Source organism: Canis lupus, chromosome 9, assembly GCF_048164855.1.
Source record: "Canis lupus baileyi chromosome 9, mCanLup2.hap1, whole genome shotgun sequence".
Taxonomy (NCBI): domain Eukaryota; kingdom Metazoa; phylum Chordata; class Mammalia; order Carnivora; family Canidae; genus Canis; species Canis lupus.
Genome location: NC_132846.1, coordinates 50,036,410 through 50,562,329, shown reverse-complemented (window position 1 = coordinate 50,562,329; position 525,920 = coordinate 50,036,410). Strand labels below are relative to the sequence as shown.

At 42.9% G+C, this 525,920-nt stretch overlaps 5 protein-coding genes, 2 long non-coding RNA genes and 1 pseudogene across 55 annotated transcripts; 5 read left to right on the top strand and 3 right to left on the bottom strand.

Moving 5' to 3' along the window:
* Positions 1-59,037: 59,037 nt before the first annotated feature.
* On the bottom strand, positions 59,038-141,031 carry IFT43 (intraflagellar transport 43). 2 transcript variants are annotated; one of them, XM_072839419.1, is made up of 10 exons: positions 140,879-140,952; positions 137,694-137,783; positions 124,280-124,340; positions 110,512-110,576; positions 83,224-83,256; positions 82,535-82,581; positions 60,615-60,687; positions 60,280-60,355; positions 59,529-59,591; positions 59,038-59,354 (listed from the first exon to the last, which is right to left on the bottom strand). In XM_072839419.1, exons 3-10 carry the CDS (start codon positions 124,325-124,327, stop codon positions 59,235-59,237), a joined length of 525 nt encoding a protein of 174 aa, XP_072695520.1. In that variant the 5' UTR covers positions 124,328-124,340; positions 137,694-137,783; positions 140,879-140,952; the 3' UTR covers positions 59,038-59,234. The 2 variants fall into 2 exon arrangements, with proteins under 2 accessions (XP_072695520.1, XP_072695518.1); XM_072839417.1 differs by lacking the exon at positions 124,280-124,340 and having other exon boundaries at positions 140,879-141,031.
* Positions 141,032-144,375: 3,344 nt separating this feature from the next.
* TGFB3 (transforming growth factor beta 3) lies at positions 144,376-169,904 on the top strand. Its single transcript, XM_072839414.1, has 7 exons — positions 144,376-146,172; positions 153,998-154,161; positions 154,455-154,584; positions 160,441-160,548; positions 162,620-162,791; positions 165,540-165,693; positions 166,585-169,904. The coding sequence occupies exons 1-7, from the start codon at positions 145,686-145,688 to the stop codon at positions 166,741-166,743; spliced, it is 1,374 nt and encodes a 457-aa protein (XP_072695515.1). The 5' UTR covers positions 144,376-145,685; the 3' UTR covers positions 166,744-169,904.
* On the bottom strand, positions 169,067-439,427 carry TTLL5 (tubulin tyrosine ligase like 5). Of its 40 annotated transcripts, none has more exons than XR_012036922.1 (36): positions 439,282-439,427; positions 437,609-437,777; positions 432,260-432,366; positions 421,430-421,512; positions 419,694-419,800; positions 413,769-413,899; positions 411,065-411,147; positions 403,379-403,448; positions 402,734-402,818; positions 392,411-392,512; positions 390,372-390,463; positions 389,458-389,565; positions 378,490-378,571; positions 376,859-376,920; positions 375,611-375,705; positions 373,143-373,184; positions 365,222-365,335; positions 364,853-364,944; positions 357,829-357,891; positions 352,187-352,225; positions 344,777-344,934; positions 343,297-343,603; positions 337,950-338,070; positions 335,075-335,221; positions 333,912-334,015; positions 331,172-331,299; positions 328,405-328,488; positions 327,437-327,838; positions 319,180-319,364; positions 298,705-298,859; positions 252,396-252,591; positions 234,350-234,567; positions 215,214-215,296; positions 210,740-210,860; positions 171,031-171,149; positions 169,067-170,285 (listed from the first exon to the last, which is right to left on the bottom strand). XR_012036922.1 is itself a non-coding variant. In XM_072839391.1 (35 exons), the coding sequence occupies exons 2-35, from the start codon at positions 437,680-437,682 to the stop codon at positions 171,134-171,136; spliced, it is 4,056 nt and encodes a 1,351-aa protein (XP_072695492.1). In that variant the 5' UTR covers positions 437,683-437,777; positions 439,282-439,427; the 3' UTR covers positions 170,449-171,133. The 40 variants fall into 40 exon arrangements, 14 of the variants coding, with proteins under 14 accessions (XP_072695492.1, XP_072695496.1, XP_072695497.1 ...); XR_012036921.1 differs by having other exon boundaries at positions 169,067-170,282; XR_012036924.1 differs by having other exon boundaries at positions 169,067-170,282; positions 319,180-319,361.
* On the top strand, positions 365,836-403,710 carry LOC140640279 (uncharacterized). 2 transcript variants are annotated; one of them, XR_012036950.1, is made up of 5 exons: positions 365,838-366,152; positions 378,621-378,679; positions 399,281-399,408; positions 399,754-400,555; positions 403,110-403,710. It is a non-coding gene; the product is annotated as an uncharacterized lncRNA (long non-coding RNA). The 2 variants fall into 2 exon arrangements; XR_012036949.1 differs by lacking the exon at positions 403,110-403,710 and having other exon boundaries at positions 365,836-366,152; positions 399,754-400,134.
* ERG28 (ergosterol biosynthesis 28 homolog) lies at positions 439,096-448,589 on the top strand. 3 transcript variants are annotated; one of them, XM_072839416.1, is made up of 5 exons: positions 439,522-439,953; positions 442,467-442,630; positions 444,774-444,864; positions 447,613-447,731; positions 447,860-448,589. In XM_072839416.1, the coding sequence occupies exons 2-5, from the start codon at positions 442,498-442,500 to the stop codon at positions 447,937-447,939; spliced, it is 423 nt and encodes a 140-aa protein (XP_072695517.1). In that variant the 5' UTR covers positions 439,522-439,953; positions 442,467-442,497; the 3' UTR covers positions 447,940-448,589. The 3 variants fall into 3 exon arrangements, 2 of the variants coding, with proteins under 2 accessions (XP_072695517.1, XP_072695516.1); XM_072839415.1 differs by having other exon boundaries at positions 439,546-439,953; positions 444,774-444,868; XR_012036948.1 differs by lacking the exons at positions 447,613-447,731; positions 447,860-448,589 and having other exon boundaries at positions 439,096-439,953; positions 442,467-442,736; positions 444,774-444,868.
* A 2,289-nt stretch (positions 448,590-450,878) lies between these two features.
* On the bottom strand, positions 450,879-507,314 carry FLVCR2 (FLVCR choline and putative heme transporter 2). Of its 6 annotated transcripts, none has more exons than XR_012036947.1 (12): positions 502,090-503,008; positions 501,704-501,834; positions 486,084-486,169; positions 473,387-473,527; positions 462,897-462,964; positions 461,567-461,670; positions 458,579-458,689; positions 457,373-457,478; positions 457,108-457,219; positions 456,458-456,513; positions 456,097-456,207; positions 450,879-452,635 (listed from the first exon to the last, which is right to left on the bottom strand). XR_012036947.1 is itself a non-coding variant. In XM_072839409.1 (12 exons), exons 1-11 carry the CDS (start codon positions 502,741-502,743, stop codon positions 456,154-456,156), a joined length of 1,623 nt encoding a protein of 540 aa, XP_072695510.1. In that variant the 5' UTR covers positions 502,744-503,008; the 3' UTR covers positions 450,879-452,635; positions 456,113-456,153. The 6 variants fall into 6 exon arrangements, 5 of the variants coding, with proteins under 5 accessions (XP_072695510.1, XP_072695509.1, XP_072695512.1 ...); XM_072839409.1 differs by having other exon boundaries at positions 456,113-456,207; XM_072839408.1 differs by lacking the exon at positions 456,097-456,207.
* Positions 467,667-468,714, top strand: LOC140639444 (tetraspanin-6 pseudogene; annotated as a pseudogene).
* On the top strand, positions 501,949-525,656 carry LOC140640280 (uncharacterized). The gene is made up of 2 exons (XR_012036951.1): positions 501,949-502,588; positions 525,352-525,656. It is a non-coding gene; the product is annotated as an uncharacterized lncRNA (long non-coding RNA).
* The last annotated feature ends 264 nt before the right edge of the window (positions 525,657-525,920 follow it).

The following is a 525,920-nucleotide window of genomic DNA, read 5'->3' as shown; positions in this document are numbered from 1 at the left end:
TGGTTATCTACTGTATAGCAACGCTGCATAACAACCCACCCTGACATTTAGTTGCTTAAAACAACACCTACTTATTATTTCTCACAAGTCCATAAGCTTTCTAGAAAGCCTTGCCCATCTGGGCTAGGACTGGCAAGTTGGCTAGGTTTGCTCATGTATTTTCAGTCAACTGAGGTCTGGCTGCTTTAGTATATCCTTGTCCGGCACAACTCAGTACTCCTCGATATGTTTCCCATGTGCCTCCAGCAGGCTGTCACAGTCACGCTTGCACGACCAGAGGCAAGTCATGGTATGTTCTTATGACTGTGGTAATTTCTAAGACAGGTACACACAGAGGTACACATGCTAAGATAGAAACACATAGTGCTTTTTCATGCCTTTGTTTAAATCAAACTGGCCAAAGCCAGTGATGCTGCTGGGCCCAGAGTCAGTATGGAAAGGCACTAACAGTAGGTATAGAATAGGGAGGCATGAAAAACCAGGGAAAGTTATGCAACCAATCAGTGTATCCTACTCTAAGAAGTAGGTGTTAGTATATGATCATGGTCCCCATTTGACAGATCGGTAACTAAGGCCCAGAGAAGTGAAGTAACTCCCCCCAGGTCTCTGCTATTGCGTGGTGGAGTCTGGGTTTGAACACAGGTGATTCGGCTGTGGAGTCCCTTATGCGCAACGCCGTGCTACCCTCTGGGCACTAGAAGAACCCCTAATCCATCAGGATCTCGGGTCACCCAGCCTCCTCCTGGGGGCTCCCAGGGATGGCAAGCTCATTCCCCACCCTGGCTGCGCCATTACCCCGGGGGATCAACCATAAGAAGCCCCAGACCTCCGAGGTCTGGAGGCCAGGGGTCAATCAGTGAGGGAGGCCCCTGCCAGTCCCCTCACTTCGCGGCCTCCGGTGCCTGTGGCCTCAGTGAAGTGTGCCAGGGGTTAAAGGCAAGGAAGGGAGAAACAAAAGAAGGAATAAAGTCAAGAAATGTGCCATGAAGCTTCTCGCAGCGCGGAGCAGAGAAAGTCATTTCCAACTTCTTTCATCTCCTAGATGAAGCCACTAAATAAAGGGGCAAAGCGGCGAACACAAGGGCTTTTAATCTGTCTCATCTCCTTCATAATAACTGCAAATTTTCCCTGGGCCCCTGGGAGGGAGCCTCTCCCTGCGCTCGGCCTTATCTCCCCCTCCACATTTCGCGGGCGCCGCGCCGCTCCCCGCGCGCGCTGCCCGGGCCGTCCCGCCGAGGCCTGGGGGAGCCGGCGGCCCCCGCCGCATTGTTCGGGCGCCCGGGGCTCGCGGGAGGGAGGAAGGCCGGTCAAAGGGAAGCGGGCTCGCCGCCGCTTCATTAACCGAGCCCTTTCAGCCGCGCGCATATCAGAGCCGGGCCTTTTCAGAGGCGCTAATTAGCAATTTGGAGCCTTCCCCCCTCTGGAGAGGCGCCTTCAATCTAACAAGTGGGAACGGCGCTGGAGCTCCCCCCCCCTTTTTTTCCTCTTTCCCTTTGCACTTAATATTTATTGTTTTCCATTTCTCCCTCTCCAGCTCTCCTCCTCCCCACCCGCTGCATTGTCCAGCTCACCGCCACCAGATAAGGCCTGGGGAGGGGGGGGGCCCATTAATCACTCTTTTAATTCTCTGCTAATGATAACTTTCTCGCCGCGAGAGAAGTTAATCTTTCTTGGATGTTGAGAGAAAGGGGAGAGTTGGGACCGAGGGGTGGAGGTGGGGTGGGGGGGTGGGGTGAACCCCGAGGCATATGGTGATGACGAGGGGGGAGGGGCGGGGGAACCGACTCCAGTCCCCTCCCTCCCCCCTGCCACGCCCCCCAGGTCTCTAACTTGCCCTCCTGACCTGTTGGCATTGCAGATAGAAGCACCCTTTCTTCGCCCCCCACCCCACCCCACCCCGTGCCCAATAGCGACGGACGTTTCCCAACGATAGAAAGAATTCAACTTACTCTTCAGAGTTCAGCTCAGGGGCCACCCCTTTACCCCTGTAAAGCCAACCCTGATTGTCCTGTCCCGCCTGAATTTCCCTCCTTCCTCCTTGTGAAATCCTATAGCACCCCTCGCACCACTCTTCTGGTGATTTCTGCCCATACTACCGTTGCCCGTATTGTAACCGGAGCGCTGAGCCCACCAAATCTTTAAAATGTGTATGTTCTGCGTAGGACGGCAAATGTTTGTTGAATGAATGGATCAACAAATTCTTGACTGTCACAGGGGCCTTTAAAGAAATTTTTTTTTTACTTCTTTACCAAACATACCAATAACACTTGCTACCGACTAAGTACTATTCTGAGTACTTACTAATACTCACCCATCCCATCCTACTAACAACCCTATGAGGTATGTGTGATCTCCATTTTATAAATGAGGAAACCAAGTTACTTCACTTTTGTGGCCACAGAGCTGCTAAGCAGCCGAGCGACATTCAAACCCAAGGCTGTCTGGCTCCAGAGTCTGTGTCCTCTTACCCACCTTGCTAAGAGACGATCTTGGCTTCCACAAAGGCCTCCCTACCTGGATGGAGAAATGGGCTGGGAAGGAGGCCCAACCCAAAAGTCCAGGCAGGCACAGAAGGTAGGGGAAACATGGCAAATAAGCCAGGCCCATACAACAAACAGCCAGATCAACACTTGATGTTTGGCTTTCGGGCACAAAGAGAGCACTATCACCAGCGGACTCAGGACAATGGCCTTGAGCACCACCACCACCCACAATCTGTTCTCCCTTCTCACCCCAGGCCACTCCATTCACTGAGGCAGCAAGAGCAAAATTCCCAACAAACTCTGGGTTCTGCTATACAGAAGTGAGTCGAGTGGAGTGCCCTGGAGAGGGAGGGAGGGCAGGAGAGCCCCCGAAAATCCCCTCCGAATTATAAACATATCCTCTTTAAGTACATTTCTAAGGATAACATTTGTATTACTCTGTCCTGTGCCTGCAGATAGGGCCGTGCGTATCTCCTCCATCTCCCCTCCTTTCTCTCCACTCTGCTGGGAGCGGTCCCTATCTGGAGCGACGCTGGCAATCCGCTTCCCAGCAATTGTTTCGATCGAAGGGAAAAATTAATTTCTGCCTATCGTTAATTGAGAGAATTGTGTGGAGGGCGAGGGAAGGGGAGGGGGGAGGAGAGGAAGGAAGGAGGCGGAGGGGGGCAATCGTGTTATTAACCGTGTCCCTTTCATAAGCAAATATTCTGATTGCCATCAGTGAGATGAGAGGCTCATTAATGCAGGAAGCAGAGAGGTGATTAGAGAACTTTCAAGAGCTATTGAGCTAAGCGGGAGGGAGGGTTGTGGGGATCTGGAGGCCAAGGGAATTTGGGGAGGATTGGGCTGGGAGGAAGCCGCTGGCCTTTTCAATTCCATGGGCTTTCCTCCTCTTCGGTCCCCCTCAGCCCCTTGCCCCAGTCCTATTTCCAAAGGAGTCCCAAAGCCGTCGGCTTGGCTCAAGTTGCAAAAAATGCAAAAAAAAAAAAAAAAGTGAGTAAAAACTTCACAAAAGTCACATCTTTTCTCAAGACTCCATCAACCCCGGCAGCTTGGGTGGCTCAGCGGTTTAAGCGGTTTAAGCGCCGCCTTCAGCCGCCTTCAACCGCCTTCAGCTGCCTTCAGCCCGGGGCGTGATCCTGAAGTCCCAGGATTGAGTCCCACGTCAGGCTCCCTGCATGGAGCTGCTTCTCCATGAGCCTGTGTCTCTGCCTCTCTCTCTCTTTCTCTGTGTGTCTCTCATGAATGAATAAATAAAGTCTTTAAAAAAATAGAAAAGACTCCATCAACCCTGATGCTAAACTGGGAGTCTGCAATCAAATTTCCTAGCCCCCCAGAAAGGTCTGTCTAATAGCATAGGTTTTTAAAATTGTGTCATTGTCTTTAAAAGATCATCTCTACTCTCTGATTTGCCAGTCCCCACAGTTCCTATTTATTGACCCCATTCTGCCTCACTTTATGTTTCTGTCTGGTCTGTGCTGTCATTTGTGTCAGCAGCCCCTGGATAGAGCTGGGAACTGCCAGCGGCCCTGCAGGTTGGGAGTTGAGGCGGAGGCATGGGGACAGGAGGCAGGCATGTGGGGTGGTGGCAGGAGTGGATGCCACTGATGCTGCCTCACATCCTCTCGGCGCACCTCCGATTTCAGCCATAGCTGTAACTATGGCAGGTGAATGCATCCCAAGCACACGGGCCTCAAGAAGCACTATGTGTTTCTCTCCAGTTCTCTGCCCTAGGAACTTCTCCAAGAAGAAAGTGCTCAGCAGTACCCCTCAAGCAATGCACAAGTGCATGGGAGAGTTTATACCCCAGGGGCAACCCTTAGCCAATGGGGAGCAAGAACCTGTGGGTAAACACTCCAAGGCTTTCCAGAAGGGTGATTCTGGGAGGTGTTCTTTACGGAGCTCAGAAGCCCTGGAGGAGTCAAGCCCACTCCTATAACAGCCCTCTGAATAACGCACTCTTTAATTGGTCTTTCCTTCTTATTGGCCTCACTTTGTCCACCCCTCATCCCTGTTTCCTGGTGTCAGCTCTCACACTACCTGTGCCCAAATTTGCTCAAGCTCTGTTTTCAGGGAACATGAACTAAGACGGTGGCCACATGAGTCCCCAGTACAGAAGGCAGGAGAGAATCACCCGGAAGAAGGGGCAAGCGCTGCATCGGAATGGCCTCCTGTGGCTCTGAGCAGCAGTGGTGTTAGAGACAAGGGCGTGTGCAATACCTGAAGAGCCAGGACCAGGGGCCAGGGAGCACATGGAAGCTATAGGTGGAGCTCAGGTGGGACAAAGCCCCAGGGGGAGCTGGAGATGACAACACCTGAAACCCACACCGTGTGCCTTGATCAGGGACAGCCAGGGATGTGGCCCTATGGCAGCACACAGCTACCACACCGGGGCTCAGGGTGTTTCAGACATTGCATAGTCATTTTGGAGTGCTTCTGAACCCCTCGCCACTTCCTTTCCCAGATGTGGACGTGATAAAGTCCCTACGACAAGCAGGAACCCTGCCCAGTCCTTCCTCACACTGGGGTCATTGAGCTCCCAGAATCATCCCAAGGCCTGGTTTCAAATTAGAGGCTCCCAGCTGGAGACACAAAAGGGGGCCAGGCTGCCTCTGGAAAAGGAATCTGAGGGCAACTCAGATTGACTGACTCAGGGCTCAGGGGACTCCTAGGGAGCTCTGTTGTTTCTATCCCCCAACCCCCACACCCAAAGGGATTCTCTTTCTGGAGCCAAATTGTTCCCTCCCATCTTTATTCTGACCCTAAAAGTGGGAGAGCCACCAGCAAAGAGACCAAAGCCAAAATAGAGGACAAGGAAAGAACTGGAAAGAGGAAAAAAAGAAAAGGAAAAGGAGAAAAGAGAAAAAAGAGAGGGAGAGAGAGGCACTTGGAGATTTTCAGAACAATCTCCATTCTGCACGGTGCTTTCTGTTTAAAAAAATGAAAAAGGAATGATGGAGAAGGGGAGAGAGTCAGACAAGTTTAATGATGTGTGTTCAAAGCTCAGATTGGAAAAATGACAGAGAAAAGCAGCCTGTTTCGGCACTAATAAATTGTTCTCTGCCGTAAGAGGCGCCTGTCGCGGCATTAATACAGGCCCCTAATACACGGGTCAGGGTTAAGTAATTCTCTCCGGCAACTTAAGCGAATAATGAAGCTGGCAGCGGCTGGTGGTGCGGTGGGAGAGATGGTCTATGCCGCCGGCACTTTGTCTTCATTTATTATGCCAGCGGCGGCACGGACGGGAAGCCTCCGCCGAGGAGATATCGCTTCATTTCGGCAAGGTAATGAAAGCCGGGTTGGGGGGAGGATAAACCAATTTGCCGGCTGACACTGGAAGGAGTGATTTGCGGACTCAAGAAAGGGAGAGGAGGGCCCATGCACAGGGAGGCACAAGGCTAAATAAACCCAAGTGGGCCAGGGCCCTTCCAATCTGCAGAGACCTGGTAGGGCAGGGCCACCGAGTAGGGACAGGTGGGCTGAGCTGGGGGGAAGCAGGAGACAAACCCAAGGATCCAGGTGAGTGGGCAGGTGGGTGCAAGGACCCGCTAGGAGTGAAGGGAAGAACTGAGAACCCGCCAAGGAAAGAAAGGTCACAGAGGTATCGGGCCAAAGCTGGGGACTGAAGCATTGCAGGAAGGGATAGAAACCGGGACAGGAGCTGGGGACACAAGTAAAGGTCAAGGCTAGTCTGGCAGAAAAAAGTGGGTGGGAGTTACAGGGGGAAAGTTTATGTTGGCTGATAACCAACTTGAAATATCTGGAACTAAACTGTCTTTGAATGGAGTGTCTGAAGCTCCTCCAGGACACTCCGATGGTCAGATGGTTTGGTGATTACTTCCTCTATAGACAGCATGGGCCAGTTTGGCCATCAGAGTCACCTCTGGCAGCTTCTGTCCTCCAATGATATCCTCAGGCAGCAATCTGATTTTAAGTGCAGAGGCCTGAGGGTGTCACTGAGGAGTAAGTTGAGGTGCTATCCCAAACCTGGAGTATCTCTTCCCTCCAAATCAACCGCGGGAGTACCACCCCCCCGCCCCGCCCCACCCCGACACACACAGACACCCGTTCTGCCTTAAAACTATCCAGAAACCCTCTCCTGGGTCAGATGCTCAGCTGAGTCTCCCTTGCCTTTAAGTACTCCCTCCAGGAGTCTAGCTCAATTATAAATTCTTGGGACGCCTGGGTGGCTCAGCGGTTGAGCATCTGTCTTTGGCTCAGGGCATGATCCTGGATCAAGTCCCACATCGGGCTCCCTGCAGGGATCCTGCTTCTCCCTCTGCCTGTGTCTCTGCCTCTCACTCTCTGTGCCTCTCATGAATGAATAAATAAAATATTTTAGAAAACAAAAATAAATTGTCATTCTTCTCCACTAGATGAGAGGAGGTAAGAGAGCAGGACAGAACAGGTAAAGGGACCGACTTCTTTCTGCCAGGTCTCACAGAACGTTGGTAACTGTGTCTTGTATGTACTTCAAGGTCACACCTGAATCAGATAGAGCACTCACAGGAGCAGGCCCAACCCCGGGGATCTAGACAGGGTTAGGAAAGGTGACATTGCTCCATTCCTTTCCCAAACACTGTCACCTTCCTTTCAGAACCAAGACCTTTGGACAGCTCCAGCCAGAGCTCCAGCCAGAGCTCCAGCCAACGAAACAAGATTTCTTCCCCTACTAAAACGTCTTCAAGTTCCCTAAGATCCATTCTTACTCATCCCCCCACCATCAAGGTGAGGAGATCTTCAGCAGTCAATACATGACAGGAGTCTCAACTTCCCCATCCTCCTTTTGCCAATAAGCACTTCTCTCCCTGATGCCCTACACCCAATCCTCCTCCTCATTCCCCGCCACTCCACCCCACCCCCCCTACTCCCAAGTAATGCTGCCACTTTTCTCCCCTGATGTGGGTTAAGGATTTCCAATAAGGACCAAGTATTTGAAGCTTAACACTGCAGTCTCTGGAGGAGCCAGGCCAATTTCACACTAATCTAACCCATGAAGGAAGAAAGCATCGGAAGCCAAAATTACATCAAAGAGAAGTTAATGCCGAGAAGCAGGCGACATAAAAAGGAGCTGCTTTCAGTTTCAAATGACTACACCAATCTGGATTAAGAGATCAGCCTGCCGAATGCCTATATCACCATTTCTGTGCCCGGGCACCAGGCAGGATGAAGCTTCGTCCTCAGGGGCCACTCTGATTGGGGGTCAGAAGAGAAAAATGAAGTTTCCACCCTAACTCTGCATTGGAGTGACATAGGACATGCCCTGGGCTATGGGCTTTTGAGGAAAAAAAAAAAGTTAAAGAGACAAGGAGGAAGAAAAGAAAAAAGACAATAAGGAAGCCTATCAAAGTGTTGGCTTCATCCTTAGGTGATTTTTCCCCTCCTTATTGCTCCAAATTTCCTGTTATAAAGTAATATTACTTTCATAGTAACAAAAATAAAATAGATGTTTTTTTTTTAATTTTTTTTATTTTTTTTTATTTTTTTATTTTTTTTTTAATTTTTTTATTTATGATAGTTACAGAGAGAGAGAAGGAGGCAGAGACACAGGCAGAGGAAGAAGCAGGCTCCATGCACCGGGAGCCCGACGTGGGACTCGATCCCGGGTCTCCGGGATCACGCCCTGGGCCGAAGGCAGGCGCCAAACCGCTGCGCCACCCAGGGATCCCTAATTTTTTTTTTAATTTATTTATGATAGTCCCAGAGAGAGAGAGAGAGAGGGGCAGAGGGAGAAGCAGGCTCCATGCACTGGGAGCCTGACGTGGGATTCGATCCTGGGTCTCCAGGATCGCGCCCTGGGCCAAAGGCAGGCGCCAAACCGCTGCGCCACCCAGGGATCCCAAAGTAGATGTTTAAACAGTAATGGAAACCCAGTGTTTTTTTCTCTCAATCTGGAATTTATATCTCCAGGCATTTTCCTTGGCACAGCCCTCAGCACAGTTATGTTCATATGTGAAAAAGCGCTTTATAAACGTGTAGAAGATTATGGAGGGATAGTGGTTACCAATTCATAGACTAATTCTGTGACAGAAATGTCAGCCTAAGAAGTTCTTAACACTTTAAGTCCTCCTTTCTCGCAGGATATGGGGGCTCTGTACTGTTGGATTCTTAGCCCTTCCATAGAGCCTCACTGAATACCACTGACCGAATGGGTAAAGGAATGAAGAAAAGGCCAAACAAAGTCATTTGACTACATTTCATTTGACCACAGAATTGCTCCAAAGTAGTCATTTTAAATCTATCCCTCTTCCCCCACAGGGCCTCACTGCTCCCTTCCAAACATATGCCCTGGCTGGTGCCTTCTAGGTACCAAGATCTCTTTTCCCCTTATATGCTCCCAGGGTGGCAAGCATTGCTTGGACAGCCGGTACCCCCACACCCCTGCCGGCCCTGAGGCCACCCATCTTTCCCAATCTGCCCACTGCTGGGCTTCTTTCTGTTCCTTGAGACTGAAGTCCACTGATCCGAAAGTCCCCTGACCCTGGGGAGTGACCCAGAGGATCAAGAAGTAAAGGCGCAGCAAAAGCAAGATGGACCTAACCTGCAGCGCCCCTGGAGTGAAGCCGCCAGTCATCCAGTTTTAAGTGGAGCTGGAGTGAAACCAGCCTGCCCACCCCTCCTCCTGTCCACCCCCAGGCGGCAGCCTGACAAGTGTAAATCCCAGAATGAATGAAGGCGCCCGGCCTCATGGAGCCGGTGTCTCCGTGCGCATCTCCGCACTGATTGACTTGTAGCCTCTGCGAGGCTGACTCTATCAGCTCCTCGGCGCCTCCAATTCCAGGTGTGATTTAGTTTGGAGATGAGAGGTGACAGTTAACATTGGTACTCGTCACTGTAGATCAGACGCAGTCACGCTGTCTTCCCCCTCCCCTCATCCCCAGCCTGCCTCGGCCCTCCTCCTAGACAGACGCCTCGGACAGCACAGCGCAAGCACTGGCTCTGGCCACCGCCCAGCAAGCGCAGCCCCGGCTTTCCTTCCAGGCTCCTTTCTGCCCTCCACATTCCCAAGGGTTTCCGCCAAGCCCAATGCCTTCCTCTGGCCAGACCCCAAATGGCCCTACCACCCTTGTCTTTGCAGGGGAGCCCCAGAGTTCTTTATTTTCACTGCCTCTCCATCCTCTCTCTCTCCTGGTTAGCCCAGCCTCTGGAGGCCCTCGATTCCTGCTGGCCTTTGGCTCAGGATCCCCTGCAGATGACGGAGGCATGCTCGCTGGGCTAGCCCCTTCCTCAACAGGGGCATGATTTCAGTTTTCTTTCTTTCACTTTTTCATTGACGTATAACTCACACATAATGCACAGTTAAGTGTAGGGGGCGGTTACCTTTTACAGACAACAACCACTCGTGTGGCCATCACCCAGATCAAGCTATAGAACATTTCTAGCAGGCCAGCTGCCTCCCTCACATGTCCATCCTCCAGGCAAGGAGACGTTTAAGAATAAAAACCTTTGTTAAAAGGAGGCCTGGCTTAGATGTGAGAGTGAAATCCCCTAGTCCTGGAGGATCCAGAAGAGTCCAGAAGGTTGTGCGTGTGGAGGGAATGTCTCCGTGCCAGATCCAGGAAGCTCACAGTCTGGGGCAGCCAGCGTGGCAGAGTGGCTTCTGACTTGATGCTCCTATTCACAGCCGTGTCCTGTGACAGTGAGGTTGCAGAGGTGGAGATCTCAAAGACTGCTTGATCAGGCTCCACCACCAAGTAAGACTACATCCCAAACCACGCTGGCCCTTCTAGTTCCTAAAGAGTCACCCCTAGTTTGACAATTATGTGACCTAGTCAGTGGGGCAGTTTCTTCTTCCTCCAGACCCTATCTCTCTTCTCTCTTTCTCCTTATATCTTTTTCTGAAGCCCATTTCATTCATTCGACAGGCCTCTGGTAAGGGTCTGGGGCATGTAAGCTCTGCAGGCTTGTCCCAGAGACCAGGAAGACGCAATCCTTCTTGAACAACCCCTAGCCTTGTAGGAGGAATGGACATGACCTTCAACTCAACACAGCAAACAAAGTAAGTGCTCTGTTCAGAGAGTATATATATATATATATATATATATATATATACATATATACCCAGCAATGTGCTGGTAAATGTTTAACAGGCTCTTCAGAAGAAAAAAAAAAGCCCTGATTGTAACTTTGCCCATTACCATGGCGTAAATCCCAGCATGGCCAATTTCAGGTCACTAACATGATGTCACTGAATGCAGAGCTGGGAAGAGATTCACATAATTGGCTCTTACGAGCAGGTGGGAGCCACGTTTGAGTTAGAGCCAGAGGCCTTCTGTATACAATATATATATACTCATGTATTCAAATCAAAATATGGTAGAGTTCTAGTACTCTAGAAGAATCTATCATGCCCTCTTACCATCAAGGGGAGATTTTTAAAAAATATTTTAATTATATATTTTTAACTAAAAGTATTTAAGATGTTCAACATGATCTGGTATTCATATACACAGTGGTTACTACAGTCAAGCTAATTAACACATCATCTCCTCACACAGTTACAATTTTGTGTGTGATGAGTGCATCTGATATCTCCTCTTAGCAAATTTCCAGTGTTCAATACAGTATTATTAGGGACAGTTATCATGTCTGTACATTAGATTGCTAGACTTATTCATCCCACATAATTGCAACTTTTTACCCTTTAGCCAACATCTCCCAAAGAGAAGTTCTTGAGAGTAAAAATCTTGTTGGAAGAAGACCTGAATGAGATGTGAACAAAATCCCTCAGGCCATGGAGGACCCAGAAAACTCTAGAAGATAGGTAAGGAGGTAGTTCCTTAATAAGTAACCACTCCTTTCTAGGCTTTTAGAAAGTGCAGTATGGAGTGAGATAAGGGACTTTAACCCTGCAACCCTTAGAGCTCTAAGGGGTCCTCAGTGATGATTCAGGGACCACTGATAAGGGGGCTCCAGGAGGAGGAGTAGGTGGGGCTCCAGATACCCTGCTCCTCTGATTCAGCTTTAGTGGCTCCACTGATGTCTGTGACCTGTGCTGGATTTCTGCACAGGATTTCATTTGAGGAAAAGTTCTGCAAGTATAAATAGTCTATGCTCCTCCTGATGCTTCAAGTGATCTCTGCAGCACTACTATGCATTGATTCTCTGACCACAGGACCTTCTACACTTCTTCCATCATCCCTGAGCCCTGCACTGGGCTGGGAATAGTGTTCCTACCTTCTCAACAGAAAACACCCTCCATCTCCCCACCACACACACACATCTGCTACATTTCTCTTCTAACTTCACTCTTATTCTGAATTCACACCTATCTGCCTTTGCAGCTGCTGAGAATGCAGATTCCTGATCTTTGGGTACCCTATCATCTTGGGTACTGCTTGGGGCCAGAGAAGCCCTTGGAGTTCTCCTGGGCAAAGATGAAAGAACAGGGCTAATGTCATCCTCTTTCTCCAACTCAAGCTAAGGACCCTAAAAATACTTTGACCTCAAAGATGTTCACACATGAGAAGGAGAAAAGCTGCTTCTGACATCAGAGAGCTGACCTGGCACTCACAGGTAGACTGTGGTGCTTTCCTGGTGACTAAACAATTTCACAGAACACCAATATCAGACGAAGCCACTCTGTAACCGTGATGAATCAAGGTGAAAACAAGACTGCCTCAAGATCATGTCTTAACATAGACAAAAACAAGAACATTATCCAAAGCATAAAATGACCAACTACTCCCCTCTCTGGACTAACTGGTTGATGCCTGCTTCTTTACCAATTATAGATTTAACCTAGATCTATTTCTGTTTCCTTCTAGGTAAGCCTCATTTAGATACCCAATCATAGAACTGCTTCAACTTCCTGACAGCATTCTGCCCAGAACAAAGCCCCACTTCCTTGAATCCTCCCCCATATCACCTACCATGAGTCCAAATCTTACAATAATTCATTTCTAACACTCTCTTACAACCCACAGACAACCCACAGTTCCCCATGACTTGTATTTGCCTTCTTGCAACAAATCAATATGCCCAAATTTGGGCAACCACGAGCACATTCCTGATTGCTTGGCCTGGGGGACGTTGGCACCCACGTCATGTCTTCTCCATTCACAAACCTTGATGCAGAGGCTCAAGGACAGGAAGTCACATGCATGAGGTCAGAGAAGTTTGGCACAGAGGTGAGAAGGTCTGGTGCAGGCCCAGTAGGGAAGCAGGGTTCAGGAAAATGGGACTCATTTATAGGTCAGGCATTTCTTACATGGGTCTTTCAAAAATCACAATCCAGGGAAGTGAGGGGTGTATGCCTCATTTCACAGCTGAGTAAATAGGGTTTGAGACAGAATAATAATTTGCCAAAGCCACACAGTAAATGGCTGGGATTTGAATTCAGGTGTTAGGGACTGAATGTTTGAGTCACCCCAAAATTCATATGTTGAAGCCTTGACCCTCAATGTGATAGTATTTGGAGATAGGGCCTTTGGGTGGTAACTGGGTTTAGATGAGGTCATAAGGGTGGGGACCCATGATAAGATCAGCATCCTTACAAGAAGAGAAGGAGAAGCCAGAGCTGTCTTTCCCTTTCTCTGCCCTGCGAGGACACAGTGAGAAGGTGGCTCTGTACAACCCAGGAAAAGGGCTTTTGCTAGGAACTCAACTAGTCAGTACCTTGATCTTAGACTTCCCAGTCTCTCAAACTGTGAGAAATAAAGGTGTGTTATCTAAATCACCTGGTCTGTGGCATCGTGTTCTGGTAGCCTGAGTAGATTAAGGCAACAGGTTTGTCTAATTTCAGGGGTGAGGCCATAGGAAGCCCATTCCTTGATCAATTTTTTCCTATTTTAATATTAAAATTTCATTTTAAAAGTAATACAAAGCAAATTCTTATCATAAAATAAATGACAATGTTTAGCCAACCTTAAGTCTTGGTCTCTCCTCTTGATCTTCCAGAGATGATCACTTTTGGTAATTTGGTGTGTATTTTTCAGTTCTTTTCCTATGTACTTGCACACGTATGTGAATACCCTTAGAAAACATGTATCATCATTGTTCTGTGGTGTGGGTTCATTTTTACATAAGTGGTTTTCTATGTGTTGCTCTGCAGCTTAGCTTTTTTCACTCAGCAGTAACTGGAAGCTCCAGTCAGGGATTTTTGTCTGCCCTGTTCACAGCTGTGTCCCCAGGACCTAAAAGAGTGCCTGGCACACACAGCAGGTGCTCATTAAATGTTTGTTGGTTAAATGAATGAGTGAACAGACACTGTCTTGGTGAGCCTTTCATGGAGGGCCTGCAGAGCTCCCACATTGTTTTCACCACTGCATGATGCCCCATGATGCTCCACAGTGGGCAGGGCAGGATGTGGCCCTGTACGTTGTGTACCCATCTCCTGTTGATGGACACTTACTTTGTTCCTGGTTTGTCACTCTCAACAATGCAGAAGTGGACACTGTGCCCATGTCACCTCATGCATGCATGCATATGTCTCTTAGAAAAGACACCAAGAAGTGACATTGTTGGTTCATAAGGAATGCATGGCTTTAATTCTAATGATCTTTTCCAAACAATCCCTACTTTTTTGAAATAAATATTTATAAAGACTTATTTATTTATATCCAGAGAGAGCCAGTTGGGGGAGGGGCAAAGGGTGAGGGAGAGAGAATCTCAAGCAGACTCCCTGCTGAGTGCAGAGCCCAATGTGGGGTTTGATCTCATGACCCACAAGATCATGACCTGAGCTGAAATCACAGGTCAGATCCTTAACCGACGAGCCACCCAGGCACCCAGCCCCCAAATAATCCTTTCAAAGATTTACCACAAACACTTCCATCTGCAATGCATGAAAGTACCCACTTCCTCACACTCTTGATGATCCTTGATGTTACCACACAATGTTTGCCTCCTTGGTGGATGGAAATGGTACCTGCTTTAACTGTTCTGCTTTTTTTCTTTTTTCCATTCGGCGAAAAGGACCCTGGTATAATGTCTATGGAAGAGACGTGGAGAGAGAGGTAGTGGAGCTACTGGAGTTTTTTCAGGGGAAATAGGGTAAAATGAAATAGCTGATACTTACTGACCACAGCTCTGTGTTGATGTGAAGTCCATGTGTGGAGGCAGAAGTATCTGGGTTTGAATCCTGACCCCACCACTTGCTAGCTGTGTGACCCCCAGTAAGTCACTTAGCCTTCTGAGCCCTGAGTCCCCCATCTATTCTATGGGAATAATAATAGTACCTACCGTATAGAGTTGTTAGAAGAATTAAATGAGTTAATGTTTGTTCTTAAAGTGCCTGCCTCTAAAGTTTTATTAGTGATTCTTAATTAAAAATATTGTATGCCAGAGGCTACATTTTTTATGTATATCAACTCATTTATGTCTCATATCAGTTTTAATGAAATAAATCCTCTTGCTAATCCCATTATAGGGAAAGAGGAAAAGGGGGGGCAAAGAGAGGTTGAGAAATTTGTCCAGGGTCAAATAGTTCTGTTGTTATGGACAGAGCTAGGATTTGAACCCAGGTTTTCCAGGACCACTTCACCACTACACTACATGTCAGGGTTGTAAAACGGACAGGGAGGAGCGGGATTTAATTCCTTGGGGTGGCTGTGAAAAGGAGGATACAAGTCTCAGAAAGGAATTTAGGAGGAGGCTGCCATAGCCTCTGTCAGAGAGCACCCTGGCCTTGTCCGGGATGTCCCAGGCTTCAGGGCAGGGGCTCACTTTTCCACCTTCATTAGTTCTATGGTCCAAAGTCAAAAAGCCTTGTGCCCATATGCGGCCTCACCACATCCTTGCTCTGTGAACTCAGGCAAATCTCCATTCTGGAGAGCCTCTTACCTCCCTCTGTCAAAATGCAGGCAGGGTTCCCCTGAGGATCAAAGCAATAACGCCTGCAAAAACACTACATACGGTGGAGACCCAAGAAAACCTACTGTGCTTCCTTCTTTGGGCCTTTGGGCTGTTTCCAAATCCAACATCCTCCCAATTCTCCCTTCCTGAAGCTCACATTGTCACCGGAAGATCTAAGATCAGTGGCATTTCAAGGGTGAGACAATGAGCATAGTCTGCTGCAGGTACAAGCAATAAGGGGTGTATTGTCTCAAAGAATTTAAAAACAATCATGAGAATAGTTGAAAGTCATTCTGCTTTTTATCGCTAACATGCCCTAGCAATTCTAAACCATGCCAGTGATAAAACACTCTTCCCTGGAAAACTTTTATTGGTCTGAGTTCTAAATTGCCTGCATTGGGAATGGGCCATTCCCCCACCCTACCCTCGGTACACCTCTGTGTAGGAATTCTAGTTGGTACAACTGTATCTGCTTCAATAAGGTGTCTTTCCTTGGGCTTCGGGCGGGGCGGGGGGGGGGGGTGCTGGCAGGAGGCCAGTAGCAGGGGAGGATGGTTCTAGGGACCATGGATAAGAGAGTCATTATGACTGCATAACCAACATCCCAAAGTAACATGGCTTAAAACAATCACCACTTTATGGCTTAGGATGTTGGGGTTGATGGACAGCGCTCAGCCAGGACAGCACAGCTCTGCCCCATGTGGTTTGGCTGGGCTTGGCCTACGGTTTGCAATTTGGGCTAGAGGATTGAAAGTGACCTCCCTCTCATGCCTGGCCCCTCAGCTGGGACGGCCGGAACATGGGGACTTCTCCCTTTTTCTGGTCTTTCATCCTCTAGGCTTTACTCTGCACATAGCTTTTCTTTATCTGCACATTAAGTTTTCTAAGAGGATGACCCAGACTTCTCTACAAGGTCACTCAGAAACCCCAAGAGAGCAAAAATGGAAGTCAGAAGGCACCTTCAGCCCCTGGAGTAGAACTTGCACAGCCTCCCTTTTGCTACAAGTCGCAGGCCAGTCTTGATTCAACATGGAAGGGAACCCACGAGAGTGTGAATTCAGAGAGGCGGATACTTGACTGAGCCAGGCACCACCTTGACGCTGGGACTCTCCTGCATGCAGGGAGTCGCTGCCCACAGGTGACCTGGCTGTGCAGCTGAGGATTCTCTGAAGCCTTCCACAGCCTCACCCCAGCACACAGACTTTGGGCAAGGCCTGGCCTCCCCAGGGCCCTCTCAAGCCCACTTTCCAGAATAACCTTTCCTGACTTTTCCTAATACCCATTAGAATTCACCCTTAGGACCGTCTGACCACTCTGAGTGGTGCTAGTTGTCATTCAGTGTACTAAGTCCCAGGCAGCCCGGGGCCTATCCCTCCCACCTCACAGGCAGCCAGAGCAGTCTTCTGGGATAGCTCGCTTGGAGAAACTTCCAGGCATCATGGCAAGTGGGGGAGGGAGAGGTTTTTGAGCAGGTGGGGGCTTGACATCTCCTGTGTCACCATGTGGCTCGGCGCCCCTGACTGACTATATGCCAGTGGGAAGTGCCATGCTGTCCAGAAAATTAGTGAAACCTCAGCTCTGGATAATTTGGGGAGTTTCTTCCTGAGCAGGCTCTGTCTGTACCTTTCCTCCATACTTTCTGGCAGAGCGAGTAACAAGAACACAGGTAAGCCATACTTCTCTGTCCCATGCTTTGTGCCTTGGCCTTGGGAAATAGTCTCACTGCAAGGAGGGGCTGCTATCCAGGGGGCCTCAGGTGTACTCCTGCCCTGGCGCTGGAAGCTCACCTGCGAGGCCCACGGCACACAGCTAGTTCAGGCCGGTCCCTCCAGCCCCTCTTAGCACTGCCACCCTCCCCCGCTCTAAGCTGCACCCAAGTGTGTATATCTATTATAAGAAGGGGGAGAGCCAGCCAGCAGTATGTCATGGGAGTGATAATTACATCCCCAACTCCCATCATGCCGTCTGCTGCTGACCTCTCACCCTTCCTTTCCTTCAATCACCCCCCAGCATCACTCACTCTGACAGAGCAGCGGCACAGGCCCTGTGACCTGTCAGCCCGGGGACATGACTTATAGGGCCTCGCAGGTGGACAAAGGGAAGGGAGATAGGCCACATAAATCTCCCTAGTGAATAAAAGAGAGTAATGGAGTGCGCTCTCCAGGTCTGCGCTAGCAGATTCCCGTGGTCTTGTTATTTGGCGCAGAGTTACGGTGATGAGGAAGTGGCCCAGGCTGACATGTGGGTCCCAATCAACCTTGCCAAAGCCAAAGCCTCCACACAAGTCCCAATGTCACATCCATGCTGAGGTCCCTGGGGAGAACGGACAGGCGCAGGCAGCAGGACCATGGATGGCAGCTCCTAGGCTGGTTTACTGCATCATAAGGGGAGGGAAGGAAGGAGGAAGAACCAGGCTCAAACCCCTGGCCTGACCCTTCTTGGTTGAGGTTCTCTGAGCAGCTCCATCGGGAGCTTCATTCTAGTCAGTAGACAGAGCAGGACCATCACCAAGCCTGCAGATCTCTCCAATATCTTGAGAGAGTCTGGAGTGGGGCCTCCAGTCACCTGGACGGTAGACATTGTGTGGAAGACTTCATGAGTTGTGTGTAGGACTTATCAGGGTCTTTCCAAGCTTCACTGATTAGCATAAGGGGATCTGTCCTCACTAAAGCATCTGAAAATGAATGGGAATCTGATAGCCTAAAATCCTGAGCATGGCAGGCATATTCCCCTTCCACAGATGGATCCTTGAGTTGGTATGAGTTGACTTCTGAAACACTCTCATTCATCATAAGACACAGGCCAGCTCCCAAGTCCTTCTTTACCTATTCATTTAGTCACGGGGCTACAAACTGGGCTCCATAAGCCAAATATGGCCCCACAGATGTCTTTATGTGTTCTTCAGTTGTTTTATCAAATTGGAACTTGCCTTTCTTCAGACGGGGTAGGCTCTCTCCAGGACACACTCACAGACACCTGCCATCTCGCTCTATCCCAGTTCCATCATTTATATCACCCGACTCTTCCCCATAGGGATCATGAAGATGCCCTTGCTACCCAAGCCTGGCTCCTGGATGGTCCCACTCGGACCTTCCATCCTGCTTGCAGTCCTTCCCCACTTCACCACTTACTGCCAGCCTCTCACATCTATCTGGATGTTGCATTAATTTCCTCAAACCCTTTGTAGCTTTTACTGTACCTGAGTCTCATAATATCTCCCTGAGAGAGCAGATAGCATCATACCCATTCCCTACTTGAGCAGATGGAGAACATGAATCAGAAGAATTAACCAGCTTGCTTTGGGCCATAAAAAGAAAGAGAGATGAGGACCCAAAGATTCTGATTCCGATGTCTTTTTTCACCAGACCATAATCCTACTGAGTTGTTGCCTCTACCACTCCCAACCACAAATTTGTAGTTGAATCATCATATTTCAGAGTTCAAGGGCTATTTGCCCAATTCTCTATCCTATGAACAAAGAGCCTTCATGATAACCACAACATAGGTGTTCCTACAGTCCCTGCTGGCATCTTCTGGGGCCAGAGAGCTCACTAAAGCTCCGAGGGATGGCTTGCTCCATCCTTGGGCAGTATTTGTCCATAGAAAATTCTTATCTTCCTGGAGCCCAAATTCATGAGGTCCTCTTACTGCTCCTCTCGGGATCCACATGGAAAAGTCTCATTGACTTTAAGAATTTGAAGACCCTTCGTCAGGCCAAATAGGCTCAGTTGCTATGTCAGTCGGAATCACAAGAGACAAAATCCTGACCCCAAAAGGAATCTATTGGTTTGTGAAACTGGCAAAATCCAGTGTTAGTCACTATGGAACCCAAGGGTTCAAACAACATTTTCAGGAACCTGTCCCCATTTCTTGCCTACACCTTCCTCCTCATTGACATTATTCTTAGGCATACTCCCCATGTGGCAGCCCTTGGTGGACTCAGCCTAAGTCCCACCAGCTCAGCACATGTGGCAGAAAAAGATCTCTTCTTTCCCAGTGGTTCCAGAAAAGGCCATAAATAGGTCCCTTTGACTGGGCTTGGATCACATGTCCACCCCTAAGTCAGTCCCTGTGTCCAGGAAGATGGACACCTTGGAATGGTCAGGCCTGGGTCATATACCCACCACTGGAGTTGATTTTACCTACCTGATGCATGCAGTGAGGTGGGTGGGTACCCTATGAAAAATCATAGAGCTCTTTCTAGAACAAGGGAGAATGGATGTTGGACCAAAACAACCAGTGCCTACAGTAGTCATCATGGTTTGGAGGCCCATCCCATCCTGATCACCTTCTCTGTGCGCTTCCTGGTGTGTTGCTATTTCTCTGCGGGGTGTAGTTCAGAGAGTAGATCCCAATTTCCCGTGTGTGATATCAACTGTGAAAATTGGGTTGCGGGTATAACCTACCCCTGAATACACCCCACTTCCATCACACGTGAAGGGTCCCATTTGCTATTATGTGACCACACTGCAGTTCCGGCTCTCTGAGTCTGCAGGCAACTCATCACAGATACTGCCACTTAGCTACCAATCTCCACTGTGTGTTAACACCATGGAAGTTTTTAAAACAAAGGTGCATAGTTTTATACGTAATCCTATTCAATCTTAGCTTGGTAGTTTCAGCCCCATGATTGCAGCACTAATATAGGATCGCTTTGGCAGCCCTAAACTATGTGTATGGCTATGTGTTTCCTATCCAAGACTTTGATTTTAAAAAACTTAAGACAGGATTAAGAGTAGAGCCCTGTGGCCTGCCACTAGACGTTCCATCTAGGCTGACATCAATCCAATGACAGAATAGCAGTAACACCTATCTCCTAAGATTGTCGTGATGATTAAATGAGTTGATATTTGTAAAGTTCTTAGAACAGGACCTGGCTCATGGAAAATAATAGATAGGAAAGTGTTTGCTAAACAAACAGCTGAGACTTGATTGATCAAAAAAGATGGACTAAGGCTGTGCTATTCTTCAACCCATATTTCTGTATCAGGCCTCAAGTCTTTTGTGATATGTTTTTTTGAACACCTTGCAATATAAGAATATGATATCTCTGGCTTTCCTCTCATCAATCTTATAAAATAGGGAAAGTGAGGTTTGGCTGATATGAGCAGTGCTGGCCCCTTGTGACCCACATACCTTTCTAGGAGCTCCAAATCCATCTCTTGGGTAAGCACACTGTTCTAAACTGGGGAGCATCAATCTTACTAATAAAGAATGTGTGGCACCACCTATTGGAAATTTGAAACAATGTGGTATTAGTGTCTTTCTCCTTAGAGTCAAAGTTATACTCAATCAAGAAGAATAAATTCAGGGATACCTGTGTGGCTTAGGAGGTTGACTGACTGTCTCTTGATTTTGGCTCAGGTTGTGATCTCAGGGTCCTGGGATTGAGCCTCACCTCAGGCTCTGTGCTCAGTGTGGAATCTGCTTGGGATTCTTTCTGCCTTTCCCTCTCCCCATCTCCCCCTACTTGTGCTCTCTCTAAAATAAAATAAATAAATAAAATCTTAAAAAAAAAAAAGAGTAAATTCAGTTTCCTTGAGGCCCAAAACAACAATCCCTAACCAAAGTCAGAACCCTTCTCCTTATCACTTACCAAACTAAGCCGTGGCCTCTACCAGTAAAGAAAAGCACCTGCCTCCATTACAAATGTTGTGACCTGGAAGTCACAGAACACTCAGCCATCGTGCCTTGGTTGTAAGGATGTGTAGAGCCTGCATACCAAGAAGTCCAGAGGCAGCAAATCTTAGGGTTGGTTTAGCAGCTTAACCATATCTCAAAGACTCAGACTCTTTATTTCTGTTCTGCTGTCCTGGGCTGTTGGTTTGCGCCTCATCACCACAAGATTGCTACTGCAGTTCCAGGCATTGCAACCTTCTTTGAGGCACAAAGAAAGTGGAAAGATCAGCACCAGTGAATTCTCTTCTCTAACCTTTTCCTATGGGGAAGCAAAATATATTTTCTAGAAGTCCCTAGCGCACTTCCTCTTTGTACATCATTAGCCAGATGAAGATCACGTGGCTGAGACACTGAGCCAACTGAGCCACCCAGGTGCTCCCCATAGGACATTTTAAACCTTCCAGGCAAACACCGTGATGCTCAGCATCAGTCAGACACTACTAGCTTGAGGTAGTTCACAGCTTCCACATTCTGTCGCACTACATTCTTTGCAATGGAATCATATCTTTGAGAAGCTGGCTTTTCGGTGGTTGCTGTGATAGAAATCAATGTGGAATGCCAACGGGGTGGCGGTGTCCAATATAACAGCAAAGTCTGAGATGTGCAGTGCCCAACAGGCACACCCATCCCATTGATATGTAAGTGGTCTGTGAGGACAAAAAAGTTTTCATTTCAATTTACATGTATTGTTTTTTCGAATGCCCATTTAGTTGTGAAGACTTGGCTACCTAAGTAGCTTAGATCTAGTCAGTTAATAAATGTAACTTGTAGGTATTTCTTTCCAGCAAAGGGCATCATGAAAAAAAAAAAAAAACTAAGATGCTAAGAACGCCGGGAATGGAGAAAGTTTGGGCACCTCTGTTCTTTCTTGTTCCCCACCACACTTCTCATTATTGTGCCCCAGCTTGTCCACACCTGGGCATCCTGAAAAACAACAGGCAAGGTAGGGAGCTCGGTGAGTCTTCATTGATTCGATGGCTGAATATATCTCTGCTCAATGCAAGGCCCTGCTCTCTGTGCTGGGACAGAGGTGTGAACAGACCGAAGAGGCTCTTTTCCATTGAGCTTTTCTTCAGTGGGATGGAGATGGAAGATGACCTTAGCCGGAGGTGGGATGAGACTGACCAGTGGCAAGAGGCGTGGGAGTAGGCTCCTATAGACTGAGCTGAAACTGTATGAGTCCAAGGAGTCATCAAGCAATGCCCTGGGTAGAACATTCCAGGTGAAACCAGGAGTCGGGCCAGTGGGACCAACAGGTCACCCTGCCTGGCCCTAGGACAAGCCCAAAACTGGGGTCCCCTTCTCTCTCTGGGAGCATCTGGATGGTGAGCAGAGATCCCTCCATCATCACTTCACCAGCTCTGACCCTCGCCTCAAGCAGGGTCAGGTTCAGCTGAACGGCTCCCTTCTTGCTTGGAAAGGGGTTGCCACACAATCCGAGGGTGAGACGGGGAGAGAGGGAGACCTTCCCTCTCTAGCCTCACCAGCTGGGCCAGGGCCTCTGAAGAGCTGCAGTGCACGGCCCCCCACCCCTCCCCCAGCTGCCGTTTAACCATGATGGAAGCTGCTGTCAGTGCGCAGCGACAGTAATAAACACTCTTCTTAATAACACAGGGTGTACCTCTTATTAAAATGAATGGACTCCCACGGCGCAGCCTGGGGCCGCACGGCTGGCAGCCAGCCGGGGACAGCAGCCCTCAACTCAAGCAGTTTATCTGCTGTAATTACTGGCAGGACAACGCAGTGGGGGCTACTGGGGGACGGGCTGGAATGGGTCCAGGCCCAGACCAAGCTCGGAGATACATCCACACACTTGGGACATGTCCCCACAGAAGGATCTCAGTATCCCCCTAGACCTCATACCCAAAACACACCTTCCCACATCCAAGGGAGCATATACACACCCATCCAGGGACACAGGCACACATCTGGAGTTGACATGGGAACCCTCTGATGGGACCCACATCTGTCTGGTGTGGCAAAAAAGCAGCAAGAGGAACTGCTCAGTGAGGGCCCAATGCCACAGGGATGGGGGACGAATAGGGTTGTACACATAAATAAGGCTCAGAGAGCACACACACAGCTGCAGAGGGGGCCAGGAACCAGGTGCTTGCCTTCTTGGCAGTATTTGAGATCAAGGAGGCACAGGTGCCTCTGAAGACCTTATGAGATCACAGAATCATAGGCGTTTGCTCTTGTGGTACTGTGGCATTTAGCAAAATTATAATTCATCATTTTTAAGATATTTTATTTAGTTTATTGAAGGAATGAGTGAATTAGTGAATTAACTAGAAGTTTTGCAGGGGAACAGGATGAAGTATGAGGACCTCTCTGAGAATGCATGCACACAAGCAGAAACACACACATGAACACAGATACCCAGGCACAGATATATTGCACATATATAAACACATACACACGTAGATGAACACATGCAAATGTTCACACAGGAACACACATGCACACTCACATCTGACACACCCCTTTCTCTGGCTGGATCAGTGTTAGAAATGAACACACTTGGGGTGCCTGGGTGGTTTAGTAGGTTAAACGTCTGCCTTCGGCTCAGGTCTTGTTCTCAGGGTCCTGGGATCGAGCCCTGCATTGGGCTCCCTGCTCAGTGGGGAGTCTGCTTCTCCCTCTTCCTCTGACCCTCCCCCATTTATGCTTACTCTCTGTCTCTCTCTCAGAAATAAATAAAATCTTAAAAAAAAGAGAAATATACTGTGAGCTCATGCAGATGCCCTGAGATATACCCCATGATACCTTGCTTTTTAAGTTGTCTTTCCTCTTGAGAAGAGAGGGAAAAATATTTTGTGAAGACATGAGAGAGGTGAGAAAATAGGATGGGGGGCCCATAGCATTTCTTCCTTGTGGCCCTGATTCAAGCTCCTGGCAGCCCAGCCTGTTCAGAACTATGTTGAAGGCCCATCAGGGAGAGGCCCTTCTCTGCCTCCCATGGAGCCCAGTATTTTCTTGCTCACAGGGAAAGAGACACCTCCTAGGGGTCCTCCTGCAAGGTAGTGGTTTTCAATTCCATCGTGCCCAGGGCTTTATAGAAGTTACATTTCAGGAGGCTGAGTGAGAAAGTGTGTGTGTGTGTGTGTGTGTGCGTGTGTTTGTATGTGTGTGTACACACATGTGTGTAGGGAGTATGCATGTGCCTGTGGTTCAGAGAGGGCTAGACTTCCGACCCTCCCAGTTGGAGAAACTCTCCTTTTCCATCCCAATGCTGAAATTACATAAAAGAACTTGCCCAAAGGGTTCCAGTGTTTACAAATATTCAAAAATTAAAAACCACCGGACTAGCCTAAGAATGACCACATCTTGCTCATTTTTGTCCAAGTTGGGCAACATCAGAAGTCATATGGATGAGGTTTTAACTAATGAAATACTAATAAAACCAGTCATTTCAAGTCTTTGCTGAGCACCTCCTCTGTGCCAGGCATGGCAAAGCACTTTAGAGAGGCGATTTCATCAAATCCCCACAACTGTATCATCATCTCCAATTTATAATGGAACACATTGAAAGTAACAGTACCAGGAGTCCCAGTCAGGCCACCTGACTCCAGAGTCTGGGTTCCCTATCAGCATACAACACTGCCCTTGGAGGAAGCAAATGCATGAACTTGACTTCATGAGCCCACTGTAACCAGCTGAGTTCGCCAGCCTATTCTTGGAAGCTATTCCTTACAAATGAGGTGGAGCTGAAGGGATGCTTTCACACTAGCCTCCTAGAAGTGATGGCTGGCTGCAGTGGGGAAACTGGCCCCATGCCTCATACAGCCATTGGCCTGCACTTCTGCTTCTAGCTTTGGATGACTAGCTTATATTTGGCCCATCTGGCCTCTAAGAACAACTAGTAAAGCTGGATTTAAAAACTGAAAATATACAACATGGATGAATCTTGAGGACATTATGCTAAGTGAAATAAGCCAGTCACAAAAGGACAAATGCTGCATGATTCTACTCACATGATATACCTCTGGTAGCCAAATTGACAGTTTCAGTTTGGTGACAAAAAAGAGTTCTGGAAAAAAAAAAAAAGAGTTCTGGAGATTGGTTGTACAACAATATGAATGTACTCAACACTACCAAATTGTACACTCAAAAATAGTTAAAATATACTGGGAGAACCTAATATAGTAATGTTTATAACATAATATCAATGAATATATAATAATAAAAGGAACACATAAATATATAAAGCAAATATTAACAGACCTAAAGGGAGAAATTGCAATACAATAATGGTGGAGGACTTTAATAACCCCACTTACATCAATGGATAGATCATCCAGACAAAAAAAAAAATCAATTAGAAAACATCAGCCTTAAATGACACATTAGACCAGATGGACTTGACAGGTATATACAGCACATTCCATCCAAAAGCAACAGATTACACAGTCTTCTCAAGCGCACATGGAACATTCTCCAGGAGAGATGATATGTTAGGCTACGAAACGAAAGTAGCCTAACAAATGTAAGAAGATTGACATAATATCAGGCATCCTTTCCAGCCCTAATGAGATGAAACTAGAAATCAATTACAAGAAGAAAATTGGAAAATTCACAAATATGTGGAGATTAAACAACATGCTACTGAACTGCCAATGGGTCAATGAAATATAAATTTAAAAATACCTTAAGACAAATAAAAATGTAAACCCCCTACCAAAACTTATGAGATGCAGCAAAAACAGTTCTAAGAGGAAAGTTCATAGCAGTAAATCCTGACATCAAGAAAACATGAAAAATTTCAAATAAACAACTTTACACTTCAATGAACTAAAAAAGAGGTACAAAGCCCCAAGTTAGTAGAAGGAATGAAATAACAAAGATCAGAGCAGAAATAAATAAAACAGAGACTAAAAAGGTAATAGAAAAGTTCAAAGAAACCAAGAGCTGGTTCTTTGAAAGGTAGACAAAACTGACAAACCTTTAGCAAGATTCACCAAAACAAAAAGAAAACTCAAATGAATAAAATCAGAAATAAAAGAGGAGCCACTACAACTGATATCACAGAAAGACAAAGGATTATAAGATACTACTATGAACAATTATGTGGCAACATATGGAACAACTTAGAAGAAATGGATAAATTCTTAGGAACATATAACCTATCATTGTTCATGAGTGAATCATGAACAAATAGAAAATGTGAACAGACTAATTAATTGTTAGTAAGGAGATTAAATCCATAATCAAAAACCTCCCAACACACAAAAGTCCAGGACAGATGGCTTCACTGGTGAACCCACCAAATATTTAAAGAAGAATTAGTACCAGTCCTTTTCAAACACTTCCAAAATTCAGAAGAAGAGAGAGCACTACCAAACCTATATTGCGAGGACAGATTATCCTGAAAAGAAAAGTAAATTACAGGCCAATATCCCCAGTGAACATAGATATAAAAATTGTCAACAAAATATTAGCAAATCAAATTCAACAATACATTAAAAGAAACATACATCATAGTCAAGTGGGATTTATCTCAGGGATGCAAGGATGGTTCAAAATCCTCGAACTGGTCAATGTGATAACCACATTAACAAAATAAAGAATAAAAATGATATGATCATCTCAATAGATGCAGAAAAAGCATTTGACAAAATTCAGCATACATTCATGATACTCTCAACAGAGTGGGTATAGAGGAAATGTACCTCAACATAATAAGGGCCATATATGACAAGCCCACAGCTAACATCATACTCAATGGGAAAAGCTGACAGCTTGTCCTCTAAGATTAAGAACAAGACAAGGATGCCCACTCTCACCACTTGTATTCAACACAGTGCAGGACGTCCTAGCCAGAGCAATTAGGCAAGAAAAGAAATTAAAAGCATCCAAATTGGAAAGGGAGAAGAAAAACTGTCACTGTCTGCAGATGACATGATATTGGAAAACACTAAAGACTCCAAAAAAAACAAAAAAACAAAACAAAAAAACACTGAAGTCTCCATAATTAGAACTAATACAGTGAAATTCAGTCAAATTGCAGGATACAAAATGTATATATTAAAATCTGTTGGGATCCCTGGGTGGCGCAGCGGTTTAGCACCTGCCTTTGGCCCAGGGTGCGATCCTGGAGATCCGGGATCGAATCCCACGTCAGGCTCTCGGTGCATGGAGCCTGCTTCTCTCTCTGCCTATGTCTCTGCCTTTCTCTCTCTCTCTCACTGTGTGCCTATCATAAATAAATAAAATTTAAAAAAAAAATAAAAAATAAAATCTGTTGTGTTTCTATACACTAATAATGAACTATGAGAAAGAGAAATTAAGAAAATTCCATTTACATTTGCATAAAAAATACCCGGAAATAAGTTTAAGTGAGGAGGTGAAAGACCTGGACACTGAAATAACCCAAGTGCCCATCAATGGATGAATGGATAAAGGAAATGTGATAGATATAGACATATAAAATATTATTTTGCCATTAAAAAAAATAATAAAATCTTGCCATTCGTGACAACACAAAAGGACTTTGAGGACGTTATGCTGAGTGAAGTAAATCAGACAGAGACAAATACCATAGATCTCACCTATATGTGAAATCTCTTAACAAAAACAAAAAGAAGCTCATAGATACAGAGAACAGACTGCTGGTTGCCAGGGGCAAGGGAGAGGGGGAGGGGAGGGCAAAGATGTGTATTTTCACATAAGTGCGAATGGAATGAAGGTTCTGGAGCAGTTAGACCTGCAGGAAGAATCCCCAGAGATGGCTGCAGGTGTGAAGACCTCAGCCCTCCTGCAGCCACCACATACCCTGCAGCCTCACCCCTATCCTCCCCAGACTCCACCGGTCATGGACTGGTCAGCCTTCAGGGGAGGGTGGCACTGCATCTGCATCTCCAAAATTACCCACTCCTCTTCCTTCTTTCCATCTTCTTTCCCCCTCTTTCTCCTCTTCCCAGTTTCTCAGTAGTGGCTTGTCTGCTTCACCTGAGCCACAGGTGTAAACAGTTGGTGTCTCCTCTAGATCCTCTGGCTCCGTGCTTCTACGACACTTAACTTGGCTCCAAACCACAGGAATCACTTTCCCTCCAAGCTAAAGCAGGGCCAGTTCAAAACCACGGTTCCCAGCACAGCTCAGTGGTTCCAGGCCAGCTTTGGGGGGATAGGTCATGAGGAGGCAGGGCCCAGAATTATGGGGACGGTAATGATTACAACACGGCATGCGTTTGGTGTGCACCATGTGGAAGGGTCTTGCTTCCGTTACTTCATGCTCACAGCAAAGCTATGGTGGTAGCGTTAGCCCCATTTTACAGATGAGCAAACCGAAGCTCTGGGTGATTACACGAGTGCTTTCAACCACGGAGCCATGCTGCTTCCACTGCAGCTGGAGGAGCTTGCCTCTGACCTCCCAGGCTTTCCCCCCATGAGGAAAGACGAGAGTATCTTCCTTTAGGATATAGGATAGGGACAGTAATGACCTCTGTCATTCATCTGGGCAACTGTGGTGATGGGTGTGAAGCAGCTGAGCAACCCCCATTGCTATTCCAGCTTGCCCAGCTGAAGGCCCCAGTGACTGGGCCCATCAGCTCTAGGTCAAGGGGACTAGAGCTGCCTCTAAATGGACAGCTGGCCACTGGGCCAGCCATGGTGGACCCAAGGCCCGGGGAAAGTTCTAGAGGTGAGGCTTGTGATGAACCCCACTTTAACTCTCCAACATCTGTATCTGGGTGGCTTCAAGGGACACCTTGCATAGAACAGGAAGTTAAGAAGGAAGGTGTGGGCTGTTGTGGGGAAAAGCACAGTCTCACTGTTTTGCACTGACAGTGACAACAACCGAAGCTGCCATTGTTTGAGCCTGGCACCTGCTCTGGGCCCCTGCATCCTTGTTGCTAACATCGTGACCCATGGCATCAGCTGGGAGCTTATTAGAAACGAGGGCTCTCAGGCCCCACTCAGATCTGCCGAGTGGGAATGTGCATTTTAACAAGATCCCCTGGGGATTCAGACACTGCTTTATAGCCCTTAGCACCACATTATTCCCAGGACGTGGGATTTTTTCTCCTTTTGGACCTTACGGCTGAGGAAACGGAGGCCCAGAGGCGTGGAATTCATTGTCCAAGGTCACAGGCAGGAAACGTCAGTGCTGCGGTTTGAGCGCCGGGCGGCCTGGCTTCAAAACCCAGAGAGAAGTGACGGGAGGTTTCTGAGCCGATTCTCTGATTCTGAGCTTCGGATTCTTATTTTCTCACCGGACTTCCCGGGTAGAGGCAGGGAGGAGGTCACTCGGGGCTGCTCTGGTCCCGGGCCTCGCCCTCCCTCGGCCCACTGGGGTGTCACCGCCCTTGGCCACGGCGTGGTGTGTGCTGGGCCGGGCAGCCCCCGCGGAGTCGCAGGGGCCCATCGGCTCGGGCGACAGGGAGGCCCGCCTGGCGCCCGGTGCCACAGCTCCTCCGCTTGGCCCCCCTGACGTCACCCGGCCCCCAGTGAGCCCGAGACATTCTGGGCGGGGGCAGGACGCTGTCGCCCAGTCCCCGCTTCGGGAAACCACGCAGCTCTGCTACCCTCCAGCAGCATCTCGGCCCGTGAGGCTGTAGCCCATGACGCATCTCATTCCGAACCCCTCAATCTTTCCCATTAGCTGAGATTGCGGGTTCAGAGCACAAACATCGCCGCCTGTCACCGGCGCTGCACATCAGCCAGCAGCCGGGAATGGTCTCGTCTCCTTCAATCCATCACGCAGGGTTTCTAGCTCCTGTTCCCACACTCCTCTCTGCTCTCTTTGCCAGGCCCGACCCAGGGGATTTGCGGAGCTGCCAGGTGGCAGGAGAGGAGCCAGGACAAGGTGGAGCTCTGTGACTGGGAGCGGAGGGCAGGGACCTCTCAGGCCCGGAGCGCAGCCACACCCGGGGAACCCAGGCCACACCACGAGCGGACCTGCTCTGGGTGCCCAGGAAGTGGATGAGGGGCAGATGCCCCCTCCACCCCTCCCCAGGCCTGTGGTCTGTTTGTTTCTCTGCAGATGCACTCACTGTGGTTAGGACTGCAGATCCTGGGGGCCCACCCCCGGGCACTCTGACTCAGTGCATCTGGAGTGGGGCCTGAGAATCTGCATGTTTAACAGGGCTGTTCCACGTGATTCTGAGGTCTTGGGTCCCTGAACCCCCAAATGTTGACACTTAACCGTTGGAGCACTTACGTATCAGTTAGGTCAGGCTAGGGCAGCCCAGGTGGCTCAGTGGTTTAGCACCTGCCTTCAGCCCCGAGCGAGATTCTGGAGACCCGGGATCGAGTCCCACATCGGGCTCCCTGCATGGAGCCTGCTTCTCCTTCTGCCTGTGTCTCTGCCTCTCTCTCTCTCTCTCTCTCTCTCTCTCTCTCTTTCTGTGTCTCTCACAAATAAATAAATAAAATCTTAAAAAAAAAATTAGGTCAGGCTAGGTTGCATTGTCATAACAAATAGCTCCCAAACCTCAGTGGCTCAAAACAAAAGCAATTCAGTTCTTGCTCAAGCTGCACGCTCACTGCAGGTTGGCAGGGAGGCTCTGTTTGCTGACGTGACTCAGAGACCAGGCTGACAGGATCCCATCTCGAGCAGAGTCCTAGGATCACGATGCTGGTGAGGAGCAGGGCTGGAGGGTCTCCCAGCAGCAGAGAAGGGCTGCAGCCTCAAAGCAACACATAGCACCTCCGCCCACAACCCACTGGCCAGAACTAATCATAGGGCTGCTTAACTTAAGGGGGGCAGAGAAGGATAATCCTCCCACATGCCAGGAAAGAGAGGGGCATGGGACGTGGGCCAACGGCTGGAGCGGCTGTCACAGGCAGAGGCCCGAAGCACACTCCTTGCCTGGTGGAAACCTTGACCCGCTGCTGCTCTAGAAAAAGATGGAAAACACGAAACAAAGGCCTGGGCCCACCTTGCACATCCACACTTTATAATCTTCTCCATTTATTCACAGGCATGACCACATTATTGATGCTCGCGGTAGCAGAATTATTTACAAATGTAAATTATTTACATTATATCCACCTTTTATTCATATCATATCATTACTACATTCACTTAGCTTTCGGAGCAGCCAAGCGAGGGGCCCAAAGCCTCCCAGTTATAGGGAAGGGCTGAGGTGTTCTGGCTCCTAATCCAGGGACCTTCCATCAGGTTCCGGCCAAGTCAGGGCTAGGACAGGTTGGGTCTAAAAACTTGGTGCTTAATGGTTTGGGTTTGGCCTCCCCCAGGGAGCTGGATCCCTGTGCTCCTCAGGGGTTTCACATTTAGTCTGCATAGGTTCAACCCCACTTTCCAACCCCAATGCTATTGGTAGCCCCAGAGATAACTGTCTTTCTTTCTCCTCCATCTGCCGGGGGTAGAGAGACTCCATCGGACCCCAAATACCAGGCGCCTCTCCGTCAGCACTTCAGCCCACCCCCATAAACCTGGCAGGCAATTCAATCTCAAGGGCAGTGGGGAACACAGGTGAAGCAACGAGTGTGTGTCTGGGACAAAGTGGGGTTGCTGTGGGATGTTAGGGGCATGGTGGGGGCTCGGGGGTCGGAGCTGGGACTGGGGCTGGGGGGACTTGTCCAGTCTTTGGAAAATTAAGAGAATGAAAAATAGCCTAGGTTTGACTATAATTTTTACTGCCTGGCTGTAACCCAGGCTAGAGGGGGCAGGTGAAAACAGGACAATCTGGTTTCACAATCCACATTGTGCGGCCTTGAGTGTTCTCAGGGCCCCAGGAAGCCGTGCACGTCCATGGAGGACACCTAGAGGAGCCAAGGCCCATCCTCATGCTCTGGGGGCGGGGGATGGGGCTGCCTTAGGCATGCACTGGGGTACTCACCTGTCAACTCAGTGCTGTGAAGCAACTGTTGTAAACACAAACGTTGGAATGTGGTCACTTGTATTCTTTTCACCTCAAAAGAGGTTTGCACCATTTACATATGCTTTTAATTTTCTCCTGGAAAAAAAATGCAACATTAGGACTGGGGGGGCCCCCAGATAACTCTTCACCCCAAGACTTCCTTTTCGCTTTGCTGTCTTTACTGTGCTCCCCACTCCCACCCCAGATCGTGAAGGCTGGGGTGGAGGGGGGTAAGGTTGCACCTGCTGACCCGCCACCGGGGAACTCACATGGTGTCTGGCCTTGGGTTGTGAAATGGCACAGAGACTGCTGGGGGTCAGGAGGTGAAGGGAGACAGATTTCAAATCCAAAGAGCTGGGGTGGAGTCCCTCACTCAGTGATTTTCTACCTGCGTGGTCTTGGAAAATCTTTTATTCTCATGAACTTCCTTATCTATAAAACAGGACAATAGTAACAGTCTATTTTCTAAGACTTTTTAGTTCATTCATCCAATGAATATTTATTGAGCACCTACTATGTGCCAGGCACTATTCTAGGAGCTGGTGGTACAGAGGAGAGCAAGATGGAGTCCCTGTGCTCACAGGGCTTTAGTCAACGGGAGTCTGGGGGAGTACACAATAACCAAGGATTACAGTTCTGCTAAGGGCCATGAAGGAGGCAACCAGGATAGTAAGATAAAAGGTAGCCAGCTGAAACTCAGAGGTGGCTAATTTAGACTAGGAAGTCAAAGAATACCTCTCTGAGGAGGTAACACTGGAGCTCAGACTAAAGCGCAGGTGAAGATCTGGGCAGTACATTCAGGCTGGAAGTGCAAAGGCCCTGTGGCAGGAATGGGCTTGGCAGGCACAGGAGGTGGCCAGAGTGGTTGGAGAAGAGACAGTGCTGAGTGAGGCCACTCCTGGGAGAAGAGGGAGCTCTGACATAGGTCATAAAGAGCAAGCTTAGGAACTAGTAGGGGAAATCCAGGCCTCTTGCCTTGCAATGTGTCTCCTCAGGCCTGTCCCCCACTACAACTGGCTCAGGAGGAACCAGAAAGTGTTAAATGGAAACCTGGCCTGGCCAGGCCACCCTGGGACCACATGAGCCCTCCCACCTGCATCCAGGCAAGCTCAGGCACTTGGTGGACTGGCTTATTGTGGGCAGGGGAGGGGGGGAGGAGACAGCTCAGGCCCCCTCAGTCCCAGAGACGTTGGGAAGGGGTGGTGCTCTCACTTCTGGCAAAGTAGGCCCAAACGCACCCTCCCCGGGAGGAGACACCTGCAGTCCCGGACCCACTCGGCAGCTTCATTTCTGCCCTCCAGACTACACGCACAGAGGAAGAGTGACCTCTAGTGATGGATGCCCTGCAGAGAGCTCAGCCTCCCGCTGCCTGCCACCAGGCCCCTGCTTCGGAAACCGAGGTGGGGGCAAGGCTGCGTTGGACTTGGGGAGTGACCTGTGGCCCTGGAGCCCAAGCCATCCTCCAGGGCTGGGAATCAGCCTGGAGCCCTGGCAAGGGCACTCAACCGGCTTCAGGAACCCCGATGCAAGTCCAGGCTCTGCCTCCGGTTGGCTGGGTAGCCTGAGTGGCTGAAATTCCCCCAGGCTCAGTTTCCCCTTCTAGGCTCTCCAACATCTCCTTGTGTCTTACATCAAGACTCAAAGTAGGTCTTAGTCTCTCCATTTTAGAAATAAAGATGTGGGGTCACCTGCCAGGGCTGTAAAGGGCCAGGATGGAGATTCAAGTCAAGGTGGGTCAAACCCTAAGTCTACGCTTTCTTTGTGCCTCACACTTCCTCTGCCTGGACCTCGCCAAGCAAACTGGTGAGCTCCCAGGGCAAGGCTGGCCTTTGGGGAAGCCTGTTGGTGGCCACACGCTCTAGGAGGCAGGGCCAGCTCAGTAGGAGTGAGCAGGAAGCTGGGGTCTGCAGCTTATGCATGGTCCACACATGGGCAGGATTTGTGTGTGAGCAGGGACTGTACATGTGCGGGGTCCGTGTGTGAGGGAGGTCTGTGCGTGCAGGAGTTGGCTTGGCCCCACCCATGGGCCTTCCCAGCCCCGCACCACACTCTTCCTTACAGGAGCTTACAGAACTCCCACCTTAAGATTGGAGGGAAGGGGGTAGAAGGACTTCCATGCTCCCCTAGATTTGGGCCTCATGCGCGTTTGTGTTTCCGTCTGCACAACTGGAGAACTTGATAGTTAAAAACCCTCTAAGGTCCTGAGCACCAGTCCCTGGTGTTGGAGTCGCCTCTACAACAGCCAACTTCAGCGGAGAGGCCTCCAGTGGCAGAGACTCACTGCTGCCGTCACCACATTCCATTCCGATCAGGGGCATCTGTAGTCCCACAGAATTCCTCTTTATACTAAGCTGTCATCTGCCTCTCCTGAACTTTGAACCATTGATTCTTTCTTCTGGAAGTCACACATGATAAAACCATGGAGCCTTTCTTATGATGCTTTTGAAAACAGCTCTTGAAAACTCTTCTGCTCAACAAATAGACCCGGTTCCTTTGAACACTCCTCATATAGCACCTTGTCTGGATACTCCCTTGTCCTGATCCCCTCCTGCCAACTTGTCCCGCTGATCCAGGTCACTCATCAAACTTTGGAAAACTATATGTGGGTGGACTCATTATGATAATCCTGGGCGGGAGGAGGAAGCCCATGAACATAAGACGATTGTCCTACACATGCTACATGTTCCTACAAAATAGGGGAAAACTGTGGAATCAATCACGTTAGAAAGAGCTGAAATAGTAGGGTTTCTGATTTCTGTTGATTCAGCCTCCCAAGCTTTCAACAACAAAAAAGTCTACTATTTCATCTAGTTAACACATGGTTGCTTAATGAAAAGAGAAGGTGAGGGAGAGCGAGAGAGAGAAGCCTGTTGCCTTGTGTTCCCCACCCCAACCCCCAGCCAGCGGCCAACTGGACACTAAAGCATACGTTCAATTCAGTACATATTTATGGAGAATTTGGGGGCCTCAGAGCTTCTGGCTTACCACCCCTTTGGGAAATTCTTGAACTGTCCTCATGTGAAGTGACCAGATTTTCAGGGTGGAAAAGAATCCCAATCATCGGCTAGTGGACAATTTTTTAAAGGGAATTTTAATTCCTTCCTATTTTGTACCCCAACTCCCTTCTGGGGAGCCAGCTCTCCCTTACCCTTCAGCCCCGTGCTCCGAGGGCCCCAACACCAGCTGGGCACAGGTAACCTACTTCCCAGCCAATCCCAGCTTCCCATCCCCAACCTAACAATTGGTTCTTGAATGGGCACATGGCCTGGGGAGAGGCAGTGGTGCATAATGATTCTATTTCTGGGAATCTGGAAAGAAGCTCTCCCCAGTGGATTTGAGGACCCAAAGCTGGAGCTGCTATAGCCACCTCGTGATGATGCAGCGAAGGGGGCTGTAGCCCATTAGCGACCGTCCCCAGGAGAATCTCGTTATCCTGCCTCTGTGTGTTCTGGTGCCTGGTCTCTGTTCCCGGACCCAGCCTGCCTTCCCCCACTGCCACCCACCTGGATCTCTGGGGCTCCTAGTCCTAGTACACTTTCCTCCTGCATTACAGTTGCCTGAAGCCATTGCCTTCCCATGGTGGCTGGGAAGACCGGACCCCTTTATTGCCCATGACCGGAGCCTGTAGATCAAAAGCCTTGCCCGCATCTGACCAGCCTGTGTGCTCCAATGGCTCAGTCACCAGGATCAGGGATTTGCAACTCATGCTCTCTGCAAAGGTTGGAAATGCTTTGTCTACAAAGGGAGCTGGGTCCTGATTGAACACAAAAAACCTGAGCTGGGTCCTGGCTCCTAGGTGAGGAGACTCACCCTGCATCTTAAAGGGCCACCTGCACAGACCCAAATGCACACCTCCTAGTGTCATTTTATCTTTCTTAGCCCTGAAGGCAAGAAAGGCAGGCAAGAAAAAAGACCGGGCTACAATCTTTGGTGAAGAGCCGTGGCACCTGGAGGAAGGAGCTCATGGGTGATCCCTCCATCCCCATTCCTGGGGGGGTATTCTGACTCTGGAGGTGACCCAAGCACTGGCCTCTATACTCCTGCCCTCCTGTCTGACCTCCGCATGCTAGAATTGGCTGTCCCACCCCAGCAGAGAGACAGAGGGGATTTGTTCAGGCTGGGTCAAGACAGGGAGAGTGTGGTTGCTGTGATCATGTTTTGGGAATGGATGGGAGATCATTTGTGAGCCCTCCAACATTTCTGGGGCTTGGACACACAAGTAAATGCCTTCTCAGCGATTTCTCAGTTGGAAGTACCTTCCTCCTCCCCGGCTGCCAATCACAAGAAGGTCTGTGCACGAGGCACGTGTCAGGCCATCCCCAGGCTGAAGCTGAAGCCACCATTCACTTCATTCATGCAATAAATTTGTATCTAGCACCTATGATGTGACCTTTCTAGAAGATGGGGAGGTACAATGAACAAAACAGACAAAATCCCTGTTATTAGGACAACAGTGTTCTATTGAGAGAGTCAAACAATAATTAACAAGAAAATATCTAATAATAATAGGTGTTATGCAGGACATTTTAAATGGGGTGAAGTGGCAGTGACTGACTAGAGTACTGGTCAGGGAATCTGAGGGGTTTTATCTTTTTTTTTAGGGAGAGAGTACACAGGGGAAGGAGCAGAGGGTGAGGAGAGAGAATTTTAAGCAGACTCCATGCCCAGCATGAAGCCCAACATGGGGTTCAATCTCACAACCCTGAGGTCATGACCTGAGCCAAAATCAAGAGTTGGACGCTTAATCCATCCAGGCACCCCAGGGAATCTGAATTTATTTATTTATTTTTGAATCTGAATTTTTAAAAGTCAGCCTTAGGGGGTGTACCTGGGTGACTCAGTCAGTTAAGCATTCGACTCTTGATCTCAGGGTCATGAGTTCAAGCTCCATGCTGGGTGTGGAGCCTACTTTAAAAAAAATAAAAGTCAGCCTTAGAAAGATCAAGAGATGAACATTCTGGATAGGGGGACGGGCTGGTGCAAAGGCCCTGGGGTGAAAAGGTGCTTGACATATTGAAGGAACAATTACCAAGTAAGAGTATCTTGCATTTATTCCAGGCTCACTCGCCAGGTAATGTTCTAAGCCCTTTATGTTTCATTTATTTCTCACAACCACCTTCTGGAGTAAGGGCTCTATCATCCCCATTTCACAGATGGCAAGGAGACATAGAGAGTTTGCCCAAGATCATCTGACTAATAATAAGCAGCAAAGATGAGATCCAAATCTGGCCAGGCTGACTCCGGAGCGTGTGCTGTGCAAAGGGGAATGCTGTGGAAACAGACTTGGGAGCCTCAAGCACAGACGATACTGGAAGTACCAGGACAGGACGAGGAGGCTCATGGAGAAGAGGAGAGAAGAGAAGAGGGCTGGGGCTAAGCCCTAAGCATGTCCACATTCAGAATTGGAGCACAGCCTGCAAAAGAACAGGAGCAGCCCAGGAGGTGGAGGGAAACCATTGAGCTTCCATTGTCACGGCAACCAAGGAGGAGGCTGCATGAGGAAGAAGGGAGAGGTCAGGGGTCCCCCGAGTCCAAAGCTGCAGAGAGGCCAAGGAAGGTGAACACAGAGAAGCGACCATGGCTTGGCATCAAGGGGTTGGGGTGGTGAAGGGTGTTACTGGTGGCCTGGACAGGAGCAGTCTCAATGGAATGGAGGTCTTGGAAACCCTACTGGAGTGAACTGGGAGAAGGGTGTCAGATGGGGAGTGGAAGCAGCAAATTTGGTTGGCTCCGAGGTGAAGTGAAATGAGCACTAGACTAGGAGTCCAAGGCCCCTCCGCTCCCCCCTGCAACTACCTAGCCCTCTGATTGTGGACAAGGGGTCTAACTTTTCTGAGCCTCAGTTTCCTCATCTGTGAAATGGGGCTGATGTTAATACCTACTTTGCAGGTCTACAGTGAAGTATCTGATGAAAGATACGAAAATGCTTTGGAAACCGCACAGCCCTGTGAAGAGAGAAGCTATTTCAGGGCTCTCGAATGGCTTCCCTCATGTCGGAGTGGGGATTTGCTCCCTCCCTCTTCTTCTGCTTTAACCATCTGTCTCTGCAGCCTGAAATCTGTTCCACCTGACCCCTAGCTGACCAGAGCCTTCCCTGTCCCTCCGTCCTGCCACAGCCTCCTCCTCACAGTCCTGGCTTGGCTCTGGGGGGCTCAGTTGAATATGCAAATGTCTCCCCAACCAGCTGGTGTCTGCCTCCCAGAAACACATGTTCCAAAGCCCCTCTGCCTCACCGGGGAGGGGGGCCAGAGCCTCTGCCGCTCCGCAGCCTAGAGAGGACACATGGCTGGGCATGGAACGACACAGCCAGCAGATGGGGAAGGGCTGCTAGGCGTGGACAGAGAGGGCAGGAGAGGCCGGGGATATGTGGGGGCGAAGAGACCAGTGGCCATGGATGGGGGGCCACAGAGTGTCAGGTGTATGTCCACACGTCACCAGAGCACACAATCCACCGGGATGCCTTCATCTCTACCGACCCGTCTACAGGGCATCTTGGTAAAAATCCTCCAAATTCTATTGGGTTGCGCAAAACCAGCCCTGCCTAAATTAATATATATATATCATAAGATACTTAAGGCCTTCAAAAAGAGTAGTAGGAGGGACTCTCAGACACTCACCTTTCAGCTTAAGAAATTACACTTTTTTTTTTTTTTTTTCCAAATTCAAGTCAAGGTCCTGGAGTAACTACTCTCCGCTCTGGGGACCTGCCACTCTGAATTCAGTGTTTGTCATCCCTGCAAATTTCTTTAGACGTTTACCACGCAGAAATGTATCCCGAAACAGAAGGCACTACTATTTTGTATGTTTTAAAGTTCTATGTAAATGGCCAGCACATAGTGCATCTTCTTCCACTAATTGCTCCTTTGATTCCGTGTTATATTTATGGGATTTAAGCATGTTGTCAATTCGCTCACCTTCACCGCGTTCTTGCCCATATTTTTCAATAGCACCCTGGTTCCCCTGACGGCAGGATTCCAGGCTGTGGCCTTGATCCTCTTGTTCCACCCGCTTCCCCACTCCTCCCCCACCACCTGCACCTTCCCCTACCCATAGCACCGCTCCCCTCTCCCGTCCCCTTAGGCCCATACACAGACTCTAAGAAACTGGCAGAAAATCTCAAGCTAAGACCCATGGCCTGTGTCTCTCTGCAGTTGAAGGTCCTGTGAAGGCCCCGGGGAAGGAAGCCCCTGCAGGGGCGGGGAAGCCAGTAGAAATCTCTGTCTCTGTCTAGCTGGGCTAGGATAATGAGCAGACTACCCCAGGGCTCATCATCACCACCACTCACGCAATACGCACTATGGGCCATGGGCCCTTCCAAGCCCCTTGTAGGCATTTAATCCTCACACAGGCCCATGGGGTGAACACGATTACTTCTGCCACTTTCCAAGTGAAGAATCTGAGGCACAAGAAGGTTCAATTAACTGGCCCAAGGTCACCAGTCATTGAGCCAGGATGTAACCAGAGGAAACCACAACACGACCGCCCGTGGTGTACCCCAAGTTCCATCACGTGGGCCCCGTCCTGTTGGCCAAGTGACAGTCACCTCTGGCCCCCAGGGTCTGGTGCTCCCGCATGCTGCGAGCTCCTGGGCCTGAGAACATTGCTAACTTGGTGTCAAAGGAGCCCTGTAAACACCCGAGGCACAAAGTGCAAATACTGTACTTCTGGGACCCAAGGGCAGCTTTGGACTGTGGCTCTTTCCCATGCGATGGGCCTTGTTCCAGTTATTTGGAAAATGGGTGATTAGAGTAAGAGCATCAGGATTTTTGAACTAGGTGGTTTCTAAGATCTCTTCCATCTCCCAAGTTGTGTGTGGCTCTGAAGCAGAAGTTGGCAAACATTTTCGATAAAGGCCTAGAAAGTAAATATTTGAGGCTTTGAGAACCATAGAGTTTCTGTCACGACCCCTCAGCTCTGCCAAGATAGCATGGAAATGGCCACGGATAATACACTAGCAGATGGGTGTGGCTGTGGGCCAATAAACTATGTGTATAGTTTGAATTTCATATAATGTTCACTTGTCATGAACTACTATTTTTCTTCTGATTTTTCCTCCAACCATTTAAAAATATAAAAGCTGTTTATAGTTTAGTCAAAAATGGGCGGTGGGCTGGACTCAGCCTGTGGGCTGCTCTGGAAGGAGGAGAAAGCTGGATTGGGAGGCCCAAAGTCCTGGCTTTGAATTATAGCTCCGCCTTTTTGGAGTTTCACAACCCTGAGCAAGTACATAACCTCTCTGGACCCCATTTCCTCTTTGCTACAATGGAGGTACCACCATCTACTGCCAGCCCGCAGGGATGAGAGAGGTCAGGAGCATATAACCAGCTCTTGGAAGCAGAAGTGGTCCTTAGGAATGTTAGCAGATCCAGGATTCTTCCCCACAAGGCCCTTCTGAGCTAAAAAGTCCAGGACACGGTTGGCCCTTTCCATCCTTTGCTCCTGCCTCCTTCCTCTGTCCCCAAGCCCTAGAGTTTACCCAGAGCCTGCTCCTCTGATGGCCCAAGCCATGCCCCACGAAGGGCCCAGGACCAGAGTGTGCCCCACCAGCCATTCTGGGACCCTATGGCCTTGCCCTGGGAGGGGTGCCAGGACTCTTGGGCAGGGGAGGAATTCACAGTGCTCACACCACATATCCAGGACGGAAAAGCTCTCCTTTCATCCCTCCTTTTCTACAGCAATTTGTTCAGGGCTGTTGTTGACTAGGCAATTCCAGGTGACAGGTCTCTAGGATACACCAGGACTCTGGCTTCTGCAAGCGTCTAGAGTCCCCTTGTATCATCACCAACATGACCAATGGCAAAAGGGTCAGGGTCTGGAGAATGGAAGGAAGACACTGGAGTTGGACATCCCTGAGCTGTGAGCATCCCAACCCCAGGGCCTGGTGGTGGGCAGCACAGAGCCTTTGAGAAAGAACCAAGGGCAAAGACTGGCAGGCAAAGCCCCTTCCTTGAGGCATGTGTCATCTAGATTCTGGCCCCGCTGCTGGGAAAGGAAAACAGCTGGAGCTCCTCTCTTTCCTACTTTCAAGCATACATTATGCATGCCTGGGCAAGGGAGGGAGAGGACGCAGGGCAAGGAGCACCACCAGCAAGTGTCCCCCGCAGCTCACCGTCTGTGTTAGTTTACCAGCACTGCCATACCAAAGTACCACAGCCTGGGGGGCCTCAACAGCAGAAAGGTACTTTCTCACAGTGCTGGAAGTCTAAGATCAAGGTGTTGGCAGGGGTGGTTTCTCCGGAGGCCTCTCTCCTTGGCTTGCAGACGCCCACCTGCTCACTGTGTGCTCATGTGGTCTCTCCCCTGTGATGAACATCCCTGGTGTCCCTTCCTCTTCTTCTAAGGACCTATTGGATTAGGGTCCACACATTCCACCTCATTTTACCTTAACCACCTCTTCAAAGGCCCTCATCTCCAAATATGGTCTCACTCTGGACAAGTAACCTATGAATTTGAGGGGGGACACAGTTCAGCTTGTACCTACCTATCTCTCTACCCCAAGCCTAAGCAACTCACAGCTTCCCCCACCCCACGATGATGGTGGACACGGTGGGGAGCCTTTGGGATCCTGAGTCCACGGGTTCTTGCAGACAGGAAAAGACAGCCTTGCTGGGGAAGAGGGAGAAATGTTTTTGGAAGCAGTGGGAAGTCGGTGACTATGTATGAGGAGCGCATGGTGTTGGTGGGCGAGGGGATTGTATCAGTGTAGACGTTGCGTACTCCTTGAGGACCCAAATGCGAGTAGCTGTGATTCTTAGGAAAAGCGGGTTGTGGGGCCCCTGGAGGACACCTTTGAGGTTCCGCACACCCCATGGCCTAGATGCTGTCTCCGCCCCAGCTCCGGGTGTGGCTGGCAATACTGAGTAGTGGCAGTGTCCCGAACATCTGATCCAACGAGAGCCCCACTGCAGCCTGTTTGAAATCACTGCATGGGTTTTGGGGGCTCCTGCTAGGCCACCCCACTCTGTCACCCTCCCCTTGCAGGGGGAAGGGGTGTGTGTGGAAGATGTGCCCAGGACAGGGGCGAGGGCACCCAGCTTGCCATCTCGGCTGCTCAGGCCCGTCCCCAGCTGTGCCCCGTCTCCGGCCACTGCCCCATGGAGACAACCTTGTCCCACCTGGGAGCCTCCTGCCTGGCACCTTCCCCCACTGCCCGCCCCCCCAGCAGACCCGGGGAGGGTGGCCGGCAGGCTGGGAGCCGGCTCGCGTGCGCCTCTCCCTTTGTGCGCACCTCCTGGTACGATTATTAAACGCAAATTACAAAAGACGTGACCCAAACGATCTTTATTTCTTCTTTCAACAAGTGCTGCCTGCAGGGCCCTGATTCCGAATTCCGTTTCAATTATCTCAGCCATTTTAGACACAAAGCGGCTGGTGTTTGTAATTGCCAGAGAGGCGGCGGCGCAGGGAGGAAGGGCCAGTGGCTCAAACCCAGGACGTCTGTCTCTCCAGCCCGAGCAGTCCCGAGCCGCGTGAAAGGCGCCCAAAGCGAGAGCGGAGGCGAGGCGGGCTGCAGGCTGTCCCAGCGCATCGCCGGTGCACACCCCCGGGGCGCGGGGGACGCGGCACAGATTCGCAAGCCCTGGGTTCCACACACCGGACCCACGAGCCCAGAGGCTCCCCTGGCAACAGAACGTGCTGGAGAAGCCCTCCCCTTGCCCTCCGCCAGGGCCCCCGCTCCCCCATGTGCTTCTCCGTGGCGAGGCCAGACTTGCTGTTCCAGGAAGGCCAAGAGCAGGGACCCGGGCCCCCGCCTTCTGATGACCCTTTCCTCCTGGGGAGAAGGAGCAACAAGCCTCCCCTGCACACGCACGCGGCGGGCAGGGGCCTCCACAGGGAGGAGCCTCACGAAGTAGAGCAGGAATTCTGCTTGCTTCCCAGTGTCCCCAACCTGCTGCCACACACACAGGATATGGCACTGAGAACAGCCCAGACCTCAGCGTCTGGGAGGTCTGCCCTAACGCTGCCTGGGTGTTTCCTAGCCACGTGACCTCGGACAGGTTCTGTGACCTTGCTAGGCTTCCATCAGGGCCTTCATCTGTGAAACGGGGTTTGGGGCGGGGGCGCAGCCACGGCGGCTGCAACACACCGAATCGTTGGGAGGGTCAAAGAAAACCTAACATATGGGACGCCTGGGTGGCTCAGTGGTTGAGCATCTACTCAGGGATCCCGGGATCCCAGGATCGAGTCCCGCGTCGGGCTCCCCGCCCAGAGCCTGCTTCTCTCTCTGCCTGTGTCTCTGCGTCTCTCCCTGTGTCTCTCATGAACAAACAAATAAAATCTAAAAAAAAAGAAAAAAGAAAAAGAAAACGTAACATAGACCTGTGCACGGTGCCTGGCACACGAAAGTGTGTAGTACGTGCCAGCTGTCGGGGTTAACGGCCAATAGATTCGCATGTCTGAGCGGCCCGGGTCCAAGCTGCAGGTACATTCTGGTTGTCCCTCCCCTGCCACTCTGCTGTCCCCCGGATCCCGGGAGGGGGGCTGACCCAACTCTGGGCCTGGGGCCCCCGCTGCCGCCTCGCCGTCCCCACTGAGGGGCCGCGGGACAACAGGCCCAGGCTCGCCCCGGGAGGGGCGATTTACAGCCGCGCTTAGCGAGGGCTGGTGAGTCATTTGTCACGCCGGGCCCGGGCACCTTGTTCTACCTGTGTTGAGTGTGTTTTATTGGTGTTGAGCAGAGTGAGGCCAGAGCAGAGTCGGGGATAGGAAACCCACTCAAGTGAAAAATGAGGAAAGCCAGATGGGATTGAGGCGCGTGAAAGGGGGAGAGCCGGCGGGGAAGGAGGTGACGGGGGGGCTGTAAAACACAAGACGAATGTGTGCAGCAGCCCTGGGGTCACCAGAGAGGGGCTCCAGGCCCTGTGCCCCCACTCCCACCTCTGCCACGAACCGCCCCCCCCCCAGGGCCCCAGAAGCGTGAGCAGGTGCACTGGCAGGCAGGTCAAACATGCTCAACGAGAGGAGCCGCTGAGCATACAGGCCGCGGGCCCCGAAGACAAGGATTTGAAGAAGAAAAGCAAACCCATCCTGGGGCTTCTGCTTCCCAGGCCTGTCCCCCAGAAGTCCTCTCCCCAGCCTGCTCCGGACAAAAGGAGGCCGGGCGCATCTGCTGAGAATTGCAGCCCCTTCCCGGTGTCCCAGGGCACGGAAGTTTCAAGTCCAAAATCATGAACCGAGACTCTGGCGAGGCAGTAGAGATCTCCTGGTTAGCAACAAGAAAGGGGAGAGGGGAGAGGGAGAGACAGGGAGAGACAGGGAGATAGAGAGATAGACCTCGGCTTTGTGCCTGCAACAAGCCACTAAAGGTGCATTTTTAATTAAATTTATACAAAATGTGTCAGTTTTATCTCTGGGTTTCAAACCTCACTCTTTTCTATCAAAGAGAAGTATTGATCTCCATTGCCCCGGAGCTACCTGACTGAATTAAACAGAATAAATAGAAGGAGGAGGCCTGGAAGGGCTCAGAAACAACCACAGAGGCAAAATTCTAATGGCTCCACAGTCATTTGCTGCAATTAAAAAACAAAACCATTTAGAGAGCCGGTTAACACCTTGAAGTCAGGAAACTCTCGCTTCAAAAAAAAAAAAAAAAAGGCTCCAAACAGCTCCCAGGCAAAACATTTTAATTGCTCTAAATCCTTCCATCTTCCATCTTTGGCGGGCACTTGGGTATCTGTGCATTTCCCTGCAACACCCCCAGCACCCTCGTCCACATCAGCCTCCCAACACCGTCATTTGCACAGAGCACCTCCCACCTCAAACAGGGCCTAATGAGCAGGCCCCCTCCCTGGGGATCTTCTTGGGCTTCTCCCCACCTCGGCTTCCTCATCGGTAAAAGGGAGACAGTAACACACACTTCATAGGCTTGTTGAAGCTCCATCCACAGACACTGTCAGATTCTCCCGGCCATGGTACCCTTCCTTCACTTACGGGTTGTCTGATGAGTGACTTATTTTAGGATTTTTCCCATCATGTTTTCTTATTTGGGGTTCTTCCCTCCTAAGGCTCTGAATTGTGAACCTTGGGCCTTGTGACTTCCCATGTCATCTTTTGTGGCATCTAGAAGCGGACACCCCAATCACCTAAGGGCCCACAGAGCCATCACAAGAGCCATGCAAGAGCCCTGCATTTTAAAAAGGCCCCATGCTTGGTCTAATGCTCTGTTGTCCTGCAAGAATTGGAATTCTTAATAATTTTTGAAGGATCCCAGAGCTTTCATTTTTCTCTAGCCCCAGAGAGTTATGTAGCTTCTCTTGACCTCAGCACATCCCAGACCTGCCCCTAGGTGTTCCATCTGTCCTTATTCCTGTCAAGCACACTGCCAATTGCTCCAAACTAAATGTCTTTGCTTTTTCTCTTGCACTGCCTCTACTGGCATGAAGACCCCCCAGGCTCTCCAGACCAGATGCTGGATCCAGATCCATCCCTCTCCTTGGAGTCCACACACCCCGTTGGTGCAGTCGTGCAGTCCCTCACCACCTCACATCTGTGAAAATCTCCCCCTGCCCAAGTCTCTTCCTCATCAGTCCATTCCCAGCAAGGCACACTTGGAGTAGGCCGGCGTCCAGCACTATGCTGAGGTTGGCCCGCTAATGCAGGGCCACTTGACTGTGACACCACCAGCTTCAGCACCACCTGGACCTTATGAGGAATTCAGATTCATGGCCACCTACTGAATCAGAATCCTGGGATGGGGCCCAGTAATCCATATTGTAGCAGGCCTTCTCGGTGATGCTGAGGCTCACTAAGGTTTGGGAAGCACTGCTTCTTGGTGGGTACTGGTCATCAACCATCCCTGGCTCGCCAGCCCTCAGACCCAGTGTGGCCCTTCCTGGGACTCATGTCCCTGCCCTCGGGCCCCTCTGAGAAGTAGAATGTCCTGGCCACAGAGCCTATCACTCCTCTGCCTATCAGAAGACCTGATCATTCCCATCTCCAAGCAGGCCGTAGTGGGCTGACCAGCACTGCTTAATTAAATAGAGAAAAGATCAGGTTAATGCCAGATAAGCAGGCAGGATTAAAACAGACAGGAAGAATGGACAAGGGGGAGCTGTCAGCACCCTGGCCAGTCCAGAGTGATTATTAATAATGATAAGCAGGAGAATGGAAATAATAAAGGAATAATGAACTGGTCCTGAAAGTGACAGGAGATTGAATCTGATAGAAGGCTAAGCCCTGGGTGCCTGCTGCCCTGGGGGTGGAGTGAGGCCACGGGAGCCGAATTTGCTGTGGAGGTGCAGGGCTGGGGAAAGGATTTGCTTCTTTTGGGGAAGCCAAAGACCCAGAAGGCTGATCTGACCTGAGGCCCAATTAAACTTACATTTACCCTCTTTCTTCCTGGTGGATATAGGCCTTGATGTCCTAAAGTGCATCAAAATTCCCTGGGGCACTCTGCTTAATAACATGCAGATTCCCAGGCCCGACCCCAGCAATTCTGACTCCCCCAGTCTAGGGATTCTGATTGCCCAGGTCCCTGCGTGGAAGCCAGTCATCTATATTTTGTGAGCCCCCCTAGAAGGATCTCGTGCAGGTGGTCCATGCACAATGTTTTGGGAAAGGCTGATCTTATGCCAACCTGGAGGAGAGGACATGTTTCACTTCTGGATCATTTCAAAAACACATCTGGCAGCAGCTGCCCAAGGATGGAGAGCAGAGAGGGAGGAGGGGGAAGGATGCCTTCTGATGCCTTCTGCACGGGCTCCACAAAGCTGCAGGCCTGCATGCAGGAAGGAAGTGCACACCACAATCAGCCTTGCTTGTCGTGCCCTGGCCACCTGGCACTGGCGCTGACAGACACAAGCACTGCCATCTCCTTTGACCCGTGGTCACAAGCAAAATGTCCACGGAAGCCAGGAGGAGGAGGCAGGGACTGGGGCCAACTAGGGTAGCCCAAACCCTGCCCGACTCCTCCAGTTAGTGCTTCAAGGGACAGTATTCTTGGCATTGCTGGATCTTTCCCAAAAAAACAGAGGTCTTTTGATTTTCCTAGGATACTCTGGATTTCTCAAGATTGACCACTAATACCAAAAGGTCAGGTAAACTGTCTTAGTCAGTACTGTGAGAGTGCAGACCACTACCTGTGAGCCAGCAGTTCAAAAGGTTCTTGAATAGGGTTGGGGTTTGGGAAGATGCTTGTTTAAAATGCATAGCCTCAACTGGCGGGTATTATGCTAAGTGAAATAAGTCAGTTGGAAAAAGACAATTATCATATGGTTTCACTCGTATGTGGAATATATGAACTAGAGCAAGGGACCATAGGGAAGGAGGGGAAAGAGAATGGGGAAAAATCGGACAGGAAAACAAACCATGAGACTCTTAACTCTGGGAAGCAAACTGAGAGTTGCTGGAGGGGAGGTGGGTGGGGGGATGGGGTAATGAGTGATGAACATTAAGGAGGGCACGTGATGTGATGAGCACTGGGTGTGATATGCAACTGATGAATTATTGAAAACTACATCTGAAACTAATGATGTACTATATGTTGGCAAATTGAATTTAAATTTTAAAAAAAGGAAAAGAAATAAAGTGCATATTCTCAGGTCTTCCCTGCTCAGACTCCAATCCAGCAGCTGGGGACTCAGGAACGTGCATATTTGATAAGCTCTGTGGATGCTTCTGATGCGGGTGGTCCGTGCCAGGTGACCACCTCTGAGAAACCCTGCTTTGCAGATGATCTCATTTTGCTTCTAGCCTCCAGGAAAACACTTGAAACGGCCTCCTTAAAGGAGGCCAGGAAGAAAACCTGAGGGAGACCCTGGCTGGGGGACAGAACCTTGCTGTGCCCCAGTCCGGAGGAGGAAGTGACAGGACGCTGATGATACACGAAACAGGAAGGAACACTACTCACCTCACCAGACACTTCATGAGCACGAAATGAGAAAGCCCTGGGTCTAAGCCTCTTACCTCCAAAGCCGGCATGACTCAGTACCCACCTCCTGGGAGTTGAGAAGACAGACAGAGATGATGCACAGAAGGCATTTTGTAGGGGTACCCAGGTGCCATGGTCGGTTGAGGGTCTGACTCTTGGTTTGGGCTCGGGTCAGGACCTCAGGGTCATGGGATCGGCCCCATGTGGGCTCCACTCAGTGGGGAGTCTGCTGGAGATTCTCTCCCTCTGCCCTGCTTACGTGCGCTTTCTCTAAAATAAGTAAATAAAATCTTCTGGGGCTGCTGGTGCCTGGCTGGCTCAATTCGGTGGACGTCTGCTTTGGCTCAGGTCATGATCCTGGGGTCCTGGGATCAAGCCCCATGTCAAGATCCCTGTTTGACAGGGAGCCTGCTTCTCCCTCTCCTCCCTGCTCATGCTCTCTCTCAAATAAATAAAATCTTAAAAAAAAAAAAAGGATTCTGTACATTGCCTGGTATGTGGTAAGGGCTTCCCAAACATTAGGCATTACTATTACTAGAGGGAGAGAGACAGCAACCAGTACCCGGAGCTAAGGACAACACAGGGAGTTAGCTCTTAGTTGTAAATAGGTACTGGGTACAAAACTGGGTGACAAGCGCCTGATACCGTGCCGGCCACAGAACACTCACCAGTGTATTAAAGACAGCCGAACAGGGACACCTGGGTGGCGCAGTGGTTGAGCGTCTGCCTTTAGCTCAGGATGTGATCCCAGGGTCCTGGGATCGAGTCCCACATCGGGCTCCCTGCAGGGAGCCTGCTTCCCCCCTGCCCGCATCTCTGCCTTTCTCTCTGTGTCTTTTATAAAAAAATAAAATCTTGGAAAAAAAAAAAAGGGCCAAACAGAAGACCCACAGGGGATCCAACCCTGATTTCCCCTCTAAAACTAAACGCAACAGCCCGCCCACAGCCCCTGACACACAGACTGGCCCAGTTTTTCAAGCCAGGCCTCCTCTGTCCCCGCCACGGGCCACCCACCTCTTGTCTCTGTGACCTCACCCTCTTGCTTCCCTCAGCCTCCCATTGCCCTGGAGTAGCTACCCCAGAGGACTTGTGTTCTCTCTGTCATTTCTCATCCCAAGGGTGCATCGGGACAGGCTGCTTGTCCTTTTGGAGGCGTAATGGCAGCCTGGCGGAAAGAACTCGAAGGTGAGGCAGTGCCAGGGTGGAGGAGAGTGAGGAAGAGAGGAAGAGAGGGGCAAGTGCAAGACGCATTCCTAAGCGGAGAAAGCAAAACGGAGGCCACGCTTGCAGAATGGTCCCAGTTACATAAATAAAGCCAAGTCCTAGGTCTCTATTCATACGTCCATGTGTAGGTAAATGCACTGAAACATCTGGAGGAACACCGTGGTCGCCTCTGGGGAGGCCTCTGGAATGGACACGGCAGGACAGAGTGAAAAGGAATATTCACTATATTTAGATACATAGTTTTTAATTCAGTGAATATATATTCCTGAATAATATTTTATAATATTTTATATAATAATATAATAATTTAAAACAGCATTCGTAAGGTTTTAAAGAAAAAACTTTTTTTTTAAAGGACTCGTATCAAAAGTTTTCATATCCCTGCTCCTCCCCCAGGTCAAAAGAACCATTGCAGTGCAGAAGAAGGCACAGCCTGCTCTCTCTGGGGTCGTATCTTTCAACAGTCTTGGGTCTTCAAGGGTCTCTGTGTCCTTCCTCACTCTGGGCTCTGCGGACCCAGGCTTCCATTAGAATGTCAAAAATGATTGCCAGATGCCCGTGTTTTACTTTAAATCGGGCCATCTGCTGTCCCCGATCCTCAAATGTACTGGATTCTCCTTTCATGGAAAATCATGGAAAATTAAGCTGCAGATAAGATATAAAAGCTTGCCCCGGACTCTGAGCAGCTCCCTGGGCAGGGCATCCGGGGCTGAGGTGGCCTTGGAGGACCTCTCTGCTTCCCAGCCTGCTGGTCAGGGCCCCCAGGCTGCCCAGCACCATGGCACGGGGGACGTGGGGGGATAAACACAAACTCCCCCAACTCCTGATGCACCTCCGATGTGAGCGGTGGCGGGGAGAGTCTTCTCTTAAAGTCATGTTTACTGAGGTATAACTTATATATGATAAAAAAAAATCACCCTTTTTTAAGTGGGTAGTTGCTGAGTTGCACAAATATAAAAAGACGTGTAACCACAGCCATAGTCAAGCTGTGGGGTATTTCCATCACCCCCAGAAACTTCCCTCCTGCCCTTCCGCCATCCATCCTCACTCGCCCTGCCCACCCCACCCAGGTTGGGGGTTTGATTTTGTTTTATTCTGCTCTCTAGTTAAAGAGCTAAACTATTGTTTTTCCTCTTTGCTTAGCCTCCCCTATTAAGTACCATCTCTGTCATCTACACCCCGTGAGGCGCCTTTCTTATTTGGTCTTTGCTTCATTGTCCTTAAAACCGCAAGAACCCCGTGGCCGGCACTGTGTCTCGGTGTCCCACTGCCACCGGGCTCCCATAACAACAGCCTGGCCCTTCACCAGTGCCTCGCAGGCTCCCCTCTGCGGGCAGAGAACCTGCCACCAGTACCGCCGCATGGCAGAGGGGGCCTTGCTCCCCGGCCCCACCCCGCTGAGGTCTGGGGTGCAGTCGCCCAAACTCCTTCTCTCTTCCCACCTTCAGTGGCGATGCCTCTAGATCCCGATGGGCAACATGCAGTTCTCTGGAGGGCACATCCTCGTCTCCTAGCAGCCTTGATGCACCATGACATCCCTGTTCTCTGGCCATAAAGCCACCAATAGAGGTTCTTCATGCCCAACCTCAGCAAAACAAAAAGAAGGGGTGGGGAGAGCTGTTGCCTCTCCCTGCTGCAAGGAAACCAAATTCCTTTTGCCAAATGCCTGCCGGGCCTACTCAGTTGGATTTGGTACTAAACCGGCATGAGCGACAGAGGAATCTACCTGTGGCTGCTCCTTCTATCCCTCTCTGGGAATCCCACCCACACCACAGCTGAGCCACTGGGGCTCCCACGGCATGTGGCTTTGGAGAAGAGGCTTCACGCTGGCACGTGCCCGCCCTGGCTGGCTGGACCACCCCAGGCCCACTCTTTGGATCCCTGAGGAAGCAGATACCACGTGGTTAAGGCCTGTGAAGGATGCAGAGGGGAGGAGGCAGGAGTAGCAGGGCAAGCCTCCAATGATGAAGGTCTGTCACCAGTGGAGAGAGAGGGGGAAGGAAGGAGGACCGGGCAGTGAGAGTGTCAGACTGTGGTGCAGCTCCTGAGGACGTCCTGGCCGGCCCAGGGAGAGCTCTGCAGGGAAGACTGCCGTACAGGAGGCCCGAGCTGGCCAGCAGTGGCGAGCCTTCGCCACCACCACGCTTTGCAACTGGCTGGGTGCTGTCTGCCCACTGGGGCAACCCTGAAGCCTCCGTGGCCGATGCTGTCCACGAGCTACGTCCTCTCTTGAAGGGTGAGCTGAGTGGTGCACCCGTGGGGCTGTCCCTCCTCCTGCCTGATGGATGTGGGTGCTCTCCTGCCCCTGAAGCCTGCAGGGCAGACATGCTCTCTGCAGTCTCAGCTTCCCCCCAGCCTCCTAAAGCCTCAGTGGCATGCTTGAGGCACTGGTGGCTGCCACAGAAAGAAGGAGGCAAGCTTGCTTTCTTTCTTTCTCTTTCTTTCTTTCTTTCTTTCTTTCTTTCTTTCTTTCTTTCTTTCTTTCTTCTTTCTTTCTTTTTTTAAGATTTTATTTATTTATTTATGAGACATAGAGAGGGAGGTAGAGAGAGAAGCAGGCTCCATGCAGGAAGCCCGATGTGGGACTTAATCCCTGGACCCCAGGATCACGACCTGAGCCGAAGGCAGATGCTCAACCCCTGAGCCACCCAGGTGCCCCACCGTCTATCTTTCTTGACTGCTGAGCTGGACACTCTTTCGGAGCAGACACTGTTAGTTCCACGGCAGAGTTTAAGTGGTTCGGGAGAGGGCAAATGGCTAACCAGTCACTGGCCCAGGAAATATCCCAGGACTCTGCTCATACTCTCGTCAGATCCATGCCGGACACAGGGTTGGGCTTCTCGATCAGAGGAGGAGAAGCTTGTGGCAGGCAAACTAGATCTTTTTCCAGAGCTTGCGTGATTTTAGGTGACACATCCACCGGAGGGTCCTGGTTACTGACAAAGGACACTTCAGGCTCCAGTCTCAGAGCATGAGCCAGCGCAAGGGCTCTTGGAGGGCAGGGGCCTCGTTGGCAAGGGGGAGGCTGGGCAGGGGTCTCACAGTGGTCGAGGTCCGGAGTGGCCGGGCCAACATGTAAGGGAGTGGGAGGATGCTGAACTGCCCCTACTTAAAGGAGCCATTGCTTCTTTGCTCAGGCCAATCACCACCATAGGAGCTGTGGCCCCAGAGTGGCCAGATCCTCTAATTTCCCCCAGAGAAGCCAGAAATCTGGGTTTAATGTGACACCTTTGCATTTTTAATACTGATAGTTAACTACACAATTTAAAAAAGTGGTAGGCCAATCAAACATGACCTCTAGGTCAAAGTCAGCCTGTGGGCCTCCAGTTCATGACCTTAGGGTAGACGCCCATATAGACCCTAATGCCCATGACTCCCTATCCGGGGCAACAGGTGATCCCTGACTATCCCTCCGTGTGATCCGAACTACCCCTCACTGAGTGCTTACTTTGTGCCAGACACAAAGTGTAGCGGGCTGTTTGATCAGCCTGGAGCTTCTGAGACGGTAATTATTTTCTACGTCACTCTATAGATGAGGAAACCACCGCATAGACAGGTATGGGGACCCGTGCAAGGTTGTACAGGTAGAGCATGGAAGAGCAGAAACCCGAACCTGGCGTCGTCTACATTCCTAGACACTGTACCCTCTTGCCTCTCTCCGTGGATCAGACTCCCGAGGGACACTTTGCATTAAGCAGCCCAAACAGTACCCAGGGGGCTTCTGGGATTTAGGAGGTCATCCCAAGATCTCTGCATTCTTTCCATCCAGGGCTGCAGCACCCCCACCCTTGCCCCTCCCACAGCAGTCCCTTACATCACACCCCCGTCTGCTGGCAGGTCACATCTCCTTGCAGCCAAGATCTGGAAAAGACCGTTTTGCAGGACTCTTACTGGTCTTCTCTCAGCCCCTTCAGAGCCAGGTGTTTTCTTGCAGAGAGCACGCGGAGGGGACTCCCTCTCCCCCAAGGCAGCACTGCTTGCTGCAGCTGCAACAGATGTTCCTGGGCGCGCTGGCCGGCCACGGTTCTGTGGGAGCCAAGAGCCCGAGCAGCCCGGGAATTCTGGGCTAACGCTCAGCCCTGGCATGGTCCCCTCTCTTGCTGACCCCTCCGGTCCAGGCCACCGTGACAGATGCTGGGAACATATGCCGGGAATTAATTCGCCCCGTCACAGCCACAAGAGGGCCAGCCGCTTCTTCCGTCTGCTTCCACCACCCTTGCTTTTGGATTTCTACCTCGCCAAAAGAGAAATTTGCCTTTTCCTTCCTCCCTTGCTCCTCACCCCCCCTCCACTGGGCTTTGTCTTCATTATTCTGAGCCCACCGCCAAAGGTATGTGACTCCCAGAGAACCCCCGCCTTCCCCAATCTCGAAGAGGATCAAAGGGCCCAGAAGAAGTCCAGAGTCACTCCTCCCAGCTTCTGTCTCCAGAGAGCTTGTGTCCCAACCATGCTGGAACTGAGAAGTGGCTTCCCCCTGCCCCCTCTTTGCTGAAGGGAAGTTTGTCTCTTTCTTTTAGGAGCCATGAACCTTATCACACTCGTCCAGTCTTCCCTTACATCTAACTCAAATCACTGTTACTGCAATTGAGCACCACGCAGCTGAACTTTAGGGAGCATGTGGAGGCTGTTATGTGTCATCTTCATTCTTTCCTCTAAGGGGAGGTTGGGAGGAAAAGAGCCAGATCATTAAATATTTTAGGCTTTGCAGGCCACATGGTCTCTGTCACAACCAAGTTCTGCTTTTGTAACACAAAGGAAGCCATAGACAACACACAAACACAAGAGCGTGACTATGTTCTAGTAAAACATTTATAAGAATGGTGGCCGGCTGGATTGGCCCGGGGGCTGCAGTTTGCAGACCTTGCTCTAAGCAAACCAACCCCACCTCTGTATTTCAAGGTGGACATTCAAAGTTTCCCCCTTTCCCCACTTTCATCCCCACTTCGCAACGTCTGGTTTGGAGTTGTTCCCACTCATCTGGAAAGCCTCTGTGGGTTTTCGAAACCAGTGCTTTGAAAACAGAGATGAGACCTGCCTGTTTCTCTACCAGTTTGTGAGCCCCTTGGGGTCTCGATCATGTCTTATTCGACAGGGAACTCCTGGCATGTGCAAGGGGCTTTACGGGATCTCAAACACCCTTTCTTCTTTTTTTAAAAAAAATTTATTTGAGAGAGAGAGAGAGAGAGAGGCAGAGAGAGAAGCAGGCTCCATGCACCGGGAGCCCGATGTGGGATTCGATCTGGATCTCCAGGATCACGCCCTGGGCCAAAGGCGGCGCTAAACCACTGAGCCACCCGGGCTGCCCAAACAACACCTCTTCTTACCCTGAAGAAGCTGATAGGCTGGGGTGGGGAGGGGGGTACAGATAGAAGTGCTCTGCGTTCTCAAAACAGAGCTAAGCTCAACCACAGGAAGGAGGAAGGGAGGAGGAATCAGGAGACTGGCCAACTATAAATTCACTGCCACACCTGAAAAACTTGAGGAAAGTTAACAACAGCAACAAATCAACTACTTAATTAATCCTGATACCCTAAAGCACTGACAGACAAAACTGATGCCCTGAAAAACAGTTTGGCAGCTTCTTAAAAGTTAAACATAAATAATTCTGCAACTACTCCATCTGCTCTTTAACATTTTTTTTCTGAAGTTTTACATAAACTGTTTTTCTTTAAGGAAATTGGGGGGGGGGTACATAAACATAAACACACCATATGACCGGTGATGGCACTCGTAGGAATCCACCCAAGGGAAATGAAGACGTGGGTCCTCACAAAGACATGTACGTGAATGTCCACAGAGGCGTTATTCATAACAGCCCCAAACAGGAAACAACTCGAGTGTCCACCAATGCTGCAGGGTCAAACAGTGTGGGGTGCGTCCGTACAGAGGGGTACCCTCCAACCATCAAAAGAACAAACTACTGACACATGCTATGGTATGGGTGGACCATGAAAACATGAAGCGAAAGCAGCCACACTCAAAAGACCACATATTATATGAGTCCATTTCTATGCAGTTTCCAGAAACAACAAATCTTACATGGGCAGAAAGCAGATCAGTGATTGCCTAGGCTGGGAGTGGGAGCGGGGATTAACTGCAAACGGACACAAGGGAACGCTGTAGGGTGATGACAGTGTTCCGAAACAGGGTTATGGTGATAGTTGCACAACTTGGTAAATTTACTAAAATCACTGAATTGTGTACTTTCAATGGTGACTTTTAGGCACACATATTGTACTTAATAAAGTTGCTATAAAAACAAAACCCCGGTGCCAAACCATTCTCCTATCCATGGCGAAGAAAGAATGCAGGAGAGGAAGTGAGGGAGCTATCCCCTAGCAGAGCGCAGGGGTCGTTGCCGTAACATATCCAGTGGGACTTCCCTACGTTCACTTTTAGGAGTCCATCCAGTTCTAAGATCCAGCAGTAGTCAGCTTTTACCGGGCATCACTATGCTAAGAGGACAGTACTAACATCATTCCCATTTTACAGATGAGAAAACACGATCAGAAAGGGAAATCAGCTCCCTCAAGGACCCACAGCTCCCGAGTGGGGAGCTGAGACCCACGCCTGCCTGATTCTGGAATCTGCGTTCTTTGCTCCTGCGCCGCCCTATCCCCATCTCCCCTGCCCAGAACCCATTCCCCTGTGACTCTCTGGCCCTGGGAGAAAAGCATAGCCCTGCTTAGGCAAAGCTGAGCAGGGATGCTAAGCTTTCTCATCTCACTGTAGCAAACACTACCTTTCATTCAGGTCTCCAGCACCAGGGTCCTTAAGCAAGAAGGGCCCTGATTTACGTAAGCCGCGCATTTTGGACAAGCAACACTGAGCAGGTGCTAGCATCGGTGTCTGTCTGGAGCATGTAGTCCCTAAGGCCTGTCTGGGCTGTCCTGGGGTTCAGCAAAGATGCGCCAACAGTCGGGGAGAGAGAGAGGGGGCCTCAGGTTCAGCCACAGGCCTGCCCAGATGAAGTTCCTGCTTGAGCTTTTCATCAGAGCTGCAAATTTCCCGGGAGCGCTCCACGCAGGAGCCCGACAACGCTGCCGCTGCCGCCCTGGCCACCCGCACACTGGCGCAGCCCGGCCTGGTGGGGAGCTGGCAGGAGCCTCCTGACCTCCCGTCGGTGGCCCACAGAGCTCATTGTTCTCTCCCGCAGAGTTGCATCAGCTGTTCTGCTTCTTCTAGGCAGCAGTTTGAGTTTTCCAAAGGGGGCCTGGCAAGGCTGAGGAGGCCTGGAGGTGCTGGTGTCCCTGGAGGGAGTGTGCCCCAGGCACCCCGAGGCCACAGGCACAGCAAGACAGAGCATCTCCTCTCCCCATGCCCCCTCCCCACCCAGGCACGACGACCTCCCGCTGCTACTCAGGCAAGCTGGCGCCTGTCCCCCTGCTGGCTCTCCAAGGACTGTCCTCTCCCCCTAGAACACTGTTCCCTCCAGTCTTGTCCCCACTCCCGCACCTTCTCGGGTTTTTGCTCAAATGTCACCTTCTCAGTGAGTCTTCCCCTGACCACCCTACTTAAAAATTGCAACCCCCTGATCCCAGCATGCCCTTCCCCTTCCCCCTTCTCCAGCTGCGTTTTCCTCCAGAACACCCATCACCGTCTAACGTGCTACGTGTTTGACTTGCTTATCCAGCTCCCCTACCCCCACCAGATCTAAGTGCTATGAGGAATGGGAGTTTGGCTTGTCTAGTTCTCTCTGCGGTCCCTAGAACAGAGCCTGGCAAGTACCAAGCAGCAATCAGGAGAACAAGCTTCTGAGCACAGCCTGGCCTAGGAATGGCATCTGGGCAGCTACTGTCCAATGCCAAAGACACCACGGGGGATTCTATGAGGCCAGCTGGGACTTCTCAAGCCTGCTCAGTGGGGACACGAGGCAGCGTAGGAGAGATGCTGCATGAAGGGAGCAGCAGTCGGGCCTCCCCAACACACCGGTGGAAAACTACCCTGTGGGTACCTGTAGGTGCCTGTCCATCGTGTCACACCTCTCTGGCCCTCCTCTAGGGAGGCCCTCTGAGTCTGGGCTGGGCGACGCCACAGCCTGGAACATAAGGAAGGTAGCTCAGGGGCTGGAGCAGAACTAGACGTGGACATAGGTTCTGGGACCCCCAGTCATTGCCCAGGAACTCTCGAGATGTGGCTGTCAGATGAAGCCCAGACAGGTGACAGGAGACTTGAAGGGCATCCATGGCCCGAATCTGACTCTTGGCTAGACTTAGCTCATAGGACTTAAGAGCCGCTCCTCACCCAGGTGTGCGGGCTTCATCCTTACCTCACTGGGGCTGGGACTCTGGAGCTCACATCCAGGCCTGACAGGAGCCCTCTGCTCTGTGGTCACTCCGTGCAAAGCAGCGAGCCCTGGTCTGGGAGGTGGAGGGCAGTGGGGGGGGGGGGGGAGCAGGCAGCTTCTCCCGCCACATGGCTAATTCTGTCTGCTGTATGCTAGTTTCCCCCAGCTGAAGGCAGTAGCGGATGCCCCCAGGTGGCTCAGTGATTTAGCATAATCCTGAAGTCCTGGGATCCAGTCCCACACATCGGGCTCCCTGCATGGAGCCTGCTTCTCCCTCTGCCTGTGTCTCTGCCTCTCTCTCTCTCTCTGTGTGTGTATCTCTCATGAATAAAGAAAATCTTAATAAAAAAAAAAAAAGTATGGAGGCATCCTCTACCTTGGTTTTGAGTTCCAGCTCTGTCACTAAGTAGCTGGATAATTTTGGGCAATCTCTTTACCTCTTTGAGTCTCAGCTTCCTTATCTGCAAAATGGGATAGGAACATCTGTATTTCACCAGGTGATTGTGGGGATTAAGCTAGATCATTGGTACATGCCTGAGCCCAGTGCCTGGCATGTGGGGAGGGCTGAGTACATGTGAGACCTCGCTGCTGTTGCTATCAGAAAATAAAGGCAGGAAGGAAGTCAACCCCCAGCCACCTGTTCAGGCTGGCCACAGACCTCCAAGTCCAACAGAGTCCTGAGGCAGCTGAATTGGCCAGTAGTTAAGGTACTAGAAATGCCTTTCTCCTTTGGGTTTCAGAATGGTGCTCAAGAAAAACCAGAGTGGGTGGAAACTTCTCGGTGACCATGGGAATTATTCCAAAGGAGGGGCTATCTGGGCTAAGAGTGTGACTCTGGAAAAGAAGGAAAAGGGGCCCCAAAGCCACTAAATCCCTGAGTTTATAATTAACAGCCGCACACTCTCTTTGCTGGCTCTGGAGCCCTCACGGCTCACAGGGAAGGCCACTAGTAGTCATACAAAAATAACCCCCCAGTGGGTTTTTGAAGTGTTGAGCCTCTTTGTTTTACTGAATTTTAATGAAGGGCTTTCCAGGCAGGATAAGAGCAGCACTCAGCACTCCCCATGGCAGAGGAGTAGGGCTTAGTAGGCGGCTGCCAGCCAGCCTGTTCGGCTTCATCCAAAGTGGCACCGAGGAGAGGCGGGCAGGGAGGCGTCCCTGTCCTCAGATGACAGATCTTGGGGGAGAGGGAGAGAAAAACAAAAACAAAAGATGTCTCTGTTTAGAAAGAAGGTTGGGCTCTGCTCCAGATATTGGCACAGTTTGGAAACAGGCAGCGATGATGCTTGGGGGAGCAATGGAGACAAGCAGTTATGGCTCTGAGAGGTCAGAGGGAGTCCCAGGCTCCCTGAGAGAGTGCTTCTGTGGAATGCTCGGGGCTGCCAAGCTGGCCCCTGCTAATGAGAACCAGCATTGAGGCTCTGGGAAGGGAAGGGCATGCCTTGGGAGCCCCAGGCACTGGCTGAAAGAAGAAAGGAGAAAGGGGGGCGGTGCTGTCAGGAAAGCCCCCAAACCCCGCTGTGAGGAATGGGTCACCTTATTGTACCCCCTTCTTGCCATTGTCAGCTAAGCTGCCTGCCAGCATGACTTTACTGACATCACTGAACATGCCCAGTGAGGGTGCACCCTGCTGGGTCCTCCCCGGACCCCAGCAGGTAGAGGCTTACAGCCTCCCCTACCCTTGTTTCTAGGTGCTTCCAGGTGGACAGATGCTCCAGGGAAATGCCTTGGCCTCTGTGAACCAAAGGGCTGGGAGGAGCATCATTCCTCTCCCCTGAGTCATGCATTCCCTTCGACAGTGGGGGTGTACCCATCAGACCTCCTTCATTCTTGATGAATCTTTCCAAGAGGCTGCTGGAAAGAAATGGAAGAGATGGCCACAGAATAAAGCAATTTATTACAATGGAATGATCCAACGTGGTCTGCTGAAAATAAGCATTTTTATTACAAAACAGTCCATATAAAAATTCTAAGCTGTTTGCAAGCTTCTTTAGTCTCAGGCTTATCGTATTTTTATCAAGTCCAAAGCAGAAATTACTCTGTGCAGGTAGAGCCGTCTGTTGAGGCCCAGGGGCTCAGGTATGTGCAGGCTGTCCCATGGGATCCTCCTTCTCGGACTGTAGCAGGTCCCACTCGCTGAGGAGCTCAGAGGACACCTCAGTGTACAGACGGTCCCAGTCCCAGTTGATGTCATCCTGCGGGGAGAGGCATCGCTGGGGTAGGGAGAGGGCCTTTCCCTCCATCACAGCCAACTCCCAGGCTCCCCGCCCAGCCCTCTATGGGCCCCCATGAAGGCAGAGCTCACGCTGGGGAGCCAGCTGGTCATAGGAATGACAAGGCCCAGAGAAGGAGCTCCTGCTGCTACTCACTTCTCGGACTTCATGCTCTGGTGCAAGGACTTTGGTGAGGAGCTTCAGATCAATCTCTCCATCCTGTGAATGCAAACAAACCAACAGACCAGCTTGTGCACCCTGGGTGGGGGTGGGGGCCTCTGGACAACTATCTCTTGCAAAGTTGGTAGGGGCATGTGTGGTAGGACTTGCCCACCCAGACCTGCAGAAATGACTTAAGAAGAGTAAAAATGTGGGACGCCTGGGTGGCTCAGCAGTTGAGCATCTGCCTTCAGCTCAGGGCGTGATCCTGGAGTCCCAGGATCGAGTCCCACATTGGGACATTGAGCTCCTGCAGGGAGCCTGCATCTCCCTCTATGTCTCTGCCTCTCTCTCTCTGTGTGTGTCTCTTGTGAATAAATAAGTAAATTCCTTTTAAAAAAAAAAAGTAAAGTAAAAATGTGGGTGGACTGCACAGACCCTGAGGGAGGAAGGAACACTACAGCATGTCTTTGGGCAGGACATGCTTTGCAGGAAGGTCAACACCAAGAGGGCAGGGAGTGACAGCGACAGAGCTCCAGAACCACAGGACCTACTGATGCCTATGGGCAGCCGTGGAAGCAGGCGGGAGCCTGGCGCCGGGAGCCACGGGGATAGGCTGGGTCCAGGGACGCCGTGAGACCCGAGGGTGGTGGCTCCAGCAAAGGGACTGCTGCCAGGCAGCCTCAAAGACCTGCGGAGGAGATGCCGCCTGGAGCCTGCCCCTCTGGACAGACGCTGTCCCACTCACCAAGGTCTGAAAGGCTGCGTACTTCATGAGGTCATTGTCCAGGTCGCGGTAGGTCATCACTCGGTTTACCTGGATGCTGTAGGAGAGAGAAGTGAGGTGAATCCCGGGCAGACTGGTCCCGGGAGAGCTGCTGGGCCACCATCCCACCGTCCCCTCATGGCAGCTGGGAAGGACCAAAATGGTAAGATTAAGCCCAGTAAAACGGGAACCCTGGCATGGAACCCATTACCAGGAATACCTGCTCTCCACGCAGGGGGCAGCACCCCTGCACACAGGGCTCGGAATGTATTAAGTCACATGCTTGCTGCCTCCTGCTATCCGCATACTTAATGTACCTGGGAGGGGCGGCCACCTGCAAAGCAAAGTCTTCTTCCTGTACATCTTCCAGATCCGGAATAACAGGAATATCTGCAAGGACAGGAGGAGGCAAGACTATCAGCAGCGCACACCGGGAGGGATCTTGCTCAGGTCCCCGTGTATTACTTATGGCCTTCCACATGGCAGCTGGGGGCATGACCTATCGCCCTCAGGGGCTCCCAGTCTAGGGCTGTGTGCTCCTGTAGCACAAAACCAAAGGCAGACTTCAAAATTTCTGAATCCCAGGCCCTCGCTCAGCACCTGCTGTCTAGAACCTCCTGGGTAGGGCTCAGGATTCTGTATTTTTTTCTCTAAGATTTCTTTGGTGATCCTGTTGCATGCTCCAGGTCAGGAGCCCTGGGAGTGGATCTCCCAAGAGAAATGTAAAGGAATGAGAAGACAGTCCAGGACTGCACTTGGGGAAGTTTATGTTGGAGGAGCTGGTGAATGAGCTGGGCTCAGCTGGAGACAGAAGAACAGTGAAAGTGTCGCCCGGTGAGGTGGATGTCACTATGAGCGTACTGCCTCACAAACAAGGTCCACATGTGCATTAGCTCATCGAAGTCCCTGCAATCATCACAGATCACAGCCGTCATGGCCCTGAGCCTGACTCCAAAGGACATTTTACACCTAATGATATGACCTGGCTCCCTAGGGCTGTCCCCGGGCTGTCTCCACTTGCCAGGTCTGATATAATATACAATGCTTGTTCTAAAGATGACACTTCTCTCGTGTCACAGAGATTTCCCTTCTCTAAACTCTCCATAGGAGACAGACATCCAGACAGAGGAGGAGACACGAAGCTACTTCTCTCATCAGTGAACAAATTCATGCAAATGGAGAAGCCGAGAGATAAGCAACTTAACTGTGGTGCCTTGCTGAAATAGCCCATCCTGTCATGAACCTAAAGCAGCATTTCCTTTTCCAAATGAGCCTCACTGACTAGATGAGGGGTTTTGTTTGTTTCAACCAGTCGGAGTAAAAAAAAAAAAGCAATGGGACAGAAAAAAAGGCCAATGGAGAGAGAGAATCCTAGAATTCCCAATCCAACTGTAAACAATGGATGGAGAAGAATCCCAGTGAGGACAGCATAGTGAAGAAACCCTTCGTTTTGCTTCTATGGATTGAATTCGATTTTTAAAAAAAATTTTAAAAAGATTTTATGTATTTATTCATGAGACACACACAGAGAGAGGCAGAAACACAGGCAGAGGGAGAAGCAATGCAGGACTCAATCCCAGGACCCCAGGATCATGACCTGAGCTGAAGGCAGATGCTCAATTTTATTTATTTTTTATTTTTTATAAACCATAGGTTCCTTTTTTTAATAAAGATTTTATTTATTTATGAGAGGCACAGAGAGACAGAGAGACAGAGACAGAGACACAGGCAGAGGGAGAAGCAGGCTCCCTGCAAGGAGCTCGATGTGGGACTTGATCCTGGATCCCGGGATCATGCCCTGAGCCGAAGGCAGATGCTCAAACACTGAGCCACCCAGGCGTCCCTCAATTTTACTTTTTATTTTATTTTATTTTATTTTTATTTATTTATTTATTTATTTTAATTTATTTATGATAGTCACAGAGAGAGAGAGAGAGAGAGAGAGAGAGAGAGAGAGAGAGGCAGAGACACAGGCAGAGGGAGAAGCAGGCTCCATGCACTGGGATCCTGACGTGGGATTCGATCCCGGGTCTCCAGGATTGCGCCCTGGGCCAAAGGCAGGCACTAAACTGCTGCGTCACCCAGGGATCCCCAATTTTATTTTTTAAAAGAGACACAGAATCATTCCAAGAACAGCTAGGAAGATCTTTGCCACTTTCAGGCTATTATTTAGGCTTTGCAATTGCTCTACTCCAGCTCTGCCCGAGTATATAAATGTCAACTCGGAGCCTGGTATCTTTATCATTGCTTCCGACTGCAGAGTTACAGATGCTGAACCTGGAAAGAGAGGGAGGAAGTGTGTGAGGGAGAGACAGAGACACAGAAAATAAGACTGAGGGAGAAAGAGGGTGATTAAAAGAATAAAAAAAGGGGTTTTTTGAAGATTTTATTTATTTATTCATGACACAGAGAGAGAGACAGAGACAGAGAGAGAGGCAAAGACATAGGCAGAGGGGGAAGGAGGCTCCATGCAGGGAGCCTGAAGCGGGACTCGATTCTGGGACTCCAGGATCATGTCCTGGGCTAAAGGCAGGTGCTAAACCGCTGAGCCACCCAGGGATCCCCTTCAAGAGGGTTTATAAAAGAAATGGCTGATAGGGGAAATAAAGAACACTCGCATGTCATCCCCAGAATAATAAACCACATTCAGCAAGCCCTCTGTCCAGAGCGCAGCTGTGCAGAGCTCAGATTCTATCTCTGTCCTGCTGGAGAATCAGAGATGGAGTTCTCTGAGAATCTATCTCTTACGCAAATAGGAACTTAGCTTTCCTGTTCACTCTGGCTCTGCGTGATTAATACTGTCCACGGCGAGAGTTGGGGATGGTACTGTCCCCAGGTCCAGGCTGAGCGGGGGGCTCCCAGGCCACAGAGACTGCGCAGATCCTGCGGTGGGGCAGGGAGGAAGCTGGCTGTGCCACGCGCCATCAGCACTGTGACAGTTTTGGAGTGAGCCAGTTAGCTGCTCCTGGCTCTCCAGCCTGAGATGAATATTCAAAAGGTGGTAAGAGAAGGCCCCCTGCTGGGTTTAGGGCTCAGGATGGGGTCCTCCCCAAGTCCCCTTTCCCTCCACAGTGCTAGCATTTGGGTCCTGTCAACTCTGCCCAGCTCCTCCCAGCTCTGAGGAACTGCACTGCTGCCCAATGTCCACTCTGACTCCCCGCGGGCTTCCCTCTTCATCCCCACCCCCCTCCTCCAAATGTGCACAAAGGAGTGTGGGGCTGGCCCATCTGTGACAGATCAGAGGTCAGCCCAGGCCTTGGCAAAGGGGCGTCTCAGAGTGGCACTGGTGAGGCTGGCCACACAGTGGGATTTCTCTCTAATTGGAAGCCTGGTGCCCAACAGAACCCGGTGAACCGCCGGAGTGGGACAGAGCCAGCGATGACAGCCAGGCCGAGGCGAGCTGGAACATTCCGGTGCAGTGACAGCTTGAGCCATCGCAGCAGAGTTGGGGAGTCCAACTCCCGGCCCCCGTGGAACAGGTGGCCGTGGAGCAGGTTTGGGGCAAACTTCAAAGAACTTCACAATTTTACAGTTACTGATTTACTATCACAAACAAGGACTTACGGATACTTCATTTGTTCCTGGAAATTTTTGTCCTGCCTTTCTCCTTCCTGCCCTCCCCCCTACTTCACACACACACACACACACACACACACACCCATGAACAAACCTAGAAAAAAGAAAACAGACTTGAGAAATCTGCTTCTTCACAAGACTATCTATGTGGAAGTCTCAGTTACAGCTGCTTGGCCTGAAAGTCTGGGATTGGGGATCCAGGCTGACTCAGGACATCAAATGTAACCTCAGAGTGTTACTAATGCAACCCCATATTTCAACTATGCTCATTTTTTAAAAAAGTCAGAGGAATATGAGTCTGCTCTAGCGGTACTGAAAAGCTACCACTATTTTAAAAAATTTAATAGTTTGATAAACTTTATTCTCATTTTGTTCCATGCTGCTAAGAGGAAGAACATGCAACAAAACAGTGAGTGGGTTAATTGTATGGGTAGGAGGTCCACACCATGGTTAAAAGCGCAGGCTCGGGAAGGTAGGGTGGCTGGCTTCCATTTCTGGCTTCCCCATATACCAGCTGTGTGACTTTATCCTCTCTGTGCCTCAGTTGTTTCATCTTTAAAATGGGGATCATAATGATACCTACCTCCGATGGTCGTTATAAGTATTAAATGCAAAAGTCTTAACAAAATAATCTTTAGAATAAACACTATGCTCAGTACATAAGGAGTAGATAAAGTGTTGAGCCTGGAGAGAAACTATATGGCTCTTCATTTTCTCATTTACTCTCGCCCATTTTGCAGGCGAGAACAGTGAGGTGCAGGAAGATGAAGCAGCTTCATGAGCAGAGATTATCAGTAACGGACAGCACCAAGCTTCCAGCTCCAACCAACCATAGCCCTGTGAGCTCACCCTCACCCACTTGTGGTTTCCTTGCAGAGGGATGAGCCTAGACAGCTTGTTACTCAGCCTGAAACTCATCGTCCTCTGCTCTGGGTACTTCTCTTGATTCCAAATACCACAAACCAGCCAAATCTCTCCCTCACCGGACATCCCCACTTGTTACTTCCCTACAGCAAGGTGGAGGGCAACAGAATGGGAAGCGTGCACCAATGCTGGAGCCCTGGGGCCTTGTCCCTGCCACCCATGTCTTACTAAACTGGTCCCCTGGAGGGGACTGAGCACCTTGGACAGTCTCAGGAAGGGGGAGCAAGACAGGAGCGCTCTGATGTCTCCAGTGGTACAAGAGTGGGCGCCTGCCTCCTCTATCTCAGCTCCACAGCACAAGGGCACCCCCAACCCCATATAGAAATGGACCCCCCCACAGATCACCCCCTGTATGCAGAATGTCCCCCCTATACAGACATCCCCTGTATACACAAAACCCCCTGTACTCAGACCACCCCACCCCACCTCGTATACAGACCCCATCATGTGCTTCTCCCTTTCCCAGCTTCGACCCCTCCAACTAGACAGGTTTTCTTTGCTCTCTGCACTTGCTCCCTGCCTCTTCTATAGCCATCTCTCCTGCCTGCTCAAGCTGCTTGTCTGTCCGATGTGTCACAGGCTAGCCACACGGTGGGGAAACAGCATTTGTTTGCTCGTTTGTGCATTTGTCCCTCCATTCGTTCAAGGAGTCCTGACTGAGCAGCTGCCATCGGAAGGTGTCAGTAACAGCAGCAAATCAAGCACAGTCCTTGTCCTCACAGAGCGTTGGAAAATAACAGGGCTGAAACCACTAATTGTCTTATTTTTTAAAGGTGAAATATTCTATGTGGTAATAATTCAAATGCTACAGAAAAGTTTAAAGTGAAAATTTTCCTTTTCTTATATAAGCCCTAGTCTGTCTCCCTAGAGGTGCTATTAACAATTTCTGGTATATATTTACTGAAAAGAATGCATGCAGGCCACAGCACATATGTCCTTTAAAGGATGCTTGCAAATGGGATCGCTTTACACGGGCACTGTTCTGCCACTTGCTTTCTTTTTCTATACATATACTGGTATATCTTCTTCTTCTTCTTTTTTTTTTTTAAGATTTTATTTATTTATTCATGAGAGACACACAAAGAAAGGCAGAGACACAGACAGAGGGAGAAGCAGGCTCTTTGCAGGGAGCCTGATGTAGGATTCGATCTCAGGACCAGGATCACGCCCTGAGCCAAAAGCAGATGCTCAACCACTGAGCCACCCGGCGTCCCTGATACATCTTCTTCTTGTAAATGACCACCAAGTATTCTATGGTCTGAGTGCCCCATAATGCATTTAATCTGGTTCAGAGAAGATCTCATTTAGAACCTTGGAAGGTGGTGAGGTGGGGTTGGGAAAGGTCTCCGAATGAGGGATGATGAGCTCAAAGCCGAAGGATAGATAGCATTCGACCAGGTGGGGGATGACCTTTGCAAAGGTGCTATGAGGTGAGAAGTAACTCATGAGCCTGAAGAAACTGGAGGAAGGCCAGTGTGCTCAGTACTGGGAGAGCAGCATGTGGCGAGGCAGGAGAGACGGTACCTGGTGCCAGGGGAGGAAGGACCCTCATCGACCAGCCAGGAAACACGGACAGGGTGCCTGTTCTACACAAGACCCCTTCCAGGGCACATCAGGGGAAAACCAACATCACCGAAGCATGGCAAAGCTGCAGAGGGAGGGACTACACATAAGAAAATAGTGATAATAAAAGCAGAATCAGGAAAATGTATATCCCTTCCTTTGTGAATCACCTTGGAATCCAACAAGTAGAATTCGGAGCTTTCTACTTTGTCTTTCCGTTATACTTTAGGGCCACAGGGTGGACCTCACTACCCTGTAGTGGGTAGGGTTAAGTGAAATTTGCCCTAGGTCTGCCCCCTAGATGGTGGACCAGCTGAGGGCAAGAAGCACATCCCAGTCACTGCATTCCCAAGGACCAGAGAACCAAAGGACAACTGAACAGAACTGAATCAATAGATTCCCCTCCAACTGAAAGTCCCACACAGGGAAGAGCCACATCAATCTTCTCTGTTTCGTTCCAATTACAGTCTAAGTGTCACCCAGCCCTACAATTGCCTAAGTAGGAGTGATTTTATAAACAACCAGGCACAATCCTTGGATACTTTCTGGATTTGATAACATCAGAGCAAAGGTTTTGCTTCACTTGACAGCTGCAGGGCCTAGCTGGGAAAGGCTGGGCATATGCAAGAAACAATGGATGAGTGGGCACAAAATCACAGGGGAAGAGTCATTCAAATCTGGTCCACGTGGATCACCAGGCTTTCATCCTGAGGCTGGGTCACATCGCTCTTCACCAACCTCCCTGTGTTTCTTCCTTCTTGGATTTCTGGAGTGCCCCGCTATTCCACTCCATTTTCTGGAAGCTCCCGGGAAAGGTTTGTTAATACACAACCAACAACAGTAAGAACTTATTTCAAAGAGAGAGACTGACAAATGGGAAACTCGTTATGATACTGCAACACCAGTCTGCCAACAGATCTACCCAGCAAACCAGCTACCAGAGGAAAGCACAGAATGAGGGGTGCTTATATAAATAATAGACACATGTGGGAACACCAGTAAGATTGATTACAACTGGTTTCAAAGATGTGAGAAGCTGCCATTTGCCCCCAGATACGTTCATTATGGATAATATCATCATACACGCACACTAAAAAGCTAACTACCCAGTAAAATCCCAGAGGACTCCTTTTTAGCCCCCATGACCTGACAGTAAGAAGCCAGCCTGCCTCTTCCAATAAAGCGGGCTCCAGATCTCTGAGATGCAGTTTGAGATGGCCCACACTCAAACCCAGATGTTGTTGGCCTGTTTTGGTACAACTAGAATAGAAACTTATTTTTTAAAGACCAGACTCAGCATGCAGAGTACACCCTGAGCATGACTCAGGCTCTTTACCTGGAACTAAGTCTAAGTTCTGCAGGAAGGAAAGAACAAAGGACCCTAGGTCCCCAAAGTAGCCCCTCCTCTCTGTGTCCCTTGAGGTTCTACTACTCTTTGCTGATTTTCTTGGTTGGGGATTTCTGAATGGGATCTCCCGGTTGTAGCCACAGGGATTTCAGGAGAGCTCCATGAAGTCTCTTCTATACTCTAGCACTTTCTCACCCTGACACCTCAGTAAGTGACACAAGTGGTTGGTCTACCTGCCAGGTTCCTCCAGATGCCTTCTGATGACATCTGTCCCTCTCACTCTGTCCACTGACTGAGCTCCCCATGGCAAAGGTCCTGCTTGGTCATATGGAATCTCTTCCCAGAGCTGCTTTCCCATGCAGTGCCCCAGCCCCTGCAGAGGATCCATGGGCTCCTAACGGTTCACACTCACCATCTATAGCCGAGTTCAATAACCAATCCACATCAAAGGAATCTGGACATAGTGCTTAAGGACACCCCAGTAAGAGGTCCATACAACCCCTGCTTCTGTGCCCAAAGGCAAAAGACCTCAGCAGAGCCCAAAAGAGAAACAATGTCCACGTTTTGGGGAGATGGCAACTTTAAACCAGAGATCGTTATAATTTTTCTCTCCAGCTGTAAAACTTTGTTTTACTGAATGCTGTTACCTTCTGCATCACGTATGGGGAATTTTAAACAGGCAAATGGAAGAAGGTCTGATTGAAGATGAAGTTAAGTGAAAGAAATTGGTCTCATTTAGCACATGACAGGATTCATCTGTGTTCCCAAGTCCACTGAGGTGGCATCATGGGCGTTCCATATTCATGAGCTGCTGCGACACTGTGTCCCCTCATTTACAAAGAGCCGTGTTCAGCAAATTCTGTCCCTGTGGACACTCCGTGCATTTCATGGTCTTGTCAGAGAGACATCAAACGCTCCAGTAACCAAATACCAGAAAATGGCTTTAATTAGTGGATCTCAATCGTATAAATAATTTTTTTCGAAGTGAAAAAATGGAGAATTTTTGAAAAGGGAGAAGAAAAGGGGAAAGCAGTAGGCAACAGGCTTCAAACACCCGGAGGAACAAGAGAAAGAGAGGGCCTCAGAGGAGCTCCTGAGCACGCCTGGGCCCTGCAACCGTCGGTCCCCTGCATTCTCCAAGTCGAGGGGCAAAAACATGCCTGCAGGTCCCTGGCAGGTGCTTTAAGACGACTTATCCCTTGTGACTTTACCTGATGGAAGCCGGGTCCAGCCCGGACTCACTACTGGCCGGGGAGGAGAGAGGCAGCAGACATGGGGAGAAACGAATCTGGCAACTGGGATGGTGGCTAGACACCCACACCGCGAATGCCAAGAAACAGACACAGTGGAGCCAATGTCTACTCTGGAGCTGTGCACAAGCAGGTCCCCGACGAAGCATGTGACAGAGCCAGAAAGGAAAGATGCCCCGTCCTGAGGTGCCAGCTCGGTGGTGGGGTGGGGGTGGTGGGGTGGGCTTCTTCTGTGTCCCACAGGTTGAAATGCTTCCATATTCCTGTCAAACTGCATCTCTCTTACTGTTGCTGGGAAAGGAGATCACAGACCTTAAGGAAGTCAAAATAGCTGATGGTTCCTCACAGCCCGCCCAAGCTCTGGTGACTCTCCTGGCTGATGACGGTTTGACAAGGAAGGTTTGGACTAACATTAGTTTCTGAGATAAATCAGGCTTCCGCATGCTGTGGTGCTGCCTGGACCATGGCAGAGCAGGGCCTTCGCCAAGAGTGACAGCCTGGCTTGCGGTATAATGACGATGTGTGAAAGCCTGACCTCACCACATCAGCCACAGAAGGATGTTAGCATGTATCCGAAGGAACCATGGATGCAACACCCCGGAATGAGATTTTCTGCACCTCCCTACCCAAGTGCACACTGAGTGCTCACAAGAATCATGATCAGCAATGCAAAGGGTCATTCTCAACCAGGATTGAGCCTTTGGAGCAATTCGAAGGTAGTGCTCTCGAGAGACAAGCATAGCCCAACGAGAGTTCTGTATGGGGAAAGATCCCATTCAGCCCTGGAGTCTGCCACTGGGAGGACCCCACTGCCACCTGCCGAGGTGACCTCTAGGGAACACCACACCACTGGGCACTGGCAGCTGAAGGGAATGAAGAACAATGAAGAGCAATGCTCTCTACCACTCTAAGAGCACTCGGAGCTTGCTGCTAGTTCCAGCTTTGATCTGCAGAGATGTGCTCAGGACAAGGAGGGGGAGAGGACTTTAAAAGTGTGTGGAAAAAGTGGCTGGAAGGAATGGAAACTGAGGAGCTTTCCACCCTCTTCAATAGGGCCCAAGATGAGTGATAGAGTATTAACGTGACACAGAGCGCCTTCGCCAAGCCGCCCGTGGAAGCACGGATGTTAGAAACCAGGCATATCTGATTCTATTTCATCCTCTTCGTGTTACACTGAAAAAAACAAGACAAACTACACTGCTTTTATTCTAAATCCTTAGGTTTTATATTTTTCCTTATATATATTTATTAAAAAGAGGCGACTTTGATCGGTGCCACCCGTGACACTCCCACATACGGAACGCTTCTGAGCGGTTCCCTCCGCGCGAGGCCACTGCTGGTGACAGCCAGCTGGTTTTGATCACAGCCATTCCGAATCGGATTTTCATAAGATAGATGAGGAGTCTTAGTGCTGCTCTCTCTCTTATCAGATGAGAAACAGAGGGGGAGGGGGAGCACGGGTCCCGAGGGAACAGGCAACAATCAAGGGCTGCGTGCTTCTCTCTCCGTCCCTCCGCTGCTGCAATTTTCAAAGGCGTCTGCCTCGGGCACTTTTAAATGATGGTGTCTCAATTCTGTAATCATCTTTCAAGAGCTTTCTCTTAAAGGGTCTTTTAGGTAAACCTAGTCCGTCAACCACACTTATGGACTCAGGAATCACATTCCCAGTATGTGTCCTCCTGTGTGTGTATATATAGATGAGTACACACATGCGCGCGTGTGCGCACATGCACACACACACACAGACTCAGTATCTAGTAGAACCTAAAGCTAGAGAGGGAGACCTACCATTTGGTCACATCAGGTCCTTCTCTTGCTAGGGTCAGAGAGTCCTCTGTTACCTCCCCTTTAGATTTCCACCTAAATCTTTCCAAAGAACGATTTACCTAATCCTTCTTTAGAAAACAATTTCCACGGGTGATGCGTGATGCGGGTGATGCGGGTGATGCGTCAGAAAGAAAAGACTTCTCTAAATGAGGGCTAAGAGGTGGGCGAAGTCCAACCTCTGAGCGTAAACTGTCCCTTCCCATCTCACCTAAGCCAACACCTTGGCTGTCAGGCTTCCATTCCAGCTGAGCAAATGCACCCTGGCTATCTATTTGGGAGAAGAGTCTCCAACTATCCCAGGGTACAACTTGCTGCGTTTTTGTTACAAAGGCTATTTGGAACAACTCCACGACTGTCTTCTTCCATGCAGATGGCATGATGCCTATGGATACAGTCCCCTCTTCCGAAACAGGCATCCTAGAAAACTGAGCCTCTATTTCTTTCTAGTCAAATAAAAATCTAAGTCATCTACATTTACATCTAAGTCTAAACCCCCTTGGGGAACAGTAGTTCTCTCCAATGTGGGCCTGTCCACTGTGCACAGGCCCTCTGATTCCTTCGTCTACTCCCTTCACAATCATGTGCAGTACCCACACCTCTTCCCAAAAGCTGGAACACTTCTCCGATGGTCTCTCGAAACTAAATGGGATCAGTTCTGTCCTATCCTGAGCCTGCCTTCTGGGTTCGGCTATGAGTTACGGAATAAATACTCTGATCTCTGTTAACGACTTCAGGGAGATTTAGCTCTCTTTTACTTTTGTCAGTGCTTACTGCTGGATGATTTATTATTAATCACATTCCTGAAAGCTGACTATACTATGATAGAATGCTGATGGAGCTCTGTCTGTGTGTGTGTGTGTGGGTGCACGCACGTGTGTGTGTGTGTGTGTGTGTTCCTGGAGGAAGGGGACTACAACCTGCCTCATTCGAAACACGTGTGTGTGCATGGCAACAGGCTGTTGTTTTCATTCCCCATTCTGCCCCTTCAGATGGGGACATGCAAGTAAGCTGCGCACATGAACAAAGGAAATGGAAGCCAGAAAGGCCACTGTCAACCATGTTTCAGGGAAAGACATTTGGGACCATAAGTTTGGAAAGTCCGGCATGACTAGAGATTTCAAGGCACCACTAGGGGCATAAGACACTGGGTCCGGCTCTGCCAACAGAGCGAGAGGTCTGGTCAAGACACTGGGCTAAGCTTTGCAGCTAGACGGCGGTGCTGGGGGTATGAGGTAGATCGTGATTGAGTTGACAAAGCAGAGCTAAAATCTGTTCAAAGCTCAGCTCAGTTCTAAAGCTCCCCTGACATTCTGCCTTTTGGGGAGGCCAGCAGAATACGGCCAAGCCAGTCTCTCCCACATTTGCTGAGTCAAGGAATTCTAAACATCTCTCCTTCCCATCAACTCCCAGATACCTACTCTCTTATGGTGTATACTTTACCTAGGGTAGGGTCATAGGACCTTGAATCACTTCCTAAATAAATAAATAAATAAATAAATAAATAAATAAATAAATAAATAAAAGCAACTGCTCAGGCTGACTGAAGAAATTTCTGACAAGTTCCAGGTAACTTCCCTGGTGTTTCCCTCACTCTGGGGACCAGCACTGACCACCCCTACATGGGAGAACAGAGAAATCAGCCCGATGGCCTCAAGGATCTTTACCTATTAATGCTCTTTTTTCTCGTGCTGCCAGGAATGTGACTTTAACTGTCTCTCAAGGAAGAACTGAATTGCCAGATTTCTGGTCCATAGGGTCATACTACAGGGTGTCCCAATTAGAAATCAGGAATCCTGAGTCTTAGATCTGCCTCTAGTTGGATGACCTTCCACACTTGTCAACTCTGGTCCTAAGTCTCCTTATCATCAGATAAGGTCTACTCTACCTCTATGACAATCAGACTCTGGGGCGTCCATTACAATGTATCTCATCGTGTATTAAAAAAATATATTAAAATCCCCAATCCTTTCTGTCACATTTGCTTATAGCAGTGTCTTTCCAAATATTCTAGCCACAGTTATATCCTATGGACAGAGCACGCCAAATATTTTGCTCAGAATCATTGTAATAAAATTCATTTCCTACAGTGCAATAAACCTGCACAGATTCCACCTGTAGCTCCACGAGGACTTCAGCTCACACGTGACCCAGCACCCTGGCGGGGGCTCTTCCATGCGCCCTGCAGTCTGGCGAGTGTGTGCCTCACTGTGGGGTCAATCTGTCCCCTCTGCTGTGCCTCAAAGGGACAGGCTGGTGGGAGAGCTTCCCTCATAGCCCTTCAGGCCCAGGTGGATGCCTGTGGGGCCTTGCTTCTCACAAATTTCCCAAAATGCCCATCCTCACACTGCGCCCAGTGAAACTTCTTCCTTGCGCCCTAAGGTAGACTTTCCTCTCTGCAAGACTCAGCAGAAGCACAAGAATTCATTCTCTAACAGCCATCTTAATGGATCTGATAGAAAAATGAAGCATAAGAAGAAAGAGAGGAATGATCAAACCTGAATGTTCTGCTTCATGTCACACAGCTCTATAGGACCGGTGTCTTTGGTTTTTGCCTATCAGCCAGGGGATGCTTGCAGGTGGGACCTGACAGTGAGGGTCAGCAGAGCCCAGGACGGGCCAGCAGGCTAGTCTGAGAACTGGGGTCAGAGGGGATCTGCAACAGGGGGGCTAGAAAAATGAGGAGAGACTGGCCTCTTCAATAAGCAGGGTGGAAAAACCAACCGGGTGCTGTAACAACAACAAAGGCCGTGACAGCAGAGAGCGAGAAGTCACAAGGACCACATCTGAATGTCAGCTGTGACACCAACTAGCGGTGGTGTGCTAGAGCAGCTCATGCTGGCCTGTAAGAACCAACAACTAAATTTTTAGGAATACTGCATGCAGGTTGTTACACATAAACATCATTAACGACTAACTTATATATCCTTATAAATACATTATATTAAAAACAAAAGCAATAAATAGGTCAAAACTCAGCATTTCTTAAATTTTGCATTTCACTTTAGCCATCATGCTCTTGCAATTATTTACTTTTAACGTGCCTGTGTGGTAGAAATCTGATATCCTGGTGTGCTACTGGCCATCTCTTCCCAGCTCTGTGGTCAGTGATACCCTGATGAGAGCCCCAAACCAGCCATGGTGGGCCTATCTACACCGCAGAAATTGGCAAACACTACCAATGAGGACTCTGTTATCCTGGAGAGCTGATTGTTAAATATTAGCCAGCACATCACTGCTTCTTAGCCATGTGACTCCTGTGAGTGACTTAACTTCACAAGGCTTCAATTTCCTCCTTTGTACAGGGGTGATGATCACTGTGTCTCCTCTGAGAACTGCTATGAGGGTTATTGCAGGGAAAACAGTGCAGGGCCTGGCTTACACTGAACACTAACATTAATTATCAATACCATTTCCTACAAGAATGACTTCTTTCTCAAATTTGTTATCCAGTATCTTATAAACAGAACAAAGCATAGACACAATAGACAGGACAGCTAACCTTTGTACCAGTGAGTCCCACCCTACCCGACCCCACTCCTGTGCTGGATGTGGACAGCTACAGGCACTCCTGCTCATCTATGTGTCAGGGAAGGGTGGGGAGGCATGGGTTTAGAAAGACCTTAGCATCCAGTTCTAGTGACGCCAAACTTAGAAAAAACAATTTTTTTTTTTTAAGTAGGCTCCATCCCCAGTGTGGAGTCCAACGTGGGACTTGAACTCACGACCCTGAGATCAAGACCTGAACTGAGATCAAAAGTCAGAAGCTGAACTGACTGAGCCACCCAGGTGCCTCCACACAAATTGATTTTAAGGATTAAAAAAAAAAAAAATAGTGCTAGTTGTAATAGTTTAAAAAGATTAGAGGCCAAAGGAACTAGGTTTGTGGATCACCTAAGAAGTCCCCTATATTGAATGCTGACATAATGGAATGTTCTTACAAAGCAAGAGAAAGGAACTGAGATGCAGGGTTCTAATTTATCTGTACTTAAGGAATTCTTACCACTTTCTTTCTCCACGTTAAAGCTGTTTAGGCTGAGAGCGACTCTGCTGTTTGCAGAAGGGACAGAGGGCATGGTGGTAAGACTCGGTGCAGAGGAAGAGCCCAAAAGAGAGTGAGAAAAGCCCAGAGCTGGTGATGACCGAGGAGAGGGAAAGATAGGGGTGAGGGAGTGACAACCCTCTACAGATGGCATTTTTCTAATTCCACTGACAGGCCAGCATCTCACATCTCATCCAGCCTCATTGCTTGGCTGTGTTCAGCCACTTTTACCTATTTTCCCTGTTGACATGGATAGAAAATTGAGCAATTACCCTTAAACTCAGAGCTTTCAGATCATCCAGATTGCTACACTTACAGAATTAAGTCCCCAATTGCCCCAGGCTAGAAGTGGCTCAACTCAGCTGGTCCTTTAGGAATTAAACACTTTTTGGCTGGTCATAAGGATTTATTATTCTGAAGGTTTTGAGATATTTGATTCTGTCAAAACTAGACCTGAGTTGCCAAGAGCACAGCCCTCTCTAGTGGGGATGAGATGCCCAGGAGGTGCCGGGAGCAGCCAGGAAGAGGCCGTGAACATTCCACCCGTGGACCTGGGACACCCATAATGCAATTGTTAAGTGCAAGAAAGATCTGGCCCACCCCCTTTTTTTTAAAGCTCCTGTTTTCAGAGACTTTCCACTTTTGAAAGACATCTTTGGGGCTTACAATTCTTTCCTAACTTGAATTCCACTCTGAGACAAACTATTTGAAAGGTGAGTCCATATCTAATTGTGTTTTCAGAAGTTGTTTCAACCTGAGTTATTACTCATCTTTTTTAAGGACTAGGAAGTGCTCTTCTGCCATTTGTGTGCTTCTCACAAAGCTCATCTCAAAGCTTCACATTCCATCCTGAGTTCACTTTCTGAGAGCTGGATTTTAGAGCTGGAAGAGATCAGATAGAACTGGAAATGCTCCTGGAGTTGGAGAGGTGACAAGACTTTGCACCTGCGGTCTCCTCCACCAGGGTCCCCCAGCTGCCCTACTCACACCCCTGCATCCTCCTGGCAACTTCACTCCTCCTTCAGGTTGAGGTGTGAAAACCACTGCTTCTGAGTGGCCTTCCCTCATCACCTGATCCAAGTCAGTTCTCCACGCTATTCTCTCTCATGGATCCATACTCTGCCTTCAGTGTGCTCAATCGTCACTTGTCCTTCCTTCTTTAGCTTTGTGACCATTTGTTTACTCCCCATTTCCCTGATTAGGCTATAAGCAGTATAAGGGCAAAGACTAAGAATGTTCTCTGCAACATCATATCCCCAGCGCCCAGCCCTAAGCATCATGGTATGTATTCAACAAATGATGGCGAAATGAATGAATGAATGAATAAATAAATAAATGAATAAATAACTAGCCCAAAGTGACATGTAGAGGCTGCATTTAACCCTATTCCGGATTTGATGCTTTTTCTTCTAACCCCGTACAACCTTCTATGACAGAAGAAGTCCAAAGGCCTTTGTGTCAACCAGAAACTTGATTCCAAGAACAGAGATGGATAATTGTGCCACTAAAGCACGGTCATCTAAATAGGAAACATTAGTGTGGCCATCCTACAATATTGGAACCCTGCAGTCATTTGGGGCTCTGGCTGTCCATTATTCTCAGCTGTTGTCCTAATCATGATTCCCAACATCCCTGAAGCATCGTGTCAACCCTAGCTGTGAGTGATCCCACCTAGTACCAGCAAATCAGATGACTAACAATCTTTGAACTTCACTAAACGCAGTTTACGTGGGACGCTTAATATCTGTAGCTGAGAATGGACCAGAACCAGCTTCTCTTGCAGTTACTGTAAATTCCTTATTCATTCTCCACGCGGAGTCTCTCCTCCTGCCGGGCTTCACTCAGAAGCCCTTTGCATTCTTCTTCACCTGACCACACGCTGCCTGACCTTCAGGACCCACCGCTCATTCTTTCTTCTTCCTCAAGTGCCCTCAGTCCACAGGGATCTCTTCGTCACCTGAATTGTGGCCCTCGCTAATGTAAATCATGAACACAGCAACCACCACTGGCCACCTGTGCCACCCATTATGCTGCCATCTTAGCTCCTTACCTCTTCAATGCTTTCATCTCTTATGTTCTGTCTCCCCAGCAAAGTTGTGTTCCTGTAGAGCACAGCCCTACAAAGTCTATGGACTATTCTGTAGACTATACCTACGGAGCATTCGCAGATCACTTCCCAAAGGCCTAATCCAACTTGCAGATGCATTAGGTTCTGCTTATGAACTGATTTTAAAAATTCTATCACTTTTGAAATGTGAATTTGAAAACTTTCAGGCCACACCATCTCTTCTCTCTAGGTTTACTACAGGCCCCACCATTCTCTACTGTCTCATGCTTCTGCTCTTTCATGTGTGTATGGTATCTGCCTGGCTCCCCTCAAACTGTGTGAGCTTGTGGCCCACCTCGGCCTTGTGAAGAGTCCCATGTAGTACATTCTAGTTAACCAACAGACTCCAAAACCACCTCCAAACATCAGTCACTCCCATTTCTCATTCTAAAAACACACCTTACCCTAAAAGCCTTTTTCTTCTACTTTTCTATTCTCTTCCCTCGGAAGCCTGAAGCATTGATGGAGGGGAGGAAGCACTTCTCTTCTTTCCCTGGGCATCTTCTTGGGGAAGAAGAATATGTGCCAAGAGTGAAGCTTGGGAGGCTGAATGCTGAGAAACAGATCTGAGAGACATGGTTCCTGAAAGTTTCCTAGACAAGACAGGGAGGGGAAGGAGGTGGCATTTCTCACTACATCCGCTGGAGGGCAAGGGCTATCTTATTTGCCACTATCTCCAGCTTCTGGAGCAGTCATGGCCACAGGAGGCACTGTACGAACACCTGCTGGACATCTTCAATGAAATCTAACCTCTACGACTGTGGTAGAAAGAGACCACCTGCCTGGAGGGGGTCCTAGTCCTTGGATTCTCGTTTCTATTCCCCAAGATATATTCTCCATTGGGATTGCTCGCCGATCACTACTGCTACCAAGTATAGGGAAATTAGCAGCCCCTTCTCATGTGACAATGCTCCTCATGCTGACAACGTAGAAGAACCTGGGTATGATTTTATTAAGGGCACCAGTAGGTTTCCTCACAGGCGCCGAAAGATCTGCTTAATGTCATTGCTGAATGAGCCTCCATAGATGATTCAGGGCAATCGTTTATGGAGTGTCCCCACCCACTGGTTATTCTAAGTTCAAAGGAGCAGCCTTCGCTAGCCAACCAAGTAATTCTCTGAGCAAAGATAATTCTAGAAACTAGTTACATGTAACATATGATTCCTACTGCATAATGGATTCTAAACATTCACATATAGTGAAATGGACGAAGTAGAGTGTGAAGTGTAACATATGAACTGATTTTCCATTAAAGGACTCAGGCATAACTGCATGGAAAACAGATTTATGCCAGGGAAGAGGCATCCCTCCTAGAAGGTAAAATCAAGTGCACTCTGACAAGAAAGGGTTTTACATGTCAAACCTCCAGAGCCAAAATAAAGGCCAAATCACTAATTTCACACTTCAAGTTTATGAAGGGGAAAAAAATACTAGAGGTATTCTCTGAAAATAGATATCTTTCTTCTCTCCGTTCTTAATGGAATTGTATTTAGCATCCTATCAATCATGCTAGGCACTCTATATTACAAACGTGAGAGCTGATATTAACACAACCCACCTGTAGAAGGAGATGCCCAACAGAGCCAAGGGTCATACCATTTGTTATAGCCCAGAGGCCAAGAGCAAGGACTCTGGGGTCAAGATTTATATCTAAATCCTGGTGCTGGGCAGTGTGGCACTGGTGGTATAGTGGTGAGAAGAGCCACGTTCCAAGTGTTGTCACTTATTATGTGACCTTCGGCAAGGTTATTTTTCTTTGCCTTTGTTTGCTCATCTTTAAAACAGGGATAATGAACAATCCAAATGTCGATTACCAGGTGAATACCTAACCAAAAAGTGGTATGTCTATACACTGGAATATTACTCATCGATAAATGGAACAGGCTAATGATACATACAACATCCTGGATAAACTGAAAATCATTACAGTGAGTGAAAAAAGAACTTATGTATGTACAAAAGCATATGTATACATGACTCACATAAAATTTCAGAAAATGCAAACCACTGTATAGGGACAAAATATGAATCAGTAGTTGCCTGGAGACGGAAGCAGGGGAAGGATGGACTAGAAAGGGGAATGAGAAATTTTGAAGGGCGGGGGGATGGCAACATTCTGTATTGATTGTGGTGGTGGCTTCACTGGGCATATGTATCTGTTGAAACTCAAATGCTATGCTTTAAATGGATTCAGTTTAGTGTATGTAAATTAGCCCTCAATAAAGCTGATTTCTAAAAACTTTCCCATAGGCTTGTTTTGAGAAGTAAATGAGTTTGGCAATGAGTGGTGGTGGCAGTGATGTTGGTGGGCGTGTGGTATGAGACAGAGTGTTCACTCACAGTCAGAAGTTCTTCTCTGAGTCCTGAAATTTTGTATAATGATCTCTTTGCTTTGATATAGCATGGTCAGTGATGGGCTCACACAAGATGGCCTTAAGAGTTGCCACAACAGCAGCCAGCACAACCTTTAAATAATACACATTTAGAAGGTGCCTGGGTGGCTCAGTCAGTTAAGTGTGTGCCTTTGGCTCAGGTCATGGTCCCAGGGTCCCGGGATGGAGTCCCAGAGTCAGGCTCCCTGCTCAGCAGGGAGTCTGCTTCTCTCTCTTCCTCTGCCCCACCTCCTGCTCCTACTATCTTTCTCTCTTAAATAAATAAAATCTTTAAAATAATAATGATATGCACTTAGAAGTGTGCACACTTTAGCACTCAGAAGGTTTTGCTGTAACGTTTAATGGCTACTTCTTAAACTGTAGCATTTTCACACACTGAAAAAAAAGAAAAAAGGAGGATTTCAGAAATCTGTTGAAGGGAATTAGAAAGAGGTTCAGGGTAGGGTGGAGAGAGGCCTGGAGAAGATACCACCTGAGCAAACCTTCTGGGGACCAAGAATTTAATGAGCATCTCAGAGTTGTCAGCATCATAAATTTGTGAGCACCTATCAGCTTTGTCCATGTCCAGCGGGGTCCCTGCCTCCTTGAGTCCTTTGGCACAGCCTCCTGGATGATCACCCTGTCATCCTAGGCAACCGATGGCTGGAGCAACAATCTGTGAGGACGGGCAGATTGAAAGTATAGCCAGCAGCCATCAATCACTGAGCCACTACAGTTCAGCACTGGCACGAGGCATCCCAGGTACGTATGTGGGGAAAGAGATTTTGGGAACAGAAATGCAGTACACCTAATTTAACAGGGTCACTGGGAATCATTAGTGGGTGGACGAGTTCGGCAGCTACAAGGAGTTTAGTGAGTAGCTAAGGAGGAAGATCCGGTAAAAAGAAATGAGCTTGTTGATAAGAGATAATAGGAAAAGCAAAGACAAATGATGAAGAATGATGAAGCTGTGCTCTTGAGCTCTTACTAAATCTGAGAGTGGAGGCTTAATTCCTGACCTCCAGTGACTACCTTTCTACCTTAAAACTCCTCTGGAATGAGATGAGACAGAAGAACCTTTTCATGATTCCTGTCCTCTCCTGTCCTCAGTCCTGACTTTAGAGGCACTACGGCAGGCTTGACAAGCTTTGGTGCGCAGAATATTCATCCAGGGAGTGTATTTAAATCAATACACTGGGTGTATGCAATACAATGGGTCTCTGGGTCCCAGCTCCAGCTTCTGAATGCTGTGGCTGGGACTCTATGTCTCAACCAGCATCCCAGCATCGTCCACATGTCACACATGCCTCCAGTCCTGTGAGGCAGCTAAAGTATGGGTCACTGTTTAAGCTTTCTAGATTTAATGCTCCCCTTCGCTTTGTAGTCACATGCAAAGGTTAGTTACTAAAAGCTTTGGGGCTCTGGCTCTAGCCATGAGACAGTCATCAGCACTGGACTTACCTCCCTGCTGGGAACAATTAGGAACCTGGAAATAATGGAAGATAACAGCTGTGTGCAGACAGCAGACAACAGGGAGCACAGGACAGTGATCCCTGAGGGAAGGGAAATGAAGTGAGCCTTACCGTCATCAATCCTGGCTTTCTGCCTACAGGTACATTTCCTGGACTCTGGCCCAAGGAGGGGGAACTCCTAGTGGAGCATAGAGAGCTCACTGGGTTGAGAAGAAGTCAAGTTTAGGTAGGCGAAGGTGGCTGGAATTTGAGAAGCAAAGGATGAGACAAAGATGCTACGTAGCAGAAGAGTTGCAGAAATCTAGATCGACTGCATTCTTTTTTCTTTTCTTTCTTTCTTTCTTTCTTTCTTTCTTTCTTTCTTTCTTTCTTTCCTTTTCTTTCTTTCTTGCATTCTTTTTCTTTTCTTTTCTTTCTTTCTTTCTCTTTTCTCTTCCTTCCTTCCTTCCTTCCTTCCTTCCTTCCTTCCTTCCTTTCCTTCCTTTCCTTCCTTTCCTTCCTTTCCTTCTTTCCTTCTTTTAATAAAGCAGGTGCAGGGGAGGTGCAGAGGGAGAGAGAGAATCTCAAGCAGGCTCCATGCCCATAACTGAAGTCATGACCTGAGCCAAAATCAAGAGCTGAGCCAACCCAGGTGTCCCCTAGATTGACTGCATTCCAAACTGTGTGTACAGGGTCAAACTCCACATGGCTGGGAAAAGAATTACTAACAAGTGTGTGAGGTGAACAATCCCCACCCACGGGTTATAAAGAACTGGAAGGGGCTCAGCTCACCTGGGGAGAGTGGAGAGTCCTTGCTAAACCACCAGGCAGGGACACCGAGTATCTTAATGTTTAGGGTTAACCCTAAACTTGTCCTAATAAACCTTAGAAACAATTCTCAAAATGATCAAGTTGACCAACAAACACATGAACTACTTACTAAAACAGATGTATCAGTCTTTAAAAAAAGACAAGATCCAAATGTTCATAGTAACACTCACAATGACCAGTGTCCAATCAAAAACTACTAATCACGTGAAGACTCAGAAAAATATGACTTGTAACCAGAAGAAAAATCACTCGATAGAGACACAGGAAACAGATGCTAGAATTAGCAGGAAAGGACTTGACAACAGCTACTATGAAGGCTATCACCAAGGATAAAGCAAAACATGATCAGCATAAGGAGATAAATGGAAGACACAGAACTGTCTGGAGCTTCTAGAGCTGGAAATCCAGAATCTGAAAGAACAAGTTCACTGAATGGTCTTAAGGGTAGATCAAGACTGTAGAGCAAAAGAGCATTTACACAGTGGAAACTATCCAATTGGAGTACAGAGTTTATAGTGAACTGGAAACACTTTACCTCTCTGTGCTTTAGTTTCCTCAACTGTAGAATGGGGACAATAGTACCATCTCATGGGGTGGCTGTGACAATTAAACGGTTCAACATGTATAAACTGGTAGGACAGTGCCGGGTATACAATAAACACCTACTAAACAGTAGCTAGTATTGCTGTGGTTACAATGGAGGTTTGCCCAGGAGGCTGTGGGAGCACAGGGAAGAAATACCTGAGTCAGAGAGGGAGCAGGGTGGGAAGGGAAGACATTTCAGAGGAGACACTTCAGCAGCGTTGTGAAGGACAAGTGGGGCTGGCAGACAGCCACAGGGCTGAGGTGCTCCAGGCGGAGGCAGCTCTCAGCAAGACACAGAGATGCGAAGGATGGGGCCATGGAGTCTCTCTGGAGGCCTTTGTGATATTCTCCAAAGGCATCTTACCTCCTCCGTCATCTGATCCACCGAAGCTCTGCTGTCTGAGGCGGTGACTGCCCCCAAAAAGAAGGAAAGGAAAGAAAATAAATTTCAAATGTGGAAAGAAACCACCGAAACCATTGCTGTATATTGTTTCTTCTAGATGAGAAGGTTTCTGGACCCACTTTCCTCCATCAACTTAGTCAAACCTAATTAGGGTGTGTCACATATGGTTGCACAAGCTGTGCAGTGCACCATTCCACAAACTATGATATGAATGGTCCTCTCAACCCCGGGGGTGTGAAATTCAGTGGCTCTTGCCTCTACATTCTATCTTTACCTAGAAACCTTCTTCCTTCCTTTCTGATATAAGTCTTAGGAGAAGGCTAGGTTTAGAAGGCTGGTGTCATTCCTGCCCATCTGAAGCAATAAAGAAGAACCATGGGTCAAGCACTCTGATACCTGGACACAGAGTTCTAAAAACCACAGGCTGGGAGAAGAATGCAGACATTAACGCCAGGGCCCAGACCTTCAGCTAAGGAAAGAACATTAACTGAACCCTAGATTCAGTGTGCATAACTAGAGGCCCAGACAAAAGCCAGATTCATTCTATTTTCTACTGTTGAGTCCAACAAAGGCTGAACAGATCATGGTCACCAAGACTGCACTGCTAGCAAAGGTCACCAAAAGATGCAATAAGAATCCTGGAAACATACTCTTCTACTTCTTCAGAAGCCCTCCTTCCTGACCTGAAAAAAAAGGAAAACAAGGTTTATGAGAACATACTAGTCTCATGCATTGATGGGGTATGTCGGAGAGGGGGTTTCAAAAGTGAGGGCAAATTAGCATATTCCAAGTGCTTTGATTTAGTTTTCTCTTTGTAAACCAAGACCCATAACCAGCATGAGAGAATTAGAGACGCCATAAAGCCTTCCTGTAGCCTTATTTCAGTATGACTCCAACTTAAATTTTTGATTTTTTAAAAATATTTTATTTATTTATTTATGGAAGACCCAGGGAGAGAGACAGAGATGTAGGCAGGGGAAGAAGCAGGTTCCCTGCAGGAAGCCCAATGTGGGAGCTGATCCCAGGATCCTGGGATCACGACCTGATCCAAAGGCAGACACTCAACCATTGAGCCACCCAGGTGCCCCTAAATCATTGGGTTTAACCTCAGATTGAGAAGTTGAGAATTCAAATGGGTATAGATGATCCATTCCCCTCCTTTCAACAACTAGTGGACCAATTTATAGAGCACTTTCTTCCGACTGAGGCCATGGGTCTTACTTGGAGCTATAGCTGTTAGCATGTGCAGCTTCCCAGGAGCGAAGAGAGATAAGCTGGCCATGCAGTACAAGTTGTAGGCTCTGGGCCTTTCTGCAGCCTCCACTTCAAGGACCAGAAGACCCCATGAGTGATGTTGGGCAGGTAGTACCCTTCAGACATTCCATGAGAACAGGAAGCCTAGTTATATATAGACATTTATCTAAGGCTGTGGTTCTCAACCTTCAATGTGCATAAGAACCATCTGGGGAGCTTGACAGACATGTAGATCGCTGGACCTGGTAGAGAGAGCTTTCTGGATCAACTGATCTGGGGGAGGGGAGTCTAAGAATACACGTTTTAAACAAATCCCTAGGTAATCCTAATGTAAGGTGGTCACTACTGACACCCTGAGAAACATGGATCGAAAGTCTTCTAAATGGGACTGACCAAATGTTGACAATTATTAAAGTTGGGTGTTGTGTACATGTTGACTACTTTTCTGTATGTCTGAGAATTTCCACAATAACAAGTTCTGTTTGTTTTTTAATGAATTCTTTCAATTCAGAAGTCAATCACCACGACGAGCAGGTGCAAAGGGTGGTGGCAGTGTCATAAGGGCCAGGAGTCAGGGTGTGTGAGAAGGCCTTTGGCAGTGCTGGGCCCATGAGCCTCGCCAGCAGAGCTACATCGGAACCAATCAGCAATTCCTGCAAGATGCAAACCACCCCTCCCCCTCTCTGAGTATAATCCGAAATTAAGCCTAAATTTAAATAGACTAGTCTCCATGAAATTCAGACTATACCAAGTGCACTGTTAAGGAAGGAAGGGGAGGTGGGAGTATTTTGGCTTCCCTTGGGAGGGAGAGTGAATGGGTAAAAACTGGAAGAACAGGATGGAACAACTCTTGAGCTCTCCCAGGCTATAGTTTTTGATATTTTTCTTTCTTTTTATTGAGCGTTTTATTATTGTTAAAGATTTTATTTATTTATTTTTATTCATAAGAGACACAGAGAGAAAGGCAGAGACATGGGCAGAGGAAGAAGCAGGCTTCCTGTGGGGAGCCTGATGCGGGACATGATCCCAGGCCCCTGGGATTATGCCCTGAGCTGAAGGCAGACACTGAACCATTGAGCCACCCAGGTGCCCCGATTATTTTTATTTTTGTCCATTGCTGCAGTTTTTGACTCTTTAAAGGGAAAGTAAAGAGATGAAGCAATTAGGGGGAGGAGGTCGAGTGGGACAGAACTGGCAGGAGGAGGTACCACAGATAAATGGAAATAGGGTGCCCAAAGATCACCACCGTGGTGTTGCTGGATGATATGGGTTTCCAATACTGTTTGAAGTCAAGAAAATTCTAAACATAGAACACCTGGCAGCCACCAAAGCCACCTGTGTGGGAGGACAGAAGGCTCTGCTCCTAGCTCACATCCGTCCCCCAGGACCACTGCTTCTAATTGTCTTGGTGAAGTTGAACTCTACAAACTCACCATCCAAATGCCTTGGTGATATGTCACCAATGGCAGGAGGCTTGGATGAATACAGGGTCCGAGAAGAACAATGTGATTAATGCACTTGCATCTTGTACATAAGAAACATAGGATCTCTCTGATCACCCCTAGGAGTTGTGACAGTATTGTTCCTTCCTAAGCAATGTGCCATGGCCAAAGTAGCAGTGATTTCATCTGAAGGAAACAATCAATGGTAACGCTAATCTTCGGGGAAGGCTGATTAATTGCCATTTATCCACTCAACATCCAAAAACGGCCATGAGTTTCACATTCAGCATAATGACTGCTGAGCTCACCTACTCTCTCACTCCAGAGGGAGCCCAAGGACTCTTCCAAATTTCATTTCACCCCATGAGAAGGAGCATGATCGAAATTGAGCCCTAGAGGACAGAGGGTGGGGATGCCCTCAGGCAGCATGTTCTCTTGTTCTCTCTCTCTCTGCCAGAAATAGCAGATTCTGGTCAAGCCTACTGTTCAGGAGATGGAAAGTCTAGGGGGAACTTGGGCAAGGCCTTGGAGAACTGGCTATGGAACACCCTGCCTTTGATGAGGCTGAGAGTTTTCTGGCCTTATCTAGTGAGCATGTGTGTCTGGACCACACTGCTGTTTATTTTTGTTTTTGTTTTAACATGAATTTGTTGTCCAAATTGGGAGATTTCATACAAAAATACAGATTTCTGAATTCTTCAAACACAAAGCCTATAAATTGGACCTGCATTCCCAACATGGAAAACTCTAGGGAAGTGGAGCGAGGCTGTAATGAGTCTGAGCTCCCAGTCGTCCCCAACACTGGAAGAAAAAGAAAAGACGAGAAAGGCTGGGGACTAAAGACTAAAGACTAAATTGATTCCATGACTCTCTATGGGTCATGACCTACAGTGGATTTAGTGGATCACTACCAGCCTTGTCTTGTCTTTTTCCTTTTTTTCTTTTATTTATCTATCTTTAGAGAGAATGAGAGCTTAGGGGAGGGGGCAGAGGGAGAGAGAGAATCTCAAGCAGACTTCCCGCTGAGTGCAGAGCCCAACATGGGGCTCAATCTCACAACCCTGAGATCATGACCTGAGCTGAAATCAAGGGTTGGATGCTTAAATGACTGAGCCACCCAGGTACCCCTCTTTTTCTTTTTTAGTGGCATAGAGTAAAACAGAAAAGAGAGTGTCCTGCAAAGTAAGTATTACATAAACTTTCCCCCACAGTTTTATATATAGAAACATATCCAGTCATGACATAGAATATATTTTTATTTGCTTATTTTCAAGATTTTATTTTATTTATTCATGAGAGACAGACAGAGAGAGAGAGAGAGAGAGAGAGAGGCAGAGACATATGCAGAGGGAGAAGCAGGCTCCCTGCAGGGGGCCCGATGTGGGACTTGATCCCAGGACCCCAGGATCATGACCTGAGCCAAAGGCAGACAGACGCTCAACCACTGAGCCAGCCAGGTGCCCCTAGAATATATTTTTAAATTGTTAGTGATAGGTTAAAAACAAAACAAAAACAAAGTATGGCAATCTATCACAGCTCAACAGCGTGGGTAACTAAAGAAGGATGTGGGCTGAAGTCCTGCCTCCACAGACTGTGAGGTAGAGAGGACTATGGGTTTAGCATCATTTCCTCCTTACAAATATACTTCTGAGGAAATGGTGTGGCCTGGGTCCAGGCCCAGGGCAGGTAGTTTATAGGGCTGCAGTCAGCTCTGCCCCAGGTTTCTGGTCTTTTACTACAGTCTCCTGCCCACGTACCTCCTTCATCAGAAGTGGCTACTGTGGGGAGTGGGGAGAGGGAGAGACCTGACAATCACAACACGGGTGACACGAGCTTATGCAGGTGGAGCACTGGCCAGTTTTCTTCACCTTCCCATCTGCCAACACTAACACTAGCTCAGCCTCCCTCTGGAAAAGAGGCAAAGCAGGGTTCAGAGACACTATGTGATAGAGAGGGACATGGGGCACCGAGATGGGTGTTTCATCCAAATCCCAGACTAGTTAGTAATGAGGCTGCAACAAGAATCCCCATTTTCCGACTTCCACCCTGGATTCCAAACATACTGCCCCAAGTCTTTTCAAAAGCAGATACCTCCTGATTTTCAGACGTTCTGATGGTACCTAGACATCTGTTTGGATTTCCTGTGCTGACAGCCCATTCCTGACTTTCCACGCTTACAGAAGGCAATAGATGGTACAAACATAGAACTGAAAGCTATAGAGAATCCTTTAAACCAAGAGTTCTTAACCAGTGGTGCATAATTAGAGTCACTGAGGGTTTTTTTCAGAGTTCATGTGCTGGGCCTTACCCCAGGCCCTCTGAGGCAGTAATCTCTAAAAATGGGACCCAGTCACACCTGAGAATCAATGCTCTAAACTTCACTTCAGATAGTAAGCTCAACTACGGGTAGTCAGCAGTATAATGGAAACCTTGCTGCTCTATACTGCTGAGTTGCCCACTTTCTTCTAACCAGTGTTAGTGAACTCTGACTTGACCTAAAGGCTGAGAGGAGGGAAGAAAAGGCTCCATAGACTGTAGCCTCCATACCTGAGTAATCCTGAGTTGGCTGGCCCAAAATTCAGACAAGATTCCATGGTATTCATAAAACTTGAGCAGGTGCTCTTCATGCTGGCAGGCCCAGAAGTGGTTCAGATCCGATTAGAGATGCTTGTTCAATATTCAAAATGTAATACACAGAGGTTGCTGAACCAGCACTTTGAAAAGTTAATTAAATGCCAGGTTTCTTGTTAAGAGCTACTCCATCACTTGCTGATTGCTTTGGCCATTTTGCAGAATGAAGCTTTAGCTCTGGACAGTGACAGGAATGTTCTTCTTTACCTCCTACCTTGTGGGGATAGGGTAACAGGAGTAAGGGCACTTTGGCTGCCTGCTTTCCAGCGAGTGACACACAGACCGGGTTGGTGACTTGGCCCTGGTGTTTTCTTGCTATCCCTACCTCCATTTAAAGCCTCATTCAGGGATGCCTAGGTGGCTCAGTGGGTGAGCGTCTGCCTTTGGCTCAGGGCATGATCCTAGAGTCCCAGGATTGAGTCCCACATCAGGCTCCCTGCATGGAGCCTGCTTCTCCCTCTGCCTGTGTCTCTGCGCCTCTCTCTCTCTCTCTCTCTCTCTCTCCCTCCGTCTCTCATGAATAAATAAAAATCTTTTAAAAAAATAAAAGGAAAGATTGTTATTTAAAAAATAAATAAATAATAAAGCCTCGTTCAGCCCAACCCTCAATCAGTCCCTCCTGGTTTTCACCCTGCTTCTCTCTGACCCACGCTAGTTTTCTTCCTCCTGGCTTCACACAGCCACCTTCCCTCCTTGGATGGGGGTGGGTGGGGGACATTCCCAGGCCCTGCCCCACAAGCCAGTTGCAGGAAGGCTGATGACTGATGATATTAACAGTTAACATTTATTGAGCTTGCCAAGCACCTAGCACTGTTATTATACTATCTTCTTTATGTATATTACTATTATATAATATCATATATATTTTAGTGGCATATGGCATTAATACACTATTTTATTTCATTATCGCAGCATCTTTTTTGATTCGCTCCATTTTACAAATGGGGAGACAGGCTCAGAGAAGTAGAGTAAGTTGCCTAAGGTCACCCAGCTAGAAAGCTGTAGGGCTAGAATACAAGCTCTGGGCTGACACCAAAGCCCAGCTCTTAATCCCTACTCAACAGAAGCACCCAGGTAGTTCTACATGATGGGAAATGCTCATTCCATAGACTCTGCTTCAAATCCAATGAGTATTTTCCATGACAAGGATGCACTTCCAACTATAGTAGTACTGTACTTTGTTAAGCCTGAAAATTTGGTAGTTAAGGTTGGTTTCATTGTGGGATTTATTATATATGTTTTATTTAAAACATGACAGCTTGCATGTGGCACAAAAGGAAATCCCATGTAGCAAAACTGCCTTTCTCTCCTTTTCTAAGTGCTTTAGCTCAAATACGATTCCTTTCTCTTGGCATTCAGAGACTACACTGCCATTCGAGGGGAGTGACTTGGTCAGCTGAAGACCAGCTGGGTGGCACTGGTATGACCTGGGATTGCAGCCACACTGGACCACCGGACCAGAATGATCCTTGGGTCCATTCTGGGGCTGTGTGGGGAAGAAATGCTGTACAAACCCTCCTGCCCGAGAAGTCTGTCTCCTCTGTCCTCCCCGCTGTATCAGACATAAGGCCTCAGCTGCTGCTTACATGGGTTACGTGCTGAAGGGTGAAAGGCAGCTCTAATGTAGACATCATCTCAGTTAAAATGTTTCTCTCGAGTTTAATGGAATACTGCAGAGATCTAAATGGAGATAAAGTACCACGGCTCAGAGAACAGCCCGGATGCTATCTTTATGCAGCATGACAATGTTCAGTGGTTAATTAGACACCGTTAACCTATTTTAGCAGGGGACATAACTGGGATAAATGGGGGGAAGTGTCCTTGAAGTCTCTTAATATCCACAGCACATATTGGACCCTAGACTCACCTTCCTGCTGCAGGACAGAACAGGCTTAAAATAGACCAAAGTGCCAGGCATGTAGAGGCCCGACTGTCCCAGGGAAGGCCCTCTGCTTGCCCAGCCCCCAGGGACCACAGCCTCTGTTCCAGATGTAAAGGCTTTGGACAAATGGTTACTAGTGCAACTTGTTGCCTGGGAGAAAAAAGCTAAAGCCATAGTTGTGTAGCTCACAGGGCTCCCATGACAAAAAGGGGAAACTTTTTGAGGCCACAGTCATAAGTACTTGGCAAGGGAAAGAGCAAGAATGAGATACCAGTTAAACCTTACATTTTCAAAATGTATCACTCCTCTGGAGGAAAAGGAGTAAAATACTTTTTCTTATGAGCTTTTCTGTCCTCATAACTGTTAAATGTCCAATAAAAATCTCACAAATGCCTCCAAACCTCACTGAGGTACATTTTACCAAGGCATGAGAGGAAGGAGGTAATACATCTCAGATCATATAACACCTCACTGGCACATCCCAAAACCAAGGTTCTATTTTATAAATTGTGTAACCCACAAAAAAGAGCCTTCACAGTGAAAATCTGAATCTGAGCAAAGGAGACGCTGCCACCAAATCTTGTCTACTGTGTCTATTCAGTATCAAGCTGTAAACTGAATAATGGGGGTCCCTCAGAAGTCAGATTTGTCATGAAACTTCGCTTTGCCAAGAGATTTCTCCTCATTGAAACCTCTCCCACAAGTTGAAGCTCCCCCCTTGGCTCCCAGTTCTTGCCATTCATGGGTTCAGAATCCAACACATCATTTGCCTTCTTTTAAAGACAAGCAGAATCCAACACATCTGCCTTCTTTTAAAGACAAGCAAGGACTCCCCAGCACTTAAATGTTGGCACTTTGGGGTTTTAGATCATATTAGATCGTATTTAGCTTTGCCAGTATCATCAACAAGGTGCCCAGTAGAAAGAAGAAAACCAACCACCACGACATAGACTGCCAAGCCCGTCCAGTTGAAGGTAATGAATTAGAAGGCAATTCCTGGGTGAAGTTTGCCCCCTGCTGGTCAGACTCAAAATGACATCTCTGTTCTGCTTGAAATTCTAAAGCATTCATTCATTTATCAAGAGGGAAAAAAGGCTGAAAGTTTTAACAGCTAAAAACAATTATGGGCATACACAAAATGGGTATATGTGCCTGGTATCAGGAAGTAAAAAAAGTGGAAGAGTTGAGAATTCTATATCTTTGGTGTTTCAAAAGAACATTATTTTATTCAGACACTTTGCTTGAAACTATCTGGCATGACGAGAAGGTGTTGAGATTTGGGGATCTTCTGCTCAAGATTTTACAGTTCTGCTGGAGAAAAAAGAGCATTCTAGAAATAGCAGTAATACCTCCAGAAGACACACATTGAGGGGCCTGAAAGACTACTACCGCCCCCTCCTTGTGCAACTTCTACATGAGAAAATGGAGACCAGGAGTTATGAAAGCAACCTAACTACAGCCCTGAAGCTAGCTGGACACAGAGCTGTAGCTAGGAACCAAGGTTCTCATTCCTCGTCTATTGCTGGTCCCAACTTCCCAGGACAAGTGAGGCAGATGGAAGCAAAATATCGCAGTAGCACAAAAGAGGAAATAGTCACACTGGTTGCAACAGCCAGGAGAGACTTTCTAGAAGACTGAAAAGATGAGCAGGCTCACACAGGCAGAAGAGCCACAGGAAGGCTCTCCATGCTGGAAGAAACGACTGGAATAGAGATAGGAGGCAGAAAGGGCCACGTGTGTTCAGAAGACTGCAGGGGGCCTGAAGTGGCTGAGAGGCAGACAAGGGGCTGTCCTGCGGTGGTTATCAATGCTATAAATCTATACCCTGACATCGGTCAAGGATCAGGAGGGAACCATGCGACCAGAAATACATTTTTACTGGGTTCTTTCTTCCCCCCCTTCAAGTAACTTAAGTCCACAATTGAAAGAGAGGTGGCAAAGAAAACCACGCCACTCACTATGTATCAAAGCAGCAGGAAGGGGCTGAGTGGAAGGGGCATGGTCAGCCCTCCTGCTGAGGGGGGTATGGAGGGGAGAAGCAGCACTCCAGGGCAGGGTTCCCCCACTGGCTGTCATTTCCAAATGCCGCCTTCATGAATTTTCCTACAGCTGTGCACTTTCTGCACCTACTTCATGTTTTACTTCAATAAATTCGTTTAAAAGAAAACTTCAGCTCCTCAATGGAAAGCTAGCACGACCAGCCATAAGAAGGTTAACTGTGAAAAATAATAATTTTTTAAAAATCACAGAATTTATCTTCTCATAGCTGGGTACTGCTGTTTGCCCAACGTCTGACCTACAGCTCATCCTGTCTTTGTGAAGGGCAGGTTTAGAAGGGTGCAAACAGACTCTCCCACTGACGTGAGCAGCACAAAGACAGGAGCTGTGGGGCTCAGCGCCCATCTCTGGTAAGTGTGGATATGAGGTTGGGGGGTGGGCGGGTGAAACAAGGGGAAATGTGGGTCCCCAAGTCAGGGGCAAACTTTTATCAGTATTTCTGGAAACCTGGATATCAGCCCATTTTTAATTACTGAACGGGTTGGGTCTTTTGCTTCTCCTGGAGAGAAGTTTCTGCTCTATAAATGGAGAGACCTGTAAAGATTTCCTTCCAATCACTGACCCACTCTTTTCTCTGCTCCTCTTTTTATATCCTGTGGCCCTGCCCAAAGGCCCATGAATACATTCAGACTCAGCCAAGTGATAAGGTGCCCAAAGAAAAAGTGACCTGCCATTCCAGGTGACCCTCTTCTGGCTAGCTATGGGTGTGCAAGGGCACGCGGGCAGTGCAGGCCATGGTGTGGGGCAGCCCTGGAAGGCTCAGGACCCACCCTGGTGACTCCCTGCTACAGATGAGCCTGGACAAGGCCAAGGACACCCCTGCACTTCTAAACATGGCCACTCGTACGATGACCACTGTGAAACCAGGAAAGCCCAGAATGGTCACCAGTTGTGGTGACAGAAGCATAGGTCAAAAAGTAAACTCAAAGACCCACAGACCAGAGAAAACCTACATTACGTGAGAGGGCTGTATTCTGTGTGTATATTTACACCGACAGATGCCCGAGCAGCTGCTTCTCTACTAAAACTGCTCTTGGTTATTTCTCAGTAAAGAACTAAAAAGAAAAGGGAAGAAGCAGGTATGACGTTCACATATGCACTTCATTTCTGAAAGACTGAATCCATCAAAGGGAGGACAAGGAGATCATCTATGTCAAGGGAGTCCCCAGTCACCCCCTCCTGGCATTTAGCTGTGCAAGCTGCAAAGAAGCGAGTCCCCTTCAGCAGGCTGGCTGGCTCACGATACATAACTTTTTCCTCTGAAACTTTTCCTGTTTCCAATCCTGGAAGATTGTTTCATAGGATCAACTGCATTTCTCTAAGGGTCCCAGAGGACTGTAGTAAAGACAATTTCATGCTAACAGACTCGCTACTGCACAAATAGTATCTTGTGTGGCCTTTTCATGAACTTGATGAATGCATGCATGCGAGGTTGGCGGATGGGCATGGCTCTAGAGTGGGAGGCACATTCTCTTATGCTAATTATCTGTATGACCTTGGGCAGCAGGCCAAGGTGACATTCAAGGGCTTTTCTAACTCTAAGATTTTATACCTGAGTCACTTAAGCACCCCAAGCCTCATTTCCTCCCTCTCTAAACTGAAGGGGCCCCCGCACTCCATGACTTCCCAGGTCTCCCCTCAGCTGTGTGAATGACATCGACCCTGCCTCTCCCCATCTGTTCCCCATTTACACTATTCCCTAGTCTGACCACCCTCCCCTCAGCAGCCTCTTCCTTGGAACTGACTTATCTGGCCCCCAAATTTCATTTACTGAGATGTGCTGGTTTGGAGACCCCAAAGTCAATGTGGCAAGAAAAAAAAAAAAAAAAAAAGGAAGGAAGGAAGGAAAGGAGGGAGGCAGGGAGGGAGGAAATCCTCTTTCCTTTATTCAATCATTTCTAAAATATGTATTTATTTATTTGAGAGAGAGAGAGAGAGAATGAGTTGTGGAAGGAGGGCAGAGGGAGAGAATCTCAAGGCGGCTCAGCACTGAGCATGGAGCCTGTCGTGGGGTCGATCTCACAGCACTGAGATCAGGACCTGAGCTGAAACCAAGAGTCAGCTGCTTAACAGACTGAGCCACCCAGGTGCCCCTATTCATTCGTTTTTAGAGACAATAAACATAAACTCCCTTCTTACTTCAGAAATTCAGCACATTTTCCATCTCAGTCCTCCTTTCTCTTTTCTTAGGGGTTGTCAAAACCAGCCTCTACCTTCCCAGTCGCACAGGGAAATTTACTTTCTCTCTTGAACAGTTAACCTGACCTTAACAATCCCGTCATTCTCTTCCTGCTTACTAGGACTCCTCTCTACTTCCTTTCCCTCTGAGTGGCTGGAAAGAGGGTGTCTGCCTGGTTGTGCTGAACCCTCCAAACCTCCAAATCGGGCTCCCCAGGAAGCAGCCCTTTGTTCTCCAGTCCAAGGGGCCTCAAGCCCCAGGCTCTACCACTTGGGAATCTGGCCTGTCTACCCATGGGTGCTGAGCTCTGATCTTGGGACCCTGTTTGAACAACAGGCTTAAAAGGGGGTTGGGGTGACTGGGTGATGGGCAATGAGGGGAGCACTTGGCGGGATGAGCACTGGGTGCTATGCTATATGTTGGAAAATTGAACTCCAATAAAAAAATTAAAAAAAGGGATCCCTGGGTGGTGCAGCAGTTTAGTGCCTGCCTTTGGCCCAGGGCGCGATCCTGGAGACCCGGGATCGAATCCCACGTCAGGCTCCTGGTGCATGGAGCCTGCTTCTCCCTCTGCCTGTGTCTCTGCCTCTCTCTCTCTCTCTCTCTGTGACTATCATAAATAAATTAATTAATTAAAAAATTAAAAAAAAAATTAAAAAAAAAAAAAAAGAAAGAAAAAAAAAAAAAGCCAGTGGCCAAGCAGGGCTCTGGAGTCAGAGGGCTCACGGTAGAGTGTCAGCATGCAAGAGCTGCGTGCTCTCAGACAAGCCACTGAAAACTGCAGAATCGGCGAGGCTACCACATTTTGCTTCACAGGGTCCTGCTAAGGCTCCAATGAGCTAATTTGTGCAAAGCATTTAGCAAAGTACATGGCACACAAGGAGTGCTCAGTGATTAGTGGCTGCTGCCGATATTATTATTACTGGATTATTATTCTCCCCCCAGTCTCTACTTCTTATGCCATTAATCATTGCCCAGGCTGGACATGCTCTTTCTCCTCCTATGTCCTGCAACTGAACCCCAATCCGGAGCTGGGTGCTGGCTAGGCCTGCCCAGCTGAGTTGCTTCATACTTTTTGCTTCTAGATCTCTCGTTTCCCAGCCCCCCAGCCCTTAGCAGACATGCCCAGGGGCCCACCCTCACCACCTGGCCTGGTACCTCCCATCCCCATGGGAGAAACACTTGGCCTGGCTCTCAGGGCCTCTTGGCCAGCCGGACAATGCTTCCTACAGCATTACCTTCGCCTCCAGCGTTAACCTTAGGTTTCTCAGCGGGCACCCCTCCCCTGTTTCCCATCTCCTGCTTTACTTTCTCTGCCTCTTGGCTCCCTTCCTTCATCTCAGCCACTTCTGTTCATCCCCGTCTAAAAGACAACTTGTTCTGGCTTTCAAATCCTTTCCAAAGGACTCCCCACTTCTAAGAAGCTTCTAGAATTTGGTGAAATTGTTTTTATGCTCCTTGGCACACCTGACCCTCTGTATCACACAACACAGTCTTTGTGATAGGATGGTCTCACACAGTGACTTCTAGAGCTCTGCTTGATGGGGTTGACCACAGAAAACAACCTGGCACCTACCCCAAAGTCCTTTCACGTTTGTCTGGATTCAAACCCTAATTTTGTTTGGGTGGTAACGAGCCCAGTGGAAAGTACTCAATTCCCCAGTCTCTTTTCACATTGAGGGGTGGGCATACACCACATCTCTGACCAATGATGAAGATACGGCAGTTCCTGGAAAGTACATCCTCCCCTCCTCCCCCCGCATTCCGTCTCCCCCAAAAGACAAATTCCTGCTAAGAAATAGCCCTTCACCTTCACCTCCATGTCATTCTCCCTTCTTCTTACCTGGAAGACAGAGGTGAGGCCTGGAGGTACAGCAGCCACGAGGCATGAACATGATGATAAAAGCCCACATGTGAAGGATGGTGGGTCAGAGGATGGAAAGACCTCCATCCCTGTCATCACCATGGAGCTGGTGGACTGTGGAGCCTGGACCTTTTGCTTTCCGAGACATATCTCTTTCTGTTTAAACCTCTGCTAGTGGGGTTCCTTGTTGCTTGCAGATATAAATGCAACCTCAACTAATAAGGCACATCCAGTGACAAATGAGAGGTCATCCTAATTTAGAAGGAACACAGGTCTCATGGAAAAACGTAACTCACACAATCTGATCTAGTTAAGCTTATGGTCTCTTAAGAGAAAGCAAGAATTTGAATCGGATATAGGTATTGTGCAATCTCAGGACAGGAATGGGTGACATCACCAAAATCTGCTGGGGAAAAAAGGCATCAAATTTAGGGAGAAAAGATGAGCAGACCCTCTCCACAGCCTTGCCTGGTCTAGAAAGAGAACACTCTGCTATCAAGAATGGAGATGAGACAACCTTTAAGAAGATGATTCCACATGAGGAGAAATGGGTCTTTTTACTCCTGCGAATACCCCAAAATCATGCCATCAAAAAGGCGTTCAGAAGAGGTGTGATAATGTGTCCCTCGCACTACCAGTCACATACCTGTCAGCACTTCAGTGGCTCCAGTTCTCTAAATAATAAACCATGTGCCTGGAGTTCAAGGTCCTGCACCCAAGTCCATTTCTACCTTCCCTATATCCATCCCCTTCTCTAGGTAAACCCTGGGCTTTGGTCACCCAGCGCTGTTTGTTCTGGACCCACTGTGGCACATTCAGACCACATATACCTGGGCCCTGGGCCTGGAAGGCCTGCATGCCCCTCCCTAGGGTCTGTCAGCTGTTTCATTCCAAAGCAATGATTCCTAAACTAATAGGTTTCAAGGAATCTTCTAGAAAGCATATTTCAGAAGTTCAAACATCCCTTCTGGGTTTTGGAGGGCCTGGGAGACCACTTTGTTTTAACGCTGAAAAGACAGAATGTAAGGGTGGAGTTACCATCACAGACTGCACTGGACCGCTCCTCCTCTCTCTCCCAGTTCAGTGCCCAGTGAGAAGAAATCTTGTATACGCCAAGGCTTATACATTTGGGATTTCTCAGGATCAAATTCTGGGAAGTGCTGGAAAGGGAATTCTGAGATCATCTCATTTGGACCCCTCAGGGAGCCTGACCCCAAGAGTCCATACCACTTACTCTGTGGTGACATTAGCACGTGAGTGGCAGCAGGGGACTAGAATGCAGATATCCCAATTCCTGATAGGTGCCTGGGGAAAGGGCCAGTGACCCTAAGAAAGGAGGGTGACTGGAAATGAGCTCAGGAAATGGCCTCCAAGGCAGACACCTGACTGTATTTCACAGGTACATGGAGCACCCCACTCTGGGCTGATCCTAGATTACTCTGCCCTCAGCTTTGAAAAGGAGTCAGAGGCCCGAAACCAGAGGCGGGGCTGCCAGGGCACCAGTAACTAGAACCGGCTCTTGAGCTGGCTGCCTGGGAATGGATCCAGTTCTTGGAGGGCACCTCAGGGTTAGAAGGAATGATCATTTCCAATGCCTAATTGAACTTAATGACTAGCCTAATTAGGCCTTTTAATGGCAGAACTGGCATGGCCTTGGCTTGGGCCCCTAAGTGCAGGCTGCATCCTTTGCACTCACCTTCCTGGGGCCAGGCGGCTGGCTGGAGCACAGCTCCACAGACAGGCAGGCCACAGGAGGTGAAGGTCAAGCGCTCACTCCCTGTTATTCTTTCCACAGTCTGCACATGCTGGAGCCATGTCCGAACAGCCCTTGGGGCACATCTGCTAAGGGGCTACCAAGTGCAGAGATACCATATCAGAAGCCAAGGGCACAAGAACAGAAGGCAGTGAGACCTGGAGACCCTGCAGCCAGATGCACCTGGGCTCAAATGCTGGCTGGCTCCTTGCTAGCTATGGGACTTTGAGCAAGTTACTTAACCTTCTGGAACTTCCACTTCCTCATCTGTAAGCTAGGACAAGAGTACCTATCTCAGGATTGATAAAAGGATAAAGTAAGATAACTGTGGTTGGCTGTGCCCAGCACAAAAGCCACAATAAATGTGTGTGTGTGTGTGTGTGTGTGTGTGTGTTCTCATCCATTCAACAATGGGGCTTGGCAAGACATGTGGGCTGTCCACACACAGGTTCTACAGCAGGGCCCTGGAGTAGAATCTGGATCAGAGGGTGAAACTCCAAATTTTCTTAAGACAAGCTGTTTACAGGAAATCAGGAGGTTGATAATAGCCTATGAATTAGAAATAAGCTCAGTGCCCACCAACAGAGTGAACGGTACATCCATACCACGGTACTGTGAGGCAGCAGTTAGAAACACAAAGCAAATCTGCCTGGACTGAAAGAGCTCCAGATGTACTGCTAAATGAAAAATGAAAAAAAATTAAAAAATCAAAACCTTAGTATGACCCTATTTGGGTAAAAAAAAAAAAAAAAAAACACATATAGAGGTTTCAGTAAGTATACCTATTGTGTAAAATCATATATTAAATATCTATTGTTGGTAAAAGATCACCAACGAACCATTACCAGTAGTTACTTCTAGAGAGATGACTAGGCTTGGACAAGATGGTGGTTTCAGGCAAATTTAGCTTTATCTATCTTGGCTTGAGTTTTTACACCATTAAAGTGTTCGTGGTTTCCCTGCACAACTAAAAAAAAAAAGTCTTTATAAAAAAAATACATATACACTTCCACTGAGGTCTCCAGCAACAGAAGGGTTCAAGCAGACCTCGGACCAGCACTGCTAAGAGACACTAGAATTTGACAGGACGCCGAACGAAACAGGCTCTCTAACCTTCTAGTTTCAAAACCTCTGCTCTGTGTGATCATCCAGAGAGAGAAAGGAATACTCCACAGGACACTGTGCTTTCTGGCTGTTATTTAAGGGACACTCCCGTGGGCCTACCATTTCTTTCCTGACCCTTAAAGACTCTCTTACTTTACGATCCTACCCTTGGCTCCGCGAAATGAGCAGCCCTAGTCACAGGAGAATCTGCACTTCTGTAAAATGAGAAACTGCAAAGGGCCCCAAGTCAAAGCCGTCACAGGACACGCTGAGAACTCACTCTAGAACCACTCCTGGTTCTCAATTACAGAAATGAAGTTCAAGGGGCATCTGGGTGGCAGTCAATTGAGTATCTGACTCTTGGTTTTGGCTCAGGTCATGATCTCAGGGTCGTGGGATTGAGCTCTGTGCTCAGCGGGGAGTCTGCCTGAGATTCTTTCCCTCCCTCTCCTTCCCTTTCTCCTCCTCCCCCTCAAATAAATCTAAAAAAAGAAAGAAAGAAAGAAAAGAAAAGAAAAGAAAAGAAAAGAAAAGAAAGAAAGAAAGAAAGAAAGAAAGAAAGAAAGAAAGAAAGAAAGAAAGAAAGAAAGAAAGAAAGAAAGAAAGAAAGAAATTCAAGAATAGCTTAACTTGTTAAGAAAAGCTGAAGGCCTGAAAGGAAGCTGAGAGCAGTCTCAGGGGGAGGCAGGGGTCAGGGCCTAGACCTCGTAGTCTTTCAGCAGGCCTTCCCACAGGCCTCCTCAGGGGCAACTGGGAAGCAATTCTGCTGACTTAGGCCCCTAGAAACATAGCCATTGGATGCCATGTGGTCTTGGGGCCTCAGCTGTCCCTTCGCTGGTACACAGGCATAGACAACAAGTTCACCTTAAGTCACTGACGCATTTCTCCCCTCCTCCTTGGGCATCAGGTACTCACCTCTGCTCCAGGGAGGGGACTGACTTGGGCCACTTGTCAGGGAGATTGCTCCACTTTTCAGAGTGGGAGGTGAAGGATCCAAATGCTACTCCACATGGGGCTTACGGGAACAGACTGCTATCACCTTCAACTGGGACACACTTGACAGAATTGCAAGATTCCAATTATTTCATATTTGGTCATTTGCATAAGTAAATTGGTTTTGTGACACTAGACAAGCCATCCAGGGCTCTAACCTGCAAAGACTATAACACAGAACATCTCTGCTTGCTTTAAACTAAATATCACTGTATCAACCTAAGCAGAAGTATGTGAAAATGCCCCCCACCAGAACCCCAAGGAGAAAAAGGTTGATGTATACTTCATATGGTTTCCTTAGCCTAAAGGGTCTACATGTACCTTATCTGAAGCCTTTATGATATTTTCCAAAGGATGATGTTATGGTTAGTACGTGAATAAAATGGCAAGTCTGCTTTCTCAACCTAGGAAAATATCACATCTATTGTGGGCTTATGATTACTTTTATTGAGATAGGAAATTCTGGAGTACTATGTAGCCCTTAAAAATGAGACAGTTCAACTTTGTATTGAGATCCAGAAAGGAATCTCTCAGAATTACCAAGGAATACTGTTGTATGGGGGCGTCTGGGTGGCTCTGTCAGTTAAGCATCTGCCTTCAGCTCAGTTCATGATCTCAGGGTTCTGGGATTGAGCCCCTTATCAGGCTTCCTGCTAGGCAGGGAGTCTGCTTCTCCCTCTCCCTCTGCCCCTCCCTCCCGCTCATGTTCTCTCTCTCGCTCAAATAAATAAAATATTTTTTAAAATACCATTGTATGACAAAAGAAAAATAGAGAATAGATATGTTGCCATTTATGTGAGGGGATAAAAGAATATATTAACCTGTATGTTTTGTAAATGCATAGAATGTCTTTGGAAGGATACTGGTGAATAGTCTTTGCCTCTGGGAAGAGAAACAATGCCTGGGGGAGCCAGGAACGAGAGCTGTAGCTTTATATCATCCTTCCCTCACCCTTTGAATTCTGTGCTATGTATATTCGTAATGTATTTTAAAATAGATAAAATTCAGATTCAATAAGAGTTCTGAAGTCTCGAAAGATGACATGAAGTTATACAATGACTCAGATGTAGGAGTTTGTTTGAAGGCTGACTTTCAGTGTGGGCCTCATTGCTGTGCACCACGGGGCTGAGTGGGAAAGGACAGCTCCACTAAGTCCTGTCATTATCTGTCCATTATTCTCACTCCTTCCCTCGTACTGGCTACCAAAGCCAACAAAATCTACCAAAATGGTACAAGTGTTTTGAGACAGGGAAAGGCCTAAGGAAAGAGCTGGGCACACTCCACACTACCTGCTACTTCAGTGAGGAGATTTCTTTTTTCATGAGTTATTTCAACATATATAGTCTAGTTGTCATTCATTTCATCTTCAGATCCTACTGAACATATATAATTTCCAGCAATAAACAATGCAATTATATTCTAATTTAAAAAAAAATTGTGAGTTTTCTAAGTTCAATTAAAATAGAAACTGATCCAGACCTTCCTTTAGCAACTTGGCTGTGGACAGCAAAGCCAGAAATCACTCTTTGGGGAGCCTGTGTAGAACAAACAAATGTAAGGTGTACATTTAAGAGAACTGTTGTTGCTGAGCCTTGAAGCTACCTTTTCTGAATCTGCTGTGTCTTGGAGCCACGTGGAGGAAACGCATAAATGCATGACAAAGCACATGATAGAAAGTTGAGACAGAGGCCTACACTGGTGGGGGGCAGGGGAGACTGGGGAGACATCTCCAAAAACCACAGAAACAGAGCCCTGGACACAGCCACTGGAAACAGGTGCACAACTACCTACCAAAGACTTTTGCTTTTCTTTCTTTTCTTTCCTTTTCTTTTTTTTCTTTCTTTCTCTTTTCTTTCTTTTCTCTTTCTTTCTTTCTTTCTTTCTTCTCTTTCTTTCTTTCTTTCTTTCTTTCTTTCTTTCTTTCTTTCTTTCTTTCTTTCTTTCTTTCTTTCTTTCGATTTTATTTATTTGAGAAAGAGAGAGAGAGCATGAGCAGGGGACAGGGGCAGAGGGAGAGGAAGAAGGAGACTCCCTGCTGAGCTGGGAACCTGATGTGGGGCTCAATCCCAGAATCCTGAAACCATGACCTGAGCCAAAAACAAATGCTTAACTGACGGAGCCACCCAGGCACCCCAAGGACTTTCTCTTCTTACTAGCTCATATGCAATTGCTTCATTCATTTTTCCCAATCTTAGACACTCATCTCCAATGGCCCACCTCACTGAGAAGCAAGTAACTGTTCACCCATGGTGCCCAGGACCCCTGATCTCACCATGCTGATCCTGGGTTCCTGTGACAGTGGGAAGCACATGGAAAATAAATTCTCAATATTTCTAATTTGTTTCGGGGTTTTTTCCCCTGAAAACTAAATAAATAAAATTATGTTTATTGATGAAAATCTGAAGGTCAAGGATTAAGATTTTATGCTTTGAAGTATGGACCCAGGGATACTTGTTCCTTTTTTAATTGCTGGAGCTCTGTAAACTGTCCAAATGTCCCAAACTCAGTCACTGATCAAGTATGAACTAAGCAGGGCACCTGAGTGGCTCAGTGGTTGAGCGTCTACCTTTGGCTCAGGTCGTGATCCTGGGGTCCTGGGATCAAGTCCCATATCAGGCTCCCTAGAGGGAGCCTGCTTCTCCCTCTGCCTATGTCTCTGCCTCTTTCTCTGTGTTTCTCATGAATAAATAAAATCTTAAAAAATACATAAATAAAATAAAAATATACTCTGTCATGACTGGACGTCTGTATATAAAACTGGGGGAAGTCAGGATTGTAGATATGGACTGTATTTCAAGCAACCAATAGTCAACAAATGAAAGTTCTTTATGCAAGAATTTGTTAAGGGAGAATTGGAAAATCACCATTTGACATCCTTCAATTGAAATCATGCTCTAGGCAACAATTCTCAGTGGACACTATGACCTCTAGGTGGGAGTTTGGTGGGGATGAAAACGGAGGGCACATTCCTGGCCCCACTCATCCGTCACAGCCTGGCTTCCGGTGGGCCCCCGCACACCTGCACCTCTCCCACCAGCCGATGCCTTCTGAGGTGACATAGCAGCATGGGCACAACACCGCCCTCAAAGTGTTCCTGCCAAAACTGTGAACCAGAATCTAACTTGCTGGATTAATCTAGATCTAACTACCTGCTTCATGAGGAACATGAAAGACAGAGGAACAAGCTAAACACCATGATCAGGAAGCATGAGCCAAATCCGGAATGTGGGACACTATGCAGGCCTAATTTCTCAAAAAGAACGAAAAGAGAAAGAAAAGAAAGAAAAGAAAGAAAGAAAGAAGAAAGAAAAAAAGAAAAGGGGCACCTAGGTGGCTCAATTGGTTATGCATCTGACTTTGGCTCAGATCATGAGCCCAGGGTCCTGGGATTGAGCCCCACATTGGGCTCCCTGCTCAGCAGGGAGTCTGCTTTTCCTTCCCCTCCGCCTGCCTCTCCCTCTGCCTGTGTGTTCTCTCTCTCAAATAAATAAATAAAATCAATGGCATGGGGAAAAAAGGAGGCAGGGGGTGTTGTAGAACAAAAGGAAGACTAAAGAAACCTAATAATAAAAGGCCTTGATTTGTCCTTTTTACAATCCAACTATAAAAAGACATCTTTGAGACAATGGAAGCATCTGAAGATGGCTGCACATCAGGTGACATTAAGGAATCATTTTTTAATTTTGATAGGCAGGATAATGGAATGATGGTTAATAAACAAAAACAGTCCTTATCAGTTAACAAAAATTACCTTCAGCAGGAGAGGAAGGAAGGCGGGGAACAATGACATCTTTTCTATATTGTCAAGCTTCTCTCTGTATCCTTGGACTCATAAAAGATAAAAGATTCTTCACATCTATGCGTATACCTTCCTAAGACTAAACAACTACACACACACACACATTATACACATACAGATATAAAATCCAGTTCACTCTCTCTAAATATACATATATATGTATGTATATAACTCCAATCCGTCCTTTATCTTTTTCAAAACACAAAACACTTAAAACTATCATTTTAATGGAAAACTAGGGTGACAGACAAGACTGCTCACGGTTATAGCCTCAGGGCCTTGGCAACTCCAGGCCTGGCCCAGCAGCTGAGCACACGCATCTCAGCACACCTGTACCCAGGGTGCGGCAAGGGGCACGCCGGCCGTGAGATCCCAGCCAAGCTACCCTCCAGGCTGAGAAACTGACCCCTGTGGGGATAGAAAGCCTGTAACAATGCTGGTGCAGGAGGACAAAACATGTGTTTGCAACTGTGCTTATACAGATCTGGGAGCCTGGCGGCTCTGTGAGTTTTTGCCTCTCACACTTTTGTAGCCTAATAAGAATTAACTGTTCACTGCTAACAAGAAGGTAAAGAGACTCTGGTATGACAATGACACAGAGAGAGAGGACAGAAGCCCTTTAGTATTCCTGGAACATCTATGCCATTAAAAAAAGAGAGAGAGAGAGAGGAGGGAAGGGGGCAAGCTCAGGCCTGGCACTCGGCTGTTCTCCCGCCATCTTGATGTCCTTGACGCGTGCAGATGGTGTGGAAGTGCTGGCACCAGAACAGCCCAGGAGAAGGAATGAGCGGCCAATGGAGATTTATGTGAGGAGAGTGAGATGGACAAGGTAAAATTGTCAGGAGGAGTTGTTAGAAAGTAAAATATATTGTGACAATTCCACTCCTGCCGTTCATCAATAAACTGACAGATCATTTAGTGTCAATTAGGAGTGATAGATGGACAAGTCCCCATGATCCCGGGCCAAAATTAATGGCTGGGAGGGAGAGGGTGATTGAAAATGACGGCTGACATTGAGAGCAAAGTCCTGAAAGTCCCTGAGGGGCCATTACTTGCCTCATTCCCTTGCAGATCAATGCAGGGACAAACCCAAAAACAGACACTTTGAGACAAAACTTAATCAGACTACCTTTCCTTCTTCTCTTTACCCAGTCTTGTTGCCTCTTGTTCAGCTCTATTTGCCATGGCCAAGTCAGCGACCCAAGGGCTATGAAGGCCCCACTGGGATAGCCTGACTCCAAGATGGAATCTTTGGCACAGCACTGACTTTGGCACCAGAGGAAGGGAAAGGTGGTGACCCCAGGTCCCAGAATATTCCTGAATATAGCCCCTTCCTATGGCTCAGGGGTGAGCATGTGAGTCCTGGCACTGAAATCTCTAGCCAGTGTGCTCTGCTACCTTGGGCAGTGTTATGCAAATAAAATAAATCCCAGAAATTCATATCCCTTGGCTGTGAGCTCCTGGTTCATATCTGGAATTAGCCCTTCTACTTCCCCTTGGCAACAACATAGCTGTAGGCTTCTGTAAGCCTCACTTGCCTCCTACCTCCCTAGTAGAGGGATACCTACCTTATAGAATGGAACCTACCCAACAGAGCTGGTGTAATGCACATATAAAGTGCAGCCATGGACTGAATGTTCATGTCCCCCTTGCCCCAAAATTCATATGCTGAAACCCCAATCTCTAATGTGATAGCACTTAGAGGTGAGGCCTTTGGGAGCTAATCAGAGTTAGAGGAGGTCATGGGGGTAGAGCTTCCATGAGGGGATTGGTGCCCTTATAAAATGAGGAAGAGATATAAGATTTCCCTCTCTCTATATGCACACATAGAGGAAGGTTGTGTGAGGATATAACCAGGAAGAGAGCCCTCAACTAGAACGAGACCATGCTGGCACCTTGATCTCAGATTTCTGGTTTCCAGAACTAGCAGTCAAAATGACAAATAGATGTTTGTTGTTTCAACCACCCAGTTGATGGCATTCGGCTCTAGCAGCGTGAACTGAGTCAACGCCATTATCATTATCATTTCAAAAGAATTCAAGCCCAGTGCATGATTTTCCAGTGTGAATTCTCTGCTCTAAGCAGGCTGACAATAAAGTTATATTGCCTCAACACTTTATGTACACCAATGCTCTCCTCACGGTCCTCTTTGTGCATGGGAGTCCACCCAGCCTGCCCCCCAGGTCCTCTGCAAGGGACCCCTTGTCACAGTAATCATTCTCTCCTCTGATGTTACACCACCAATGTGAGCCAGTCCATTTGGTTCTCACTTGCAATGTGCTCCTCCCATTGTTCCTGATTTTCATAAACAAAAATGCCTGATCTTCCCAATTCGAATACAAGCTCTTGCAGGGCAGGAGGCAATCTATACTCTATACTCCCTGGAGTGCCCTGCCAGGAGCAGGAGCTCAAGCTTTCCAACCTCAATGGGCGGGTCCTCAATGGGGCCTGACAACGGCCTCTCCTACCCCTTGCTAGCAGCCCCCTCCTCTCTCTGTAGACATCTGTTCTACTTTGCCTCCAGAGGCCAGCTCTCCTGGGCTCCAATAAGCTCAACAGTTTGCCCTTCTACTTTGAAAGAGGAAGAAAACCAAGGGGCCAATCCAAAATGAAATTCCCCCAATTCCCTACTCCCTCAATTTTTCTTGACAGCTTAACCAGCCTTTCTAACCTCCCTCCTTTCTTGGAGGAAAAATGTCTCTGCCTCCTTCTGTCCAAGGTCAATTAATCTCTCTTAGAAGGTTTTAATCCTTCAAAGGATCTTGCTCCTTCAAATACCTTCTATTTCACCTGCAGTCACTCTTCCCCACATTTACACATATGGTTCTGGACACAAACCTCTCCTTCCAAATACTGTCCCCCATTCTTTCCTTTCCTTCTCAGGGAAGGAGCTGGGATCACCATTTCCTCGCCTCAGTTCCTCTTCAGCCCATACTCTGACTTCTGCCCCAGTGCAAATCACCATAACCACTTTCTCAAAGGCCCCTAGTAAACTCCAAACAGCCAAATCCAAGGCTCTAACCTTGACCTCTACTTGTGTAGACAACCCAAATTGTACCTCTCTTTTTGCCTCTCTTCCAGACTCCCAAACTGTGGAAATTATCTACATGGACCATCACCAGCTTACAAATCATGTCTCTCCTGCATTCCCCATCTGACAGCACCGCCACCTAACCAATCATCGAAGTGAGGTGCCTTGCAGTACCCTTCACTCCTTCCTTTGCCCTGTATCCAACCAATGGCACTTCTACGAACTCTATCTCCAAAACAACTCCAAAGCTCCTCTCCTGTCCATGCTCACACCACTGCCCTCGTCTAACTCTTATCATCCTTCAAACAGAGTATTACCTTCCCAACAGGGCTTCCAACCTTCCATATCTCCACTTCCCACACTGATAGCAAAGTGACCTGATCTGAGAGCAAAAACACTGATGCGATCATTCATTTGTTCAATAAACAGTCACTGAGCACTTATTACAGACTGGCACTATTCGAGGTACTGGGCATATATAAATTAGAGTGTGTCTCCTCTCAAGAAGCTTACTTACATTAGAGAGAAAAAGACTATGACTGTGTACATGCACACAAACACCCACACGTGTATGTATATATGCTTATATGTAACGTGCTGATACATAAAGTAAGAGATGGGAACACAGAGTGACCACAGGTGGTACTTTATATAAACTCAGGTCAGGTAGAGCTTTGTAAGCAAGCTATGGCCACGGTAAGAACTTTGGGATTGACTTTGACTTTGGGGAATGGCACTGGAGGTCTCTGAGGAAACAAGTGAAATGATCTCGCTTATGTTTTAAAAGGTCACTCTGGCCTTTCTACGGGATAAGATGGAGGGAGAACAGATGCAGGGGGAGACCAGTCAGGACATTCTCAGTTGAGTCAGCGCTAGAAGTGACAGCGGCTGGAGCCAAGCGCTGGCAGCGCAGACAACAGATGTATTTTGTCTGTAGACGTCACCTAGTTTGCTGATGGACTGAACATGTGCTGAGATAAAGAGAGGGGTCCAGAAGGATTCCAAAGTTTATGGTCTGAAGTAATGGGGAAGTCACCATTTGTGGAGATCTGAGGGAGACACTGGGAGATACAGGTTAGGGGATGGGACAAAAGGGGTGACAAGTGAGGGGACTGATTCAGAGACACTATGATTGAATTGTGGATCCAAGCGGAAACATCATGTGGATGACTGGATGTTCAGGAAAAGGACTGGAGGGATATATATTTTGGAGTCATCATTGGGAAGGTGAGCGTTAAACCCCCAGGATGGGTTGAGATCATGCAAGCATATGTGCTGACACTGAAGAGAAGAGATTCAAGGATGAGCTCTGGGTCCCCCAACATTTAGAGAGGTCAGGACTAGGCCACAGACTGGGGAGCCAAACAAGACAATACTTTCAAAAGTAACATACGAAATGGAAAAGCATCTTTTCCCAAGAACAAACTGAGTTGATCTGGACACATCTTTAACATATTCAGTGATATATTCATTTAATATATTTATTTTTGAGACTTCCTTTTGTTCTCTAAGAAGCAAATACAGGGTCTGTCTCATCTCCATATTTCAAAATAAATTCCAGATACTATAAGCACTAAAATCCCCTAATACGGACACCTGGCTCAGTGGTTGAACATCTTTGGCTCAGGGGGTGATCCCGGGGTGCAGGGATCAAGTCCTGCATTGGGTTTCCTACAAGGAGCCTGCTTCTCCCTCTGCCTATGTCTCTGCCTCTCTCTGTGTCTCTCATGAATAAATAAATAAAACCTTTAAACAAAATCCCCTAATATCTTAGGAAAATAGGGCCAGTCTAGAAGACTCTCACTGATAGATGAGACCTACGTTTCAAAGTTATCTTCTTGTTCTTGGTGTGCAATAAAAAGGAGTGCTATGTTTTCTAATGGAAAAAGTGTGGTATTTGCCAGCATGTGAAGAGACAGAAAGACCACTGGAACAGAATAACAAGTCCAAAAGTAAACTCAGGCACATACATAGATGCAGAATATGAACGGGTAGTTTCTAAATTCACCAGAGAGAGATAGATTTTTACAAAAATGGTGGTGGGATCACAGCCATTTGGAGAAAAGGTTAAAACTGATCCATACCTTATACAATAGAATTAATTCTGAATGGATCAGAGATCTAAATTTTTAAAATGAAAGGGTGTGGTCATGTTCCAATAAAACATGATCTATAAAAACTGCGAGCTAGCTTGTGGGCCAGTTTACTGAATCTTAATATACAGAAACAAGAATAAATTAAAATTGTGTATGTGTATGTTTAATTCTGAAAAAAAAAAAAAGTATAGGAAAGATAGACCAGAAACTAATAAAGAGATTACCCATAGAGGATGGATGGGAATGAGATGGAGGGAATAAGGATGGGAGTGAGACATCTCTATGTGTTTCTAAACCATTTTGATATGAGAAGAACATAAAATCACCTGTTCTTGCCAAAAACCTACAACGTGAACCTAATCATGAGGAATCAGAGAATACCAGAATTTAAGACATTCTACAGGACAATGGGATCAACTGCTCAAAAAAGACAATGTATGGGAGAGTAGGGAAGGGATTGGAATTATTTTAGATCGAGAGATATTTTAGATAAGATAAACTTATCTTTATCTAAATAAATGTATCTAGATAAATTTAAATAAAAATCCTTTTAGATAAAAAGGCAGAACTGCCCAACACAATGTGTCAAGTCTGACTGGATTCTGGAGCTATAAAAGACATTTTGGGACAACTGGGTAAATTTAAATATAAACTATTATTAAATATTAAATCATTAGGAAATCACTTGGATGTGATAATCATACTGTGATCATCTGAAGAATGTCCTTAATCTTGAGAGATGCATGCTTAAGTATTTAGAGGTGAAATGTCATGATTCTGCAACTTGTTTTCAAATGATTCAGAGGGAGAAAGTGTGTGTGTGTGTGAGGGGTTAAGGAAGGGAGGAAAGAATTAGAAAAAAATATGTATTTTTTGAAGGCAACAAGTGCTGAAGGAAATTGTAGACAACAGTAATGTCTATGTTTCAAGAAAAAAAATTCCCTTCCAAAGTCTACCTTAAATAGTTAAACTTGATAGTTGGCCATCCTCTGCTGGTGCAGTAGAATTTTTTTTTTTTTTTTGGTTTACCTTTCATCTAAGACTTAGTGCAAGGGATTAAAGACCAAAGTGGTTTGCAATCTTATAATTACTAACAAGTAATTCCATTCTGTTTAGAAAGTTACTTTGAGAACACAGAATGACGGTCAAAAGGTACAAACTTCCAGTTATAAAATAAGTCAGTCATGGAGATGTAATGTACAGCACGGTGACTACAGTGAATAAACGGTACTACACACCTGAAAGTTGCAAAGAGAGTATATATTAAAGGTTCTCAGCACAAGGAACAAATTTTTTGTGATTATGTATAGTGACCAATGTTAATTGTACCCCGTGGTGATCATTTGACAATATATACAAATACTGAATCATTATGCTGTACATCTGAAACCAATAGTGTTATATGGCAATTATACCTCATTAAAAAAAAAAAAAAAAGAACACAGAATGCTACAATATGGATGAACTTTGAAAATATAAGGCCAAGTGAAAGAAGTCAGTCATAGAATAGTGATTTCATTCGTGTGAAACGTCCACAACAGGCAAGTCATTAGAGACAGGAAGCAGAATGGTGGCTGCCTGGGGTTGGAGAGACCAGGGAGACATGGGAAATAATGGCTAGTGGGTACCGGGTTTCTTTGAAGGGCAGGGGAGTGATAAAAATGTTCTAAAACTGACTGTGATATTGATAGCACAACTCTTGTAAAGCACAAAGAACTGAACTGTACATTTTAAATGGGTGAATTACCCAGAGTAAGAATTATACCTCAATAACATTGTTATAAAAAATTTAAAGAAAAACAACACAAGAACAAAGTGCCCATCTCCACCCTCATGAGCTGCTGGCACTTACTTTGAAGTCTTCATGGAATCATCTGCCCAGCCTCCTTGCCTGCGGGGTGGCTTGGGAGGGGGAGCCTAAAAGGGGACAAGAAGCCAAAATCACAGTCACTCACCATTGGCATTCAGGCATGCAGGTGATTAGGTGAAGGCCACCTCAACCCATATTCTATCAAAATCTTTCAAATAAAAATACAGTAATCTTTCTAATTTACTGTCAAAATCAAGGTGTTTTTGAGCCCTGCTGGTGGGTATATAAAAGCAAGATCTGGAGGGCCATTTGGCAAAGTCTGCTGAAAGCCTTAAAAAGGCCCCATACTTTTTAAGTCAGAGATTCTAATCCAGGGAATTTATCCCAAAGAAAGAATTAGGGACATAGTACCATTTGTGAATAGTAAAAAATTCAAAATAGAAATAGACAGCAATAAGAAATTAAATCATGGACTACACACATGAAAATACTATGTAATAGTGAAGAACTGTGGTAAAAAAAAGAATACCTAATGAAATGAGAATGGTCAGTATATGTTAACTTTTAAAAACCATGTACACTGGGTGTTACATGCAACTCATGAATAACTGAACTCTACATCTAAAACTAATGGTATTCTTCTATATGTTGGCTTACTAAATTTAAATAATAAAAAAATGATGAGATGAGCACTGTGTGTTATATTGTATGTTGGCAAGTTGAATTTAAATATTTTTTAAATGACAAATAAATAATAATTTAAAAAAACATGTTGTAGGGACGCCTGGGTGGCTCAGCAGTTGAGTATCTGCCTTTAGCTCTGTGAGTGATCCTGCAATCCAGGATCGAGTCCCAGGTCGGGCTCCTTGCAGGAAGCTTGCTTCTCCTTCTTTCTGCCTCTCTTTCTCTCTCTCTCTCTGTCTCTCGTGAATAAATAAAATCTTTTAAAAAAATGTTGTAAAACAGTGAGCATATGCTTCCAATTTGGTGAAAAAAATTTTAATACATAATATCTAGTGTTAATTAGCTATAAGTACATGAGTGAGAGGGGACACCAGTGGCAGAACTGTAGCCAACTTTTAATTCCCTTCTTTGTGTTCTTGTGCATTTTCTGATTTTTTTTTATAATCACCTTATATTACTTTTATAAACAGAAAGGTAATTTTTTAAAAAAGATGAGAGGTTTGCTTAACAGATATAAACTAAATGAGTGGGTTAAAAATCTACTCAGAGTATTTGGGGAGCAGGATTCACCTGCCAAGGATGCATTCAGAAGCCCAAGTACAGGCCTTCTGGCCCACCATATTGCAACTGGAAATCCCAAGGGAACATCAAGCAATCCACTGAGTCAGTCAAGTTGGATAAAAGAGCAAAGAATGCTTCCTATATTCCATTCCCCAGCATTCGCCCAGGACTATTTTTTGAAGTATCAAATTCCTTTTTCTGACAATGGCATAGAATTATAACCGTCAGTCTCAGTCTAAGGAGATGCTTTGATGATGAATGGATGAAAACATGGGTTGGCCAACTTTTTCTATGAAGGGCGAGGTAGTAAAGATTTTTGATTCTGCGGGCCATAGAGTCTGTGTTCCAACTTGATTCTGATACCGTAGGGCAATAAACAGCTATGGACAAGAAGTAAACAAACAGGTGTCTTTGTGTTGCAATAAAACTTTATAAAAACAAGCAGTGGTCCAATATAGCAGGAAGGATGTGGTTTGCATAAACTTGGACAAAAATGTGTCATTGCAACATCCTTTTAAATTTATCACTCAAAGCCTAACTTGTAACTTTTTAAGAAAACATCCTCTCAACATGCCAAAATACCTTTATGCTTTTGATATTTTATTTTGCACCAAGATACATTTCCTTTCTGGCTTCTCTAGTAGCACCGCAGCCTGCCAAGGACATGCTCTATCTAGATAACGGGCTTTTCTCCAGGGTGAGCCAGAATCTGCTGGAAATGCCTGACCGAGAAGAAACCACGTCCTAGAATGCCTGCATCCAACTCAGCTCCAGGAAATGTTAAGTAGCACTTTACAGAAAACAAACTTGAGTTTTCTATGCTAGAGGCAGGTAATGGAGCTACCTGAGAGGACTCTGTTTGAAATGACATAAATGCAGAAGTGGAAAACAAGCTTTTGTTTATCTCTACCAGAGGGATATCCAAAGAAGATATACCAAGAGATGCTGACCGCTGGTTCCCAGTCCACACATCTTTATCTGGTGCACCTGCCACCCATACTCACCCATGCTTAGGCCAGAAGGGGAAGCCTGCTCCAAGACCCCCATGCCCTTAGACACTGACTGAATCAGGGGTGCACCAGTGTGATCCCATTGGAACCAATCAATTTCTCTCTCCTAGGAATCCAGAATTGAAGCTCAGAGGTTAAACTGTTTGGGCAGCATGAGCACTGGAACTGTAAGGACGAGCTGGAATCAGAATACACCCAAAGTACCACAAGTCAAAGTTGTATATAAGCACAAACTGACAATCTTGTCTTACTGAGCTCCTACTGTGTGTAAGGCACTGTGCCAGGGAGACCCGAAATGTTAAAAAGAGAACTGAATGGAACCACATCAGGCCCCTTGAGGATGTTTTAAAGCATTCTGGCCTACAGGCCATCTTCCCTGTGCTTCTGCAGGGAATATCCCATATTTCTTTACCCAAGGACAGAACCATCTTGTGTTAATGAACATTCCTGAATTTGGAGGTCACAGACCTGTGGCCACACGTTGTGTTTAGCCAGACAGTGTTTTTGTGTGTTTTCATTCTAAAATTTAAGCCACTGTTTTGAAAAATTGGAAGATTTCCATATAAAATGTCATTTTCCAGCTTCTCTTGAAAACTCTAAGAGCCAATCATGTTGGGGCTGCTAAGTAGCAGCTGCCCCTGCAGACAGGACCTGTGTATTCTAGGTCCCCACCCTCCCTCTCTGCCTCCTTCCTGCTAAAGTCAAGTGCCAACTGCCACCTATTCCTATTGCTCTTGTGCTGCTGCTTGTCTTCCAGTACAGAATTGTCTCTGCGTGCCTACGTCCAGCGGAAGTGGGAACATGAAAGCTAGGCCAGGCACTTTGAGAAAAATGGGCAAGAGCATATGCCTTGGCTGGAAGCATGAGCTTACCTTACGACTTCAGTGTGCACGCTGAAGGGATGCCTGTGTCTTACCCCTGGCCCCATGTCACTCCCGGAGGCTACCTGCCCAGCTCCCCCATAGGCAGCTGGGCATGTGACCTCTGAGCTACACTCTCCGAGCTGGGCTCCTCTGCTTTCTTCTCTTTGCTCTGGGTGTTGGGAAGCATGGAACAAACCAAGTCAAATCCAAGGTGCCACATGGTCAGGGTATCCAAGTCTACCTGGAGCTTTGCCAGCACTGTGAGATGCTGGGAGTCCATAAGAAGGCAGGGGGCCCGTGTGGCATTGGCAGGGTAGCCCTCCTTGTCCTGTGATCTCTGCGGTTTTCTACTGCAGGGTGTGGGTGCCAACTGTAATGGAAGGAACAGAGACTGGACCGAAGGGGCTGTGAGAGGTGACGCAGCATGGAAAAGGTGCACAAGCAACATACACGTCTGTCAAAATGCACTCTTCTGAGAAACTGCTTAACTGTGGGACTCAATCAGTCGCTGTACAGTAAGTGCTTAGAGCAATGCCTGGCATGTCAGTACTCTATCTTCCTTGTTACCACTGCCGTCATCATCATTATTACTAATGTCAATATACGAAAGGTTACACTGTAGGTAATAAAATATACTACCATTTGGAAAAAAGAAAAAAAAAAAAGACTTCTCTGAGCCTGGCCTGAGCTGTCGCTTTGACTACTAAGGGACACTATGTGGTTAATAAAGCTCTCTAAGGTTCTAAAAACCAAAATGACCAGTTTTATCTCCTTTAACCACAAATCCCAGGAAGCCATGACTGGGGGGGGGGGGGAGGGCAGGGGGCAGTGAGTACAAATCCCTTCCCGCCAGAGGCAGCACAAAGACACTCTCTCGTGCTCCTCCCGTTACAAAATGGGACCAGCTGCTACATTAGGACGGCAGTTTCAAAACAAAAAGATCACCACATAAGAGTCACACCTCCACACTCCACAGGACTGAAAAACTGCTTCCAAAATCAGGGTTTTCCCACAAGTGACTGAAGACTTCAAGAGCTGACATGATGTCATAAAAACTGTGTTAAGCTACTCTTCCCTGAGATGACAAGAAATTCTCTGGGCAGAGTGGGGCCGAGGCCTGTTCTCCCTACTAGGAGTCTCGGCCAAACTCAGGAGACAGTGCAGGGGCACATGGGAGACCAGAGGGGCGTGCAGAACATGCTCTCTGCAAGCAAGGGCTGGGACATGAAGCCGGAGTTGTCTCCTCCCTCATGGGAAATCCTTATGCTCAGTCTAGGACTTTGGGTCCCAGGGTAAAAACTTTTTTTTTTTTTAATACTCCCTCCTATGAGTCTTGTTATGGCCACCCACGATTACCCTGTCTAGATGAAACAGACTTAATTGATCACTATTAAGTTATGAAGGCTCTTCCCCAGAATCTAACTTCCTTCCCCATGTGGGGAACTGGGCACTGTCCTATGTGCGTGGGATGAGATGGAAAAAGCAGATGTCACCTGTGTCCTTAAATGTTGCCCCTGTTCAGTGAGGCAGAGAAGAGGCCACATTCGCATGCATCGGGTGTGTATCAACTCCATGTGACGGCACGTCAGGCTCACTTGAAAACTTAGGAGCCTGCATCAGAGGTAGGAGGCAGGTGTCAGGGATGGAGACAGGGGTTTATTCTAGGGACAAGCTGCATTCAAGGTCCAAAGACAAGCTGAGGGGGAATCTCTCAACCATGGTGCAGTTCCCCTGAATTTTGCAGTTTTCTTTTTTTTTTTTTAATTTTGCAGTTTTCTTGCCATCTCTGGTGGTTTTACCAGAATACTTTCTCCAAGGTCATCATGAAGACAGAACGCAGTACACAACTGAAGACTAAACAGAAATGTGCCAGGCCAGGAAGTGCTGAGGACAAGGAGAGTGAAAGGAAACCTCACAAATTTCAAATACAAACAGAGATGAAAAGGAAAATCATTTCTAAAGGACCTAGATTCAAGGTATAGGGATTCTAGGATGGCACATAACACTGGGCGACAGCCAACACTATTCACTGATCGTCAGGGGTAGAAGTCCCTGGGAAACTCCTGGGGGTGGGGGAGGAGGGAGCAGTTTGGCAACTCTTACTTTACAATGCACGCCAGAAGTGGAAGCGGATGCAACGTGATCATAATGCAGCGGTTTGACCTAAGGTGCAAATGATCTGTCTGAAATGTAAGGAGATGACTGGCTTCTAGCAGTGTAATTCGAAAGGTCTGGCAGGTCCTTTGCATGGACAGTCCAGCCTGTGAGTGCTTGGCTGCCCCTCCTAAGAGCTATGATGACATCTAAATACTTAGGAAGCCCTGTTTCAAAAAGCATGCCACAGCTTTCTCTCAGGGTGATCTGAAACACAGAACACACTCATAGGCCACACCACTCCTGCTGCCCCTTTTAGGACCAGCCCAGCCAGAACTCTGCTTCCCCTTTCCCAAGGTGACAGATGAGATGCTGGGGGATTTTAGGGGCCTGCATGCGTTCCCCAGCCTGACCGTCAGAGCTCTGGTCCCTGCCTGGAGTGGTGCAAAGTTATAACCCTTTCGTTATGGGCCTTTGGTTTGGGGCCAGGGGTCCTTCCCTCTCCTGCCTATCAGGTCTGGGTAGGACAAGAGGACATGAATGTATGGGTTTTTTTAAAGATTTTATTTATTTATTCATGAGAGAGAGAGAAAGAGAGAGAGGCAGAGACACAGGCAGAGAAAGAAGCAGGCTCCATACAGAGAGCCTGACACGGGACCTGATCCCGGGTCTCCAGGACCACGCCCCGGGCCAAAGGCGGCGCTAAACTGTTGGGCCACCCGGGCTGCCCGAATGTATGATTTATTTGCTCTCAAATATTATGTGTCTGAGTTCTCTGTGTAATGACCCGGGCATTTAAAGGAAAAGGAATTTACTCTTCATTCATCCTCTAAACTAGAAACTCACTCTTTAGGCAGGCTAAGATAGTGTGAGTCCTGGCATTTTTTCTCATGGAGCCCAGCAACTCCAGAATCCTTCAAGCACTTGGGAAGATATTACCAATCTGAGTCATGACTTTGGAAGAAGTCTGTTTGCTATCCCCGTGTTAGGAGGAGGGAAAACAAATATAACAAAACAAACAAAAATCCACCCTGGATGCAGTGAAAGGGGGGGACAGCTCAAGTGATCTTAAAAGCCAGAAAGAAGACCTGATTCTAGATTTCAAAAGTCCTGGTTTCTCCTTTACATTGCTCTGAAACACAGAGGCATAGCCCCGAGACATCTGCTGGGAAAACCATTTCCAATTTGGGCAGACTTACTGCCAGGTAACACTATCCAAACTTGCTTTAAGAAGGATAGAGTCTTAAAATGTGCAACACCACGAGGGCCAGAAATAGGAACGGGTGACAGTAGCCCGCAGGCAGTGCATCCCGCATGTTCTCTCTTGAAAGCTGGAGTCACGTCTCCGAGTGTGGGAAATGAGCACTGCCTGCTGGGGCTGCCGCCTGATGGACGGAGGGGGCAGGACCCCACATAGCTCCTGAAGAGAAGCAAAAATGTGCTCTCTCCAAAAATAAACAGGGGGCAGGAGAGACTGAGAGTAAAGAGTTGGAAGCACGTGACCAGTGGTTGCGGTCCTGAAATACCAGCATTCTACAAAAAGGAGCCTGTGAGATGCAGGGAGCAGGCGATTCAGGAAACAGCCGCTTTATATGGCCTTATCCGAATGGGCCAGGATTCAAGGAACTGGAATTACTCTGTCACAGGGAGCCTTTAGGGCCAGACTTGCTTCTGATCTTTATATGGTTCCCCCAGATTCTTAAGATGCCGAAATAGAAAAAGATGCTGCAGTGCCAAAAAAGGAGTCTTTTGGGTTTAGAAACTTCTCACACACTCTTGAAAGTCCCGGAGAAACCCCTACAGTATGAATCAGTCCCAAATCCAAACAGCAACCTGTTTCAAAAATTCAGTGCAAACACACACATAAATTCCCAACAGCAAAGACATTCAGTTAGGCAAGATGTTGTAGACTTCACACCACCCTTCTATCTCCCAGCTCGTAGGGCCAACCCAGCTCCCATGTTCAACCCTTGATTGTTGGCTAAAAGCAAACTTCTCTTCCTGTCTCTAGCAACCTGACAAAAGAGCCAAGAAAGGTGTTCTTATATCCTTGATGAGAGACAAGACTAACACTGATTAAGGACATGGGTACAACACAGGGGCTGGTGTGCATTCCTCAGACCTGTCCTCCAAGCCCACTTCCATCTCTGCCAACTTCTGCCTCCAGCCTCCACCCTGGATGTGACAACTAATGCACCATAGCTCAGTTTCTCCATCATGGATTTAAGGTCATGGAAGGTAATGGATATCATCTAAACTAAAAAGTGAACCCCTGGGAGTAAGCATAGCTCTTTCAAGATGAAATAGACATAACAAAATGTAAAATCTGTTTTAAGTATAAGAAAGAAACTTGGGTGTCAGTAGATGTTAAAGCCATTGGGTGAAAGATTGATTGATGGGGCACTAGACATTCTCATGGTGCCAAAGAATCTCCCTATACATCACGTGTAGTCACAAGGGAGAAAATGTTCCTTCACAACAGAGATACTTATCATGACCCTAACTCACTGATCAAACTTGGCAGCATTACCAGTGGGAGGTGAGGCGCTGCCACTCGAAGCACACAGCACCACCTGGGAAAAACTCCTGCTGCTAATGTTCATCAAGCCTTCTGATGTGATTTCCAGCTTACTGCAAGAATAAGAGTGAGAGCAGGAAGGAAGAATCAGACAAATCCAACGCGGGGGGGACTCTATAGGACAACTGGCCCAAAAAGTCAATACCACTAAAAAGGTGTGTTTGTTGGGGAGACTATTCTAAATTAAGAGAGACTTAAGAGAAATGCAATGAAATGGTTCTTGATTAGATACTGATTTGAAAAAAATAGCCATAAAAGACATGTGAGGGGCACTTGGGTGGCTTGGTTGGTTGAGCATCTGCCTTCAGCTCATGTCATGATCCCTATCTTGGGCTCCCTGCTCAGTGGGGAGTCTGCTTCTTCCTCCTGTCTTCTCCTGTGTGCTCTTTCTCTCAAATAAATAAATAAATCCTTTTTAAAAAATAGAAGACATTTGATGACAATTGGGGAAAATGAATACGGACCGAGTAATAGTAGATGATGTTAGAGAACTGCGAACACTGTTGGGTGTGGAATTGTGGATTTTTATGAAAACATCCTCATTTTTTAGAGATAGGTACTAAAGTATTAAAGTGATATGTCATGATGTTTGCTTTGAAATAATTCAGCAAAAAAATATGACACATAAATATATATTTTAAAATAGTTTATAAATTATATTCATGCAAATATAGCTGTTATTGGTAATAGTGGAAGCTAGGTGGTCAGTATATGTTGTTCATTGTACTATTGTGTTTATTGTGTCTGTTTTTCTGGATGTTTATGATTTTAATGTAAAGTTAAAAAAAGAAGGAAATCAGATATATAAAGTTTAGGTTAACAAAAGAGACAAAAGGCAGAGATGATGATGAGGAGGGGCACAATGAGGGTTGTTCATGAATCTATCTGTTCAGGAAAGACCCATGCTGAATAGGGACAGATATTCTTCACTTCATAGCTGGGAATTCTTAACATCAACACCCTGAGGACCAGAAAACAACTCTACACCCCAAATCTCTGGTCTTGAGATCCCTGTCAGAGCTACCAGTGACAGAAGAATGAGCTTTCTATACAAAGTGCTTCTTTACACCCTCCCCCAAAATTCAACTTACTGTGGATTATATTTTAGTTGTGTATATATACAGGTACGTGAAATTTGGGTAAGAAAAAAATGTAGTGGAAAGAACACTAGATTGGACACCAAGTAATCTAGGTCCTAGTCCTGATTTTACCACTGACTAGTTCCATGATTCTGGATTTTCACTCAAGCTAGAAAGGATTCCTCTCAGTGCTATAATTTTGTGATCCTAGGAGTCTATTAATTATGTTATTTTCAGTTCAAGGAGAAAGGATATAGGCTAATAGATATATATGATGATAGAATATTTATCATCGGTTTGAGCTGGTATGAAGGAGATGGAGACAAAAAGAGAAGACTAGGTACAGAGAAAAGTGAGAATAAGCAAAAAGACTTGGATCGATGGCAAATAAGCCAATCTAGGCAATGACAAAGAATATACTAATTCATAGCTAATGATAATAATACTAGCCAACATCCCTTGAGGGTTTGCTACATGCCATAGCTTTCGCAGGATTGCTCTACAGAATCCTCATGCCACCACACACCACATTCACCAATGAAGAAAATGAAACTGAGAGGTTGACTCACCTACAGTCATCCTGTTGGAAAGTCACAGAGCAAAGATTCAAGTCTAAGTCTCTGACACCAAAGCTTGGCACTCAATCGGGTGATACATGAATTCCTGGACATTAGATGCATGCCAGCTAGAATAGGCTTGAAAAGACAGAGGAGCTACAGAAAAGACTGTCTGGGCTGAAACAAAAATTCCTAATAATGAGAGAGACTAGAATGACAAGGGTAAAGCTTGGGAAGACCAAACCAAAAGGACCATCTCCTTCCTTTACTTCCTGGGCACAGGGTAAGATGTTTCTGCTCATGACATTGTGTGTTCAATAAGATGAGAAGACCAGAAAGTAGCTTGGTCGGACCCTTACCTCTTTGGTGCAGTCAGCCGAAAGATGGGTTAAGGGTAAAGTCAGGATTAAGAAGCGATGCCAAAAATAAACTATACTGTCATTGAGCACTGGGCCAAACCATATTAAGACGAGTTCAATATAAATCTTCTAACTTAAAAAGTGGCTGTCTCACTGCATGTCACAAGATATGCTCCCCAGACCAACAGAGCAGTAGGTTGAAGAATGAGTAACTAAATATGGGGAGAAGGGAGTTTGCCAGAAAGAAGGAAATGGGACAAGCCATAGTTTTAAAGGAGGGGTGGAGGGACAGGTTGCAGGGAAAGGAGGGAGAGTCCTGGTTTCAAATTCTAGGATCGTCACTTTCTGGCTGTACAGACTTGAGCTAGTCATGTCTTCACTCAGCCTTCTTTTCCTCGTGTGAAACACAACAATGGTCCTGAGTTTCTTACAGATCCACTGTTAACACTAGAGACCATCTCTGGCACAGAGCACACAGTAAATGGTGGTGCTAGTGGCTGCCATACTATTTATCAGAATTCAGAATTCATAATGGTAATAAAATGCACACTTTGGAGCCAAGAATCTTGAATGCCTAGGGTTGAGACAACAGGAAGTCTCTGTCAGGCAAACACTGCAGAGACCTTTAGCGGGGGCTGCCTTGCACAAGTTTCCTTCCAAGGATCCAATTCTTACCTATTCCAGCCTCCCTGAAGACAGAGAAATTCTTTAAAGTTACCTGAATCAAGAAGAGGAAGCCACAGTTCTGCTGCTCACTGAGAAATAAATGTGATGCTTAGGACAATCACAGTGTCTGGCAATTACTCTGGTGGTGTCACACTTCACCAAATATTCCCACATACTCTGTAATAAAAGACCCATATCCCATTTCCCATATCTCAGTACACGGTCATCAAACTGCCCACTTCAAATGACTCATGAGTTGGGGCTGCCAGCAGTTTGCTGAAGTGGCTGATCCAAAGAGAACATATTTCGGCCTCAAAAATCATTCTTAAAATTCACCCTGGATTTTTCCACCTTGGATGGTATCCTCTTAATCTCATTTCTGCCCCTCTGGGTCATCCTAAAGCAGCTGTTCCCTCTTCTTGAGTCTATACCTTCCAGACACTTATAAAGGAATGCCCCATTCCCCCATACTTTTTGCAGTCCAGCCAAAACAAACATTCCTTTCAACTTTCATCATAAATCAAAAGCAATACGTATCTGTCATTCTCTTAACTCCTCTCAGTTTGCTAAAATCTGTCTGGCATGTGTGAAGCCAGAAACGTGCATGATGTTGAGGGTGTAAATTCCCAGAACTCCAGAGGCAACCCCTCCTGGCACCTGTGACTTTGGATAAGAACAGTCTAGACTTGCTACCTCAACCAGATCCAGAGTAGAGTCACTTGGAGGAAGTTGAGAACAGAGGAGCAAGCTGTAACCTTTATGCCTTAAGAAACCTGATCTCTCACAAGATTCCTCAAAGGGCGATGATGGAAAAGAAAGGGAGGGAGCTTGAAAGAAGTATTAAACTGTGGGCTGGCGGTCCCCATCACAGAAGACCTAGAAAGAGCAATGCATGGCTCTACTCCTCGCTTGTCACCATGGTGAGATGCTGGATACCATAGGGCCCACGCTGCAGTTCTTTTTTATCCTGCCTCACTTGTGGAAGCAAGAGGAGAAGGTGCTAGCATATGCAAGATCATGTCCAGCAAGTTAGCACCCACACTTGACTCTACCCACTCCCAACATTGAGTAATTCAGTAATTACAAATTTTTTTTAAAAGATTCTAGAACTGATTTCCTGAACTTCAAAATTTCATGGGCTGTCAATATTTCAAAAGACAAAGTTTGTTTGTGGGGAGTAGGAGGTGGTTGATAGTACAGAATTAACAGTTTTTAGTTTTGTTAAGAATCTTTTTAAAAAAAAAAAACCATTTCCTCTCATCATTTCACTAAAGAAGAGACTTTTTCAATCTCTCCAGAGGAAGGATACAAACCAGGAGTTTGATTACATTTAGTTTATGAAAGACTTGCTACATTTGCTCTTGGTTTTCTCATGTTCGTAAAAACTTCCTCATAGACTGGGCTTACAACATGCTATGTTCAATCTCTTATTCAGCTTGTCAGTTCAAGCCCAGCATTGATTTCTCAGGCTCTCATCCCCCCCCCCCCCCCCGCAATCCCCCTTTCTGGAAGGAGAAAGGCTGAAGGCCAGCCATTCTACTCCTCCCAGGTGATGGTGCCGAACACAACAGGCATGACCTAGGTAGTCACTTAATCTATACGTTTTGCTACTCAGTTTGAAGTTGTATATACAGAAAGACCTCCCTATCCTTCAAATAATCCACTGCCAACCTCCCCAACTTTAGAGGCCTTTCTAGATTAATTTTTCGGAGCACTCAGCACAATATGTGCATGAATGGGCCCTGCCATCCTGGTGACTGTATCACAGTTCTCTGGGCTCTTTCACACCCATGTTTCTGACCATTACTTCCAAGTGCACCACTGGGGTCAGAACACTTTCTGTCTCAGTAGCTAATGGACCCGAACGCCCACATTAGTTATCTTAAAACGAAATCGACATAATCTGTTTCTGCAACAACCACTCTCATTCTTTTCCTGCCAACAGTACCACTTGGAAAAACAACCACAATAGATTCTGAAACAATTCAAAAGCAATTGGCAGGTTCTGGATTCCGTAATGGGAGAGCAGTTTGTATCCTACTAACGTTCACACAGATAACAACTATGAACTCTGCATGAAATATATAAAACAACTATTCGAAGGCACAGGAGGGCAAACAAAAGCAGGCAGAAACTGGAGGGGACTTGACCCCTGAAAGACAAAAAAAACTGTACTGGGTAAAAATCCATGTTGAAATGGATTTTCCCCTTGAGTGCACTCTTCAATCTGAGCAGCAACTGAAGCAGCTAGGACTCAAGCAGGAAGCTGCAGTTTTATTGGCTTGAGGACAAATTTGGGGGCTGCCAGAGTCACTAAAAATAGAAAGGGAGAAATCCTGGGAAGAAAGGAGCCCTAGATCTGCATTTAAACTCCCCTAAAATCCTTTAGGCTATACCTGAGCTGCATCGAGAACCCCAGTGAAAAGCAACTGCTAAAGAGACAAAAAGAAAAAAAAAGTACAAAAAATTGCTGAGTAAAGATGAGACTGTGACTGCTGCTCCCTGCAGGGGACAGAAATTGGACTGAATTGCACCAGGTTGAAGGTACTTGGTATGCACCTTGAGTTTTCCATTGAAATCTCAAGTGAATAATACCTTCGGAGTAAAGACCGTGACCCAGGACTACAGGATTCACTCTAGGACTAAGGCAACACCAAACTAGACCTGACCTATTAAAGCTTAAAAGCAAGTCTTCATATGTTCAAGGTGCTCTGCAAATAATGAAACTGCCTACACTAAAGCAATAATAAACATTCTTCAGAGGACGGTAACATGATCCAGAGTTTCCGCAATGTATTAGCCACAAGATCCTGTGTACAAACAAAAACAACTGGACATGTGAAGAAACATGAAAATGTGACCTAAAATCAAAAGAAAAACCAACAAAAACTGACCCCAAGATGACCTAGGTATTGGAATTAACATCTAAAGGTTTTAAAGCGGTATCATAACTATGTTCAAGGACTCTAAAGAAAAGATGATCAGAATGAGTGCACAAATGGGAGATCTAATAGAAGCAAACCATTTAAAAAAAAAAAGGAAAGAAAAACAAATGGAAATTTAGAACTTAAAAGTTCCATATCTGCGATAAAAAGTTTAGTTTGATGACAGCAGAAGAAATAATCACTGAACTTGAAGTCAGAAAATATCTAGTTTGAAGGAAAAAAAAAAGATAAAAGGGAAAAAAATTAACAATGCTCTAGGGACAAAAAATATAAGACAAACCAATGAAACAATATCAAGCAGTTTAACACATTTGTGATTGGAGTCCCAGGAACAAGGAGAGAGAAAATGGGGTAAAGATATATTTGAAGAAATGGCCTAAAGTTTCCCAAATTTGGTGAAAAATACTGACTTACCGATCTAAGAACCTCACTAAATTCCAAGCAAATCACAGCTAGCCACATCACAGGCAACCTGCTGAAAACCAAAGAAGATAAAAAGGAAATCTTTAAAGCAGCAAGAGAGAGGAGAAAAGATTTACACAAAGGAGAACAATCCTCAGAAAACAATCAAGGCCAGAGGACAAAGGAATGAGGACCTTTAAAGTGCCGAAAGGAAAAAAAGTTCGCAATCCAGAACTCTATGTGGATGGAAATATCCTTCAGAAATGAGAGTGAAATAAAAAATATTTTCAGACCAAGGAAATAGGCAGTGGTTCTTAGCAAATTCATACTATAAGAAATGCTAAGGGAAGTTCTTCAAACTAAAGTGAAATGATGCCAGATGGAAACCTAGTTCTACCAGGAAGAAATGAAGAACACCAGAGTGGTAAACATGTGGATAGATATAAGATTATCTTTTCCTCTTAATGTCTCTAAATGACAACTATTTAAAATGAAGCAACAGGTGGTACTGTGGAGTTTCTGAAGTAAATAATTTTAAAGTATGTGACATCACCAGCACACAGGATAATGGGTCAATTGACTTATGCTACTTGCAAGGTTCTCACATTTTATGCGAAGGGCTATAATAGTAACTCCATGTAGCCAGGGATGAGTTACAGATGTATATTCTATTTCCTGGAACAACCACTAAAATAAAGTATAAAAAACTATACCTAAAAGGCCAACGGAGAGACTAAAATGGAATATAAAAGCAACTGGCTAAACAGGCTAACATAATTCTCTATTATACTGGGTAAAGGCATGTGACCAAAAATGTTTCAGTCCATTGTCAATGACATTCAACATCAGTCAGTACCCGTTTCCTGTAAAATACCATTATTAAAAAAATATTTTACTATCGTTCTGCTCCCTCTTGGTAATTATTGACATGCTATGTAATGAGAAGAAATCTAGCCTAACTAATGATTTCAATGAGGCCTTCTGATCACAATCTTCTGGTTCCTAACCCACTGGATATTCTTTATTCACAGCACACCATTTCCATCTCCTCACCTCTCCAAAATCTCAGCCTTCCCCCATGGAAGTCTTTTCTCTGGCAGTTCTTTCAAGTAGAGCCTATTCATTTTGTAAAACTCCACAAACCAGGACCCCGGGGGAGGCTCACTCGAGACCATTAGTCTTCCAAATTTTTGTGGAATACTTCTCCTGAAACTCATATCGTTTGGCTGCATGGCCTTTCCTTCCTTCTTCGTGTCCATCACAACAACCGCACTGAGCAGACTGATAAAAAATTGGGGTGTTACTGATCCACAACTGCTCTAAGCAAAGTCAATGCTCATATCAACAGTTCATCCAATGCTCAGCCTGGGAATTCCCTGACTCCTTAAACACCAATGACCTTGCTACTTATTCCAATATGTCATAACTAGAGCTGCTCCATCCCTGAAATATCCAGTCCCCTCCTTCTTTCAGCTGGATCCTCCCTGGTTCAGCCTCACTTACCTCCAATCTGTACTCCATACCGGCATGGGCTCTTAGCAGTTTCAGAGTATTCTAGACAGGAAAGGGATGCTATCAGGAGGCATTTTCTATGTAAGTGTTTCTTGTACACTGCCTAACAAGCTCTCCTAAGAAAGACATCTGAATCTCCATTGCTCTCGTAAATTAGCTATGATTTATGATTTCTTTTCTCCTTATAAATAAGTATGTACTTTCATAGCTCATTTGGAGCCCATAATTCTGACTTATTTTTCTTAAATAAGGCCTTCAAACTATGTAAGTCTCAGGGTCCCCAAAACCTGGATCCATTCATGACCAATGCTTGCCAAAGTGCTCCTTATAAATTGCAAATTAAAAAAATAATAATAGGGGTGCCGGGGGGGCTCAGTGGGTTAAGCATCCAACTCTTGATTTCAGCTCAGCTCATGATTTCAGGGTTGAGGCTGAGGCCTGTGTCGCGCTCCACACTGGGCATGGAGCCTGCTTGGGATATTCTCTCTCTCTCTTCTCTCTCTCTGCCTCTGTCCCCTATCCCCTGCTTACATGTGCCCTTTCTCTAAAATAAATAAATAAATAAATAAATAAATAAATAAATAAATAAATAAATAAATAAATAAATAAATAAAATAATAACAATAAAAAGCTAATTTGATCGTAGCTCTTCTGTTTAAAATCCTCATGCACTGGGACGCCTGGGTGGCTCAGCAGTTGAGTATCTACCTGTCTTTGACTCAGGTCGTGATCCTGAGGTCCAGGGATGGAGTCCTGCATCTCCAGCTCCCTGCATGGAGCCTGCTTCTCCCTCTGCCTATGTCTCTGCCTCTCTGTCTCTGTGTCTCTTATGAATAAATAAATAAATAAAATCTTTTAAAAAAATTTAAAAAGAAATCCTCACGTATTTGCATCTGGAAATCATGAAAGGTCTGTGAGCTACCCACAGGAATGAGAAGTTTTTCCAGTATGTTCTTAGATGTTCCAGTCCTGATGACTCCCACATCAGTTATCACTAGTTTTCAACTTTTTCTCTTAAGCTCCAGACCACATTTTCAACTGTTTACTTGACAGACCTCTTTGAAAATCCTGAGGGCAACTCAAATTCAACACGCCCTGAACTGAAACTACAATCCTTCTTGCTTCCCCCACGACTGAGACTCTTAAACACTCAGTCTCAAAGTTATCAGTATCTATTCAGTCATGCTCACTACATGCAGGGTGAACTCCAGACTGTCCTTGCTCCTGCCTCCAACAACCAATCTGCTCCCACATCCTATCTGTCTTCTCTTAAAAATGTCTCTGGGCACTGACCTCTTCTTTTCACTCACTTGGCCAGGTTTGAGTTAACTGTTTCCCAAAGTAAGGTACATAAGCCACCATAAGCAAGACAGGTGGGACACAGACATACCTTTTCAAAACAGCCATGCATTTTCATGTGAAATCTCAGAGACCATCCTATTGCTAAATCCAACAGATGCTGCTCAGGCCTTCTTAGTGACATCAAATACTCCTGACCCTTCCTCCTTACCTTGGCTCCTGGACCCCACAGGTGCCTGCGTTTCCCCTCCCCACTCTGGCAGGTCCTCCTCCTCAACTCCTTTTTGTGAGACATTCTTTGGCTGTGTGTTCCTTTGATTCTGTCCAAAGGCCTGTTTTCTTATTCTATAAACTCTCCCTTAACAGAGCTGGGCTTCTATTTACCACCTCAATACTGACTCCCAAATCTCTACCTCCAGCTCAGAGCCCAGTCCAAAGCATGTACTCCAGCAAAGCTTCTTGGACGTCTCCAGCTCTCTCAAGCTAATCTGTCTCTACACTGAACGTAACATCCCCCCTCACCTGTCCGTCATTCACTGGACAAGTACCTTACTGAGGACCTACAAAGTGACAGGCTCAGGCGGAGCAGAACAGGCACTTCTAGAGCTTGCAATTAGTGAGGGACAAGGACATATATAATTATACAAAAATAATTACAAACTGCAGATGAAATGATAGAAAAAGTTTTTTTAAAAAAAAGCTAGGGATCCCTGGGTGGCGCAGCGGTTTGGCGCCTGCCTTTGGCCCAGGGCGCGATCCTGGAGACCCGGGATCGAATCCCACGTCGGGCTCCCGGTGCATGGAGCCTGCTTCTCCCTCTGCCTGTGTCTCTGCGCCTCTCTCTCTCTCTCTCTCTCTCTCTCTGTGTAACTATCATAAATAAATAAAAAAATTAAAAAATTAAAAAATAAAAAAAATAAAAAAAAGCTAGAGAGGTAATGAGAAGGGTAATATTCTTATTTAAAAAGGAGTGATACTGGGATGCCTGGGTGGCTCAATGGTTGGGCACCTGCCTTCAGCTCAGATCGTGATCCCAGGACCCAGGATCAGGTCCCACATCGGGCTCCCTGCGAGGAGCCTGCTTCTCCCTCTGCCTATGTCTCTGTCTCTCTCTTTCCCTCAGTCTGTGTCTCTCATGAATAAATAAATAAATCTTTAAAAAAAAAAAAAAAGGAGTGATATTCATGCTGAACCAAGTAGAGAAGAGAAGTAGGGGTCAGCCCAGGCAAGACTAGGGATGAATATTCTAGGGATCCACTCCAGTCCTGTCCATTCTATTGAACTATAGTATTCTAGGGAACTAGAATAAGTAGGGAACTTCATAAGCAAAGTGAAACTCGATGAAGCTACAGTAAGGTGGCAGGTGTGAAATGAGGAGGGAGATGTAGGCAAGTACCAAATCATACAGGTTCAGGTAAGGATCAGGATTTTTTTTCCTTTTTTTTAGTGAGCTCTCCAATGTGAGGCTTGAACTCATGATCCCCAAGATTGAGAGTGGCATGTTTTACTGAGTGAGCCAGTCAGGCACCCTTAGGATTTTTTTTAATCCTAAATACAATGGGAATCTATTAAAGGGTTTTGAGTATGATGAATGATGCACATTTTTATTAGACCACTCTAGCTGAGTTGTAGGATGGCAGAAACAAAACAGAAGAGTCCAGTCATAGGCAAACTGCTACAGTTCAGGTAAGTTAATAGTGGCTTAAACCAGTTTGCCAATTCTTGATACTTTTTTCCCTAATAGGATGGTATTTATAGCCATAGATTCTGAAAAATCTTTGCTCTGGGACTCTTGTCTGAATATAAGTCAATTCTCATTACAACAAAAGTATCATTATCATGAAAATTTTCACATACCAAAAAAAAAAAAAAGATCTCTGAACAAAAGCCAGTATTCTACTTATTCCAAAAAGGAGTCATACCGAATTTTGACATTACAACGGAATCTGAAGTCTCTTGAATTGGGTCATAAGTAGGTACGACCTGTGTTGTTAAATCAGAAGTATGTTCTTTTAATACCAATTAAGAATGCTGAGCTGCAGGCTCTCATCCTCCTGAGGCAATGCAGTAGCAATCTGTCATAGCCACCAATTTGGTCTGTATCATTGATTCATGTACATATATTTTTATTAAGCATCTAGCATATATACTTATAATAGCAGAATTTGGAATACTTAGTCTCTTATTTTGTGAAATTAAAGGACATGTTCTAAATCCTATCAGATCATGACTAATTCAATGTTAATTCCTTTTTTTTAAAAAAAAAAAGATTTTATTTATTATTCATGAGAGACAGAGAGAGAGAGGCAGAGACACAGGCAGAGGAGAAGCAGGCTCCATGCAGGGAGCCCAATGCGGGACTCAATCCCAGGATTCCAGGATCATGCCCTGGGCTGAAGACAGGCACTAAAGCCACCCAGGGATCCCCTCAATGTTACTTCCATAGTGGGCAGATTTCTCTCCAGGGTTCCTAGGATCTATATATAGCTCATACAAAGAATATATATATATAAATAAAGAATATATATATGTGTGTGTGTATATATATATACACGTATATATCTATATCTATATATGAGAACAACAATCTACATACAGAAAAATTCTCAGAGGAAACTAAGAATTTTCAAGATACAAATGAAGTGTGAACACTGTAAACTACTAGTCTACTGAGCTTGTCCTTATAAAGGACAAGCCACTGGGCAGCCCCGGTGGCTCAGCGGTTTAGCGCCACCTTCAGTCCAGGGCGTGATCCTGGAGACCTGGGGTCAGGTCCCATGTCCGGCTCTCTGCATGAGCCTGCTTCTCCCTCTGCCTGTGTCTCAGCCTCATTCTCTCTCTTTCTCTCTCTCTCTCTCTCTTTCTCTCTGTGTCTCTCAGGAATAAATAAATAAAATCTTAAAAAAAAAAAGATAAGCCAGGAGAGCTACAAGTCAGCAATACCGTAGTTGGCACACCTTTGAATTTTTCTTGACCAGTAAACATAAACACATACAGTGGAGTGTAATGGCTGCACTGAAGATTCATCAATGAAAGGCTAGAAAACCACAGAAAGGTCAGTCAAATATATATATTATCACAATATTACCAATTATTTTAGTGTCATATAAAAAACCTTGGCCTCATATTGTTCATTTGTCGAAAAATACAAGGGAGCTAGTTTTAGAATATTTGAGAACCATTTCATTGCTTGCAAAAGTCACTTCCAACCATCGCTCCATCACTGGTAGGGTCAACTGCTCCTCTAAGAAACCTGGCAATGCCATGCTTTCTCCCTTACCTCCATGACTTGGCATATGCTCATCCCTCCACTTGGGAGTATAATTTTCTCTGCCCCTTCCCTGGGCTCACATCTACTCATCCTTGCAGTCTCACCTCAAGCATGATTTTTTCCTCGACAATCTTTCTGGATGTCCCCCAGAATAAAAAAGGCTCAATGTAGGTATTCCTGTATTTTTCTGTGTTCACCCCCATCTGGCACTTACTTCTCTGCAGCCTCCAGATCAAAGTTCTGAGAGGACAGGGAGAATGTCAGGTTTATTACTATATTGCCAGCTCCAAGCACAATGTCTGGCATGTAGAAAATTCTCAAGCCAGTTTCACAAGCGAATGAATGAAAAAAATTAATAGATATTACCTTCTGCTCAAAGGTAACTGAAGTCACCAAGGTCACTCTTGCCCTCCTCATTTTCTACCCATATTTCCCCAGAATGACAGAATGATATAAACCAGCAATTAAAGATTATTCTTTGGAAAGACTGACAACCTCTACATAGAGGGTTGGGTTTTGGAAAGAAGAAAGAGACTAGCAGATAACTGGTCTGTTGCAGAGGGAGAAGTGTCACCAGAGGAAACAAATAAAATAGGTCTCAAGTGGCACAAAGAATTCTCACCAAAAGGGCTCCTTGTCCAAATGTTTCTGGTCCTAAGGGCCAGTTAGTTCTAAGATATATGAATACCTCCATTATCTTGAACAGAATTGCAATTGAAGCTAACTGAATAATACCTTATCCATAACATGGATAAACAGTAATAACATATGCCAGGCACTATTGGAAGAGCTTTATACATTTTCTTATTTAATCTTCCAACAACACTAATAGATAGCTACTACTGTTATCTCCATGTGATCTGTTGAGCTGAGGAACCAGGCTTAGGATTGGTAAGGAACTTGCCTAGGGTATATACCTAATGTTTGGCAGAGGGGGGTAATAAAGACAAGATGATAATCCTGTCTACTTCTCAGGTTCTGCAGATCACAAGAACAATAGCTAATGTGGGGCACTGGGCTAAACTCTACAAATATTTCTCACCTAACCCTGTCCACGGGTGTCAAAGAGGACCTTCAAGTGCTGTTCAAGCACCACCTTTCAATCTGGGACCTGCTGAAGTTCAGCAAGGGTGACTCTCTCTGCCTTTATAGATAGCAAAATGAGTCATAAGCTGTCCAAGCGTGTCGTGCTAGGACAATGAAAGAGCCAGGCACTAGAAGAGAATCTCAGGATGCTATTTCCAATGGCAGGCTCTACCCTCAGTTGACATTCCCTCCCACACAGTGGCGGCCCTAGGGATAGTGAGTGATGTGCATCGCCCACCCTAAGAGAGAGTTCAAAACTGAAGCATGCAAAGCACGACATAAATATGAAGTGTGGAAAACACATTCCTCACAAACAGTTCTACATCAAATTCCCTGCATCCCTACTCAACGACGTTATCAGAAGCATCATTCAATCCAGCCCATTGGAGTGCGCCTACGAAAAAGGCTGAAAAATGTGACCAATCAGGAAAGTTATTTTTGTGAGAAAGAAGAAAAATGTCACCAAAAAGGGTCAGCAGATAACCCTATGGGGCTGAAAATAGCTGCCTGGTTGGCAGAGTAGTCAGGGAACAGGCGGAGGGCGAGAGACGTCATGCAAAGCGCCGAGGGAGCTCCAGCTGAGTGAAGCTGCTGAGGGATGAGGAAATTGGCCTAATTTGGGAACATGAGCCCAACAGCATTGCTCAGATTCCTGCGAGAGAATCTGGCTAACTTTCAGTTCTGCGTCCTAGGAGGAACACTGAAGGGATTGGGGGTGGGGGGGGAGGTGGAGGGTGGAGAGAAAGGGAACAGCTGTGACTCAAACATTTCTCCAGACAAGTGGATGAACAAGGGTCATCAAGTGAGAACCTACTCCTGCTCCAGAAGGATTCCAAAGGAGTAACCCAAAAGCCTGTCTGCTCTTCTCCAAAAGCCTTTCTCTGCTGGGAGGTGTGTGTGTCTACCAACCTAGCAGGAGTCACAGAGACTAGATTAGAGTCAGAAATGAGCTCAGTGACACTGGACCAGTCATCCAACCCCTCAAAGTCTCAGAGTCTTCATAGCTGAAATAAGGTAAGAGGAGTACCCATGTCCAGAGCTACCATGAGGCTTACCCAGGACACTGCATGCAGTTAACAGACGGATAGCAATCAGGCCAACATAAGCCAAAATTATTAAAAAGACAGTCTGCAAACTAAAAGTTAAGCCATGAAGAGGAGGAGAAGTGCTTATCCCAAAGATAGGCCAGACCTAAACAAGTTTTGTCCGAGATTACTTTTCACCAATCCCATTATATGGTAGTGTAACTTTATGGTCTTTTCCTGAAGGAGCTGTGTAAGAGCAGAATCATTTGAATCAACAGAAAGTGAAAAATCAAGCAGAGAAATTCAGTTTGATTCTCAGAGCTGCCCAGACCAGAGAAAGTTCTACATTGCAGACGTGTAGATACCCGTCATGGAACTACTTCTCGATAAAATTCTCAGTAACCCACAATACCAACCTAAACTGCCAGCTGAACTCTGCATCCAGTAATCTGAGCCTGATTTGTGACAGGCGGCCCCCAAACCCCAAAAAGCAGAAGACTGCAGTCATAAACTTTCTTAATGCTTGTCCTTTCTTGAGATTCCTGTGAGCCGGAGACTGTGCTATGACACTTTACGTGCATTACCTAACTTCTTTAGGACAACCCGAAAGAAGCAGGTACAACTCTAACCAACTCTGAGCTAGTGAAACTACATGGAGAGCTCATCTCTCAGGTTACTCAGTAGATAGTTGGAGCTAGTAGATAGTTGGATAGTAGTAGATAGTTGGAGCTCTTCCAAATTATTTGAAATTTACAGGATGACCAGGCAAATAAAGAGACATTCCCTCTCCTCTTAGAGAAGGAGGAAACATTTAACCACTTGGGAAGTGAGCCAAAGGTCAAGGCAAAGAGCCCCAAGAGGTTACAGAGAAAAGGGGCAGAAGGAAAAGATCCAGAAGAGTTGGCAAAGGCAACTCAGTCCGGTATCCTGGAATTTCAAGGTATATAATTTTTCACTGATCTCTCTGCACAACTTTAAATGAGAACTCTGGAGAAGAATGTGGATTTTTTGTTGTTACTACTAAAAATAATTCTTCCCTGTCATACCTAAATCTATGATGAAAACCTTTATATGAATTCTATTTTTATTTTTATTATTTTATTTTTTTTAAAGTAATTCTTTTTTTTTTTAAGATTTTATTTATTTATGATAGAGAGAGAGAGAGGCAGAGACACAGGCAGAGGGAGAGGCAGGCTCCATGCAGGGAGCCTGACGTGGGACTCGATCTCGGGACTCCAGGATCGCGCCCTGGGCCAAAGGCAGGCGCCAAACCGCTGAGCCACCCAGGGATCCCCTGAATTCTATTTTTAAAAAAATTATGGCACGTCGGTTGCAAGTTGCCTACTACTTGACAGCCTTTCTTCCTGACCCAAAACCCCAATGTTATGGCTGTGGCAACACACCTTGTTGAAAGGTCCCTCAAACCTCAAGGTGGTTTTAAGAGCCAGTTCTGACCAACAAAATGTAACTAGAAGTCTCCGTGGTGAGGTCTCTGGCTACTGTTTTCCTCATAAGAAAGAACAAACGTAGTGGACATGCACTTTGAACTCTTCAACTATTGCCCCTCTTCCTGCCTAGAATGCAGATCTGATCTCTGGGGAACAACCAGCCATCTTGCAGCCATGGGAGCAAGTCATAGGCTCCAGACGGTGGAGCAGGAAGAGAGAAGGGGCCAGGGTAATGCAGGATGTTGCCCAGTGACTACACCTACCCTGCTCTGCTCTCCATTGGACTTCTTGCTATTAGAAAAATCATGCCCGGGGCGCCTGGGGGGCTCAGTCCGTTGGGCGTCTGACTCTTGGTTTGGCCTCAGGTCATGATCTCAGGGTTGTGAGATTGAGCCCCATGATGGGCTCAGCGAAGAGTCTGCTTGAGACCCTCTCTCTCTCCTTCTGCGCCTACCCTGCCTGTGCTCGCTCACATGAGCTCTCTTTCTAAAAAATAAATCCTAAAAAAAAAAAAAAGTTGGGGGAATGAAAGAGGTTGAATAACCTCTTAAGTCCTAGGGTTCATGTGTGGCCAAGCCAGGATTTCAATCCAGGCATCGATGACCCCAAGGCCTGTGCTCTTATCCACTCTTCATAAGGAATGCTCACTGCACCCAGAAAAACATAAAAACTGCCTTGGATCACTACTAGTCTACCTATGGAACATGAGTCAGATCCTCCGAAGAGACTTCCAAGTCAGTTTGACAAGAGATCAGGCTCCCATCTTCCTATGTGACTGCCCTTTAATAAAAATGGCAAAGCACTGTCCAATCATCACCTATTCACTAGTTTACTGAACAAACACACGTGTGTGCAGTGCTTTTCAGTTTACTGAAGCACTGTCAGAGGCACCTCTCTCTGAATCCCCACATCAACCTGGTGGTGTGGTTACCATCCCTTGACAGATAGTGAAATAGGGGATTAGAGAGATTAGTAGACTTGTTCAAGATCCAGGCAATTAGCAGAGCCAGGTCTCAAGCAAGCCCCGGTTTTCTGGTGCCAAGCCCTGTGTTCTCTCTACTCCAGCAGACTGCCTCTCTGCTTCCTCCACCAGAACGCCCAACCCCACCACCTTGCCTCAAAACAAACATTCCTACTTAATTCTACAGAAATTCTACTGTATGTCTGATAGCCCCCAGGTACCATGTTTACATTTTCATGGGTGGCTTCACCCTAGAATATAGTTAGCAAGAGGACAAAAATAAATACATCAGGTCATACACTCAGAATTGGAATGTAAATGGACACACACAAAAGTCTCGGGATCTAATTTTAGAAAGAAACAGCCGAAAAGTCCCACACAGCACAGTGAGCATCTGGCCCCGGGGGAGGTTGCCCACACCACTTTAAACCTCAATCAACCCAGGGAAAGAAGGAATCTTGAAATTCTGACTGGCATGTCACTGTCAGAGGTACCAACTGGGTGAAGAACAGAATGACTTTTCAGCATGCTCTCCCAGGAAAATGATAAAGCCCAGAGGTAAATGTCGGGCATTCCAGAAAGGCTGAAATCCTTAAAAGTTCATCACAGTCTATGACTTGGAAGTTAGCTGCTCACAGTACTGACTCTCCCCTGGGAGCCAAAGGGAAGGTGATGGGTAGGTGAACAATGCCTAGAAGCTGACCCAGCCTAGAAGCTGATTTGGTGTGGGGGTTACACAGGGCCTCAGGACCATCACATCATTCCAGAATATCCCAGCCCACCACAAGGCCATCACCTAACCCCTACAGGTGGCTGGAACCTCCTTCACAATTATAAGATGTGTGAGTAGTCTTTCTGGCTGCCAGTGACCACAGGAATCTAAGTTCCATTATGACAGGAGATTTTTGTTTCTTTTGTTCACTGAAATATGCCAACTCTCTGCAATGGTGCCCGGCACATAGTAACCTTCCATAACTACTTTGTTGAACGAATGACTGAAAGATTTGCTATTGGGATGGATCTTCCTATGTTTGCAGTCTAAAGTGGCCAGAGGCCAAGAGGAGACTTCCATTAACCTAGTTTGCTCTCAGAAGACATACACTACTGTAGTTCAAGCTCCCTGAGGCCCAGGGTTGGGTGGGATATGTGTTCTTTCACCATCTTCTTACATTATACCACCGTCCCCCTTAACTGGGCCTCCAGTGCACCACTACCTACCCATCCCCCATCCTGCAACACTCTTCCCCAGCCTGTGATGGCCCTCATTGCACATTGTGTACTTCACCCCTGACCCCGTGCTGTCAGCTGCATGCCTGTGCTAGGTACTGTGAGTGACAGGCTGCCTCCCAAAAACTCACCTCTTACTAGGGAGTCAGTCATGGAAACAATTAGAGTACAATGTAATAAGCACTATAATATATGGGCAGTGGCCAAAGTCATACATGGACAACCCTCAGGCCTAATCCAGCTCTTCTGGATGATTTAATTGTTATACTTAGTTGCTAACCTGTAAAAACGTGTTGCTTTCTCATAAAATTTTAGATTGCCAGCATCTCTCAGAAAATCAGAGGATCTGGCAATACTGGGCCTGTATTCCCCACAGCATCAGTCAGCTTTAGCTAGATAGTGGTTACCTCTTTACAGGGGACATGTGACCTCTGGTTCCTTCAGTCCAACTCCCAGACTCTCCCTCTGTCTCCAGGCAATGAGGCCAAGGGTCAGCCACCAGCTCCTCTGTGCTGGCATGACTGTTATCTGAAAGTAATGATTCCCTGCACCCACATTTCTACAGTAAGTGAGAAAGTAAAAGATAAATTTAAAAACCATGTGGAATGCTTACAGAAATGCTGGAGTACTTACTTTCTACGCAAAAGAAAGTGAAGAATATTCCTACCTATGCGATACATAAGTAAGTGTCCCTATGTATTGTCCCCAGCATGCTTTGCTAATGCACCTGCCTAGCTCCTTAGGCTTCTCAGTGTAGATCCCCTCATCTACTTTACACCTACCATGGCCAATGAACTAGGTAACTGAGAAGCCGTGTCCTGCTGTGTGGGAACTCACTGTCTAGTGGGGCCGACAGATACATAAAAAAAAATTAGCGTGCAATGTGAGAACATATAGATGTCCTGTAAGACACGCTATGGGCACCAAGGAGAAGGGTCCCTAAGGTAGCCCAGGGAAGTCAGGAAGAGCTGACAGACAAATTATCCTAAAACTGACTCTTGAAAAGAGTAAAATTTGTTCAAATGGACAGGAAGGTGCAAAGGGGCTGTGAGTAAACTGCCAAAAATAGTGCCCTGGCATTTAAAGCGTTGCTCATCAGGATTACCCACCCTCCACGGAGCAACTGGATAAATTCCCACAATTCCAGGCCACTCAGAAAAGTTTCCAGGAAAGCGAGGCCAGGACTAATCCCCTTCCTGCCTGAAAACTGTAGCAAGTGCAGGTCACCACTGAGAGCAAACGTCCAGCTGTGTAATCCAACCTTACGTCACCAGCATGCCTCACTGGCATCTATTCGGCAGAAATAAAAACCTGGATTTCCACTGGATTTTCAAACTTCCCAGTCCCCTGCTTCAGCGAACCTAAGAATGTTCTTCACTGAGAACATAAAGCAATGCACAGAAACTATTCTGGCATCAAAGGAAAAACGTTCCTCTTTCATTTCTTGCTAATAGGACAAACGCCAAGGAAGGGAATTCCCAAATCAAGATGGGAGGAAGGGCTGGCATTATAGAGAAGAAATATGGAATATCAAATCCTTGCTCATTAAGTAATTACTAACTCTTGGAAAACTTTTTTTTTTTTTTTAAATACTCACCTCTCCAGTCAGAATTGAAGAGTTCTTGCCACTGAGGTGATTCTCAACTTGAGCTGATTCCTGTTGAGCTCGGCGACCCATCCTGGGCCCCTGTAAGGAGAGATGAGGAGCACTGCTGACCTAAACATCTTTGAGCCACTATGAGGATGGGAATTCTGGGAAGGTAAGCAAGGACAGGATTTATGATGACATGGAGGATGGGATTTGAATAAGTTGAATCTATTTTTCAAAAATGCTCCACACACTTAATACAAAGCACCTGACACCATTTCTATTTGCTAGGAAAACACAAAATTCCTGGATTAATGATCACACGTTTCTCTTTTAACTGCCATAGATATTTCCTACCCAAAGAAATGCACGCAGACATTCCTTTAGAATGAACAGAGATCTCATGCCAAAGCTCAGGGAACGTGGTAAAGGCTCTCACGTTCCTATGCAGGATTCTAGAAAGGCCTCATTTCAAAGCTGCAGCTTGGCATGAAATTGTTATTAAAAAGGCTTTTTCAGGGAAAGAATTCCTAAAATACATGGCAACTAGTACTAGAGAAATATAGACAGCATTTGCTTTGATGTATATACTAACTGGACGTGTGCATCTAAATAGCAAAGGAAATCTCTTACAAGAATTTTGAGACATTAGCTTCCGAAATCAGAACACTTTAAATTCTGAGTCATCAAATGAACCATCTGCAGGTGTTTCCCAAAGCCTTCCTGGGGTAGAGGCTCAGTGTCTCAAATATGCTTCCCAGCACAGAAAGAAAACTTTACTTAGGCAGACTAGTGGATACTGAAATATTTCTATTTTCATATGTTGGCTTTTCTAAAACCTGCAGTAATATAAGCCCTTTTAGATCTCATTGGATGTGGCTTCCCTGGATTCTCACAGGGACTAGGACTGAGGCCATTTCACAAACGTGGAAAGCAGGGCCCAAGAAGGCAGGTAAGTGGCAGACGTAAATTGAAGAGCAAAATCTTCTGCCTTCAGATCCTCAGTTCTTTCCACTATCTCAGGCTGGAGTTTCAGTTTTCAGATGTTCTAAGAACCGCCTGCACCAATACACTGAGAGGGGTTACACGTGGGTTGCCTAAAAACCCCTATGTACTGCTTACTTTTCCAACTCTTATCAATAATTTAGGTTCCAGGGATGACGGAAACCATCTTTCTGAGCAGCCACCCATTTTCTTCCCAAGGCAGATAATTCCACCCGTTTGGCTATCACTCTTTCCCCTTTATCCGAACATTTAGTATCAGAACATGGCATACTACGTGTAGTTGTGTCAAAACAAAAATTCAATGATCTTGTCTCTAAATGCAGTTTACAGATGGTTTCTCTAATAACTGTTAAGTATTTTAGGGTTTTGAGCTTTTTGAAGATCCTGCCTAAATCCACAGGAATGACCTGTAGCAAAACTACTTTACTATACTTAAATGTACATCTATTGTAAATGTAGAGTCTGTTGATTGTCCATCTTCCCCCGCTGGATTGTAAGCCCTCCGAGGACAAGGACTTTGCTGCTTGTTGTTGCTGTTTAAGACTTTATTTTTTCTAAATAATTTCTATACCCAACGTGAGGCCTGAGATCAAGGGTTGCATGCTCCAGACTGAGCCAGCCAGGTACCCCTGTGGGGTTTTTTTTGTTTTGTTTTCACTGCTATAGCTCCAGCACCTAACACGGTGCCTGATACACAGTGAGAACTCAGTAAGTATTTGTTGAGAGCATGAATGCATAACTACATTCTCAGAGACTAAAACAAGTTCACATATCAGAAAGACCCAGTAACCTGATACTCTATTTGGTCAGTCAAGCAACCTGCTTTATCCTAGAACACTATATTCTTGCCTCCAGGACCTTGGAAGACGGCTGATGTTTACCAGGGCCCTTCAAAAGCACTTAGAGCTTCCATAGCAGAAAGTAAAAACCTGCTGCGTGCCCCAATCTTCTAGGGACTGTGATCTTGACAAATTTTTAAAGGTAAGAAAGGCTTGATGCTGGGGATCCCCGTGTGGCTCGGCAGTTTAGAGCCTGCCTTTGGCCTGGGGTGTGATCCTGGAGTCCCAGGATCGAATCCCGCATTGGGCTCCCTCCATGGAGCCTGCTCCTCCCTCTGCCTCTGTGTGTGTGTGTGTGTGTGTGTGTGTCTCATTGATAAATAAAAGAAGGAAAGAAGGAAAGAAGGAAAGAAAGAAAGAAAGAAAGAAAGAAAGAAAGAAAGAAAGAAAGAAAGAAAGAAAGAAAGAAAGAAAGAAAGAGGCTTGATGGGATGGTAATGGAGCTCAACAACATTAAGCCTGGGTCTTGAAGCTACATCAATGATCTACTGACAATGTACATAAGTGGGTAAATCACAGCCTCAGAAGCCACAGCAGCTAACTTCTAAGAACCTAGCACGTGCCAGGCACTGTATTAAATGCCTCCCATACACTACTCCATTTCACCTTCACCGAAGCACTTTGAAGTAGATAACATCTCCATTCTAGAGATAAGGAAACCGAGGTTGGGGAGGGTTCGTTTAATATTTGAAACTTGAGTAGTTGACACACGATGTTAACTTTTTTTTTTTTTTTAACCCCAGTAAGCAGCTTCACACTCCATTTGACCTCCAGGCCCCCCAGCACCTGGCCACCACTCCACGTTATAAATCATAAACCTAAGGTCACGCCCACCCACCCCCACCCCCACCCCCACCCCGTGGGAACTGCGGGCAACAAGAGGCCCTTCAGCCGGCCTGCCAGCCTGCCTTCCACGCGTAAAACACTGCGGTTCTGACATGAACTTCGGGCACGAGAAATGTCAGGGGGAAGCCCTAGGGTGGGTGCAAGCGCGACCCTGGCCGGGGCGCCCCCGGGCAGCCCCGCAGACGCTCCTTCCAGGTGTGCTAGCACCGGGGGCTCTAAGAGCGGAGCCTGCTGGAGGCTCAGAGGCCGGCAGGGGCAGGTCCCGTCTTGCTGCTTTTAGAGAAGTTCGCAGAGAGCAAACCCCAGGCCCGCGGCGGCCGAGCGCACCGCGCCCCGGGGGCGGGGCAGCTGCCGCCGCCTCTTCCCGGGCCTCACCCCGCGCCCGCCCGCCCGCTGCGGCCACCGCGGCCACGCCAGGCCGGGGCGCCTCCGGGAAGCCGGGCGGCCAGCGCGCTCCTCCCCACCCGCCAAATCCTAGCCCCCGGCCCCCAAGGCGGTCCTCACGGAGGTGGTCGAGCCGCGACGCCGCTCCCCGCCGAGGTCCAGCAGGTCCTCCATCTCCGCGGCCGCCTGACGTCATTTCCTGGAAACCCGGCGGCCCGGTCGCGTCCCTGGCGACGGCTCCGCCCCCTTTATCTCCATATTTAAAGGATCCGCGACATTATTCCTGGATTCTGTGCAGCCCCCTTTGAATTTAAACCCAAAACTCTCCTAAACTGCCTTGTCTGACTTCTGTTAAATTCCGCTAAGGTCGCTCCTAGGGGACAGTGAAAAAGAAATATATTAGCCTTTAGGAACTGTCTGCATTTGTAGCTCTTTCTAAATAGGTGTTAATTAAGAACAAAGCACTACCAGTAACAGTAGTGATTAAATCGATCCCTTCTATTTATATAGCCTTTCGCTATGAATAAAGGACTTTAAGACTTATTAGCTCACGGGAAGGGTATAATAACCTTATGTGAAAAACAAGGTGAGTCTCTTATCTCCATCAGACAGATAAGAAAACAGGCTCACAGGAGGGGGGAGTGGTCAGGGGCAAATAAATAGTTTCTAACGGAACATGCAAAATACATCATCTCTGCCTTCAAGAAGTTTACAGAGAGGCTGAACCAAGACGTCAAATACCTAAGTGATAACATTCAAAAGTCAAGTAATCCAGGGATCCCTGGGTGGCTCAGCGGTTCAACACCTGCCTTTGGCCCAGGGCGTGACCCTGGAGACCTGGGATGGAGTCCCACATCGGGCTCCCGGCATGGAGCCTGCTTCTCCCTCTGCCTGTGTCTCTGCCTCTCTCTATATATATATCATAAATAAATAAAATCTTAAAAAAAAAGTCAAGTAATCCCTCCAACAACTCCACAAAGTGAGCATCAGTGATACTTCTATCCAGCAATTGAGGACTGTAAGGTGCAAAGAGGTGGCTTGAGGGAAATCACCTGAGTGCCAAGCAGCAGAGCTTGATGCCTTTTTGATATCAGATCTTATAAGAGTATTTTTCTCCCGCACATATTACTGGGTGCCTGCCATACTCCTAGGTCAGCAGAGGAAGGTGTCCTTCAAATTGCCAACCTAATGGGGCAAGCGAGTTGAGTCTTCACTGACTCTCCATGTAAGATCCCCAAGTCAACACCAATGGCCAGGTCCCTGGTACTGGTCAGCTAGGGCCCCCAGAAGATGATCTCATGGGCCTGAAAGTGAGCAATATCCCCAATATCATGCTGTGGGTGAGGTCTAGATAACCACTGCTAAAAAGCAAGGACTTGAAAGTGGGAGTAGCAGCCCCTAAGGCTGGATTACAAGCTTCTTAAATACCTCTTAAATTACTCAATTTAATTGGTCATCCACATGTTTACTGGGTAGGGTTATGTGCTAGCCTTGCAACAGCAATAGCACTGCTTGCATGTCCCAAGAGTTGACGGTCTCTTCCTGGCGCTGCTGATAACTACCTGTGTGGCCAGGCAAAGCCCTCTCTGGACCTCAGTCTCCTCCCTGGTAATTGCTTTTAGGGATTTCCCCTAGGATCGGATTCTCACTGAGAATACCCGGTTAGATTTTAATCTGAAGAAATGTTCATTGCCAAAACCCAAGATAAATGAAATACTGGCTCCAATGAATCCTTAGTTTTCTTCTTCCTTGGCACCAGATGAGGAAGAAGGGATTAATCTTTGGATTTTTCCATCTCGTGTGAGCTCATAGCTACACTACTACCACCTTGCTGGCAGTTTTCAGACCTTAACTCCCACTTCTTCCCTGACTTCCGGAAAACAAAAGGTGCATGGTACTCACTGAGCAGAAAGAAACCCTAGAGCAGTGGCTTCCAGACCTTGCTGAGCACCTGAATCACCTGTGAGGTTTGTTAAAAAATACATGTGCCAGGGCCCCATCCCTGGAAACTGATTCGGTAGAGGTGGAGTGGGAAAGGATACAACTTCAACAATTTTCCTCCTGTCTTGCAAGCGTTTGCTTAAAGGCCTCAGTAAAGTCTCCTCTGACACCCTATTTTAAGTTTCAACAGTCCCAACTGGGGCACTCCCTATTCTACTTCCCTGCTTTATATTCCACGGTGCACTTACCTTTTATCACAATACTTAATTATTTGGTTTATTGCCATTTCCCTACCCTTTCTCCCCCTGGCCACATAAACTCCCTTAAGGGCAAGGATTTTGTTTTACTCACTGCTGCATCCGCAGAGCCCAGAACGGTGCCTGGCACACAGTGAAGGTCAAAATAGTTCTTTCTCAAAAGGTGGCTGACTTTCAGAGACAGTATGGCGTAGGAAAATGTTTAGTCTCTGGCAATAGATTTCCTAGGTCCAACTCTGTGCTGACACCTACCAGCTCTAGAGTCTAGGTAAGCCCCTTTTAGGCTTTCTGCCCTAGATGTCCTCACCTTATTCAAATGACAACAAGAACCTGAGTTGAGTATCACCTCCACCACCGATCAGCAGGGCGGCCTTTAGAAAGAAAAAGAAAATCGCTCTGTGCTTTAGTTTCCTCAATGCAAACTGATCAACCCGTGTCCTGGGGGCTCAGCGAGCATGCCAGCGGCCTAGGAGCCGGGAGCAGGAAGCAGAGCTCACAGGAAGGGTCCCGGAAGGCTGGGCGACTGGGGTGGGGTGGCGGGGAGCAGCACTGAGTCCCAGGAAAGTGATCAATCCAGAGGCAAGTCCTGTGCTGCCGGGGGAAGCAACGTGCCTTGCCCTCTCTGAGCTTCTCGTGGGAAAAGCCCCAGCAGCTGAGGCGGAGGAGAGGAAGGAGAGCGAGCGCAGGGAGAAGACTTCCCCTCACCCATCTGGGAAATGGGCTGGGGCCAACTGCTGACTGCGCGCTCGCTGGCGCAGCTCCCCGCGGAGCCCGCGGCGGGGAGGGAGGCTGCGAACATCTGGAGGACATTTCTGGGAGAGCGGCTGCCGCTGCCGAGCGGGGCCCCGGGAAGAGAGAGGTGCACTTGTGCGCACGTCGGGCCGAGAGGGAGGCGCCCCCCGCCCCCCGCCCCCCGGGCTCGGGGCTCGATCCCGCCGCCCTCTCCCGCGGCCCCCGCCCCCAGGCCCCCAGCCCACCCTCCCGGGCGTCCCGGCCCCGGCCCGCCGCGCTCCTTCACTGGCGCCCTCGCCTCGCCAGAGGGCACCCTCGATCTGCCGGAAAACACCACCATTTGCAACGGCCCTGGAGCATCTCCAAGCCTCAGCCCGCCGCCCGACTCCGGGCTTGTCAGTGGAGGGAGAGTCGGGGCCAGCAGCGCCGCGGAGCCCAGCCCACCTCCGACCCGGCTCCCCGCGGCCGGGCGTCGCCCCCCGCCCGCCCCGCACCCCGCACCCCGCACCCCGCACCCCGCACCCCCGAGGCGGGGCACGGCCGCGCCTGCGCAGCCCCGCGCGCGCCCCTGGCCGGTGCGCAGCCGGGCCCGGGGGCGGCCCGGGGCGAGGTTGGGGTGCGGGGGGCGGCGGTGGTGCAGGGGCTCCTGGTGCGCCGGGGCCCGGAGAGGAGGCCTGACAGCTGGCGGGAGCACCACGGAGCTGGGGGAGAAGGAGGGAAGGGATTCGTCGGAGTAACTTTCCAGAAAAACAGTCAACGTGTAGCAGGAGTGACTCCAAGAGGGGAAAAAAAGTTCAGTTACCACGTAGAACGAGAGGACTCGCAAAGTATTTTTCAAATGGGCTCGGCTTTTCCTGTGCCTGTTTAAAACATTAAAATCGTGCAGCAAAGGAGGCTGCGTGCGCTGGTCCCTCCCTCCCCCACCCGGGCCAGAGACGTCATGGGAGGGAGGTATAAAATTTCAGCAGAGAGAAATAGAGAAAGCAGTGTGTGTGCATGTGTGTGTGAGAGAGGGAGAGGGAGAGGAGCGGAGGGAGCGAGGGAGAGGGAGAGAGGGAGAGAGGGAGAGGGAGAAGGAGAGGGAGAAGCAGCAAGGAGAGGAAGGGAGGGAAAGCATGAAGCCAAGGCCAAGGGAATGAGCAGGACAGGGGAGACAGAGATAGGCGAAGAAGCCTGAGAAAGAAGGAATAACAGCTTTCCGGAGCAGGCGTGCAGGGAACTGGCTGCTATCTTCTTTTTTCTCTTCCTTTTTATTTTTTAAAGAGAAGCAGGGAACAGAAGCAATGGCCGAGGGAGAAGACAAGCCGAGGTGCTGGTGACCCTGGGCGTCCAAGTGGATTATTGGGGCTGCTCTCCAGGGGCCTGTTCTCTCTGCCTTCCAATTACACATACCCCCACTTCCCAGCCAATGAAGACGAGAGGCAGCGTGAACAAAGTCATTTAGAAAGCCCCCGGGGAAGTGTAAACAAAAGAGAAAGCATGAATGGTGTGCCCGAGAGACAAGTGTGTCCTGCGCTGCCCCCACCTTTAGCTGGACCAGCGCAGCCCGGCCCTGCCTCTCCCCACCTACTCACTGGTGATCTGACTTTTTTTTAAACATTTTTTTTTTCCTTTTCTTTTCCATTCTCTTTTCTTATCCTCCCTCAGGGCAAGGCGAGGATTTTGATTTTGGGACCCAGCCATGGTCCTTCTGCTCCTTCTTTAAAATACCCACTTTCTCCCCATCGCCAAGCGACATTTGGCAATATCAGATATCCGCTCTATTTATTTTTACCTAAGGAAAAACTCCAGCTCCCTTCCCACTCCCAGCTGCCTTGCCACCCCTCCCAGCCCTCTGCTTGCCCTCCACCTGGCCTGCTGGGAGTCAGAGCCCAGCAGAACCTGTTTAGACACATGGAGAAGAAACCCAGAGCTACAAGGCGCACAGTCGGCTTCTTCGTGCTCAGGGTTGCCAGCGCTTCCTGGAAGTCCTGAAGCTCTCACAGTGCAGTGAGTTCATGCACCTTCTTGCCAAGCCTCAGTCTTCGGGATCTAGGGAGGCCGCCCGGTTTTCCTCCCTCCTTCTGCACGACTGCTGGGGTCTCCTCCTCGCCAGGCCTTGCAGCCCCCCGGCCTCTCTCCCCAGCTTGCGCATGAAGATGCACTTGCAAAGGGCTCTGGTGGTCCTGGCCCTGCTGAACTTTGCCACGGTCAGCCTCTCTCTGTCCACTTGCACCACCTTGGACTTTGGCCACATCAAGAAGAAGAGGGTGGAAGCCATTAGGGGACAGATCTTGAGCAAACTCAGACTCACCAGTCCCCCCGAGCCATCGGTGATGACCCACGTCCCCTACCAGGTCCTGGCCCTTTACAACAGCACCCGGGAGCTGCTGGAGGAGATGCAGGGAGAGAGGGAGGACAGCTGTACTCAGGAAAACACCGAGTCGGAGTACTATGCCAAAGAAATCCATAAATTCGACATGATCCAGGGGCTGGCGGAGCACAGTAAGTCCAAATTCTTGCTGGGGTGTCTGCTCCGAAGGGTCTGAGCTGGAGTAGGGAGTCCACGGAGCAGGCGGGGGCGGGCGGTGTGCTTGCAGTGGCCTGAGAGCAGGGTGCCCTGGGGTTCACCCACACCGAGGCTCAGGAGGTGCGATGCCTAGTAGGGGCTGGGTAGGTGGGTGCGGAGGGAGACAGAGCCATTCTGGTAAGAGCCCGGTGCTTCTGGGAGGCCCGGAGCCCTGGAGTTGAGTGGCTTGCTGAGCTCACATCACATCCTTGACTGATTTTCCTGTGGAATTACATCAGGCTGTTCTGTTAACATCTGTGCTCTGGCACGTGTGATGGGGTAGGTAGCTGGGAGCACAGGGGGGCCCCAGAGGGACAGGGGCCAGTTCTCTTGAAAGTCCTGAGGCCCCACGAGTCTGGAGATCTCGCTCTTCTCCCTTGTTTTCACAACTCATTGTGACACGTCTTTGGTTTAGTTTTTCCAGTTCTTGGGAAGAAGGGTATACCTGCCCCAGAGTAATGTCTGTCAAGCTTTTGGAAGCCCAGGCAAGAGGCAGCCTCTTGCCATCTAGGCCCTTCCGTCTCTGCCACACACGTGACCCACGGGAGCCGTGAGCATGACTGAAGGGTACGCACCTATGCCCTCATGTGCATGTGCTTGCGGCCCATGTGCAATCTGGCTTTGTACAGTAGACAGATTCATGTGCTCAAAATGGGCGTCTTCCAGGCCTGTGGACATGGGGAAAGCAGGGTTGTGGCTCTGGACGTGTAGATGATTGCTGGCCGCCCTGCTGTGTCTGCGTGTCACGGGAAGAGTGGGTGGGAGGTGTGGCTGTGGGTGCAGAGAGGACATGTGTCTGGGAGTGTGTCCTCCCAGGAGGCTCCCGTCTGTGCCGAGAAGCTGGGAGGCTTCTGGGTGAGACGTCTGTGTGTGTGTTTGTACACGTGTGGAAGTCATGTGTGTTTACTGAACGGACATTTAAAAAACCTCAATACAAGAGAGAGAGATTTGGCAGATGTTGAGAAACTGACAGCCCGAGAAGGAGGAATGTGAGCCACTCTGGGCCAGGGACTCTGGGAGCAGCTCTGTTTGCTTTTCCTACCAGCAGGTGTCCTCGCCACCCTGACTACCTCTTCCCTGGCTCACCTGGCAGTGGGGAGTAGGGGCGGAAGGGTGGGAGGAAGCAGGCTGGGAGCGGGGGGCCAGGGGGGCACTGCAGGGGTTGAAAGGAAGCTGGCCAAAGAGAAGGAAGAGGAGTAGGTGGCTAGTGGGTGGAGCAGCTCTAGCTGAAGGTGCAAAAGGCCCTACTGGGAGCTGGCCCATGCCAGCTCCAGGAGCCTGTGGTTACTGGCCAGGGGTTCCCACTCCCGTTTCCGGTGGCGGCCTGGAGCGCCTTGCCTAGGATGTGGCTACCGTGTGGGGCGGAAGCCTGAGTATGAGGCAAGAGTTAGTACCCTAGCTGGGCGCACGCTCCCCGGCCTCCTCCAGGTGGGGCGGCTCTGGTCAGCCCAGGGCCTACGGTTTCCAAAGGGACCAGCACCAGGATGGCTGAAACCCCCAACCCCTGGGCAACCACCGAGTCAGGACATAATGGGCTCGGATATAGAAAGCTGAGGCCTGCAGGAGAGGTCTGAAGAGAGCCCAGGGTGAGGGAGAGGGAATCGGACCTTAAGGATCCGGGTCAGGAGGTGGAGTCCCAGGGAGGAGGGACTCTGAGTCACCAGGGCCCATCCAGCCTGGAATGCCGCACCGAGAATGAATGGGCCAGGTGCACGCGAGGGCATCGAGGCGCCGGGGACATCGGTTTTGTACAGAGACTCAGGGCACAGATGGCGGGCAGCCTTGGGGAAAGCCAGGGCAAGGGCACGCGAATGCTGTGCAGCTCTGTCAGCAGCACTGGGACCTGGCGACTGTGGCAGCTCGGGGGTGGCTCTGGGGCCACAGAGTCTAAGCAGGCTGGGAGCAAATCCGGCACAGGGAGCAGGATGCTCTGTGGGATATCCTGGAGGAGCCAGGGCCCCGTGGGACACGGGTGATGCCACAGAGGCTCGCAGGTGCAAACAGGAAGCGGGCCCAGACTCTCTGCAGCTGTTGGAGGTGACACAGAGGCTGAGCAGACATGGCTTGGGCCCGCCCTGCAGCTGGTCAGGTGCTGAGCCAGCCCTGGAGAGGCAGATGCAGAAGACACGCTAATTAGAAAGAAGGCAGTGGGCAGATGCCGAGCAGGAGCAGAAGGCCGTCCTCAGAGGCTCGGCGCAAGGGAAGCCTGTCCTGAGCTTGTGAGGGCCTGGCCAGGAGAGCCACTGGGTCTGTGGGGGGATGCTGGCAGGCTCTGGGTGCCAGAGCTTCTGGGGGGAGTGATGAGATCGCGTTCCCTTCCACATGTCATCATTCCCAGCCAGCCTGCTCCCTAGAGGGGAGCAACAGCTGGAGGTGGCGCAAGGGGATTGGGGAGTCTGGAGGGCGAAGTGTGGCAAGGAATAATTTCCAGTGGTGCAGGAGAAAGGGTGCCAAGGTGAGCAAAGAGGAGAGGGTCCGTCCCCTGGCTCTGCCCTGTCAGATAGGGACCCTGATTCAGAAGCAAAAACTTGCATCAGTTAAAGAATTTGCCTCAAAGAGCAGGGACTCTAACCTGAACATTTTGTCTGCACAATGCACGTTGTTAGGCACTAATGCCAGTGTGTCAAACAAGCATTGTTAAGTCCCATCTTTAACCTTAAGGCTTCAATAGCATTTTGATTTACAACACAAAAAAATCACTTATTGGACCAAGTGGGGGGGGAGGGTGGGGGGTGGGTAGGAGCTCTTAGTAACCCTGGGGGCAGACTGCCCAGGGACCACTGGGTGTGTCCTTTCTTGCCTCCGCCTGTTGTTATGGCCAGGAGATTCACACCACCACAGATGTTCTCCCAAATTCAACCAAAGGGTTTTCTTTGTCTAACAAAGAGGCTTGAGCTGGTTAAGTAGCCACACCAGGTGGCATTGGGCAGGTCATCTCTCTGAGGCCAGTTTTCTCATCTGTAAAGTCAGAGATCATCTCCAAACTGTCTTGCAGCTGAAACAATTTTGTGTATACATCTGGGATGATTCAACAGTCTCCGCACGGAAGGCAAGACTCTGTAAATCCTTTTATAATTCACCAGGAGTTGGCTGTGTAGAGGCTCTCTCTGACACACGTGGTCGTGGGGGTGGGGGGAGACACAGCCTTCTCCATTCCTTTGTCATCCCTGTTATCAAGATATCACCAGTGTGGGTGTCGTTTTAACTTCTCGCTTGTAATTATCTGTGGCTGGCGGGAGACTCTTGTTTTCATCCAAGGGTGGCGCTAAGACAACCGGCAGACTGAGAGATCTTGAGCAGAGAGAAAACTTGATATGTTAGCCTTTCTTTCCTGGATGCTACATTTAGATTGTGCTCATTCTGAAAATTAAAAGACATTTCGTATCCCCAGAACTCATTCGTTTTGTGTGCCAATGCCCTCTGCACGCTAGGTCAGTGTTTCTCCAAGAATGGTCCAGGGGCTACATGAGTGTGAAAAATGTGGATTCCCAGGCCAACCTCACCCTTACAGAATCGAATCTGCGGGTGGGGTCCTGGGGAATCCGTATTTCTGAAAAGTGCCCCATTGATTCCTAAGGCCACCGAAGCTTAAGACTCCATGTACTAGGTGAACACCTTTCTTTAAGGGGCTGCAAACATGGTGCCCACAGAGGCCAGCCAGCTAATGCAAAGGATATGGAAGAAAAGCCTCAGCACCAGCACCAAGCCAAAGCATATGGGACACTTGGCCTTGGGGTTGAGGGTGTGTGGGAAGCTGATGGGGGGTGGGGGGAGCCAGAGGCGCCCATGCCCTGGTAAAAGAGGGCACCCACTGCCCAGTTCCTGGTAATTTTTGCATTTGGGAATGTGGGTCCAGCTTGACTGGACCTTGCTATTTCCCAGAAGAGCAGAGAATCTGGATCTTTTTGTGAAAATTCCCAATTTTGAACCTGGGCTTAAAATCCTGATGGGCTTCTAATTCAAAGTTTCAAAAAAAAAAAAAAAAGATGCATTGGCCAAACTGCATGTCTAGTACATTTAAAGGCCAACCTATTTCAGGTTAAACCATCGAAGTGTAGTTTCTCAAACTTCCGGAACATCTGGAAGCCATGGTACCCTTTGCAGAGCACTATAAACTGTGGTTCTCAACCCTGGCTGCACATTAGAATCATCTGGAGAGCTTTAGAAAGAAAGAAAAAAGAAAGGAAAGAAAGGAAGAAAGAAAGGAAGGAAGGAAGGAAGTAAAAGAAAGAAAGAAAAAGAAAGAAGGAAAGAAAGAAAGAAAGAAAAGAAAGAAAGAAAGAAAGAAAGAAGAAAGAAAGAAAGAAAAAAAAGAAAGAAAGAAAGAAGAAAGAAAGAAAGAAAGAAAGAAGAAAGAAAGAAAGAAAGAAAGAAAGAAAGAAAGAAAGAAAGAAAGAAAGAAAAAGAAAGCAAGCTAGCTAGCTCTGGACCCACCCACTCCAAGGTAGTCACCTATTTTTAAGGCTCTCCAGATGATTCTAATGTGCAGCCAGGGTGAAGAAGCAGCACAGAACCAGTGTACGTATGTCGTCATTGGGACTAGCAGGATTTTACAGGCAGAAATGATGGATACAAGCAAAGGCACATCTAGGAGCCCTGGTGTTGGAAAACATTTTACAAGGCATGGTCGAAACATAGGCAGCTGTTTCCACATTTTGTTCATGAATACGCTACATGAACATTCTTTGCTTATTTTTCTCTCCCTATAGCAAAACAAGAGAAAATAGTCTCCATCAATATAAATATTTTTTGCATAGTCATGATTTAACTTTAAAGGTGGACCCTCTAGTCCAGTCATACTAGCATCCTGCAGAAGCATGGCTGACCCACAGAACTTAGCAGGAATTGGCTGTTCCTTAGGCCTAGGCTGCTACTCTAGGCCCACTTCATGGGAGCTTTGATTTTGTTGGTGAAACTGTGACTCCACTAGATGATCACTTGGGACCCATCCCAACTTCCAGAGGTCCCACTTTAATAAAAGAGGGGTGGTCAGAAAACCTGGGCTCAAATACCAGCTCTGCCACCCACCAGCTGCGTGACCTTGGGATTAGTCCTTTAACTTTCTTGACGCTCATTCTTCTCCTTTGTAAAATGGTCAATTTGACTTATTCTCATTCTCCTCAAGGATTGTTAGAGGGTCAGGTGAGTTGGTAAGAGCTCTGTAAAATGTAAGGTGGTGTTAGTACAGTTGGTTTATTTATACTCTCAGTCCACAAATTATTAAAACATCATCATTATTCAGTGGATTTAATTGCCAAGAAGATTATATTTACGTTTTCTTTTCTCTCCTAGGCAGTTCTCTTGTAATCACTAGTAATTATGTCTGAGCTTTATTTGCTAGTGTCAATTTGCTTGCATCAATAATTTATGTGTGGCCCGGCCAAGACCCCTCTGGACATCAGATTCTTCACTAGATGAACCCTAATGTCCCTCTAACTCTGCTAGAAATCTATAGGTTCCAGTGATTAAAAAAAAATAATAACCCTTCCCAGGGCACATGCATGGCTCAGTGGGTTGAGCATCCAACTCTTGGTTTTAGCTCAGGTAGGTCCTGATCTCAGGGTTATGAGATGGAGCCCCACATCGGGCTCTCTGCTCAGCACAGAGTCTGCTTGGGATTCTCTCCCTCTCTCTCTTTCCATCTGCTCCTCCCCCTGCTTGTGTGCTCATGCTCTGTCTCTCAAATAAATAAATAAAATCTTAAAAAAAAAACAAAGATCCTTCCCACTCCTTCTTGAAATCTCCTTGAAGTTCCCACCAAGAGGAGTCCATCTTAGGGAACAGATATCTGATCGATGGGCTGGAAGCAACAAAGGAACGATGGTCACAAGGGGGTCCTGAAGACCCTCTGAGCTCATTACTGCCCCCCGTATCCTGGCCTCCCGCTGTCTTGACCCCCCTCTGACTCTGCTTACTGGCACGTGCCATTTCTGTTCCATTTTTCCTTTCCACAGCAACATGGACAAACTTCATTCCATCTTTCAGCAGTTACTGGAGGTGCTGTTATGACTGAAGCTACACTGATGACAGCTCCTTTGAGAACCAAGTGTGTCAGTACTTGCCAGTCCACGAGCTTCTCCGTGTCCAGAGGCTTCCAAACTGGCAAGCTGAAAAATTAAATTGCTATCACTGATGCCTCTCTCTGGTTCTATCTGACATGGTTGAGGGAAGAGTTGGCAGTATTTGTTCTTTCAAAGCCAGTTATTAATCAGGGCTTCATTAGCCGGCATTCACACATTTGTTTTCCTAACATCTGTTCCATTAATTTTCTAAGAATCAGTGTCAGGCCCACCAGATGGCAATTTCCAAAAACACTCACTCATCCTTTCCTAAAGATCAGTAGCGCATTTGCTTGTTTCCAGGCCTCTGATCCTTCCCGCCTTGTCCGTGACTTCCTACACCATCCCTCGGGGTGATTATGAGCTCATTCCAGCCATGTCCATTATGTGTGGAATCTGGGTCTATGGGCTTGAATTTCAAGTTCTGGCTATCGTTACCATTTGTGTAGAAAGTTTTTCTCTGGGTGTTAATGCTGCTCAGACCTTGAGGTTGTAAAGTGTACAGGAGAAAAAGACTGGCTCTTTCTTTTCTCTTCGTCTGGCCCTGAGGTGTGGGAAAGAGCATCTGCTGCCTTGTGTCTTGTGGACAGGGACGAAGAGGCCGGCAGGGTGACAGAGGCTGGCATAGCATGTGCTGTCAAGGACAGAAACCTTTAGAAAGGAGCCGATGGGGATGGCCCGGCTCTGTCTGAAGAAACATCTGCGGCTCCACCAGGCCTGAGATGTGGGCTCTTTGCCATACCAGTGCTGCCTCGATGGGTCTAGAACGGGGTGTTAATGATGTCGCTGCACGGCTCTAACACTTTCCATGGCTCCCCACCGCTAATGGGATAAACTCCAACCTCTCAGTCTGACAGGTCAGCCTCCCCGTGGGCAGACCCCAATCTGCTGTCCTGACCTCGTCTTGGGGGCCCTCACAGGGCTGCTTCAGGTCCTCGCACTCATCTCCTCCCCTCCCTGCTTTGTTTCCAGCAGTCCTTCCATGAAAAATCCTCTTCCTCTCCACCCTCAAACCCTTTCCTCCTGCAGGACCCAGATCAAATGGTCCCTCTTCCCTCAAGTGCTCCCTGCTGTCTCCCTACTCTGATCTCCTTGCAGCAACCCCCCAGCTTCTCCAAAGGCCCTCAACACTTTCCTGCTGGTCCTGCTGTTTGAGTCTTTGTATTAATATCCTCCCCTGGATATGAATCTCCTGAAGGCAGGGGCATGTCTCTTCATTTCTGCTTCCCAGCGTCAGCACTATGCTTGGCACACAGTATGCGCTTACTACTACACGTGTCATGGATGAATGAATGCCGAAGGAACACAGGAATGGGTCAGCCAGCTGTGAGATGATTAAACTACTAGGGGGATTTGTTGCGATTTTTTGAGGATCTGTGTTTTCTAAGAGTAGTAAGGCAGCCTGGAGGGCCTGCCGGAGCTGAGATGTCCAGGCCTTGGGAGAGGGGTGATTGCCTTTGATGGCCAGTCATTGGCGCCATGTCCTGGGGCTCCCAGGTCTCCCTGCTCCTGGCTCAGGCCTGTGGTGTGATTCCAGGGCCACCAAGAGCTTCCTCCCATCTCCACCTTTAGGCCTGAGGCCTCGAGCCTCTAGGGAGGTCATGGGTGGGACCTTGGCCACTTGGTGAGTGTCCGTGGGCAGCACGTTGGCTCCTCTGGGTCTCATTCCCACCGTACCTCTCCTCGCTTGCTTGACTCCTAGATGAGCTGGCCGTCTGCCCCAAAGGAATCACCTCCAAGGTTTTCCGCTTCAATGTGTCCTCAGTGGAGAAAAATGGAACCAACCTATTCCGGGCAGAATTCCGGGTCCTGCGGGTGCCCAACCCCAGCTCCAAGCGCAGCGAGCAGAGGATCGAGCTCTTCCAGGTGAGCCCCTCCTGGAACAGAAGACACGCACGCGGGAGAGCCAGCCCCTCTACCATTTCGGGCCTCTCCTCCCGTGCAGAGTTCAGCAGCCCTGGGTGTGGTGTGAATCCTGCCTTCTAGAACTTTCTGCATCTGCCTGTTCTGGTGAGGATGGAGCGTTCACTACGGGGCTCGCAGGAGCCTTCAGGAAGTTTTAGTTTCCTGTTGCTCCCCTCGCCTGTCCTCCTGCATTGTGACATATGCCGCGGTACTTGTCCCGGCCTGGGGTACTTACTCCCTTCTCTGCCCTCCAGATACTCCGGCCCGACGAGCACATCGCCAAACAGCGCTATATCGGCGGCAAGAATCTGCCCACCCGGGGCACCGCCGAGTGGCTGTCTTTTGACGTCACTGACACTGTGCGTGAATGGCTCTTGCGAAGAGGTAGGTGGACTCTTAGTCTTGAGTATTTTTGGAAGGAACCTCAGGTCCCTTGGTCATTCACGAAATAGAAGGAAGAGGACAAAACTAGAGGAGTCACAGGTCTGGGTTCAAGTCCTGGCTGCACCACCGGCTCGCCATGTCCCTCATTCATTCATTCATTCATTCACTCAACCGGTATTTATGCAGATGCTCGCTCAGCCAGGCCCTGGGGATGCAACAGTGAGCCAGACCCGTGGGGTCCCTATCACATGGGGCTTTTGTTCCGGGGGGGAGAGACACTCAATAAACAAGAAAACGTACTGATGAATAGGAACCTCGGTGGTGAGTACCCCAAGAGATAGAGAGGGGACGCTGTGGTAATGACGGGTGGGGTCCAACATGCAGTGCTCAGGGAAGCCCTCTGTGAGCAGGAATGTGTGCACCCAGGTCTGAGTAATGAGAAGGGCCAGCGTGGGAAGGTTACAATAAGGATGTGCCGGGCAGAGGAGGTGGTGAGGCCCAGGCCCCCAGGCGGCAGCAGGCATGATTTGTTCTGGCAGCAGCACACAGGCTGATGTGGGGGGAATGGAGAGAGCTGGGGGGGCCTGAGTTAGCTGAGGCCATATGACTTTGGACCTGGAACGCCATGGTCAGGTTTTAGGACTTACTCAATGTGTGACAAGAAGCCCTGGAGTATTATAAACAGGGCTGGGATATAAAATGAAGTGATTTATCTCTAAAAGACTCCTCTGGGGGTGCCTGGGTGGCTCAGTTGGTTGAGCACCTGTCTGCCTTCAGCCCAGGTCATGATCCCAGGGTCCTGGGGTTGAGCCCCAAGTCGGGCTCCCTGCTCAGCTGGGAGTCTGCTTCTTCCTCTCCCTCTGCTCCCCACCCCCCACTCGTACTCTCTTGAGTGCTTTCTTTCTCTCTGAAATAAATGAAATCTTTAAAAGAAAAAAAAAAAGACTCTCTGATTTCCATGAAGTCAGAGGAAGGAGCAGGAAAACCAGCTAGGGGCCATCGCAGGAGCCCAGATGAGAGCCATGGGCGCTTCAACTAGCATGGTAGCCACGGGCATGGAGATGATATGGATTTGTTGTCTATCTTGGAGGTCTAGCCCAGGGGATGGGCTGGTTAGGTGTGGGGTGTGAGGACAGGGGCATCTGGGATGGCTTCTGAGGTCGTGGTAACACATACTGGCACGGGGAATATTGGAAGAAGAGCAGGTTTGGGAGCAGGTTCTCTTGGGGTCCAACCAAGTTTGAAAGCTTGGTGGTTATCCAAGGAGAGCTGTCCAGTATGCATATCAAATGTCACATGTCCCAAATATCTGGCCCACTTGCTGTGTTTCCTCACCTGGAAAATCAGGTAATGGGTCCTTCCCTGCATACCTCATAGAACCATTTTAGGGACCAGATGTATTTGAGAGAGCTCCATGACTTTTATCCTGTCACAAAAGAGTAAGCTTTTATTAGGTCAGATAAAGAAACTGAGGCCCAGAGAGGTTGAGTGACTTGGCCAGGGTCATCTGGCCTGGATCAGAACTGGAGTCTCCTTGGCACCACCATGCTTTGCTGTTATTCTCCTTCTTTGCTTTGGGGTACTGCCTGGACTGATGCTCGGAAGGGAGGGGGTGCCTGTGGCGGGTCCATCTGTCCCTTCTCCCTGTCTTGCCTGGAGTTTTATTCTATCATCAGCTGCCGTAGGGGCACCGTCCATCTGCAGGCTGATGTCCAGAGTCCCAGGAGCAGGTGGGTCTTTTCTTGTCCTTGATGTTTTGAGAAAATTGTCCTGATGTTTTGGGGTCAAGTCACTAAGGCTTGGCCTAAATAATGTTTTACATTTAAGTCATGGTCAACAGTTTCTATTTTTAAAGTCAGGAGATTCACTAAAAAAACCTGGACTTCTGGATTTTCCAGAGAAACCGGAACATTTTCTGGTGACGATCCATGAGAGATAAGGAGTGGCCACCTCTCGAGGTGGGGTGTATGTTCTTCATGGCTCCATAGGCCCTACCAGGCCCCGATGTTCCCCAGGAGTGAGGCTGGCAGTCCCCACATAGCATGCTATGCTGGCTTGCTAACCTGCCTGGGCTCTGCAGGCATCCGAGTGTGCAGGTCCTCACCGAAGGGGCTTTACCTGGTGGCTCAGCCGACCGATCGTGGGCAACTCCAGGGATACCCGGACATTCCATCCTATCCCCCCTACTGAGCACAAGGGCAAAAGCCTAGGAGCACCCACAGGACGAGGATCAGCCCTCGGCAGCACAGTTGGGAGTTCTGACTCAGACAGCACTCCACCTAGAGCCTGACATGGCTGCAGAGAGGAGAGGCTGGGGAAATTAATCTCTTAGCTTCCCTGTCTGATTTTGATCAGCTCCACCTGGATTTCTTTGAAGCCCTGGGCACTTGAAGGAGTTCTTATTTTCCCAGCTGCAGAGCTCAATGAGAAGTTTGCACTGAGAATGATTTCCATCTTCCTCGAGACATCAAAAAGATAATTTCGTAATAAAACCTGTGGGTTCCCCCACCCACCATCCCCGCTGCTGCCAATTCTGAGGTTAGTTCTTCATGGAACCTTCAGTTCCCACTCAGGCAGATGCGCCCCGCCGCCTCGCGCAGGGGAATCACACACAGACCTTTACTTATGCAGAGCTCGTGAGTCTCTTCAGAGTTCGTGGCCCCAAACCAGGCAGCAGATGGACTCCAAATGGAGCAGTTGGCAGTGTGGACCGATGAGGAAACTGAGTCACATATATGGTCTTGTATTCGTTCAGCAGACATCTGAGAGCCCACTGGGCACTGGGTTGCCAGCTTGCCTTCTGGATCCCAGAGCTGGCTGGAGCCCTATCTGGAGTGAGGGGCCCAGGTCCCACACCCTTGTGCTCTTGCTTCACTCAGTCTACAGTTGCACTATGTTGCAGAGCCAGACATCCCCTGGCAGCCTGGGCAGGGAGCACAAGCAGCATCATAGCTCAGGATGGGGCGGGGGCCGGGGGGGGGGCACTGTGAAAACAAAGGCATCTTCCCTGGTGGTCTCTGTTGCCCCCTCTTTGTCCCTCATTGTCTCTAATAATTAGGAGTGTGGCTCAGGCATCAGGTGTTTGGATCTTGGCGCTCCCCACTTACTGGCTGGGTACCCTGGGCAATCCATTTGGTTTCCCTTAGCCTCAGGGCCCTTACCTGTGTAACGGGGGTGGGTAATAATCAGTTCCTGCTTTGTAGGATAATTAGAAAGATTGAATGAGTTACTGCATGTGAAGTCTTACAGTGGTGCTTGACGTGTAATGCTCCACAAAAGCTGGTGATTGTTGTCATCACTCTGAGTCGTCTACCTAGACAGAGCCAGGTCACCATCTCCCACTATCACCTGTCCCCTAACCCTGACTGTCCCTCACACATCTATCTGCACCCTTGACTTTATTTCTTTTTTAAAGATTTATTTATTTATTTTGGAGAGAGAGGGCAGCCCCGGTGGCCCAGCAGTTTAGTGCCGCCTTCAGCCCAGGGTGTGACCCTGGAGACCCGGGATCGAGTCCCACGTCAGGCTCCCTGCATGGAGCCTGCTTCTCCCTCTGCCTGTGTCTCTGCCTCTCTCTCTCTCTCTCTCTGTCATGAATAAATAAAATCTTAAAAAAAAAAAAAAGGGAGAGAGAGGGGGAGAGAGAGAGAGAGAGAGCAGGTGAAAGAGGGTACATGCACAGGGAAAGGGGCAGAGGGAGAGGATATCCAAGCAGACTCGAGTGAGGAGCCCGATGTGGGGCTCGATCTCGTGGCCCCTGAGATCAGGACCTGAACCAAAACCAGAGTCAGATGCTCAACTGAATGAGCCACCAGGAGCCTCTGCACCTTGACTTTCTAACTCACAGAATCACAGAACTTGCCCACTCCAGGTCTCTTGTGGCCTACTGTGAGTCCTTCTGGGTAATAGGAAGTACACCCTGTAGCCCATTTCAGCCACCCCGGCTCCTTCCTTCAACGGCCTTAAACCAGGAAGATGACGCTCCTATGGCATCCGCCTCTATTCACGCCTTGTTCCCTGGCTGGGCATCGGCTTCCTTGTTATATATTAGCCCCATCCCTCTCCACAAGAGCTAACCTTCTGGAACAGGAGTCTTCAAGCTCAGCAAGTGTCAGTGGGTCCGAGAGGCAGCCCTGGCTTGGAGCAGGACAGATCAGACTGGGTTCTGGAGTTTATGGAAGAACCTATGGGCTTGAGCCATTCTGTACATGGGCCGGGTGTGAGCTGCCTTGGACTCTGGTGTTTTCCCTGATGACCAGATTTCAAGAAGATCTCGGGGTGGCCCCAAGCCTGGCTGCTCACAGAGTGAGGGAGCACAGTGAATCAGTCAGCTTGCTGAGATGCTGATCCCGAACCCGCAGGGGTCCCTTCCCCATGACCTCCCTACACCACAGCTTGCTGCTGCTGCCTCTGGGCTGACAGAGCCTCCCTGGCTGCGTCTTAACCCACCAAAGTTGACACAACACCAGAGCCTTCCTGGTCTCCTTGCACAAAACTACTGGATTCAGTTCAGATGTTTCTCTTCTTCTTCTTCTTTTTCTCTCCCTCCAGTTTACTCAACCCGTTTTACTAAGTTCCTTGCTTCCCCAGTTTTGGTAGCCCCAGCACCACTAGTAGGAGAAAGGGCCACAGCTGGCCTTCTCACACCAGAGTCTCTGTCAGCAACCCTGGCATCTCCACATGTCCTCCTGCTGGTTCTCTCCGAGCTTGTGTCATCTGGGCCCTTGGCCCTTGGCCAGTTCCTCCGGCCTGTGCTCCGATTTCACAACGTCTTCCCGAGCTGCTCGTTTTCCCCCAGTGAGCCATCCACATCTCCGGCTTGCCCATGAAGTGAACAGGGATTCCCAGAGAAGATACTTCCAAGTAACTTTGACCTCGTTCTGTCCTTACCCCTGAAGGAAACTATGGCCAAAGGTCACTGTGATTTTCATCTTCTCTCCTCTGCAAACCACCACTCCCTTTATACCCACCGTCATGGCCCTGGTAGAAAGGCTGGCATCTTCCCTGCAGACTGATTCTGCTGTTGGTCTGCAGGTGGCCTCGCCTCTAGCATCGCTTCCTGACTCCTAATCCTGGGGCTCAGACTCTGCCATCTTCCTCCCATCTGGAGGGATTTGTGGCCTTTTGAGTCGCAGCCTCTCCACTCCGCAGTTCTTCAGTGAGCCCCCCTCCCTGGCCTCCCCCGGGCCCCCCGCCTCCCATGTCATCGTTCCTCAGCAGGCTGGCTCGCATATCTCCTCGCCCAGCAAACACCTCTGCGGTGTGGTGGCTGTTTTTTCTCCCTTCCTATAACCTCATTCTTTTGCCCCCACGTAGGCAGGTGACAATTTTTTCCCAATATCATCCTCTGAAAAGAGATGCCTATGAAAATTCTCCTTCGGGGCGCCTGGGTGGTGCTGTCGGTTAAGTATCTGACTCTCGGTTTCGGCTCAGGTCATGATCTCAGGGTCCTGGGATTGAGCCCCTTGTGGGGCTCCACACTCAGCATGGAGTCTGCTTGAGATTCTCTCTCTCCCTCTCCTCCTGCCCCTCCCCCTGCTCTCACACACACACTTAGGCATTCTCTCCCTCTCTCTCAAATAAATAAAGCTTTAAAAAAGAGGGGGAATTCTCCTTTATAATGCCCCTTAATTGATGCCTTTTTTTGGTTCAACAGAAACACCTGCAATGTGGTAACACATGTGGAGGTCCACTCTAGCTTTGGTGGTACTTCCTGTCCCCTGTGACCTTCAGTATTTCTCAGCTCCTGTGACTGCCCTGGCTGGAGCAGAGGCCCTGGCCCACTGTGCACGGTGATGGGCACACTTCCCCATCACATAAAGAATTTTCTCACTGATTCCGTGTCTTATTTTGCAGAGTCCAACTTAGGTCTGGAAATCAGCATTCATTGTCCATGTCACACCTTTCAGCCCAATGGAGACATCCTAGAAAACATCCATGAGGTGATGGAAATCAAATTCAAAGGTAACAAAATGGATGTGTATAGTAGGTGGAGGGGACCTGATGGGGCGGCATAGAACAGGAGACCCCTACCAAGGCCCCAAGGAAAGCAACCAAACTCCCTCACAGAGACGGCCACCTATCTCATAGTAGAGTAATTCTGCTTCGCTCCAAAGGCAAGGCGTGTGACTTTCAGTTTATAGATAGAATTTGTTAGCATCTGGGAGACAGTGTAACGTTGGGAAGGGTGGTGCGGTCATGCAGGCCAATGGGTCCACCTCTCCGAATTCAGTCAGTAAAAGGGAGACGAGAATACCTCTTTCACAGGGTTATCACACAAATTAAATGAGGTAACAAACGTAAAACACGGTGCCACAAACGCTCCACATATAGTAGCTGTCTTCCCCTTCCCTAGAAGAAGTGAACTGCGGTGACCAGGGATACAGGTGTCCTGACTACTGACCTTTTCAGATATCTCAGAGGCCACCTGATTCCCACCCAGGAGTCATCCGGATTTGAATGACTGCTTTGGGGCTCAGGGTATTTGTGTTACGATGGAGAAACAGTTGAGAGTCCTTTCTGGTTTTCCAGACGGTTTCTGAGGCGCTCAATCTTTGGGCAGTCTCTGGATTTCAGGGAAGTTCTCTTTCCTCTCACGGTCCCGTTTTGGATTAACTGAGGCACACCCAGAGCCAGGTGGTTCCTCAAGATGGAACCAACCAAGCCAGAGCCTGAGGGCAGAGGCTTGTCTGGGAAAAGATGCAGCCTCTCTTGGCTCCCAGGCCCGGGCAGTCCTCTTCCCCTTCACGGGCTTGATTTCAGGCCACCCCCTCCCCTTCTTTTTAAAGCCAAGCATCCAGCATCCTAATCACAGAACCTCAGAGCTCAGAAGACCTCTGGGGTCCTTAGCTATGGGACAGGTCAGGACTAGATCCTTCCACCTAGTAAACAGTTATCTTGTTCATAAAGATTCTCAGAAAAGGGGGGCACCTGGGTGGCTCAGCAGTCAAGCATCTGCCTTCGGCTCAGGTCATGATCCCGGGGTCCCGGGATCGAGTCCCGCATTGGGTCCCCTGCAGGGAGCCTGCTTCTCCCTCTGCCTCTGTCTCTGCCTCTCTCTGTGTTGCTCATGAATAAATAAAATCTTAAACAAACAAAAAAAAAGATTTTCAGAGAAGGGAACCTTAGATTCAGGCCTCTCATTTGTCTTCGGGTCCTAGTGTCCTTTCCTGGGGTTCAAGGCCCTTCTGTCACCATGTAAATTAAGCTCCTGGTGTTCCTGTCCTTGGCAGTGACGGACAGCAGCCGGCAGCCGCCTGGCACAAACCAGAACTCCTTGGAATTGAGACTAATTCGCTCTTCAGTCTTTCCCTTTCAGGATGAAATAGCAGGGGTCCCACCCGCCACCCCGAGTTTGTTTGCTAATCTGTGGATCACACGCCTCACGAGCTTGTCTGAGCTTCGCTTGGAAACTAGTACTGCACGTGCGAGTTAGCGGTTATTCTGCCTCGTTCCTCGGGCTCCCATTAACATGATTTTTTTTTTAAAAAGATTTATTTACTCATGAGAGACACAGAGAGAGAGAGGCAGAGACACAGGCAGAGGGAGAAGCAGGCTCCCCGCGGGGAGCCCCACGCGGACTCGGTCCCAGGACCCCGGGGTCACGCCCGAGCGAGGGCAGACGACGCTCAGGCTGCGCCGCCCAGGCGTCCTTCCATCACGGTGATCTTCAACGGAGACATCGCCCGCTCTAGGGCGACGTCCGTGCCGTGCTGACGGACTCGGATCACGGGAGGGAACTCGCACCCCGAGATTCTCAGTCTCAATCTACAGGGACAGCCCAGAGGAATGTGTTAGCCGCCGCGGGTGCTCCCCAGAAGCCCGTGGGCCCCTGAGCCCCGGGAGGCACCGTGGAAGGCTGTGTGGTCCCGGAGGACGGACACGCAGGGGTCACCAGGGGACCCGACCCCGGGAGGCCGGGGCCCCCAGCTGCAGCCCGACGGCAGCCCGAGGCCTGGGCCGCGGCCGGACGGCCAGGAACCCCGCCGCCACTCGGCCCCCCTCAGGAGATTGTCCGCCTCCTTCCCTTCCGCAGGTGTGGACAGCGAGGAGGACCACGGCCGTGGGGACCTAGGGCGCCTCAAGAAGCAGAAGGACCACCACAACCCTCACCTCATCCTCATGATGATTCCCCCGCACCGGCTGGACAACCCGGGCCAGGGCGGCCAGCGGAAGAAGCGGGCCTTGGACACCAATTACTGCTTCCGGTGAGCCTGGGCCCACGGCGAGCGGGAGCCCCGAGGCCGCGTGTACGGGCCTGCTGCTCGGCCCCGGCCCAGGCTGTGCTACCCCGGGGTCCTGGATGCTCGGCACAAACATCTCCAGGAAAGAGGATTTCAAGCCTGGCGGAAGTCGGCGGGGGCGGGGGGGCGGCGGGCAGAGCGTCGCTTAGAGGCTTGGGTTAGACAGACTTGGCCGAAGCCTCTCGGTAGGGCCCGGGCCGTACGCTGACGCGTGTTTTGGTGGGGGGAGGTGAATGCAGGACTTCCTTTTTTTTCTCTCTCTCTCTTCCAATTTTTATTTAAATCCTAGGGAGTTGACATAGAGTGAAATATTGGTTGGTTCCAGGAGTAAAGTTTAGTGAGTGATTCATCGCTTACGTCCGACACCACTGCTCATCACAAGCGCCCTCCCTAATGCCCATCGCCCACCTAGCCCAGCCCCACCCACCTCCAGCAAGGCTGTTTGTTCTCTGTCATTAAGAGTCTCTTATGGTTTGCTTCCCTCCCTCTTTCCCCCTTCCCATGTTCATCTGTTTTGTTTCCTTAATTCTACATATGAATGAGATCATATTGTATCTTTCTCTGACTTATTTGCTAGGCATGATACTCTTTAGCTCCATCTGTGTTGTTCTAAGTGGCAAGATTGCATTCTTGTTGATGGCTGAGTAATATTCCATTATATATATGTGTATATATATACATATATATATATTTCACATCTTCTTTATCCATTCATTTTTCAGTGGACATCTGGACTCTTTCCATAGTTTGACTGTTGTTGATAAAGCTGCTATAAAGATCAGGGTGCATGTACCCCTTGGAATCTGTATTTTTGTAATCTTTGGATGAATACCTAGTAGTGCAACTGCTGGATCATAGGGAAGCTTTATTTTTAACTTTCTGAGGGCCCTCCATTACTGTTTTCCAGAGTGGCTGCACCAGTTGCATGCAGAACTTTCCATGAAAGAAGTGCTCAGTTCCTTGTGAACTGTCCATGGATGCTCCTGGGGGAAGGGGAATAGGGCAGTCTCCATGTACCAGGGAATTTGAGCTGGAGAAATTAATGAACTAATTCAGAAGTAGTAGGTAGCCACTATGAAGAGAGAAAAAGAAAGAACCTCTTATGTCATTGAGTTCCTCATTTATAAGCAGGGATGGGGGGGATGATCAAGCACACACAGCACTGACTGAAAGGTAGAGAATGACCACATCCACGAGAAGGTCCAAAGGAGAGAGTGCTTTAAGAATCTGCATCAAGTTCACCTGTGGCTGCAGGAAAGGCTTCAGAAGGGTGCAGAATTTGAACCTCCCCAGATGAGTGAGGTCTGGGCATGTAGGGATGAAGGGAGGGGAGGAAGGAAGGAACATGAATGGATCAGTTTGGCTGGAGAGGAGGATGCCTGGATGGAGCTGGGGAGAATGAATTAGGAAACCTTTAGATCTAAAGCCATGTCTTATAAGGAGCAACTGAGTGAACTAAGGATGTTGAGCTTGAAGGTGTACTAGAGGCAATGCAGTTGTCGCCAACTGTCTGAAGGCTGGCGTGTAGATTAGTTCTGTGTGGCTCAGTCAGTTAGGAGCGGATGCTCTTGGCTGCAAGTAACAGTGGCCTGAACCACAAAGGATTCCTTGTTCACAAGAAGGGTTGGTCTGGCTGCCTAATCATGCCATTGGGAATACAGCCTCTTTCTCTGGGTCTGCCGTGCTTAGCATGTTGGCTTTCGCCTTCTTGCTTATGGTCACAGTGACTGCTAAAGCTCCAGGTATCTTCTCCGTGTTCAATGACAAGAAGAAGGGAGGAGAGGCAGAGCTGGCGGGTTTCCTCTTCCATCTGTGACTTTTATAAAGCATAGATTGTTTTTTGCGAAAACTTGCCTCTACCCTCTGCATACTACTCATTATGTGTGATTGATCATTGCTGGGTTACATGACCACCCCTACCTGCGAGAGAGGCTAGGAAAAGGAGTTATCTCGTGCTCTAGACTCTGTAATGGGAGGTGGCAAGGGAGAAGGGAAGTAGGAATGGCTTTTGAATAGATAGCCAAGAGTGTTTGCCATGGTTCACCCTTGGAACTCACAAGAAGTCAGATTTTAGAAGTAGGAAGTTCTAGGTCTCAGCAGACATTGAAGTACAGGCCAGATGCCCACTTGGCAAGGGTCACTGCCAAATGGATTTCTGCAGGGAACAGAGTTGAGATGGCCTGGTGATCAAAATTGGGGTGAATCACGAGTCTAAGGGAAGGATATACTTCATTTTGATTCAATGCCCTCCAGATTTGGTCTAAACTGTCTAATGTAGTATATAAGCGGCATGAGCTGAGAGATCAGGTCTCGTTGGGTGCTCATTAGGAAGGTAATAATAAAATCGACCTCAACAAAGCTGAGCTGGCTAAGAACATTCAGTGCTTGGTTTTATGTGACGCAATTTATGTCTCTGCTTTGATCTAGGATGTAAAAGGGGGCAGGGCCACCTTTGCCTTTTTTCTCTTCCTCATGCATCATCTGTATCTGCCTGTTATGTCCTTGGGATCATGGTCTTCAACACAAGAAAAATGCTTTTATGGTATATACTGCTCAATACACTTGAACCTGGGATTCCACTGATTTGGCCCACCTCTTAGGGTGACCAGGAAGGACTCTAGGTACAAAGTATGAGGGTCATCGGTGAAATTTTTAAAATTTTATATTGGTAGTTGCCTTTAGGTTGACTATAAATGGTTTTTGTTGTTGTAGCAATTTGGAGGAGAACTGCTGTGTGCGCCCTCTCTACATTGACTTCCGACAAGATCTGGGCTGGAAGTGGGTCCATGAACCTAAGGGCTACTACGCCAACTTCTGCTCAGGCCCTTGCCCCTACCTCCGCAGTGCGGACACAACCCACAGCACGGTACGCAGCGGGGCTCACACCATGTGGGGCCCTGGGGCTGAGCCCACCGGGCCACTCGTTCCAACGAATGCATGAAGGGCTGAATGTTGAATGAGCGAATGATGATGTGGGGCAAGTAAAATCTCTTTGCTGAAGGTTCTGATCTGGCCCGACTCTTACTTTGCCACATTCTGCCCTTTGATGTTTCTTCTCTAGTTTCAACCAGACATTTTGTTGTATCTAAAGCTCTCATAGCATTCTGGAAATGCACTGTCATACCACACCCTGTGTGTCAGAGATGTGCACACACGGCTAGCAAGGGATGTTGGGGCAGAAAGGCTTCTGCCATCAGTGAAAGAACTCTGGTCATCCCAGCCTCTTGCATGTAGAGAAGTCACTTTGGAAGGCAAGGCAAAGCACCCCGAGGAAGCTGACATGAAACTATGGGAAGAGAAAGGGAGGGGATGGGGGAAGTCAGGACTTTGAAACTAGCTTGCCTTTATTTCCCTCAAGGGGAATCAAAAATAGGGCAGGAATTTGTGAAACACATTTCCTGATAGCTCACGATTACTGCAATGTCTGGGGGCTCTTACACTGGCGCTTACTAAATGGCCCAAAGCAGTGTTTGGTGAGACCCCTTCTCACCAGAGTGACCAGTTATGGCTAGGAAACCCAGAAGTGGAGTGTTTCTTAACAGCAAAGAATAGTTCATTATCCATTTAAAGTCACCCAGCAGTTGCTATCGGCTTAAGCTGATAAACACCCAAACAAGCAGAGATGTGTACCCAACCCGAAAGGACATCGCTGGCCAACCTGCCTCTTGCTCAGTCTCTGGAGCGGCCCTCGGAGCTTGGGGAGGGCTCCAGGCCCCAGGCCTGGCCTGCCACCCTCTAAATGACGTGTCCTCCTTAGGTGCTGGGACTGTACAACACTCTGAATCCCGAAGCGTCTGCCTCACCCTGCTGCGTGCCCCAGGACTTGGAGCCTCTGACCATCCTGTACTATGTCGGGAGGACCCCCAAGGTGGAACAGCTCTCTAACATGGTGGTCAAGTCCTGTAAGTGTAGCTGAGAACCTGCCTGCGACAGAGAGAGAGGACAGAGAACCGCCACTGCCTGACTGCCTGCTCCTCGGGAAACAAAAGCAACAGACCTCACCTAGAGGCCTGGAGCCCACAACCCGTTGGCTCCGGGCAAAGGGCTGAGACGGAAGTTCCCTTTCGGGACATTTCTCCTTCTTGCTGGCTCTGAGAATCACTGTGGTAAAGAAAGTGTGGGTTTGGTTAGGGGAAGGCCCAACTCTTCAGAATACACAGATTTTCTGTGATGTAGACAGAGGTGATGGGGACAGACGAAGAGGGATGGCAGGTGGACATGTGACACATCATGTGGTCATGGATCTGGGACACCCTAGGGAGGAGGAAGGGCAGAGAATGGCCGGGGACGGGGCCAGCCTGGAAGACACTTCTGAGGTCAGATTTGCTCATCGCTGCCCCACATCTGCTCTAGGGAATCTGGAACATTACACAAGACAAGCATTTTCCTTCAGACAGGTTACCCAGACAGAGTCCCAGAACCGTGTCTCATACTACCTGGGATTAAGGATGAATCTGTTGTTTTTGCAAATTGTCCTCTCAACAGCAATCAGCAGCACCAATGGTCATTACAGGGGAGAAGAATCCAGGTAATGTGGTTCCCGGGCCATCAGCGATATTGGGCCATATGGATATGCTGAACTCAGAAGCAGAGGGTGGGAATTAACGCCTTCCTTTCTGCCCTCTGGGTCCTTCCTCTCCCCTGCTTCCTCAATCGTATTTCCTCTTGGACGTATGGCTAGACACCTTCCAGGTCAGGGTGCACATGTCTGGATTTTGGGTCTGTGCAGTCTTGGGGATTATGGGTTCGCCTCTACCCCCTAAGACCCTGGGTTCACCTGGTGTTCCTGGAAGCAGGTGCTACCAACGGGTGAGGCATGCGGGGAGGTTGCACATGTGCCACACGATGACTTGGCCCCAGACACATAGACTGAGGTATAAAGACAAATACAAATATTACTCTCAAAATCTTTGTATAAATAAATATTTTTGGGGAATCTTGGATCATTTCATCCTCTGGAAGATTGTTTCTAGAACAGTAAAAGCCTATTCTAAGGTGTAAGTCCTTAATTACTCTGGTCTTAGTTCCACATTCATACGTACTAGCAGAGGTAACTGGAAACTGGGGCAGTCTTGAACTCCGAATACATTGCTTAGTGCAAGTACCCTGGCACTGCCTTCTGCCATCTGAGAAGACTGAGCTGGTCTTTGTGCTCCTTTCCTTCTGTGGAGTGTTTGTCCTCAGACACAGAGAGGCAGTGGCTCAGATTTTTAGAAACTGATTTTGACCTACATTTATCTGTGGGCAAAAATCATTTGGTGTGAACCCTTGCACATGGAAATGTGTTCGTTTGTACGTTCACTATCAATAATGAACATCATTTTTGACAATCTAATCTCACCCTCCAAATCAGTTGAGAAATTAGAGAAACTGTCAATGGCAAATGGCCTAAGGAGATGAGGCTAATTCTATTATCAGGGTAAGCTTGCCAGGAACCTCTTGTCAGATTTGGGGATGGGAGAGGGTGAGGAAATACAATTCCATAGTTCTCTTCTGAGGTCACAGATCCCAGAGCAATGCAGAATTCTATTATATTGATGTCCACCAGAAGCAACCATCCATAATGAGGAACCATCTAGCAGCTGCCAAAAAATATGTTCCTCTATTGAAATCACCTTACCATTGGTGAAAAAGTCTATCTGAAGCTAAAATTTGCAGGTTGAAGGGTCCATGTGATATGTTCTTGCCTCTGTGTATGTGTGTGTATGCGTAGTTGTGTATATCTTGCTCCTTTTGGAATGCTCCCCAGTTGAACTCCTGAGTTTGGTCACCAAGACATTCTTTCCTGCTTTGTTCATGCCCAGCCAATTCTAAAGAGCTTCTCTCTCAGGCTTCATCCCCGGTGGCACCCATTTATTTCCACTGTATTTGGGGGGCTGTGTCCCTGTCCTAAAATCATGGCTGCTGGCACTCTGATCCATTTTACCCGAGGGAGCTACCGGGCCTAGAGAGGGGATGCAGCATGCCCAGCCCTCTGGCCATGGGCCATGGCTATCCCAAGCTTCAGAATCTATTCACTTGTGGCAGCTATTCTCAAGTTTCATTGGGCATGAGAAACACCCAAGTGTTTATTAAAAATGCACAATTTCAGGCTGCAGCTCTAGAGACAGCTTTAGGCCTGGGGGAAGGTCCAGGCTGCTTAAACACTACATTTTGAGCAGCAGTGTATTAGATCTGACGTCATGGATCCTTCCTTGAGGCTTAAATAAGGAAGAAGGTAATAATTTTTCTGACCCTAGAATAAACCTTCCTTCTTATCCAACCTCACAGGACATCACTAAAATGTTGGCCTGTGGCTCATCCTAATGAACCGAGGCAACGAGTTATGTTTCCTGAAGTATCCCAAAGAAAACAGAACACACTGTGATTCCAAATGTTCTTTTTATATTAGAGCTCTATTCTTATCTTTATCAGCAGATACAAATATGGGCAGGGGTCTGAAGTCCAGCCTCTCCATTCCACATGTCACTTACAGGCACTACAGAAACATGAACCATTGTCTGTCTGTCTGAAGAAATACACGCTTGTTTTGGGGGAGGGGAGGGAGGGACACTGGAAAAGACACCGTTGTTGGAGGGGGGAATCATATGATCTGTCTTGTTTATTGCCAAGAGAAGTCCAGTACCAGTAAAAATGACACACAGAGAGATCTGGAGTCTGGTCTTAACATTTCATGAGCACATGGTGAGTGCAGTCAGAAATGAGCTCGAGGACCCAACTGTAATGGTGACTTAGGGCAATCCCAAGCAGTCTAGTTGGCCTCAGAGTTCTTTTACTGGGCTCATACCTGCTTATGCCTTCTCACAAGATCTCCATATATCTTATTTCGGTTCTACACATCACCAGGGAATCACGGAGGAATTCTGATTTGTCTCCTAACCAATTCACAACCCAGTTAGACAACAGTTAAGATGGTCCTCAAACTACGAACCAGAAGGCCCAGGAACATCTCAGACACATATTCTCTCTCCTCCCTCAAGTGACAGTCTTCATCCCTCACCAGCAAACAAAACGCTTTGATGTGCTCAAACTTGTTTTCATTCACTAAGAAGTCAATAAAGTCCCTTTTCTCTCTGCCTTGTTGGGTGTCATTTTTCCTTTGGGATTTCAAAGCTGAGTTTAGAGCACCCTGGTGTAGAAACCCCAGACTCTGGGTCCTCACCCAGTAACTCCTCAGGGCAGCGGTCAATCCTTCAGTGGCTCTGCAGCCTGCCTTTCAACCTTTTCTCCAGTAGAAGCCAGAGAGAGGACCAGGGAAAGGTGAGGAGACAAGGGAGCAGAGGTCAAGTGGAAAGCCATCGGGGGTATGTCGCCTCATTCTGATGAACTGTTTAAGGATGCAGATCCACATGCCACTAGAGGACCTGTCTGCTGCGGGCTGATAATGGAGACATGTGCACATACGAGCTTCCCAGGTACAGGAGCTGCCTGTGGGGAACAGCCTGGACCCACCATCTGCTGAAACCAAATGGAAGAATAAAACATCTCTTTGTAGTTCACATTTCTAAAACAGAGTTTAAAAAATTGCCCAGCAATGAAAGAAAACGAGAAGTTGGTCCCATTTCAGGCTTGTTTGTGAATACTGATTGGTGGGAAATTAGCAAATGGAAAAAAAGAAAAATAAAAATAGAATCACTTTATTAATTTTAGAAATCAGTAATTCCAAAGGGTGCCTTTACCATGGCTCATGTGGTCAGCGGCACACCAACTTTCCTCTACTCTCTGGGAGACTTGTGATGTATGCTTCCCACATCCCCCGTCTACCCCCCAAATCCTCGGAAAAGGAGAGAACAACTTTCGTGGATAATGTTGGGATTTTAGGCTTGTAAGGAAGTCAAGCTTAATACTGCAACCTGGAAAAGAAGAGGAAGCAAAATGCAAATAGCCAAAGAGCCTCTTTTATATCATCTCTGTGTGGTAGCAGGAGAGGGACACAGAAGACCTAAGCAGGTTAGGGGAGGGGATAAAAGGGATAATAGATACATGTGTGCTCTGATAGGGTATATAATGCATCGGTTCAATGTCCCCACTGCCAAGTTCAATCAAAACCCAGCTGATATGTTTTCCTGGCGTCTCAGCAAAAGTCTGGATTGGCTGACTGGCAACAATCTACAGCCACTGTTGCTTGAAGGTTCTGGGGACCAAGGCAGCAAAAAAAAAAAAAAAAAAAGGAAAAGAAAAAGAAAAAGAAAAAAAAAAATACCGTGGACCCCTTGCAGCCCTGGTAGATGCTTCAGCCTCGGTCACACCCCGGCAGGAGCAGGAGGGCAAATAGGTTCTTCCTCTGTGCTACTGTGGTTCATCTTTTAGTGTGAGCAGGATCTGGAAAAGAGAGAACCAACCACTAAGTGACCTAAATGAGAGTGTGGGGTTTTACTTACAGCAACGTCTGGTTTAGTTAGTGTTACTGAAGACTAAAGAAGTTGTGGCCAAGTAAATGAAGCTAACCACTTTTGCTGGAAACCTTTCTAACACGCTCCCGTTCTGAAGCTGCTGCTTTTTTGGGTACTCAAGTTTCTTTTTTCTTTGAGAACATTTTATCTTTTTTGCTTCTTAAGTATAAAATGCTGAATAGGTTAGCCTCTTCTAGAAACTGAAGCTCAGCATTATTAGCATTCAGAGTCGAACTCCATGGAAAAACCGCTGTGTATGCTTCTGAGTTTGTCTAGATCTTTGTTGTATTCTGTTGTCAGAATACACTCTGCCTGTACCCGTCCCCATCCCCACAATGTACACCTATATCCCACCACCCGGGGTTAAAACCAGGACGTTATGGTTACCCTGTGTCCCCTGTGAGGCCCTCCCACTGCCTTCCCCTTTCCACTGTCCTGAATTGTGTGTTTATCTTTCCCTTGTTCACTTTTAAAAAATAGGTTTATTTACTACGTACATTCCTAACTCTAAATATTATGTTTTGTTTTTACAATTTTGTGGTTTTTGATTTTACAGTGCTGCTCTAACTATTATTATACGTGATTCTCAGCACACAACTGGGAGAACTTCTTCAGTTATATACTTAGGCCTGTAACTGCTGGGTCATGGCCACTTGCATCTTCAGCTCTCTAAAAATAATGCCATTTTACATTCCAAAGCAGTTGTACCAATTCCCCCCACCCCCAGGGCAGTGGATGAGCTTCCCCTGTGTCTCTACCTCCCCTACATGTGGAGAAGGGGTATTGCCTGAGTTTAAAATATTTGCTAGTCCTGATTGTACAACGGTGTCCTACTGTGGTTTTATTTTTTATTTTATTTTTTTTAAAGATTTTATTTATTTGCTCATGAGAAACTGAGAGACAGAGAGGCAGAGACACAGGAGGAGGGAGAAGCAGGCTCCATGCAGGGAGCCCGTCATGGGACTCGATCCCGGGTCTCCAGGACCAGGCCCTGGGCTGAAGGCAGGGCCAAACCGCCGAGCCACCCAGGCTGCACCCTACTGTGGTTTTAATTAGCCTTTTCCCAGTTAGGAATGGGGTTGAGCCTCTTTTCAAGTATCTATTATGCATACATGTTTTTCTTCTGTGAAATGCATGGACAAGGCCTTTGCTTATTTTCTTACTGAGTTTACTGTTTATTGATTTAAAAAAAACACAAAACTTTATTGAGATATAAGCCACATACTGTACCATTTAATGTGTATAATCCAGTGGCTAGTAGTATATTTGGAGTTGTGCATACACCACACCACAATCAATTCTACAACATTTTCACTGAAAGAAGATGAAACCCCAAAACCCTTAGCCATCACCCTCCCACATCTTGTCCTCCACCCCTAGGCAAGCACTAATCGATTTTCTGTCTCTAGAGAATTTGCCTATTCTAGACTTTCATATGAGTGGAATCATGCAATATTTGGTCTTTTGTGCTAAGTACTTGACTGAATGACTCACTTTAACTGGTACATCAGTCCACTCACATTTTTGTAATTACAAATATATATATTTTTATTTCCAGTCTTCAGTTGTGTTTTCCCTTTAAAGATGTATTTATTTTAGAGGGGCACAGGGAAAGAATCTTCAAGCAGATTCCCCACTGAGTGGGGACTCGAGATCACGACCTGAGCTGAAACCAAGAGTCAGACGCTTAACCGACTGAGCCCCCTGGGCGCCCTTAAAAGCTGTGCTTTCTATTTGTCCAAACTCTTGTTTCCTTTTCCTCCTTCAAGTTTTATAATTTCTATTCTTTTAGTTGCTACACTATTTATTTTTGCATTTGTATATGCTATGTAAAGCTGAAATTAATCATTATCTTCACCTTTTCACTGTACAAGATTAAGTGAGATTCCTTGACTCTGATCATACCCTCTGCCTTGATTGACATGATGTTGGTGTTGCATATTTTTATCTCCCTCTTTTTTAAAAAAATTATTTATTCATGAGAGACACACACAGAGAGAGAGGCAAAGACACAGGCAGAGGGAGAAGCAGGACCCATGCAGGGAGCCTGATGTGGGACTCAATCTCGGGACTCCAGGATCATACCCTAAGCCAAAGCAGAGGCTCAACCGCTGAGCCACCTCGGTGTCCCTATCTCCCTCTTTTTTAACTCCACAAGAACATTATTACTTTATTATTATGTTTTTATACATTCTTTGCTCATGATTCAGTGTTTGCATCTCAGACTGTTTCCTGGTATCACACCTTCCTCTGTTTGAGATATATGCTTTAGAATCTTTCCCTTTGTGAAGGTGTACTGATGCCAACTTAGTCTGGGTTTGACATGTTGGAAAACACCTTTATTCCATCATCATCCTTGAAAGACATTTTTGCTTAAAATACATTTCTGCCTATTAATTTTTTTTCATCGGTGGCAACATCACATTGTAGTTTGGCTTCCACTATTGCTGTTGGGAAGTACATTGTTGATCAAACTGGCATTCCTTTGGAAAGCCTTCCTTTGCCTCTAGGTGCTTAAATTTAACATCTTTTGACTTTAGTATTGCAAAGTTTCTGTGTGAAGTGTCTAGATGTGGATTTCTTGTGATTCACTATAGCTGGTGTATCTTCCATTAGTTTGGGAATATTTTGTTTTCCCATTATCCCTTCAAATACTGTCCTTGTCTCATTTTTTCTTTCCAGAACTATTTAAATATCTATCAGGCCTTCTCATTTGGTTTTTCATCACTTTTTCTTTCTGACCTGCAGTTCACATAATATCTTTAAATATATCTTGAATTAAATATTTTTTCAGCTTGATCTAACATTCAGTTAAATCCTCTATTGATTTGTTTTTTACTGTATCTTTGCAATTCTGAAGTACTACATAGTTCTTTTTCAAATCTCTTAGTCATAATTTTAATCTTGATTTTATTCATACTTTCACTCCCTCCTTTAATTTCTCTGAACACATGAGAAAATTTATTCTTTATTGTATGTCTGGTAATTTCAGTACCTTAGTCTTTGTGGGTCTAATATGGTACCGGTTATTTTGCTGACTTTCACTTATGGTGCCAAGCTTCTTTGTTTTGTGATTTTAAACTGTGATGTCACAGTTCTTAGACCTTTATCTCTAAGAATTATTTGAGATTTGAGTTGATGGAACATACTTCCAGGAAAAATACACATTTGATTCTACTAGGCTCCTGGGGCCACTATTAGCTTAGGATCGCCTTAGATTAAATTCTCAGTTTGAGGTTTTTCAGGGTACCTAGGGAATATGAATTCATGCCCAAGGTTATGCAAGGACCAATTTGTGGTAATAAATGATCAGGGGAGAGTCCCCTACTCCATCTCAATCAGCACACAAAGGTTCAAGACAGGCAATTTTCTTTCAGTGCCAAAAGAGGTAGAGATAAAAGTGGGAAAGAAGGGTTTATTTCTGGTTGACCTTACATGGAGAATACAGCCCTTTGGAGTCCTATCTTTATGTGAAGGGTCTCCAATTAGGCGCTCCACCTGTTGTCCCTGACACCTGCCATAATTCTGGTCCAGAGCTGCTTGGATCTCCACTCCTGCCTGTTGACGCAGTTCTGGGGTTATAAGGGCAGGAACAATAGACAGGATAACAATGTTACTGTATTTTTCCCCTTACTGCCTCTGTGGCTATGATCTCTTTTTTTGGTAGAATTTTGAAAAACCAGTTACTGAAGTTGTCCATCTTCTTTTTTGCTTTGATGTCCTGACCTGGAAATTCTTTCTTCTTTTTTTTGAAATGCCTATGGCTCGTACTATTTATATACTCACTTGGCATTTATCAAATAAATGAAATTATATCTTATTAGGGTAGTTTTAAAGTCAACAAGCAACATAATCATAAAATATTATCAGAATTACCCTTAGAAATCTTGAAGCACCTGTAAAATACATTGTACTGGTTTGGCAACTATCAGAGTTCAACAAACCCAATTTGTCAGCCTACTGTTCTCCTATTAGCATAATATTAAATAACTGGCTGGTGCTGCTGTAACATAGCAAATAAAAACATTTTCAACAATGCAATCAACATCTGCCCAGGGGAAGTGCATGAGAAGTCGGGAAGTCTGCAAAACTGCTGAGGGAATAGATTATGTCCATGCTCCCCTTGAGCAATATGTTCCCTGAGAGGAATGGTTGACACACTTTCCCAAAATACCCAAATCGTTGTTTCTTATATATTTTCCGAGGGCAGGTGGTGGCAGTCGGGGGGCTTTGCCTTGAACATGTTGCTCATGTCCCATGGATACACTCTTTTAAGTGCAGAGACCACATTTTACCAATCTTCACATGACCCGAGCTCCCAGCATTTTTCCATGTACATGTTTACATGGGGCTCCTTGGTAAATACTGGATTGTCTGATGTGGTAAATGATCAGTAGTAGTGCTCCCTATGGGTAGTAGAAGATTTCCAACTAACAATACAAACTTGGCTTCTGTAAACACCCAGCCTGGTGGTATACGCAGCAATCCACGCTTCAGATCAGTGCTCCTACCACCCATCAGCTGTCTGGAGGAAAGGGAAGCACAAGCACATTTTCAATGAGATCATCTGACTCTTGGCTTTTCCAGATCAGAAAAAAACAGAGAATGCATTATGACCTCCCTGCCACTCAAGAAGGCCTAGACCCCAAAAAAACATGAACATGTAACTGGAGTTATTTTTCTCCCTTCCAGGTCTGAAGTGAATAGGAGAAATAAAATTAAAAACTTAATGTTTAAAATCATCTAAATGCAAAGGCTTTGTACACTGTGCCTCTTAGACGTGTCCCTAAGGCCTTTTCCAGCTGATCAGAGTGGCCCTGATAGTATCTTCTGGCAGCGTTCTGGTTTGATAAGAGAGTGAATGAATCACTATTTATATCCTGAGTGACATTAGGAGAAAGGGACAGCTGGGGAGCGAGGGCCAACCTGCTGGCCCTTCACCTTCCTGGGCACAGCTCCAATATGTAGGAATGAACCACATAGGCACAAGAGCATCAGATCCATTTCCTGAAACCTGGCCTGGTGACATGAAGGCGCCGGGCACAGCTGCAAGGGGTTTCTTCAGAACAGAGGCAGTGCCTGAGTAGCTCTGGAGTGTGGCCACAGGGGACAAGGGAGCGAGCTGGCTGACCACAGCAGCACCCCAAGTGCTCAGGCCCTTCCAGAAAACCTTCTCCATTTCTATGAACAATACAGGCACTGGGTTTAACTCTTAGATGCTAATTGTAGCCTGAATCAAGTGTCCAACTATGGGAGAGATTTACTGTCTACTTGCAAATTAAGTGTAGGATAGTTTTAACAAAACACTATTTGAAGCAATTCTACTGTAAAGAACTGAAGTCATATATACAGTAAGCTGAATTCTTCTAAGAAAAACATCCTATAATTCATTTCTGGAGGTATATTTAACTCAAGAACTATAAACCTGTAAAGCCATGTTCCCCTTAATTCTGCTTCATTTTATTACAACAAAGCAATAAAATGGGCAAGATAGAACTACATTATGGAATAGAGAGAAATCTATCTGGATGACTTTCAAATGTCACTCAGTGAAAAATGTTTCTTTTTATAACAACATTTTGATGGTTAAGGGCAGACCATTTAACATGTTTGCAGAGTTGAAGGTTTTTATTTTTTTTTGCATGAGGATATTTAATAACTTCCCTTTTATGAAAATTTAAAAATTACAAAGCTGATCTAAATCAAAGTTCTTCAGATCTAATCCCATGATCTATCTAGATGGAATTATCTAGTTTTGAAGCATAATCCACTTAAGCCTATCTGGGATATTCATACGTATGTTTATATATAAAATGTTTATATATAAAATGTTTGTATATAATGTAAATAGATGTATATATAAAATCTGGATTTATAAAACAATTCACTAAATCATCAAAAGGAAAATGATTTACAAAGAGTTTGTTTACTTTCTTAAAAAGATTTACTTTCTTTACAGTAAGTTCTCATAAGGAAAAATGGTAGAGAGTAAACAAGGCTGTGTGCTTAAATCTGATTTCTGCTATTTATTGGCCTTCTAATCTTTGGGATTTAATAATAATGATTAGTGTTTTCTGAGCATAGGACAAATTCATACTCAATGAAAAACACTTTGGTGGGGTCTAAAAAATAGATTTTTTATATAGCTCCGAGTTCAAAAGAACTGATATGCAGAGGGATTTTGCTATTCTAGAATAATAATTTCCAGCCTGATGCAAATTCAGTCTCATTCCTCCCACTACTATTAGATATAGCATCCATTAAAAAAAGGTGCTAGATACTAGAGGTTCTTTGCCGAAAGAGCAGCAGAACAGCACTTTCAATTACTTGAGAAAGGTAAATGAAGGGACCCTAGAAATTGATTTTTAAGCTTATTTTTAGTAAAAAAAAAAAATACATCTTCTATGAATACATACATATTCATATTCATGTATTGTTGACTTAAACAGAAGCCTCACAAAATAATTCTTACTAACAGATTGACCCTCGTTATTTTTTCTTTTTATTCTATTCTGTTCCATTGCAGGTGGGTGGGAAGGAAGAGGAAGAAATGATGGTTATGATCAATGGTATGCTAGTAAATGTTTAACAACTGGTTCTCTGTGGTGAAACAAACAAAGGCCCCAGCTTTGTGGTGTTGGCTGATTTCCACTACAGCCACGTTCAGTAACCAACATGATGAAGTTCCTGAAAGTTCACAGCATTGGGAAGACATATGCACCACTGGCCCTGGTGAGCCTGGTCATGACCCACTAATTGATTTAATGACCCACTGTTGGGTCATGACCTCATAGTTCACAAACTACTGTTCTAGAGTCTAGGAAATCAGACTCCTTAGACCTCAGAGGGGCCAGTAGATATTGTTTCCAGAGGTACTGAGTGAAAGTGCCCGTGTTAGGGATGACAAGCTGCTAGGGATGATTTGTCTGAGGGGAATCTACTCTGATGCCCACTTTGCCTTGGCATCATCTGCCTTCAGCTTCACGCAAACTGATCACCTTGGGAAAATGAGAGGTACCAAGCAATAACTTTAGCAAAACCTCAGTCTCCCTGAGTTTCAGTTTCTTTCTTGTATTATGGTAATAATAACTCATGTATTTCATGGATTAAGAGTTAAATAAGGTAATCCATATGCAAGCATTCTGAAAATTATAAAGGACTCGAAAGGGTAGTATTCACATGAAAATGATTCAATTTAACAAAACTGCAATCACAGGCAATTAAAAAATATCATCTTAGTTCATCAATCATTGATACTCTCTTGACTCTTCCTCCCCACTATGTGGGTCTCTTGAGATTCTGAAATATCCAGTGCCTCTCGAGGCTGCTTCCCGGGGTAGTTCCACTGTATCCTTTTTCTTCTTTGACTCTGCTGCTCATTTTTTAACATTCTTTCCCTCAGAGAATTTATCCACCCATAGCTTTAACAGGTAACTCTATATGGATGACTGCATTTGACTTGAACTCCTCCCTGGCTTTGAGAAGACTTTCCTGAGTTTAATGTTCAGCCATCATGTCAAATTTGACTTTTAAAACACTAAATGTTGTCTGTCCCACTCATCCATAACACTGGGTGCTCTGTATTGACACTCGTATTAGCCTAGTTACCAGGGTTTAACTTGAACTTAGCAACACTTCACCCATTAGAATGGCTATTATCAAAAAAGAAGAAAGAAGAAAGAAGAGGAGGAGGAAGAGGAAGAGGAACGAGAGGAAGAAGAAGAAGGGGAAGAGGAAGAAAAAGTGTTGGCAAAGATATGGAGAAAGGGAGCCCTTGGGCACTGTTGGTAGCAATGTAAAATGGTGCAGATGCTATGGAAAACAATAGAGCAGTTCTCCACAAAATTAAAAATAGAATTACTATACAATTCAGTAACTCTATTTCTAGATATACATCTACAAAAACTGAAAGCAGACTTAACCAGATATATACTTATATTCACAGCAACATTACTCAAAATAGTCAAAAGGTGGAAGCAAATCACGTATCCATTGACAGATGAATTAATAAATAAAATGTGGTATATACATATAATAGAGTACTATTCAGCTTTATAGGAAGGAAATTCTGACATTTATAGAAAGGAAATTCAGCCACAACATGGCTGATCCTTGAAGACATGACGCTAAGCTAGTCACAAAAAGAGAAATACCACATGATTCCACTGATATGTGATACCTAGAATAGTCAAAATCATAGAGACAGAAAAGAGGATGGTGGTTGCCAGGAGGTGGAGGGGAGGAGAATGGGGAATTGGTAGAGTTTTATTTTGTAAAAAAAAACTTCTAGAGATGGATGGTAGTGATGGTTGCAGAAAAATAGGAGTGTACTTAATCCACTGAACTGTACATTAAAAATGGTGAAAGTGGTAAATTCTGCATTAAGTATATTTTGCTGCAGTTTAAAAAGATAGTCAATAATAATAGATATTGCTCTTTTATTCAGCTGTAGGTATCACATGAAGTATTTATTGCACACATTGTCTTATTTAACTCTGTATTTCCATAGTTGCAAAGAAATTATGGGTTGAAAGTAGGGGAAATCTACTGTATTTGTCTCCTAACATCCCTTCCTATCTGTTTGTGGTTTCAGCTCCTTTAAATTCCTTTGGAAAAGTGCTCCCAACTTGCTCTATTTCAACCAGGTGATTATGGCCAGACTACAAATGTCAGTACCATACCCTCTTTTTTCTTTTAAATTCCAGGATAGTAGGCACACGGTGTTATATTAGTTTCAGGTGTACAATATAGTGATTCAATGATTTCATATATTATCTAGCACTCATTGAGACAAGTACATTCCTTAATCCCCTTCACCTACTTCACCCACCCCCCACCCATCTCCCCTCTGGTAACCTTCAGTTTTGTTTGTCTCATTCTCTCTTGATCACAAAAGTTGGCAGGTGATCCTGACCTGGCCAAAGTCCCTATCCCCAGGGCCACAGCAACTGCGATAAGAGTTGGTCATGACATCTAAGCCAAGCCAATCACAGCCCTTCCTTGGGGGGCTTAGTGTTTCTATATACTAATATAGAAATACTTTTTTAACTAGGTGGTCATTAAGCTGGAAAGAATAAGGCTGGAGCTCCTCAAACTATATGCCTCCATCTGATCTGCTACATGGAAGAAATCATAGAAGGAAGGAAAGAGGTACTTTTATGGAGTTGTGAAAAGAAATGGAGAAACATGGAAAGAAGGAACATGAGGCAGAAAGGGATGGAGAAAAGGAAGGATCCTACCACACTTAGCTCTTGGAGCCCTCCTAATTCTCTCTAATCATGTGAGTCAACAGATGCACCCTTTTTCTTAGGTGTCTGAGATGGGATTTGTTACTCTAATGGATTCTGGGTACCACTGATGGAAACTCTCATGTCAGGATTATTAGAATGAAGCTGAAGTTCTAAATGTGAATAAAATAATAAGCCCAGAGAAAGGAAACACAAACAGAAGAGAAAAACTCAAGGGCAGAATTGACCAATGTAACCCTCAGAAGAAAGGTCACTCTGGTCTTTGGTGAAGCAAAGTGCTAGTCAGGCATTTGGCAGAAAAATCTATCTTGGAACTATGTCCTCTCCATCTTCTAAAAAGTACCAGAGGAAGGAATATACAAGTCTCAGCTAAAAAATGAGGCAGGAAGAAACATCCTCATGTGATTGCTGTGATGATTAAGTGAAGAAATTCCATGTAAAAACCCCAGCACTCGGGGTAGGGCAGGTGCTCAATGGCTAGCAGCTCCTGCTGTCATGAGTTTTCAAACTGCAACGACAAGAAGAGAGAACTGGAAAACTCAGGCAACCACGTGAGAGAACATAGCATGAGTTCAAAGACTTTATGTGGGAACTTAAAATTTCATTTCTTCAATGAAGTTTCTTTAAAAACTTTCTATTTGTGTTATATTAAAAGTAATCCATGCATATCCTATATACAAATAATGAAGCAGCAGAAAGAAAAATTAAGAAAATAATCCCATTTACAACTGTACCAAAAATAATAAGATATCTAAGAATAAACTTTTTTTTTAAAAGATTTTATTCATTCATGACAGACACACAGAGAGAGAGGCAGAGACACAGGCAGAGGGAGAAGCAGGCTCCATGCAGGGAGCCCGATGTGGGACCCGATCCCGTTTCCAGAATCAGGCCCTAGGCTGAAGGTGGCGCTAAACCGCTGAGCCATCCGGGCTGCCCTCTAAGAATAAACTTAACCCAAGAGGTGAAAAACCTGTACTCTGTAAACTTTACCACATTGATGAAAGAAATTGATGACACAAAGAAATGGAAAGACATTCCATGCTCATGGACTGGAAGAGCCAATATCGTTAAAATGTCCAAACTACCCAAAGCAATCTATACACTTAATGCAGTCTCTATCAAAATGCCAATAAAATTTTTCACAGAACTAAGACAAATAATTCTAAAACTTATATGAGAGACACCTGGGTGGCTCAGCAGTTGGGTGTCTGCCTTAAGTTCAGGGTGTGATCCTGGAATCTGGATCGAGTCCCACATCAGGTCCCCTGCATGGAGCCTGCTTTTCCCTCTGCCTGTGTCTCTGCCTCTCTCTCTGTCTCTAATGAATACATAAATAAATCTTAAAACAAAACAAAACAAAAAATTTGTATGGAACCACAAAAGACCTTGAATGGCCACAGCAATGTTGAAAAAGAAGAACAAAACTGGAGTATCACAATTCTAGATTTCAAGAAATACTACAAAGCTATAGTAATCAAAATGGTATGGTACTGGCACTAAAACAGACACTTAGATCAACAGAACAGAATAGAAAACCCAGAAATAAACCCACGATTATTTGGTTAGTTAATCTATGACAAAGGAGGCAAGAATACACCGTGGGGAAAAAAAGCCAATCTCTTCAGCAAATGGTGTTGGAAAAACTGGACAGCTACATGCAAAAGAATGAAACCGAACCACTTTCTCACATCATACACAAAAACAAACCAAAATGGATTAAAGATCTAAATGTGAGACCTGAAACCATAAAAATCCTGGAAGAGAGCACAGGCAGTAGCTTCTCTAACACCGGCTATAGAAGGGTTCTTCTAGATGGCAAGGGAAACAAAAGCAAAAATAAACTATTGGGACTACATCAAAATAAAAAGCTTCTGCACAGCAAAGGAAACAATTAAAACAAAAAGACAACCTACAGGGCAGCCCCGGTGGCTTAGCGGTTTGGCGCCGCCTTCTGCCCAGGGCGTGATCCTGGAGACCCTGGATCGAGTCCCACGTCGGGCTCCCTGTATGGAGCCTGCTTCTCCCTCTGCCTGTGTCTCTGCCTCTCTCATAAATAAAATCTTTTTTTTTTTTTTTTAAAGACAACCTACCGAGTGGGAGAAGATATTTGCAAATGATAAATCTGGCAAGGGGTTAAGTTAACATCCAAAATGTATAAAGAATTTACACAATGCAACATGAAAAAAACTAAATAATGCAATTAAAAATGCGCAGAAGACACAAGCAGACATTTCTCTAAAGAAGACATACAGATGGCCAACAGACACATGAAAAGATGCTTAACCTCACTTACCATCAGGGAAATGCAAATCAAAACTATAATGAGCTATCACCTCATACCTGTCAGGATGTCTAAAATCAAAAACAAAAGACACAAGTGTTGACAAGGATGTGGAGAAAAAGAAACCGCTGTGCACTGTTGGTGGGAATGCATACTGGTACAGCCACTCTGGAAAACAGTATGGAGGTTCCTCAAAAATTAAAAATAGAACTACCATATGATCCAGTAATTCCACTACTGGGTATTTACCCAAAGAAAACAAAAACACTAATTTGAAAAGATAAATGCACCCCTATGTTTATTGCAGTATTTATTTTTAAAAAAAGATTTTATTTATTTATTCATGAAAGACAGAGAGAGACAGAGACCATAGGCAGAGGGGGAAGCAGGCTCCATGCAGGAAGCCCGATGTGGGACTTGATCCCGGGACTTCAGTATCACGCCCTGAGCTGAAGGCAAACACTCAACCACTGAGCCACCCAGGCGTCCCAATTGCAGTATTTAAAATACCCAAAATATGGTAGCAACCCAAGTGACCATTGACAGATGAATAAAGATGCAGTGGGGACACACAATAAAGATGCAGTGGGGACACACACACACACACACACACACACACACACACACAGGAATATTACTCAGCCATGAAGAAGAATGAAATCTTGCATTTGCAACACCATGGGTGGATCTAGAGGGCATAATGCTAAGTGAAATAAGTCAGAGAGACAAATACCATATGATTTCACTCATATGGATTTAAGAAACAAAACAAATGAATAAAGAAAAAAAGAGACAAATTAAAAAACCCAGACTCTTACATACAAAGAACTGGGGAGGTTCCCAGAGGTGAGGTAGGTGGTGTGATAGTTGAAATAGGGGAAGGGATTAAGAGTACACTTATGATGAGCAGAGTAATGTATAGAATTGTTGAATCACTGCATGTTAACACTGGAATTAAAAAAAATTCTATGAATAACTGAAAAATAAAGGCATTTTTAAAATCGCTTCCTAACTACAAAAAAAAAGTAATCTATGCACAAATTAATAAAAATCAAATGACACAATAGTATAGAGTTAAAAGCATCTTCTACCCCACTCGTTCTTGGTGTGTGTGTGTGTGTGTGTGTGTGTCCTTCTTAGAGCAGCCTATGCACACTCCACTTTTTATACAAATGGGAATGTAACTTTCAGTTGGTTTTTTGGGTATCTTTTATTTAACAATATATCTCAGAAACTGTTCCAGACCAACATAAACATCTACTTCAGGGGAATTCTTTAAGTTATCCATAGAATTACTATACAAATCCAAAGGCACCTTATTAGTGAGGGTCACCTTGTGAGACCCCCATACTGTCCCACTCTAGTTCCACAGTTTTGTGTAAGGAAAACTGAAAGAGACCTAGAATCAGTCTGTCATCTTGTTATCGTGCAACCAGGAGATAACAGGAAACAGCTTCTTCCTCTCTTAAAACAAAGAGCCACCCAAGGGGGAGGTCCAGTGAAGCAGGAGCCAAATTATTGAAGCTCAGTATTTGGAGGTGTTATCACAAGCAATAGCTCTTAGAATGTTTTGGAAGGTAAAGCGAGAGTTTAACCTCATGTTAGCAACATTTAAGAGGCCAAAAGGAGAGCTGCTGGTGAAAAGAAGTGTGGCTGTGCTTGGGAATAATGACAGCTTTGCCACATAGACTCTGATCGTTAGAAAAACATGAGACAATCAAGCTGACAATGCTACTAATTTTAGAGACTAAAGCTACTGGAATCCCAGCATACTTACCGAGGAATCAGATGTCAGCTTGCAATCACCACAGAGCAGATGTCCTTTGGATCCTTTGAACTAAAGCTCAGGTTCAACTATCACCCATCCTCCTCTTATAGAGTTCCTCCTATTACCTCTTGAAAGGCTCCTGAATATGTCTGTTAGTTTATATTTCCCTTCCAAACCAATCCATGGAGCCCAATAATCATTTTTCACTCCTCATCGGTTTCTAAAATGTACCATCTCTCTGGGTATTTACTATGGCTCACAGAATGCCCACCTCTAACCTGCTATCCCTTATCCCTCTTCTTGCCTATTAACAGTAAAAGAAAGATTAGACCAGTTTCTCGACTCTTTACGACCTATGTTCCATCAGTCAAGAAGATTCTGTTCAGTTTTAGTTTCTGTAGTTGGTTTCATAAAAGCTGTTTCTTCTCACTTTTCCTACTAAGATTATATGATAGTTTGACCATGCTTTTTTAAAACTCATGATATCTTCCTTCCTCTTTCCTTCTTATCCCCCTATGTACTCCCTTACTTAATATGCATCCCTGGTTGGGCATCACTGTATTAGACACAGACATAAGGATTCACTGTACCATTTCTCTTCAATCTTGTTCATAAAACGATCTTTTACTCACCCCTAGAAAACCTTGTCCTAAAGGTCAAAATTTCCTTTTTTTCCAGATCAGAACAATCTTAGCTTCACAGAATGGTAGTGTAGCCTATAGGTTCTATCAGCGAGGGTGCCCATGTATTTGATGATGTTGAATGTACACATGTAAAATATGCCAGTTTCTCCATCCGTTAACTTTAAATTTTTACTTTATTAAAAGCAAATCTGAACTAGTGTGGTAGGCAGCCTTTAAGATGGCCTCCTGTGACTTCCACTTCCTGCTATCCGTGCCCTTTGAAACCCCCTCTTGAGTATGGCAGACTGGACTTACTGACTCACTTCTAACATAGAGAATACAGCTAAAGTTATGGGGTATCACCTCCAAGATTAAGTTATAAAAAGATTGTGGCTTCTATATGGGTGCTTTCTCACTTTCTCATGTATTGCTTGCTCAGGGGAGGCAGCTGCCATGTTGTAAGGTGGCTATATTAGTGTGCTAGGGCTGTTACAACCAAATACCACACTGGGTGGCTTAAGCAACAGAAATTTACTTTCTTATAGTTCAGGAGGCTAGATGTCTAAGATCAAGGTGTCAGCAAGTTTGGTTCCTTCTGAGACTTTTCTCCTTATTTATAGATGGCTGTCTTTTCCCTGTATCCTCACAGAGTCTTTTCTCTGTGTAGGCAGATGTTCCTGGTGTGTCTTGTGTGTTCAACTTTCATCTTCCTATAAGGATTCCAGGTGCGTTGGATTAGGGCCATCATAACAGCCTTCTCTTAACTCAGTCACCACTTTAAAGGCCCTATGTCCAAATACAGTCACATTCTGAGGTAATGGAGGTTAAGACTTCAACATATGAATTTGCGGGACACACTTTAGCCCATAACAGAAGGCCTCTGAAGAGACCCAAGTGGAAAGAGGCCTGCCAACAATCTTGTGAGTGAATTGGAAGTAGATTTCCCAGGTGAGCCTTCGGATGAGCTCCCAGCTCCCAGCCAATAGCTTGCCTACAACCTCATCAGGAGACTTTGTGCCAGAGGTATGCAGCTAAGCCAGTATGCCTGAGCCACAGAAAGTGTGATATAACAAATGTTTTTTGTTTTAAGCCACAAGTTTGGGGGCAAAATGTGTTACGTATTTTATAGTGTGATAGATAACTACTAACCACCAATGACCTCATACCAACAAAGAAAAACCTGTATTAACTGGAATACTTGGGCAAAGAATATTGTAGCTATTGAACTTTCAATTAATTGGGGTTCAGGCCAAATTTTTCTTTGCTTCAAACATTGCTGCAAATGAACCAGTTGTAACTTAATTTTTATTTTTATTTTTTTGGCCAAAAATAAGTCTTTGATGACTGGAGGTCTAGACTGCTCTAGGTATCATTTGATAGTAAAATACACCACAACATTCTCACATGCAAGATGTCATCCAGTTTTCACAGCAACCCCATGAAGAAGACACGGCAGCTATCGGAAGTCAGGTGCCGGGCAAAATTCAGGCATTCAATATATATATTTCTAAATTAATATTATTTCCATTTTACAGATGACAAAACTGAGCCTAGAGAAGTTAACTACTTGTTTCAGATAACAGTTACTAAGCAGTAGGTATAGTAATAGAACATGAGTCCACGATTTTTCCTGCTGTATTTTGTCACCTTATATATTTGCTATTTCTACCTTTATTCTTTCAAGTGATAGGTAAAAACATTTTTAAAAAACCCAACCGATCTGTTGTCAAAGAGACTTTTATCCCAATGGTTCTGTAAGAGTCTTGGCCAATTCTTTTAATGAATTTTGATGACTTTGGAAATAGTATTGATCCTCATTGTTTAACAGAACCACTAGAAAATCAATTTAGTCATAGGGCAGCATATCCATATCACACAAATCTTTCAAGTTCTCTGCCCCAGCCCCTCTGCTATTCTTCACCAGCAACAGATGTTCACATTCATATTTTTATAGGAAAGGATATTTGTGAAGTATTTTTTCTAATAAAAATTTAACTTGAATGATTTTTCTAATCTGTTGACTAGGCTTTTATATTTTATTTTATTTTATTTATTTTATTTTTTATTTTTTTAAATTTTTTTATTTATTTATGATAGTCACACACAGAGAGAGAGAGAGAGAGAGGCAGAGACGCAGGCAGAGGGAGTAGCAGGCTCCATGCACCGGGAGCCCGATGTGGGATTCGATCCCGGGTCTCCAGGATTGCGCCCTGGGCCAAAGGCAGGCGCTAAACCGCTGCGCCACCCAGGGATCCCTATATTTTATTTTATTTTTTATTTTTTTAATTTTATTTATTTTATTTAATTTTATTTATTTATTTTTTTTGACTAGGCTTTTAAAACTGATATCCCAGAAGCCTGTGAAAGTAAAATCAGAAGGAAGGAGATGTCACTAACTTTTAGAATTCAAAGGGTCTGGCCCATGGTGTTGTGAGATCAAGGGGTGGAATTAAGCCCTTACATCCTAGTAGTGGTTTTATAAGGACTCTGAAAATTCACAAATGAGTAAAACCTACCAACTGACTGGCACTGTAGAAAATGTGGAAAGTAAATTTCATTTGTTTAACAGCCTTATCTGATGGTTCTAGACCAAGCTATGTTGGCTACAACCAGCTACCTGATTGGAGACCCCACTTCTCTATCATTTCTCTACCTCCTATAATATAGCTATAGAGGTGTTTTGTTTTTTCCTTTTCTCAAACGAGTAGATTGTTTAATAGCATCCTGTCCAATTCCCTCATTTTTAGTGGGGAGATAACACACAAAGAAATGGTGTGCCCATACTTGGAAAAATATATAAAATACTGCATTTAAGTGTCTCAATAACACTGGGACTTGTAAAGATTATATCAATTCTGAATTATCCTGGTTGTAAAGTACACGGAAGATTTCATATTAAGTTGTCATCGGTTAATCTGTAAAAATATAGATTTTTATTTTATTTGTGTATTTAATTGAAAGGAACATATCTCAGACTATAAGTCTGAACTTTCCTTTTTTTGTGGATTGTACAAATAAAAATGTGATTATAGCATGGATTTTTTTAGAAGGTGAAATTTTCTTCTTCTATAATTTAATAGGTTTATAGCATTAAAAAATGTTGTATTTGATCAGCTCCAAAACTGCCTCTTTTGTTTCTAGACAGTAAATCCTGGAAGCAGGAAGACACAAAACTAATTTAATATATTCAACATACCTGTGATTGAGTATTTGATTCAGCTAAGAAAAGTTATTTGTTTAAAAAATAAACATCTTGGGGGACCTGGGTGGTGCAGTCAGTTAAGTGTCCAACTTGGTTTTGGCTCAGCTCATGACCTCCGAGTTGTGGGATCAAGCCTCACATTGGGCTCTGTGCTTGGTGTGGAGCCTGAGTAAGATTCTCTCTTCCTTTCTGCTGCACGCACACATACTCTCTCTCTAAAATAAATAAATCTCAAAAAAAAAAAATCTGAACACATTTCAGAATTCATCGTGTTTTAGTCAATAGAGCTCTCTTCTCACAGTGGGTCATATATTGTTTACTGATGGTGATGAGGCCATCAGTTATCACTTTCCATCAACATTAGGAAAATGGCTATAAGTTGCAATGAGTATAGAAAGCACTAGTTATTCTCATTCTCTCATCATTCCACAATGTTCTGTTCAGTCATCCAGGACTTAACTTCTCTGCCTGGACTGCGAGGGCCTATTGCCCAAGGAGAGAAACGGTTTTAGCTGGAAGTGGTATCACGGGTGGTGAGGGCATCAGAAATCACTGTTTAAAAATACATACTTCAACTCTCTACCACTATTAAATAAGATTTAGTAGGCCTTGCAAAGGATCCTGATTTGTGTATTTTTGGTAAAAGGTAATTTTTTAAAAAAGTTTTTATTTATTTATTCATGAGAGACATACACAGAGAGAGAGAGGTGGAGACACAGGCAGAGGGAGAAGCAGGCTCCATGCAGGGAGCCCGACGTGGGACTCAATCCCGGGTCTCCAGGATCAGGCCCTGGGCCGAAGGTGGAGCTAAACCACTGAGCCATCCGGGCTGCCCTAAAAGGTGATTTTTATACATTTCCACAATGATGGGTCACTGAGGAAAAATCTAATGCTGTTAGGGAATTCTAGAAGAAATAATGGTAGCATGAGTTCACCAATAAATAGAAACCTACTGAATATCTATTACTGTTATCTCCTAGCACTCAAGATGCTACTCTAAACAAATGAACAAATAAATTTCAGTTAAAAGATGCTTGATTTTAGCTTTTATTTTATGTTTTTATTTTTGATGGGGGCTGTGCTAGAGGTGAATGAAAAGTAGGTGTAAGCAAACAAGTACATTCCAAAAACGGTCAGTTCGTGAAGTATGGGCACATACACCCTAGTCTGCTACTGAGTCAATTCTAGAAGATGTTTATTCAAATCTCCATATCTTTTTAACAGTAAGTAGTAAGATTTAACATCTTTAGCTTATTAAAGATAGGTACTCAATTACGGGCTTATTCCCCCCCTCCCCCACATAAGTTTCTGGGTGAAGGAATACAGCCCCTGAATACCAGGGAAAAGTTAACAGCAAAAATGGCATGGAGTTACTGTTTCCACTAAGTCCAAAATACAAAAGTATAGAAAGAGTTATTTAAAACCCCATAATTTATAGGATATAAACATAGTATGGTTAATCTTAACACTGTCCAGAAACTGACTTGGTGAAGGTTAAATCTTATAGTAGCAACAGAAATTTCTCTTTCATCCCACATCCACTTACTGAATACCTACCTCATGACCAGCCCTGCAAAAAGCATTGGTGACAGAGAGGTGGGTGACATTAATTCCTGATCCCCCCTGCCCCAGTAGTTTATAATCTAGTGGCAGAGGCAAACAAGTAAAAGAAAATAACGTATTTTAGCAATCCTATGATAGAGGAAAGCAAAGGATGCTACAGGAGGTAAAGACGTGCTAAAGGATGGTTAAGACGTGAAAGTGAGCACTGTGGTCAGTGAAGGATTTTCGAAATGACAAGATCTGGAGGCAAAGCATGGACCAGTGTTAGCCAAAAAAGAGAGTGGATTTCCATGAATGAAGGAACAATGCATACAATGGTATGGGGGATTGAGACAATGTGGCAAATAGTTTAGAAAGACTGGAATTTAGAGGTTCCTTTTGGGGGAGTGGTGAAAAATACACGTAGAGAAGAGAGAAGACCATGAAGGGCTTTGGTTACCCACTGCATTTCAAAGGGAGCTTCTGAAGCCTTTGTAGTGGGGAAACATCATAATTTTTTTAAAAAGATTTTATTTATTTATTTATTCATAAGAGACACACAGAGAGAGGCAAAGACACAGGCAGAGGGAGAAGCAGGCTCCATGCAAGGAGCCCGACGCAGAACTCGATCCCGAGACTCCAGGATCATGCCCTGAGCCAAAGGCAGACGGTCAACCACTGAGCCACCCAGGTGTCCCGAAGCATCATAATTTTAACTGTATTTAGCAGATCGCTTGAAGAGCCAAGTTGGAGGATAAACGCAGGATGAGACTGAGGGTGAAGACATCCGTATGGAAAATGCTGCAGTAATTCAAACAAAAGTGCTACAAGTCTGAATTAAGGCAGTGGCAATGAGGGAGATAGGACACGGGTTTGTGCTGGGTTTTGGAGGAATGTGAGCCACTCAGGAGAGATGTCTAGAGGCAGCCGAGATATATGGATCCAGAGAGAAATCTGGGCCACTGTGTACATGTTCTGTGTCTATAGCACAGTACCCCCAGTATTGTGCGGTGCACGAGCATTCTGGGAAGCCGTATGTGACAGCCCTGGCTGAAGGTATAGTCCTGGAATTAGTACAGGTCAAATACAGAGAGCAGCTGGAACCATGAGACAGTACCAAAGACAGGATTCCAGAGAATGAAAATTTACAAGTAAGCAAAGGATGAAGAGCTTTATAAAAGAGACTAAGGAGTTACCAGAGGGGTGGGAAAGGAAAAAAGCCAACATTACCAAAAACTCAGTATTATTAAAGACCCATACTTTAAATATGTGGGTGATAGTTCCCGAACTGAGTGATTAAGTAAACCATCCTTACTTATTCCTTAACAAGATATATTATTAGCCATCCTTTTTTACTAATGTTAGGATTGCCTGGCTAAAATTCATCTTAGCCAAAACTTAATTTCAGTCTCAATATTTATAACCTAGTGACTGACTTTTCAAGGAACTAAGAGTACTTCTTTGCCTGATCCTATTTCCACATTTTTCCTCATATATCGCCCATTTGGCCCTTGATCCAGTTGTTTCTTGAATTTTCTCTCATGTTTTACTTACATTACTGCCTTGAATCCCTTTTTCTCTATGCATATTCTCAGTAGATATTTAATTAATAATATAAACTAACATTTCTCAAAATAAAATTTGTAATCATTCTTTGCCTCACTCTAAAATCTGGAATTCTATTTTTCCTTGTATATATGCTTAGTCTCTGAATTCAGGGTAGGTATCTTGTGATTTATTTAGTTGTTTCTTATGAAAACCTAACAGTGTGCTGAACACAATGGATTATTTGTAGGAAATTCCTACCACACCCCCAAAGGCCCTAAGAACATGCTAAATGTCTGAAAGGTGGAAGTTGTGTTGGTCTGAATAATTGCTTTGGCTCTTAAGTTCAGTTTTTAAAACCAGAAGTCATCTTGCCACATATGAAATTATGTTTCTCTTTTTCCCATGAATGAGACTGGGAAATTGAAAAGTTAGTTTCAACTGAGGTTGGCGAACATGGCATGTGCCAGGTTATAGATTTCTACTTCATTTCTCAAAGTGTCAAGGTGTTGATCAGCATTATGGGAAAAGGAGTTCTAGTGTTAGACAAATTCAAGAAACGCTGGGTGAAAAACAAGTTTCTTTATTGACAGACTTCTCGGAGACTTTAATGTACAAATATATACCATGCATAGCATTTCTCAAATTTATTTGACTTAGAAGACTTGCATTTTGCAGAACACCCTGGAAGACACTGCTGTGATTTTGCAGATGAGGGTCCTGACCCCAACAAGGTTTGGTGACTTGCTAAGATCATACAAATAGTAGCAAAGCTGAGATGAGGCAGTTCCTCTGATTTTTAAATTGGTCCTCTTTCCATTATACCACATTGCTGGTATGCTGCTTCCTTCTTATTCCAAACCCTTTGTGGAGGGCAGACACAAAATTGATAGTATTGACCCACAGAAATTTGGACCTCCAGGACTTAGATCCCTCCTGTAACAATGACAAGATGATCTTTCTGGGAGTCTGTCAGCTGCTCTGTGGCCATGAAATTGACTGTGGGGGTGGGAAGGGTGCACAGGAGGAGGAGCTCCCTGGGATGCTTTAGGATGCTTAAAAGAAAAATGGATCTATGCCGAGGATAATTCCTGGAACAGATGTGAAACCAAATACTTCATATCACAATCCTGCCCCCGCCCTCTCTGAAAGGGAAATGAAATAGCAGGATTAACCTGCTCCTCATCAGATCATGCTTTGTTTCTTTCAAAAATCCCATGACCGGGGCAGATTCCATTTCCTGCTACTCCTCCTTCCTACAGCAAGAGGGGAGAGCCCAAGAGGGAGAGGCGGCTTTCCTTACGCTCTGTAAGCACCAGGAGCAAGGGCAGTGTGACAGTAACTCACATGCTACCACGCGCTGATACCCCCACCCACCAATGTCCAGTGGATTTCTTTGTCCACACGTTATTAGGGAGTATTCTTTTGTAGATGTAATGAATGTCTTAGTATGCTAATAACTTCATCAATTTGGGAACAGGGAGACATCATGATGAGTTTTAACTCCAGGACTCTGAAAAAAGTACCTACAGACTGAAAAGTGACTCATTTTGTGGGCAGGAGGTGCATAAAATCCAGGATTTGTGAAAGAAATGAATGAAATTTTATTATTTTTTAAAGTTTTAAAAGATTTTTAAGTTTTTAAAAAGCGATTTCTACACCTAACTTGGGGCTTGAACTCACAATCCTGAGATCAAGAGTTGCATGCTCTGCTCCCTGAGCCAGCTGGGTACCCCAAGATGGATGAACTTTCAAATAAGTTATAACATCTTGACCAGGTAATGACAGAACAAAGCATACAGTGCATTAATACACATAACTGTCGTAAGGGCAGCTGTGCCATGCTTTAAAAGTGATTTAATAATCCAAATGCCAGAGCATAAACTCTTCTCTGAGAGCCAAAAAGTACTGGAGGTTTCTCACTGGCTGCACCTAGTAACGAGACATTTCTCCCCTTGGAGACCATTCCAGTGAGGCCAGGATCTCAGGGGGAGTCTGTAGAGGTTACCTCCTCTTCAGGCCAGGTCTGACTGGCAAGGAGACTTAGCTGGAGAGCCCTGGTGCCCCACGGCAACAAACATCAAGAGCGCCCCGGCAAGCCCAGGGTTGGGTCACTTGAGGTGTCTCTAAGAATCACCTTTCAAAGCCAAACCACTTGTTGGGTTGTATCACAAGTGGGCAGCATGACAGTGTGAAGGGAGGGGTGCCTGGGGACGGCAGAGTCAGGGAGATTAACAATGGGAGAGAAGCAATTGGTGGCACAGCTAGCCCCATTCTCAGCTGCTCTATTTTGGATTTGGAGCACGAGGTGAAGCTTAAGGCTTTTCTGAAACTATAGTTAAGGTCCTCCTGCTCTGTGCTGACTAAAGCAACAGAAATACTCTGGAGCCTGACACCTTTCCAAACAGGGAGATAAGCCAGAAAGGCCAGGCCAGGGACAGCTGCTGCCACCGCACCCCCCACCCCCCCGCACATCACCTTACTTGGAAACACAAAAGACCAGGGGCAGAGCTGGGCGCAGGCATCTTTCTACTTACAACCTTATGGTACACTCAGTCAAATATTTGCCAAATTAATGAGCTGGGGGCATTAAATAAGTACTTACTAAAAATCTGGCCATCTAAGAAGCAAACACAATTTCACTGCTTACACTCCAGGCTTTTTTGTTGTTGTTGTTGTTTTACTTTTTAGATATCAACCATTAACTTTTTAAAGATGAGATCTGAGATCTAATTTATATACTAATAAAATTTACCCACTTCAAGTGGTCTTTAGTGGAACCATCCCCGCAATCTCATTTTAGAACACTTTCATTACTCCAAAAAGAAACCCTGTGCCTATTGGTCCCCAAAGCACCTCCTCCCCACCCAGCCCCAGGCAACTACTGATCTACTTTCTGTCTCTGTGGATTTGCTTGTCTGGACATTTCACAGATAGAATCATTGAATATGTGGTCTTCTGTGACTGGCTCTACATTTCTCTAAGGTCCATCCATGTTGTAGCCTGCATCACTACTTCACTCTGCAAGAATATCTTCTTTGGAGGAATACCCAAATTCTTCACTCATTTTTTAAACAGGGTTGTCTTTTTATTGTTGACCTGTACAAAACCTGTACATATTCTAGAGTTAAGTCCCTTGCCAGATATATAATTTGCAAATATTTTCTTTTATTCTATAGGTTGTCTTTTTACTTTCTTGGTAGCACATTTTTTAAAAATTTATTTTTAAATTTTATTTTATTTAAATTCAATTAACATATAATGTATTATTAGTTTCAGAGTAAGTGTTCATGATTCATACTTTAAAAAAATTTTTTTTAAGTTCAATTTGCCAACATATAGTATAACACCCAGTGCTCATCCCATCAAGTGCCCCCCTCAGTGCCCATCACTCAGTCACCCCATTCCCCAACCCACCACCCCTTCTGCAACCCTTTCATGATTCATCAGTTGTATGTAACACTCAGTGCTCATTACATAACATGCCCTCTTTAATGTCCATCATGCAGTTACCCCATCCCTCCCACCACCTCCCCTCCAGCAACCCTCAGTTTGTTTGCTATGGTTTGTCTCCCTCTCTGACTTTGTCTTGTTTTAATTTTCCTTCCTCTTCCCTATGATCCTCTGTTTTGTTTCTTAAATTCCATATATGAGTGAAATCATATGGTAACTGTCTTTCTCTGACTGCCTTATTTGGTTTAGCATAATACTTTCTAGGTCCATCTTTGTTATTGCAAATGGCAAGATTTCTTTTTTTTGATGGCTGAATAATATTCCAACACACTCTCTCACACACACACACACACACACACACACACACACACACCTTATTTATCCATCCACTGTCAATGGACATCTAGGCTCTTTCCACAGTTTGGCTATTGTGGACATTGCTGCTATAAACACTGGGGTACAGATGTTCCTTTGGATCACTGTATTTGTATCTTTCGGTAAATACCTAGTAGTGCAATTGCTGAGTTGTAGGGTAGCTCTATTTTTAGCTTTTTGAGGACCCCTCATACTATTTTCCAGAGTGGCTACACCAGCTTGCATTCCCATCAACAGTGGAAGAGGGTTCTCCTTTCTCTATATCCTCGCCAACATTTGTTGTTTCTTGACTTGTTAATTTTAGCCATTCTGACTCGTGTGAGGTGGTATCTCATTGTGTTTTGATTGTATTTTCCTGATGCCAAGTGATGTTGAGTTTTTCATGTGTCTGCTGGTCATTTGTATGTCTTCTTTGGAGAAATGTCTATTCATGTTTTCTGCCCATTTCTCGACTGGATTATTTGTTCTTTAGGTGTTAAGTTTGTTAAGTTCTTTATATATTTTGGATACTAGCCCTTTATATCTGATAAGGCATCTGCAAATATCTTCTCCTGTTCTGTAAGTTGTCTTTTAGTTTTGTCGCCTATTTCCTTTGCCGAACAAAAGGTTTTTATCCTGATAAAGTCCCACTAGTTCATTTTTCCCTTTGCTTCCCTTGCTTTTGGAGACATGTCTAGCGAGATGTGCTGCGGCTGAGGTCATAGAGGTTACCTGTGTTCTACTCTGGGATTCTGATAGATTCCTGTCTCACATTTAGGTCTTTTATCCATTTTGAGCTTATTTTTGTGTACAGCGTAAGAAAATGATCCAGTTTCATTTTTCTGCATGTGGCTGTCCAATTTTCCCAGCACCATTTGTTGAAGAGATTATCTTTTTTCCATTGGATATTCTTTCCTGCTTTGTCGAAGATTAGTTGACCATAGAGTTGTGAGTCCATTACTGGGTTCTCTATTCTGTTCCATTGATCTATGTGTCTGTTTTTGTGCCAGTACCATGCTATCTTTATGATCACAGCTTTGCAATAGAGCTTGAAGTCTGAGATTGTGATGCCTTGGTGGCACTTTCTGAAGCAGACTATGTTTGAATTTTGATGAAGTCCAATCCATTTAGTTTTTGTTGCTTGTGCTTTTTGATGTCATATCAAAGAAACTGTTGCCTAATCCAAGGATGTGGATATTTACTCCTATGTTTCTTCCAGGAATTTTTATAGTTTTAGCCCTTACATTGAGATCTTTTTTTTTTTTAAATCAATTTTGAGTTCATTTTTGTATATGGTATGAGGAAGGAATCTCACTTCATTCTTTCGCACATGGATAGCCAACTTTTCCACTACCACCAGTCTCTTCAATCATAAGTTGAAAAGATCAATTTCTCCTCTTGGCACCTTGATGAAGGAGCAACTGGCCATACATGTGTGCATTTATTTCTGGACTCTCAGTTCCAGTCCATTGATCTGTCCTATGCCACATTGTCTTGATTACTGTATTTGTATTTATACCTTTGTATTTATTGTTAGTTTTACATCCTGTTTAAAATTCTCTGACTCATTACCACCATGTTCTAGCTATATTCTTTTTGGAGAATTTCAGCAAAGACTTGAAGCATAAGGAAATTTTTCTTTAAATGAAACAGAGTTATTAGTAACCTGGGTGTCTCAGTTTTTGAAGCCACTGTACTGTGAGCAAATCTTAGGAAGGCAACATACATGGAAAGAATTTAGTATTGTAATAAAGTTAAACTTACAACAAGGTTAACCTGAATAATTTGGGTATGCATAATCATTCTGCTACAGAACAATCAGGAGCAAACAGTGAATAGTTCATGCAAATGAATGTGTTCTACTGTAAATTTGTACTATGCTTAGAGCAAATTTATCATTTTAATTAAGAAACACATTTATAGGGTTCTTCTTTTTCCTTATGGCTCTTTTTTTTTTTTTTTTTTTTCCATCTTCCTCATGTCATGACATTTCTTCCAGGAAGACAGGGACTCTTGTGTGTTCCTGAAACCTCTGGGTATCAGGTACCCCAGCCCTCACATACTAAGAGCCAGCTCTAGGTAGACTAGGGTTAAGGAATGATGCTCCTCTTTGCAGAGTCAAGAAGCTGGTGGAGAAGGGCCACAGAAAGGTGATGGACTCCATTCAACAAGGGAGGAGACAATGGAAAGAAGACGTGTTGTGACAGAAACTGATGGGTTTCTCAACACCCTTTCTCCCCTTCTCCCTCAATAAGAGAAACTTAGGGAGGCAGTGTGCCCAGCCAAAATACTACCTCTCCAGACTCATTTGTTGCTAGGAGAAGTGGGCCTGGGGTGGCCTGGCCAATGATGAATTCGTTAGAACTCCTGGGCTATTTTAAAGTGGGCAGGTTTAGCTGGCATCTGCCTTTTGCCCTTTTTCCCAACCCCTCTTCTTGCCTGGAACACAGACACAACGCCAGTGGGAACAGGAACCACCCTGTAATCAAAAAAATGAATGCCAATGCTTCAGGGTTGGTCGAGCAGGAGAGAGGAGCCTGGCTCCTGCATTACATCTCTGAAGAGCTGTGCTAGCTGTGGACTTCCTGTCTCTGAACTTCTTGATGTGTAAGAAAAAATAAATCCTTTACTTATATAAGCCACTAATTTTTCGAGTTTGTCCTGCATGGAATGCTCTTCTGCCCCTCCCCTTTTCTCCCCCAGCCCTCCCACCTCCCACCACCAATCCCCTCCTGCTGCACAGCTTCCTTGCTCCGTTCCCAACAAAGTCTCCTCTGTCAGTCAGCACTGCTGCCCCTCCAGAGGTGTTGTGGGAGGTGAGGGAAAGATCATCACCTTCCCAACCATCCTATCAGCGGGAGTGGAGGCATAAGCCCAGCTTGATCCTTATCCTCACCCTTCCCATGGTTGGCTCCATCCACACAGGAAATGTTAAATGGTTGGAGAAAGGCAAGCCCACCTTGCCCACATATGCTTCCACACCTCCAGGAATCCCCCTGAGTGACCGGAGAGAACCACCAGACACTCGAGAGAGAGTCAGGCTTGAGGGCCAGGCTACCAGCCACCCCACTCCCTTAGGAAAGGAAGCTGGGGAAATGAAATCATCTTGAGGGGCCTACCATTTTTATAGGACGAGGCAATTGAGTGAGTTCTGGAACTAAAGTTGTCTGGCTGTGGATTTCAGCTCCACTCTTGATTGTGTGGCTTGGACAAGACACTTTACTTCCCTCAGCCTTGGTTTGCTCATGTGCAAACTAGATAACAAAGCCATCTTTGTAGGGTTGAAGAAGATGAGATGTGACAGGTCTGCAACGCTGAGCATAGCCCCTGGCATATAACATGAGCTTGATAAAATGAGGGCCATTGTTGCTGTTATTGTAGTGGTGAACAGCAAGGGCTTTGAGGTCACATGTGAGTCCAAACCCAGCCTCTCCATCCATCAGTTATGTGGACTGAAGCCTTAGTTTTCTCTGAGTGGGGAAGAGAACTGCTAACTCACTCAACCACAAATGCCTACAGCAGGCCTGCTCTACAGAAGGTTTTATGCTCCACTTGGGGCGTACGAAAGTGAGTAACATGGACACAGTCTAGTGAGGAAGACAGACACTAATGGAAGATCACAAAGATCTGTAACACATGCACCACCACAGGTCTCTGTGAAATGGGGACATGTCTTATCAGAGAAGCCAGAGAAAGCAAATGTACCCAAGGGCAGGAGCAGAGCATCAGAGGTGAAGCAGTATCTGCAGAAGCTCTGTGGATGCAGGGATTTTGGGGGACCTCGGACAAGGCCAGGACGGCTAGTGTGGAGAAAGCACGGATGGAAGGTGGTATGAGGTCAGGATGAAAGGTAGGCATGCCGTATAAGACCTTTTATCTAGTTTTATCTTTATCTTCAGAGTAATGGTAAGCTTTTCTGAAGGGCTTTAAGTGATGGGTGTGTCAGAAATAGTTTGCATTTTGAAAAGTTCAGTTCATTGTGACATGGAGAACGGAAAGAAAGGGCAAGGATGTCAAGGGTTATGCTGTGAGAAGCTAGTACGGCAGGTCCAAATGAGAATGTTTGGTGACTCGGGCTTGACTCCTTGCAAGTAGGGAAACAGAATCCATGTTTTAAACTAGAGAGTTAAGTCAACAGCAGCTTTTGGATCTCTCTGAGCATCCTCTCAAATAAAGGCATTCACAGATTCACAGATCAACCAAAGCCTCAACCATGGGTAGGTCAAACTCCCTGAATTAGATGATAAAGCCTGATAAACTCTTTGGCTATATCAAGACCCCTTTGTTTTTAACTAGTACCTCTTTTCTGAAGGTTATATTCTACTTGGCAGACCTCTTTTCCTTGTTCTCTTATCTCCCTATCCTAACACCAAATGTCCTGAGAAGATGATGCTAAGAGATGAGTCAGTTTTCCTAGTACCAGGAATAGGAGTTGCTTGATGACGGACAAAACAAGAAAATGGTCTTTGTCCCTTTCATCTATTAGATCCTTATAAACTCCGTATCTTTTCTCATAAATGTAATTGATTCTAGGAGGATGCAGATGAGTAAGAAATGGGGGCAGCCCCGGTGGTGCAGCAGTTTAGTGCCGCCTGCAGCCCGGGGTGTGATCCTGGAGTCTCGGGATCAAGTCCCATGTCGGGCTCCTGGCATGAGGCCTGTTTCTCCCTCTGCCTGTGTCTCTGCCTTTCTCTCTCTCTCTCTCTTTCTCTCTCTGTCTCTATGAATAAATAAATAAATAAAATATTAAAAAAAAGAAATGGCTTCAGGACTATTTATACCTGGAAATCTTAAAAAAAAAAAAAAAAAAAAAAAAAGGAAATGGCTTTAGGATTATTTATACCTGGAACCTTGTGGTAGTCATGGTATTTCTGGATTCAGGCCAAACCTGAAGAGAACTATGGATTCCCCCACAACAGCAAAGATTAGGTCTCAAGGTTGAAGCACAACATTCACTTAACCTAATATATATATGGGCAGTGTCAGCTAGGAAGGACATCGACAATGTTTTGCAAGAGTCCTATAACCTAGGACTATTTAGAGTAGAGACCCAGATTGGTACCAGCCTGGGAACTCCTTGTTACTAGTCTACAATGAGACAAACTTAGAATTAGAAAGTAGGTGGTGAAAACCTGTTACAGAAAATGGCCAGCAGTATTATTATACCTGGTGAATCTAATAATGAATCTGAGCTTGTGTGTTAGATGTCTTCTTTTCTTATTTAGTTTCTCTAGTCATTTATTTTTAGTGTATTTTACAAAAGTACCAGTCCACGCAGGCCTGAAAAGGAAAATAACTAGCGCTCCAATACCAATCATTTGAAAAGCACTATGGTAGCAAGCTGAAAATTTCCTGATTCTTTCCTCACCGATATGATTGACAACATGGAAATTTTACTCATTAATACAGAGGACTAGAGATAAGCCTGAATGGACTCTCAGCCATGGAAACATGAGTTTTAACTCTCAAGGGCATGTCCTTTTCCCAGGCAGCCCGTATCTGATGACAGATCAACGTAAAGTACATACAAAGCAGTATCCCAGCTACCTCACAACTCATGGCTCTGACAGGCCGGCTTTACACTGCCTGTGGCACCACTGAAGCCTTCCTTGTCACTGTGCCACAGCTCAACTTCTCCCATTGTCCAATCCTGTTTCCTTTCATTCCCTTCCCTTCTATAGGAATTGATCCCAGGAGCATCCCTTCATAAACCTCCTACACCCTAATCTCCATCTTAGAGTTTGCTTTCTAAGGGAACCTAGCTTTTGATATTGTTTAACAACAATATGACCACAAAGATCATAATGGAAACTAAAGATATCATGTGCTTTGAACTGTGACAAATAGTAAGAACTACCATTTACTGAGTACCTATTATTATGTGCCAAACACTGTACTAGGTGTATTATATATATAATCCAGTCTTTTTTAAAATTAAGGTAAAATATACATAACATAAATTAGATTGAGTCAGTAATCAAAAACCTTCCAACATACAGAAGTCTAGGACTAGGCAGATTCACTGGTGAGTTCTACTAAACATTTAAAGAATTAATACCAATCTTTCCTAAATGTAGAAGAGGAGGGAACACTTCCAAAGTCATTTTATGAGGCCAACATTACCCTGATACCAAAACCAAATGAAGACACCACAAGATAAGAAAACTTTACGCCAGTATCTCTGATGAATGTAGATGCAAAAATCCTCAACAAAATAGTAGCAAACAGAATTCGGCGACGCAGTACAAGGATCAAACACCACGGTCAGGTGGGATTTATTCCATGCATGCAACGATGGTGTAACAACATCTGCAAATCAATCAATGTGACACATCACGATTAACAAAATGGAGGCTAAAAATTATATGATCATCTCAATTGATGCATAAAAAGCATTTGGTAAAATTCACCATACATTTATCATAAAAGGAGTCAACAAAGTGGGTAGAGACGGAACATACTTCAACACAATAAAGGCCATATATGACAAGCCTACAGCTGACATCATACTCAATAGAAAAAATGTGACGGCTTGTATTCAATAAGGTATTAGAAGTCCTAGGTGAGACCCATACACAAGAAATAAAAGGCATCCAAATCAGGAAAGAAGTAAAACTGTCTCAATTAGTAGATGATATATTATATAGAGAGAACCCTGAGGACTCCACAAAAAAACTGTTAAAACTAATAAACGAATTCAGTAAAGTTTAATCTGTTACATTTCTATACAGTAACAATAAGCTATCAGAAAGAGAAATTAATAACTGCATTTACAATTACACCAAAGAGAAAAAAATACCTAGGAATAAATTTAACCAAGAAGGTAAAAGATCCGTACACTGAACACACTATAAGACATTCATGAAAGAAACTGAAGAAGACATAAATAAATGGAAAACATTCCACACTCATGGGATTGGAAGAAACAATATTGTTAAAATGTCCATACTACCCAAAGCAATCTACAGATTCAATGCAGTCCCTGTCAAAATTCCAATGGCATTTTTCACAGACATAAACAAACAATCCTAAAGTTTATATAGAATGACAAAAGACCCCAAAGAGCCAAAACTATCTTGACCAAGAAGAATAAAGCTGGAGGCATTATGCTTCCTGATTTCAAACTATATTACAAAGCTATAGTAATCAAAACCAGTATGGCATATGGCCTTGGCATAAAAAGACACATTGATCAACAGAACAGAATAGAGAACCCAGACACAAACCCACGCTATAAGGTCAGTTAATTTACGACAAAGAAGCCAAGAATATACAAAGGGGAAAGAACAGTCTCCAATAAATAGTGTTGAGAAAACTGGACAGCCACATATTAAAGAATGAAATTGGACCCCTATCTCACACCGTACACAAAAATTAACTTAAAAAAATACATGAAAGACTTGAAAGTAAGACCTAAAACCATAAAATTCCTAGAAGAGAACATAGGTGATAAGCTTCCTTGGCACGGGTCTTGGTGATGATTTTTTGGATTTGACGCCAAAAGCAGAGGCAACAAAAAAGCAAAAGTAAACAAGCAGGACTACATCAAACCAAAAAGCTTCTGCACAATAAAAAGGAAGAGAAACGCAAAGAAACGAAAAGGCAACCTGCCAAATGGGAAAAAATATCTGCAAATCATATATCTGATACAGGCTTAATATCCAAAATACATAAAGAACTCATATAAACTCAGTAATAAAAACAAACAATCCAATGAAAAATGGTAGAAGAGGGGTGCCTGGGTGGCTCAGTAAGTTAAGTGTCTGACTCTTGATCTCCGCTCAAGTCTTGAATTTGGGCTTATGGAGTTTAAACCCCACACTGGGCTCCGTGCTGGACATGGAGCCTACTTAAACTAAAAAAGGCAGAAGAACCAAATAGACATTTTTCTGAAGAAGATATGCAAATGGCCAACAGGTATAGGTAAAGGTGCTCAACATTCCTAATTGCCAGGGAACTGCAAATCAAAATCATATGGAGATGCCACCTCATACCTGTTAGAATGGCTATTATCAAAACAAACAAACAAACAAAACAACAACAACAACAACAAAAAAAACAAGAAATAACAAGTGTTTCACTGTTGGTGGAAATGTAAAATGGTGTGGCCACTATGTAAAACACTATGGTGGTTCCTCAAAATATAACTTTCATATGATCTAGTCCACTGCTGGGTATTTTTTAAGTTTTTAGAAAAACCCATACTATGGCACTGAATATGAAACAAAAGTAGGGAAGGAGGTAGGAGTTAATGGTTGAGAGAACTTCTTTTGCTTTTGAGAGCACTGTACAATATAAATAAAGTATTACATGACTCCAGAGCCATAAGGATACATCTTATGCTACACATAATAGTAGGTGGATCTCTAAGACTAAAGTGTGGTGACCAGTTCTAGGTATTACACAATTCAGGAAAAGCCTAAAAAATTCATAGAGAATTCAGAAAAGAATAAAAAAAGACAGGTGTTCAAAAACAAAATCTGATCTGTGTTATAAGGTCAGAGAGCTCCGATCTGTTGGTATAGAAGAACAAAAGCTGAAGGAAGATGTTTTTTTCAAATAAATTAAACCTCATTTTAACTTTGTTCCCTTAAAGTGAGATCCTTGGATGTGGTCTAAAGGAGAACATCTTTATACTGAATTCTGCTTTACAGCAGATAAGTTCATAGTAAGGTTATGAATGTGTATAAGAAGTTATAATCTAAAGGCTAGTGACCAGTCATTCTCCGTTTTAGAGGAAGTTGTTTTATAATATTGCATGAAATAGGCCAGAAATACTGTACTAATTTATAAGGAAGGTTATTCTGATTTTTAAGATTGTTTAATAATAAAATGTTTAATAATAAAATGCATTATTTATGAAATCTTTAAGGTTAAGGCATTTTAACTTGAGGTTAAGCATTTTACTTGAAGCCAGGAGGACAGAGAGAATAGATTTTTTTTTTTTAAGAAAAATTTTAAGCGTTTTATGTGTTCTTTTCTTTAGGGCTGATATTACAAGGTAATGAAGCATTTGGAGTGTTGTTAGGGATTCCAGAAACATACGGAACTTAATCCCACCCTCATAGAATTATGGTCTTATTGGAGACAATTTACCCAAGGAGTAAGTAGGACAAAAGATGACAAAAATACAACGAAGTGCCAAATTTTGTGACATAAATTGTAAGCAGCTCTAGGGATTTAAAAAAATGGCAAGATAAATCTAATTATATAAATATAGATTACTGGATGAGTTAAAATTTAACTGGACCTTTAGTGGATAAGAAAGATTTATATATGTGGACAGGGCTTCCAAGTGTTGGCGAAAATATGAAAATTCACTCATTCATCCAATCAATTTTTTAAGTTCCTACTATGGCCTGGGCACTGTGCTAGGCCCCAGGGTTGCAGAGTCAACTGAGATCTCCTCCTTGCCCTCCAGGCAAGGGAATGGGGGAATGGGCAAGTAATCCAGAAAGATCCTACAGTGTTGTAAATGCCACAGTAGATAGAAGTAAGCACAGTCAAAAAGCACCTCAATCATATTGGGGATGGGAATGGGTTTGGGTTAGGAAGGAGGAAGGACAAATAGGAATTAGTCACATTGCAGGGAAGCAGGCAAGAGGAGGCAGATGGCGCCTACGCAGAGGGACCTAAATATGAAGAAAGGGACAGAGAACGAACATGCCATATGATGGATGAGAACAGTGCTTGGCTCTGCAGTTTTCATGAGACGTTTCCTCTGCCACCTGCTTTGCAAAGCACATCTGCGATCTGCGCATCTTCAACGAGCCATGCGGAAGACTAGGCGTCTGCATCCTTGCCGAAGAGCACAACTAGCTCTTACAGAGCAATTGACAGAAAGAGTTTATAAGGAGGATTGTCTAAGACACATGCAATCTATCCAATCCTCTTCATAATCACTATCCTACCCTTGGATGATGTTGGACCACAAAGAGACTCAGACTATAATGGTTTGGTCCCTCACAAAACTGTCTTTACTGACTTGCACTGACACATTTTGCCTTCATGTAGCTCACACTGAGAAGTAGCCTCATGAAACACGGTGCTGTGTTGTGAGAGTACTGTTACTTCATTCGGTGTCCTCTCTAAATTTCACATGCTGAAATATTTCTTTTAGAATAAAAGCTAGGAAAAGGCTGAATTTTCCTCTAGAGTATGGCTTCCTTTCTGAAAATGAGAACTATATACCCTGATGTATATCATGTTTCCCTTTTTGTCTTGACTGTTACAGAGGACTCAGAACCAAATTTAACCTTGATTATTGTAATTTTATTTGGTCTTATATTTGAAAAATTTGAAATCTCTTGACTTTTGGCCTTGATTTTCGCTTTATCTTTTATTATTTTACTGTGTGTGGTTTTATATTTTAAGACTTTATGCTAGTGGTGAAAAATATGTTGTACCTGCTACCTGAAGAAAATTGCCAGAAACGCCTAACTTGGCAGCTCTGTATCATGTAATCATGCAATCCTGGTAGCAGGCTGGCATTTGTCTGCAAGGTAGCAGCTGCCACCTTTAGTTCTGCACACCAGTGGCACTTTGTCGGATGAATGAATGCCAAGTATTCTAATTCTGTCTTCTGAAAGCTGAATGTAAGAAGTGGAGAGAGAAATCATGCTGAGAGGTGGGGTCCTGAGTATGGTGGGGTCGCTAATCCAGAGGACGGTGGCAGCCAGCCACTGACCTGGGCACAGGGATGGACTAACAGACTTGCTTTGAGCCACTGAGTAGGCACTGCTAATTGTCCCAAATATGGCTGTGGGTTTTTATGACGTCTGGCCCCCGAAACTGTTCCCTTTGCTTATGGTACACGAACTTTCCTTAACAGAGGTAAACTTAGGCTGTCTCTCTTTTGATAATCAAAAGACTATTGAGACAGCTCGACTTCTCTGCATGAAAGAGGAAGGGGTAAGAATACGTACTTACATATGACAGCAATTTATCTCAGAAAACAGCAGCAAGGATGGCTAAACATGGAAGGCCTGCAAGGAGTTGTATTTCTAAAAAAGAGCTCCGGTTTTCAAGATGCCCTGTTCCAATATCTGATTAACTAGAAACAACTAATTACCTAATGCATTTTGCAGCTCAGCCACAATAAATGAAAACACACACACACACACACAGACACACACACACACCCCAACCTCAAATTCTAAAACATCTTCATTTGGGTTCATCCCATGACCAAACAAACGTGTCTTAATTTCCCTAGGAAGCAAATGAGAAGTGAATGGAAAGGGGGGGGGGGTGCAGAAACCTCAGTCACTTTTCAGTCTAATTGAACATAAAAAGAATAGTTTTTCTAGCTGATAACCATAAACAAATAACAGTAAAATTGCAACTTCTAACTAGTCGACCTTCCAATTCACCTCGTCATCTTACAACTAGGTTGGTTTTCCAAGTTATATCATCCTTTTATACTGGGGATACACACTACATTTTATCACTAGAGCTAAAGGGACATTCTGTGCATTCAAGCTGTTCCTCTCTGGTATCACATAACTACTTAACCTGGATTTAGGTTTCTAGGGAAGAGGGCTCCTGATACCTGTGGAAGTCCTGAATGGAGATACTTGCATGTTTGAAAGAGGAGTATACAAAGAAGTATAAGAGGCTACTGTTTTACGTTTACTAGTGATGCTCTTCATTCTGATGACAAGAGAGTTTGAGTCTTTTTCTTTATAATTATAATTTGAAAGAATACATGTCAATGTCAATCATGCCAATGGAGCATTATACTTCCAGTCACCATTCTCAATGCCCTACGGTTACCCGCCCACACACTTTGCAGCCCAGTAAACTCTACAGACCAGGCAAGCAGAGTTGTAAATATTTCCAGGCACAAAGCTTGCTTTTTCCAAAGACAGGCATGGCTTAGCATGCCATTTTCTTTCTTTAGAACTTTCAGGAGCAATTATGACCTGAGGATATAAGGATGATAAAGCAAAGGTATGTGCCTATAACAAGCATTTCTTTGAAACCAGCAGCAAGATGTGTGGGTTCATGGGATGGATAACCACAGAGTAAAGATTGATAACTTGAGTGATAAGTATAGGAACTCACAAAGTAAGGCAATGTTATGCTGGTTACCTGCCCAGTTCAGGAATACAAGAACAAACAGGATCCTTTTCCACCCAAAGTGAATGGATATTACATGGGACAATACGAATCTGCTACAAGCTGCAATGGTAAGCACAAGTCTAACAACTTAGGGTGCCAAACATTTTTTCCAGCCGGTGTGTGTGCTTCTGTAACATAAATGTAATTTGAGAAAGGGGCCACCTCACTTTCCATGTCTCTTTATAACAAAGTAGTAATTGTTAACAATTGAAGAATCATCACTCCTCTCTTGGGAGTTTGCCAGCTTAGCAAGAGACAATATCAGTTTTCTGATGCTATCTCTCTCAGTGGTCCACATCTTAATCCATTTCAGAAACAGAGTTCCCTCATTTTCTTTAAGGCAAATGAACCCCCTTTGGGTGGGATCTTAGAAGTATCCCCCCTACTTACTCCAAACCAAAAGCCAGATTGGTTCCTCCCCGACTTCCAACCAGGTTGTTCTGTTATGCTTGAGTTTTGTTTCTGAATGTAGAAACAGTTACCAAATGAAAAGAAAGAGGCCTCAGGACAGGAAAGCATGAAATTTCAATGGCTGACAGCCAGGCGATTTGGCCATGTAGAGGCATCCACATCCTTCTCGAGCGGCTGCAACCAGTCTGAGGCTAGCACTGCACGTACTGCTAAAACATCACTCGTAGAATACAGCCAATAATGAAGTGAGTGCTGTGACCAGTTGCTTAGAACTTGGTGATATAAGCCTAATTGATTCAGATTTGTTTTCTAGGTCCTTGAACTACAACATTAACGATACTCTATCTCTGTGTGTTCTAAGAATGTATGAGTTGGGTATGGTGTGGTCAAGTCAGTGTGGCTATGGAAGACAAGGCTCGGCAGCAAGAAGCTGATTATACTCAGGGTCCCGGAGAGAGGGTCACTACATGCCTCACAGGGGAAAACACCAGTGTAATCAGGAGGCAGAAGACAGGAGCGAGGAGAAAGTCTAGGCCAGAGCCTTATTTGGGATATCTCCAGAAAAGGCAAGGCGGGGTAGGGTAAACAGCTTAAGACTGGCTAGTTTTAATGATTCTAGTGGGCTTTGGCCTATAGCAGTGGTCTCTAGCTACCTGGTACCTCGCCCTGAAGTAACCTGGGTCAAGGAAAATGTGGGGTTTCCATGTGAGAGTTAGAGAAGGAGGTGGTTGGGACTATAGCCTTGGTATTAGTTGGTTTGTTTGAAGGACATTAGCTGGCCTTGGGAAAGGGAGTCTCTCCCTGGCTCAGTGAGGCCCCAAATGCGAAACCATCAAGAATACAGAAACCATAGTTAAAGGGCTCTGTGGTGCAGAGATGCCAAACAGACAATACGGAATCTAAGAAGACACAAAATGTGCATGAATTTAAATACAACCCTTGCCTGAGGTGGCTCGTTCTTTGACAAGGACACCTGATGTTTTCTCAGTCTTAGAGAACACGCTATGCAAACACACTTCAGTCTTCTCATCTCCTGTCTGCCTCCCTAGACCCATATATGACTTCAGTCTTCTCATCTCCTGTCTGCCTCCCTAGACCCATATATGAAGAGGTTCTAGGACTGTTATAGCTGGTGATAACATTCCTTTGTGACTGTGGCTGAAGGGACCTCTGCCCATGCAGCGTTTCTGCCTACACTGCATTCCCAAAGAGGAGAAAGCAAGCATCCACATGATGGGCTATGGACTCTGGCATTCTGCCGTTTTACTTTGTAAATGACCTATTTCTCCTGTTCGGGGAGAGGCAGCCCATGGCCATCTGCCATCTGCCAGGCTGGTGGGCCCAGCTCTGGAGCCGCCCAGCTGTTACCTGGCACCATGGGAGGCTGGTCTTCTGAGGCCCTCTGACGCACTCTGTATTCTGAGTCCATACGCACTTGGCATGATGTCTCACGGCCTCAGCGAACCACAAAGCATGGCATCATGCTTATGTGCATCTCAGGCTCAGCAGGGCTATGTATGCAACAGGTTTCAGTGTTGAGAGATGGGCTCTTTCCCAAGGCTTCTTTGCTGATGATCCTATTTTGCCATGTAATGTTCTGGGTGGATTGTAAGGGATACTAATGAGATAGGTTTAAGGCAAGTGATATTACAACTGTGGCAGGTCCAAGTCTCACAGTCCTGGAAACTGATGGACATTAGTACTTCTTGGCAGGCCATCGGTTTAGTTTGGAGCTTGGTGTCACATTCATTCTTCTGGCTGCCAGTCTCCTCAAGGAAATATTGACCTTCTCACTTTAGTTTTCAATATTTTATTAGTTGCTCATCATTGGATAGGCTGCTTCCTATCAGAATTAAAGACCCACTGGTGAAGTATCACCAATAGAATTCTGGCTATCTTCAGTTCCTCTGGTACATTCTGGTAGATGACCAAGCCATGGATTTGGTGTTCCCTTCTCTCCTCTCATTCCTTTTTGGAAAGATTTTAGATGGGCTGGGGAAAGATATTTGAAGCTTTCTGATCCAATGTAAATGAGTCCTGCAGTGGGTAAATAATTTTCCTCCCTTCTTTGCTCTCCTGGGGTATTTTGATGAATAATGCTTCTCAAATAAGTTTACAAGTATTCCCCTAGAGGTAAGAAGGGTAGTAAGCTCATAGCAGGTGTGCCATTAATGCTTTAGTGTGTATGGTAGAGCAAAGAGGAAAGGAATCATCAAAACCTTGTGGTTTCATAGAATTTTCTGGAGAATTTTAAGGCCACAGCTGGGAACAAAATACTGTGGGGCAGCACTGGTGGTGTGGGTACAGCTTCACAAGATCAAGTCAGGCCATCCCTTCAATGTTGGAGATTTTTATGGATGAGCAGTAGACTGGTATGTAATTTACAGTTTGTTTTGTTGCGAATTATAGCATATGCTTATCTTAACTCAGAAAAAAAAAGCATAATTAATTAATAGACCTCACCAAAAAAACCTTTTCTAAAAATTTCATCCCTTCCTGCCTCTCATTATCTGGAGGTCTAGTTCACAAACTATGCAACTCTAAAAGTCTTCTTTAATAATCAGTATCTTTAACAATATTCATTCTCTTTAGAGGCTATTCCAATTTGACCTTCAAATATCATGTTCTCTGATGTACTGTTACACTTTACCTGTGATAACTTAATTATGGCTTTAGTTTCTTCCTTTGATTGGCTTTAACATCTCCATATTTTTAAACAAAAGCCTCCACAATGATAAGGAAATTTCTTACTGCCACAGCGCCACCTACTGGTACGCCATTACAGAGGCAAGCTAGCGGTAGCTTTGACCCACAGTTTGGAGCCCTTCTGAGCTCTGGTTTTATAAAATGCCAATTTCTTTGTCATTTTGAGAAACTATCACTTCTCTTGATAGCTATTAAGCCTCTTGCTGTGATATAAAGTCAGCAAGTTATAATAAAAAATATGCTTTTATTCTTACTGTTACCTTAAATTGGCCCTGACTTCACCGACTTTGATTTTCTCTGTCCTATTACTGTAGCAAGGGCTCCAGATTGTGTGGGCAAGTTTGGATCTGGCGAAAATAACTTGGGGAGCTTCCAAAGATCCTGAAAAATGTAAAAAAACAAAAAACAAAAAACAAAAAAAAACCCTACTTAACACTTTATTTCATCTTGGTGAAAGGACAAGAGGTCAAATCTAAAACTAGGTTTTAGGCTAGGACAACAACCAGAGAGAATGGCAAAGGGACACCGGCCTGGAAAACTGCCCAGGATATAGCATTAGGTGGCAGGTGACAGAAGGAATCAAAGAAGGAAAGAGAAGACTGAGATATACATTGAACATAAAGAAAGGAGAAAATTAACAGCTATGTGTATTCCAAGAAAATGAGTAAATTATAAAACATGAACAAAACAAAACTATGTTTTAGGGGATCATCGTTTGCCCAGATGCTGCCATGGCAATTTCTGCCAAACACCCAACCTGTGCCCTTTGTTTTCTAATACCGTATGGGTGGGTAATCAACCCAAATTCTTACCCTTCTAGTTTTGGGGAAAGAAGAATGTTGTGGGAGCAATAAAGGATATAAGCCACCAGGGAAAGCATCTCACGAGCATTACTTATTTTCATTATTAATCTATTATACTTCAGATCCATCCAGGATCTATAACTACTATATAACGCTTGGCAAAAAGAATAAGAATTTAATAATAAAAATAGGTCATTCCGCTGAGAAGTGCCAGGCAAATAAGTTTGCTTGAAAGTTAAAGTGGGGGTGCCTGGGTGGCTCAGTTGGTTAAGCATTTGCCTTTGACTCAGGTAATGATCCCAGAGTCTTGGGATTGATTCCTGCATTGGGCTCCCTGCTCTGCGGAGAGTCTGCCTCACTCTCTCTGTGTCTTTTATAAATAAATAAATAAATAAATAAATAAATAAATAAATAAATAAATAAATAAAATAAAATAAAATAAAATAAAATAAAATAAAATAAAATAAATAAATAATTTCTTTTTTAAAAAAGTGAAAGTGACTTCTAGATCCTTAGAATTTATGCTCCACTGGGTTTACTCTGTATTAAAATAAGTTGCTGTCTCTTGTCTCACTGGGGGACAGTGAAGTGGGCAGCTGTTAACCCAACCACACTGAAAGAAAGAGGATAAAGCTAAAGTGTGTTTTACCAAGGCCCCAAATAGCCAATATTTAACAAGGACATTGTTTCTTACTTCTTGTAAATGAAATCCAGCATCGGTGTTCAAAAGGTAGTAAGAATCCTTCCACCAACTACAGACCCACAAGAGCTTTAAACAACAACAAATTGGGCTGGGGGCAGGGGGTGGGGGGCAGGCAGAGGCGGGGCTCCAGGACAGAAAAGATGTAGGAAGAAGCGAAGGCCAGGGATGAGGGCAGCTGGGATGGCTTCAGACCCTCTAAGAGTGGGGGTTTACACTACAAAGTCAGCACGAGAGAAATGCCAGTTATCTAATCTGTGGCTCTCTGCTATTTTAGTTCACCATCGCCACTTCAGAACTCAAGAACGCCATAGTTATAAAGAACGAAGGCCAATGGCTTTGGCTTTGAGCCAAAGGCCCTCACGCTAGCTTCCTTCTCAAGTTTCCAAATTTGCTGACTCTACACCTTCCCTTCCATAGCAAACTCTGAATGTTTAGTTTGAAGTAGGGAAGTCAAGGAAAAAGTAACGTTCGTGGTGCATTCCAGGCCTTCTGTTGGCAGCTTTCACATTCACTACCTCATTTAATGTTCATAATGAGAAGAACAAGGTCGCTAGGTCACCATCAGTGGGAAAGGATTCGGAGTTGTTTTTCAACAATGTGCTGGGATGAACCAGTATCTCATTCAGGCGCCTGATGAACAAAGTCATACAGCTTTAAGGCCTGGTTGGCTAGACTTATAGAGGGTCAAGGGGCCAGGAAACAGACTTTCGCTATATTCATGCACTCAATAATACCATGTTTAACCAACTGAGTTAACTGGACCAGACAGGGGCTAAATACCTTTCAAAGTCAGCCTAGCGATTCCTGTAGAGGAACAAATGTCCCATCTCGGAGAGACACATAAACTTTGACTTATTATGAGGGTTGTTCTCCCTTCTTGTGGGTTTAAAGAAAAAATGTTTCTAATAGCAACCCACCCTCCTCTTTGTAGGACACCCTTCTGAACCCCTAGAATAACACCTTTAAATCTATGTGTCATACAGAAAAATACATGATGATTTATAGTTGAAACACTGATGTGCCAGGTACTCACTAGCTGTATAAATAACTCTAACAGGGTTAGTTACTATTGTATGGCTAAGGCAAAATGTTTATTGGAAAGTATGGGAAATGCCTGAGACTCACTATACCATGTTCATCAGTGTTTCTTTAACTGAGGATCAGGAACACCAGGGAAGGCACAGAATAGGAACAAATTCAAGGCACTTTAGAGGGCCAGAGTCATTGGAGACAAAAGCAGTAAACAGCAGGCTACCTAAACAAGGTGGAAAGAATAATACACTTGTCTGAGGTAGAAACAGGGGAAAGGTAGGTATTAAAATCCAGGGAGACATACAACTTCTCTTTGCTCTGTGGTTTTATGCTGCTACTGAATTCATTACCACTGTTACAAAATCTCTAACCTGTAACTTCAGTCAATAAATATGAATTCATGATTGAGATGCTGAGAGTATGAGCCACCTGACCCCTCCAATTTCCAACTTCTTCAGCCAAAGTGCATGCAGAGAGTTCAATTCTGTACTTAATACATCAATTTGACATGCAAATGCAGTAGGCAGGTTTCCTGCATCTCCTGTGTTTTGCAACTCTCTCTAGCTGCAGCAATTTGCTGGATAGAGATATTCAGCTGTATATAGTGTGAAATTCTCCCAGCCACCAATTTCTAGGCTATAACAGTTCCAGGGGGAAATTTTACATCCTTAAAAATAACTACCATATTCTAGTAATTCTTTTTGGGGTGAAGGGAGGAGCAAGTAGATACCTATCAAATAGTTTTTGAACTCAGGTTCTAAGATCTTAAGCAGAATACAAAATCTATATTTATACTCTTACATTATTACTGACCTGGGTATAGGTAGAAAGCCTTTCTCTCTATATTGCATCCTTTAATTCCATAATAAGCCTATGAGAGATATATAACTATCTCCATGACACAGTCTAACCAGGCTTTTGGTGGTCTTATAATTATTTTAAGGTATACTATGTCACACACATACCCTTCACACCTAGGCCCTATAGACTCCTTGATGGTTCTCCTTCTTGTACTCAGGACCAAGTTCCCTGCATGGTACCTCTATAACCTGTTCTCTCACTGCTCCCTGGCTCATGCTCCAGTCCCTGGTCACAGTGACACAAGGGCTCCCAAAACACGGTGCATTTTCACCCCGCTATCCACTCTCCCACCCCATTTCCACATGCCTTGTTCCTTCTTCCTGAACTCCCTTGGCCCCATGCCTCCCTTCCCCTGGTGTGGACTTGTCAACGTTCAACCCTCTGCTTAGATGTTTCTTCCTCCAGAAAACCCTCTCTAATAATGAAAGAGCTCAGGCCAAGTCGCTGGGATGCAAATACTGCTGCGGTAATAACTAGCTGTGGGATTTTGGATACATTTTATAATCTGTGCCTGTATTCCTGCAGCTGTAAAATGGGGAACACGGTTCCGGTTCATATGCCTGTTTTGTGAACAAATGTGTTATCACAGGTAAACCATTCAGAACTGTGCCTGACACACCAGATATTTAGCTGATGGTTATTCTATACATCCCCAGTACCTGGTAGTTACCCACCCTGTACCCACTCCCTGTGGACTCTTCTTTCTGCCTGAGTTTGTAAATTCTTGGACAGGGGCACTGCTAGGTACATCCTGTATGCCCCTCTATGCCCAGCGTTTCACTTTCTCTATGGTAGGAACTCAAGAAAAAATATTTATTAAAGTGAATCCAAGTGATTTTCTTTTAATCTTCTGATTACTTATTAGTTCATTTTTACAAATCAGTACTCATAGGAAACCCTCCCTAGACCAATGCTTCCTTATACATGGGTACCTAAACTGACCCTAGTACGCAGCTGGCAATAGACCAGCAAGGCCACAATATGAGCGTGACAGGACTTCAATCAAAGGCCGGAGCTTTGTTGTGCTGAGGGAGTTAGTAAGAGATACGACACGTGGGGGTACTAGATGAACAGTGAAACACCAGTCAAATACAGACACTTTTACTAAATGCTGCAAATCCAATTACACTCTTCCAGACTGAGAAATGTAATCCACTCCGAACTAGTTCTGGAAAACCATGCCATCCTCAAGTGCCCATCTGCCAATGCTTCAAAAGCCTGGATGCTTCTTCATTCTGTGAACTGCATGTTTCTTCGGATGCAGAAGAGAGAATATGCCCAGGCCAGCACCCTCCCTGTCCTCCCGACTGCAGAAGAGCTGGTGTGCCCACTAACCTGTGGAACTGGTGATGGGCATGAAGGCTGCGGAGTTAAGGCTGCTCTGGAGACCATTCAGCTGCCCTTCTGCAGAGGACCCTCTGAAACACAAGCAGCTTGGTTAGAGTGGCAGATGAAAGGGGAAGTAAAATGCAGGCCCTCCCATGGCTCTGCCTCTTGCTCCTGGTGTTCTTTCTCAGGTGCCACAACTATGAGTCTACTGCATTTGGTGGGTAGAGCCAGGAATGGTGCTAAATATTTCCTACAGTGCACTGGAAGGTGTCCTCAAACAAATTTTCGAGCCCAAGATGTCAATAGTGCTGAGGTTGAGAAACCTTTGCATAGAGGCATCTTCCCTCATGCCAACTCTGACAAGAGATGGGACAGAGTATACTGGATGCTTTGGCATATACTCTCCAACCACGTGTCTTAGAAATTCTATGACTGGGCTTATAGGACATGCCAGGTCTCCCTATTACAGGCTCTTACAGATTTGTATTTCTTTCATTGCATTTACCTGAATTATAAGAGAGTGTGCAACTGGTTGCTTAATATCTATCATCCTTGCTAAAAAGCTCCATAAAGACTGAGATCGTATCAGCCTTATTCACTGTTGTGTCCATAGGTCCTGATATTGCATTTTGCACACATTAGGTATTTAATAAATATTTTAAAAAACAATCTTGTCTATTGCCCCGTAAATACATATTACTTGTTGGACTCATCTACCTTGACTTCAGTTGATGTGTGAAAATTATACCTTGGAAGATTAAAATTTTCATATGCTCAGTTCTTTCTCTGTTGAGCAGCATCTAGCCTGACCTTTGAAATCCTTCTCCTAGCACTATTTTTCCATTTATTCATCCATGCAAAAAATACTTAAGTATCACCTGTGCTTGGTACTAGCAAGGACGTAGACATTAGACAAATACATGAGGTACAAACTATGTGATAAATGCTAAGGAGAAAAAGCACAAGGCATTTTAAGAGAATGAAAACAAGGGAACCTGACTGAGATGGTGATGAGAGTGGTCAAGGATGGTCTTTCTGGAAAAATCGTATTTCAGCTACATCATGAAGTTATGAGAAGTAGGTATTGGCCAAGAGTAGGAAACAGGTAAGAGTTTTTCATGAAGAAGAAATAGCATTATATATATGATATATATGGATCATATATATAATGAATCTGAGACAGAAAAGTGGTTAGAATGTCCTAGGAGCCCTTAAAGAACAGCAAGGTGGAGGGGGAGTCAAGCAGTGTTTGCCAAAATGTCCTTGACAGGAACCACCTGGGATCACTTATTAATCATACAGCTTTCCAGGCCCTTCCCTTGGAGATTCTGACTCAGTGGGTCTGGGATAAAGCCTGAGAACTGAGGCTTTTTATAGCTCCCCAGGCGTCTAAGCGATTTCTATCGCCAGAGAAGTGAGGAAAACATTGACTAGTGGGTAAGGGGAAGGTGGGAGGAAGAGCACTCAGAGATTCTGGCAGACGCTTAGGTGCCATGCCCCTTGAGAACATACCCCAGCAGTGATGCAAAGACCACAGTGTCTTGTACCCTTCCCCTCTAGCAAGCTGCAGTCCTGGCCCTACCCACTCCTTTCCACTTTCACTTGGAGGACAAGGGAACTGTAGAGACGAAAAGGAGAGAAAGGAACAGAGGGCTTCTCCCTTTTCCTATGAGCCTCAGCCTCGGACAGCTACATTTGAAATGCTTAGGCATTTTATTTCAGCCCTTTATGGACCCAAAGAACTACCCAAAGCATCTGCAGCTAATACTGACTCTTCTAGGTCTAAGGGAAAAAAGGAAAAGTTCTGGAGCCTAGGATGGGCTCTTTCCTCTACAGAAGTTAAAAAACAAAACCCAAACCAAAAACTTTAGGGCCCCTTGCATGCATTGGTGGCAGCTGAGGCAAGAAAAGCGACGGGGCTGGTCTCAGTCTCAGAGAGGAAGCCCTGAGAGTTAAACAGTAAAAGGAAGCAGACAGGCAAAGTACTGGTGTCAGTAGAAGAAATGAAATCAGTGAACAGGGAGCTCCCCAAGGGATGAACAGAGTCCCTAGGTGTTTGCAGTGAGTGAGTGCAGTGTCTCCCAACCTCTTCCTCCTCTCTGGAATACTCTCTCTCTCTCTCTCTTTTAAGATTTTATTAATTTATTCATGAGAGACCACAGAGAGAGAGAGAGGCAGAGACACAGGCAGAGGGAGAAGCAGGCTCCTCGCAGGGAGCCCAGTGTGGGACTCGATCCCAGGACCCTGGGATCATGACCTGAGCCAAAGGCAGACGCTCAACCACTGAGCCACCCAGGTGTCCCTCCTCCCTGGAATTCTTATCCCACACTTCACCCTCATGGGTTTCCTCCTGTTCCTCTCCTGACTTCTGCCCCTATGTCCATCCCCTCTGTTCCAGCTCCAGTCACTCTTCCATCTTCCTCTCCATCCATTCCCATCACAGGACTTGGGAACCACCTCTAATTCCAACTTTGAACATTTCTAATGATTCTGCTGTTTCTAGCACAGGCTCCCCATTTCCCCGGTGGTGGAGAAATGTGTCCAACAGCCGCTCAAGAGGAAATTCAGAGTGAATTTTTCCATGGAAACACTGGTACAGAAAATGGTTTGGGTCTATGTTTTTACTACTTCAGGCACATCAGGGATAAATATGCTTTTGTTGTGATAACATCATTTTCCCTGGGAAAATACATGCCAGCTTCTGGACAACCCACACCTAAATGAGAACTTTTGAACCACAGCTTATTTAGGGCCTGTATGTTAACTTGTACTTGCTGGTATGCTTCTGCAATAATTCTTTGCTGCTTTCCTGGGAGCATCTGTGTTTTAGGAAATAGTTACACAGGAAGGTACGTCTGTGTTTCCTTGCTTGTCTAAGTCGCTGTGTTTTAACACCAAGATAACAGGACCTACCTCATAGGGTTGTTGAGGATTAAATAAAACAGTGAATGTGAAGCACATCTTAGCATAGTATCTGGGATTATATTAATGGCTAAATAAACATGAACCTTCATTAGTATTGGTATTTTTTCTTAGAGATACTAACCATCTTTGCATTCACTAGAACCCTATGTACACTGAAATATTAAGCCAGGTGACTTGGTAACTCTAATTCAATATGGAATATGAGTGCTACCCTATGCAAGAATGACCATGACATAGTCAGAACTAAGAAGTTAACAGCAATTTGCTATCAAAATCAAAAGGTAGTTAACTGGCAACCTACAGTGTAGAAATCTCATGGTCAGAATTACTCTTAAACCCCCTTAAGAAGAGAGGTCTCATTTGAGATTGACAAACTACCTCTCAATAAGTCCAATAATCACATTTTTTCAGTTTCAGAATGAACCACCGTTTCTTCAGCTATGCACCAAATGAAGTAGCTGGCCTGTCATACAACATGGCTTTTGGCATGAGAAGAACCCACAGCACAGTGGGATGCTCATCCTACATGAGAAGCCCATGGGAAAGGAGGCTGATGGGAGGAACAATACATCTCCCATTCTGTCCCAAGAGGAACATAGAATAGAGTCAGTCGCTACTGAAATTGTACATGCTCTTTCTCTCTGAAGAGCTGAACGTGCAAAGTTAAACGTGTGTTTGCTGCAGGTCCATTGCCTGTTGTTTTCACAGTACATATGGAATATAAAGAGGTGGCTAAAAGATGAACTCAGAAAAGTGACTTTTCTGCAGTGAGGAATACTGAAAAGACGGGACAAGCAAAGTGCCATAAATTTTAAGTTAGAGTTTAAACCAAGAAGAGTGCTAGATGTGACTATGTAGTCCCGTAGTGTTTCTTACCTGCTCTTCTTGGAAGAGATGTCATACTGGGAGCTGGAAGAAGGTGAGATACAGCCCCAGGTTGAGAGTTTGAGGCTTTCTACAATCTCGGCTGTAGTGCTGGGCTTAGTTCAGATCTATCTCCACAGAATGAACTGCATAATTATCAAAAGCTCCTGAAGGGCATGCTAATTGATTGACTGAGCCACTTCAAAACTGAAATAAGATACATGGCCATGTCTATATAGTAACATGTATAGTAGCAACGAAGAATTCCAATTAGAATTAGAATTAGAAGAATTCCATTAATAATGACATGCTCTTTTCAACTAAGGCAGGATCTTTCCTTTGGACGGATTCATTGCAAGTACCTGAAGAGTTTCCCTAAGTAATAAGTGTGTACTTTCTAACCCAGAATTCAATTCACTTGCTACACTCTTGCCTACTCCTTTGCTCTCTTGCATTTTCCTGGAGTCCAAGGAAAGGCCTGACTTTGAGTAAGGGAGAATAGCCTCTCTGGGCCTTTCAAAGAAATTGTTTAGCAATGCATTACAAATAAATAACATCTCTAGAAGCAGAAATATTGCCTACATTTATTATTGAAAGATTTCTTCTAGTGCTAGTCTCCACTTAGGGAATATATGCGGATCAAACAGCTGGCTAGGAATTCCACTGGCATCAGGAGCAAACCATCCAGCTGGCCTATATGACATAACCTCACCAGTCTGGAGGGTTATAATGAGTAAAATCCCTACCATCCATTTTGCTGGTAAGGCTTCTGACGTGCTTTTTCGTGGATTTTTATTTCCTTTATTTGTGGTTTCCTCTGTTCTTCTTTTTTTTTTTTTTCCCATTATTTTGATCGGTGGAAACTTTTCTGAAAGTGATATCCTTTCTTTAGGATCTGTTTTGTTCATTACTTCACAAGATTGACTGTGGTTTGGTGTATATTGTTTCTCTTCAAGTTCTTTTCAAGGCTGTCCACATCTTTAACACAGAGGTACTAGTTTTCTGTTCCAGTGGTTTCGTAAAAGTTTATCTTGGATTCAGGCCACCACATTGGGGATGACCTTTCTATAGTAGGAAGGACCCACAAAAGAAAAATGCTCAAGATTTCACAGGAAGAGGAGAGCTAGAAATGCTGACCTTGCCAGGGCTGTGGCAGACAGGCCTGGTGGCATCTGTGAAGGTTCTGAAAAGAAACCCCAAACTTGATCATTTTTATAAAATACTGGTGACAACCACCTTCTTTCAATTCCCAAAGGAGAAAAGAAATCTCAAGTTAGGGTAAAGAACTGAATCCTTAAAGGAACATGTGCTCTGACTTAGCAAACATTTACTTGCAGATGAATCATCTTACAATGTTACTCCCAACCTACATGTGTGCAGGTTATGTGTGCCTCTTTCTATTATCCATTAGTCCAGGGATTATATATGCGCTGCACAAACAGAAGCTAATATGTGAATCCTTAGCAAATAATAATGAGAACATTATTAATTTGGGTCTGGTTCCAAAACCAATTCAAGAAACATTTCATGAAGCCGACTTTTGTGCAGCAGCAGCGGTGCCCAAGATTCCATTTTATAAATATACTACACCTTACCTAAGCCATATTCCATTATATTTGCTGCTATGTCCCTTTTTCTTCTTAATATTATCTCTGTAGGTATCTTCTCTTTTTAAATTTACTGTATTAGTCTCTTCAGAGTTTTTTTAAAAAAGATTTTTATTTATTTATTTGAGAGAGAGGGAGTGGGAAGGAAGAAGGAAGGAGGGGGGGAGAGAGAGAGAGAGAGAGAGAGAGAGTACGAGTGGGGGAGGGGAAGAGAGAGAGGGAGGAGACTCTCTACTGAGCAGGGGGCTTGATGGGGGCTTGATCCTGGGACTCTTGGATCATGACCTGAACCGAAGGCAGATGCTTAACTGACCACCCAGGCGCCCCTTTCCAGGTTCTACTGTCAGTTTCATTCATTCCTTCACCAAGTACTGAGGTCTCCATGTGCCACACTCTGCTTGAGGCACTGTTCTTTCATGTTCTCCCATGTGCCAGGCTGTTCTGGTGACTTCTTTTTATTATTTCACTTTGATTTGGATTAATTTAATCTGTTGTTCCTTTTATAGTTTTTTAAGTTAAATGATTACCTCAGTTATTTTCAATCCTCCTTGTCTTTTCAATACATGTATAGTTATGAGATTAATTTTGAGAGCAACTCTGGCTATCCCACAAATTTGATATGTAGCACTTTCCATAAGGCATCCAATTCTATGTGGTTGATGATTTTCATTATGATTACCTCTCTAACACATGGCTACTATGTGCTACATTTTTAAAAATTTTCAAACACATGAGTCCTTTAAAAAATTACCTTTTGATTTTTCCTAATTAAAGTGTATTTATTGTTAAAGAATATAAAGCATTTGGCATGGGCTTCTTTGAAACGTGTGAAGCCTTTATTTGTGACAATATGTACTGAGTTTTTATAAACATATACTTGAAGAGACTGTATCTTTTCCCTTTTGGACACAGGAATCTATGCATAGCTATTAATATTTTTCAGACTATGAGTTGTGACTCATAAAGGAGTTGTAAAATCAATTCAAGGATCCCATTAGCAATTCTAAAAAATAGGAGATAGTATTTCATGAAACTTTTACTTCATATATATAATATAGATATTTTTACTAGGTTGCATATAAAATGTACTTTTTTATTATAAGTGGTGGCCAGAAAAAGATGAAAAACTGCTTATCAAAGCCAACTGTTATTCTGCATTTCAAATATTTCAAATCTTCAGAAATTTCTTTGAGGTACCTATCAGTTACTGATAGAAGTAGATTAAAAAAATCACCCACTACAATTGATAATTTTCCAATTTTTCCTTACATTATTGTCAGCATTTGATTTATATATTTGAAATTTATGATGTTAACTGCATACCAGTGTTTTTATCTCTATTAATGCTTTTTGCTTAATTCTATTTTATTTATTGCTATACTCATGTTCTTTTTAATTAGAACTGTATGGTTTACTTTCTTTTCATTGTTTGCACTGTGAAATTTTACTCTAGGTATCTCTTTTAAATAGGCTATAACTGAACATGTTTAAAAATGCAACTTCATAATCTACCTCTTAATAGAAGAGTAAAATCCTGTTAGCGCTGTGATTATGCATATAACTGGACTTATTTCTACCATCTTAGTTTTTATTTTCCACTTACCATCCTTTTTATTTGCTTTTTTGTTTTCTTTTTCTGCCTTCCAACCAGATTCAAAGTTTCCATATTCTCTTCTCTCTCCTTCCATTGGTTTGAAAGCTACAGATTGTATATCAATTACTTAGCTATTTTTTTTCTAAGTGTAAAATTTAGCTATTTTTTCTACTTTTTTCCTCCAATATTTCTCTTGCCCTTAGAACATGACACAGACCTGTTATATTTTCACTATCCACTGAATCCCATTGTCCCTCAAGCTTGTCTTTGTTGTCTCAAACACATTTTACTTTTTTAAAAGACCAACAATTATGCTTATAGTAATTAACATTCGTTACCATTTAATAAAAGTCTTGCACATCACTGCGTTCATGTTATCCAATACTTCTGTTTATTTTTATTGTATCCTAAGTGAAGAAGTGTATCCTAAGAGGTACACTCTTAGACTTCGAATATCTCAAATTATTTGTATTTTGGCTTGTCTCTTGAATGACAGTTTAGCTGGGTATAAAATTCTAAACTGAAAGACACTTTACCACAACACCTGAGCTATCAGCTCTTGTCTTCTGTCATCTGTTATTGCTGAAGAAAAGAATATCAGGGATGCCTGGGTAGCTCAGCGGTTGGGTGCTTGCCTTCAGCTCAGGTAGTGATCCTGGGATCTGGTATCAAGTCCCGCATCAGGCTCCCTGTGAGGAGCCTGCTTCTCCCTCTGCCTGTGTCTCTGCCTCTCTCTCAGTCTGTGTCTCTTATGAATAAATAAATAATTTAAAAAAAAAAAGAATATCAGTATTCTGGGTTCCTTTGTGAATTTTCTTTAAAGTAGTATGTAAGTCCTCCCTTTATGCTCAGTGTTCTGCATCTAAATATGCATTCCTTTTGGCACATGGGATGAATTTTTTAGCCGAGAACATTTATTTCTTTAATTCCAGAGAAGTCTCAGTTATTATTTCTTATAGTGTAACTTGTCCACCTCTCTCTCAGGTATCCTTTCTGATACTCAATCTTGTGATCAGAGTCACATGTCATGTTCCACAAGACAATCCTATCAGATACCAGATCTAACATGTCTGGCTGTTCAGAAATATTAATCTCATTTGTAAGAAATTCGTGTTCTAGTTCTTGACTTTGTTGGCAATCTTCCTTAGATTCAGATTTCTTCGTGTGTTTTGCAATTTTGGTTTGTAAGCTCATGTTGAATAATAATTATTTCTCCCCCTTGTCTCTGTGCTTGCTGTCGAAAGGTTTTATAGGGTCTTCCACCCATCCTCTTACCCTAGTCCAGAACCAGACTGTACACTGGTATTTCAGTGTCCTTGCCTCAGTCATATTTAGAAATCCAGGTGAATTCTCAGACATGAACAGTTGGACCCTCATGTGGTGCGGCCCACATAAGTTTTATCAATCTCCCATGAGGAGAGCCCACTTAGCTCAGGATAAATCTTAGTATTACTGACATTTTGGACTGGGTAATTCTTTGTGGTGGGGAACTACCCTGTGCTTTGCAGGATGTTTGCCAGCATCTCTAGACTCTCATTAGATGTCAGTAGGAATTCCTTACCCCCCATCCAGCTAATGATAATAATAAAAAAAATTCCAGACATCGCCAGATATCTTCTGGGGGTAATATTTTCCCCAGTTGAAAAATTACTATTTTACTTCCAATTAATGAGCCTGGCTTCTTAGTCATTCCTCTTGGGTAGGGCACTTTCAGGCTCCAACATGCCACAGGGGCTGAACTCCAGGCTGTTGCTACCTACTTCCAAAGCAGAGTTCAAAAAGCTTGTTTCAGCTTCATTTACTGATTCTCAGTTATTTTTGTACCCTAGTTTTGGGGCAAAGGGGATGTTTCCCTTGTTTTGAAGCTCAGCGAGGTCCCCCCCCCTTTTTTAAAATCAGTTCTATGTGTTTGAAGCAAAGGGAGAGTATTAAGTGTAAACTTATGAAGACAACGTGACTGGAAGTTGTCTTTTGTTTTATTTGAAGCTAAGCCCTTGCCTTCAGTAGTCATTAGAATTATTAGTGATCAAGATCTCAGAATGTGTTTGAACTTCCACAGCCTTGCAAGCTACAGCCAAATCACACTTAAAAATATCAGCTTAATAACAACAAAAATGCCATTTCTTTTAATAGGGAACAACAGCTGCGGCAAAAATTATAACTATACCAATATACATGCATGGACACTTGGTATGTGTCAGGGAAATAAATGATCTCATTTAATCCTAAGAACAGCTCCATGATGTAGGTAATATTTTACAGATAATGAAACAGAGACTTAGAGGGGTAGCCCCAAAAAATAGTCAATTGAATGAAGGAGACAGGATTCAAATTTAATTAGAAATCTTGGGCTGTTAGCAATTGTGCTTCCCATACACTACTTACTATTCTACACAGTATAAACAATTACTGATGACATCATTGTTACTTGGTGATCCTTGACACATACACCTTGTTACACAATACTATGTCACCACCACCACCTCAACTACCACCTCTAGCGTGTCTCCATCTCCACCACTGACTCCTTTACCACCATTTTCTGAGAACTTGTCATGAATATAAGCTAGTTTGGGGGCTGAAGAATACATTTGTCTCCCCTCTCTTAAAAATAAGCTTTATGGGAACTGGGCTTGTGTCTGTCCTCTCCGACTGGTGTTAATCACGAATATTTAGAGCAATGCTCAGCACCATGGACATTCAACATATGCGTGATAAGAGGATAAAGACAAGGTATCTGTCCCTAGAGACTTATGGGAAGAAGAACATATATAAAAAGGAAGAATTAGACAAGGGGATAGATGGTAGAGTTAGCAGAGGTACTTGGCAAAGCTACATCAAGGTGATAAACTCTGATCTTGAATAAAACACAGGACTTAGATTCAAGAGGGCAGAGGGCACAAGGAAGAGGGGAGAACATGAGCATGTAGGAACAATGAACATGAGCATGTGTGTGGAGTAGACTGTAAGACAGTCCGGGGAAGGTTATAGACAGGATAGAGGACATAGTGCAGAAGGCTTTGATATCAGAGTAAGGACTCTCAACTTTATCTTGTAGGCACCTGGAAGCCTCCAAAGGTTCAAAGAACTATTTTAGAGATGATATTTTAAACTACTTCCTAGGGGGCAGCCCTGGTGGCCCAGCAGTTTAGTGCTGCTTTCGGCCCGGGATGTGATCCTGGAGACCCAGGATCGAGTTCCACGTCAGGCTTCCTGCACAGAGCTTGCTTCTCCCTCTGTCTGTGTCTCTGCCTCTCTCATTCTCTCTCTCTGTGTCTGTCATAAACAAAACAAAACAAAACAAAAAGACAAAACAAAACAAAAACTACTTCCTAGGGCTACTCATGCAACCTATTTATTTAAGAACCCATTTAGATAGTTTAAAAATTTCTACCTTGTTCTACTTGGGTATTCCTTTTATTCAAGAACCAATCTTGATAGCTAATATTTTTGAAAATATTACCTTTCAATTTAAAAAAATTTTTTTTTTGGTTCAGTTTTTAAAATTTAGTAGCAAATGATCATACAATGTTCTCATAATTTTTCGGTCTCCCTGTATCTCCTTTATTTTTTTATTTTTGTAAAAAATTTATTTATTGGGGATCCCCGGGTGGCTCAGCGGTTTAGAGCCTGCCTTTGGCCCAGGGCGTGATCCTGGAGTCCCGGGATTGAGTCCCGCATAGGTCTCCCAGCATGGAGCCTGCTTCTCCCTCTGCCTGTGTCTCTGCCTCTCTCTCTCTCTCTATGTCTATCATAAATAAATAAAATCTTAAAAAAAAAGATTTGTTTATTTATTTGAGAGAGAGAGCCACTGTCAGTTTCAAGACTTATGTTTAAGTTTTAATCCATTTTGAGTTAATTTTTGTATATGGTGTGAGAAAGAGTTTCATTTTTTTTATGTGGCCATCCAGTTTTCCCAGCACCACTTATCTATTTATTTATTTTTAATTTTTTTATTGGAGTTCAATTTGCCAAAATATAGCATAACATCCAGTGCTCATCACAAGTGCCCCCCTCAGTGCCTATCACCCAGTCACCCCAACTTCCCACCCATCTCCCCTTCCACTACCCCTTGTTCATTTCCCAGAGTTAGGTGTCTCTCATGTTTTGTCACCCTCACTGATATTTTCACTCATTTTCTCTCCTTTCCCTTTATTCCTTTCACTAATTTTTATATTCCCCAAATGAATGAGACCATATAATGTTTGTCCTTTTCCGATTGACTTATTTCACTCAGCATAATACCCTCCAAGTCCCTCCACGTCGAAACAAATGGTGGGTATTTGTTGTTTCTAATGGCTGAGTAATATTCCATTGTATACATAAACCACATCTTCTTTATCCATTCATCTTTCGATGGACACCGAGGCTCCTTCCACAGTTTGGCTATTGTGGACATTGCTGCTATAAACATCGGGGTGCAGGTGTCCCGGCATTTCACTGCATCTGTATCTTTGGGGTAAATCCCTAGCAGTGCAATTGCTGGGATGTAAGACAGATCTATTTTTAACTCTTTGAGGAACCTCCACGCAGTTTTCCAGAGTGGCTGTACCAGTTCACATTCCCACCAACAGTGCAGGAGGGTTTCCCTTTCTCCACATCCTCTCCAACATGTGTTGTTTACTGTCTTGTTAATTTTCACCATTCTCACTGGTGTGAGGTGGTATCTCATCGTGGTTTTGATTTGTATTTCCCTGATGGCCAGTGATGCGGAGCATTTTCTCATCCAGCACCACTTATTTAAAGAGACCTTCCTTTCCCCATTGCATATTCTTGGCTTGGTCTTAAATTGACCATATATGCATAGGTTATTTCTGGGATCTCTATTGTGTTCCATTGATTTATGTGTCTGTTTTTATGTCAATGCCATACTGTTTGGATTACCACATCTTTGTAATTTAATTTGAAACCAGGAAGCATAATGCCTCCAGCTTTGTTCTTCTTTGTCAAGACAGCTTTGGCACTCTGCGGTCTTTGTGGTCCATACTGATTTCAGGATTGTTTGTTCTATTTCTGTGAAAAATGCCATTGGAATTTTGATACAGATTACAATGAATCTGTAGATTGCCTTGTGTAGTATTGACATCTTAACCAATATTAATTCTTCCAGTCCATGAACATAGAATATCTTTCCATTTATTTTTATGTCTTCAATTTCTTTCATGAATGTCTTGCAGTGTTTAGTGTACAAATCTTTCACCTCCTTGGTTAAATTTATTTCTAGGTATTTTATTCTTTTTGATGCAATTATAAATGAGATTGTTTTAATTTCTCTTTCTGACAGTTTGTTGTTAGTGTATAGAAATGCAACTGATTCTGTATACTGATTTTATGTACTGAAACTTTACTGAATTCATTATTAGTTCTAATAGTTTTTTTGGTGGAGTCTCTAGAAAATATTACATATTTTCTTTTTTTTTAAGATTTTATTTATTTATTCATGATAGAGAGAGAGAGAGAGAGGCAGAGACACAGGCAGAGAGAGAAGTAGGCTCCATGCAGGGAGCCTGATGTGGGACTTGATCCAGGGACCCCAGGATCATGCCCTGAGCCAAAGGCAGACGCTCAACCGCTAAGCCACCAAGGTGTCCCATATTTTCTATATAATATAAAATCATCTGCAGATGACAGTTTTACTTCTTCCTTTCCAATTTGCATGCTCCTTATTTCATGTTCTTGCCTAAGTGCTCTATTTGGGATTTCCAGTACTATGTTGAATAAAAGTGGCAAGAGTAGGCATTCTTGTCTTGTGCCGATGTGTGTAATTCTTACTTTCAATATAGTGTGCAATATCATTCTGATCCAAGTTACTTAAAAGAATGTTTAAAAATTCCAATATTATTTGGGCTTTCTGTCCAGACTTTTCTTTTCTTTTCTTATTTTATTTATTTTATTTTATTTTCTGTCCAGACTTTTAATATCTCATTTTATTGTAACATGGTCAGAGAATAATATAATTCTGTATTGTCCTATATAACTGTTATTTTTTGAGGCTTTAATTGAAAAATATTCCATGGGAGCTCTGCAGGATACAAAACTGTATATCTGTTAATTTAATTTCATTAATTATATTGTTCAAAACCCTTCATGTCCTTATATTAGGTCTATTTTGCCTGTAATAATGACTACTACTTCTATTCCATTTCTGCAATGCGTTATTTTAGGTTGAATCCATCTTTTGTCAACATTTTTATCTTTGTATACTTTATCCTCAGAATTTTGAAAGTTTTTGAAATCTGTCCTATACTTCATTAATTTTCTGCAGTGTTCAATTCACTGTGTTTAACCTAAATTTTCCCTTAGGTATTTCTCATTTTCTTCCTGATCACAGACTACTTAACTCTGTGCATGAGATAGCCTTTTAAAGCTCTACACATCTATGTTCTCTAAGCTTAAATTTTGTCAAGAATGCACATTAGGAATTTTCTAAAATGTTTTCTTGCTTGCTTAAATTTATTTCAGAGGTTGGAAGCTCCCCTGAGTCTTCTTTGTTGAACTTTCTTTTAAACTATACCATCTATTCCTAGGCCCCAAGATTTTTAAATATTTGCTCATCCCCAGAGAGAAAGTCCTAAGTTTGCTATTAAAGACTTATGATCATGGAGGAATTGATATGGATTCTATAAAATGCATTAAGATCTTGCCCAAATCTTTTAAAAAGGGATCTTCCTACTCAGATAAGAAAGAAAAGTGAGAGATAGGAAATATCTAACAGTTATATTACCATTTTAACAGCCATTTTAGTATCCTAGTAGCAGGGATGAGAAGTAAGATTTTACTTTAAATTACCCAAGTATAAATCACCAAAGGAAGACCCATCATTCCATGACTCTCATGTACTTCTCCTCACTGGGCAATACACATGGCAGCAGCAACCTCTGGTTAGGTGTGTTTACTAGCACCCTCTGTCATCATCTATGCCAAAAGAAAACCCTAAGATCTAACACCACCACTGAGGTCCAAATGCTAAGGGCTGACCGGAGGAAAAAGTCTAAGTGGCAGATCCCTTGACTAGCACCCTGTCCCTTTGTACTTCCAGGCCCTGCCTCTCAGAGTGAGAGGGTGTTGTCTGGTATATTCCAGGTTTCCCACTCATTTCCTAGATTTCACTCTCATAGGAAGGCAAGATATAAAAGCCTTCAGTATTGTTCTTCAATTCAATCCTTCTCATGCTACATCTAACAGAAATTCTCCCAACACTTCAGTAGGAGAATGACAATAATTCTTCCTCCTTTTGAGAATTTCAGTGGCCACTTAAGTAGTAAAACTGGTGTGGAAAGGGAGGAGAGCAAGTTCTGAAGTGCTTACTTTGCATCTTCCCCAAGGCAATATTTTAGGATGATTAACCTGTCATTTGCTGTACAAAATGGATCTGAGTGGGTTGGTGGGGGGCCTTTGAAATTGGTGGTCTACTGGGAAGAGTCTGGGGTTAGCATGGTAGGTGACACAGATCTGGCTTTGGCTCTGCCACTGACCACCTGTGTTCCTTGCTACACTCACAGCGTTTCACTATGCCAGCAGTCTTTTATCTTTTAGCACTAAAAGTCTATAATTATATGTTTTGGAAATGCATAATTTATTTTTTAAAGGGTTTTATTTATTCATTTGACAGAGAGAGAGAGAGAGAGAGAGAGAGAGAGCGCGCGTGAGCATACAAGCAGGCAGAGCAGTAGACAGAAGGACAGGGAGAAGAAGGCTCTCCACTGTGCAAGGAGCTTGATGTGGGGGTTGATCCCAAAACTCCAAGATCAAGACCGGAGCCGAAGGCAGACGTATAACCAACTGACCCACTGAGGCACCCCAGAAATGCATAATTTAGAGAATCCTGTATTTAAGGATGGATATGCCACAGATTTGATCGTATTTCTTGAAATTACACATAATAAAAAAGGCTGAAAAGCTGACAGAAGATGGTTAACTACAATATGACACCTTGTATCCTCATATCAAGAACCTACTTTTGGATCATTTTAACTCTGGATCACTTTACCTCACATTAATGACTCATATGTTAAAAAGATAGGTATTTTTTTTACCCTGATCCTCATTTTTATATTTGTCTGACGTTAACCTCTCCCATTTTTATATTTGTCTGACATCAACCTCTGAGCATCTTTCATCATATTGCTTACACAACAAGTTCAGGTCCTATGAACTGGTTGGTACAGGTCTCAATACGCTGCTGGGTTACTGGCCTCTTTCCTCCCTTCCCGATGCTGAGCAGCCATTAACAAACACCACTGTCCTGGGTGCTGACATAGAACAAGCAGTTACCTTCCATTTCTGCTGAGGTCACCCTGATGCAGAATATCCTAAAACATGGGCAAGGAAAGGTAATTCCAGCTATTTAAAGCAAAGCACTTTCGTTAGGTCTGGTGTTTCTTCTGTATTTTTCTTTCTTCAGAGAAGCCCCAGGTACCACGGCTTTGATTCTGCCCTTCCCTATCATCTCTAGTCTGTGAGTTTTGCCCACGTCCCTGGCAAACCTTAATCCCCTCAGGTTTCTTTCTATTTCCTGGAGAGTATGATTCTGGCTCTAAGAAAAAGGTCATGTACAAGGAAGACACAGGTCATAAGCATGCAGTTGCTCCTAGGCTGTCATCCCTCTTAGTTCAGCTGACTGGAAGAAATACCAGAAATAGTTGCAAAAGGAGGATCTGAAGTGGGTACTAAATTATGACGTGTGGCAAACACTAGAGAGGAAAGTCAAGAAAGGCTCCTGGCACTATGGAAAGGAGAAAAAAGTCTAAATCATTCTCTTCACAGACCTGACCAAGGAGATCTAGCTAAGAGAAATAGAAGTGTATGAATTTGAGAACTATAACAAAGAACTTCTGGGCCAAACAGGGATGAGCAAATGGCTATAAAGCAACAGAATTAAAAAAACGAATGTGCTCATAAAAAACTTTCAACAGAATAGACAGAAAACAAGTTTTTTTTTTTTTTTTTTTTTTTTTTTCCAGAAAACAAGTTATTTTGGTTAATTATTCAGTGGGGACAGTGGTTTTTTTTCTTTTTTTTTTTCTTTTTTCTTTTTTTTTTTTACAGATGGGAAACTGAAACCTTTAGAGGGAAAAGTCACTTGAATATTATCATAAAGAAATAGGACCCCACTGTTCTGATTCTCAACTCCCTTTGCACCAACATCCAAACGACATTCCATCTTTTATGTTCTATTGTTCTCTAAACTCAATCCTCTAGGATGTGGAAACTTTGATGCTCTTGGAAATTGCTTCTATATTTGTCCAATGCCAACTTCTGTGCTAGGAGAAGTTTGAAGTTCAACCCAAAAACACAGGGCTTGGCACAGTCAATAGCTCATTACAACTTCTCATTAGTTGTGTCTCTTGGGGCAACTATGGCATTCCTGAGTGTGACTCAGTATCACCACTCAGAACTGAGGGTTCCTGATTAATCTGAACTGAGCCAGAATAAAGGCTGAAATGAGCTCCTACCAAATGAAGCAACATATCTTGCAGAAAGAAAGTAAAAAGTTATGTGAAAATTTCTTGAATCGCCATCCTAGTATTAACCTAAGGATGATATAGTAATGTCTAACACTTATTCAATATATATTATGCTCCAGGCATCGTATGTGTGCTTGATATTAATTCATTTATTTCTCTTAACAACCCTATGGGGCAGGTACTATTATCATTCCTATTTTAAATAGGAAAAGAAGTTACATAAACATTAAGTAACTTGCTAGAATGGCTGGAAGCATGAATTACTTTAGAACGGAAAGAAGGGTCCTAATTTCAGGAACCATCAAAGGTTTTTCTAGATTAATAATGACTTCAGTCGAAATGAGGTATAGACTTTATAGTTCATAATAATGTACCACTGACAGTTTCTCAGTATGGCACCTTCTTCATATGTGTCATGCTGATATATTAGCAATGGGGAAAACTGGGTTTTCTTATTTTTATGTGTACTATCTTTGTAAATTTCCTGTAAGTCTGAAATTATTATAAAATAAAAAGGCTATTTAAAAAAAAAAAACCTTTATCCAAATACTTTTTAGAGGGAACTTTTCGTTGAGTCAGGTCAGATAAGAACAAAGTCAGGTCAATAAGAACCTAAAAGTCAGAAGAATATTAAAAACAGTGGGGCCCTCATAACACTGTACATTTTATACATGAGTGAGAGAACATTAAGGTCTCCATTAGTACTAACTTATTTAGCTTCAGAGACTTGTGCTAGAATTTTAAAGGCAAATTGGAAACTATTTCCTGGAACAACGCCTTACAGCATGCCTTTTGATACTTGGATTATATTTCTTAAATTCTGAAGAAATCTTGCTTTTCCCCCCTTCTGTGCATTTTTGGTGCTGAGCTGTTTCCGGTTTTCCCACACTCCTGCCTGTCAGAGAGAAGAAACCACAAAAATGCAGCAAAGTTTGTCCACAGAGCTGCAGTTCCATCTCGAAAGGCTGAAGAGTTCTCCTGCCAGCAGCGAGTTCAGGGCAGTGAACAGCATCTTCGAACGTCCAGCCCCACTGCCTGCTGCCAGAGCCCACCTCCTCACCAGCAGACTAGCTAGCCACCACACAGGCCACCAAGGGCCCTCTCAGGGTACTGGCAATTCTCCGAGGATCCACAACTAGGGAGCATGCTGGCAAATTCAACATTCATATCTGACTCACTGATTTTCCTACCCAACTGTGGGCTTCGAACCTGTGAAACAGAGCATGGTTTTGGAATGCTTATGATGGTAATTAACGTGCACTGACTTCTTACATGTGCTAGATTCTTGTTCTACGTACATGTATTAACTCTGCTAATATTATCAATGGCCTATAAAGCAGACACTGTTTATTATCTCCACTTCAGAACTGTGGAAAAGTGGGGCTAACAGATTAAGTAACTTGCAACTTGCCAAAGGTCTTCAGGTAGTAAACTGTGGATGAGGGTGTGAATACAGGCAGTCTGGTTCCAGAGGCTGCAACCTGAAGGACTCGATTCTACTCTTGCCAGGGTGAGGAGCCATACATCTTCCTTCTTACTGTGCTCTTGGCCTTGACCACGAACTGCCCCCTTCTGACTACCCTTCCCTAGTGCTCCAGAGAGTTCTGTAAAGTCATTACAATGCCAATTATTCCTACAATAGCACTTAGTAGGCATGGAATAAGTATTTGTTGGACAGATGAATAATGGCAGCAGTATAATTAAAAGTCACAAGGGACTGTTTTCTATCCAAATCCAGAATTTGATTACCTGTCCAAGGGGGAAAAAAGAGGAACTGCTTTTTCTACATCCTATGACTGGTCATTACAACTAAAATTGATTTTGCGAGGGACAAATGAACGAGGAGACTTAATGAGAGCAAGAGAAAAACCCAAACTCCCTCACCCCCTCTACGTGTTTATCCATCAGGGAATGCTTGCTTCTTATCGGCATCTTTGAAAAGTTTCCCAATTTTAAACGGAGAAGGGCCATTAGAACTAACACTCTTTATTAGTCTTATTTCTGGTTTGCTAGCTAAAATATGGTTGGAAATAAGAGTGAAGGGTATAACCTGAAAAAAATTGATTGAGGCATGGGAACATCTTTCTGAGGTAAAATGGGCAAAAGGTATTAGAAACAAGTTGCTCTACAGAGCCTGTGGACTAATGTCAGTGAGTTAATCCCCTACCCCGCCACCACCCATAAAATCCCACTCTAATGTCTTTCCATTCAAATACGTACAAGTAAATGACAAACAAGGGTGGTACTGAATTTTATACACAACTGCAAAGATCTGACTCTGTAGAAAGATCCAGAAAAGAAGAGATTGGGAAGAAGCTTTCATTTCCCATCTCCAGGCCCACAGTTCAGCGTGTTAGCTGATCGTAGTTTCTGCCAGAGGCTGGAGGATCATCAGCAATGATCCTGAACCCTGTGTTAGCCCTCATCACAATCCCCAGGGAACCTGAGAGCAGCACCTGTCCCTCCCACAGGGTAGGCAGTGCCTACTTTGGCGTGGTTCACTAACTCCCCAGGGGATTCTGACCTGTAGCCCAGGCTGAGAACCAGAGTTAACCTGTGGCACCCATCAGGAGTTCTTGTCTTTGACGTACAAATGGTTTTGAAGGCCTCATAAATGAAGAGTACTCTTAGCACAGAACTACTACAACTCGGGAGAAACTGAACAAAAGATTGAGGAGGACTTACTTGGAGACTCTCTGGGATGTCATCTTTCTGAGGATTTGTTTGTGATTGGCTGGGGGCTTGGGGACCAGTGAGGAGGAAGAGCTTGGAGGTGGCACCACTTTTTGTGGCAGAGTGGTTGGCTTCTGGCCACTAGCCGTGGCACTTGAAATTCTACCGCCTGCACCATTATTTATTGTCCATAAATTGGAGTTAGATAGTGTCTGGCTGCCAAAGATGGCCTATAAGAAAAAGAAAGAAAAAAAGGTCAAGGGGATGTCCTTCTAACTCATTTGCTGTAAGTGAATGGCTTGTAATCCTCAAGTGAGATAAAAGGAGAAGGGACACTACTGCTCAGGAAAGGGGAAAGGAAATATTTCTCTAATAATGCCAGCACAGGTCTACATTCAGAGGGGGAAAATCTCTGGAAGCACAGAGTTGAAATGGTCTCATTGGAAGTGCACTGAGCTAGGAATCAGGGTTATCTGGATATTATGTATTATCCACTGCAGCAATCAGAAAAGTATTTGGTCTTTCTTAGCCTAAGTTTCCTTCATTGTTAAATTCAACAAATATTTAATGAATGTCTTCTACTGGGTGTCAAGCACTAGGAATAATGCACAAAACAAAAAGTGGCTTGAAGCCTGACTCAACTCCAGCCTACTCAGATGACTCTGAACTCCTCTAGAAGGTTTGCACATTTGAGGAGTGGGAAGAAGCCAGTTTGACAAGGGTATAGTGAGCAGAATGGATGCAGAGAGGAGGCTGGAATAGAAAAGCCGGACTGCATGCATGGCCTTGAGGGCTGTTTGTAGAATTCTGAAATAGTAACACTTTGTTGACCTAAAGATTGACATTAGACTTTACATTTTGAAACACTTTCAGGGGCACCTGGCTGGCTCAGTTGGTAGAGCATACAACCTTGATCTCAGGGACAGGTTCGAGCCCCATGTTGGGTGTAGAGATTACTTAAAAATAAAATATTTTAAAAAAATAACAAAACACTTTCAAAGTAGAATTACTATCTGAATACTAGTTATTAAATGAATATAAGATCAACACAAAAGTATATTTGCTCAGAGGGTAAGCCTACAAATCAATAAAGACCTAAAAATCACCATCTAAATATCACAAACACCAATATATGTCTGTAGTTAGTATGTAAATGTATACTTTCTCAAGTAGATGCTTAAAAAATTCTTACAACTTATTTAACTCATTAGAAATTGGGTTTTTTGGGGTCACAGATTTTGTTACTGATCATTCAATACTATTAGTGCTGCTTTCAATATGCATGCATTATAAAAGCTTTAAATGTGAAATAATTCTAGGAGAAAAATAATAAAATTGACAAAATACACAAGGTTTTGTTTGTTTTTTTTATTAACAGGATTTCTGGGAATTGATTTCCATCTGTAGACACTACATTTAAAGAGACATGGGAGAAATGTCATTTCCTTATGGCCAGGCCTAAAGGAATAAGATCAGATGCTCTTAGGAAACATTCACCTTCTAGATAGACTTTATTAGTACTGTCTTTCACGACTTATTTTTAAGATATAAAAGATAAACTGGGTAGCTTTAGTAAAATGTTAACCAATCCTTCTATACTCATGCCTTGGAATGTCCCATTTCAGGGAAATATATCCAAAAGTCCTGGGCTAGGTAGGTATGAGGGGGATCAAAGAATCCTGGGTTGAGTAAATGTGTTTGATGGACAGGCCTGACAAAGAACAAAGCAATTTCAAAGATAGAAGAGGGTCAGAGCATTTTTGAATGGACCAATCTGACTGAGATGTTCTTCATCCCTGCAAACTGTCCAAAGGGGAAACTGAAGAGCTCTTCACTTGCCTCCATCTCTGATCCAAAGAAGGGGAACAGGGATCTCTGGGTGGCGCAGCGGTTTGGCGCCTGCCTTTGGCCCAGGGCGCGATCCTGGAGACCCGGGATCGAATCCCACATTGGGCTCCTGGTGCATGGAGCCTGCTTCTCCCTCTGCCTGTGTCTCTGCACCTCTCTCTCTCTCTGTGACTATCATAAAAAAAAAAAAAAAAAAAAAAAAAAACAAAGAAGGGGAACAAAGAAAGACCCAAGTCCGTGGGCAAAGCCAAGAGGTTGACACTAGGGGGAAAGGGGTTATGTGTACACATGGGAAGGTCTTGGGATGGTCTAAGAGGACACAGAAGCCCTGATTCTGCTCCGGCCAGCCTTCCGAGGGCAAGTAACCAAAGAATGCAGCAAGTAGACTGAAAAACAAATCCATTCCTTTCAAGCACCAGCTCCATATCTGAGGAGACATTCACCTGGAAGGAAGGAGTGAGGCAGTAAAGGGCTACTGTATATTTCTATTTTCACCACTACATCCCAACATGTGAGTTTAGATTGAAAGATGCCTCATTCAGGCCTCTATCAGTATTTTTGTTCGAAAGAAAGAAAAGAAAAGAAAAGAAAAGAAAAGAAAAGAAAGAAAAGAAAAGAAAAGAAAAGAAAAGAAAAGAAGAAAGAAAGAAAAGAGAAAAGAAAGAAAAAAGAAAAGAAAGAAAAGAAAAGAAAAGAAAAAAGAAAGAAAAGAAAGAAAAGAAAAGAAAAGAAAAGAAAAGAAAAGAAAAGAAAAGAAAAGAAAAGAAAAGAAAAGAAAGAAAAGAAAGAAAAGAAAAGAAAAAAGGTGCCTCATTCTGGCTGGGGAAGAGACTGTAAAGATCAGAATGAGGACTGAAGAGCTAGCTCTACATCCATAGGACAAATTCACTGGATGAGTATCAGAGGAAGAATGGCCATTGTTAGCAAACGGGCTCTTAGAACATCTATTCAGTACATGTTGCCAAGGTGACAACTATATTTCAAGGTCACCGAGTTTTTCTTTTGTTAAAAAATCTTGCTGGGACATCTAAACGCAAATAAAAAATGAATAAAAAGAGCAATATCAGACCAGTGTGAGTATAGTAAGCTCCCATTTTTGTAAAAAGAAAAAAGAATATGCAAAGCCATACATGTATCAGATACACAAACACACAGAAACACACACACATACACATAAGGCTGGTATTTGCACAGAACAATTCAGAAAGGATATATAAAAAAACTAGTAACCTCCATGGAGAAAAACTAGTTAGCTGGGGGTCCAGGAGAAAGCATACATCATTTATATCTTTTTGAATTTTGTACCATCTATATGCAGTAATTTTGTACAAAAATAAATTATTCAAAGTCAAAAGAAAGTCAAATTCTCATAAGATTTAAGCAGGTAACAAAACTAACTCTGAGTACAAGTCAAAGTATCCAAATGGCACCCAAGTTTCAACCAGGTGGGTACAGGACTCACTATTAGGGAGGGTTGAAGAAGGAGCTCACTCTTCAATACTTACTATGCCTACAAATCCAGATTTGGTCATCAGTAAAAAACAAAGACTCAGTTAAGTGGAAAATATCATGGCTTTGCAGTCAATTGTGCCTGGGCTCAATGTAGGATCTGTCACTTATAAACTGGGTGACTTTTTCAAGTTACTGAACTTCTCTCAACTTTAGCTTCCTCGTAGGTAATTACAATTACTTTGCTGGATTATTGAGGATTAAATGAAGATCACATATGTAAATCTAGTCTAGGCATTCAATAAAGGATTCTTTTAATAGACCAAATACAAGGCTCACAGTAGACACTCAACAAATGCTCCATTCCTCCCCAATCCTCTACCTCAGTTTACTGAGGAACTAAAGGGATGGGATGACATGCAAGTCTGCCTATCTGTAATGATCTGTGAATGCCAGTTGGTTATGTACTTTTCAACATATTTTTCTAGCCCTATGATGATGCTCACTAGATGTGAAAGCAAACTCTTAAAATGAAAACATATGTTTAGGTTCCCCAGATCATATTTACTCAATTCTCTCTGGCAGAAGTAATCTTTTCCTCTTCTGAATGCTTCTAACAATGTATTTGTATGTGTCTTATCATACTTAGCACATTCTACCTTGTGTTACAGCTACTGATGTATGTACTTTTCTTTCCTTCTGGACAATGCACACTGGAGATGGCTGGATTGAGATCTAATTTTTTTTTCACTCATAGTGCCTAGTAGAATGCCCTGTACATAAAAGGTGCTTAATAAATATCTACCCCATGAATGCAAATAGCAAAACTCATTATAACCACTCTTCACCTTTTTAATTTAATTTAATTTAATTTTTTTAGCAAATACCAAATTCCTATAACAAGAAAACAGGCAAGTTTGTGTTTACGAAGAGATGTAATCTTATAATAGGAGCATTCTCTGGACTTTGAATCAGGCTTAGTGTATTTTTTGTGTTCAGCTTATACTCAGCCACAAAATGTAAGTAAGCCCTTCTGCAGATCCCAAACAAAAATAATTTATCATCCTAGATGCAGATTTTGTGGCAAGCCCTTAGACACTGATGTTCCATAGTGATAAGACCAGTCAAATAACAAAATAAAAGCAATTAGGAGGCTTATTGCTTAGGAGGCTGTCACTGGCCTGGATACTAACATTTCTGTCTTTATTCCTAGTAATACTGCCCTTATTTGTTTGGGTAATGATGTGTGCCCAGCTAAAAAATTGTATTTACCAATCTCTCCTGTACTTACAAATAACCACGTGACACAGTTCTGAGATGTAAACAGAAGTCTCCAGGTACAGTTTCTGGGAAAGTTCTTTTTTAAAAGGGGCTAACTGGGTTAGGACACAACTTTTTGCCCTTTACTGTTCTTCCCACTCAGAATATGGATATCTAGCTAGTATCTGGTGAAAGTTTCTTCCTAAGGATTGCAGAGGATAAAGACAGGAAAAGCATGGGGCTCGCGACAGTATCATACAGTTCCAGAGAGCCTAACTCTAGATTTCTGATTATATGGGTAAAAAAAATCCCTAACTTGTTAAGCCATGGCAGGGAGAGGGGTCCACTAGATGCAGCAAAATGGAATCCTAACTGAGCTGAAATATAATCCTCAATCTACCAAAGAGTCATGCTTGTTTAAACCTTAACAAAACATAAATACACTGCATCTCAAAAGAACAGGTACTCTTTCCACATACAGTAAAAAAAAAAAAGAAAGAAAGAAAAAGCTAGGTTCTCAGTTGTTCAGTAGTCATACTCTAATACACTGAGTGGATAATAAAGTGATAACAATTCTGTACCATCCAGTATTCCAAAGAGTCAGTAATATACAAGTTCCTAGGTATTTCACCAAAACCAAGGCTAAGTGTAATGAATTAAAGAAATCAAATTTGGGAATTAGAAACCCAGGAAAGTACTGAGGCAATGCTGAAAAGTAGATATATAAATGAATTTAATAGACTGTTGGCAGAAATCAGCTTCCCCAGGCCTCTCATACCATGTATTGGCCCCAACCCTACAACTCCATCAACAATAGATTACATAAATTGTTTTGTCCTGATATTCATTCATAAATGGAAAGAAGAATTAGATTAAGTTCCTTCTAGGGACACCTGCGTGGCTCAGCGATTGAGTGTCTGCCTTTGGGTCAGGGCATGATCCCGGAGTCCCAGGATCGAGTCCCACATTGGACTTCCTGCATGGACCCTGCTTCTCCCTCTGCTTATGTCTCTGTCTCTCTCTGTGTCGCTCATGAATAAATAAATAAAATCTTTTTTAAAAAGAGTTCCTTCTATATAGATTCTAAGAAAGGTAAGGTTTGGATACACAATACTGGCACACTGCACTTGTGGGTTAACAACCGGGAAGGGGGCTACACCATCATCAGTCAGTGTCCTGGGAATGTGAGAGCTGTGTAAGCACTGGCCTCCACTCAAGACCTGGTCAACATATACAAGACTTTTGCTTCTTTATTGGGTGTGGGAAACAGCCATGCTTCAGTAAGGAGACTAAGAGAAAACCACAGTTTGAGGGTTGGCTTGGCCCCAGGCCAAAGACTAGAAAGGCCCTCCTTCTCCCACAACAGAAGGGTACTCGTGGGTGGGAAGGAGGAATTTCTGATAGACAGAACACAGACTGTAACTTGGAAGGTTATGGGGAAGCAAGATCTGGGCTCTCTTACTAGAAAGATAATACTGTTCAGAGATTAAATTCTGGGAGGTTTTTTTTTTTAAAATTCCTTCCAGAAAAACACTTCTTTTCGTCTTTACTTGGGTTTGTTGGTGATAGAGCAGAGCTGGATAACTCTTTGTAGTGTAAACTCTAAATTCGTTTTTTTTTAATTAAGGGAGGAGATGAAGTACGGAAATGTTAACCTCTACTTCAATGGGTTAATGTCTTTTTGTACCCCTTTTACTTTGGTTCCAGAAAAGTGAGCATTTTTATGCATTATTCTCCCCACTGAGATTTTATCCTCACTTGGATAAAGTTCCCATTACATAGTACACAAAACTGCTTCTAGAATGTTGTTCTCTGGCAGACTAAGTACTGGGATGGTGTATCTTCCTGAGCATGTAAGATGCTAATCACTCACCTTACTACAATCAGCCAAGAGCTGTTCAATGCAAAGAACACACTGTGTCTTTTGTGTAATCATATGATGCTATAGAAACTTGGGGCCAAGGTGAGGGTGAGGGTAGCTGTTTCTATTTTAGCAAAAGCAAGCTTCCAAAAGGCCTTTGTCTCACATTGTATGGAGTTCTTGGCTGTCTTCCATTCACAATGTTTGTCAGCTGGGACAAGACGGGAGGCTGAGCAAGAGAAACAGAGTACAACTTCTGGTACTGCGGACAAGGCCAGGAAGCAGTGCTATAGCCCTGATAGGGATGGGGCAGGAACCCAGAAGACGCTACTGTTCAGAGAGAGAGAGAGAGAGAAAGAGAGAGACTGATGACACAAATACCCGAGATAGGGCTTTGAGTGGCCAAAGATACCACCAGTTCTCTGGCATATCTTCTGATTTCTAAAATCAACGGAGAGGCTCTGTCTCCTTTAGCAACAAAGACTGAAGGCTCTTATTAATTCAAATGATCTACTCTCCAGGATGTGAACACAGCTGCTTACCTGTACACAAGTGATTCACCAAGAAAAACCACTGTGTTTCAGACAGTTCCTAAGTCAATGGTACTTGCACACACGAGAAATGATGCTGGTCATTAACAGATACTTAGAGATGCTCCTGAGCCTCAGACTCTGTGATCTGATAAAACCAAAGATTCCAGCAGTAGTCTCTGTGTTGGTTCTTCAATAGCATCAGGACAATTGAACTGATCTTGCACCAGGTGTGTGTTATGACCAAAGATGTCCAACCATGAGGCAGCTGGCTAAGGCCAGGTCTGCAGTCCATAACCAGAAAAACCATGAAACCAAGTAGCCCTAAGGTGGCACAGACATGAGCTTCCCTCACTAGCAGCCCCCCACCACCCTATTCTAACAACAGAACCAGCAGTCCTACATTGGTAGAGTTGATATTCTGATGGCAAATTTAGACTCATGGCATAGATTCTGCTTTGCTTTCTATTTTTTTTTCTCCTTCAATGCCCAGCAATGTTTGAATACGGACCACATACATTCACAGAAGGCTGGCAGTCCAAGGTTTGTTGTCTTTTTTTTTGAAACATGTTAATTTCTTTAATACGTATTCATTAGAAAAAGGAAAATAATTTGAAAAGTCCTTTCAAAGATAACCTCTGGCAACACTTAGATATTTTTGTGTATATATGGAGTTATTTTGTATGTATATACCTGTATTTCTATGGGCTTACAAAAATAGGAGCATACAATATCCAATGTTTTGGAGACTTTTTTTCATTCAAATATCTAACTTGAACACTTCTTCATATCTATAAGGGTGAATCTCAATCACTATTTTTAATGGCTGTATATTTTTTTATTATGGTTTATTATAATTTACTTACCAATCACCAATAGTAGAATACTATAAATTGACACAGTATACCTATATTAGTAATTATGGAAATATGTTCATAATAGATTTTTAAGTGGGGAAAAAGTAGGCCCCTCCAAATCTTATACTTGTATTTTGAAACTACACACACACACACACACACACACACACACACACACATTCAGGTTGTTACCAGTCTGTTTTGCTATGTAAGAACAGTGTTCTGATGTTATTTATATCTTTTTGCATATGCTGGATCATTTCCTTAAAATAATTTCCTTGAAGTAGAATAGCTAGCTCAGAAGGTGGCTGCTGCTTTTGTTTTAAATCTTTTTTCTATATATTCTCAAACTGCCCCCTTGTAAGGTTGTCTGATTACATTTCCATCAGTCCTTATCTTTCCTTGATTACTGTGAAGAAACAGCATATGTCCCACGAAAAGCTGACTCATAATTTGATGCTAATGCCACTCTTTTTCTTTTTATAAGACATTTATGCCTTTGGATAAACATGCTAAAATTTTACAGATATCATGCTTTTAATCATTTTATCATAGTATTAATCATCCTTTCTACTTTTTCTTCTCATATCTCCCTCTAGCAATTGTGAATGAACTTGTATTTTCAATTGTCCAAACAAAAAATATAAGGGGAAAAAAAGTAACCAATTAATACTTTATGAGCCTTGAACTTATAAAACACCCTCTTTAATATCATTTTAACCAATTTGCTTCTGACGTGGGGTGGGTGGCGGGTAACTAAAACCCCCAAGTTGAAATTATAAAGCTATGCATATTTAAGGTTAAAAGTAATACATAAGAGGGGTGCCTGGGTGGCTCAGTCAGTTAAGAAGGCAACTCTTGGTTTCAGCTCAGGTCATGATCTCAGGGTCATGAGATCAAGCCCCGCATTGGGCTCTGCACTAAGTATATGGAGTCTACTTAAGATTCTTGCTCTCCCCTTCCCCTGCCCTTGCTTGTGTGTTTAAATAAATAAATAAATAAATAAATAAATAAATAAATAAATAAAATACATAATAGAACAGATATCTGCACAAATGTATTCACAGAAGGATTATTCACAACAGTTAAAATGTGGAAGCAATCTAAATGCCTATCAATAGATGAATGGATAAAGAAAATGTATATACATACAAAAGCATATTATTCAGCCTTAAGAAAAAGAAAGGAATCCTGTAATATGCTACAACATGGATGAACCTTCAGGAAATTATGCTAAGTGAAATAAGCAGTCACGAAAAGGAGAAATACTCATGATTCCACTTATATGAGGTATCTAAAGTAATCAGACTCATAGAAACACAAAGTAGAATGGTTGTTCCCAGAGGCTAAGGGGAGGGGAAAACAGGGAGTTGTTCAATGAGTACAGAGTTTCAGTCAAGCAAGATGAGGATGTTTTATTGATCTGTTATACAACAATGTTCCTAGTGAATGATATACTACATCATATACTTAAAAATTATTAAGAGGGTAAATTTGTGCTGTGTTGTGTGTTGTTTTTACTACAATGAAAAAAAGTAATACATAATAAGAGCTATGAATTTTTATTGAGCTTTTACCATGGATCAACATTGCCCTAAACATTTTAATGCTATTATCTCATTTAATCCTCCCAACTACTGAGGTGGGTCTCATCATCATTTCTACATACAGAGAAAGAAACCAAGGCACAAGAAGGATCCATCATTTGCTCCTGATGGCACAGCTACTAAGTACTAACCTAGGATCCATGAGTGCAGAGTCTGATTTCAGAGCCCCATTCCATAACAATGCTGCCTTCCCTAGTTGTGCTATGCTGACTCCCTTTTAGAGCAAATCCATGAAATCATATTTCCCTTCCAAAGTAAATACAAAGCAAACCTAGCAATGTGTCCAATTTTCATCAGATGCATTTAAAAGACCCAGATTTCACTAGCTCTACTCCAAGAAGAAAAGCTTGAAAAGGATTTGTCTGTAAGGAAATTTTTGTTATTGATTTTAAGAGTTAAAGTATGTGTACATGTATGTATGTATTTACATAAAGATAACTCAAAAGATCAGCAATGACCCCAGACTGAGAGTTCAATTGGTTAAAAAAAGGTAATTCATAGCATCGTTAGCTAGTATTATTATTTCTATATCAGAGTCCTTGTTCTCCTGATAATGTGTCTGTGTCTTACATCTCCTGATGAGTAAAATAAAATAATCAGACAAGAACCTCTAAGTTCCCTTACAACTTTTATTTTTTTTCCCCTTACAACTTTAAATTCAGAATTTATAAATATCTAACTTGTCTCTGCCTTCAAATGTATGGTTTATTTGGCTCAGAATCTCTCACGTGATTGGCCTACTGTGCATCTTGCATAGAACTTGCTGTCATCCATCTGTTAGACTTCTTCCTGTGGCTGCGTTCATTTCAGATGGATGGGATTCTTTATATTTAAGAGTGAGGTCTTTCATTATCTCACATAGTTACTGCCATTGGGTCCCTCATATGCCCACAGACAAACAGAAACAAACAGGTCATAGAGTGAGGACAGGGAATGAAAATGGTTGTCATATAGCAGTAGCAAAATCACATTTTAAGGATATACAACAAATAAGGTTGATCCCAAGCAGCTGGCAGGTGGCCTTTTAACATACCCACAACCAAGCAGAGTTCTATACTTTGATTCATAACATTGACTCTAACTCTTTTATATTTGTGTGTATGGGCACATGATAAAATGAGCACTGGGTGTTACATGCAACTGAAAAATTACTGGATACTGCAACTGAAATTAATGATGTCCTATATGTTGGCTAATTGAATTTAAAAAAATAAAAAAAAATTTGCATGTATGGGTCTATAGTAGCAGCAGCATCAATAAATTTGGAATGGCTTATTTGACTGATGATAAGTGTGTAAAACAAGAAGAAAATAAAGAGTCACTTCTCTCAAGAGGGAGGGAGGTAGAATGGAAAAGGGCTTTCGGAGCCTTCTGATCGGGTCTGAATATCATCTCTGTAATTAACTAGCTATGCAACCTTGTGTAAGTTACTTTAACTCTTTGAGTTCCCTCATCAGTGGGATAGAAATAGTATTACATCCAGCACACAGGAGGCACTCACTCTGTGTCCATTTCCCTGACCTCACCTTCCTCCCTCCAAGATTCCAGAGGGGCACTTTCTGGGAGCAATTTAGAAGACAATCTGGTGGTAATCAGAGGATTTCTCTTACTGCATGTGATGAATCAGCACGATGAACTGATATCTATATTACAACAATGTATTAAGATTCAGATTTATATGGAACTGAAAAAGCAAGCATTAATAGTAATCATGCAAAATGATCACATATGATAGTCACATTTGTAGACACCAGTCATATTTCCTAGTAGTCTTCTTGAAAACACTATCATAGAAATAAAATTAAAATACTATGACTAGCAACAATAACAGAGTTGAAAGGGCAACGTGATAATTGTAGAAATAATTCCTATGTTATCAAAACAACCCACATAAGTGTTGCAAATCTTCAAACTTCTAGAACATATTTTATGATACTGCACAACTCAATAGTCCCTAACCCTATTACTAAATAATAACACAAAGGAGGGTAAAATATGGATGTTTCCAAGAGTTTTAAGCCCAGGAACACTTTCCTAAGATGTTTCTTTAAAAATCTGAGATACTTGGGATATGTCTAGACCTGAGTTTACATATGTTTAGTAGACCTTCTCTTTTATGACAGTGTATATGATATGAATAGTAGCAGACTAGTTACAATACCTGAAGAGGACTTCTCAAATACAGTTTTACAGGTGTCAATAAGTACACCTGTGGATGTATGAACTGCAACTTAAAATTTATGTAATAATACATATAGATTAATACATATACATACATATACGTATAAAATATAAATGAATGCCTTAATATATTGTCAGGATGGTAGCATATAGCATAGCATGATAGTCTGAAGGCTGGATGCTATGCCTGCATGCATACCTGGGTTAAAAAAATCAGCTCTTCCATTCATTATTTATGTGACCCTGAGAAAGTCACATTAAGTGATTAACCTTTTTTTTTTTGTCTGTAAAATGGGGCTAATTAAAAGGACAACTGGGAGGACTCAATGCGATAATACAAATAAAAGTCCCAGTTCAGTGCTGGATACGTGGTAACATCCTAAGAAAGATGATCCTCATGATACCCACAGATATGTATTATCATCTCCTTAGCAGACATAAGCAAACTAAAGTCCAGAAGTTTGAATAGCCTGTCCCAGTCATGGGCTGGACAGAAGCAAGATTTATTTATTTATTTATTTATTTTTTTTTTTTAATTTTTTTTTTTTTAATTTATTTTTGATAGTCACAGAGAGAGAGAGGCAGAGACACAGGCAGAGGGAGAATCAGGCTCCATGCACCGGGAGCCCGACGTGGGATTCGATCCGGGGTCTCCAGGATCGCGCCCTGGGCCAAAGGCAGGCGCTAAACCGCTGCGCCACCCAGGGATCCCCAGAAGCAAGATTTAAACTGAAGATTATCTGACTCTAAAGCCTGTCCAGAGGGCCTATTTCTCGAGCAGCTAAATGTAGTTTTGCATATGTCATTTCACATATTTTCAATGTACCTTTATTAGGTAAGATGAAAAGAGTTGGCTTGGCAAAACCTACTAAATCAAATGGTTCTAGGAAAATCAATCACCACCATCATCATCCAGAAACTAAGTGTTGTATAAGTTCCCGATAAAAGTCAGAAGGGAAAACAAAATGGAACAAAAAACCCCAACAAACAAAATGAATCGGCAGTAGGTTATGACAGGCCATCATGTTCCAGGAGCTTAAGCACACATGGACAAGCTCTTCCTCCTGAATATCCCCAGTCCAATCTTCCTCCTGGATACTGTTAGAAGCATGTACAGAGGCCTCCCTCTGCACAGTCAGCCTGTTTGCTTGCTCTCCTTGTGCCATGCTGAGGAGCTAGCATGTTATTGCTGGCTGCCTGGAAAAGCCCGGGTGCCTGCTGAATTTCTCTTTCTTTCCCCTCCCCCACAAAACAAACACACAGCAGCTGAAGGCTTGGAGAAACAGTATTCACTCCAGTAGGGGGGCAGAATTTTTCTAGACACATGCAATGGACTTTTAGGAGCAGTATAACAAGACTTGGCTGGGCTTATTATGGGAATCCTTTCCACACCTGTGAGGTTGTGCATGGACACTCATACCATTAGCAAAAAGCTCATTACATATGGCACTCAAGATGTACTAGCTTACTGAAAGACCCCTTGGTGTGAACCCAGAGCTGCCCACCCCCCGCCCCCCCACACACTTGTTATAGGAACATTCATTTCTGTTGGCCCTTAATGAATCTAGGTCAGTCTGGCAAAGGGAGCATGGTGGGAAGGGGGAAGTAAAGGACATGATGGAGTGGAAGGATGAAAGGAGTTCAGGATGTACAGTTTTCTCCTATGAGTTACCTTGAGTTACCTCACTATGTTCAAAATTAAGTCTACTAAAAATTGAATGGCTCTGGATAAGGAATGGAACCAGTGAAAAATTAAGATGTACTTAAAATCCCCCCTTTCTCCCTTCTATTGTTAAAAGACATTTCAGCAGTTCTGCCCTGGCCATCAAAATGTCCTTAATTTTTCTGCTTTTTGGTCTTTTTTCAGTCTGGATGAGGCAGAGAAGAGAGTGGGAGGGAAGGAAAGGGGGGCTGGGAGCAGAAGTTTAACAAAGGATCACTTTAACAGAAACTACTGAGTAATCGCTCTGTCCTGAGCCAAGAATAACATCAGCTCAATGTCGGCAATTAGAATCAGGTCAGTTGGGCCTCACAGCCGGTGCGGCCCTCCTCACAGCCCCCCAGCACGGAGGGCTACTCATGCTGATGTCACCAGCAGTCACTGCTGCCCAAGAAAGTCCCCCGACTCAGCTGAAAGAAAGTTTTTTATCCTTCTCCTTCAGGGGCGGAAAGCCAGAATGAGAAGGAAGTGGGAAGCAATGAGTGTAAACTAGAGAGAAGACACACATTGGGATAGAGGAACACATAACAGATTCATTTTACCACCCCTAGCCTATCAGGATTCTGTGATTTCTCCGCCCACCCTGAAATGCATGTTAAATGAATTAGTATATGTAAAGCACCTGAAACCATGCTTGGGCCACAGTGCTTATTGAGTGCTGGCTATTATTATTAAAAATGAAGAGGGAGGAATCTGTCCCGTTACTTATCTCTTGTCCACCATAAAACTTGAATCCTGGGAGCAGTGACTGCTGAGCAGAATGTACCCTGATAAGAAAAATGCACACGAAGGTTTTCGAGTTCGGAAAACTTATTTATAAGGAGACTGTGGTAGATGGAGTGAACAAGATGGAAACAAAGTTCCTATAAAACAATGACTGCCTGAAATTTTATAAGGGCAACGCTAAATTTTAACATATTCAGTCTCCCTGCCAAAGGACAAAAAACAAATAACTGAAGAGGAGATGTTTCTAATCTTTCTCTCTAGCTCACTGGTTCTCAAAGTGTGGATCCCCAAAGAGCAGCACTGGCATCACCTGGGGAAGTTGTTAGAAATGGAAATAATTGAACCCCATTCCCAAACTTACTGAGTCAGAAATGGGATGGGATTAACAACTGGTGTTTTAACGGGCCCTCCAAGTGGTTTTGTTGCTTATAATCAGGGGTCTGCAAACTAGGGCTTGTAAGACAAATCCAGCCTGCCACTTGTTTTTAATAAAGTTTCACTGGAAAATAGCCACGCTCATTCACTTACATATTGTCTATGGCTGTTTCCATTTTACCATGGCAAAGCTGAGTAGTGGCCACAGAGAGTCTATGGCCTTAAGTGTAAAGCCTTAAGTGTTTACTATCTGGCCATTAAAAAAAAAAAAAAAAAAAAAAGTTTACTGATCCCTGCTTTGACTTAGAATGATTTCTTCTTTAAAAATGCTGGTTTTGGGGATCCCTGGGTGGCTCAGAGGTTTAGCGCCTGCCTTCGGCCCAGGGTGTGATCCTGGAGTCCCGGAATCGAGTCCCACGTCGGGCTCCCGGCATAGAGCCTGCTTCTCCCTCTGCCTGTGTCTCTGCCTCTCCCTCTCTCTCTCTCTCTGTGTCTCTCATGAATAAATAAAATCTTTAAAAATAAATAAATAAAACTGCTGGTTTTACTCATCAGTGTATAAAAATGCATGGTTTCCATGTCATCTTACTTGGTTTATCATGCTATCAAATGGACTGGATTCACGCCTATTTCCTTGTACCTCAGTGATCCTGCCAATGGCTCTGGGTAACTTACTCTCCGATGCCTATGTTACAGTACCAGTCTTTTGTTGAGGTGCATTCAGTACGTAGCACTTTCTAAATTTATGAGTGCAATGCTAGATAGAGATGAAGATCAAACCTTACTCTGCATGAATGGTTAGAGATATCCATTTCCAAACATACTCTGAATCAGTTTGCCTTCTGAAATTAATACCTTCAGTAAGCTGACTACCTAAGTGCAGAAAAGGACAGAGAAATTCCTCTGCATGTAATGCAAGAAAAGTTGCATGATCTTTCCCAGATATATTTTTAGGGAATCACTAGGAAAGGCACAGTCCATGGACATAATCAACAATTTGTTATGATACAGTGCAATATAAATAAAGCTCCCTTTAATGGCCTGTTTCATGGGTATCTCTTATGGATGAATGCTAAGTAAATTAGATTTCAATTCTACCCTCAAACAATTAACCAAAATGCTAATTATATCAATGGCTATGTATACTTTAGAAAAATGAATCCAAAGCATAAAGAATTTATCAGAGAAACCATCTCTCTCTATTAACCCAAAGGCAGAAACACAGGACATACTGAGAACACAAAGCAGGCTTCCATCAACAATGTGGTGATAATTATAATGGTCAAGTCTAGCAAGCCATAAGCTAGGCTAGAAAAAGAGACTTCAAATCTAGGAATATTTAATAACTTATTTGCTATTTTCTTAGTTACAAATTCTTCAAGCTACAAATGTAGTTTCTTTAGCTCTCCCCACAGTCCCAGAACTTTACACTGACTCATTTTTACCTAAATCAACCATGGATTAAAAGAAGAGGAGGAAGAAATAAATGATGTTATAAACATATATAAAATTATGATGAATGATTTTCTGTTCCCTCTCCAGGAGACACGAGATAACTCCCTTCTTGGGAGTTCTGACTCCTCCCTAAGACAGATATTCTGACAGATTCTAAAAAACATGTTTTCCATATACTTCATAGTTTAGTGAACTAAACCAGTGTAATCCTCACTGGAAAAAAAAAATCCACACAAGAATAGCAGTACTCTGAAATTTCAAAGGAATGTGAGTTGCTGGAAGCTAATCAAAAGAGTAAGAAGGGCTTTTAAATGAAGCAGTTTCTAAAAGGGAAAATCAGTAAAATGGTCTCTCCTTCCCCCAAACTCCAATGCCCTACAATCACCAACCCTTCCTCCCCCTCAAAAATCATCGCCATTTCAAGGTATGGAAGCATTAAAAGGGCCTAATAGTCTACATTTGTTAGATCATCGATTATACTCACATAAGGGAAATAAGGCTATTTTTGAGACCTCTCCTGCCCAGGATCTGATGAAGCTGGCATTCTCAAGAATTCTGAATGATGAGGAGTCTAGAAGTTCACAAGTTTTAAGAAATTTACACAGATTTAAAAAAGAACTAAAGTACACATTTATATCTAAAATTGTGAAAACGTAAACTGCCTATCCCTAAGACTTTCTAAATGAGGAAATTTCTACATGATCACAGTGTGGTGATCAAATTGAGATGCTACATTCCATGTTTTCCAGGTAAGAATTCTGGATTTTCCTCGAGTAGAAATGACTTACAGGAACTACTTCACAACTACCTATACTTACAATTTCTCAATTACATTGAGTTAATATAATATAGAGACTATGCCAGCATAGAAAAGGATGAGCAAGCAATGAATGAAATTGAAATAATGTCTGGATCTGAACAACAGTTAAAAAGATTAAGTAGAGAGAGAGAGAATAATGATAATTGATTTATTTGGGGGGGGGGAACCTTTGGGAAACACTGCTTTAGCCTTTGAGTGAATATTAATTTTGTACAAACTAATGCACAATATGTACTACATTTTTATAGGAGCAAATAACAAGAGATCAGACTGATATATTTCTTCATGTAACCAAATAAAAGGGAAGCTCACAGAATCAGTACTGATTTAGGCCAAAAGAACATGTAGAACACAATAACGGATTCTAATGATTACCCTGAAATCATCAAGAAAAAGTTAACTCTATATGGCCTGATTTTTTTGTGTGTGAAGTCATCCTTTCTCTGTAATGTGGGCCACACTGACACACTAGTACAATTCACTTACACAGCTCCCTCACACATATGCTCAGGAGTTTCTGTCATTGTAGAGATGGTGAATAGGAAATCAGTGTTTTATTAGAGTGTAAATGCCACACCAGCGAGGATTTTTTTTTTTTAAGATTTTATTTATTTATTCATGAGAGACACAGAGAGAGAGAGAGAGAGAGAGAGAGAGAGAGAGAGGCAGAGACACAGGCAGAGGGAGAAGCAGGCTCCATGCAGGGAGCCCGACACAAGACTCGATCTTGGGACCCTAGGATCACGCTCTGGGCCAAAGGCAGGCGCTAAACTGCTGAGCCACTCAGGGATCCCAGACAGTGAGAATTTTTGTGTATACTGTCCCATTTTCATGTACATTGTTTTGTGTCCTATCAAACCAGAGGACCAGAAACCAAACTTATGACCATTTCCTATGAAAAGAACTTGAAACATTATTTATGCCTTGAAAGTCTCAACAGGTCATGAAGGATTAATATGTGCTTATGTACACCAAGTATGTAAAGATAAGGAAGTAGTACATTTAGGAAAAAAGTCGCTTCAAATGCTAGCTTTTAGGTATTTGGAAATTCGACTTTCTGGGAGCTTACTGAACTACCACCATGCAGCAGAAAGGGGGAAATGACACAACAGAGATTTCTATAGAGAAACATTCAAATTAAAGAAAATGTCAAAACTGGTTCAGCATTACATCCCAGCAAAGCTAACATCATGGCTTCAGAACATGACTTCCCTTAGAATAGATTCTCTATGAACCATCCAAGCCATGGTGGTGTTGGTAAACTTCTGGGAAACTATTCCTACCCTTCCCATTGACCTTCTTCCCCACCCCCGCACACTCCCCCTGTAGAAGAAGAGACTAGCATATGGAAAAGCCTTATCTGAATTACCTGGTGCCGGGCTCGACTCTGGTCCAGAAGCTGCCGGGACTGAAGTTTCTGTTGTTCAAGCTGCTGCAGAGCAAAATGGAGTTGGTAACTGCCTGCAGTGGGGTGATACTTGTGCTGAGGGACCACCCCTGTAGCCTTGTTATACGTGTTGTTCTCTACCTCTCCCTCCCACGCAAAGCCACCTGTTTGAAGGCTCCTGAAAAGAAAAGAAAGCAGATTTCTTAGAGAGGTTGTGTGAATGACCTAAAGGAAAAAAGAGAAATATCACAGGTATTTTTTCCTTTATAGAGCTAAATACAGTTTGGAATTACAAATCTCTTTGTGTGATAAGTGATCTGATTTATCACACTAAACTGCAGCTCCATGAAGTTGTACAAAGACAGGGTCTGCTCTGCTCTCCATTCTATTTGGAGCACTTATCCTGAGGCCTGGCACATGGTCAGTATACAACAAGTATCTGGTGAAGGCTGAATAATTAAAATTGTAATTACAGTCCTCTGTGAGGGCCACAAGGAATTCTGAGAGGAGCCAGGGAGCTTCAGATGCAGGATGGCATGTTAAATTTAAGGTAGGAAGTGAGGCACAATCCTCTTTTCTAACATCAGCTTCAAAAGTATAGGGGTGAATTATACAGAATTCATAGTTTTTCTTAACCACCTATTAGTGAGCTCATGTGTCCATCATGGGTGAATTATACAGAATTCATAGTTTTTCTTAACCACGTATTAGTGAGCTCGTGTGTCCATCAAGGGATAAAACAATTGGTCTAGGAAGATCCTTTTCTCATTTTTCTAAATTTACCTCAATAGAGTCCCCGGCCAACCTGATGTTTAGCCTGTACATCTGAGGAAGGTGAAGGGCTGGTGGCCTTTGGGACTGTTCAAACCCATGCTATGCTGTTTGTTAAATACTCCTGACTCCTCGTTGCCCAGGTATCAAAATGTTAGAGTCTGGTGACCACATCTGTGTATATTTCAGCTGAAATCCTCACAACTACAGGCCTACACTTGTCCTCTCGGTCTGTTTCTTCCAAGTAGAAAAGTCCCCATTTATACCACTCCATACCTATTAGCATGGCAAGTATTAAAAACAAAACAAAACAAATGCTGGCCAGCATGAGGAAACATTGGAACATTGCTGTTGGGAATGTGAAATGGTATAGCTCCTGTGGAAAACATTCTGGTAGTTCCTCAAAAAGCTAAACACAGAATTACTATGTGATCCAGGGATTCCAACCTCCCACCCTCCAGGTATATACCCCAAAGAATTGAAAGCAGGGCCTCATATACTTGTATATCAACGTTCACAACAGCATTATTCCCAATAGCCAAAAGGTGAAAACATCGGCAGGTGAATGATAAACAAAATGTGGTCTATATATATAATGACATATTAGCCTTAAAAAGGAAAGAAATTCTGATATGCTTCAACATGGATGAACCCTGGGGACATCATACTAAGTGAAACAAATCTATCACAAAAGGACCAATACTGCATGATTTCACTTAGATGAGGTCCCTAGAAGAGTCAATATAATAGAGACAGAAAATAGAATGGTAGTTGCTGGGGATGAGGAGATAGGAAAATTGGGAGTTACTGTTTAATTAGGGCACTGAGTTTTACTTTGGGATGACGAGTAAGTCCTGGAATGGATGATGGTGACGGTTGTACAAATTGTGAATGTACTATATGCCACTGAATTATACACTAAGAAATGGCAAATTTTAGGTTATAAATAATTCCCCACTGTTTTTTTTTTTTAAGATCCCCATTAATTTAGAATCGTCTTATCTGGCAGCCCTTTTTTCTCATATTTGGTTCTCTTCTGGACCTTCTTCAACTACTCTGTGGTGGTTTTTTGTTTTCCTTTTTGAAGTACAGTGACCAGAAAATTGTATACAGAAGAAACGGGGAGAAACAGGAAGAATCTCATAGTGAACAATCTTACCCTAAACCTGATTAACAAGGCTTGAAGAAAGGGAACAGTGTCTAATTGAAGAGAAATATTCATAGTGATTTAAATCATCCTGCTGTTTTATTTCCTCTACAAATTTCCTTTGACGTGAGGGGTCATTTCAATGGCAAAGACGCAGCAACACTGGAGTAAGGTTATGCAGACCTTCCTGAGGCCTGACCTACAGCTCACCTTGTTATTTATAGCCTGATTCCTAATGACCCCAACAGAGCCCTGGGAGAAGGAGCAAAGTAGAAGGCCTGCTGAGTCAAGAAGCCCAGGCTCCTCTCTCGTCTGTGTTCTCCCCAATAGCTTCATCACTTGAGGGGTCTGCTTTGGTTCCTCAGCCTCTCTCTGAGAGATTTCCAAATACCTCATCAGGGGTTAGGTCTGGGTATTGTATTCTAAAGTCCATGGATGAAAGGTTTTCTACTTACATAATCTCACCTCTAATAGGCTACATCCCTTGCTCATCTCCTCCGACAGTTTGGCTCACACAATTTAGTTGCACAATTACGTACTTCCGGCTAATCTTCTCAGAGAACCGTACCAAAAGGCTCAGACCTTGCTAATGAATTTTTGAGTAGGACACTTGATCTTCAGTGACCCTCAGAGTGCATGGTGTTAAGAAGACATGTTAAGTGCATGCACAGTTAAGAAGACACATTCTTTCCTGAAGGGCTTCCAGAGGTATAGAGAAATGTGGCAACCAATGACTGAATAGAAATAAGTGCCTAAATATGCAAATAAAATGTTCACATTATTCCACAAAGTGAAGTGTTGAATGAGAGTCAAACAGGAGTTACAGGGTGAGGAAAGAGAAAAGCTTAATGAAGAGAAGGTGCAAGAAACAACTGAGCTGGTTGGGGAACTCCATCGGCTCTGAGTGGAAGGAGGGATGGTGGAGAAAAGCATCCAGGTATAAATGAAGAGAAGGGTGGAGGCAGGAGTGGGCTGATCCAATGAACAAATGAACACATGGAAAGAGACAGATGAAAAAAGCAGGAACTGCCTGGCTTGAATAACCGTGAGACTTCCATATCAGTTAAGGGCAAATAACAGAATTTGGAATGAAACCATTACTTATGATAACTGCACTGAAAGTCAGAAAATCCATCAATTGTGATTCTACTTCCATTTATGGCTTGCTGGTTATAGAAGTTTCTAGCCACAAGAAGCAATCTAGACTCAGAAATTAGATATATTTTTTAAAGATTTTATTTATTTGAGAGAGAGCAAGTGCAAGCAAGAGGGAGGGACAGAGGCAGAAGCAGACTCCCTGCTGAGACTCATCAGGGAGCCTGACGAGGGGCTAGATCCCAGGACCCTGGGATCATGACCTGAGCTGAAGGCAGATGCCCAACTGACTGAGCCACTCAAGTTCCCCAGGAATTATATATTAAAGGATTTTTGTAACTCTGTTATAACTGTTATGTCAGAATTCATCTTATTCACAGGCTAAACTGGTTTTATTTTCTAGAAGCTGCTTTCATAACAGATATTCCTAGGAGGCATTTACTTTCAAGCCTTCTTGTGCATCAGAAATAAGAGGAATGAGGCCCTTTTATGTGGAGACAACCAGGGACAGATTCTCAGGTGTATGTCCATGAAGCAGGGCTCTGTGAGTAGAAGGGGTAGAACAGCAGGTCACAGAAAGCCATAGAAGAGGCCACGGAGAAGAGGTTTGCTCATCTAACTGCACACACGGTGAACAGACCACAACATCATAAACTATGACAGTAAAGGCTGTTCTTACTCTCATCAGTAATCTAAGCCCAGTCTCCAAATCACAAAAGAAAGTTTTTTCAAGCAAGTAGAAACTTTTAGCAGAGGCAGAAATTTTTATAGGGCACCTCTGGATGGGGACAGGAGTGCTCAGCTGTGTCAGGCAACATGGTGAGTGCCGCAGGAAACTTTGCTTTGGGTGCTTTGAGTGATGGTGGTGGTCCTCAGGCCACAGTATCTCACAATTAAAGCATGAGCCTTGGGGGTTTGTAATATGTAAGTTCTACAATGACTGACTTAGAAGTCAGGTGCATTCTCATTTGGACCTCACTGGAGTTTACATATCTCCATATTCCTTTCTGTGGCATCTAATAGTTAACATTTCTAGTCAAAATTCCATCCCATCTCCCTGAACCCCGATTCACTGCAGTCTACTAGTAATACATTTTCTACTCCCATCAAAATTTTAAGCTTTAATTATTCTCTCTAGTTTTTATATTATTCTTTGCTCAATATAAGATATAATATTGTATGTATTCCCTGCAAATAATTCCTAAGAGTTTTGTATTATTTCTAGAAGAGAGTAGAGAGAGCCAAGAAAGTTAGCTATGGATATACTCAGAATGTCTACCATTTGACTCAAATTCAAAGATTCAAAGTGAACTATGTTGTATTTCACCTTTACCACATATGTAGCTAAATGGGCACCAAATGGCAAATTCTTCTGAACATCACTTTCTCTCATTAGCCTGTTCATTTAGAACTTCATCTCACTTTCTTTTTTTTATTTATTTATTTATTTTTTTTATTATTTTTTTTTATTGGTGTTCAATTTACTAACATACAGAATTCATCTCACTTTCTATATTACACTGTGGCATGGCACTATGGCATAGCATGGCAAATGTTTCTCTGTAACAGCCCTTCCTGTAGCACAGCCCCGAACTCTAGCCAATAAATATTTTCTCCTTTGCTTTACTATCTGTTCCAAGAAATAGGTGTTGGTTTTTATACAATGGAGCACTGTTGTTTTTTTTTTTTAATTTATTTTTTTATTTTTTTGAGGCACTGGTTTTTATACAATGCGCTGGATTTTAGCAAAGCAAATCTCATCAGGCAGTTGCACTCTCCATGAAGATATACTTCCAGATTTTGTGAGAATCATGTGACTTCACAAGAGTGTAGGGTAAGAATGAGGCACAGGAATGTGACAGTCATAGAGCAAGTGTGATCCCACAGTCCATTTCCCCAGCCTCCTTCACCCAATCCCAACACAACTTGAGCTACCATGAGTAGGGAGGGTTGGGAGGAAGTGTGTGAGTATAGGTATTAAGGACAGCAGAGGCTATCCTTTGTCTATAAAAGACTTTGAGACTGAGAAGAAGCAGTCATAGCATCCAATTAAGTGCTGCAAAGATGCTGTAAGTGATGAAAATCTCACACATGACAGAAGGGCTCCTGCAAGCAAAATGAAGCAGTGCTGGCCATTATTAGGAAGCCCTGAGATCAGAAAGGCATCATGCAGGGGTAGGGGGTGGTGGTGTGGAGACTTCTCTTGGCTTAAAGGGATGTTTCCATGACAAAGACTGATTCTGCATGGAATGTTGTGTGTCCCATTCCCAATGCCTACCAGGACCACTGGAATCAGGCCACATTCCCAAAGGCCACACAGGGAAGAAAAGAATAAAACAGGGTCTGTTCCTCTGGGGCCTTCATTACACTAACTTCTCTGTGCTTCAACTATTCTCATCTGTGAAATGGGGCTACAACCATAAGCACCTATTCCAAGAGCTGTGGGGGTTAAAGAGCTAACAGGAGTGAAAGTATTGGCACACAGGAAAGGCTCCAACAGTTTATCACCACCACAAATATTACTATTATTACTACTCTTCCCCCTACCGAATGATTCCATTTCACTGCTGCCCTACAGTCCTTTGAGGTAATATACAGAAACATAAACTCAGTCATTCACCATCAGAGAACTCTGTGTTACCAAGTTAGCACAATCCAGCCATCAGCACAGTATTAGTTGTGAAGTCAACAGGGCTCCAATTTACTAAAAAGAAAAGCTCTGCGGAACAGTATCTCCAAAGTGTTATAATTGTGTTGCATGCTATATGCGGAGGACTAGGACAGGTTATCTGGAAAAGGATAAATTTGCCTCCTCTTCAATCCAATAAACAGTGGAGGCGGCAGAGGCACATACATGCATCTTTTTTATACATTCGGTTTTCTGCTCAAATCTACTTCCTGCTCTTCCATCAGAGCTGATCGTTCTTGCCTTCTTCTAGCCTTTACTGGTGGTCTAAAGAAAAGACTGTTTATACTCTTTCCTGTCCTAACATCCTTCCCAAGGTCTTTCAGCCCGGCCTCCATCCATATAAATGTAGTGGCTTCCTTTTTTCTGTTCTGGAGGGGGCTCCACACAGAGTCAGAGTGAACTGCACAGACCTCTGGGATTTTCCTTCAAAACTCCTAAGCTCAGAGGGGAGTCCTACTCTCTACTCTCAGAAATAATGAACTAGAACCTTCTTGGTTTTAATGTCACTCCCTCATTCTCCATCCTGGATTGTTACCTCTCCTGTAGTTAAATCAGAGGCAAAGCCCAAAAAATATTTAAAAGCATCTTTTGGGACTTCTGCTTTTGAGCAAGCTGTAGAAAATTTTAAGAGACCATCATTCCTACCTTAACACAGAGAACAAGCTGAATAAACTGCTAAATCATACTTATTTCAAACCCAACAAAATGCTGAGGACATACAGAAACCTAAATGAATAAAATTCCAGGAAGTGAAGCAGCCTTAAGCTTTCAGCCAAGATGGACCTCTGGGAGGAGGAGGTATCTCCTCCCAGAGGAGGGTTAAGGTACAAACACCTAACTTTTGACAAACTCAACACCTGCATAGGGGATGGTATGATATATTAGATTCCTTGAAGCCCAGCCACAGAGTGAGTCTGCAGACACCCATCAATTCTTCACCAAGTGCATGGGGAGACTGAAGGCTGGGGACAGGGCAGGAGACTCACCCAAATCCCTTACAGAAAAACTGTGTATATTACTCTTTGACTTTCACAGAAACTCAGCAAGTGGTATTTTGTCATTAACAATAAACACCATGAGTTGTTTTCCTTTAAGTGCTAGGTTCACTGTTTATTTTTGAGAAAATGTCTGCCAAACATCTAAATCTGAATAACCAGCGTTCCTCTATCAGTTGTTTTTTCAAGTAAAAACATTTAATGAAAAAGGCAGGGCAGCCCTGGTGGCGCAGTGGTTTAGCGCCGCGTGCAGCCCAGGGTGTGATCCTGGAGACCCGGGATCGAGTCCCACATCAGGCTTCCTGTATGGAGCCTGCTTTCCCCTCTTCCTATGTCTCTGCCTCTCTCTCTCTGTGTGTCTCTCATGAATAAATAAATTTTAAAAATCTTAAAAAAAAAAAAAAAGAAAAAAGCAGCTAGTTTGGACTCTAACTCAGTCACCCAAGAGCTTTTCCTTGAGATGACAATCATACAGTATGCAGAAACACTCTACACGTACACCCTATTTTGTCAGACAGAACATTAAAAAAATATGTAATTCAGAGTTGAGATTTCATAATTATTACTGCTTAACACGGATTTCTTAATTAGCTCTGGCATTTCTCTTGTAACTACAAATGTTCTGGTGGTAAAGATTACTACTATAGTTTGGTGCAATGGCCTTAATTTGTGCTAAGGCATGAGGAATTTTATAAAAACACCATTGTTTTTGTACCATGTGCAAATGTCAACATAGTGAAAAAAGGCAAAAAATGTCTTAGTGCTACTATAAAAACTGTTTTGACCCTACTGGCTTCCTAAGAGGGTCTTGAGAATGAACACCCACCCTGCACCCCCAGATCCATGAACAGAACTTTGTGAACCATAAACCTGTAGCAATAGAGTCTGGGGACAGGAGGGAAGAGAGCACATTGGAAGAGGACTCTGCAGATACCAAATAAGCTGACATCTAACATGAAAAGCAGATATCCTTGCATAGCTCAGAAAACTGGCCACATGATTTTAAAGCATAAAAGGGTGCTCCCATCCTACTCTCAAAACATCTGAGGCCAGAGGTGAACTGGAATCTCACTAAGGTTGCAACAAAGTCCAGAGTCAGTTTATTATCAATTATATCAGCTCAACCACTTCTCTTCCTGCCCCTCTTCCTCACATTTGCAGCCTGAGAAAAGGATAAGCATGTCTTTTTTGGGGGGTGGGAGGGCAAATAATATTTACTTAAGACTCTGATTTTACATAGTCTTTTACGAAGCATACAATTAATAATTATAAAAGTCATGCAGAAGCAAGAAAATGTGACTCATAAGAGAAAATAGTCAAAAGAAGGGCACTGAGAGATGGCTCAGATATTGGACTTAGCAGACATGGACTTCAAAATAACCATGATAAATATTTAAAAGGGTCTAGTGTAAAAGGTGGGCAACATGTATAAACAACTGGGGAATTTCAATAGAGAGATGAAATTTATTTTTAAAAAGGACCAAACAAGAATTCTAGAAATGAAAAAATATAAAATCAGAAATGAAGAATTCATTCAAAATGCTAATGGCAGACTGAACATAATAGAAGAGAGTATGTAACATATATAAAATTTGAATCTCAGAAGGAGAAGAGAGAGAATGGAGCAGAAGGAATCTTTCAAGAGATAAAGGCTAAGAATTTCCAAAGCTGTTAGAAGACATTTACCTACAAACCTAAGTAGATCAGCAAATCCCAAGCAGTGGAAGTACAAAGAAATCTACACCCAGGCACATCACAGTCAAATTGCTGAAAACTTAAAGAAAAAAATCTTAAAAGCAGCGAGAGTGGTGGGGTGCTGGTTGGCAATGGTAGAAACATTATCTACCAGTGAATAACAATGCAAATAGTTGCGTTGTCTACTTATCATTAGAAAACAAAGACCAGAAATGGATAGATATATTGGATAGATATATTAAGGTGCTGGGGCAAAAACCATAAAAAAACCCAACCAATATAGACTTAAACATTTCAACAACACTCTCCACTCACTCAGTCTATTTGACAATTATGTAAAATTACCCAGTAATTTTAGAATAGTCATTTATTTCAAGTACATGTGGAGCATTCACCAAGATAGTCCCAAAGCTGGGCCATAAAATAAGTCTCAGTAAAAATCAAAGGATCAAGATCCAGAGTATAATCTGACTAGAATGTTATTAAATTAAAAATCAATAATAATATGTCTAGAAAACCCCAAAATATTTGGAAATTAAATATTACACTTCTAAATAATCTATGAGTCAAGGAAGAAATCATAAGGCAAATTTAAAAGTGTATCCAACTGAATGGTAATGAAAACAATCAAACAAAATAGAAGAATACTTAAACAGAAATTTATAATATTAAATGTCTATATTAGAAAAAATGTATAAAATTAACAATCAAGCTTCTACTTTAAGAAGTTAGAAAAATACGAGCAAGTTAAACCCACAAGAAGTAGAATAAAAAAACAGAATAATAATAAAATAAATCAATAAAGTAATTAAACAAGGATGCCACTAGACTGAGGTAGCTCTAAGCCTTGTCAGCCTATATAAACAAATCAAAACCTAAGCCAGCATAAAGGCACTGAAATATGAGAAAATGATATTTAAGAACGACCAATCATAAACAGCCTACTAGGCTTTCCCAAATAAGGCAACTGCTTAAGCTGTAGTCAGTCAAGTAATTTCCTTGCTTTACTTAAGAGGTCTGCTCTACTTAAAAAAAAAAAAAAAAAAGGAAAGAAAGCCTTGCCCATAGTGCCTGCTGGTAGATTACTCCTAGCCATTTTCAGTTTGTGTGTCCAATAAAATCAATATTTGCTCCAATGAACCCTTCCAAATCTCAATGTACCTCAATTTATTTTTTAACATGATGGAATAGAAAATAGGCAAACAAAAAAAAATAAAATAAAATAAAATAGGCAAACAGAGAATATCAATAAAATCAAAGGTGGCTATTTGAAAAGATTTTAAAAGTTGGTAAGTTCCAAGCAATCTGATAGTAAAGAAAAAAAGGACATAAATTATTAATATCAAGAATGAAAAAGAACATCATAGAGTGTATAGATATCAGAAGTTTAACATAATACTATGAATAACTCTATGCCAAATATTCAACAACTTAGATAAAATGAAGAAATCCTTGGAAATACAAATTATTAAAAGTGACACAATGACAGAGAGTCTCTCTATATAAATATGAATATAAGGAAATTTACCTTGTAACCAAAAACTTTCTTACAAAGAAAACTTTAAGCCCAGATGGTTTCAATGAATTCTATCAAACATTTAAAGAAGAAATAAAAAAAAAAAAAAAAAAAAAAAAAAAAGAAGAAATAATTCCAATCAGAAAGAAAGAAGGGAAAATTTCCCAACTCATTTTATGATGTTTACTTAAAACATGACAAAGACATTACTAGAAAATTACAGACCAATATGCCCCTGAACAAAAGGCATTAGCAAATAAAATCAATCCATTTATATCTATAAAAAAATCTATCATTTATATAAAAAAATCTATCTCCTATAAAAAATAAGATCATATATCATGACCAAGGGATATTTACCACAGGAATAGTTTAAGATTGAAAAATCAATCATGTAATTCACCACATTAAAAGAATAAAGAAGAGGGATCCCTGGGTGGCGCAGCGGTTTGGCGCCTGCCTTTGGCCCAGGGCGCGATCCTGGAGACCCGGGATCGAATCCCACATCGGGCTCCCGGTGCATGGAGCCTGCTTCTCCCTCTGCCTGTGTCTCTGCCTCTCTCTCTCTCACTGTGTGCCTATCATAAATAAATTAAAAAAAAAAAATAAAAGAATAAAGAAGAAAAATAATAATAGGATATTATTAGATGGTACAATGCACTGGACAAAATGCAACACTCATTCATGACAGAAATTCTTAGTAAAGTAGGAACAGAAAGTTCCTCAATCTAATAAAGTATATCTATAAAAAAATCTATGGTTAACATCATACTTAATGTTGAAACACTGAACTCTTTTCCTCTAAGAATAGTAATAAAGGTAAGATGTTTTCCCTCACCACTTCTATTCAAAATTAGTAATGGAATACATAGCCACTGTCATAAGACAAGAAAAAAGCCTGCCATTATTGATAGATATGACTGTTTACCAAGAAAACTATGATTTTTATAAAAACTACTGGTAGCAAGTTGCAGAAATCAAGGTCCATAAAGAATATGCAATTAAATTTTTAAATGCCAATAATACACAAAAGAAAAATGGTATTTTAGAATGCAATACAATTTATAATCTTATAAAAACACACCAAATATCTAGGAATAAATATACTAGAAAATGTGTAATATCTCTACACTGAACTTATAGAACATTAATGAGATATATTAAACAAAATCTAAATAAATACATAGATATACCATGTTGACCCACTGGAAGAATCAATATCATAAGACGTTTATTCTATATTTCAGTTACTGTTTTTTTAGTTCCACGATTTCCATCTTGTCTTGAGATTTCCTCTTAGATTCATTGAAGCATATTTTCCTTTGCATTCTTGTTCATAGTTATAATAGCCACTTAAAAATCCTTGTCTATTAATTCCAAATTCTGAGCCTTCTTAAGACTGGCCCATCTTTTATTCTAAGAATGGGTCATATTTTCCTGTTTTTTCATATGTTGAATAATTTCATATCGTATCCTGGACATTGTGAAATGTTATATAGATACTGGATTGTATTATATTGCTCCAAAGACCAAGTGTGTGTCTGTGTGTGCGTGTGTGTTTTAAACAGGCAGTTAACTTGGCTGAACTTCAACTGCAACTCTTTCTTTCCCTCGGTGGGCTATGGCTCAGATCTATGTTTGGTTCTTCTAGTTCTAACTGTGAAGTTTGAAGTCTACCTCCCCCTTTCGGGATGCCTCATTTCCAGGGTTCTCCTCTTAGTGGTGGTCCTGAGCTCCATCCTCTGGTTTGTCAAGCTAGTTACTTTAGATTTCTATAAAAGTTCTAATAGCAAACTGTGGCCTGCCCTCAGGTTAAAAGGCAATAAATAAAAGACAAAGACAAAACTCACCTCTTGCAATTCCCTTCCTCCAAATGTTCATTCCTTTCTTCCAAATACTGGTTTCTCTAGTATCTACCAGCTTGTTTACCTTTCACTGCCTTCAGGTAGTTGTATTTTGTATTTTAGTGAGCTGATCAGATAAAAATTTAATCAGCCACTACCAGAACTGGGAACCACCTCCAATAGATCTATAGATCCAATGCAATCACAGTAAAAATCTCAGCAGGTTTTGCTGTTATTGAAGAAACTGACCAGCTGATTTTAAAATTTATATGGAAAAGTCAAAGAATCTAGAATAGCCAAAACAATTTTGAAAAGGGAAACTTAGGGACGCCTGGGTGGCTCAGGGGTTGAGTGTCTGCCTTTGGCCCAGGGCATGATCCTGGGGTCCTGGGATCGAGTCCCGCACTGGACTCCCAGCACGGAGCCTGCTTCTCTCTCTGCCTATGTCTCTGCCTCCCTTTCTGTGTCTCTCATGAATAATTAAATAAAATCTTTAAAAAAAAAAAAAAAAAAGAAAAAGAAAAGGGAGACTTACATTTCTTGATTTCAAGGCCACTATAAAACTACCACAGTCAAGACAGTACAGCATAAGCATAGTAGTAAACAAATAGATCAATGAAACATAATAAAGAGTTCAGGCACAGACCCATAAATATACAGTCAATTCAATGGGGAAAAGAAAATTTTTAACAAATGGTGCTAAAACAACTACAACCTAAGCCAGTTAAAACAACTGGATATCCAAATCCATATGGAAAAAAAAAAAAAAGAACCTTTACTTTGTTCCATACACAAAAATAAATTTGAGTTGGATCACAGGTCCCCTAAACTTAAAAGCCTCTAAAAGAAAATATAAGAATGTCTTTGTAAGCTTGTCCTAGGTAAAGATTTCTTAGGACACAAAGAGTTCTAATCATAAATTTAAAAAATTGATAAACTTTATTAAAATTAAACATTTCTGCTCATCAGAACATATCACGAAAATGAACATGCAAGCCATATGCTTAAGAAAAATATTCACGGGGATCCTTGGGTGGCTCAGTGGTTTAGCGCCTGCCTTTGGCCCAGGGCGTGATCCTGGAGTCCCAGGATCGAGTCCCATGTCAGGCTCCCGGCATGGAGCCTGCTTCTCCCTCCTCCTGTGTCTCTGCCTCTCTCTCTCTCTATGTCTATCATAAATAAATAAATAAATCTTTAAAAAAAATATTCACAATACATATGAGAAAAGATTCTTAACTGATAATATGTAATGAAGTCCTATTATTAACTGTTGACTTCAACAATGACAACCTAGTTTAAAAATGTATAAAATTTTAATACTTTACATAAATATACATATGAATGGCCAATAAAACATGAAAAAGCAGATATAAAGGTCTTAGTATCAGTAATCATCAGGAAAATGAAAATAGCATTTTACATCTATTAAAATGACTAAAATCAAACAATAACAATATCAAATGTTGGTTAACACCTGAGTAACTAGAATTCTCACACATTGCTGATAGGAGTGCGAAATGATAGAATAGTTTCAGAAAACCATTCATCAGTTTCTTTAAATGATAATATATTTATATGACTTAACAATTCTAAGTATACACCCAAAAGAAGTGAACACATATGGTTATGAAAAAAAAAGTTGTGTAAGAATTCTCGAGTTATATTCAAAATAGTAAAAAACTGAGACAAATCCTAATGTCCATAAGTAAGAACATAGATAAATAAATTGTGGGAATGTTCATACAGAATACTACTCAAAAATACAAAAGAATGAACTACTGATATAACAAAATAGATGAATCTCTAAAACACTGTGTTGAAGAAAAGAAGCCAGATACAAAATAATACTGTATGATTCCATTTATATGAGGTCCAAGAATAGGCAAAAGTATATTTATACACCCATGTTCATAACCAATAGCTAAAATGTGGGAGCAACCCAAGTGTTTGCCAAGGATGAATGTAAAAACAAATGTGGTATATAATTCAATGAAATATTATTCAGCCTTAAAAAAGGAAGGGAACAAAAAAAAAAAAAAAAGGGAACTCTGCAACATGCTACAACCTCTCTATTGTACACTTAAAAATGGTTTGTAAATTCTACGTTATGTGGATTTTACCACAACAAAAAAAAGGTTAGAAAAAAGAAAAGGAAAAGTTCACAAAATTTATGAGTATTGAATTAGTATATAATAAGATATTAGTGGAGATAAGTTGAAATTAATATAAGAAATTGGTTATATACCATCATTTGTATAACTAAGCAAATAAATTCAGCCCACAGACTAAAAATAGAGCCATGTTTAAATTGAAAAAATAACCTTTGTTCAATAAAAAAATAAATTAATTAAAAAAAGAATAGACAAAACTAATCTGTCATAAGAGAAGTTGAAAGAATGATTACTGAGGGAGGAAGAGTATTGACTGGGAAGAGACATGGGGAATTTTGAGTTTGATGGAGACATTCCATATCTTGTATTGAGTAAGGGTTATGTGGATATTACAAAGTTGTCAAACTAATCAAACTGAACACTTAAGATCCATGGACTTTATGTAAATTTTACCTCAGCAAAAAAAAGAATTTTTTTTTATCTTCCATGAAAAACCTAATTACTAGTATTTCCCATTCTGTGTATATATTACATCTCTATTGTTGACTTTCCTGATCTTTTTGGTTGAATTATTTTTTCTCTTCAAGCATGCTGCAATACTGGGAACTCACATAAAGGTACATGCCTAAATAGTTCTCTCATTCCAGTAGCATTCAACTCACATAAATAAAATAACCCACAAACTAAACCCAACTCATCTACTAGACCCTGTTCCTAGGGACTAGCAAGAAGAAAAAGACCTGCTCCCAAAGAGCTCAAGATCTGGAGGAAGTGCATTTGTGAAAGTGAGCGTACAAGGAAGAGGAAGAGGTAGAAGAAAGTCGGGAATGACAGGACTCTGGAATAGGTGGCATTTCCAGAGGCATTCAACAGTGGAGGAACAGTGCTGGGCAGAGTCAAGGGGAGATAGCCTATGTGGTAATGTGAGTAAGGAAAATCCCATCAGCTCCTACAGGATCCAATATCCTGGCAGAAGGTCTGGGGAAGTGAGCAGAATGTAAGCAGAATGGCAATAATGATGGTAAATGAGCAGTCTGGATGAAAGGCAGAAAGAGATACTGACTCGGAAAAACTAAGCCTGAAGATCTATTATGAGATTAGAAGTAATGTGTACTTAGAAGAGAGTCAAGGGGTCAGTGACAGTTAAGTTTAGCATTAAAATTGCATGGTGTAGGCTAAAAGAAAAAAGTCTGCTTACTAAAGGTATCCAGTGAACGAATGAGAACTACTTTCATTAGTGAAAGAATAAAAGTCAAAATGCATTTAGACACAAATTTAATAAATAACATTGGAGCTGTCTGCTAACAAGTCTTTAGGCTTGCTGCTGGTAACTGCTGACTGAGAAAGGTGATAGCTAGCTAAATGAGATTAGTGCCTAAAATTATTTAAGTGGAATGAGTTAGACCTGCCAACAGATTTATGCTCACAGTGACAGGTGCCTTGATTCAAGAGAGTTTTTGTATTGGAATATTATTTTAAAATAATCTCTGAAAATGTAGGTGCTAAAGACTAAAATTTATTTTTTCCTTTCGAGTTTGCTCCTTGAGATAAGATTATAATAGAACACTTTGACCTTTTCCATTTTGAAATCTGTGGAGTTATACTGAAATGGTACTTCTGCAGGAAAAGCTGAACTATGATGGAGTAGTATTAGAAAGACAGAAAAGCTCAGAAATGATCTGGAAAACCAGGAAACTTCTGATGACCTATATACTTGGTCAGAAGCACAGAACTATATAAAATTATAAATGCAAGCTGATCTTCCTGCTTGAGAACAGTGTGAAACGGCTTAAAAACCTTTAAATATTTTGTTTATTTGAGAGGATGAAAGGCTCTTGGGAAAGGATTAAAGAAATAATCCAAGAAAGAAGGCAAAAAGAAATGAAAGGTTTTAGATGCTGGAAAGGAATCAAAACCAATCCAAGAACGGGGTTAGTGAGAGAATTCTGGAGGAAGAGCAGAGGCCCCCCGTGCCCCTGGATCTACACCCCAGGTTCTAAACCGGACGAACTTGAGAACAAGAGGCAACACAGTTTAGTAGCTGAGAGCTGTGCTCTAGTACAAGACAACTGGGTTCAAATCTTGGATCTACCACTCAGCCTCTCTGTGCCTTGGTGTCCTCAACTATGAAATGAGAATAAAAATCAATCCCATAGCTCCCAGGGTCAGTCCAAGAATTAAATGGGATAATCCATGTAAAGCATTTAGCACAATGTTTGGCACACATAATAAATGGGAGCTGCTATCATTACCATTCTTCCCATGGAAAGTTAATCCAAACCTTTGGGAAAATGAACAATATGGGCAGTACAGAACAGATGTGAGCAAGTTAGAAAGAGAAGCAAAGCAATATTTATATAATCTCCTTCCAAGCACTGTGCCCATGTGGGTTAACTGGGTGATAATGGGAACACAAACCTAGTGAATCAGAAAATGGCATGTTAATGATGGAAGCCTGCTGCTCCAAGACAACCCAGATGGATAATGTTTGAACCTTGGGCTGGGTGCTGGCCCCTGTGTGGAAGTGGGGTTTACTAATAATGCTGATTATCAGGGAGGGGCAGCTGTTCAGGCAGTGGATTTGAGTATGAATGGCAAAGAGAAATCACAGTCTTCTTCCTCACTCCCAATCCTGTTAGTAAAAGCCTAAGCTACCAGCAGTGCCTACATCTCTTTACATCTTTTCAAAATGAAACAAAAGTAATACTTTTAAGGAACAAAAGCAATATATGCCATATGCCTGACAAATACAAACTGAGAGGCAAAAAATTAAGTCATCAATCTGTGATCCAACCAACAAAGATGGCTACCATAAACATTTTGATGTATATTCTCCCTCTGTGTGTATTTCCGTCACACAGAGTAATTCTGCACTATCTGCTTTGCAGTCTGCTTTTTCATCTGGCAATGTGTTGTGAAAATTTCCCCACAAGGTGTTACTGGATTTTGGCAGTTCTTATTCCACTGTTAACTTCTATTAGACTTAAAGTCAATCTGAACCCTTAAGCCTTCTTCACACTTGGATTTCTGAAACCCTATGAAGAGCTTTTTGTTTTTCCTTACTAAATTCCATGAACCACACTCATCACTCTGGCCTGATCAAATTATCATTAATAATGATTATCTTCCAAGGTATTCAGTATCTCATGTTCATGTTGTCTGAAAATGAGATCAGTATATCTTCTAGCTATGTAAGTGCCTAGCATATAGTGGGGGCATAAATAAATATGATTAGATGAATGAATTCATTGATAAAAGTGGTGAACTAAGGGGCCAATGATAAAGCCCCAGAGACCTAATTTTCAAACTTACGCTGATACATTGTTTGAGTTGAGTTAGGTGGGTAGGGGGATGGGGTAACTAGGTGATGGGCATTAAGGCAGGCACTTGATGTAAAGAGCACTGGGTATTGTATGCCATTGATGAATCACTAAACTGTACCTCTAAAACTAGTGATATACTCTATGTTAATTGATTTTAAATTAAGAAAAAAAAAGAGTTGCCTATTTAGTCACTAGATATTCCTAATGATAGTATTATCTTGTTCACATTTCTCTTCAGTGCTCACAAGATTTCATCTGGCCGTGCTAAAACCCAGTTATGATAATTCTTTCATCCCCTGATCTTCTCTTACTAAAGTAATTCTACCATGAAAGGAAATGAGGTTAGTCTAGCATGCTTTTGTTTCATGAATCAATGCTAAGTTTAAATAATTCTCTTTTCCTTCTCTAAGGGCTGCCAAAGCATTGATTTGCTAACCTGCTCAATTTGAGCCTGAAAACTGACATCTCAGTTACTAGTTTACATATTCAGCATCTAATTTATTTCTCTTTCCTCTCTTCCTTTCCCAGTGTATGAGCTTCTTTGCACATTAAATCATGCACTGAATCACAAGGACTAAAACTGTAAATCATGAATTAGTAATCATAAGAAATGCTTCTCTCTAGAAACAGTAATTCAGTTATTAAGTAGAGAAAAATAAGATTGATTCAATACCATGAATCTTGTGAGTTTCATTTTCTTTGAGGAGAACAGCATTTGGATGGGGCAAAGATGTGCCCTGAAAATTAAGAACCCAAATAAGGAAAATACTGTATATCAGCATCCCCCAAAATAAATCTATCACCTATTGTTTACTACCCTTCTTTTAATGAAAGGCCAAAAGTGGAAGTAAGACAACATGCTAAAATACGGTAGCTCAAAATCAATAGAAGAAAAAAAAACCCAGCAAGAATCAAAAGAGATTAAAATGTGAGCAGGGTCTAAATAAGATGTATAACTTCAAATACAAAATTGCAAGCAACTGAGAGGGGAGGATCCTGGTTATTCATTCAATAAGCAGAGATCTAAAAAAGGAAAAGGAAGCAGTAGTGATAGCCGGAGGATGTCTTGGGGGGATATTTTGGCACTTTTACTTTGAGTTTATTAAATACTGTGTGACAATGATATAAATTTGGGAAGAACACACTAAGGTATCATGTCAAAAAGCTAAGCATTGATATGCCTGTCCTTTAAAAGTACAGTGAGATCCCAGCCAGCTGGACTTGACAATGGATACAGAATGTGAACCAGACTTTTGCCGTCTCCACACTTGTACCACTCCATGATTGATGGAATGATCCCCGGGAGGAGGAAATAAGGACAAAGTTGGGATTTCTCAGTACATCTGGCAGAGAATCTGGGGGCAAGCTTTATGGAACACAAAGCTGGATATAAAACGTAACCATTCAAAGGTTAAGTTCACAGCACTGTTCTAGAAGGCAGCTTAGGATTCTGGCAGTCAGCAAGTTATATATACGGAGACTCCCTCATCCTTTATCTATTAACAGTCTGGATCTGAAAAGACAGATTGATCCTTAGCCTTATTAACAAGAAATGTCTTTGATCCAGCTCTTTACTTTGGCATAACCAGCGTACCACATGAAGCCTGAAAAATGTAGCTGTGAACTAAAAAAGAAGTGAGCAAAGAGTGACCTTTAAGAAAGCCAAGAGAACTCCCTGACACCAGTTCATTCAACAATGAAGACTGAGTCCAGCTCAGCAGGATTTTCATCAAGTGAAGGGAAAACTCTGATGCCTTTGTGACAACAAGGCAGGTATACACGAGCACAGCTGGCCCTTGTAAAACTGGCCCACCATCAGCCAGCTTTCACACCCTGCAAAGACAAGCCAGGAAAAGTTTTCAAAGTGAAAGTTAATGTGCAGATTGTCTAGGGCAGCTGACATGCCAGTTTCCAAGAACTTCTACCCTGAATTGTAGCTGGGTTCAAACCTAGTGCACACAAACAGCTTGCAAAGTGTCACAAATTTAGAATTCCTGCCTCATCACATCAGTTAGGCTCTTTTCGTTTCTCCTCTTTTCCCCAGGAAGCAAAACAGCAGGCAACTTGGAATAGTCAAGCCTACAGCTTTGGCTTCAGGAACCTGTCTCTGCCTTCTTTCTTCAATTAGCCAAGGGAAATGGGGGACAACTAAAAAAACACCTTTCTTTTCTTTTTAAAAACCTTTTACCTGCTCCACTTGTCCTTTTTTCTTTTCTTTTGGGAATAAAGTTGTTTCTATCAAATAGGGAAAATACCAGGGAAATTACAAGAAAGGAAGTCCCCCCCCCCTCAAAGTTACAGGACCAAAGGGAAGGAAATAAAATGTGTACTAATGGTCAAGTCTTTTTTCTTACTGCAGGTGTGTGTGTTGCTTCTAGGAGCCCATTCCCAAGCTACTTTCAACATACAATCTATGGAAACAACACTTTATCATACTAGGAACTGGCCTCTTATTCATCAAGTTCATAACATGGCAACCATGGCACACGTTTCTGTTATGGCAAGACAAGTCTACTGAAATGTGTTCTCTGGGGCACCTGGGTGGCTCAGTCAGTTAAGCATTGGGACTCTTGATCTCAGCTCAGGTCTTTATCTCAGGATTGTGAGTTCAACCTCATACTGGGCCCCAGGCTGGGCGTATAGCCTACTTAAAAAAAAAAAAAGAGAGAGAGAGAGAGAGAGAGAAAAGAAAGAAATGTGCTGTCTCCAAGATTTAGTAGAGGGGCTCAATCCAACATCACAGCTAGTGCAAAATGTAGGCAAGTGATAGGATACCACTGAAACTCATTATTCCAGTCCTCAGCTGCTTGCACTGAATACTAATTCATTACCAGCCCTAGGACAGCGAGTCTCAAAGTGTGGTCCCCTGAATCAAGAGCATAGCATCACCTGGAGACATTAAAAATGAAAATAATTGAGCCTTACCCTAAACCTACTGGAACCAGAAACTCTGTATTTGGGTTCAGCAATCTGTTTTCCAACAAGCCCTTCAGGTGATTTGGACACACACCATTGAGAATCACTAGGAGAGTGATTCCTTGGGTTTGATTCCTGACTACCATTCATCAATCTCTACCTTGGGCAAATCACTTTATTTCTCTGTAGTCTCTTTATCTGTAAAATGGTAATAATAATAGTACTTATATTACAAAGGATCTGTGAGCACTAAATCAGTTAACATGTGTAGAGTTTTGAGACCAGTTGCTAACACACAGTAAAAAATTTTAAAGGAGTTAAGGTATACATAGAGCATTTAGTGTGTGGCATACCATAAGCACTCTACATGCTATTATTAGCTATTATTATTCTTACATATGATTTTATTTTTGAGGTTCAATGGGACATAACCCGATTTCTCAGAGATCAACAGGCAATCCACATTCTTAATACTGTAAAATGGGTCCTCTTCATAAAGAGAAGCAATCAGCTTTGCTATATTATAAAAATAGGAATATAAAATTTATATTTTAGTGATTGAATCAAACAAAAAGTCTATTTCTAGAGCTCTAAATTCAGACATTATACTTGCTGATGAAGAAATATATGATTTTTCTCCATGTCTGTCTATGGCCTGGTTCCTCACAGACTAAGTCAGTCCATAAAGGGCCTGGAGGCTAAAAGGGACATCTTTCTTTTATTTTTTTATTTATTTTTTATTGGTGTTCAATTTACTAACATACAGAATAATCCCCAGTGCCCGTCACCCATTCACTCCCACCCCCCGCCCTCCTCCCCTTCTACCACCCCTAGTTCGTTTAAGGGACATCTTTCATGATTTATTTTTCTTTATATCCTTTTCATGATATCATGGTTCTCTTCAACTACTCGACCTTAACCAAAAGGCTGAGAAGCAATGGTTCTCTTCTAAAATACCATAATTATTGAATAATATGTTTGTTAAACCATAGCTAAAATGATAAATCATATTTCTAAGACATGTTGACCAGCACCTGTATGATCAGGCCACTGTAAGAAACTAAGAACAGTAATATAGTTATCCTAATCTGCATTGAACTGCTGGTTCAAATATGTGAAAGAAATTAAGTTATAGTCATAAAAGTCAGGATACAGGATGCCTGAGTGGCTAAGCGGTTGAGTGTCTGCCTTTGGCTCAGGGTGTGATCCCAGAGTCCCGGGATCAAGTCCCACATCGGGCTCCCTGCTATGGAGCCTGCTTCTACCTCTGCCTATGTCTCTGCCTCTCTCTCTGTGTGTCTCTAATGAATAAATAAATGAAATCTTTAAACAAAAAAAGAAAGAAAGAAAGAAAGAAAGAAAGAAAGAAAGAAAGAAAGAAAGAAAGAAAGAAAGAAAGAAAGAAAGAAAGAAAAGTCAGCATACAAAGCAAATAGAAATTTAATCCAAATTCTAAATACAAGCCATATACTTATAGTTGGCTATCCAGGCTAGTGATGTTTTTTGCCCACACACAAAGCATGACATATTAGAGTCTAGTGAAAGTGAAAAACTGTCTAAATTCATAGATTATGGTAAAGATGTATACAACGCTGAAATATTTGCTTCACCTTCTAACTAAATTTTTCTCTACTTTTGTTCACATGTTGTTTCTTATATTCCACAAATGATAGTTTATTTTCAGAAATATTTCCACCTCTCTTTTGAACATTATCATCATTAATAAACAGGTATTAGGCTAGTCTGGGATGCCATTGTGAAAAGGCTGGTACTGATTTTCCTCTTCCTAAGAGCAGGAAAGCTAAAGTAGTAAAAAGAGCATGAGCCTATCAGAAAGAGCTGGACACTAATACTGTTTAAATGTTCATCTTACTCAAAGCAATCTATAAATTCAATGCAATCCCTACCAAATATACTATTTTTTCATATAACTAGAACATAGTCCTAAAATTCATATGGAACCACACAAGATCCCAAATAACTAAAGCAACAGAGAAAGAATAAAGCTGGAGGTATCATAATCCCAGATTTCAAAATAAATTACAAAGCTATAGTAATAAAAAAATATGGTACTGCACAAAAATAGACACAGAGACCAATGGAATAGGATAGGGAGCCCAGAAATAAACCCATATAACCATATAAAACTTATATGGTCAATTAATCTTCCAAAAAAAGGGGAAGCAAGCTTTGTACAATGTGCAATGGGGAAAAGATAGTCTCTTCAATAAATGATACTGGAAAAATTGGATGACAGCTACATGCAAAAGAATGAAACTGGACCGCTTTCTCACACCATATACAAAAATAAACTCAAAGTGGATTAAAGATCTAAATATGAAACCTGAAACCAAAAAACTCCTAAAAGAAGACATAGGCAGTAATCTCGTGGACACTGGCCTTGGCAACATTTTTCTAGATATGCTTCCCAGGCAAGGGAAACAAAAGATAATGTATTGAGACTACACCAAACTAAAAAGCTTCTGCATGGCAAAGGAAAGTATCAACAAAATGACAAGGTAACCTATTAAATGGAAGAAGGTATCTGCAGATATGCCCAATAAGAGATTAATATCCAAAATATATAATTTATATACTTGACAACAAAAAACCCCACAAATAATCTGATTTAATAATGGGCAGAGGACCTGAATAGACATTTTCCCAAAGACAATGTACAAATAGTCAAGAGAGAACATGAAAAGATATTCATTATAACTTATTATCAGGGAAATGCAAAAGAAAACCACAATGAAAATGCATCAGTCAGAATGGCTCATATCAAAAAACCAAGAAAAAAAAAACAAACAAACCAAGAAACAACAAAGTTTGGTAAAGATGTGGAGAAAAAAACTCTCCTGCAGTATTGGTGGGAATGTAAATTGGAGCAGCCACTGTGGAAAACAGTAAGGAAGTTCCTCAATCAGTTAAAAATAGAAATACCGTATCATCCAGTAATTCCACTACTGGGTATTTACCCAAAGAAAACAAAAACAATAATTTGAAAAGATATATACACCCCTATGTTTACTGCAGCCTTATTTACAATAGCCAAGATACAGGAACAACTCTAGTGTCCATCAAGAGATGAATGGATAAAGATGTAGTGTACACACACACACACACACATACACACAAAGCACAGGAATATTACTCAGCCATAAAAAAAAGAATGGGATCCTGCCATTTGTGACAATATGGATAAATCTAGAGGGTATTAGACTAAGTGAAGGAAGTCACAGAAAGCTATATATTGTATGATTGCACTCATAAGTAGAATCTAAAAACAAAACAAACAAACAAAACCCAGAAGTAAATTCATAAATACACAGAACAAACTGGTGGTTACCAGAGGGGAATGGGTGAGAGGATGGGTAGAATAGGTGAAGGGGATTAATAGGTATTCTATTTTTTTATGAGGTACTATATTTTAATAATAAAAAAAGAAAGAGCTAGACTCAAGTGGCAACATCTCTAAGGCCATTTTACCATCTGTACTTGAGAACAACAATACTCATGTTACAGTGTGTTTTCAGGAATAAATAGGATAAATCATAAATGCACAGGATCTAGCATGAACTGGGCACTCAATAAATGTTAGCCCTTTTTTCTTCCCTTTCTTTTGTTTCCCTCTTTAACCAAGGGCAGAACAGAATCTTATTGTTTCAAATAAGGGAGGTGTATTTCTTTCTTTTTTTTTTTTTAAGATTTTATTTATTCATGAGAGACACAGAGAGAGAGGCAGAGGGAGCAGCAGGCTCCATGCAGGGAGGCCGATGTGGGACATGATCCCAGGACTTTGGGATCATGACCTGAGCCGAAGGTAGATGCTTAACCACGGAGCCACCCAGGTGTCCCAAGAAAGCTGTATTTCTGAATAATTGTAAGACACATTAAACAACATAAAATCAATTTAAAAATTAATATATGCAGATTATGAAAATGTCTAAGTACTGAAAAGTGTAAAGAAGGAGAAAAAAATATCACCCCTAATCCTATTCTGCAATCATGGCACCCTGGTATATGTCATTCATCTTGTTCTAGTATATGTGATTATATTATCCTTTTATCATTTAATTTTGTATATATATGAACACATATGAATATATTTTATTTATGTATTGTAAAAAATAAATGTATATTTTTTCAAACAGAGAAAAAAAAAAAAAAACTCCTGCTACTCCCCAATCTCTTTATGCTGCTGTGCTGGAAACAGGACACTAATTTTGCAAAACAAAAGGAAGGGAGCACCTTCCTATGGAGGAAATCAAGAAAGACTTTAGAGTAGAAATGATCTCAAAAGATGACCAGCAATTTGACAACTGGAAAGGACATTCCAGGTAGAAGGACTAGCATATAAAAGAGGAGGGAAGAATAGGAAATCCAATGTGGCTAAATGGTGGGGGTGGTGGAGGGTAGACAGATGCTGTAATTAAAGCTAGTAAGACAGCAAGTTCTCATCTGCTATATTCTGAAATAGAAATGTTGCTGGTCAAAACTGTCATCAAAGTAAAGCACAGCACAGTAGCTTTAATTGGAATCGCTCAGGCACTTACAATGAAGCTATGATGAAAAGGCTAAAAAAAGCTAAGCTTTGGGGAAGGCAAAGGGCCTAAGTGTGGCTTAGGATGGGCCAAGCAGTTCTCACCACCCCTACTCAATCAGCATGAGGACTAAGTGCCTGACTTAAAGCTAAGTCCTTTCCATACCTTACCATGCTTAGGCTTCACAGCAACCCATTGAGACAGGAGTTAGTATTCTGTATTAGAGATGAGAACACTGAGGCTTAGTTGAGTAATGGGTTTACCTTCACATACGAAGTGAAAGAGTTGCTTTTGAACCTAAATATGTATGATTCCAAAGTTATATGGAGGAATAGAAAATGAGAAGCTAAATGAGAACCTTAGTCTTTGCTAAGGATTTTCTAATAAATAATTATTGCTATGGGCCTTTGTTTTAGGAATACTAAACTTATCAAAGACCCAGGGCACCTGGCTGGCTCAATTGATACAATATGTGATTCTTGATCTCTCAGGGTCATGAGTTCAAGCCCCACAGTGGGCATAGAAAGCCTACGTGGAAAAAAAAAATGTCAAAGACTCAGTACCCAAAATAAAATATTTAAAATAAAATAAGACAAAATTATTTAAGACCCACACAAAAACGCTCAACTGATTCTTAAGAAAGCTAGAAAAACCAACACAATGGAGGAAGAATAATCTTAAACCCATTTGTTTGCTAACAAATGGTGCTGGACCAACGAATGGCATGTCAGTAGGCAAAAAAATGAACCACAGCATATATATCATACTTCATACAAAAACTGATTCAAAATGTATTATAGACTTAAATGTGGAACGTGAAATGATAAAAGCATCCCACAGAGGTCTTTTAAGAACATTTGAAACAAAAGAGATATTTCAATTTTAGTCGTAGGCAATTTGAAGGTAATGATGGAGCCAGAGAAAGGTAGATGCCTGGCAGCACGTTCAATGTTTTCCATGCTTTTCCTTGCTGAAACCCTTAACACTCTGAGTAGGCAGGGACTATTAATGCTTCCTGTTACAGATCAGGCAACTGAGGCCTGGAGAGGCCCCCAGTCTGCTCAGCTAACTGCGGATTCTGAGTGCTTATCTGCTCTGCAATGCCACCTGCCCTATTGCTACTGCTACCCTCCATTTGGGGGCTGCCTCTCTAAAATAGTAATATTTGACATTAAAAAACAAGACTTTTTTTTTTTTTAATACAAAATGGACCTTTAAAAGTGCTTAAATGCAGTTTAAGTCCAGACGGAAGTGAAGGGCCATCTGAACCAGGATCTTTGTCCCTTCACCCATTTTCATTCTCCCTCTATGGACAAAGGGTGGGGCTCAAAGGCCTGTCCATGACCACCTGGAAGTCATGTTCAGTGCCCTTCAGCTCCAAACAGTCTTTACATCTCAATTCCATGGAGGCAAGAAAGGACTTTCAAAAGAAACAGAGGCCTGAGCCTTCAGATGAGTGCACATACTGGGCATCCTAGAGGACTTCAGACTCCACGGACTTCAGACCCCATGCCATGGGGTTATTACTGATGGAGAGAGAGAGCGCCTGTCTGCTACATGGGAGTCTTCATCTCCTCTTGGGTCTCCTTTTGGACAGCAAAGGGAGACCATATCATCACTAAAAACTAGTAAGCTATTGGTCAACCTGCTTCACTGTCCGATATGAAAGCCCAACCCAGACAGAGAAACTAGAGCACAGCATGAGGGGTTAGCAAGCAGGTGTTCACTCATTGTTCTATTACTCGCCTCTACCTTCCTTTCTTTCATCATGGTGTCAAGAGGGGAACAGAAGTTCTCCACATACCAGGACTTCTTCCAAGTGGACCAATCTCTGAAAGGCTGACTAGAAGAAGCTGTCCAGGTATGGAAGGGTTAAGGCGTGTCCAGTGCCGTTGGCTCTTCATTATTATCACTTTGAAAAGCCGCCTGGGTTTACAGGAAGAGTGTGAGAGCTGCAGCTTTCCCAGCCAACATTTGGTTCCCATTACCGTGAATAATCTCTCTCTCCCCTCCCGTCCCCACCCCCCAGTCTTCCCCTACTTTTTCCACATTTTATATTAAAAGTACATCAAACACTTTTCTTCCTTTTTAATATTTTCCTTAAGCTTCCTTCACTCAGTTTGCTGGGCTCTGTGACTTTTCTGATTATTCATTACTTAAGGAGGGGGAAGGCTCAAGGCTCCTTGGATGAAATCAGTCAAAAACAAAACCAGGAGAGAAAAGCACCTAAGCAGTGTGGTGGAAAGAAGCTGACTCAGAGAGATTCTTTCTAGCCTTGGTTGACATTAAGAAAAGAAAGAGACCACGGAGAACCGTTTATCTTCCCACTGCTGGGCCCCATCTCAGCTGTACTCATCCCCTAAAACAAAGCAAATAACTGAAAATAGCTTCTATTCTAATTTTATCATCAGTAAAAATGGCAGGGAGTTTATGAAAAAGACATGACAGTCCAGCAAAAGGGACAGGAAGACCAAGGGTGTAATGTTGCTAAGGGTGTGGGGAAAGGGTATGTTTCTGTACTCCAGATTGTAGGGGATACAGTTATTGGCTTTGTAGAGACCAATTTGACAGTAACTATAAAGGGATTCAAAATATATGCATTTGACACAACAAATTCCACTCCTTGGAACATAACCTACAGAAATATTTGCACATGCAACCATAGATATCTGTACAAAGTGTTCAATGCAGATGCCTAAATTAAATACAACTCATGGCTCTTTATTAGGAGAATGGTCTAATACATTAGGGTGCATTTGTACTTTGGGAAACGACATAGTAGCTAAACATATTTGAGTAAGTTTATATAAGCAGACCAAAAAAACACGGAGACATTAGGAAGGAAAAAAAGTCACAGAAAAATACAGGCAAAAATATACAAATCAATCTTTTAATGATGGCTGCCTCTGAGGAGAGGGCTTTACCTTCTCACAATCTCTATATATTTGCTAGATTATTTTATGATGTGGTTACACGTGTGTATTATTTGCACAACTAATTTTTTAAATTTGGAAATAATTCAGTCTATAGAAAACTGAAAAACATATAGTTTTGTGTATTATATATTTTGTTACACACATATATATTTCCCCCAAACCCACCACCGGTTGCAGCAATGTGTAAACTGTCTTGAACTGGAAGAAATTTGAAACTCAGAACATTTCTTCATTTCACAACATGTACCAAGTTGGACTTAGATAAACAGATAGTATAAGAAATCATTAAAAAAAATTCAGACAAGACAAGACAGAAGTAGATAAACAGGAGAGAAGAAATGATGACTCTAAGAGGCCCAAAAGTCTCTAAGGGCACAGTCGTGATAATGAAAACAGTGAAGAATGATTAAACAAACAAAAAAACATACTATACGTAGTGTGCAAGGATGGGTGGTGGGGAAGTGTGTGCATCTGTGTGTGCAAGCGTGCACATGATAGGGGTTATGCCAGAAGGAGGTAATATAAGAATGCCAACTTCCATCTCTTGATAAGAAGTTAATAAATAATATATAAAATGCAAAGCCCAAAATAGAATAAACATATGAGATTCAGAAATATGAAGGTAAATAACGGAAGAAACTGCTTAAAAGAATATGTGAAAGAAGTTATCTCTGAGGTATGGAAATTAACATTATAATGGTGGGGAAAGAGCAAAGGATTCTCAAATCTTACAGAATTACTTAACTTTTAAAACAGTATGCCTGAATTATTGTGGGCATCAGCCTTCAAGATGGCCACCAATGATTCCTCCCTCCTGCTCTTCTCCTATCCTTGAGTCATCTCCTCCCACCCTGAATAGAGGTGACCCATGTCAACAACAGGATGCTGCAAAAATGACAGCGTATTTGAAAGACAGTAACGTTAAGAGCTAAAACAATAAGACTCTTAGAGGAAAATGAAGGGCAAAGCTTCCTGACATTGGATTTGGCAATGGTTTCTTGGATATGACACCAAAGGCATAGGCAATGAAAATGAAAATGAAAATTAAATTAAAATTTTGTGCATTTTAAGGGATCCCTGGGTGGTGCAGCGGTTTGGCGCCTGCCTTTGGCTCAGGGCGCGATCCTGGAGACCCGGGATCGAATCCCACGTCGGGCTCCCGGTGCATGGAGCCTGCTTCTCCCTCTGCCTGTGTCTCTGCCTCTCTCTCTCTCTGTGTGACTATCGTAAATTAAAAAAAAAAATTTGTTCATTTTAGAGGATACTATCAACAGAGTAAAAAGGCAGTCTAAAAACGGGAAAAAGTATTTGCAAATCAAATATCTGATAAAGGATTGATACCCCAAAATACATAGAGAATACCTAAAATTCAGAAAAATGAAAAAAAAAAACCCTCCATTAAGATCCTGATTAAGCATTTTTCTAAGGAAGGTGTACGAATGGCTAACAAGCACATGAAAAGATGCTCAGCATCACTAATCACTAGGGAATTACAAATCAAAACCACAATTAGAGATCACCTCCCACCTATAAGGATGGCTACTATGAAAGAAAAGAAAGAAAGAAAAGAAAGAAAGAAAGAAAGAAAGAAAGAAAGAAAGAAAGAAAGAAAGAAAGAAAGAAAGGAAAGGAAAGGAAAGGAAAGGAAAGGAAAGGAAAGAGAAAAGAAAAGAAAAGAAAAGAAAAGAAAAGAAAAGAAAAGAAAAGAAAAGAAAAGAAAAGAAAAGAAAGAAAGAAAGAAAGAAAGAAAGAAAGAAAGAAAGAAAGAAAGAAAGAAAGACTAAGTATGGGTGATGATGTGGAGAAATTGTAACCTTTGTGCACTGCACTGCTGGTGGGAATGTAAAATGGTGCAGCTGCTATGGAAAACAGCATGATGGTTCCTCAAAACATTAAACACAGAACTGCCCTTCAAACCCAAGAAAACACCAAACAGCAGATGATGCATGGAAGCAGCAGCTTCCACAGATGTTTGGACAGCAGCTTCCAGGATCAGAGTTGCAGGTGTGTTGAGGCAAGGATGAGAACAAGTGGCTCCCTGTCAGCAAGCTGGGCCACCTGGTCAAGGACATGATCATCATGTCACTGAAGGAAATCTATCTCTTTTCCATTGCCCATCAAAGAGTCTAAGGGATCATGGACCTTTTCCCAGAGATGACCATTAGGGTGAGCTTAGGATTATGCCAGTGCAAAAGCAGATCCTGGCTGGTCAGTGAACCAGATTCAAGGCATTTGTTGCCATTGGGAAACCAAAAGAGCCATGTCAATCTGGGTAAATGTTCTAAGGAGGGAGGTAGCCACTGCCATTTGCAGGGCCATTACCCTGGCCTATCTCTCCATTGTTGCCATCCAGTTAGGGTACTCAGGAAATAAGACTGATGGGTCCCATAACAGTGGAATAGTGACTACCAGGAGCTAGGTAGAGAGACTGGGAAGTTATTGTTTAACAAGTACAGAGTTTCAGTTCTGCAAGATGAAAGAATTCTGGAAGTGGATGGTGGTGATGGTTGCACAATGTGATGTAGTTAATGCTACTCAGCTATATACTTAAAAATGGTTAAAATAGCAAATTTTGTGTTATGTGAATTCTACTGCAATTTAAAAAAACATTTTTTTAAACGATGGTGTAGGACTTCTGAGGCTGGGTCATAAAAGACATTGTGGCTTCAGTCTTTTTCTTGAGTCATTCATTCTGAGGGAAGCCACTGTCATGTCATAAGAACATGCAGGCAGCCCTGTGGAGAAGTCATGTGGTGAGAAACTAAGGCCTCCTGCCAAAAGCCAGCATGATCTCATCATCCATGTGAGAGTGAGCCATCATGGAGGTAGATCCTCCAGCCCCAGGCAAGCCTTCAGATGACTGCAGCCCTCTCAGCTGCCATCTTAACTGCCACCTCATGAAGAAGCCTGAGCCAGAACCACCCAGTGAAACAGAAACTGAGATAATAAATGTTTATTGTCTTAAGCTGCTAAATTTGGAGATAATTTATTATAGTTACTTAGACAACACATTTGAAGAGGAAAGGAAAACCTAGCTTTAAAGCACTATCCTATCAGAGTGGTCTACTATCCTAACATAGCACACGTCAGGGTATCTTACTGTGATGATCTGCTATTGAATTACAATGCATCTCTTCAGTAAAGCCTTAAGACAGAGATTCTCAACTCTTCTCTATTGAGAAAATATTAAGTGTGGAAGTTTGATGAGTATGTAAAATATATTTAACTATACCTTTTATTTTATTTTATTTATTTTTTTGAGGGGAGGAGGGGCAGAGGGAGAGAGAGAGAGAGAGAATACTAAGTAGGTTCCACACTCAGCACAGAGCCCAATGTGGGGCCCAATCTCAAATCAAGGGTCTGATGCTCAACTGACTGAGCCACTCAGGCGTCCCTTGATGATACATTTTAATACAGTGTTACTGCTATGTCTGTCAGGAGAGTACTGAGCTGCTTGGACCTTGTGGCACAGTACAGAGTGGGGTATATCTGCAATCTGTCAGAGATAAAGTGTGACAGCAAGCTGGTACCAAATACAGATTATATGTTTGTTAGAATATGAAGCAGCTTTTCCTTGTAAATAGTACCACTCAAACAGCCACATAAGTCCTGAAAAATGGCCAAGAGAAGTGTGTAAGTGTAGACAGTTTGGTGGACGCTGTAATACAGTGCTCTACTTTAATACTGATTCTGCTGGGTGGCATTCCCTGGGCTTGGTACTGTTTTCAGTCTTTTGATCCCTTCAGGTGCACTGAGCACAGTTCTCATATGTGGAAGAGTGCTGCAAACACTAAACAGTTTTTGTGCCACAGCAGGCTTTTGACCAACTTAGCGTTAGGGCTCCTAATTGGAGGAAGCCGAAGCTCAGATCATAAAGATGGTAAGCCCGCTGAGTTATGGTTCTGTTTAGAGGAGAAAAATCTTGACCTGATCCATCTACATTTCTGTGCTGTCAAAGATAGGCAATGGCTAAAGAGCTGCCTAGGTGGAAGTCTGGGCTGTGGTTATGAACCTAGGCATTTATTTTCATTCGGTATACACTCAGTTAGTGGCTACTATGTGTCAGACACTGCAGTAAGGATAGGAATATAAAGATGCTAAAGTTTTCACTTCAAAGGAGGTGGCAGAGGAAAGACATGAAAATGAATTATAACATGGTGTGAATGCCACAGGCAAGCAGGCCACCTCTATGTGAGATGACCGGAAAAAGCACAGAGTAAGGGTTAGCATCGGGCTATATCCAGACTGATAAGAGTTTCCCAGATATGAATGAATGGGGAATAGAAAAAAAGTGGAAACCTTAGGTACCAAGACCCAGCAATGTTAAAACACATACCCACATACACTCTCCCCTGACTTCTTCAGTTGACATTAATTAATAGGGCAGATCCCGGGATAAAATCCCCTTAAAATGGCCCATCAAGCACTTTAACTTCCCCTCCTCATCCTCAACCATCCCCTACTTGCACTCCAAGCTCCCAGGACACTGCACATCAGGGGTGCTCTTCCATACTTCTCTGCCCTTATACAAGTCTCTGTCATTTTCACCCAGGAGAACACAATAATCTATCCTCTGCAAAGCCTACTCTGGTTTTCTTCCGATAGAGCTTATGCCTCCAAGATGCCCTTTATTGGCTTTTCTGTTTTTGTTTTTGTTTTGTTTCGTTTTTGTACTGTGACTGTTGTTCACAGTGACTATTCCCTACCCACTGGACCAACCTTTAAGGCACTGAGTTCATCATTTGGGTGTCTGTCCACCCAGAGCCTAACAACATCACAGTCATGCAGTGTTTGCTTAATGAACAAATGGATGAGTAAATGAACATTCCACCCAAAGAAAGGAAACTTAGAAGAAGGCTTTGGAGGAGTTAGAGGGATCAAATAGAAAATTCACAAGGCAGAAAATTTGAAGCCCTGGGTTCTAGTCCTTACTTTATTACCATATAAGGGGTGAGAATTTACACAAAGCACTTAACTTCGATTTTTAATACCTGGAAAACAGGGTAGGGACAGATGACATGGAAATGTTTCCAGTAATTCCCATTTACTAAGCACTTATTCTACAGCAGGCACTTTCTAAAAGTGCTTTCCTTATGTCACTTAATTTTCATTTGCTCCTCAGAATATCCCTAGGAAGCAGGCATTCTGTCTTCATTTGGATGTAGTAACAGTAGACTCAAAGAACTTGCCCTCAGCAACATAGCTAGTAAGTGGCTAAAAAAAGGAGAGATCCAAATTGGTCTCACTCTAAAATACATGCTCTCAAATACCAGGTCATCACATTTAAATGTGAGATCTTCAATAACTTAAATAAAGGAATTTGGACCTTCTCAGGCCATAGGATAGCCCTTAAAAAATGGCAGTGCTTACTTATCTACTTAAGGTGACGGGGGCTGGGTGACAGACACGTGGTGACACAGTCAACTTCAGGGTCTTGAAAGGGGGAAGAGCCTTTCTGGATGAAAAGTCTGAGCCCAGAAAAAGGAAGAAGATGCAGGAAGAGATGCCACGGAAGGGGGACTGGAGGGATGGCCTGGCAGAAAAGCGAGGGCAGGTGCAGGAAAACAGGAAGGGTGCTGAGTGGGCTGCTGCTGAGGACACGAGGCTGGGTGGACGGGAGATGACAGAGGGCCAGTGCTGCTAGTGGGCAGAGCTGCAGGAAGCAGTGGGGAGGGGTGGGGGGCACCTGAGAAGAGAAGGGTCCACCTGGGTGGCAAATTCAACCCAAAGTGGGAAATGAAACGGGTCAACCTTGCTTCCCTAAGAATGGAGGGGGTTAAAACTCAGCCTGGGCCTGAGGGGAGAAGAAGTGGGAGACTAGAGAGAAAAGCAATGACCCCCGCAGGTCTGAAAGGAAGAACCTGCAGGCTGAGAGAGAGAGGTGATGACAGAGAAGATCTGGGGTGGCCCATTTCACGCTTTAAACCTGTGCCAAGCTGAGTAATGCAGGACTGAGCTGGTGATTTACCTCAGCTCTGGGGGAGATTAGTCTATGTATCAGTAGCAGCATAAACAAGCATCACTGTTCCACAGTGGTAAGCGTTACTAATACCGAAGAGATCTAATCACATGCCGTACTTTGTAGTTCACAGAGCATGTTCAAGTATATGGTAGCATCGAACCCCGCCCCACCCACGACAACCTGGGCATCACCACTTCCCGCATGGCAAAGCAGTCAGATGATTTAGCCCAAGTCAGGAAGTCCCAGGTCGACCTGGGACTTAGGTCTTCCCGTTCCTGGTCCAAAGTTCTTGGGATAAGAAAACAATCTAGCCTTTGCCTTTTAGAGACTTACATCTTGAGAGAAGGAGCAAAGGTATATAAGCAAACAAACAAAGAGAATTATACAAGGAAGCAGATGCTATACTCCAGAAGAGGGGAGTCCAGAGGAAAGTGTGAGGTTGGGGGCAGCTGGAAATACTTGAGGTGACTACAGACTGGCTGGGATGAGGGGATCACAAAGCAAGAGGGCAAGGAAGAGGGAAAGTTCTGAGTGTAAGCTTCAGAGGGGCACTCTGCCCACATGGTCCCTCCCCACAGCACAGCAGTTGCCAGGGCAATCATTTAATAAATATGTACTGTTGACATTGTGCTAAATGCCGAAGATCCAAAGGTGTACAAGAGGTACATTCAAGAAATTTACTCCAAGACCCAAAGTGTCAGGGTTGCTTGCTGGGGTAGGTGTCTGTCATCTGTGCTTTTGGAAAAGGGCGATGTTCTATTCTCAGAGTGATAACCCAATCCATCAGAGGAATGTAGGACCTCCAGTTTCTCAAAACTTACTACTTTCCCAAAATAGAAGAGGACTCTGTTTGCCTCTCCTTTGGCAGGTGGTCAGAAAGGGTCAGAGCTGAAAAGGGAAAAGGGATCATTCAAGTAGCTATTTCACAGCAGAGTCATGTAAAAAGAAAAAGCAAGAGGGTTGTGTTTAGCAACTTGCTCCACCGTTTGGTATTTACCCTCCCAGCATTCAGGCTCTGTTGTGTATATGATGCACATATAGTGAAGAGAAAATGTGATATGGGAACAGAGTGAGGGGGCCTGCAATGTGCTGAAGCAGCATACCTGGCAGCTGCTAAAACAAAACTTCAAAGATCTGGCTTCTTTGAAAAGCCATCAGGCAGGACCCCACCCACTCCCCCTGCTAGCCACAGCTTCCCTGGGAGCTAGTACACGTAACCGCTTCCGCATGTTTGGCTCTGTTCCCCAGGGCTATAGCAGCTCTATAAGCCAAGTTAGAACTGCCCGCCAAGCAGGTGGGGGGTGGGGGTGGCGTGAGCGTACGGAAACAAGACCTCTCCCCAATATTTAGCCATGGGCATATCTCAGAAAACAATATTGCTGGGATCCACTTAAAAATCCCCTTCCTCTCAGTCAGCCCAGCTCTGATTGGTTAAACACTAGTAATACAGAAGCTCTGGGCTTTCGAGACTCCCAAGGCATCAGAATATGCCCCTCCCAGCACCACAAATTAGTTCAAGAACAGCATCTGTGGTAAATCTCTAGATCTAAACAAAAGAGGCTTGACATCTACAGAAGGGCCTAAGAGGAAAATCAAGAATACGCCTTTCTTGGAAACTCATTCCTTTTTATTTTTTTAATCCATTGACCGAGCTTGGGTCTTTATCCAATCTTCTGGGTCAGCCATCAGCCATCTAGTCCTGTGCTACTTAATAAGGAGCCATAAGCCTGTGAAAATGGGACTAATATGACAGAGCAACTGATTTTTTCAGTTTAATTATAATTAATTTAAATTTAAATAATCCATACCTGGCTTTTGGCTACAACACTGGACAACACTGATCTAGTTGCTTATTCACCGAACATTTACTGAGGACTTTGTACAGAGCACCGTAAGGATGTAAAAATGTGTAAGACTTGATGTCTGCCCTCAAAAAGCTTACAATCTAGTATGACAGGTAATTCAAATATACAAAGAACCAGAATATAAGGAGGAGTGACAAGTGTCATAGCAGAGGTAAAGAAATGATATTTGAATGTGGAGTAGGACATGGTGGCCCAACACTATGCCTCTGTCATACCAACCACTCAGGCAGGGGATGTCAGTAAGTCTATCAAAGTCAGTGAGGAGAGAGGAACCACTATAAAGAATACCAAAAAGCATCACAAAACATGCATTCAGTAAACATTAACATATTAGGCAACCAATGTAAAAAGGTTAGAGATGACTCTGTCCCATCCTGGGTTGTCCAAGATGGTAGATGACCTTTCACAGGCAGGATCTTCCAGGAGAGGCTCTTAAAACTCCTGTGGGGTTAGGTGAGGTGGGGAGAAGGTTGGGGGCAAGAAATCTTAAGCCTCTTGCTTGTATGGCACTTTTCATTTTTGGATAACATGAAAGAACTGAATAGGGCCCAAAGGAGAAGCACAAAAGACCTGATGACATGGGAAGGGTGGGGTGGGAGGAGGTGTTGTGAGCTTTCAGCTCAACAGAGGAACTAGGGCTTTTTTCTCTTCTGTTCCGTTCACTAGGAAGAGCCTCAAATTTCCATTCTCTAGGAATTAAAATTATGCACTTAGCCTGAGCTTCCTCTGAATTATAGCTTTTAAGAACAGGAGTCTAGTGGGTGAGGAGGGAAGAGAAGGAAGAGAAATCCTAATGACATCTGCTTGAGGAACAGGGAAGATTGCAGAAATGCTGTTCTGAGCTGAGCCCTGTAGAACAGGGTGTGGACATATGCAGATGCAGGTGAGGTGCAGGGTTTCTATCCACTCATTCCTTTAGATCTAAATTCCTTAAATATTCAGTTAGTATTTGTTCTTATTTTTAAGTGCCTCCTGCTCCCCAAGACCCTGGGATACGACAGTAATAAGACAACTTACACTTCTGTTGAAGGAGTGACAGTAGGTATAGAGGAAAGTAGTAGGGAAGGACCATGGAGTGGTATATGCATCGAAGCGGAGGGCAAATATACAAGGCTTATTCCTGATCACTGTTTGGCTAGAAGTGAATGTGTACAGAGAAATAAAACTGGAAAGGTAGTTTGGGACCAGATGCAGGTGTGCATTTTGGAAATCAGGCCAGGTTTCTGCTTTTCTTTTCATTTTTAAGAATATGATGCAGTAGGTCTTTTTGTTTCTTCCATAAAATTTTTAATTATCAGAGAAATTATCAACAAAGAAAATCTTTGGTTAAATAAAACAAATTAAAAAGACATAGACTTGAGAGGTAGAAGCCCAACTGTGTCATATTCATAGGCTATCTCCTCCAATTTATCCTTCTCTATAATAAAGCCAGTATTTTGCTTTCTGATATTTTTCCTACAATTTCTCATTTAGCTGTGAATTGGAAGACAGCAGGAAGTATGATTAATGATACTTCCTAAGCTCCCAACACCAATTTTAAGACTTTCTAGTTAACAAACTGAAAAATCTTCTGTACAGTACAGCCAGCTTGATTTGAGTTTCTATCACTCCAAACTCACTTTTTTGACCAATGCATGGTATTTCAAACAGAAACACTCTGCTTCAGCCTCACTGGTTCCCATTCCCCATCTCTGGTAAATGCTTACCAACACCTTGTCCATGACATGTCTTCTCCCTCTTCTCCTATGCTTCACCTGTCCATAGCCTAAACAACAGTCTAGGACTGAATTTACACCCTACCTTAAATCCTTCCTCTGCAAAGCCTTCCCTAACCTGCCGTTAGTACTTTTTCTGAACTGCGACTCATCTGAGCCTATGCCCAGTGCCCTCTTCTAATCAGTCACTTTGCATTTTCTGTGCAAAAAGTAAACACATATTTAGGGCAATATTCTTTAGACCACCCTGCTGAACTGTCACCTCGACCTTTAGCAGGAGCGTGAATCACATTACTTTGATTCTCAGATAGTGTTGTACAAAGTAAATGTGCAATTATCTCTTAATTTATTAATGCTAGCCTCTTCACCCATCCATGCTCCATCTGCCCTTCCAGATTCAGCTCATGCCCCCCTCCTTTCCATGGACCTTTTACCAGTTTCTTCAGTTAATGATCCATTTCTCCTCTGAATTCATACCTACAGTATAATCCTCTTCTTCAGCAATTAAGCACATATTGTTTCACAGTGCTTGCATTTATTTTTCTATTAATTTTCCTCCTTGAGAACAGAGTCCCTTCTAATACCTCCTTCAGAGTTCAGCCCACTGTCTTGTGTTTAGGAGATATTTGGTAAACACGTGTCAACTTTTTGGGGATAACATTGTTTTAACAACTACCAGATGATGCCGTTTCCCATCTGGGACACTACTTAATGCCAGTTTCACCTCACCTTTCCTCTTTTTCAAATATTTCAATATATTGATAATTTGGTGAGCAAGGTAACAAAACTCTTTCTTTTGGGGGCTGGTATTTCAAATGCATTGAATTCATGCAGCTAAGCAAGATATTTGAGAAGACTAATAATACAGACAGATTATCTCATCTACTCAATTTTCCTTGGTGCAAAGTTTCAGAAGAATATGATTTGATTTCCTCTAACCTTTAAGTCCATCCCATTTATTAACTCCTTTTATGGTTTCCTTACCTGCTATGCCAGAAAGCCTGCTTTTCTCATTTAAATCCTTCTAGATTGTGGTCACATTATTGAGATGCACCCATATTTCATTTTCATCACGGAAAGATAATAAGACTTATTTTTAAGAACCAGTATTCTTGGTATTGGTTATGATTATTGGCTTTGAAGACAAATAAATACAAGTCTTAGCCTGATAATTCATGAAAGCCAAAAACATCCCTTTACTGCATCTGAAGCAGAAGAATGGTCCAATTAAGATGAGGTCTACTGTTCCTTATTATGAGCCCCAGGGGCCTCCCATATGATGTGACATTTTGAATTCCTAGGCTCTCATATACTGCCTCTCTCCCATCTCCAGCTTTCCTTGCATCTCCCAAAGAACAGTTGGCTCCATATTTAAATGCCCTTTTAGGTTTGCTTCTCTTAGGTATCTTTCTGTAGGAGCATTTTCATGGTTTGTGATCAAAATTTTAATTTATGGATACTGACTTCACAATAAAAATAAATTGTGTAAACGTCTGTGCATGATTAGGTATACCTATTTTCCCCATTATGTATCTAATCTAAGCATTAAATGAAGCGGTATAGGAATACTATGGCCTCAGCAAGTCTAATTTAACATTTCTTTCTTTTCTGGAAAGGGAACTAAGAGTTCTCAAGAACCAATACCCAAACCAGAACCTATGCCAAAACTTTGTTTCTCAAATTGGCTGCAAGGGAAGAGAGGATCTTACTTCTTTTCAGATACTATAATATCAGTCTGTTGTTTTCTTTTATTAAAATGTACATACAGCGAGTTTTTTCCTTTTAGCTTCTTAAATCCTCAGACTTAAAAAAAAAAAAAAAAAATCAGGGATCCCTGGGTGGCGCAGCGGTTTAGCGCCTGCCTTTGGCCCAGGGCGCGATCCTGGAGACCCGGGATCGAATCCCACGTCGGGCTCCCGGTGCATGGAGCCTGCTTCTCCCTCTGCCTGTGTCTCTGCCTCTCTCTCTCTCTCTCTGTGTGACTATCATAAATAAATAAAAATGAAAAAAAAAAATCAGGGGCACCTGAGTAGCTCAGTCAGGTAAGCCTCTTTGCCTTTGGCTCAGGTCAGAGCCTGGGGTCCTGGGATCATGCTGTGTTGGGCTCCCCTACATTGTCTCTCTCTCTCTCTCAAATAAATAAATAAAATCCTAAAAAAAAAAAAAAAAAAAAAAAAGGATGATGTCTTAGTTGTACTTGACTGGTAACATGCTGAAAAATCTTAACAAAAAGAAGACTGGGAAGGGCTCCTGGGTAGGTTAGTTGGTTAAACCTCAGACTCTTGATTTTGGCTCAAGTCATGGTCTCAGAGTTGTGAGATCAAGCCCCATGTTGGATGTGGAGCCTGCTTGGGATTCTCCCTCTCCCCTTCCTCTCTCCAAATAAAATAAAAAGAAAGAAGATGGAGAGGGAGGACGGGTATTCAGCTACAGGTTCAGGGAAGCTGGCTGGTCTTCCTTCTAAAAATTCATGAAGTCAGTAATAAGCTTTATTTTTCCCCTCCCCCCTCTAAGCTTTAGAACTGGATCATCAGTGTCTTTCTACAGGAGTTGGAAAGGAAGACAGAGTGCTTCTTCACCACTCTGATTCTTTCCAAGCTCTTTCAAGGCTTATAAAAATAGTTAACTTGGAAATACGGAAGATGAGAGAAAAACCATGCGAGAATTAAACTGTATTATGAATTAAGCAACTCTGTTATAATTTCTTAATTCTAGAAAACGAGTCTCATTCAGCTTAATATGTGGACTTTTGTCATTCAGGTCTCTTAAAGCCAAAATAATCACTAACTGTAGATAGATATAAAGTGGACAGTTAAGTAAGATAGGGTCTTGCTTCCAACAATGACTGTTTATGCACGCAGGTGTGCATGGGCATACACGTGTGCCTGTGTGTTAGTCCTAAGGAAATATAAAGTGGTTTCCCTTCAAGACTTTGGGGGGATTTGTGGGGGAGGCACACTGAACTGAAAAAAACACTACACTGGCACAGCACAAAGCAACCTGTATTTTGGCTTGCAGATAAGAAAAGATCTGCTTCTTTCACTCCTGATACTAGGCCCAAGCATTCCCAAACATACTTTGCCCGGACCCTGCTGTGATGTTCAGCCAGCTATCTTTGACATACTTCCTAGGTTTCCCCACATTCTTTCAATAGGCAGAAGCCCAATCATTCTGGCCTTGGCACAAACACCTATAGCACTCGGCTCTCTTGGTGAGGAAGGAACCATAGAATCTGTCACAGAGCTTGAGCTGATGTGGAGCATAACCCTTGAGAGGTTCTGTGTCTGGCAGACTGAGAAAAGAAGTAGGGGAATTTTAGATACAAGTATCGGCCTTTATCAACTCCTGTGCTGAAGAAACATTTTACTCAAGGGGAAGGAATGATGAGAGCTGAGACTCTGGAGGAGGAAGGTCAGGTTAACTTTATTTTACGGGAAAGAAGGAAGAAAAAGAAGTGAAATATCACTTCTACAGAACTCTGAACATGAAAGAGTTTTTTCTTTTTTCTTTTTAGCGCCCCCCCCCCCCAAAGTGGTTTCTTTTTGTGATTGTGCTCTTTGGCTAGAAAGTGTTGTTTATATAACAGTATAAAGTACAAAATTATAAGCTCCAAACTCCTCCAGAGAAGAGCTCTCCCGAAGCTCGACCCCCAGGATAGATGGAAAATATGAGTGTTTACTGGCTGGAACATCGAGCGGCAGTGGAAATTTCAACATTCAGAAGACAGCAGAGAGCAAGGGCCTACTGAGTAGAAAGAAGTCACCCTTTGACAAAAGGGTCAGAGAAAGAGGAAGAGTCTCCTGTTGGCCTCACTCTGATGCTTCCCCTTCCTTAGCTGGAAAGACCACATCTCTGGAATTCAGCCCGGGAAGCACACCCCATGCAGGTGACAGCCAGTTTCCTCTACACTAGATACTATAACCCAAGTGGGTAGACAAGCAAGTCCAATTCTCTTTTTTTTTTTCTGGGAAGAAAACTAAATGTTACCAACAACCTACCTCCAAACCAGGTACTAAACTGGCTACTTTCATATACACAACTCAATTAAATCTTACACTAACTTAATGAGGTGGGTATCATTTACATATCTATGCAGATGGGAAAAGGTGGCCCAGAGGAGCAAAGCAACTCGCCCAAGGTCATGTACTCACCCAAGGTCGCGTACTTGGGAAGGCACATCCAGGTCTGTCCAACTCAATAGTTCTTTCTCTTTCTATTACATCATGCCATCCTCCTCATAGGGGTCAATGACCCCCGTCCTACCAAGTTAACACACTCTTAAAGAAACCGAGTCATTTCAAGGAAGAGGCTCAGGATTATTCCCTACATAGAGGCAGAGGGTAGGAGCAAAACTTCGCCACTTTAGTCACCAAATAAAATTTTTGTGGAACTATGGGGCTCTCTTTCAAGCCCTTTTACAACACTCCTTTTTACTGTAGTAAAAAACACCTACATTTAAATGTACCATCTCACCATTTCTATGTGTACAGCTCAGTACTGATAAGTAAGTATATTCATTGACACTGTTGCACAACAGATCTCTAGAACTTCATTTTGCAAAACAAACTCAGTAGCTATTCAATACTAATGCCCTTTCCCCTCTACCCACAGCCCCTGGCAACCACCTTTCTATTTTCTGTTTCTATGATTTTGACTACTTAAGACACTTCATATGAATGGAATGGTACATTATTTGTCCTTTTGTGACCGGTTTACTTCACTTAACATAATGTCCTCAAGGTTCACCCATGTTGTAGCAGATAACAAGATTAAAACCTTACACACTCTTCTTGATAATCTTGTCTTTCAATTGCCTGGGTAGTAAAATTTAAATCTTTGTTATATGCCATTTGATACTACGCTGTAATTGTTTCATGTGTATTATGGCTCCTTTTCTCTGCTAGATGTTATAACTTCTTAGTTATGAAAAACCATGTCTTCCAAATCTTTTAGACTGTACCTAGCACACAGGACAATACTGAGAACATGGAAGATATATCACGGACAGTAACCTCTGTGAGATCAAGCACTATACTGTTTTATTTATAATGACTCCAGCATTTAACTTAATGCCTGACACATGGAAAATGAATGTTTTTTTTTTTAAATAGCAAACTTGCTATTTCTGAGGATTTATTAAGAATGAAAAGATGGGAAGTCAGAGACCTGACTCTCAAGCAACATTTCTAATAATCTAAAGGAAGGAAGAAAAGTATTAGCTAAACTAGAATAAAAATCTGTGAAAAACTTGTTCCTAAATATTATAGTAAGGGGATCCCTGGGTGGCGCAGCGGTTTAGCGCCTGCCTTTGGCCCAGGGCGCGATCCTGGAGACCCGGGATCGAATCCCACGTCGGGCTCCCGGTGCATGGAGCCTGCTTCTCCCTCTGCCTGTGTCTCTGCCTCTCTCTCTCTCTCTGTGACTATCATAAATAAATAAAAATTAAAAAAAAAACAAAAAACTAAATATTATAGTAAGTAAGGGATCAGACTCTCATAATTTATTTCTGAGAGTAAGAGGGCAGAGGGACAGAGAGTGTGAAATACAGCCCAAATTTCTAAGATACAGTGTTTCATTGTACCCCATTCCCCTGTGCTACTCTCTAGAGTGGGGGCCAGTGAGGCCGAGCACATCTAGCCCACGATGTCTTGCCCTGTCCCAAAAAGGAGGAACAAACTCAGAGCTTTGCTTTCAACCTCCCCCACCTTTAATATCGAGGAACAGACAAATCCCCAGGTTGCATGTGTGAAAAAGCCAGAGATGGATAAAAATAATTCAATGACAAATGCTGGAAAAACATACAAAGGGGCAGAAGCCAGACATTCGTGGGATTCCCTGACAGCTCGATACACAAGGAAGGGTTGGACTGGAAAAAAACAGGGCCTCAGGTTCTTGCCAAGCCGTCTGAGGCCCTGTCCTTCCCAAATCATTCCAAGCAGCAGCCAAGACTTTACAGTAACCCTTCCAGGTCTCACAAAGAAAGATGCACTGTGAGTCTGCTGAGCACTCCTCACCTAGATAATGTCCCTCCCTGGCATGGCCCAACATAGTCCAACTCCAGGCAAGGCTAGCAGTACTGAAGACATGTCTCTGTTTATCGCTTCCAGTCCCTACCAATGCCCCATGGACCCAGAAAATGTATAGTTAAAAGGCAGCCTGAAAAATCTAACCCATCTCATTGGCTAAAGAAAAGCTTAGATACTCAGGTATCCCTATCTAGCAACCAAAACTGTCCCCTTTAAGAAAAAAGAGGTCATGAGCACTTGGTACCTGCATCCCAGAGGGCCTATTGTATAATTCTAAATCGGCCTTGCCTAGAGGTACACCTCAGGCTTCTAAACATGTGACTGATTTTGGCCCTGACTACTTTCTCTTCTGGAGAATGGCCTGCAATTAATCTCACTTATTACCTCTGAAAAGTAACAACAGAGGAATGGCTGGCCAAGTCCAGCTCCAGAGTGTCTAGGGAACTGCAAGCTACATGGCCAGGCCTCAGACTGTCTGGGCAAGTCGTGGGCTCTTTGCCTTCCTCTCCCACAACAAAGCTTGAACAGGGACTCCAGACAGACCAGAGGAACCAAGGGATTTGAGGAGCTGGGCTGAGCTCACACTGACCCAATGGGAGACGACAGCCCTGAGGCTGCATTTGGGGTGGTTTCAAAACAGCGGGGGAAGAACAAGGTTGTCTGGTGAAAACTTGTGTGATCCATAAAATTGAGAACAATAGCAACACCACAGGGAAATGAAAAATAACACTATTTGCAGAGTTTTCGTGAGTCACCAGTTTTCATTCCTGTGGCTACCAAGTCACCAAATCCTCCAATATGCAGATGGAAAGCACAGCCAGGGAAGGATTCTCTTTACATCTTGTTACTGTTCACAGGACAGCCCCCAGTTTAGTGAATTCTCAGAGCTTATCAGTACTGGAATCCACTGTTGCTATTGTAGATGAACTAGTAAGAGTACCTCTTATTTACTTAGCACCTACTTCCAGGGAGATCAAAGTGCTTTCAGGGCAAGTTAAAAGCTCTCAAAACAGGCCAGTTTATACGTAAGTATGCTTACCCAATAAAAAGATTAAATGAATAGTTTAGGGTCACTTAGTGTCAAAACCAGTAATAAAACTCAGATCTCTAAGCTATTAATCCCATATTCACTGAACTTAGTCACCTTTACTACTAAGAGAGGGACAAGAGACTATCCACAAAACAGTGACTTACCAGGTAAAAATGGAAACTGGGGTATGGTACTGTGTAGAACTCCTGCTGGAGGTCTGGCTGCTGTTCACATCACAGCCAGGTCTGTAAAAAATTCACTTAGCACTGCTCTGGGGTGGATACCTCTGGGAATTCCACAAGCTGAGCCTCAGGCTGTTCTGGCAACCAGGGCTACCCTAGACTGAAATGGGACCTGAAAACTGGCCCTTAAGCTTGAAGAGCAGGTGACGAGAGGGCTGCTGTGGGTACAACTAACCCACAAAGGGAAAGGCCGGGGGATTCCGGAGGGGCCCACTTTCTGGTACCAGTGGCTCTGAGGTCGGTGGTATCACATGCTATTTTTCCTGCAGCTCACAAGCACAGTCTGGCTAGGAGAAGGCCATTCACAGTGCTGGATTCTAGGTCTGGGCTCTGACTTGGATGGATGCTCCACATCTTTGTGTCTCTGCACTGGTACTACCTGGGAATTCCACAAGCTGAACCAGATAGGTACTAACACAAGAAGGTTCTAAACCCAGCCATAGTGTGTAGATCTGACATTTTGTTTATAGTATGGAAAATGCTTACAGCCTTGTCATATAGACAGTATACCCAAGATGGCAGGGAAAATGTTTCCCATAGAAACAAGGCTTTGACTGTGAAATGAAAATGGAATATTTGGAAATATTTTATATGGAAAATAAAGTGCTATGGTATAAACAGAATTCTTTTTTACAACTTATGTTTTAGGAATGTGGTTATTCTGTAGATTGTAAATTAACAAACGACAGACTCCTGTGAAGAAAACTTCATGGGAGGATATCCTGTCTGCAACCGTCCTGCCTCGTGGTCTTCAACTCTTTATAATTCTCAGTTAAGATGATTCTTTTCACCCTTGACCACAACGATTACTGGTATGAAAGACACTGTACTCAAGCATGATGTAATGTGCTTGTGTTTATGTTGCTTCCTGGGCAGAGTCTCTGCTTCCCAAATTAGTTCCTTCAGTAATAATTCTAACACCAACAGATACTTCAACAACAAATAGGTATTTCCTTCATAGCCAAGTCTTTGGTCATCCCTTGCAACCACGAGGCAAGTCAGCATGCTAAGAGCTGGCCGGCTGGCAGAAGCTGGAAGAGCTGGCGCGGGGGTGGGGACTTGGTGGGACATCTGCGGCAGAGCTTCTTTATTTGGAGGGAACAATTATCTTTATTTGGAGGGAACAGAATACTTCATCGTAACAGTCACATTCCTTTCTAGCTCACTCCACTCAGGGATAGATGCAATTAAACCCATATTTAATAGCCATGAATGCAAGATGCCCTGGAAATCCATTTCTTACATTTTTTAAATAGGGAACTTAAAACGTGGGTCGAGACTAGAATTCAATACAGTGTTTTTTTTCTTTATTCAGGAGTTGCTTATTTTATGGCTAGAATCTATTTGGATTTTATCCTCTGTCACTTCACTCAACTACATAAGGGAAATTTCCTTCCCACTTCCCAAATGAACATTGTCCAGGGAGGCTGTTTCAGTTTAATTTTATAAACTAGATGGAAACATAAAAAACAATTATGTCCTCAAAAAAAAAAAAAAAAGAGTTCAAAGTTACTGAAATGCAATGTAGTACAAGGTATAAACAAGAGTAAGGAGACAAGTTTTGACTTTTGACAAAACATGAAAATGTAGACCACAGGCAAGGATTGAACATAGTATAAATTCTTCCTCTTTCACCCCTAAGTAAGCTTACTAATAAACTGTATCGAAATTTCCTTTGCCTTTGATTTGCCCACAAACTGTCTTACAAGTAAAATGAGGCCCTTTATTCAAGTGCCAGAGTCCTGGGACAGGCGGGGAAGGGCACCTGTCTCATGGGTGTCAGTACAGGGAGTTCAAGGTAGGAATGACTCTCTTAGGACCCAAGCTGTCTTTGTGACCCAAACGCTGACTCCATGACCCTTTACATACCTGCTTCCAGGAGGGGTGAAGTGGCTCTCAGGAGCTTGGGGGTCTGACTGTACTGACCATGTTGGGCCACTAGGACTGATGACAGGCCGAAGGGTGGGAGGGGTTGAAGCACTGCTTCTGTTTATGATGCCACTTGCCAAATTCAGGTTTGTTACCTAGAAATGAAGTGAGGGGAAATAACCTGATTTTACAGCGTTTTAGAAAAGTATCATTAAAAACATATGGAGAAAATCAAGTAAAGTTCAAGAGATGCTGATCCATTTGAGCTAAAACAGTGGCTGTGACCAAGGCACCCAATAAAGGCTGGTTTCTGTATATGCCAAAGAGAAGTGAAGGTGGCTGGTGTCAACATAAGTTACCCAGTATGTATTCTACCCCTGCTGTGTGCAAAATACTGTACTGAGCCAGGTGCTGTGAAATACAAAGATTAATAACAAAGACAGCGGGCAGCCCGGGTGGCTCAGCGGTTTAGCGCCACCTTTGGTCCAGGGCATGATACTGGAGTCCTGGGATCAAGTCCTGTGTCGGGCTCCCTGCATGGAGTCTGCTTCTCCCTCTGCCTGTGTCTCTACCTCTCTCTCTCTCTCTCTCTGTGTCTCTCATGAATAAATAAAATCTTTTAAAAAAAAATAAAGACAGCAAGAGTTTACCGCATATTTTACTCTGTGCCAAGCAAGGGTTTGAAACACTAGGCAAACTACTTAACCTCTCTGGCCCTTGTTTCCTCATCTGCAGGTTCTACATGCACAATACATTTATTTTTAGTTGTACCTAATACTACTTCTTACGACACAAAAAGAACTCATTGATTTAGAAAAAAAGAAAAAAAGATGCATGGGCAAAAGAAAAATGGGCACTGACCCCAATAAACAGTTTACAAGAAAGGAATATAATTAGCCGACTAGACTTTTAAAACTAGTCATTTCCACTGAAAATCAAAGAAATGTAAATTACAAGAAAACATTTTTTTGTGTACACATTGACATACAATAATAAAAAACATAGTACCTAATCATGGCAGGGGGTGAGATTAGATATGTACTTATATTTATTTATGTGACTATAAATTGGAGAATCTTTCTAGAATTTAGCAGTATATTATTTAAGGTATCAAAGGATTTGTACTACCATCTAACTTTTAGCTACTGTGCTAAAAACTAATTGCACATGATTTACGATGATGACTACTATAATAGCAGTTAGTATTCAGCAGAATTTACAATGTGTGAAGCTCTATGTAAATGAGTACATTATATACATCCTATTTAAACTGTCATAATGCTGTTGGTAAGTATCATTATAATCCCCATTTACAAAGAAGGAAACTGAGGCCCAAGAACAAATGGCCAAACTAGGATCTGGACCATGGTTTCTGGAACTCCAAAGTCCATCTTCTTACTCATGACACTATATTGTGAACATATCTTGAAAACAAGCATTGATTTTAGTATTGAAAAAGGGGAAGATCAAAATGGCTAACAGTGTTGTTAAGTAAATTTTGGTTTGCCAATATGAGACAATATTATGTATGTGACAATTTTTCAAAGAATTCTTAATGATACAGAACCATGCTGATAAGTTAAAGAAAAAAAATCACACTATGAAACTACAGAAAGCAGATCCAGATTTCTTTCAACATACACACACACACACACACAGATACATACTCCTGAAGGGCATGGATTACTTTTACAATTCAAAAGAAAAAAATGTTAAGTTATTATGAGAAATACAGAGGTGAGTCGAATTTAAAACCTGCACAGTGAGAATGAAGTCAGAAAAGAAAGGATGGTTGTAAAAACCTTTCAAAATCAGTTGCATAGGGAGAGGATGCTGAAAAGAGGGCATAGAGCTGAATGCAAGGTATCCGGTGTGAGAAGCCAGAGACAAGTGGCACAGGAGATAGATATTCCAGAAGAAGTGTTCTAGAATAATGTCCTAAGAGCTTAGTAATTTTGACATTTACAAATAGAAGAATTCTGGAGCATTGTCATTTTTTTTTTTAATCTGAAAATTCTGAAAGAAACATAAATCATTTTTGGCAACTGTATAGTGCTTCATCCCTAATTAGAGAACTCAGTATGTGAAAATAGCCTAGGACTAGGTCTTCACACCAAAGGACTCAAATATTTTTCTTGGGAAAAAAGCATTTTCCATAGATCAGGAGTGATTCCTGGTGTTTGTGGAGGCTGGGCTACAGGATACTCAGGCTGTGCCCTCCAGTGTAGACCCATCTTTAGACTCAGAAGCCAACCTTGGCTTATCACTTCTCATCCCCTTCTGCTGCTCAGAAGACACACAGGGGCTAGATTGTGGGAAGGGAAGACACCAGGGAAGGTTATGGTAGTATTCTCTGGCTCCCGAATCTTTGAAGAGCCTGTCCTTCTTCCTACACCTGAGGTTCTCAGACAATCTAATATCTCCCTATAGGACTGAATTCACTCCTGCCCCACACTTCTTCCTTTCTGCCCTGCTCCCTGCTTTAATCATCAGGCCTTTCAAATGAGACAGGAGCTTGAAAAAGGTCTTTATGATAACTAACAGCTTCTCTAATTACAGCCTCAGTCAGTGGGCCAAAACCCTAATAAAAGAGGCTTATTAATAATTTATAGTAGAACAGCAATAAAATAAAATGTACACACGTTACCATGTTTAGCATAAACTGTGTAGTTTAGAGATTAGTGAATGGGAAGAAGAAATGTCAGATGTGTTGAATCTTCTATTGGCAAGGCCACTCCTAATTTAAACATCATCATTTTTATCATAAGAGCTAAGTTACCGAATGCCTGAATGCTCACAATGTGCCCTGTACCAAATGTCCTTGAATTGTTTGATGTGTGTTATCTCACGTAATCCTGAACAAGCCCTCTGAAGAAGGTCCTACTATTATCTCCATTTTACAAAAGAGGAAACTAAAATCTGTTAGATAACTCTGAGAGTAAGCAATTGCACAAAAATCACATTCCTACTAAGTGCAGGGCCAAGATGAGAACAGAGAACATTCTCCTCCAAGTGCATCTGGTATATTTTTTCCCAAATAACATGGTTTAACATTTGAGTTCTTGCAGTAGTAATGTCAGGTACTTTAAGTGAGGTTTTATATCTCACTCCTTACCCATCACTCCTTACCCATTATACTCCCTTTCAGAGAAGGAGAAACTAAGGCTCAGAGAGTTTACAGTAATTAACTTGCTCAAGGTTATATAACAGTTGCAGAACTGGTACTCTTGTTTTAAAATTCATTCTCTAGTTTTAAAACTAGTAGGAAACAATCCTAGCTATCCTTAATTGTTAGAGATTTTTAAAAATATAATTGGATACCTCAAATTACCAGAGGACATTAAAGAAGTAGGGAAAAAAAAACCCATTCTCAATCAGTTTTGTTTCTTAGCAGGTACAGTAAAAGGTGGTAGCAAGAACATGAAATTAATTTTAGATTCCTGGTAGGTTTTGTTTTTTCATGTAACATCAATTCCTTATTTTATGGATAGACCAAAAAATGGTAGCTACTGTGATTTCCTTCTATACAAAAGTACCATTGTTAGTTTATTTTGAAAACAGCTAAAGGGGCCACTACTTAAATGAGAGATTAAGAATAACAAAACTTTTAAAGCTTCTCATCTTTCTTTCCAAAGGATTTGTGTTAAAAATATAACTAGTCTCTTTAAATAATAACAACTGATCCTCTATTTTAAATATTCTATTCTTACTTCTGTGGTTTTGTCTAGAAGACACCCAGGACCTATGCCACAACTACTCCCACCCACTCAGCGCAGTCTTCCTAGGACCTATGTTGCTAGTAAATAAACAATTTGGAGCTCACTTAGATATGGGCTCAAAATCTTCTTTTCACAGTCCTCCAGCTAATGCCAGTCAATCAGAAGTGACAAAGGAGATGAACCTACTTTCAACTCCTGTTCTAGAACAGTATGATCAAACAGAATGTATTGTGATGATGGAAATGTTCTATAATCTGTATCACCTAGGGACACCTGGGTGGCTCAGCGGTTGAGCGTCTGCCTTTGGCACAGGGCGTGATCCCAGTCCTGGGATCGAGTTCCGCATCGGGCTCCCTGTGGGGAGCCTGCCTCTCCCTCCGTCTGTGTCTCTGCCTCTCTCTGTGTGTCTCTCATGAATAAATAAATAAAATATTTTTTTAAAAAGTCTGTATCACCTAATACAAGAGCCACATGTGGCTACGGCTACTGTATTTGCAATGTGGGTGGTATGAATGAGGAACTGGAATTTAAACTTTATATAACTTAAGTTTAAAAAGCCACATGCACTTACTGGCTACCTTATCAGACAGCACAGCTCTGAAGCCTCAACCAGATTTAGCTGAATCTTATTGTACAGACCTTGCTCGAGTTTGGTCTAAGCAAATCATTTCTAGATTAAATGACTTTAAGAAAGCCTCTGGGTCTTGCTTTCAGTTTCCCAGTTTCTTCCAGGAGAGGCAGAAGGAGTCAATGAACTAAAATGGATTCGAGCATCAACTGTGGCCCTAGAAGCATCTTGCCTTGACTAGGGAAGACCTAAGCACAGGGTAAATCTCCCAGCAGTGGGCCAGGCCTGAAACTGTCTAAGCCAGTTAGGCTTCACATCTGGAGGTTTGTCCCTAACAGGACAGAAGGATGATGAATATGGCTGTCACCAGGCTGCATCTGCTTCTCTGTCCATCTAATATTTCTCCAGGTACACAAAGCTTCATCAGATGAAGAGAAACGGAAAATGACATATATTGAAAATCAGATTTTCAATAATAATGAACATTTCACACTAAAGAATTTTAAAGAAGGACAGGCTTATAGTGCATAAAGACATAGCACCAGTTATAAGAGAAAGAACTCATCATTTTTTGTTAGGAATATTAGACTATTAAGGTGGCCGTTGTAGCCAATGGTCTAGGTGGATTCTCTGGGCCGATGACCACAGTCTATGCTACTAAATCCAGGCTGGCCAACTCATGAATTCATGCCACTGGTCACAAGAGTCTGGAAGACAGGTGGGATAGTTTAAAACCCATCTTAATTAGTTTCAGTAATTAAATAACATGCCTTGCTGATAATGGATATCAACATCTTTATGTGCCAAAGATAGTACACATCTGTAAGAACCATGTAAATCTGTGTTTGAACCTCTAATACATTCTACCTTAATTTTTATTAAAATACAAAACTTTTCAAGTTCACTACAGTAACAGTAAATGCAACAAAGTTATATTATTAGCACTAATGATAACCTAAATTTAATGAGCACTTAATTTTTGCCAGACATTGTTCTAAGTGTGTGTGGGTATATTTATACATAAACTCATTTAATCTTCAAGATAAGTCTGTTAGGTAGAATTACTGCCCTCATTTACAAATGGGAAAATAGGGGTTGAGAGGTAAAATAACCTGCCCAAGAACAAATAATTGTTACTTGTCAGCCCCTAGTTTCAATTCCTGGTCAGCCTGATGCAAAATCTCCCAATCTTGTAGTTTCTAAGCACTGTGCTACTCCCACTGCCTTGCCCCACTGAGTCTGGAATTTACAATTCTCTTGGACCAGCAGCATCTGCAATCCCTGGGAGCTTGATAAAAATGCAGACTCTCAGTCTGCCTCTACCTCAGGGAAGGAAATCTGCATTTGACAAGATCCACAGGTAATTCTTGAGAGCGTGTTAAAGTCAAGGAAGCACTTCTTATAAGAGATGGTGAAAAGTAAAGAGGATTCCAGGGTTCTCCGCACAAAGTTCAGAAGATCTTCCAAGTACCAGCAGAAATGCCTTGATGGGGTGAAGAGCAAGATATAAAACACCCAAGGGGAAGGAGTAGAGAAGATAATCCTATCAGGAGCTTTAAGATTTTACTATTTCTCAATGTTGTCCAAATGTTCAAACATTGACACGAATAATCATTCAATTTGCCAAGGATGTAAACATGGATAAAATGGTTAAGAACAAGGTTCAGAAAATTTGGAGTCTACTTGTGATGCTGCCTTGAGAAACAGTGGTCATTAAAAAATAACCAAGATATTTATGCATTAAAAACAACCAGCTTAGCTTATTGAATATTCTTCTGTCAGCCTTTCTCTAGCTGGTCACCTAAGTCAATGATTGCCCATGGGAAAACCTAGTCATGGGATCTCAGGATCTCACCGCTGCCTAAGCCTGAGGCAGATGCTTCACAACCCTTGCTGTCTTCCTCTTCCGCTCCCACTCTCCTGGAGCATCTTGTCCAGCAGTTTCACTCCCATTCCCTTCTTCTTGTCCACTGCTATGGTGACCTCACTGCATTTTTTCTTTTAATACCAAAATGATGTTTATTTTAGAGCCAGTCTTCCGAATAAGGCAGGTGAGCAAATAACTGAACGTGTAGAGTAAGGACACATTGCACACATTCCATCTAGACAGGTGTTTAAATTACAGCAGGAATAAATACAGGTGATGGATTGAAAAGGGGGTAGGAGAAACAGAGAGGGAGGCCAATTTCCGGCGGCTGGCCCGCCCAAGTGTTACTGCTTGTTACTGCTGTTTGCTAAAAGGAGTGCTGCTGCCAGCACTATAATTAAAATATGATGGCACTGCCCTGATGGCTTCCCAGAATATACCCACCACCCACCCAGATATATAACCTTTTGGTATCCAAAGAGGATCCAGGGCCAGGCCTAACTGGATCACTGTAGCTCTAGTTGGCATGCTCTAGAAATGCTGCACACCTGAATGCTCAAAAGAAGTCCAAACCTCAGAGATAATCCAATAAATATCTACTGCACTGACTATTGTAAGCAAGGCCTTGGGTAAAATCCTAAGGGTACAGGAAGGGGATTTTGGGGATGGGGTAACTGGGATGGACATAAAGGAGGACATGGGATATAATGAGACTGATACGGGGCACCTAGGTGGCTCAGTTAAGTGTCTGCTTTTAGCTCAGGTCATGATCCTGGAGTTCCAGGATCTAGCCCCACATTGGCTCCTTGCTCAGTGAAGAGTCTGCTTCTCCCTCTCCCTCCACCCCTCCACCTGCTCCTTCTCTCTCTCTCTCTCTCTCTCTCTCTCTCTCTCTCGTAATCGCTCTTAAATAAAATCTTAAAAAAAAAAAGGACTGAATTACTGAACTCTACCTCTGAAACTAGTAATACGCTATATGTTAATTGAATTTAAATAAATTTTTAAAATCCTAAGAGTTTATACAGATTAAGATGTGGCTCCTGCCCTCAAGCCATGAAGGAGCTGGTAATCTAGTGAGACAAGACACCTGGACAGATGGTAAGATTTAAGGCCTCTAGAAAGTGATAACTACCATCATAAATAGTTAAGGGAATGCAAAGAAGACATTTGAGCTGGGCATGAAAGGACTGGTAAGAAAATTGCTGCGGGGGTAGCAGGGTGGTGGTGGTTCCTCGTGCAGGAAAATTAAGTAAAAATGCAGAGATAGATAAGCAGGAAGAATGTCTGAAAAGTAAGAAGCAGTCTAATTTGGCTAAAGCTCAGAACAATAAAAGATAGGAAAAGAAAGAAAAATGGCTCAGGGAGATCCTTGAATGCCAGACTAAAGATTCTGCTCTAGACCTAAGACGGAACATAAGTTTGTTCAAGGGTTCTGATCATGCTGTACGTAGAGATCTCTAGTGCTGTTTTTGAGGGCTGGGGTGAAAGGAACTATTAAGGAAAATTAAGACTTGTTGAGAGCCATGGCAGTCAGGTGAGTGGTACCAAGTCTGGGATGTAGGATATGCCACTGCTGGGCTCCTCTCACTTCCCTCCTAAGGCTTAGGAAGAGTGCCGGGCCTTGGAGATAGACAGCCATTTTGCAATCTAATGATAAAAGCTCTTGAGTTTATATGTTCATTGTTCATGGTTTTTTCTTGGATCAGCTCTTTTGGATCTATCTTCCCATGCAGCAGTAAGGCAAAATAGTGCTGCCTGGCATTCTGAGAAGGGAGCGGCAGAGAGTGGGCCTTAGTGCAAATACACCTTTGCTTAGATTTACCCTTTCCATGTCTCTCTTCAACAGAATGCTTTGAGGATCAGGATTGGGGGGTGGGCCTGCAGGGAAGGTGTGACTAGATGGCTTTGGTCTAGGCCTGTGGCCTGTCTGGTAAGCAAAAAGAGACATTGGATCAGATACTCTCTAGCCCAAATCACCAAAGCTAGGAATTCCACTCAGGAGCTTGGAACCAAAAATAATAATAAGCAGAGGCTTTGGCCTGAAGGATCCTCTCTGGACATTTTCTGAACCCCAAGGCAGTGACTCTGGAATCCTAGATTCCAGCCATAGTTCTTCCTAAATCAGTGTTTAGACCATTTGTGCTGTAATTTCCAGCTCCACCGCAGAACAATATCAAACAAACTGATATTTAAGGATGGTGAAGTTGTAGTAGATATTTGGGAAGACGACACAGGTTAATGAGAAAAATAAGATACTGGCATTCAACATGAGCTCTCGAGTCCTCTACCAGGTCAATCATAAACTGGCATCTGCCTCTGTATGTATGTGCCATCAGTCCCTTAAGGACAAGACACTCTCCATGCATAGCAGACCATAATTCTCCATTTCTACAAATGTAGCCCTCTGCTGACTAGGGCTTGTGGGTTTTCACATGACTTTTACCTTTCTTAACACAGTACCAAGGTTTATCATTGCTGCTTGGGAAAAAACAACCAGCAAATATATAACTATGCCAGGAGGCAGGGATTACCCCCAACATGGAAGATCACAAGCTTCTTTGGTGTTTTATCACTGCCTCTAAGAAGGTCCTTCAAACCACTTCAACACAGCAGGATCCTGAAATCCTGTTGCTACCACTTTGCACTTATTTCCTAGTGTCGAATTTATTTTTTTATAAATAATCTCCCTTAGCTGTAAAGGAGCCTTGTCATTAAACTTCTTCAACAGTGTAGTACTAGTAGGGTGCCTAGGTGGCTCAATCAGTTAAGTGTCTGCCTTCAGCTCAGGTCATGATCTCAGGGTCCTGGGATTGAGCTCCCTGCTCAGCAGAGTCTCCTTCTTCCTCTCCCTCTGCCCCTTCCCTCTTCTTGCTTTCTCCCCTACCCTCACCTAAATAAGTAAAATCTTTTTTTTTTTTTTTTAAAGGAGCATGGTGGTAGAGCTGAAAGAGCTTCATGCCATGATTTGTATTATAACATAATTGCAGGTTTATTTGCCTATCTTGACCCACAAATTACTGTCTCATTCATTGTTGTATACTCAGAGCTTAGCCCAGCAGGCACAAAAGATTTATATACTAAATGAAGTGGGTCTCAACCAGACCCAAACACACACACACACACACACACACACACACACACACACAGCCTCTAGCTAGCAGCTAGTTTCACCAGTGAGTGGAAAAGTGATTAATGTCACTGGAAGCCCAGAAAGGAAATTAAAGGTTCCAAATTACCTCTTTTTGCAAATACCACAAGGGAGGGGCTGCTTTGGAATAATGGGAAATAAAATAATCAGTGATTAGAGAGAGGTAAGTGTTGCTCTTGCTAGAGCCCGCATAATTTTAGAGATGAGTTTTGCCTGGTCTTGAAGCCTTGGGCAAGGTTCTCAAACACGGGAAATGAGAGCTTTGCATACAGTTTTCACTCCTTGTCTGCACAATGTCTATACTGTATGTTTCTTCTTGGCACTGAAATTGCAAAAGGCTGACACTCAATTTGAGATTGGGTTGCATGTGTTCTTAGTATTTCTCCAGTGATGAAAATCGTCTAGTAAGTATGGATCTGGCACCTTTGGTTTTCCTTTTCTTTTATCTTGAGTGAAACTGATCTTGAACCTCAGGCTCACTAGGCATTTGCAAACGTCATGTATTTAATTTATCAAAATGGAGGCTGGGAATTCAACATGAAAGATCAAATAATATCTTGAAATGTGAGCCAACTGGTGGCACAGTGCTCCCAATGCAGCTTACAATCTCACCACAGCTCACGTGAGGTCTAGAGAGGTAGCTTCAGAAGATTATTTCATTAATCCAACAAATATTTATTAGCTACTGTGTGGCTTTCTTCACAGCGTTGAGCACAGAACCATGAAAAAAACCCACAAGACAAAAACCCTTGCTTATGTCGAGATTACACCCTCATTGGGGGATATCACCGAAATATATACAGAATATGTGAAGCAAAGGTGATCACAGATTTGGAGTGATTAGGGACACCTTGGGTGGCTCAGTGGTTGAGCGTCTGCCTTTGGCTCTGGGCATTATCTGGGAGTTCCGGGATCGAGTCCCGCATCGGGCTCTTCGCATGGAGCTTGCTTCTTCTCCCTCTGCCTATGTCTCTGCCTCTCTGTGTGTGTGTGTGTCTCTTGTGAATAAATATTATTTTTTAAATTTCAGCATTTATTCATGTGAGACACATAAAGGCAGAGACATAGTCAGGCAGAGAAATAGGCTCCCTGTGGGAGCCCGATGTGGGACTTGATCCCAGGACCCAGGACCACACTCCAAGCCGAAGGCAGACGCTAAACCTCTGAGCCACAGGTACCCCAATAAATAAATTCTTAAAAAAAAAAAGATTTGGAGTGATCATTTTTGGCCAAATTATCATTACTATAAGCCATATGCTACCTTAAAAGTTTTCAGAGGTTCTTAACTTGGAGACCATGAGTCAGGGGGCATCAAGAAGGAGCCTAGTGGGAGGGTGTCTATGAACTCTTTGAAATTAATGCAGATTTCTGAGTGTACAGTTTTTTCAGAAGAAAATAGCCTTCATTCAATTCTCAAAGGGATCCCTGACTCTGAAAAGGTTAAGAATCACTCAGGATGATATGAAGATTAATTTGTGTACATCTACATTCATAATGTCCTCAGAACTACACCAATATTATCTTGAGAATAATGGTCTCTGTGTCATTCATATAAGCCTGCCACAGAAACTTTCATTCCCTGACCATGGGACGCTGAATGATCTAGAACATGAAATTACAGTGGCAAGTCCTTTCTGACTTGTTTTAATGTATGCAGCTAGAACCAAAGGCAGTCCAGGAGTAGGAAACACCAGTGGACCAAGATCCACTTCACTCAAGATAAAAGAAAAGGAAAACCAAAAGTGCCAGATCACTTACTACATCATTTTCAACACTAGAGAAATACTAGAGAAATATTCAACCAAGAACATGAAAAACAATCATCCTTAAAACAGCTATCTTTTTAACCATTATTTCAAGGGCACTTCCTGAGAATGTATTAAATCATTAGCCACACCAACCAACATATTTTAAGACAACTTCAACTCCTGTATCAGTTCCTGGATGCCAATAAGATGAACCTCAAGAAATCTACACTCTGATCACCAAAAGATATGAGTTATAAAGTTAATTAAATTTTAAAAGAGGTTAGGAAAAGCTGGGAATCTCTGTAGTTCCAATACATCAGCACTAAGTCCTCTTGTCATGTACCCCCTCTGTCAAACATTGTCATTTATATAATACACATAAGCATATTGACATTTAGGGCTCCAAAATCTATAAACAGTTCTAGATTAAAATTTGAGACATTACTGGGAAACATTACAAAACAGCTAAATTGCTGGGTAGTGTTTTCAATTTATATATTTGGTTTTTAGAAGTCGATGGGGGCTGCCACCACCATAATAAATCAATCCACTATTTTTGCATCTCCGCAGATTAAGAAGGCTGAGTTTTGCCTACTCAAAGCGTCAGCTGATGTCACCATAAAATAATCTAATAAAGAGTTCACTCTAGGGGAACCCTGGGTGGCGCAGCGGTTTAGCGCCTGCCTTTGGCCCAGGGCACGATCCTGGAGACCCGGGATCGAATCCCACGTCGGGCTCCCGGTGCATGGAGCCTGCTTCTCCCTCTCCCTCTGCCTGTGTCTCTGCCTCTCTCTCTCTCTCTCTCTCTCTGTGACTATCATAAATAAATAAAAATTAAAAAAAAAAAGAGTTCATTCTAACAAATATTCATTTACTCAACAAATAACTGATAATCTAGACAAAGACACACATCTCTCAACCTGCTTCGGAGAGTGGAAAAGCACTTCTAATCACGAAAACAGTTCAACTCTCCAGGTCTCTCTTGCCGGCTCAAGCACTGGCTTGGCTAGCACTCTGCAGCAGTGTTTAGCTGATGAGGGGTTTGAATCCTGATTCCCATAGGAGGAGGCAGGGAAAAACTGAGAGAAAGAGCATGGCGTCAGACAGACTTGGGTTTGAATCCTGGTTCAGTCACTTGACATTTGTATGACCTTAGCATACTCACATACTCACTTATCCTTCCAGCTTGTTTTCTTCATCTGTAAAAAATAAGTATCTACATCCTAAGGTTAAAGAAATAATAAAAAGTGCTCGGCACACTGCCTGGTGCAAAGCAGACATTCAGCCAATATTGGCTGCTTTATGATGAAGGGCAAGTGTGGTACTGTCAATGAAAAAACATGGAAGAGCAAGAGTTTAAAAAAAAAAAAAAAAACCAACAAAATGCAGAAGAGAGATTCTTTTTAATTTAGCAAGGATGCGATAAGTGCCTACCTAGTACACAGGTGCTATGCTAGGTGATGAATTAGGAAGAAGTGCCATCACACAGATTATAACTCGACAGGAAAGAAGAGATCCAAAATCACTATAAAAAGGTTTACTATACAGAGAGACTAATGAGGGGCTAAAGAAGCATGGAGAGTAGAAAGATGACTTCTGGTTGGGGCAGCAGTGGGTTCCTCATTCATTTCTTTATTCAAAAACGTACCGAGTACATACACTATACCAAAGCTGAAAAAAAAAAAAAAAAAAACTGGTGAAAACTTGGTCACCATCCTCAACCAAGTAACTTACAGCCCAGTATAATGAGCACATTTACTGAGTATTACTCATGAATCAGGTTCTGAGGCAGCACAGGACACTACCCCAAAGAGCTCACTGCTGCAGGAGACAACTATCTGGACATAGTGTGATGCATGAAATGACATGCCTCTGAGTGAAGGGGCACCTGTTGGGGAACACCATGAGAAACATATGGCCACCAACTGACCCATGAACTGGACTGGGGCACTCAGAGGCTCCTTACCTCCTCCTCCTGTCCTTGGAATGTGGGTTCCACTTGCCTTTTCCACTTCCAGAGGCTGCTCTAAGGACACAGCCTTGAGATGGTGATGTGCTGAAAATACGTGCATGGTATATATGACTGAGTGCAGTTAGGGCCTCTTTATAAATTTTTAAGATTTGGAGGCAGGTGTGGGGATCCATTCATCTTGCTGCCACCCAAGACAAGCCTCATATGTAAGTTCCCTTTGCTATTATTAAAACTGCCTCCCAACCTGGAGTGGCTTGCCTCTTTGATCTCTACCTGCTTTCTGAGTACAGGGGCCAGTTTCAGATCACATCAGGAAAGCTCCCAAGAGGGTTGTGAGCCAAACAGCATCTATGTTGAGCCTGGACGGATGTATAAGGTTAAACATGATGACAGCAGAGCATTTCCCATGAGAAGATAGCAAAAACTAAGGTGTGGAGCTGAACAAATTCTGGGTGAGCTGCACAAAGCCATGTGTGATGGGGGAGGACAGACGGAAGAAAGTAGCCTGGAGCCAGACTCTAAATAACGGATTTGAAGAACATTTAATAGCTTGGGCTTTACATTGTAGATAACAGAAAGCCCCCTTGAGCTTCTTGAGCAAAGGAGTATTATCACCAGACTTGTGATTCAAAAAGATTCCTTTACAGCAAAGACCAGGTAGACTGGAGGCCGGCCCGGAGAGCGGAGCAGAGGTAATTGCAACTGTCCAGCTAAGATAATTCAGGGCTTAAGCAGGACAGTCGATGTGAAAGTGAAACAGGGAAGATAGGTTTGAGACCTTATGGAGTCCAAATCAATCAGACTTGGCAACTCCCTGGACACAGGAATGAAGAAGCAAACAGAGACAACGATAAATCAAATGCTCCATACCTAAACCCTGAGGAGAACTACAGTGTCACCAACACCAAGAGCGAAAAGGGAGACAAACAAGTTGGTTTTAGATGGACTATTTTTTTAATATTTTCAAAATACATTTAAAATGCATTGTGTGTTTTGGATGCTGGTAATACAGTGAGGTGGAAATGCCTGACAGTTGGAAGTCTGAACTTGGCACTCAGCAAAGAGGTTCACACTTAAGATGTATACAGGGGAGAAATCCACAGAACAGTACCAGATGGAGCTATGGGAAGAGAAAATTTATCCAAGGGGAAACTGTATGTTGAAAAAACAGTTGCCTTGCACCCTGACTTCAGAGCTGTGCTGGAGGAGAGCTACAAAGAACAGGAAGAAGCAGACTGCCCAGGCATCATCCCACTGTCTTTAATCAGGGAGAGCCTGCTGTTGCCAGTTTTATATATTTGAGGTCTATAATGCCAGTGGCTTTTTAAAAATGTTGTAAATGGAATCTAGTCTTCAGGGGAAAGAGGAGGATGAGCCCCCAGAGAAATCACTGAAGGGTTAAAGAAGCTAAGAAAAGTTTTCAGGTAGGAGGTGGTCAATAATAGTGCCACATACTGCGGGAGAATGAGGATTAAAAATAGGTGACCGAGGATCACAGGGGAAGAGAGGAAAAAATAAAACGAGGAAATCAGAGAAGGAGACAAACTGTAAGAGACTCTTAATCACAGGAAACAAACTAAAGGTTGCTGGAGGGTCAGGGGGCGCGGGGATGCATTAACTGTGTGATGGGTATTAAGGAGGGCACGTGATGTAATGAGCACTGGGTGTTATATAAGACTGACGAATCACTGACCTCTACCTCTGGAACTAATAAAACATAAGTTAATTAATTGAATTTAAATTTAAAAAACTAAAAAAAAGTAAAAAAAAATAAAAATAAAAAAATAAAAAAAATTTTAATGTTAAAAAAAAATGACCAAAGTTGGCAGTTCAGGGTCCTTGGCAAACTCTGAGAGATTGCTGGACAAAATGGTAAGAGATAAGGTCAGACTGCAAAAGTAACTGTGGAGGGGACGGAGTTAGGGGCATGGGGGCAGCAAGGGCATGTTACTTTAAAACAATTTTGGTAGTACAGGGAAGACAGCTTGAGGGGGTGACAGGGTGAAAAGAAGGTTATTTCAGAACAAGAGACTATACAGCAGGCTAAGGAACTAAGGAACACTGTGGGTTAAGAGCCTTAGGAGACAACAGAAGAGCTATAGAATTAGGTTCAGTTGGAGCGAGGCCCCAGAGCCGGGAGGCACAGAGACCCAGGAGGAGAATTAGCCTCAATACCAAAATCACTCTATTTTACAGAGGAGGAAATCAAGGCATAGGGAGGTTAAGTAACTTCTCCAAGGTCTCACTGACTCAAGAGCTCCTGTTTTTCCTATTTATCCTTTTCTGTTTCTGAAATGGGAAAGAATAATGTATACCATACAAAGAAGTGTTAACTTCTACCCAGAAAGAATACAGAACCAAAGGAGCTAGACTTGAAAAACCAACACCAAGTCAGAACACAAATGTACAACAGTTCAAATGTGTCTGGGCACACTAAAGAGGCAGGAGGAGAGTTCCAAATGTCCAAGCTTGTGATAAACTGGGTGCCATCCACCTCAGTTCTGGATAACATTCATCATCATTTCAGCTCCCTCTCTGCCAATTTCACCTTCAAGTGGAAATTTTGAAATTAAGATTCACTCAAGGTCCACACTGGTGGCTTCTGATGCAGAAGAAAAGGTAGAGAATTCCTTCACATATGAATGAGTGAGAAACCAAACATTCTTCTTTTTTTTTGTTTTTGTTTTTTTAAGATTTTATTTATTTATTCATGAGACAGAGAGACAGAGAGAGAGGCAGAGACACAGGCAGAGGGAGAAGCAGGCTCCATGCAGGGAACCCAATGTGGGACTCAATCCCAGGACTCCAGGATCATGCCCCAAGCCAAAGGCAGTCACTCCGCTGCTGCCACCCAGGCGTCCCCAAACCAAACATTCTATGCTGCAGCATACACCCTTCTCTAGAACTGCTCTAGAAAAGTATCATGGTAGGGAGCAAAAAATGAAAGAAATGGAACGGTTTTCTTTTCCACTCTCCATCTACATGAAAAATGTGAGAAGCAGAAAGGGTCTCCTCCCTCCTATGTATCTGTCAGCACATTTCCAGGAGGCCTGGCCACGTCCCGGGCACTGGCTGGCTGGGGAAGAGAGACTGACACAGCACATTCGTTCGCCTTGGAGCCCTCGCCTGGGTGGTCTGCTGTTATTCCTTTGATTAAACTCCCAGGCTGGAAGAGCTGGAGCTGCTCCTAATGATAGCTGGGCCCTGAAATCTCACACTCGCCCGCACAGAGAGGGCCTGGGCTCCCTCTGAGTGTCTGCCTCCCACTCCTCACCACAGAGCCAGGCTCCTTGGCCACATTCTTCTGCTCACTAACAGCAGTAACCACAAAGGGCGACATCTGTGCAGTGTGCTACAGTGGCAAGGCACACCTCTCCCAGTGCGGGGTGAGGTAGAGGTAATGAGGCTGATGCTCTACTCCAGCGCCCTGACACCTACTGCAGCCCTTCCCGTGACTGGACTGCTCCTAGAAAACCCTGCTTTTAGGGATGTACAATCTGAATTCCAAAGAACCCCATTTCCAAAGGACAACCAGCCTCTTGTGTGCCAAGGGAAAGAACTAATGTGACCCATTCTCTGCTCAGATCTGTAGGGTAACTTGTTGAATAACGTACGCCAAGAACATGTATTTCTTTCCAGCATTATTTCAAGTGTACACATGCCGGCACAAACATTTCTGAAGTGGCTCTGTGGCTACTTCATGTGGCAAGGAAATTTTGATGTTTTCATGTGTTCTAGGCTATAAAGAAAGCTAAATCATAACAGAGATAGTGAAAGTAATTACAAGCTAAATAAGGTTCTGTTCTTAGCCATGCAAATCCCTAAGAACTCAGCCTCTGATGTAAATTCTGAGTAACTCAAAGTTTTATTCTAAAATTTTGGGGTTAAAAATAAATAAATAAATAAATAAAATTTTGGGGTTGTCAGAGTACTTTCTTTACCCTTAGCTAGCTCCCTGTTCCTCAGCATCTTCACCAGTGAACAGCAGGGAAATGGGGTGACAGTGTCTTATCTTACAATCTACCCTCCTTCAGCTACCTGAGGGATCAAGCTAAAAGACAAAGCCAACTGTGTGTCTCTGTGGCCTCCCTAACCCCCCAACCTATTGAGATTTAGAGAAGTTCTTTCAGAGAGAAAGCTCTCCTTAAATCAGCCTTTGTCTTCTCTTCTGGCTTCCATCCTAGCTGCTCTCTGCTGATTCCCTATCCTCCAGTAGCACTAACCAGCCTGCTATTTCCCTACAAACATAAAGGCTGGCTTTTATTCTGGAACCTGTACTCACCCTTCTTCTGCCACCCACATGCCTACCTTTAAGATTCAGTTTCCATATAATCTCTTCCAAGAAGGCTATGGCCTTCTCACTCTCATACACAAAATGAGTTAGGTTTTACCTTTTGAGACTTCTGTGATTGCCTAGAAATATCTCTGCCATGCATATTCCATGCTAGTACTACCATGTGTTTATGTGGCTGTCGCCCTTACCACATCGTAAGTTATTTCATGCCAAGGACTATGTCTTATATCATCCTCCATGGCTTAGTACCAAAGCCTGGAACATTCCTAAGAGCTTAATAAAATGTTTTTGAATGAATAAATTAAAAAACCACATTTGAATGAAAAGGTTTTTGAAGGATGCCACAAAAAGCTTTAATGAGGTAAGTAGTTGAAATTATAGACAAAATAAAAGAATTTTTCAAAAATGGACCCAAGGATTGCAATTTTTTATACTCATCTTCCAAAACACAAATAATTTTTAAAAATCTGTGTTCTTTATTTAGTGATAAAGACTCTTAACACCTTACCCGGAAAAGCAATGTAAAGATACATCAGAGTTTATGGGATATGATGAAAGCGATACTCAGGGGAAAATTCATAGCTTTAAAACAGAGACAAACAAGAGTGAATGAAAGTAAGTATCCAACTTAAGAAACTGAGAGGAAAAATAAAGCTAGTAAAAGCAGAAGAAAGGGAATTAGTAAAGACAAAACAAAACAACCAATTAGAAAACAATAGAATGGATAAGTATATACAGAACTATCTTATCAAAAAAAGGTAAGAAGGGGAAGAAAACATTAACCCTACTGGATTTAAAGAAAAAAAAAAAAGAAAACAAACACAAAATAGGAATTGGAAGGAAATAATCAGAGGTAAGAAGAAGTAAAAAGCATTTAAATTAATTACTGAACACAAAGCTGCTTCTGATGAAACTGCCTTGAAGGTTTCATGGCCTGAGTCAAGAGAAAAGGGCAGAGCTGCCCCCACTTTGGGTCTGCACCTCCACTTGTAAACACTTGGGCCAGAGCCCATTTGATGCCATTGCAACAGGCTATTATTTACTAAAAGAAGAATAAAAGAATTTCCCAAGTTCCAAATTAAGGAATTACTTGCTCTGAGGAGAAGGAGCCAGATAACATATAACTGAGCTTTAACAAAGCTTGTATTAACAAAGTTCATATTTTGATAACACTATATTTAAAAACTCACTTTTTCAAATCAGATTAGAAATCATTTATTATTGAAAGCCTTTAATGGCTGAAATACCAATACTTTCCAAATACATGGCATTTAGACTGTACAAAGTAGTTTTTGCATACTACCCTCAGGAACCTACTGTGTTTTTGCCATCAACAAAGATCCTGAGGTTGAAAGTTGAGTGAACTGTCCCAGATCACACAGCTGGTCAATGGTGGTGGAAGACAGATCTGTAGACGGCTAGTCCAACTCACTTTCTGCCACCCACCCTGCTTATTACCTACTACAGCCCCTCCCTCAGCACTGTACCAAGCACTAACCACCCTCTTATCAGACTCTAGAAGTTAAGACTGACATCTAATGGCAAGTTCAGATCCCTACGAACAGGAGTCTGGTGGACTTTAAATTCTCTGGCACTGAAGTTCTCCTCAGACAAGACAGATGGACTGAAGGGAACAACTTTCCAATTAGGATACAATCACCCTGGAGTCCCACAGGATCAGAATCTCGTCATTTTGCAAGCTTTGCAGCTTACCAAATGACAGAAGCTAAAAATATGTAAACACTAATATTGGCTACGTTCTTTTTACTATGACTGCAAAGAAATTTTCCTAATGTCTTAGTGCTTCTAGCTGCTCATTTATAAACTGGAAACATACACTCTTGTCAGTGACCCAGTGAAATACATGTAGTGGATCACTGGCTCTCTTCCTTCCTCATAGCCACTTCACATTTCAAAATTCCTTCCCATTCTACCATGGTTATGACATTATAATCCCTCTTCCCATCACTCCATCACTAAAATCTAACACACCAACCTCCCTCAAGTCTCAAAAGATTCTTTGCTTCCTATTTCCAATCAGGCCACCTCATCTACTCCCTTCGATTAGGGATTTGAGAAAGAAAATTCATTACAGTCTTACACACAAAACTCATTAGAGCCTTACAAGATGAGGCTGAAGTAAAGCTAAAGCTTACCTTTAATTCCGGTTCTAAATTTTATACAGAGAAGCAGGGCACCACCAGGGAGCAGTGTGTTGCCTACTTTTAACATGTGCTCAAAGTTATTTTCAGCTTCATTTTTTTCTAGACTTGATTATCATTACAGAGTTGCCACTGATTAAGACTCTGATGCAGGAGAGATGTAGCAAAATGTAACCATGGAGTTAAATTATATTTCTTTGGAAGATTTTGATGCCATTTTACATAAATGAAAGGGAGAAGACATGGCTTCTACTTCTAGTTAAATGCCATGGGGATGATCAGCAAGGAGGACAAAAACAATCCCAAAGTTCTTGTGAAAGTTTCACCTAACTTCATTGTGTTCGAAGCTTGTTATTATATACACAACTTAAGGTAAAAATTGCAGTATCTAATTCCATCTATCCAGCTTCCTGAATGACCTTGATACTATCTTCTTTCAGCCTCAGTTTCCCCCATCTGTAAAATGGGGAGAATGATATGTGTTGGCTAAAGGTGTATTGAGATACTTCACTAATCAGTAGCCATAAAATGTCCTGAGATCAAGAGACAAAAAGGTGGTATAGTTAAAAAAACGAAAACAAAAACAAAAACAAACAAACAAACAAACAAACAAAAAACCCCAAAAGGTAAAAGGTAATGTTATGACATTCTGGTAAAAAGATTTCTAAGACTAGAACTCACTGGAAAATTTTACCAAAGAAAGAAGTTATTTTTAAAGATCCTTTAAAAGTCTATTTGACAGCTGAACATTCAGATCTGTTTATCCATGAAATGAGTACATCAGAGTTAGCAGGCTTAATTTTGGAATACCTGAAACAGAGGCTCATTTTCTTCAAAGATGAAGAGGAACATTTTCATTCTTTAGCTCACACCAACTAGTACTCCTTCAACAAGCATCAGCATACAGGAAATGAGCAAAGGTAGGGAAGGACAAAGTACTGTGTCCTTAATACAATCCTCAGGACCAAAGAGCTCTTGGTCCCCCAATTGTCCGTACCTGCTGGGTGAGGAGACTGATGTGGGTAGATGGGGAATACTGCCTGGCTGCCTGCTTCTCAGCCAGCCGCTGAAGCTCGGCCGTAACCATACTTGGGTTATACCGTCTGCTGTACAGAGAACCATCTTCTTCTCTTTGTGGTTTAGCCATTCCCGAGTGCAGTTTGTTTGGATGGCATGAACCTGCTAAAAAGAGAGAAAAGTTTTTACCCATCTTGGGAAAAAACCCTGTAAAACTTAGGGTGATGACAAAGAAATCTCAGCCAACAGATACTTGACTGAATCCCAGGGATCTTGGACAACTCGTTACAAGCATTTATTAATATATTTTTGTTTACTATGAAAGCTTCACACACACAAAATTTCGTCATATGCAGTGGAGAACAACCACTGCTAGAATTTACTAATCTTGATGAACAAAAAGTTGTAGTTTTAAAACTCATTATAATTCTTATCTTTTTGTGATGGGGCTGTACTTATCAGTAGTCTGTGGCATCTACTGTCAAATAAGCCACAATCCTTCTTCCCAAGCTCAAAAGGGAAAACAGATAAAAGCAAAACAGTATAACTAGAAAAACAGCAATAATCTTATATTGACTAAATGATTCATTTTCCTTTCATATTTAAATGCTCTTCTTTCAACTGTAATATCGGAGAGTTCTATTATTTTTGAGCACTGAAATTCTAGCAAAAAGAAATTATTTAATAATATCAAGGTTCATATTTTTTCTATGACGGAAGTCACATAGCTGACAGAAAAAAGTTTAAAACCCAGAAAAGTAGAAACATGTTTCCTTTCTGTCTTATTAATGCTTAGATAACTGTGATCATTTGCTATATATAATCTGGTGATACTGCTTAAAAAAAATCTGTAACTTTTTCATGTTTACTTTATTGTGCGATACATAGAAAATTTTATAACAGATGTGTAAGTTATAAAGAATACTATAACGAACCCCTGTGAACTTACTACCCAACTCAAAAACCATATCACTAATTAATGTGCATCAACTACGTGCTTGAGACATCTCTTACCTCCCCTTATCATTCATTCCCTTCCTTTTTAATAATATCTTTAATAATGTAAAAAAAAATAATGTATTTGTGTGGGTATGTGTGTGTATGCATAAACAAAATACTAGATAATTTTGCTTAGTTTTGAGTTCTATAAAGTAATATCTTACTGCGGTAGTTTCCTGAGATTTGCTCTTGTCATTCAATACCATACTTTCAAGATTCATCCTTGCTAAGGATAGCTTAAAATACGTTAATCTGCTGCTTGATATTCCATACAAATACACTACAATGTATTTTTCTCTTACCCTATCAATGGATATTTTGGCTATTTGAAGCTTATTGCTATTATAAACAGTGCGGCCATGAACACTCTTGAATACATCTCCTGGTGCACATGTGGAAGAATTTCGCTTGTGTATATGCTTAAGAATGGGATGTTGAATTTTAGAGTATGTAAATTTTCAAATTTACATAATACCAAAGTGGAATTTGTTTACACTTTCACAAACAAAATATGAGAGTTCCTACAGATCCACATCCCCTCCAACACTTGGTATTGTCAAGTATCTTAATTCTTTTCACTTCTAAGGGAGTAAAAATCTCATTGTACACTTACTGATTAATAATGACACCAAATATGTGTTACCTCCTTTCTGACACTACTGATCATTTTTCTATTGAGTTGTCTTTTTCCTATTGATTTATAGGAGTTTTGCTTATGTTTTCACTTGCTTCATATCATACAATCTTAAAGATTGTCTCGTTTATTTTATCCTAGAAGTTTTTATTAAAGACTTATTTATTTTAGAGAGGAAGAGGGAACACACACATGTACGTACATGCGGAAGCATGGAGGAGGGGAAGAAGAAGAGAGAGAATCTCAAACATTCCCTGCTGAGTGCAGAGCCTGATATGGGGCTCAAGCTCACAACCCTGAGATCATGATCTGAACCTAAATCAAAAGTCAGATGCTTAACCAAGTGAGTCAATCAGGCGCTCCTATTTTATCCTAGAAGTTTTAAGTTTTGCATTTGAAATTGATTTTATACATAGTATGAGTCAGTGACCTAATTTCATTTTTTCCCTCGTATTATTAACTATCCCAGCATTATGTATTGAGAAACCTCTCCTTTTTCACTATGTACCATGCCATCTTGGATATGTATCAAAGTTCTATCTATCTGTATATCTCTAATTTCTTCTCCTTTTCCATTGGCCCATCTGTCTATACTTTTGCCAATACTACACTGTCTTAATTATCATATCTTTATATGTCATAATAAGGTATTCCTCTAGTTTTGTTCTTGTCAAGTGTAACAAAAGACCTACTGAGGTTCCGGTTGAACTTGTATTGAATCTAGGGATCAATCTGATGAGAACTGAAACATTTATGACACTGATTCTTTCCATCCGTGCACATAGTCTATTTAACTTATTTTATTTAGGTTTTCTCTAATGTCCTTCAAAAGGCCTTATAAAATTTCCTTTCTTTCCTAAATTTATCGTTTTCTTGGTGGTGGTAACTATTACACAAAATGTGAATGTACTTAATGCCAATGAACTATAAACTTAAAAACTTAGAAAGTTAAGATGGTAAATTTTATATATATTTAACCACAATACAAAAAAAATGCTTTCTCTTTGTTTCTAATATACAGAAAAAGCCACTGATTTTTAATATTGATCTTATAGCCAGCTATACTGCTAAAATATTTATTTAAAAAATGTATTTGTAGATTACTTTCAATTTTCTATGTAGACAACATATTCTCTGCAAATAAACAAATTTTATTTCCTCCTTTTTGATCCTTATGCTTTAAATTTCCTTTCTTTGCCTTACTATGCTGGATCTAGTAAAACATTAAATAGAAGCAATGTTAGTGGGCATCTTTTATGGCTCTTAACGTTAAAAAGAATTCTTTCAACATTTCCTCATTTACACTGATACCTCTTGTAGGATTTTGCAGATGGCCCTTTCCGGCTTGGGAGAATTTCCTTCTCTTCCTAGTATGCTGAGAGCTTTATCATGAATGAGTGTGGAATTTTATCAAGTTCTTTTTCTACATCTACTAAGATGAATATGGTTCTTCTGCTTTAATTTGTTGATGTAGCAAATGTTGTTTATACATTCAAATGTTAAGTCCCTCCTGTGTACTTTGGATAAACTTGTTCATGTTGTCCTATCTCTTTCATATGTTGCTAGATTTGGCTGGCTTATATTTTCATTAAAATTTTTGTATTTATGTTCATAACTGTAATTATATTACAATATAAAATTATAATTTTCCTAAGATTGTCCCCAACTGGTTTTATTAAGATTAAAGTAGACATATGGAATGAGTTGAGAATTATTTCTTTTCCCATTCTCAAGGACAGTTTAAGATTGGAATTATCTCCCTGTTGAAAGATTGTTGAACTTACTTATCTGGGCCTCAAATTTTCTTTGTGAGATTTTTAACTATTGTTTCAATTCTCTAAATATTTACAGGACTAGTGAGGCTTTCTTCATCTTCTTGAGTCAACTTACATGTTACACTTTTGTATTTGTCCATTTTGTAAGTTTTCAATTTTATTGGAATAAAATGGTTTAACAGTATTCTTTTTGTCACCTATGCAATATTTGTATGCTCTACCACTTTTCCATTCCTTATATTATTTATTCATGTCTTCTCTCTTTTCTTTTTTCTTTTATTTTTTTATTTTATTTTTTATTTTTTCTCTTTTTTTTTTTTCTTCTCTCTTTTCTTGATCAGTCTCACCAGAGATCTGTCCATCTTATTAGGGTTTTCAAAGAACTTTTGGCTTTGATATTCTCTAGTGTGCTTTATTTCTGAATTCTCTGATATTTTGCCCTTCTCTTATTTCTTTATTTAGATTATGTTTCAATAATGTCCACAATACAAAGTAATTGTCAGCCTTTCTTCTTTTCAAATGAAAGTTTTTAAGGAAATAAATTTTCCTCCAAATACTGCCTTTCATTGCTCTCCAAGCACTTGAACATGCAGTTTTCTCATTCAGTTCTAATACTTTTACATTTCCATTATGATTTCTTGACTCCTTTTTTTTTAAGTTTTTATTTAAATTCCAGTTAGTTAACATACAGTGTAGTATTAGTATCAGGTGTACAATATAGTGATTCAACACCTCTATACAACACCAGTGTCTGACTTTTAATCCTGACATTCATGAAGATTTGTTATATGCTGTATCTTTTTGTTATTGCCTTTCAATTTAATTGCAGTGTAGATGGAGAATGGACCTATATTTTATCATTCTGTGAAATGTGTCTTATTTCATATAATTTGTCTTATTTTGTGGTGTAGAACATGACTGGTTTTATAAATATATTATGTGTGTTTGAGGAGATGTTTTTCTCGAATTATTGGGTACACAGTTCTATACACGATCAATTGATAAAGCTTATCGACTTGTTCAAATCCTCTTCATCTTTGTTAACTTAAAACAATCTGTTTAGTCTATCAGTTATTGATAGACATATGTAGAAATCTCCCACTAAGACAGTGGATTTGTAGATTCCTCGGGTACTTGTATCAATCTTTATTCTATATATTCGGGAGTTATTTTATTAGGTGCACTTAGAACCATTTTACCTTTCTGCTAAACCTAACCTTTACCTTTTGTCTTATGTAATTACCTTCTGTATCTGTAAGAAAATTTTATATCTTAAAGTCTATTTTTTAGCATATGTTAATATAGCTATACCATGTTTCTTCTGGTTGGTATTTACATGGCACTTCTTTATTCTTTTACTTTCAACCACTTTTTGTTCTTTAGGTACATCTCTGTTAAAGCATATGGTTGGATTTTTAAAAAATTCAATCTGACACTCTTCTAACAAGTTCAACCCATTAATATTTATTTGACTCTTGACATTAGGATTTGGTTTGTATTTTTCAAGTTTCATTTATTTTGCTTTTTGTAAGCTTCTTACTTAATCCATTTTTCTTCTTCACATAGGTTTAGAATTTCCATATTTTTATTCTTTAGATGGTGACCTTTGAAATTTCATACTGTATATTTATCTTTAGAAAGTCTGAAGTTAAATCATATCCTACTGTCACTCCTGAACTATTCAATAACCACGGAAAAATTTACTCAAATCACTTGCAGGCTATTATTGTCATTTACCTCACTGTTTAAGCCATTCAGAATAGGTTTTCTGACCACCATGGAAATAAGCAAAATACACGATTATAAGAAGTAGAGAATGCCAACTATCTGAAAATTAAATAATGTATTTATAAACAATCCGCAGGTCAAAGGATAAGTCACAACAGAAATTTAAAAATAGTTTTGAACTCATTAGTTCCTTTTGTTCCCTATTCTTCTCTGGGAAAAGCGTGAAAAAGGAAGTTTTTTTGTTTTTTTTTAAGTTTTGATTAACACAGGGTATTGAAGACATTTATCTTACTGAATTTCTCTCAAATAGGAAAAACAGTTCAAACCAGAACATTATTGATTATTATTACTATATATCTTAGGAAGTTAAATTACAGGAATAACCACTAAGAATTAGCACACACATTCATGCACATATTCATAGTTATGACTTATTAAAGTAGATATTTAATATCTCTGATTCAAGGTACATATTATAATATCCATTTCATTTGAACTTAGATACTAAGTAAGAAATATAAATTGACTATTTACAAAACATAGCTTATCTGTAACTCATCTTAACATGGATATTACTAACCTGTTTAGAAACTTGACCAATATATTTCCCAAACTAATCTACAGATTCAACACAATCCTATCCAATCCCATCTGCCTATTTTTTCAGAAATTGACAAGCTGATCCTAAAGTTCATATGAAAATGCGAGGGATCCAGAATAGTCTAAACGATATGGAAGAAAGGAACAAAGTTGGAAGAATCACTTTTGGTGACTTTATTATTTTTTTAAAGATTTTATTTATTTATTTATTCATGAGAGACACAGAGAGAGAAAAGGCAGAGACACAGGCAGAGGGAGAAGCAGGCTCCATGCAGGGAGCCTGACATGGGACTCAATCCCAGGTCGCCAGGATCACGCCCTGGGCTGAAGGTGACGCTAAACTGCTGAACCCCCCGGGGTTGCCCACTTTTGGTGACTTCAAAACTTACTACAATGCTACAATAATCGAGACAATGTGATACTGGCATAAGGCTAGACATATAGATCAGTAGACTAGAACTGAGACTCCAGAATAAGCCCTTACGTTTATGATTAAATGATTTTTGACAAGAATGTCGAGACAATTCAACAGGGAAATAATACTCTGTTTCAACAAATGGCGCTGGGACAAGTGAATATAACATGTAAAAGAATGAAGTTAGACGCTTATGCCACATCATACACAAAAGTTAAATTCAAAATAGATAAAGGACCTAAATGAGAGAGCCTAAACCAGAAAATGCTTAGAAAAAACATGCATATAAATCTTTGTGACCTTGGGTTAGACAATAATTTTTCAGATGTGATACCAAAAACGTAAAAGTGCAAAAGAGAAACAGATAAATCAGACTTTATCAAAATTAAAAACTTTTGTGCTTCAAAACATGAAATGATGACCAACGGAAGGGGAGAAAATATTTCAAAGTCCTGTATCTGACAAGAGACTTATATTAAGACTACATAAAGAACATAACTCAACAATAAAAAACAAACATCCCAATTTAAAAATGGGCAAAGGAAACTGTGGAAGGAGCCTCAGTGTAAACTGTGGAAGGAGCCTCGGTGTCCAACGAAAGATGAATGGATAAAGAAGATGTGGTTTATGTATACAATGGAATATTACTCAGCCATTAGAAATGACAAATACCCACCATTTGCTTCAACGTGGATGGAACTGGAGGGTATTATGCTGAGTGAAGTAAGTCAGTCGGAGAAGGACAAACATTATATGTTCTCATTCATTTGGGGAATATAAATAATAGTGAAAGGGAATATAAGGGAAGGGAGAAGAAATGTGTGGGAAATATCAGAAAGGGAGACAGAACGTAAAGACTGCTAACTCTGAGAAACGAACTAGGGGTGGTAGAAGGGGAGGAGGGCGGGGGGTGGGAGTGAATGGGTGACGGGCACTGGGGGTTATTCTGTATGTTAGTAAATTGAACACCAATAAAAAATAAATTTAAAAAATAAATAAATAAATAAATAAATAAATAAATAAATAAATAAATAAAATGGGCAAAGGATTTGAATAAATATTTATCCATAGAAGGTATACTGATGGCTAATAAGCACATGAAAAGATGTTCAGCATCATTAGTCATTAGGGAAATGCAAATGATAACCATAAAAATGAGACACTACTTCCAACGCATCAGAATAAGTTAAATCAGAAAGACAGACAAGAGTAAGTGTTAGCAAGGATGTGGAGAAACTGGAACCTTCATGCATTGCTGGCAGTAAAAGTAGTCACTTTGAAAACAGTTTGTAAGTTACCCAGCAACAACAACAACAACAACAAAAAGCATGAATTATGATCCAATGATTCCACTCCTATGAATTACACCCAGAAGAAAGGAGAACTTGGTCCACCCGAAAATTTGTACACAAACATTAATAGCAGCAGTATTCACAATAGCCCCAAAGTGAAAACAACCCAATGTCCGTCAACTGATAATTGGATAAACAAAGTATGGTCTATCCATCCAACAGAATACTATTCAGCCATACAAAGGATTGAAGTCCTGATACATGCTTACAACATGAGTAAACTTTGAAAATCCTGTGCTAACTGAAAGAAGTCATTCACAAAACACCACACCACAATCACACTCACAGAAAATGTCTAGAATAGGCAAATCTATAGAGACAGAAGGTAGGACAGTGGTTGCCAGGGCTGGGGCAGGAGGAAACAGACAGTAATCACAAATAGGTATGGGGTTTCTTTAGGGATAAAGAAAATGTTCTAAAATAAGAGATAGTGGTGTTGGTTACACAATTATGTGAGTATACTAAAAACCACCGAATTGCACACTTTAAAGTGGTGAATTTTACAGTATCTGAATTGTATTTCAATAAAACTGTTATTTAAAAAACGGGGGAAAAAACTTCTAATAATATGTGTCTACCTGCTTCATTAAAGTTAGATGCCTTATTTTAAGAATTCTTTGGTTATTTATTCGGGTCATACTTGACTTGAAATACACTGAAAAATAACAATTCTTGTTTTTCTTGGGGCTGAGGAGAAGCTAACATTGTAGGCTGCCTTTCATTTTCTCACTCACCTGCCTTTGCTGAAGAGGGACGAGACAGTTTCTGGCTATAGATGTGTGCAGCACTTTGGAAAGAGGAAAAGGGGCCAATGGTGTAACTGCCTGATCGACAGCGTGGCAGGCCGGCAGGGCTTGGTACGTTCTGTGTCCCAGGATGTATGGAGGGAGACGCAGTGTCAGGGACTGTGCTCAGTAAAACTGTTGGCTGGTGAGACACGCTGGGGACTGCTGGAGAAATCTGAGATAAAGAACAATGGTGGCCAGGCCCTGGGGAGAGGTCAGAGGTTGTAATAATAGATGACAAATGGGTATTGGGAATTTTCTGCAGAAGAGTAGCAGCAGGACCAGAGAAAGAAGCAGAGGAAGAATTTGTATAGACTAATTTAGCCTCTTTTTCTGCTGAAGTGGTAAATCCTATTAAAACAAAAACAAACAAACAAAACAGATCATTTTAGGAAAAACTGACATATAATCTCTATAAAACATGAAGTAAACATTTTTAAATATCAAAATAATGTTAGCATGAAACGGAAATCATGACAGAGACTTTAGCGAGTGTTCATCATGAACTTAGCGAATTGTACCTACCAAGACCACCTGGCACAGAAACAGTTCATTTTTAGTTCTAAAAGCTGGAGTTGAGACTACCCCCATCAACCAGAGCAGGCATTTTACACATTAGGGCATTAGGACAGGGTTTCTGGTAGTGACAGCTAACTCCTCTCTCTCTGCTTTTCACCCTTCTGGGGTGGTGGGGGGGAAGTACTCAGAATTTCTAACTATTAAGAAAATGAAAAATTTCTCAGAAGGAAATAGGTTATCAGTAAATAGGAAATTCTAGAAGAGAAAGAACAAAGAAAAGGAACTTCTTGGGGATAATGCCTTATGCTTTAGAATCATTTACTATCTGATGACCTTTTTTTCTCCTTTTAGGGACTTATGAGAGAGCAGCAAACCTATGTATGCTTGAAGTCACTCACCAGATAATTTATCAGAGTGAATTTCTGTTGCCTGCTGCTGTTTGGGTTGCTTTATTTTCACTTCTTCCATCGTTGCATGGTGGTCTGAAACAGAAAATAAATACGGACCTTAGGCTCTCCTACCAATCAAATGCTCTATGTCTAATCCTGTTTCTAAAATATAACACACCTAATAATCAATCCCAGGAACACTGCATACCCCACCATATTTTCCCAAGGCTGGTCACACCCACTAGCCCTGTTGAGTGGGCAACCAACCGAAAGATTCCCAACTATTCCTGACCCCAGCTACTACAGCTAACTGAACCAGAGAAAAATGCCATCCGTGTCCAAGCTAGGACATGCCTGGAAAAAAAAAAAAAAAAAAGTAATTAAGGGCAACCAGATGCCTCTACCAAGAATTCACACTAGGGGAAACTAAGAGACCAGGCTGGTTGGTGGTACCCACTGGAGCAAAGAAGTCCTAATATATATGGAGCAGTGCCAAGAGATAGAAAGAACAGCCACAATATTTGTTGGCCTGATACCTGGATACTACAATAGTTCTGGGTTTGTTTCTGAGACAGAGAGGAGTGGGTCAAAAGGGGCAGAGGGAAAGGGAGAAAGAGAATCTTAAGCAGGCTGTACACCTAATGCAGAGCCCAGCACAACTCCCAATCTCACAACCCTGAGACCAGACCTAAGTGGAAATAAGGGTCAGACGCTTGACTGCTTGAGGAGCCCAGACATCCACAATAGCTCTGTATCTTAAAGTAAACTTCTTGGTTTTACTTGAGCAAGCTGAGTGAGTTTGAGATAGAGTGACCAGTATATTCATGACAAAAATCACTCTAATAAATTTCCACTCTAATAAACTAGTTTTTTTCTACCAGAGAATTTTGAAAACAGGACAGCCAGAGCTAATCATGTACTTGGGGAAATACTCCAAAATCTTTTTCAAGAGCTAGTTCATAGAAAAATTTACAAAAGGCCATTTTATCTATCATCTTTCAGAATGAAAGAATAAGGACATAAGAATCACTTTATGTCCACCACCACTAGCAATGGTGATACTATCACACATGTTTGCTCATGTTGAAATCAGTCCAGATACCATTAGATGTTATAATGTTCCCTTGATTGGGACTTGCCTACTGCCTTTCTAGTTATTCTAGATAGGTATAAATACATATAGATCTTATTATGTAGAGGTTGTCCTTAATACATAAGCCCCCAAATTTCCAGGGACCCACGTGTACAAACAGATGCTGTCAGTACATACTGTCAGGGCTTCCCCACTACTGCCAGGGGAGAAGTTACTATCTGAATGCCAATGGAGGCCCTCACCTCCCTAGGTTATAGAACATGCTTTTCTCTACCCTAATCTCATTATAAGAATTCCTCAGCCTCTTCAGGATCCCTTCTTCAACACTGTTATAGGAGCTTTTCAGAGCTTCCACCAATCTTCTTCCTAACTTTACTCACCCAACTCTATCTACTAGACAATAAACCTTATGAAGTCAAGGTACCATGACAGCCCTGTATACCTAAGTCAGTGTATACCTCGCAACTATCATAATGTCTGACACACAGTAGGTGCTTGGGGAAAATGTGTAGAAGGAACAAATGAACAGATCAGTAAATTAACTTCAGAACTTGGATATGCCAGGATAGCTCAAAGAAGAGGGCTGGGAGATTTCTAGAAATATCATTCTATATTTTATACAGTGAGCTCAGTATAAATAGGCTTTTGTAGACTAGCCTCTGAACTAAAACAGTTTTTAAACACTAACAGTTTTTCTGGGAAAACTCACTCCACATTTTAAATGACTAATTATCCTTGCTATTTTCATATTAGACTACGGTAGTCTTAACAGCAGGGAACATGTCTCTATCTTTGAATTTTGTGCTTAGCATACTGACAGAATTAGTGTAGATTTCCTAGGTCTTATACTTCACATCTAGATCTTAAATGAATCTTACTTTAAGGCACAGAGCTTTGTTTATAACAGAACATCACTGTTATTTTTGATCATATGACATGAGCTAGAGAGCTTAGGAACCCCAATCATGGAGTTCCCCAGCAATGAGCTCTTTTAGAAATGCTTAGGGAACTTCAGGGCTATCACAGGGACTGAAAGCTTATAGGCATTTAGGATGTGGAACTAAGGATATTAGATACCCCGCCAGGTATGGAATAGTTCCATGCAACAAAACATTCTTCTGCCCCAAATACTGATGCTGCTAAGACAGAGGAAGCAAGAAATTTAAAAAGAATGGGAAATAACCATTAGGAAAGGCAGAAGAGCACAGATTAAGAGCATAAGCTTTGAATCAGGCAGACAAAGGTTCAAATTCCTGTCCTGCTGCACGGTAAAGGGGACACTTGAGCAAGTTACTCAGTCTCTTTCAGCTTCTGTTTTCTCATCTGTAAGAAGTTGAATAATAGCACCTACTCCAGATGGGTTTTTTAAAGTAAAAAAAAAAATAGATCATGTCCAGCAGATTATAGTAATATGAGCAATCGCTTAAATGTTAGCTATTGTTAGCTTGTCTTAAAAAGCTCTCTGCTGTTAATTTTCGTGTAAAAAAAAAAAAAAATCAGACCACGTCCCTCCTCTGTTCTGAGGACAAAAATGGAATGCTTCATCTTCAACCCCCATGCTACAAAATTTCACCATCTATGAGTCTGTTAGTGCTTATATAGCACATGACTCTTTGCTCTCTTTTGCAAAGTTTCATATTTTTCACTTGTTCTTATTTTTCATTAATAAACCAGCATACTTACCACCCTTTGCCCCACTATCAGAATAATTGTTGCTGTTTTTAGAACTTTTTGAGTGAGTCCCCAAGAAGACACTTGCAGACTTGTTTTTTTGGGTATAAAAAGTCAACACCTCCTCCAGTTCAGCCTCACTAAAACAAGGAGAGAGAGTATGGTCAGAACAGGAAAGCTGTTCTGGAAAATCTTTCCACCAGATTTTATTCTGGAAATAGAGTCAGTTGGAGAAGGGGAAAATGAAAAGTACAAGCTGAAAACTCCCTATTAATACATGTAACATTAAATAGGAATACAAACAAAGTAGTCTAAAAAAACTGAAGCATGATAAGGCTTTCTTCATTCCAAAGTGAATTTTCAAGATACACTGTCTAATAACAGTAGCCAGAAGGCATATGTGACAATTTATGTTTAAATGAATTAAAATTAAGTACCTTTAAAAATTCCTCTCAGACTAGCCACATTTCACATACTCAGTTAGCTACAACACAGAAAATTCTATTGGACAGCCATGCTCTATAGCAGAGGTCAACAAACTACAAACTTTACAGGGTGAAACCTGACGAGCTGATGACCAATATGTTTTTGTATGGTTCCCCGCTAAAAATGGTTTTTATCTTTTTAGAGAAGAATAGGCTATGAAGACCACATGTATCCTACAGTCTAAAATATTTATTATCTGGCCCTTCATGGTTTGCTCACCCCACCTTCAGGTAACTGAAGTATGTTCACTAAAGAAGCCACTTGTCATTTTAATTACCTATGCTAGAAATAAGGAGACCAACCAGTGTAACGATGGAAGACTTCCCTAACCATCTATACAGTGAAGGAGACTAAATTAGATGGTCACTTCAGATATTGAAATTATATGTACTTTAGAAACATCCACAAAATGGAAAGTATAAAAAATTTGCTGAGGACCTACAGGATTCTTCCAGTAAACACATTACTCATGGATTTTCTAACACCTGTGGCAGCTTAGCTTCTCAGTGGCCTTCTGCATTTTTTTCCTGGAGCCACGCTGTATTCCAAATAAGTGGCCTTTAAATAGGCAAAATATTCCTACATTATCACAAAGAACCTATATCCCATCTTCCAAACACACTGCAATGACAACCTAGGAAACCACTTCTATGAATCGCAGAGTAAATCCCATGGTCTCCAGAGTAGCCAAGTGCCACAAAGTAATTACCTCAATTACCTTAAAGATTTATATGCAGCTGACGTTATAAATGAGTGAATGCCTCTGCCTGTCTGTGTGCTTTATTTGGCCCTCCACAGAAAGGGAAAGGTTAAGGTTGGTCAAAATACAAACTGCTTGAGGCCTCCTCTCTTATCCTTTGCCCACTTCATGTGTTTCCTTGCCTGACTCCTGCAGTCTGGATTACCAACCTCGACAGAGGTATCCATGTATCACCCCAAACATAATAAACGAGCTGATGCCGACAGAGGTATCCATATACCACCCCAAACATAATAAACGAGCTGATGCTAGCTCAAATTTCCAACAATCAACACTTAATGTACAATAGTAATAAACACATTCTAGCATATTTTACCTCAAACTCTGTATCATTTGTTTTAGTACATGTAATTCATGTTTAGCATCCAGCTAGGCCTGGTAGGGGAATACACACTTTTCAAAAAGTTCGCTTTTTTTTTTTATATTGTAGGGATCTTGAAGATTCCCTAGGGGGAACTGAATGTTAATCTTTTAACTTTTAAAGTAGAGTCATTTTCTGATCATACTCTAGTTTTTCTTTACTATTTTTATAATGTTGATATGAGAAACTGTTTCTTGCTTTATTTCTATACCTGCATTATCAATCATACAATTCAAGACCCAAGAATGTCAACAAAATAACATTACACTATTATAAACTCCTACAAAATGATGTATTTGTTTGCTGTGTGTTTTTAAGCACACAACAGTGAGGCTATACTTAGGTCTGTGCAAGGTCTTAAACACAGATCATATTATCTGGGTGACTGATACCTACCATCTGGATTTAACTTCATAAACCAACAGAGAATTGATATTCTCCTATACAGTGACATTGATGGTTGAAGACTAATTCGTGGGGTTATACAGATGCTTTATCCTTTTTTTGAGTACTTTTGCATGACTCTGTTTTAGAAAAAGGCCCTCCAGTATGAGTCTCACAAAATTTTAAATGAAATGCCTTTGTTACCTCTTCCTTTGGAAACATATTGTAAATGGGCAAAATGGCTTGACTGATTTATATTAAGATAGAGCTGAATGCTGAGATTTTCAATCCTTAAAGGCTAACTCTACACATGAAGGACTTGTTCTATTTTATATAAATTAGGCGTAACCCTCACAGTGCTGAGAAACTGCCAATTCCTCAACCCACTCAATGTAGGCAAAATTTGGTCATCACCACTGCATCAGTAGGTCAGGGATAAATTCAGACCCAGTAAACACTAGAAGCCTCTTAACTTCAACTTTCCAAAGGGCTCTCTCAGCACTTTAAGTGGTGTGTACTTTGAAGGCTGTCTAGAAATACAGCCCAGATACCCAGCAGCAGTGTTTTGATAACTGAAACCATGACAACAACAACATAATTGGCTGAGATATGGAGAAGCCAAACCTACGAAACCCTTTTTCTCATTCTGAAAGTGATTTTACTCATAGCCATACATTAGAAGCAAAGAAATATTAAGAACTGAATGGGGCAGTATGAAATATAGAATAAGATAGTTTTTATTAATCAAGAATATCTTCTACCTTGCTTGTCTGATGAACTCCTGAAAGTTTTCTGTATTCACCCCATCTTCTTCCTCTTCTTCAAGTTTCTTCTTCAATTTCTTTTCAGCCATCTGTTCTGTTTCCTACCCAGTTCCCAACCCACACAGTAAAATAGTAAGACAAAACTAACTCCTGATAAATGTACACTTCATCATCTGGTTTCATTACCATTGGGTTTTGTCTTTATAGTTCCTCCACATACTGTTGCCACCTATGAATTTGATATATTATTCTCTGCCATTATTTCATAAAACATTTTGGAATTTCCAAATAAAAGTTGCAGAATAAATATAAATTTTTATAATGTTTTCACTTTCTGCCCACATAGCCCATTCAAAAAGAACTTTTTATAGTAGCTTACTAACATCTGTGCTCACATTTGCAGCCTTAACAGTATGACAACAGAGATACTGTATGTGGTTACAATTAGGGAGAGAAAATATAGATCTTGGAAGGTACTCCTATACCAGTAACCAAACTGAGTAAATTCTTCATTTATATAAGACATACCAAAATCCTCAACAGATCAAGAGTAAATTGCATCTATTTGATGTATTGATATTCAACTAATCATTCCATACATCTTTACAAATGCCATTTAAATGTCCAGGCCTCAGTTTTCCCTTCTGCAAATTGACTGTACTTTTTTCTCCCAGATATTGACATTTCCAAAGTATTCTAAGACCGTTTGGGTATCAGATGTTTTGCAAAATATTCTACTAAGTAGTATATTCCCTGATCTTAGTTGTAAAATGATGTCACTGTCTAAAATGTTCTCGAATACAAAGTATAATTCTCTCAGGAAAGAAGATTATGTCATTCCATTAAATCCACAGTTAATTTGCTCTCAAATAGTCAACTCACCACTGACTATAGGCATAATAATGACAATGCAAATTCACATAGTCCAGGATTCATCTCAGATACACCACCACTCAAAGGTAATATGCTTTTAGATAAAGTGGTAACTATGACCACTGGACTTTCAGAAGTATTAAGTAGCTTTTCAAACCAGCTAGGTCAAGGGGTGAGGTCCAGTTCCCTGTAACAGTCCTCTCCACTCAGCTAGACATAGGCTTCTAGCTCACTTCTAATAGTGTATGACAATCTAAAACACAAGAGTAAAAAGATAAACCACCTACCTTGTTGTACACAATAATAAAATCACCGAGTTGGTGGGCCAAGATTCTTCTGCGTTCCAGAAGTGCCAATCGTCGACTGGGTAATACCATCCTCAGTGAGTGCTGGAGGTTACTGGATGCTCGTTTAAGGAAGCGAACCACTAGCTCCTATTAAGAGTCATCAAGGAAAAAAAGCAGGGATTGTGCTAAGTAACAGAAGACAAGCTATGAAGGGTTTACCCAACAGAGATATGAGAACAGGTACACTATACATCTCAACAAATAAGACCCAGAACAAAAACATTAGGTATAAGAAAGATACAGAGAGATAAAACAAAAGAAACTTATTCTCTTCCTTCAATAAGCTAGCAATCAGAAAATCAAAATAAATATGTACGCAAATAATTATGTATTAATGAAGTATCTGTAAAAGTAACACAACTCACATGCAAATGGTACTATAATTCAAAGGGCAGACATCACTTCTAATAGGGTGATCAGAGAAAGCTATTTTCCCTAAAGAAGCACTTAGCTGTCAAGGAGAGACAGTGGAAATTAAAACTATGGAAACAGATGAAATCATCAAAGGTAAGAAGGAAGAGAAAGAATACAGAAATATCCATACTTAGAGATAGGAAAGAGGAGAAAGAATCAGAAAAACAAAAAGCCCAGGGTGGATATACCAGAAATTTACCCAAAAAAACGAGGAGAAAATGAATGTCATGGAAGCTACGGGGGTTAAAGGCCCTATGTCAAAAGCTTCCAAGAGGCCAGAGCTGAAGAGGACCAGGGCTAAGACAAGACCCTAGATCTGGTCCTTGTGAGATAAGTTCAAGAAAACACTTTCAGTAGAGCAAAGGAAATAGAAGGAAGAGGCTAAGAAGAGCATGTAATAAAGAATAGAAACCGCTAATTTAAAAAGTTTAGTGTTAAAGAAAAAGAAGGAACCAATACTCTATGCGTGAGAGGTGGTGACTTGTTTTTCCATCCCCAAGGGGTAGGAGGCTGGTGAGGAGGCACACTGGGAAGTCATTAAGGGGGACAGAGTATGGCTCACTTGGCGTGGGGCAAAGGATTTTAAAATCTGAACAAATACCAATTAGATCAGAGTATCACAAATGCTTCAAAGACAGATTCTGTGAGACCAAGGGCCTTAAGGATAATTGTTCCATCCCTCCTCATCTGCCCTCAACATGATAAAATTGCCCTAAGATGACAGATTTGAGGACTTTCTATTGTTGCACGTCCTGTTGAGTCATATGATAAACAATCTCTAACCCTACCATGTAGCAGAGAAAATCATTCTATCCCTACCTTCCTCACCAATAAGACCACCACCACAATCGTCAGGGAACGGCTTAGGGCTTGCTCTCTAGATATACTTCCAAACAGGAATGCACAGAACTGGTATTACATTTTGTGGTGATGATCCTAAGTATTCTTGTAAAAAGCAAAAACAAAATCAACCCCAAAATCCTGTGTGAATTCTAAGTCAGCACTTGAAGCAGATATTCTATTCTGAGCTCTTCTTTTATTCCTTTAATTTGATTTTGGTTCATTGTCCCTTGGTGCCAATTTACTCCAGCACGAAGGAGTAGCCTCAGAACCAGAGGATGGATTTCACGGTTCTCCTCTGCTGCCTTTGCTATCGGGGTGGTTTTAGCTGTTACATTAAAACATTATTTTTTCACAGTGGAGCAGACAAACTGACTCTCAAAAAAAGGCAGTTTCAATTTTCCACTTGGAAAGAGCAGAGCTAACATTTTCCACTGATGGTTGAAGGATTATTCACAACACACAAGGTTTTATCTCTGGGTTGTATTGGCTACTTTAAATTCACAAGTTGTTTTCTGGGATTTCCATCATGTTTTTATAATCAGCCTGGCATAGTGATGTCTCTCGTATGTGGAGAACTGAAAATTGTGGTAGGGTCATCACCGTGTGAGACAAAGGATGCAGCTTTCTCAGAAAGGTCTTCTTGCCGGTGACAGATCTCTATGGTCAAAAGGCTATAGAAGGGCTGTGGTTTCTTCTCTAAGCCTTGACCTCAGCAAAGAGCAGGAAGTTCCCTGTCATTTCAATTCACAAAGAAAAACCTTGCTATAATACTAAATCCCAAGCATGTTGAAATGACTGATACACAGCAAAAATTATCACATAGTTTATTTCCAGTCATCTAATAAGAACCTTGTAAGATTTCAACCAGTAGAGAAATGTTAAAATGGAGGATGGGACATTCTTGGAGGGCCTATGATAAAGTACAGACTTTCACAGCGTTAATGTGACCCACTCAGGATAGAAAACAAATATCTAGTGATGCCTGGAAACAATGGAAGAGCAAATAATGTACAACTGTCACCTGTGAGTTCAAGTTCTAATCTTACCACACACAAGCTGTGGGACAAAAGGCAAATTACATCCCAGCTCTGAGTCTTTGTTGTCTCATTTATGAAATGGGGAGGACAGTGCCCACATCAAAGAGTTAATACAACATGAAGTTGTTTGAGAAAGGGCCCGAAACTGTTGTTCTTTCTGAGGGCTTTGCACAAGGCCTGATATCTAATAAGCAATCAATTTCCATTTTCAGAATGAAATCAACTGATGCCCTCAACACACAATATGATGAATGTGGCCCCAGATCAAAGATTTACTTCATATTAAAGTAAGAGAAATCTATAAACTATAGTGTGGAACAACCCTTTTGCAAGAAGAATATATTGCTCTTTACCCTAGTTGAAAAAGAAGAAAAAGAAGAAGGAGGAGGAGGAGGAAGAGGAGGAGGAGGGGGAGCAGGAAGGGGAGGAAGGGGAAGAGGTGAAGAAGAAGAAAAAGAGGAGGAGGAGGAGGAAGAGAAGAAACAGGGAAAGTAAAAAAATTCCAATAAGAAGAGCCTCACCATCTGTTCATCCTCTTTGGCAGCCCAACTGGCACTGAACGTTTGACCTCCACTGTCTTTCATCAGGCGAATTTGAACATGCTGGAGATAGGCAGAGAATGCTATACGGGCCTGCACTTTGCTATGGAAATCCAAAACAACATACCATTATGAGACAGAATGGTAGACCAACCAATGTATACCTGCCTCACTAAAAATGGACTGTGAGGATCCTCCTATTAGGAGAGCTAAAAAAATGAAGCCCATCAAATGTCAGAGAGGGAGACAGAATATGAGAGACTCCTAACTCTGGGAAACGAACTAGGGGTGGTGGAAGGGGAGGTGGGCGGGGGGTGGGGAGGACTGGGTGACGGGCACTCAGGGGGGCACCTGATGGGATGAGCACTGGGTGTTATTCTATATGTTGGCAAATTGAACACCAATAAAAAAAAATAAAAATAAATTTAAAAAAATGAAGCCCATCATGCAGTTATTAAAGATTTCCTCTACAGAGTAAAGGAGTTTTTTTTTCTATTAAAGAATCCTATTTACTTTCTCATTATGAACATGGGAGAAGAAAAAATCAAACGAGAATAGGAAATCAAGTTTCCTACTCTTATACCTTATCTCTGAACTTTTTAACAACTTTCTTGGAGGAAATGGAAAGGAAAAGTACTGAATCTTCACAATAACATTTGCATTAATGTAGAAAGATTTTTCTGCCTTGGAGGCTCTTATATACTTATCAGTTGGTGCAAAAGTATGCTTTTGCTATGGCAACTGGTATTTCTCGTGTGCAAAGGCCTCCAACGCAAGAAATAGATAAATCCTACAAAGGAAGTTTTGAGACCAAATTTTAAGGTCACGCTTTTCTCAACTACAAGACAGGAATGGCTAGAGCCCAGAACAAATGAGTGAGGTCCAACAGAGTTTGGCATAGATGAATTTACAGGCTAGGACGAGCCCAGATGTTCAGTGAGAAAAAGAAATCTTTACATATAGTAAAAGGCACCTCAGCGACACCACTAAAAAAAATCCAGTGGCTTTCTGCTTGGTGGTCTGGGTTGGAAATAAGGAAATCTGTTCAAGCTATGGTTTAGAAGACAGAAATACCAGAGACACACTGATGATTTTCACTTCAGCTGCTAATTGTAGCAGATCTGTTTTCCTTCAGGAGAGACTTTGGTTACTTCAGCTGATCGGCCTTCTGACACTCTAGCCAAAATTACATCAGCGAAGATTAGGGCCCAACACAAACTTTGTTTACAATCCTCACACATGCAATCACCGAAGGCTTTCTACTCACTGTTCCTCCGAAGTTGGATAAAGGACTTGTTCGGAGTAAACTGGACATCCTAAGGTCTAGGTCTAACTTCAATGTATATGACAGAGGGTTTGAATGGGAGGGGAGTCAGGGAAGTAGATTTGCTCTGGAGAGTTTAATACAGAAGATCTTCAGAGCATAAAATATTAATTCAAGCTACGTCTTTTTTACTAATGGGGACAGTTTATGGGAACACAATATAATTCTGAAAAAACAAATATTTACTTTCAAATGTTTCTCAACAAGGACAACACTTATGTTCTTGTTCACCTGGAGACCATATGCTACTTTCCCCTCAACCATTCTTGTAAGAGGTAAGCCTTACCTCCACAACAAATTCTTTTCAAGACAAAATAAATGAAAAAGATTCCTAATTTTGGTTCAAAAATTCACTTGCTATGGAATGAGATAGAAATGGCACATTTCAGGGACGCCTGGGTGGCTGAGCGGTTGAGCGTCTGCCTTTGGCTCAGGGTGTGTTCCCTGGAGTCCTGGGATCGAGTCCTACATCAGGTTCCCTGTGGGGAGCCTGCTTCTCCCTCTGTCTATGTCTCTGCCTCTCTCTCTGTGTGTGTTTCTCATACATAAATAAAATCTTAAAAAAAAAAAATCACGTTTCAGACATCTCCAAAGTAGCAGAATATCTGATTTTATTAATTGTTCCTCCAATGCTAAAACATGAAGGTCTTTTGGATAGGGAATTATCACTTCAAAGATGAGATTTCAATCATTATTTTGTTGCAAATCATTGCCATCAATCAAACGAACAAGTCCTGAATTCTCCATTTCTATAACCCTTATTGAAAGGCCCCCAGGGCTGTTAATTCTGAGACTGGACACACTGGTCGGCTAGTCATTTGCAACAAACAAAAAAAGATGAAAGAATGAAAGCTAGAATGATTTATACCAAAGAAACCTATTTTTAAAAAATAAAAGTTTTTATGGATCCTCAGTATAAAAAATACACAACTCAAGGCTAGGGCCGAGAGTCTCGAATCCTTGCCATGACCTCCCTGAGACCCCTCTGTAGCCATGGAGATGTCCCACAGAATGATGGGAAGCTCCAGGGAAAGAGTCTGAAAACCACTCATTTGCATTAACAGACCAGGCAACTACAACAGTTTACTCACTGAAAGTCAGATTCATGAGATTTATGAAGAAATAATTTATTTCTACAACAGCTAAGTAGAATGTTATTGCTGGAAAGGGCCTTAGAATATAGGCCAGTGGTTTTCAAATGTTCTATTTCAATTCAGTGGAATCTTTTTTCCCCTCCAGAAAACACAGTTTGAAAAACATGTGTCTAACCCCATACCTTGGCCTGAACGAAAAAGACATTGAGGCGTGGAGAAGCTCTCTGGCCAGCCCATGACCATCATGCAGTCACCTCATAAGCACTGAAATGTGAGGGTCCAGGTCTTCTGACACTTCAGTGTGCTCTCCACGACACTGTTCCAAACCTTAACCCGATCTCCCCACTCCACCAAATCCCCAATGTCACCCATCACCCTTGCAATATAAGAACTACCTCTAACTTAGAAAATAAAGGCCAAAATGAATAAGTACCTAATAACCTTCCTTCCCTTTTAATGTCTAACTATTGCATTCGTCCCATAATGCTTTCTTTCTGACTTATGGGAGATGCCCCCTTTAGGGCCTTCCTTCCTTTAGAGCCTTTCCCATCAATATATCCATTTCTGCATCTCTAATCCTCTTTCCTTTTTTCTTTTTGTTACAATTTTATGTATGTATGTATTTAGAGAGTATGAGCAGGGGGAGGGGGAGGGAGAGAGAGAATCTCAAGCAGACTGCTCTGAGCTCAGAGCCTGATGCTGGGCTTGATCTCACAACCCTGAGATCATAAACTGAGCCAAAACCGAGTCAGACGCTTAACTGAGCCACCCAGGTGCCCCAATCCTCTTTCCATCAAACCCTTCCCCTGGTCTATAAATAAGCTCCAGAATCCCCATCTTTAAAAAACAAAACAAAGCGGGCAGCCCGTGTGGCACAGCGGTTTAGCGCTGCCTTCAGCCCAGGGTGTGATCCTGGAAACCAGGGATCGAGTCCTCTGTCAGGCTCTCTGTATGAAGCCTGCTTCTCCCTCTACCTGTGTCTCTGCCTCTATCTCTCTGTGTGTCTCTCATGAATAAATAAATAAAATCTTAAAAAATAAACAAATAAAAAAATAAAAATACAAACACAAACACAGCAAAAAAAACAAAAAAACCTTTTCTCTTAGCTTACTCTCACTGATGCATTCTCACCTCCTTTTCACTGCCAAATCCTCTGAAAAAGTTAGCTTGCGCTTACTTTCTTTTTTCCTCAATTCACAATGTTTCACAGCTCACAAGTTGGCCCTGGGTCAGAAATGCAGGAGTCTCTTTTCACTCTTCAAGCTCTCGCAGGCTGTCTGCAGCACTCTACAGCTTGGAACTCTCATTCTGGAGCTTCTACCACACTCCCTCCTAACCCCTCTCTAACTACTAGTTCCTATCTCTTTTCTATTAAACCCTGGTTTTCCCCAGGGCTCAATTCTCCTTTTCTCCTGTCTGCACTTGCCAGATTACAGTGAATTGGACAAGTTCCTCCACTCTGAAGTTCTTAATTATCAACTACCCAATTCTGTTTAACTCTGACCTTCAAAGCTCTATCTTCACTTATCCACTGAACAACTTCATCCCAGAACCCTTCTGCCTCAATGTGTCCCAAAGAAACGTATTTCTATCCTGAGACCAACTCCTATGCTCCTTATATTGACTGACGGCATCACCAAGTTGCTAGGTTTTGGAAAACCCAGCCTCTCTGGAGTTCTTCCATCTACATAGACCAAGCCCTGCCAATTTTCACTTGTAAATTTCATTCAATCCATTCCATTCTATCCATTCCTATAGCCATGGCTCAGGTTAAGCCTTTGTCTTCCTGGTTTGGGAATGCTGTGACAACCCTTAACTCACCTTCCTGCCTTTAGTTCCTGACCAATCACCGTCCCACAATGCACCCAGCTTTTACTTTCTAAATCCAGATCTAACCATTATCTATCTAGAAAATATAGTCTCAGCTCCTCTTAGAGCAAATGACATTCGTTTTTTTGTTTTTTTGTTTTGTCTTATCTCATACTGCATGCTTCTCTTCGTGTAACTCCATGACCCTAGTCTGTGTTTCTCAAACTTGCTGAGCTCATTCCAATTTCAGGGCCTCTAGACTTGCTTTTCTGTCTGGAACATTCTGTCCCCTAATATTCCATGATTTACCTCCTTCTTATCATTGAGGACTCACCTCAGAGGTTATCTCTTTATGCCTGAACACCACAATCTAAAGAAACCATCTGCCCAATCACACTCTAACACTATACCTTGTTCTACTCTCTTCACAGCACTTCTTACTGCCTGAAATGACCTTGTTTCTTTGTTTACCATCAGTCTTCTCCACAAGACTCTAGGTTCCATGAGTCTATCTTGGTCTCTGCTGTAACACTATATAGCCTAGCACAATTCCTGCACAGTGCAGGTACTCAATAAACCTCTGCTGAGGGGCTGATTGACTGGACTATCACACCTCTCTGCCTTTATTTCCTCTACTGGTACCTGTCACCTTACAGTCTTCCTGATATCTTGTTCACTGGCCAAAGCCTGGTTCAAATATTGCCACCTCCCTAATATCCCTCTAGCCTTCCCAGGCAAGACCAGTCACTCCTTTCTCTGTGCCCTTAGAGCACTTTGTCCATGTGGGGTCCTCTGCTGGGTAAGTATCCCTACACTAAACTGTGAGCCACTTGAACTCTGCGCTTTTAACGAGTGACACTCAAACCCAACAAATATTTGTTGGGCCAGTGAGACGTGGGTTTGGATCACAGCTCTGTACCTTGAACAAACAACGTCTCTAAGGCTCAGTTTCCTTGACAGTAGTAATAATAATAAAATCACAGTCATTTCCTTCCCAAAACTGCTGTAAGAAAACGAAAATGGCTGCAAAGCCACCAGCAAACTACCGGATATAAAATACAAGTTATCAGTTTTACTGTTATAATTACCAAAAGGTACATACCTAAGATTGCCATTATCTTGCAGAATCTGCATCAGGTTAAATTTAGGCTCTGGCTCCTGAGTGTCAATTTTGCAGCATGATTCACCTTTATTATTCCATTCAGAAACTTTCATGGCATTTTCTTTGGGTGAATTTTCTATCATAACTGTCAATGAGGGGGTGTATTTGGCTTGATTTTCTCCAAGGGACCCTGCAGATTCCTCCTGGGAAGCCTCCTGTTCTTCATCTTCATTGTCCAAGGCAACTTCTTCCTCCTCTTCACTCTCTGTCTCAGTTTTAACATTCATTTCAGCTGGTTGAGTGATCACTAAATGCGAAGAATCACTAATGTTGCTGAAAAAAGGATTAAATTTTCCTCTCTCCCAACACCTTCCTTTTATCTTTTTAGTAAAAACCCATTTCTAAGTCAGACCACAAAAGAGACACAAAATGAGTAGCATACACGTCACTCTCCAATGTATTCTAAAAACCTATCTTCATCAGAGTTCATGTTTCTCATCATAATATCAATGGCTCTCTCACAACTTCAGGCAAACATCTGGATAATCTCTACAGCGTGTTAGAGGCTTTCAGAAGGGCACCTTTTATGGAAGTAAAAAGAGCAGGGGAATATCTTTCTTTCCTACGTTTATTCATTATCTTTCTCTTTCACTGGTTTGGAAGGTCTGTGAGGACAAGGACCATATCTTTTTTATTCACCGATGAAACCCTAGTGACTAATGCGCCTGATACAGGTGCTCAACAAAGGAGGAAAGGAGGGGGAGAAAAAGGAAGTCAGTCAGTGACAAATAGACCTAGAAGATGGGAGAATCTGGGAGAGAAAGAAATTCCTCTTTGTCTGTTCATGTTTAAAATATTTATACCATTCAGCAATCTCAAGGGATGAACTAGATTTAATACCTAATCATGGAAAAAGCTGAACAATAATGGTCAGGATTTCATTAAACTTAAGCTAACGTATTTCTTTACATTTATGTATCTTTAAATGTCCAGTATTTCTAGGGTATCAGATAGTTAAATGATGCTGAAGTAAGAGCAAAAGCCAAAATGTGTGTGCTTCAGTTATCCTTCAGTACAAATATTACAGAATGGAAGGTTTAAAAACTTACAATCTTTTTGAAATTCAGTTTCTGAGAAAAAGACTACACAAAAAATTAAGTGTATGTGATCAGGAAGGTTCTGATTCCTTTTTTTTTTTTTTTTTTTTTTTTAAAGATTTTATTTATTTATTCATGATAGTCACAGAGAGAGAGAGAGGCAGAGAGACACAGGCAGAGGGAGAAGCAGGCTCCATGCACTGGGAGCCCGACGTGGGATTCGATCCCGGGTCTCCAGGATCGCGCCCTGGGCCAAAGGCAGGCGCTAAACCGCTGCGCCACCCAGGGATCCCAGGTTCTGATTCCTTAAGCATTAATTAAGAAGCTAATTAAACTGGCAAGACCTGAACAGTGCAGTTTGGTGTAAGCTCACCAGCAGGTACCTGGGTATTTTGGCCTCATTGCCCTCAATCTGCCACTCCGTCGTCGACGTTTTCGCACCTCCAAAGACAGGAGCTTCCTCTCATACAGGGCAGCATGCAGTTTGGCCTTTGAATTCATACTCTCTACCTTCAATTCTGGTGCTCCATCAGCCGCTAGTCTATGGGAAAAAAAAATATATGTATATATGGTAGGCACAGCTTTCAGAAAGTTATCTCCTTTATTCCAAGGCTAAGCCTGACAGAAGTCTGAACGACAGGCTGGGTATGGTACTTCTAGAGAATTCTAAAAGGTTTAGAAAAATAAATAGGAAAACTGGAATCTACATTAAAACTGCAGTATGGCCTGTCTGAATTTGTTAAATATTCTGAACAAAAATATATCTGAAGACAGTGCTTAAGTGTTTTTACATATTCAGTCAGACTGGCTGACTATTCACTGCAGAGCCCATAAAGTGCTACCCAATGCCTTATACTTAGGGAGGACTGAGAGACACTGGCAACACTTTAATTCTTAAGCTGGGTGGTGGCTAGAGGTGTTTGTTTTGTTATTCATTATAATTTATTCAGACTTACCCAAATATTCTTCTAATGTATACACTACTGAATAAATACAGATTTAGCAGAGGTTGAGACGAGGGGAAGAATGGCTGATACCTATGAATGTGGTAGCACAGAGCTAAGACTTACTAGGGAAATGTCTTAGTAAAGTTACCCAGGCCCTGAGACACCCCACATCTCAAGAGTTCCAATAACAGGAACTCATCTCTTAGAATCTACTTAGTTACAGGAGGAGGTGAGGGGAGTTGGCAGGGCCTCTCCAGATGTTGAATACAGGTCAGGAGTGAGAGAGGCACAGACAAGGGAGGGTAGCAGATGTTGGACAAAGCCAAGTTCAATCAGGTTGTGAATGGGAAATGGGATGGGAAGGGGATGGCACAGCTACATTAGGCATCAGTCAAAGTACGATAAATCCTAAGTTAGGAAGTGACTGGTATCAGGTCCAATCCAAATAAACACCAGGCAAAGTATCACACAGGCAGAGGTAAGTAACTAGGTCAGCAAAGAAAGAGAGGGATCTTGGCTACTGGGTCAGAAAAGAAGTATCCATGTCAGTATCTGAAAGCAGGCAGCTGACTCTATATACTCAAGAACTCAAGATCTAACTGCTTGGCTCTGAATTCTCTCAGAGAAGTAAACTCCCTAGAACTCAAAGCATATTCCTTTGAGGTGAAGGAATCATCCTCATTTCACTAGGAGTTTTCAATCTCTGACAATAATGGAAAGGCTGTCTTTTGATCTTTGTAGGAGTTTTAGGGATTTCTGAGTAGATAAACTGGACAGTAAATCTTCTAGAAACTCTCTCTAGAGCAGGAAATTGGGCCAAGAATAGGAATGGTCCTGACACATGGGAGCAGGAACCAGAAGCAAATTAATAAACTTTAAAAATAGTTCAAACCCAGCTTACCATAGTCCCAACAACTGAACACTGCACCCCACACACACAGTTGTGAAAATATTTTTTTAACCAATTAAATAAAAAAGAAACAAATCTAACATCTTAAAATAACAATTGTGAACTTTTAAATTTTTTATATTTTATTTATATTCAATTTGCCAGCATATAACACCCAGTGCTCATCTCATCATGTGCCCTCCTTAATGCCTATTACCCAGTTACCCCATAACCCTAACCACCTCCTCTTCCACAGTCCTTTGTTTATTTCCCAGAGTTAGGAGTCTCTCATGGGTTGTCTTCCTCTAATAATTGTGGACTTTGGAGAAACTTCCTCTAATAATTGTGAACTTCTGAGAAACCCTGAATAGAGCAATAAATTCTAGTAGTACAAGGGACATAGGTAGGGAATGATGGAGAAAGTATGAATCTGATAAACAGAATTATGGTTCTATGAAGGTAAGGACCATGCTTGTCTTGTCGACCACTGGATCAGAGAGATGCTGATCCAGTGGTCACCACACAGCTGACAAACCATAAATATTTTTGAATAAAATTTCCTATAAGTTGCAATACCTTTTAGTGATACCTACCTCATTTTATTATCAAAATATTTAAACAGAAAAGTTCTCAAAATTGTATAGCAGACATCCATGTACCCATAGCCTAGTTTCTACAATGAATATATTGCTATATTTTTTCAGCACATATATCCACCCATTCCTTCTTCTATGCATCCATAAATCCATCTAATTTTTAAAGCATTTCAAAGTTACACCAGATGTCAGTACACTTTGTCCCTAAATGCTTTAACATGCATATTGTTGAATCCCTAGAATTGAGTATTTGTTTTATAGGGCTTTTGGTGTTTGGGTTTTTTGTTTTTGTTTGGTTTGGTTTGATTTTTGGTGAGCTAAACACTACATACAATAATACACAAATATTAAGTGCCCATTGATGAGGTTTTGTTTTAAAGATTTTATTTATGAGAGAGAGAGAGAGAGAGAGAGAGAGAGAGAGAGAGAGAGGCAGAGACACAGGCAGAGGGAGAAACAGCCTCCATGCAGGGAGCCTGATGTGGGACTCAATTCCGGGTCTTCAGGATCAGGCTCTGGACTGAAGGCGGCGCTAAACCGCTGAGCCACCCAGGCTGCCCCCACTGACGAGTTTTGACAAACACTTAGAACTATATAATCTGAACTCTAAAGTTACTACCTCCTCAGAAAGTTCTTATGCCCCTTCCCAGTCAATTCCTCCTTCACATTCCTAAAGAGGACTACTGTCTTAATTTTTTCATCACATATTGGTCTGTTCTAGAACTTCATAAAAATGGAATTATACAGCATGAACTGTTCTAAGTCTCCTTTCATTCTGCATGTTTTTGAGATTCATCCATGTTGTATGTACCCATATGTATGCCTTTTTATTGCTGAGGATTAGCCCACTCTGTGAATAATCCACAGTTCACCTACTTTCCGGTTATTGGACCCCCCCACCCCCGCCCGCCAGGTTGTTTCCGGTTTTGGAATATTATGATTAAGGCTGCTTTGAACATTTTTGTACAAGTCGTTTTGTGGTTATGTTTTTCATTCCTTCTGGGTAGAGATATCAGCATGGAGCTTTTGAGGCTAACAAACTGGCACACTCCTTCTAAAGTACTTGTACAAGTTTATGTTGCCAATGACAACTTATCAGAGTTCCATTAGCTCCATACCCTCACCATCTGATGCTATTGGTCATTTCTGTTTTTTTCCCCAGCTTTACTGAGCTGTAACTTACAAATAAAATGATACGGTATTTAAAGAGTACAGCACGATGATATAATTTTAGCTATTCTGCTGGATGTTTATTTAGAGAGGGTATTTCATGATTTTAATTTGCAATTCTCTGATAACTAGTGTTGTTAAGTACATTTTCAACAGTATATTGGCTACTCACACACCATCTCTTGGTAGTATCTGTTCAAATATTTCACCTATTTGTAAAAGGGTTAATCAATTGTCTTCTAATTATTCAGTTGTAGGAGTTCATTATATTTCCTAGATACCAGTCCTTTGATGAATATCTTGACTTAGTCCATGGCTTGCTTAGTCCCTTTCCTAACAGTATGTGATGATAGGCAAAAGTTTTTAATTTTGAGGAAATCTAGCTTATTATTTTTTCCTTTTTGGGTATTGCTTTCTGTGTCATGTCTAAAAACTTTTGTCAAGCCTAAAGTCACAGAGATATTTTCCTAGATTTTCCTCAAGAAGTTTTATAATAATAGCTTTTAAGCTTTTAGGTTTATGACTATGAATCATCTCTAATTTTTCTGAGAGATAGAGGTTGAGGTTCATTTTTAAAAGCACAATATTCAGTTCCAGCCCTATTTGTTAAAAAGAGTTTCCTTTCAGGGCGCCTTGATGGCTCAACTGATTGAGCCTCTGACTCTTGATTTCAGCTCAGGTCATGATCTCAGGGTCGTGAGATTCAGCTCAGTGTTGGGCTCCATGCTGGGCTTGGAGCCTGCTTAATATTCTCTCTCTCCCTCTGCCCCTCCTTCACCCCTCCCCTGCCCCTGCTCTAAAAACAAAAACAAAAAATCAAAAAGAACAATAAACATTTGCAATAGCTTAAGTATAATCATCTCCCCCCCCCAAAAAAAAAAGTTTCCTTTCCCCAATGGACTTTGGGCTCTTTGATTAAAGTCAAATGACCATATAAATATAGACGTATTTCTGGCCTCTATTCTATTCCACTGACCAACCTGCCACAGTTTTGCTTATTATAGTATTAAAGTATTTCTTTAAGTCAGGTACCCTGTCTTTTTCAAGATTACTTTAGATATTCTAAGTCCTTTGTATTTCCACGTTAAAAAAAATTTTTTTTACATCAGTTTCCGCTGGTGGTGAAAAAAATACAATTTCTACCAACAAATCTACTAGAATAATGATTGGGATTGCACCAGATCTTTAGATCAACTTGGAGTGAATGGACAGTTTTTTGCAATATTAAATTTTCTAATCCATGCACATATCTCCCCACTTACTTGGGGCTTCATTTCTTTCAGTAATATTAATTAGTAAACTTTTACTGTATAGGTAATGAACATAGTTTGTAGTATTTATTTGTCCCTGAGAATTTCATATTTTTAAATGCTACCATAAACAAAATTTTAAATTTCATTTGTAAATTATTTACTGCTAGTATATTAAAATACCATAGATTTTAGTCTATTGACCTTGTATCCTTGCTAAATGCACTTATGTGTTCTTGTAACTATTCTGTAGAGGCTTTAGGATTTCCTATTAACCAGATCATGTCATCTAAGACTAAAGACATTTGTTTTCTTCCTTTCCAATCTATATGCCTTTTCTCCCCTCCTCTCAACCCCTTGCTTTATTGTACCGCTTGAGACGATCTCTACTATAAAGTGAATGCAAATGGCAAACGTGGACATCTTGCCATATTACTAATAATAGAAGGATTATTTTTGCCATTAAGTAGGATATTAGCAACAGATTTTTCATAGAAGTCCTTTACAGATGAAGAAATTCTCTTCTGTTCCTGATTTGCTTTTTCTCATAAATGTGTTGATTTTCATCAGATGCTTTTTTTTTTTTGCATATAATGAAATGATCATCTGTTTTTCTCCTTTATATATGGTTAATTATATTGACTAATTTTCAAATGCTAAACCAACTTTGTACTACTAAGAAAAACCTCCCTTAGTCATATGTATTTCCCTTTTTCTTTACACTGGTGGATTAATGTGCTAATGCTCTTTGAAGAAATTGTGTCTGTGTTCATGAAGATAATAATTTTCTTCTTTTTTAAAAATGTCTTTGTCAGGTTTGGATGTCATAGTCAATGCTGACATCATAAAATGAATGGGTAAGTGTCCCTTCCTACATTTTTGAAAGAGTTCATGTAAGATTAGTCCTGCTCTTCCTCAGAAGCTTGAAAAGCATTCACCAGGGAAACTACGAGGCCTGGGATTTTCTTTGTGGAAAGGTTTTTGATTACAAATCCAATATTCTGGATATAGGGTTATTCACAATTTTCATTTCAGTTTGTGTCTGTTTTGCTAAGCGTTCCCTCCCAAGGAACTCAGACATTTCATCTGGGTTGTCAAAGTACTGGGATAAGGTTGTTCATAATATTGCGGGCAGCCCGGGTGGCTCAGTGGTCTAGTGCCGCCTTCAGCCCAGGGCCTAATCCTAGAGATCCAGGATGGAGTCCCACGTTGGGCCCCCTGCATGGATGGAGCCTGCTTCTCCCTCTGCCTGTGTCTCTGCCTCTCTCTGTGTGTGTCTCTCATGAATAAATAAATAAAATCTCTTTAAAAAAATATATTCCTTGAACGTCCTTTTTATGTCTGTAGGATCTATAAATTATTTCCCTCTTTCCTATCTGATATTGGTCACTAGTGTTCTGTTTTTTTACTAGTTCAGTCTATGTAAGAGTTTATCAATTCTGCTATCTTATCAGGGGACAATTTTAGATTTTATTGGCTTTCTTTATTGTTTGTCTCTTATTTAATTGATTCCTCCCCTTTACTATTTCCTTTCTTCTATTTATATTGGGTTACTCTTCTTTATCTAGTTTCATAAAATGGAACATTAGATCAGTGATTTAGTCTTGTTTTCTAACATAAGCATTTCAAAAGCTATAAATTTCTCCCCAAACACTCCTTTAGCTGCATCCCACACATTTTAATGTTACATTTTTATTATTATTCAGTTAAAATACTTTCCAATTTCCCTCATGATTCCTTCCTTGATCCATGGATTACTTTGAAATGTATGAATTTCCAAATACTGGGAGATTTTTCTATAACTGCTTTCTAATTCTACTGTGGTCAAAGACCATATTGTTTATGATTGTAATCTTTTTCAGTGTATTAGGATGTATTTCATGCCAATAGCGCACGGTCTGTCATATGCTAACTTTCATTTGCTTATACCTTTATGCCACCAAAAATTTCTTGATGGTTATATAAAATGAGTGCCAAAAATGAAGGCCAGAACCCACTGACATTTAAATATTCTTATCATTTAAGTTTTTTCTTTTGTTTCATTTTTTTTCTAATTGTCAAGTTAATAGTGATATACTCTAGGAAGCATATTCTTAGACTAAAAAATTGGAGGAAACTTATAAATAACTGTGACTTTCATTTGGAAGCAAGTTACAAACTGGACTTCCCCCAGTTTTCCCGTAATTAAATGGCAATCACGTTTTCTTTCTTTAAAGAAAAATTAGATTTATGCTTCAAGGGGTTTTGATCAGAAACTAGGTTTATCTTTGTTAATCCTTAAATGTAAAACTAAAAGCCTGATATAGGATGTCTCTTTCTTACTGTTGCCATTTTGTTTTCTAAAGAGGCACAGGATAAAGGGGGATATATTTAAGGTTTCAAACCAGGGGTGGTTTAAGAATTTTTGTTGGGGTTGTAGTCTTCAATTGAGCAAGGTCACCCCAGCCCTTCCTTTAAGATCTTTCTCTCCACCAGAATGAAGAGTGACAGGTATTCTGCATACTTTCAGTTCTGTGACAAACTGGAAGCAGTTCTGCTCAGTCCCCTAAGGCACAGAGTTAAATGCCCTAGGGATATCAAGGCCAACCATAACCACTCTTTGACTTTAACATGACAGAACTTTTAAAATCTCATCTGTACTCATTTGACTCTAACATGACAGTAGTTTTAAAATCTCATTTATACTCTAGTGTCTCTTACATAGCCAAATAAGAACACTATTAGTATCAGTTGAAATGATATACCTATAGTTATAAAAAAGTAAATCCCAATTTTAGTTTGTAAAAAGTTGCCCTGGAATAGTGTTTCAATAGAAACTTTTATGTTACTATTCAAGCTGAGCCAAACCAAAAAATGGTTACACAAAATATCATGCTTAGCCTCTGCATGGTCACACACTGTGCACATGGAAAGAATTTCTCAACTTGTAAAAATCAGTTACCGTGTTCTTCCTGTCAATAAGCTTCTTCTTGGGTTTCCCCTACAGAAGTAGAAAGGACAACTGGGTTAGAGGACTGCTCAGATATTCTGTCCTGAGTTCATACGTGCACACACACACTCCTGATAACATGGAACTATGCCAGGGAAGGCAGCTTTGGGGAGAATCAGAGAGATGTACTGAGAAAAGAACAGAATCCCCAAAGCATGTGGGAAGAGCAATAAAAAAACAAAGGGGAAACGACAGATGAATTCCAGAAAAGAAGCATAAAAACTACTTGCATTGTCTATTAGTCACAAATCAAATCATACTTATTCTTTACAACCACCATGCGAAGGAGGTTATGATTAGGCCCATTTATTAAAAAAAAAAAAAACAAACAATAGGATAAGATCCTTTTGTGACATGCTCAAGGCAGGAGCTCAGTGAGCTCAAATGTGAACCCCAGGGCTAGGTCTCAGACTCCAGTGCTCTTCTTTACACTTTCACTAAAGGAAATCAATCTCAGTTCTCATGGGGTTCAAAAAGGATGCTCAGGAGAAATAGATTTTTCACAGTTAAAAAAAATCCCTTAAAAAAAAAAAAAAAGAGATGTTCTCCATAGTGTCTGAACTAGAGTAGAGTTGGGTTCTCACCACAGGAAGTGAATGCCATTTATGTTTAAAATAGCTTTTGTTTTTCTTTTGAAATTTTTTCCTCATTCAATTTCCTTTCATTTAACACACACACTCTTTATTTCATTTCCTCAGTTTTACTTGTATTCATTTGTGAATGTGTATATTTAGCTTAGTACACTTTTATTATTGTGTAGATTCAAGTATATATCAACACAGACAAGATACTGAATAATTCCACGACCATAAGGATCCTTTGTGTCATTCTTTTATAACCACACACCTCTCACCTAACCCCTGGATCCCTTTAATCTGTTCTCCATTTTAAAACTTTATCATTTAAAATTTGTCATTTAAAAATTTCAAAAATGTTATAAAAAGAGATAGATGCCATCAATATCAAGATTTTCTATTTACAGAAAATCAAGCAAAGAGTAGGTCTTCAACAAAATGCTTTGTCTTTCCCGTGTCTTCTACTCATGCCAATGTCCTAATATTGTCACCTTACCATCAGAAAGTCTCAAGATGATTTTTACCTTTTGCATCAGATAATAGTTTGTTCCAGTAATATGCAATCATGGTTTCACATTACAATCACAGGCAGTTTTTAAGAAGTACCAATATGCTTCAGCCTGGGGATGGGGCCAGGGCATAAAAAGGGTTTATAAAATCTCCAAGTGTTACTAATACGTAGCCAGGGTTAAAATTACCATCATACTGTAAGATAGTAGGTAAGATACTATTTGCCAGGCAGGGTGGCAGGTTGGGGGATGAGTGGGAGAGGGCAAGAAAGGCAGACAAAATTAACCTCAAAAAAAAAAAAAAAAAAACCAATTAGGAAATTAGTTTAAAACTAATTCTGGCAATAATACAACAGGATTTTTGAGAGGAAAAACAATACAGATTGAAGAGAACAAACTTAATAGAAGATGTTAGGGCTTGCAACAAATACAATTTCATTTTTTCAGTGCATGTTTGTGTGTGAGTATGCCTACCATCTGGTACATTCTAGATACTGACAAAGACAAGGATGAACATAACAAAATACTACTCTCAAAAGCCAACTTGTATAGTAGACAGGCTTGTACGTAAATAAGCAATTAGTATACAATGCAGGAATCTGAATCAGTCTAAGGGATCAGAAGGGCTGGGTAAGAGGATGAAGGACAGAGCCAGTAGAATTTAGGGATGGACTGAAGGCTATTCCTTGGGATGGCAAGTATGCAAGAAGGAGGAGGCATGAAAGACCAAGCTGACACAGAGAGATTGGCCATGGGTTGATGTGGAAAAGTAGAGATTAGGCTAAAAAGGTAAACAAGAGTAAATCATAAGGGTCTTTCTTTACTAAACATGGAAATTCATGTTTTTAGAACGCTTTATAATCAGTTGTTCCTGGGGCCTGAAGAAAGAATTCAGGGAGTATACCAATGTGGATGGAAAAAAAAAAAATCTTCCAAATGAAATTTAGCATTTCCTTCATATACATGTAGGAAATTCTCTGCAGCAGTGTTCATATGATCTTATTACCAAAAAATAATAATACCTTTTTTTCATATTACTTTAGAGATGTTACAGGTTATCTCCAAATCTTGGCAACATGTATCATGCTTTCATGATTATTAGACCTGCTGATGGTCTTATTTATTGAATTGTTTTTTTACTTTTTATTTTATTTTTTTTTTTTTATGATAGTCACATAGAGAGAGAGAGAGAGAGAGAGGGAGGCAGAGACACAGGCAGAGGGAGAAGCAGGCTCCATGCACCGGGAGCCTGACGTGGGATTCGATCCCGGGTCTCCAGGATCGCGCCCTGGGCCAAAGGCAGGCGCCAAACCGCTGCGCCACCCAGGGATCCCTATTTATTGAATTGTTAATAAAGAAACACATATTACTACATCTCAAATCTCCTTGTTGTTACACTCGCCCTAAGAGAATGCTTCCTAATTTTGGTGATAGTTCCCAAATTGCCTGTTCCACTTCCTTCTCCCTCAGGGGAAGCCCAAGGACCGAAAGATTGAGCCTCAAACATAAGTCCATGTCAGTCCAGATTGTCACAGCCTGTGAGAAAAATCATGCAAATTACCTATCCTCAGCAAATGGTCCATTACTTATAAAAATGACAATCAAAGATCACCAAATATATGAGGAAACATAGTAATATAAACCAGCAAGAATGAAATGAATAGAACTAATCTAGAAGAATTAAATATAATGCAAGAAACAGAAAGGAACTTTCAACAAACTAAAACAGTCAAAGAGATGTGAAAAAACATTTATGATACTGTGATTTATAGCAAGAAATATATATTTGGGGGGCACCTGGGTGGCTGAGTCGGTTGAGCATCTGACTCTTGATTTTGGCTCAGGTCATGATCTCACATGAGACAGAGTCCGGAGTAGGGCTCTGGGTTCCACAAGGAGTCTGCTTGAAATTCTCTCTCTCCCTCCCACCTGCCCCTCCCCACCCATGCACACTCTCTAAAACAAATAAATATATCTTGCGGGGAATAAAAAGGAATTTAAAGAAATACGTATTTGGTCTTCAGCCCCCACCTCTCACAAAGAGGACCTAAAACCTCTGGAACTTCCTAAGTGATGAGCACGGTGAATGTGTCTTTGGTTATGACAATGCAGTAGCTTTGGGAATGCCCTGGATCACTGTCAGGATGCAGACTGATGACCAGAGGAACTGACCATGTGATCAGAGGGTTGGACCTTTCAATTCCTCACCCCACACACACCCCGCTGACCTCTAGGAAATGGAGTGGGCCTGGAGATGGGAGTTCAATCACCAATGGCCAATGATTTAACCAATGGTGCCTATGTAATGATGCCTCCATAAAAACGCAAAAGGAGAGCTTCCAGCCTGGTGAACATGTGGAGATCTGGGAGAGACTGGCATGCCGGAGAGGGCACGGAAGCTCTGCACCCTCTCCCCATACCTTGCCCTACGTGTCTCTTCCAACTCACTATTCCTGAATTATAACCTTTTATAATAAACCAGTGATCTAGAAAGTGAAACGTTTCTTGGGAGTTTTGTGAGCCACTCTAGCAAATTAATCAAATGGAAGGAAGGAAGGAGAGAGTTGTAGGAACCTCTGATTTACAGCCAGACAGTCAGAAGTACAGGTAACCACCTGGACTTGCAACTGGTGTCTGAATTAAAGCCCAAGGAGCAGGTTGTTCAAAACCCCAATCTGTAGCTGGTCAGTCAGAAGCACAAGTGACAATGTGGCCTTGTAACTGGTGTCCAAAGTCAGGTAAAGGCAGAGAAAGTGGGGAATGACAGTCCTGTAGGACTGAACCATTAAACTATGGAATCAGATGCTAATCTCTGGGCAGATAGTGTCAGAACTGAGCTGAATTCTCAGGTGCAAATGGGGTAATTACGTGGTGCTGTGGGGGAACCTGCCTGCCACATGGGAAATAGTACTGAAAACATTTTAATATTATAGCCATAAAGTCTAAACCCTGTCAGAAATCAAAAATAGTTCTTGGATATTAAAAACATACTTAACAAAGTTAAAAAGGTAAACTGAACAACCCTCTCCTATGCTGGTACAGAATAACACAATAGAGAGGGCTGCAGATCAATTTAAAATTTTAGAAGAAAAAGTTCAAACCTCCTAGAATTTAAAGCTAAGAAACAATGAGATAAAAAAAAAAAAAAGTAGAAAACAAACAACATGGACCATATAGCAAAAGATCCAAAATTCATCTAACAGAAGTTCCAAAAGGAGAGGAAGGAGAGTATAAGGGGAATATTTCCCACAGATGGAAGACTTAAATCTTCAGACTGAAACGACTCACCCACTGCAAAACCAAAAGAATGAAAAGTAACCCACTAGAACAGATCTTGGTAAAATACCTGAACTCTAAAGATAAAGGAGGCCTGTAAAAGGCCGGTAAGGGAGGAGAGAAAAAAAACAGGTTATATAGAGAAAACTGAGCTTCTATGTCTTCTAAGTGAATCTGAAGGTCTCTTTCACTAGAAGCTATGCAGTGTAATTAATTACTTCACCAATGGTTATAACTACAAATGTAAGAGGGAAATGGCAAATCCCATATCTTTCCTGATAATAGGTCATGAAATTGTAAGAAATGGCTAAAATCTGAGTATCTGTTTTAAGCATTCTACAAAAAAAGCACATATACCCTGAAAATAATATAAATTTCCCTAAATAACTAAGGTTCCTCATTTTGATAGTGATTACTAAACTATAGGTCAAGACAATTACAGCTTAGGGGCAACAAAACTATGTGGGACTAAGTAGTGCCTGATTGCTGTGCTAACTGAATTCCAATGTCCACTTTCCATCACTTCACCCTATCTTCCCTTGCACTGAAATCTCAATAGTTTCATTTTTTACAATTCCTAGTGTATTTATTTTGTGAATTACCACCCTGTTCTTCCTTTCCTAATCTGATCATTCTAATTTCTTCTAGCCTAGAAAAACAGATGATTGTGTCTGTTAAAACTGTGTCTAACGTAAAAAGGCACCAAGTACAGGTCTTCCTTTACTTGAAGGATAAAGTTTAGGGCATCTGTTAAGATTGTTTGAAGATCTTTATGGTTTGGGACACCTGGGTGGCTCAGTGGTTGAGCATCTGCCTTTGGATCAGGGCATGATCCTGGAGTCGTGGGATCGAGTCCCACATTGGGCTCCCTGCATGGAGCCTGCTTCTTCCTCTGCCTATGTCTCTGCCTCTCTCTCTGTGTCTCTCATGAATAAATAAATAAAAATCTTTTTAAAAATAGAAAAAATAAAATGTGAGTAGCAGCAAAAAAAAAATCTTTATGGTTTAATTTGTGGCCTCTGAAAACACTACTAAGTGCTGGGAATTAATGAACTCAGGAACATTGAGGTATTATATTGTGTTTTCTGCAAGGCCCTTTCTATCAGAGATTTCATGAAAGATATATATTCTTTTTAATAAAGCCTCTTTCTTTCTTTTGTATATACTTTCTCCTTATCACATAATCTAGTGATCTTACAAGATTAGCAAATTTTTAAGATTGGCAAATCCCCACCTGTCCTGGAAGAGACGTGTTGCCAGCATATAGTTCATGGAGGTCTTGTGTTCGAGGTAGGACCTGAAAGACAAAGAATGAAACTGGCTATTTCTTACATTTGGCTGAAAGGAGAATATATGGAAATAAAGCCATGAATCAAGCACAGAAGTGACAGTTACTTAAATACGGTTTCTAAAGAAATGCATGGTTCTCTACAGTGGCAAAGGAAGATAAAGTTGCTTAAATTAAAATTATAAAATACCAGAGACAAAATAAATGAAATACCAGAGACAAAATACCAGAGACAAAATAAAATGAAAACAATAAATGGAGGAGCTAATTTAGAATGCAAAAAGAACGAAATGGTGGGATTTCTTAGATTAATGAAAAGTGACACACTAAATTCAGAAAATAAAACTGGAAGGTAAAAACAAAGGCACCATCAAAAATCAAATATAACTAAGAGATCAAATGAAGCTGGGAATGGGGAGACGCATAAAGGGCATGAAAAAGTAGACAGAAGATGTTTTCAATCATGCTTTTTCTCAAGAGCTCCTTGATGCTTACATAGGAGGCATACTCTTTCTCTTCCAAGCCTTCAAAAGTTGAATAAGCTATACCACCAATTCTTTTATACTTTCTCCTGACAGTTCCTCAACAGTGATCCCGCCTTACAGCCAGACAAGCCCTCTGAAAAATCATCCGACACCACACTTCCCACTGATCCTTTTGCCTTGGTCTGGATACCTCCTCATACCCTCTCCACTTAGCCATGATCTACATTTCAAGAAGCAGCTCAAGTCCATTGTGCTGTACAAAGCATTACCTGATCTGATGACTCCAAGACTAGAGAAGCGCTCTTATCTGAACTACATTAGCCTTTACTAATGCCCGAGGAGGGACCTGTCATACACTCTTATAGAGGAAATCTTTCCTTCTTGGAAAGCATCATGATAGAGGAGGAAAAAAGTCCGATCCAGAGTCAAAATACCTGAATCAATTCCCCCTGTGTGGTCATGGACAAGTCATATTACCTTACTGAGCCAGTACTTTCCATATCATTAAAATGGGAATAAGAATAATGTGCATGAAGTACATTATAATTATGAAGAGCCATACAAATGTGATATTTTTATTATATGTATAAATAATTTCTCCATAATCCCACTATTTTCTCTCATAATCCCACTAGTAACTCTAATGCATGAAGTACATTATAATTACGAAGAGCCATACAAATGTGATATTTTTATTATATGTATAAATAATTTCTCCATAATCCCACTATGGGCATAATCCCATCTAATATTGGTTTTATATTCCAAAGCATAGTGCTAGACATTAGCTGATAATATGTACATTGCAGTAAAAAGGCATATTTGTTAGTAGATAAATACATCTTCCCTACTCTATATGAAGGCAGGTCAATTAGTTTAATATTCTTGGTCTTGCTCTGCCTCTTTTCTCAGAGACCCCAGGAGAAATGGAGTGACTTACCACATTATGTAATTTAGGAAGAATAAACAGAAACGCATCAACGAGCAGCTTCCTTTTTTCTCTTGGGAGACAATCTCCCCTTAGGAGGTATAACCCCTCTGCTGGTCCTAGAGGGTCAGGTGCTCTTTCCACATAGCTCAGTCTAACCTTGCCTACAAATGAGCATGTAAATCTGCCCATATCAGAAGTTCAACCAAAAGTGTGTTTGCTTGTAGACAGATATAATCAAGTGTCCCAATCTAGACTTTATCAGTAAAGAAGGAGATATTTTGGTCTCAATCTCTCTTAGTCTTTGTCTCATTTCTCCATTGGTTCAGAACCCAACAAGTAAAACCAAACCAACCATTTACTGGACTTGGTAAGAGACTCCAATATTACCTGTAAATGGTTCCTTAGAAAAGGAACTTAAATTAAGGTACTGCCTCTTGAAATACTCGAGTAGAGGTTTCTATTCTCATTAATTAAAAGATATGTTTTCTAGCAATTGTAAATATTTAAATTCTCCAAAACATATCAAAAGAAAATCCACGCAAGGGATCCCTGGATGGCGCAGTGGTTTAGCGCCTGCCTTTGGCCCAGGGCACGATCCTGGAGACCCGGGATCGAATCCCACGTCGGGCTCCCGGTGCATGGAGCCTGCTTCTCCCTCTGCCTGTGTCTCTGTCTCTCTCTCTCTCTGTGTGACTATCATAAATAAATAAAAATTAAAAAAAAAAAAAACAAGAAAATCCACGTAATACCTTTTTGTTGTGTTCCTAGGTCTTTGTTCCTAGGTCTATCTACATTGATAGAATATTCTGTAAGATGAAAGGAAGATTTCTCTATGAACAGCATGATTTTCAAAACAAAAACAAACAAACATAAAATGGGTATTTTCTTTTATTCCTCTAAGTTCTAGCTCTATACTTAGAACCACTAATACCCCAACTAGGTCAAAAGCCAATCACCAGAGGAAGAGAAATGTGTTACCTATAAATAAGCACAAAAATTCTCAACCTTACTGTAATCAGAGAAAAAGCATCACAAGGGACTCTGAGTCTTTGGATAAATACAAACCTGCTCAGGCATAGGGTAAATGTCCACAAGGCTGGGCAAAGAGCGAATGTTAAAGAGAAAGTGTAAGCTGAATACTTTCCAGAATTCATCAAGAGCTATAAATTGATTGATTCCCACCAGCCAGAATGGAGAAATCTCATTGAATATGGAGCTCATTTAACAGATATCTCCAAATAGTCTTTAATAGTAAAACTTCCCTAGATCTAAACACAAAGCTACCCTAGACAAACCATAAATGTCTTTAAATGAACTGAGTGATGTACAGAATTGTTGAATCACTACATTGTACACCTGAAACTAATAAAACTGATGTTAATTACACTGAATTTTTAAAAATGTTTTTAAATGAGCCTGAAAAAGCTTAGCCTGATCTACAAGTAACCGTCAGACCAAAAAAACCTTCAAAAGCATTTAAAGACAATAAAACCCACTCAGCAACATATTTATAATGTCCAGCATCCAAATTTTTAAAAATCACTATACATGTGAAGAAAAAAATAGAAACAAGAGGAAACAGACTCAGAAATGACAGAGAAAACAGAATAACAAAAATTTTAAAACAATGACTATAAGTATTATATGTGCAAGAATCTAAAAAATCATGATAATAATGGGAAAAAAACAAAAAGAAGATATAAAGAGAAACAGTGGAATTCTAAAGTTGGAAAATAAAGTATCTGAAAATGAACATTTCACTGGATGGAATTAATAGAAAATTGACATTGTAGGCAAAAAGATGAATGAATTTAGAAATAGAGGACCAGAAAACTATCCAAAATAAAGAAATAAAAAGAGTCTAAAAAAAATTATCAGGCCAGACCTGTAGTATCAACCAATTTAATATGTAACCAGAGTCCCAAAAGGAAAAAGGAGAGGATGGAAATAGAAAAAAATGGCCAAAAGTTTTCTAAATTTTATGAAAACTATAAGCTCACATACCAAGAAACTCAACAAATCCCAAGTAGAAGAAACATGAAGAAAATGACACCAAGGTAAACTGTCATAAACATATGTCATAAACATATCATAAAGTGTTGAAAATGAGTCATAAAGAAATCTTAAAAGCAAGCTAAGGAAGAAAAGACATTATGCACAGAAAAATAAAAATAAGAATTATCGTATGCTTCTTGTCAGAAAAATGCAAGCCAAAAGATAATGGAAGAACATTTTTCAAGTGCTAGGAAAAAAGGAATATCCAAAATATACAAAAAACTCTCACAACTTAATTACAAGAAAACAAATAACCTCATTTAAAAATGGGCAAAATATTTGATCATCAAAGACACACAAACAGCAAATAAGCACATGAAAAGATGCTCAACATAGTCATTAGGGAAATGTAAATTAAACTGTATGTAATTTCACTACAGACCCCCTAAGGAGCTAAAATTAAATTGACTATATCAATTGTTGGTGAAGATGTGGAAGAATTAGAACTCTCACACACTTATTATAGGAATGTAAAATGGTACAACCACTCTAGAAAACTGTGTGGCAATTTCTTAAAAAGTTAAACATATACAACAATATGATCCAGTCATTCTACAAGCAGGTATTTACCCAAGAGAAATGAAAGCGCATGTCCATACAAAACTTTGTATATAAATGTTCAAAGAAGCTTTATTTATAATAACCAAAAAACTAGAAATTACCAAAATGTCCATCAACAGATGAATAAGCAAATTCTGGCATATGCCTATAATAGAAAAAGGAATTAAACCACTGATACATGATACAGTATGTATCTAAAATCCAAAAACAATTTTGCCAAGTAAAAAAAGACCCAACAAATAAGAGAACCTGTTGAATTTTATTATATGCAATGCTATGAAATGCAGATTAAACTTTTTAACAGAAAGCAGATCATAGCTGTCTGGGGACAGGGACAGGAAAGGAAGGGTTGGGAGGTGCAGGAGAGAGGAATTACAAAGAGGCACAAGAAAACTTTTGGAGATTATGGATCTGTTCATTATGTTGACTGTGTGGTAGTTTCACAGACATATACCTATGTTAAAACTTACCAAATTATACACTTTAAATATATAAAGTTTATAACAAGCTGTTTAAAAAATAACATTTATAATACCATTCAAAAGCATGAAATACTAAGTGATGAATAAAAAAAAAAACACATTCAAGACCTTTACAGTGAAAATTATAAAACGTTGCTAAGAAAAATTAAAGAAGACATAAATAAGTGCACTTGTCGTAATGAACACCGGGTGGTGTATGGAACTGTTGAATCACCGTATTATACACCTGAAACCAATATAACACTGTATGTTAACTAACTGGAATTAAAATACATAAAAAGTCATTTAAAAAAGGCAACTTAAATAAATGGAGAGAGAGATCGTATTCATGGATTGGAAAATTCAATACTGTTAAAATGTCCACTGTCCCAAAATTAATCTATATATTCAATGCAATCCCAATCAAACGCCAGCAGACTTCTGTGTAAATTGATAAGGAAATTCTAAAATGTCTTAGGAAATACAAAGGACACCAAATAGCTAAAATACTTAAAGAAAAAAAAGTTGGAAGACTCATATTACCTAATTTTAAGACTTAGTATAAAGCTACAGTAATTGAGACAGATTTATCAGTGAAACTAAATAAAGCCCAAAGATAGACTCACACATACATTTGAACTAATTTTCAACAAAGATAATCCAATAGGGTAATTTCAACAAATGGTGCAAAATAAATGTACATCATATGAAAAGAAATGAGCCTCAACCCTGCCTCACACCATACACAAAAATTAAATCAATACTATCTCAGACTTAAACATAAAAGCTAAAGTTGTAAAACTTTTAGAAGAAAAGATAAAAGAAAAAACTTTATGACGTTGGGATTGGCAAAAATTTCTTAGATAGGAAACACAAAATGCATAAATCTTTTTGATGTTTGGTCAATTGGACTTCATTGAAATTTAAAACTTCTTTAAAAGTCACTGTTATAGAAATGAAAAAACACCTGGGGTGCCTGGGTGGCTCAGTCCATTAAGCGTCCAACTTCAGGTCATGGTCTTGGGGTCCTGGGATCAAGCTCTGCTGTGAGTAAGGCTCTGCATTCACAGGGGAGTCTCCTCCCCAGCCTCTTTCCTCTTCTGCCCCTCCCCCCACTTGTGAGTGCATGTGCTCATTCTTTTCTCCCTCTCAAATAAATAAAATCTTAAAAAGAAATGAAAAAGCTAGCCACAGACTTGGAGAAAATATTCACAATATAAATATCTGAGAAAAACCTTGTATCAAGAGTTCTTTACAGGTTAAAAAAAAAAAATAGAGTCCTTTAGAACACAATAACAAAAAAATAAAAATCCTAAATTTAAAATAAAAAAAAGAAGATACACAAATAGCCAATAGCACATGAATGCCTAATATCATTATCCATTAGAGAAAAGCAAATTAAAACTACAGAGATATACTCACACCCACTGGAATACCTAAAATTAAAAAACCTGACAATACCAAGTGTTGACAAAGATGAGGAGCAACTAGAACTCTCATATGCTCTTGGTAAAATGTAAAATGGTACTATACTTTCCCCACATCAGATGATCCTCCTATTCTACTCCTAGGTACTTATCTAAGAGAAATGAAATCATATATTCACATAGTGACTTATACATGAATGTTCCTAGCAGCTTTTTTCATAACAGTCTCAAACCAGACACAACCCAAATGTTCCACAACAGTTGAATGGATAAACAAATTGTGATATATGAATTCATATTCATATGAACGAATATATTCATATGAACGCTTATTCATTCATATGAATTGGTATACAATAATAATAAAGAATGAACTAATGCTTCGCACAACATAGATAGATCTCAAAAACATTATGCCAAACAAAGAGAATCCAAACACCAAAGTATACACTGGATGATTCTATTTATACAAGATTCTAGATAAACTATAAAGACATAAAGCAGATCAGCAGGTGTATGAGGCTCAGGGTAATGAGGGTAATTGACTGCAAAGGGGCAGAAGGGGACTTCTGAAGGTGACAGAAATAGTCTTTATTTTGATTATAATGATGGTGGTAGTTAAACTGGTGCTTATATTTGTCAAAACTCATCACCAAACTCCACATTTAAAATGGATGCATTTATTGCACATAAACTAGATCTCAATGATGATTAAATATAAACAATATATCATTGAGGCACCATGTAGATGATCAAACAATTTATTTTCAAATCAAGGTAATGATGACCACAAAATTTTTTAAATGTCTAATTCTGGGTTAGCAGGCTATTAAGAAGGAGGTAGGGGATTTTTTTTTTAAAGGGAGGAATAATGCACAGGTAGATTAAATTACTGTTTTTTGCTCTTGGGTTGTATAATACTCACGCCACTCTAAATAAATACACAAGACAGACAAGCATGGAAAGCAATGACAATACTATGTCATGATTAACCCAATTCTGTGGACCTGAGGCACATATTTAAAAAAAAAAGAAAGGTAGTCACCTCACCCATATATTTCCCATGTCTCTGATGTGGGGAATATGCGAATAAATCCACCTCTCCGATCATTTTCTTCCTTCACTCTCCGCAAAACTTTGATCTATATAGAGTAAGAGAAAATCAAGTAAGTACCCATTTTGAAAACAGTAATCCATGTGGTTATAGGGCAGAGGAAGAGAGTGATGACCAACGAATACGAAAGCATGAAGAGAGAAATTAATTCCATTTAAGATGCTGTTTTCTGAAAAGAAATTTCTCCCATCTTGAATCTTTTTCTTTTCAAAATAAGATAGGAGTTGGTCATGAACATTAGGTATCACTAATTTTCACTGAACCCTGTGTTAGCCCACAAAGTACTGAAATGGAGTGATCTTTACCTCCTCCATTGATAGACCAAGCACAGAACCACCTAACTTCCCCGGCACCTTCTCTCGGGCTGAGCCCACAAGGTTTTTCATTTCCGCATCACTGGCAGAGAGTGGACGGGAACGCTAAGGAGAAGGAAAAACAGAAACAAAATGTTTTCACCATCTTTCTTCATTTCTCTCAATTCTGTCCCTCCTCAACATCATCATCTTTCCTAATATGGATAACCTCAACTCCAAAGCCCATTTTCTGTAATTACTCTCTCAGCCTGAAACCCTGGGAAATAAATGAAAGCTAGTAGACTAAAAGGAAGAAGAGAAAACGGAAGAGAAGGAAAAACACTATGGGCTGAGGGGAAAACAAGCAGAAAAACAAGAACGATGTCCACAAGACGTTCTCATCCAGTATTTATTCCTAATCCTGGTTTTAGAGGACATCTGACATTTTCAAAGATATAGAAGAAATTTAAAAATAACTGCCATGTAAGATTAAATGTGTATTTATTTCAGTAAATAATAATATCCTTTTCAGCAGTGGGGAAGGAGAGTTAGGAGGGGAGACCTAAGACAGAAAACCAAGGAACAATCTATTACGTCACAATTGAAAATCAGTCCCTGAGTTGTTTTAGAATTCCTGTATAGGGGCAGGGACTGGGAATTGAGGTAAGAGTCATCAGTGACACAGAAAAAAGCTGTGACCAAAAGTAACACTGTAACTGCTGGACTTTGAGAGACCTTGATCAAAGACCACTGCCCGACTGCCCTGGGAACTTCAAGGAGTCAGCCAAATGGGCCATGCTGCTCGCAGTCTTCTGAATGATGATCACAAAGGTCATCTAGAACAAATGTCTTAAGTGATTTTGAGGTTATGTGAGCAGAAAAATATAATGGTAACAAAGGAAGTCAGGTGGTATGAAGCGTGAACACACTATTCTTGAAAGAGGTAAAGTGACTAATAGAAGAAGACAAATCTATCTGTCAATGGGCAGAGTAAGCAATAACTCAAGAAATGTGCAAGCAAATTCTCTTTCTAAATTCCTAGAAGTAACTTTTTTTTTTTCCTAGAAGTAACTTTGATGAGAGAAAAGTATTCCTATTGTCAGGAACTACTGTTTATTTTTCTCTTTCGGTAGACTATGTGTGGAAAAGCTTTTCATCTCAGCAATACTCACTGTTACAGATTGAATGTTTGTGTCCTCTCCCAAATTCATATGCTGCAGCCCTAACTTCCGATTTGATGGTATTTGGACATGGGGCTTTGGGAGGTGATTAGGATTAAATGAGGTCATGAGGATAAGACTTGGTCTGATGAGATTAATGTCCCTAAAAGAAGAGGCCTCAGAGAGTTTGTACTCTCTCCCTCTGCCCAATTATGTACAAAGAGGTCATGTGAGCACAGAGTAAGATGGCAGTCATCTACAGGCCAAGAGTAGAGACCTCACAATGAAGCCTGCCTTGCTGGCACGTGGGTCTTGGGACTTCCCAGCCTCCACAACAGTGAGAAATAAGTTTCTGTGGTTTAAATTGACCAAGTCTATGGTTGGTTATGGTAGCCCCAAGCAGACTAATAATATACACCTATACACATCATGAATGCTTTTACCTTTGACACAAGGAAGACCAACACATACTAATCTTCAAAGCTAATGTGGGAGTTATAAAAGATAAATTTCCTGATAGGCAACTCCATGATGAGATACCTTTAGTTTTTCAGGTCCTTTTTCAAGACCTAATTTTCATCTTGTGGAATAGCTCTGAGATGGAACAATATTCTTGGCTTCCAGTGACTGAGATTATAATGATGTTGCAACCTTCCTCTACTAATCAGCAGATATAACCAACATGTAAAGGCAGGGACTTTCACTTGTTTACCTTTTCCTGTGGTATCTTCAGCACCCAGAACAGTACTTGGCATGGAGCAGATCAATTAATATTTGAGGAACAAATAAATAAATGAATGAATGTGCTGACATGCAGATTAATCATGGTTAGAACTGAACTTTGCAGAAGATTTGGGGATGGGGGCAGAATTTAATTCCCTTCCAATCTCTGGGAATGCATTAAACAGTACACGGTGGGATGAGAGGGGAACCAAGGGGAAAGTTTAAAGATTCACAAAGGCAATCATTTAGGTAATATAATCTTTTCAAAAACTTTTTAAAGTATGAATGCTTATTTAGTAATAATTTACTAAAGCTAAAATATTAACTGGATGCTTTGAGGACTTTTCTCATTTCACACACTACTTATCATTGGCTAAAAATACTTTATTTCACATGTGATGACATGGCTCTGATCAAAAAGCTACTGGCAGTCAAGTGCCTTATCCAAGGTCAAGTTGCCTTATCATTCACACTATTTAAGAATACCTTAAAGTCCTCTGAAATTATTTGAGAGTTGGAAGTAAGTACTCATTAAATGATATAATAGAAATAAAGATTAAGCATTTTAGAATAGAAAAACTGTTATTTAAAAATGTTGATAAACTAAAATCTGTATTAAAGGTTAATAATAAAAATATTTTAGGAAACAGTTATTAGCTATTAGAATAGTTTTAGGAAATGCATGACTGGGGTGTCTGGGGGGCACAGTCAGTTAATTGTCCGACTCTTGGTTTTGGCTCGGGTCGTGATCTCAGGGTCATGAGATTGAACCCTGTATCAGGCTCTGTGCTTGCTCAACATGGAGTCTCCTTGAGATTTTTCTCTACCTCTCTCTTTGTCCCTCCACTCTTGCTCACGCTCTCTCTTTCTCTATAATAAAATAAATAGATCTTTAAAAAATAAAGAAATGCATGGTCATATTTATAAGAACATGGATCAGGTCACTATTGAATAACACCTAATTGGTACCCTCAATTTTTGTTTTTAAAATCTTTTTTTGCTTTTTGTTTTTTGTCTTTTGTTTTTCCTGTTCATTTTCTCATCTGTTTTTATTATTGGATTTTGTTTATTTTTCTTTTTGATCTTTTTGTCTTTTTTCTTTTTCAAGACCTAATTTTCATCTTGTGGAATTGCTCTGAGATGGAACAATATTCCTGGCTTCCAGTGACTGAAATTACAATGATGTTGTAACCTTCCTCTACTAATCTAAATCTGCTCCTGAATGTAAATGGCATAAATGGGCACCCTCAAAATTGTCTTTCCTCTTTGTCATTTTCAAAGAGTTGTTCTCCCATACATGTTCACAAACCCTCCTTTGTTATGCACAGCTCAGAGTTCAAACTCTAGTTACTTACGTATGTATGTGAGCTGTCTAGATGAGGCATTGTGGGATGCAGGAGGTGTTCCTGCCTGGGACCTTTGGGAGGTTTGCAAATGGAAGGGGCTGAGGAGTAACGGTGTTTGTTAGGTGAATGCTCTAGTTATGAACTCTCATAAGCTGATGGTTTTACTCTGTTACTGCCATAAATACCACCAGGCTGCAAAGAAAAAGGTCAATGCTACTCTAAGAGGGAAAAAAGGTGGAAAAGGTGGCTAGAAACTCCTTTTATCTCTTCACCTATTTATCTCAAGTTAAACTATTAAAAAGGCTGAGAGGACGAGAGATATGGAAAGTTGAAGTTACTGAAGTCTACGTATCTCAAATGCCTCTCTAAAACCCACCCAGGGCTCCTATGTCTTCGGGGAAGCTGCTGGAAAATATCAGACTAGAAAGTCAGAAGTGTTCTGCCAATCTCAGCTTTTCAATAAATTTGAGATTACAGAGAATTTTCTTTTTTTTTTTTAAGGGATTGAGATCCTTTTTTTTTTTTTTAATTTTTATTTATTTATGATAGGCACACAGTGAGAGAGAGAGAGGCCGAGACACAGGCAGAGGGAGAAGCAGGCTCCATGCACCAGGAGCCTGACGTGGGATTCGATCCCGGGTCTCCAGGATCATGCCCTGGGCCAAAGGCAGGTGCTAAACCGCTGCGCCACCCAGGGATCCCGAGAATTTTCTTTATCAGCATAATATCTGCTATACTGGTCTATAGAGACATGTCTACCCAGGTACAAAAGAGCATTACTGTCTCAGACCACTGGTTGAATCCTATCAACATTTGTTAATGAAATGAATTACTAAGAAATGTGGCCTGAATTATAGACACAAATGAGAGAAAAGGTGGAGAAAAGGGGCGGGGGGGGGGGGGGCGCGGGCAGAGAAAAGATAGCAAAGAAAAAAGAAAGGAGATAGAAATGCTTATGAGTGCCAAGAAGACATACCTGGAGATTAAAAGCAGAGTAAAAATAAATAAATAAAAAGGAATCAGACTGATTTGGAAGGCCATCAGGACTGCAAAAAACAGAACAAAACACTCCAAGTGCAAGCCATTCTGTGGTTTTGACCCTGTGCATATCAGCACTGCTACATTCTCTGGGCGGTGGGTAGAATGAATCCACATATTCCAGGGGACTGAATGAATGCACTAAGAAAATGAAGCTCTTCTGAATTTAGAGAGAACCAATGGCTCTGTTTAGAGAGGCTAGACAGCACAGGATTTTAACTACGAAGTGCATGGAGAGATGTTAAACTGCCCCATTACTGCCTAGGTCAGTATTCTGCTGTGCAATCAACATGCATCAAAGATGTAAGATTATCATTAGTAGAGCTTATGATTTAGAAATATACCCAGAGAAGAAACCTTCACACATCTAACCTTTATTGCTAGGGAAGAACTGACTGAGAATGTGAAATCATTGAGAGGAACAACCTGTCTCCGCTAAAAGTAGTGAAAAACAGATGTTGAATCAGAAAAATAATTCTCAGCCTAAAGAAAGCTACCAGGTACCAGCAACGAGAAGAAGTGAACAAAACACAGAATATGAAAAAGGCGAGGTATCATAAAGGATACCATAACTGAGGGAAAACAAGAATAAAACCTGTTTGACAGAGAACACATATGAGGAATAAAAATGTCCTAATGCAGTTTTACAGAGTTCTGTGTTAGAAACAAATGAACTAGAAATAGCTCAATTTGTATGTAACACATCTTGCCACCTAGAAAATAAAAGGTAAAATCAAGTTTAAAAAGGAAAATGATTAATGCCAACAAATGAAATAAAAGGAACAAAAAGAACCACGTAAGAATAAAATCTGGGTGGGAAGTAAACAAAAAGTGGCTAATAGAGAAGGTCCAAAGTAACTGATAACTGGAAGTATACTTTGAAATCAGAGGAGGAAAAAAAAAGGTAAGTAAGTAGACTTGTGTTACAGTTAAAAAAAGATATGCAACATCTGGAAATTTGGAATAAACAGAAGTCAGCAGGTCTGAAAGACATGCATCTTGTTATTAAGGGAACTGGCTTTAAAAACAAAACAAAACAACTTACCAAAATGACTTACAATTATGTTTGAAAAATCATGAAGAACTGAGGAGGTACCAGAGGATTAAAAAAAAAACAAATGAGGTACCAATCTTCAAAAATGTAAGAAGTGTGCTTCGGATGATTACCGCCTGGTAAGTCTAACTTGAATCCCTAGTAAAATAATGGAACAAATATTAAAATAAAAAAAAATCTAAATATTTAGAGTTTCATGGACTCATGAAGAATAAGTATGGAGACTGTTTTATTTATTTTAAAACAGGTTTTAAAATGTTTATTCTTAGGACAAAACTACTAAAAGGGGAGAATAGAGCAAATACACGGTCTTTGGGTTTTACAAAAGCATTTGTACAAATTTCATATAATTTTTATTCTAGATTATATTTCTAACTGGGGCTTACCATCATAACATAATGAATAAAAAGTACCACCAAGTAAAAAGAGTTAAAAGATGTAGGAGAAACAGCAGTGAAATCAAGTGAGAAGTGATTTTCAGAATGGGTATTGACTGAGTATTACTTAGAATCCTCACTGATGTCTGGAAGGATGGATAAATAAAAAGATAAAGTAATTTATTCGCATCTGTGGATGACAGCAAATGTGAAAAGAATGGCTATAGGTAAGAATATCAAGAAAACACCCAATACTAGCTTCAAATGGTCTGTAAAAGGAAAATCAACAGGACTCAAAAGTGTGAAGGGGACTATGTAACTATGTGTCCAGAACAATCCCAAATATTTTACCTATGCTTTATTGCTTCTTTTACACCATACCTCCATGTATCCTCATTTAACTGACGTGGGTAGGAAGCCTGGAAGACGGAAGGGAACTTGCCCAAAGTCTGACAGCTAGTTAGTGGCAGAGCAAATATGAACCTGGGGCTGACTCCAAAGTCCAAGTGCTTTCCACAAAACCATATAGTCTGCCTTGGAACACAGAAAAGTAATTTCTGAGTGGGAAATTTGAACCACTGAAGGGAAAGAAGAAATGTAGAAAGAGACAATGGATTAAAAAGTAATAATCAGACAACAAGCAAAGAACTGTGACTGCACAATCTGACAGTGACAGAAAAAAAGAAAACTTGACAAAGTACACGGCCAGAGAAGAGAACTTGTTTCGTTTTTCACTTAGCTCTGACTAAACTACCATGGAGCTGAGGATGCTTTATTAATGGAAAGACAGTGACAATGCAGAACGCTACAAAGAACAAGAAGAGTCGAAGAATTCAACATGTATAAAGTTGGCTGAATAAAGCTAGAAAGGCTTTGTGTCATATAAGTGGTGTTCAAATACACAACCAGGAGGGATAGGTCTTGCTTGGCCACAGGCTATTGCACCTACAGCAATTCAAGCAACAGAGCTGGATATAAGAGAATTAAAATGGGTGAAGGAAAATTAAGATTAGAATTACAAATCAAAGACACTTCTTCAAAATCAAATTCAGAAGACATGAATTAAGCATTTTTAAAGTTCCCCTTAAGTAAGATTAGATATCCCTAAAAGGTATTCAGAATGTAAGCTCTTTGAAATCAACAGCTTTGGGGCTTTTTTGTTGTTTTTTGTTTTGTTTTTTTGTTTGTTTGCCATGGAGAGCAGCTAGCACATTTAGGTGCTTGCTAACCATATAACACTAAACATTACAGAGTTTTTAATTCTACCAACTCAACACCAAAACTTGTATTATGGAACCACAATAACCAGTCACCAAACACTAGACAAGAACCATCAGTAAGCCTTTTCTTCGTTTTTTGGATTCATATGAACCATGTAAAGCACTTTGTCAAAAACAGTAGCTACAAGAGTTGCCATTCAAGCTCCCAAGCTGTCCAGAAACTGTATCAAGGGAGTACAAAGGCCAAAATAAATGTCCTGGAGCTTTTTGCCTAAGAACTAATAGTTGTAGGGGCACACTTCTGTATAAAACATCTATAGCCCTCATTTCAAAGCATCAAATAGCAGGAGCAGCACCCTCACTGCTATCTAATCACTTCAAAAGATGTTTAAAAGAAAACAAAGATCTTCATAGAAGAAAATGAGAGTTAATCTCAACACTAAGAAGGACAGTAGGAAGACATACTTTTCATTAGGAATTGGAGATAAAATATTTTGTCTTTATTTTTAAAGGTAGCATCTCAGACACTTATTATGGCAGAGGTCCCTAAGATTCATAAAACTGCAAATCACTGCATATAAAATATGTGCACAATCAAATGCAGCCCAATACTCAATGTGAAAACGTTCCCAATATGAAGCTACTGACAACAGTACGTTCCATTAGACATCTGAAGAAAAGAAATGGTGTCTGTGAACTATATTTCCTTCCTGGAATATTCTGGTCAAAGCAATAGATATGCCTCTAAACCCTGTTCATCATTTAAATCCAACCACCTCTTTCACAGCATGATCACTATCAGGAAAAGAGGATTTATAAATTCCTGCAGCCCCTACTCTCATAACCTATATCTGGAAAGACCTCTGTGCATTCATTTTCACTTAGTCTATGTTATTAAAGTTCAAAAAGCAGGTGCATCAAACACGGACTGTGAAAGAGCAAAGCTAAAAGGCTTTTCCATTTGGGGACTGAAAAGAAGAATCTGAACGACGTCTCCAAACAATCCATAACTTACCAGTTTGGCGTCTGAGGACTGAAACTGAGCAGACACTGGACGCTACAAAAGACAGAAAAATGGAATAAAGCCTTATCTTCTCCTAACATACTGAGGCTTTCCAACTCTCGTGCCTATGATCTCACCAAAGAAGATGATCTCCAAGCAGAAACTAAAGCAAGAGCCCTATTCTTTGTGCTTTTAAGACTAGAGCATTTATTATGTTTCACATCATTTTTTCCTATGGTATACCTATTCCAGTTTCAACTTCTGAGCAGGAGCACACAAACCTACTGCCACATCCTGAAGTTAGCTACTCCACTTGATGAATTTGTTCCACAGAATACACAGAACTAACCTAGAGTTTCTTTACCTTTTAAATAAAAGTGTCCTGTAGACCACTTATGGATGAAGTCATGCCACCTACCAGTTAGCAAAACAAATGGTGGACAGATTCTCTATGACTTGCAGAGTGGCCATTAAAAGCTGAGAGGGGGATCCCTGGGTGGCGCAGCGGTTTGGCGCCTGCCTTTGGCCCAGGGCGCGATCCTGGAGACCCGGGACCGAATCCCACATCGGGCTCCCTGTGCATGGAGCCTGCTTCTCCCTCTGCCTGTGTCTCTGCCTCTCTCTCTCTCTCTCTGTGACTATCATAAATAAATAAAAATAAATAAATAAATAAAAGCTGAGAGGAAGGCTAAGAAAAGGGGTCAATTCATTCAAGATTGACGTACAGCTACCTGTAGAAACTCTGTGAAAGCTGCACAGAAACATTCACAATCCTTTACACACAATCCTGTGGCTCCTACCATAGGAAACAATCTGCAAAGGATTGTGATTTCCTATATTCAGTTTTACTTGTACACCTCGGGTAATCCTCTTTTTCTTATTCAAAATTAAAAAAAAAAAAAAAACCTTTTGACCTATGATGATGTACTGATCAAGAACAATCCTGTCGCCTGGCTTTCCTTCCAATCCAAGATATTAATACCCCTTAAAATCCAGTATACCCTGTACCATGTTGCAGCCATAATACTAACAGGGGACAATCCTAGATCAGGTGGTCACAGACCAGCAGCCCCACAGACTGCCTCTAGCTCAAAGACATGTTATGTTTGGTCTACAAAGTATTGTTTCTTTAATTGGACCAGTTGGTGATATTTTAAAATAAGATTTCTGATTTCTCTTGACAGTAGGAAGGTCTGAGAACACGTGGTCTACACTCATGCATGGCAATGATCAGTTAGAGCACATCAGCAAAGCAGCTGCCCCTTTTTATATGGAGCACAGGTTCCCACCTGGCACAGCCACATCTCTCTTAGCTGTACCATACCCAGCCCTCTTACTCATTTATATTATCTGCCTGCAGCCTCTATAGGCATTTGAGCTTGCAGACCCTTTCCTGTTCTGAGGAAAGGTTAGAAGTATAACTGCATAAGTAAGGGTGATGAGCTTGGCAAACAGAAATAGCACTACTTGAAATGAGACCAGCAAGCAAAAAGAAAAAAGGAAAATGAGTGGAGGCAGGAGGAGGACAAGTGGAGGAGGAATAAATGGAGGGTACAAGAAAGGGAAAGGGGAGGGAGGGTGGGGAAGGAGCAGCTATTTTTGCCTTCAAAGAGCTTACGGTCTAGCAGAGGAGCACAGAAAACTGAAAAGCAACAAATCAATGACTGTCAAAACCGTGCACTAGAGAACAAGTAAATGATATTGAAATAAAAAATAAAGGTCATGACAGAGTGGGATGGATTTAATAAGAATAATCTCCAAACTTCTGAGCAGGCAAGGTCATCAATCCAGGTGGGAAGAGAGGAGGAAGGTGGACCTTTGAGATAAGAAGAAACATTAAAGGCAAAGAACACAAGTCGCAACTAGCCAGGTCTAGAGAGGCAGGGACAGATTTGATGATGGAATAAGCAGGCAGAACAAGGAGTCGATTGGTCTAACTGGAACACAAATGCAGAAGACACAAAGAGCAGTGCAGCATTTGATCAACTGACGTTTCAGACACATATAGGGTTCTGCAGGCATTTATCTCATTGAACCTCAATTAACACCTCATGGTCACTGAGCACTTGCAAAGAAGATAACTATTTCAATGGATCTTCTTTACAAAGCTGGTCTGAAGAACCAAAAGAATGTGGCAGAGTAATGACTAGGAATTTGGAGGCTCCCTCTCTGTGCCTTATTTATGAGCATAACAATTTGAGGAAAAAAGCAGATGATTCTTGAAAAAGAAAAAAGGACAGATAGTGAAAAAAGAAGGCGAAAGAAAAGACAAACAAAAAGCAGAAAGTTGGTCAAAAAGCACTGAAAGCATATGCTATTAGCTAGAGCTGAATATAACTGCCTCCTGCCTAGAATGATCCCCAAACTCTCCTGCTCTAAGTGATGTCATATCCATAGTGCTTCAGCTCACTCACTTACTCACTCAGCTACCACTTTTCTAATAAGCCTCCCTTGGGCTCCCTGCTGCTCAATTTGCTTACCTGAGGTTTCTGGAAAGGGTTTCTCCTGGAAGACTCAAAGGTGGGATAAATTGGCCGGGTTGATGCCCTCTGGACAGGATCCTGGCACACAAATCCTGAATGGGGAATGGCAAACATTAAAACCTGCCATTTTCTAAGAAATTAGCAGGTTTAGCTGTATCTTTTCTTTAGATATACAAACTCAGTTTTACAGTCATAAATATCACAGAAATCCATCCTCACAAGGATTAGGCATGGCTGTCTCAGACACACACTCCACTTGAACTTCAAACCACCAAAACTGGACAGCATAAGAATGGAAAATACACAGATAAATCAAGTTTCCTTTTTGGGGAGTTGATTCTGATTGAAAAAGAGATGCAGATTTTTGGTGAACCTCAGGGTAAAAGTGCAAACCACCCTTTAAAAATACACAGCTGTTTATAAAAAAACAAATTATTTTAAAGTGGCCTCTCTGCAGGTAACTGGAAAATACTGTTGTTTTTACTGGGAGAATACAAAGACAAATGAGGGGTCCTATCCTAAGATCTACTTCTGGAACAGTTGAAGGCAGTCTCCTGGCACCGTTCAAAGGGGGCTTCTTAGGTTAACAATAGTTTAAGAAATTAGGTGTGGGCTTACTTCACTTACTTCCTAAAAAGAAACAGACTCCCATCTAGGGAGGCCAGTGTAGCTAAGTTTTACAGCATTTGCTGGTACACCAAGTACTGACTCATTTCAAATATATTTTGTCATGCCTTTTTAGAGTACTTAGAAAACGACAACAAACCCTCAATATACCCACCTCACTGCACATCTCCATTTCAAAGTTTTGGTTTAGCTACTCAAAAAGGGATTTCTTCCTTGGGTCACCTTCAGTTATAACTACTACAGGAGAGACCATGTTGACACCAGCAGAGATCGCCCAGCGGAAACATAGCCAGTTTCCTTTGTAACAAAGCTTCTTCAGCCAGTTGTACTCTCCCCAGCTCAGAGAAAAAAAGAGACTTTCTCCAGACCTTTGCTCTTCCTCAGCTCATAATTCCTGTGCCCCAGGAATTAGGTCTCAGCTCTAGTTGTGGTTCAGCCTCAGGACAGGATGGAGCCAGGGGGAGTAGAAACATATAAACACTTGCCTGAAAATTAATTTTTTAGTACAAAACATTCAGCATGGCTTAGGAACTGCCAGTTGGCAACACCTAGAGAGCCTGACAAAATGGATGCTCTGGTTAAGTTTTATGTGAGTCTTCAGAAAACACTACTACTCACCTACAACAGTGAACATATCTGAAATCATACTGGCTTTAATCTTTAGGTCCAGAGGTGCATCACTAATAGAACAAAGAAAGAAAGGCCAATCGATGATGTTATAGATTAGCAGAACAGCTGCCCTTAATGGGCCTCAATATAGCAGAGCTTCCAAATGTCAAGGAGAAGCAACACATAAAGCACATCAAATCCATGGAAAAAGAAAAAGAAAATCTGGGCAAAAATACTAGAAATAAAAGCCCACTGTTAAACCCATCCTCTGTAGGGCAGTCCCAGCACCAAAGATGATCCCATGACATGCAATCTTCTTATTCCAGAAGGTCTTGTGCAATTCAAACTGTGCACAAGTCAAGAATACTGCTTCATTATCATTGTGGATTTTAGAGGTTTAGACTTTTAATATGCTCTTTTATGAGTGTGTCCATCATTCAAATTACTTTTTTACTGCTACAATTGTCAAATCACATTCACACACAAGAGAAGAAACTCTGGTCATCTTTGTACTTTTTTTTAAGGCTACATTTTCTGTTCTAAATCAATCTTCTTAAGCTTTTAGGCTTGGAAATGAGGGCAAAATAAAAAAATACAAGTTATACCAAAATATCACCAGATGATGCAAAAGGAGCCACATGGATACAGAAATATGAACTGAAAGTTGGAAGCCTCCCTGTGGCAATGCTGCCATGTTGGCTTTGGTGTTGAGGTGTTCCTCCACGAACCAGATTATTCTGGCTGCTGAACCAACACATCATTCTGGGGATCTCTAACTTTGTATGATGCACCTGCCTGGGCAATCTACAAAGAACTGACTTAACAAAAGAGTAGCCCAACATCTGAAGCATCTCTGATATCCAGCTCTATACCTTACTATGGGGGTTAAGCCAAACTCCCACCCCACAAAGTAGTGAATCAGTCTTTTATTTGATAACTTGGCATTTTGCCAACATTTTTCATCTTTAAAAATGCAGCTGCTGGGTGGTCTCTAGCATAAATCTCCAGGATTCTCTAGCTGTTTAGAGAAGTATATGGGTAATAGAAACTCTGGCTACAGCTGCAGATATAAGCACAGTCTTCTCTGGTATTGAAAAATAGGTTTCTTTCCCTCTAAACAGATAGGTTAAAAAAAACTTTTTTAAGATTGTTTGAAGTTTTTAAACTCTAATCTTAGATGGATACCAGAACATGGAAAGGGTAAAAGGACCAAATATTATATATACTACCCTAGGCCCACCTCTATACCTTTACAGTATATGTGGATTTGAGTCTGTATAAACCTTTAGTAATAAAGGAAATATAACACTTTATGTATTTCTTTAGCCTTAGTAGAACATCTACAAAGTTAGGAGAGAAAGAGAACTAGAAATAAAAATGAACACAAGAAGTGTCCCTTAGAAGCTCAAGAAAACAGTTATCATAGATCACAAATTGACTAGAAAGATAGGGATTCATGGTTGTCATCTAGACTTTAATCACATGTCACAAATCCCTCAAATTTGGAAATTCTAGTCATTTCTATCTAATAACTAGGGTAAAAAAAAAATAATGCCAAGTGAAATGTCTATTTAAAAAAGTGTTTTACTGCTACTCATTGAAAGTTTGTCCTTTTCTAGTTGATAGGACAGACTACTTACCAAGCCAAAGAAGGGGAGAGATTTACTTCCAACAACCATGGCTTCAGAGTAGAATCTATGAGCACATCAAAGCCATAGAGTTCTAGAAATACAACATAACACAATACACAAGATCATTTTCTATGTTACAGCTGAACAAAAATCTGGAAGACTGAATCCAATCAACTCCCACCAGAGGCCTAAAAGTTTGGTGAGTATAAGTAATGAGTGGAAGTAGTAGCAGAGAACCTTTCAAGTTCAAGAGAAATTAATCAATCTCTAGAAATAACAACAATGTTTTAAAATTCCACTGTTTTTATCATCCATTCTATTGACATTCCTGAGTTCTATACAGAAAGTGACCTGACCTCTAAGGTTATATGCTTATGGAAAAAAAGAAAAAGGTTAGGAATGGGAATCAGCATACACCATATTCTGAAAACAGAAAAATCTACTGAAGGAATTTCCCTGGGGTCCTTCTATTGCATTTTCTTAAGATCTTGCTTTTGCAGCCTAGGTCAAGAATATATCGAAGAATAAATTATATTTATTCTTCTTCTTTCCTATGGTTTCAATTTCCCTTTGAAGACAGATAATAAAATACAATGGCCCAATATAGAAAAAAGAGAAGGGTGGGAGCCCGTGGTAGACACGACAAGCCATCCTGCACCACTAATATCATTGAAAAAGGGGGGGGGTGATTACATACATACATAAAAAGAAAAAGAAAAAGAAAAAGAAAAAGAAAAACAAAAAGAAAAAGAAAAAGAAAAAGAAAAAGAAAAAGAAAAAGAAAAAGAAAAAGAAAAAGAAAAAGGGAGGGAGCCAGAGACCAAATTTTCATGGTTTCTGGATTCTTTACTGATTCTCTTCCCTAACACCTCAACTGTCTAGAGAGCAAAGTAAGAACCATGGGCAAGCTTTTCTCCAAGGATGCAGGAATAACAGGACACTAACTTTGGAACCTCAGCTGACAACCTTTACTCTTATTATTGATGAGACCCTCTCCACTGTCTTCTTTGGTCTACACAGATCAAATACACCTGACTTTCAGAAGTCCCACTCATTCTCAAACTTCCCACTCTGCATCTCTCAAACTCTCTACATCTTCTTTCCACGAGAAAAGATGGGCTTCCTTACACTTCAACCAGAGATTACAGGTCACAGCTCACACCTACAGAACACAACCAGGTGTCTTCCAGAAGCTCATTTTAAAATAAATGTCATTACTTCAAGAAGGATTCTTCCCTTTCTCAATCCTCTCAAAAACACAGAAAAATAAATGCAAGTTTCTAAAAAGATGCCAAAGACTGTCTTTTGAACAGAAAATCTGATAAGGGACCAAGAATCCTAGAAGAGGAATCCAGAAACCTGGATCTTTCTCAAGACTCTACTATTTATTCACTGTGGAACTTAGGGAAGTCGTTTCTCTCTTACATTTCTTTAGCATCCTTTCATTTCCTTTGTCCTATTAATCACCATCTGTCAATACCTCTGCTCAGTAACACTATATCCAAAATTCCTATTTATGCAACACTGATTAGACGATCATATTCAAATCCTTCGCTCAAGAAAAGTTGTCATGAATAAATCTGCTTCCATGGTACTTATCTAGGATTCAATTTATTTGCAAAAATAATCACAAACCGACAGAGAGTCTGAGATGGGATTTACCTTCATGTCACTACACAAAAATCACTTATTAGCTGTACTTTAAAATTTAAAGAAAAAGAAAGCTCCTTCACGATCTCTTTTAGGTAACAAATTCATAACTTTTATGGCCAGTACATTCTTCTGAATATTTTACCTAATCTTCAATCATCCCACAGAATATTCCCCTTTTAATCTGAAGGGAAAAAAAAAGAACTTTTGTGACATAGAACTATATATGGCATTTAAAAAGAAACACTTCATTGCAAAATCTACAAGTCCATGTTAACATTACACAAGCAAGAGCAGAGGATTCAACTGTCTCATAAAATGATAATATTATAAATAACAATAGTATGAGATACAGGGTAAGAATACCTGATGCACATATTGACCAGATTTGCAGAATCAACTACAAATGAAGACAAACTGAAATCAGAATGACAACTAATGAGATCCATTATTTAAACACCTTGCATTAAACAGTGAACACATTTACTTAACTGTTTCCCAAATTAAGAGGCAAATTCCAAGAATCTTAGTTGAAAGGCTGAGAACTAACATTCTGGGAAGAAAAGAAAATCCAAAGAGAGAAACACCCTTTACAGTGCCAAATAAATTTTTACTCAGGTGAATGAAATACATCTCAAAATCAGTTTGGGATCTAACCACACCTGTACATGCACAAGGCTTAGATCTACTACTATTTAAAAATGGAGTAAGTTTGTGATACAAAGCCCAGCTCACCTAAGAGGCTGGAGCTGGAGGGAGAATGGGGAGGCAACAGTAAATGGTATGAAAAAATAGCATTTGTGTCAGGTTTATCTCTTAAAATAATCAACTTGGCTTAAGAAAAATAATTTGCATCCTTTGCAGGCTACAAAAGTCCTCTTTTAATTTATGACTGGTCTTTTCCATGAACACTAAAGATTTTAAAAGGTAAGAAGTGGGTTGTACTGAGAATATTAAGATTCACCTTTAATATTGCATGTTTTGGCAGCAGTGTCTAGAATTTCAAAAATTCAGTATCCAGGATGAGATACATCAGTGTTCCTGTCATTAAAGGGTACAGGCAAGCTAGGTTTTTCCCGTTCTTTGTTGGTCTGTGTTGTCCTCATCGTGATAGAAGAGCAAGTATTTCCAAAGGACTGTTGCTACCACTTTGTTCAACAAGGTGTTTCCTTAGGAAAAGTTTCTTTCTTGAGATGTATTTCTTTCAGCCTCCAGCCAAATCAAAATGAACATGAAAATTATGCTAGTGACTATTAAGGAGAAGCCTGACTCTACCTCTACTTTACATTAGTGCCCTTATCTCCCTAGTTCTTGAATGCAGCTTCCTGAAAAAGCAATCTACACTTAAATGCCTTAACCTTCTGAATGTCTATTCATTCCCCAACCTGGAAGAATTTACTTCTGGTCCCATTCTCAAAGTCAGTGACTGTTCTATGATCTCCAAAGACCACCTTACTGCCAAGCCCAAACATCTGAAACTGTTGACCACCCCTTACTTATTGGAACTTTCTTCTCCCTTGGTTCCAGGACACTGTTCTCTTCTGATTCTCCTCCTCCTTTCAATCCTTCTCTTCTGCCCAGCTATTCACTGGTAGGTTTGCTCAGGGTGGCATCCTCAGGGCTCTTTCCTTCTCAATTCTACTTCTCTTCTTGGGTGATCTCATGTATTCTCAAGGCTGCAATTAATATTATGATGATGACATTCAAATCTCTATCTTTAGTCAAGTTGTCTCCTGGACACCAAATCCATAACTCCACATGCCTTCTAGACAACTTCACTAGGATATCCCATGAGTACTCAACACTCAACAAAACATAAGTTGTTATCTTTCCCCCAAACCTGTTTGGCTTCCCATTATTCTTCATCTTGGAAAATAATAACCCCATCTGCCAGTCTTCAAAGCTAGAAACACTCTCTTCATTACCTCCCAAATACTGCACATTACCACAACTCTATTTCTCTTTAATGCAGTCTTCTATATTCCCTTTTGAGATATAATTTATATATAATGAAAGGGAAAAAGCTAAGTGTAAAACAGGATGAGGCTTGATAATTGGATACATCCATGTAATACACACTCGTATCAACCCACAGAAAACATTTCCATTACCCCCAGAAAGATCCCTTGTGCCTCTTCCTGGTAAATACCCTTCTTCCCCTCATCACACCTCCAGACAATCACTATTCTTATTTTTTTCACCATAGATTCATTTTGTCCATCCTAGAATGTCATATAAATGGGAGCATACAGTATATACTCTAGAGTCTGGCTTCTTTCATTTAGCATTTTTGAGGTTCATCCACCTATCACTATTTTTTTGTTTGTTTGTTTTAAAACAAGTTTATTAAGATAATGAAATTATTGTATAATTTACATACAACAAAATTCACCCTTTTAAATTGTAGTTAGATGAGTTTGGCCAAATGTATATACTTGTTTAACCATCTCAATTAAGATATAGAATAATTCTATCACAGACACTTGCCAAGACCCTTTAGAGTCAATTCTCACTCCCCATCCCACCAGCAACCATTGATCTGATTTCTGCCTTTTACAGAAAATCAAGTAAATGAAATCATACAGCATTAGCCTTTGAGAGTGGCTTCTTTCACTTCGCATTGTGCTTTTGAGATTTATCTATGATACTGTGTTTCAATAATGAAGTTCAATCCTTGTATTGCTGTATAGTATTCCACTTTATGGATATACCATAACTTGTTCATCCATTCAACAGTTCATGGACATCTGGGTTGCTACCAATTTTTGGTGATTATGAATAAAGCTGCTATAAACCTTCACATACAGTTATTTGTGGGAACATATATTACTTTTCTTGGGTAAATACCTACAAGTGGAATTGCTAGATCACGTGGTTGTCTATTTTATCGCTGCATACTTCTTCCCTCCCCATTCCTTTCCATAGGACTAGTCTCTCCCCACCCACTGCAGTCCATTCTCCACATGGTCATCAGAATTTCTAAGACATAAATAGTCAGATAGAGACAGGCTGTGTGAACAGGCCCAACAACAGATACCTGATGTAGGGTTGGCTCCTGCAGGACTTAAATTAGTCACTTCTAGTCATGTTGTATAGTATTTCTTTATTGTAACTCTGTCCTACCAAGCTTTGGGTCAAATTATGATAAAAATGAATGAAAATAATCTTACTGCTCTCTTGCTCAAATAAAGCTCCAGTGGCTGTCTGTTATCTATAGGATTAAATTTAAACATGTCAATCCTCTATAATCATGCCGCAATCTGCTTATATCATCTCATCTCCTGCCACTCCATCCTATCAGGTTCTGTGTATCTAGTCACACTGAGCTTCTCATTTCAAAAAATGCCATATTCTGTCTGTACCCTGTGCTGTGCACATCATATTCCCTCTGTCAGAAATGGCTCTCCCCAGCTTCCCCTAGGCATAGCTGGTAGCTCCTGTGTATTCCAAGAGTACCTGAGTCACTCTACACTACTACCTGTACTGTCACTTTTCATTTCATATCTGCTCCTCCCCACCACTTGAGGGGAGGGCCATGTCTCTCTTTTTTTTTATTTTTAAGATTTATTTATTTATTCAGAGAGAGAGAGAGGCAGAGACACAGGCAGAGGGAGAAGCAGGCTCCATGCAGGAAGCCCTACGCGGGACTCGATCCAGGTCTCCAGGATCAACACCCTAGGCCGCAGGGCAGTGCTAAACCGCTGCACCACCAGGGCTGCCCCCAGGTCTCTTTCATCATCACCCTGCAAGCAGCCTGCACCATAAAAAGCCCATAGGAAGCAATCAAGAAACACTAAAGAGGGATCCCTGGGTGGCGCAGCGGTTTAGCGCCTGCCTTTGGCCCAGGGCGCGATCCTAGAGACCTGGGATCGAATCCCACATCGGGCTCCTGGTGCATGGAGCCTGCTTCTCACCTCTGCCTGTGTCTCTGCCTCTCTCTCTCTCTCTCTGTCTCTGTGTGACTATCATAAATAAATAAAAATTAAAAAAAGAAAAAAAAAAGAAACACTAAAGAAAGAAAAAGGAAAGAGAAGAAAAAAAAGAAAAAAATTAAGTGAAAAATACCATATAATTTTTATAAAAGACAAAGTAATTTATGGCTACTCTCCCAAAATAACCCTGAGACAAGACTTGGAATATTCATAATAAAGCTAGCAACCATAAAGATAATAAAAGACATTTTTATTAAGGTTATTACATATTGGGGCACCTGGGTGGCTCAGTCGGTTAAGCATCTGCCTTCAGCTCAGGTCATGATCTCAGGGACCTGGGATGGAGCCCCAGGTTGGGCTCCCTGCTCAACAAAGAGTCTGCTTCTTCCTCTCCCTCTACCCCTCCCCTCCACTACTGTTTTCTCTTTCTCTCGCTCTCAAATAAATTTAAAAAAAATTTTTTTTTTTGCATATTAAGATACATTAAGAAAAAACTTGCTAAGAGGTGGCCTAGGAAGGGAGGGGAAAAAGATTTGATAGGGAAAATGATAACACATCCAAGGTCTAACAAATTACTAAACATATCATACCACTAATTGTAGAATCAATCCACTAACCATACCCAGAAACAAAGCCCCAGCTGCAGCTGTAATCCTGAGGCACTGGAAAGTGCTGACATTAGCCAGTCTGCACTGTCAGTCAAATGCTATTGTATAAAGGAAATTCTTTTTACCTTGGCTTTGGATTTGAGTTGAAAACCTAAGGAGGAAGTCTTTATTTGGGGTCCAGAAGGAGAAGATAGAAAAAAGCAGATCAAGATCCCACAGGAAAATGAACTAAATAAAAGAAAAAGCCCAGAGCCAATTTGTTAACTAGTCCAATAAATCAATATGGTATCTGGCTACCACATGTAAAGGTAGATTTGAAAGGAGTATCTAGGACTTGGTACTGTTGATTAGAGCCAAAAGAGTGCCTTTTTCAGGCCTGATCTGCTAAAGAGAATGATACCATTTTTCCTGAGATCTAGTTACAGGAGAGCAGGAGGAGAATCCAGGATATGGAGCATACCAAAAGTGTTCAGACTCATCAGAATTTGTCTTTATGTGAGTGGAGAAAGAGCTACAGAGACCTGGTTCCCAAACTTGGCTTTGCCATTTGTTAACTGCATGACCTAGGACAAATTATTTAACCTTTCCAAATCCTTTCTTCTAGCTATAAAATATGGGTAATAAATACCAACAAAACTCTTAAGAGGGCTAAAAGGAATAACCAATTAAAAGCACTTGACAAACAGTAGGTATTTCTTCCCAAGCCCCTTCTACAGTAAACTTCCCTTCCCACCTGAATAAGAGCATAGGATAAAGCAGAAAGGAGACTCTCTCGAAAAGTGAACTGTTTAAAAAAAGAAGGAACAAAGCGAACTGCTTGTTGACTTTCATTATGATTTTGTCAGTGGTGGTCAAGTAGTTTACATAGTTGGGGAATGTATGCTGCCCACTTTCGTTCCTTCAACAAGTATTTATGGACACCCACCCTTTGCAGATGTCAGCTTACCCTATGAAATGGTCTAGAACAAGAGCAATGGAAGGCCAAACTAGCATTCATTCACCAAAGAGAGGTGTACTGAGCATGGATTGTCCTGAGCAAAGACATCACTGCTTTGACCTACACAAAGCCAGCCTCTGTGGCATGACAGCTGGCTCAGAAGATCCCAGGCTGGAGAGCACCAGGATCATAGCCTGTTATTTCAGCCATCTTCACACACATAGATAAAACTGCTGTCAACAGCAGTATCTGTAAGGGACAGCTAACATCCTGTTGCTTTTGGCTATTTTTCCTCAACTGGTCAAAAAAGCCATTCTCAATGCCAGTTATGTAACAGTGCCAATGTCCCAAGCATACTTAAAGGGCTGCTGTTTACACATATATTTCACATGGTACCATATTTTTACAGTCTTGAAGGTAGTAAAAATTAGACTGCCGGAAATCTATTTTTATTGGGAGAGACATTAAAAACCCTATAAATCAAAAGTGCAATGCTCAAGATGACCAGACTGCCAATCACCTTGTGGGCCCCTGCCCTCTAGGCCAGGTGTCCTTCATGTGGGCTCTTCCACTGTTAAGCTCTGGAACCTCAGGAAGGGTCTTAGTTTCTCAGGCCTCAAGTCTTTATATGGACTAATTCTTCTCTGGGGTCCTTTCCAGATTTATAAATCTATGAGAAGGCATTACATGGCTAAGTTTCAGATGGTCTGTGAAGATTTCTAAGTCTACATTTAAATGCCAATAATACAGTGCAGGTCTATGTATGTATCATCCCATGTAAAATTCCAGCTTGAGAAGAACAACATTTATAATGACACCTTGCGCATAGCAGGGACTAAAAATAAGTTAAATGCATAGATAAACAAATGAATGGGAATACTGGAAGTATCAAAAAGCATAATTGGGGACTTCAGGTGGTAGAATGGGAAAGAAATCATAAAGACAGAAACATCTAAATAGTAATGGGATGCTCCTAGCCAACATCCATAATGTGTAAGGGTGAAACTACAACCAAAAGAATATAGTGAACCTCATCACTAAACTACTGACTTCCACCATAAGCACCAATGCTCTGTGCAAGCCAAATTCTTCTGGGAAGCTCTTGATTCCTGTTTGCTCTAAAACAAATAAGAAACAAAGAAAGAGAGAAAGAAAGAAAAAACAAACTCAGTTTATTCCTTGTAACTAAACCCCAGGGGAAGTTAGCAGGAGTCAGTGGGAGCCAGAGAGACTCACACAAATAGACACACGTATACAAAATCGTATCTGAGGGGGGGAAGGTTAACGAAGTACACAAAATCCCAGGGCTGACAGGAAGTGAATGAGAACCACAAAAGCCAAGAAGACAGTCAACAACTTAAAAAACTCCAGATGCACTCACTTTATTAAAACTGAAGAAAAGCAGGGAGGGGGAAAGGGGACCTGTGGATGATGAAATAGACTTAGGGATATTTCACTGAGTCAGAGAAAGTCACTGCTTATTTCATGTCAGAATCTCTACTGCCGTTAAGTTCCAGAAATTCTCAAGCTTCCAAAAGGCAATCAGGTAATAAAACAAATAGAAAAGGAAACCTTCAGTACAGCTTATGATTATTTCTACAACAAAGATTTTTACGCCAAGAAATTTACTCTCGTATAAGAGCCAAGTAGATGTGGAAAAGAAACTTTAGTTTTTTAATCTAGTAAGATTTCTGAAGTTGAAGAGATGATCTATGCACTCCTTCCTCAAACACTTTACAGTAATGCTAAGAGCTCTAGGCCCTTACCAAACCAGACCTATCGAGAAGCCTACTACCAGGCCACCAAAAGGCAATTAAAGCAAGTACCAACAAATTCATTCACCAAACATTTCTTAAACATCCTCTAAGAACAAAAACAATGCTACTGAGCACAAGAGCAGCAGAAACTAGGGAAACACTAGTATTGTCTGCAAGATTCTAGTCCAATGGGGGGAGGCCAGACATATAAATGGGTACCAGATGACAATCAGGTACCACTGCAGATTATAAGTGGAAAACTGGGGGCTGAGAGGGCTCTCTATGACTAGAATACTTAGGAAAAAAACCACCAAAGAACTGATACTTGACTTCATCTTGAAAAGATGTTGGTAATCTATTAAGTAAAGCAACATGAGAAAAATGTCAGACGCAGGATAAAGCAAGTGCAGAGGGAGAGGGAGAGGGAAGGATCTGGCAGGTCCAGGGAGATGGTGAAAGGTTTGGTTTGCCAAAAAGAGGATGAGGGGGAAGGGGAGACACAGTGGCTGCTGAGAATTGAGAAGATAAGTTCAGAGACTACTGGGGAAGTACATGTGTAAAGAAAACATCACAATATGGTGGGAGAAGAGCATAATGGAACAAGTACGAACAACATGAGAAAGGAGACACAACAGGGTACTTTGTTAAGAGTTCCTAGGAAAGGTAATGTCAAGCTGATTTTCAGAATATGAACAGAGTGCGCCAGGCAGACAGGACAGCAGAATTTATACTGAGGCACAAAGGCATGGAGTGCTCAATGGTATAGTTGGATTATAAGCTATAAGAGGAAATTCCAGACATTTCTAGAAAATAGGGTCAGGTCCTTAGAAGTCTTGAAGTCCTACCAAGTTTCTACTTACTAGTTAAGCCTAAGGAGCCATGTAAGGGTTTCACAAGACATGAACATATCTGCATTTAGAAAAAATGTCACAATCTCTTCCTTTATAACATCAGGTCCTGGTTTATCTATACTCTTCTATTCAGAGTCTCAACACCCACTTTGTTTAGTGCCCCTCAAGTATAGACTGTTATGATAATCCATGAAAGAGACCAAGAATTATTAATTCTAGCTATAAAAATAACAAAGATATAATTTCTATTGAGTACAAATTACAGATCAGACATTGGGCCAAGTGCTCTGCACTCATTTGATCGTCATGGTGCCCTTCATTACTGCCATTTTAAAGTTGAGGAAACAGGATTGGAGGAACTTGATGAAAATGAGAAAACTAGTAAGGGGTGCAAAAGGCTTTTAAACTAACTCCATCAGGCTCTAAAGCCCATGTTCTTTATTTTATTCTTACCCTGCCTCCCGAGCAAGCCATGCCTCTCATGTCCTTACTTACTGTATTACTTGAACTATCCCCCCAGCAATGACCCTACTGTGTTTTACTAACAAAGCCTAACACCTGTTGAAAGCCTAGTGAATACAGATACTGACATTGGCAATCACTACAGAGCCCACATCCACACAGAAATCACACATGCGCAGGAGCCCGCAGTGCCAGTCACAGCTAGTGGCTCAGCAGGCAACAGGCTTCCTGATCCAAGAGCTCTAAACTGTTTCTCACTCCTTCTCTGTGCAGTTGGGGAGTTATGGGTGGGAGAAAAGGGGAGGGAAGGTGGAAGAGGAGGAGAAGAAGGGGTGGGGGGAAGAAACCCACTAGAAAAAAGACTAAAACAAAAAGGAGGAGTCATTGGAAACTGGGAGAAAGCACATACTGGTACCAGCCAGAGCTTCTTGGAATAGTTCCCAGTCTGGCTGCCAAAGAGCTCTGGAATATATTTGTTAGAGCTGGATTCCTGTACAGTCCATTGCAGGCTTTTTCTGATTGCACTCTGACAAAGAGACCCATACTTTAGTTCCAATCCCTGCTTCCCACACAGAAAGCTAGTGAGTCCTCAGGGGACCTCCAAGTAAGCTCACCACTGGCCTCTTAGCAGGACCTTCATGTGCTTTGTGGGCCTAGAAAGAAAAGCCCACCACACACCTCTTACTCCTGTAGAATCACTAAGCCTCTCTACCCCAGGAGCCCATCCCAACTTCCCAAGCCCCTTTCATACAACATATTAAGCTTCTGGAGTCTCCTTACCAAAACAACTGCTGCGGTGAGGAACAAAGGTTTTACAGGCTGTAGCAATTGCTAGTTCAGCAGAGATTATAGTCTTAATAATCAAGTCTTCCACATGGGCCATCAATGCTACAAAAAAAAAAAAAAAAAGAAGAAGAAGAAGAAGAAGAAGAGGAAGAAGAGGAAGAAGCAGCAGCAGCAAAGAAGAAGGAAGAAACACTATAATGCATGGAATAGAAAGACTGGATTCCAAAACACGGTGAGATTCTAAAAGCACATGTGCTCATTCCAAAAAGTCTCTAGGTGGCGGTCATGCAAATAGGTATACTCAAGGAGAAGGCATATCTATGCCTAAGTTGACACAGTCCAGAATGTAGGTGCTGGGGGCTGTACTCAGGTGGCCTGCTATGACAAAAGATAGACATGGAATGGAAAAGAAGCCTGACTCCCCCCTTCTCAGCCTTCTCCTATCACCTTCCCTTTGTGGACTGAGCTGAGCCTTTGGCACACTTCCCATTTTGCTCAAGGCTCAACAACAGTGTCCATTTTGATGCCAAGCCCTTTACTCATACTTGACACTGCTCATTCTCCAATTCAGAAACATGAATGAGAGATTAACTTGGAAAAATTTGCACTCAGGGCCAATATGGAGAAAGTATTTCAGTTTGCAGTTCAACACTCAAGAAGGATTAATCCACTAAAGGCTAAAGGAAAAAGTTGTGCCTTCCAAACTAGAAACAAGTAAAGGGATTTTAAGGCTCATGGAAAGCATGTTCTCCATCTTGGACAGGGTAGGAAAACTTGACACCACCACCAATGACCCCATCAGATGTCTCAGCGACACCATCAGAACTAGAGGCAGTGACTCATGCTGAAAGGTCAGGACAGGTTACACAGAGAAGAGAGGTCAAAACCGAAAAAGTCCTGGTACTCACCAGTCGTATCTCTGCCTTCTTGTTTCAGATACCTAAGCATGGCACTCATGCTCCATTTGTTCCCATAATCCTCCACTTCTGGATCATCACAGCTAAAACAAAGGAACGGATCATGGTCACACATGCAAATAGGCCTGGCTGTAGAAATCAGATTCTTTACAAACACTTGTCCTTTTTTTTTTTTTTTTTTAAGATTTTATTTATTTATTCATAAGAATGCACAGAGAGGAGAGAGAGAGAGGCAGAGACACAGGCAGAGGGAGAAGCAGGCTCTATGCACCGGGAGCCCGACGTGGGATTTGATCCCGGGTCTCCAGGATTGCGCCCTGGGCCAAAGGCAGGCGCCAAACCGCTGCACCACCCAGGGATCCCTTGTCCTTTTAATCTTTAGGAAAACATCCACTTTGCTGACCTCCACTCAGCAACTTTTCTTGGTCCTTCTGTCATATATCCCTTTCTACCATTGAAATGAAGATGCATACCTAGCTTCCCTGTGGAGGCAGGTAGGGGAGAAGGCATTTAAGCAAACAATTATGTATCATGAAAGAGTAGAAGAAATATGTGAAAGAATGTAAACAATTTAAGAGTGGTAATAATATCAATACAGTGAAATGTTCAGGGATACTAACCTAGTCTTTGGGGTACATTGCACATGAGCCCACAAAACAACTTCTAATGCCATTTTCAGACCAGAATTGAGTCTGGATGGGCTAGTGAGCTAACACAGCATAGCATTTTAATGAGCTAACCCAGCATGGAACTGCTTTAGCATCTGAAGCAACCTTCTCCTTTGTAGTAGCAGACACTGATTTTTTTTTTTTTTTTGATACTTTCTGAAGTATCACTGAAGGGAGAATGCATTAGAGCAACAGTCAAAGCAATGAAGTACCCCAATGCTAGAGCAGACTGGCAAACAGGGTACACTGCCATGACCATTGGAAGGGTCCTGCAATCTGAAACCCATGTTTTGCAGCTGCCCCCTCATTCTCACCCCACCATCCACCAGTTGCATGTCCACTCATCTTCCAGAGTGAAGGATATGGTATCTTCAACCATTCCAAACACTGGCCACAGGACACTCCATGAAATCTATATAGCTTTGGCAACTATGCCATCACTTCCAGATTCTTTTCTTTCTTTCCTTGGACCTTCTAGACACCTATTTTTAGTCTGAGTAGAAAGTAACTGTTTGGGTTTCTTTTTTATTTTTCCACTTTCTGGCAAAATTATCAGGATGAAAGAAAACAGAGCAGAAAGAATATTTCCACATAGCTGGGCTGGTACTCCCTTCCACTGAATCCTTTTCTGAGATGGCCTCATTTCTTTCTTCATTTAATTTATTCCTAACTTTTTTCTCTCAATCATACAAGTATTTACTTCAGAAAAATTTAGGCAATACATAAAAGCACAGAGACAAAAACAGAAGTCACCCGCCCATAATCCCATCCACATAGTTAAGCAATGCTAACATTTTAGTATATACCCTTCTAGTTTCCATTTTCTCCCCCTCAGCAAACATAAACAGCTTTAGTTATCTTCTATATTCAAAAAAGAAATTAAACTGAAACTAGTGTCTGACAACCTGTTTTTTCCACCTGATGATGTACAGTCATGAAGATGCTTTTCTCTAATCTTGTATGCATGTCACTTATTACTTCTTAAGGTTAAGTTCCTAGAAATGGAAATGCTGGGTCAAAGGGTACCAATATTTTTAAAGCTTTTGATACATTTTGCCAAGTACTGAAATGATCTCATTTCTTGACTTCTAAAAAGTTCCATGTGCCTATTAAATTCCCACCCGTAAGTTAAGTGAGGAAAGACAGTGGAGACGTAATTTGGGAAGGCATATTTTGGTAAAGAAAGGTGATACTGTAACTGGGCAAGCAATGAAGAAGCAGGTAGTTAAATATGCTAAGTGACTGATGACTTCCCACAGGTAACATAGAGATAAATGTAGGACAACGAGCTGACTTTCCACAACCACAACAGCTGCACGTGGAACTGACTTCTCTGGCTCCTGACTCAGATGTAGCTAGTACCTGACATAGTCTCCACTCTTCTTATTCACACTGTAGTTTGTCAGGTGCATGAACTGGTTCCGAATGTTCTTGGCTCCTTGTTCATATCGCACAGTTGCAAACCTGATAGGATGTTAAGTTATAACACATCAGGAACAGGTGTTCAAGGAAGTACAGGCTAGAACTCAGGATCAATGCACTATTAATAAAAAGAAGGTGACATCATTAACAAGTAATGAGTGCTTGATAAGTACCCACTCTCATGGTGTTTCATATATAATATTTAATCCATTCCTTAAAGTAAGCCTCTGAAGTAGGTAATAAACATTATGTCTCATTTTTAGAGTAGATATAAAAACTAAAATGTAACCTAGAAAGATTAAATAGCTTTTCCAAAATAATACTATCTAGCAGAGTATAATACCCATTCTTGATAAAAACCCTCAACAAAGTAGGCTTAGGGGGAATATACCTCAACATAATAAAGGCCATACATGAAAAAAAAAACACTAGTTTTTTCAACATCTTCAATGGGGAAAAGTTGTTTTTCTCCTAAGATCAGGAACAAAACAAAGATGTCCAATCTTATCACTCTTATTCAACACAGTACTGGAAGTTCTAGCTATAGCAATCGGACAACACAAAGAAATAAAAGGCATCCAAATCAGCAAGGAAGAAGTAAAATGTTCACTATTTGCAAATGACATGATACTATATATAGAAAGTCTGAAAGACTCCACACAAAACAATTCTTTTTTGTTTTTTGAACTGATAAACAAATTCAATAAAGTTGCAGGATACAAAATCAACATATAGAAATCTTGTTGCATTTCTATACACCAACAATGAAGTAGCAGAAAGAGAAATTAAGGAATCAATCCCATTTACAATTACACCAAAAACAATAAGACACCTAGGAATAAGCCTAACCAAAGAGCTGAAAGATCTGTACTCTGAAAACGATAGAATACTTATGCAGGAAATTGAAGAGGACACAAAGAAAGGGAAAGATATTCCACGCTCATGGACTGGAAGAAAAATAGTTAAAATGTCTATACTACCCAAAACAATCTACACATTCAATGCATTCCCCAGCAAAGTATCAACAGCATTTTCACAGAGCTAGAACAAATAATCCTAAAATTTGTATGGAACCACAAAAGACCCAGAATAGCCAAAGCAATCTCGAAAAAGAAAAGCAAAGCTGGAAGCATCACAATTCCAGATTTCAAGTTATATTACAAAGCCATAGTAATCAAAACAGTATGGTACTGGCATAGAAAATAGACATGTAAAAAAAAAAAAAAAAAAACGAAAATAGACATGTAAATGACAGAATAGAAAACTCAGAAATGGACCCACGACTATATGGTCAATTAATATTTGACAAAGCAGGAAAGAATATCCAATGACAAAAAGACAGTCTCTTCAACAAATGGTGTTGGGAAAACTAGACAGCAACATGCAAAAGCATGAAACTGGACCACTTTCTTCCATCATACACAAAAATAAATTCCAAATGGATTAAAGACCTAAATGTGAGACTTGAAACTATAAAAATCATTCTAGAAGAGAACACAAGCAGTAACTTCTTTGACACCAGCCATAGCAACTTCTTTCTACGTATGTCTCCTGAGGCAAGGGAAACAAAGCAAAAATAAACTGCTGGGACTACAACAAAATAAAAAGCTTCTACACAGTGAAGGGGGAAAAAAAAGAGAGATATTAAGGAGTGTACTTGTTGCAATGTATGGAGGTGTTGAATCACTGCACTATAAGTAACTGTATCTTAAGTAACTGGAATTTAAATAATAACTTAAAAAAAAATTAGGACAGCCGGAATCAAAACCAAGGCTGTCGAACTCTAAAACCATGTTCTTCATCACCACGTTGTTGCCCCATATATATATGGTTAATGTTGAAACAATTATTTCTCCCTAAATTATTTTTTCTCACTCTCAATATTGCCATCTGCAAATCTGGCTGTTGTAATAATGTAATGCATTTCCATAAGTAATGTTAAGTTCAAAGAATGTATCTTTAATAAATTCATAAATATCCCCCCTCCCCATCACACCGACTCCACAACACACGTTCTTAACCACAAGATGCTGCTTCTCTTATAGAACCTTAGACCAATAGGAAGGGTGAAAAATGAAAATAGAGTGACCCATGCCTGGGAAATTATGTGTAGGATGCTATGGATGACAGGACATTAGCTGGTCAAGAAACACCTAGTAGGTGTCTACACAGTGCCTGGCACTGTAGCATTCTAAGGAAAACATTAAGCAAAAAGAAAAAATTGATGGCATAATGTTGGATAGATTTAACACTCATCTGTAGAAATACCAGAACTGATCTATATATAAAGTTCATTTTAAGAAACAATAATGGTAGTATTAACAGCACACAAAGCTCAGGTCTGTAGAACAACATAAATATGAGCATAGCATAGGAGACTAATTCCTGAATTTGGAATGAAGGCAAAAGACAGAGGGATTAAATATGGAGCCCACTAAAAACAGAGCAGCAATCTGATACCTTGGACTATTGTCAAAAGAAGACCAAAGTATAAAATATACGTGCCTCTGAAGGAAGTAACCAGGGAAAGCGAAAACTTTCCAGTGATGCTCAACATCAACAAAAGGACACTCGAGTCGAATGGTTATGGTAAATATCAACCCCTGTTTACATACCACTATAACCATATCACCCCTCACTAAAGTGGTTTTCCCAAGAGGCACATCCGAGCGTGTGAAAAAAAATCCTGGAAGGCCACAAGTTTATTTTCATATGATTTACAAATTATTTACATATGCTTACTCAGACTATGAAGTCAACATGAATTTCCACCACATTAAAGGGCAGCATTTAAAAATTTTCCTCTTCTCTATTTCTTCTTACTCACCATCTCCACTTCCTAATTCCCTATACTAGAAATATACAAAAGCCAAAGAAAGAAAGGTGAAAAACAATCCCCAAAAAAAACCAAAATTAAAATAAACAAACATGAGGAAAGGAAGAAGGATGTGGACAAAGATAAAATGTTGACCAGGCATGTATGGCTAAAGGAGAAGGGTTTGATGACCATTATGTCTGTGCGTGAGAAGGAGCTCTGATTTTTCAGAAACTTCCAGTAGCTATCACCTAACTTCTAACCATGTTACTCCATGGCGAGTAAACCTTACCTATGCATCTCATTCTTCCTTCTATAGATGTTCTCCAATCAAGTGGGAGACTATTATTCTCTAAATTCCTATGATATGCAAAAAGGACCCATGCTTCCCCCACCTCCATCCCCCACCAGGGGCTGCCTGCCTCACCCAGACATTACCTCACAGTGACATACCTCCTGCTATTCTCTTGCCTAAGAGAATAATGACTGAGAGGAACAGAAAAGGTTCTGCTTCAGAGAAGGAGGGTTTTCATCTCTCCTTGATCTGAGGACCTGATCTAACTTGGTCGACAACAAGAAAAGATTGGCAAAAGCCTGGCGGTTGAGTAACCTGGTACTCCACAAATCTGTCATTTCTACACCCTTTTTTTCAATAGGACTGCATCTCTAACAAATAAGTTTTCTTTGTCCTAATCTTCCTTTTCACTGAAGAATTTATATTCTGAACTCCAAAAAAGACAAGATAATTAGTGTCACAGAGTGGGCTTCTAAAGAGTGTTAAGAAGCAGTAAGAACAACTAGAGAAAACAAAATAAAAACAAACTTAGGCTCAATGGAAAGTTACCAAAAGGGCCAACACCTACACTCTTTATTCTGCTTAGCCCAATGGGGAATGTAGAAGGCCATGGAAGTGTAAATGCTCATCTTTCCTCCTAAGTCAGGAAGATACTATGGTTCTCACTAAATTCCCTATTAAACAGATCATATTCATCTCTGGTCATTGGTTCCCAATATTTCCTTCATATCATCTAGAACAGAGGTCCCATCAGCCTACTAATTAAGTTCTGATTAACCCACGAACTGCTTAAAAAAATCAAACAAAGCTTGAATGATTTAGCCAGCATTTAAAGATTAGATCTTCCCTCCTAGAGTCAGTCAGGAGGGCTTATGTGGAGGAAGATGATGGACAGGATAGGAAGGCAGCCCACAGTCTGTACACATAGGTTATGTTATCCATGCAGTGTGGTGGCCCCACAGGGGTCAGAGTCCACACAAGGAGAGCATCTGAGGCAGATGGTGGCCAAGGAGGTCCAGAGATTGGCTACACACAGGGGAATTGAGTAAATAAATATGTTGAAGACAATGGGAGTCAAATTTCTCACTGTTGGAGAAGAGATAAAAAACAAGGAAAGGGAAAACCTAGAACAAACCCTGTAGTTGTGAAGGTGAGTTGGAGGTTTTGGTATAATTTCCTGCTTTTCAATATATGGAGACAGATATAAAAACAAATAGAGATGTCAATGTGTGTATGTCTACATGTACATATATGCAAACACAGACTTCCTAGGTCTGTCCATTTCAAGGACCTGAAAGCAGAGATATCCCAGAGCAATTATCTGGCACTTAGATCTTGATTTCTAAATACTGCTCTCCATTAAAAGTAACCAATGTCCCTTGGAGAAAACGGTTGATTCCAGAGCTGGGGCAGAGAAAGAACGAGCGGAGACCAAAACATCTTGTGCTTGAAGGAAAGAGAGGACACAAAAGCCAGCTTACAGGGGCTCCCACTGGCCAAATCTGAGACAGTATGACATCAAAATAAATCCTGATAATAAAGGATTATAACCCATTAAATAAAATAGGAACGCTTGAGTCCCCACTGGTATAAATAAATAAATGAATAAATAAATGGGAAGAAGAGACAGCTCCTCCGTGGAGTAAAATGCCAAATAATAAAAGGAAAAGGAATAATGGAATTAGAAAATCGTCATTTGGCAACTGCCATAGTAATAATTCAGGCAAGAAACATCAAGGGATAGTAAAATCACTGAGCAAAAACTAGATGAGGAATGAGATTTTTATAGGGTCTCAAAATCTCCTCTGAAGATACTTATTAATGATAGAAGGGAAAAACAAAGTAATTTTACAGCAGAGAAATCTGATACCTATCACTTTAATCTGGCGGTCCAACACCAATAAATGGTTATTATGTGCCATCAGAGATAGTGCGACACAGCATCACTTCTGTGGTATTCTGGCCAAAAATATATAACCTGAGTCTACTCATAAAAAAATATCAGATAACTCCAACTGAGAGACATTCTAAAAAAATGACTGGCCTATAATCTTCACAAATGCTAAGGTCCTAAAAGTCATGGGTAGACTGAGAACTGCTCCAGACCAAAAGGGACTAAAAAACATGAAAACTAAATAAAACACGTGATCCTGGATCAGATCCTTTTGTTATGGAGAACATTATTGGGACAAATGGCAAAATATGAATGAGATCTCTACATGCAATGTAAAAGGTAAGGTGCTATTTTTACAGCTTTTCTAGAAGTCTGAAATGGTTTCAAAATTCAAAGTCTAAAAAGCAGAAGAAAGTTTCTAAAAAAAAAAATCTAGATTTTTGGGGCACTGGGTGGCTCAGACAGTTAATCGTCCAACTCTTGATTTTGGTGCAGGTCATGATCTCAGGGCCATGAGATCAAACCTTGAGTCGGGCTCTGCTTGAGATGCTCTCTCCCTCTGGCCCTCCCCCTACTCATACTCGCTTGCTCTCTGTTAACGTCCTTGTGAGCTTTTAGATTTGTGACCTCTGATATAGACCTTCACATATCAAATTTCAGCCTGTTTAGGTCTGAAAGCTTCAATGCAAGTTCTTTATTAGCCACAACCTAAAAAGGGGTAATTCTCTACCAGCTACCCCAGAACCAGTTTGCAAATACTTATCCTAGCACATACTGAAATCTACATGATGAATTGAGTCTTGAACCTCCCTTTTAATGAAATCAAGATTTAGAAAAAGCTCTAATGACAGAATTTCATAGCCTTGACCTTTAAACGAAAAAAAAAAAAAAAAAAAGAGGAGGGGAGCCTCTACTTCCTCGCCAAATCTGACACTGTGTACTGTTTTGCAGCCCACCAATGAATAGGGTTTTTTTTTTAAAACCACATTGAAACATGTAATACTGATTCTGACAATGATTAAGCAAAATGCACATTTCCTTTTTGCTTTCTAATGTTTCTCAATGAGAACGGAGACATCGGTAACGATTTGTCTAAAACTCTGGAGTATCTGTGGAAAGGGGTCCCCGTTAGGCACATAGAAGGTACTTGGACAAGCATGAACTGAAATTGCACCTGAGTTGCTTGTCCCAGGAACTTCACCAGTGTGGAACCAAAATATGAAGGAAAGCACAGACTTAGTGGAACCCTTTAAACTCTCTTCTTCCACTGAAAAACGATGCTGTTCTTCATAGATCCGGCACCATAGCCAGAGTCACAGATAATCTGGACATAGGGCAGTCAGCCCCTCCCCTCTAATAGTCCCATCATCTAACCAATCACTTCAGTCGAAACGTGCAAAGAGGAGGCCAGCCCAGAGGAGACCCTGGCTGCCGCACCTGAGTTATCTTTCAGCAGGTGTAGCCATTCAAAGCCAGAGAGGCCTGGAGGATGAAGAGACAGCACCTCAGGTGGACTTGCCAGGAGCCACTGGGTTTCATCCTGGCCTGACCCAGAAAAATCTTATGGAAGAGAACAAGAGGCCCAAGAGTTCTCTGATCTGCTGTCAACCAGCCGCCGCCGGGAGACTGCCAACGCGCTGCAGTGACTAGGCAGCGGCCCGCAGAGCCGGCTGGGAGGGGATTACCAGCCTGATCCCCTGTCTCCCAGCCAGAAATGACTCAAACTTCACCAACAGCAAGGCCTGCCAGGGAAAGTGACAAAGAGCAGTGGAGAGGGTTTTCTTCCCCTTGTTTCTGTCTCTACAGCCCCCCACCCCCCTTGCTGCTGGGGCAGAGATTCTGGACAGTGTGCAGCCTGTGAGGTAATCTGAATTCCTTGGCAACCACCAAGTACCTGAATTCTTTCAAAACCGCAGGAATCCAGCAGAGAAAAGGTAAATATCCCTGCGGAGCCAGTGTTAATTAGCAAGGAAGGCTACTGAAGAAGGAACTGGGGGTGGGGAGGAAGGGAGAGGCATTGCAAAGGCTTTGGGGTCTTGTCTGAATTTCCACTGAATAATAAGGCTAAGGCAGAAAACACAGCAGGTCCTGAGTGGGATCTTCTCAGTGTCCTCTCCTCCCGCCTTCCTGCGTGGATCAGAGTCTCTGATTCCGTGGACGGACATCTTCACTCTCCCCAAGTTGCTAGTGCTACCTATCTTTGGGCAACTGACGACACATTTGGTTTTCAAGTCAATTTTGTTTTAATTTCTTTTAACTTTTTATTTTTCCTGTTGCAGTGAAAATTTGGCTATTAGCTCTGTCTCAAAAAGGGCCTCAGCAAACCGTTTTAGACCACATATTGGATCCACCTAAAATTGTAAAATCCAGGGCAGAGTCTTTTTGGATTCCACCTCTGACAAGAAAAAGAAATCTACACCATTTTGGTAGAGAATGGTACCTCTCTCTGGAAACTGAGTGTCCTCTGCTGGTGCAAAGCAGGAATACATTTGTCAAACTCAAAAGTAGGGTGGACCTTTGGGGTGAAGTGCTGGGCACAAATTTGAGGAACACAATTTTTTCTAAACATCTCCATATTTTGCCATGTATAAGAAAATAAGGAGTCTTCCTGTGTTAATAAAACAACAAGGACAACTGGAAATTATTAATCTAAATAGAAACTACTTCTGATCTTTTTCTTATTAAGTTTAAAAAGGTCAAGAATTGACACAAAATATTTATTTCCCAACAGTCTTGTGAAATGAACTTAATCTTTATGTCACCTAAGCATTAATTTGAGGCTCAAAACAGAAGTGACCCAGGAGAGGGCCCTTCTTTTCAAAAGAGGAAGCCAATTATATTTGCTGCCAGGGCTTTCTCTTTAGGAAAAATTATGGTTTTCCTTGTTGAACCTCAAAGTAAAATGGCCTAGTGATCTCATCCCAAACTGATTATCTTCAGTAATGTCGACAGAAAACACACGTGACACAAAATTACCAGAGGCTGCAGATCTGGAGATGCTAAAGACTATTGTTGAATGTAATGACACAGTTGAGCAGATTCTGAGGATTAAAAAGAAGCAGATGAATGCCAAGATCCACAGTGAGTTAAGACGCAGGAACTTGGGCACATGGAAGTTATTGTGTACAGCAATGCAGCCTCGTAGGACTCACTAATAGTCTGTCATACTGTACCATCCTTGTGTAAAGCTTTTATATTCACCTTACTTTTAGGGTAACTGAGCCTAAATGTTTCAGGAGCCCTGAAAACTCCTATTATTTGGTTCAATTTAGTCTGAGTTTTTTTAAAAACTGTCTTCCAAATTATTCTGGCAAAAAAAAAAAAAAAAAGCATCCATTATAAAAACAGTACACAACCCCCCACACATAGACACACTCAGTTCCTGCTAGAGATAAGAGAAGATAGTTACTAATTTTATTAATGCAGTATATTCTGACTTCCAACACACACACCCGGTAGCCAAAGCACTCACATATCTGTAGTAAATTCTATAATGCATGTTATACTGCTCTCGTTTCATTTTTTTTTTTTTTTTTTTTTTGCTCTCGTTTCATATCTGAACCACTGAGGTCTTAAAACTATGCCAAATTTTACCAACAGAGAGAGCTATATATACTGTGAGTGCAATATCTTTGGAATAATATGCAGAACACGCAGGTATGAGATCTTTGAGAAACAATGGGTGTAACCTTGAGGTCTTTTCCCCATTCAGGAACTTCAATTTGGGGCAGAACATAATAAGTTCCTGAGAAAGGCAGAGGAGGCAAGCTGGAGTGAGGATGGAGGGGAGGAAAGAAGGGAGTAGAGAAGCTCATGCTACACAAAAGGAAAAGCTCAGGTATCCCAACTTGGCATGTGACTATTTAATATAAATATAAAAACCCTCTGCACCTTATGGACCAAGCAGGACAGGGTATCTTTTACCTTCCTTTTGATCTATGTAGTATGGGGACTCAGCTTTCAAACCTATACTTCAAAGTCTGAGAGCACATGTGTCTACAAACAGGACAGAAAACTGCCCGCCTATGAAAAGCTGAATAGACCTAGTAGGCGGGGTGTGCTCAGATGCCAGGATCAGCCCTTTACAGAAGAACTGAGAACGATTTTTGTTTTCCCCTCCTTTCCAAAAAACAAGAGTCCAGAACCATGGAGTTTCAGTAGCCTCCAGTGTTCCTCAAGCTCAAACTCAGAAGTCTTACATGACCATGTTTCTGAATGCTGTCGCTGCCACCTAGAGGCGAAGGGGAGACTCAGCTCAACCGGCTATAGGCTGGTTAATAACACTGCTCGCTCTGATTCTAGTCCTAGGAGGCATCAATAAGTATCCAACAGAATTAAAATAACATTATACAATAACAGCTTCCTGGCTGATTGCAGATACAGAGTACCTCCTAAACTGCTCTCCCTATAAGGCCACTATGCAGAAAAGGAACTTCAGGGCAAGCTAATTAGTAAATAGATATTTATTTTAGCTTTGTGGGGGAAAAGAACACGAGCACAACAAAGTTACATATTTATTTTAACAATTTAAAGGGCCTATGAAAACAATGTCACCTTAATATTCTGTGAATGTATGGAAAAAACTTCAAATTATTATAACTTGAGCTTAGTTTTGTGACATTACCTTAAAACCTAAAAAAGTACCTCAAGAGAAACAGAATAATGTATATATAACCACTGAAAAGTATATTACTTGAAGGTAAAAAGAAAGAAAAAAAAAAAAGCAGCTAATGTCCCCAAAATACAAAAGGACACAAAATAGCTCAGGCTATGAGCTCTGGAGTAAGATCCATGAATTCAAATTTTCACTCTACTACCATCCAGCTGGGAGAGCTCCAAACAGTGCCCCTTGAAGTTACAAAACTGCATCAACTATAGGGTTGTTCTGAGCATTGAAATTAATGTCTGATGATTAATTTGGGACATTATGGGATCTTTTTTTTTTCCTAGATCAGTTGTGAAGAACAATGACAAATTATTTTAATACCCTAGGGTTACCATAACAATTGCCATTGCAGGAAAATATAATGTGATCCTAGATTCCTGGTGGGAAAGGTGTGTGTTTACATATAGATGTTTGTTTCTATGTACAGAGATGCAAGTGAGACTGTAAAGTAACATGACTGATATTCTGTAATCTGAGGCACATCTAGGTACAATCTAATTTTCTGAGTTGAACGTAACAGAAACAGCGTGATCTTAACACATTCTTGAATGGATCCACTCTGATAACACCGCTTCCCCTCAAAAGTCTCTTACCTAGCCAATCCTTCTTCATAGAGATAGATAACAAGAGGATCATACGAAGTCACAAGCACGTACAGGCGCACATCGAACTTGAAATCTAGAAAAAAATAGGGGTTCATTTGTTTTCTGTTACAGAATGAACAAAGGCAATGTAACAAATAATAAAAGAAAGAACAGTCTTCCTCTCCCCACAAAACACATACTGCCTATATGCCTTGCCTTTTAAGGATAAATAATTATGCATTTCATACATATATACAATATACACATACATTGAGATAGAGAGCTTACACACATATATATACATACTGCACAGCTCTCACATATATGTAGTATAAAGCACTTTCTTTTCTCTTCTCTCATTTTATCTTCAAAATAATCCCATAAGGTAGGAAAGGCAACCATCCTCATCTCTAGAGCCACAGCTGTCAAGAATTTCACAGTAGCTTCATAAAGACTTAATAGAGAAGACATGAAAATATTCTTTAAAATTAGCAAGATGGAGCCCAGTCCCATCAAGGGCCTAATCTCAACTCACCGTCTATGAGCAGAAGGTCACAGTAGCTTCATAAAGACTTAATAGAGAAGACTGTGAAAATATTCTTTAAAATTAGCAAGATGGAGCCCAGTCCCATCAAGGACCCAATCTCAACTCACCGTCTATGAGCAGAGGGTTGTTAATGTAACGGGAGACCAGGATGTTCTCCTCCAGGGAAATCTGGTTTGGCTATTGAAAGAGAAAGAATAAAAGGACAGAAATCCTAACTCACAACAAGGGAGCAGAGTTCTTGACCTTTCAGAAACAATAAAGTGGAAAACTACCACTCTTAAGAAAAGTTTTCCTCCGGGACACCTGGGTGGCTCAGTCGGTTAAGTGTCTGCCTTCGGCTCATGATCCCAGGGTCCTAGGTCATGCCCCATATGGAATCCTGCATTGAGCACCCTGCTCAGCAGGGAGTCTGCCTCTCCCTCTGCCCCTCCTCACTGCTCATGCTTTCTCTCTCTAATAAATAAAATCTTAAAAAAAAAAAAAAAAAGAATAGTGCTTGATACTATTAAAGGTTTCCTCCAATCTACCCCTATATTCAACTGGTTATGTAACACCACTCATAAACACTATAGGTATCCAATTACAATGGGGGGGGGAATAAATTTACATACCACTTCTCACATAATAGAGAGAGCCCTACAACTTTAAAGATTTATATACATGATATTAAAGTCACATGCCAAGAAAAAAAAGCTACTTAAAAAATAAATAAAAACGTACTTTCTCCCAAATGTAAAGTACGATGGAAATTTTAAAATACTACCATTTTTCTTAAGTAAAGGCTTTCATCGAGTTGCTTATAGAGAATTTACAGATCTTTCCTCAATCCCCTGGCATTTCCCTTGAGAAACTGGATGGATGTTTCATTGATTCATTCAGTTGGACTTCCTATCCTACTATATATAAAGATTGAACAAGATCTTTTAAAGGATTTTTCAATGAAAAAAGAGTTGTTTATACAATAAATAATCATGAGTATTATTTGATACTGTATGAGGTACTGAGGACCAGTGATGAAGAAAACAGATACAATTCCTGCCCTCACAGAGCCTAATCCATACTTCCAAAGAGATTAATGTTTAGGAAAAGGGACAGCAAAATATAGAATTTAAAAGAACACAAAGCAGCATATCTGCAAGTGCAAGACTGAGATTGCACAGTAAAAGTGCAGGCCAGTTAGGTGGGATCAGTGGAGGAAGGCCTATTCTGGAAGTGTTGAAAGCTACTAAGCACATGGTGAAAAGGAAAGGAAGCTGTCATGGAAAGATGGCAGGCACAAAGTTCAATAGAAATGAGAGGAGGCAGATCACTGACCTGGGGCTAATGAAAGGTATGGTTAGAATATTAGGAGGGAGGGCCCCCAAGGCAAAGGGACCTGTACCCTAGACAGGAGGAGTTTGGCCTGAACATGGTTCAGCAGGAAATGACTGGATTCTTAATAGTAAGATTTAAATATATGGAATAGCAAAACTCTAAACAAGATTAGAGTAAGACAGAAAAACCAGCTGGAAGTCACCTCAATCTATTTGGACAGAAGGATTCCAAAAGGGAAGTGGCTATAATAGTAATTGTAATGATAATGGCTACATTATCAGCAACTTGTCCAGCGCTGTTCTAATTCATCAAAGTATTTCCTTTAGTCCTCACCTAATCCTATGAGGTAGGTATATCATCATCCAAATATTACAGATGAGGAGAGTCAGAGAGGGTGACAGAAGTCATAGAGTGACAGAGCAGCATTGGAACCAGCCAGTCAGCCTCAGAGGCTCAAATTTTAAAAGTACTATTCACATCTTTCCTCGAAGTTCTGATCTAAAATACTATCTCCCAAATTCAAAAGATTGTCTTTATAATAATTCATTTGCTACCCTAAACACTACAGTTACCATAATTTTGTGGCCTGAAACACCATACACAACCACGATGACCAACTCCAGAGTCAAGATAAAGAGATTCCCCACTCATCTCCCACTGTTGCATCATACGGAGCTGGAGACAGTCAGTGCTGATTCAGACTCATGGACACAGTCGCCCACACCATTTCCGGACTCCCTCACATTTCTTGATCACTTTCTCACAAGTACTATCTCCATTTTGAGTCAGCTTTGTATGTAAGAATTGATGAGTCATAGTACAAAGGAGCAAGTCTCAGGCTGTGTTCCAAACCTAAAATTAAACAACTGCAGACCTCTTCCCACTGAGTAACACCTACAGGCCACAGTAGATATATGACCATTCAACTTTCCTCCAAACCAGAGACAACACTGCTGATGGCCATCATTACATGACACATCTAAAGTCTTTGTCCACTTCCTTTCTCTCCTCCCGCATCATACACATTTGTCCCTTGAGTTATGCATAATCTTGCACATTAGTTAACTTCAATATTTGTTCAATGGTTTGAGACTCTCTTTTCGACCTATATCAGGAATTAAATTGTAAGCTCATCAAAGAAAAGAATGGTTTGGGTATAGTTTCTTTGTATAGTGTTAAATACTAGGAAGCAACTAATGAAAGCTTCTTGATATTTTCAAGCCTGCTTCCTCTTCATCATTCCCCAACTAACTCATTTCAAATGATTTCAATTCCAAGCTCACACTGCCCTCCAAAGTATGCTAAAGCAAAATCTAAATTATTGGTAAAGTTGGAAACACAGTCATTTTTCTAATTGGACTTTAAGATTAAAGCGCATGGTTAACTGTTAAGTTATTGTAAGAAGGGATGGTACAGTTAATGGTGTTATGCTCTGGAATCAGCCAGACCTGAGTTATAATCTCGACTCTACCATTTACTACAGAAATAACAGTAACTACCTCATAGGGTTCTTCCAAAGATTGAGTTTATATTGGGAAGGTACAGTGATAGGCACACATTAAATGCTCAAGAAATATCAGTTATTATTCTTAGTGCAAACTTGATAGTACCTCTAGAACCTCTATGGTTCTACTACATTCTACAACTCAACTTCATCACGGCACACCATGTGCCGTTCCACTAAGAGCTGCGCAGTAAGTTATAATGAAGATACATTAGCTTAGTATCAGTGTTAGTATTAAGAGATAATCCGTATTCCTCAAAAGGTTTTAAGGAGTGGCAGCATCTGGCACATACCAAGGCATCCCTAAATATTTTTTGAACGATGAGAAAAAATAGAGAGTTCTTAAGATAACAACATATAAGCAAATAGAAACAAGAGTACTATAAAGAATTATAGTCACAAATATAGGGAGTAAATAGAGTGACCTAAATATTCTCCTGCTACTTCAACATCTCAAAGAAAACATTAATACTGTATTTACTGCGGATAATGTATGAGACAAAGATGACAAAATTTGATCTCCATAATCAAATTTGTACCTTTATCAGAAAATGCTAGATATTTCCCTCCTCAACCTGAATACACAGAATTGGGAAAATACAGCACTTAGTCATGGTTACTGAAGGAGCTGGGACAAACACAAGAAGCTGGGAGAAACCATGTTAGCTGATCAGCCAAGATACTTCCGTCTGTAGGAGCTCACACTTCTCTCTTTGGTATTTCATAAAAGTAACACTTATTCTATCCTTTATCCTGCTCTTGTGATGGTAAAAGTTGCTATTTGCGGATATTTTCCAAAAGGTTATGACTATTATTGGGAATTTTTAATAAGAGGCCCTCTCCAGTGGGGAAGACAGAGAAAGATGTTTTCCTTTGGCCCTCACACCTAACTCCACCCACCCCCCAAGTCCCTCACCCACTCCTATTAGTTCTGCTCACAGACCCACCGCCTGAGCACTCCCTCCCAACCCCCCTCAACTTTATTTTTTTCCCCCCCTCAACTTTAAAAGGAAAGCAGGCAGCAGCCTTGGAAAGAGTTACTTCATCCAGTTGGCTAATGGGTCACATATTCCACGGGAAAGGATCCAGGTATGGAAAAGACAGGATGGTGAGGCCTTGTGTGTAAGGAAAGAGAGAAGAATATTAACTACATGGTTTGTAGGTCTGAGTAAAAGGTGATAAAATTCCAGTTTTTGGAGTGAAATGGGAATATTTTCCCATTATGTCCACATGTTGCCAGCTCCCCTGGTGCCTGCTGGCATCTTCCCAGGCTTCTGTCTGGCACCTCCACCAAATACCTCAAAGAATCAGACTCATTCCAAAGCTTCACTGAGGGGGAGGAGGGAAGCAAAGGGTCCTGCCAAGTACTTTGATCCACGCAGGGGGTCTCTAGGGATTCAGCCTAGGGAGAGGCGGGAGGGAGAAGGAAACCTTGCCAAACACATTCTCTAAAGACTTGTCACCCTCTTTATGAGACTCCATCCAGGGAAGAGTTAGGGCACTGGGTTCTCAGCCCCACCAAGGAAAATTTAACTTTTGTATTCTTTATGATGTTGGTTTCAAAATAACAAATCACTAGAGCAAAAGTGCATTCCAAAAGAAAAAAGTCCTAGATGAGCTGGAAATAGATCCTATTCTTTTTGACTCATGTCTAAGAAAATAAAAAGCAAACTTGTACCACAGTTGACTTCCAATAGCAATTCCATTTGGCAGCTCAAACTCAAACCCAAACTAATGCCGTCTATGAGATTCAAACAACACTGGAGCTCCGGGCATGGAGCTGAAGGAAAAGCTGTCAGACAGGAGCCTTCACGCCAAGGTCAGAACAGAAACAAGAAAAAAAGAGATCCAAGGCATCTGACCAGAGCCTTCTGTCACAAGAGACTCGGGGCAAAAGGCCTCCAGAGTGACCCAGGGCCAGGTAACAGGACTTTTAGCCTGGGTCTCAGGCTGGAGTAGCTGCTGTGTCAGAATGAGATTCTGTAAGGTCTGGCCATCAGTATATCTCGAACAGTTTTTAGTCCAGACTGAATTTAAGAATTTCTCAATGTGAAAGACCTCTCAGAAAGTTCATTTCTACACGTGTAGGAAATAGCTCAGACCATGTAAAAAGAGAATTGGGGAATTTTAAAATAGAGTACTTGACCACACACACACACACACCTACCTACTTCCTCTTCTTCCTTTCCAGAGTCCCACTGGAAGGACAGAGAAGATATTTTTTAAAAGAATGAAATGACAACAAGGTTAGAAAACATTTAAAAGGACCCAGTAAGAGACCAAAAGTTGAAGGAAATCCTGAAAGATAGAAAGCAGATGGGATCAGGTTGAGAAAACAGAGCAGAGGAAGCAAAATATCAGAAGTGAGAACAATCTTTTCAAGGAGCCTCTGAGAAGTTCCAAGCTGGCAGTAAACAAACATGAAAAGTAGGACTAGGCCAAGGAACAAGAATCAGATAACTAATTCTTAATTAATTCTGTGGGCCTCCTCCAACACCCAAAGCTTTGCCCTCGGGATAAAACCTAACGATACTACTCTGAGGAGGACATCATGTGTGGGCACAAAAATCTGACAGAAGAGTGGACTTTGAGGCCACTCTATCTCCACAATGGACCCAGAGAGGAAAAGACAGGAAAGGTAGTGCTGCCCAGAAGGGAAATCACCAAAATCTTCCTATTCCTCTGCATTCACAATAAAGCCGGATCTATTTTGACTGGGGGGGGGGGGGGGAGGCGGGAAGAAGCTTGCTTCTCACTCACATCCACCTGAGGTGCAGGCTGTCAGTCAACACAGTCTGCCTTCGCACAAAACTGAGTTAGCCGTCTGTCCAGGGAGAAACTACTAGGGAATAAGTCCTATATGACAGTACCTGAAACCCAGGCCAGATGTCTATTTCAATCAGTCTAGTCTTTCCTTCACAAATACACCCAAGGTCACACTGAAACTGAGAAAATCCAAAAACTGAGGGGAAAGAAAGACAATTCCAAGAAAGTTCACAAAACAGAAGAGAACTTTTAAAAAACTTTCAACTGATATCCTAAGGCCAATAGATAAACTGCATCCATAATCCATTAAGCAACAACAGGATTTTCTTTAATTAAAAAAAAAAAGGCAAATCAGAAACTGAGGATTCCTACAAACTATGATAGTCAAGAGAGAAAAACAGTAGACAAAATGAATATTAAAATGAATAAAGATTGGCACCTGGGTGGCTCAGTGGTTGAGCGTCTGCGTTTGGCTCAGATCGTGATCCCAGTTCCTGGGATCAAGTTCCACCTCGGACTCCCCACAGGGAGCCTGCTTCTCCCTCTGCCTATGTCTCTGCCTCTCTCTCTCTCTCTCTCATGAATAAATAAAATCTTAAAAAAAAAAAATGGATAAAGTTCAAACTGGTGATCCAGAAAGATCAAGATGGAGGAAAGCAGAGAATTTAAAATCAGAAAAAAGTTGACATAAAGATCCAGAATGCCTCAAAAAAGAGATCTAAAAGCAGAAATAAAGGCAAGAAACGGATCATTTTCCCTGAACCGAAGAAAAAAATACTAGTTTCCAGACTAAAAGGGCTGACCAAATGTCCAGGAGTAAGAATGAGAAAAGACCCAGAGTAAAAAAAAAAAAAAAAAAAAAAGAAAAGACCCAGAGTAAAATACTGGTTCGATTTCAGAATTCCAGGGGCACCTGGCTGGCTCAGTTGGAGGACCATGTGACGCTCCGTCTCAAGGTTGTGAGTTCGATCTCCAAATTGGGTGTAGAGATTACATAAATGAGTAAAACTTAAATAAAAAAAAAATCAGAATTCCAATGCCGCGAAGTTACTATTGGGTTTGAATTTTTTACTCACTTAAAGCAGAGAAATGGAATCACAGTTATTAAAGAAAGTGTAATTTTATAAGCCTTTAAAATATAAAAATAATAAAAAGTAATCAAATTTAGACCTGGAATGGGGAAGGGAGGGCAAAAGATGATGTGAGTACAACATATATCAAACTGGGAATAAACAAACACAATGTAAAGTTAAGAAAAGAAACATAAATCAACTATATTAGGTTACAAACTACTATTAAAAGTCTAGGAAGTGAGACTAGGATTGAGATTTTATTTTACTCTTTATATATGTTCAACTTACAACTTTTAGTGAGGAATTTGCAAAGAATCAAGATACTGATGACTTTCAAAAAAAAAAAAGAAGGGGATGAGGAGGAAAAAGAAAAAGAAGAGAGAGATACATAGAAATAGCATCAAGGATGCCATATCAAACTGAGATTAATTTCCTCAATGATCTCAAGGGCAGGAACCCACAATTCTGCTCACAACAGAAACTAAATGTGTATGCTACCAATTAGTGCTTAGCACTGAGGAATTCCATGATAATATGCCACAAGTAGAAAAGGAACCTCTTTTCTGCTGACACCAAAGGCTGCTCTTCTGTAACATTTGATCAAGTGACTTTTTAGCCACAAAATAGCTGCTGGCATAAGAAGAGGTTACTGCCAGGAAGGTGAATAGTAGCCAACTCATACCCGCCCCCAACTTATATGTCTGAATGCAGATTTCAGAAAGGAGCACATACTCTTAACCGAAAAAAAATTCCATCAGTAGCTGGGACAAAAGCTGAAAAGGGGAAGAGCCAGTAAGAGAAGGTGCCGGGCTGGCTCAGTCAGTGGAGCATGTGACTCCTGATCTTGGAATCATGAGTTCAAGCCCCGTACTGGGTATAAAGTTTACTTTAAAAAAGAAAAAAGAAGGGCAGCCCCGGTGGCGCAGTGGTTTGGCGCCGCCTGCAGCCTGGGGTGTGATCCTGGAGACCTGGGATCGAATCCCACATCAGGCTCCCTGCATGAAGCCTGCTTCTCCCTCTGCCTATGTCTTTGCCTCTCTCTGTGTCTCTCATGAATAAAATAAAATAAAAACTTAAAAAAAAGAAGAAGAAGAAAGAGGAAGAAGAAAAGAGGGTGCCCCCTGCTGCATACTTACATTGTTGATCAGGTACACGCCCCGCCCCCTAGAAGAGGCCACTGGTTTTACTATCCAAGGTCCCCGGTCCTTTGAATATGAATCTGCTCAAAATATTGGGAGATTAAAAGGGGCAGAGAAAAATAAATAAATAAATAAATAAATAAATAAATAAATAAATAAATAAATAAATAAAAATAAAAGGGGCAGAGAGAGAAACAAAGAGAAAGAAAGGACAAGAGTTTATTTCTTAAATTTCAACAATGGTTATCCACTCAGATATCCAAAGAATCTTCCATATTTCCAAGTGGAGGGCAGCACAGCTAAAATACCTGTATTTTTGAACTAGCTTCAAAAACGGACACAAAAACAGAGGGGGCAGGGAAACAGAGGAGGAGGAGGCAGTAAAATTACACATTTCTTCCACCATTTCCTCTCCTTCTTGAATGAGGATGAAAACAAAAAAAGGCAACTCTCTAATGTTAGTCTCTTACTATCACAAATAGCTTTCGGGAATCCTGAGATTCCAGCCTCTGTCAACCAAAGGACCTCCAGAGACTCACGCTGCAGACAGTGCCAATGAGAGTCGATCACTAGGATCGCCGGGAATGATAACTTTCCTTAAGTGATTTCTCTGAGCTTGTAGGAAAAAAATCCCCTAAGTCAAACTGTATGTAAGTGGTGCAGGAGGACAATAATTTACAAGTGACTAAAAGGTGCCCTTTACTTTTTTTTTTTTTTTACAATATAGTGATTCAACATTTATATATATTATGAAATGGCATGAGTACAGTTACCTTCTGTCATCACACAGAGATATTACAGTATTATTGACTATATTCCCTATGCTGTACTTTTTATCTCCGTGGCTTATAACCAGAAGTTTGTACTTCTTAATTCCCTTACCTGTCCCGCCCCCCTCTCTCCCACCACCGCCTCCCCTCTGACAACCACCAGTGTGTTCTCCACATTGAGGAGTCTTTCCATTTTTGCTTATCTGTTTGTCTTGTTTTTCACGATTCCTCATAAAAATGAAATCACGTGGTATTCATCTTTCTCTGTCTGACCTATTTCACTTAGGACAGTACCCTCTAGGCCCGTCCATGTTGTTATGAAAGGCATGATTTCATTCTTATTCTGCATGAATATCCCATTGTGTATATATACCGCATCTTTATCCCTTAGCTATCGATGGACACTTAGGTTGCTTCCAGATTTTGGCTACTGTAAATCCTGCAGCAATAAGCACAAGACTGCATCTATCTTTTTAAATTAGTGTTTTCATTTTCTTCCAGTAAATACTAAGAAGTTAATTTGCTGGGTCATATGATCTATTTTAATTTTCCCAGGAACCTCCACACTGTTTTCCACAGTGGCTGCACCAATTCACTTTCCCACTAATAGCACACAAGGGCTCCCTCTTCTCCACATCCTCGCCAATACTTGTCACTTCTTGTCTTTTTGATACTAGACATTCTGCCAGGTGTGATGTGACATCTCACTGTGGTTTTGATTTGTATTTCCCTGATGATGAGTGATGTTGAGCATCTTTTCACAAGTCTGCTCTTAATTTAACCTTCTCCTGTCTCTTCTGGGACCCCATTCACTTGCTCGTATCTTCACGCTTGCTCTCCTCCCTGGGGTGCTGCTTCTCTTTTTCTCTCCTTATAATCACATCTACCCCCATATCTGCAATTTCCAGAATCTATTACCTTTGGCCAGAACTCAACCCTGCCTTTAGAACTGCTTGCAAATCCCCACATGGAAGCCTGTAGGCCTCTCAAATTTGTATTCCTCAGTCCCAAATTTCACCCCCTTCATCCCTTTTAATAGCTTTTCCTTCATGGTCCTGGTTACACTCCCTGGTTAAAGACATAAAGATGTGCTGATACTCCTAGTGTCTCATATTCCCACCTCTGGAACCATCTTTGACCCTTACCTCACTACTCACAGCCAGCTGGTACACTCTGTTTATCTGACCGCTCTCTCCACTCTTTTCCATTCCAATTATCTAGTTCAGTCCAACTACATTTCTTATCTAGATTATTGCAATACCCTTCCAAGGACCACTGTGCCCTTCTCCTTGTTCCAATTCAATTCACACAGTTATTTTTTTAAAGGCTAACCTATTTGTGTGTCACTTTCTTTCTCAAAAATTTATCGCCCACACTCAAGTGAGCAATGGAGCAGCAGGAACGCAAGAGGCATGGAGAAAATGGAATTTCTGGGTTATACTATGCAAGGTGGACACCAAAGAAGAAGAACTTAAAACAGACTTTATGAAGAAGAGGAAATGTCCCACCTTGTAAGTCACACAAGTCCAGAAATCAAGGTGACAGGAATAGTCCTTAATGGCAAAAACAAAAACAAAAAACAAAAAAACCACAGAGCCAAAAAGGAAGCATACATAGTTCAAATGCAGAAGTATCTACATCCTTACATAGGCATTAATTCCTGCCAGTGAAGAGACTTTTTTGTACCAGACAGGGGCACCAGTGTATGACACCAATATGTCTTTCTAGAAATGATGGTGACAAGTTTACTACAAATAAACATACATGGACACAATCAGGAAAAAAAAAAGTTTTAAAGTTAATATCTCCAGCTGTTTTACTAAAGAAACACACTTTTTTAAGGATTTGAAAAGCTCTAATTAGTTACTGTCTGGAGGGAGCCTTTGGAGTTCAGTTGCAGAGGATCAGGGTGTTCATAGCCAAGCACTTACTACAGAATTCCGCATACTCAGCTGGCAGAAGGAAAGTCTGAGGGAGGATGTGAAAAGCCTTGAATCCATGCGTATGCTGCATTCGAATGATGTTTTTATATAGTCGGTCTTTACGGGTTAGTTCATAGGACCTAAAAATCATAAAAGTTTTTCCATTTCAGTAAAGTCTGACTCCAAGGTTTTTCTGTGTAATCATATACTACAGAATTCATAGATCACAGAGCTGGAACACATACTGAGGACAGCATTACATCTCAGATCGACCACTTTGTCAGCCCCAAAAGTTTAGTAATCATTTTCATAAAATAGATTTCTTTGGTCAGCTTTATTCATTAAGGTATAACTGACATACAGGAAGATTTGCCCTTTTTAGTGTCTCATTCTAGGAGTTTGAACAAACATTCGCAATTATGTACTTGCGACCAGAACAATTCCAACATTCCAAAAAGTTACCTGGAGTCCCTTTGGAGTCAACTCTTCCAATCACCACCAGGCCTTGGCATTCCTGTTTCCTGTCCCTATAATTTAGCCCTTTCCAGAAAGTCAAGTTCATTGAATCACATACATGTGTCCTTTTGAGACTGGCTTCTTTCCCTGAGACTGGCAACAACGGATGTACATTCCTGTTGTTGCCTGCATCAGGATTTTGTTCCTTTTTATGGCTCAGGAGTAATTCATTGCTGTATAGACTGCAGTTTCTTTATCCATTTACCAGTTAGACACGTAAGCTGTTTCCAATTTTTGAAGATTATGAATAAAATCACTAAAAGCATTTACGTACAGACTTCAGTAAGGCCTAAGTTTTTGTGTGGATTTAAGTTTCCATCTCCCTAGGGATGAGATTGCCAGGTTCAATAAGATTGTTTAGTGAGTTCTATTAGTTATCTATTGCTGCATTATAGATTACTGCCAAGGGCACCCAGGTGGCTCAGTCGATTAAGCATCTGTCTTTGGCTGAGGCCATGATCTCAGGGTCCTGGGATCGAATCCCACATCGGGCTCCCTGGTCATAAAGTAGTCTGCTTCTCCCTCTGCCCCTCCCCCCTGCTTGTGCTCTCTTGCACGTTCTCTGTCCCTCTCTCTCTCTCCAATAAATAAGTCTTTTTAAAAAATAATAAATTACTGCCAAAATATTAGGAGCTCAAATCAATGATAAAGTTTTTCTATCTTATAGTTTCTGTGAGTCAGGAATGTGGGGGTAGCAGGGCTGGATAGTTCTGTCCCGTGGTCTCTTGTGAAGCTACAATCAAGATGTTGACCAGGGCTGTGGTCATCAGGCTCCACTGGGGCTGAAGGACCCACTTGACAAATGGCTCTCTCACATGGGGCTGGTGTTGGCAGGAAGCCTCAGTTCCTTCCCATGTGAATTCTCCTGTAATGCTGTCTGAGTGTCTACATGACATTCTGCTAGGTTAGGTGACTGAAACTGGAAATGCAACAAGAAAGAAGCTACAACGTCTTTAAGGACCTACTCTCAGAGGTGACACACAGTCACTTCTGCCACATTCTATTCATTAGAAGTCACAAAGGCCAACTCACACCCAAAGATAGAGAAATTAAGCTCACGTTTTTGAAGGCAGTATCAAGGAATTTGTGGACATATTTTAAGACCAACACATATGTAAGTATATATTTAACTTTATAAGCAACTGCCAGACTATTATCCAAAGTGGCTGAATCCTTGTGCATCTCCCACTGCTTCCTGAAGTGTCAGCTTTCCCATTGCACTGCATCCTGACCAGCACTTGGTGTTTGTTGTCTGCTTTCTCTGTTCTGTTTTTAGCCATTCCAACAGGTAGGTAGTAGTACCACATGATTTCTTCTAGGACTTTTACAGTTAGGTCTTACACTTAATTTAAATCTGATTCTTTTTGCCAAATGGGTTTTCATGGAGTTTGTGACTATAAAATATATTTTAAAACCGACTTCAAATATAAACAAACAAAAAAGAGAGCATTCTAAGTTTACTTTTGATAAATATATTCAAATTTTCAAGGTCCAAAAACCAAATACATCAATAAATTCTAGCTTCAGGAGTAGCCTGTAGCTACTAAAAATCATTATGAAACATCTTAGGAACACTACGTGTTGTATGTTAACTGAATCATAATTCTTTAATAGTACCCCAAAAAATCTAGATTACCCAAATAAAGAAAAAACACTAGTGCCCCCACTAACAAGTTCCAAACCCAAAGCATTCTGGGAATTTTTACATAAAGATATCTAGGGGATGTTACCTTCTGAGAAACGGGGCCTGAACAAAGGTTAGCATACTTGAAAATAGGACCATTCAGGAAAATAAAAGATGTGGCTACCTTATCCATATTTATAGGCCTAATGTCACAACAATAATTGTCCAATTTCTCATATAACTCATATAACTACACAGAACTTGCATCATCATTAGTGATAATATGTTTCTCCTACATAGTATCCAAGACAGACCTTAATTTTAGACAATAATGAGCCTACTAAAGTCCCAGATCACGAACTTAAGGATCCCACTGAAAACTCAATTTGCATCATTAAGAGATGGATATGTGAGAGGAAATTTTAAAGAAAAACAAGGAAATAGTCATAAACCTTGGAGAATAACTGCCACCTATCAGGGAGTATATTCTGGAGTACTACAAACAGTCCAAAAGTTAGCCTCTGGACTCATGAGTTCCACTACTGGTTTCCAGTCATGATTTGTCCCACTATTTAAAAACCATCTAAGAATTTTGCTGTAACCACTAAAAACTTACTGTATCTGTTCTTTGGTTCTAATTTTTCACTGTGATTTCTTAAATTCAAAAGGTGGCTTTGACAAGTCTAGGTATCACAAACATTGCTTTCTTGCCCACTGTCCTCCTCATAAGTGTAGAGCAGAGGTCTTTAAATTTTAGATAAGACTCATCTAGAAAGTTTCTTTAAAATTATTGTTCCTGGGCTCCAATCTCAAAGTTCTGGGATAAAGTCTAGGATTCTGTATTTTATACAAGTGTCCCAGGTGACTTTGGTACAGATGGTCCACACCGGAATATAGATTTAGCCTAGAACACTAATTTCCAAAATTCCAAAATCACCTCAGTGCTTCTTAAATACATAGCTTTCTAGGTATATACAGACCCAGAAAAATTAAGCACCTAGAAGGTACTTTTTACATATATACCTTCCCTGGATATGGTGATTCCATGAATCTGCAATGGGATCTGTAAATGTATATTTTTTAAAAAGTATCTGCAGTGATGTTTATCATCACTTAGAAACAATGACAAAAGGACAAGAAAAAGATTGCATTCTCCTAGAGATGCCCAATTCTAGTGGTCTCCAAATCCTTTTGCTTGATGCCCCCCATACAGATTTTGAGAAACCATGTATCCTTTCGTTGGCATCTCAGATTTTTCATGAAGAACTTACATTGCCCCAAATAGACCAATGAGTGATAAATATTATTTTAAAATAAAACCCTAACACTACCCTTTTAAGTATATTCAAAGGAACCTAAATAACATCAGGATTAACAGCCACTATACATTTTTAAAATTTTATCAAAGAAAAATAAAATAAAATAAAATTTTATCAAAGAGAAAAACTGTTTTCTATCAGTAAATTTTTCACTTACTAAAATACACTCTTTACTGCAGGTAATACATATGCAGAGAAGTATAAAAAATCATAAATGCAAAGTATGATGAATTTTGGCCACCTGTGTGAGCACCACTCAGACTGAGTATAGAACATTCCCAGCACCTCAGAGGCCTCCTTCATTCTCCTACCCAGGAATTATCCCCAATCACCCTTGCTATTACTTCTTTCATGCCATTTCCCACAAAGAATGGCTGAGACCCACAGAACATATTTAATGCTTGGAGGTCTTCTATATCATAGCATACCTTCTGTACAACAAAATATGCATGTGAATTAATATGCATTATTTTCAAATTTCCTGTGATCATTCAGCTATAAACTACTTTATAGTGGACTATCATTGCAACTCTTGTAGTAGAAAATTCATCAAAACACCATAAATGTTATAAATTTTGATTAAAATTACAACAGTGTTAGAGTCTCCATCCATTTTGATAATTATACAGCAGTTATAACTGATGTTAATGTTAGAAGAATGAGATAAAGGATACAGAATAACTTTAGTATTTTTGCAACTTTTCTAGAAGTCTAAAATTACTTAAAAGTTAAAAAATTATATTAAGAAAGAGTTCACAACAATATTGAAAACATTTTAAGTGCTTGAATTCCTCTTGCATGTGAGTTCGAGTCTTTAGAATGAAAACATGAGAAATAGCAGCAGAAGCCACCAAGCATAATGCATTTAGATAATGAACTATTTATGTGCTTGAACATGCAAGAATAATACATTCAAGAAGCACTCAAGAAAAAATAGGATTGAATTTATTAATACTGTTTGAGTCTAAACTGAGATAGAATTCCAATATACCTACAGGAGTATTTCTAAAACTATTAAAATAAATAATATACTACTAACATGAATTTGGAATGCAGACTCTAGTGTAGGCTATTTCAAGGACTCTTAAATGTCTACTTAAAATAGATACATATGATTTATTTCAATCATCCAGTCACACATTTAGAATACCAAATCAATACCACAATAAGGAAGAAAATGAGGTTTAAACTACTCTCTACGAATGAAGCTGAGACATCAAATAAAACTGGAACTTGTTATGAAGACCTTTCAAAACACAAATTTATCCCATATTATGAAGAAACTATTTGACACAGGCCTGGTACTTACACACAATGATAAGATATAAAACAACAGAATTGAAAAAAATCAAGAAAGAAATTTCATTATATAAAAATAAGAAAATAAGGTAAATAAAAATAAAATTTGTTAGCATAAGTACATAAAGACATTATGAAGGACGTAAGTCCTCTAAATAAAACATAATCACCGACCAAATAAAAAAATTTGCATTGAATTTCCTTCTCTTCATTAGATGAGATTTGTTTCCCTCATTTCTATATGGTCATCTATCTCTCCATGGTTGAATATGACTGCCAAAATAGGGTAGCATTTCAGCATCAATTTCATTTCTATTTTCTTTTTCATGGATGAAAATGCTAAAAAACTCTGGTCACAAAAACAATAGCTAACACTTCTACAGAGTTTACTATGTGAGAGGCATGCACTGTTCTAAACATCTTAGATCCTGATAGATTAAATTCTCACAACAGTTACCAAAGTCATTCAGCAAAGCTGGGATCTAGGCCCAGGTAATGGTTTACAGAGCCTATGCTTCTAGCCACTAGGCAGTATTGCCTCTACGCTGCCATTAACAATGTGACTGGAAAGAGTTTTCTATAGCAATGACAGTCAATTCTTTGAACTCCTTCCTAATTCTGTGTCAGAAGTCACAAGATGATCGATCATTAAAATTAAAATTAATGGTCTATCAGCTGGTAATTTGATCAGGTCCTCTTTTAATTCCATTAAAAGTAAAGAAATGGAAATCGCCATCATGATGGTCATTTCTGGTCATCTGTCATTACCAGAATTCAAACCAACATCATTTTTTATGTACTTTTGTTTAGAACCCTGGAAGTGTTTGTACCCAAGGACAATGCATCAAATTAAGATTCTAAAAGGGGAAACAGTAACTGTGGAAAAAGGAGGTGAGAAGGGAGTACCTATCCACATGAGGGGCTCTCAACCTACCCAATTTCAGGAAAGAAAAACTATGGGATTTGCAATCTAGAAACAGTCTCCTTTAGAACCATCCATGTCTACAGTCCTTAGAAAGACTTCATATAACATATACTTATGGATGTTGACATCTCAGTTTGATTTACAGACTGCTGCCCTATATCACAGACTTCTTTTTTTAAGGACATTAATTACCTCTACCTGCCCAATGTTAGGCACCTTTAAATGGAGCAAAGGAGCTACAGGAGCATTACCTGGGAAAGTGATTAACCTTTTGTGCTTCAGAGAGGGTGCGAAGTAAGAAGGGCTTCAGGTGGGATCCTGTCCACATTAGGTTATAGTCAGTGCTGCTTGGGTGAACCTGAGGGCAGATAAAAAGGAAAAAAAAAAAAAGCGTCAGAGATAGCCTCTCTCCAGAAACAGAGACAGCAAGAAAGGCCATAGAGATTTTTCACCTACAGAACACAGTCAGTGCCCAGTTAGTATGTAAATAGTAAATATTTTACCTAGTAAAATAAAAGCTGAGGATAAAGAACATGAAGATGATCAAGTTTAAAGAACGGGACAGTTGGGCAAATCCCAGATGCATAAAATAGAACAAATGAACCTTTCTATAGAAGTCTGTGATGTCTTTTAACATTCTTGCATATCAAAGTATGAGAAGAGGGCTCAACCCCACAACTCCCTTCTCAAAGTGTCCATATGTCCCTGCAGATGATGGGTATAAAGTACTGATCAGAACTAAAACCTTGTGGTAGCAAACTGACTTAGAATATCACTCATTCATAAGAATTCATCTGTCTATTCATCCAATAACTAGGTACTCGGGGCTTACAATGTGATACATTACCATGTTAAGCCCTGGAGATAAAAAGCAAGAAAGTGTATAAACTAGTATCAGAACTTCCTCAAAATGTCTACTTCAAACCTCAACCTAAGATAAAAAGCTAGCAACCAGACTTTTATCAATTATTTCAAAATATCTATAGTGCAGTCTGTCTAGCATTTTTTCTTGTCCCTTTGATATCAATATCACAATTTCCTCAATTTTCTTTGGGAATAACATACTACTTGTTTTTTTTTAAAACAGATTTTATTTAAGATTTTATTTATTTATTTTATTTAAGATTTTATTTTAAGATTTTATTTATTTATTCATGAGAGAGAGAGAGAGAGGCAGAGACACAGGCAGAGGAAGAAGCAGGCTCCATGCAGGAAGCCCGATGTGGGACTCAATCCTGGGTCTCCAGGATCACACCCTGTGCTGAAGGCGGCGCTAAACTGCTGAGCCACCCGGGCTGCCCATACTACTTGGTTTTAAAAGACTGTCAATAACATTCCTCACCCCACCCCCTGGTCCCAGGCAAGGAGTAGATCCTAACCCAAGCTGGACCAGTCACACTATCCCCAGAATATGATTCTTCAGTGAAGAATAGCACAAGGACAATGAATCAATGAACAGAGTTAAGTCATTTCTATAGCAGTACCTTGAAGAGACAGTCCTGATTCCTGTTCCCAGATCCCCAGAACTGTCCCAGGCTCTCTCCTTCCAAAGGCCTGCCTTTTCAGCTCTTCTTTGATTCTGCTACCTACTCTATGTGTAATTGACCCACAAATCCTTTTTGGTTTAAGTTAGGTAGAATCTGTTTCTGTTGCTTGCAATCAAAGAAGACAATTCTTTATGGGCAACTCTGTCTCTACCACAATCTTCAAATCATAGCAAGAAAAATGTTTGGGGGTTTTTTTTGTTTAAAAGAGAAAGAGAGAGGAGAGAGAGTGAGAAAGGGGGAGAGGGAGAGGGATCTTGTAAAAATGTTTTCCATGTATTTTAAGGAGAAACTGATAAAGTCACTCAGAAATTCAATGAAAGCTCTACATTATCATAGATCCCATGTACCTTCTAGAGCTGCCCTGTTAACTGGTAGTCAGGTAGGTGGCTAGGATTTTCAGCTTTAGAGCAGATCAGGTGAGACAGTAAAAATGAGCTTACTTCATGAAATCCATGGGCTGTCAGAATGCTGCGTACCAGGCGACTATCTGTTCGCACAATTTTGTAAGACAAATGATAACGTTCTAAAGAAAAACACAGAATCAAATTCAGTAACCAGAAAGTTAACTGTAGAGACAAAAATAAACTGTAAGATGGTGGCTTGCTTAATTATACTCAAGAACATATACTGCTACCCTTATGCTACTATAGGCAGGCTGCAGATTATTTTGGACCAAGGGTTCTTAATGTGAGATTCACTGAGGGTTATTAAATCTGGATGAGGGACAAAAGGATATCTTTGTTTTCACTACTAGTTGAAATTGAACATTACCTTCAATTATGAATGTAGACACAAAGCAGAGCAGTGCTAGCAATTCCTGTGACCCTAACACCCATAGATACCAGGTATTTTAATATTATTTTACAGTTGTTACAGCTATCTCAAAATATCACTTCTCACAGCATTTAAAAGTTATTGTTAGTTAACAGACCTTCCACTAGATCATGTTATTTAATACACTAATAAAAATGCATACATGTCACCCGTTTAGTTTTTAAGAAATATTTTAATAATTGTATTTCAATACAATTGATTTTGTTTTTAACCCTCTCTATATTTTTTATACACTTAAAACACATTATTCTGAGAACAGACCCATAGGCTTCCCCACCCTGCCACTGCACATTTGGTACACTGCAGAAAAAGGTTAAGAATCCCTGCTCTAGAAAGCCCTCTGTGTGCAATGATGCTGGTTACCAGTGTATCTTAGACCAGAGGTTATAAACTGATGATCCAGGGACAACACCAATCTGTAGACATAGTTTGTTAATTTCTCATTGTGATTTAAAAATAAAATTGAATTAACAACCTTTTGAAATTGGAGGAATTCATATAAAAACCTAGATTTCTGGGCCTCTCTTGAAAACCCTGGCAACCCTGGGCTTGCTCTCTCTGCCAGGGCAAGAGTCAATGGGAGAAGCACAAGTGCTCCCTTTGGGGTGGGCTCACAGGCTCTAGGTCAGCACAGTCCCTTCACTCAGTGACATTTCGGGTCAGGCCCTGAAAGCATAGTGACCCCTAAGACAAAAGTCTGTCATGTGATATTTCTATATATCCCCAAAGACTAACATTTACTCTAGCCCATTAAATGTAATCTCTTTTATATCACTACATAATACTACTAATGTATATATCACTACAAATTGTTTGAAAAAATTAGTCAAGAATTCCACAGAACAATTATTTTTTAATTTTTTTAAATTAAGTAATCTCTTTGCCCAATGTGGGGCTCAAACTCATAACCCTGAGATCAAGAGTCACATACTCCACCAACTGAGCCAGCCAGGTGCCCCATCTGCAGAACAAATTTTTTAAAGGGCTGCATATTGAACACTTTCTGAATGAGAAGAATAAGGAAATGATGGACAGGCCTTAGAACAAAATTCAGCCTCTACGAAGATAAGCATACCTTTTTATGAATTCATATGAAAATATCCATAAATCCCTGCTGCTACTTGTCCAGCCCTGGCAGGAACCTCATGCAAAGCAGGCACAATGGAAGACTGGAATGAAAAGGCCAGACACCCCATACTTCTCATTCTTGTGGCAAACACTGAAAGCCCAGTTACAGGGTTTCCCCAATGATCAATTACTATTATGTTGCCTTTGCAATACTGTTGTAAGAAAAAGACTTCAGAGCCCTATGTGTTCATTGTAGTGCACAGTATAATTTAAGAAACAGTACAGTGCACTGCTTAAGAGTTTGTCTTCTGACTCCCAAGTTGTAGAGGGAGAGCACAGGAAAGGCCTGGACCATCTCAACACCAAAAAAGAGAAAAGTGCTCCAAAACTGATTGGAAATATGTCACAGGGGTCTCAATGGCCAAATTTAAGAGAACTTCAACATAAAAATGAATATGACAGAGAAAAACTATGATTCACTTACTAAAAAAAAAGAATCCATGAGTTCACACTGATAAGAAGGTAAAAGGTATACTGGTTTTCTATCACTGCTAAAATAAACTAAAATATATTCGGTGGCTTAACCAACACAAATCCATTGTCTGATAGTTCTGTAGGTCAGGAGTCTGACACAAGTGTCATCAAGGAAAGAGCAGGGCTGCATTCCTTTCTATAGGCCCTGGACAGGGTCCATTTTTTTCCTTTCTCAGCTTCTGGAGGCTGCCCCCATTCCATGGCTTATAGCCTTCTTGGTCTATTTTCAAAACCAGCAATGGCAGGTCTAGTCTTTCTCACATAGCATCGACCTGACTCTTTCTGCCTCCTCCTACTTTAAAGAACCCTCATGATTAAGGCCAGCTGATTAGCAACCTTAATCCCACCTACAAACTCAATTTTCCATTGCCATGTCAGATAACATTTTCACAGGTTCTGGGGATGAGGAGGAGGTAGATAAATTTATGGGGACCATATTTCTGCCTCCTATAAAGGAAAAAGCTCTTCTTTACAGCAAATCCAGCTAATAAATGTAAAAGGAAAGAAACATAAAATCAGTATTTTACAAAAATCATAAGAGAAAGTAGTTCAGACTAAAATCAATGGATACCAATGGGTGAGGATATTCATGTATCTCAAAACATCACTCCAGAGAAAGCTTGTAACAAAGGAGAAAAGCACTCCTCCAATGAAGCAATCTGGTGAACACTATCTCAACCAAATGACAAAATCTGCCATCACCAATAATGCAACACAATGACATCACATCCTTCCTAATGTGGTACAATGAGGACACAACTGCACTAAGGGATAGCACTACAAAATTTTTAAACCTGAATCTAAACACGTGGAAACAATCAGACAAGCCCAAACTTAAGGACATCTGCAGAGCAACTTGTCTGAAAATCTCTAAAAAATGTCAATGCTGTAAGAGATACACACACACACATACACATACTCACAAAGTGTGGAAGATTTGAAGAGAAATACGAAAACTAAATACAATCTTTGATCTGGTCCTAGATTTTAGAAAAATAGTAACACATATAAAAGTCAAAACTAGAACAACTAGGGAAATGTGCATAAGCACTGTATACCACATAGAATATTTTACCAATGTCAGATTTCCTGAGTGTCACCTCAGTACTATGGTTATACAGATGATGCCCTTGTGCTTAGGTGACACACTGCTGAATAAAGCATTAAGGTATAAAGTATTTGAACTAATTCTCAAATGGTTCAGAGAGAAAAGAAACATGACAAAACATTAATAATTGGTGAGCACAAGGAAAGAGTATTACATTCATTCAATGAAGCTATTATTATAGCTTGTCAAAAGGTTTTTAATTTTTTTAGATTCAATGTTTAGAAAGTGAAAGAAAATCAGGGCTCTTCATTATGATAACTGTGATCACTGACATCTCCATTTCTGTACATGTCAAAGAATCATCCACGCTGGAGACCAGAAGTGTGCCTGATTCCATGCCTGTTCTGCAATGCTCACCTCTCAGTGTCCAAGCCATGGGGAAGGTAGTCACTAAGGCATACAGAAAAACAGAATGACTATCTGGGGACTGGGGAGGAAGGGGAAATGATAAGAGAAAGAGTAGATCTCTGGAGTGGAACTACCAAGGGTTCACATCCTGGCTCTACCACTTCCTGCCTGTAATCGTGAATAAATTATTTCTCTATGGTCAATTCCCCACATGTCAAATGGGGTTGATAATAAAAGTACTCAACTCATGGGGTAGCACTAAATCATTTAATACACATAAGACTTTTAGAACATTTGTTGTTACATGGTAAAAAAAAAATCTTTTTAATAGTAAAAAAGTAAATTATGTAGTAAAATAGCTACCATACATAAATTACACATTTTACATAACAAATTTAAAAATAAAAATAAAAAATGCTATTAAAACTCTTGCTCCTACTTTTCCTAACATAGAAGAAACATGCCATTATCACTGCACTCAGTAACTTGATTCTCACAGTATGTGAGTAGTACATAGTGACCAACTACTTCTAATCCATACCAACTAACTACACCCAACTCTGATACAATGCACATGTTCCAAAAAGAGAGTGCTAGAAAGACAGGGTGGAATGACATAAAGCAAGTGTGATTTCTGGGGATTTTAACTCACATTCATGTTCTGTGTCCAACAGCCCTATGTCAAATGATGCTGATTACCAGTTATAAATTGATGACCCACAGGCCAAATCCAGCCTGCAAATACAGTCTGATCATTCTTTGTGGTGTTTTAAACATAAAACTGAATTAGTTGCTCATCTTTTAAAATTGAAAGAATTCATACAAAAAAAAAATCTAGATTTCTGGGCTCCACTTCAAAGACTGGGCAACCCTGGGCTCTGCTCCCATGGCAAGAGTCAAATGGAGGCTTGCAACTATAAACTGAACTGATCCAACTGCCCAAGAAATAAGCACCTTATCCGTATTTCCTTCCATATAAAAACAAGAAGTAGAGCATGGTATTGGTCCTACTAGCAAACTGCTAAACATCTGCTATATGAGCCTCTGAACATGCCCTGTGTCAATTCTATCATGAGACTACAGAATTTCCTCTTCTCCAACCGCTCATGTGTGCATCAGGAGGCAAACTAAAGTGCTAGGACCTTCAGCAGTAGAGTGAATTAGAACAAGGAACCAATAATCTGTCAGCACAGAAGCACCTAGGGAGTGATGACATGCCCTAAGAGGTTTGGTCAAAAATAGCCTGGGAAACTAGAATGAAGATAAAACTGACATTTTTTTTTTAATTTTTAGAACATAAGACTAACCCTTTCAATGGCAATATAGTGTAGCTTTGCCTCATTGTCAGAAAATGAGGTCTATACCCCCCACTGCTGAATATGGCAGTCACTAGTCATGTATAATTACTGAGCACCTGAAATGCAACTAGTGTGGGGATGCCTAGGGGGCTCAGTTGGTTAAGTGTCCGATTCCTGGTTTTGGCTCAGGTCATGGTCTCAAGGTCATCAGATCAGCCCCATATGGGGCTCTGCCATGGGCATGGAGCCTGCCTGAGATTTTCCCTCTGTCCCCTCCTCCCTCCTTCTCTTTCTATAAAAGAAGAAGAAGGAGGAGGAGGAGGAGGAGGAGAAATGTAACTAGTGTAACCAAAAACTGAATTTTTAATTTTATTTAATTTTATGAATTTAAATTTAAATTTGAAAACCAATACTGAAATCAGTTATTGGAAAACTTGTCTGGAACAAACTGAATATATGAATTTACTTTTTCAACTATAATGGTTGTAAAATCTAAATACAGATTAAAAATTTCTGATGAAAATTTTGAACCATACTGAGATTTTATGTTTACAGTGTAAAATACATACAGATTATTTACTTATTTGGGAGAGAGCAAGAACGAGGAGCAGAGGACAGAGGGAGGGAGAAACAGGCTCCCCACTGAGCAGGGAGCCCCACGCGGGGCTCAATCCCAGGACCCTGGTATCATGACCTGAGCCAAAGACAGATGCTTTATCAAATGAGCCACCCAGGTGCCCCTAGATATCAAATATCTTAATGAATTTTTCTATATCGAGTAAATGTAGAACTAATATTTTGGTTTAAATAAAATATATTATAAAATCAATTTCACCTATTTCTAATTACCTTTTTTTTTTAAAGGCCACTGGAAAACTTACATATCTACCTTTGCATCGTATTTCTATTGGACAGTGCTAGTCTAGCAAATGTAAACTTATGAAGCTGACAAATTCAGAAGCAAATTATAAAATGATGTTTCTTTCTAGGAACAGATTATCTTAAACTGAAAATATCTCTCATCTCTAAAATGCAATCCCATTTACATGTTCAAAGTTTATGCAATTTTGAAAAAAACATGGAAATAGTAGGGATAGAATGTATTTCTGGAATATTTCACAAATAAACCATATGAAATCATACTGTACCAAAAATATTAACAGTAAATTCAATGAAACATTTAACAGATCACAGAAAAACAATACTGGCATCTAACACTCGAAGATCAGCAGAAGATAACTAATGCCCCAGAAACACTTCTCAAGGGGATTTAAACACAGGATTATGATCTGAGCAGATCTATGTCAGCTATTAAGAGAAGAGAGAAAAAAAGAAAAGGAAAAGACCTAGAATATTTAACAATTCAGAAATCTGAGATAGCAACTAGAAACACTCAAATTGCTCTTTTCAGGGGTGCTTGGTTTTGCTCAGTTGGTGAAGCATCCGACTCCAACTCAGGTCATGATCTCAAGGTCCTGAGATAGAGCCCCATGTCAGCCTGTCTGCCCAGTGGGGAGTTTGCTGGAGACTCTCTTTCCCTCTCCCTCTGCCCCTCCCCTTGTTTATGCTCTCTAAAATCAATAAATCTTTTTTAAAAATTGTTCCTTTCATAAAGGAAGGTTTAGAAAATTATGAAACCTCAAAGAATTGGAAAGATACAGAAAATTGAAAAAAAAAAGTTTGAGAAAAAAGTTCAGTGGCTTTTTCTTCAATCACAAGAATGTGTAAAGGGTAAAAAAAAAAAAAAGACATGTAAGTTCTAAAACACAGGGACTGCTTGAACAATAGGTTAACAACACGGATAGATACTAATTTCCAATAAATGTTCAGTACTCTAAAAAAGAAGGGTCTGCTTACCGCCACAAATACAGAGATTCACTTATGTGACAAGCAGACCAAAAGAAATCTGTTTTGGGGGAGATTATTTACTTCTATTGTTTTTACCTACCTTTGATGTTTTGACTTCGATTGTATTGAAAGGGAGTTTCTTTGCAAATGTTAGCAATCTTCAGTTCCTCCAAATTCAGAGAACTTGAGTGAACCACATCCCTTTAAGTGGTAACCTAGCAACTTGCTGAAGGGATTAGAACAAGACCCTTGGGGAGAGAGGATTCAAATCCCAGAAGCAGGTGTTCATTGTCCTCTGAACTCCTGGCTTATTATGGAGCAAGAACAGATCTTAAAGTCATTTCAAAGTAGAACTAGAACAGATCCTATTCAACAAGTAGAGTAAGTAGCACAAATTCGGAGTACCCACTATTTACCAAATATTAAATGATCTCATTAACTCGTACAATGCCTACAAGGTAGCTTTTATCTCCACCTCACTAAAACAGTTGAGAGAGTTTAAGTGATTTGCCCCAGACTCAAAGCTAGTAAATGCCAAAGCTGGGATTTGAACCAATGTATAGAACCCACATATAGACTCTTTCTACTATATCACACAGCAGTTCTGATCCATGGTACTATAACCTCTGAAGATAGCTACAGGCCAACCCTAGAATTCAGAGCACTGCTGAATATCAAAAAGAAGAGTGGAGATAAATGAAATTGAGACTAAAAAACAATAGAGAAAATAAGCAAAATTAACAGGTGGTTCTTTAAAATGATCAAAATTGACAAACCTTTAGTTAGACTAAGAAAAAAAGAGAAAAGATTCAAATTACTAAAATCAGAAGTGAAATAGGAACATTACTGCTGACCTTACAGAAATAAGAAGGATTACATAAGAATACTATGAAAAACAAAGAATACTAAGAATAAATGTATGCCAGCAAATTGGATAAACTAAATGAACAAAAACTAAAAAACATACAAATTTACCAAATCTGAGTCAAAATACAAAATATGAATAGACATATAACAAGTAGAGATTATATCAGTAATCACAAACCTCCCAATAAAAAGCCCCAACTACATGGATTCACTGGTGAATTCTTCAAACATTTAAAGAACTAACACCAATCCTTCTTAAACTCTTCCAAAGAAGAGGAGGGAACTCATTATATGAGGCCAGCATTACTCTAATACCAAATCCAGATAAAGACATTACAAGAAAACCACAGATCAAAACCCCTCATGAATATAGATACAAATACCCTCAATAAAATACCAGCAAACCAAATCAAACCGCATATTAAAAGGGTTAGATTATCATGACCAAGTGGGATTTATCTCAGGAATGCAAGCATGGTTCAATATACAAAGGTCAATCAACATAACATACCACATTAATAGAATGAAGAAAAAAAATTTTTCAATTAATGCAGATAAAGCATTTAACAGAATCCAACACCCTGGCATGATAAAAAGAGTAAACAAAGGAATAGAAGGAAACTTCCTCAACATGATAAAAGGCATTCATGAAAAACTTACAGCTAATAACATACTTAACAGTGAAAGATTGAAAGCTTTCCCCTAAGAACAGAAACAAGCAAGAGAAAGATGCCCATTTTTACCACTTTTATTCAACACTGTACTAGAAGTTCCTGCCAAAGCAATTAGGCAAGAAAAAGAAATAAAAGGCATCCAGGTTAGAAAGGAAGAAGTAAAATCTCTATGTGCAGATGACATGATCTTATATACAGACAATGCTAAAGAATACACACATACACACAAACTATTAGAGCTAATATTTGAATTCAGCAAGGTTTCAGGATCCAAGATCAATATACAAGTCGGTTTTATTTCTGCACACTGGCAATAAACAACCCAAAAATGAAATTGAGAAAATAATTCCATTTATGATAGCACCAAAGAGAATAAAATGTTTAGGAATAAAATTAACCAAAAACTCTAAAACTCATACAGTTAGAACTATGAAACATTGATAAAAAAATTAAAGATGACCTAAATAAATGACAAGACTTCCCATGTTTATGGCTTGGAAGGCTTAACACTAAGATGGCAATATGCTACCCATCATAATCCAAACAGCCTTTATGCTCAAACGGAAAAACTGATCCTAAAATTAATTTGGAATTACAATAGTTCCTGAATAGCCAAAAGAAATTTTTGAAAAAGGAGAAAAAAGCTAAAGGACTCACACAACCCAATTTTAAAGCTTTGTACAAAGACATAGTAATCAAAGTGGCACTGGTATGAAGTTAAACAAAAAGATAAACAAAATATTAAGAGTCTAGAAATAAACCCATACATTCATAGTCAACTGACTTTCAATGACAGTGCCAAAACTATTCAATGGGGAAAGAATAGTCTCTTCAACTAATCACACTGGGACAACTGGATACTGACATGCAAAAGAATGAAGATTGACCCTTATCTCACACCATGTAAAAATATTAACCCAAAATGGATCAAAGACCATTTAGCTCTAAACATAAGTTTAACCTTTGATGGGATCCCTAGGTGGCTCAGCGGTTTCGCGCCTGCCTTTGGCCCAGGGCGCAATCCTGGAGTCCCAGGATCGAGTTCCGTGTCGGGCTCCCAGCACGGAGCCTGCTTCTGCCTCTGCCTGTGTCTCTGTCTCTCTCTCTCTCTCTCTCATAAATAAATAAAAACAAATCTTAAAAAAAAAAAAGTTTGAAACTTTGAAGAAAGTTTGAAACTCTTAGAAGAAAGCACAGGGATTATGACCTTGGGTTAGGCAATGGTTCCTTAGATATGACACCCAAAGCATCTGCAACAAAATAAAAAAATAAACTGCACAACATCAAAATGAAAAACTTTTGTTCATAAGAGAACACTATCAAGAGAGTGAAGAGACAAATCAGAGAATAGGAAAAAGAATCTGGAAATCATATATCTCATAAGGTCTAGTATCTAAAATGTATAAAGAACTCTTTTAACTCAACAACAATAAGTCAAAAAAAATTAAAAAAAAAAAAGTCAAACCATCCGATTCAAAAATAGGCAAAGATGGGGTGCCTGGGTGGCTCAGTCAGTTAAGTGTCCAACTCTTGATCTCAGCTCAGGTCTTGCTCTCAGGATTATGAGTTCAAACCTCCATTCAAACTTTGAATAAATAGTTCTCTAAAGAAGAAAGAAGACATACAAACAGCCATGCAGCACATGAAAAGATGTTCAATGTCATTAGTCATTAGGGAAAAGAACATCAAAACCACAATATCACTTCACACCAACTAGGTACAGCTATAATCTAAAGAACAGAAAATAACAAATGTCAGTGAGAATGTGAAGAAAATGGAACTTTCCTATATTGTTGGTGGGAATGCAGAATGGTGCAGTCACTATGGAATATCCTTTGGCAGTTCTTTAATAAGTTAAACATAGAATTACCATAAGACCCAGCAATTCCATTCCCAGGCATAGACCTGAAAATAGAACTGAAAGAACTGAAGAACTGAAAGAGGTGTTCAAACAAAGAACTGAAAATAGGTGTTCAAACAAAAGCTTGAATGTCAATTTTCAGAGCAGCACTACTCACAGGAGCCAAAAGATGGAAACAACGACCAATTTTGTTGTTTCAAATGATGAATGGATAAACAAAATATGGCACTCTTCGAAAAGGAACGAAGTATTGATACATGCTACAACATGGATAAATTATGCTAGAAATTGAAAACATTATGAAAACATGCTAAATGAAAAAAGCCAGACACAAAAGACTACATATTCTATGACTGCATTTGTATGAAATATCCAGAATGGGCAAATCGATAGAAACAGAAAGATGAGCAATTACTAGGAGCTGGAATAAGGGGTCATAGGGTGTGACTGCTTAATGGATACACAGTTTACTTTAGGATAATGAAAACATTCTGGAACTACACAGTAGTGCAGGTTGTACAACACTGTGACTGTATAAATGCTACTGAAGTGTACACTCTCAGTTAAAAAGGTACATTTTGTTTTGTGTCTTTTATCACAAAAAATAACAACACATGTACACATAATTCTGAAGAATGAATTCAAAGAAGGAAAGCAATTTAAGATGCAGCAAATTTAAGAAATTCCAAATAATTCTTAGGTATAAAAAAATCATGAGATTTTTCTCATGACCAAGGCCCTTTTCCTATTTACATGTGATATCAACTTCTGTAAGAAGAGGTTACCGGGGCCACGCCCAACCCTGCCACTGTCGGGGACGCCATACCTACCTCCAATTACACGAATATTGTTGTCCTTTGTCAGAATAGCCTCAGCATGGAACACCAAAACTGGAATTCTCCTACAGCCTCCAGTCCACATGATACAGGGATGATCCCTACACCCATAACAAAAGGCTTTTATTAGTTGACAGCTCAAAAATCTGAATTAATCACTGTGGTTTGCTGCTTAGCAACTTTCCTTCCTCCTGGAACAAGAATCCAAAATGTCCTATGGGAAACCATTCAGTTCCCATTCTTAGCCATTGGTCTAGTTAAGATTAATTCCATCCCTGCTCCAGGAACAGGCTTTGAGAGGCCTCAGCCAATTGGGGCATCCCCCCCTCCAGTTAGTGGATCAGGGACAAGCACATAAACCAACTAGAGCCCAGTGAGTATCAGAAGATATGCTGTGAGACCCCCTGAGAAAGAGGTACTTGCTGTGTCTCCTGCCTCTTCCCCTTGATGGTATAAGAGAATGAGGTATTTAAGTACAATCGTCATTTTGTGACCTTGAGAGGAAAGCCCCGAGCTATAGGTAAAGGAGGAAGTCAGTGGGAACCCTACTGGAAGAATTAGAAATATGACATCCTGAGAGGCAAATGCGGAGTTGCAGAATCAAGTCTTTCCTAAATATGAGTTAATAAATTCCCTTTATGGGGGACAGTTGGAAAGAAATCTTTAAAATAAAGTTTTTAAATTCCTTTTATTATTTAGGACAATTTACGTTTTAATCCTCAGCATACATAAAGAATGCAATATATAGCACTTACAATAATTTATGTACCCTTTTACACCCTACAGTCCTTTTTAAGCCATTTTGATGACCCATCCTAAGAGTCTGAGCTCGGAAACCAAAATACAAGCGCTCCATTAAAACCCCGTATTTTAAAGCAAGCCTATACTAAATGGAACAATATTTTTCTCCAGAAAAAAATCTGACTTTAACCTCCTTCCCTATCTATCCTCGGGAAATCTGTTTAATCAATCTTAGACAGATGTGTATTTACTTACAGATTAGGAAATCTCCAACCTCCTTAGTGCCAGGGAGTCAGAAGGGAAAGAAATGACCTGAGTCCCTACTCTGTGCCAGGAATTAAAGTAAGAGCTTTCACCTGCTATCTCAATCTCCTTGCCCACACTATGAACTTAAAAAAAAAAAAAGATACCTCAGAGAGGATAAGTGATTTGCTGAAGGCCATTACAGCTGGTAAAGTAAGGAAGAGGTATCTGAACCTTGGTGCCTACCTGTGCTCCGTCCACCCTTCCATCTTCCTAATCACATTTCAGTGATGTTTTGTATACAGACCACCTTAAACCTAACCCTCTGGGAACCTACACTAACCAATTCCTTAAATATAGTAAGATCCATTTAGCCAAAATTTGGGCTGCTCTCAAAAACTCACATGACCACACCCCTTAAAAAAGGTCATACTACAAAGCTCAGGGCCAAGTCAGACCCTCCCGACCCAAGTTTCAACAGATCCCCGTTTTGAATGCACAGGCTGCCAGGCTACCAAACAGAACTGAGGCAGCCTTGAGACTTGGGATGAGCTGCCAAAGTGTTTTAGTGAGGAAAAGCAAAGAACACTGTGCCTAGTTCATTTCCTGTTTTCTAGAACTGGAATGTGAATGCTTACTGTTCCTGCTTTTTTGACCTGGGTAATAGGGCCCATTTGTGAGAAAGGTATTTATCAAAGGCACTTTTTAGCAAGAAGGATTTTTTGTGTGTGTGGTTTGCTTGCTTTTTAATCTTAAACACCTGTAAAATGCAGGCATGAGGCCAGATGATTCCTAGGATCTCTTCCAACTGTAATTTTTCCACTATATTTCTAAGTTAGAGGACAGAGGAAAAAATAGGCAGCCTAAACTGCAAAGTCTTGGACAGAAACTCTGGAAATTAGCCAAAGTTCCTTGTCAATCTAGCACTAGCTATAAACTGGACCATGGTGCCTTCCTACTTACAAACAATGGATTACTGCTACAAGTTAAAATGCCTGACGAGGGTGAGGAACACAATAAACAGATACACGGCTGAGAAGAGCCAAGGCCCTAGCTATGCTATTTGTGCAAAGCCAAATCCCTGTCAGAGAAATCCTTCTACTTACAACCTATGAAAGATAAAAGAGGTGGTAGACACATTATGAATTCAGTGAGGCCAACTAAAATACGCTTAAGGTATGTGCTGTATTGTCATTAAAAGCATGCGCCCACCAGGTGGTGCTAAAGGCAAAAGATTCAAAATAGTGAGGAAACTGAAAACTGGAACTTTAAATTTTCATTCATACCAGAAACTGGTATATACTAAGAAAACATGCTCTTACAGGCATGAAAAAACATAGGACTTGGATGCTTAATTACCGAAGTAGAACAGTTCAAGGTTCACTTCATTGAAAGCCTAACAACATTGTGGTTCTTAAGAAGCAATTTCTTAATTGAGTGCCTCGGCGTTTGCACGTCTGCCTTCAGCTCAGGTCATGATTCTGGGGTCCTGAGACAGAGTCCTGCATCAGGCTCCCTAGAGGGAGCCTGCCTCTCCCTCTGCCTATGTTTCTACCTCTCTCTGTGTGTCTCATGAATAAATAAAATATTAAAAAAAAGAGAAAGAAAAAAAAAAGAAAGAAAGAAAGAAAGAAAGAAAGAAAGAAAAGAAAGGAAGGAAGGAAGGAAGGAAGGAAGGAAGGAAGGAAGGAAGGAAGGAAGGAAGGAAGGAAGGAAGGAAGGAAGGAAGGAAGGAAAGAAAGAAAGAAAGAAAGAAAGAAAGAAAGAAAGAAAGAAAGAAAGAAAGAAAGAAAGAAGAAGCAATTTCATGCAGCACATATATTATTCACTCCTGGGATCTAGCCTACATAACTCAAAGCTTCGAGGCCTAATTCATACCAATGCCCCTGCTGGAAATGCCTTCCTCACTTCCGTGCACTTGATCCCACTCTTAGGCAGAGGACATTTTGCCATCCCCATGGAGCCTTCCCCCGGCTCCAACAGCCCACAGTGATGCCTTGTCTCTGACCTCCTGTAGTACTCACTGTATAATCATTTGTTGTTGATCTTTTTTCCCCCAATTATACATTCATGAGCTGCTATAAAGCTGGCTTTTATGATAGGAACTGAAATTAAGGCCTGGAACGACTTGATATAAGATTTCTTATATCAAGTCTTTCCACATCTATATATAAATTTATATTTCAGATCCCCTAGAAAAAGGGTCCCTTTAAATTTACTATTGAAATAATGCCATGCAAAACAAGGATTGCCTGGATAGTTTCTAGTCCTAAAGTCCAGGATTGCCAGGCATTAACACTTTAATACAGCCTTGGGATCTGAGCAGATCTAGCAGATGTCCATAGATATACATCTTTAGGTGATTTAAGGCCTTATAACTTCCAAAACTTTAAAAATGTAAGCATATTACTCCAAGTGTAAACAAGACTGTCTTAAGATTCCTAATGTATATAATAAGTGTCTGGTAGACAAGACATGAGTTGATGGAACATTCACAATCAAAAGTCAACAGTAGGAGTCTGAAAGGAAGAAGAGCAAAAAAAATCTATGAATCTGGACTAGAATTACACCTGTATGTTCACTAACTTCTACTAGAAATTTAGCCATTTCTCAATTATGAATATAGGCAACAAAGCATTATCTGTATCTTTTGAGTCTGTCTGCATTATAGATTTTTTATACCATATTTCAGTTGTTGCACATATCTCAAAATATCATTTACATTTATCAATACTTCTAAGTTAGGTAGTTATTAAATGCCACTAGACTACCTATGGTCACAGTATTCCTCATCTGGTGTGATGAGGCTGGACAACAATTTGGCAGCTCTCCTCTCAATCAATCAATCAGCTGCCAGATGGCACCCATCACAGTGGTGGTCCAGACACTATGATTCTTCCCAATATTCCCCACTTTTAAGTGCTAATCAAAGACTACCCCCACAGGGTCGGGGTGCCCGGGTGGTATAGTTGGTTGAGCATCTGACTCTTGGTTTCCACTAAAGTCATGATCTCAGGATGGTGAGATCAAGCCCAACTCCGAAGAGCACTAATAAAAAATATTCATGAAGTAAAAGAATGATCCTGAAATTAGACTGATGCTCGCAAAAATCAAAAATTTCGTAAAATAGGGAAGAGGCAGCACACAGAAAGCAAAAACTCACAAGAGGATAAAGTGATCAGACGGAATTATCCATTTAATTATCCTGAATAAGACTGACCCAAATATAATGTCAAAGCTCTATTATTTTCTATGACCTAACAGTGATGGAAGCCTTTCCCCAAAGCTATATGAATGCTTCAATAATTTTTTCTAGTTACATTAAATAATGTAACCTTCTACTTTATAATAAGAAATCCACTTTAAATTCAATATTAAAGCTAGTAACAATACTGTCTTAACATTTGTATGGCACTTCATCATTTATAAAGCTTCATACATATCATACATATCATTCTATTTGATCCTAACTTCATACATATCATTCTATTTGATCCTAACCATACCCCTACAAAACAGCCTGAGAGGTTTTATCCCCACTTTTCAGGTTACATAGCACACATGTGTACCTAAGGGGATTCACAGAGAAGCTTAAAAACTAATCTTAACTTTAAGTCAGACTCTCTCTTTGTTCCCTGTGTCAAGTAATAATGTTCAAAGAGGCAAAATAGCAGGTGCCTCAAAATCCAGGAAAACCAGGTCTGAATTTCAATCCATCACTCACACTCTCTGAACCCCTGAAAAAGTTCTTTGATCTGTGTGAAGCTGAGCTTACTAAAGTGGGAATAATAACATCCTCCGATTAAATGAGACACATCAGTTAAAGCCCTTACTGTCATCTATGCTAAATGATAAGCTGCACTTATTACCATCATTCATTTTTATTATTATGAGAATCCAGCAATCAAAAAACTAGAAGATCTCAGGAAAGCAATGTGGTCCAATGGCACAGCACAGGTCATAGAATTCTAACGTACTGTCCCACAGTTATTCTGGTACATACTATTTTCTATCATTGTAAGGCGTTTGAGAAAATAACTTATCTCATAGATGTTGGAGACCTCCTTTGCTTTAATATCTACAAATTTAAAAATCTCCTATGTTAGGAGCTCCAGTCAAGAGTTCACAAATAGCAATATCTAGAGCCAAGATTCACTCATGAACCCAGAAACAGAACCTTATCTCATTTCAGATAGCCAATGGTGATCAACTCATAATATCTTGGTTCAGTTTGTGGCTAGAAAATAAAACCAGAGTCAGACTATACCAAGGAAGAATGAGGTAAAAGAAGGTTTAAGTAAAAGAGAGTTATTTTCCACCCTAAAGGCAAAGGGTCAAGGCAGTCTTGCTCTTACTTACTCTTGGCTTACCACCTCCTCATCCTCTGAGGATGATGCTGTTTCCTCCAGGTCCCGGGCCATCACGACTGGCATTTCCTTTAGGGTTTGTCATGCAGTCAGCAGACGGGGGCCTCAGGGACCTTTCCTTGAAGATTCACTGGGTCAAACAATTTAGGTGGCACGGATTCCTGCAAGAAAGCCAAATGATGTGAAACATAATGCCATTTTCTACTTGGTGATTATTGCTATTGATCTTCCATACAACAAATATGAGTATTTACCTAAATGGTGTGCAACATCTAGAAGCTTACCTTCTATCACAGTGCCTCTCATATGCCACAAAAATCAAGGCTTTTTTCAAACATACCGTCTGTCCTTCATGTATTTAAAGAGCTGTTACTCAGTTTGAGCTTTTCAATTTTCTCATATATACTAAAACTAACAAAAATTAGCTTTTTAGGAAAGTCTGAGGTAGGTGGATGACTGCCCAAAAACAGACAGACCCCATGCTGGAAAAACTTGCTTTTTTTTATTTTAAGAATAAAAACTCAAGATATACAATGCTTGAAAATATTTCTTTAGACTCTAGGACAGGCATACAGGTGAAATGCCCTCATACTTCACTAAAACAAATTTAACTACTAAACTATAAGATTAGTATATTCTCCTGAATCAAGGTCATAAATAGCTGAAAACAAAACAAAACTGTCCTTCCAAACACTCTCAAAAATCATTCTCCGCTACTGAAAATCACAAACTATGATTTGACTCCCAAATAGACCTTGAAATTAGGATATTTCCAAGTTAAAATATTTTTTTTGCATCCGTAAAAAATACATGTTCGTTGTGTTTAAGGATGGGATTGAAATTACAGGTAAAGAAAACGAAAACGTTTCGATGCCCATAACCCTGTTACTCCGACATAACCACGTGATGTCTATCTTTGCAGATCTCATTTTTCTATACATTCAAAATATGATAAAGATCGTCTACAAGACCAAAAAAAAAAAAAAAAAAAAAAAACACCTGGCAATCCCGGTAACGATCCCTACAGATCCTCAGCGGAACGGGCAATATCTAACAACTTCAAAGAAGATGTCCTTCCGAGGATTCCCAACGGGATTTCTCGATCTTTCCCAAAGTGTTGGGAAGTCCTTTATTTTTTTTTTAATTTATTTATGATAGTCACACACACAGAGAGAGAGAGAGAGAGAGAGGCAGAGACACAGGCAGAGGGAGAAGCAGGCTCCATGCACCGGGAGCCCGATGTGGGATTCGATCCCGGGTCTCCAGGATCGCGCCCTGAGCCAAAGGCAGGCACCAAACCGCTGCGCCACCCAGGGAAGTCCTTTAAATTAAAGCACACGAAACCTCCCAGGGAGGAAGGGATGCCAAACCCGTTGCAGGCTGCCAGCCGAGCGGAGAAGACGGCGATCCGAAGAAGATTAAGGACACTCGCCCGAGGAGCGTCCCCGCCCTAAAGGGATCAGCCCCGCGGTCCCACCCCCGGCAGGTCCTCAGATGCTCCCCGCGGGAGGGCAGGGGGGACTCCGCCGCGGCGATTCAGCCCGGCGCGCCCGGAAACCAACAGCTGCTCCCGGACCCCGACAGGGAAGTGCAGCGGCCGGCGCCCGCCCAGACTCGGGAGCTCCCCTCCCTCGCGGAGCGGAGCGCGCCAGCGCAGGCGTTTACCTGGCTCATCTTCCCATGGCTCGGGGCCGGCCGGCCGGCGGGGACCGCGCTCTGCGCCTACCTCCCTCCTCCTTCCCCAGCCGGGCTCCCGGCCGCCGCCGACCGCTGCTTCCCCCGTTACTACAACAACCAACCAGCAACCGCCCGCTCGGAGCCACTGCGCAGGCGCCCGCCACCCCGCGCTTAAAAACGCTCGGCTTTGGGCGCGAAGGAATGTCGTCACTCGGCTTTGGGCGCGAAGGAATGTCGTCACCGCCGCGCCGCGCGGGCGCAGAGCTTTGCTCTCAGCCAAAGTCTCGACTCCTTTTTTTTTTTTCTTTTTTCCGCTCTTTCTCCCTCCACCAGCCTCCAGCGCCGGGGTTCTTCGGCCACGCTCAACCGGACGGCCCCGCGGCGCGAGTGGCGGTACCCAGGGTGAAGCTTGGGCATCGGCGACCACTGATTGGCAGTAAGAGGGTTCACGCCCCATCTCCTGCTCGAGCACAACCGGAGCCGCCAATCAGAGCGAGGACTGACGGAAACGACCCAATCCTGGAGCCGGGCTGTGGGCGGGGGCGAGGACAAATGGCTCAGGTGGGCTCCTCGCTCGTTGGACCGCTTTTGGAGCTTGGCTGCTGCCGCCGGGGCTCCCGCTGGTGCTGCCCGCTGCTGTGCTGGGGATCCGGTCACCAGGTACGGACCATGTGGAGGAGAAGAGGGGGGGACGTGTTTGTGTGGCATCTGACGGAAAGGATCCAGGGAGCCTGGAAAAATGGAGGCGAGACCAAGGGTTGGAGAGACCTTGAGACGGGGGAGCTGGGACTGTGAAGATGAAGAAGGGCTTGGTAGGCTGGAGGAACCAATGAGCGGATGGATGAATGAGCGGCTACTCTGAGCCCAGGGCAAGGAACCTTCACCTTCTCACGGAATAACCCTTGAGATGGGTTTTTGTTTTTTGTCTTTGTTTTTGTTTTTTAACTCCATTTTGCAGATTTCTCACGCAGGGTCTCACAGCTGCAAAATGATTGTTGGAAGGGTAGGAACCTCCCTCCTGACTAGTTTTAACACCACACCTTTCCTGGGCCGGGCCAGGACAAAATTGGAGAACAGATGTTGGGTACTCTCGGAGGCTCTAAAGCTTTGGGGCAAATGGGGGTGAGGATTCTGGTAGAGCAGATCGGAAGAGTGCTCAGGCTCTGCCCTCATCAGCCATCTGTTAGGATTTCTAAGTGCTTCCGTAAAATGGGCATAAGTTCTCTCAGAGAAGGGGGCTATCCATAAGGCGTTTCTGACCCTGGGAGGAGAAAGCCTGAGTCTCCTATTGAGAAATGGTGAGAAAATAAGGATGTGGGGGGGGGGGGGGGCGGTGTCTTGGCCCATGCCATGACCACTTCTGATCTCCAATAAAGCTCTGTTCTCTCTGGACTTCAACAAGATCCATTGTTGTCATCTACCCCTCCCTGAGGGATTCCTGCTTCCTCCTCTAGAGCTCCTTTTTTTGTTTCTCTATTTTGTTTTCTTTTTAGTGCTTCACACTGTCTTATGCCATGGCTGACTTTAATATCGATTTCAGCTGATCATACTGAAACTTGTGCCAGAGTGACAAAGGAAGCCTGATGACTTATCACCACTTCAGGCCCAAGAAGTTAACCTTACAACAGATGAACTGTGGGGAAAGCAAAAAACAACCAAAAAAAAAAAAAAAAAAAAAACTACAATGAAAATGAGAAGTAGTAGTTCTGTTCTTAAATTCTTTATCCACGAGTTTTATTTAAATCAAGTTGATTGAAATCGTTGCTCCTCAAGGATTCGTGGAAGCTTTTTTTTTTAAACAAAAAATACAGAACGTAATTGGATTTTGTATACAACTTCAAGGCACAAGCGTATATAGTATACTTAGTCTTTGAGAATAGAAACTTCATCAAAATATTCTCAGTGAGGCAGTATTGCAATATAGAATCCAACAAAGCATAATTTGAATCTCAGCTTTGCCACGCATAAGCTGTGTAACTTCAAGCAAATCACTTAATTTCTCCGTGCCAACTCTCATCTGTCAAATGGAAATAGTAATAGTGCCTACCCACCTTGTTTAGGGATTAAATGAGATAATATATACATGGCATATACAAGTGCATGATAACTGTTAGCTGTCATAATCTCTCTCTCTTTTTTTTTAAGATTTTATTCATTTATTAATGAGAGACATAGAAAGAGAGAGGCAGAGACACAGGCAGAGGGAGAAGCAGGCTCCATGCAGGGAGCCTGACGTGGCACTCAATCCCGGGTCTCCAGGATCACGCCCCAGGCTGAAGGTGGCGCCTAACCGCTGGGCCACTGGGGCTACCCTGTCATAATCTCTCTTGCAACCCAACACCAACATTACTGTTTCCTTCTCCATTCAATTTTCATGCTTGTTTTCAAGTCACAAAAGTTTAACTTTTATTTTGTTCTAGCTTATGGAGCATGAGTGACCTGAGAACCAGAGTAGAGAACACCTGAGAGTGTAAATATTGCCATCACTCCATAGATCCCACTCAAATGTATAAGGCTTTCCTGTGCTTAGAAGGGTCTGTCATCAATAGCTAGACGGATATGTTAGTAGATTTATCATTACCTTGCGCCACTTGCATTATAAGAATGACATAAAAAAAACTAGGCTAGGGGTTTAGATATTAAAGGACTGATTCCAGCCAAGAGAAAACAGTTCTGATTTAGGCTACCATTGTGGAGAAGTTGCTTAGACGAAAATAAGTACTGTGCCACCTACTGCAAAGTATACTGTTGATTCACTGCTACTAGTATGAGTAAATATCAAGACCAGTTTCTCTTAGTGTCACACAAATCCATTTTATTACTTTATAGTAATATTTGTACACCTCCTTTTCGTTTGTTTCCTTTTTTCTCCATTATTTTTGTCTGGCTTTACCATTTCCAGCCATTGCGTTATTTAGCCTTTTTTACTCTAGGTACAGGTTAGCACCCTTCGATATAGGGCAAATATCCAAAGGCAGTGAACTAACCCTGTGAAGTAAGAATAGTATGTTAAGATAACTGAGGGTGGATGGGCCTTAGAGACTTGGAAAGGAATTCGCAAAATGATTGCCCAGATAACTTATGAGTGGGACGCAAGTTAACTACCCAAATCAGATAGCTTATGCTTGAAGTAGACTAACTGCTGTCTCCTGTTTTTTGCCTTTGTTCCCAAGGCAAAAAGCTTTCTCGGGTTGGAGGGAAGTCATGAGCCGTTTCTTGAATGTGTTACGAAGCTGGCTGGTTATGGTGTCCATCATAGCCATAGGGAACACGCTGCAGAGCTTCCGAGACCACACCTTTCTCTATGAAAAGCTCTACACTGGCAAGCCGGATCTTGGTAAGAAGTCAGAGAACTGCATCCTGTATGGGAGTGGCCTAATTGTGGTTCCCAGACCAGACTATCCTTGAGAACTACCTAAGAAATTTAAAAGCAAACATCACAGGTACCTATTTTCTCCTCCAAACTTATTTCCTGAAATTTCTACACCAAGTGGGGCCCCAAGTCTATTTTTTCGTAACCTCCCAGGTGATTCTGCTGCTGGCTAACTCGGAAAGCCACTAGAATAATAGACTTTCTGGATAGCACTTGGCCCTTTTTCCCCCAAGCTTGTCTGAATACATTTTCATCCATGTTATACTGTCCTTTACATTTCACAGACAATACAAATGTATTACAAGGATAAGTGAGAAGATAGAGTTATTTGGTGACTCTGGGATGCCCCACTAGAAAGCGATAAAAAAGCTTTTCATATGATCTCAGCCCTCTTCAGAAGCAAGGCTGTGCCATGGTTTATTCCATGCTGCAGATAGGGAGTTACCAATCCAAGCTCTTCCCAAACACTGAAGAGTCCCTGAGAAGATGTCCAAAATTCCTCTGAACTGGTCTCCCAAAGTGAAACTGAGAAGGCCTCTGCTGGCCTTACCCAGTTTCCTGAGCCTCCCAGCTGAGAGTATTTTCACATTTCAGCTTGTGCTTCCTTGCACTGATGTGTGGGGTAGTGGTGTTTGAGCTGCAGCACCATTTCACGCAGCTGACAATTCTGTGTCACATTTATAGCTAACCCAGATTCGGGCTCTGACCTAGCTCATTTTTCTGTAACATCTCCATACAAAATGAATCTTAAGTAGGCTAAGGCTCATTTTGAGCAAAGCTCAATAGGAGTAAAGTATCTGGAAAAGTTCCACTTCCCCCCCCCCCGCCCCCAAACACTGCCCTCTGCTGTGTAGATTCACAGGATTTTAGAGGTTATCTGACCTAGTCCTCCAGAATTTCACCTGATGCCTAAACTGGCTACAGATGATGAGATATTCCACTTTTGTGTGTCACTAACTAGAGCTATTTCCCCAGCCTTTTCATCAGAAGAGCTGTCAAACTGGTTTGACATTATAAAGAATGTAGCCTTCTGGGGCCAACCACTAGATATTTGGTGCATATGAAATTTTTTCTCACCTTACTACCATCTAAAGATCTTCAGGGTTGTGAAATTGGTATCACTCTCTGGTTTTCCAAAGGATGGAAAATCTTTAAAGCCCAAGTAAACATTCATCGGCCTTTCAGTCATCAGTCTTACCCTTGAAATTTCTCTTGCTCAATAGACCAGTAAAGGAAGTATCTTTGCTTTCACAGTTTCGCCTTTCCTGGCCACAGGATGCCTTAGATTGTACATTACAATCACCCAGGGAGAGAGTATTTTTAGAAAATGCATATTTCCAGGGCCTACCTCCAACAAGTATGATTTAATTGGTCTGGTACCCAGGTCTTGGTAATTTCATAAAACGTCTGTAGTTGCTCTAATAAACACCCAGGGTCTAGGACCACTGTTAAGGTAGACTGTGATCAGTACTCACAGGATAAGATACTAAGAACAGAGTACCAGAACAAAGTCATCAAGAGCAAGGTGGCCTCAGCAAACACCAAAGAAGCAATGCTTTGTTCCAGTACCAAATGCACAGGAAACCTGCCCAGTTTAAGCTTTGTTCAAATAACATAGATCTGGATTCTGAAGAAGAGTTCAGTCTCTTCCACACCAGATTGAGCATTTAGATAGGTCTCAGGATTTTCAAGTTCTCTCCTGCATCAGCCTTGAAAGCTGACTGACGTAGGCATCTTATATTAATGCACCACTGTCTGCAACATTCCCCCAAACCTGTCCCAATCCAGACTTGCTGAACTTCACCCACACCAGAGTGGCTTCCAGGACAGAGGTATAAACTGCTACATTCAGGAGTTATTACCTAGGTAGACTCTGGATTTCTACTCTTGAAACTGCCCCCACCCAACTCTAGACATTTGAAGAGGAGCTGAATAGTTCTCATTCTTGAATTCCTTCCAGTTCCCATGTATAGTACCAGAGCCTCCCCTCTGCCCAGCCAGAGAGTTCAGGCTGAGCAGTCTGCCTCTCATGAACCACCAGTGAAGTAAAGGAGTTTGGAGGGAATCCTAATTCTCTCCTCTCAACACTCTTTTCTCTGCTGTATAGTGAATGGCCTCCAAGCTCGGACTTTTGGGATCTGGACACTGCTGTCATCAGTGATTCGCTGCCTCTGTGCCATCGACATCCACAACAAGACGTATGTAAGGGAAGGAAAAGCCTTAGCATCCTTTTGTTGGAAATCAGGTGCTAGGCATACCCAGTGTGGTCCTCCCCCTGGAGGCTTATTCATTTTCATGCAATAGCCTATAGAATATGGATAATAAAAAGCTAGTAGGTCCTATTCTTTCGAGGCTAATAATAATAATAATAATAATAATAATAATAATAATAAGTAATAGGCCTAACAGGTTTAAAGTTTGAAAATTCTTTAGAAGTGAATAGCAACTGGCAGTGTCATGATCCAGCAGCCTGCATCATACCCCTCTACTTCTTTACTAAAGAATCAGCCTTTCTTCTACTAAAGAAATAGAATAGTGTGCTCTTTTTAGAGCAGCCACCCACATATACCTTATTCTCACATTCCTCCTTAAGAAGTAGGAATGAACAGAAATCACAATCCATGAAAAAAGGAACCCACAAGTAAACCACCGTAAGCTTATGTAGAGTCAGTAGGTGAGAGTGAAAGGGAACCCAGGATTCCTATATTCTGCTTTTCTAGGGTACTCAGACTAGTGTGGAACATTTGCAGAGCCTCTTGTCTTTATGCTATAACTGGTGCTGGCCACTGGAGGGGGCTCGAACTCTCTTTCCAACTGTCCTCACCACAGTCAAAGCAGAAAGTTTGCTCAAGTCAGTGGCTAAGGCCACTAAAATGTCAACTTCACACTAAAATATTTTTCTGTCGTATCTAAACTTTCAGCATTTGGGAAAAGAGGTAATGATATTTACTGAGCACCTTTGATTATGCCAGGAGCTTTCATCTACATGACCTTGATTAAGTCTCCTAGCCACCCTTGGAGGTAATGATTTTCATTCCTGAGTTTGCAGCTCTACATGTTAGAGGCCCAATTAATTTGAACTAAGGAAGACGGACTCAAGTGGGATTTGAAGCAGGGCTATTAACCCTGTGATCTCTCCAACTTTTTAAATTATTTTTTGAATTTGAAACTCTGGTTTGACTTGTGCTAGATTGAAATGTATTTTTGGAAGTAGTATGGTTTAGTGAAGCAGCCTAAGGCCCAAGAACGAAAACAAGAAAATGGGCTCTTGTCTCAATCCTGATAGTAACTATTTTTGTAGCTGCAAGTTCATTATATGGTTGACCCTTGAACAACATGGGAGTCAGGAGCACTGGCTCCCCACAGTTGAAAATCCACATATAACTTTTGACTCCCCCAGAACTTAACTACTAATGACCTACTGCTGACCAGAAGCCTTACTAATAAGAATGTCAATCAAGACATTTTGTATATGTTGTATGTGTTATATAATGTATTCTTACAATAAAGTGAGCTATAGGAAAGAAAACATTATTAAGAAAATCATAAGGGAAAAAAAAGAAAATCATAAGGAAGAGAAAATACATTTACTGTACTGTATTTATCTTTTAAAATCCATGTATAAGTGGACCCATGCTGTTCAAGGATCAGCTGTTCACCTTCTCTGCATCTTGGTATCCTTATGTATAAAATGAACTAGTTTATCTGTTCTACCCTACCCCTCAGGGTGCCTGGGAGGGAGTGAGAATTAAATAATCCTTTGAAAGACTTTTACCATGATAAATTGATGATAGGCGTATCTTTCATTTGATGTGCTTTTGGAGTAAGACTTATCTCATTATCACCCATTCATTTCCCCTTCTCCCAACGCAGGATAGCCACAAATGCTAGCTTCTGTTTGTTGCCTTTTTTACCCTGGGACTTTGGTATGGACTTTGGCCCATACTCTTCTGATGTACACTCTGATTCTATTTCCTCCTAATCCAGAAATTCAAAAACACCCTATGTTCATATTAACATAAATGTATAAAAAAATGCACAGGAATGATAAAAATCAAATTTAACATATCAATTCCTTCTAGGGAGGCAGGGGAATGGGATCTAGGGTGAATAAGGATACATAGAATGCTTTAACTGCTATCTGTAATATTTTATTTCTTAGGAAAAAGAATCTGAACCAAAAATGTCAAAACATGATGGAACAGGGTGTTGGTTGCATACGGGTTAATTATAGTATTCTATGATCAACAGTTTTTGTACGTTTGAAATATTTCCTAATTCTAAAAATTTCATAGTTAAAAAAAAATATATCCAATCCAGTGGTCAGTCATCCTATAACCTATATCTTCTCCACCTCTTAATCAGAAGTAAGGAATACATCCTTGGTCCGTGAGGTTACCACTGTGTTCTCCAACTGATCATTGTCCTAGGCTAAAACACAAAGTAACCAGCCCCCATGGCAAGAGCATCTAAAAGCCCCAGAGAGGTCCTCGCTGCTCATGCCCTTCATTCTTAGGCATCCATCATATGAGCACTGATCAGCCACTGGCCGAACAGCTACCAGGTGGGCTTGGACTACAGAGCCAAGCCACTTTGAGTAAGTAGATTGATCCAGAAACGGCCTCTACTGCTAGGATGGCCATAACCCAGACTCTGCTTTGCTGGGGCTGGCTTCACCACCTACCTTGCTATGACTTGGAGATCCACTTTGGATGCCTGGACTGTTCTCCTCTCAGTCGAGCAGCTGAAACCTTCGATTTTGCCCTAAGTAAAGGGTAAATCGATGTGATTGAGCAGATGGGTCTTTCTCGGGCCCAAGTCTCCTTTTCCTTTAGCCATAGCCACATGGTGGGTTGGTATTAATGTGTGTGTGGAATCTGACCACTGCTTTTCCTCTGCACTGAACGAGCGGGCCTTCGTTCCCATTTGTGTCTGCTCCCCTGTAGGCTGTACCACATCACACTCTGGACCTTCCTCCTCGCCCTGGGGCACTTCCTCTCCGAGCTGTTTGTCTTTGGGACTGCAGCTCCCACGATTGGCGTCCTGGCACCCCTGATGGTGGCAAGTAAGCATCCAACCCCCCCAGACCTCCCATGGGAACTGCACCCTAGGGCTGGGGCAGGAGAGCAGACATACAAGAGTGTGAGAAAGCTCTGTGCCTCTGTCAGCCACCAATCTTTTCTCTTATTTAAGGTTTTTCAATCCTGGGTATGCTAGTTGGGCTCTGGTACCTAGAAGTAGAGCCAGCCTCCGGACAGAAGAAGAGAAACTGAGGCCAGCGTCACCACCTCCAAGATTTCGTCTTCTACCGTTACTGTCCCCTTCCTTCATCTTCCCTCCTCTTTCATTTCTTCTTTTCTGTACCATCCTGAGCCCCCTTACCCACTGCTAGCCTTTTAGGTTTGGGGTTTTTCTTACATTTAAAAATTTGTAAGATACAACCTTCATACAGAAAAGTATATAACATATACGTACAATTGAAAGAATCATTTTAAAGTGAATACCCTATACCTTCACCCAGATCAAGAAACCCAGTGTGTGCCCTTCCCCCACTGACAGCCTCTTCCAGGCTCCCTTTCCCAGCCCTCAGCTTCTTCCCTTTTCTTTTCATCCCTTCATCTGACTTATATGGTGGGAACATGTGAACTATGAAACTTACAGCTGCTGCATCACCCAGAGCAGCTGCCACCAAGGGCTGCTTCAGGAGGTCACCCTTCCAGGCTGGGCTCCTCTCTGCTACTGGACCCAAGACTCTGAACCATCTGAGGAACAGGCAATTCTAAGAAGGGCTCCCCTGTGAGTAAGCATGGCTTATATGCTTGTGTCTACAAGTGGATCAGGGTTGGAAGAGTCTGGGCTGTTTTTAGACCTTTTGGTCAGCTGTATTTGTGTAACAAATTTTGTAATAAATAGAAAAACCCTCTGCTCGGATCAGTCCTTGTACTTTGGCCTCCCCCAAGCCAAGAGCACTCCTTCCCTTCTCTGAGCCGTAGCATAGGATAATCACAGCTTTTTGCTGATCAAGTATACCATAATGAGTAGGACAGCTCAAGGACCCAGGAATGGCTGACTGCCTCTGGCCCTTCTTGTCACTTGTTCATTTCTCCTGAAGTCCAACCTGTCTCTCCTTCCCCCACCTTCAAGATTGAGTTCACAACTGAACAGTCAGGAGCTTTTTCTTGTTTTCTTCCTAAGGAAGAAAGAAATTCTTGACAAAGCAAAGGCAGAAAACAGCACAGAAGAAACAGCTGCCTGACCATGGAAAGGAGAATGTGAATCCCCAAGATAAAGGACTGGAGCAGATAGTTGCCCTCCAAAGACAACTCTGAGGGGCTCCTTACTGGCTGGGCCTACACACAGTGTGTAGACCCAGGAACCCATTATTTCCACCAAGTATTTATTGAACATTTAACTCCCTGCCAGACACTTGGGAAAGAAAAATGACGACCCAGGCAATGTCCTTGTTCCTGTGGCCCTAACACTGTAATCAAGGAAACAGCAGAGCAGCCCGTGAAAGAACAACTTCAGACAATAAGAACTCCGGAAAACAGGGTATTGTGATCAAGAAGGTAGGGGGTGGATGATTTAGATTATCAGCAAAGGCCTCCCTGAGGAGGTAGGAGCTAAGCTGAGCCTTAAATGCCCAGGTCTCAGGTGTCTTCATATGTGAGGCAGTCATTTAGGGTTGAGGGAGCAGCATCTAGAAGGCAGGAGCCAACTTGTTCAAGGACTATGCTTCACACAGTCAAGTTAGGAAGTGAGAGGTAAGAGGTCAGGAAAGGAGGCAGGGGACCTGCAAGGGCATGACCAGAAGCTTGAAGTTGGGGATACTGAAGTGCATTTGGAAATTCTCTATGAGTTAAGGTTCTTTAGGTAAAAGAAACAAAATCATCTTAAACTAGCTTTAACAATAAAGATAACAGTGGCTCACAAAACTGAAAAACTAGGGGGATTACAGGCTTCAGGAATGATTGGATCAGGACCCAGCTCTGCCCTCCCGTGTTGGCTTCATCCTCAGGCAGGATTCCTTTACGGTGCCAGAAGTGGTTGCAGCAATACCATGCCAGACACCCGCACAACACTACATCTAGAAAAATAGCTCAGTGGTACTGATTCTCCCTCGCTCACCAACTCTTGTCAGGAGGTAGTAAGAAAAGCAGTGACCGGGGATCCCTGGGTGGCGCAGCAGTTTGGCGCCTGCCTTTGGCCCAGGGCGCGATCCTGGAGATCCGGGATCGAATCCCACGTCAGGCTCCCGGTGCATGGAGCCTGCTTCTCCCTCTGCCTGTGTCTCTGCCTCTCTCTCTCTCTCACTGTGTGCCTATCATGAATAAATAAAAATTAAAAAAAAAAAAAAAAAGAAAAAAAAGAAAAGCAGTGACCTTACAGAGTTTAGCATGTGAGTATAGAGCCACATGGAGCCCACCTAAGAAAGTGAATAAAAGCACACATGATTTGGATTTGGATCCTCTAAGCACATGTTATAGAAATGGAATTCCAGAAAAGCAAAGCTAAGACCCAAAGGATCTAAAGAGATGACTTAGAGTAGAAGATGTTATGAGTATTCTGTTTCTTTAATAGCCAGGCTGGCTTCCTTTCAAGATGATTTAAAGTAGAATCTGTAAGGTCTCTCTCCAGCTAAGAACTACTGACAGATAATGGTGCCAGAATGCCACAGGCACAGTGCATTTTCTAGGATAGAAATCTGGTAGCAGCTGTATGTCCAAGCAACATCAGGTAAACCACAACTGGGAAGGGAGAAGTGGCAGTGGGTAGGACAGCTCAGAAGAAACGGTAACAGAATGGCCAATGCCGAAAGCATGGACTCTGGCCAGGCAGGACGGTGCAGTCATAAAACAAACACTTCAGCCACACTTTGAGGCTGAGCCAGAAACAACAGCGGGCTCTCTTATGAGCGGTCACCCTGGGTGGACTGTGTGCGTGTGTACATAGCACAAAAGGTAGGCAGGGTCACATGCTGGGTGGGGAGTTGCAAAGCACCACATAGGCCAATGTTCACTTTTACAGCCTTGTCTTTAAAGTGTAGCCTATTGGGATGGTAACATCTGTGTAAACAGAGGACCCGCCTCTGCAGCAGGCCACAGAAGCTGCTCCACTGGCCCCAGTCCCCTCCTGCACCGTCGTCCCAGGGGCCCCAGAAATGAGTGAGAATCTCAGGACTGCCCCAAGAGACACCTCTGCTCCCACCTAATGACAAGACCACTTGGAGAATCTTTTATTGTCTTAAAACATCTGGTATTACAAATAGAAAATACAAATTATGTTTATAAAGGAATGAATAATCTGGTAAACATTTTGTTAAAAAGTTTTAAGGAGCTGAAGAGTAAACACCTTTCTCCTTACCAGAAAGTAAGGCATGCTTTGTCTCCACCTCTCTTCCACTCCCCACTCAATCCCTCCACCAAGTGTGAACTTCTATTACATACAGAACATATTAAATGTCTGTACACACACACGTGCGCACGCGTGCGCGCGCACACACACACACACACACACACGCCTCCCCTCAGGCAGTGGTCCAAGCACCCTGGCTCTGCTGCCAACCCAGGCTGCTCCCAAATGCCAAGCCTGGGCAGTGGTCACAGCCAAACAGCACCATGGTCATGATCACAGCTGCTCAATCCACAGGATAAATTACTAAAATGTCTTCTTTTCAGGGGACACTACCCCAGCCCGTGAGTAGAACCAGACAGCAGGCCAGACAAGACAGGAGGTCACCCTGAGTTGGTTTAAAGGGAATCCCTTTAAATTTACAATATCTGTTAAAAGATCATTGCTGGAAGGGGATGGGGAGGGGGGGATGAGGAGATGCAAATACTATCCCCTCCAGAGGCAGGATGCACATAATTCAAGTAGACTCAATTCCCATTTCAAGGGCCACCTTTCCTTCTGCTCCTTTCCTCTCATCTCAGAAGCATCTGTGAATTCCTCAGGGTAGAATGAAACAAGGTTAGTTTTCAGTAAAGGTTACAGGACAAAAAAAAAAAAGTTACAGGACATTGGCAGGGATTTCCCTCCCTTTGAAGAAAGCAAGCACTAAGGCCAAATGGCAGAGTTTCTCAAGGCAGTATCCACATGAAGGCATCAGGTGACTATGACATGCACAGAAGTCCCTGGGCAGAGATTTTGCAGAAAAGAACTTTCCCATCCCCAAATCAAGCTACCAAATTCGGGCCTTCCCAAGTGCCCTCACACACCTACGTAGTTCACTCTCCCAAGTGGATTTCTCCTTCACGGCCACAGCAAAGTCTCTGTCAAGTTTATTGATGTTTGGTTTGATCAGCTCTTAGGAAAGGGTTTGGAAACAGACCCCAACCTTAGGGAAGGAGAAGCGAGGCCGAGTCCTGATGGGTTGGTTCTGATGCAGTGTTTCCTGATGGTACTTTTCCACCCACAGAACATAAGCAGCCAGTATGGATGACCCCAAAATCACCCTCATCCAGAGTAGCTGCCTCTCCTTAGAACTGGGCTTCTAAGGGTCTTAGATACTAGAAAAAGTTAATATCCTGAATAAGCTTTCTTTCCATGATAATTTTGCAGGCTCTCTCCTTGCAGGATCGAGGTGAAGGGGGAAGACATGGTACCACCATTCTCCAGCAGCCTCTCCCAACACCAGCTCCCGCAACCTATAAGGGGGAGGGGGCGGGTATCGAGTGTGCATTTGGTGAAAGGTGCCATCCTCCCTAAATAGACCATGCAAGCTCTTGAGTGGGTTCCAGAAGGCAGAGGCACTGCCGTCCAAGCCACAAATATCCCAGCCGGATCCCTCCCAAAGCTGCTCCAGCGAAGACCTGTGTGCGGGCAGTGAGCACTGAAGGAAGAGGTGGGGAGTGCTTTCCATGGTCCCTGAGTCACCACCACCTTTTGCTCTCAGAGATTCTCAGACACAGTGGTGGGTGCTTTGCTGGTATTACTCTCTTCCTCCTCCTCTTCCTCTTCCTGGAGTTTCTGCAAGGCAAAACAAGCAGGCAGCCCTCTGGGTGAAGAGGTGAGGTACTCCACCCCGGGTTCGGACAGCTGCCTGTCCGTGACTATAATCAATGGGAAAATCAAGAGCCACAGGCCGCTCAGCAGCCCCAAGAGCAAATGAAGGGAAGTAGCAAAACAGCAACCAGCCTCTGCCAGTGTGCCCTTTTAAACACATTCACACTATAACAGCATCAAAGAAAAGCCAGAAAGTCCAGCTCTCTGTGACACCACAGCCACCCCAAACCACCTCGCTCCAAGTGCCACTATTTAGGCTCCCTCTCGGGACTGAAACAGAAGCAGAGCCCACTCTCCCTCTCCATTCATCATGACAGCCTAAAAATTACCTGGACTGACCATCAAGTAGCTATCCAAAGTGCCAGGTCTACAACTTCCCCAGAATTTCCGACTACCTGCCTTTGGAGGCAGCCCCCAGGATGATGAATATTATTATAGTGTGTGTGGAATGGATGCCACAAAGAGGATTTTTATAAAGGCAAGATGCATATGAACACAGTGGCTAAAAATATGTATATATACTTTATGCCTAGAGGAGAAGACTTTGGGTCAGTTCGGCTTTGACTTTCTCAGGGAAAGATGGCCCAGGATTAGAAGGGTCCTCTGAGTCACACTTGTTTAGGTGGGTCTAGAATTAAATATGGCCTCGAAATGATCCTGTGAGGGCCCCTAGGTGTATGCTGTGCTTTGCTCCTTACCTCAAGCACTCATCTAGTTAGTGGGAAGGCCTTGGCACTGTACTGCTCCATCACCACTTGAGAGCTAAAGGAACATCTACAGACCCATGCCAACTGGACAAATGGTGCTTCTCCCCCACCAACTGTCTCAGGGCTAGTCCACGGCAGTACAACAGCTGTAGAAACCCAACCTGTCCATTCTCATTCTTGCCAGTTTGTTGGCACCAGGTCAGCCTCAGCCATGAGCAGCCTTCATTCAGTCCACGAGCAGCCTGCTTAAGTCAATCAGGCAGCCTCTCTCTTCTTGCTGACACACATGTGCACGCACATGCCCCCCTCCACACACACCAGCCCCCCTCCAAAGCCATCACCTTGAAAGCATAACCAGAAACACAGATTAGTGAGGGCAGAAGTACATCCACTGTCTGGCCAAGAACCACCAACTGGAAGAAAAATGGAACCCCATACAAGATTTTCAGCATCTAGATTAGTCATTAAAGCCAAGCTAAACATTCTGTTTCTTTTTACCAAAATGATTCAAATCATTTTGAACGATGTCAATCACTAATTCAAAAGATCAGCTCTGGCCACATATATTGGGGGCCCTGTCTTCACCTAGCTCTGAGAATGAATTTATGTGCCAGTGGCCAGGCCTCAACGCTGACTGCCATGGGATGTGTGGAGGGATGCTCCATGACAGCCCTGGCTTCCCTGGTGTCAGCCCACCAGGATCCTGACCTTCCCACAACAATAAGCCTCCCCAGCTGCAAATGAGGTTCGAAGACCACGGTGAGTGATCTGGAGACACAGACTGTGGAGCACCATCCCCGGATTTGTCTCCTGCTGCCACTCCATGCTATTTCCAACACTCCATACAGAAGATGACTGAGCCAACAACTCCAACCTTGATTAATAAGTCTTCCCTGTGCACCAAGATACTGCTGCAGGAATAGTGAAATATTGGAACAACCTAAATATTAAACAAGAGGAAATGGACATACATATATGTAGATCCAAGGTGGTAGAATGACTGTGGAAAGGTTGTCAAACTACTGTTAAGTAAACAAACTGATTAGGAACCCCACCTGTCCAGGAGACCCATAGAAAAGAGCCCTAAACTGTGGGCTACAATGTTACTAGGTTATCTCCAGGTGCCTGGATTATAGATGACCTTTTCTTTCTTCCTGTTTGCCTATATCTGCCAACATAAACACAGATTACAAAGTAAACAGCAAAATCTTATACCCCTTGACACAATTTGTCACATTGCAAATTGAAACCTCCTCACAAGAAACCACTCCTGTTCCATTACGGGTACCTTTTTCTCAAGCTCACTATATGTTCCAAACCATTATGTTTCCTTGTACATGGCCCAGGTGAGAGACCATCACCATGGCACTAATGCCATGGTCCTCACACCAGTCTAGAGGATAGCATTTCTGCTCCAAGGCTTTCCCTGTCTCCCTGCTGAATTTCCTGTGCCTGGGGCAGCCTGACAACTCCAGAGTATGATATCAGAAGACAAATAATAAACTAAAGCTTATCATCTGTCTCCCAACATGTGTCCTTATGATAGTAAATATACTCTTTCAGATACCGTTTTTGCCTTAGAAAATTGGCAAAGTTCTCCAAAACAATAAATCCTCAGGGTTGGCACTCCTCCACTGCTACAGCAATATAAATTGATAGGATTGATAATACCTTTCTAGACAACAGTTTAGCAATACATATCAAGATCTTAAAAATATGCATGACCGCTGATCCATTTCTCAAGGAAATACTGTGCTTGAGAACATGCACAAAGATTCAGCTTCTAGGACATTAATCAATATTGTTTATAATGATTGAAAACAACCTTAATGCCCTGCCATAATTAGAAGTATGTTGTAAAAGAATAATGACCTGATAAGGTGTTCACAAGTAAAAAAAGGAGATAGAAGATTTCCATTTTCATTTTAAAAATATTTACATATCCATATGTAAGTATATATGGATATATATATGCGTGCATATTGTATGTATATATAGACACATAGTAATGGCAAAAAAACAGTATTTCATCTGCAGGTGATGATGTGACAGGATGATTTTTAAATTTCGTATACTTTTCTGTATAAAATGTAAAAAATATATTTTTTAGTTTTCCTACAAAGAACCCCATGTTACCTCTATAACAGATTTGGGTGGTTTGTTTGTTTTGTAAGTAATATCCCACTTTTCCTCCTCAGATTTGAAATTGCTTTCATCCTGGCTCAGATTTGATACCTAACATTTTGGTTAAAATACTTCCCAGCTGGCACATCTGGGTGGCTCAGGCTCAGCAGTTGAACGTCTTGCCTTTGGCTCAGGGTGTGATTCGGGAGTCCCAGGATTGGAGTCCCGGCATCGAGTCCCACATCGGGCCCCTGCATGGAGCCTGCTTCTCCCTCTGCCTGTCTCTGCCTCTCTCTCTCTCTCTCTCTCTCTCTCTCTCTATCTCTCATGAATAAATAAATAAAATCTTTAAAAAATATACTTCCCAGTTGATGAGAGCAGATAGGGAAACCCTCTTCCGTTCTAAATCATACTCCTGGTCCTCCCCCTTCTACCACCATCAGCTCCTACTCCCTGACTTGCACTTTTAAAGACTTAATAGAAATGCACTGGCTCCATCCCTCCATCCCCATGGCACTGCCTAAGGGACTGTAACATGCCCAGGAGAGCCACTGCCTTGTGGCCAGCACCACTGTAGTCAAGGTAGGCTCCCACCTTTCCAGCCACTGACCCCAAGCTGAGAGCAGTGGAACCAGGGTCTCAGGACTTGTCTCAGGATCCAAGGAGTGGGTGCTGCTCAGTAGACTGTGACAACAGTGATGTACTCTGGGGACCACAGCAGGGAGGCCAGGAGAAGGGAAGGAAGCAGAAAAAGTCCGGGAAAGAGCAGCACAAAAGCCATGCTGAACACCCACCAAGGAAATGCTTGGGCGCCATGTTTATGCGAGTGGAGCTGGTCTCACAGCCTCCAGAGAACCAGTCCACTCTGGGAGCCCCCTGGGCCCACCCATGCTGCCACATCCTCAAACAAAGCCTGGGACCCAGCTCTCAGCCCAGCAAGCTTCCACATACTCACATTCTCAGGAGTTTCTTTGTTTGCTTTCTGCCTCCGAAGATCTGCCCTAATGAATGCTGAGGTCAAGAGATTGAGAAAGAACAACAAAGACAGAATCAATAAGCAGACCGATGTTCAAGCTCACCCAAGAAGAGGAGCCCTCATTTTATAAGGGTCACAGGTATCTCAGATCTACTCTAGATATTCCAGAGAGACAGAGGTTCCACTCGCCAACTTGACAAAGCCTCGGATCACTGATGTTCCTGACAGGCAGAAGGCAATGATGACATTGGCCTTCATTTACAGATCACTTATACTTGCCAGGGAGTTTTTGCACACATTGCTCTAATCCTCACAACAACTCCCATTTTATAGATTTAGGAAGTGAGCCTTCCAGAAGTTGGTCCACTTGTCCTATGTCAAACAGCTATGGAGGTCAGTGTCACAGTCTGGGATGCAAACAAGAGTCTTTTGGCGCCAAATCCCAGGCTCATTCCCCCAAAACACATTACTGCCTCTCAAACACATTTCCTAACAAGCCTTCCCCTCTGCGCCTCTGCATGTATGTCCCCGATCTGTAGGATCAATCAAAACACTAAGGCTCTCAAATCGCCAACAGCCTAAGCCCATGAGCAGCCTGAGAATCATCTTGTCTTGAGACCCCAACTCACCAGTGAGGGCTGCTCCAAGGGTGAGGAACACACAGAGAAAGATGTTCCCAGGCATGGTTCCATAGTTGTCAATAATCTGGCCCTGGGAGATGGTGAAGATGATTCCGAATACCTGGAGAGGCACAGAGAAGACTGGAAACAAGGGACCTGGCCAGCTAGCCCATGGGATAACTGAGCTGCCATGATACAATGCCTGCAAGTAGGCCAAGTCAAGTAGGGAACAGAGAGCCACTGTTTTGGGGCCACCACCAAATAAGAGCCCTACCTGGGCAGACACGTTCAGAAGGCCAGACGATATGCCTTCTGATTCTGGGTATGTCAGCTCCACAGCAAACTCAAATCCCAGCGGGAGGTAGCCAGTCATGAAGAAGCTGAAGGCCAGATCACAGAAACAAGGTGATGGAGAACTTCAAGAACAAGAAGGTGAAGGAGCCCACCTCGCCTCCTCCCTTAGAACTCCTGTTCCTGTTTTGTTTCTTGTCATCAAGACATTCCAGGCCTTTGAATAATCAGGCCATCCCCCCAAGTGGCCACACCCAAGAAAGAGATACCCCTACAAGTGAGGAAGAAGTTCCTATGTAGGCTTCTTGCTCAGGAGGCCCCTGGGGTCCCCTGCTTCTTCTGTCTGGCCATTACTTACAACAGGGTCAGCATTTGCAGAAGGGCTAGGGATGCCTGCAGCTGAGAAATTCTGCATCTTGGGTCCCCAGGCTATGTGTTGCGAGTGGGAAGTCCCTGGACACTGAACAGCATCGCTATGCTCTCTAGGCTTGGAAGGAGGAGCTCAGAGTCCTCCTTTTTCCCTCTGGAGAGTCGCCAGTTGAGAAAGTCTCTGTCTCCCTGTCTCTCTCACACACACACACTTGTGTAGTGCCCACAGGACAATTACTGGGATGGGAAGCTAAGCAGAGACCCCTGTGGAAGGTGTGTCATTTCCTGTGCTTTCTCGTACAACTGGTCCAGAGCATTCCAATTATAATTTCTTATATCTGCACCACACTTCGTGCTGCTTTCACACCTGTGACTCTCCCACTCCTTGCAACAACTCTACAAGGCATGCTACCCTCATCTTCATTTCCAGATGAGGAAACCAAGGTTTCAGCACAATTAGGGGACACATCTGTCATCTAAAGGTCAGCAGCAGAACCGAGACTAGGACCCAGACTTCCTGATCCCCAGCCCTATGCACTTTCTTTGACCCCACACTGTCCCAGGCAGAGCTACAAAAGACTCTAAACATTTCCTAGCCTCCCTGAGGTCTGTGAAGGACAGACTCCATCCCAATGGCACAGAAGCCCCAGGCAACCTTTTGAAGTGCTTCAAGTAAACAAGACCTCTGGCTATAATTTCGACATCTTCAGGGGTCAATGAGAAGGCAACAAAGGGATCAGTGTTGCTTCCAAGGATGTCGGCAGCTCTAGGAGCCAAGGGATGCTGCTTCCCAATTAAACAGATGAGAGGCAAAACTTACCCCATTGTGCCAGCTGTGATGAACACTACCCACAGGTGTCCCAGGTTCAAGGTCAATGTGTACACCACCATGCCCACCACAGTCATGATGTAGACCACCAGGGTTGTTTCCCTGCAAGCAGAGGCAAAGAAGTTGAGTCATACACTTCTAACTATAACAGGATCATTCATTCATTCATTCATTATACAAATATCAATCGGGCATGTGCTGTGTGTCAAGCCCTCCACTGCGTGCCAGGACATCTGGTCTCACAGAACTTTCTGTCCATGAGGTTGATGGACACTGAACCTGTAATCACACAAATGGTTACTAAATTACACTGTGGCCAGTGCTACAAAGGGTAAGACCAGGAGAGTAGGAAACCGTCCTGCTGCATGAGTTCTCCTCCTGCAGAACCTCTCCGCAATACCAAGCTGCACCACAAGAAAGAAGGGCACAACCCCCTTCTTTCCTCATCCTCCACAAAAACAAAAACACTCCACAGAACGAACAGCAGCTATGGTCAGGCAGCAGTGGCGTGTGGGGCTACCCCAGGAGCCACCTAACTGTGCTGGTCTGCTTTGTCCTGAGACCCCATGGCCATGCTGGGCAGTGATCTGACTTTTAGGTTCTCTGTCATCTCAGAGTTTTTCCTGTGCCAATGGCACAGATTTTTCACCAAACCTGAACTACTCCACTACAGACAGCAGAAACTAAGCAAGAATGTTCTCCAATCCTGAACTAAGTGCTTAACTCCAAAGCCAAAGTGAGAATGCTCTGCCCACTTCCTGTTACATTTCCCTTTGCCAGTCCTCTCAGAGGGACCATCAGCAACCTGCTGCTTTCTGTTGGGTATTTACCCCACCTCTGCCCTTCCGCACACTTCTCCCATATTGCCCGCTCATCGCTCTGCAACGGCCCTGACTCCTGCAACTGGACCTGTGTTCCTCATCCTGTCCTGCTTATTACAGGGTGCAGGCTCTGCACATCCCTCTGCCCTCCTGCCACAAAATGAAGACTCAGCAATGAAAGCTTAAAGCCTTCCCTCGTCTCCCCTGAAGCCAGAAACACAGTGGGGGCACCAGCAGATATATACTATGGTTGAATCAAGTGAATCCTGCATTTATTGGGTGCCAGGAATTCTGTTAAGCACTCTACATGCATTTATTATTTCATTCAAGCCTTGCAAAAGCCCTGCAAGAAATGTAGAACTAGCCTTAATTTTGCAAATGAGGAAACTGAGGCCCAGACCAGTTAAGTTACTTATTCAGAGTCACCCCTTGAGTAAATGCAGAGCTGGGATTTGAAATCTATGCTGCTCTTTCTACTGCTGCAATACAGGATCTAGGACACTAATATACACAGATACACTACAGGGTTGCGTCTTTGGAAAAGCTCAAGGCCAGAGGCTACAAAGGATGCCCATCCCACTTGGTGCTTCAAAGCAGCTATTGAGGGTAGAGGAGCTTCCTTGTCCTCTACTGTACCTTCATCTAGTCCCACCCACGCCACAGAAGGCAACTTCATGGAGAAGTTGGCGACACAAGCTCCTCTTTTGCCACATTTGCTTAACCATAGCTTCATTTTAAACCACTGACTCATTTAGAAAAACTATATGTAGTCCCAGCCTCAAATAAAGAGACATAACCCACCCAATTTCCAGCCTCCAAACCAAATGGGACAAGTCTGGGAGTTGTCCTCAGGGAGAAGGAAACTGACACCAAAAATGACTAGATCACAGAGCTCTCATACTTTCTCTGCCCGGGTCTTAGCCCAGGGAAGACATCTCATGCTAACTGCTGGGGTCAGACATCAGTGACACTAGGAAACAGTGGCGTCTACATTCTCAAGTGTGCCCTCAGCCCTTTCATCACTGTATTTTCTAGTTCTTCTAAGTCATCTGGCTGCCCACAGCCCAGCCCAGCTGATGTTCCAATCCCTCCCTTCTCCAGCCACAGAGCGAGCCCTGGAAAAAGGGACACTGCTGTTCATTGGCTTGGAGGTGGCCAGTCCTCACTGCTCTCATGTCTGGCTGAAGCAAGCCACTGACAGATGGCAGAGACGAGATGGCAGCCAAGCTCCACCAGCAGTCATTAAGCCAAGCCAGACTCCACATTGTATTCAGCCAGGCGGCCACATCCTCAGAGATGGCCTCAATTGGCCTTTGTCTAGGGCAGCCAGAGTGAGACCTGGTCTGACCAGAGCCTCACAGAAGCGAGTCTGTGTGACAGGGAACAGGTCCACCACTGTCTGTCGCCTCCAGACACTGCATGCACAGCACTGGAAAGAAGCAACAGGAAGAGAAGGATGTTGAGTCTTCATTCTCCAGAGCCTTTTCTCCAAGCCTGGCTATTGAATTGAGGCACCCGGGTGGCTTGCCTTTTTGCTTTTTACAAATGCAGTTTCCCCTACTGAATTGGCATCCATGATAGTGGAGCCCAGGAATCTATTTTTAATAAGCATCCTGGATTAGCATGGCATATGCTAAAATCTTAGAAAGACTGCTCTGGGCTCCTGGAAACACACTGGGCATTCAGGCCCAAAGCACATCACAACATTTATGAAAGAGGTATAAGCAGTTGCAAGATGATACAATATAAACCAGAGCAAGCACAGACATCTTGGTCAACCCATGGGGTCCAACAGGAAACTGGGGAATGGGGCAGAGGATCACTTCCTCATCACCATTCTTTGGGGTTTTCGTAAACTTTCCAACTGCTGGCATTTTTCTACCCTCATTTTCATTTCTCCCTCATCTGTCCCTTTCACAAACTACATGGGAGGGGGGGGAGTGTTCATGCTAGGCCTTGTGTCCTCCATCTCTAATCTTACCAAGATCCTCATGGAATGGGTACTATTTCCCTCACTTTATAAATGGAGAAACTGAGGCTTAGAAAAGATTAATGTGGACCACTTGGCCACTGAGACTCCCAGCTGCTGCACCCAAACCTTTGGAGCCATATTGCTTGAGTTCAAAACATGGGTTCAGTCCAAGAGGAGGTCACTTACTTGTAGGTTTTAGACCTATCCAGCCAGATGCCTGAGATCACAGCCCCAAGCATTCCTGCAATGACGATGGTCAGGCCGATTCTTCCAGCATTCACTTCTTCCCCCTGGGAAAACCACAACCCCAACGATCACCCAGGAATGGGACAAGTCACCAGACAGAGCATAGTCACCATGAGGTGAAGGGGCAAAGGCAAGTAATTCAGTCTCCATTAGAGTCAGTTCTCTGAACATATCAGGGCAAGATGGCCTTTAAGAAGTTGCCAGTGGGGAGAAACTCCTAGAATAACTGTTCCTCCCAACCTAAAATAACCCTGGATGTGTGCATGCTCATGATCCTGGATGCTGGAGTCAACCAAACTCTCCTAGTCCTACTTCGATGTGGATTTTTTTTTTAACTTAATCCTTACAGCAACACTTTTATCTTATTTATCATTATTCCCATTTGACAAATGGGGAAACTGAAATACATATATCCAAATATTCCACCCTTAGTTTTTTTGAGCTATCTGTGCCAAAAGGAATAAGAAGATGACAGTTATATAATCTCATTTGCTTCTCAAAATTCCCCACCGTAAGTTTAGAAATCAATATTCTCTACTTTACACATGAGAAAACCCCCAAGGCACAGTGGGATTAACCTACTAGCCCAAGGTCATGAGGCATTTAGTAAGTGCAGAGCTAGGATCTGAACTCAGACCTATCAAACTCCAAAATTGGAACACTTTAGCCACAGTGGCCTGCCACTTCTAAAGTATGAGACCTTTGTCCTTTCAAAAGAGGGTTGGACCTGGGATTCCTGACCCCAGGACACACAGTATCCCACTTCCAGAATCCAGCTCTTACGGGCTCTGGAAACATTTAAGAAATGCTTACAGTTGAGCAACTAAGAGTTCAAAATTAAATTCTGCCCCTATTTTACAAATTAAGTCTTTCATATGTGATCTATATGTACGCACGTTTACCTACTGTATTGCTAGGCATCATGCCATGGGCTTTACATACATATAACACATGAATACACACACACACACATACACACGTACATAGTATTATTTACTTTCTATCCTAAAAAAAAAGAATGTTTCTAAAGTAATTACATTTCTCTTGCAGAAAGGAGAATAAGAGCTCAGAGAGGCTAAACAGCTTATCACACAATTCAGTGCCACCAGAGCCAGGGCTATTTCCCTCCGAATCCCATAAGCATACCACCATACCACACCACCTAGAACTTGGGGATGGGGAGCTAAAGTTAATCACTGCCCCAGCTCCTGCTGAGATGGACAGAAATCTCACTCTTTTCAGGCCCAGCATGCTCAGGGAACCCCCTTACCGGGTAGTGCAAAATCACCATACGATTCAGCAGAGTGGATAAGGCATAAAAAGCACCAGCGTTCAGACCTGAAAGAGGGAGGAAGAAACAGTATTAGGGGCAGCCTTCTGCTGGGGCCATTGCTAACTCCTCCCAGGTAGGGAGGTCAGAAATCCTCATCCTCATTGCCATTGTGAGTGGTGTCCTCAGAAAGGATGAGGCTACTCTGCAGTTTCTGTCAAAGAAAGACTCCAAAATAAACATTTTAACCATTTATTAGCCATACACCACTGCCCTCTGATCCCATTAGCCCTGCCCTGGAAACACAGGCCCTAGAAAGCATTACTCCCAGGTCAGAACTGTCTACCTCCCTCTCAAGCATTGACCTATTGACCTACAGGGTCAGCAGAACTGCTGGACACTTTCCATATCCTTCTGATGACCTGTCCCCTCTCCAGATTGCCTCAGGTCCCTCACCCCTAACATCACTCCTCCTGTGGACGCTTTCTCTTTTCTTTTCCCATTCCTTCGTCCACTCTCACTTCAGATCCAATGTAACACAAAATCTTAACATCTGGGCTGCCTGAGTGGCTGAGACAGTTGAGCATCTCTCTTCAGCTCAAGTCATGGTCCCAGGGTCCTGGGATCAAATCCCACATCGGGCTCCCTGCTCAACAGGGAGTCTGCTTCTCCCTCGGCACTTCCTTGCTGCTTGTGATCTCTTCTTTCTCACTCTCTCTTTCAAATAAATAGAATTTTTTTTAAAAAATCTTATATCTGAAACCAGAAAGGACCCTAAGGAGTAGGGAGCTGACTCTCCTAACTCATCAATTTATCCAACAAATAAATGAAGAACCTAAAATTTACTGTATGAATCCATGAGGCCATTGGTCCAAAGCTATACAATGAATTAGTAGCTGAGACTGGAACTGACCCAAAGGAGAAAGGACCCTCCTGCCCTCCATCCATAATAACAATGGCAATGATGATGATGATGATGGTGGTGAGGATGACGAAGAGGATGATGTGAGGAGGGAGATGGCAACAGCACATACTTAAGTATTAGACACTATTGTAAGTACCTTACAATCCTCATAGCAAGGTAAGTAATATTATCATCCCCATTTTATAGAGGAGAAAAATGCATGCAGAGTTTAAAAAACAAATGCAGGGCAGCCCGGGTGGCTCAGTGGTGTAGCGCCACCTTCGGCCCAGGCTGTGATCCTGGAGACCCAAGATCGAGTCCCACGTCGGGCTCCCTGCATGGAGCCTGCTTCTCCCTCTGCCTGTGTCTCTGCCTCTCTCTCTCTCTCTCTCTCTCTCTCTCACTCTGTGTCTCTCATGAATAAATAAAATCTTTTTAAAAATTAAAAAATAAAAAACAAATGCAGAAGTCATTTATGATGCTTACCAGGGGTTGTTTGAATTTTAACTAATTTGGGGGCTCACAAGACCATCACTGACACACTTGACATTAGATACACTTAGAAGACTCAACTCTTGAGCAAGGCAGCCTCAGGAGTTCTTCTTCCATGAACCCCAGACCATGGAGCCATCCAGAAGCCATCCTCTTTGGCCCCATGGTGATGGCATAGGTGCAGCGAAATGTGAGTATGGCAACCACCCTCCTTTAATACCTCCCAGGAGCTACTATTGCTTGTAGGGTCTCCACAGGCATAGTGCCCAGGGGCCCCAGAGAGGACAGGCCAGTGAAAAGAGTTATAATTCTCAGAGAAGCACAAAGAATGGCCTCCTACCAGATATGAAAAGGTCCCCCAGTCCAGATAGTCATTTTTATCACAAGGTCATTTTTATCATATGCACTGTTGCCTAAATGCAGTTCACTTGCTCCCTTTATCACATTCCCAGAGGAATGAGACACAAAGTTAAGTGAAGGAAAGCATAAAAATGCAGATTCCTGTGGTGTTTGGGTGGCTCAGTCAGTTAAGCGTCTGCCTTTGGCTCAGGTCATGAGCCCAGAGTCCTAGGATTGAGCCCCACATTGGGCTCCCTGCTGAGCAGGAGCCTGCCTCTCCCACTCCTTCTGCCTGCCACTCCCTCTGCCTGTGTTGTGTGTGTGTGTGTGTGTATGTCAAATGAATAAATAAAATCTAAAAAGAAAAAGAAAGAAAGAAAGAAAGAAAGAAAGAAAGAAAGAAAGAAAGAAAGAAGAAAGAAAGAAAAAAAAGAAAAGAAAAGAGAGATATTCCTGGGCTCTACCCTGGGTCTATTAAAACTGATTCTCCTGAAATGGAGCTAGGAATCTGCAATTGAAAATTAACAACAACAAGTGCCTGGATGGCTCAGTCAGTTGAGCATCAGACTCGATTTCAGCTCAGGCCATGATCTCAGGGTCATGAGATTGAGCCCCATATTGGGCTTCATGCTTGGGAGTCTGCTTGTCCCTTTCCCTCCCCCTCTGCCCCTTTCCCCAGTTGCTCCTATGCATGCTCTCCTTCTGTTTCTATCATGAATGAATGAATGAATGAATGAACGAATGAAATCTTTATAAACAACAACAGTGGGACCAGAGTGGCTCAGTCAGTTAAGCGCCCAATCTTGATTTCAGCTCAGGTCTTGATCTCAGGGTCTTGATTTCAAGCCATGCACTGGGCTCCACATTGGGTGTTGAGCCTACTTAAAAAACAACAACAAAACCCTATCATTTCTTAGATTCATTAGTTTGGAAATAAATGGCCTTGGGAATCTGGAAGATCAAAGACCAGGCCTAGGCTCCCAGGTGTTGAGGTTAACATGGTGGCAACTAGGATGGGAAGGGGCTTTAAGACCATGAGAATGACCCATAACATACCTACTTTAGAGGTGCTCAACCCTGCTGCAAACCAGAATTACCTGGAATGCCTTTTAAGAGCATATTCCCAGGCCCTCATCCAGACTTTCTGAATCTGAATTTCTAGAAGAAAGGCAGAGAAATCCAGGCACATACTCAACCAAGAACCCCAGGGGATTCTATCATCAGGCAAGCTTGGGAAACAGTGATCTCAGATCCTATCTCTGGGTTCTGGATACTGTGTTCATTTCCCTCGTGTCCTTCCTGAACTTGTTGTAAATGCTGGTTTTAAAAGGCCAGCCTCATCTCAGCCAAGCTCCAAGGAATCATGAGAAGGATATTATGCTCACTCTCAAGCAGGATCTGAGAGGGGCCATAAATCACCCTCCCTAAACCCATGGGGGATGGGCAGTAGTAAAGCTCTTGAGAGCTCCAAGGGAAGGTGATAATCTCCTGAGTTTGGATGCCAACACTAGAAAATTATTTAGAAGCATAGCTGAAGGCAAGGCTGGGGGGTAGCATGGAAAAGTATTCCCTTTGAGGACAATCTCTAGAAACACTTTTTTCAACATGGCAATCATTGTGCCACTGATGATAAGGAAGCAGAGGAGACCATGTGAAACAAGGCCACAGAAATCAAGGAGAAGGTAGCCAAAGAAAGGTTATTCTCTTACCCCATCCCACCTGTACCACTGTGATACACATCCTAAGGCCTTGCCCTGCCTCCAGACTCTAGCAGACCTATGGAGAAGCTGGTTCCAGCCCTGGGTCTTCCTGCATTGCCAAACCTGGAGAAGGGAGGGTATTTTGCTAGAGGAGGAGGCATTTTCTTCTACCTGTGATATTTCAGCAACATCAAACACAAATCCCATCTCTACCCACTCCCCTCTAAGTTGGGCTGCCAGATGTAGGAGAAAAACAAACAAACAAAAAAAAAACATATTCAATTTCATTTGAATTTCAGGTAACAATTTTTTAGCATAAATATGCCCCCAAATACTTCATGGGACATGTTTATGCTGAAAAGAATGTGCTGTTTACCTGAAATTCAAATTAAGCTAGGTAGCCCCTATTTTATCTCTCAAAACTACCTCTGAGGGTATGATCAGAGATCTACAGGAAAAAGCCCCTGAAATTCCTCCAAAGCCCTCACCAGGCTCTGCTCTGGGCAGCTGACTCAGTAGCTTGGAGAAGCACTTTGAAAGCCACTATGAAGACAATACTGGACATCCCATCAGTGACATGGGAGCTACTCCCTACTTGGTGAAATCCAGTTCAGACCAAGGAAAGAATGAAAGAAAATCAGCAAGTTTACCAACACAGCAGCGTATGGATTCATGCATGATCTATTTACAACTACTTTAAAAGCTTTCATTTCGACTCAGAGTACTCCAATGGGAAGCAAATTTGATTATTTTCTGAGATTCTTTTTCATGGGCACAGGGTGGGTGAAGAAGGTATGCTCAGTAATTGGCAGAGCTGACATTAAAACTCAGACCCCTTATTCCTTACGTGCCAACTCTGGATTCACCACTCCAGCATTCAAGGCTCTTACTCCCAGACATGCTCTCCCATGTCCAGCAAATGTGCCCATTAAATGCTATCATCTGCTTGATCCAAGCTACGTGCTCTTGTGCATATAATTCAGAGGAAAATATGAATATCATAGGTATAACATAAAAAATTTGAACCATTTCCTTCTTCAAAGCCAACCTAAAACTACAGGAAGAATGGAGGACATTCTAGAGGGCTTCAAAGTATCTAGTTGAATTTATAGAGGGTTTTGTTTTGTTTGTAAATTGGAGCAAACATTTAATTTGGAAGAGAGCAGAGATTATTAGCTGGACTGAGTCCCAAACACTCCCCTTACATGACCTATTAGCCTTAGAGAGACATGCTAAAGTCAAGACCCCATTGTTTCCAAATCCCAAAGTTGGCTGGTCAGTATAAGTTGACCCTGCTTCAAAAACCCCAGAACTCGGCTCCGTGCGCTTGGTGCAGTGGGGCAGGGTCGTGGGCTAGTCATGGCATCCCCGTCTCGGAGACTGCAGACCAAACCAGTCATTACTTGTTTCAAGAGTGTCCTCTTGATCTACACTTTCATCTTCTGGATCACTGGTGTAATCCTTCTTGCCGTTGGCATTTGGGGCAAGGTGAGCCTAGATAATTATTTTTCCCTTTTAAATGAGAAGGCCACCAATGTCCCCTTTGTGCTCATTGGCACTGGCACTGTCATCATTCTTTTGGGCACCTTTGGCTGTTTTGCTACCTGCCGAGCTTCTGCATGGATGCTAAAACTGTATGCAATGTTTCTGACTCTCATTTTTTTGGTTGAATTGGTCGCTGCCATCGTAGGATTTGTTTTCAGACATGGAGATTAGGAAAAGCTTTAAGAATAATTATGAGAAAAAAAAAGAATAATTATGAGAAAACTTCAAAGCAGTATAACTCTACGGGAGATTATAGAAGCGATGCAGTAGACAAGATTCAAAATACATTACACTGTTGTGGTGTCACCGACTATAGAGACAATATTAGTATCCCCTCCAAGGGATACTAATTATTACTCAGAAAAAGGATTTCCCAAGAGTTGCTGTAAACTTGAAAATTGTTCTCCACAGAGAGATGCAGATAAAGTAAACAATGAAGGTTGTTTTATAAAGATGATGACCATTATAGAGTCAGAAATGGGAGTGGTTGCAGGAATTTCTTTTGGAGTTGCTTGCTTTCAGCTGGTTGGAATCTTTCTAGCCTACTGCCTCCCTCGCGCCATAACTAATAACCAGTGTGAGATAGTGTAATCATCAAACCACGGGCTTACTATTGTTCAGCTTTAAGGACATTTACATTCCCCCCCTGTGAGCTATGAGATTGCCTGGATGGAAGGTTGCCTAATACTACTTATGATAGACCAAAAAATTCCATCAATAATAGTCCGATTCAATCAAGACATTTGTGTAGGTCCACCTTTTGTCCCATTGGTGTTAATCATTGAAACCCCTGTATCACTGTGAAACACTGGAAGAGCTAATAAATTATAAATGAAGCGCAAAACAAAAACAAAAACAAAAAAAACAACAACAAAAAACACCAGAACTCTAGATCTGCATCTTAGGAGAAGGCAACTCCCAGGCAACTGGTCTGGAGGGCTGAATCTGAGGAAATATATACTCCCCTAGGTAGACCCAAAGACTACTCAGACAAGTGGGGCTAAAAGACTTCTGTCTCTGTCTCTAAGATGTTCCTTTCTGCATGGGAAGGCAAAAGTGGCACGCTGGTTAGGAAGATGGGCTTTGGCATCAGATAGAAGTTTAAATTCAAGCTCTGTTGCTTGCTAGCTGTCCAGTTGTGAGCAAGCAACTAAATAGAGCCTCAGCTTCCTTGTATATAAAAAGGCGTGAGTTAAGAACTTACATCACGGTTTTGTTTTGAAGATTAAATGTGATCATGCCTGTGAAGCACTTAACATGGTACCTGACACACAGTAATGGCTCAATAAAATTCTTTCCAAGTCTATGATTAAGCCAAAAAATAATTTCCTTGTTAGCCAAGAGTTTTGTCACTAAGCCCAATTATCTATCATGAAAAAAAGGCTTGCAGTTTTCTGAGTATAATGAAATATATGCAAATATCAGATAAATTTAATTCTCTCTCATTGGAATAAACCCAGGCCTTTGAAAAACATTAATAAATTCTATCTGTACAATGGAGTCAAATGCTTCTAGAAACTCACAGGCAAATTATCTTTTTGGCTAGTGCTATCACAATTTAAATGACAATTTACTTCCATCCCTTCTCTCCTCACCTTCTGGGACTCCCATTATGCATATGTTGGTTTGCTTTATGGTTTCCCACAGATCTCAGGGGCTCTGCTTATTTTTTCCTAATTCCTTATTTTTTCCATTCCTCAGACAGGATAATTTCATTTAATCTATCTTCAAATTCACTGATTCTTTCTGCTGCCAGCTCAAATCTAATTTTGAGCCCTCCTGTGAGTTTTTCATTGCAGTTAGTGTTATTTTCAATTCCAGAATTTCTATTTGGTTTTTTTCTTATTCCTGTCTTTATTGACATTCTCTATTTGGTAAGACATTATTCTCCACCATTTTTTCATTCTTTAGACATGGTTTCTTTGGTTCTTTGAACATATTTATATTGTTGATTCATAATCTTTATTATGGGGCCCTGGGTGGCTTAGTGATTGAGGGTTACAGATCGTGATCCCAAGGAACCTGGAATCGAGTCCCACATCAGGCTCCCAATGGAGCCTGCTTCTCCCTCTGCCTATGTCTCTGTCTCTCTCTGTGTGTCTCTCATGAATAAATAAATAAAATCTGGGAAAAAAATCTTTATCATGCCCAACATCTGGGCCTCCTCAGAAACATTAAGAAACATTAAGTGCTTTTTCCCCCTTGTGTCTGAGTCATAGTTTTCTATTTCTTTGCGTGTCTCATAATCTTTTGGGAAATTTGGACATTTTAAATACCATATCAACTCTGGAAATGAGATTCTACTCCCTCCCCAGAATTTGTTGCTGTTGCTGCTGTTTGTTTAGTGACTTTCCTGGACTCATTTTGTCAAGTTCTTTGTCATGGGTAGCCATTGAAGCTGCTACTCCATCAGTTAGTGGTGAGGTAATGATTAGGTAGAGATTTCCTTAAGTACCTTAAACCAATAAGTCTTCACCTTTGCTAAGGGTGTTCTCTGTGTGCAGGTTGAGGCTCTCCTTCAATGCTTCAGCAGGCAGATGTTAACTCTGCCTTAGCCTTCATTTCCTCCTTGTGCAGAACCTCGAGGCCAGCCAGAGGTGACAGTTTAGCACTTTCTCAGGTCTCTCCTGGTCATGTGCATGTGGACTTCTAGATTCCTAAAAATATGTCAGAGCTTTTCAAAGCCCTATGGCCTTCTCAGTCTCTAGATTTTTGTTTCAAGACTTTTTGGCCAGCTTCCTATTTACCCCAACTGATACTACTACCTTAGGCAGCTACAATGGTAAGCAGTGATTGTTTTCAACAAATGTCCTGGAAATAGTGCTTTTCCCACAGAGCAGGCTCTGAGTAGGTTAAATAAAAGCAGGTCTTCTGAATGGGGGCTCTTCTAGGGAACTGTCAAATATCAAGTAATGACCTAGGAATGGGGCTTTTGGGGGAGCTCCAAAATTATTTTTGCCCCATCCGGTGGCTGGGAGGCTGCTGGTTTTCACAAGTATCATAGCTGTGAGGCTGCCGTTTTTCACAACCACCATGGCTGCTAGGCTGCTGGTTGTCAAGGCTACCACAGAGACTGGGAGAAGGCAGATCAGAATAGGGCAAGTTAAAACACAAAGCTCACTGTTCTTGACATTATTCAGCCATTTTTTTTCTTGAACAAATGTCCCCTGGATTGTTGCAAACCTTTGTTTAAGACTTCTGAAAATTTGATTTTAACAATGTTTGCCAGTGTACTTGTTTTATGGAAGAACAAATTATCCAAGGTCCTCACTCCAAAAGTGCTTCCTTATTTATTTCCTTTGTTATCATTTAACCAAATAGATGAATGTTCAGAAGTACAGCAATAAAATCACTCTGCCAAATTAAAGACCATATAAGCAACCAGCCATGCAAGAGGGGAAGAGGAGGAGTTGCTTTGCTCCCCTGCCTCTATAAAGGGATCATTGCCCAATTATCACCACTGTCATCATTCTTATCCATAGAAAATATTTATTAAGCACTCATCTGCCCTAGAATCCCAAGGTAGGCCTCAAATACCCTGATGTCAGATGCAATAAGATTTATGGTGTTCGAAGGTCAATGAACTTGAGATATTCAACTCAAGGAAGAATGAAAGTTCTTGGACCCATAGAATCCTGAGTCTGAAAGGGATTCCAAAGATCATCTAGCTTTACTAGCTTTATCCGTCTATGTAGCCTGATATTCTCCATAATATCCCCATTAAATGGTTGGTCCCATCTACACTTGAATGGGACACTCAAGTGTACTGATGGGCAATTCACATAACTTCTTTAGTTGTACATCTTAAGTATTGGAACCTGTCTTTATATTGTGGGTGCATGCAGAGACATATTTAGAACTGAAAAGCTGGAGAGAATGAGAAATGGAGACCTGAGACCTTGAAGACTAATCTGCTCATCCAGCACTTTTCCAGGTGAGAGATCACTTATTTCTGTGAATGCCTGAAAAATAGGTGTGTCCCTTTACTGTGGATGATACTACCTCTTATCCAGAGCCTCAGCAGATAAACACTTTAATTTAGATAAGGAGCATGATAAGCCTAACATGAAACTCTGGCACAATCCTTGAAAGTGGTACAGGCATTTTGGAGTTAGATAAAACTGTATTTGAATCCTGGCTCTGCCAATTCAAAGCTGTGTGTTCTTCAGCTAGTTGCTTAACCTGTCTTGATTTTCAGTTTTCTCATCTGTTAAACAGGGATAACTATAGTACCTACCTCACATGGGCATGATGAGAGTTAAGTAAGTAAAATCATACATGAAAAGTCTTGGCACGTAATAAATGCTATTGTTATTATAAAATACAAAGGTTTGTGAACCTACAGAAAACAAGGTTATAGCCAACTGGGGTTTCACCAAGCATAAGTTATATCAAACCAACTTCATTTCTTTTCTTCTTATGGTTACTAAGTATGTTACACAACTGTTGACTCTTGATTTTAAACAAACTAACTACCTGCCACCTGAATGGCTCAGTTTGTTGAGTGTCTGACTCTTGGTTTCAGCTTGGGTCATGATCTGGAGATCATAGGATTGAGCCCTGTGTCAGACTCCACACTCAGCAAGGAGTCTGCTTTCCCCTCTCCGTCTCCCTCTGCTCTTCCCCCATGGCTTGTGTACCCTCTCTCTCTCCCTCTCTAAAATAAGTAAAACAAATTCTTTAAAACAAAATAAAAATAAACTTAACTAGTAGATTAAATGATCAAATGTAGGCTGGAGACCAATATAGCTAGGTGGGTCTGTTAAGACGCTCTTTACTGGAATGCCATAGGGCTCTGCCCTTGCCCTCATCTGGGTCAACATTCTTATTAAAGGCTGGAAAGAAGCTGCAGAAAACACCACGTTGGGAAAGTAAGCCAATATACTAGCATAAATATGTCAGTGTTTCTTACCAAAAGCCAAAAAAATAAAATGAAAGAGGGTCATGCATTCAGGTAAAAAAGCAGTCAGTGTTACAAGATGATAGAACATTGGTTGAAGAGTGGTTACAAGACTCATATGAACTCATTCATTCATTCATTCATTCACTAAATAACTACTAGAGTGTCCAGGCCAGGCTGGCTACTCCTAGGGAGCTATAAAGATGAAAAGTCATAGATCCTCATTCTTGGGACATTCACAGTCTAGGGGGAAGACAGACCTGGAAATGTTGGGTTTTTTGTTTTTTTGTTTTTTTTTTAATGGTGTTAAGATGTACCAGGATCAGCACAATAAAAGAGGTAAAGGTCACTTTTACAGTAGTGACACTCAGATGAGACTTGAAGGATCAGCAGATATTTGTCAAACAACCTGATATGGGAAGGAATGGTTTTCTAGGTGAACTTTACAGAACATGCAAAGGTCCTAAGGCACAGCTGACTCTTCTGGTTGACCCCGAGAATGGCTTTACATACATATTTGGGATTTGGAAAAAGTAAGACACACAGACACATCAGATCTCTTTCTCACATTCCCAATTTAAATACACTCCTGGGCACATGTATACCTTACCGTAGGTGATGACTAGCAGCACAAAGTTGAGGTTTTTGAAGAGCCGGACAATGGAACTGAAGTATGAAGCATCAGGGGATGCCAAGGCATAGCTCAAGGACTGGGCTCTGCTGGGGGGATGTTTAGGCTTCTCCTTGAATACTGAAAGGAAAGAAACAGAGAGATCAATGCAAATCCCCATGGCCCCACCCCTGCAGAGCTGACACATGGACAAGAGCTGGCTCCCTCATCTGAGAAAAAATTAAGACCCAAAAAGGAAATATTAATTCTTCAATTAAATCCTTCAACACTTCCTTTCTTGAAGCTGCTTCTCACCATCTGTGGCTGAGTGAGTGGTCCTTTAATTACTTTTTCTTCATGGCCTGTAGATGGCTGCACTCCCTGGGCCTCCCAGGCAGTGTTCAAGGATCAAGGAGTCCCATAATAAATCAGCAAAAAACATACTGCACAGTGGTACTGAATATGCTGAATTCAGTACTGCATAGTGAAAATAACATAATAGTAATACATAGATAGAAAGGAAGTGAGAGCTGAGGCTTTGGGACGAGTGAGCCCAGTGAATGGCTTAGCACTAGAGCTCCCCCCAGAAGGGACTGTGTTGTCCACGCTCAGCTGAGAACCTGGCACATGGCAGCTAGGAAATATTCCCTGAGTAAGTGACAAGATCTTCTATTGAAAAACCTCAAGTCCACTGATAGTTTGTCAAAGTCTGACTCTCATGTCTGCCTCAGGAAGAGACAAGAGGATTAACACATACCCCTACAGGAGTAGGCACTGTGATATGAAGGACTGGGGAGGGGCCGTGGGAAAACCATTCATTTTATGTTTGATTTTCAGCACAGTTGGTACAATCAATTTGATGGCATTGCTCTCTGTTCAGTTTCTGGGGGCAGAGAAGTGTAACCAGTTGTTTGGCTAAATTGGCCTCTCAGTTGGGTCCAGGCAAGCTCCATGTAGCCTTCTCCCACACCACAAGAATGCTCCTGAAAGGTCAATAGGCTGTCTCTAGTTAGAGGAAGCTCTGGAAATGAGGTTTACTCTCTTGAAGATCAAAGGGGCCCCCCACCCAGAAAACCTTCCAGCCCTAACCTCAGAGCCCTGCTTCTTCCTTTTCCAGAAATAGTCCTGGATCACTTCCTGCCACTAGAAACCATTCATACATTGTCTTGCCCATTCACCTCCCCTTGCAGCAGGGGAAAGAAAGCAAGGCAAGAGGTGATTTATCTTGGATTTGTTCAAGGACCTGGCCACCACAAATCAGAATTCAGATCAGATTTTTCAGTTTTTTACTCAATAAGCCACTCTCTGGCTTGATAATAAAATGTCAAAATATAGAAATGTCCTATCTTTGGAGTTTCAAATGCAAAGAAACAGGCCCTTATCTGCTACAAACACAAACATTTGAAGCTAGGCACATGACAATTTGAAACTTAAAGTTTGGTTGAATAAAAGGGTCTCTGGGCAGACTGTTCTTTCCTGCCACCATCCATTGCTCCATAGCTTCTCACCTTCCCAGAAACAGCAAGTTCTCTGCCCAAGATATCCTGCCAGCTTTGAAAAGCCATCAGCCTGTCTCATCTTGGACCCCAGATGAGAGAGAGAATGCTTCAGTGAGAAAGCTGAATGAGGTACACAATCATAAAACTGTTTTGTCTCTGGAGGTGAGGATGGCAGGGATGAATGAAACCTTTACCACATAAGGTAGAACGTTAGGAGGAAAGCTGGTTAACCTTTAAAGACAAATGACTAACTGAAAATGAAAGCCTCTACTATCCTGTTTCTGAATTTATCACAGCACATGTACTATCACTCAGATCATAGAAGAGGATACAAAATATATTAACCAATATCTCAATGATTAAATGTACATGCACATCAAATTAATAGTAGTTATCTAAGATTGGTGGTTGGAATTAACTGGTACCATCTAAATTAATGGGGTTTTTTTATTTTAATTATTTATTTAATTAATTTATTTAAGTAACCTCTAACCTCTACCCCCTACATGAGGCTCAAACTCATGACCCCTAAGATCAAGAGTTGCATGCTCTACCAACTGAGCCAGCCAGGCACCCTGGTTATTCTTTTCTTTATGCTTTTTTTGTATTTTCTAGATTTTTCCATAATGAGCATATATTTCTCTTATGATTTTTTATAAAAAGCCTCAAAAAATGTGGTCCCCAAGTGTTCTCAGATGAATCTATGAGATTAATTAATTATTAATTATTAATTAATTATTAATGTTTGTGGGTCAATTCAGTTTTATTTTGTTTTGTTCCAGAAATTTAAAGTATGGAGCTAGAAGGGTTAGGTAAGCTCTGCCACTTACTAGTTATCTGATCTCGAATGATTCACTTAACTCCTCTTAAGTCTCGTTTTCTTCTTTGTTAACTGAAATTGATGGCGATAATTTCATTCAATATTCAAGGAGATCAGGAATGCTTAGCACAGTGCCTCTGATATATATCATAAGCACTCACTGGGGTTTCATTAAGGGGATCAACAGCTTGTCCACTAATTCTAATAAGGTTTTATTGGGGAATTGGTTAATTGCAATTAAATCTTTACTTAGCAGCTAACAAATTACACAAGACCAGCTAGCACTGTATTGGCTAAGACACGTGAAGACCATCAGAAGCCTGGCCTCCAGTTTCTATAAATGTCCATGGTATTCTAAGGCCATGTTCGCAAGGTCCCCACCCAAGTCAGCAGAACCTCCCTGCCTCCTGGCCCCCCATCAGTCTACTAATGACCTTACCGATGATGACAAGGATGAAAAGCAGAGTGGCCACGCCTCCTATTATGTAAAACATGATGCTGATGTGGTAGGCAAGCTTGTCCCGGTCTTCGATGTTGGGTACCAAAACAGGAGGGACCAAGAACCCAATTGCAATTCCAAGCTACAGAAGACAGAGACAATCAATCACAGTTTCCAACAGCCAAGAAATGACAGCACAAATTTAAAGAGACTCCTGATAAGAAACATAAACCCTATCTTCCAGTCCTTCTTAAAACCCAAACAGGGATTGTTCCCCTTCTCAAAACACCAGAGAGATCTTACTTTTCCTTGACAACTCAACTCTTTCTTGATTAACAACATACCCCTGACCACCCTAACTATCAATACCTACTGAAAAACATTATAGTTGGAGTTCTCAATGCAGGCTGGCTCTTCTCTAGCTGCAGACTAATGAACAATGGTTTTCATACTTCCATCTCTAGATTAGAATAAAACAATGTTGGTTTTCTTTTTCCACTGAATTTTTCATTTTGCTGGATATGTTAACCTGGAGCTGAGAGACCAGCTAAGGGAAAAAGTCTACACCCTACAATCCCAAGAACTTGCATTCAGTAGATGAAAGCCTAAAGTTGTTACCCCATTCACAAATGTGAAAACTTAAGTTCATTGCATAGATAACTTTTAATTTACAAAGTATCTGTAGTGTGAAGTCACACGCTACAATGTAAATGTATATACACAGGACACGGGGACAGGAAAACTGGCTCTAAACACAGGCACAGGTAGATACCAACAAACTAAAACATCTTGTATCTGCCTTAGAGTTCAAACTCCAGTGACCCGACAGATAACGTGACTTGGGTATTTCCAAGGTCAGAAATGCCTTGATTCAGTAGTGACTAGCTGTGACACAACTCCCAAAAGCCCTTCTGCCACACATATATATTAAGGAAGAAGTTGGAAAACAGCCTGAGAATTCAGGTAAGCCTCAAATTGCAAAAGTAAAGGAAGATGAGTAAGTCTTTGCCTTAAGGTCCCACTTTTCCTTTATTGTACTTGAAAGGAACTGCAGGTAGAGAGCAAGTTGCTTTCATGCCACACTATAACACAATTCACTGGCTGCCCATCTGCTGACCACCTGCCAATTACAACTACTTGGGATGTTGGTTCTCAGCTCTGGAACAGTCACAAAAGTCATCATCAATAAGCTCAGTGTAGGGTTCCTCCAAATATGCCAATATATGAAAAATAAATGGAACAGATCTTTAAAGCATCTACTGTGTGAAAAGTAACCTGCTAGATATTTTACCAAGGTACCAAGATGTATATGGCATGATTCTCACCTTCAAGGAGCTTTATAACCTAGGCAGGGAGTTTAAAACAAAGATACCAAAGATAACACAAATGGTGGTATTTGTGGGTTGAATTATAGAAAGTTATCGTTTTGAAAGTTCCTTTGTCATCATCTAGTACAACCTGATTATTAGAGAGTCAAATGGAGGGTAAATGAAATTAAGTTCTAGAAGGTAAGTCAGAGTCACAGGAGTTCTAACAGAGTTGAAATGAGAAAACAAATCTCCTAGCTTCTCAGGCCAGGACCTCCTCCACTGGTCCTGGCAAGGCTCTCCAGGGCTAAGAGCCCCAAGAAAGGGCCAAGTGAACAGGCCTCTCCAGAGGAGAATACATTTCATATCCTTGGAGCCTTATCTGATCCTGGCTCACAATGATTTGCCAGAATTGAGTCTAGCTTCTTAAGTGCTGATCTCCAAGACTTTAAGGGGTTAAATCCAGACATAGACAAAGGGACAAACACAACTGGCATAGCTGGGAAACAGAACCCACTGCAGGTCATATCTGGCCTCCCTACATATTTTAGCGTTGGAGATCTAGATGTTAAACAGAACCTCAAAGGGTCCCTTTTCCAAGAATGTGGGAATATTTAGGATATCATCCAAGGCTCTGTGATTTTTTTTACTCCCAAAAGGACCTTGACACAGGATAACCTAATTCCCATTAATCTTCTGCCTTGAAAAATATGTCCTCCCAGCTAGTTTTACACTACATGCCTGATCCCATTGGATCCACTACATGGACTCCATTCCCTGTCTATACCCTAGGGCTGTGTGCATGCTATTCCACCCCAACTTCAGCACTGAAGCCTTCTCCAGTTAGAAGGATGCAGCAGTCAGATGTAGGGGCCTGTGGGGACCCGACCAGAGAGCAACACTGCTTCACAGTACCCTCTCTTCAGGAGGAAATTGGCTTCCGAGGTACTCTCATGGTCAGAATGGAAAACAAAAACATAGGAATTGGACTGTCAACTGCTGCCTCTTTTTTGTTTTTTCAAGACATATTTGTTCCTGCTTCTTGAGAGCTATGTTCAGTGAGCGTTTACAGTTCTACTCAGCTCCTACTTCTTAAGTCTTGTCCCCTGGTAAGTGCTCAGTCATGTTAGCTGGTTGGACAAATGATGCACATTGCTGGAAAAATCTCAACTACACAAAGCTGGCAATATCACACAGATCCACGTTTTTTCTACAAAACACAGTGGATTCAGAGCAGTAAGGGCAAAAAAAAAAAATGTTTACAGGGGAGAATAGGGAGAAGGCTGGCTATTTCTTGAGCATCGACTATGTACCAGGTATCTAAAAGAATTATCTTTTTTCATTTAACCCAAGAATCTTTACAACAAAGATAAATATGAGAAACACTGATGGTCTGTCCACACCTTGCCTAAGGTCACACAGGCAGCTAGCAGAAGAGCTGGCCGTCCTAAAGCAGTTCTGACTCCAGAACCTAAGCTCACCCACCGCTCATCTCCCATGAAATGTTGGTAGTCAACACGGAAGCCTCTATTCTTACCCATTCAAGTTCTGTCATGAATTTTCTAGGACACTTCAAGGGTAAAAATCAGAGACCTGCAGCCCAACTCAGTACAAGATTAATTCAAAGAGATGGGAGGATGCTGCCCTGGGAGGGTGGTGCCGGCACCCTTCTTACCTTCACAAAAACAGGACCCAGGCCATGATTGAAAATGATTAAAATCTATTGCCAACTGGTGTGGCTTGGCTTATGTCCTAGCATTTGTCCTAGTTTTATCATCCTCAAAAAAATATTAATCCATGGGCAAAATACACAATACACAGTCAAACCAGTCCAGTCTTAGCTCTTCAGGAACTTACTCTTTAAAAAATTGCTTTTAACATGGAATTAGATTCTCTTCATTTCTACAGAACCCATGGCAGTATTTCCAACATTGCCTGGAAAGGTCACCAGCCCTGACCCCACTGTGATCCTTCAGGTCTGATATTCGTCCTGAGTAGCTGTATTTTCATATGTAGGCAATCCTTATCAGCCATCAGGGGAGCTTGGGTGACAGTTTAGGCAGTTCCACTCTGCAGCCAGTGATATTTGCAAACTGTGATTGGATTATGTCCTTCCTCTACTTGCTTTTTTTTTTTAATTTTTTTTAATTTTTATTTATTTATGATAGTCACACAGAGAGAGAGAGAGAGAGAGGCAGAGACACAGGCAGAGAGAGAAGCAGGCTCCATGCACCGGGAGCCCGACATGGGATTCGATCCCGGGTCTCCAGGATCACGCCCTGGGCCAAAGGCAGGCGCTAAACCGCTGCGCCACCCAGGGATCCCCCTCTACTTGCTTTTAAACTAGGTAAACACACCCACAAAGTTGTGCAAAGGGGGGGAGGGTGGTCATCTGCCCCTGGTCAACTATTTACTCCCTGAGACCCTGCCACACTGGCCTCCTTTCTGTCTTTGAAATGTCCAAAGTGGGGCACCTGGGTGGCTCAGTCACTTAAGTGTCTGCCTTCACCTCAGCTCAGGTCATGATCCCAGGGTCCTAGGATACAACTCTGCCTCACCTCCTTGGGCTTCCTGCTCAGCAAGGAGTCTGCTTCTTCCTCTCCCTCTGACCGGCCCCCTCCCCTGCTTGTGTACATGTGCTTGCCCTCTCTCTCTCTCAAATAAATAAATAAATAAATAAATAAATAAATAAATAAATAAAATATTTTTTTAAATGTTCAAAGCACCTTCATGCCCAAGGACCACAGGGGATTTTGCACCAGCTTCCTCTGACCAGACTAGGAAGCCTTCCTTACTCCATTTCCCTGAGTAAATGCAGATCTCCTTCAGGCCTGAGCACAATCCACTTGCTCAGGGAGGCTTTCTCTGATGTCTCATTCAAAGTCAGGCCCCACACAGGTAGTTTTATACTTGTAAGATTATTCAATTAACATCTGTCTCGCAAGCCAGACTATAAATTCCACAAAGGCAGGGCTCACATTTATCTCTAGAACCTAACACATAATACTAATCAGTAAAATGTACAGAGCTTTTCATGGAGTGTCTCCATCCTCAAAACAACCCCAGAAAAAGATGTGTAGGTATAATATTGTCTCAGTTTTACAGATGATGAAACTGAAGTGCAGAAAAGTTAAATGGCTTACCCCAGATTACACAGCTATAGGCAACAGAACTTGAATTTAAACAGTAGTTTTGGGGCAGCCCTGGTGGTGCAGCGGTTTAGTGCCGCCTGCAGCCCAGGGTGTGATCCTGGGGATCCAGGATCGAGTCCCATTGGGCTCCTTCCACGGAGCCTGCATCTCCCTCTGCCTGCGTCTCTGCCTCTCTCTCTCTCTCTCTCTCTCTGTGTGTGTCTCTCATGAATAAATAAATAAAATCTTTAAAAAAATAAATAAATAAACAGCAGTTTTTATTCAGTAGTTCTGAATCCAGAGCCATGAGTCTAATCACTATGGTTCACTTCACCCCAAAGAAGGGGTTTAACAAATATGTGATGAACACAAGGATGAAAAGGCAGGCTGGGATATTCAATGTTCATATTCTATTTTATTTTTGCTCTTTCTGCAAACCCAAGGGTGACATCTAAACACTGTTGCAATCACTGATCATGAGTACTTTCAGAACAAATGTCACAGTCAAAAACACATCGGTGCAGCCTAAGGGGTTTGGGTAACAGGAAAAAGCCATTACTTGTCATTCTTGCCTATTATGCATTTGGCAGAGCAAAGAGAAATCCAGAAAACCACCAGGCTGCATCCAAGAGGGTAAGATTTCCACATTTAATCCATTGCACAACACAATACATGTGTTATGTTGGCTCTAAGATCCACAGGACCACTATTCCCATCACCAACCACAATGGGGCATTCAATACCCCCCTCCTTCATTTCTACAGAACCCATGGCACTGAGTCAGAACCATGGCACATAGCTGCCCTTCTAAATGGTGTGCGGCCATGAATATGCCCAGACCATTAAACAAGGATCCTAGGGCTTCCACAAAAGGCAGGGAGCTCTATGTCAACACCATGGTGAAGTTTTTGGTCCTAATGGAACAGGGGCAGACCACTGGTCCCCATCTGAATCCTTTGCTAGGATTCTTATCATCTGTCCCTGGCCATTGGTAAGGTGGACACTGTTCTTTTTGGTAGGATGCAACAACCCCAGCAAACAGGTTCCCACTCACCCAACCTCCTCCTCTGCCCACTCCTGCCCCAGGCATACCTGCTAGTCAGACAAAGATGAGCCCACTCAGCGCCAGGGCTGGGCCATTCCTGGGCCATTGCCTCATTCTTTTCCCCTGGGCATAGTCACCAGGTCAGAGCCAGGCATGTCTCTGGGATTTCAGGGCTCCTAGAAGCTGGCTCCCTGGAGCCAATGGTAAAAAAAAAAATGTCCCCTAACTGGGTGGGCAGCTTTCTCTGCCACAGAGCCCCTAGGCTTGAAGTCTTACTTCAGACATAGTCTCCTTATGACCTAATGGAGGCTCACCTTGTTCCTCAAAGAATTCACATCTATGTTGTGTATATTTAAAAAGGAACTCCTCACTTTTCCTCCTTTCCACCTCAACAGTCCTAGAAGATATCATCACTCTAATACAGTGGTTAAGGGCTCAGGCTTTGGGTCAGAAAGATCTGAGTTCAAATCCCAGCTCTACCAATTATTATATGTCAGTTGAAAGTGGATTTACCACCTCGTGCCCATTCCCTAATCCACAAAAGGAATATAGTATTACTTAGTTATACTATCTCACTCTCAGGGTTGTTCTGGGGTCTAAATTAGCTCCTTTGAAAGGACGGTGCAGCAGAAAGCTTCACACCTAAGGAGTGCTGCAGGAACAGCTCTCCCCCGCACCCTCTCATAGTAATGGCGGACATGGGAGGCTACTGGGCTTTGGAGGCATGGTCTGTTTAGGGCAGTTGGACAAATCACCCTCCCCAGTTCCTTCCTTGCTGCTCTTTCTCAGTTCTCTCAGTCACCCCCGACCCTGCACTCTCACATCCACTCTGTCCCTGACCTCTCCAAGCCCTCCTTGGAGCCTACTTTGAATGGGCGTCTATGAGCTCTCCTCCATGGCCCTGCGCCAGGCACTCAGGTGCTGCTCGTTCCTCAGCGCTGTGCTGGCCATGAAACCCCTGCTTGGGAACCACCAAGGAGTCAGCCCTCTCAGAGGGAGGAAGGAAGTCCAAACCCCTCAGCCTGCTGTTCTTGGCTTTCTTCACCTACTTTCAAATACCTCTCCAGTCCCATCTCCGCCTACTTCCTGCTGTGTCCCTGATACTCCAGCCAGATTGGACTTGGGACGAGTCACGATTTCATTCTCTTCACGGTCTAGTTTCTACCTTTATGCAAGCAGCTTCCTTGTTTGGAAAGGACTCCCTCATTTAATCTTTCAGAGCTCATCTCAACAACAGTTCCTTTACTGGGTTTCCTCTGATTATCCTAGTGAGGAGAGATCTCCTTGCCCTAAACTCCTCTAATCCTTCCTTTGATGTTCTGAAATTTTTCTGACATTACTCTGGTGCCTGGTAAACAGAGCAGGGGCTCACTCAACAAATGGGTGTTGAATGAACGGGCTTCGGCTAACTGGCATGTCAGGAACATCACTCCACTACCAGAATAGCTGTGAACCTAGACCTGGGGAAAGATGTTGCTGGAAATAAATGCAAAGTTCTCACAGAACGTTTGCTATTTTAAACCAAACCAAACAAACAAATGATTAAGGGCCCTTTGCATATTAGAGCCACACGAAAGATACACTGGCGTTCAATCTAGGTTTTCACACACTTAAAGTCCATCAATCCATGTGAGCAATCTTAAAGTGCACAGCACGATGCCACCCCCACAAGGGTATTTTTATATGATGAGTGACGAGATACACATGTGAACCTACACATCTCTATGTACACTAGAAATGGTCTTACTATCTAAATATTAATCTGAGGCTAAGGTTCACAGAGTACCACAGTTAAAGTAGCACCACAGGAAAAGTTAAACTACACAGACAAATGTCAGAAAATGTTACCACACAAAGGGTCATTTAAGTCCATGCAGAATTTTGGGCACTAAAATGTGCTAAAAAATGCAGTATGCCTAATTTCCATCCCATAACTAAATATGCCCACATACTTCTGGGGCTGTATGGCTTGACCACGGGTGTCTTAGGCACAAATAGCATGGCCACTGTCAGGGAGGCCACCACTGAAGCTTTGTCTCCCAGGACCACATACACGTGGGGAATTATGTGCAACACTCAGAAGTGACTTCAATACTCATTGCCCATTCCCAATGTGGACTGGTGTGGTATTTAAACACCCTAAAAATGGTGCTATTGAAACACGTTTATACACTTCAATATGTCATTTAGACATCTCTTTACACCTACATCTGGGTAAAATGATGTAAACGGGTGCTCCAGCGTCCCAAATGTAAGGGACTAGCCACAGTAAAGGCACTTTGCAGGAAAGCCACCTCTGAACTTGTGGAGGAGGCTCAGAGGGGCATCCTGGCATTGAGTCTGTGGATGCTTCCAAAAGAAGCAAGGAGGATGGGGTGGATGTTAGGACACTGAAACACTGAAGCCAAACAACAGTTGAACTATTAAAGTGAGCTCCAGCCACCTAGGAATGCCAGGCAGCTCCCAGGAAATGCCATAGTAAGCAATAATGTGCACGCAACGCCCACTCATATGACTGTATTTTTGAAATTCCCAAATCCAAGCCCTTGGCTTCTTTTGAAAAGGCCAACTCAGGATTAAGAAGGTGGCAGACCCTCAGGAACAAAACAATCCCATTGATTTGGGAGGAAATCACTCACCAAAGGGGTTTATGGATTTAAAAGGCTAAGCTGAAGTCGAAGAATTCAGGGAGCAAGGTCACAGTGGTCACAGCTCATCAACTCAAGACTTCCTTAGGGCTCCCTCCCCATTCACAGGGTCTATCCTCAAATATATGATATGGCTTCTACTACCTGGACACTCTTGGACTTACTTCTTCAGTCCTAGGTGGGTGAGGGGGGAGATTAGGGAAATGCAGGAAGCAGCAGCTACAGAAATTAGGATAGTTTGCTTCTTAGGGAAAAAAACAGTAATAGAAGCTGATATGTGGAGCTCACCATGCCAGGCCACCATGGCACTACCAAACATAATCTTTTAATCCTTATCTTAAAACTGAGCATTCAGTGGGGGGAAAATGTGAGGAAATGACATTTGAGTAGCTTACCCAAGGTCCTATAGCAATAAGTGATAAGGCTTGATGTCAAGCTCAGGCTATCTGTGCTAGAGTCTGTATTCCTAACCATTAGGTTAAATGATCAGGTCTTGGGTATTAGCCAAACTGAAAGTAAGAGTCTGGTGCATAAAGAGTCCCTACTGTGTGCTAGGCAGTGTGCTAAATGATTTTTCACATTATTTCATATAATCCTTATGATAACCCCCTAAAGTTGCCATCATCATGTCTAACTTGGTTTTTATAGATGACAAAACATCTGTAATTTGCCCAAGGTCACTCAGCTTCTAATAGCAAGACTGGGATTCAAGCCCATGACTAGTTGACTCCAAATCCAATAAGTAGGGTAAATGTCACAGAAGTGACTGTCCTCAAACACCTGATAATTCCTCCAGTCTTATATGTTCCATTCTATAATTCAAGCACCTCCCTCTTGGTCTAACTGTTGGAGGTGAGAGGTATCTCCAGACATAGTCTATTTTGTTTACTACTTAGACACTATAGGATTTCTTATTCTTATATGATACTTAGTTTTGGATTTTTTTTCTAGACAGGGTGTTGTTGTTTTCCCAAATAGATCATTAGCACCTTGAGGACAGGGTTGTTGATTGATATTGCTTTGTTTGACCCTTCCCCACATGGCACTCAGAATAATGCCAAGGGAAGAGATGGTGCTTGGGAAATATCTTCTTTATTCTATTTTATTTATTTATTCATGAGACACACAGAGAGAGGCAAAGACATAGGCAGAGGGAGAAGCAGGCTCCCTGCAGGGAGCCCGATGTGGGACTCGATTCCAGGACCCTGGAATCACACCCTGAGCCAAAGGCAGACACTCAACCACTAAGCCACCCAGGTGTCCTGGGAAATACCTTCTAAATAAAGAGTAATTCTTAGAATTGTGCAGCTCAGACCTAACTCAAATATTTACAGCCTCCTCTACAGCAAACAGGTTGGGCACAGTAGCAATTAGCTGTATTCTGAGAGTTTACCACCACAAGAAAGCAGATGTGAGGTGGAATGACAGAGTAGATCTCAAATTTAGGACTCTGAAGATCAGGGGATCCCTGGGTGGCTCAGAGGTTTAGCCCCTGCCTTTGGCTCAGGGCGTGATCCTGGAGTCCTGGGATCGAGTCCCACGTCAGGCTCCTTGCATGGAGCTGCTTCTCCCTCTGCCTGTGTCTCTGCCTCTCTCTCACACATCTCTGTGTTCCTCATGAATAAATAAATAAAATCTTTAAAAAAAAAAAAAGGACTCTGAAGATCAGACATGGAGGCCATTGGAATATGGGACTTCCCACCCTCAAACCTACACTCGGTGTAGATTGAGCACTAAATGGTTGTACTGAAAAGAAAGGGAGGAGACAAAGAGCTCACATCACTAAGCTTATAAGCTATCTAATATACCTTGATCTTGACCTACAGCCTTGGTGCTGGGTTTCCTCCTCATCTTTGGGGGGTGCAATGTAGCTGAAGAGCAGAGGTACCCTAGGCTGTAAACAGAGAAGATGCTAAGTTTAGGGGAGGGGTTTGAGTGCTACAGGGAATTTTTTTAATGAAAAAAAAGGGGGGTGATGCTGACAAAGGGCTTTCTTTCTTTTTTTTTTTTTAACTGAGCCTCATATCTGTGCCTATTTTCAGTCATCGACTCAGGACACTCTTGGTACACACACTCCTTTTCCTCAGGGTTGGGGTTCCTCTTGACATTATCCTCCTGGTGACATCTACAAAGGGTCAGTCTAGGCTTATATGAGAGTAGACATAAAGCCTCCCCTGCCTTCCTCTCCACTAAAAGCCCAAGTCACTGCTGGCTTCACCATTCAAAGGTCCCTCCCTCTGCTGACAATGCTGATGGCCAAAGAATACAGGCTTCCATAACTCCCCCATGACTCAGTTGTGAAAGAAAGGAAACCAGGGGCAGCTTTTGAACCACCAGACCAGTCAAAATGGCAGAGCACAGACCTCACTTTCTCCTAGTTTTTCCCATTGGAAGTAGGCATGTGCACTGCTCTATTCAGCTGCTTTGGTGCTTCGCACCAACTCTATCCCAGATGCCCCCACACAGCAGCTGATGGATACACCTACTGTCCTGGGTACAGATGGTGGTAAAAGAGTCCAAAGCACTTGCTGTCATCCCTAAAGGTAGTTCACATACAATCAATGTCACTACCCATCCCAAATTTTCTTCTAAATCCAGCTGAACTTAGTGACAGCCTGCCCCTTCTGATTTCAGACCCAGGTGATTACTCACAGGGCAGGCCCTAGAAGAGTTACTACTTTCATGGGTTACCATGGAAAGACCCAGTTCCTCTTCCTTCAGGGTGTGCCTCCAGAAACAGGGTGGGCCCAAGCAGCTCTTTCCTACGAAGCCAACTTGACAAGTTAACTAACCTTGCCTTGTGATCCTCATGAGAAATCTAGAAAGAGAAAGAAATCTAAGCCTCACATGAGGAAAACAATTAGCCACCCATATCTAACACTGCCCCAAGAAAGCAGCACCATCAGGTCTGGCCTGGTGATTAGGGAGTTACTTAGGGACCTACTTACACAAAAACATCTCCCAATATCCTGCTGTAAAGATGCCTCCCCTCCTACTTGGCCTGGTATTTTCACCATTAGTCACTCCATTAGTTGCTGCCTTACAGTTTCATGTCTCCTCCCTTAAATGTGAACTCAGAGACCTTTTCTTTCCCATTCACCGCTTCATCCTTAGCACTCAGAGTGATGCGTAGAATAAAGCAGATGCTCAATAAACATTTGTGCAGCAAAAAAAGCAAAGGTTGTGCTGCACTCTCAAAATAAACCCATAGCTCCAAGAGCGGACCATATAGGGCAAGAGCACTGAGCCCTAGACACAGAGCGTGTGGCCACCAACCCAAGGCTGTACTACCTGAGACAGGCCAAGAGGATGAGAGCCTTCCTTCACTGGCTCTCATTTGTCTGCTATCAACTGGAGAGATATGGGGAGGCTGCTTGGAGGGAATACGATTCAGAACAAGGTGGATTCAAGAAGACAAAGACGGGACAGCCCAGGGGCCTGTGCGGGTTATTTGCAAGGGACAGAGATCTGGCCCAGGGTGAGGACACCCCAGGAAAGGCCATGGGTTTTTGTGGAGCAGCATGAGAATACAGAGCTAGCTATTCCAGGGACAGATAATGGGGTACCCTCTTCTCTGAGGAACTTTGGTGAGAAAAAAGGAAGTGTCTTCACAAGGATAGCCCAAGCCCCACCAGTCCCTGCTTGTCACTGCCACTAGCTAACTGGCAAGAACAAGACCACCAGGCCCTCAGAAGAAAGTTTCTCACTCTGGGCCCTATCTCCTGATGGTGAGGACGGAATCAGCTCTGGGCTGTGCCACCACTGATACTCACCTACATTGAAGAAAGGAATCATCCTAGACACATATAAACTGAAAAGGTGGTTTGTGCCAACCCTTGACAAAAGCCCCTTCTGGGAATCAAAAGGAATCAGAATTTCTGCAGGACTCCTGGAGCTGCAGAATGGATCAGTTCAAGAGGCTCAAATCAGCAGAAATACTCCAGAACCCAGAAGCTCTGGGACAGGTTCCCATGGCCAGAATGACCAGAGCTCATTTTGAAATGAAGAGCTGGCTCTAAAGGTAAAAATGTCAAGGTCTGCAAATGGAGACTGTGGTCCTCAAGCCAAGTGCAACATCACACTTCACAAAAGAGATAGGACATTATTTGTGCACAGTCTTATTCCTTGAGGGTCCCTGAGCAAGCCCAGAGTCTTTTTTTCTTAAAGGCACTTAAAAGACAATGTTTTCACAACATATAATCTGAGCAGCAAGACAAACCCGGGGAGGCCAACAGCAGGATGCCTGAAGTCCTGGTGAAATGACACAGCCCTCTGAGGGGCATGCGGTGTTCTCCATTCCCTGAGTTAAAGCAACTTGCTGAATTCAGAGCAGGGAAGTAAACATCGGGATTTCTGATGCTCCCATTCCCAGCCCTGCTGTCTTCCCACAGAACCCTACAGAGTGATGGGGAAAGGGTCTGAGACTCCAGATGACCCAGGGCCTGCTGGAATCTTTTGCGATGTATTTGTTATACAACTGAGGAACGTGTTTGCGTCATCATACAATGGCTAACATATTTACTCTGTACATCTTATCAAAGTCCTTTCTGGACAGTGAATCAGGAGGCAGTCCAAAGGGAGGGGACAATGTGGCCTTAAGTCCCTCTAAATAAACCTCCAGCCAATGATGTGGGCTCTGAGAACACAACGTCATCTCCCCCCCACAACAGCCTGAGAACCCAACAGTAGCAAGGAGGACTGTCTCACTCCACAAACAGAGCGAGGGTTGTTGAGATGCTTGCCCCAGGGCCACAGAGCAGGCCGGGGACTGAGATTGTCTCAGAACAGACAGATTGGTGACAGGGACAAAGACACTCCAGGGCCACTCAGGACACAGGGGTGGAGATGGGTTAGAGGAAGTCACTCCAGAAACCAGAGAGTCCGGATCTTTACCGGTCCCGCCCCCCTCAAGCAGCCCCCCTCAGGCAGCCCGGAAGAGACAGGCTTTAACCACCTGCTGCTCTTCCTGAACACCTGCTTCAAAGGCTTCAAGAACTGAGGATAGAGGTGGAGGGAATCTTCTCAGGGGGCCTATTTACACACAGAAGGTGAAAAGATTAGTAAGAGAGTTGAGTGGAGCCACATTCTTCCCTCACCCCAACCCCTATCTGAGGCCACAGCTGACATTATTAGGTAATAATCACAGAAAATGCCCTGGAATCTTCTTTCAGCAATGAGAAGATAATGCCCCACAGCTGAAGTGTAAAACCAGAGCCCCAAAAATCCATCACCCCACCCGAATATCCTCAGTGGCTGCTGTGTGCAAGGCGTGGCCTCTTCTGGCCCATGTATTCTGAGCAAGGCCTTTGTGGGGGCTGATCTCTCTGCAGGAGGGCGGTGACACTGGCCCCAGCTAGCTCACCAGCTGAGAGAGTGGATACAGCTGGGGCTGCTTCAGTCCCCTAGTATGGCACTAGGGAGGGGGGATCTGCCAGCAAAGATTTCAGAGACGGTAGCAGAGATGAAGGAAAGTGGGTGAGATCTAAAGATGTCACCAAGAGTGCTGCAGAGGCTGAGTATGGTAAGGAGGGAGAAGGTAGGTGTGGCCTCGGGAGCCATTTATGTGCTGGCCTTATTTATTTCAAGAGCTTCCACACTCTCCCTCACTTAACTCTGGTAGCAACCCAGATAACAGAGCTGATGCCCAAAGAGGGCAGGTGTCCTGCTGGATGCCCCCAACACAGCAGCCAGCAGAGCGGAGTCTGGGTTCCATGGCTTTTACACTAGGAGTTCTCAAACTTCAGTAGGCATCAGAATCCCTGACAGGTAATCAAAAACACAGATTCCTGAGCTGCCCCCCCAGACCCACCCCCAGAGAGGTTAATTCCTTGGGTCTGTCCTAGAGCCCAGGAATCTGCATTTTTAACCAACACCCTAGGTGGTTCTGATGCTGGAGGTTTATGGCCCACGTTTAACAGCAGCTCTCCGCTGCCCTCAAGAAGCCAAGAGACGATCCTCAGCTGTTGTCTTCCCTAGGTGTCCTAGGCAGGGCTGGTGGGAGAGAGAGAGAGAGAGATCTGTATTCCTGCCTGGCTCCTCCAGAGAGAAGAAATGGTCCCCTGGGTGAGCACTGAGTGGTTCCACAAACATGTCCAGCACTGAACCAGAAGCCCAGGGCAAAGGTCTGAGGAGACACAGATTGCTTAAGGGGCAGCCACCACCCCAAACAAACGCCCATTGGAATGGGCCCTGCTTTAATATGATGACTCACGGCTGCTTACTTCCTCCAAATAGATGGACACCACGAATAGCCTTGTGTACAGAGAGCTGCCTCCAGAGCCATCAGAGGAGACCCAGGGATGCCAACACAGACATTTGGGGCAGAAAGCAGGAATTCCCAGGAGAGGAAAAGGGGAAAAAAGAAAAAGAAAAAAACAACTCCTACCTTTGCTCCACCTTCATTCCAGCACCCCACCACACCCACCACACCCCTCAAGCCAGCAGAACTGTCTAATCAGAAGCAGTCTCCTGAAAATGAAAGGGACTTGTGTTCACCCCCTCTCCAGAGAAGGAATCAGACAGGAGCCAAAGCAAACACTGCTCCATTATGAGGTTCTAAGACACACCAATTCCAAGAAGACCGTAAGCAAGTAAAGCCCAGCGCTGCCTCCCATCTCCTCTAAGCTGAAGTGTAAAACCACTGCCCTCAGGCCGAGCAAGGCCTCATTCTGAACTGTGTGGGGCTGAGAAGCTGAGCTAATGTTTTTGCACAGCTTAAAAAAGGAAAGATGCCTGGAATAAGGGCAGAAAGCAGAAGAATCCAGGTGGACAGCCAGAGCCCACAGGAAGGCCTCCCACCTCTGAATGGTTTAGTAAAGCAAAAGGCCCTTAGTCCCTCAGAACTATGAGAAGAGAGCCACTCCATTGGGTTAAGTTCAGGAATGGGACCAGATAGGAGTCAGGAGACAGAGAATGAAGAAAGAGGAGGAAACACCAGCTGTCATATTATCTATAGGGTTCTTTATCATCCCTGATGGGGTTCCAACCCTTATCCTGCAATCCACGCAGGACTGTTTCATGTTGGGGGTTGGAGGGAGTTGAAGTCCAGGAGAGGACATCCTGTTAACAGCATTGCTGGGAAAAGATCAAGAGCCAGGCAGTGGCAAACGACTGTGTCCAGCTAAGAGGCCTGGACATCCCACTTTCTCCAGTAGAACCTTAGGTTTGTGAGACTGAGGACTGAGGTGTGGGGGTAGTGGTTTCCCGGTATCTGTGTGACCCCAGAGGCTCCAAAGCCTTTATCACATTTGGTGTGATGTCATCACCATATGCTGGGAAAATACCCCCACCTCCCGGCACCTATATCCAGCTTTTAGTTTGAGTAGCTCTCTAGTGGGACAAGTCCCCATTACGATACTGCCTGGAGACTTCCCGGAATGGCCCACCGTCCCGAGTCACCCAACTCCTGGTCACTGCACTCATGAAGAATCAGCTCATCAAAATCACCTCCTCGGGGAAGCTGTCCAGCTTGCTGCCCATTGCGCTCACTCTGGGGTAATGTCCTCCCACATGCTGTGACCTCTAATGCCCCAGGCACATACATCTGTGAGCCTGACACATGGTGGTACTATGAGCATTTAAGTGTTGGCCACTCCTTCTAGATCAAGAGCCCCTGCACACAGAAGCAATTACCTTTATTGATGGCAATACTGATAGCATCTGTTCTTCATTTAGCATTTTTTATGTCTGACCAATTCTTGGAGGAAGGGGCTCTCCCCTTGCCTCACTTAACCCCCCCCTTTACCATCTTCAATAGCCCATGTTATCTCCAGCTTACAAAGAAGAAATTAAAAGGCAGAAGACTTAAGGACTTGTCCGAAGGAACACAGCAGAGCTAAAGATGGTGTTCTCAACCCCCCGGGTCCGGCACGGTTCAAGGCACACAGTAAGGACTGCATAGCTCTTTCCATTGCAGGGATGAGAGTGAATCACATCAAAAGGACAAATCCAGGTATGACAGTCCCTTCCTCCAACGACCTGAGCTCTCAACTAAGTAGTCACCTTAATTCCCATGTATTAATTTGTCCTTCCATTGTAAGCACCTGTTACACCCAGAGCTCTGCTCTGAGGTATAGGAGAGGTGTATTAGTCAAATCTCCAGTCCTCTGACAAGTTTCCCATGTAGCCAAAAGACGAGGAGGAGAAAGAGGGGTAAAGGACAGAAGAAAAGATAAGGAAGGGGGGGGAAACACAAACCCTTCAGGCCAGTATCCCAGGGAACTCAGCTAGCACACAGAAGGCCCAGAATGCACTCCACCAGGCAGACTGATGAGTTGATGGCAAGGGGGTAAGCAGGTACCCAGCCAGAAGGAAACACCTCACAGGCAGTGGATCTCTCTCTCTCTCTTTTTGGTGGTAAACTATACATAGCATAAAACTTACCATTTTAACCATTTTTAGCTGTGTGGTCCAGTGCCATTGGGTCCATTCATATTGCTGTGCACCCATCTCCAGAACATTTCTCATCCTCCCAAACTGAAACTCTATACTCATCAACAACTAACTCCCCATCACCCCCCACCCGCCACCCCTTCTCTGGCAAGCACCATCCTACTTTCTGTCTCCATGAATTTGAGTATTCCTCGTACCTCTGATAGAATCAAAATAGATTTGCTCTTGGCCCCTGGTTCTGGGCACAGAGCTCTAACAGCCCTTGGAATCTCCTGAGTGATAGGAGTATCTTTTGTTACTCATAAGGAACCCCTTCTCCTCACACCTGAATTTATGCTATTGAGGTGACTCAGAGCAAGGCCTGATGGTCTTAGGATGATGGGCTAATCTCCAGAAAATTGTGATTAGACTTTGAGAACTTTCAGCTCCATCCTCCCCCTCACCTCTGAAGAGGGAACGGGAGCTAGAGATGACACTCCATAAAAACACACGAGCAAGGAAATTTGGTGAGCTTCCTGGACAGTAAACACATCACATCAGGGCTGGAGGGTGGCATGTCCAGAGACGCCCCCACGTCTCTTCTATTTGGCGGTTCCTGAATTGTATCCTTTATAATAAACGAGGAAAGTAAGTCACTTTCCCAGTAAGTAAAATGTTTACCTGTGTTCTGTGAGCCACTCTAGCAAATTATAGAACCTGAGTAGGGGTTGTAGGCACCCTCAATTTATAACTAGTCTGTGAGAAGTTTGGCTAGCCCCCAAGACTTGCAAATAGCATCTGAAGTGGAGGCAGTCTTGTGGAACTGAGCCCTTAACTTGTGGGGTTGGTCTGCATTAACGCCAAGTAGTCAGAGTCAGAATTAAATTGAATCGTAGGATACTCAGTTGGTGTTACAGAATCAGAGAATCGGTTGGTGTCCGAAAAAAAAGACACATCAAGACCTCATATAAGTGGAATCATATAGGATCTCTTTTCGCGGACTATCTTATTTCCCTTAGCATAATATCTTCAAGGTTCATCCATGTATAGCATGGGTCAGAATTTCCTTTCATTTTAAGGCTGAATAGTATTTCATTTTATGTGTACATCACATTTTGTTTATCCGTTCACCTGTAGATGGATACTTGGATTGCTTTCTCCTTTGTGGCTATTGTGAATAATTGCTATAAACACGGGTATGCAAATATCTGTTTTAACTTCCTGCTTTCAATTCTTCTGGGTAAATAGCCAGAAGTAGAATTGCTGGATCATATGGTAATTCTATTTTTAATTTGTTGAGGAACTGCCATACTGTCTTCCATATGACTGCACCATTTTATATTTCATCAGCAACGCACAAGGGTTCTAATTTCTCCACATCCTTGCCTACACTTGTTTCTTTCTTTTCTCTTTTTCCATAGCCATCCTAATGAGCATGAAGTGGAATCTCACTGTGGTTTTAATTTGCATTTCCCTGATGATGAGCATCTTTTCATGTGCTTATTGACTGTATATATTTTTCAAAGAAATACCTGTTCAAGTCCTTTGTTCATTTGTAAATTAGGGTCTTTTTCTTGTTCAGCTGTAGGGATTCTTTATATATTCTAATATCAACTCCTTGTCAGATATATAATTTGAAAATGTTTTCTCCCATTCCATGAATTGCCTTTTCACTTTATTGATAATGTCCTCTGAGGCACAGAAATGTTTCATTTTGATGTAGTCCAATGAATCTATTTTTTTCTTTTGTTGCCCATGCTTTTAGCACCACAACTGAAAAATCATTGCCATCATTACCAAATCTGGAATCATTAAGCATTTTCCCTATGTTTTCTTCTTACAGTCTTACAGCTTTCCCAACACCGTTGGTTGAAAAGGCTAGCGATAATCATGGGTCAATGTAGGTTCATCAATTTTAACAAAGCTACCACTATGGTTTATAGTTTTCTCAACACCATTTGTTGAAAAGACTGGTGTGATCATGATGTGTTAATGTAAGTTCAACTGTAACAAATCCACCACTCTGGTGTCTGGTGGGGGTGCTGACGATGGAGGAGGCTGTGTATGCTGAGGAGTGGGGGTAAGAAGGGTAGGAAGAAATTGTACCTTCAACTTAATTTTGCTGCAAACCTAAAACTGCTCTAAAAGAACTTTTTTTTTTTTTTTTTTTTAAAGGAAAATGTTTCCATTGTCCTTGACATCCCTGTTGAAATCATTTGACCACATATGTGAAGGTTTACTTCTGGGTTCTCTATTCCATTGGTCTATATGTTTGTCTTTATGCCAACACCATACTGTCAGGATTACTACAGTTTTGTTATTAGTTTTAAAGTCAAGAAGTGTGGGACACCTGGGTGCCTCAGCTGTTGAGCATCTGCCTTTGGCTCAGGTCCTGATACCGGAGTCCTGGGATCGAGTCCCACATCGGGCTCCCTGAAGGGAGCCTGCTTCTCCCTCTACCTAGGTCTCTGCCAAGCTCTCTCTCTCTCTCTCTGTCTCTCTGTCTCTCTGTCTCTCATGAATAAATAAATAAAATCTTTTTTAAAAATTCTACATGAATTTTTCTATTTTCCATTTTTCTATTTCTGCAAATAGTATCACTGGAATTTTGATGGAGATAGCATTGAATCTGTAGATTATTTTTGGTAGTATTTCCATCTTAACAATATTAAGTCTTCCAATCCACCAACACAAGATGTCTTTTCAGGTATTTATGACTTCTTCAATTTCTTTCAGCAATATTTTGTAGTTTTCAATGTATAAGTCTTTCACATTTTTGGTTAAACTTATTCCTGGGTATTTTGTTATTGATGCTTCTGTAAATGGAATTGTTTTTCCTAATTTCCTTTTTGGATTGTTCATAGTTAGTGTACAAAAATACAATGAGGGGATGCCTAGGTGGCTCCGCGCTTAGGCGTTTGCCTTAGGCACAGGGCATGATCCTGGAGTTCTGGATGAGTCCTGCATCTAGCTCCCTGCATGGAGCCTACTTCTCCCTCTCCCTGTCTCTCTCTCTCTCTCTCCACCTCTACCCCTTCTTCCCCCCCTCATGAATAAATGGGTTAAATGTTAAAAAAAAATACAATGAGGTTAAAGTGTTGCAAATTTGGTTCACAGAAAGTAACTGGCCATTGGGAGCACAGCATGGGGGAAATAGTAGGGGGTAGGACAAATAAGTAAAAAGGCCATGAAATTCCTACCATTTTGAATGGGGCTTTTTCTTGATTGGGTGTTTGCCTGGTTGCTATCTTTGACTAATCTCTAGAACTCCTTTAAAGACATTATTTTAGCTGGTTTCTAATTTACTTAGCATTTCTGTGGGGCGTGAGGGTCTAAAGCTTCCCAACCCACCATCTTGCTAATGTCATTCTTGGAGGCCTAAGGCTTATTCCCCAAGAGGCGAGTGTATCTTCAAGGAGAGAATTAAGGAACCAGATTGGTCAAAGCAAAGAGACAAGGCTGGAAGGGAACAAGAGACAGACTGCATAGAAAGAAATGGCAAGGAGTAGGGGTCTTAGCATGCTAACCTGAAGACTTAGATTTGATTCCACAGAGTTGCCAGGCACCTGCAATAATGCTGCCAATGCTACAAAGACAAGAAAGAAGTCAAGCCAGGCCACCCTAAGCCTCCTCCAGTGCCCTGAGCTGAAGGTCAAAAAACCAAAAGAAGTAGGATCATCAGCATGGTTCCACCTCACATTCCACCAGGGTCTGCCCCCCCCCTCCATCCCCCACCCCCGGGTTGGAGTATATTTTTTTAAGATCTTAAATGAATCCGAATTATGAGCCCCAACCTCAGACCGGCCTCTTTCCTCAATCTGACGGGTGAGTGGCTGAGCTCCCAACTGCTTCCACTTGCACACTGGACCAGTATACAGCAAACACATAATAAATCTGCCCTGACAAGAGTGTGGCTCCAAGCAAGAGGCTCTGCTTGGAGGTTCCCACAGCCTGGTGTTCTTCTCTCCTAATGATCCCAAAAACTGATCGCTGGTCTCACCTGGGAAGCCAGGTTTAAAGATAGGAACCTGGGCCCCACCCCTGGAGAGTCCAGTTAAGGTAGTCCAAGTGGGCGTCCAGGCATCTGTGTTTTTACCCAGCCCTTTGGGTGAGGCAAATCATCACCATTTTTGCCTTGGAGCACTGGTCTGATTTCCTCCTCAGAGAGACCAGCCTCCTAGCTCATTTCTGCTGGCCTGCGCCTTTGGCGAGGGCTTTCCAATTGCCGCAGGAGAGCTGGAATTCACTTCTACTTTCCCTTCCCCAGAAGCCTCAAACTGAAGTTTTATCTGATCCACAGTTTCAAAAAATAGACTATCAGTAAAGACACATACACACGAATTAGTTATCAGCACTTAAAAAACATACTTCATAAGCCAGACACAGAAAGACAAATATTGCATGATTCCACTTATATGAAGTGCTTAGCACCAGCAAATTCATAGAAACTGAGAGGTAACTACGGGCTGGAGGGAGGGGGATAGGAAGAGTTATATTATTAGTAACTGATAGGAGGGAGGGAGGATAGGAGGAGTTATTATTTGATGTACACAGTTGTTGAGGGTGATGAAAAAGTTTCGGGTATAGATAGCTTACATAACATTGTAAATGTAGTTAATGCCATTGAATTGTACACTACGGATGGCTGAAATGATAAATATTATGTCTCTTTTACCAGAATAATAATAATAATAATAATAAAAACAACAACAACCAGACTTCACCTAAAAATCTGGATCTCTGGTTTCTCTTTAAAGAAAAAATGAGGAGATCTGGCAATACCAGGTCATGCTTTGTATGCTAACAGTTGGCAGGAGCTGATGCATCTGCTGTCTTTAGATGGGAAATGGACTCTCACTTTACCATGACCCCATCACACCCTGATGTCATTTTGACTGTCACATTTATAAAACCTGGCTGGCTCCCAGGATCATTTGAAGGTATGGTCACAGCCTCACACCACTGCATGTAAGTCACCACTAGCCTCCTTCTGCCCTCCCAGTACTGGCCTATTCCTGTCTTCTAGTGCATAAGGGGAGGCCAGGAAGTGGTCAGCCACGTGGGCAGGCACCCCGTGTGCTTTTAGTAACAAGAATGATCACTAGAAGAGAACAAGACTTTGCCTTTGCCTCCCCCCACTTCAGTCATACCTTGAAAGGCCTCTGACATTAGAAAATTCCAAATGATAAGCTTTAACACATGACCATGGCAAATGACCATGATTTCGGAACAAGAGTAGGCTGACCACCCACCTAATGACCCTGACCTCTGAGTCAATCTCAGATACCCAGCCTCTCTGGTACTACCACACGACCAGTCAGTCCAGCAGATGCCACCTCCTCAAGGCTGGACTCAGTTTCCTAGTGCTCATCTTGATCTGCTAGAAATATGATGTGGTTCTGGACATGCTCCTCCAAATGATGGCAGCTGGAATATTCTAAGCTGAGGGAGTCTCAGAAAACAGTAGAGCCAGCAGAGCAGGAGAGTCGTTCTGACTTCCTCCTCCTCCTCCTCCTTCTCCTCCTCCTCCTCCTCTTCCTCCTCCTCCTCCTCATACTCTCCTACCACTTCCTCCCCCTCCTCCTCCTGCTCCTCCCCCTACTTCCCTAAATCAGGCGCCTTAAATCCCTCCTATAAGAGGGGCCCCTCCCATACCCGGAGCAAAGCAGCACCCTTACCTCTGAAGACAAAAGGGTACCAGGTACAATCAAAACAAACAGGCCTCATTCAGTTTTCCAGTTCACTACACTAACTTCAAAGTCCTAACCTGCCATATTCCTCCACGATGCTGCATTTTCAAATCTAGCATAAAAGTACCTAGGGCTAACTGTTTCTTTATTTTCTTTGGAAGGCTCCCATATCATGTAATACTTACATTAAATAAATATGGATGACTTTCTCCTGATAATCTGTCTTCATCTGTTTAATTTTTAGACCCGACCAGGGCCCCTAAGAGGGTCAAGGAAAGCTCCCCCATCTTGCCCCCTAAATAGCTATGATAAAGTTCACTTTGTAAATTAGGCACAGTAAGAGATGAGCAATAACTAGTAATAAAATATAACAACTGGTAACAACATCCTGCAATAAAAGTTAGTTACGTGAATGTCACCGCTCTCTCTCAAAATATCTTATTGTACTGTGCTCACCCTTCTTACAACGATATGCGATGATAACATGCCGATGTGATGATATGAAGTGACAGGAATGACGTGGCATTAAGATATAGTATTAGGCCATGGATGATGTCCCTATAGGTCAGAAGAAGGATCATCTGTTTCCAGGTGGATCACAGGTGACTAAAACCATGGAAAGTGAAACCGGGATAAGGGGAGACTACTGGATTTTCTTAACTCGAAAAGCCAACAGTCTCCTACTACTCTTTCTGGTTGGCACCATGCCATCAGTTGTCCAAGGGTCCTTGAGAAAATCCCTTCCCATCTCGGTGCTCCAGGCTCCTCACGGGGGCTGAAGCTGACTTGGTCTCTCCCAACTCCCACATCTCTCCCTTCCAGGGCCACCAAGCTATCACCAGACTCTAGGACAGACAGGGCTTTCTTCCAATCCTTCCACTATAGCATCATCTATATCACTCAAAACACCACATGAATCATTTCCCTGACAGCAGTGGAACAACTGTTGCTACATGCCAGGCTGTCTCCACCTGTGCAAATGGCCAGAGCCAAAGGGACGAGGCTGTGCTACCATTCAAAGACTCCTTCCCACTCTCACCCCAGTTGAGGACCCACTGGTATCTTCTACCCAAAGACTGGAGCCCATCTTCCTGTGCCTCTTGCTAGGCTCAAAGAGGGAGAATCTGCCCTCAGCAGTTTATAACCCAGTGAGTGGGGAGGCAATGCTAATGCCAGGTGCTTAAAAACAGAAGGCAGAGGCAGAGGCTCTCAGATTCTGGAGAAAACTGGTGGACACTTCATCGCCACCAACAACCAGACACAAGGGACAAAATTCCAACCTCATAATCCTGCCCTCCCCCTTTATAAAAAATGCTTTAAAGTGGGTGCCTGGGTGGCTCAGTTGGTTAAGTGTGTGACTCTTGATCTCAGCTCAAGTCTTGACCTCAGGATCACGAGTTCAAGCCTTGTTCTGAGCTCCATGCTGGGTGTGGAGCCTACTTTAAAAGAACAATTAATTACTTAAGGAAATAAATAATTTAAAAATTTAAATATTAATTTAAAAAATTAAAAATACATGCTTTATCCACATGATAACTCGGTATTGGCCTATTGACATGGGCTTCTGGAGGTGGAGTTGCATTCAAATCTCTCTTCTATGATTTCGTAGCTGTATGACCCTGGGTAAGTTTGCTCCATTTATCTGGGTCTCATTTCCTTACCCATAACAATGGGGACAATTCCACCTGCCTCATAGAGTTGAAAAATTAAATAATAGATGAGAAAATGCATTGCACATGATAGGTGTTTGATAGATATTAGCTTCCTTCCTCTTCAATTTTCCCTAAGCAATTAGGCAAAGAAGATATTAAAAATCTCATGGAGTACTGAAAATAAATCCTTTATATGTCGATCTAGGCTTTTGTTTGTTTATCAGAATGTTAGTGCCTCATAAAATTTTAAAATCTAGTACAGGAACTCTGAGAAGGCAGAGATTATCTTTGTAGCCCTAGCATAGTGCCTGGCAAAAGGGGAGGCACTAGGTGAATGCTTCTTGAATGAATGAATGAATGAATGAATGAATGACGAATTTAATGCAAGCAAGGCTGGTGCATGTGTGGAGTACCCAAGAGGCACTAGAAAAGAGAGGTCAGAATTACCAGGTACAGAGTTTTGCTGATCCATGTGGGGTTTGTAGGCCAAGAAGAATTATTCTGTGGAATAGCATTTGAAGTCTCTTTAGACAACTCTGTGGAGGCTTTTTTTTCTAAGCAGCAAAGCTCAAGGTACCCTAATACTATTTCTCCTCATTCAGCCATGCTTTATTCAGGAAGAAAGGCTAAATAAAACACATGCCAAGAACCAAACATAAGATAGTCATCTCTCAACGTGAGGAAGCAGAAACAATTCAGTTTTTCATCTTTTTTTTTTTTTTTAGGGCTAAACCTAAAAGATCAAATTGAATAGATGGCTCCGTGATACAAATATATGCTGTCAGAGTGTTTTTAAATGTAAAATTCTTAGCATTTCCTGATCTTGGTGGGGACTGGGGAGAGGGAATTAATAAATAGTCTTATTAAATTTTAAAGATTTATCTGGCGTTAAGTTCCCTCACAGGTATGTGAGGAGGGGTCTGAAAAGCTATTAGTTTATGCATTATGGTTTACAAAAAAATTTTGGATTTGGCCACCTGAGGGCTTCTCCGAGTTAGCAATCCTGCTCTCCTCAAACAATGGGTTTGAGATTGCAGTGACCTAGTCTGTTCTGCTCCTAATAGGGAGATTTAACCATTGGGAAGTTTGAAAAGACCTACCTTTCACCTCGCAGTCTTACCCTCCTATAAGGGAAATATCTTATAAGAACAAAGGGTTACTGGTCATTTGTAAAATAAAATAAAATACATTAAATTAAAATAACAGCAACATTTGCAAGTGCTTCGGGGAAGAAATGAGACCTGGAGGCAGTGGTCTAGATAGAGAAGGACCCCATAAATACCTGCTTCAAATATTTGGAGAAGGTAGAGTCATAACATGCCCAACGTTTTGGGTCATAACCTCATTGAGATGCAAAGAATTTGAGATCATCCTTCCAAAAAGAAGGAAAGAAACGTGATTGAAATATGAACTTCTAAAAAAAAAAGAAAGAAAAGAAAAGAAATTTGAACTTCCTGTGCCTTTCCAAAAAACTTTTCTAGGCCTGGGAAATTCAGAGCAAGATTTCTACTCCATCCTGCTATCTAACCCCCAGGGAAGCAGCGTGGCCCAAAGTACTATCCCCTCTGTCCTGGCTTCAGCTGTGTATTAAAGAAGGTAAACACGGAGCCAAACACCACCGGGCCAGCACTCTGTGATTCTATGTATAGTACAGGAGATGCTGCACTCTAGGAAAGCTGGTGGTCAGGTTAAACATCTGTCAAATTCTGACGATACCAGAATAATCTGGTCCCCAGGGGCTGCTCCCTGAGAAAGAACAGCTTTCCGGAAACCACAGGTCTAAGCACGTGGACTGACAGGGCCAGGAAGGAGATCATGAGCCCGTTGACATTCCAGAAGCATGCTTTCTGCAGGGGGAGGAGAAATTGTTGGTGAAAGACAAGGCCTCCTCTTTCAGCTCCCTTGCTCATCTCTTACACAGTCATCTAGTCACAATCCCCCACCCATACCCAGCCACGAAGTCACCCAGAGTCACAAACACTGCTGAAGTCAGGAAAGGCCAGGCTCACACAAGCAGGTGCCCTCAGGTCCAATCTAGCACACTGAGCCTCCCAATGATAGGATGCCCATTCCTCTGAACACCCGCCAACTCCTCGACCCACCTGATTGCCAAAGACAGCCATGGAGCAGGCTGTTGACACCTCATTAGCCCCGAACCAGACAGAAGCAATGCGGGAGGGCATGCCCAGGATGAACACCTGGGCCACAGAGCAGATGATCTGGCCTAGGACGGTGACGGGGAAGAGATGGGGCTTCAGGCTACCCAACTTCACCCAGGCCCCCAGGCAGTTGAGAGCAGAGCCGGTGAGGGCGATGGTGCGCAGGCCGAATTTCTCCAGCAGCCAGGCCACCGGCAGGAGCAGAGGGATGTAGGTCAGCATGTAACACATGGACAGCCAGTCGATGGCAAAGGCGCTGACCCCGTAGAAGTTCATGAAGATGTTGTTGATGGAGCCGTACTGGATCCACTGGAAGGCGTTGCACATGGAGTAGCAGCTGAAGAGCAGGACCACCACCCAGCGGCGCTTGCTCACCTTGATCACGCTAAGCTCCTCGGGACACGAGCTGCTGGGGTGGGCCAAGCCCCCGGGCTGGGCCAAGGTACTGGGGTGCGCCGAACTGCTCGGGTGGGCCGAGACGCTGGGGTGGATGGAGACGCTGGGGTGGGCCGAGGCGCTGCGACCCGCGGGGAGTGCAGGCTCGGGCGCCGAGGGGCCATCGTCGTACTCCTGTAGGTTGGGGTCTTCATTCACCATGACCGCAGCCTCTCCTGGAGCCCGAGACAGGTGCCGGGGAGGCCTCGGGACAGAGCCTTGGCTGCGCCCTTAGGGCTGACAGCGCCGGCCCGGCCCGGAGTACCCCGAGAGCCGAGCCCGCGTCAAGGCTGCGAGTCGAGCTCCCTGCACTCACCCCCCTTCGGCTCCCACTCTTCCTTGGTGACTTCGGCCCGGACCGCGGGCCCCCAGGCCGGCCGCGGACACCCCACCGGCTCCCGGTCCCGGCTCCCGGTGGCCTTGAGTCCTCCCGGGGCGGGGGGGGGGGGGGGGGCGGGTGCAGGCCAAGTTCAGTCCCCGCGTCCCGGAGAAAAGTTCGCGCCTGGCGCCGAGCCTCTAGGTGGGACTCGGCGCTGCTCCCGGGTGGCTTTGGGGCCCCGCCCCGGGGCGCACGTGACCTCCCCGCCCCCGTGCAGCGCGGCCGCCCCCACCCTCCTGCCCCCCTGGCCTCCCGCCTCCCGCGCCGGGCTGGGCCGGCTGCGCAGCTGTTTCGCCACAGCTTGCGGGGTGCATTCCTCCCCCACGCCCCGGGTGCCATGGAAACGGCCGGGTTAACCCCCACCCGCGCACCGCCCCTCAAATTCACTGCCCTCTGCCGGGGACCCCCCAACACACACACACACGGAAAAAACCCCGGGGCCCCGGGAGGGAACCGCACCGAGACGGGCTGCTCCGCGGGCCCATCCCCGCCGCCCCGCGCCTCCAAAGTGCCCTCGGGGAATCCAGGAGGGATCCCCGGCTTTTTACCAATTGGATCCTTGCTGGACTTTCGGTACGAAGAGACGCGTGGGATTCCTCGGCCGTCGCGCTCCCCGGGGCCAACGGGAGTCGCAGGAAAGTCGTCTTCCCCGCTGCTGTGCCCGCGAACCTGGTCTCGTCTTAGGGAGCTCGGATTCGAACCCGGGACGTAGGCCTCCCCCTGCCGCGCGGCCCCGGACGGCCTGCTCAGCGAGCACCTGCGGGGGCGGGCGGACCCGGCTCTTCAGAGCTAGGGGCGCTGAGCGATGAAGTTCCCAGCCTGGCGCCGGCTCTGGACGAGGTCTGCAAATGGCCCTGGGCTGCCACCTGTTGACCGAGCCCATTACAGAGGCGACTCCTCAAATCATCGCCTCCAGAAAGTCAGGCCTGCAGGGCAGAAATGCCTGTTCGCAGTGTCCATTTCAGCCCCCGGAGGGAGAAGAGCCTAGATTCTCCCTGGGTTCCAACCACCAGCCTAGCAACTCCTAAGTGTGTGATGTAAATTAAGGTACTCCACCTCTCTGTGCCTCAGTTTCTTCATCCGTAAAAGAGGGGTGATGAAATCACAGTACCCACCTCAGACTGTTGTTTTGAGGCTTGAACGATACAAGACAGGAGAGTACTTTGAGAATTCCTGGCAGACCGTTAAGCGTTCCCCTGAGTGTTGGCTATCCTAATAATCCAAAGGCTAACGCGTGTTGTATCATGCTAACCACGTTTACCACATTATGTTATTAAAGCATCACAAGAACTCTATGATGTAGTTACTATTGCATGCCTGCATTTAAGATCGGAAGGCTGAGGTTCAAAAAGTGAAGTGACTTCTTAGGATCCCAGCTGGCTTGCAGAGCCATAGTTTCCCAAGCAAGTCTGTATTCATTCAAGCTACAGACTCACGGCACAAATGCAGGCTGGGGACAGCAGTGTGGGCATCCCCCTGGCAGCTTGTTACAAGGGCAGATGCCCAGCCCACCCCAGACCTCCTGAAATAGAGGCTACATTTTAGAAGATCTCCAGGTGATTTGTTTGTTTGCACGTTAAAGTATGAGCGCCACTGGGTGCCACTGCTTTCCTTTTCAAATTTTCAGACACAAAAGGAATTTAAAGCTCTAAGCAGTGGTTCTCAACTTGGGCTGAACATTAGAATCACATGGAGAACTCAACATTAACCGTGCCTCAGCCACAACCCAAATCAGGTTCTTAAAGAGTGGACCCCTGGCATGTACACGTTTAAAGCTCCACAAGGTGATCTCAGCAGGTAGCCAAGTCTGAGCACCCCTGATGGGGCCAGAGCCACTGGTTCCCGGGAGGCAGAACACTGTTTGGAGGCACCCACTTTTTGGCAAAAATTATGGGGTCTTGGATTATAATGGAATGTTTGAAGAGAAAGCTCATACCCACAAAGAATCTCCATGCTAATTTAACATTGCCTGTTCTCAAAATTCCAGCAGTGTTTCCTATCATTCTCCAAGGAGCACAACTTCCATTCTCTTGGAAGACCTTCCAAGACCTCCCACTGCTTCTTATTCCTAGATCATCATGGACCTCTCTCCAAATTCTTCCCAGGGTGTTCTTTTAAAAGAAAGAAAGAAACAAAGAAATTAATTTGTTAACTTTTTAGAGTAATCTCTGTACCCAAGGTGGGACTTGAATTCACAACAACCCCAAGATTAAGAGTCAGACACTCTATTGACTGAGCCAGCCAGGTACTCCTTTACAATATATTCTTAACTTCGCCTTACAGATATGGAAACTGAGGCTCAGAGAGTTGGAGCCTGTAACTCAGACCCCCACGACTACTTAGCATCAAAACAAGCAACAATACAGTTCTGTGAGTTCCCCTCCATGCAGCACACCTCCTCTCCCCACCATGTGCTCCTGTGGGGTAACGGATGCTTCAGTTTGGTGACAAATCCTAAGTGGTCTAACCTGCCGTTCTAGTGATATTTGGGGTTGTGTTTTATGGTACAGTGAGTCAGATTAAATGTGAGGTGCAGATATCTTCTACTAACCTCTCTATCCTTCAGTTTCTGATTTATAAAGATTCAAAAATACCTGCATATTGGTTTTGGTAATAATATTCTGGTGGCTGGGGATCCCTGGGTGGCTCAGCAGTTTGGCGTCTGCCTTCGGCCCAGGGCGTGATCCTGGAGTCCTGGGATTGAGTTCCACGTCAGACTCCCTGCATGGAGCCTGCTTCTCCCTCTGCCTGTGTCTCTGCCTCTCTCTCTCTCTCTCTCTCTCTGTGTGTCTCATGAATAAATAAATAAAAAATAAAAAAAATATTCTGGTGGCCACACAAGAATTCTGTCTCTTGGCTGGTTCCCATCAGGGGCGGACAGCTATATAAATGTTGGGTAGTTATTACATAGAAACCCTCTGTGTTCACCCATTGAAAAAACAAGTACTGAGCAGCTTCTATGTATTACATCCATCTATTGATCAATAGATACGTTCTATCTATAGGTGCACCTCGAAGGGGAACGGGAAATCCATTTTAGAGATTGCTTCCTGAAAGGGGGCCCTGATTCCTTGTTCTATCCCAGCTGATGTCCCAGGGACCTTGAGGGACCCTCTGGTATTGAACTCAAAGTCTCCTGGCCTTCAGCAGAATAGTAGCAAAGTCTGCCCTCTAGAGGCTAACAGCTACTCCCGACAATAAAAGTGGGGACTTGAAGTCCAAGCATCCCATCTGATAAGCAGGGCGCAGGTATGCGAGGCATGGAATTTGTTGAGTGCACAGGAAGGCTAAGTTGCTAATGAATGAATCAGATCGAGATTCTGGATTAGTCTCTCTTAAAAAATACTGGCTCTCGGAATTTGTGGAAATGTTGCTCTTACAAATCTTATATGTGTAATAGTGCATCCTCACCAATATCCTGTTTTTCCCTTATTTCCCACACTCCCATGCATTTCCAGGTCCTTAAGGAACGTTTGATGAGATAATCATACAGCACATGCTCTCAATACTTGTTGGTGGAATAGAATGGAATTACACATTACCATGAAGTTTGAGAAATCGGGGGCAAAGAGGAGCTCGGAGAGGTTTTCAGAGATTAAAAAACAGGTTTCGTAAGACGCTTTCCAAAAAAGCAGGCATAGAATGTCATCAGAGTTATCATCAAATCTGGAAACAGGAAGTCAGGGGACTGAAGCCTCTGAGACTCCAGACTCAACCCTGGAACTTCAGGGAAGCCTCTTCGGCCAACCGGTGTCCTCCAAAGCGGGGCCAGGGTGTCACCTCAGACAAGTGGGTGTGTGGTCAGAGGCCCCATTACCTACACCCTAGTTTTGCCTGACCCTTCCTTGACCTTCTTACTGCTGCCGGTGACTTTGACACTTGCAGATTCTGTGGGGATCTTATCCCCTTACGTCTCCTACTTACGATGAAACTTCCGTCGCGTCATCCAAAGATCATGCCCAGGTCCGCTTCTCCTCTGGGGTTCTGTCAATGAATAGCTCTGCCAGCAACCAGCCAGCCAGAGAAGGACCTGGAGAACTACCCAGAACCCTCTGTTCCCTGACTCTCAGTGTCCGCTGGCTGCTCATCGCCACCCCCCCCCCCCCCCGGCTTCCCTTTCCTCCTTTCTCTTTGGCACCACCTTAGTTCAGCTTATTGTGGCTCCTCACCTCGATCCTGTGACCCCTTCCTTGTTGGTCTGACCCTTCCAGTGCAGCGCTGCGCCACTTCGCTTTGGGCCTCTCCCCTGCCTGGGGTCCTCCAGCAGCCACCCCTCGGTTGCAGAGGCTCCCCACTCCTTTGTGATGCTGCTCTGGCCCCATCTCCTACCACCACCTACTCCACCTTGCACTCCAGGCAGGTGGAACCACCTGCAGCTCCCCCAAGCATTATGAACACATCATGCCTGCACACACCAGCCTTCACAATGCAGGGCAAGTGTCACCTCCTCCAGGAAGGCTTTCCCAGTGCCCGAAGCATGATTCAGAGGTTTCCTTCACACCCGTACCCTTCATACACACACCTTTATGGGAACTCCTGTCACACCTGACCACACATGTTTATTTAGTTCTTTAAGTCATCCACTTGCCTTGAGTTTCTCAAGTTATCATGCCCTAGTCATAGTCAATGCCAATCTCTAGCTTGCTGTCTGGCCCAGACCAAGGAAATGAAGACGTGATTGAACTGCCTTCTGCGATGCAACCCGTAGACGAGGTCCACCTCCAGATGGCCTCAAAATGAATGAAAACGTGTCCAGCTTGTCCTGAATGCTCATGCCTCCTTTGCTTGTCTTTTTTTTTTTTTTTTCCTTAGAACTCCCACAGAGCCAATAGAGTGGGACAGCCAGGAGGTCAGTCCTGTGGTGTGAGATTCTGGATTCCTTCCCCATAAGGGTCCTCTGGGTTCACAGAGTCTCCTTGACGGGAATGCAATCAGGGCCTGCTGACACTGAGGAGGCCCATTCTCCTTAGAAGAGAGGACAGAATGAAAGCATCCTGCCTGAGGCACCTGGGTGGCTCAGTGGGCTAAGCATCTGCCTTCAGCTCAGGTCATGATCACTGGGTCCTAGAATCAAGCCCTCCTTTGGGCTTGCTGCTCCACCAGGAGTCTGCTTCTCCCTCTCCCTCTGCCCTTGTTCCTGTTTGTGCTCTCTCTCTCTCTTTCTATCACATAAATAAAATCTTGAAAGAAAGAAAGAAAGAAAGAAAGAAAGAAAGAAAGAAAGAAAGGAAAAGAAAAGAAAAGAAAAGAAAAGAAAAGAAAAGAAAAGAAAAGAAAAGAAAAGAAAAGAAAAGAAAAGCTCCTACCTGGACATGTTAGAGGCCAGGCTCTGTCCTGGACACATGGTTTAAAGTGAATGTCTCAGTTCACTGGGAATACATGGCTCTATCTTGAAAGGCCTCAAAAGGTATTGGTCATTCTCTTAAAGAAAAGGCCTGTGGACTTGGGTGACATTGTATTTCCTCCACTGTTCATGTTTTGGTGTGTCCATCGCATTGTTCTTCGCACCCTTAGTTCTCTATAGATTTTAAATATTTCTTAATAATTAGAAAACCAAGTTCCTCCATAAACACGAGAAAGCCCTAACTAAACATGAGTCAAAGAGGAAGGAGATATTAAAATATTTTTTGCATATTCTATAGAAAGCCCAGAGGTGTGAGGCTTTCTTTGCATAATGAGACAGAGGAAGTGTGGTAGCAGTGAGATTTGTTGATTACCAGGGCAACAGTTAAAGGTACCTGGGGTGACAAAGAAGAGGGGTGCTGACCAGGCAGGGTTATGTGATGTTGAAACCATAGTGTTAGAGAAAGGATCGATAGAATCATCTGGTTAAGCCCCTCAGTTAATACGGACAATACTCAGGCCCAGGGAGCTCTTTTAACAGAGTCCTTAGTTCATTCACACCTTTGTCTCCTGCAGGCCAACCACTGGGTGTCAGGGAAACCAAACACAACAGAGACAGCAGTCTTACCCTCTGAGAGTCCACAGACTAATGGTGAGGCAGGTTGGTGAGCAAGTCATTGCAGGGTGGCTCAGTAACTGCACGGTGAGGGTCCCTGCCGGCTCATGGATGGACAAAGCAGGAAGCTAGACAGGGTTTCTCAGGGAGATGTTTGAACGGGACCTTGAGGAACAGGTAAGACTCAGTCAGGACCTGTGGCCAGTGTTGGGGATCCTCTGGTGAGTAAAATGGTCCTTTCCTGCCCCCTTGGAGCTAATAGTTTAGTTGGGAGGACAACCACCCATCAAACTGTCACATGCATAAGTAAAATTGTTACAGGTGCTCTGAGGGTTATTTGTAAGAATTTGTAAAGAAGGACAGACAAGCTAGATCCCAAGCCAGCTCTTAAGAAAGAGTGAAAACTAAAAGAAAACAAACGAACAAAAACTAAAAAAAAAAGAAAGAAGAAAGAAAGAAAGAAAGAAAGAAAGAAAGAAAGAAGAAAAAGAAAGAAAGAAAGAAAAAAAGAAAGAAAGAAAGAAAGAAAGAAAGAAAGAAAGAAAGAAAGAAAGAGAAAACGAACTAGGTGAAAGAGAGAGGAAGGGCATTCTAGGCAAAGCAAACAGTATGTGCAAAGGCTCTGAGGCAGGAAGGAGCTGAACATCAGTGTGACTGGGGCAGAGTGAAGGTGAGGGCAACCCGAGAGAGAGGCAGCAGCTAGATGGTGCAGGCACCATTGAGGGATTTTTACGTTGTCCTAAGAGCAAAGGGGAGACATCAAGAGGTCTTAAGCAGATGAAGGGACATTATCAAAGTTGTCAATTGGAGAGTGCTGGCTGCTCTGGCTGCTTTGGGGAGAACCCAGTTGGGGTGGGGGGTGAGCATGGGGACAGAGGGACCTCTCAGGAGGTGTTGTGCTCACTCAGGTGAGAAGGGAGTTTGGAGACTCAGAGTGGCAGCAGTGAGAGGATGGGGAGGAGCTGCGGGCACAGGTGAGAGGCAGTGGTGGTGGGACTGGATGGCGGGAGGAATCAGGATAATGTCCTCTGGAGGGAGGGTAACAACTTCCCAGTAAACCTTGCAGAGCGAGAAGCAGAATGATATCATCACTACTGCCTCCAGTTGCTCTGTCCTTCTTCCTTTCTGGGCCCCCACCCCTTCCTACAGCAACCTCAGCCACTGCAAGATCGAAAGGCCAGAGAAGCTGCTTTAAATTCTGAGTATAAGTTTCCATAAAAACCCAGCAATCAAATTTTATGGAAAGCAAGGAATCCTGAATTCATCCTCTCCTCTTTCACTCTTTGGCATCATGCCTCCTCAGGACTTCAGGGCAGGACACTTGGTTCAAGTTCACCTCACTTCTATGAATAAACAGAAAACTTAGAAAGAAACAAGTCCAAAATGAAACCCTTTACGTATTTATGGATTCCCTTTAAGTTTTCCAAAGTAATAGTTGCGTGAAGTCCCTGCTGGTGATGCCATCAACTGCCCTGAGCTCTAAGGAGTCTTGAAAGTGCTTCTCCAAACAGGACAACCAAGAATGCTTAACTGTATCCCAGTTTTTTCAATAACCTTTTTTTTTTTAATTGTTGCACTGATTGTTATGCTGGTGCCTAATATGAACCAGCTTAAGCTGGAAAATAATGTGTTTCGAGAACAGTGGAGGTGCTCCCAGACTTTACCTGTGTAGGAGCTGACCACTCAAGTGGCAGAAAGGGCTGAGTGTGGCTGAAGCCTTGGAAGCTGCCAGAGGCCGATGTGCTCACGGTTCCTTCCTTCTCAATTCCTGCCTGTGTCTCAGTGCATTTGGGCGGTTATAACAAAAATAGCTTGTAAATGCCAGAAATTTACTTCTCACAGTTCTAAAGGCTGATAGATCCCACAATCAGGGGGCTGGCAAATGTGGCATCTGGTGGGGCCCCCTCCCTGGTTCTCAGACAGCATCTTCTTGCTGTGACCTCATATGGTGGAAGAGGTGAGGAGCTCTCTGGGGTCTCTTTTGTAAGGGCACTGAAGCCATTCATGAGGGCACCCTCCTGACCTAGCCACCTCCTAAAGGCCCCCCCTGCTGATATCATCACACTGGAGGTTATGTTTCGAATATGAAACTGGGGGTACACAGACAGTCCATAGCATCTTCAAGGTCAGTTTTCTTTTTCCCTCTTCCTAAATATTAGTTTTCTTGGGGATCCCTGGGTGGCTCAGTGGTTTAACGCCTGCCTTTGGCCCAGGGTGCGATCCTAGAGTCCCGGGATCGAGTCCCGCACCGGGGTCCTGGCGTGGAGGCTGCTTCTCCCTCCTCCTGTGTCTCTGCCTCTCTCTCTTTCTCTCTTTCTCTCTCTCTATCATGAATAAATAAATAAATCTTAAAAAAAAAGATTAGTTTTCTCCACATTGGAGTTTCACCTCTTAACAACCTCAGCTTCCTGAGAGACGCTGCCCTGCTTTTCTGTCCTAAATACAAATGCCCAGATGCCCATTCCTTGACCCACCGACCATAACCATAGGGGCAGCTCCCAAGGGGGCTATATATTGAAATGGAAGATAAACAGTTTCCAGAAAGAGAGCGGCAATTAACCAAACAGATAAAGTGATCAGTGCCAGAAAGCCTACTGAATGGGAGAAGATTCTTACAAAAGACATATCCTATAAAAGGTTAGTAGCCAAAATACACCAAAAAAAACTTATACCACTCAACACCCAAAACACAAGTAATCCAATTAAAAAGTAGGCAGAAGACACAAACAGACATTTTTTCTGAAGAAGACAAACAGATGACCAACAGACACATGAAAAGATGTTCAACATCACTCATCACCAAGGAAATGCAAATCGAAACCACAATGAGATATCACCTCACACCTGTCAGCACGGCTAACGTCAAAAGCAAAAGAAACAACAGGGGTTGGTAACGATGTGGAGAAAAGGGAGCCCTTGTGCACTGTTGGTGGGAATGCAAACTGGTGCAGCCACTCTGAAAAATGGTATGGAAGCTTTTCAAAAAATTAAAAATAAAATGATCATATCATTCACTAATTCGACTACTGCATATTTGCACAAAGCATATGAAAACACTGAATTGAAAAGATGCACGCACCCTGTGTTTACTGCAGCACAATAGCCAAATTATGGAAGCAACCCAAGTGTCCATCAATAGACGAATAAAGAGGTGCTATATATATATATATAGATATACTCAGCCATAGAAAGAATGAAGTCTTGCCATTTGCAACAATATGGATGGATCTAGAGGATATAATGCTAGGTGAAATAAGTCAAAGAAAAACAAGTACCATGATTTCACTCATATGCAGAATTTAAGAAACAAAACAAATGAACAAAGGAAAAAAGATACTAACAAAAAAACCCCAGACTCTTAGCTATAGAGAACAAACTAATGGTTAAGAGGGGAGGTGGGTGGGAGGATGGGTGAGATAGGTAAAGGGGATTAAAATACACTTATCGTGATGAGCACTGAGTAATGTACAGAGTTGTTGAATTACTATATTGCACACCTGAAACTAATCTGATGCCGTACATTAACTGCACTAGAATTTTTTTTAAAATGGCTAGTGGCTCTAACTCATAGGTACGGAGAATCACATATCTTTAGAAGTGAGGTACCTAGTTCCCTACACCCTTGGTGCTTGGAAGGATCCCTATTTTCTTTTAGGATCCCTATTTTCTTAATAAGGACCCCATCGTGTTTGCCAGAGAAATGATCTGGGAGCACAGTGACATCCAAGGGCTGGCTGTGCCCGTTTAATTTCTTATGCACAGTAGTCTGTGTGATTCTGTAGAACACTCTAGAACCCAAATACAGCTTTGTGCAGTTGGTATTTTCTTACAGATCTCTGTGTGACAAGGTACCTTTCTGTCTTCCCCACCTTATTCCTCATTCTTCGACCTTCTCCCTGGTCCACCAAGCTCTCAAGAACTCTTTTGTCTGCCCAGCAGGAGGGCACATTTCCGGCGTTCTGGCCCTGGGTGCCACTCCTGGGCTCCGTGTTCCAGTGTTTGTGCACTGATTCCAGATGGCAGGTGAGCAAACACAAGGGCTGCTGCCCAGCACAGACAACACACTCACTGTCCCGTCCCAGGAGGACAGACTGACCTCACAGCACCCCAGGCTCTAGGTCCCCAGGCCACTGCCTCCTTTCCCCCTCTCCCCATGAGACTCCCAGAGGCTGGCAGCCTTTCCTCCTCCTACTTTCTTCTCCCCTCAGCTCACCCCTTGGGACCTGACTCCCATGCCCAGCCCCCTCCCACCTTTGCTGCGGGGGGTGAGGGGCATTGGGAACAGCTCTCCCTCTGGGGCTGGATCCATCTGGCTGCTCACACTTTTCCTTTTGGTCTCCCTGATTTGCTAGTTTCCTTTTTAAAAAATATGTGTATCCAAGTAATAGGAGTGAATTGATTTAGAAAATGAGGTCATTAGTCGTGCAGATGGTTCATGGATGCTACAGAAATGGCGGTGGTGGCTTGTGGGTAACTCAAGTTTGGGAAATATTGAGTTAGATGAATGGGTACAAACTCTAATCGAAAACAGCTACCAGACTCACGCAATGACAACGGCCATGTGTCACCTAATTATATCTGTTGGCATGGCCTCGCTCTGTCTGCAAATCAGGTAACCACAATACAAAACTACTGACACAACCTGTTTCCATCCCCACAGCCTTTGTGACACAATGGGCCAGGACTCAGTCTCCCCTCTGTGCCTGGACCCAAGTACCCTCATGGAGCTTGTTACCTTCCATATCCCAGACACTCACTCATTCTGGATGCTAACACATCCCTCTCATCTCCATGGCTATCAAAAGAATGTTTTTGGCCAGTGTGTTGAGGTTCAGGAGATCAGAAGAAATCCATGGGGTCTTGATATGGAGTATTCCCTTTTTTCTCTTTGAAAAAAGAGAAAAAGTGAGAGATTGGGAGGAAGCAGGGGATGAATGGTGGCTTGGGATGGGGCTATCCATTCACTCTCATGTATTCATTCAACAAACGTTGTTGAGTCTTGATTACATGTCCGGCACTGCTATGAGTACAGGAGATACAATGGTGAACACACTACAAGTTCCTACACCTTTGAAAGTTTACAATCCCAAGGAGAAAGTGGCAATATCATGAAAGATAGCAAGATAGAGAGTGAGGTGGTGGTTAGAGGAGGCCTCTCTAAGGTGACATTTAAGCATAAGTAAGGAAACAAGCCACATGGATATCTTGAGCTAAGAGTGCCCCAGGCACAGAAATAGCAAGTGGAAAGGCCCTGAGATAGGAACACACTTGCTATGTTCAAGGCAGAGCAGCTGCAGTAGGGAGAGTGTGGGGAGAAGAGGTCAGATAGGCAGATGGGGGCCAGATCCAGTGGGGTCTGGTGGGCTTTGGTGAGGGCTTGAGCTTCGATTGAGGTGAGAAGCTCCAGGAAGGTTTTAAGCAGAGGGGTGATGGGGAGTGACTTGTATTGTAAAAGGATCACTCTGACTGCCACGTGGGGAGCTGACAGGGGAGTGAGGGGGAACAGTTAGGAGACTTCAGTGGGGGATGAAGGAGAGGAACAGAAGTATCTGCTCTGAGGTGTGAAGCATGGATGTGCTGACAGGTGGGCTGGTCAGGCCATGTTCCCAACTGTGAAAAATGGGAGCTCCCTCTCTGGAAATGTAACTCAGCACCAGTACTTCTGGAGGCAATAGTTAGGAAGAGGTACAGTCATCTCTTCAGTATTTGGACACCTCAAGCCAAGAGATGGCAGCTCAGACCACACTGGGCATGTGCTGTTCCCACCACTTAGAACACATTTCTTCTCCCTCTTCATCCACTTGATATTATTTTCTGCACAGCATTCAGCTGAAATCTCACTTCCTTAGACTCCCCAGACCTCTTGTCCTCCAAGGAATAGGTCGGGTCCTTGGTGTATGCTTTCCTAGTACTTATCAGCATTGTCATTCATTAATTAGTATCATTAGTTCTTCTGTCTCTGCGTCCCCCACCAGACTGTAGACTCTGTGCAGGCAGGGACGTGGGTCTGCTTTATTCACGTCTCCATCTTTAGTCCCTAGCTATCTGCCTGACATGGGTGTTCAATATATTCTTGTTGAATGAATGGATCAATAAGTGAAGGAGAATAGAGCAAGTGCCAAAGATACAGCTGGGAGGAGAGCTGGTTCTCAAAGTAGAGATGCAAATAGGAACAGGGCTTGTGACAACTCAGAAATCAAAGGACTCACAGGCACTTAGCGTGGAAAGCATGAGGACTCCGTCCTGGACTTGCAGACAGACTCAGCCTTGTAGATATGCCTACATGTGTGGATAGACATGCATGTGCATGCACACGCACACATATACACACACACCAGCAGTAACAGCAGTAGCTCCTGTTATGAAGGGTAAAGATAGGTTAATAACAAAAAATCTCTACTCACGACATTTACTGAAGTTGGAGCAGAAACTAAGACTAGGGAAGACTCAGTGGTTGAGCATCGGCCTTCCACTCAGGTCGAGATCCCAGGGTCCTGGGATCGTATCCCTCATCAGGCTCTTCGCAGGGAGCCTGCTTCTCCCTCTGCCTGTGTCTCTGCCTCTCTCTGTGTGTCTCTCAAGAATAAATAAATAAATAAAATCTTAAAAAAAAAAAGAAACCAAGACTAATATTTTGATGGCCACATTTGTTCTTGAGGCAAATGATGCAATCAAGTCTCATTTGAAACCAGATCAGTATTGATAGGAATTATGACACAATCAATTTGGTTTCAATGCTTCTAGCTCCAAGCCTCCAAGTTCCCTTCCACATCCCTTCTTCCAATCTCTAGCATTCTTATGCCCCCTCTACCTTCAGAGAATCAAAGACCTTTAGAGAAACAGTGGGCAAAAACTCTACATCTACAGGGTAAATGGCTGATAAGGCAAAGTATTACTCTTATCAAGAGCATTTGCACTTTGGTTGCAATGAATACCTTCAGCCACTGCAACAAAGTTTGGGGTTCTTATACCCTTGTGATTTTGTTCCATGGACAGCCAGCTGTCTCACAAACGCTGTTCTAATCTTTTATTCATTGCCCTTTGAAGGCATTGTGCATGGTGGTTATCTTAGCACAAGCGAGTACGTTTTGTCCAAGGGACATTTTTATATATCACTTTCAAAAACCACTATGGTTCCAACCATTAAAAATTCACAAAGTAATGAACCTTACATACATCCTCATTCCATCCTCATCCTTCCTTCTTACCACAGATGACACACTGTACCAGAGTGGCCCAATCAGAATGGCCTTTGAGTCAAACATTCTGCTTCATGTCAAGTAGGTTTACTTCTTGCAACTATGAAGACCTCCTGGCTCACTAAATTGTAGCAACTGATGAGAACTTCTGACTTCCAATTCAATGCTGCATGCCACCAACCACCCTGTCTCCTGGCAGCTGTGTTTCTTGAGTTTGGGGTGCATGGTGTGTTGATCGATGAAAGGTTTTCAACTTGGGGTCTATGAATGGATTCCAGGAGTCTATAATCCCTGAGATAATATCTTCCAAATTTGATAAGTATGTATATATTTTGTAAAGGAAAGGGGGGGGTAGTCCAGATTTTCATCAGATCTTCAAAGTGGTCCGATGACCACCAAATATAAGAAATCACAGGCTTAGATGGGTAATCTAGACATTTCAGGTAAAAACGTCTACTTTGATGCATGTCACTTACTTAGTATCTGCCCTTACTCTCACTCAGTACATGGTGTTAGGGGCAGAGCTGCTGACTGTTCTGTTTATTTTGTCACTGGGCAACTGGTTTGATGCAGCACGTAATCTCAAGTGGATTTCCTGACATGAATGATGCACCTTGGAGACAACCTTTGACAACTAAACAGAGAAGTTTCTGGATTAACTTTGGGCAGAGTAAAGCACGTGTTTGGTGAGACCATCCTGCCTTCTAGAAGGTGACTTTTTATTCTCTCCATTTGCAACAAGATTCCAAGAACTGGGTCTAAAGGGAAAATGTCGCTGCTGGTTTCCGTGTGCAGGTGACCTTAGATTGGGAACGAGACCAGCAAGGGCTGCAGGGCACGGGGAGTGGGAATTGCTTCTGCTTACCCGCCCTGCTGGTATGTCCTATGCTGTGCAGGGGAGGGAGAAATCTTCCTCTACCCTTCAAGGTCTTCCAGCTGGAGTAAGAATTCAACGGACACAAAACAGATTAGTGGGAAGAAAAAACGAAGCTCTATTATGTGCGCCTGGAGACCCAATAATGAAATTGAGACCTAAAGAAAAGACCCAGGCAGGCAGTCTTTCTGTATTTTAGACAAAGAAATGATAAATTTGTGAAGAATTTACAGAGTAAGGAAAAACAGGTATTTGGAAGCTTTGATTGGTAAGGAATTTGGGCTGAGGGTGTAGATTAGTAAAAAATAATAAGGCTGATTTCTGTAGTTTTTTAGACTTTCAAGTCCCTATCTCAGGTGATAAGGATATCTATGTCCTTCTTAGTACAGGGAGGGATTTTTTTTTCTCTACATATATTTTTTTAAAGATTTCATTTATTTATTCATGAGAGACACACAGAGAGAGGCAGAGACATAGGCAGAGGGAGAAGCAGGCTCCATGCAGGGAGCCCGATGTGGGACCTGATCCCCAGACTTGGGATCATGCCCTGGGCCAAAGGCAAACACTCAACCACTGAGCCCCCCCCGGGCGCCCCCAGGGAGGGTATTTTCCATATGGGAGATTTATTTCCTGCTTTCAGGGGGACAGAGGAGGGTCAGAGTGTCCTTGCACTGGGCTGGTAGCTTCAATTCAAAGCAATCAGTGTGCTACCGCGGCACATGTGAGGGCGGCCTGCCCTGGGCCCCTGCATATGGCTGAGGCTAGAATCACTCCCCAGCCACACGTTTCAGATTGAGGTAACTCCCCGTTGCCTTAAAGGTCAGGAAAGCTGCTGTGCTGACACAGGCCCTTCTGCCCCTGACAGTCGGCCCCACATGGACTCTTGAGTCATCACATCTGGATGACTAGGCTGACAAAAACAAGGTTTCTTGGGGTGAGTCGAATCAGGGGGCAAGACTGTGGGGGAGCAGAAAGAACCCAGGACTTGGAGTCTGAGGATCTGGATTCGAGGCCTGTGAACGTGGGCATGCTGCTTTGATCCCTTTGGCTCTGGGGGGAAATTGGGGTAACACAAGTCACACTGCTGAACGCGGTACAAGGGACCCAACAGGTGCTCAGTGAAAGGGACTGGGCAGGACCCACACTTCGACAGAAGTCTTGGCCCTACAGCAGGATGTGGTCAGCGGTGAGCTACACCGTAGTGTCTTCAGAGGCCGTCTAGGGCGACCAGGCTGATCTCCAGACCTGTGGAGACTTGCGCCCCAGTCATCCATTTATTCAGCAAAGGTGTCTTCAGAGCTGTGCTCAGGGAGGCCGCCCAGACCCATCGGGTTGGCTGGGGTAGAGCTCTGCGGCCTAGCCTGGGTCTCTCTTCCCTGGGAAGCTGGGACAGAGCGGGACTGGGGCAGCCAAGGGGGGTTGTCCCCACAGTTCTCTGCCTCATCACCAGGTGGCAGCACCAACTTAGGACTGCTGTCCCCACCCTCCTGGCAGTACCCTGGGACTTCAGAAATTCCCAAGTGCACCCCAGCTTGGTGTATAGCTCCAGTTTCGGAGGCAATGAAGACGAGCTTGAGTGCCATCCCCACACTTGGCTGTGCAAACTTGGGCAAACCGTTTAACTTTATTTTTTTTTTAATATTTTATTTCTAAGTAATCTCTACTCCCAACACAGGGCTCAAACTCAACGACCCCAAGATGAAGAGTGGCATGCTCCACCCACGGAGCCACCCCTTTCCCCCCTGCCCCGTTTAACCTCTTTTGAGTCTGTTTATTTGCTAAATGGAGATGCTAATAGTTCCTGAAACAAGAGTGAACAGAAAAGCAGGTAAATGTTTGATAAATGGCAGCTGATATCAACCCAACCCCACAAGAAGATTAAGTGGCATGGTCCTCTTACCTTTTCATACATCACCCTTATTTTGCACCTTTTTTCCTCTTTCAAGGAGAGGATAATAAATTATAAATTTATAAATAATAAATTTATTATTTAAAATAAGCATGCAATCTTGGGGATAGTGTGGGTTTGATTCCAGGGTGTCACAATAAAGCAAACATTAAAGTAACAAAATAAAATAAAATAAGCCTGCAGATAAACATTTTGGGGTGGGGGAATGGGGAAGCAGGATGAAGGTCCACAGTGTAATTTTTCTAGAACAGAACTGACTTTTCCCCTTCCTTCCCTCCTCCGCTTCTTCTCATCCTCTTCATTTTCTTTCTTCTATCTTGGGATTTTTACTTTTTTTTTTTAAAGATTTATTTATTTATTATTCATGATACACAGAGAGAGAGAGAGAGAGGCAGAGACACAGGCAGAGGGAGAAGCAGGCTCCATGCCGGGAGGCCAACGTGGGACTCGATCCTGGGACTCCAGGATCGTGCCCTGAGCCAAAGGCAGGCGCCAAACCGCTGAGCCACCTAGGGATTCCCAAGGGGATTTTTACTTTTTAAAGCAAAAAGTAACTACTTGCTTTGTGTAAAGCCCTTAGTTAGGCAGGGACAGGTTGGGGGCAAAGGTTGAGGAGAGCAGAATTATACACACAGGAAAGAGTTCCAACCTCAGAGGTGCTCACTAATCTTGTAGCTGGTGAAATGATACCCAGGAGGCAGGCACCCAAATGCAACTAAAATGATCGCGTGGGTGGCTCAGCGGTTTAGTGCCTGCCTTCAAACCAGGGTGTGATCCTGGGGTCTTGATCGAGTCCCACGTCGGGCTCCCTGCAAGGAGCCTGCTTCTCCCTCTGCCTGTGCCTCTGCCTCTCTCTCTCTCTCTGTGTGTGTGTGTGTGTGTCTCTCATGAATAAATAAGTAAAATCTTTAAAAATATATGTAAAAAAATAAAGTAATCGTTAAAATATTAAAATATTTACATTCTGGCTGGTCAGGGGCCCCTGCCCTAGGACCCAACTGTGCTGCAGTGCAAGCCCCAGCCCCAGCCCCTGCCCCTGCCCCTGCCCCTGCCCCAGCCCCAGCCCCAGGCCCAGGCCCAGCTTCAGGCCCAGCCTCAGGCCCAGCCCCTGCCCCAGCCCCAGCTCCAACCCCAGGCCTGGCCCCAGCTCCAGCCCCAGCATCTATTCTAATTGGCCAGTGCCTGGCCTGACTTTTGAATACCTCCTGTGAGCAGGTTGGCTGGGCTCCATACACATAGGACCAAAGGGGATGGGGAATATAGTCTGGAGACTAAGTTAAAACTCCCAGTGATGGTTTTCAAATCACAGCCTAGGGTGCTTGCCAGAAGCAGTAATGGGTCATATCCAGGTTAGGCATGCCAGAGGCTGGTGCAGTTCTGGCTGAATGCCCAACTTCTGAAAGAGCACAGGGCATCTCAGAGAACCCTCTCAGAAAGCAGTCTACTCCTGCTGGCTCCTGACATTAGGATCTAGTGCCCCCTGCTTCCTGGGAAACTCGTATAGCTCATCATTCCTGAGTGTGGGGTTTCTTAACAGAAGCTTACTCTGGCTGGGGTGACTTAAGCAAGAAGTGAATTTGCTGGAAGGATATTGTGTAGCTCACAGAATCCAGAGAAAGGCTGGAGAACAAGGCTCAGAATAAGGCAGGAACTAGAACATTTTCCACCACAGGGATTCTCTGGCTGGGGCTTCGCAGTTGGAGTGGAGGGCTCCCACCATCTTTTGGGTCTTTCCTTTGCTCTGTTCAAGGGTCAAATTCCCAGAAAAGAGGCTGTTTGGCTCAGCCTGGGTCACATGATTGCACCCTCGCCAGATAAAGCAGAGCACCTGACTGATAGCTGCTCTACACATTGAAACAGAAATTAGGGTACTTTACCAAAAGAGAGGGAGAAATGATCCCTCTAATCACCTGCATGCTAGTTTCAGATCACAGTTCAGTAGCATCCTGTCTTTGGCTTCCAGGGGTTAGACCGAGACAGAACTAGATCCTCATTCCAGTACTACAACCTTCCTGGAGGGCATCAGCAGGTTCTATGAGGGCAGGGATTGCAGAGGTTTTGCTCATGTTTGAATTCCCAGCCCCATGCATAGTAGCAGAGAACCTGACACACCGTAGGAATTCAGTAAATACTTGTTGGCTGAATGAATGGATGGATGAATGGGTGAAGGAATGAATGAAAGACAAAGCTTCTAGGAATGTAGAGTCCAAGACAATTCTTATTCTGACAATGGAATATGAGTAACAAAAAAAACATTTGCCCCATGTACAGATCGATCAGATCTTTAAGAACAGGAATCAAGGGAAGGGACTCATTCCCATGGAGATGGTAGAGATTGGGGCATGAGTCCTGGTGGGGCCAGAGGAGGCTAGGGTAGTAAGCTGTGTTTCTTGAGTCACACTGTCATCTAGCTTTTAGTCTTGTGTTTAGATGTCAGACAGAGACAAGGACCAGGATCAAAGTAAAATCAAGGTGGAATCCTGAGCAGGGCTCTGGAAAAGGAGATTTGCCTCTGTCTACCCTCTCAGTCTCAATCCTATTCCTCCATGTCCTGCTTCCTTGAGGATGTATAATAGAAGTTGGCCTGTCTGCCAGTCTAACTGGCTCTCTGTTCCCTCTCCACACACACACACACACACACACACACACACACACACACACAATGAACCAATCCTCTGACCCAGGGAGGAAAAAGGATACATTCTGATGCAGCCTCTTCAATTGGAGCCTCAAATATGACAACCATGTTGGTTTCTCCTGAGACCATTGAGAGACAGTGATAAAGACAAGACGTCCACCCGTATGATGAACGAAGCCACCAGTCATGACTAAGGGTAGCCAGTCAAATGGCCATCTGGATAGGTCATTCACAAACCCATGAGCAAAGGCAGAGTTTGTCTCTGTCTTGATTATTTCTATATCCCTAGTACTCAACTAGAAGCCCCCTAGAAGTCCCCTAATACTTCTTGATTTGATAAAGGAAGGAAAGAAGGAATAAATGAAGTATCTCTTATAGTCTCAAGACTTATCTACTTCAGGTTAAAGTTACTTATGTCTCCTTCAGAAGTTACCATCCATGTCTATTCTGTTAACCAAATGGTCACAGTTAAATGTGGAATTTCAGTCTATTAATGGCTGTGAAAGAACACTACGTAGTGCTCTGAAACCACGTGATGATAGTGGGGACCTGAGTCTGGGAACCCGGTAAAACTTCCCTATGCTGATATTTGAAGAAGAGGTAGGAGTTATCTAGATGAGGGTGGGGAGATTACGGGAGAAAGAGCAGGTCAGCTGAGACTCAAGGGCGTGAGCAGGGTTCTGAAGTCTGAGGGAGCAGAGACAATCAGGGGAAGAGACAGAGGCCAGCACAGAGGAAATGAGAGTGGCCTGAGGTGAGCTGAGGGCCAGAGGGTATAAGGTCTCCAGGGTCCCAGCGAGGATTTACGCTTCCACCTTAGTAGTCACCTTAGTAGTAAACCCCAATCCTGCCATGTGCCCCAGACCATTGATAAGCATTTGAGTGAATGCTGCTGTTTCACTTACAAGATGTGCCAAGGGGGAGGGTGTGGGACCTTGTACCGATGTGACTTTCAACCTGACTTTATCACTCTGCTGGCACAGCTATGAAATGCTGATCTCCAGGAATGGGGACCTTTGTCTCTGCCCGTCGCAAGATGGTTTGGAAAATTTAGTGTCAGTTTCTTAAAATGCCACATGATAGGGAAATGAGATATGATGCTTTTCACTTTTCAGAACTGGATGTTCTCTAGAGAAAACAGAAGGGGGGAAATTTCAGGGATGCTCCTGGGCTTCCAAACTATAGTGTTTATTATACCCAATATTTGTTAAGCTTTAAAAATCTAAATATATGAATTTTTAAACAAGAGAAGACTTCAACCAATCTTGGTTTTGAATAACATGGAGGTTTTATTCTTATCTCTTAAAAGGGGCAAAACCTCTTCTTCCATGTCTTCTGTGCACTAACAACAAGGTAGAAAATAAAGCAAATATTTGCATTCTGTGTCCATTAAGAAAAGTGATGTTTCCTAAATGAAGCCTTTTTTTTTTTAGCATATTTCCTTATTTTTTTATTTTTTTACTTTTGAGAGAGAGCTCATGCGTGAGTTGGGGTGAGGGGGAGAGGGAGAGGGAGAGAGAGTCTTAAGCAGGCTCAACCCCCAGTGTAGAGCCTGACGTGGGACTTGATTTCATGACCCTGAGATCATGACCTGAGTGGAATTCAAGAGTCGGCCACTTAACCAACTGAGCCACCCAGGTGCCCCAAGCATAGTTTTCTTTAAATCAATTCCCTTTTTCATAGAAGTAAATTGATCTTTATAAGGATATATATATATATATATATCCTTATAATAGATATATATCTATATATATCTATATCTATATAGATATATATATCTATATATATCTATATATCTATAGATATAATATATATATATATATATCTCCTTATAATAGATGGAAAACCACTAAGTTTATTAGCATAAATATGCACTGATTAAATAAATATGTTTAACCAAGTGTCACCTAAAATCACCAAGAAGGCACTGTGGCAATGGAGGTGGATTTTAAAAAGTGGGTAGAATTTTGAAAAACCAATGTGGCATGTCATGCCACCTAGATCAGAATCACCAGGGAATCTCATTAAAAATGAATATTCCTGTGCCTCACTTAAAGAACCCCTGAAAAGATGACAGAGAAATTCTAGGCAGTGGAAACAACACAGAGGAAGCGTGAAGGCTCAGCTAGTGTAAAATGCAAAATACGGTCCCAAACGTACTTCTTGGCCTGGCCCATTCACAGGATTTGTTTCTAAGAGAGGAGGGATGGCAAAGATACAGGTGCAGTGAAATGGCAGGACACCTGCACCCCGATGTTTATAGCAGCAAAGTCCATAATAGCCAAACTGTGGAAGGAGCCTTGGTGTCCATCGAAAGATGAATAGATAAAGAAGCTGTGGCCTATGTATACAATGGAATATTCCTCAGCCATTAGAAACGACAAACACCCACCATTTGCTTCAATGTGGAGGGTATTGTGCTGAGTGAAGTCAGTCAATTGGAGAAGGACAAACATTATATGGTCTCATTCATTTTGGGAATATAAAAAATAGTGAAAGGGATTATAGGAGAAAGGAGAGAAAATGAGTGGGAAACATCAGAAAGGGAGACAGAACATGAGAGAACCTAACTCTGGGAAACGAACAAAGGGTAGTGGAAAGGGAGGTGGGTGGGGAGTTGGGGTGACTGGGTGATGGACACTGAGGGGGGGCACTTGATGGGATGAGCACTGGGTGGTATACTATATGTTGGCAAATTGAACTCCAATAATAAATAAATAAATAAATAAATAAATAAATAAATAAATAAATAAATAAATTTTTTTAAAAAAAGAGGAGGGATGGGTGCCAGGACAGGTTAGCAGGCTAAGCTCTCATAGTCTAGAAGCAACAAGGACTAACGCTCGGTTTCTCAGCCTCAGCACTGCTACCGCATGGGGCTGGATCCTCCTTAGCTGTGCAATCTGTCCTGTGTATGTTCAGCAGCATCCCTGGCCCCTGGTCATCATCTGTCTCCCATATCATAACAATAGAACATGTCTCCAGATGTTGCCAAATGTCCCCTGAGGGACAAAGATCACCCCCACTAGAGAACCACTGAGTGAGGGAAATGGGTGTTCCTCATTTGGGTGTTCTCGTGGCTCCTGCATCAGACAGAATTAGGTAAGTGGCACGTAATAATGCTGCTCATAGTGCCTTAAGCAAATAAATTCTTTTCTGCTCCACTTAGAAAAAAAAGAAAGTAGGTCTTCTAGAGCTTGTATCATTACATTTCTGTAGCATGACCAGGGACCTCCAAACTCTCTTCTTCCTTTGTACACAATCGTCTCATAGTCCTAAAATTGTTACCTTACTTCATGTATTGCATCTGTCCTCCACACGGAAAGGAGAGAGGCATGTACCAACTGAGATGACTCCATCTTTTTTTAAGATTAATTTATTTTTATTTGAGAGAGAAAGAGTGCAAGCGAGTGTGTGTGGGAGAGGCAGAGAGAGGGAGAGAGAGAATCTTAAGCTGATTCCCCGCTGGGTGTGGAACCTGATGCAGGACTCGATCTCATGACCCCAAGATCATGACCTGAGCTGAAATCAAGAGTTGGACACTTAATTGACTGAGCCATCCAGGTGCCTCTTGAGATGAACACCTTTTAAAGAGCTTTCCCATAAGCCCAGCCAGCAGTTTCTGCTTCTATCTCATTGATCTGTGTCACATAGCCATCCTAGCTGCAAGAGAGTCTGGGAAATGTCATCTTTTTAGCTGGGTACATTGCCATCCTAGACAACGTGAAGATGCTATAGTAAGGAAAAGGGGGAGAATGGCTTTGAGAGGTCAATTTTCATTTCTTACCAGTGTTCCTCATCTTTGCTTCTAGGTATAATGACAAGCTCAGCAGTCTCTCACCAGTGATCTTCCAGAAGGAGCTAGACAGACTACCAGGCAGCAGTGGAATTTGCCTATAAAAATTTCCCTAATAAATTCCTCTAAGATGGGACGCCTGGGTGGCTCAGCAGTTGAGCGTCTGCCTTCGGCTCAGGGTGTGATCCCAGGATCTGGGATCGAGTCCCATATTGGGCTCCTTGCGGGAAGCCTACCTCTCCCTCTGCCTATGCCTCTGCCTCTGTGTGTGTGTGTGTGTGTCTCATGAATAAATGAATAAAATCTTAAAACAAAAGCAAATTCCTCTAAGAGAATTTCTTAGCTCTGCCTGCTGGTAGAGTCTGTAAACCAAGATTGAACTTTCATTCTACTTTTCTGGAAGTAGATCAACTCAATGATATAGCGAGTGGTTGAAACACAAGGTTTTTAGGAGGGATGTCTCTGTCCCCTTCTTACCGTCATTTCCTGTCTCCCCAAGACCCATGCGAGGCCAGTGGGGTACCTGGTTATCCACATGGCAGCAAGTCTATTACGTGTCTGCTTTACACACTTGCTCCAAATGCC

Coding starts and splice junctions, on each gene's coding strand:
- IFT43 (XM_072839417.1), bottom strand. CDS start 140,932: ATGGAGGACCTGCTGGACCTCGGCGGGGAGCGGCGTCGCGGCTCGACC. Junction 83,257..110,511: donor GATTCCATGAAGACTTCAAA/GTAAGTGCCAGC, acceptor CTTTTTTTTCAG/GTCAGGAAGGAGGGCTTCTG. Junction 59,592..60,279: donor ACGCAGCCTTTCAGACCTTG/GTGAGTGGGACA, acceptor TTGCATTCACAG/GATGGAGAGATTGATCTGAA.
- TGFB3 (XM_072839414.1), top strand. CDS start 145,686: ATGCACCTTCTTGCCAAGCCTCAGTCTTCGGGATCTAGGGAGGCCGCC. Junction 154,585..160,440: donor TGAATGGCTCTTGCGAAGAG/GTAGGTGGACTC, acceptor CTTATTTTGCAG/AGTCCAACTTAGGTCTGGAA. Junction 160,549..162,619: donor GATGGAAATCAAATTCAAAG/GTAACAAAATGG, acceptor TCCCTTCCGCAG/GTGTGGACAGCGAGGAGGAC.
- TTLL5 (XM_072839391.1), bottom strand. CDS start 437,682: ATGCCAGTCGTGATGGCCCGGGACCTGGAGGAAACAGCATCATCCTCA. Junction 421,513..432,259: donor CAATATTCGTGTAATTGGAG/GTAGGTATGGCG, acceptor GTTTTTCTTTAG/AACGTTATCATTTGTCTTAC. Junction 390,464..392,410: donor AAGAGTGGAGACTATGTCAG/GTACTAGCTACA, acceptor CCTTTGTTTTAG/CTGTGATGATCCAGAAGTGG.
- ERG28 (XM_072839415.1), top strand. CDS start 442,498: ATGAGCCGTTTCTTGAATGTGTTACGAAGCTGGCTGGTTATGGTGTCC. Junction 442,631..444,773: donor CACTGGCAAGCCGGATCTTG/GTAAGAAGTCAG, acceptor TCTGCTGTATAG/TGAATGGCCTCCAAGCTCGG. Junction 444,869..447,612: donor ACATCCACAACAAGACGTAT/GTAAGGGAAGGA, acceptor GCTCCCCTGTAG/GCTGTACCACATCACACTCT.
- FLVCR2 (XM_072839408.1), bottom strand. CDS start 502,743: ATGGTGAATGAAGACCCCAACCTACAGGAGTACGACGATGGCCCCTCG. Junction 457,220..457,372: donor TTCTGAACGTGTCTGCCCAG/GTAGGGCTCTTA, acceptor GTGCCTCTCCAG/GTATTCGGAATCATCTTCAC. Junction 456,514..457,107: donor CCTTGGAGCAGCCCTCACTG/GTGAGTTGGGGT, acceptor TCTTGACCTCAG/CATTCATTAGGGCAGATCTT.